General features: G+C 38.6%; 2 protein-coding genes and 9 long non-coding RNA genes across 12 annotated transcripts in view; 7 read left to right on the forward strand and 4 right to left on the reverse strand.

Moving 5' to 3' along the window:
* Positions 1 to 13,618: 13,618 nt before the first annotated feature.
* Positions 13,619 to 428,951, reverse strand: LOC129450975 (uncharacterized). The gene is made up of 14 exons (XR_012370889.1): positions 426,081 to 428,951; positions 425,921 to 425,992; positions 425,706 to 425,796; positions 425,146 to 425,411; positions 424,482 to 424,560; positions 424,245 to 424,308; positions 421,290 to 421,390; positions 21,706 to 21,865; positions 19,785 to 19,844; positions 19,644 to 19,688; positions 16,256 to 16,329; positions 16,092 to 16,145; positions 15,690 to 15,864; positions 13,619 to 15,583 (listed from the first exon to the last, which is right to left on the reverse strand). It is a non-coding gene; the product is annotated as an uncharacterized lncRNA (long non-coding RNA).
* LOC129450982 (uncharacterized) lies at positions 19,607 to 21,850 on the forward strand. Its single transcript, XR_012370890.1, has 3 exons — positions 19,607 to 19,862; positions 20,744 to 20,831; positions 21,719 to 21,850. It is a non-coding gene; the product is annotated as an uncharacterized lncRNA (long non-coding RNA).
* On the forward strand, positions 24,730 to 29,604 carry LOC129450973 (uncharacterized). Its single transcript, XR_008646515.2, has 4 exons — positions 24,730 to 25,290; positions 25,746 to 25,853; positions 27,814 to 27,899; positions 28,542 to 29,604. It is a non-coding gene; the product is annotated as an uncharacterized lncRNA (long non-coding RNA).
* On the reverse strand, positions 34,521 to 36,192 carry LOC129450978 (uncharacterized). Its single transcript, XR_008646521.2, has 2 exons — positions 35,507 to 36,192; positions 34,521 to 34,733 (listed from the first exon to the last, which is right to left on the reverse strand). It is a non-coding gene; the product is annotated as an uncharacterized lncRNA (long non-coding RNA).
* Positions 220,773 to 240,828, forward strand: LOC141365943 (uncharacterized). The gene is made up of 7 exons (XM_073870954.1): positions 220,773 to 221,743; positions 223,969 to 223,991; positions 229,949 to 232,400; positions 233,703 to 233,978; positions 234,705 to 234,845; positions 235,467 to 235,575; positions 240,627 to 240,828. The coding sequence occupies exons 3-7, from the start codon at positions 229,949 to 229,951 to the stop codon at positions 240,826 to 240,828; spliced, it is 3,180 nt and encodes a 1,059-aa protein (XP_073727055.1). The 5' UTR covers positions 220,773 to 221,743; positions 223,969 to 223,991.
* On the forward strand, positions 332,085 to 338,538 carry LOC141365923 (uncharacterized). The gene is made up of 3 exons (XR_012370888.1): positions 332,085 to 335,565; positions 337,865 to 338,015; positions 338,125 to 338,538. It is a non-coding gene; the product is annotated as an uncharacterized lncRNA (long non-coding RNA).
* A 15,688-nt stretch (positions 428,952 to 444,639) lies between the features above and the next one.
* On the forward strand, positions 444,640 to 446,645 carry LOC129450708 (uncharacterized). Of its 2 annotated transcripts, none has more exons than XR_008646407.2 (5): positions 444,640 to 445,379; positions 445,882 to 445,976; positions 446,074 to 446,205; positions 446,288 to 446,388; positions 446,504 to 446,645. It is a non-coding gene; the product is annotated as an uncharacterized lncRNA (long non-coding RNA). The 2 variants fall into 2 exon arrangements; XR_008646408.2 differs by having other exon boundaries at positions 446,074 to 446,201.
* LOC141365924 (uncharacterized) lies at positions 446,467 to 447,785 on the reverse strand. Its single transcript, XR_012370891.1, has 3 exons — positions 447,571 to 447,785; positions 447,002 to 447,138; positions 446,467 to 446,689 (listed from the first exon to the last, which is right to left on the reverse strand). It is a non-coding gene; the product is annotated as an uncharacterized lncRNA (long non-coding RNA).
* Positions 447,786 to 501,346: 53,561 nt separating this feature from the next.
* LOC129451207 (uncharacterized) lies at positions 501,347 to 504,933 on the reverse strand. Its single transcript, XR_008646673.2, has 2 exons — positions 503,404 to 504,933; positions 501,347 to 501,475 (listed from the first exon to the last, which is right to left on the reverse strand). It is a non-coding gene; the product is annotated as an uncharacterized lncRNA (long non-coding RNA).
* A 17,961-nt stretch (positions 504,934 to 522,894) lies between these two features.
* LOC129451208 (uncharacterized) lies at positions 522,895 to 531,292 on the forward strand. The gene is made up of 4 exons (XR_012370892.1): positions 522,895 to 526,517; positions 528,127 to 528,269; positions 528,361 to 528,454; positions 530,538 to 531,292. It is a non-coding gene; the product is annotated as an uncharacterized lncRNA (long non-coding RNA).
* Positions 531,293 to 573,137: 41,845 nt separating this feature from the next.
* Positions 573,138 to 576,716, forward strand: part of barhl2 (BarH-like homeobox 2) — an 8,673-nt gene continuing 5,094 nt past the window's right edge. Inside the window, exon 1 of the mRNA XM_055214267.2 lies at positions 573,138 to 574,019. Within this exon, the coding sequence (XP_055070242.1) occupies positions 573,473 to 574,019 (547 nt within the window). The 5' untranslated portion in view covers positions 573,138 to 573,472. The remainder of the gene's footprint in view (positions 574,020 to 576,716) is intronic.

Here is a 576,716-nt window from a genome sequence, read left to right on the forward strand (position 1 = left end):
ACGACCAATGATGACACAAACAGTCAAATGACAACAAAGCAATCAAGTGATATAATGCCACAAGCATTAATTCAGTCTAACAACCTTACAAAATGTGACATGAACCCAAAACAAAAACACAAAGTGTATAAAAAATGTACCAAGGGAAACCTTAATACATGAACATGATTCATTTCTTTCTTTTACAAACGCGGTACTAACAACTTCGTTCTTTTTATAGAAGTTGCTATGTATACAACACCAAAGCGTTACTATTTGCAATCTTTTGTTTCACATTAGCATATTTTACAAACAATTGCTCACATGTTCCGAAAATAGTTTACTTGTGAACTGTCTTATTTTCAATCAAAATTCTGTAATAATTTACTGAATTTCATGTTCTTACAGACCTGGGAAATTTCTTTTTTCTCATTATCAAAAAGGTCAACATTTTCATATGTTTAAACATGGACAAATCTTGCAAATGTCTCACTATCAAAAGTTGTCTACATTACACTAAACATATGACAATTCATTGATTTTTGGCTTTTCTTTATTCCAAATGTATACCTATGGCAAGGTTTTCTATTTGATTTAAAGGTATACTTGACCTAAAAATCTAAATTCTGTATTAATTTACTCAATTGCATGCTGTTACAAACTTGTGTAATTTCTTTTTTCTCATGACCAGAAAGGTCAATATTTTCATCTCTTTAAACATACTGAGACATTTCAAAAATTCTCTATGAAAAGTTTTCTACATTACACCAAAACAAACAAAATTTATAGATTTTTGGCTTTTGTTTATTTCAATTGTATACCTATGGCAAGGTTTTCTATTTAATTCAAAGGTAAACTTGACCAAAAATTCTAAATTCTGTAATAATTTATGCAATTGCATGTTGTTAAAATCCTGTGTAATTTTTTATTTCTCATGACCAAAAAGTTCAATATTGTTATCTCTTTAACCCATTTAAGCCCACCGGCAACTATAGTTGCCACAGTGCATAGTTGTCATTTTCCTTTTTTTAATAATTTTTTAAGATGTTTTCCATGTTTTATTTCTCAATAACATGCAAGCTAACAACCAAATAAAGGATTTAAAAAAAAAAAAAAGGTATTTATTTCCGTCCTGTCACATGAGGCTGTAAACTTCTTACCTCTTCTTCCAAGAAACATGGCGAAGGCAAACCCTCCAAAAGAAAGGTAATTTTCATTTTACTAACAAGTATTTTTGGTTGACATTTATATATCTACATAATCATGAAGGTCTCTAGAGTCATCCAAACAAAACAAATCTGATAAGAGATCTATAGTTTTTTATATACTTAGTCAAATGTCCAAGCGGCAACTATAGTTGCCGCTGGGCAAATGCCTTGTAAGTACATATATCATGGGGAAATGGGGTATACTGTGTTAATAGGTTAATAAATCAAGGTTTTTGGTCTTTCAAAGTGCTTTTTTATTTTATAATATCATACCTAAACCCTTTAATTAACATCTCTACTGTCCATTAGACCTTAATTTGATAGGGAATAAATCTGTTAAAAGGATGAGATGAGAGAGCAATCTTTCCACAGCTCTACTCCCCCACCCCTGTGTCTGTTGTTACTTTGGGGGGATGGGCTGTCTAAAGTGACAGCAGCAGTTTCCAAACTTCAGTCAATCACACAAAAGGAAGAATGAAAGATAAAGAGTTAAAGCATGGGATTAATTGCTGTAGATTATATTTTTCTCCCTTTTATAATATTATGTCTTGTAAGGGGCAAAATATTGAGGCCCCTTCATCCAGTTTGGATGTGTTTCATTCTAATAAGTCAAGGACCCTAATTATTTTTATGACTAGTAGCTTATGATTCCATTATAATGTTGAAATTCGGACAAGTAATGAGTTTACTTTTGCATTATTATATGAAATCACCTATACTATAGTCAGCCATTTAATACAATGGACCTAAAAAAAATGTGTAATTTTCTTTCAGGTATACCTTGGCAGAGCTTTTGGATATTCTTGATACAGATAATCCATCTGGAAATTTTTGTAATGTAACAGTTGTGCCAGAGTCTGAGAAGAAAGCTCATGACACAGATTGTGACAGCGATGGATCTGATGATGACGTGGCATGCGATTACAAGCGCCTACCATCAAGGTTGCTGAAAGGAGAGGGCTTAATCTCTGATGATGCTTTTCAGCTTCCCCTCCTTGACATGGCAGATGTACTTGAATGCCCTGCCTTAGTTAGTGCATCTACAGAGCCAAACACCATCAATGCTGTTGAGGAAAAGGAAAATAGTCCAACAACCCCTGGGCCCATGCTTAAGAAAATAAAAAACAAAGAGCGGAAGTTCAAGAAATTTAAGGCAGATACCAAAAAAACAATACAGGCTAAGCGTCATCAACTCCCTCCCTATCAACCCAAGCCAACCAATCCCATCATCACATCAAATGATCCAGCAGACATCTTTCTCACATTCTATCCCAAATCACTACGGGATATCACCCTGGAAATGTCAAATACATATGCAGCACAGAAAGGTGCCACCCTCAATCTCACTGATGAAGAGCTCCTAACATTCTATGGCATTCTTTTGACCACTGGGTACAACTCAGTCCCAAGACGACGTCTTCTTTGGTCAGGCGACAATGATGTCAGCAACACAAGCATTAAAGATGCCATGCGGAGGAACAGATTTGATGAGATAATGGCTTCCATTCATGTTGTGGATAACATGAAAATCACAGATGACCCTTTCTTCAAGGTGCGTCCCGTGTTTGAGGAGCTGAATAAAGTCAACAAAACCATGACTATTCAGGAATATCTGGCAGTGGATGAGATGATGATTGAGTACTTTGGTAGGCATGGATGCAAGCAATTTATCAGGGGGAAGCCCATTCGCTTTGGTTTCAAGATCTGGAGTCTTGCTTCCTCATCTGGTTTTGTCTACCAGATGGAGCCATACGCAGGTAGCCACACTCGTCTTGTTGAAACTGGACTGGGTCAGGGTCCAAGTGTGGTTCTTGGCTTGGCAGAGAAAGCTGGAGTGCCACCTGGATGCAAGTTCTATCATGACAACCTATTCACAACACTCACCCTGGTTGATGAGATGACCAAAAGGGGCTACGGCAGCTGCGGCACACTTCGGGAAAATCGCCTCTTTGATATCCCACTGACACCATCAAAGATCTTCCGGAAGACCTCAAGAGGCAATGTCGAATTCCTTATTGAAGATGGAAAACTGATTGTGAGATGGAATGACAACAGCGTGGTCACTGTTGTGACCAATATGGAGAATAAGTACTCCGATGTCGACACTCAACGGTGGAACAAACAAAAACATGCAATGGATAAAGTGAAACAGCCTACTTGTATAAAGAGCTACAACACACATATGGGAGGTGTTGACCTGCACGACCAATGTGTGAACCGTTACCGGATTGGCATCCGATCAAAGAAGTGGTGGTGGCCATGCTACAGCTGGGCACTCAACAGTGCTATGGTCAACGCCTGGTGTTATTACAGGTACATGGGGGTGTAATGGGAAGTGGGAGGTGAGGCTGCTGGGTGGAAGGGTCTATATCTTAAGTGGCATGACAAAAACAAAACAAGTATTCATTAAGTATTTATTTCATTCAATACCCACCAATAGAAAATTAATTCATCCATCCATCCATCCATTCATACAGGTCATGTAAAGAGGGAGACGGAGATCTCCTCTCCTTCCACAGACTGGTTGCCCAGAGTCTCCTCCAGCGCCATGGGATGAGGCCACAGGGGCATGGAAGAAGGTCAGTGTTGGCTTCTGCAATGTGTGAGGCTGCCAGATTTGACAACATGAACCACTGGCCCCACAACACAGGGAGAAAATACATGAGGTGTCGAAAATGTGATGGCCGCACTACCTTTGCATGTGAGAAATGCGGTGTTGCCTTGCATGTTGAGTGCTTCAAGAAATTCCATGGAAACCACTAAGAATCTACCCAGGAGAGAGAGGAGCAGAGGGAGAAGAGAGATAGAAAAATGGGAGCGGGGAGGGCACAACATAACTTCCCAATCCGAATGTCTTTTCGATTATAATGAAAACGCATCCCAGAGAACGATCTACTCTGTAACCATGTATTAATTACCCCTAGGATAATTTTTCACCGGAGTAGTCCTTTAACTTTTTTTTTTTTTCTATACACAATGCCCTGTTGGGGCAACTTAATGGCTGCACTTTGTTCTGCATTATGTTCCACCACTTTAAGACAAATGTATTTGTTGTTTGTTTTGTTTATCATACACAAGAGATTATAAGCTAGATGCAGTTTTTTTTTTTGTTTTTTTTTTGGTTTTTCGAATGTTCTTTGACTGTTATACATAATAAATGTGTTTATGAATAAAGGTTGATCTGTTGAAAGCAGTTATTTTGAGTTAGATGCCTAATGTATTCAAATTTGACATTGAAGGGGTGCATACAACCTATTTGCCCACCGGCAACTATAGTTGCCGCACATTCAAATACGATTTTCAAAAAAAGAAAAAATTTTTTGGGTAAAATAAATGCAGAACATGTTTACAGAGGACACTATTAACACAATTATATGCATGAAACCATTCAGAAAAATTTGGGCACAAATGGGTTAAACATAGCGAGAGATTTGAAAGACATCTCTATCAAAACTTTACTCTTTATTTTTTCAATCACTCCGCAAAGAGACTTAGATAACTCTGCTGATTTTTGACATACAGATATGATTTATACATCATTTAAAACGTTAAAGTGTCTATTTTTTATCTGTCCAATCCCAAACAGAAATGTTGTGCTTTTCGCAAAATTAAGAAAATAAACATGATGTGCGTTTTGTTCTCTCTCCCTCAGGGAAGTCCTTTCTCAAACGCGTCAGAAAAATTAACTGTAACATAACGAATACATGTCTTAGAAACAAAAGATAAATGTCTACATAATGCTTGGAATGTCAGCTTTTAAATGATGTAAGTGAGATCGAAAACATATATTGTCATTCGGTGTAAACTGTATGAGGAGTAGGAGAGAGACCGTCTCTCTGATGTTACCTGATTATCTATAATGAGATGAGATCGCCACACCCCCGCGCCATTGAAGTGAATGAGCAGAGACATCCATATGCATAACTTGTGCCTCCTGCAGTCAATGGATACGCAATCCACAATCCAGTCTCTCCATTCGTTGTTGTTTCATCCGATTGCACCAAAACATGACATCTAAATCCTTATTTACTTCCGTATGTGTGTCAATATCTCCAGACGCGAGTGTTTCTTTGTTCTTCCGTCAAACATTTCACGCGAGGGGAAACGCACATACACAAACACACGAGTCATGAAATCAACGCTGTTTTTGGTATTCGTATAAAATACGCGATTGCAAACAGTACAATCCTTATTTACTTGTGTCTAAGGTAATATCGTAAGTTATGTCCATAACTATGGATCTATGAGACCGAACGATGACCGTCACCACGGTCTTATCCTGAATGACGCCATTCTTCCGCCTATCCTCGAGACCTAATATCAACAATGTCAGGTGACTGACCCTAGGTTGGCTATATAACATCCGGATGAACCAACCACTTCCTCTTGCCTGGAACGCCCCAGCTCGTCCCGAGTGACAAGAAATGGTGACGGTCATCGTTCGGTCTCATAGATCCATAGTTATGGACATAACTTACGATCTATTTCGACCTCACTCAGACCGTCACCACGGTCTTATCCTGGATGACTTATAACATCAGGGTCACGAGGGATTAGCATCTTTTCCCTACCCTGGTAGTTTAGCTACAGATAAAACAGTAGACCCAAAAGAGTTAGGATTTGTCACATTAATCCTATAAAACTCTGTGAACGTACATGGAGTACTCCAAGAGGCTGCAGCACAAATGACTGAGAGTGCCACTGCTTTGAGTGCTGCCCAGGAAGTAGCCATGCTCCCGGTAGAATGAGCAACCAGCTCACCAGGAATGGGCAGACCTTGGCTGAAATACGCTTGTGAAATGGTATCAACAATCCAATGAGACAAACGTTGCTTAGACACAGGCTTACCTGTACACTTCTTGTCAAAGCATACAAATAGTTGTGTGTGTGCGTGCCGCAATGATCGAGTGTGCTCAATGTATGTGTGCAACGCTCTAACAGGACAAAGGGTATAATTATCTAACCCTGTACCTGAACAAAGAGGGTCAGGTTGGAAAGCATCAAGCTCAATTACCTGATTTATGGTACTAGGCTTAAGAATCTTGGGTAGGAATGATGGGTTTGGCCAAAGAAAAACCCCTGTTCTTTCTGCCTTCCATCTCAAGCAGTCTTCACTTACTGATAAGGAATGCAATTCACCAACTCTCTTGGCTGAACATATCGCCAGGAGGAAAACGGTCTTCCATGTCAACAACTTAAGATCAGTTTCTTCCAAAGGCTCAAAAGGTGCTTTGGTCAGAGAATGTAAAACAATGGTAAGGTCCCAAGTAGGAGATCTCATAAATCTCCCAGGGTTTAAACGATGTGCCCCCTTAAGGAATCGAGATACCAAGGGGTGTTTACCAACACTTACACCATCTATTAATGTGTGGAAGTGGGAAATAGCTGCAATGTAAACCTTTATGGTATTGACTGATTTTCCGGAGCTCAGTAATGTTTGCAGAAACCGTAGAACCATACTGGTGTCACAATCGGCTGAATTTAGTTGATGATCTTGACACCATGCTGAGAATATTCGCCACTTGCTAGAGTAATTACTCCATGTAGAGGGTGCTTTAGAACTATTTATTGTCCTTAACACAGCTTCATCTAAGTCTTTAGAGAGGGACTTAGTAAGGGCCATACCCATAGTTGTAACATCTCTGGTCTGGGGTGCCAAATCTGGCCTTCCGCTTGGGAGAGGAGATCGGCTCTCTTCGGTAACTGCCAAGGGTGACCTTGGATCAGATGTACAAGGGCCGGAAACCAATGCTTCTTTGGCCACCTCGGGGCTACAAGTAAGACTTTGTGATGGCCCAATGCTATCCTCCTGAGCACCAGCGAAATCAGAGGTAGGGGAGGAAAAGCGTACAACAACCCTTCCGGCCATTCTTGAGATAGTGCATCTATCCCCAGGGGATCCCCCTGGTTGTTCAAGGAGTACCATAGATTGCAATGGGTTGTCTCGGCAGTCGCGAACAGGTCGATCTTCGGCACACCGAACTGACCCCATATGAGCCTCACCACTTCGGGATGGAGACGCCATTCCCCTGGGAGAGGTCCGGTTCGGGATAACAAGTCTGCAGCTTTGTTTGCTTCTCCGGGAATGTATACTGCCCTGTGTGATGAACGTTTCGTAAATGCCCAGGAAAGCAGTTCCTTTGCCACCTCGAGGCATCATGCTGATCTTGTGCCACCTTGGTGATTGATGTGGTACACTGCAGACATGTTGTCTGTTCTTATCAAGAAATGTTTGTTCTGCAACAATGGGAGAAAAGCTCTCAGGGAAAGATACACTGCCCTGAGTTCCAACACATTGATGTGCTCTAAGGTCCAAGGGTATTCCCAGAGACCCCTGATGGACCTGCCTTCCCACACTGCTCCCCATCCCGATAGAGAGGCATCCGTTGTTATCACAGACCGCCTCGCTGGGATGTTGCCTAAGGGAACCCCTTGTGATAGCAACGCATTGCTGTTCCAAGGACGTAACATTTGGATACACTTCCGTGTGACCTTTATTCTTACATGTCTGTGCAATTTGGGATGTAATTGAAAACTGTTCAGCCACCGCTGTAGAGGACGTGCTTTGAGAAGGCCGAGTGGAATCACCACTGCTGCTGCTGCTATCATACCCAACAATCGCTGAAATTGTATTAACTTTATTTTCTTGTTCATGCGAAATGACTGGGCTAGACGTAACAATTGTACCACCCTCTGGGGTGATAACGATGCAGTCATCAGTCTGGAATCTAGCGAAATTCCCACAAACACTGTCTGTTGTCTGGGAATTAGATTGCTCTTTTCCCAGTTCACTTTGAAGCCAAGAGATTGGACATGTTGAAGAACTATTTCTGTGTCCTTCATAACTTGACTGCGGGAAGGAGCACAAATTAGCCAGTCGTCCAGGTATGACAAAATTTTCAAACCTGCACACTGAAGAGGACGAAGGGCTGTTGAGACCACCCTGGTGAAGACCCTTGGAGACAGAGACAGGCCAAATGGGAGGACCCTGAACTGGTAAACCCGATCTTGAAAGGCAAAGCGAAGAAAGGGGTGATGATCCTGACAGATGGGTATCTGGAAATATGCATCCTTTAAGTCTATGGAAGTGAACCATTCTCCCAGTTCTATGGATTCCAGAATTTGTACTGTAGTCAGCATTTTGAAGGGTAATACCTTTATGAATTTGTTCAGTTGTCGTAAGTTCAGAATGGGTCGAAGCCCCCCATCTTTCTTGGGTACTAGGAAATATTTCGAATAGAACCCAGTTAGCTGTTTGTTGGTGTTTATCTGTACAATTGCTTTTTTCTGTAGTAAGACCATGATCTCGTTGGTCAAGATTTCTGCCTGGGCTGGGTCTCTGACTATAGTCATGTGAACCCCTGAAAAGGTAGGAGGACGTCGCCGGAATTGTATCCTGTATCCTTTCCTGATGGTATCTAGAACCCAAGGATCTGATGTTACTTTCTCCCAACTCTGCAGGCATAGTTGAGGGAATTCTCCAGCAACTCCAAGACCGCTATGCAGGGCCTCCTCTGGGTTTGAAACCCCTGGTAGGTCGCCTTTTAAGAGGTCCTCCCCTACCTGGAGTGTGGGACTGGTCCATTTGGGGAGTTTGGTAAAACGGTCTAGTTCCCCTGTCATGGGACTGGTAACCCCTAGTCCGTCTTCTGTCATGCCCCCAAGGCTCTGAATGAGGAAAGCGTGAGGGCTGAAAGGAATGAGCAGCTCTATGGCCATATCTAGTAGGTCCACCAAACGTTTGCTGAACTGATTCTCTTCTGCGTCTTGCCTGGTCAGCAGTATCCAGTAAGGACTGGGAATCAGTGTGAAATACCCGTCCTGGAACCACTGGCATACTAGTCAGTTCTCTCCTAATAGTCTCAGGCAAATCTGTTTGAGCTAACCAAATCTGTCTTCTGGCTAAAATTGCTGAAGACATAGATGCTCCAATATCCCTGGTAAGCTGCGAATGTGTGATAAGTGCTGTGTCAATTAGGTTCATGACATCACGCTCTTCTGTATTGACAACTTTCCTCAAGGCAGCCAACACTATTGCCAAAGCATTTCCTGATCGAGCGGCCCGGGTAGCTGCATTATACGCTTGGCTCATTAATCGATCAGTCTTTTGACATTCTTTACCAGGACAACGGGGATTGTCTGTAACTTTGTCTGGTCCCAGAGCTGTTAATGTTGCAATCTCTCGCTCCACTGGAGGCATGTTTCCCATACCACTCTCAGCGGGGTAATTTAATTTAGCAAACCGTCTACAGCCTGCGTTAAACTGGGGTGCAGCTATTGGATTATTCCAGGCTTTCCTTAACATCTGGGAATAATCATCAGCCACAGGAATAGACACAGGAGGTTGTGTACGAGAAATGCCCGTCCATACACCTTGTGTGGGGGCTGGGGCTGCTGCAGCTTCTTCCTGAGTATCAAGGCCCAGTATTCTTGCTGCGCTTAAGATGTGTGAAAGAATATCAGACTGAGGATTCCCTATTGACACGTCTGACTTAGACTCCTCTTCTTCATTTTCTTCAGCATCCCCCTCACTACTACCATACAAAGAATTATTAGCGTGGAGTGATACAGCATCCATAGAATCCTCCCTCTCTTCCTGACATGATGTTAAATCATCTCTGAGAGAGGGTGCAACAGTTAGTACAGATGGTTGTGTGCTTACTGGAGAACTACGCGTTTCAAGCTTACTAGCTAAGTCACGTAATGCTGCCAAAATATGTAATTGTGTGTCATCTTTGGGCTCTTGAGTTGCCGCAGCACTCTCCCTTTTATCCTGAGGCGTGTCAGAGTATGAGGATACAGTGGACTCATCAGGCCTCTTACGCTTTTGAGAAGACCCACTGGGAATCACTTTACTGCCACCAGTTGAATGTCTTGCTCTCTGTATTCTTTCTTGTAAGGAAAGCTCCTTTGCAGCTGCACATGGGCTTTCAATGTCATCTAATAAATGCTGCATACCCAAACAGGAGGGGCATTCCCGGTGCCCATCCCGTGGGTGCATAACAGATTGACAAAATCTACATTTTGAGTGACTCATAATGAAAAGTCAGAGTTCACTTAATATGATAACAGTCTAAGATATGAAAGAGACAGCAACAATTAGCTGTAACAAATCACAGTATTTTTACTGATTGAAGATAAACAAAATCTCAAAATAAACTGTCTGGCACTTAGTTAACAAACACAAATAACATGCCATTAACAAATAGATTGTGACGAATCACCCTTCATTAAATCACCTTTTAAGTCTGCGAACAGAGCTCTTAGGTTGGCAGAAAAAACACTTTATTTTATTTATCTATTTATAAACTGTAATTTTGAAAAATAAACTACTTGGTATTAGTTAAACAATATAATTAACCGTGTACCATTATAATATTGATTGTGACGAATCACCGCTCGTAATAAATTCAAAACTGAGTTTGCGAACAAAACTGCTAGAAAATCATATGGTCTTATGAAAATTATATATCCATCATTCTACGTGCGTACACGCAGTAAACTGTAATGGAAAAACAACTGTCTGCTGCGAACAGCTGACGTAAGACAGAGCACCTGAAAAACAAACTATAAAATGAGAAATACTCACCGACTAGCGTTCCAACAACGTGCCGAGATAGATAAATAAGAAGAAAACCCGTGCAATCCTCAGGGACATAAAGCACCTGCACGAAAAAAATGTGATGGATTGAAATGTTTAGTCTTCTTCTGTAAATAAGTTCAAAAAATGCGCTCTACCGCTTTGGTCTCAGATGAGGCGAGAAAGGCAAGAGGAAGTGGTTGGTTCATCCGGATGTTATATAGCCAACCTAGGGTCAGTCACCTGACATTGTTGATATTAGGTCTCGAGGATAGGCGGAAGAATGGCGTCATTCAGGATAAGACCGTGGTGACGGTCTGAGTGAGGTCGAAATAGATCTCCGCACAGCAAGTTTATTAAACACAGGATCACTCGCATTGCTTTCATGATCAACACGTGAGGGAGTAATGGCGGCGGCGGATGTAAACAAACAAGTTTGTCACGCTTGTCCCTTGTTGTGTGTGTTCCCAGATAGCACACGTACGTCTCAGATACGTATCTGCGAGGTAATCACTCAGATTTCCATTCCGTCTGGAAAACGTATTATAAAGGTTGTTTGCCTATATGAATTACGTATCTGAGATGTACGAGCCCAGCCGTTTTGAAGACGCTTTTAAGATCTTTTCAAGACGCTTGATATTTAGAATGATGGTTAGCAGATGTTTCTAAGATATTTCCAAGATGTTTCTTAGATCTTTAAACGAGGATTAAAAGATCATTATACCACGGGTCTGTTGAATGCTGCATTCTGATTGGCTGAGAAGTGTTCTATGGGTGTTGATTATTTTTCTGTAAACCGCACACCTAACTTTTCAAATGTCTTAAAAGTAGGCACCAGAGCAATGTTTGTGGTAACCGTGGTATAAGCGGAATAATTGACTTCGGTCCTTTGAATTATTTGAAAATAATGCACACCTGCGGTGTAACGGCACTCCGCTTCGCGTCGTGCCGCATTACCACCTTGGTGTGCATTATTTTCTTATAATTCAATGGCCCGTCGTCAATTATTCCTTACTTAAAAAATTGCTCTAAACTACATCTACACAGTTATACACACATATTATTACAAAATATCATTGACAACAATTAAAACAGTATTTTCAATAAAACAGGCAGTTGATTGCGTAAAATTTATTAAAATTAGACAAAGGAAAACATTCATAAGATGCATATTTATACGAGTGTATGCAAAAAAAGCAACGTTTTTCTATAACATACAAAGAAACACAACATCTTTAAATTAATCAAATGCTTCCTTGGGCAAAGATCATCTTGGATGGAATTTTCTGTGTCTCCTTCAGTGGTAGACGGAGGACTTCATCTGCAGCTGCATTCTAAAAGAAACCATAACAAAAAAAGAGGAAAAATTAATTTTACAAACTATGTCATATGTTTTATTTGTTTCCTCAATATAACTCTGATTAGGATGTCAAACAAAGATAAAATCATCCTAAAGTGTATTTATCGTTATATATCGTGTATATTATTAATATGAGCGTCTTTGCGTTAAATTCGTGCTTCACCACGCCATGCACTTTATCGACGTCGCAATGCAAAAGAAGAAGGGCAAGAAAGAAACCTGTCCTTTGTCTGCCGATTTAGGGAACATTTGTTTAAGGTATGTAGTAATAATACATTTTAATAATGCTGAGTGTGGGATCAGTTAACTAAAATTTCGTTGATAATAAGCCATGTATGTACAGTAACTAGCTGGTTCACGTTACAGGGATGCAAACACGGCGCTTTTCGGCGCCTCCCGCTTTTTTCACGTCAGTTTGGGTGACTTGTGTGACTCGTGCAGATCCGAAGAGTTTTTTTTGGGGGGGGGGGGTCTGATGACAATGCCACCAATAGGTGACAAGTAAATAGGAAATAAGCGAATCACAACACTGCGCGGCAAAACATCATGCACGCGAACCACTAGTGTGCAAGAAATGACAGGAGGGTGAAGTCAAAGTTACCGCGAGAGCGAGGTGAAATTAGACTTCTCCGTATGGTTTCTCGAATCGCTCTCGCGGTACTTTGACGTCATCCACCTGTCTTTTTTGTGGCGCCGCATTCGTGCTGCGTATCTAACAAATTTCTCCCCGAGACCTGAGTTTGCCGCAGCGCCTGTTTGACTAGCAACTGAAGACATCACTGGAGGTAAGGATCTTTTTGGTTTATAATGTTATATAATCTACTAATCATGTAATTGATTAAACATTTCAGCTAGGCATAGTTCAATTGGGTAGGTAGTGTTTGTGTGTGTGTGTAACGTTTTAGCTTCATCAAATTCACCTGTAAATTGCAGTGTTTCCCACCAATGGACTTTACTAGAAGCGTTCCAGTATATCTGGCATTAAATTTAGTCTTATTTGTTCTGCCGTGATTATAACAACACTCTTTGATAATGATATTTTGCGTGCAAGCACATCGTGTCTCTTCAGATGAGTTTGGTGCGACGTGAAGCGAGCTCACGTGTTTCTGAACTTGAGCAGAGTTGTATGCATTTCATGGAGGACCCGACACCCGTACAGTTTCGAATCTATATATTAAATTGGCAGTCAGGTCCGGGTCGGTCCCAGTTCAATTACTGGTCCCGAGTCCGATTAACATTGTGTGTAACGTGCAGTTTAAAGTGCGCCACCGGGAGTCCGATTAACATTGTGTGTAACGTGCAGTTTAAAGTGCGCCACTGGTTTCTATGGCGATAACAACTGAAAGTCACGACCACGCGCTGCACTTTATTTCTCCTATGTTTTTTAAATATAAAAGATGGTTCATTAATAATAATAATAATAATAAATTTTGCTCAGAAATCACAGAGATGGTAGCAAAAAAAGCAATGCAAATGTCAAGCCCATTGCACTGAACGAGTAGCCTGACTACGTCAGACTTCGTACTTCCGCTAAATTTCATTACGCTTCTGTACTCAGTCTGAGATACCTCCCATTCAAACCGTTTTCCCCCGGTCTCAAAACGACCGTCCAATCAACGAACAGAGGGCGGGCTGAGAGCCGTGACGTAGACGCTAAACGCCGAGTCACGGTTGTAGTTTGTTGTGGACATGGAGACACAGAAAGCTATTTGCTCTGTTGTGGAGAACCGGCACTTGCCAACTAAAACCCGAACAAGAAAAGTGTTTGTTAAACATTTGAATGGAGATTATGTTGTTGCCCTACTCCCGACAAGTTTTTGGAAAAGTTTAATTTATCAACTTTACCGATCATCAGCGAGAAACTGTGTGCAGCACAGCTTGACGTGCACAACGATCGAGAAATCATGGAATGGAATTATCTTGTTCACAGTTAATGGTGGAGGACGCGTGGGCAAGCATTCTTTGGTGACATTCCTGATTAACCAGAAAATAAGGTAGGAAGATTTAATTTACATGTAGTTATGGTTGTCTGGTGGAAGAGTTTGAGAGGAGAGAGGGGCTTTCCTCCCGTTAGACGTGAGTGGAAAGCCACCGTAAGGATAGTGTTCAACTAGCTATGGCCCGATTTACTTTACATAATCTGCAAAAGTCGTTCATAGCCATGTTAACTCTGGTATTTCGCTCGATGGGTTTGTTTTCACATCATACGTGTATTTTACAGCAGAGATTCGATCGATTCGGCTGATCCGGCGCATAAAGCACATCATATCTAAATGTTATGTGTGATTGGCTTACGTTTAGACCAATGATTTTAAACTTCAGACAAGCCCCTCCCACGAGAAGGAAAACGATTGTCAATTGTGCCCAGCCAGACTCTGTCTATGAAGCGAAGCAAAATAGCAGAGGATGGTATTACCAGGCTACTGAACGAGCAAAGCTCAAGCTGACTCCCCTTACGAAAATTAACCATGGTTTTATTGTGGTAAAAGTGTAGTAACCATGGTTTTTTGGTGTATTGATTACTATCAGCAAAACCATGGTTTTACTGCACTGGTTTAAGTATGGTTTTTGAAAACCATGGTTTTGTGGTTACTATGGTTTTACTACAGTAACCATGGTTTTTTGGTTTTAACTGTAGTAAAACCATGGTTAATTTTCGTAAGGGTCAAGATATAAGTGAACTATTTGCACTCCGTTATGATACAGTTTTGCAAAAAATTCAAATCTGTATTCCAGACGGAAGGCACTGGATACATTGCAGGAGGTGGCCAGGAAGAAGAGGAAGAATTACTAAAGCAAGAAGAAGTGCTATATATTTTGAGTTTGTTTAATAAAAATTAAATTGAATTTTCCAAATTAGTGTCGGCATATTTTGATTTTTAAAGTTTCATTTTACTAAATATGCCTATGGAGTGGGCCATTTTTAAAGTTTCATTTTACTAAATATGCCTATGGAGTGGGCCGGGGATTGCAGGGGCCGGTGGCAATGTAAGTATCTGAATATTTGCCGCTGAGCGAGGGCTTCGATTATCTCTCTCTTTTTTGACCATACATGTGTTTGCATCCCTGACGTTAGATATTTTATGCACGTGTCTGTGGTTATTTTAGGTTGTTGATAGTTAATTTCACTTATAGTTTGAGCCTCGTGTAAATTTCTTAAAAAGCTGTAATTATTTTATAAAACATTATGTTTGCTGTCAAGACTGATATTTATTTATATATATTTATTAACCTACTCAGTTGTACTTGACTAATGCAATAATGACAGGTCCACCAGTTTAGTTTAAGTATATTGTAAAACATTTGAACATAACAACATTTGGACATAACATACACACATTGAACATGCATACCTCGCTTGTGTTTCTGCCTGCATCAATTTAGTTGTATAGCTGCATTGCTGATTAACACCTTTGAGCAGATTCTCCATGTTTTCTTTTATGTGTAGCTGCTCACCTTAAACAGATTCAGTACATTGAATGTTTAAAACAAATTAAGCCCTATAATATTGTTTATGTTTACAATAATTGGTAAAAAGTTTGACGGATAAAATGGTTCTTACCATTCTCTATATAAGCCCCTCTGTCTGTTAACTTTTGTTCGAGCCTGTCTAGATCTTTTATCAGTCTAGAAAGATGTTGGAGAAAAGACACCATCCTCTTCAATACTCTCCATCTGTGATGGGCTAACAACTGGACCAGTGAAGGCAGGTGACTCCAAGATTGTCTCGTCTACAGCTGCAATATCAACAAATAATTGAATTGAGGCTTTTTATATACATTTAGTATTTTTTAATAAAATTCATAATGAGCATATGTGTACATTGATTTAAAACAGTATTCAAGACTGTAGATTTACTGTGAGGTTTTGAATGTTGGACAGACCATCAGACCTGCATCTGCCTCGGACATGTTGATGTTTAGCTGATGACAATTTTAAATAAAAAATGTTTTAGGTAACTTACTCTCCATTCTACCTTGCAGGTCACACCATGGTCTCAAGAGTGAAAATGAGTGCTCTATGGATTGAACAGGAAAGGTAGTATTACACAGTGTTATGTTGTGTTTAAATGCCATGAACAATGTGTTTATATTTTCTTCCTAATTATGTCAACAAATGCTCTTTTACCTTGCATGGTACTTTAGGTGAATCAAAACTCCAACCATCTGTATGAGGGTCTGGATAAAGGATGCCCACTGGAGCTGGAAATGATGGATCAGGTCATTTTCATTTGTCACATTTACAAAGAAGCACACTCTAAGGCTTGCGTTACCCTGTCTGTGGCAAATACACTAGACAAAAGTATTGGGAGGCCTCATTCTAATAAACATGTTTATTTATTCCAGTATTTCCAATCAAAACAAATATAAATTCTATACCATATAATACCACTTCAAAAAGTTTTGTTTTGATTTTTGTTGCAACAGTTTTGTAAGTGCCTTTTTCTGTTCCAAAATGACTACAGCTTCTTGTACAAGTCATTGATAGGTTTAGGTGATGAGTCTTTGGCTAAAAAGTTGGTATTGAAAAGGGCCCTGCCAAAACTCTTGCTATAAATTTAGCATCAAACGATTTTTCTAGAACAGTGGTTCTCAAACTGGGGTCCGGGGCCCCCAGGGGGGCCGCGAGATGGTGCCATGGGGGCAGTGTTGGGGGTAACGAGTTACAAAGTAACGGATTACAGTAAGTACATTACTTTTTTGGGTAACGAAGTAAAGTAACGCATTACACTAATAATATTGGTAACTACACTACTTTACTAGACTATAGGAACGCGCTTTCCTGCGTTACCCAAGCAGTGTTTGCCTGGGTGTAAAGTTCTGTCTATTTAAGTGGTGCGTGCATGCGTGTCCCTGTACGTGTGCCGTTGCCATAGATATTGATTTGACGGAGCTGCTGGTGCAAAGGGGAGCGTGAAATGAAGACGGAGGGTTTCAGCCACTGGGGCGATATTCACATAACTTTCAGGGTATTGCTCGAAAGGACAAAAATATTCGTGTGAAATGCACACTATGCCCACACGACAAGTGTCTTTTCAACTGCTGACAACGCGATGAGCAACCTGTCTGAGCATTTGTAAGCCCAGCATGGCAATACAACACTTGTGGCGAAAGATCCTGCTTAACTTTACCGGTCAGGGATCGAGAGGTCCGAACCCGAAGACGGAATTAGGTATGAACCTCAATCGAGTCAGAGCCAGAGCATAATTCTTTTAAAAAAATTATTTGAACGTAACCCGAACAGCAATGTCGCGTGCGCTCAATTTATAGAAAAAAGCCAGGAGTCAGGACCGCTGTTTTCTTCATAATCTTACTTCCAAATCTAATCCTATAAACTTTTCGGTGTTTGATGTATCACTGTTACCGCCCTGCCAGACTGTCTTAAATAGAGAAATAAGTTAATTCCTTGATTTGCGTTGTTGATTCATTTATAAATAATTCCCCCAATGGTTTAGTTTATGCGCAAAAAGCATTCAAATGAATAGAACGTGATGATTACGTCTTTCTTTGGTGAAAAAAATAATAAAATAAATAAGCCTATATGAAATGTGTTTCACTTAAATAATTAGCAAATCAACAAAACGAATTCAAAAGTAGCCTATAGCCTATATGAGTTTGTTTATTGTGTGACGCGCTCCCAAACCGATGCAGCACAAAACACTTTTTACCTATTTAAAAAAGCACAATGTTTTGTTATTATTGCGAGTGTAACTTTACATAAATAAATGTACACATTACAGTTTTGAATGTTGTTTTACTTTTATTTGTATGACCATAATTTAAGGTAATTTAAGGTAATGCAAAATGCAAGCTCCTCACGCGTTTCATGCCATCACCCGCGTGGGTTTACACAGGGCAGCGAGAAAGAGACATTAAACTTTAAACATTTAACATTCTACTTGAGTTTTTTTGGACATCCCTTTGGAATCACTGCAATCATATCATCAATTTATAAGGTAATAATAAATATAAGCGCAGCGCTTATGAGTGTTCAAACACTGCTGACCGCTCAGCTGTCAATCAGCCGACCCTCACAAAGTTTCAGATTAAATGATAATATATTTGAACAAGCATGGTCCTGTGCTTATTTCTGTCAATGTTCTGCATGAAGATCTTTAAAGGTTTCTACTTACATCACGATTTGCGGTGCGGCCGGTCGCAGTCTTTATGTAAAAAACGGGTATGAAATAAATTGATGCTGATGTCGGATAACAGGTCAGCTGTTATTTTAATCGCGCGGATGCGGGTTATCAAACAGGACTGTGCATGACTCGTATAAGGAAAATGGAATGACAACAAGACAATTATAAAATAGCCTACATGTTTATATTCTGTATGAAACCACCATGGGCGCTAAACTTGCGGTGTTAAAGGGACAGTTCACCCAAAAATAAATTATAAATTTTGTTACAAACCTGTATAAATATCTTTGTTCTGATAAACACGAAGCAACATATTTTGAGAAATGTTAATAACCAAACCAAGCATGAGCCCCATTCACTTCTATAGTAGGAAAAAATAATACTATGGAAGTGAATGGGGCTCATGAATGGTTTGGTTACAAACATTCCTCAAAATATTTTCATTCATGTTCACCAGAACAAAGACATTTATACAGGTTTGTAACAACATGAGAGTTACAAACCTGATTTACAAATAAATTATACAGAATTTTAATTTTTGGGCGAACTATAAATCCGATGGGGTCAAAAATTAGGGTGCACCTAACTTTTGTGCTGGTGCACCTAAGAAAAAATGTTAGGCGCACCAGTGCAACCAGTGCAAAAAGTTAGTCTAGAGCCCTGGCCGGTCATTTAAAGTAGTCACTCATCATCAGCCGACCCCGCCTAAACCATGTCCATGTATCTATGTGGTAAATTAAGAAAAAGGAAAGTAAAGTAATAAGTAGTGAAGTTACTTTTCAAATGCAGTAACTAGTAAAGTAATCTCATTACAATTTTAAGAAGTAACTAGTAACTAGTAACTAATTACATTTTTTGAGTAACTACCCCAACACTGCATGGGGGCCCCAGTTTTATGACATTTTATAAAATACATTTATTTATCATGAATTCTGTGAAATTAAACCTATAAAAAAATAAGGCAGCACTACTTTGTATAATTTAATGTTTTGTTTAATTAAAATGTGAAGTTTTAGAACTGTTTTTTGTCATACATTTTCTGTGGGGGGGCCGCGAAGAAATGCACCGTACACAAAGGGGGCCGCATGCTGAAAAGGTTTGAGAACCACTGTTCTAGAATATCATATGCTGTAGCATTAAGATTTGTGCTCATGGAAATAAGTTAAGTATTTAAACCTGTTTATTAGGAGGAGGCGTCACAATAGTTATGTCTATATAGTTTATGTTTGATAAGCCAAAATAACTAGGGCTGCTTCTTTTTAAGAACTTTTGGGTATTTTTAAATCAGCCAGAGGAATAACAGTCCTTAAATGTGTAATGTACTGCCATAATTTCGTAATGATCAAAAGTGAGGTCAGATTCTTGTTAACCTACTGTGTTCTTTCTTGATGGTCAGCCAAGGGTCTCAGGACAGAAAATCTGTTTCGTATGGATCAGAGTCAGACATTAACATCTAATATGTAATATCTAGTGATATGTTTTCTTAGATAATGCTGTAAACAAATGCTCTTTTACCTTGAATATTAGGTGGATCCACACTTTAACCATCTGTATGATAATCTGCACCCACTGGAGCTGTAAATGGTTGAGCAGGTAAGTTTCACAAGTAAACAAACTCAAATCCTATTCAGACCATTCATGATTCCAGCAATAACAAAGTTTTCTCGTCACAATAAGACTGCATTTACATTGCAAATCTTAATGCACAGATCAGATTTTTTTGACTATATTCATTTGTTGTTCTGCTCTTTTTATATTTACATAAGACACGATTCATATCTGATATCTGTGTTAACAATAATTTCCAAAACTGCAGTTAATATGAGTGTCATGATTTGCACTTGAGTTTTGTATCGACAGGGTCACTGCCAATTTAGGCATGTTTCTAATTATGACACTTAAACAATTCTATATGTACTTCGATAAAAGTTTTTGCATTCATGGAAACATAAGTGAATCACAGACAGCATTCTTCTTTTACGAATGTTAAATGGCTGGAGTAGTGATGTCACTAGCTAGCTAGATTAATTTTCATTTGACCTCCCCCACAGAAAGACACATCACATCATTATATCGTTGGCTCCGCCCACTGGTGTTCAGTCTAAAGTAGTAGTTGTTGACAATCATAAAGTTGTAATAACAGTAAGATTGTGATGTCAGACAAACATTGTGCTGTTGCTGGCTGTGGGAAATTAGTGTCTTTGTAAGGGTCGCAAATAATTTTAAAATATTTATGTTTCAAAATATTGCCCCCCTACCTTGAACTAAACTGGACTGTCGCAGAGACCACGTGTAGTAGGGTACGGAGCGCTCACACTAGTCACACCAAACTTTGGATGTAAAACATACTTTGGTATGATACAGTATGCATAGTGTGAGTACCCCATAATTTTACTGTAAACCATGCCGCTCCTTAGAGCTTATTTCTATGTATATTTAAAACATTCTTCATTCTCTTGTGATTATTTTTGTAGGTTTCTGAATTGATGTCAGATGCAAAGCAGAAGCTTATTTTCTTCCAGTTTGGCTGCATTGTGGAAAATGCTGGAAACTAAAATGCAGGTGACATTGTTTTGTTTATTGAAGCTATGACAAATCATTTGTTATTGATTGTACTGCCTGTTTAGTTGTTAATGTTTTATACAGTGTAACTGTTCCTAAACATTGTTCCTGGAGGTCCTCTGCTATTCACATTTTGTATGTCTTCCTTATTTAACACACCTTATTCAAATCATCAGCTCATTAGTAGAGATCTTCATGAACTGAACTGAGGCTGTGTCCAAATGTTCACACTTGTTGTCTTTGCACTAGACTACTTACATGACGTTTTTTTTAATATTTGGCCTAAGTATTCTAGTGGGCGTGAAGATCCCAAGCGTGCATGTAGAATTATTCACCATATGGGACACACTTAGCATGTGTAAAAATGTCAATCCAGGTAGTGCCAGCAATTTGCACCAAACGTATTTGTGTTTTATTTACTACTTTTAATTTATATTTAACATTTTTAAGTTTTTCTGTAAATAAAACGAACACTCTGAAATTAACATTTGCTGAACTTAAAGATTATTATCTACACTTATCTCAAACTTTTAGATGCAGAATTCTTTGCTCCTGTAAAAAAGCTCTTTTTTTTGAGTATGTAGCTTTATTAAAGTGTATTATTTATTCAGTAGTCCCTAAATAAACGACACAATGTTGCAGTTGCAGATGTTTCACAAAATACATAACAATAATGCAGTGAACACCATAGAAATGTTAACATACAATTAAAAGTCTCGTGCTTTACATCCAGAACATGATGCACGATGGGATGCACAAAGTGATATTTGGACGCAGCCTCAGTCTGTCAGATCAAAGAGACATACAGAATGCACAGAGCAGTGGGACTCCATGAACAGAGTTGAGAACCACTGGTGTAACTCATTATGCTTACCTGACTCGTGCAGAATTCTGGCCTGGTGTTTGGTCCCCCCTTTCTCTGGCTTGTGTCTCCATCATCATTACACTCTTGTCAGTGTAATAGTATCGTCGTCTGCGTACCAGGACTTTGTTACTCAGCTGTTCCTTTTCCTTCAAACTACATTTTTGTCAAGCTGCAACAAGTTGGAAAACATAATTATAAACGTTTAAGGATTTTGATGTATGAACTATGTAACAAAAGCAAAAAATGTATAGTCATTCTATTAAGACATTACCTTTTGGGTAACACTTTACAATAACAGTACATAATTAATCATGTACTAATACATAAATTAATAATCAGTTTAATATGAACTAATGATGAGTTAAGCTATTTACTAATCAATAACTAACCGTAACTATGTTATGAGTCATATGAATTCATGCATGAATTACACCCACCTTAACTACACATTAATAAATGTTTGTTAGTTAATGCATTAATTAACACTTTGCGTACCCCATATCAAACAAGCTCTGTAGAAGAACGAAAATAACTTTTGTTAATTCAAAATGTTTAGGTTTGTAATGCAAAACTGTTTATACATTTGCTCCTGCAGCTGAGCTAAAAACATTGAATGGCACTGGATTTCTTGCAACATTTACAGTTAACTTTAATCATTAAATGTGCAATTATGGATTAATAATTAAAATTAGTTCCAGTGCTGCCATTAAGAGTGACAGACGCTATTCTTTCTAAATTTAAATCAGTATTAGCCTACAGACGATGGTTATTGTGTGAACTGGCTTGTCTTATTATCAAAATGCACATACAGTATCTGTCTTGTTCTTCTTTTAAGCCATTATTACCCCTTCCAAATGTCTGACCAATTTTCACATTTGCTCCTCTCCTTTAAAACCACCAAAAATTAGATGAGCTGAATTTGTATAGAATGTGTAATTGATAACTTTTTAACAGTGTACCCCTCCAAGAAAAGTCATTGTGTAGGGCCTACACAATATTACATTAACAAGTCATTAATTTATGTTAGTTTATGAGTAGTTAATAATGATGTGCCCCCTCAAGTAAAGTCATGACCTAATCATACATTAACAAATCATGAATTTATGTTAGTTTATGAGTAGTTAACGATGAGTTAATAATGATGTGCCCCTTCAAGTAAAGTCATGACCTAATCATACCATAACAAATCATGAATTTATGTTAGTTTATGAGTAGTTAACAACGAGTTAATAATGATGTGCCCCTTCAAGTAAAGTCATGACCCAATCATACATTAACAAATCATGAATTTTTGTTAGTTTATGAGTAATTAACGATGAGTTAGTAATGCTGTGCCCCCTCAAGTAAAGTCATGACCTAATCATACATTAATAAATCATGAATTTATGTTAGTTTATGAGTAGTTAACGATGAGTTAGAAATGATGTGCCCCCTTAGTAAAGTCATGACCTTATCATACATTAACAAATAAAAATATAAGTTACCCAGTGGCGGAGGCAGAAAGTGTTTTAGATGGGTGGGCATCTATACTTCTGCGGGCCAGAAGAATTCACATACTTTTTTTAACTTGCGTTAATTGGGAAGATAAAATTACTGTTTTTTCCATCAGTTTTGTACATTTTAAGATGGAATTACGTTATTCAATCTAACTGTATTACAATCGGCCGTCTCTCAAACAGAAGGCTGCATCCTCCGGAGGTCGGATATGCAGGCTGCATACGTCATTAAGCTTGGTTTATTTCAATTAAATAAGCATAACATTCGCAAGTCATAAGCATATTACAACGATTTACGATTAACTATTTAAGCATTGAGCATTTATTTAGCTAAACGCCCGTGGCTTACCTAAGCACTGGTTCTGAAACATAGAGGACCCAGAAGCAAAAAATTCAACACTGCTTTATTGAAAATCAACTTAAACAGTCCAGTCGGGCCGTCAAGTCCCGAGCCACCAAGAGCGAGTTTACTTTAGTGTTGCTGGTGTACACCATTTTTATTTAGAAGTCTTTTCGCAGTGATCCACACGTTCACACGAATTTGCTACTCAGTGCAATCTAACCTACCGCGCTCTCTTCAAACCCGCCTCTTCCGCTCTAGATGACAGCAGCGATTGGTGGACGGAAAGCAAGACATTACCGTAATAAACCATATATTGCCAAAAAGCGCAATTTGTTTTCTTTAGGAGCAATTCAAATTTTTTGATAGTTCAAATGTTTGAAGAATTACGGTTTGAATGAAAAAAACATAATGTATTTCCATGAATCTGATTGGATGGGCAAGCTGTCAATCCACTCGTAGATCCGCCCCTGGCTGAACGCTGATCCTGATACAATGCGAAACATTTATTAAACAATAATTAAAATAACATCAAGATAACATTTTAATAGCTTTCACAAATAAACTGGTAAGATTGACGGTTTGATGGTCTTTATATGAACACTATACATTTGGCATTGTGACTTTGGTTAACATGTTTGTCATTTCTGATGAATAGTCAGAATGATTTTAACTGAAATATTTTGACAGCGCCAAAAGCAGCAGACCACAAGTGCAACGAGCTAGCAGCCTGTTGTAGGCTGTAACGTTTACATCCACCTTCCTTTTGATTTTGCAATCTACATTGACAAGCATACAAAAATAGAGAACAATTAAAATACTTTAATTACCTGCTATCTTGGTATTGTGAGCACATGAATTTGAAAAATATCTTTTGTTTCTAAAATTATAAGTGGAACATTTTATGCATCTTTATTTGACCACTGTTTTAGAGCATGTTTTATTTCGGTTACCCAAAGTGTTAATTAATGCATTAACTAACAAACATGTATTAATGTGTAGTTAAGGTGGCTGTAATTCATGCATGAATTCATATGACTCATGACATAGTTATGGTTAGTTATTGATTAGTACATGGCTTGACTTGTCATTACTTCATGTTGAAGTGATTGTTGATTTGTGTATTAGTGCATGATTGTTCATGTACTGTTATTGTAAAGTGTTACCGAACAGTCTACTGTAGCAAACTTTGAACAAAGTCAAACAAAAAAAGAGAAAAAATTATAAATGCTGAATGTGTCTCATCTTAAATACATTGTTGTTGTTTTTTTCATTGAATTTGGATGTTTTGATGATTTAAGGAAAATTTACGTAGCATATATTGATGTTTTAAATCAGAGTTTGTTAATGACACTTAATCATTAACAAACATTTAAAAAGGTTTATTACAATACTAATTGATAATATTAATGTACTAATCTTGTTTTGTTACACCCTAAATCATTAGCTACCCCAGTTACAGGCATGAGTGTTTGACTTCATGCAGACATCGAAGTACTGCGAGAGCGGTTCAAAAGCCCAGGAAACAGTGTAATCACGCGGTACTGTGATGTCATACTGGTTAACGATAAGCCACGTGAAGTTGGACACAAGGGCTGCACTAATCTTAGCCTGTGGTTTTTGAGGCTTCATGGCTCTTCGCGTTAAACGATCGCAGACGATTTATTTATCTTTTTCACCTCGATCTTTGGCCTCTTGTGATTTACCAAAACCAACATTTGAAGTAACAACGCTGACGAAGGAGTTTCATCAGTAGAGGTAAGTAACTAACTATATGTTATGCATTTAGTGGATCTACAGATTGATTGTCGTATATGATCATAATTTTTTTTGGTTTGTTTGTTTTTAACGCTTAACGTTATCAATGCAAGGCAATATTGAGCTGCAAATCCTGAAGGCAAGGCACGTTGAAAATGTACGTTAACGTTAAGTAACTTTTCTCAGTGGTGGTGGAGTAAACATTAGCTAGCCAAGACAAGCACCCAGGGATAATAACAAATAACCAAAGTTTAATAATATTGCTGGATTTTTTATAATTTTTATAATGCTTAATAAATGATGCGTGTAAATTTACACATATTTATTACGTCACTGACATTGTTTTTTATTGCGTTTATTTCTTTTATATTGATTGAAAATTAAAACCTTATTTAATTTACCTAAATTTTTTTGTGTTTAATACTGATTTATGTTGTTTTTCTGTTTAATATTAGTGTGTCCTGGTAAACGTGTGCTCGGAAACATGCAGATCTACAGAGCCGACCTTGAGGCTAGTTTTTGCATGACATCCACTGATGGATAATCTGTTTACCTAAAAACAGGTAATGTATAAACATTGCAAATATAATGAATTCACAAGTATATAATTTCACAAATATTAAATATTATTTACAATTATTATTAATGATGTACATATTAAATTACATATTATACATGTTCAGTTGTTCTGTTAAAGGGATAGTTCACTTTAAAATGAAAATTCTATCATCATTTACTCATCCTCGTGTTGTTCTAAACCTGTATGAATTTACTTTTTCTGATGAACACAAAAGAAGATATTGTGAGAAATGATGGTAAACACACAGCAGTAAGTGACCATAGACTTGCATAGTAGGAAAAAAATATTTTGGAAGTATAGTGATAAATGACTAAGAAAATGTTTTGATAAATGATGGTAAGCACACAGTTGATGGTACCCATTAAATGCTATCATATTTTTTATTCCCACTATGGAAGTCTATGGTCACTTACTGCTGTGTGTTTACCATCACTTCTCAAAACATCCTCCCCCGTGTTCAACAGAAAAAAGAAATTCATACAGCCCTAGAACAACATGAGGATGAGCGAATGATGACAGAATTGTCATTTTAAAGTGAACTATCCCTTTAAGTTATTTGAAGGATATGCATGGTAGATCCATTAGATTATCTTCCTCACTATCTATAAGCAGCATGCTATATAAATGTTCCACTTAAAGGTGTAGCAGAGGATTTTCTCGAATTTTAGAAAAGAAAAGTTTCCTGTCTGCCATTATTGGACAAACTGATTATTCCAGGTGTGCCTGAACTCAGTAGTCACAACAACAATAATCAGACACACCTGGATTAATCAGTTTGTCCAATAATGGCAGACAGGAAACAAGGAGCTGGCTGAAGTTCAGGAAGTAGTGCAGCTGGGCATAAAGCCTATTGCGCAACACTCCAGATTGACAACTAGGAGGACCAATAGTCTTGATGATCCACCCGGAAAAAGAAAATTTTGCGCAGTACCTTTAATGTTTAATGCTCTTTTACCTTGTTCATACAAAGCAACTTATTGCTCATCTGCTTGAGAGAAAGTTACTGCTGGGGCTCTCCTGCTAAGGTTGTCTAAAGGTTGTCTTAATTCTAAAAGTCATTTATCTGAATATGAAAGGCTTAAGTCATAGCAAGTTTTGAATGAATGACTTCAAAATCTGTTTAATAATGTTTATTTACAATGTATTTTATTCCACTTACCTGAATCGTGCAGAATTCTGGCTTGATGTTTAGTCCACCGATTGTCTTCTCCAACCTCTGAGTGAAGCCACCACGAGTGGTCGTGTTAACCAATTTTTTTCACAGTGAGTGTGTCTACATAGTCTAAACGCTTAATAAACTGATAACGTGTAAGGTCATTTAAATGCGTAAAATGGTTTTCTTTTATAGGGTAAAGCCCATAAATGGCAAAAACTGATTGGCACAGGTAGTTTTTTGCTCTTAAACCAGATTTTAACATTGCATGTAAGCGTCTTAACGTTTTTTTTGCCGTTTCGGATGTGCGCATGTCTCCACCTGTGATAGATAAACTTCACAAATGAAAGTAAATTAAAACACTTGAAACATGTCAATGTAATAAGCTGATTTTTATAATATCATAATAAGATAATTGTCCTCTTATTATGTGCATGTAAACATACTCAATGTCTTTGTTTATTCTTTGTCTCAAGTCACACTGAGTGTGAGAAGTCATTTGTCCAGTGCTGTCGTGAAATCTAATGATAACTGCAACTCCTTCAGTCTAACATGATGGTTGAATTACACACAGATAAACACCTACTTTATAGACCACAAGATTTGAGTTCAGGCAGATTAAGATAGTTTAGATTGAGTTTAGTTGTAATTGTTTGGCTGTTGGCTCATATTATTATTGATTTTGACAATTTTCTTACAGCCCTTGTCTGTCAAAATGACAGACATTGAGAAAGTTTAATGCAACCTCTGGTTGTAAAGGAAATTTTAAACTTCTTCATTCTGTCACTAGCTCACCACAATCCATGTTTACCAGCTGTGAAAGTGCAGGCCAAAAATCTTCCTTCACCTGTGGGCCTCTTCCCACATGTAGATAAGGTAACGAATTATTTGGTCACTGTCACGGTTTCTGTCACTGGTGCAAAATAACTGCCCTAGAGAACATGAAGAATAGCCAAAACTGTGGTATTGCGCTAGCCCTAAACAATTTGAGAATCTTGATGTTTCACGACACATGGTACAACCGCGTATTAGGCATGGGCCAGTATAAGATTCTGGTGGTATGATTACCTTTAGAAAAAATACCACGGTTTCATGGTGTTGCGGTATTGCCATTGCTACAATAAAATTTGTTATTTTTAAATGCCAGGTAAAAATAAAGCCTTTAAATTATATTATATAATATTTTCATAATGTATATTACATGTAAACATCAAATCAATCACATGACTTAATGGTTTAATTAATTTTATATAAATACAGTTCATAGCTTGGAGACGGTATCACAGACCATTTTAGTGGTTTTGTAACCTTGACTGTTTAAAACCTTAGTATACCTTAAAACCGGTAACCAGCCCATGCCTACCGCGTAGCATCTATTATTTAGGTGGTAGACAGGTCTGTTTGCATGTTATTGCATTGGTAATAATTTATTGTTTATAGTCCAATATTGATTGTGAGAATTATTTCAATTTCCTTAAAAATGTTCTAACATCTTTTTCCTTTCTTTTCTTAATGCAGCACTTCAGGAGAAACCTGCCTGTGATCTGCTAAGATGCACAGATTCAACTCTGGCCCATTGTCATCCCAACACCTTATCTGCCATCAGTTTCGTTTAGTGTCGGTCTATTGCAAAAGTTCTTATAAACTTTAAATGAGACTTTGTGTTAAGCAGGGGTTTCCAAACCTTTCATTCCAAAACATATTAAGCCCAGGACACACGGCAGGATTTTTGCAATCCAATAAGACCTTATCACATTAAACTTTAGCAGTAGACTGTCGACGAAGACACCTATTGCATCTGAGGCTACAACATCCGTCATCAGCATGCGCTAGTGGTAAACAAATACAGGTACGCAGGTCGTTAGCACACACGTTGTTGATGTGCGTTGATCATGCTGAACTTCTTACACTGTCATAAAACTATCTTTGGTGTCTTTGGTCCCAGGACTGGGAAAACAGACGTCTTTAAACCTCTCACACTGTACGAGATAGGACCACCAATTAAGAGCCACGATCACAGAAATCTTCACGATTGGTAATCTTTCATCTGGGACAGCCAAAAATCGTGCCGTGTATTACAGGCTTTTGACAGGTGTAATCTTATAGTATATCAAACCATTGCTAATAATTAATTGGACAAAGCATCACTACAATGCAACACTCACTATCTTACGGTGCGACCCACAAGTGGGTCTTCACCCACAGTTTAAAAACACTGAGTATGAGTAAGAGTATGTTGTATTGTAATTAAAGTCAAATCTAAGTGTTATGGAGCAGTTTGTCATTATATTCACAGTATTACATGGTTCTTTCAGCAGTTACTACGTTACAGTGCTCTTAAAGTGTCCTGGGTCTTGTGAAGTAATGTAATGAGAATGTGATCAATAACTTTGCAGTATTTTGTTACACTGTGGCTGTAATCGTATTAACACATAGGTTAAACATTTTATTCAAATTTGGTAAACAAACTAGTCAATATAATTCATGGTGTGATGCTGGATTAAACCTGGTCAAATGAATGTGTATTGTGTTTTCACTTTTTTATGAGGTTTCTTCATCTATATAAACATTCTCAATATCACCTTTGGTTTGCTCAGAGTTTGTTCAGATGATTTTTAAAACTAAATGTGAAAATGCAAGGTGTGGTACATAATTTCAATGGATGGTGTGGGGTCAAAAACTATCAAAAGTTTCAACCTTAGATACTGTGATATAGGCCTAACTGATGACAAACACACTTAATGTGGGTCACACCCAGTATAATAAGCAGGAATTGCAGAAAGCATTAAAGCAGGGTCACTTTAAGATAATCAGCTTGTTGGCAATTGTTTTATTTATTTAAATGTATAACTTCTCATTTCAGACTGATACAACAGTCAGAGGGGCAGTGGCTGTTGACAATGATGTTCCTGTGTGTTTTGGTTTTGTTAATATTTTGTAGTCAGAAAGAGTATGAGATCACCTTTTCTTGTGCACGGTGCTTTATCTAAGTGCCTTTTTAACGTTTTGGACTAAACGCAAAATGTCTATATTGCTTTTTTATTATACGTGATATGGGCTTTTATTAATTATATTTAATTATATTTTTGCTTCGAAATTAATGCAAACCCTTAAAAACCTGTTGACTATATTTTTAAAACAATTAAACAAGACATTTATTTAAAAAATGAAATGAGTTGGAGGTCTTTGCTGATTCGTCTGCGTTTGATCGGATTCAAGACCAAAAGGAGATGCATTGCAGGCAGGTAGGATTTAGAATTTTTTAAGATCTTAAATACGTCTTGTAGAGATATGGAAGACGTATTATTCAAAGACGATCGTCAGCAGATGTAAAGATCTTTACAAGACGTATCTGAGACGTACGTGTGCTATCTGGATTTCTACTATAATGATTACTAAAACACAAATAAGAGTCCAGACAACGATAGGCAGTTCTTCTTTAGAGTTGTTTACTGCACAAAAGTAAACCTCTCGCTGGCCAACCAAATACTAACCCTGTGTTAATTTTTACGATGGCCAAACAGTACCTTTACTATGATTATTATGGTTTTTAAAGGTATACTTGTGAAATTAATAGAAAATATTTCTATATATACACACATTATATATATAATTTTTTTGTTATAAATTCCCAAGTAAACCTTATGATGACCAAACAGTACCTTTACTATGATTACTATGGTTTTAAATGTATACTTGTGAAATTAATAGAAAATATTTCTATATATTTCTATATATACACACATTATATATATAATTTTTTGTTATAAATTCCCAAGTAAACCTTATCATGGTAACAGTACCTTTACTATGATTACTATGGTTTTAGGTATACTTGTGAAATTAATAGAAAATATTTCTATATATACACACATTATATATATAATTTTTTTGTTATAAATTCCCAAGTACACCTTATCATGGTTTTACTTCAGGGAAAGTTACATTCCTGTTGAACATTCCTACAAGGCTCATTATGCGGCTCATTATGCGACTGTTTTGTTCCTCAGCTGTCAATCACTGATTATTCAGGAGCTTTCCCGCCTCCACGCATACGGCCTTTCCCAAGCAAATGTGTCTTAGAAATTGTAAATCAATATATTGTTTCATGTGAATGAGCAGGCCAGATGATTTTCACATCATTTTGAAGAAAAAACTCTAGACTACTAGATCCTGTTTTGGAAAGTCTTGGGAAAACATGTTTAGAATGAGTTTTGTGGACTTCTATCAGTGACTTAAAAATTTAGCTTTTTCAAAAACCACGCATAAACATTTTTCTCTCAAAAATACAAACATGTACATACATGTTGATCATATAATATTGTAGCCCAGTTTGTGCTGAACTCAGTGTTATGAGACCTTTGCCATATATATGTTTTTAAGCAACTGAAAAAAGCACAAATGTCAGTGCATGTCAAAACTTCCCCAGGGCCCTAAAAACCCCTTAGACCCCAGAGGGGTAAGTTTGACAAAGATACAGCCTAAAATCTGTTTTTTTGCACTCTACATAAAATTCGTTAAGGCGGTTTACGGAAACAAATTGACGAATTGACATGAATTCTATAACTTTTTGCCGTGACGGTCTGTAGATGCAACATACCGATTTTCGTGGAAATCGGGCAAAAGCTCTAGGACGAGTTCGCAAAAGTAGGTTTTACGAATAATTCAAAATGGCGGAAAAATTTTCATGACGGAAAATGATGTCATATGGTCCATTCGAATCGTCTTGAGCCAAGGAATCAGAGCAAGCAATAATTTTTTTTCTAGGACTTATGGATCAGAAGTTATAAGCAAAAACATAAGTGCAAATTTGGACTGTTGGTGGCGCTAGCGGGTTAGACATAGAGACTCCAAATTTGCTATGGGGACACATTGGACAGTCCTTTATCAGTGTGCCAAATTTAATAATAAAAAGAAATAAAAAGAAAACTAACGGATACAATAGGGGTCTTCGCCCATTCTGGGCTTGACCCCTAATAATAAGAAAACTAACAAATACAATAGGGATCTTCGCCCCTTCGGGGCTTGACCCCTAAATATAGCTGCAAGCAGCAATACCGGGGTCAAGCCGAAAAGGGCACAGAAGGATGTAAAGTTGAGTTTGGATAAGCAGACTAAAGAACCTAGGTAAACCTCATGATTTCAGATGAAGAACACAAAAGTAAGCAACAAAAATAATCTATGTTCTTGTCTACTGCAATTGTCCTTCTGTTATTGACAATCATGGAACATTAGAGCACTGAAAGACATGTGAGTGATGTTTGCAGTGGCAAAACATGGGTCACCACATGTTACAACAAGTTAAATGAGTCAAAAGAGACCATCCCTGTGTCTCTACGATGTTCTGATGCAGAGAAAAAGCTCTTGCAAAAAAGTTGATATGGTATTCTCATCGGTTGCTAGAGAGTAAATTGACTTCCACCAGTGATTATAGTCCAAGCCATGAAAGGAACAATCCATGAAGACTCATGGTTTTAGATGTGTTGTTGCAGTAGTTTTAGGCAAAAATAGCTATTTTCTATCTCAAAACCACTAGGTGGCGCTATGACAAAACTGTGCATGCAACCTTAAGTCATGACTGAGTTACATCTAGCTAGTTTCATGACTATACACTTTAGTTTAGCTATAAAATAGTTGTATGATCATAGGGCTTGCTTGATATGAAAGATTTTGTTCAATTATAGGGCCACCTAGTGGTGCAGGCATACCATTTTTTTTTGTGGCCTCAGACTGTGCTCATACATCAGCGTATCAAATCTGGTGAAAAAATCTCTTTTCGTTGCGAAGTTATAACCATTTATGTGTAAAAAACACCAAATTTAAAGGTAATTTTTTGTTTTTTGCATTTTTCGGCCATTTCTGATGAAAATTTTTATATAATGCCAATAGAAACTTTTTGTTCAGAAGGTAAGGCTAGTTTCTTCCTATGGTGTTTTCGAGTCGATCGGAAAAATGTTCGCGGAGATATTCACGCGTGTTTCTTAAGCGCTATTTTGCTGCGCAGGGTTAACCGTAAGGCGAATTCTGTCATATTTGGTATCGTTGGACTCGGCAACAATTCAGAACTCCAAAGAAACAAGTCCCGTGATAATACGTCAATGGGAGCCAAAGTTATAGGCGTGTAAAGCATAAGTCTGACCACTAGGTGGCGCTGTGACGAAACTCTGCAAGCACCCGTAGTTCCTGACTGGCATCACAAGTACCAAGTATCGTGTCAATAGGCTTAAGTTTGCCGAAGATACATCCTCAAATCCGTTTTTTGTGCTCTACATAAGATTCGTTGACGCGGTTTACGGAAACGGATTGACGAATTGAAATGAATTCCATAACTTTTTGCCATGAGGGTCTATAGATGCTACATACCGATTTTCGTGGAAATTAGGCAAAAGCTCTAGGACGAGTTCGCAAAAGTAGGTTTTACGAATAATTCAAAATGGCGTAAAAATTTTGTTTCTAGGACTTACTGATCAGAAGTTATAAGCAAGAACATAAGTGCAACTTTGGACTGTTGGTGGCATTAGCGGGTTAGACATAGAGACTCCAAATTTGCTATGAGGACACATTGGAGTGTCCTTTATCAGTGTGCCAAATTTCATAACTTTCCTACGTACGGTTCTATGGGCTGCCATAGACCGCAATGGTGGAGGAATAATAATAATTGTTATAAAAAGAAAACTAACGGATACAATAGGGGTATTCGCCTATTCTGGGCTTGACCCCTAAATATAGCTGCAAGCAGCAATGCCGGGGTCAAGCCAAAAAGGGCACAGAAGAAAGTAAAGTTGAATTCGGATGAGCAGTTTAAAGAACCTAGGAAAATCTCTTGATTTCAGGCAAATAATATGACAGTTATCAGCAAAAAAGCTGTTTTCATTCAGTGTAATCTCTCCCTCTCTTCTCGAGGAGCATTGACAACTAGAACACTGAAGAAAATGTGAGTTGTGCTTGCAGTGGCAATTCTCAGCTTACAAAATGTTACAGTGGTGTTAACCCTCTGGGGTCCGACCATTTTGGGACACTGTCAGAGGTTCTGACATGCTCTTACATTTGGTCTTTTTTCAGTTGCTTTAAAACATAATAATGGCAAGTGTCTCATACCACTGTGTTCAGCACAAACTGGGCTAAAATATTATATGAGCTACATGTATGTACATGTTTGTATTTTTGAGAGAAAAAGGTTTATGCGTGGTTTTTAAAAAAGCTAAAATTTTAAGTCACTGATATAAGTCCACAAAACCCATACTAAACATGTTTTAACAAGACTTTCCGAAACAGAATCTAGTAGTCTAGAGTTTTTTCTTTAAAATCATCCTGCCTACTCATTCACATAAACCAGTATATTGATTTAGAAATTGTAAGACACTTTTTGTTTAGAGGGGCCGTATGCGAGAAGGATTGATTGACAGCTAGCAAACAAAGGCTCGCATAATGAGCTGCATAATGATCTGCATAATGAGGGAGGAGGGAACTACAGTAAAGAATGTGAGGACAAATGAACATGTTTGTTTGAGGTTTATTAAGAAGTTAACAATATAATCAAAATAGAAATGAAGGTCAGTAGGACCCTATTCAAAAACTTAACTTGTATAAGAAACTGATAAACAACAGAGCTGTAAACTTCATGTGGCTCATGTTACCATACAACTTTATGTCCAAAGAGTGTGAATATGTTTTTCCACTTCATAGTTTACTGATGAGAGGGATGCAGACCTGTAAGAGAGTTATGAACAGCTGTTAGCATAAATTGTCCACAGAAATACCCTTACATACATAACTGATGGGTAAATGATAGCACTTGTAACGGTGGTCGCCTAAACTCAATATACTGTATAAAAAAACTTGGCCTAGGCGGGTTTCGAACCCGGGTCTACCACGTGGCGGCCTAACGCACTACCACTGCGCCACCATTTGGTCACGTGTTTGATGTCTTTCACACACCTAGGTAGACTGGCCAAGGTAAATTTATAATTAAAAAAAAGGCGAGTCTCCGTGTAAACAACGCGGAGCTCATAATAAAACGGTGTCGCGTGTAAAGCGCAATGTATGGAATGCATTGCATGTAAACAATATCATATTACAGCAGACCCCCCCAGTGCAGCATTACTCAAAGTTGCCATAAAGGATACGAAAGTATCTACTGTACAGCATGTAACAATGAAATCTGCCATTACGTGATCACGCGTACTCGTTTGTAAATAAGCATGTAAACATGGAATCTTACAGCACACACTTAAAAGACACAGCAGTGCAGCATTACTCAAAGTTGCCATGAAGGATACGAAAGTGAATAACTGTGTCAAACACTGTACAGCAAACAATGAAATCCGCCATTACGTGATCACGCGTAAGTTACTCGTTTGTAAACAATGCGAACGTTTTTCAATCCAAAGCGTGCAGTCTGTTAAGGTTGCTTATGTAGGCTGAACTGCACAAGCCATAACATATTACAGGATAGCAAATATAAATGAAGACAAATGACTTACAGTTTCTTCAGGAATATATCCGCCTCCATTGCGCCTTCCATTGTTCTTCTTCTTAGGTAACGTTAAAGATAAACGCTTCTCTTCCTCAATGTCCAGACATAAATGAAGATATTCCTCACGTGTGTGTATAAAGTTTATAATCCAAACATGCGCTAAAGTCTTTAAATCTTATCAAACATTACGCTTTGCTGGTTTGAACAGCTCGTCTCTTCATTACCATGTCAACAGCGTGTGGGCGTGACCGCATTATAGATAATGAGCTCAGCCAGGAAAAACGGTACTCTCTTTACTTCAATGCAGATTATATAAACAGGAAATATTTGTTTTTGATAATAATTAGCTTGTTTAAAAGTAGACATTTCAGGCTTTCTTTGGATATGTGTATTATGTTTGTGTGACGAGTATTCGCGGAGTTTCAACTAATTTTTGTAACGTGATTTGAGAGACAGCTGGCGGAGACAGAAATGTCTGAATGAGCACCCTGTTTATTTTCTTTATTTGACAAAAACACAAAGATCTCTTGTTATTGTAAATGTACACTAATTAAAGAGGAACCTTCAGAGTTTCAAATGATGTCAAACACGTAAGTGTTTGATTATTAATGATGGAGTATTTTAAGTTGATTCTGCTATGATAAGGAGAAAACACGTCAAAACGCGTCCCCGCGTTTTTGGACCCCTGGGGGTTAATGAGTCGAAAGAGACCACCCCCATGTCTCTACGTTGTTCTGATGCAGAGATATAGCTCTTCTAAAAAGGGTTTATAAGGTATCCTAATTGGTTGCTAAGGAGTTAATTGGCATGCACCAATGATTATATATGGAATAGTTTTAGGCAAAAATACCATATTTCTATCTCAAAACCACTAGGTGGCGTAATGACAAAATTGTGCATGCAACCTCAGGTCATAACTGTGTTACATCTAGCTAGTTTTATGACTATACACTTTAGTTTAGTGAAGAAACAGTTGTATGACCATAGGGTGGCATGATTTCAAAGGTTTTGTTCAATTATAAGGCCAACTAGTGGTGCAAGCATACAATTTTTTTTGTGTAGCCTCAGACTGTGGTCGTACATTAGCGTATCAAATATGGTGAAAAAATCTCTTTGCTTTACCAAGTTATAACCATTTATGTGTAAAAAAACACAAAACGTAAAGGTAATTTTTCGTTTTTTGCAAATTTCGGCCATTTCTGATGAAAATTTTAATATAATGCCAATAGAACTTTTTGTTCAGAAGGTAAGGTTAGTTTCTTCCTATGGTGTTTTCGAGTCGATCAGAATAACGCTCGCGGAGATATTTGCGCGTGTTTGTTAAGTACTTTTTTTGCTGCGCAGGGTTAATTATAAGGCGAATTCTGGCATGTTTGGTATTTTTGGACTTGGCAACTATTCAGGACTCCAAAAAATCAAGTCCCGTGAAAATATGTTGATCACAGCCAAAGTTATAAGCATGTACAACATTCGTATGACCACTAGGTGGCGCTGTGACGAAACTCAGCATGCCCCCTCAGTTCTTGACTGGCATCACAACTACCAAGTGTGGCGTCAATAGACATAAGATTGGCAAAGATACAGCCTAAAATCTGTTTTTTTGCGCTCTACGTAAAATTTGTTGACGCGCTTTAAGACAACGGATTGGTTTATCGAAATTCTTTTGATAACTTTTTGTCAGGGGTGTCTATAGATGCTAGATACCAAAGGACATGCAAATCGGACAAACGCTCTAGGAGGAGTTCGAAAAAGTAGGTTTTACGGAAAATTCAAAATGGCGGAAAGATGTGCATGACACAAATGACATCAATGTGTGAATTTGAATCATCATGAGCCAAGGATTCAGAGGAAACAAGAAGTTATGAGCATGAACATAAGTGGATTTTTGGACTGTTGGTGGCGCTAGAGGGTTTGAGTCAGACACACCAAAGTTGCTATAGTAACTTCTGAGACTGTCCTCTACATGTGTGCCAAATTTCATAACTTTCCTACTTACGGTTCTATGGGCTGCCATTGACTTTTGGGTGGAAGAACGAGGAACAAGAATAACAATAAATATAGCTGCAAGCAGCGATACCGGGGTCAAGCCAAACATGGCAAAAAATGATTCATACGTGATGACTGTCATGATTTAAAATCTAAGTTTGCATTAGTTTTATAAAAAAAAATAGCAATTTTTTGTATCTTGAGACCACTAGGTGGCGCTGTGCCGAAACAATAGATGGTGCCTCAGGTCATGACTGTGATGACACATACCAAATTTAGTGTAAATACAATAAAGAGATGAAGAGATATAGCCTTAAATGACTTGACCACTAGGGGGCACTGACCAAAACAATAGATTGTGACTCAGGTCTTGATTGTGATGACACCCACCAAATTTGGTGTAAATACGATAAAGAGATGAAGAGATATAGCTTCAAATCTCTTAACCACTAGGGGGCGCCGAAAAGTTTACAAGCCCTCTCAGAACATGTTGCTTATGAACCATACCAAGATTCATAAGAATACGCAATTGCATTTCTGAAAAACTTGAACTTAAAGAAAAAATTCAAAATGGCCGACACACAAAATTGCCGACACACAAAATGGCCGACCAAAAACCATTTGGTATCGTTTGACTCTGCATGCCTCACGAAATCTAACAAGACCAGTCTCATAATTTTATATTCAAATTTGCAGTTATATTCAAATTTGCAGGTGTTCAATATAATTCAAAATGGCGGAAAGATGTGCATGACACAAATGACATCAATGTGTGCATTTGAATCATCATGAGCCAAGGATTCAGAGGAAACAAGAATTTAGTTTCTAGGACTCACGGGTCAGAAGTTATGAGCATTAACATAAGTGGATTTTTGGACTGTTGGTGGCGCTAGAGGGTTTGAGTCAGACACACCAAAGTTGCTATAGTAACTTCTGAGACTGTCCTCTACATGTGTGCCAAATTTCATAACTTTCCTATGTACGGTTGTATGGGCTGCCATTGAATTTCGGCGGAAGAACGAGGAAGAAAAATAATAATAAGAAAACTAACAATAACAATAGGTGTCTACGCCACTTCGTGGCTTGACCCCTAAATATAGCTGCAAGCAGCGATACCGGGGTCAAGCCAAACATGGCAAAAAATGATTCATACGTGATGACTGTCATGATTTAAGATCTAAGTTTGCATTAGTTTTATGAAAAAAATAGCAATTTTTTTGTATCTTGAGACCACTAGGTGGCGTGGTGCAGAAACAATAGATGGTGCCTCAGGTCATGACTGTGATGACACATACCAAATTTAGTGTAAATATGATAAAGCAATACAGAGATATAGCCTTAAATGACTTGACCACTAGGGGGCACTAACCAAACAATAAATTGTGACTCAGGTCTTGATTGTGATGACACCCACCAAATTTGGTGTAAATACAATAAAGAGATGCAGAGATATAGCCTTAAATGACTTGACCACTAGGGGGCACTAACCAAACAATAAATTGTGACTCAGGTCTTGATTGTGATGACACTCACCAAATTTGGTGTAAATACAATAAAGAGATGCAGAGATATAGCCTTAAATGACTTGACCACTAGGGGGCACTGACCAAAAAATAAATTGTGACTCAGGTCTTGATTGTGATGACACCCACCAAATTTGGTGTAAATACGATAAAGAGATGCAGAGATATAGCTTCAAATCTCTTAACCACTAGGGGGCACCGAAAAGTTTACAAGTCCTCCCAGAACATGTTGCTGATGAACCATACCAAGTTTCATAACAATACACAGTTGCGTTTCTGAAATACTTGAACTTAAAGAAAAATTCAAAATGGCCGACACACAAAATGGCCGACCAAAAACCATTTGGTATCGTTTGACTCGCCATGCCTCACGAAATCTAACAAGACCAGTCTCATAATTTTACATTCAAATTTGCAGTAGTTATAAGCAAAAATAGACATTTTTATATCTCGTGACCAGTAGGGGGCAGTGTGACGAAATGGTGCATGCACCCTCAGGACATCACTGTTATGACATATACCAAGTCTCATATTAATACGCAAAAGTTTTGCGAAGATACGGGCTCAAACACATTTTGGCGTGCTCGCCCTCGCATTCTTTGATGCGTTATACGACAACGGATAGGTCTACCGAAAATCTTTTGATAACTTTTTGTCTAGAGTGTCTCTAGATGATGCATACCAAAAATCAAGCCAATCACACGAGCGCTCTAGGAGGAGTTCGAAAAAGTAGGAGTTCAATATAATTCAAAATGGCCGACAGGAAGTAGGTTTGACTCAGACATATTTGATACCGTCGGACTCAGCATGAGCCAAGGAATCAATAGAGTGAAGTCTTATGTCATAGTGGCAATTTAATCAAATGATATAAAGATTTTAAACAATTTATTTACATATACTGACCACTAGGTGGCGCCGTCCTAAAGATTTATAGGTGCGCTCAGAACATGTCACCGATGAACCATGCCAAATTTCGTAGCGATACGCCATTCGGTTTGTGAAATACTGAACTTAATGAGAAAATTCAAAATGGCCGACAACCAAAATGGCCGACCAAAAACGGTTTGGTATCGTTTGACTCGGCATGCCTCAAGGAATCTAACAAGACCTCCTTCATGATTTTAGACTCAAGTGTGAAGTAGTTATAAGCAAAAATATGCATTTTTCGAATTTCGTGACCACTAGGTGGCGCTGTGACGAAACGTTGCAGGCAACCTCAAGTCATGACTGTAATGACATATACCAAGTTTCGTGTCGATACAATAATGTTTTGCGAAGATACAGCCTCACGTCCGTTTTGGCGTGCTCGCCGCCGTATATGTTGTCAATTTATATGAGAACGCATTGGTCTATCAAAAAGCTTTTGATAACTTTTTGTCTGGGGTGTCTCTAGATGCTACATACCAAAGGACATGCAAATCGGACGAACGCTCTAGGAGGAGTTCGAAAAAGTAGGTTTTAAGGAAAATTCAAAATGGCGGAAAGATGTGCATGACAGAAATGACATCAATGTGTGCAATTGAATCATCATAAGCAAAGGATTCAGAGGAAACAAGAATTTAGTTTCTAGGACTCACGGGTCAGAAGTTATGAGCATGAACATAAGTGGATTTTTGGACTGTTGGTGGCGCTAGAGGGTTTGAGTCAGACAAACCAATGTTGCTATAGTAACTTCTGAGACTGTCCTCTACATGTGTGCCAAATTTCATAACTTTCCTATGTACGGTTCTATGGGCTGCCATTGACTTCAATGGCGGAAGAACAAGAAGATGAAATATAGCTGCAAGCAGCGATACCGGGGTCAAGCCAAACATGGCAAAAAATGATTAATACGTGATGACTGTCATGATTTAAGATCTAAGTTTGCATTAGTTTTATGAAAATTTTTTTTTTCGTATCTTGAGACCACTAGGTGGCACTGTGCCGAAAGAATAGATGGTGCCTCAGGTCATGACTGTGATGACACATACCAAATTTAGTGTAAATACAATAAAGCGATACGGAGATATAGCCTTAAATGACTTGACCACTAGGGGGCACTGACCAAAAAATAAATTGTGACTCAGGTCTTGATTGTGATGACACCCACCAAATTTGGTGTAAATACGATAAAGAGATGCAGAGATATAGCTTCAAATCTCTTGACCACTAGGGGGCACCGGAAAGTTTACAAGTCCTCCCAGAACATGTTGCTGATGAACCATACCAAGTTTCATAATAATACGCAATTGCGTTTCTGAAATACTTGAACTTAAAGAAAAATTCAAAATGGCCGACACACAAAATGGCCGACCAAAAACCATTTGGTATCGTTTGACTCGGCATGCCTCACGAAATCTAACAAGACCAGTCTCATAATTTTACATTCAAATTTGCAGTAGTTATAAGCAAAAATAGACATTTTTTATATCTCGTGACCAGTAGGGGGCAGTGTGACGAAATGGTGCATGCACCCTCAGGTCATCACTGTTATGACATATACCAAGTCTCATATTAATACGCAAAAGTTTTGCGAAGATTCAGGCTCAAACACATTTTGGCGTGCTCGCCCTCGCATTCTTTGATGCGTTATACGACAACGGATAGGTCTAACGAAAATCTTTTGATAACTTTTTGTCTAGAGTGTCTCTAGATGATGCCTACCAAAAATCAAGCCAATCACACGAGCGCTCTAGGAGGAGTTCGAAAAAGTAGGTGTTCAATATAATTCAAAATGGCCGACAGGAAGTAGGTTTGACTCAGACATATTTGATACAGTCGGACTCAGCATGAGCCAAGGAATCAATAGAGTGAAGTCTTATGTCATACTGGCAATTTAATCAAATGACATAAAGATTTAAAAAAAAAATTTTACATATCCTGACCACTAGGTGGCGCCATCCTTAAGATTTATAGGTGCGCTCAGAACATGTCACTGATGAACCATGCCAAATTTCGTAGCGATACGCCATTCTGTTTGTGAAATACTGAACTTAATGAGAAAATTCAAAATGGCCGACACCCAAAATGGCCGACCGAAAACCGTTTGGTATCGTTTGACTCGGCATGCATCAAGGAATCTAACAAGACCACCTTCATGATTTTAGACTCAAGTTTGAAGTAGTTATAAGCGAAAATAGGCATTTTTCGAATTTCGTGACCACTAGGTGGCGCTGTGACGAAACGTTGCAGGCACCCTCAGGTCATGACTGTAATGACATATACCAAGTTTCGTGTCGATACAATAAAGTTTTGCGAAGATAAGGCCTCACGTCCGTTTTGGCGTGCTCGCCGTCATATATGTTGTCAATTTATACGAGAACGCATTGGTCTATCAAAAAGCTTTTGATAACTTTTTGTCTTGGGTGTCTCTAGATGCTACATACCAAAGGACATGCAAATCGGACAAACGGTCTAGGAGGAGTTCAAAAAAGTAGGTTTTACGAAAAATTCAAAATGGCGGAAAGACGTGCATGACACAAATGACATCAATGTGTGCATTTGAATCATCATGAGCCAAGGATTCAGAGGAAACAAGAATTTAGTTTCTAGGAGTCACGGGTCAGAAGTTATGAGCATGAACATAAGTGGATTTTTGGGCTGTTGGTGGCGCTAGAGGGTTTGAGTCAGACACACCAATGTTGCTATAGTAACTTCTAAGACCGTCCTCTACATGTGTGCCAAATTTCATAACTTTCCTATGTACGGTTCTATGGGCTGCCATTGACTTCAATGGCGGAAGAACAAGAAGAAGAATAATATATAAATATAGCTGCAAGCAGCGATACCGGGGTCAAGCCAAACATGGCAAAAAATGATTCATACGTGATGACTGTCATGATTTAAGATCTAAGTTTGCATTAGTTTTATGAAAAAATAGCAATTTTTTCGTATCTTGAGACCACTAGGTGGCGTTGTGTCGAAACAATAGATGGTGCCTCAGGTCATGACTGTGATGACACATACCGAATTAAGTGTAAATACGATAAACCGATACAGAGATATAGCCTCAAATGACTTGACCACTAGGGGGCACTGACCAAACAATAAATTGTAACTCAGGCCTTGATTGTGATGACACCCACCAAATTTGGTGTAAATACGATAAAGAGATGCAGAGATATAGCTTCAAATCTCTTGACCACTAGGGGGCGCCAAAAAGTTTACAAGTCCTCCCAGAACATGTTGCTGATGAACCATACCTAGTTTCATAACAATACGCAATTGCGTTTCTGAAATACTTGAATTTAAAGAAAAAATTCAAAATGGCCGACACACAAAATGGCCGACCAAAAACCATTTGGTATCGTTTGACTCGGTATGCCTCAAGAAATCTAACAAGACCAGTCTCATAATTTTACATTCAAGTTTGCAGTAGTTATAAGCAAAAATAGACATTTTTTATATCTCGTGACCAGTAGGGGGCAGTGTGACGAAATGTTGCATGCACCCTCAGGTCATCACTGTTATGACATATACCAAGTCTCATATTAATACGCAAAAGTTTTGCGAAGATACAGGCTCAAACACATTTTGGCGTGCTCGCCCTCGCATTCTTTGATGCGTTATACAACAACGGATAGGTCTACCGAAAAGCTTTTGATAACTTTTTGTCTGGAGTGTCTTTAGATGATGCATACCAAAAATCAAGCCAATCACACGAGCGCTCTAGGAGGAGTTTGAAAAAGTAGGTGTTCAATATAATTCAAAATGGCTGACAGGAAGTAGGTTTGACTCAGACATATTTGGTACAGTCGGACTCAGCATGAGCCAAGGAATCAATAGAGTGAAGTCTTATGTCATAGTGGCAATTTAATCAAATGCTATAAAGATTTTAAACAATTACTTTACATATCCTGACCACTAGGTGGCGCTGTCCTAAAGATTTACAGGTGCGCTCAGAACATGTCACTGATGAACCATGCCAAATTTCGTATTGATACGTCATTCTGTTTGTGAAATACTGAACTTAATGAGAAAATTCAAAATGGCCGACACCCAAAATGGCCGACCGAAAACCGTTTTTTATCGTTTGACTCGGCATGCCTCAAGGTATCTAACAAGACCACCTTCATGATTTTAGACTCAAGTTTGAAGTAGTTAAAAGCGAAAATAGGCATTTTTCGAAACTCGTGACCACTAGGTGGCGCTGTGACGAAACGTTGCAGGCACCCTCAGGTCATGACTGTTATGACATATACCAAGTTTCGTGTCGATACACATAAGTTTTGCGAAGATACGGCCTCACGTCCGTTGTGGCGTGCTCGCCGCCGTATATGTTGTCACGGTATACGAGAACGCATTGGTCTATCAAAAAGCTTTTGATAACTTTTTGTCAGGGGTGTCTCTAGATGCTAGATACCAAAGGACATGCAAATCGGACAAACGCTCTAGGAGGAGTTCGAAAAAGTAGGTTTTACGGAAAATTCAAAATGGCGGAAAGATGTGCATGACAGAAATGACATCAATGTGTGCAATTGAATCATCATGAGCCAAGGATTCAGAGGAAACAAGAATTTAGTTTCTAGGACTCACGGGTCAGAAGTTATGAGCATGAACATAAGTGGATTTTTGGACTGTTGGTGGCGCTAGAGAGTTTGAGTTAGACACACCAATGTTGCTATAGTAACTTCTAAGACTGTCCTCTACATGTGTGCCAAATTTCATAACTTTCCTATGTACGGTTCTATGGGCTGCCATTGACTTCAATGGCGGAAGAGGAAACATAATAATAATAATAATAATAATAATAATAATAAGAAAACTAACAATAACAATAGGGTTCTACGCCCCTTCGGGGCTTGACCCCTAATAATAATAATAAGAAAACTAACAATAACAATAGGGTTCTACGCCCCTTCGGGGCTTGACCCCTAAATATAGCTGCAAGCAGCAATGCCGGGGTCAAGCCGAAAAGGGCACAAAAGGATGTAAAATTGAGGTTGGATAAGCAGATTGAAGAACTTAGGTAAACCTAATAATTTTAGATGAAAAAACAAAAAAGTTATCAACAAAAATAATCTAAGTTCTTGTCTACTGCAATCGTCCTTCTGTTGTTGACAATCATGGAACATTAGAGCACTGAAGGACATGTGAGTGGTGTTTGCAGTGGTAAAACGTAGGTCACATCATGTTACAGCAAGTTTAATCAGTCAAAAGCGACCATCCCCGTGTCTCTACGATGTTCTGATGCAGAGAAAAAGCTCTTGAAAAAACGGTTGATAAGGTATTCTCAATGGTTGCTAGGGAGTGAATTGGCAACCACCAGAGATTATAGTCAAAGCCATGAAAGGAATAATCCATGATGACTCATGATTTTAGATGTGTTGTTGCAGTAGTTTTGGGCAAAAATAAAATTTTCTATCTCAAAACCAGTAGGTGGCGCAATGAAAAAATTGTGCATGCAACATCAGGTCATGATTATGTTACATCTAGCTAGTTTTATGACTATACACTTTAGTTAAGTTAAGAAACAGTTGTATGACCATAAGGCTGGCTTGTTATCAAAGGTTTTGTTCAATCATAAGGCCATCTAGTGGTGCAAGCATACAATTTTTTTTGTGTGGCCTCAGAATGTGCTCATACATCAGTGTATCAAATCTGGTGTAAAAATCTTATTTTGTTGCAGAGTTATAACCATTTATGTGTAAAAAACACAAAATTTGAAGGTAATTTTTCGTTTTTTGCATTTTTCGGCCATTTCTGATGAAAATTTTAATATAACGCCAATAGAACTTTTTGTTCAGAAGGTAAGGTTAGTTTCTTGCTATGGTGTTTTCGAGTCGATCGGAAAAACGCTCGCGGAGATATTCACGCGTGTTTTTTAAGCGCTATTTTGCTGCGCAGGGTTAACCGTAAGGCGAATTCTGGCATGTTTGGTATCGTTGGACTCGGCAACTATTCAGAACTCCAAGGAAACAAGTCCCGTGAAAATACGTCAATCGGAGCCAAAGTTATAGGCGTATAAAACATTTCTCTGGCCACTAGGTGGCGCTGCAACGAAACTGTGCATGCTCCTTCAGTTCCTGACTGGCATCACAAGTACCAAGTGTCGTGTCAATAGGCCTAAGTTTGACGAAGATACAGCCTAAAATCTGTTTTTTTGCGCTCTACGTAAACTTCGTTAAGGCGGTATTCGACAACGGATTGCTGTATCGAAATTCTTTTGATAACTTTCTGCCATGAGTGTCTCAAGATGATACATACCAATTTTCGTGGCAATCGGACAAAAGCTCTAGGACGAGTTCGAAAAAGTAGGTTTTACGAATAATACAAAATGGCGGGGAATTTTTCTTGACGGAAAATGACGTCATAGGGTCCAATCGAATCGTCTTGAGCCAAGGAATCAGAGGAAGCATGAATTTTGTTTCTAGGGCTTACGGATAAGAAGTTATAGGCAAAAACATAAGTGCAATTTTGGACTGTTGGTGGCGCTAGTGGGTTAGACATAGAGACTCCAAATTTGCTGTGGGGACACATTGGACTGTCCTTTATCAGTGTGCCAAATTTCATAACTTTCCTACGTACGGTTCTATGGGCTGCCATAGACCGCAATGGCGGAAGAAGAATAACTAATAATAATAATAAAATTAAGAAAACTAACGGATACAATAGGGGTCTTCGCCCCTTCGGGGCTTGACCCCTAATAAATATAGCTGCAAGCAGCGATACCGGGGTCAAGCCAAACATGGCAAAAAATGATTCATACGTGATGACTGTCATGATTTCACATCTAAGTTTGCAATACTTTTATGAAAAAATAGCAATTTTTTTGTATCTTGAGACCACTAGGTGGCGCTGTGCCGAAACAATAGATGGTGCCTCAGGTCATGACTCTGATGACACATACCAAATTTAGTGTAAATACGATAAAGCGATATGGAGATATAGCCTTAAATGACTTGAACACTAGGGGGCACTGACCAAAAAATAAATTGTGACTCAAGTCTTGATTGTGATGAAACCCACCAAATTTGGTGTAAATACGATAAAGAGATGCAGAGATATAGCTTCAAATCTCTTGACCACTAGGGGGCACCGAAAAGTTTACAAGTCCTCCCAGAACATGTTGCTGATGAACCATACCAAGTTTCATAACAATATGCAATTGCGTTTCTGAAATACTTGAACTTAAAGAAAAAATTCAAAATGGCAGACACACAAAATGGCCGACCAAAAACCATTTGGTATCGTTTGACTCGGCATGCCTCAAGAAATCTAACAAGACCAGTCTCATAATTTTACATTCAAGTTTGCAGTAGTTATAAGCAAAAATAGACATTTTTTATATCTCCTGACCAGTAGGGGGCAGTGTGACGAAATGTTGCATGCACCCTCAGCTCATCACTGTTATGACATATACCAAGTCTCATATTAATACGCAAAAGTTTTGCGAAGATACAGGCTCAAACACATTTTGGCGTGCTCGCCCTCGCATTCTTTGATGCGTTATACGACAACGGATAGGTCTACCGAAAAGCTTTTGATAACTTTTTGTCTAGAGTGTCTCTAGATGATGCATACCAAAAATCAAGCCAATCACACGAGCGCTCTAGGAGGAGTTTGAAAAAGTAGGTGTTCAATATAATTCAAAATGGCCGACAGGAAGTAGGTTTGACTCAGACATATTTGGTACAGTCGGACTTAGCATGAGCCAAGGAATCAATAGAGTGAAGTCTTATGTCATAGTGGCAATTTAATCAAATGATATAAAGATTTTAAACAATTTATTTACATATCCTGACCACTAGGTGGCGCTGTCCTAAAGATTTATAGGTGCGCTCAGAACATGTCACTGATAAACCATGCCAAATTTCGTAGCGATACGCCATTCTGTTTGTGAAATACTGAACTTAATGAGACAATTCAAAATGGCCGACTCCCAAAATGGCCGACCGAAAACCGTTTGGTATCGTTTGACTCGGCATGCCTCAAGGAATCTAACAAGACCACCTTCGTGATTTTAGGCTCAAGTTTGAAGTAGTTATAAGCGAGAATAGGAATTTTTTGAATCTCGTGACCACTAGGTGGCGCTGTGACGAAACGTTGCAGGCACCCTCAGGTCATGACTGTAATGACATATACCAAGTTTCGTGTCGACACAATAAAGTTTTGCGAAGATACGGCCTCACGTCCGTTTTGGCGTGCTCGCCGCCATATATGTTGTCAATTTATATGAGAACGCATTGGTCTATCAAAAAGCTTTTGATAACTTTTTGTCTGGGGTGTCTCTAGATGCTACATATCAAAGGACATGCAAATCGGACCGACGGTCTAGGATGAGTTCGTAAAAGTCGGTTTTACGGAAAATTCAAAATGGCGGAAAGATGTGCATGACACAAATGAAATCAACATGTGCAATTGAATCATCATGAGCCAAGGATTCAGAGGAAACAAGAATTTATTTTCTAGGACTCACGGGTCAGAAGTTGTGAGCATGAACATAAGTGGATTTTTGGACTGTTGGTGGCGCTAGAGGGTTTGAGTCAGACACACCAATGTTGCTATAGTAACTTCTGAGACTGTCCTCTACATGTGTGCCAAATTTCATAACTTTCCTATGTACGGTTCTATGGGCTGCCATTGACTTTCGGCGGAAGAACGAGGAAGAAAAATAATAATAAATATAGCTGCAAGCAGCGATACCGGGGTCAAGCCAAACATGGCAAAAAATGATTCATACGTGATGACTGTCATGATTTAAGATCTAACTCTGCATTAGTTTTAGGGAAAAAATAGCAATTTTTTGTATCTTGAGACCACTAGGTGGCGCTTTGCCGAAACAATAGATGGTGCCTCAGGTCATGACAGTGATGACACATACCAAATTTAGTGTAAATACGATAAAGCGATACGAAGATATAGCCTTAAATGACTTGACCACTAGGGGGCACTGACCAAAAAATAAATTGTGACTCAGGTCTTGATTGTGATGACACCCACCAAATTTGGTGTTAATATGATAAAGAGATGAAGAGATATAGCTTCAAATCTCTTGACCACTAGGGGGCACCGAAAAGTTTACAAGTCCTCCTAGAACATGTTGCTGATGAACCATACCAAGTTTCATAACAATACGCAATTGTGTTTCTGAAATACTTCAATTTAAAGAAAAAATTCAAAATGGCCAACACACAAAATGGCCGACCAAAAACCATTTGGTATCGTTTGACTCGGCATGCCTCACGAAATCTAAAAAGACTAGTCTCATAATTTTACATTCAAGTTTGCAGTAGTTATAAGCAAAAATAGACATATTTTATATGTCGTGACCAGTAGGGGGCAGTGTGACGAAATGGTGCATGCACCCTCAGGTCATCACTGTTATGACATATACCAAGTCTCATATTAATACACAAAAGTTTTGCGAAGATACAGGCTCAAACACATTTTGGCGTGCTCGCCCTCGCATTCTTTGATGCGTTATACGACAACGGATAGGTCTACCGAAAAGCTTTTGATAACTTTTTGTCTAGAGTGTCTCTAGGTGATGCCTACCAAAATTCAAGCCAATCAAACAATCGCTCTAGGAGGAGTTCGAAGAAGTAGGACTTCAATATAATTCAAAATGGCCGACAGGAAGTAGGTTTGACTCAGACATATTTGGTACAGTCAGACTCAGCATGAGCCAAGGAATCAATAGAGTGAAGTCTTATGTCATAGTGGCAATTTAATCAAATGAAATAAAGATTTTAAATAATTTATTTACATATCCTGACCACTAGGTGGCGCCGTCCTAAAGATTTATAGGTGGGCTCAGAACATGTCACTGATGAACCATGCCAAATTTCGTAGCGATACGCCATTTTGTTTGTGAAATACTGAACTTAATGAGAAAATTCAAAATGGCCGACACCCAAAATGGCCGACCGAAAACCGTTTGGTATCGTTTGACTCGGCATGCCTCAAGGAATCTAACAAGACCACCTTCATGATTTTAGACTCAAGTTTGAAGTAGTTATAAGCGAAAATAGGCATTTTTCGAATCTCGTTACCACTAGGTGGCGCTGTGACGAAACGTTGCAGGCACCCTCAGGTCATGATTGTAATGACATATACCAAGTTTCATGTCGATAGACCAAAGTGTTGCAAAGATACAGCCTCACGTCCATTTTGGCGTGCTCGCCGCCATATATGTTGTCAATTTATATGAGAACGCATTGGTCTATCAAAAAGCTTTTGATAACTTTTTGTCTGGGGTGTCTCTAGATGCTACATACCAAAGGACATGCAAATTGGACAAACAGTCTAGGAGGAGTTCGAAAAAGTAGGTTTTACGGAAAATTCAAAATGGCGGAAAGATGTGCATGACACAAATGACATCAATGTGTGCAATTGAATCATCATGAGCCAAGGATTCAGAGGAAACAAGAATTTAGTTTCTAGGACTCACGGGTCAGAAGTTGTGAGCATGAACATAAGTGGATTTTTGGACTGTTGGTGGCGCTAGAGGGTTTGAGTCAGACACACCAATGTTGCTATAGTAACTTCTGAGACTGTCCTCTACATGTGTGCCAAATTTCATAACTTTCCTATGTACGGTTCTAGGGGCTGCCATTGACTTCAATGGCGGAAGAGGAAACATAATAATAATAATAATAATAATAATAATAATAAGAAAACTAACAATAACAATAGGGTTCTACGCCCCTTCGGGGCTTGACCCCTAATAATAATAATAAGAAAACTAACAATAACAATAGGGTTCTACGCCCCTTCGGGGCTTGACCCCTAAATATAGCTGCAAGCAGCGATACCGGGGTCAAGCCAAACATGGCAAAAAATGATTCATACCTGATGACTGTCATGATTTAAGATCTAAGTTTGCATCAGTTTTACGAAAAAAAATAGCTATTTTTTTGTAACTTGAGACCACTAGGTGGCACTGTGCCGAAACAATAGATGGTGCCTCAGGCCATGATTGTGATGACACATACCAAATTTAGTGTAAATACAATAAAGCGATACGGAGATATAGCTTTAAATGACTTGACCACTAGGGGGCACTGACCAAACAATAAATTGTGACTCAGGTCTTGATTGTGATGACACCCACCAAATTTGGTGTAAATACGATAAAGAGATGCAGAGATATAGCTTCAAATCTCTTGACCATTAGGGGGCACCGGAAAGTTTACAAGTCCTCCCAGAACATGTTGCCGATGAACCATACCAAGTTTCATAACAATACGCAATTGCGTTTCTGAAATACTTGAACTTAAAAAAAATTCAAAATGTCCGACACACAAAATGGCCGACCAAAAACCATTTGGTATCGTTTGACTCAACATGCCTCACGAAATCTAACAAGACCAGTCTCATAATTTTACATTCAAATTTGCAGTAGTTATAAGCAAAAATAGACATTTTTTATATCTCGTGACCAGTAGGGGGCAGTGTGACGAAATGGTGCATGCACCCTCAGGTCATCACTGTTATGACATATACCAAGTCTCATATTAATACGCAAAAGTTTTGCGAAGATACAGGCTCAAACACATTTTGGCGTGCTCGCCCTCGCATTCTTTGATGCGTTATACGACAACGGATAGGTCTACCGAAAAGCTTTTGATAACTTTTTGTCTGGAGTGTCTCTAGATGATGCCTACCAAAAATCAAGCCAATCAAACGAGCGCTCTAGGAGGAGTTCGAAAAAGTAGGTGTTCAATATAATTCAAAATGGCCGACAGGAAGTAGGTTTGACTCAGACATATTTGGTACAGTTGGACTCAGCACGAGCCAAGGAATCAATAGAGTGAAGTCTCATGTCAGTGTGGCAATTTAATCAAATGAAATTTTAAACAATTTCTTTACATATCCTGACCACTAGGTGGCGCCGTCCTAAAGATTTATATGTGCGCTCAGAACATGTCTCTGATGAACCATGCCAAATTTCGTAGCGATACGCCATTCTGTTTGTGAAATACTGAACTTAATGGGAAAATTCAAAATGGCCGACACCCAAAATGGCCGACCGAAAACCGTTTGATATCGTTTGACTCGGCATGCCTCAAGGAATCTAACAAGACCAACTTCATGATTTTAGACTCAAGTTTGAAGTAGTTATAAGCGAAAATAGTCATTTTTCGAATCTTGTGACCACTAGGTGGCGCTGTGACGAAACGTTGCAGGCACCCTCAGGTCATGACTGTTATGACATATACCAAGTTTCGTGTTGATACAATAAAGTTTTGCGAAGATACAGCCTCACGTCCATTTTGGCGTGCTCGCCGCCATATATGTTGTCAATTTATATGAGAACGCATTGGTCTATCAAAAAGCTTTTGATAACTTTTTGTCTTGGGTGTCTCTAGATGTTACATACCAAAGGACATGCAAATCGGACAAACGGTCTAGGAGGAGTTCGAAAAAGTAAGTTTTACGAAAAATTCAAAATGGCGGAAGGATGTGTATGACACAAATGACATCAATGTGTGCATTTGAATCGTCATGAGCAAAGGATTCAGAGGAAACAAGAATTTAGTTTCTAGGACTCATGGGTCAGAAGTTATGAGCATGAACATAAGTGGATTGGACTGTTGGTGGCGCTAGAGGGTTTGAGTCAGACACACCAATGTTGCTATAGTAACTTCTGAGACTGTCCTCTACATGTGTGCCAAATTTCATAACTTTCCTACGTACGGTTCTATGGGCTGCCATTGACTTTCGGCGGAAGAACGAGGAAGAAAAATAATAATAATAATAATAAGAAAACTAACAATAACAATAGGGTTCTACGCCCCTTCGGGGCTTGACCCCTAATAATAATAATAAGAAAACTAACAATAACAATAGGGTTCTACGCCCCTTCGGGGCTTGACCCCTAAATATAGCTGCAAGCAGCAATGCCGGGGTCAAGACGAAAAGGGCACAAAAGGATGTAAAATTGAGATTGGATAAGCAGATTGAAGAACCTAGGTAAATCTAATAATTTCAGATGAAAAAACAAAAAAGTTAACAACAAAAATAATCTAAGTTCTTGTCTACTGCAATCGTCCTTCTGTTATTGACAATCATGGAACATTAGAGCACTGAATGACATCTGAGTGGTGTTTGCAGTGGCAAAACATGGGTCACATCATGTTACAACAAGTTTAATAAGAGACCATCCCCGTGTCTCTACAATGTTCTGATGCAGAGATATTGCTTTTGCAAAAACGGTTGATAAGGTATTCTCAATGGTTGCTAGGGAGTTAATTGGCAACATCCAGTGATTGTAGTCAAAGCCATGAAATGAATAATCCATGATGACTCATGGTTTTAGATGTGTTGTTGCAGTAGTTTTAGGCAAAAATACCATATTCTATCTCAAAACCAGTAGATGGCGCAATGAAAAAATTGTGCATGGAACATCAGGTCATAATTGTGTTACATCTAGCTAGTTTAATGACTATACACTTCAGTTTAGTTAAGAAACAGTTGTATGACCATAAGGCTGGCTTGTTATCAAAGGTTTTGTTCAATTATAAGGCCATCTAGTGGTGCAGGCATACCATTTTTTTTGTGTGGCCTCAGAATGTGCTCATACATCAGCGTATCAAATCTGATGAAAAAATCTCTTTTCGTTGCGAAGTTATAACCATTTATGTGTTAAAAATACAAAATTTAGAGGTCACTTTTAGTTTTTTTGCAATTTTCGGCCATTTCTGATGGAAATTTTAATATAACGCCAATAGAACTTTTTGTTCAGAAGGTAAGGTTAGTTTCTTCCTATGGTGTTTTCAAGTCGATCGGAAAAACGCTCGCGGAGATATTCACGCGTGTTTTTTTAGCGCTATTTTGCTGCGCAGGGTTAACCGTAAGGCGAATTCTGGCATGTTTGGTATCGTTGGACTCGGCAACTATTCAGAACTCCAAAGAAACAAGTCCCGTGAAAATACGTCAATCGGAGCCAAAGTTATAGGCGTGTAAAGCATCAAATGATATAAAGATTTTAAACAATTTCTTTACATATCCTGACCACTAGGTGGCGCCGTCCTAAAGATTTATAGGTGTGCTCAGAACATGTCACTGATGAACCATGCCAAATTTCGTAGCGATACGCCATTCTCTTTGTGAAATACTGAACTTAATGAGAAAATTCAAAATGGCCGACACCCAAAATGGCCGACCGAAAACCGTTGGGTATCGTTTGACTCGGCATGCCTCAAGGAATCTAACAAGACCACCTTCATGATTTTAGACTCAAGTTTGAAGTAGTTATAAGCGAAAATAAGCATTTTTTGAATCTGGTGACCACTAGGTGGCGCTGTGACAAAACGTTGCAGGCACCCTCAGGTCATGACTGTAATGACATATACCAAGTTTCATGTCAATACACTAAAGCGTTGCGAAGATACAGCCTCACGTCTGTTTTGGCGTGCTCGCCGCCATATATATGAACGCATTGGTCTATCAAAAAGCTTTTGATAACTTTTTGTCTGGGGTGTCTCTAGATGCTACATACCAAAGGACATGCAAATCGGACGAACGCTCTAGGAGGAGTTCAAAAAAGTAGGTTTTACAGAAAATTCAAAATGGCGGAAAGATTTGCATGACACAAATGACATCACTGTGTGCAATTGAATCATCATGAGCAAAGGATTCAGAGGAAACAACAATTTAGTTTCTAGGACTCACGGGTCAGAAGTTATGAGCATGAACATAAGTGGATTTTTGGACTGTTGGTGGCGCTAGAGTGTTTGAGTCAGACACACCAATGTTGCTATAGAAACTTCTGAGACTGTCCTCTACATGTGTGCCAAATTTTATAACTTTCCTACGTACGGTTCTATGGGCTGCCATTGACTTTTGGGTGGAAGAACGAGGAACAAGAATAATAATAAATATAGCTGCAAGCAGCGATACCGGGGTCAAGCCAAACATGGCAAATAATGATTCATACGTGAGGACTGTCATGATTTAAGATCTAAGTTTGCATTAGTTTTATGTAAAAAAAGCAATTTTTTGTATCTTGAGACCACTAGGTGGCACTGTGCCGAAACAATAGATGGTGGCTGAGGTCATGACTGTGATGACACATACCAAATTTAGTGTAAATACGAGAAAACGATACGGAGATATAGCCTTAAATGTCTTGACCACTTGGGGGCACTGACCAAAACAATAGATGGTGACTCAGGTCATGATTGGGATGACACCCACCAAATTTGGTGTAAATACGATAAAGAGATGCAGAGATATAGCTTCAAATCTCTTGACCACTAGGGGGCGCCGAAATGTTTACAAGTCCTCTCAGAACATGTTGCTGATGAACTATACCAAGTTTCATAACAATACGCAATTGCGTTTCTGAAATACTTGAACTTAAAGAAAAATTCAAAATGGCCGACACACAAAATGGCCGACCAAAAACCATTTTGTATCGTTTGACTCGCCATGCCTCACGAAATCTAACAAGACCACTCTCATAATTTTACATTCAAGTTTGCAGTAGTTATAAGCAAAAATAGGCATTTTTCGAATCTCGTGACCACTAGGTGGCGCTGTGATGAAACGTTGCAGGCACCCTCAGGTCATCACTGTTATGACATATACCAAGTCTCATATTAATACGCAAAAGTTTTGCGAAGATACAGGCTCAAACACATTTTGGCGTGCTCGCCCTCGCATTCTTTGATGCGTTATACGACAACGGATAGGTCTACCGAAAAGCTTTTGATAACTTTTTGTCTAGAGTGTCTCTAGATGATGCATACCAAAAATCAAGCCAATCACACGAGCGCTCTAGGAGGAGTTTGAAAAAGTAGGTGTTCAATATAATTCAAAATGGCCGACAGGAAGTAGGTTTGACTCAGACATATTTGGTACAGTCGGATTCAGCATGAGCCAAGGAAACAATAGAGTGAAGTCTTATGTCATAGTGGCAATTTAATCAAGTGATATAAAGATTTTAAACAATTTATTTACATATCCTGACCACTAGGTGGCGCTGTCCTAAAGATTTATAGGTGCGCTCAGAACATGTCACTGATGAACCATGCCAAATTTCGTAGCGATACGCCATTCTGTTTGTGAAATACTGAACTTAATGAGAAAATTCAAAATGGCCGACACCCAAAATGGCCGACCGAAAACCGTTCGGTATCTTTTGACTCGGCATGCCTCAAGGAATCTAACAAGACCACCTTCATTATTTTAGACTCAAGTTTGAAGTAGTTATAAGCGAAAATAGGCATTTTTCGAATCTCGTGACCACTAGGTTGCGCTGTGACGAAACGTTGCAGGCACCCTCAGGTCATGACTGTTATGACATATACCAAGTTTCGTGTCGATACAATAAAGTTTTGCGAAGATAAGGCCTCACGTCCGTTTTGGCGTGCTCGCCGCCATAGATGTTGTCAATTTATATGAGAACGCATTGGTCTATCAAAAAGCTTTTGATAACTTTTTGTCTTGGGTGTCTCTAGATGCTACATACCAAAGGACATGGAAATCGGACAAACGGTCTAGGAGGAGTTCGAAAAAGTAGGTTTTACGAAAAATTCAAAATGGCGGAAAGATGTGCATGACACAAATGACATCAATGTGTGCATTTGAATCATCATGAGCCAAGGATTCAGAGGAAACAAGAATTTAGTTTCTAGGACTCACGGGTCAGAAGTTATGAGCATGAACATAAGTGGATTTTTGGACTGTTGGTGGCGCTAGAGGGTTTGAGTCAGACTCACCAATGTTGCTATAGTAACTTCTAAGACCGTCCTCTACATGTGTGCCAAATTTTATAACTTTCCTACGTACGGTTCTATGGGCTGCCATTGACTTCAATGGCGGAAGAACAAGGATGAATAATAATAATAATAAGAAAACTAACAATAACAATAGGGTTCTACGCCCCTTCGGGGCTTGACCCCTAAATATAGCTGCAAGCAGCGATACCGGGGTCAAGCCAAACATGGCAAAAAATTATTCATACCTGATGACTGTCATGATTTAAGATCTAAGTTTGCATTAGTTTTATGAAAAAAATAGCAATTTTTTCGTATCTTGAGACCACTAGGTGGCGCTGTGCCGAAACAATAGATGGTGCCTCAGGTCATGACTGTGATGACACATACCAAATTTAGTGTAAATACGATAAACCGATACGGAGATATAGCCTTAAATGACTTGACCACTAGGGGGCACTGACCAAACAATAAATTGTAACTCAGGCCTTGATTGTGATGACACCGACCAAATTAGGTGTAAATACGATAAAGAGATGCAGAGATATAGCTATAAATCTCTTGACCACTAGGGGGCGCCAAAAAGTTTACAAGTTCTCCCAGAACATGTTGCTGATGAACCATACCAAGTTTCATAACAATACGCAATTGCGTTTCTGAAATACTTGAACTTAAAGAAAAAATTCAAAATGGCCGACACACAAAATGGCCGACCAAAAACCATTTGGTATCGTTTGACTCGGTATGCCTCAAGAATTCTAACAAGACCAGTCTCATAATTTTACACTCAAGTTTGCAGTAGTTATAAGCAAAAATAGACATTTTTTATATCTCGTGACCAGTAGGGGGCAGTGTGACGAAATGTTGCATGCACCCTCAGGTCATCACTGTTATGACATATACCAAGTCTCATATTAATACGCAAAAGTTTTGCGAAGATACAGGCTCAAACACATTTTGGCGTGCTCGCCCTCGCATTCTTTGATGCGTTATACGACAACGGATTGGTCTACCGAAAAGTTTTTGATAACTTTTTGTCTGGAGTGGCTCTAGATGATGCATACCAAAAATCAAGCCAATCACACGAGCGCTCTAGGAGGAGTTCGAAAAAGTAGGTGTTCAATATAATTCAAAATGGCTGACAGGAAGTAGGTTTGACTCAGACATATTTGGTACAGTCGGACTCAGCATGAGCCAAGGAATCAATAGAGTGAAGTCTTATGTCATAGTGGCAATTTAATCAAATGATATAAAGATTTTAAACAATTTATTTACATATCCTGACCACTAGGTGGCGCCGTCCTAAAGATTTATAGGTGCGCTCAGAACATGTCACTGATGAACCATGCCAAATTTCGTAGCGATACGCCATTCTGTTTGTGAAATACTGAACTTAATGAGAAAATTCAAAATGGCCGACCCCCAAAATGGTCGACCGAAAACCGTTTAGTATCGTTTGACTCGGCATGCCTCAAGGAATCTAACAAGACCACCTTCATGATTTTAGACTCAAGTTTGAAGTAGTTATAAGCGAAAATAGGCTTTTTTCGAATCTCGTGACCACTAGGGGGCGCTGTGCCGAAACGTTGCAGGCACCCTCAGGTCATGATTGTTATGACATATACCAAGTTTCGTGTCGATACAATAAAGTTTTGCGAAGATAAGGCCTCACGTCCGTTTTTGCGTGCTCGCCGCCATATATGTTGTCAATTTATATGAGAACGCATTGGTCTATGAAAAAGCTTTTGATAACTTTTTGTCAGAGGTGTCTCTAGATGCTATATACCAAAGGACATGCAAATCGGACAAACGGTCTAGGAGGAGTTCGAAAAAGTAGGTTTTACGAAAAATTCTAAATGGCGGAAAGATGTGCATGACACAAATGACATCAATGTGTGCATTTGAATCATCACGAGTCAAGGATTCAGAGGAAACAAGAATTTAGTTTCTAGGACTCACGGGTCAGAAGTTATGAGCATGAACATAAGTGGATTTTTGGACTGTTGGTGGCGCTAGAGGGTTTGAGTCAGACACACCAATGTTGCTATAGTAACTTCTGAGACTGTCCTCTACATGTGTGCCAAATTTCATAACTTTCCTATGTACGGTTCTATGGGCTGCCATTGACTTCAATGGCGGAAGAACAAAAAACTGAATAATAATACTAAGAAAACTAACAGAAACAATAGGTGTCTACGCCACTTCGTGGCTTGACCCCTAAATATAGCTGCAAGCAGCAATACCGGGGTCAAGCCAAACATGGCAAAAAATGATTCATACGTGATGACTGTCATGATTTAAGATCTAAGTTTGCATTAGTTTTATGAAAAAAATAGCATTTTTTTCGTATCTTGAGACCACAAGGTGGCGCTGTGCCGAAACAATAGATGGTGCCTCAGGTCATGACTGTGATGACACATACCAAATTTAGTGTAAATACGATAAACCGATACGGAGATATAGCCTTAAATGACTTGACCACTAGGGGGCACTGACCAAACAATAAATTGTAACTCAGGCCTTGATTGTGATGACACCCACCAAATTTGGTGTAAATACGATAAAGAGATGCAGAGATATAGCTTCAAATCTCTTGACCACTAGGGGGCGCCGAAAAGTTTACAAGTCCTCCCAGAACATGTTGCTGATGAACCATACCAAGTTTCATTACAATATGCAATTGCGTTTCTGAAATACTTGAACTTAAAGAAAAAATTCAAAATGGCCGACACACAAAATGGCCGACCAAAAACCATTTGGTATCGTTTGACTCGGTATGCCTCAAGAAATCTAACAAGACCAGTCTCATAATTTTACATTCAAGTTTGCAGTGGTTATAAGCAAAAATAGACATTTTTTATATCTCGTGACCAGTAGGGGGCAGTGTGACGAAATGTTGCATGCACCCTCAGGTCATCACTGTTATGACATATACCAAGTCTCATATTAATACGCAAAAGTTTTGCGAAGATACAGGCTCAAACACATTTTGGCGTGCTCGCCCTCGCATTCTTTGATGCGTTATATGACAACGGATAGGTCTACCGAAAAGCTTTTGATAACTTTTTGTCTGGGGTGTCTCTAGATGATGCATACCAAAAATCAAGCCAATCACACGGGCGCTCTAGGAGGAGTTCGAAAAAGTAGGTGTTCAATATAATTCAAAATGGCCGACAGGAAGTAGGATTGACTCAAACATATTTGGTACAGTCAGACTCAGCATGAGCCAAGGAATCAATAGAGTGAAGTCTTATGTCAGTGTGGCAATTTACTCAAAAGATATAAAGATTATAAACAATGTATTTACATGTTCTGACCACTAGGTGGCGCCGTCCTAAAGATTTATAGGTGCGCTCAGAACATGTCACTGATGAACCATGCCAAATTTCGTAGCGATACGCCAATCTGTTTGTGAAATACTGAACTTAATGAGAAAATTCAAAATGGCCGACCCCCAAAATGGTCGACCGAAAACCGTTTGGTATCGTTTGACTCGGCATGCCTCAAGGAATCTAACAAGACCACCTTCATGATTTTAGACTCAAGTTTGAAGTAGTTATAAGTGAAAATAGGCATTTTTCGAATCTCGTGACCACTAGGTGGCGCTGTGACGAAACGTTGCAGGCACCCTCAGGTCATGACTGTAATGACATATACCAAGTTTCGTGTCGATACAATAAAGTGTTGCGAAGATACAGCCTCACGTCCATTTTGGCGTGCTCGCCGCCATATATGTTGTCCATTTATACGAGAACGCATTGGTCTATCAAAAAGCTTTTGATAACTTTTTGTCTGTGATGTCTCTAGATGCTAAATACCAAAGGACATGCAAATCGGACAAACGCTGTAGGAGGAGTTCGAAAAAGTAGGTTTTATGGAAAATTCAAAATGACGGAAAGATGTGCATGACACAAATGACATCAATGTGTGCAATTGAATCATCATGAGCCAAGGATTCAGAGGAAACAAGAATTTAGTTTCTAGGACTCACGGGCCAGAAGTTATAAGCATGGACATAACTGGATTTTTGGACTGTTGGTGGCGCTAGAGGGTTTGAGTCAGACACACCAATGTTGCTATAGTAACTTCTTAGACTGTCCTCTACATGTGTGCCAAATTACATAACTTTCCTACGTACGGTTCTATGGGCTGCCATTGACTTCAATGGCGGAAGAACTAGGATGAATAATAATAAGAAAACTAACAGATACAATAGGTGTCTACGCCACTTCGTGGCTTGACCCCTAAATATAGCTGCAAGCAGCGATACCGGGGTCAAGCCAAACATGGAAAAAAATGATTCATACGTGATGACTGTCATGATTTAAGATCTAAGTTTGCATTAGTTTTAAGAAAAAAATATCAATTTTTTTGTATCTTGAGACCACTAGGTGGCGCTGTGCCGAAACAATAGATGGTGCCTCAGGTCATGACTGTGATGACACATACCAAATTTAGTGTAAATACGATAAACCGATACGGAGATATAGCCTTAAATGACTTGACCACTAGGGGGCACTGACCAAACAATAAATTGTAACTCAGGCCTTAATTGTGATGACACCCACCAAATTTGTTGTAAATACGATAAAGAGATGCAGAGATATAGCTTCAAATCTCTTGACCACTAGGGGGCGCCAAAACGTTTACAAGTCCTCCCAGAACATGTTGCTGATGAACCATACCAAGTTTCATAACAATACGCAATTGCGTTTCTGAAATACTTGAACTTAAAGAAAAAATTCAAAATGGCCGACACACAAAATGGCCGACCAAAAACCATTTGGTATCGTTTGACTCTGTATGCCTCAAGAAATCTAACAAGACCAGTCTCATAATTTTACATTCAGGTTTGCAGTAGTTATAAGCAAAATAGAATTTATTTATATCTCGTGACCAGTAGGGAGCAGTGTGACGAAATGGTGCATGCACCCTCAGGTCATCACTGTTATGACATATACCAAGTCTCATATTAATACGCAAAAGTTTTGCGAAGATACAGGCTCAAACACATTTTGGCGTGCTCGCCCTCGCATTCTTTGATGCGTTATACGACAACGGATAGGTCTACGGAAAAGCTTTTGATAACTTTTTGTCTAGAGTGTCTCTAGATGATGCATACCAAAAATCAAGCCAATCACACGAGCGCTCTAGGAGGAGTTCGAAAAAGTAGGTGTTCAATATAATTCAAAATGGCCGACAGGAAGTAGGTTTGACTCAGACATATTTGGTACAGTCGGACTCAGCATGAGCCAAGGAATCAATAGAGTGAAGTCTTATGTCATAGTGGCAATTTAATCAAATGATACAAAGATTTTAAACAATTTATTTACATATCCTGACCACTAGGTGGCGCCGTCCTAAAGATTTATAGGTGCGCTCAGAACATGTCACTGATGAACCATGCCAAATTTCGTAGCGATACGCCATTCTGTTTGTGAAATACTGAACTTAATGAGAAAATTCAAAATGGCCGACACCCAAAATGGCCGACCGAAAACCGTTTGGTATCGTTTGACTCGGCATGCCTCAAGACCACCTTCATGATTTTAGACTCAAGTTTGAAGTAGTTATAAGCGAAAATAGGCATTTTTCGAATCTCGTGACCACTAGGTGGCGCTGTGACGAAACGTTGCAGGCACCCTCAGGTCAAGACTGTAATGACATATACCAAGTTTCGTGTCGATACACCAAAGTGTTGCGAAGATACGGCCTCACGTCCGTTTTGGCGTGCTCGCCGCAGTATATGTTGTCACGGTATACGAGAACGCATTGGTCTATCAGAAAGCTTTTGATAACTTTTTGTCTGGGGTGTCTCTAGATGCTAGATACCAAAGGACATGCAAATTGGACAAACGCTCTAGGAGGAGTTCGAAAAAGTAGGTTTTACGGAAAATTCAAAATGGCGGAAAGATGTGCATGACACAAATGAAATCAATGTGTGCAATTGAATCATCATGAGCCAAGGATTCAGAGGAAACAAGAATTTAGTTTCTAGGTCTCACGGGTCAGAAGTTATGAGCATGAACATGAGTGGATTTTTGGACTGTTGGTGGCGCTAGAGGGTTTGAGTTAGACACACCAATGTTGCTATAGTAACTTCTAAGACTGTCCTCTACATGTGTGCCAAATTTTATAACTTTCCTACGTACGGTTCTATGGGCTGCCATTGACTTCAATGGCGGAAGAACAAGGATGAATAATAAATATAGCTGCAAGCAGCAATGCCGGGGTCAAGCCGAAAAGGGCACAAAAGGATGTAAAATTGAGATTGGATAAGCAGATTGAAGAACCTAGGTAAACCTAATAATTTTAGATGAAAACACAAAAAAGTTATCAACAAAAATAATCTAAGTTCTTGTCTACTGCAATCGTCCTTCTGTTATTGACAATCATGAAACATTAGAGCACTGATGGACATGTGAGTGGTGTTTGCAGTGGCAAAACATGGGTCACATCATGTTATAACAAGTTTAATAACTCAAAAGAGTATCCCCGTGTCTTTACAATGTTCTGATGCAGAGATATAGCTTTTGCAAAAACGGTTGATAAGGTGTTCTCAATGGTTGCTAGGGAGTAAATTGGCAACCACCAGTGATCATAGTCAAAGCCATGAAAGGAATAATCCATAATGACTCATGGTTTTAGATGTGTTGTTGCAGTAGTTTTAGGCAAAAATACCATATTCTATCTCAAAACCAGTAGGTGGCGGAATGAAAAAATTGTGCATGCAACATCAGCTCATGATTGTGTTACATCTAGCTAGTTTTATGACAATACACTTTAGTTTAGTTAAGAAACAGTTGTATGACCATAAGGCTGGCTTGTTATCAAAGGTTTTGTTCAATTATAAGGCCATCTAGTGGTGCAAGCACACAATTTTTTTTGTGTAGCCTCAGAATGTGCTCATGCATCAGCGTATCAAATCTGGTGAAAAAATATATTTACGTTACGAAGTTACAACCATTTATGTGTAAAAAACACAAAATTTGAATGTAATTTTTCGTTTTTTGCAATTTTCGGCCATTTCTGATGAAAATTTTAATATAATGCCAATAGAACTTTTTGTTCAGAAGGTAAGGTTAGTTTCTTCCTATGGTGTTTTCGAGTCGATCGGATAAACGCTCGGAGAGATATTCACGCGTGTTTTTTAAGCGCTATTTTACTGTGCAGGGTTAACCGTAAGGCGAATTCTGCCATGTTTGGTATCGTTGGACTCGGCAACTATTCAGAACTCCAAAGAAACAAGTCCCGTGAAAACACTTCAATCAGAGCCAAAGTTATAGGCGTGTAAAGCATATGTCTGACCACTAGGTGGCGCTGTGACGAAACTCTGCATGCACCCTTAGTTCCTGACTGGCATTACAAGTACCAAGTGTCATGTCAATAGGCCCAAGTTTGACGAAAATACAGCCTAAAATCTGTTTTTTTGCGCTCTACATAAAATTCGTTAAGGCAGTTTACGAGAACGGATTGATGTATCGAAATTCTTTTGATAACTTTTTGCCATGAGTGTCTCTAGATGATACATACCAATTTTTGTGGCAATCGGACAAAAGCCCTAGGACGAGTTCGAAAAAGTAGGGTTTACAAATAATTCAAAATGGCGGAAAATTTTCATGACGGAAAATGACGGCATAGGGTCCAATCGAATCGTCTTGAGCCAATGAATAAGAGAAAGCAAGAATTTTGTTTCTAGGACTTACGGATCAGAAGTTATAAGCAAAAACATAAGTGCAACTTTGGACTGTTGGTGGCGCTAGCGGGTTAGAGATAGAGACTCCAAATTTGCTGTGGGGACACATTGGACTGTCCTTTATCAGTGTGCCAAATTTCATAACTTTCCTACGTACGGTTCTATGGGCTGCGATTTCGATTCTAGGACTTACGGATCAGAAGTTATAAGCAAAAACATAAGTGCAACTTTGGACTGTTGGTGGCGCTAGAGGGTTAGAGATAGAGACTCCAAATTTGCTATGGGGACACATTGGACTGTCCTTTATCAGTGTGCCAAATTTCATAACTTTCCTACGTACGGTTCTATGGGCTGCCATAGACCGCAATGGCGGAAGAAGAAGAAGAAGAAGCAGAATAATTATTATAATAAATATAGCTGCAAGCAGCAATGCCGGGGTCAAGCCGAAAAGGGCACAAAAGGATGTAAAATTGAGATTGGATAAGCAGATTGAAGAACCTAGGTAAACCTAATAATTTTAGATGAAAAAACAAAAAAGTAATCAACAAAAATAATTTAAGTTCTTGACTACTGCAATCGTCCTTCTGTTATTGACAATCATGGAACATTAGAGCACTGAAGGGCATGTGCGTGGTGTTTGCAGTTGCAAAACATGGGTCACATCATGTTACAACAAGTTTAATTAATAAAACGAGACCATCCCCGTGTCTCTACGATGTTCTGATGCAGAGATATAGCTTTTGCAAAAACGGTTGATAAGGTATTCTCAATGGTTGCTGGGGAGTGAATTGGCAAACACCAGTGATTATAGTCAAAGCCATGAAAGGAATAATCCATGATGACTCGTGGTTTTAGATGTGTTGTTGCAATAGTTTTAGGCAAAAATACCATATTCTATCTCAAAACCAGTAGTTCGCGCAATGACAAAATTGTGCATGCAACATCAGGTCATGATTGTTTTACATCTAGCTAGTTTTATGTCTATACACTTTAGTTTAGTGACGAAGCTGTTGTATGACCCTAGGGCTGGCTTGTTATCAAAGGTTTTGTTCAATTATAAGGCCATCTAGTGGTGCAAGCATACAATTTTTTTTGTGTAGCCTCAGAATGTGCTCATGCATCAGCGTATCAAATCTGGTGAAAAAATCTCTTTTCGTTACGAAGTTACAACCATTTATGTGTAAAAAACACAAAATTTTTCGTTTTTTGCAATTTTCGGCCATTTCTGATGAAAATTTTAATATAACACCAATAGAACTTTTTGTTCAGAAGGTAAGGTTAGTTTCTTCCTATGGTGTTTTCGAGTCGATCGGAAAAACGTTCGCGGAGATATTCACGCGTGTTTTTTTAGCGCTATTTTGCTGCGCAGGGTTAATCGTAAGGCGAATTCTGGCATGTTTGGTATCGTTTGACTCGGCAACTATTCAGAACTCCAAAGAAGCAAGTCCCATGAAAATACGTCAATCGGAGCCAAAGTTATAGGTGTATAAAACATTTCTCTGGCCACTAGGTGGCGCTGCAACGAAACTATGCATGCACCCTCGGTTCCTGACTGGCATCTCAAGTACCAAGTGTCGTGTCAATAGGCCTAAGTTTGACGAAGATACAGCCTAAAATCTGTTTTTTTGCGCTCTACGTAAAATTCGTTAAGGCGGTATACGACAACGGATTGGTGTATCGAAATTCTTTTGATAACTTTTTGCCTTAAGTGTCTCAAGATGATACATACCAATTTTCGTGGCAATTGGACAAAAGCTCTAGGACGAGTTCGAAAAAGTAGGTTTTACGAATAATTCAAAATGGCGGAAAATTTTCATGTCGAAAAAAGACGCCATAGGGTCCAATCGAATCGTCTTGAGCCAATGAATAAGAGAAAGCAATAATTTTGTTTCTAGGGCTTACGGATCAGAAGTTATAAGCAAAAACATAAGTGCAACTTTCGACTGTGGGGGGCGCTAGCCGGTTAGACATAGCGACTCCAAATTTGCTGTGGGGACACATTGGACTGTCCTCTATCACTGTGCCAAATTTCATAACTTTCCTACGTACTGTTCTATGGGCTGCCATAGACCGCAATGGCGGAAGAAGAAGAAGAAGAAATATAGCTGCAAGCAGCGATACCGGGGTCAAGCCAAACATGGGATAAAATGATTCATACGTGCTGACTGTCATGATTTAAGATCTAAGTTTGCATTAGTTTTATGAAAAAAATAGCTATTTTTTGTATCTTGAGACCACTAGGTGGCGCTTTGCTGAAACAATAGATGGTGCCTCAGGTCATGACTGTGATGACACATACCAAATTTGGAGTAAATACAATAAAGCGATACGGAGATATAGCCTTAAATGACTTGACCACTAGGGGGCACTGACCAAACAATAAATTGTGACTCAGGTCTTGATTGTGATGACACCCACCAAATTTGGTGTAAATACGATAAAGAGATGCAGAGATATAGCTTCAAATCTCTTGACCACTAGGGGGCGCCAAAACAGTTTACAAGTCCTCTCAGAACATGTTGCTGATGAACCATACCAAGTTTCATAACAATACGCAATTGCGTTTCTGAAATACTTGAACTTAAAGAAAAAATTCAAAATGGCCGACACACAAAATGGCCGACCAAAAACCATTTGGTATCGTTTGACTCGGCATGCCTCACGAAATCTAAGAAGACCAGTCTCATAATTTTACATTCAAGTTTGCAGTAGTTATAAACAAAAATAGAAATTTTTTATCTCGTGACCAGTAGGGGGCAGTATGACGAAATTGTGCATGCACCCTCAGGTCATCACTGTTATGACATATACCAAGTCTCATATTAATACACAAAAGTTTTGCAAAGATACAGGCTCAAACACATTTTGGCGTGCTCGCCCTCGCATTCTTTGATGCGTTATACGACAACGGATAGGTCCACCGAAAAGCTTTTGATAACTTTTTGTCTAGAGTGTCTCTAGATGATGCATACCAAAAATCAAGCCAATCACACAAGCGCTCTAGGAGGAGTTCGAAAAAGTAGGTGTTCAATATAATTCAAAATGGCCGACAGGAAGTAGGTTTGACTCAGACATATTTGGTACAGTCGGACTCAGCATGAGCCAAGGAATCAATAGAGTAAAGTCTTATGTCATAGTGGCAATTTAATCAAATGATATAAAGATTTTTAAAAAATATTTACATATCCTGACCACTAGGTGGCGCCGTCCTAAAGATTTATAGGTGCGCTCAGAACATTTCACTGATGAACCATGCCAAATTTCGTAGCGATATGCCATTCTGTTTGTGAAATACTGAACTTAATGAGAAAATTCAAAATGGCCGACACCCAAAATGGCCGACCGAAAACCGTTTGGTATCGTTTGACTCGGCATGCCTCAAGGAATCTAACAAGACCACCTTCATGATTTTAGACTCAAGTTTGAAGTAGTTATAAGCGAAAATAGGCATTTTTCGAATCTCGTGACCACTAGGTGGCGCTGTGACGAAACGTTGCAGGCACCCTCAGGTCATGACTGTTATGACATATATCAACTTTCGTGTCGATACAATAAAGTTTTGCGAAGATAAGGCCTCACGTCCGTTTTGGCGTGCTCGCCGCCATATATGTTGTCAATTTATATGAGAACGCAATGGTCTATCAAAAAGCTTTTGATAACTTTTTGTCTTGGGTGTCTCTAGATGCTACATACCAAAGGACATGCAAATCGGACAAACGGTCTAGGAGGAGTTTGAAAAAGTAGGTTTTACGAAAAATTCAAAATGGCGGAAAGATGTGCATGACACAAATGACATCAATGTGTGCATTTGAATCATCATGAGCCAAGGATTCAGAGGAAACAAGAATATAGTTTCTAGGACTCACGGGTCAGAAGTTATGAGCATGAACATAAGTGGATTTTTGGACTGTTGGTGGCGCTAGAGGGTTTGAGTCAGACACACCAATGTTGCTACAGTAACTTCTGAGACCGTCCTCTACATGTGTGCCAAATTTCATAACTTTCCTATGTACGGTTCTATGGGCTGCCATTGACTTCAATGGCGGAAGAACAAGAAGAAGAATAATATATAATAATAATAATAATAATAAGAAAACTAACAATAACAATAGGGTTCTACGCCCCTTCGGGGCTTGACCCCTAAATATAGCTGCAAGCAGCAATGCTGGGGTCAAGCCGAAAAGGGCACAAAAGGATTTAAATTGAGATTGGATAAGCAGATTGAAGAACCTAGGTAAACCTAATTATTTTAGATGAAAAAACAAAAAAGTTATCAACAAAAATAATCTAAGTTCTTGTCTACTGCAATCGTCCTTTTGTTATTGACAATCATGGAACATGAGAGCACTGAAGGACATGTGAGTGGTGTTTGCAGTGGCAAAACATGGGTCACATTATGTTATAACAAGTTTAATTAGTAAAAAAAGAGACCATCCCCGTGTCTCTACGATGTTCTGATGCAGAGATATAGTTTTTGTAAAAGTGGTTGATAAGGTATTCTCAATGGTTGCTGGGGAGTGAATTGGCAACCATCAGTGATTATAGTCAAAGCTATGAAAGGAATAATCCATGATAACTCATGGTTTTAGATGTGTTGTTGCAGTAGTTTTAGGCAAAAATACCATATTCTATCTAAAAACCAGTAGGTGGCGCAATGACAAAATTGTGCATGCAACATTAGGTCATGATTGTGTTACATCTAGCTAGTTTTATGACTATACACTTAGTTTAGTTAAGAAACAGTTGTATGACCATAAGGCTGGCTTGTTATCAAAGATTTTGTTCAATTATAAGGCCATCTAGTGGTGCAAGCATACAATTTTTTTTGTGTGGTCTCAGAATGTGCTCATGCATCAGCGTATCAAATCTGGTGTAAAAATCTCATTTTGTTGCAGAGTTATAACCATTTATGTGTAAAAAACACCAAATTTAAAGGTAATTTTTCGTTTTTTGCAATTTTCGGCAATTTCTGATGGAAATTTTAATATAACGCCAATAGAACTTTTTGTTCAGAAGGTAAGGTTAGTTTCTTCCTATGGTGTTTTCGAGTCGATCGGAAAAACGCTCGCGGAGATATTCACGCGTGTTTTTTAAGCGCTATTTTGCTGCGCAGGGTTAACCGTAAGGCGAATTCTGACAAGTTTGGTATCGTTGGACTCGGCAACTATTCAAAACTCCAAGGAAACAAGTCCCGTGACAATACATTGACCACAGCCAAAGTTATAGGCGTGTAATACATTAATCTGACCACTAGGTGGCGCTGCGACGAAACTGTGCATGCACCCTCAGTTCCTGACTGGCATCACAAGTACCAAGTGTCATGTCAATAGGCCTAAGTTTGACGAAGGTACAGCCTAAAATCAGTTTTTTTGCACTCTATGTAAAATTTGTTAAGGCGGTATACGACAACGGATTGGTGTATTGAAATTCTTTTGATAACTTTTTGCCATGAGTGTCTCTAGATGCTACGTGCCGATTTTCGTGGCAATCGGACAAAAGCTCTAGGACGAGTTCGAAAAAGTAGGTTTTACGAATAATTCAAAATAGTGGAAAAATTTTCATGACGGAAAATGACGTCATAGGGTCCTTTCGAATCGTCTTGAGCCAAGGAATCAGAGAAAATGAGAATTGTGTTTCTAGGACATACGGACCAGAAGTTATAAGCAAAAACATAAGTGCAACTTTGGACTGTTGGTGGCGCTAGCGGGTTAGACATAGAGACTCCAAATTTGCTGTGGGGACACACTGGAGTGTCCTTTATCAGTGTGCCAAATTTCATAACTTTCCTACGTACGGTTCTATGGGCTGCCATAGACCGCAATGGCGGAAGAAGAATAACTAATAATAATTGTAAAAAGAAAACTAACAAATACAATAGGGGTCTTCGCCCCTTCGGGGCTTGACCCCTAATAATAAGAAAACTAACAAATACAATAGGGTTCTACGCCCCTTCTGGGCTTGACCCCTAAAAAGAAAACTAACAAATACAATAGGGGTCTTCGCCCCTTCGGGGCTTGACCCCTAAATATAGCTGCAAGCAGCAATGCCGGGGTCAAGCCAAAAAGGGCACAGAAGAAGGTAAACTTGAGTCCGGATGAGCAGTTTAAAAAACCTAGCAAAACCTCCTGATTTCAGACAAATTAATATAACAGTAATCAGCAAAAAAGCTCTGTTCTTATTCAGTGAAATCTCTCCCTCACGTCTTGAGGAGCATTGACAACTAGAACACCGAAGGAAATGTGAGTGGTGCTTGCAGTGGTAATACTCAGCTCACAAAATGTTACTGTGGTGTTAATGAGTCAAAAGAGCCCACCCCCATGTCTCTACGCTGTTCTGATGAAGAGATATAGCTCTTGCAAAAACAGTTGATAAGGTATTCTCATTGGTTGCTAGACAGTAAATTGACATCCACCAGTGATTATAATCCAAGCCATGAAATGAATAATCCATGATGACTTGTGGTTTTAGATGTGTTGTTGCAGTAGTTTTAGCCAAAATTTTCAATTTTCTATCTCAAAACCACTAGGTGGCGCTGTGACAAAATTGTGCATGCAACTTCAGGTCATGATTACGTTACATCGAGCTAGTTTTATGACTATACACTTTAGTTTAGTGAAGAAACAGTTGTATGACCATAGGGCTGGCTTGATATCACAGGTTTTGTTCAATTATAACGCCAACTAGTGGTGCAAGCAAGCAATTTTTTTTGTGTAGCCTCAGACTGTGGTCGTACATCAGCGTATCAAATCTGGTGAAAAAATCTCTTTTCGTTGCGAAGTTATAACCATTTATGTGTAAAAAATACAAAATTTAAAAGGTAATTTTTCGTTTTTTGCATTTTTCGGTCATTTCTGATGAAAATTTTAATATAACGCCAATAGAACTTTTTGTTCAGAAGGTAAGGTTAGTTTCTTCCTATGGTGTTTTTGAGTCGATCAGAATTACGGTCGCGGAGATATTCGCGCGTGTTTTTTAAGCACTATTTTGCCGCACAGGGTTAACTGTAAGGCGAATCCTGGCATGTTTGGTATCGTTGGACTCGGCAACTATTCAAAACTCCAAGGAAACAAGTCCCTTGTAAATATGATGATCATAGCCAAAGTTATAGGCCTATAAAACATTCGTCTGGCCACTAGGTGGCGCTGCAACGAAACTGTGCATGCTCCCTCAGTTCCTGACTGGCATCTCAAGTACCAAGATTTGTGTCAATAGGCCTAAGTTTGGAGAAGATACAGCCTAAAATCTGTTTTTTTGCGCTCTATGTAAAATTTATTGACGCGCTTTACGACAACGGATTGGTTTATCGAAATTCTTTTAATAAATTTTTGCCTTGAGTGTCTCTAGATGCTGCATACCAATTTTCGTGGAAATCGGGGAAAAGCTCTAGGACGAGTTTGCAAAAGTAGGTTTTACGAATAATTCAAAATGGCGAAAAAATTTCATGACGGAAAATGATGTCATAGGGTCCAATCGAATCGTCTTGAGCCAAGGAATCAGAAGAAGCAAGAATTTTGTTTCTAGGGCTTACAGATCAGAAGTTATAAGCAAAAACATAAGTCCAACTTTGGACTGTTGGTGGCGCTAGTGGGTTAGACATAGAGACTCCAAATTTGCTGTGTGGACACATTGGAGTGCCCTTTATCAGTATGCCAAATTTCATAACTTTCCTACGTACGGTTCTATGGGCTGCCATAGACCGCAATGGCGGAAGAAGAATAACTAATAATAATAATTATTATTATTATAAAAAGAAAACTAACGGATACAATAGGGGTCTTCGCCCCTTCGGGGCTTGACCCCTAAATATAGCTGCAAGCAGCAATGCCGGGGTCAAGCCGAAAAGGGCACAAAAGGATGTAAAATTGAGATTGGATAAGCAGATTGAAGAACCTTGGTAAACCTAATAATTTTAGATGAAAAAACAAAAAAGTTATAAAAAAAATAATCTAAGTTCTTGTCTACTGCAATCGTCCTTCTGTTATTGACAATCAGGGAACATTAGAGCACTGAAGGACATGCGAGGGGTGTTTGCAGTGGCAAAACATTGGTCACGTTATGTTATAACAAGTTTAATTAGTCAAAAGAGACCATCCCCGTGTCTCTACGATGTTCTGATTCAGAGATATAGCTTTTGCAAAAACGGTTGATAAGGTATTCTCAATGGTTGCTAGGGAGTGAATTGGCAACCACCAGTGATCATAGTCAAAGCCATGAAAGGAATAATCCATGATGACTCATGGTTTTAGATGTGTTGTTGCAGTAGTTTTAGGCAAAAATACCATATTCTATCTCAAAACCAGTAGGTGGCGCAATGAAAAAATTGTGCATGCAACATCAGGTCATGATTGTGTTACATCTAGCTAGTTTTATGACTATACACTTTAGTTTAGTTAAGAAACAGTTGTATGACCATAAGGCTGGCTTGTTATCAAAGGTTTTGTTCAATTATAAGGCCATCTAGTGGTGCAAGCATACAATTTTTTTTGTGTAGCCTCATAATGTGCTCATACATCAGCGTATCAAATCTGGTGAAAAAATCTCTTTTCGTTACGCAATTACAATCATTTATGTGTAAAAAACACAAAATTTGAAGGTAATTTTTCGTTTTTTGCAATTTTCGGCCATTTCTGATGAAAATTTTAATATAACGCCAATAGAACTTTTTGTTCAGAAGGTAAGGTTAATTTCTTCCTATGGTGTTTTTGAGTCGATCGGAATAAAGCTCGCGGAGATATTCGCGCATGTTTTTTAAGCGCTATTTTGATGCACAGGGCTAACCGTAAGACGAATCCTTGCATGTTTGGTATCGTTGGACTCGGCAACTATTCAAAACTCCAAGGAATCAAGTCCCGTGAAAATACGTCATTCACAGCCAAAGTTATAGGCGTATAAAACATTCGTCTGGCCACTAGGTGGCGCTGCAACGAAACTGTGCATCCACCCTCAGTTCTTGACTGGCATCTCACGTACCAAGTTTTGTGTCAATAGGTCTAAGTTTGGCGAAGATACAGCCTCAAATCGTTTTTTTTGCGCTCTACATAAAATTTGTTGACGCGCTATACGACAACGGATTGGTTTATCGAAATTCTTTTAATAACTTTTTGCCGTGAGGGTCTCTAGATGCTACATACCAATTTTCGCGGCAATCGGTTAAAAACTCTAGGACGAGTTCGCAAAAGTAGGTTTTACGAATAATTCAAAATGGCGGAAAAAAATTTATGACGGAAAATGACGTCATAGGATCTAATCGAATCGTCTTGAACCAAGGAATCAGAGGAAACAAGAATTTTGTTTCTAGGACCTACGGATCAGAAGTTATAAGCAAAAACGTAAGTGCAACTTTGGACTGTTGGTGACGCTAGCGGGTTTGAGATAGAGACTCCAAAATTGCTATGGATATTATTTGGACTGTCCTCTGTCAGTGTGCCACATTTCATAACTTTCCTACGTATGGTTCTATGGGCTGCCATAGACCGCAAGGTGACAGGAAGAATAATAAAGAATAATGAAGAAGAAAACTAAAAGATACAATAGGGGTCTTCGCCCATTCTGGGCTTGACCCCTAATAACTAATAATAATAATAAGAAAACTAACAAATACAATAGGGTTCTACGCCCCTTCGGGGCTTGACCCCTAAATATAGCTGCAAGCAGCGATACCGGGGTCAAGCCAAACATGGCAAAAAATGATTCATACGTGATGACTGTCATGATTTAAGATCTAAGTTTGCATTAGTTTTATAAAAAAAAGCAATTTTTTCGTATCTTGAGACCACTAGGTGGCACTGTGCCGAAAGAATAGATGGTGCCTCAGGTCATGACTGTGATGACACATACCAAATTTAGTGTAAATACAATAAAGCAATACGGAGATATAGCCTTAAATGACTTGACCACTAGGGGGCACTGACCAAAAAACAAATTGTGACTCAGGTCTTGATTGTGATGACACCCACCAAATTTTTTTTTTTTTTTTTTTATTGGAATAGATAAAAAAGACATGTATACATATATATACATATATATGAAATACAAATATCAATTCCTTTTGTTTTTCCCTCATTAACAAGTACTAAGGGTTGACACAAACATGAACAATCCCAACCCTCAGTCACCACCCCCCACCCACCCCGAAGGAGGAGAATAAATACATATTTCAATTGAAAAAAAGGTAAATAAATAAATGAATAGAATAATCATAAAAAGGAATAAAAAATTGAATAGAAAAATAAACCGATGAATCTGTGGAATTATTAAACAAACATATTAAGGATCAGCAAAAGTAAGTGATGTGTTTTTAACAAAAGCAAGTAGAGGACCCCAGTCCTTGTAAAACTTGTCATTGGAACCTCTTAAAGCAAACTTAATTTTTTCAATGTATAGAAAAGATAACAAATCTTCTAGCCATGAAAAAGTGGGAGGAGGTTTAGAAGATTTCCAATGTAATAAAATTCGTCTGCGAGCTATTAGCGAGGCAAAGGCAAGAACATTGGCATACTTTTTTGTGTTTATATTCAGGGCCGATGGAACACCGAAAATAGCAATCAGAGGACACGGTTCAAGTGGGATATTCAAAACTTTAGAAAAAGTATCAAAAAAGGAATACCAAAATTTTTTAAGTTTCGAACAAGAAAAAAACATATGGGTATGGTCAGCAGGAGCGATAGAGCACCTATCGCAAGAAGCCTCTACATCTGGAAATAATTTACTTAATTTGAGATTAGTAAAATGAATTCTATGAAAAACTTTAAATTGAATCAGACTCAATCTGGCACAGGATGATGAAGAGTTCACTCTAGAAGCAGCTAATTCCCACCATTCCAAATCCAGACTACAGCCGAGTTCTTCTTCCCACTGATTTTTAAAACGAGAGGAAGAAGGCAAAACATAGGGAAGAATTAAATGATATAGGGAGGATACAGACCTATAGTTCTGTACTAAGCACTTCTCAAGTAAAGAAGATTCAGGCAAATCCGGAAACGTGGGACAATGAGATTGAACAAAACTGCGTACTTGAAAAAAACGAAACATATTAGATTGTGGTAAACTGAATTTTTCAGCAAGCTTAGAAAAAGTAGAGAAAACTCTATCAATAAATAAGTCTGAAAAGTACATGAGGCCTTTAATTTTCCATGAAACGAATACAGAATCTAAGGTTGAGGGGACAAATAGATGATTATTGCAGATAGGTCCATAAAGAGAGGCATTAGCAAGCTTAAAATGTTGTCTAAACTGCCTCCAGATCTTAAGAGAGGTACATACTACTGGATTAGTAGTTAACTTTGAGGGGCGGTTGGAAAGAGGAGCACATACCAAGGCAGAAAGCGAAGATGAGGGGCAGGACTGTGCTTCTAGCCTACACCAATCTAAATGCGGAGAATTATACCAGCTATGAATTTTATTGATATTTGCTGCCCAGTAATAAATCAAAAAATTAGGCAGCGCAAGACCCCCATCTTTTTTATGTCTCTGAAGATATGTCTTCTTTAACCTAGGAGGTCTGCCCTGCCATATATAAGTAGAAATAATCCCATCCAAAAGTTTAAAAAAGGACTTGGGTAAAAAAACTGGGAGAGTCTGAAAAAGAAATAAAAACCTAGGTAAAATATTCATTTTAATTGATTGGATTCTACCAAATAAAGTAAGAGGTAGTTTATCCCAACGTTGCAGATCTGTTTTAACTTGTGTGAGCAGTTTAGAGAAATTATACTGATATAATAAATCAAAGGAATGTGAAATAATTACTCCCAAGTAACGAAACTTGGTGGAGGATATCTGAAATGGCAACATCCCAGACAGAATTTGTTTAGCCAAATTATTTACTGGGAAACATTCACTTTTATTTATATTGAGCTTATATCCAGAAAAGGATCCAAAAGTGTCAAAAATATGCAGCAAATTAGAGACCGAGCCGACAGGATTTGAAACATAAAGTAAAAGGTCATCAGCATAGAGTGAGACACGGTGTTCTATCCCTCCCCTAGTGATACCTGAGAAAAGTAAGGACTTTTTCAAAGCTATGGACAGAGGTTCTATAGCTAAGGCAAACAATAATGGAGAAAGAGGACACCCCTGACGGGTACCTCTTGTGAGGGGAAAATATTGTGAACACAAAAGGTTAGTTCTCACACTGGCAACAGGTGCAGTGTATAAAAGGCGTATCCATGATGTAAAATAAGGGCCTAGACCAAATCTGTCTAATATAGTAAACAAATACTTCCACTCAACCCGGTCAAAAGCCTTTTCAGCGTCCAATAAAATAATCATCTCACTAGAAGCAGAGGTAGAAGGGGAAAAAATAATATTTAAAAGTCGTCGAATATTTGAAGATAATTGTCGCCCTCTAATAAAACCGGTTTGATCTTCAGAAATTATTTTAGGAAGGCATGGATCCAGGCGGCAGGCCAGCACTTTAGCTAATAATTTGACATCTGAATTTAACAAACTAATGGGCCTCCAGTTGCCACATTCATCCGGATTCTTATCACGTTTAAGTATAAGTGAAATTGAAGCCTGAGTTAGGGTTAAGGGAAGAGAGCCATTGATTAAAGAATCGTTATACATGTCTAATAATAAAGGTGCCAATTGTTTGGCAAACCTTTTGTAAAAATCGTTCGGAAAGCCATCTGGTCCCACTGCCTTACCACTTTGTATTAATTGAAGGCCTTGCAAAATCTCGTCTAACTCTAAAGACCTCTCCAGATTCTCCACTATAGTTGCATCAACATGAGGAATATCTAGACTGTCTAAAAAATTATCCATAACAGAATTATCATCGGGAGATTCTGATTTATATAGGTTAGAATAATAAGAGAAAAAAACATCATTAATGCCAGATGGATTTTTAATTAGAGAACCAGAGGAATCATAGATTTGAGTGATTAAACGAGAGGCTGCTAGTCCCTTAAGCTGAGATGCTAATAGCCGGCCAGCTTTATCTCCATACTCATAATAAGTTGCCTTAGTTCTTCGCAACATATATTCAGCATTTTTGGTACTGAGCAAATCAAATTCTGTTTTTAGCTCCACTTTCTTAGCGTGCAGATCAGGGGTAGGATTATTAAGAAGCTGCCTGTCAATCTCAATAATGGAATTGACCAAGTCTTGTAGTTTTTGTTTTCTTTGCTTGTACCTATAGCCAGAGTATGAGATAATATGACCCTGGATTACCACTTTAAATGTTTCCCATAGTAAGGAGGGAGAAACCGAATCTGATTTATTAGTCTCAATAAATATATCAATATTATTACTAATATACTCACAAAATTTTTCATCTGATAGTAATCCTGAATCAAACCTCCACTGATTTGCCCTCCCTTTAATATGGGCAAAATTCAAGCTGAGGGAATGTGGGGCATGATCAGAAATAACTATAGCCGAATATTCAGAGGTACAGACTAATGGCAAAAGAGCTTTATCCACGAAAAAATAATCAATACGTGAATAAGTTTGATGAACATTAGAAAAAAAAGAGAATTCCTTTTTTGAAGGATTCAAGTAGCGCCATGGATCGATACAACCAATCTGATCCATAAATGCTGACACTGCCTTAGCCATGGCTGTTTGTTCTAAAGTTTTAGGGTTGGACCGATCATACTTTGGATTTATGACACAGTTGAAATCCCCTCCCAATATAAGATAATGAGAGTTCAGATTCGGAATAGAGGAAAAAAGGGAAGTAAAAAATGTGGGATTGTCCCAGTTTGGTGCATAAATATTTACAAATACAACTGAAATGTGAAAAAGATGGCCAGCAACTATAACGTAACGTCCCTCAGGATCTGAAATAATCTGAGAGGGAGAAAAATTAACTCGTTTATGCACAACAATAGCAGTACCTCTGGATCTGCTGTTAACGTTAGAATGGAACACCTGGCCTATCCAGGGTTTTCGTAATCTAATGTGGTCTATGTTACGTAGATGTGTTTCCTGAAGGAAAACAATATCCGAATTCAAATTTTTGAGATGAGAAAACACTCTAGAACGTTTGATTGGTCCTCCTAAGCCTCGAACATTCCAACTAACAAGTTTAACAGAAAATCCTCCACTATTTAGCCCTGTATTAAAACTATCCATGCTGTAAAAAAGAGAAAAGAAAATCCCTGCAAACTAAAGCAGAGGGGAAAAAATGCAATTAAATAAACATTCTCCTCCATAGAAGTATAAACAACTTTACAACAAATAGAACACAAAGAACAACAAAAAAACAAATATCCTAAACTCGACATAGAAACCTTCACGAGTTGCAGGACTAAGACGTAGTACAACCGGAAAACCATGCAGTGAAATCCACTCCGAGAATGAATTATACTAATAACAAGACAAACGTAATAATAGTATTTACAAAATACCGCAATTATCAACACATACTATAGAAACAATTGTTTCTTTATATGTCAAAAAAAAAAAACGGTCCAACTGAAGAAACCCTTGTAAATGTGGAACAGCGCACCAGAATGAACCATGCTGATTGGTGGCACCTTACTGGTGTGAGACCGTGAGACAGCATATGAAATAGTTCACTGTCACTGACTGTTGAGAGAGGGCAACGCAACTGCACATTATCTGTCTTGAATATGTTCCCGAAAGTAACGTTCAGCTGCTTCGGGGGTGTCAAAAACGTGCTCACCGTTATGAGTTATACGCAGACGGGCTGGATAAATCATACCGAAGCGTATGCCCTTTTTGTACAAACTTGATTTCACCCTATTGAAGGCTGCGCGTTTTTTGGCGACACCCGCGCTGAAATCCTCGTAGATCTTTATATTGTGACCTTGATAGGAGATCTCTTTGTGTTCCTTGGCCCAACGCAGAACAGTGTCTTTATCTAAAAACCTGTGGAACTTGACTATAAGCGGCCGCGGTCTGTCGCCATGACGAGGCTTGGGTGCCAAACTTCTATGGGCACGATCGATTTCAGGAGGGGCTGATAGGACATCTTTCAGAGTGTTAGAGAAAAAGTCGGTGATGAAGTCTCTTGTGTTTCTGCCCTCGATCCCCTCCGGGAAACCTACCACCCGCAAATTCTGTCGTTTCGATCGGGAAACCAAATCGTCTACTGCAGAACCAAGCGTTGCATTTAGGTCTGACGCCGCCGTTAATTTGGTCTTTAGCGAAGTGACTTCGTTCTCCAACTCCGTAATCCTGTCACTGTGGTCAGTGAGAGCAGTCTCCATCTCCGAAATAGTGGTGGCGTGTGAAGTCAAAGTGCTGTGAATACTCTCCAGAGACGATTGTAAAGGGGATAAAGAAGAGTTTAGCAAAGTTGTGAATTCGTCTGTCAAACTTCGCCTTGACTTCTCGAGCTCCGACACGAGGACTTCTACCGTTAAAGGCGTAGGTGCCGTCGCCATGTCGGATGCTTCACCGTCTTTACCTGAGGCTTCTTGGTTTTTAACACCGCCGGGTTTCGTATTTTTGCCCATTTCTGTATTGATTCTGATCCCTTGACACCAAAGGCACTGTATCGCGTACAAAATATAAGAAATGATAACTATTATAAGCACGTAAGCAAACAAGAAAACGGAGCGCACACACACGCGACCTCTCACTACATCGTGAACCCGGAAGTCGTCCGACACCCACCAAATTTGGTGTAAATACAATAAAGAGATGCAGAGATATAGCCTTAAATGACTTGACCACTAGGGGGCACTGACCAAAAAATAAATTGTGACTCAGGTCTTGATTGTGATGACACCCACCAAATTTGGTGTAAATACGATAAAGAGAGGCAGAGATATAGCTTCAAATCTCTTGACCACTAGGGGGCACCGAAAAGTTTACAAGTCCTCCCAGAACATGTTGCTGATGAATCATACCAAGTTTCATAACAATACGCAATTGCGTTTCTGAAATACTTGAACTTAAAGAAAAAATTCAAAATGGCCGACACACAAAATTGCCGACCAAAAACCATTTGGTATCGTTTGACTCGGCATGCCTCACGAAATCTAACAAGACCAGTCTCATAATTTTACATTCAAATTTGCAGTAGTTATAAGCAAAAATAGACATTTTTTATATCTCGTGACCAGTAGGGGGCAGTGTGACGAAATGGTGCATGCAACCTCAGGTCATCACTGTTATGACATATACCAAGTCTCATATTAATACGCAAAAGTTTTGCGAAGATACAGGCTCAAACACATTTTGGCGTGCTCGCCCTCGCATTCTTTGATGCGTGATACGACAACGGATAGGTCTACCGAAAAGCTTTTGATAACTTTTTGTCTAGATTGTCTCTAGATGATGCATACCAAAAATCAAGCCAGTCAAACAAGCGCTCTAGGAGGAGTTCGAAAAAGTAAGTGTTCAATATAATTAAAAATGGCCGACAGGAAGTAGGTTTGACTCTAACATATTTGGTGCAGTCGGACTCGGCACGAGCCAAGAAATCAATAGAGTGAAGTCTCATGTCAGTGTGGCAAATAAATCAAATTATATAAAGATTTTAAACAATTTATTTACATATCCTGACCACTAGGTGGCGCCGTCCTAAAGATTTATAGGTGCGCTCAGAACATGTCACTGATGAACCATGGCAAATTTCGTAGCGATACGCCATTCTGTTTGTGAAATACTGAACTTAATGAGAAAATTCAAAATGGCCGACACCCAAAATGGCCGACCGAAAACCGTTTGGTATCGTTTGACTCGGCATGCCTCAAGGAATCTAACAAGACCACCTTCATGATTTTAGACTCAAGTTTGAAGTAGTTATAAGCGAAAATATGCATTTTTTGAATCTCGTGACCACTAGGTGGCGCTGTGACGAAACGTTGCAGGCACCCTCAGGTCAAGACTGTAATGACATATACCAAGTTTCGTGTCGATACACCAAAGTGTTGCGAAGATACGGCCTCACGTCCGTTTTGGCGTGCTCGCCGCCGTATATGTTGTCACGGTATACGAGAACGCATTGGTCTATCAAAAAGCTTTTGATAACTTTTTGTCAGGGGTGTCTCTAGATGCTAGATACCAAAGGACATGCAAATCGGACAAACGCTCTAGGAGGAGTTCGAAAAAGTAGGTTTTACGGAAAATTCAAAATGGCGGAAAGATGTGCATGACACAAATGACATCAATGTGTGCAATTGAATCATCATGAGCCAAGGATTCAGAGGAAACAAGAATTTAGTTTCTAGGACTCACGGGTCAGAAGTTATGAGCATGAACATAAGTGGATTTTTGGACTGTTGGTGGCGCTAGAGGGTTTGAGTCAGACACACCAAAGTTGCTATAGTAACTTCTGAGACTGTCCTCTACATGTGTGCCAAATTTCATAACTTTCCTACGTACGGTTCTATGGGCTGCCATTGACTTTTGGGTGGAAGAACGAGGAAGAAGAATAATAATAATAAGAAAACTAACAATAACAATAGGGTTCTACGCCCCTTCGGGGCTTGACCCCTAAATATAGCTGCAAGCAGCGATACCGGGGTCAAGCCAAACATGGCAAAAAATGATTCATACATGATGACTGTCATGATTTAAGATCTAAGTTTGGATTAGTTTTATGAAAAAAAGCATTTTTTTCGTATCTTGAGACCACTAGGTGGCACTGTGCCGAAAGAATAGATGGTGCCTCAGGTCATGACTGTGATGACACATACCAAAATTAGTGTAAATACAATAAAGCGATACGGAGATATAGCCTTAAATGACTTGACCACTAGGGGGCACTGACCAAACAATAAATTGTGACTCAGGTCTTGATTGTGATGACACCCACCAAATTTGGTGCAAATACGATAAAGAGAGGCAGAGATATAGCTTCAAATCTTTTGACCACTAGTGGGCGCAGAAAAGTTTACAAGTCCTCCCGGAACATGTTGCTGATGAACCATACCAAGTTTCATAACAATACGCAATTGCGTTTCTGAAAAACTTGAACTTAAAGAAAAAATTCAAAATGGTCGACACACAAAATGGCCGACCAAAAACCATTTGGTATTGTTTGACTCGGCATGCCTCAAGAAATCTAACAAGACCAGTCTCATAATTTTACATTTAAGTTTGCAGTAGTTATAAGCAAAAATAAACATTTTTTATATCTCGTGACCAGTAGGGGGCAGTGTGACGAAATGGTGCATGCACCCTCAGGTCATCACTGTTATGACATATACCAAGTCTCATATTAATACGCAAAAGTTTTGCAAAGATACAGGCTCAAACACATTTTGACGTGCTCGCCCTCGCATTCTTTGATGCGTTATACGACAACGGATAGGTCTACCGAAAATCTTTTGATAACTTTTTGTCTAGAGTGTCTCTAGATGATGCATACCAAAAATCAAGCCAATCACACAAGCGCTCTAGGAGGAGTTTGAAAAAGTAGGTGTTCAATATCATTCAAAATGGCCGACAGGAAGTAGGTTTGACTCAGACATATTTGGTACAGTCGGACTCAGCATGAGCCAAGGGATCAATAGACTGAAGTTGTATGTCATAGTGGCAATTTAATCAAATGATATAAAGATTTAAAAAAAAATTACATATCCTGACCACTAGGTGGCGCCGTCCTAAAGATTTATAGGTGCGCTCAGAACATGTCACTGATGAACCATGCCAAATTTCGTAGCGATACGCCATTCTGTTTGTGAAATACTAAACTTAATGAGAAAATTCAAAATGGCCGACACCCAAAATGGCCGACCAAAAACCGTTTGGTATCGTTTGACTCGGCATGCCTCAAGGAATCTAACAAGACCACCTTCATGATTTTAGACTCAAGTTTGAAGTAGTTATAAGCGAAAATAGGCATTTTTCGAATCTCGTGACCACTAGGTGGCGCTGTGACGAAACGTTGCAGGCACCCTCAGGTCATGACTGTTATGACATATACCAACTTTCGTGTCGATACAATAAAGTTTTGCGAAGATAAGGCCTCACGTCCGTTTTGGCGTGCTCGCCGCCATATATGTTGTCAATTTATATGAGAACGCAATGGTCTATCAAAAAGCTTTTGATAACTTTTTGTCTTGGGTGTCTCTAGATGCTACATACCAAAGGACATGCAAATCGGACAAACGGTCTAGGAGGAGTTCGAAAAAGTAGGTTTTACGAAAAATTCAAAATGGCGGAAAGATGTGCATGACACAAATGACATCAATGTGTGCATTTGAATCATCATGAGCCAAGGATTCAGAGGAAACAAGAATTTAGTTTCTAGGACTCACGGGTCAGAAGTTATGAGCATGAACATAAGTGGATTTTTGGACTGTTGGTGGCGCTAGAGGGTTTGAGTCAGACACACCAATGTTGCTATAGTAACTTCTAAGACCGTCCTCTACATGTGTGCCAAATTTCATAACTTTCCTATGTACGGTTCTATGGGCTGCCATTGACTTTATTGGCGGAAGAACAAGAAGAAGAATAATATATAAATATAGCTGCAAGCAGCGATACCGGGGTCAAGCCAAACATGGCAAAAAATGATTCATACGTGATGACTGTCGTGATTTAAGATCTAAGTTTGCATTCGTTTTATGAAAAAATAGCATTTTTTTGTATCTTGAGACCACTAGGTGGCGCCGTGCCGAAACAATAGATGGTGCCTCAGGTCTTGATTGTGATGACACCCACCAAATTTGGTGTAAATACAATAAAGAGATGCAGAGATGTAGCCTTAAATGACTTGACCACTAGGGGGCACTGACCAAAAAATAAATTGTGACTCAGGTCTTGATTGTGATGACACCCACCAAATTTGGTGTAAATACGATAAAGAGATGCAGAGATATAGCTTCAAATCTCTTGACCACTAGGGGGCACCGAAAAGTTTACAAGTCCTCCCAGAACATGTTGCTGATGAACCATACCAAGTTTCATAACAATACGCAATTGCGTTTCTGAAATACTTGAACTTAAAGAAAAATTCAAAATGGCCGACACACAAAATGGCCGACCAAAAACCATTTGGTATCGTTTGACTCGGCATGCCTCACGAAATCTAAAAAAGACCAGTCTCATAATTTTACATTCAAGTTTGCAGTAGTTATAAGCAAAAATAGACATTTTTTATATTCCGTGACCAGTAGGGGGCAGTGTGACGAAACGGTGCATGCACCCTCAGGACATCACTGTTATGACATATACCAAGTCTCATATTAATACGCAAAAGTTTTGCGAAGATACAGGCTCAAACACATTTTGGCGTGCTCGCCCTCGCATTCTTTGATGCGTTATACAACAACGGATAGGTCTACCGAAAAGCTTTTGATAACTTTTTGTCTGGAGTGTCTCTAGATGATGCGTACCAAAAATCAAGCCAATCACTCGAGCGCTCTAGGAGGAGTTCGAAAAAGTAGGTGTTCAATATAATTCAAAATGGCCGACAGGAAGTAGGTTTGACTCAGACATATTTGGTACAGTCGGACTCAGCATGAGCCAAGGAATCAATAGAGTGAAGTCTTATGTCAGTGTGGCAATTTAATCAAATGATATAAAGATTTAAAAAATTATTTTTACATATCCTGACCACTAGGTGGCGCCGTCCTAAAGATTTATAGGTGCGCTCAGAACATGTCACTGATGAACCATGCCAAATTTCGTAGCGATACGCAATTCTGTCTGTGAAATACTGAACTTAATGAGAAAATTCAAAATGGCCGACACCCAAAATGGCCGACCGAAAACCGTTTGGTATCGTTTGACTCGGCATGCCTCAAGGAATCTAACAAGACCACCTTCATGATTTTAGACTCAAGTTTGAAGTAGTTATAAGCGAAAATATGCATTTTTCGAATCTCGTGACCACTAGGTGGCGCTGTGACGAAACGTTGCAGACACCCTCAGGTCATGACTGTTACGACATAAACCAAGTTTCGTGTCGATACACCAAAGTTTTGCGAAGATACAGCCTCACGTCCGTTTTGGCGTGCTCGCCGCCATATATGTTGTCAATTTATACGAGAACGATTTTTGGTATGCATCATCTAGAGACACTCTAGACAAAAAGTTATCAAAAGCTTTTCGGTAGACCTATTTGTTGTCGTATAACGCATCAAAGAATGCGAGTGCGAGCACGCCAAAATGTGTTTGAGCCTGTATCTTCGCAAAACTTTTGTGTATTAATATGAGACTTGGTATATGTCATAACAGTGATGACCTGAGGGTGCATGCACCATTCCGTCACACTGCCCCCTACTGGTCACAATATATAAAAAATGTCTATTTTTGCTTATAACTACTGCAAACTTGAATGTAAAATTATGAGAGCGGTCTTGTTAGAGTTCGTGAGGCATGCCGAGTCAAACGATACCAAATGGGTTTTGGTCGGCCATTTTGTGTGTCGGCCATTTTGAATTTTTTCTTTAAGTTCAAGTATTTTAGAAACGCAATTGCGTATTGTTATGAAACTTGGTATGGTTCATCAGCAACATGTTCTGGGAGGACTTGTAAACTTTTCGGCGCCCTCTAGTGGTCAAGAGATTTGAAGCTATATCTCTGCATCTCTTTATCATATTTACCCCAAATTTGGTGGGTGTCATCACAATCAAGACCTGAGTCACAATTTATTGTTTGGTCAGAGCACCCTAGTGGTCAAGGTATTTAAGGCTATATCTCCGTATCGCTTTATCGTATTTACACTAAATTTGGTATGTGTCATCACAGTCATGACCTGAGGCACCATCTATTGTTTCGACAGAGCGCCACCTAGTGGTCTCAAGATACAAAAAAAATTGCTATTTTTTTCCTAAAACTAATGCAAACTTAGATCTTAAATCATGACAGTCATTACGTATGAATAATTTTTTGCCATGTTTGGCTTGACCCCGGTATCGCTGCTTGCAGCTATATTTAGGGGTCAAGCCCCGAAGGGGCGTAGAACCCTATTGTTATTGTTAGTTTTCTTATTATTATTATTTTTCTTCCTCGTTCTTCCGCCGAAATTCAATGGCAGCCCATAGAACCGTACATAGGAAAGTTATGAAATTTGGCACACATGTAGAGGACAGTCTCAGAAGTTACTATAGCAACATTGGTGTGTCTGACTCAAACCCTCTAGCGCCACCAACAGTCCAAAAATCCACTTATGTTCATGCTCACAACTTCTGACCCGTGAGTCCTAGAAACTAAATTCTTGTTTCCTCTGAATCCTTGGCTCATGATGATTCAATTGCACACATTGATGTCATTTGTGTCATACACATCTTTCCGCCATTTTGAATTTTCCGTAAAACCTACTTTTTCGAACTCCTACTAGACCGTTTGTCCGATTTGCAGGTCCTTTGGTATGTAGCATCTAGAGACACCCAAGACAAAAAGTTATCAAAAGCTTTTTGATAGACCATTGCGTTCTCGTATAAATTGACAACATATATGGCGGCGAGCACGCCAAAACGGACGTGAGGCCGAATCTTCGCAAAACTTTTGTGTATCGACACGAAACTTGGCATATGTCATAACAGTCATGACCTGAGGGTGCCTGCAACGTTTCGTCACAGCGCCACCTAGTGGTCACGAGATTCGAAAAATGCCTATTTTCGCTTATAAATACTTCAAACTTGAGTCTAAAATCATGAAGGAGGTCTTGTTAGATTCCTTGAGGCATGCCGAGTCAAACGATACCAAACCGTTTTCGGTCGGCCATTTTGGGTGTCGGCCATTTTGAATTTTCTCATTAAGTTCAGTATTTCACAAACCGAATGGCGTATCGCTACGAAATTTGGCATGGTTCATCGGTGACATGTTCTGAGCGCACCTATAAATCTTTAGGACGGCGCCACCTAGTGGTCAGGATATGTAAATAAATTGTTTAAAATCTTTATATCTTTTGACTAAATTGCCACTATGACATAAGTCTTCACTCTATTGATTCCTTGGCTCATGCTGAGTCTGACTGTACCAAATATGTCTGAGTCAAACCTACTTCCTGTCGGCCATTTTGAATTATATTGAACACCTACTTTTTCAAACTCCTCCTAGAGCGCTCGTGTGATTGGCTTGAATTTTGGTATGCATCATCTAGAGACACTCTAGACAAAAAGTTATCAAAAGCTTTTCGGTAGACCTATCCGTTGTCGTATAACGCATCAAAGAATGCGAGGGCGAGCACGCCAAAATGTCTTTGAGCCTGTATCTTCGCAAAACTTTTGCGTATTAATATGAGACTTGGTATATGTTATAACAGTGATGACCTGAGGGTGCATGCACCGTTTCGTCACACTGCCCCCTACTGGTCACGAGATATAAAAAATGTCTATTTTTGCTTATAACTACTGCAAACTTGAATGTAAAATTATGAGAGCGGTCTTGTTAGAGTTCGTGAGGCATGCCGAGTCAAACGATACCAAATGGTTTTTGGTCGGCCATTTTGTGTGTCGGCCATTTTGAATTTTTTCTTTAAGTTCAAGTAGTTCAGAAACGCAATTGCGTATTGTTATGAAACTTGGTATGGTTCATCAGCAACATGTTCTGGGAGGACTTGTAAACTTTTCGGCGCCCCCTAGTGGTCAAGAGATTTGAAGCTATATCTCTGCATCTCTTTATCATATTTACACCAAATTTGGTGGGTGTCATCACAATCAAGACCTGAGTCACAATTTATTGTTTGGTCAGAGCCCCCTAGTGGTCAAGGTATTTAAGGCTATATCTCCGTATCGCTTTATCGTATTTACACTAAATTTGGTATGTGTCATCACAGTCATGACCTGAGGCACCATCTATTGTTTCGACAGAGCGCCACCTAGTGGTCTCAAGATACAAAAAAATTGCTATTTTTTTCCTAAAACTAATGCAAACTTAGATCTTAAATCATGACAGTCATCACGTATGAATAATTTTTTGCCATGTTTGGCTTGACCCCGGTATCGCTGCTTGCAGCTATATTTAGGGGTCAAGCCCCGAAGGGGCGTAGAACCCTATTGTTATTGTTAGTTTTCTTATTATTATTATTAGGGGTCAAGCCCCGAAGGGGCGTAGAACCCTATTGTTATTATTATTATTTTTCTTCCTCGTTCTTCCGCCGAAAGTCAATGGCAGCCCATAGAACCGTACATAGGAAAGTTATGAAATTTGGCACACATGTAGAGGACAGTCTCAGAAGTTAATATAGCAACTTTGGTGTGTCTGACTCAAACCCTCTAGCGCCACCAACAGTCCAAAAATCCACTTATTTTCATGGTCATAACTTCTGACCCATCAGTCCTAGAAACTAAATTCTTGTTTCCTCTGAATCCTTGGCTCATGATGATTCAAATGCACACATTGATGTCATTTGTGTCATGCACATCTTTCCGCCATTTTGAATTTTCCGTAAAACCTACTTTTTTGAACTCCTCCTAGAGCGTTTGTCCGATTTGCATGTCCTTTGGTATCTAGCATCCAGAGACACCCCTGACAAAAAGTTATCAAAAGCTTTTTGATAGACCAATGCGTTCTCGTATACCGTGACAACATATACGGCGGCGAGCACGCCAAAACAGACGTGAGGCCGTATCTTCGCAACACTTTGGTGTATCGACACGAAACTTGGTATATGTCATTACAGTCTTGACCTGAGGGTGCCTGCAACGTTTCGTCACAGCGCCACCTAGTGGTCACGAGATTCGAAAAATGCTTATTTTCGCTTATAACTACTTCAAACTTGAGTCTAAAATCACGAAGGTGGTCTTGTTAGATTCCTTGAGGCAAGTCGAGTCAAACGATACCAAACGGTTTTCGGTCGGCCATTTTGGGTGTCGGCCATTTTGAATTTTCTCATTTAGTTCAGTATTTCACAAACAGAATGGCGTATCGCTACGAAATTTGCCATGGTTCATCAGTGACATGTTCTGAGCGCACCTATAAATCTTTAGGACGGCGCCACCTAGTGGTCAGGATATGTAAAGAAATTGTTTAAAATCTTTATATCATTTGATTTATTTGCCACACTGACATGAGACTTCACTCTATTGATTTCTTGGCTCGTACCGAGTCCGACTGTACCAAATATGTCTGAGTCAAACCTACTTCCTGTCGGCCATTTTGAATTATATTGAACACTTACTTTTTCGAACTCCTCCTAGAGCGCTTGTTTGACTGGCTTGATTTTTGGTACGCATCATCTAGAGACACTCCAGACAAAAAGTTATCAAAAGCTTTTCGGTAGACCTATCCGTTGTCGTATAACGCATCAAAGAATGCGAGGGCGAGCACGCCAAAATGTGTTTGAGCCTGTATCTTCGCAAAACTTTTGCGTATTAATATGAGACTTGGTATATGTCATAACAGTGATGACCTGAGGGTGCATGCACCATTTCGTCACACTGCCCCCTACTGGTCACGAGATATAAAAAATGTCTATTTTTGCTTATAACTACTGCAAATTTGAATGTAAAATTATGAGACTGGTCTTGTTAGATTTCGTGAGGCATGGCGAGTCAAACGATACCAAATGGTTTTTGGTCGGCCATTTTGTGTGTCGGCCATTTTGAGTTTTTCTTTAAGTTCAAGTATTTCGGAAACGCAATTGCGTATTGTTATGAAACTTGGTATGGTTCATCAGCAACATGTTCTGAGAGGGCTTGTAAACTTTTCGGCACCCCCTAGTGGTCAAGAGATTTGAAGCTATATCTCTGCATCTCTTTATCGTATTTACACCAAATTTGGTGGGTGTCATCACAATCAAGACCTGAGTCACTATCTATTGTTTTGGTCAGTGCCTCCTAGTGGTCAAGTCATTTAAGGCTATATCTCCGTATTGCTTTATTGTATTTACACAAAATTTGGTATGTGTCATCACAGTCATGTCCTGAGGCACCATCTATTGTTTCGGCACAGCACCACCTAGTGGTCTCAAGATACGAAAAAATTGCTATTTTTTCATAAAACTAATGCAAACTTAGATCTTAAATCATGACAGTCATCACGTATGAATCATTTTTTGCCATGTTTGGCTTGACCCCGGTATCGCTGCTTGCAGCTATATTTAGGGGTCAAGCCCCGAAGGGGCGTAGAACCCTATTGTTATTGTTAGTTTTCTTATTATTATTATTATTATTGTTATTCTTGTTCCTCGTTCTTCCACCCAAAAGTCAATGGCAGCCCATAGAACCGTACGTAGGAAAGTTATGAAATTTGGCACACATGTAGAGGACAGTCTCAGAAGTTAATATAGCAACTTTGGTGTGTCTGACTCAAACCCTCTAGCGCCACCAACAGTCCAAACATCCACTTATGTTCATGCTCATAACTTCTGACCCGTGAGTCCTAAAAACTAAATTCTTGTTCTCTCTGAATCCTTTGCTCATGATGATTCAATTGCACATGTTGATGTCATTTGTGTCATGCACATCTTTCCGCCATTTTGAATTTTCCGTAAAACCTACTTTTTCGAACTCCTCCTAGAGTGTTTGTCCGATTTGCATGTCCTTTGGTATCTAGCATCTATAGACACCCCTGACAAAAAGTTATCAAAAGCTTTTTGATAAACCAATGCGTTCTCGTATACCGTGACAACATATACGGCGGCGAGCACGCCAAAACGGACGTGAGGCCGTATCTTCGCAACACTTTGGTGTATCGACACGAAACTTGGTATATGTCATTACAGTCATGACCTGAGGGTGTCTGCAACGTTTCGTCACAGCGCCACCTAGTGGTCACGAGATTCGAAAAATGCCTATTTTTGCTTATAACTACTTCAAACTTGAGTCTAAAATCATGAAGGTAGTCTTGTTAGATTCCTTGAGGCATGCCGAGTCAAACGATACCAAACAGTTTTCGGTCGGCCATTTTGGGTGTCGGCCATTTTGAATTTTCTCATTAAGTTCAGTATTTCACAAACAGAATGGCGTATCGCTATGAAATTTGACATGGTTCATCTGTGACATGTTCTGAGCGCACCTATAAATCTTTAGGACAGCGCCACCTAGTGGTCAGGATATGTAAATAAATTGTTTAAAATATTTATAGCATTTGATTCATTTGCCACACTGAAATGAGACTTCAATCCTTTGATTCCTTGGCACGTGCCGAGTCCGACTGTACCAAATATGTCTGAGTCAAACCTACTTCCTGTCGGCCATTTTGAATTATATAGAACACCTACTTTTTCGAACTCCTCCTAGAGCGCTCGTGTGATTGGCTTGATTTTTGGTATGCATCATCTAGAGACACTCTAGACAAAAAGTTATCAAAAGCTTTTCGGTAGACCTATCCGTTGTCGTATAACGCATCAAAGAATGCGAGGGCGAGCACGCCAAAATGTGTTTGAGACTGTATCTTCACAAAACTTTTGCGTATTGATATGAGACTTGGTATATGTCATAACAGTGATGACCTTAGGGTGCATGCACCGTTTCGTCACACTGCCCCCTACTGGTCATGAGATATAAAAAATTTCTATTTTTGCTTATAACTACTTTAAAATTGAATGTAAAATTATGAGATTAGTCTTGTTAGATTATGTGAGGCATGCCGAGTCAAACGATACCAAATGGTTTTCAGTCGGCCATTTTGTGTTTCGGCCATTTTGAATATTTTCTTTAAGTTCAAGTATTTCAAAAACGCAATTGCGTATTGTTATGAAACTTGGTATGGTTCATCAGCAACATGTTCTGAGAGGGCTTGTAAACTTTTCGGCGCCCCCTAGTGGTCAAGAGATTTGAAGCTATATCTCTGCATCTCTTTATCGCATTTACACCAAATTTGGTGGGTGTCATCACAATCATGACCTGAGTCACCATCTATTGTTTTGGTCAGTGCCCCCTAGTGGTCAAGTCATTTTAGGCTATATCTCCGTATCGCTTTATCGTATTTACACTAAATTTGGTATGTGTCATCACAGTCATGACCTGAGGCACCATCTCTTGTTTCGGCACATTGCCTCCTAGTGGTCACAAGATACAAAAAATTGCTATTTTTTCCTAAAACTAATGCAAACTTAGATCTTAAATCATGACAGTCATCACGTATGAATTATTTTTGCCATGTTTGGCTTGACCCCGGTATCGCTGCTTGCAGCTATATTTATATATTATTCTTCTTCTTGTTCTTCCGCCATTAAAGTCAATGGCAGCCCATAGAACCGTACATAGGAAAGTTATGAAATTTGGCACACATGTAGAGGACGGTCTTAGAAGTTACTATAGCAACATTGGTGTGTCTGACTCAAACCCTCTAGCGCCACCAACAGTCCAAAAATCCACTTATGTTCATGCTCATAACTTCTGACCCGTGAGTCCTAGAAACTAAATTCTTGTTTCTTCTGAATCCTTGGCTCATGATGATTCAATTGCATACGTTGATGTCATTTGTGTCATGCAAATCTTTCCGCCATTTTGATTTTTCCGTAAAACCTACTTTTTCGAACTCCTCCTAGACCGTCCGTCCGATTTGCATGTCCTTTGGTATATAGCATCTAGAGACACCCCAGACAAAAAGTTATCAAAAGCTTTTTGATAGACCAATGCGTTCTCGTATAAATTGACAACATATATGGCGGCGAGCACGCCAAAACGGACGTGAGGCCATATCTTCGCAAAACTTTATTGTATCGACACGAAACTTGGTATATGTCATTACAGTCATGACCTGAGGGTGCCTGCAACGTTTCGTCACAACGCCACCTAGTGGTCACGAGATTCGAAAAATGCATATTTTCGCTTATAACTACTTCAAACTTGAGTCTAAAATCATGAAGGAGGTCTTGTTAGATTCCTTGAGGCATGCCGAGTCAAACGATACCAAACGGTTTTCCGTCGGCCATTTTGGGTGTCGGCCATTTTGAATTTTCTCATTAAGTTCAGTATTTCACAAACCGAATGGTGTATGGTTACGAAATTTGGCATGGTTCATGGGTGACATGTTCTGAGCGCACCTATAAATCTTTAGGACGGCGCCACCTAGTGGTCAGGATATGTAAATAAATTGTTTAAAATCTTTATATCATTTGATTAAATTGCCACACTGACATAAGACTTCACTCTATTGATTCCTTGGCTCATGCCGAGTCCGACTGTACCAAATATGTCTGAGTCAAACGTACTTCCTGTCGGCCATTTTGAATTATATTGAACACCTACTTTTTCGAACTCCTCCTAGAGCGCTCGTGTGATTGGCTTGATTTTTGGTATGCATCATCTAGAGACACTCTAGACAAAAAGTTATCAAAAGCTTTTCGGTAGACCTATTCGTTGTCGTATAACGCATCAAAGAATGTGAGGGCGAGCACGCCAAAATGTGTTTGAGCCTGTATCTTCGCAAAACTTTTGCGTATTAATATGAGACTTGGTATATGTCATAACAGTGATGACCTGAGGGTGCATGCACCATTTCGTCACACTGCCCCCTACTGGTCACGAGATATAAAAAATGTCTATTTTTGCTTATAACTACTGCAAACTTGAATGTAAAATTATGATAGTGGTCTTGTTAGATTTCGTGAGGCATGCCGAGTCAAACGATACCAAATGGTTTTTGGTCGGCCATTTTGTGTGTCGGCCATTTTGAATTTTATTTAAGATCAAGTATTTCAGAAACGCAATTACGTATTGTTATGAAACTTGGTATGGTTCATCAGCAACATGTTCTGGGAGGACTTGTAAACTTTCCGGTGCCCCCTAGTGGTCAAGAGATTTGAAGCTATATCTCTGCATCTCTTTATCGTATTTACACCAAATTTGGTGGGTGTCATCACAATCAAGACCTGAGTCACAATTTATTTTTTGGTCAGTGCCCCCTAGTGGTCAAGTTATTTAAGGCTATATCTCTGCATCTCTTTATTGTATTTACACCAAATTTGGTGGGTGTCATCACAATCAAGACCTGAGTCACAATTAATTTTTTGGTCAGTGCCCCCTAGTGGTCAAGTCATTTAAGGCTATATCTCTGCATCTCTTTATTGTATTTACACCAAATTTGGTGGGTGTCATCACAATCAAGACCTGAGTCACAATTTATTATTTGGTCAGTGCCCCCAGTGGTCAAGTCATTTAAGGCTATATCTCCGTATTGTTATGAAACTTGGTATGGTTCATCAGCAACATGTTCTGGGAGGACTTGTAAACTTTCCGGTGCCCCCTAGTGGTCAAGAGATTTGAAGCTATATCTCTGCATCTCTTTATCGTATTTACACCAAATTTGGTGGGTGTCATCACAATCAAGACCTGAGTCACAATTTATTTTTTGGTCAGTGCCCCCTAGTGGTCAAGTTATTTAAGGCTATATCTCTGCATCTCTTTATTGTATTTACACCAAATTTGGTGGGTGTCATCACAATCAAGACCTGAGTCACAATTAATTTTTTGGTCAGTGCCCCCTAGTGGTCAAGTCATTTAAGGCTATATCTCTGCATCTCTTTATTGTATTTACACCAAATTTGGTGGGTGTCATCACAATCAAGACCTGAGTCACAATTTATTATTTGGTCAGTGCCCCCAGTGGTCAAGTCATTTAAGGCTATATCTCCGTATCGCTTTATTGTATTTACACCATATTTGGTGGGTGTCATCACAATCAAGACCCGAGTCACAATTTATTGTTTGGTCAGTGCCCCCTAGTGGTCAAGTCATTTAAGGCTATATCTCCGTATCGCTTTATTGTATTAACACTAAATTTGGTATGTGTCATCACAGTCATGACCTGAGGCACCATCTATTGTTTCGGCAAAGCGCCACCTAGTGGTCTCAAGATACAAAAAATTGCTATTTTTTCATAAAACTAATGCAAACTTAGATCTTAAATTATGACAGTCATCACGTATGAATCGATTTTGGCCATGTTTGGCTTGACCCCGGTATCGCTGCTTGCAGCTATATTTATTATTATTTTTCTTCCTCGTTCTTCCGCCGAAAGTCAATGGCAGCCCATAGAACCGTACATAGGAAAGTTATGAAATTTGGCACACATGTAGAGGACAGTCTCAGAAGTTACTATAGCAACATTGGTGTGTCTGACTCAAACCCTCTAGCGCCACCAACAGTCCAAAAATCCACTTATGTTCATGCTCACAACTTCTGACCCGTGAGTCCTAGAAACTAAATTCTTGTTTCCTCTGAATCCTTGGCTCATGTTGATTCAAATGCACACATTGATGTCATTTGTGTCATGCACATCTTTCCGCCATTTTGAATTTTCCGTAAAACCTACAGTTGCAATCAGAAATATTCAACCCCCAAAGAGTTTTAAGGATTTATAAAAAAAAATATTTTCAAGGTGCGGGATTCTACTTTGGATGAGTTTTTATGAGTTAAGTGAGGCATAACATCAAAACAAAAAATGTTTTATGTAGTATTTGTGTGTAATAGTATATTTTGTTAAGATAGCCATGTCACAATTATTCAACCCCTATATAATATTGTTATTTTTAAAGCTTTCTGACAGTTTTTATGGCCTGAAGTGGAGCTGAAACATCATTAAGCCTTTAGGAACTCTATAACGATCCTTCATTTGCTTCTGTGATGCATATATAAATCCCAACCATCAAGGTCTTCAAGGTGAGTTGCAATCATGGGAAAGACAAAGGAGCTTCCACAAAAGCTAAGAGAGGAGATTATTTCATCACATCTGAAGGGCCTTGGGTATAAGAAGATTTCCAAAATATTTAACATTCCAAGAGATTTTTATTATTTTTTTTATCAACATCACTATAATGTTTTTGAGGTGAGGGGGTTGAATATTTCTGATTGCAACTGTACTTTTTCGAACTCCTCCTAGACCATTTGTCCGATTTGCATGTCCTTTAGTATGTAGCATCTAGAGACACCCCAGACAAAAAGTTATTAAAAGCTTTTTGATAGACCAATGCGTTCTCATATAAATTGACAACATATATGGCGGCGAGCACGCCAAAACGGACGTGAGGCTGTATCTTCACAAAACTTTAATGTATCGACACGAAACTTGGTATATGTCATTATAGTCATGACCTGAGGGTGCCTGCAACGTTTCGTCACAGCGCCACCTAGTGGTCACGAGATTCAAAAAATGCTTATTTTCGCTTATAACTACTTCAAACTTGAGTCTAAAATCATGAAGGTGGTCTTGTTAGATTCCTTGAGGCATGCCGAGTCAAACGATACCAAACGGTTTTCAGTCGGCCATTTTGGGTGTCGCCATTTTGAATTTTCTCATTAAGTTCAGTATTTCACAAACAGAATGGCGTATCGCTACGAAATTTGGCATGGTTCATCAGTGACATGTTCTGAGCGCACCTATAAATCTTTAGGACGGCGCCACCTAGTGGTCAGGATATGTAAATAAATTGTTTAAAATCTTTATTTCATTTGATTAAATTGCCACTATGACATAAGACTTCACTCTACTGATTCCTTGGCTCATGCTGAGTCCGACTGTACCAAATATGTCTGAGTCAAACCTACTTCCTGTCGGCCATTTTGAATTATATTGAAGACCTACTTTTTCGAACTCCTCCTAAAGCGCTTTTTTGATTGGCTTGAATTTTATTAGGCATCATCTAGAGACACTCTAGACAAAAAGTTATCAAAAGCTTTTCGGTAGACCTATCCGTTGTCGTTTCACGCATCAAAGAATGCGAGGGCGAGCACGCCAAAAGGTGTTTGAGCCTGTATCTTCGCAAAACTTTTGCGTATTAATATGAGACTTGGTATATGTCATAACAGTGATGACCTGAGGGTGCATGCACCATTTCGTCACACTGCCCCCTACTGGTCACGAGATATAAAAAATGTCTATTTTTGCTTATAACTACTGCAAACTTGAATGTAAAATTATGAGACTGGTCTTGTTAGAGTTCGTGAGGCATGCCGAGTCAAACGATACCAAATGGTTTTTGGTCGGCCATTTTGTGTGTCGGCCATTTTGAATTTTTCTTTAAGTTCAAATATTTCAGAAACGCAATTGCGTATTGTTATGAAACTTGGTATGGTTCATCAGCAACATGTTCTGGGAGGACTTGTAAACTTTCCGATGCCCCCTAGTGGTCAAGAGATTTGAAGCTATATCTCTTCATCTCTTTATCGTATTTACACCAAATTTGGTGGGTGTCATCACAATCAAGACCTGAGTCACAATTTATTTTTTGGTCAGTGCCCCCTAGTGGTCAAGTCATTTAAGGCTATATCTCTGCATCTCTTTATTGTATTTACACCAAATTTGGTGGGTGTCATCACAATCAAGACCTGAGTCACAATTTGTTTTTTGGTCAGTGCCCCCTAGTGGTCAAGTCATTTAAGGCTATATCTCCGTATTGCTTTGTTGTATTTACACTAAATTTGGTATGTGTCATCACAGTCATGACCTGAGGCACCATCTATTCTTTCAGCACAGTGCCACCTAGTGGTCTCAAGATACGAAAAAATTGTTTTTTTTTTATAAAACTAATGCAAACTTAGATCTTAAATCATGACAGTCATCACATATGAATCATTTTTTGCCATGTTTGGCTTGACCCCGGTATCGCTGCTTGCAGCTATATTTATTATTATTATTAGTTATTCTTCTTCCGCCATTGCGGTCTATGGCAGCCCATAGAACCGTACGTAGGAAAGTTATGAAATTTGGCACACTGATAAAGGACATTCCAATGTGTCCCCACAGCAAATTTGGAGTCTCTATGTCTAACCCACTAGCGCCACCAACAGTCCAAAGTTGCACTTATGTTTTTGTTTATAACTTCTGATCCGTAAGTCCTAGAAACGAAATTCTTGTTTCCTCTGATTCCTTGGCTCAAGACGATTCGATTGGACCCTATGATGTCATTTTCCGTCATGTAAATTTTCCCGCCATTTTGAATTAATCAAAAAACCTACTTTTTTGAACTCGTCCTAGAGCTTTTGTCCGATTGCCACGAAAATTGGTATGTATCATCTTGAGACACGCATGGCAAAAAGTTATCAAAAGAATTTCGATACATCAATCCGTTCTCGTAAACCGTTTTAACGAATTTTATGTAGAGCGCAAAAAAACATATTTTAGGCTGTATCTTCGTCAAACTTAGGCCTATTGACACGACACTTGGTACTTGTGATGCCAGTCAGGAACTGAGGGTGCATGCACAGTTTCGTCGCAGCGCCACCTAGTGGCCAGACAAATGATTTATACACCTATAACTTTGCCTGCAATCAACGCATTTTGATGAGACTTGATTTTTAGGAGTCCTGAGTAGTCGCTGAGTCCAACGATACCTAACATGCCAGATTTCGCCGTACGGTTAGCCCTGCGCAGCAAAACAGCTCTTAAAAAACATGTGCGAATATCACCGCGAGCGTTATTCCTGTCGACTCGAAAACACCATAGGAAGAAACTAACCTTACCTTCTGAACAAAAAGTTCTATTGGCGTTATATTAAAATTTTCATCAGAAATGGCCGAAAATTGCAAAAAACGAAAAATTTCCTTCAAATTTTGTGTTTTTTACACATAAATGGTTGTAACTTCGTAACGAAAAGAGATTTTTTCACCAGATTTGATACGCTGATGCATGAGCACATTCTGAGGCTACACAAAAAAAATTGTATGCTTGCACCACTAGATGGCCTTATAATTGAACAAAACCTTTGATAACAAGCCAGCCCTATGGTCATACAACTGTTTCTTCACTAAACTAAAGTGTATAGACATAAAACTAGCTAGATGTAACACAATCATGACCTGATGTTGCATGCACAATTTTGTCATTGCGCCACCTACTGGTTTTGAGATAGAATATGGTATTTTTGCCTAAAACTACTACAACAACACATCTAAAACCATGAGTCATCATGGATTATTCCTTTCATGGCTTTGACTATAATCACTGGTGGTTGCCAATTCACTCCCTAGCAACCATTGAGAATACCTTATTAACCGTTTTTGCAAAAGCTATATCTCTGCATCAGAACATCGTATAGACACGGGGATGGTCTCTTTTGACTAATTAAACTTGTTGTAACATGATGTGACCCATGTTTTGCCACTGCAAACACCACTCACATGTGCTTCAGTGCTCTAATGTTCAATGATTGTCAATAACAGAAGGACGATTGCAGTAGACAAGAACTTAGATTATTTTTGTTAATAACTTTTTTGTTTTTTCATCTAAAATTATTAGGTTTCCTTAGGTTCTTCAATCTGCTCATCCAATGTCAATTTTACATCCTTTTGTGCCCTTTTCGGCTTGACCCCGGCATTGCTGCTTGCAGCTATATTTATTAGTTATTCTTCTTCCGCCATTGCGGTCTATGGCAGCCCATAGAACCGTACGTAGGAAAGTTATGAAATTTGGCACACTGATAAAGGACACTCCAGTGTGTCCCCACAGCAAATTTGGAGTCTCTATGTCTAACCCGCTAGCGCCACCAACAGTCCAAAGTTGCACTTATGTTTTTGCTTATAACTTCTGGTCCGTATGTCCTAGAAACACAATTCTCGTTTCCTCTGATTCCTTGGCTCAAGACGATTCGAAAGGACCCTATGACGTCATTTTCCGTCATGAAAATTTTTCCACTATTTTGAATTATTCGTAAAACCTACTTTTTCGAACTCGTCCTAGAGCTTTTGTCCGATTGCCACGAAAATCGGCACGTAGCATCTAGAGACACTCATGGCAAAAAGTTATCAAAAGAATTTCAATACACCAATCCGTTGTCGTATACCGCCTTAACAAATTTTACATAGAGTGCAAAAAAACTGATTTTAGGCTGTATCTTCGTCAAACTTAGGCCTATTGACATGACACTTGGTACTTGTGATGCCAGTCAGGAACTGAGGGTGCATGCACAGTTTCGTCGCAGCGCCACCTAGTGGTCAGATTAATGTATTACACGCCTATAACTTTGGCTGCGGTCAATGTATTGTCACGGGACTTGTTTCCTTGGAGTTTTGAATAGTTGCCGAGTCCAACGATACCAAACTTGTCAGAATTCGCCTTACGGTTAACCCTGCGCAGCAAAATAGCGCTTAAAAAACACGCGTGAATATCTCCGCGAGCGTTTTTCCGATCGACTCGAAAACACCATAGGAAGAAACTAACCTTACCTTCTGAACAAAAAGTTCTATTGGCGTTATATTAAAATTTCCATCAGAAATTGCCGAAAATTGCAAAAAACGAAAAATTACCTTTTAATTTGGTGTTTTTTACACATAAATGGTTATAACTCTGCAACAAAATGAGATTTTTACACCAGATTTGATACGCTGATGCATGAGCACATTCTGAGACCACACAAAAAAATTGTATGCTTGCACCACTAGATGGCCTTATAATTGAACAAAATCTTTGATAACAAGCCAGCCTTATGGTCATACAACTGTTTCTTAACTAAACTAAAGTGTATAGTCATAAAACTAGCTAGATGTAACACAATCATGACCTAATGTTGCATGCACAATTTTGTCATTGCGCCACCTACTGGTTTTTAGATAGAATATGGTATTTTTGCCTAAAACTACTGCAACAACACATCTAAAACCATGAGTTATCATGGATTATTCCTTTCATAGCTTTGACTATAATCACTGATGGTTGCCAATTCACTCCCCAGCAACCATTGAGAATACCTTATCAACCACTTTTACAAAAACTATATCTCTGCATCAGAACATCGTAGAGACACGGGGATGGTCTCTTTTGACTAGTTAAACTTGTTGTAACATGATGTGACCCATGTTTTGCCACTGCAAACACCACTCACATGTCTTTCAGTGCTCTAATGTTCCATGATTGTCAATAACAGAAGGACGATTAGACAATAGACAAGAACTTAGATTATTTTTGTTGATAACTTTTTGTTTTTTCATCTAAAATTATTAGGTTTACCTAGGTTCTTCAATCTGCTTATCCGATCTCAATTTTACATCCTTTTTTGCCCTTTTCGGCTTGACCCCGGCATTGCTGCTTGCAGCTATATTGGCAATTGTTTCTGTTAGTAAATTTTTCTTCTTCCGCCATTGCGGTCTATGGCAGCCCATAGAACCGTACGTAGGAAAGTTATGAAATTTGGCACACTGATAGAGGACAGTCCAAATAATATCCATAGCAATTTTGGAGTCTCTATCTCAAACCCGCTAGCGCCACCAACAGTCCAAAGTTGCACTTACGTTTTTGCTTATAACTTCTGATCCGTAAGTCCTAGAAACGAAATTCTTGTTTCTTCTGATTCCTTGGCTCAAGTCGATTCGATTAGACTATATGACGTAATTTTCCGTCATGAAAATTTTTCCGCCATTTTGAATTATTCGTAAAACCTACTTTTGCGAACTCGTCCTAGACTTTTTACCCGATTGGCACGAAAATCGGTATGCAGCATCTAGAGACACTCATGGCAAAAAGTTATCAAAAGAATTTCGATACAGCAATCCGTTGTCATATACCAACTCAACGAATTTTACGTAGAGCTCAAAATAACAGATTTTAGCCTGTATCTTCGTTAAACTTAAGACTATTGACACGACACTTGGTACTTGTGATGCCAGTCAGGAACTGAGGGTGCATGCACAGTTTCGTTGCAGCGCTACCTAGTGGCCAGACGAATGTTTTATACGCCTATAACTTTGGCTGTGAGCAACTTTTTTTCACGGGACTTATTTTCTTGGAGTTATGAATAGTTGCCGAGTCCAACGATACCAACCATGCCAGAATTCGCCTTACGAATAACCCTGCGCAGCAAAATAGCGCTTAAAAACACGCGTGAATATCTCCGCAAGCGTTTTTCCGATCGACTCGAAAACACCATAGGAAGAAACTAACCTTACCTTCTGAACAAAAAGTTCTATTGGCGTTATATTAAAATTTTCATCAGAAATGGCCGAAAATTGCAAAAAACGAAAAATTACCTTTAAATTTTGTGTTTTTTACACATAAATGGTTGTAACTGTGATGAAAAGAGATTTTTTCACCAGATTTGATACGCTGATGTATTAGCACAGTCTGAGACCACACAAAAATAATTGTATGCTTTCACCACTAGATGGCCTTAAAATTGAACAAAACCTTTGATAACAAGCCACCCTTATGGTCATACAACTGTTTCTTAACTAAACTAAAGTGTACAGTCATAAAACTAGCTAGATGTAACACAATCATGACCTAATGTTGCATGCACAATTTTTTCATTGCGCCACCTTCTGGTTTTGAGATAGAATATGGTATTTTTGCCTAAAACTACTGCAACAACACATCTAAAACCATGAGTCATCATGGATTATTCCTTTCAAAGTTTTGACTATAATCACTGGTGGTTGCCAATTCACTCCCCAGCAACCATTGAGAATACCTTATCAACCGTTTTTGCAAAAACTATATCTCTGCATCAGAACATCGTAGAGACACAGGGATGGTCTCTTTTGACTAGTTTAACTTGTTGTAACATGATGTGACCCATGTTTTGCCACTGCAAACACCACTCACATGTCTTTCAGTGCTCTAATGTTCCATGATTGTCAATAACAGAAGGACGATTGCAGTAGACAAGAACTTAGATTATTTTTGTTGATAACTTTTTTGTTTTTTCATCTAAAATTATTAGGTTTATCTAGGTTCTTCAATCTGCTTATCCAATCTCAATTTTACATCCTTTTTTGCCCTTTTCGGCTTGACCCCGGCATTGCTGCTTGCAGCTATATTTAGGGGTCAAGCCCCGAAGGGGCGAAGACCCCTATTGTATTTGTTAGTTTTCTTTTTAGGGGTCAAGCCCCGAAGGGGCGAAGACCCCTATTGTATTTGTTAGTTTTCTTTTTACAATTATTATTAGTTATTCTTCTTCCGCCATTGCGGTCTATGGCAGCCCATAGAACCGTATGTAGGAAAGTTATGAAATTTGGCACACTGATAAAGGACACTCCAGTGTGTCCCCCCAGCAAATTTGGAGTCTCTATGTCTAACCCGCTAGCGCCACCAACAGTCCAAAGTTGCACTTATGTTTTTGCTTATAACTTCTGGTCCGTATGTCCTAGAAACACAATCTTTGTTTCCTCTGATTCCTTGGCTCAAGGCGATTCGAAAGGACCCTATGACGTCATTTTCTGTCATGAAAATTTTTCCACTATTTTGAATTATTCGTAAAACCTACTTTTTCGAACTTGTCCTAGAGCTTTTGTCCGATTGCCACGAAAATCGGCACGTAGCATCTAGAGACACTCATGGCAAAAAGTTATCAAAAGAATTTCAATACATCAATCCGTTGTCGTATACCGCCTTAACAAATTTTACGTAGAGTGCAAAAAAACTGATTTTAGGCTGTATCTTCGTCAAACTTAGGCCTATTGACATGACACTTGGTACTTGTGATGCCAGTCAGGAACTGAGGGTGCATGCACAGTTTCGTCGCAGCGCCACCTAGTGGTCAGATTAATGTATTACACGCCTATAACTTTGGCTGCGGTCAATGTATTGTCACGGGACTTGTTTCCTTGGAGTTTTGAATAGTTGCCGAGTCCAACGATACCAAACTTGCCAGAATTCGCCTTACGGTTAACCCTGCGCAGCAAAATAGCGCTTAAAAAACATGCACGAATATCTCCGCGAGCGTAATTCTGATCGACTCAAAAACACCATAGGAAGAAACTAACCTTACCTTTTGAACAAAAAGTTCTATTGGCGTTATATTAAAATTTTCATCAGAAATGGCCGAAAAATGCAAAAAACGAAAAATTACCTTTAAATTTGGTATTTTTTACACATAAATGGTTATAACTTCGCAACGAAAAGAGATTTTTTCACCAGATTTGATACGCTGATGTACGACCACAGTCTGAGGCTACACAAAAAAAATTGCTTGCTTGCACCACTAGTTGGCGTTATAATTGAACAAAACCTGTGATATCAAGCCAGCCCTATGGTCATACAACTGTTTCTTCACTAAACTAAAGTGTATAGACATAAAACTAGCTCAATGTAACGTAATCATGACCTGAAGTTGCATGCACAATTTTGTCACAGCGCCACCTAGTGGTTTTGAGATAGAAAATTGTAATTTTTGCCTAAAACTACTGCAACAAACACATCTAAAACCATAAATCATCATGGATTATTCATTTCATGGCTTGGATTATAATCACTGGTGGATGTCAATTTACTGTCTAGCAACCAATGAGAATACCTTATCAACTGTTTTTGCAACAGCTTTTTCTCTGCATCAGAACAGCGTAGAGACATGGGGATGGTCTCTTTTGACTCATTTAACTTGCTGTAACATGTTGTGACCCATGTTTTGCCACTGCAAACATCACATACATGTCTTTCAGTGCTCTAATGTTCCATGATTGTCAATAACAGAAGGACGATTGCAGTAGACAAGAACATAGATTATTTTTGTTGATTACTTTTGCGTTTTTTTCATCTGAAATCATAAGGTTTCCCTAGTTTCTTTAGTCTGCTTATCCAAACGCAACTTTACATCCTTCTGTGCCCTTTTCGGCTTGACCCCGGCATTGCTGCTTGCAGCTATATTTAGGGGTCAAGCCCCGAAGGGGCGTAGAACCCTATTGTATTTGTTAGTTTTCTTATTATTGTTATTCTGGTTCTTCTTCCGCCATTGCGGTCTATGGCAGCCCATAGAACCGTACGTAGGAAAGTTATGAAATTTGGCACACTTATAAAGGACACTACAATGTGTCCCCACAGCAAATTTGGAGTCTCTATGTCTAACCCGCTAGCGCCACCAACAGTCCAAATTTGCACTTATATTTTTACTTATAACTTCTGATCCGTAAGTCCTAGAAACAAAATTCTTGCTTCCTCTGATTCCTTGGCTCAAGGCGATTCGAAGTGACCCTATGACTTCATTTTCCGTCATGAAAAATTTCCCACCATTTTGAATTATTCGTAAAACCTACTTTTTCGAACTCGTCCTAGAGCTTTTGTCCGATTCCGACGAAAATCGGTATGTGTCATCTAGAGACGCTCAGGGCAAAAACTTATCAAAAGAATTTTGATACATCAATCCGTTGTCGTATACCGCCTTAACGAACTTTACGTAGAGCGCAAAAAAACTGATATTAGGCTGTATCTTTGACAGACTAAGGCCCATTGAAACGAAACTTAGTACTTGTGATGCCAGTCAGGAACTGAGGGTGCATGCACAGTTTCGTTGCAGCGCCACCTAGTGGCCAGACATATGTTTTATACGCCAATAACTTTGGCTGTGAGCAAAGTTTTTTCACGGGACTTATTTTCTTGGAGTTTTGAATAGTTGCCGAGTCCAACGATACCAAACATGCCAGAATCCGCCTTACGGTTAACCCTGCGCAGCAAAATAGCGCTTAAAAAACACGTGTGAATATCTCCGCGAACGTTTTTCCGATCGACTCGAAAACATCATAGGAAGAAACTAACCTTACCTTCTGAACAAAAAGTTCTATTGGTGTTATATTAAAATTTTCATCAGAAATTGCCGAAAATTGCAAAAAACGAAAAAGTAACTTCAAATTTTGTGTTTTTTTACACATAAATGGTTGTAACTTCGTAACGAAAATATATTTTTTCACCAGATTTGATACACTGATGCATGAGCACATTCTCAGGCTACACAAAAAAAATTGTGTGCTTGCACCACTAGATGGCCTTATAATTGAACAAAACCTTTGATAACAAGACAGCCCTATGGTCATACAACTGTTTCTTTACTAAACTAAAGTGTATAGTCATAAAACTAGCTAGATGTAACACAATCATGACCTGATGTTGCATGCACAATTTTGTCATTGCCCCACCTACTGGTTTTGAGATGGTATTTTTGCCTAAAACTACTGCAACAACACATCTAAAACCATGAGTCATCATGGATTATTCCTTTCATGGCTTTGACTATAATCACCGGTGGTTGCCAATTCACTCTCTAGCAACCATTGAGAATACCTTATTAACCGTTTTGCAAAAGCTATATCTCTGCATCAGAACATCGTAGAGACATGGGGATGGTCTCTTTTGACTAATTAAACATGTTGTAACCTGACGTAACCCATGTTTTGCCACTGCAAACACAACTCACATGTCCTTCAGTGCTCTAATGTTCCATGATTGTCAATAACAGAAAGACGATTGCAGTAGACAAGAACTTAGATTATTTCTGTTGATAACTTTTTTGTTTTTTCATCTAAAATTATTAGGTTTACCTAGGTTCTTCAATCTGCTTATCCAATCTCAATTTAACATCCTTTTGTGCCCTTTTCGGCTTGACCCCGGCATTGCTGCTTGCAGCTATATTTAGGGGTCAAGCCACGAAGTGGCGTAGACACCTATTGTTATTGTTAGTTTTCTTATTAGGGGTCAAGCCACGAAGTGGCGTAGACACCTATTGTTTCTGTTAGTTTTCTTATTATTATTATTCAGTTTCTTGTTCTTCCGCCATTGAAGTCAATGGCAGCCCATAGAACCGTACATAGGAAAGTTATGAAATTTGGCACACATGTAGAGGACAGTCTCAGAAGTTACTATAGCAACATTGGTGTGTCTGACTCAAACCCTCTAGCGCCACCAACAGTCCAAATATGCACTTATGTTCATGCTCACAACTTCTGACCCGTGAGTCCTAGAAACTAAATTCTTGTTTCCTCTGAATCCTTGGCTCATGATGATTCAAATGCACACATTGATGTCATTTGTGTCATGCACATCTTTCCGCCATTTTGAATTTTTTGTAAAACCTACTTTTTCGAACTCCTCCTAGACCGTTTGTCTGATTTGCATGTCCTTTGGAATGTAGCATCTAGAGACACCTATGACAAAAAGTTATCAAAAGCTTTTTGATAGACCAATGCGTTCTCATATAAATTGACAACATATATGGCGGCGAGCATAAAGATTTAAAACAATTTATTTACATATCTTGACCACTAGGTGGCGCTGTTCTAAAGATTTATGGGTGCGCTCAGAACATGTCACTGATGAACTCCAAAGAAATAAGTCCCGTGAAAAAACGTTGATCGGAGCCAAAGTTATAGGCATGTAAAGCATAAGTCTGACCACTAGGTGGCGCTGCGACGAAACTCTGCATGCACCCTTAGTTCCTGACTGGCATCACAAGTACCAAGTGTCATGTCAATAGGCCTAAGTTTGACAAAAATACAGCCTAAAATCTGTTTTTTTGCGCTCTACATAAAATTCGTTAAGGCGGTTTACGAGAACGGATTGATGTATCGAAATTCTTTTGATAACTTTTTGCCATGAGTGTCTCAAGATGATACATACCAATTTTCGTGGCAATCGGACAAAAGCTCTAGGACGAGTTCGAAAAAGTAGGTTTTTTTATTAATTCAAAATGGCGGGAAAATTTACATGACGGAAAATGACATCATAGGGTCCAATCGAATCGTCTTGAGCCAAGGAATCAAAGGAAACAAGAATTTCGTTTCTAGGACTTACGGATCAGAAGTTATAAACAAAAACATAAGTGCAACTTTGGACTGTTGGTGGCGCTAGCGGGTTAGACATAGAGACTCCAAATTTGCTGTGGGGACACATTGGAGTGTCCTTTATCAGTGTGCCAAATTTCATAACTTTCCTACGTACGGTTCTATGGGCTGCCATAGACCGCACTGGCGGAAGAAGAATAACTAATAATAATAATAATTATTATAAAAAGAAAACTAACAAATACAATAGGGGTCTTCGCCCCTTCGGGGCTTGACCCCTAAATATAGCTGCAAGCAGCGATACCGGGGTCAAGCCGAACATGGCACAAAATGATTCATACGTGATGACTGCCATGATTTAACATCTAAGTTTGCATTAGTTTTATGAAAAAAAAGCATTTTTTTCCTATCTTGAGACCACTAGGTGGCACTGTGCCAAAAGAACAGATGGTGCCTCAGGTCATAACTGTGATGACACATACCAAATTTAGTGTAAATACAATAAGGCGATACGGAGATATAGCCTTAAATGACTTGACCACTAGGGGGCACTGACCAAAAAATAAATTGTGACTCAGGTCTTGATTGTGATGACACCCACCAAATTTGGTGTAAATACAATAAAGAGATGCAGAGATATAGCCTTAAATAACTTGACCACTAGGGGGCACTGACCAAAAAATTAATTGTGACTCAGGTCTTGATTGTGATGACACCCACCAAATTTGGTGTAAATACAATAAAGAGATGCAGAGATATAGCCTTAAATGACTTGACCACTAGGGGGCACTGACCAAAAAATAAATTGTGACTCAGGTCTTGATTGTGATGACACCCACCAAATTTGGTGTAAATACAATAAAGAGATGCAGAGATATAGCCTTAAATAACTTGACCACTAGGGGGCACTGACCAAAAAATAAATTGTGACTCAGGTCTTGATTGTGATGACACCCACCAAATTTGGTGTAAATACGATAAAAAGATGCAGAGATATAGCTTCAAATCTCTTGACCACTAGGGGGCACCGGAAAGTTTACAAGTCCTCCCAGAACATGTTGCTGATGAACCATACCAAGTTTCATAACAATACGCAATTGCGTTTCTGAAATACTTGAACTTAAAGAAAAATTCAAAATGGCCGACACACAAAATGGCCGACCAAAAACCATTTGGTATCGTTTGACTCGGCATGCCTCACGAAATCTAACAAGACCACTCTCATAATTTTACATTCAAGTTTGCAGTAGTTATAAGCAAAAATAGACATTTTTTATATCTCGTGACCAGTAGGGGGCAGTGTGACGGAATGGTGCATGCACCCTCAGGTCATCACTGTTATGACATATACCAAGTCTCATATTAATACACAAAAGTTTTGCGAAGATACAGGCTCAAACACATTTTGGCGTGCTCGCACTCGCATTCTTTGATGCGTTATACGACAACAAATAGGTCTACCGAAAAGCTTTTGATAACTTTTTGTCTAGAGTGTCTCTAGATGATGCATACCAAAAATCAAGCCAATCACACGAGCGCTCTAGGAGGAGTTCGAAAAAGTAGGTGTTCAATATAATTCAAAATGGCCGACAGGAAGTAGGTTTGACTCAGACATATTTGGTACAGTCGGACTCAGCATGAGCCAAGGAATCAATAGAGTGAAGTCTTATGTCATAGTGGCAATTTAATCAAATGATATAAACATTTTAAACAATTTATTTACATATCCTGACCACTAGGTGGCGCTGTCCTAAAGATTTATAAGTGCGCTCAGAACATGTCACTGATGAACCATGCCAAATTTCGTAGCGATACGCCATTCTGTTTGTGAAATACTGAACTTAATGAGAAAATTCAAAATGGCCGACACCCAAAATGGCCGACCGAAAACCGTTTGGTATCGTTTGACTCGGCATGCCTCAAGGAATCTAACAAGACCACCTTCGTGATTTTAGGCTCAAGTTTGAAGTAGTTATATGCGAGAATATGCATTTTTCGAATCTCGTGACCACTAGGTGGCGCTGTGACGAAACGTTGCAGGCACCCTCAGGTCATGACTGTAATGACATATACCAAGTTTCGTGTCGATACAATAAAGTTTTGCGAAGATACGGCCTCACGTCCGTTTTGGCGTGCTCGCCGCCATATATGTTGTCAATTTATACGAGAACGCATTGGTCTATCAAAAAGCTTTTGATAACTTTTTGTCTGGGGTGTCTCTAGATGCTACATACCAAAGGACATGCAAATCGGACGGACGGTCTAGGAGGAGTTCGAAAAAGTAGGTTTTACGGAAAATTCAAAATGGCGGAAAGATGTGCATGACACAAATGACATCAACATGTGCAATTGAATCATCATGAGCCAAGGATTCAGAGGAAACAAGAATTTAGTTTCTAGGACTCACGGGTCAGAAGTTGTGAGCATGAACATAAGTGGATTTTTGGACTGTTGGTGGCGCTAGAGGGTTTGAGTCAGACACACCAAATTTGCTATAGTAACTTCTGAGACTGTCCTCTACATGTGTGCCAAATTTCATAACTTTCCTACATACGGTTCTATGGGCTGCCATTGACTTCAATGGCGGAAGAGGAAACATAATAATAATAATAATAATAAGAAAACTAACAATAACAATAGGGTTCTACGCCCCTTCGGGGCTTGACCCCTAATAATAAGAAAACTAACAATAACAATAGGGTTCTACGCCCCTTCGGGGCTTGACCCCTAATAATAAGAAAACTAACAATAACAATAGGGTTCTACGCCCCTTCGGGGCTTGACCCCTAATTATTATAAAAAGAAAACTAACAAATACAATAGGGGTCTTCGCCCCTTCGGGGCTTGACCCCTAATAATTGTAAAAAGAAAACTAACAAATACAATAGGGGTCTTCGCCCCTTCGGGGCTTGACCCCTAAATATAGCTGCAAGCAGCAATTACCGGGGTCAAGCCAAAAAGGGCACAGAATGAAGTAAAGTTGAGTTTGGATAAGCAGACTAAAGAACCTATGTAAACCTAATGATTTCAGATGAAAAAACGCAAAAGTAATCAACAAAAATAATCTATGTTCTTGTCTACTGCAATCGTCCTTCTGTTATTGACAATCATGGAACATTAGATCACTGAAAAACATGTGAGTGGTGTTTGCAGTGACAAAACGTGTCACAACATGTTACAACAACTTAAATGAGTGAAAAGAGACCATCGCCATGTCTCTCTGATGTTCTGATGCAGAGAAAAAGCTTTTGCAAAAATGGTTAATAAGGTATTCTCATTGGTTGCTAGAGAGTAAATGGACATTCACCAGTGATTATAGTTCAATCCTTGAAAGGAATAATCCATGAAGACTCATGGTTTTAGATGTGTTGTTGCAGTAGTTTTAGGCAAAAATACCATATTCTATGTCAAAACCAGTAGGTGGCACAATGAAAAAATTGTGCATGCAACATCAGGTCATGATTGTGTTACATCTAGCTAGTTTTATGACAATACACTTTAGTTTAGTTAAGAAACAGTTGTATGACCATAAGGCTGGCTTGTTATCAAAGGTTTTGTTCAATTATAAGGCCATCTAGTGGTGCAAGCACACAATTTTTTTTGTGTAGCCTCAGAATGGGCTCATGCATCAGCGTATCAAATCTGGTGAAAAAATATGTTTTCGTTACGAAGTTACAACCATTTATGTCTAAAAAACACAAAATTTGAAGGTAATTTTTCGTTTTTTGCAATTTTCGGCCATTTCTGATGAAAATTTTAATATAACGCCAATAGAACTTTTTGTTCAGAAGGTAAGGCTAGTTTCTTCCTATGGTATTTTCGAGTCGATCGGAAAAACGCCCGCGGAGATATTCACGCGTGTTTTTTAAGCGCTATTTTGCTGCGCAGGGTTAACCGTAAGGCGAATTCTGGCATGTTTGGTATCGTTGGACTCGGCAACTATTCAGAACTCCAAAGAAACAAGTCCCGTGAAAATACGTCAATCGGAGCCAAAGTTATAGGCATGTAAAGCATATGTCTGACCACTAGGTGGCGCTGTGACGAAACTCTGCATGCACCCTTAGTTCCTGACTGGCATCACAAGTACCAAGTGTCATGTCAATAGGCCTAAGTTTCACGAAAATACAGCCTAAAATCTGTTTTTTTGCGCTCTACGTAAAATTCGTTAAGGCGGTATACAAGAACGGATTGATGTATCGAAATTCTTTTGATAACTTTTTGCCATGAGTGTCTCTAGATGATACATACCAATTTTTGTGGCAATCGGACAAAAGCCCTAGGACGAGTTCGAAAAAGTAGAGTTTACGAATAATTCAAAATGGCGGAAAATTTTCATGACGGAAAATGACGCCATAGGGTCCAATCAAATCGTCTTGAGCCAATGAATAAGCGAAAGCAAGAATTTTGTTTCTAGGACTTACGGATCAGAAGTTATAAGCAAAAACATAAGTGCAACTTTGGACTGTTGGTGGCGCTAGCGGGTTAGAGATAGAGACTCCAAATTTGCTGTGGGGACACATTGGACTGTCCTTTATCAGTGTGCTAAATTTCATAACTTTCCTACGTACGGTTCTATGGGCTGCCATAGACCGCAATGGCGGAAGAAGAATAACTAATAATAATAATTATTATAAAAAGAAAACTAACAAATACAATAGGGTTCTACGCCCCTTCGGGGCTTGACCCCTAAATATAGCTGCAAGCAGCGATACCGGGGTCAAGCCAAACATGGCAAAAAATGATTCATACGTGATGACTGTCATGATTTAAGATCTAAGTTTACATTAGTTTTATGAAAAAAAAAACAATTTTTTTCGTATCTTGAGACCACTAGGTGGCACTGTGCCGAAAGAATAGATGGTGCCTCAGGTCATGACTGTGATGACACATACCAAATTTAGTGTAAATACAATAAAGCGATACGGAGATATAGCCTTAAATGACTTGACCACTAGGGGGCACTGACCAAAAAATAAATTGTGACTCAGGTCTTGATTGTGATGACACCCACCAAATTTGGTGTAAATACGATAAAGAGATGCAGAGATATAGCTTTAAATCTCTTGACCACTAGGGGGCACCGGAAAGTTTACAAGTCCTCCCAGAACATGTTGCTGATGAACCATACCAAGTTTCATAACAATACGCAATTGCGTTTCTGAATTGCTTGAACTTAAAGAAAAATTCAAAATGGCCGACACACAAAATGGCTGACCAAAAACCATTTGGTATCGTTTGACTCGGCATGCCTCACGAAATCTAGCAAGACCAGTCTCATAATTTTACATTCAAATTTGCAGTAGTTATAAGCAAAAATAGACATTTTTTATATCTCGTGACCAGTAGGGGGCAGTGTGACGAAATGGTGCATGCACCCTCAGGTCATCACTGTTATGACATATACCAAGTCTCATATTAATACGCAAAAGTTTTGCGAAGATACAGGCTCAAACACATTTTGGCGTGCTCGCCCTCGCATTCTTTGATGCGTTATACGACAACGGATAGGTCTACCGAAAAGCTTTTGATAACTTTTTGTCTAGAGTGTCTCTAGATGATGCATACCAAAAATCAAGCCAATCACACGAGCGCTCTAGGAGGAGTTCGAAAAAGTAGGTGTTCAATATAATTCAAAATGGCCGACAGGAAGTAGGTTTGACTCAGACATATTTGGTACAGTCGGACTCAGCATGAGCCAAGGAATCAATAGAGTGAATTCTTATGTCATAGTGGCAATGCAATCAAATGATATAAAGATTTTAAACAATTTATTTACATATCCTGACCACTAGGTGGCGCTGTCCTAAAGATTTATGGGTGCGCTCAGAACATGTCACTGATGAACCATGCCAAATTTCGTAGCGATACGCCATTCTGTTTGTGAAATACTGAACTTAATGAGAAAATTCAAAATGGCCGACACCCAAAATGGCCGACCGAAAACCGTTTGGTATCGTTTGACTCGGCATGCCTCAAGGAATCTAACAAGACCACCTTCATGATTTTAGACTCAAGTTTGAAGTAGTTATAAGCGAAAATAGGCATTTTTCGAATCTCGTGACCACTAGGTGGCGCTGTGACGAAACGTTGCAGGCACCCTCAGGTCATGACTGTAATGACATATACCAAGTTTTGTGTCGATACAATAAAGTTTTGCGAAGATAAGGCCTCACGTCCGTTTTGGCGTGCTCGCCGTCATATATGTTGTCAATTTATATGAGAACGCATTGGTCTATCAAAAAGCTTTTGATAACTTTTTGTCTTGGGTGTCTCTAGATGCTACATACCAAAGGACATGCAAATCAGACAAACGGTCTAGGAGGAGTTCGAAAAAGTAGGTTTTACGAAAAATTCAAAATGGCGGAAAGATGTGCATGACACAAATGACATCAATGTGTGCATTTGAATCATCATGAGCCAAGGATTCAGAGGAAACAAGAATTTAGTTTCTAGGACTCATGGGTAAGAAGTTATGAGCATGAAAATAAGTGGATTTTTGGACTGTTGGTGGCGCTAGAGGGTTTGAGTCAGACACAACAATGTTGCTATAGTAACTTCTAAGACTGTCCTCTACATGTGTGCCAAATTTCATAACTTTCCTATGTACGGTTCTATGGGCTGCCATTGACTTCAATGGCGGAAGAACAAGAAGAAGAATAATATATAATAATAATAATAATAAATATAGCTGCAAGCAGCGATACCGGGGTCAAGCCAAACATGGCAAAAAATGATTCATACGTGATGACTGTCATGATTTAAGATCTAAGTTTGCATTAGTTTTATGAAAAAAAGCAATTTTTTCGTATCTTGAGACCACTAGGTGGCACTGTGCCGAAAGAATAGATAGTGACTCAGGTCATGACTGTGATGACACATACCAAATTTAGTGTAAATACAATAAAGCGATACGGAGATATAGCCTTAAATGACTTGACCACTAGGTGGCACTGACCAAAAAATTAATTGTGACTCAGGTCATGACTGTGATGACACATACCAAATTTAGTGTAAATACAATAAAGCGATACGGAGATATAGCCTTAAATGACTTGACCACTAGGGGGCACTGACCAAACAATAAATTATGACTCAGGTCTTGATTGTGATGAAACCCACCAAATTTGGTGTAAATACGATAAAGAGATGCAGAGATATAGCTTCAAATCTCTTGACCACTAGGGGGCACCGGAAAGTTTACAAGTCCTCCCAGAACATGTTGCTGATGAACCATACCAAGTTTCATAACAATACGCAATTGCGTTTCTGAAATACTTGAACTCAAAGAAAAATTCAAAATGGCCGACACACAAAATGGCCGACCAAAAACCATTTGGTATCGTTTGACTCGCCATGCCTCACGAAATCTAACAACACTAGTCTCATAATTTTACATTCAAATTTGCAGTAGTTATAAGCAAAAATAGACATTTTTTATATCTCGTGACCAGTAGGGGGCAGTGTGACGAAATGGTGCATGCACCCTCAGGTCATCACTGTAATGACATATACCAAGTCTCATATCAATACGCAAAAGTTTTGCGAAGATACAGGCTCAAACACATTTTGGCGTGCTCGCACTCGCATTCTTTGATGCGTTATACGACAACGGATAGGTCTACCGAAAATCTTTTGATAACTTTTTGTCTAGAGTGTCTCTAGATAATGCATACCAAAAATCAAGCCAATCACACAAGCGCTCTAGGAGGAGTTCGAAAATGTATGTGTTCAATATAATTCAAAATGGCCGACAGGAAGTAGGTTTGACTCAGACATATTTGGTACAGTCGGACTCAGCATGAGCCAAGGAATCAATAGAGTGAAGTCTTTTGTCATAGTGGCAATTTAATCAAATGATATAAAGATTTAAAAAAAAATGTTTACATATCCTGACCACTAGGTGGCGCCGTCCTAAAGATTTATAGGTGCGCTCAGAACATGTCACTGATGAACCATGCCAAATTTCGTAGCGATACGCCATTCTGTTTGTGAAATACTGAACTTAATGAGAAAATTCAAAATGGCCGACACCCAAAATGGCCGACCGAAAACCGTTTGGTATCGTTTGACTCGGCATGCCTCAAGGAATCAAACAAGACCACCTTCATGATTTTAGACTCAAGTTTGAAGTAGTTATAAGCGAAAATAAGAATTTTTTGAATCTCGTGACCACTAGGTGGCGCTGTGACGAAACGTTGCAGGCACCCTCAGGTCAAGACTGTAATGACATATACCAAGTTTCGTGTCGATACACCAAAGTGTTGCGAAGATACGGCCTCACGTCCGTTTTGGCGTGCTCGCCGCCATATATGTTGTCAATTTATATGAGAACGCATTGGTCTATCAAAAAGCTTTTGATAACTTTTTTTCTTGGGTGTCTCTAGATGCTACATACCAAAGGACATGCAAATCGGACAAACGGTCTAGGAGGAGTTCGAAAATGTAGGTTTTACGAAAAATTCAAAATGGCGGAAAGATGTGCATGACACAAATGACATCAATGTGTGCATTTGAATCATCATGAGCCAAGGATTCAGAGGAAACAAGAATTTAGTTTCTAGGACTCACAGGTCAGAAGTTATGAGCATGAACATAAGTGGATTTTTGGACTGTTGGTGGCGCTAGAGGGTTTGAGTCAGACACACCAATGTTGCTATAGTAACTTCTAAGACCGTCCTCTACATGTGTGCCAAATTTCATAACTTTCCTATGTACGGTTCTATGGGCTGCCATTGACTTCAATGGCGGAAGAACAAGAAGAAGAATAATATATAAATATAGCTGCAAGCAGCGATACCGGGGTCAAGCCAAACATGGCAAAAAATGATTCATACGTGATGACTATCATGATTTAAGATCTAAGTTTGCATTAGTTTTATGAAAAAAATAGCAATTTTTTGTATCTTGAGACCACTAGGTGGCGCGGTGCCGAAACAATAGATGGTGCCTCAGGTCATGACTGTGATGACACATACCAAATTGAGTGTAAATACGATAAAGCAATACAGAGATATAGCCTTAAATGACTTAACCACTAGGGGGCACTAACCAAACAATAAATTGTGACTCAGGTCTTGATTGTGATGACACCCACCAAATTTGGTGTAAATAGAATAAAGAGATGCAGAGATATAGCCTTAAATGACTTGACCACTAGGGGGCACTGACCAAAAAATAAATTGTGATTCAGGTCTTGATTGTGATGACACCCACCAAATTTTGTGTAAATACGATAAAGAGATGCAGAGATATAGCTTCAAATCTCTTGACCACTAGGGGGCACCGAAAAGTTTACAAGTCCTCCCAGAACATGTTGCTGATGAACCATACCAAGTTTCATAACAATACGCAATTGCGTTTCTGAAATACTTGAACTTAAAGAAAAAATTCAAAATGGCCGACACACAAAATGGCCGACCAAAAACCATTTGGTATCGTTTGACTCAGCATGCCTCAAGGAATCTAACAAGACCACCTTCATGATTTCAGACTCAAGTTTGAAGTAGTTATAAGCGAAAATAGGCATTTTTCGAATTTCGTGACCACTAGGTGGCGCTGTGACGAAACGTTGCAGGCACCCTCAGGTCATGACTGTAATGACATATACCAATTTTCGTGTCGATACAATAAAGTTTTGCGAAGATACGGCCTCACGTCCGTTTTGGCGTGCTCGCCGCCGTATATGTTGTCACGGTACACGAGAACGCATTGGTCTATCAAAAAGCTTTTGATAACTTTTTGTCTGGGGTGCCTCTAGATGCTACATACCAAAGGACATGCAAATCGGACGAACGGTCTAGGAGGAGTTCGAAAAAGTAGGTTTTACGGAAAATTCAAAATGGCGGAAAGATGTGCATGACACAAATGACATCAATGTGTGCAATTGAATCATCATGAGCAAAGGATTCAGAGGAAACAAGAATTTAGTTTCTAGGTCTCACGGGTCAGAAGTTATGAGCATGAACATAAGTGGATTTTTGGACTGTTGGTGGCGCTAGAGGGTTTGAGTCAGACACACCAATGTTGCTATAGTAACTTCTGAGACTGTCCTCTACATGTGTGCCAAATTTCATAACTTTCCTACGTACGGTTCTATGGGCTGCCATTGACTTCAATGGCGGAAGAGGAAACATAATAATAATAATAATAATAATAATAATAATAATAAGAAAACTAACAATAACAATAGGGTTCTACGCCCCTTCGGGGCTTGACCCCTAATAATAATAATAATAAATATAGCTGCAAGCAGCAATGCCGGGGTCAAGCCGAAAAGGGCACAAAAGGATGTAAAATTGAGATTGGATAAGCAGATTGAAGAACCTAGGTAAACCTAATAATTTTAGATGAAAAAACAAAAAAGTAATCAACAAAAATAATTTAAGTTCTTGACTACTGCAATCGTCCTTCTGTTATTGACAATCATGGAACATTAGAGCACTGAAGGGCATGTGAGTGGTGTTTGCAGTTGCAAAACATGGGTCACATCATGTTACAACAAGTTTAATTAATCAAACGAGACCATCCCCGTGTCTCTACGATGTTCTGATGCAGAGATATAGCTTTTGCAAAAACGGTTGATAAGGTATTCTCAATGGTTGCTGGGGAGTGAATTGGCAAACACCAGTGATTATAGTCAAAGCCATGAAAGGAATAATCCATGATGACTCGTGGTTTTAGATGTGTTGTTGCAATAGTTTTAGGCAAAAATACCATATTCTATCTCAAAACCAGTAGGTCGCGCAATGACAAAATTGTGCATGCAACATCAGGTCATGATTGTTTTACATCTAGCTAGTTTTATGTCTATACACTTTAGTTTAGTGAAGAAACAGTTGTATGACCATAGGGCTGGCTTGTTATCAAAGGTTTTGTTCAATTATAAGGCCATCTAGTGGTGCAAGCATACAATTTTTTTTGTGTAGCCTCAGAATGTGCTCATGCATCAGCGTATCAAATCTTGTGAAAAAATCTCTTTTCGTTACGAAGTTACAACCATTTATGTGTAAAAAACACAAAATTTGAAGGTAATTTTTCGTTTTTTGCAATTTTCGGCCATTTCTGATGAAAATTTTAATATAACACCAATAGAACTTTTTGTTCAGATGGTAAGGTTAGTTTCTTCCTATGGTGTTTTCGAGTCGATCGGAAAAACGTTCGCGGAGATATTCACGCGTGTTTTTTAAGTGCTATTTTGCTGCGCAGGGTTAAACGTAAGGCGAATTCTGGCATGTTTGGTATCGTTTGACTCGGCAACTATTCAGAACTCCAAAGAAGCAAGTCCCATGAAAATATGTCAATCGGAGCCAAAGTTATAGGTGTATAAAACATTTCTCTGGCCACTAGGTGGCGCTGCAACAAAACTATGCATGCACCCTCGGTTCCTGACTGGCATCTCAAGTACCAAGTGTCGTGTCAATAGGCCTAAGTTTGACGAAGATACAGCCTAAAATCTGTTTTTTTGCGCTCTACGTAAAATTCGTTAAGGCGGTATACGACAACGGATTGGTGTATCGAAATTCTTTTGATAACTTTTTGCCTTAAGTGTCTCAAGATGATACATACCAATTTTCGTGGCAATTGGACAAAAGCTCTAGGACGAGTTCGAAAAAGTAGGTTTTATGAATAATTCAAAATGGCGGAAAATTTTCATGTCGAAAAAAGACGCCATAGGGTCCAATCGAATCGTCTTGAGCCAATGAATAAGAGAAAGCAATAATTTTGTTTCTAGGGCTTACGGATCAGAAGTTATAAGCAAAAACATAAGTGCAACTTTGGACTGTTGGTGGCGCTAGCGGGTTAGACATAGAGACTCCAAATTTGCTGTGGGGACACATTGGACTGTCCTCTATCAGTGTGCCAAATTTCATAACTTTCCTACGTACGGTTCTATGGGCTGCCATAGACCGCAATGGCGGAAGAAGAAGAAGAAGAATAACTAATAATAATAATAAGAAAACTAACAAATACAATAGGGTTCTACGCCCCTTCGGGGCTTGACCCCTAATAAATATAGCTGCAAGCAGCGATACCGGGGTCAAGCCAAACCTGGCAAAAAATGATTCATACGTGATGACTGTCATGATTTAGGATCTAAGTTTGCATTAGTTTTATGAAAAAATAGCAATTTTTTCATATCTTGAGACAACTAGGGGGCGCTGTGCCAAAACAATAGATGGTGCCTCAGGGAATGACTGTGATGACACATACCAAATTTAGTGTAAATACAATAAAGCGATACAGAGATATAGCCTTAAATGGCTTGACCACTAGGGGGCACTGACCAAACAATAAATTGTGACTCAGGTCTTGATTGTGATGACACCCACCAAATTTGGTGTAAATACGATAAAGAGATGCATAGATATAGCTTCAAATCTCTTGACCACTAGGGGGCGCCGAAAAGTTTACAAGTCCTCCCGGAACATGTTGCTGATGAACCATACCAAGTTTCATAACAATACGCAATTGCGTTTCTGAAATACTTGAACTTAAAGAAAAAATTCAAAATGGCCGACACACAAAATGGCCGACCAAAAACCATTTGGTATCGTTTGACTCGGCATGCCTCACGAAATCTAACAAGACCAGTCTCATAATTTTACATTCAAGTTTGCAGTAGTTATAAGCAAAATTAGAAATGTTTAATATCTCATGACCAGTAGGGGGCAGTGTGACGAAATGGTGCATGCACCCTCAGGTCATCACTGTTATGACATATACCAAGTCTCATATTAATACGCAAAAGTTTTGCGAAGATACAGGCTCAAACACATTTTGGCGTGCTCGCCCTCGCATTCTTTGATGCGTTATACGACAACGGATAGGTCTACCGAAAAGCTTTTGATAACTTTTTGTCTAGAGTGTCTCTAGATGATGCATACCAAAAATCAAGCCAATCAGACGAGCGCTCCAGGAGGAGTTCGAAAAAGTAGTTGTTCAATATAATTCAAAATGGCCGACAGGAAGTAGGTTTGACTCAGACATATTTGGTACAGTCAGACTCAGCATGAGCCAAGGAATCAATAGAGTGAAGTCTTATGTCATAGTGGCAATTTAATCAAATGATATAAAGATTTTAAACAATTTATTTACATATCCTGACCACTAGGTGGCGCTGTCCTAAAGATTTATAGGTGAGCTCAGAACATGTCACTGATGAACCATGCAAAATTTTGTAGCGATACGCCAATCTGTTTGTGAAATACTAAACTTAATGAGAAAATTCAAAATGGCCGACACCCAAAATGGCCGACTGAAAACCGTTTGGTATCGTTTGACTCGGCATGCCTCAAGGAATCTTACAAGACCACCTTCATGATTTTAGACTCAAGTTTGAAGTAGTTATAAGCGAAAATAGGCATTTTTCGAATCTCGTGACCACTAGGTGGCGCTGTGACGAAACGTTGCAGGCACCCTCAAGTCATGACTGTAATGACATATACCAAGTTTCGTGTCGATACAATAAAGTTTTGCGAAGACACGGCCTCACGTCCGTTTTGGCGTGCTCGCCGCCATATATGTTGTCAATTTATACGAGAACGCATTGGTCTATCAAAAAGCTTTTGATAACTTTTTGTCTGGGGTGTCTCTAAATGTTACATACCAAAGGACATGCAAATCGGACAAACGGTCTAGGAGGAGTTCGAAAAAGTAGGTTTTACGGAAAATTCAAAATGGCGGAAAGATGTGCATGACAAAAATGACATCAATGTGTGCAATTGAATCATCATGAGCAAAGGATTCAGAGGAAACAAGAATTTAGTTTCTAGGACTCACGGGTCAGAAGTTATGAGCATGAACATAAGTGGATTTTTGGACTGTTGGTGGCGCTAGAGGGTTTGAGTCAGACACACCAATGTTGCTATAGTAACTTCTGAGACCGTCCTCTACATGTGTGCCAAATTTCATAACTTTCCTACGTACGGTTCTATGGGCTGCCATTGACTTCAATGGCGGAAGAACAAGAAGAAGAAGAATATATAATAAATATAGCTGCAAGCAGCAATGCCGGGGTCAAGCCAAAAAGGGCACAGAAGAAGGTAAACTTGAGTCCGGATGAGCAGTTTAAAAAACCTAGCAAAACCTCCTGATTTCAGACAAATTAATATAACAGTAATCAGCAAAAAAGCTGTGTTCTTATTCAGTGAAATCTCTCCCTCACGTCTTGAGGAGCATTGACAACTAGAACACTGAAGGAAATGTGAGTGGTGCTTGCAGTGGTAATACTCAGCTCACAAAATGTTACTGTGGTGTTAATGAGTCAAAAGAGCGCACCCCCATGTCTCTACGCTGTTCTGATGAAGAGATATAGCTCTTGCAAAAACAGTTGATAAGGTATTCTCATTGGTTGCTAGACAGTAAATTGACATCCACCAGTGATTATAATCCAAGCCATGAAATGAATAATCCATGATGACTTGTGGTTTTAGATGTGTTGTTGCAGTAGTTTTAGGCAAAATTTTCAATTTTCTATCTCAAAACCACTAGGTGGCGCTGTGACAAAATTGTGCATGCAACTTCAGGTCATGATTACGTTACATCGAGCTAGTTTTATGACTATACACTTTAGTTTAGTGAAGAAACAGTTGTATGACCATAGGGCTGGCTTGATATCACAGGTTTTGTTCAATTATAACGCCAACTAGTGGTGCAAGCAAGCAATTTTTTTTGTGTAGCCTCAGACTGTGGTCGTACATCAGCGTATCAAATCTGGTGAAAAAACCTCTTTTCGTTGCGAAGTTATAACCATTTATGTGTAAAAAATACAAAATTTAAAAGGTAATTTTTCGTTTTTTGCATTTTTCGGTCATTTCTGATGAAAATTTTAATATAACGCCAATAGAACTTTTTGTTCAGAAGGTAAGGTTAGTTTCTTCCTATGGTGTTTTTGAGTCGATCAGAATTACGGTCGCGGAGATATTCGCGCGTGTTTTTTAAGCGCTATTTTGCCGCACAGGGTTAACCGTAAGGCGAATCCTGGCATGTTTGGTATCGTTGGACTCGGCAACTATTCAAAACTCCAAGGAAACAAGTCCCTTGTAAATATGATGATCATAGCCAAAGTTATAGGCCTATAAAACATTCGTCTGGCCACTAGGTGGCGCTGCAACGAAACTGTGCATGCTCCCTCAGTTCCTGACTGGCATCTCAAGTACCAAGATTTGTGTCAATAGGCCTAAGTTGGAGAAGATACAGCCTAAAATCTGTTTTTTTGCGCTCTATGTAAAATTTGTTGACGCGCTATACGACAACGGATTGGTTTATCGAAATTCTTTTAATAACTTTTTGCCTTGAGTGTCTCTAGATGCTGCATACCAATTTTCGTGGAAATCGGGGAAAAGCTCTAGGACGAGTTCGCAAAAGTAGGTTTTACGAATAATTCAAAATGGCGAAAAAATTTCATGACGGAAAATAACGTCATAGGGTCCAATCGAATCGTCTTGAGCCAAGGAATCAGAAGAAGCAAGAATTTTGTTTCTAGGGCTTACAGATCAGAAGTTATAAGCAAAAACATAAGTCCAACTTTGGACTGTTGGTGGCGCTAGTGGGTTAGACATAGAGACTCCAAATTTGCTGTGTGGACACATTGTAAATATAGCTGCAAGCAGCGATACCGGGGTCAAGCCAAACATGGCAAAAAATGATTCATACGTGATGACTATCATGATTTAAGATCTAAGTTTGCATTAGTTTTATGAAAAAAATAGCAATTTTTTGTATCTTGAGACCACTAGGTGGCGCGGTGCCGAAACAATAGATGGTGCCTCAGGTCATGACTGTGATGACACATACCAAATTGAGTGTAATTACGATAAAGCAATACAGAGATATAGCCTTAAATGACTTAACCACTAGGGGGCACTAACCAAACAATAAATTGTGACTCAGGTCTTGATTGTGATGACACCCACCAAATTTGGTGTAAATAGAATAAAGAGATGCAGAGATATAGCCTTAAATGACTTGACCACTAGGGGGCACTGACCAAAAAATAAATTGTGATTCAGGTCTTGATTGTGATGACACCCACCAAATTTTGTGTAAATACGATAAAGAGATGCAGAGATATAGCTTCAAATCTCTTGACCACTAGGGGGCACCGAAAAGTTTACAAGTCCTCCCAGAACATGTTGCTGATGAACCATACCAAGTTTCATAACAATACGCAATTGCGTTTCTGAAATACTTGAACTTAAAGAAAAAATTCAAAATGGCCGACACACAAAATGGCCGACCAAAAACCATTTGGTATCGTTTGACTCGGCATGCCTCAAGAAATCTAACAAGACCAGTCTCATAATTTTACATTCAAGTTTGCAGTAGTTATAAGCAAAAGTAGACATTTTGTATATCTCGTGACCAGTAGGGGGCAGTGTGACGAAATGGTGCATGCACCCTCAGGTCATCACTGGTATGACATATACCAAGTCTCATATTAATACGCAAAAGTTTTGCGAAGATACAGGCTCAAACACATTTTGGCGTGCTCGCCCTCGCATTCTTTGATGCGTTATACGACAACGGATAGGTCTACCGAAAAGCTTTTGATAACTTTTTGTCTAGAGTGTCTCTAGACGATGCATACCAAAAATCAAGCCAATCACACGAGCGCTCTAGGAGGAGTTCGAAAAAGTAGGTGTTCAATATAATTCAAAATGGCCGACAGGAAGTAGGTTTGACTCAGACATATTTGGTACAGTCAGACTCAGCATGAGCCAAGGAATCAATAGAGTGAAGTCTTATGTCAGTGTGCCAATTTAATCAAATGATATAAAGATTTTAAACAATTTATTTACATATCCTGACCACTAGGTGGCGCTGTCTTAAAGATTTATAGGTGCGCTCAGAACATGTCACTGATGAACCATGCCAAATTTTGTAGCGATACGCCATTCTGTTTGTGAAATACTGAACTTAATGAGAAAATTCAAAATGGCCGAAACCCAAAATGGCCGACCGAAAACCGTTTGGTATCGTTTGACTCAGCATGCCTCAAGGAATCTAACAAGACCACCTTCATGATTTCAGACTCAAGTTTGAAGTAGTTATAAGCGAAAATAGGCATTTTTCGAATTTCGTGACCACTAGGTGGCGCTGTGACGAAACGTTGCAGGCACCCTCAGGTCATGACTGTAATGACATATACCAAGTTTCGTGTCGATACAATAAAGTTTTGCGAAGATACGGCCTCACGTCCGTTTTGGCGTGCTCACCGCCGTATATGTTGTCACGGTATACGAGAACGCATTGGTCTATCAAAAAGCTTTTGATAACTTTTTGTCTGGGGTGCCTCTAGATGCTACATACCAAAGGACATGCAAATCGGACGAACGGTCTAGGAGGAGTTCGAAAAAGTAGGTTTTACGGAAAATTCAAAATGGCGGAAAGATGTGCATGACACAAATGACATCAATGTGTGCAATTGAATCATCATGAGCAAAGGATTCAGAGGAAACAAGAATTTAGTTTCTAGGTCTCACGGGTCAGAAGTTATGGACATGAACATAAGTGGATTTTTGGACTGTTGGTGGCGCTAGAGGGTTTGAGTCAGACACACCAATGTTGCTATAGTAACTTCTGAGACTGTCCTCTACATGTGTGCCAAATTTCATAACTTTCCTACGTACGGTTCTATGGGCTGCCATTGACTTCAATGGCGGAAGAGGAAACATAATAATAATAATAATAATAATAATAATAATAATAATAATAAGAAAACTAACAATAACAATAGGGTTCTACGCCCCTTCGGGGCTTGACCCCTAATAAATATAGCTGCAAGCAGCGATACCGGGGTCAAGCCAAACATGGCAAAAAATGAATCATACGTGATGAATGCCATGAACTAATGACACCCACCAAATTTGGTGTAAATACAATAAAGGAACACAGAGATATAGCCTCAAATGTCTTGACCACTAGGGGGCACTGGCTAAAACAATAGATGGTGACTCGGAACAATACTGTAATAACACCCACCAAATTTGGTGTAAATACGATGAAGAGATTCAGAGATATAGCCTCAAATCTTTTTGACCACTAGGGGGCACCAAAAAGTTTACAAGTGCTTTCAGAACATGTTGCTGATGAACCATACCAAGTTTCATAACAATACGGAATTGCGTTTCTGAAATACTTGAACTTAGAGAAAGAATCAAAATGGCCGACACCCAAAATGGCCGACCAAAAACCATTTTGTATCGTTTGAATTGACATGCTTCAGAAAATCTAACAAAAGCACTCTCATAATTTTACACACATGCTTGCAGAAGTTATAAGCAAAAGTTGACGATTTTCATATCTCGTGACCACTAGGGGGCACTGTGACGAAACGGTGCATGCACCCTTACGTCATCACTGTTATGACATATACCAAGTCTCAAATCAATACGCAAAAGTTTTGCGAAGATACAGGCTCAAACACATTTTGGCGTGCTCGCCCTCGCATTCTTTGATGCGTTATACGACAACGGATAGGTCTACCAAAAAGCTTTTGATAACTTTTTGTCTGGAGTGTCTCTAGATGATGCATACCAAAAATCAAGCCAATCACACGAGCACTCTAGGAGGAGTTCGAAAAAGTAGGTGTTCAATATAATTCAAAATGGCCGACAGGAAGTAGGTTTGACTCAGACATATTTGGTACAGTCTGACTCAGCATGAGCCAAGGAATCAAACGAGTGAAGTCTTATGTCATAGTGGCAATTTAATCAAATGATATATAGATTTTAAACAATTTATTTACATATCCTGACCACTAGGTGGCGCTGTCCTAAAGATTTATAGGTGCGCTCAGAACATGTCACTGATGAACCATGCCAAATTTCGTAGCAATACGCCATTCTGTTTGTGAAATACTGAACTTAATGAGAAAATTCAAAATGGCCGACACCCAAAATGGCCGACCGAAAACCGTTTGATATCGTTTGACTCTGCATACCTCAAGGAATCTAACAAGACCACCTTCATGATTTTAGACTCAAGTTTGAAGTAGTTATAAGCGAAAATAGGCATTTTTCGAATCTCGTGACCACTAGGTGGCGCTGTGACGAAACATTGCAGGCACCCTCAGGTCATGACTGTTATGACATATACCAAGTTTCGTGTCGATACAATACAGTTTTGCGAAGATACGGCCTCACGTCCGTTTTGGCGTGCTCGCCGCCATATATGTTGTCAATTTATACGAGAACGCATTGGTCTATCAAAAAGCTTTTGATAACTTTTTGTCTGGGGTGTCTCTAGATGCTACATACCAAAGGACATGCAAATCGGACGGACGGTCTAGGAGGAGTTCGAAAAAGTAGGTTTTACGGAAAATTCAAAATGGCGGAAAGATGTGCATGACACAAATGACATCAACATGTGCAATTGAATCATCATGAGCCAAGGATTCAGAGGAAACAATAATTTATTTTCTAGGACTCATGGGTCAGAAGTTGTGAGCATGAACATAAGTGGATATTTGGACTGTTGGTGGCGCTAGAGGGTTTGAGTCAGACACACCAATGTTGCTATAGTAACTTCTGAGACTGTCCTTTACATGTGTGCCAAATTTCATAACTTTCCTACGTACGGTTCTATGGGCTGCCATTGACTTCAATGGCGGAAGAGGAAACATAATAATAATAATAATAATAATAATAAGAAAACTAACAATAACAATAGGGTTCTACGCCCCTTCGGGGCTTGACCCCTAATAATAAGAAAACTAACAATAACAATAGGGTTCTACGCCCCTTCGGGGCTTGACCCCTAAATATAGCTGCAAGCAGCGATACCGGGGTCAAGCCAAACATGGCAAAAAATGATTCATACGTGATGACTGTCATGATTTAAGGTCTAAGTTTGCATTAGTTTTATGAAAAAAATAGCAATTTTTTTGTATCTTGAGACCACTAGGTGGCACTGTGCCGAAACAATAGATGGTGGCTGAGGTCATGACTGTGATGACACATACCAAATTTAGGGTAAATACGATAAAGCGATACAGAGATATAGCCTTAAATGACTTGACCACTAGAGGGCACTGACCAAAACAATAGTTTGTGACTCAGGTTTTGATTGTGATGACACCCACCAAATTTGGTGTAAATACGATAAAGAGATGCAGAGATATAGCTTCAAATCTCTTGACCACTAGGGGGCGCCAAAAAGTTTACAAGTCCTCTCAGAACATGTTGCTGATGAACCATACCAAGTTTCATAACAATACGCAATTGCGTTTCTAAAATACTTGAACTTAAAGAAAATATTCAAAATGGCCGACACACAAAATGGCCGACCAAAAACCATTTGGTATCGTTTGACTCTGCATGCCTCACGAAATCTAACAAGACCACTCTCATAATTTTACATTCAAGTTTGCAGTAGTTATAAGCAAAAATAGACATCTTTTATATCTCGTGACCAGTAGGGGGCAGTGTGACGAAATGGTGCATGCACCCTCAGGACATTACTGTTATAACATAAACGAAGTTTCATATTAATATGCAGAAGTTTTGCGAAGATACAGGCTCAAACACATTTTGGCGTGCTCGCCCTCGCATTCTTTGATGCGTTATACGACAACGGATAGGTCTACCGAAAAGCTTTTGATAACTTTTTGTCTGGAGTGTCTCTAGATGATGTGTACCAAAAATCAAGCCAATCAAAGAAGCACTCTAGGAGGAGTTCGAAAAAGTAGGTGTTCAATATAATTCAAAATGGCCGACAGGAAGTAGGTTTGACTCAGACATATTTGGTACAGTCGGACTCAGCATGAGCCAAGGAATCAATAGAGTAAAGTCCTATGTCAGCGTGGCAATTTATATCAAATGATATAAAGATTTTAAACAATTTATTTACATATCCTGACCACTAGGTGGCGCCGTCTTAAAGATTTATAGGTGCGCTCAGAACATGTCACTGATGAACCATGCCAAATTTCGTAGCGATACGCCATTCTGTTTGTGAAATACTGAACTTAATGAGAAAATTCAAAATGGCCGACACCCAAAATGGCCGACCGAAAACCGTTTGGTATCGTTTGACTCGGCATGTCTCAAGGAATCTAACAAGACCACCTTCAGGATTTTAGACTCAAGTTTGAAGTAGTTATAAGCGAAAATATGCATTTTTTGAAACTCGTGACCACTAGGTGGCGCTGTGACGAAACGTTGCAGGCACCCTCAGGTCATGATTGTAATGACGTATTCCAAGTTTCGTGTCGATACAATAAAGTTTTGCGAAGATATGGCCTCACGTCCGTTTTGGCGTGCTCGCCGCCATATATGTTGTCAATTTATACGAGAACGCATTGGTCTATCAAAAAGCTTTTGATAACTTTTTGTCTGGGGTGTCTCTAGATGCTATATATCAAAGGACATGCAAATCGGACGGACGCTCTAGGAGGAGTTCGAAAAAGTAGGTTTTACGGAAAATTCAAAATGGCGGAAAGATTTGCATGACACAAATGACATCAACGTATGCAATTGAATCATCATGAGCCAAGGATTCAGAAGAAACAGTAATTTAGTTTCTAGGACTCACGGGTCAGAAGTTATGAGCATGAACATAAGTGGATTTTTGGACTGTTGGTGGCGCTAGAGGGTTTGAGTCAGACACACCAATGTTGCTATAGTAACTTCTAAGACCGTCCTCTACATGTGTGCCAAATTTCATAACTTTCCTATGTACGGTTCTATGGGCTGCCATTGACTTCAATGGCGGAAGAACAAGAAGAAGAATAATATATAAATATAGCTGCAAGCAGCGATACCGGGGTCAAGCCAAACATGGCAAAAAATGATTCATACGTGATGACTGTCATGATTTAAGATCTAAGTTTGCATTAGTTTTAGGAAAAAATAGCAATTTTTTTTGTATCTTGAGACCACTAGGTGGCGCTGTGCCGAAACAATAGATGTTGCTTCAGGTCATGACTGTAATGACACATACAAAATTTAGTGTAAATACGATAAAGCGATACAGAGATATAGCCTTAAATGACTTGACCACTAGGGGGCACTGACCAAACAATAAATTGTGACTCAAGTCTTGATTGTGATGACACCCACCAAATTTGGTGTAAATACGATAAAGAGATGCAGAGATATAGCTTCAAATCTCTTGACCACTAGGGGGCGCCGAAAAGTTTACAAGCCCTCTCAGAACATGTTGCTGATGAACCATACCTAGTTTCATAACAATACGCAATTGCGTTTATGAAATACTTGAACTTAAAGAAAAATTCAAAATGGCCGACACACAAAATGGCCAACCAAAAACCATGTGGTATCGTTTGACTCGGCATGCCTCACGAAATCTAACAAGACCACTCTCATAACTTTACATTCAAGTTTGGAGTAGTTATAAGCAAAAATAGACATTTTTTATATCTCATGACCAGTAGGGGGCAGTGTGACGAAACGGTGCATGCACCCTCAGGTCATCACTGTTATGACATATACCAAGTCTCATATTAATACGCAAAAGTTTTGCGAAGATACAGGCTCAAACACATTTTGGGGTGCTCGCCCTCGCATTCTTTGATGCGTTATACGACAACGGATAGGTCTACCGAAAAGCTTTTGATAACTTTTTGTCTGGAGTGTCTCTAGATGATGCGTACCAAAAATCAAGCCAATCACTCGAGCGCTCTAGGAGGAGTTCGAAAAAGTAGGTGTTCAATATAATTCAAAATGGCAGACAGGAAGTAGGTTTGACTCAGACATATTTGGTACAGTCGGACTCAGCATGAGCCAAGGAATCAATAGAGTGAAGTCTTATGTCAGTGTGGCAATTTAATCAAATGATATAAAGATTTTTTAAAAAAAATTACATATCCTGACCACTAGGTGGCGCCGTCCTAAAGATTTATTGGTGCGCTCAGAACATGTCACTGATGAACCATGCCAAATTTCGTAGCGATACGCCATTCTGTTTGTGAAATACTGAACTTAATGAGAAAATTCAAAATGGCCGACACCCAAAATGGCCGACCGAAAACCGTTTGGTATCGTTTGACTCGGCATGCCTCAAGGAATCTAACAAGACCACCTTCATGATTTTAGACTCAAGTTTGAAGTAGTTATAAGCGAAAATAGGCATTTTTTGAATCTCGTGACCACTAGGTGGCGCTGTGACGAAACGTTGCAGGCACCCTCAGGTCATGACTGTTATGACATATACCAAGTTTCGTGTCGATACAATAAAGTTTTGCGAAGATACGGCTTCACGTCCGTTTTGGCGTGCTCGCCGCCATATATGTTGTCAATTTATACGAGAACGGATAGGTCTACTGAAAAGCTTTTGATAACTTTTTGTCTTGGGTGTCTCTAGATGCTACATACCAAAGGACATGCAAATCGGACAAACGGTCTAGGAGGAGTTCGAAAAAGTAGGTTTTACGAAAAATGCAAAATGGCGGAAAGATGTGCATGACACAAATGACATCAATGTATGCAATTGAATCATCATGAGCCAAGGATTCAGAGGAAACAGAATTTAGTTTCTAGGACTCACGGGTCAGAAGTTGTGAGCATGAACATAAGTGGATTTTTGGACTGTTGGTGGCGCTAGAGGGTTTGAGTCAGACACGCCAATGTTGCTATAGTAACTTCTGAGACTGTCCTCTACATGTGTGCCAAATTTCATAACTTTCCTATGTACGGTTATATGGGCTGCCATTGACTTTCGGCGGAAGAACGAGGAAGATAAATAATAATAATAATAAATATAGCTGCAAGCAGCGATACCGGGGTCAAGCCGAACATGGCAAAAAATGATTCATACGTGATGACTGCCATGATTTAACATCTAAGTTTGCATTAGTTTTATGAAAAAAAAGCATTTTTTTCCTATCTTGAGACCACTAGGTGGCACTGTGCCAAAAGAACAGATGGTGCCTCAGGTCATAACTGTGATGACACATACCAAATTTAGTGTAAATACAATAAGGCGATACGGAGATATAGCCTTAAATGACTTGACCACTAGGGGGCACTGACCAAAAAATAAATTGTGACTCAGGTCTTGATTGTGATGACACCCACCAAATTTGGTGTAAATACAATAAAGAGATGCAGAGATATAGCCTTAAATAACTTGACCACTAGGGGGCACTGACCAAAAAATAAATTGTGACTCAGGTCTTGATTGTGATGACACCCACCAAATTTGGTGTAAATACAATAAAGAGATGCAGAGATATAGCCTTAAATAACTTGACCACTAGGGGGCACTGACCAAAAAATAAATTGTGACTCAGGTCTTGATTGTGATGACACCCACCAAATTTGGTGTAAATACGATAAAGAGATGCAGAGATATAGCTTCAAATCTCTTGACCACTAGGGGGCGCCGAAAACTTTACAAGTCCTCTCAGAACATGTTGCTGATGAACCATACCAAGTTTCATAACAATACGCAATTGCGTTTCTGAAATACTTGAACTTAAAAAAAAAATTCAAAATGGCCGACACACAAAATGGCCGACCAAAAACCATTTGGTACCGTTTGACTCGGCATGCCTCACGAAATCTAACAAGACCAGTTTCATAATTTTACATTCAAATTTGCAGTAGTTATAAGCAAAAATAAACATTTTTTATATCTCGTGACCAGTAGGGGGCAGTGTGACGAAATGGTGCATGCACCCTCAGGTCATCACCTTTATGACATATCCCAAGTCTCATAATAATACGCAAAAGTTTTGCGAAGATACAGGCTCAAACACATTTTGCCGTGCTCGCCCTCGCACTCTTTGATACGTTATACGACAACGGATAGGTCTACCGAAAATCTTTTGATATCTTTTTGTCTAGAGTGTCTCTAGATGGTGCATACCAAAAATCAAGCCAATCACACAAGCGCTCTAGGAGGAGTTCGAAAAAGTAGGTGTTCAATATAATCAAAATGGCCGACAGGATGTAGGTTTGACTCAGACATATTTGGTACAGTCGGACTCAGCATGAGCCAAGGAATCAATAGAGTGAAGTCTTATGTCATAGTGGCAATTTAATCAAATGATATAAAGATTTAAAAAATTGTTTTTACATATCCTGACCACTAGGTGGCGCCGTCCTAAAGATTTATAAGTGCACTCAGAACATGTCACTGATGAACCATGCCAAATTTCGTAGCGATACGCCATTCTGTTTGTGAAATATTGAACTTAATGAGAAAATTCAAAATGGCCGACACCCAAAATGGCCGACCGAAAACCGTTTGGTATCGTTTGACTCGGCATGCCTCAAGGAATCTAACAAGACCACCTTCATGATTTTAGACTGAAGTTTGAAGTAGTTATAAGCGAAAATAGGCATTTTTCGAATCTCGTGACCACTAGGTGGCGCTGTGACGAAACGTTGCAGGCACCCTCAGGTCATGACTGTTATGACATATACCAAGTTTCGTGTCGATACAATAAAGTTTTGCGAAGATAAGGCCTCACGTCCGTTTTGGCGTGCTCGCCGCCATATATGTTGTCAATTTATATGAGAACGCATTGGTCTATCAAAAAGCTTTTGATAACTTTTTGTCATGGGTGTCTCTAGATGCTACATACCAAAGGACATGCAAATCAGACAAACGGTCTAGGAGGAGTTCGAAAAAGTAGGTTTTACGGAAAATTCAAAATGGCGGAAAGATGTGCATGACACAAATGACATCATTGTGTGCATTTGAATCATCATGAGCCAAGGATTCAGGGGAAACAAGAATTTAGTTTCTAGGACTCACGGGTCAGAAGTTGTGAGCATGAACATAAGTGCATATTTGGACTGTTGGTGGCGCTAGAGGGTTTGGGTCAGACACACCAATGTTGCTATAGTAACTTCTGAGACTGTCCTCTACATGTGTGCCAAATTTCATAACTTTCCTATGTACGGTTCTATGGGCTGCCATTGACTTCAATGGCGGAAGAACAAGAAGAAGAATAATATATAATAATAATAATAATAAATATAGCTGCAAGCAGCGATACCGGGGTCAAGCCAAACATGGCAAATAATGATTCATACGTGATGACTGTCATGATTTAAGATCTAAGTTTGCATTAGTTTTATGAAAAAAATAGCAAATTTTTCGTATCTTGAGACCACTAGGTGGCGCTGTGCCGAAACAATAGATGGTGCCTCAGGGCATGATTGTGATGACACATACCAAATTTAGTGTAAATACAATAAAGCGATATGGAGATATAGCCTTAAATGACTTGACCACTAGGGGGCACTGACCCAACAATAAATTGTGACTCAGGTCTTGATTGTGATGACACCCACCAAATTTGGTGTAAATACAATAAAGCGATACAGAGATATAGCTTCAAATCTCTTGACCACTAGGGGGCACCGAAAAGTTTACAATTCCTCCCAGAACATGTTGCTGATAAACCATACCAAGTTTCCTAACAATATGCAATTGCGTTTCTGAAATACTTGAACTTAAAGAAAAAATTCAAAATGGCCGACACACAAAATGGCCGACCAAAAACAAATTTGGTATCGTTTGACTCGGCATGCCTCAAGAAATCTAACAAGACCAGTCTCATAATTTTACATTCAAGTTTGCAGTAGTTATAAGCAAAAATATACATTTTTTATATCTCGTGACCAGTAGGGGGCAGTGTGACGAAATGGTGCATGCACCCTCAGGTCATCACTGTTATGACATATACCAACTCTCATATTAATACGCAAAAGTTTTGCGAAGATACAGGCTCAAACACATTTTGGCGTGCTCGCCCTCGCATTCTTTGATGCGTTATACGACAACGGATAGGTCTACCGAAAAGCTTTTGATAACTTTTTGTCTAGAGTGTCTCTAGACGATGCGTACCAAAAATCAAGCCAATCACACGAGTGCTCTAGGAGGAGTTCGAAAAAGTAGGTGTTCAATATAATTCAAAATGGCCGACAGGAAGTAGGTTTGACTCATACATATTTGGTACAGTCAGACTCAGCATGAGCCAAGGAATCAATAGAGTGAAGTCTTATGTCACTGTGGCAATTTAATCAAAAGATATAAAGATTTTAAACAATTTATTTACATATCCTGACCACTAGGTGGCGCTGTCTTAAAGATTTATAGGTGAGCTCAGAACATGTCACTGATGAACCATGCCAAATTTCGTAGCGATACGCCATTCTGTTTGTGAAATACTGAACTTAATGAGAAAATTCAAAATGGCCGAAACCCAAAATGGCCGACCGAAAACCGTTTGGTATCGTTTGACTCGGCATGCCTCAAGGAATCTAACAAGACCACCTTCATGATTTTAGACTCAAGTTTGAAGTAGTTATAAGCAAAAATAGGCATTTTTCGAATTTCGTGACCACTAGGTGGCGCTGTGACGAAACGTTGCAGGCACCCTCAGGTCATGACTGTAATGACATATACCAAGTTTCGTGTCGATACAATAAAGTTTTGCGAAGATACGGCCTCACGTCCGTTTTGGCGTGCTCGCCGCCGTATATGTTGTCACGGTATACGAGAACGCATTGGTCTATCAAAAAGCTTTTGATAACTTTTTGTCTGGGGTGTCTTTAGATGCTACATACCAAAGGACATGCAAATCGGACAAACGGTCTAGGAGGAGTTCGAAAAAGTAGGTTTTACGGAAAATTCAAAATGGCGGAAAGATGTGCATGACACAAATTACATCCATGTGTGCAATTGAATCATCATGAGCAAAGGATTCAGAGGAAACAGGAATTTAGTTTCTAGGACTCACGGGTCAGAAGTTATGAGCATGAACATAAGTGGATTTTTGGTCTGTTGGTGGCGCTAGAGGGTTTGAGTCAGACACACCAATGTTGCTATAGTAACTTCTGAGGCTGTCCTCTACATGTGTGCCAAATTTCATAACTTTCCTACGTACGGTTCTATGGGCTGCCATTGACTTCAATGGCGGAAGAACAAGAAACTGAATAATAATAATAAGAAAACTAACAGAAACAATAGGTGTCTACGCCACTTCGTGGCTTGACCCCTAAATATAGCTGCAAGCAGCGATACCGGGGTCAAGCCAAACATGGCAAAAAATGATTCATACGTGATGACTGTCATGATTTAAGATCTAAGTTTGCATTAGTTTTATGAAAAATAGCAATTTTTTCGTATCTTGAGACCACTAGGTGGCGCTGTGCCGAAACAATAGATGGTACCTCAGGTCATGACTGGGATGACACATACCAAATTTAGTGTAAATACAATAAAGAGATGCAGAGATATAGCCTTAAATGACTTGACCACTAGGGGGCACTGACCAAAAAATAAATTGTGACTCAGGTCTTGATTGTGATGACACCCACCAAATTTGGTGTAAATACGATAAAGAGATGCAGAGATATAGCTTCAAATCTCTTGACCACTAGGGGGCGCCAAAAAGTTTACAAGTCCTCCCAGAACATGTTGCTGATGAACCATACCAAGTTTCATAACAATACGCAATTGCGTTTCTGAAATTCTTGAACTTAGATAAAAAAATCAAAATGGCCGACACCCAAAATGGCCGTCCGAAAACCATTTGGTATCGTTTGACTCGACATGCTTCAGGAAATCTAACAAAACCACTCTCATAATTTTACACACATGCTTGCAGAAGTTATAAGCAAAAATTTCGATTTTCATATCTCGTGACCACTAGGGGGCACTGTGACGAAACGGTGCATGCACCCTTACGTCATCACTGTTATGACATATACCAAGTCTCATATCAATACGCAAAAGTTTTGCAAAGATACAGGCTCAAACACATTTTGGCGTGCTCGCACTCGCATTCTTTGATGCGTTATACAACAACGGATAGGTCTACCGAAAATCTTTTGATAACTTTTTGTCTAGAGTGTCTCTAGATGATGCATACCAAAAATCAAGCCAATCACACAAGCGCTGTAGGAGGAGTTCGAAAAAGTAGGTGTTCAATATAATTCAAAATGGCCGACAGGAAGTAGGTTTGACTCAGACATATTTGGTACAGTCGGACTCAGCATGAGCCAAGGAATCAATAGAGTGAAGTCTTTTGTCATAGTGGCAATTTAATCAAATGATATAAAGATTTAAAAAATTTTTTTTACATATCCTGACCACTAGGTGGCGCCGTCCTAAAGATTTATAGGTGCGCTCAGAACATGTCACTGATGAACCATGCCAAATTTCGTAGCGATACGCCTTTCTGTTTGTGAAATACTGAACTGAATGAGAAAATTCAAAATGGCCGACACCCAAAATGGCCGACCGAAAACCGTTTGGTATCGTTTGACTCGGCATGCCTCAAGGAATCAAACAAGACCACCTTCATGATTTTAGACTCAAGTTTGAAGTAGTTATAAGCGAAAATAAGCATTTTTTGAATCTCGTGACCACTAGGTGGCGCTGTGACGAAACGTTGCAGGCACCCTCAGGTCAAGACTGTAATGACATATACCAAGTTTCGTGTTGATACACCAAAGTGTTGCGAAGATACGGCCTCACGTCCGTTTTTGCGTGCTCGCCGCCGTATATGTTGTCACGGTATACGAGAACGCATTGGTCTATCAAAAAGCTTTTGATAACTTTTTGTCATGGGTGTCTCTAGATGCTAGATACCAAAGGACATGCAAATCGGACAAACGCTCTAGGAGGAGTTCGAAAAAGTAGGTTTTACGGAAAATTCAAAATGGCGGAAAGATGTGCATGACACAAATGACATCAATGTGTGCATTTGAATCATCATGAGCCAAGGATTCAGAGGAAACAAGAATTTAGTTTCTAGGACTCATGGGTCAGAAGTTATGAGCATGAACATAAGTGGATTTTTGGACTGTTGGTGGCGCTAGAGGGTTTGAGTCAGACACACCAAAGTTGCTATAGTAACTTCTGAGACTGTCCTCTACATGTGTGCCAAATTTCATAACTTTCCTATGCACGGTTCTATGGGCTGCCATTGACTTTCGGCGGAAGAACGAGGAAGAAAAATAATAATAATAATAATAATAAGAAAACTAACAATAACAATAGGGTTCTACGCCCCTTCGGGGCTTGACCCCTAATAATAAGAAAACTAACAAATACAATAGGGTTCTACGCCCCTTCGGGGCTTGACCCCTAATAATAATAAGAAAACTAACAAATACAATAGGGTTCTACGCCCCTTCGGGGCTTGACCCCTAATAATAATAAAAATATAGCTGCAAGCAGCAATGCCGGGGTCAAGCCGAAAAGGGTACAAAAGGATGTAAAATTGAGATTGGATAAGCAGATTGAAGAACCTAAGTAAACCTAATAATTTTAGATGAAAACACAAAAAAGTTATCAACAAAAATAATCTAAGTTCTTGTCTACTACAATCGTCCTTCTGTTATTGACAGTCATGAAACATTAGAGCACTGAAGGACATGTGAGTGGTGTTTGCAGTGGCAAAACATGGGTCACATCATGTTACAACAAGTTTAATTAGTCAAAAGAGACCATCCCTGTGTCTCTACGATGTTTTGATGCTGAGATATAGCTTTTGCAAAAACGGTCGATAAGGTATTCTCAATGGTTGCTAGGGAGTAAATTGGCAACCACCAGTGATTATAGTCAAAGCCATGAAAGGAATAATCCATGATGACTCATGGTTTTAGATGTGTTGTTGCAGTAGTTTTAGGCAAAAATACTATATTCTATCTCAAAACCAGTAGGTGGCGCAATGAAAAAATTGTGCATGCAACATCAGGTCATGATTGTGTTACATCTAGCTAGTTTTATGACAATACACTTTAGTTTAGTTAAGAAACAGTTGTATGACCATAAGGCTGGCTTGTTATCAAAGGTTTTGTTCAATTATAAGGCCATCTAGTGGTGCAAGCACACAATTTTTTTTGTGTTGCCTCAGAATGTGCTCATGCATCAGCGTATCAAATCTGGTGAAAAAATATATTTTCGTTACGAAGTTACAACCATTTATGTGTAAAAAACACAAAATTTGAATGTAGTTTTTTGTTTTTTGCAATTTTCGGCAATTTCTGATGAAAATTTTAATATAACGCCAATAGAACTTTTTGTTCAGAAGGTAAGGTTAGTTTCTTCCTATGGTGTTTTCGAGACGATCGGAATAACGCTCGCGGAGATATTCACGCGTGTTTTTTAAGCGCTATTTTGCTGCCCAGGGTTAACCGTAAGGCGAAATCTGGCATGTTTGGTATCGTTGGACTCGGCAACTATTCAGAACTCCAAAGAAACAAGTCCTGTGAAAATACGTCAATCGGAGCCAAAGTTATAGGTGTATAAAACATTTCTCTGGCCACTAGGTGGCGCTGCAACGAAACTGTGCATGCACCCTCGGTTCCTGACTGGCATCAGAAGTACCAAGTGTCGTGTCAATAGGCCTAAGTTTGACGAAGATACAGCCTAAAATCTGTTTTTTTGCGCTCTACGTAAAATTTGTTAAGGCGGTATACGACAACGGATTGCTGTATCGAAATTCTTTTGATAACTTTTTGCCATGAGTGTCTCAAGATGATACATACCAATTTTCGTGGCAATCGGAGAAAAGCCCTAGGACGAGTTCGAAAAAGTAGGTTTTACGAATAATTCAAAATGGCGGAACAATTTTTATGACGGAAAATAACGACATAGGGTCCAATCGAATCGTCTTGAGCCAAGGAATCAGAGGAAGTAAGAATTTTGTTTCTATGGCTTACGGATCAGAAGTTATAAGCAAAAACATAAGTGCAACTTTGGACTGTTGGTGGCGCTAGTGGGTTAGACATAGAGACTCCAAATTTGCTGTGGGGACACATTGGACTGTCCTTTATCAGTGTGCCAAATTTCATAACTTTCCTACGTACGGTTCTATGGGCTGCCATAGACCGCAATGGCGGAAGAAGAATAACTAATAATAAATATAGCTGCAAGCAGCGATACCGGGGTCAAGCCAAACATGGCAAAAAATGATTCATACGTGATGACTGTCATGATTTAAGATCTAAGTTTGCATTAGTTTTATGAAAAAATAGCAATTTTTTCGTATCTTGAGACCACTAGGTGGCGCTGTGCAGAAACAATAGATGGTACCTCAGGTCATGACTGTGATGACACATACCAAATTTAGTGTAAATACAATAAAGCGATATGGAGATATAGCCTTAAATGACTTGACCACTAGGGGGCACTGACCAAACAATAAATTGTGACTCAGGTCTTGATTGTGATGACACCCACCAAATTTGGTGTTAATACGATAAAGAGATGAAGAGATATAGCTTCAAATCTTTTGACCACTAGGGGGCGCCGAAAAGTTTACAAGTCCTCCCAGAACATGTTGCTGACGAACCATACCAAGTTTCATAACAATACGCAATTGTGTTTCTGAAATACTTCAATTTAAAGAAAAAATTCAAAATGGCCGACACACAAAATGGCCGACCAAAAACCATTTGGTATCGTTTGACTCGGCATGCCTCACGAAATCTAAAAAGACTAGTCTCATAATTTTACATTCAAGTTTGCAGTAGTTATAAGCAAAAATAGACATATTTTATATCTCATGACCAGTAGGGGGCAGTGTGACGAAATGGTGCATGCACCCTCAGGTCATCACTGTTATGACATATACCAAGTCTCATATTAATACTCAAAAGTTTTGCGAAGATACAGGCTCAAACACATTTTGGCGTGCTCGCCCTCGCATTCTTTGATGCGTTATACGACAACGGATAGGTCTACCGAAAAGCTTTTGATAACTTTTTGTCTAGAGTGTCTCTAGATGATGCCTACCAAAATTCAAGCCAATCAAACAAGCGCTCTAGGAGGAGTTCGAAAAAGTAGGTCTTCAATATAATTCAAAATGGCCGACAGGAAGTAGGTTTGACTCAGACATACTTGGTACAGTCGGACTCAGCATGAGCCAAGGAATCAATAGAGTGAAGTCTTATGTCATAGTGGCAATTTAATCAAATGAAATAAAGATTTTAAACAATTTATTTACATATCCTGACCACTAGGTGGCGCCTTCCTAAAGATTTATAGGTGCGCTCAGAACATGTCACTGATGAACCATGCCAAATTTCGTAGCGATACGCCATTCTGTTTGTGAAATACTGAACTTAATGAGAAAATTCAAAATGGCCGACACCCAAAATGGCCGACCGAAAACCGTTTGGTATCGTTTGACTCGGCATGCCTCAAGGAATCTAACAAGACCACCTTCATGATTTTAGACTCAAGTTTGAAGTGGTTATAAGCGAAAATAGGCATTTTTCGAATCTCGTGACCACTAGGTGGCGCTGTGACGAAACGTTGCAGGCACCCTCAGGTCATGACTGTTATGACATATACCAACTTTCGTGTCGATACAATAAAGTTTTGCGAAGATACGGCCTCACGTCCGTTTTGGCGTGCTCGCCGCCATATATGTTGTCAATTTATACGAGAACGCATTGGTCTATCAAAAAGCTTTTGATAACTTTTTGTCTGGGGTGTCTCTAGATGCTACATACCAAAGGACATGCAAATCGGACAAACGCTCTAGGAGGAGTTCGAAAAAGTAGGTTTTACGGAAAATTCAAAATGGCGGAAAGATTTACATGACACAAATGACATCAATGTGTGCAATTGAATCATCATGAGCAAAGGATTAAGAGGAAACAAGAATTTAGTTTCTAGGACTCATAAGTCAGAAGTTATGAGCATGAACATAAGTGGATTTTTGGACTGTTGGTGGCGCTAGAGGGTTTGAGTCAGACACACCAATGTTGCTATAGTAACTTCTGAGACTGTCCTCTACATGTGTGCCAAATTTCATAACTTTCCTACGTACGGTTCTATGGGCTGCCATTGACTTTTGGGTGGAAGAACGAGGAAGATAAATAATAATAATAAGAAAACTAACAGAAACAATAGGTGTCTACGCCACTTCGTGGCTTGACCCCTAAATATAGCTGCAAGCAGCAATGCCGGGGTCAAGCCGAAAAGGGCACAAAAGGATGTAAAATTGAGATTGGATAAGCAGATTGAAGAACCTAGGTAAATCTAATAATTTTAGATGAAAAAACAAAAAAGTTATCAACAAAATTAATCTAAGTTCTTGTCTACTGCAATCGTCCTTCTGTTATTGACAATCATGGAACATTAGAACACTGAAGGACATGTGAGTGGTGTTTGCAGTGGTCACATCATGTTACAACAAGTTTAATTAGTCAAAAGAGACCATCCCCATGTCTCTACGATGTTCTGATGCAGAGATATAGCTTTTGCAAAAACGGTTGATAAGGTATTCTCAATGGTTGCTAGGGAGTAAATTGGCAACCACCAGTGATTATAGTCAAAGCCATGAAAGGAATAATCCATGATGACTCATGGTTTTAGATGTGTTGTTGCAGTAGTTTTAGGCAAAAATACCATATTCCATCTCAAAACCAGTAGGTGGCGCAATGAAAAAATTGTGCATGCAACATCAGGTCATGATTGTGTTACATCTAGCTAGTTTTATGACTATACACTTTAGTTTAGTTAAGAAACAGTTGTATGACCATAGGGCTGGCTTGTTATCAAAGGTTTTGTTCAATTATAAGGCCATCTAGTGGTGCAAGCATACAATTTTTTTTGTGTGGCCTCAGAATGTGCTCATGCATCATCGTATCAAATCTGGTGAAAAAATCTCTTTTCGTTACAAAGTTACAACCATTTATGTGTAAAAAACACAAAATTTGAAGGTAATTTTTCGTTTTTTGCAATTTTCGGCCATTTCTGATGAAAATTTTAATATAACGCCAATAGAACTTTTTGTTCAGAAGGTAAGGTTAGTTTCTTCCTATGGTGTTTTCGAGTCGATCGGAAAAACGTTCGCGGAGATATTTACGCGTGTTTCTTAAGTGCTATTTTGCTGCGCAGGGTTAACCGTAAGGCGAATTCGGGTATGTTTGGTATCGTTGGACTCGGCAACTATTTAGAACTCAAAGGAAACAAGTCCTGTGAAAATATGTCAATCGGAGCCAAAGTTATAGGCATGTAAAACATAAGTCTGACCACTAGGTGGCGCTGTGACGAAACTCTGCATGCACCCTTAGTTCCTGACTGGCATCACAAATACAAAGTATCGTGTCAATAGGCTTAAGTTTGGCGAAGATACAGCCTCAAATCCGTTTTTTTGAGCTCTACGTAAAATTTGTTGACGCGCTATACGACAACGGATTGGTTTATCAAAATTCTTTTAATAACTTTTTGCCTTGAGTGTCTCTAGATGGTGCATACCGATTTTCAAGGCAATCCGGCAAAAGCTCTAGGACGAGTTCGCAAAAGTAGGTTTTATGAATATTTAAAAATGGCGGGAAAATTTTCATGACGGAAAATGACGTCATAGGGTCCAATCGAATCGTCTTGAGCCAAGGAATCAGAGGAAACAAGAATTTAATTTCTAGGACGTACGGGTCAGAAGTTATAGGCAAAAACATAAGTGCAATTTTGGACTGTTGGTGGCGCTAGTGGGTTAGATATAGAGACTCCAAATTTGCTGTGGGGACACATTGGACTGTCGTTTATCAGTGTGCCAAATTTCATAACTTTCCTACGTACGGTTCTATGGGCTGCCATAGACCGCAATGGCGGAAGAAGAATAACTAATAATAATAATAAAATTAAGAAAACTAACAAATACAATAGGGTTCTACGCCCCTTCGGGGCTTGACCCCTAATAATTATTATAAAAAGAAAACTAACAAATACAATAGGGTTCTACGCCCCTTCGGGGCTTGACCCCTAACTAATAATAAATATAGCTGCAAGCAGCAATGCCGGGGTCAAGCCGAAAAGGGCACAAAAGGATGTAAAATTGAGATTGGATAAGCAGATTGAAGAACCTAGGTAAACCTAATAAATTTAGATGAAAAAACAAAAAAGTTATCAACAAAAATAATCTAAGTTCTTGTCTACTGCAATCGTCCTTCTGTTATTAACAATCATGGAACATTAGAGCACTGAAGGACACATGAGTGATGTTTGCTGTGTCAAAACATGGGTCACATCATGTTACAACAAGTTAAATGAGTCAAAAGAGACCATCCCCGTGTCTCTACGATGTTCTGATGCAGAGTTATAGCTTTTGCAAAAACGGTTGATAAGGTACTCTCAATGGTTGCTATGGAGTGAATTGGCAACCACCAGTGATTATAGTCAAAGCCATGAAAGGAATAATTCATGATGACTCATGGTTTTAGATGTGTTGTTGCCGTAGTTTTAGGCAAAAATACCATATTCTATCTCAAAACCAGTAGGTGGCGCAATGAAAAAATTGTGCATGCAACATCAGGTCATGATTGTGTTACGTCTAGCTAGTTTTATGACTATACACTTTAGTTTAGTTAAGAAACAGTTGTATGACCATAAGGCTGGCTTGTTATCAAAGGTTTTGTTCAATTATGAGGCCATCTAGTGGTGCAAGCATACAATTTTTTTTGTGTAGCCTCAGAATGTGCTCATGCATCAGCGTATCAAATCTGGTGAAAAAATATGTTTTCGTCATGAAGTTACAACAATTTTTGTGTAAAAAACACAAAATTTGAAGGTAATTTTTCGTTTTTTGCAATTTTCGGCCATTTCTGATGAAAATTTTAATATAACGCCAATAGAACTTTTTGTTCAGAAGGTAAAGTTAGTTTCTTCCTATGGTGTTTTCGAGTCGATCGGAAAAACGCTCGTGGAGATATTCACGCGTGTTTTTTAAGCGCTATTTTGCTACGCAGGGTTAACCGTAAGGCGAAATCTGGCCTGTTTGGTATCGTTGGACTCGGCAACGATTCAGAACTCCAAAGAAACAAGTCCCATGAAAATACGTCAATCGCAGCCAAAGTTATAGGTGTATAAAACATTCGTCTGGCCACTAGGTGGCGCTGCGACGAAACTGTGCATGCACCCTCAGTTCCTGACTGGCATCACAAGTACCAAGTGTTGTGTCAATAGGCTTAAGTTTGGCGAAGATACAGACAAAAACCTGTTTTTTTGCACTCTACGTAAAATTTGTTGATGCGCCATACGACAAAGGATTGGTTTATCAAAATTCTTTTAATAACTTTTTGCCTTAAGTGTCTATAGATGCTGCATACTGATTTTCGTGGCAATCGGGCAAAAGGTCTAGGACGAGTTCGCAAAAGTAGGTTTTACGAATAATTCAAAATGGCGGAAAATTTTCATGACGGAAAATGACGTCATAGGGTCCAATCGAATCGTCTTGAGCCAAGGAATCAGAGGAAGCAAGAATTTTGTTTCTTGGGCTTACGGATCAGAAGTTATAAGCAAAAACATAAGTGCAACTTTGGACTGTTGGTGGCGCTAGCGGGTTAGACATAGAGACTCCAAATTTGCTATGGGGACACATTGGACTGTCCTTTATCAGTGTGCCAAATTTCATAACTTTTCTACGTACGGTTCTATGGGCTGCCATAGACCGCAATGGCGGAAGAAGAAGAAGAAGAATAACTAATAATAAATATAGCTGCAAGCAGCAATGCCGGGGTCAAGCCGAAAAGGGCACAAAAGGATGTAAAATTGAGATTGGATAAGCAAATTGAAGAACCTAGGTAAACCTAATAATTTTAGATGAAAAAACAAAAAAGTTATTAACAAAAATAATCTAAGTTCTTGTCTACTGCAATCGTCCTTCTGTTATTGACAATCAGGGAACATTAGAGCACTGAAGGACATGCGAGTGGTGTTTGCAGTGGCAAAACATGGGTCACGTCATGTTACAACAAGTTAAATGAGTCAAAAGAGACCATCCCCGTGTCTCTACGATGTTCTGATGCAGAGTTATAGCAAAAACGGTTGATAAGGTATTCTCATTGGTTGCTAGGGCGTGAATTGACATCCACTATTGATTATACTTCAAGCCATGAAAGGAATAACCCATGATGACTCATGGTTTTAGATGTGTTGTTGCAGTAGTTTTAGGCAAAAATACCATATTCTATCTCAAAACCAGTAGGTGGTGCAATGAAAAATTTTTGCATGCAACATCAGGTCATGATTGTGTTACATCTAGCTAGTTTTATGACTATACACTTTAGTTTAGTTAAGAAACAGTTGTATGACCATAAGGCTGGCTTGTTATCAAAGGTTTTGTTCAATTATAAGGCCATCTAGTGGTGCAAGCATACAATTTTTTTTGTGTAGCCTCAGAATGTGCTCATGCATCAGCGTATCAAATCTGGTGTAAAAATCTCATTTTGTTGCAGAGTTATAACCATTTATGTGTAAAAAACACAAAATTTGAAGGTAATTTTTCGTTTTTTGCAATTTTCGGCCATTTCTGATGGAAATTTTAATATAACGCCAATAGAACTTTTTGTTCAGAAGGTAAGGTTAGTTTCTTCCTATGGTGTTTTCGAGTCGATCGGAAAAACGCTCGCGGAGATATTCACGCGTATTTTTTAAGCGCTATTTTGCTGCGCAGGGTTAACCGTAAGGCGAATTCTGGCATGTTTGATATCGTTGGACTCAGCAACTATTCAGAACTCCAAAGAAACAAGTCCCATGAAAATACGTCAATCGCAGCCAAAGTTATAGGCGTATAAAACATTCGTCTGGCCACTAGGTGGCGCTGCGACGAAACTGTGCATGCACCCTCAGTTCCTGACTGGCATCACAAGTACCAAGTATCGTGTCAATAGGCTTAAGTTTGCCGAAGATACAGACAAAAACCTGTTTTTTTGCACTCTACGTAAAATTTGTTGATGCGCCATACGACAAAGGATTGGTTTATCAAAATTCTTTTAATAACTTTTTGCCTTAAGTGTCTATAGATGCTGCATACTGATTTTCGTGGCAATCGGGCAAAAGGTCTAGGACGAGTTCGCAAAAGTAGGTTTTACGAATAATTCAAAATGGCGGAAAATTTTCATGACGGAAAATGACGTCATAGGGTCCAATCGAATCGTCTTGAGCCAAGGAATCAGAGGAAGCAAGAATTTTGTTTATAGGACTTACGGATCAGAAGTTATAAGCAAAAACATAAGTGCAACTTTGGACTGTTGGTGGCGCTAGTGGGTTAGACATAGAGACTCCAAATTTGCTGTGGGGACACATTGGACTGTCCTCTATCAGTGTGCCAAATTTCATAACTTTCCTACGTACGGTTCTATGGGCTGCCATAGACCGCAATGGCGGAAGAAGAATAACTAATAAATATAGCTGCAAGCAGCAATGCCGGGGTCAAGCCGAAAAGGGCACAAAAGGATGTAAAATTGAGATTGGATGAGCAGATTGAAGAACCCAAGTAAACCTAATAATTGTAGATGAAAAAACAAAAAAGTTATCCACAAAAATAATCTATGTTCTTGTCTACTGCAATCGTCCTTCTGTTATTGACAATTATGGAACATTAGAGCACTGAAGGACATGTGAGTGGTGTTTGCAGTGGCAAAACATCACATCATGTTATAACAAGTTTAATTAGTCAAAAGAAACCATCTCCGTGTCTCTACGATGTTCTGATGCAGAGATATAGCTTTTGCAAAAACGGTTAATAAGGTATTCTCAATGGTTGCTAGGGAGTGAATTGGCAACCACCAGTGATCATAGTCAAAGCCATGAAAGGAATAATCCATGATGACTCATGGTTTTAGATATGTTATTGCAGTAGTTTTAAGCAAAAATACCATATTTCTATCTCAAAACCACTAGGTGGTGCAATGACAAAATTGTGCATGCAACATCAGGTCATGATTGTGTTACATCTAGCTAGTTTTATGTCTATACACTTTAGTTTAGTGAAGAAACAGTTGTAAGACCATAGGGATGGCTTGTTATCAAAGGTTTTGTTCAATTATAAGGCCATCTAGTGGTGCAAGCATACAATTTTTTTTGTGCAGCCTCAGAATATGCTCATGCATCAGTGTATCAAATCTGGTGAAAAAATATATTTTCGTTACGAAGTTACAACCATTTATGTGTAATAAACACAAATTTTGAAGGAAATTTTTCGTTTTTTTGCAATTTTCGGCCATTTCTGATAAAAATTTTAATATAACGTCAATAGAACTTTTTGTTCAGAAGGTAAGGTTAGTTTCTTCCTATGGTGTTTTCGAGTCGATCGGAAAAACGTTCGCGGAGATATTCATGCGTGTTTCTTAAGCGCTATTTTGCTGCGCAGGGTTAACCGTAAGGCGGATTCTGGCATGTTTGGTATCGTTGGACTCGACAACTATTCAGAACTCCAAAGCAACAAGTCCCGTGAAAATACGTCAATCGGAGCCAAAGTTATAGGTGTATAAAACATTTCTCTGGCCACTAGGTGGCGCTGCGACGAAACTGTGCATGCACCCTCAGTTCCTGACTGGCATCACAAGTACCAAGTGTCGTGTCAATAGGCCAAAGTTTGACGAAGATACAGCCTAAAATCCGTTTTTTTGCGCTCTACGTAAAATTCGTTAAGGAGGTATATGACAACGGATTGCTGTATCAAAATTCTTTTGATAACTTTTTGCCATGAGTGTCTCAAGATGATACATACCAATTTTCGTGGAAATCGGACAAAAGCTCTAGGACGAGTTCGAAAAAGTAGGTTTTTTAAACAATTCAAAATGGCGGAAAAATTTAATGACGGAAAATGACGTCATAGGGTCCAATCGAATTGTCTTGAGCCAAGGAATCAGAAGAACCAAGAATTTTGTTTCTGGGACTTACGGATCAGAAGTTATAACCAAAAACATAAGTGCAACTTTGGACTGTTGGTGGCGCTAGCGGGTTAGAGATAGAGACTCCAAATTTGCTGTGGGGACACATTGGACTGTCCTCTATCAGTGTGCCAAATTTCATAACTTTCCTATGTACGGTTCTATGGGCTGCCATAGACCGCAATGGCGGAAGAAGAACCAGAATAATAATTATTATAATAGGAAAACTAACAAATACAATAGGGTTCTACGCCCCTTCGGGGCTTGACCCCTAATAATAATAAGAAAACTAACAAATACAATAGGGTTCTACGCCCCTTCGGGGCTTGACCCCTAAATATATAATAATAATAATAATAATAATAATAAGAAAACTAACAGAAACAATAGGTGTCTACGCCACTTCGTGGCTTGACCCCTAAATATAGCTGCAAGCAGCAATTACCGGGGTCAAGCCAAAAAGGGCACAGAAGAAAGTAAAGTTGAGTTCGGATGAGCAGTTTAAAGAACCTAGGAACATTTTTTGATTTCAGACAAAACAATATAACAGTTATCAGCAAAAGAGCTGTGTTCTCATTTAGTGAAATCTCCCCCTCTCTTCTCAACTAGCATTGATAACTAGAACACTGAAGGAAATGTGAGTGGTGCTTGCAGTGGTAATACTCAGCTTACAAAATGTTACAGTGGTGTTAATGAGTCAAAAGAGCCCATCCCCATGTCTCTACGATAATCTGATGCAGAGATATAGCTCTTGCAAAAACGGTTGATAAGGTATTCTCATTGGTTGCTAGAGAGTAAATTGACATCCACCAGTGATTATAATCCAAGCCATGAAATGAATAATTCATGATGACTTATGGTTTTAGATGTGTTGTTGCAGTAGTTTTAGGCAAAAATTACCATTTTCTATCTCAAAACTACTAGGTGGCACACTGACAAAATTATGCATGCAACCTCAAATCATAACTGTGTTGTATCTAGCTAGTTTAATGACTATACACTTTAGTTTAGTGAAGAAACAGTTGTATGACCATAGGATTGGCTTGATATCACAGGTTTTGTTCAATTATAACGCCATCTAGTGGTGGAAGCATACAATTTTTTTTGTGTGGCCTCATACTGTGGTCATACATCAGCGTATCAAATATGGTGAAAAAATCTCTTTTCGTTGCGAAGTTATAACCATTTATGTGTAAAAAATACAAAATGTAAAGGTAATTTTTCGTTTTTTGCATTTTTCGGCCATTTCTGATGAAAATTTTAATATAACGCCAATAGAACTTTTTGTTCAGAAGGTAAGGTTAGTTTCTTCCTATGGTGTTTTCGAGTCGATTGGAATTACGCTCGCGGAGATATTCGCATGTGTTTTTTAAGTGCTGTTTTGCTGCGCAGGGTTAACCGTAAGGCGAAATCTGGCATGTTTGGTATCGTTGGACTCGGCAACTATTCAGGACTTCAATGAAACAAGTCCCGTGAAAAAACGTCGATCATGTCCAAAGTTATAGGCATGTAAAGCATAAGTCTGACCACTAGGTGGCGCTGCGACGAAACGGTGCATGCACACTCAGTTCCTGACTGGCATCTCAATTACCAAGTTTCGTGTCAATAGGCCTAAGTTTGGCGAAGATACAGCCTAAAATCTGTTTTTTTGCGCTCTACCTAAAATTCGTTGACGCGCTATACGACAACGGATTGGTTTATCAAAATTCTTTTGATAACTTTTTGCCGTGAGTGTCTGTAGATGCTACATACCGATTTTCTTGGCAATCGGGCAAAAGCTCTAGGACGAGTTCGCAAAAGTAGGTTTTACGAATAATTCAAAATGGCGGAAAAATTTTCATGACGGAAAATGATGTCATAGGGTCCAGTCGAATCGGCTTGAGCCAAGGAATCAGAAGAATCAAGAATTTCGTTTCTAGGACTTACGGGTCAGAAGTTATAAGTGAAAACGTAAGTGCAACTTTGGACTGTTGGTGGCGCTAGAGGGTTGGAGATAGAGACTCCAAATTTGCTGTGGAGACACATTGGACTGTCCTTTATCAGTGTGCCAAATTTCATAACTTTCCTACGTACGGTTCTATGGGCTGCCATAGACCGCAATGGCGGAAGAAGAAACGGAAGAAGAATAACTAATAATAATAAATATAGCTGCAAGCAGCAATTACCGGGGTCAAGCCAAAAAGTGCACAGAAGAAAGTAAAGTTGAGTTTGAATGAGCAGTTTAAAGAATTTAGGAATATCTCTTGATTTCAGACAAAATAATATAACAGTTATCTGCAAAAAAGCTGTGTTCTCATTTAATGAAATCTCTCCTTCTCTTCTCGACTAGCATAATCATAATAACGAGAAAACTGAAGAAAAAGTAAGTGGTGCTTGCAGTGGCAATACTCAGCTCACAAAATGTCACAGTTGAGTTAATGAGTCAAAACAGCCCACCCCTAAGTCTCTACGATGTTCTGATGCAGAGATATAGCTCTTGCAAAAACGGTGAATAAGGTATTCTCATTGGTTGCTAGGGAGTGAATTGGCAACCACCAATGATTATACTCCAAACCATGAAAGGAATAATCCATGATGACTCAAGGTTTTAGATGTACTGTTGCAGTAATTTTAGGCAAAAAATACCATATTCAAACTTAAAACCACTAGGTGGCGCAATGACAAAATTGTGCATGCAACCTCCAGTCATAACTGTTTTACATGTAGCTAGTTTCATGACTATACACTTTAGTTTAGTGAAGAAACAGTTGTATGACCATAGGGCTGGCTTTAAATCAAAAGTTTTGTTAAATTATAAGGCCAACTAGTGGTGCAAGCGTACAATTTTTTTGTGTAGTCTCAGAATGTGCTCATACATCAGCGTATCAAATCTGGTGAAAAAATCTCTTTTCGTTGCGAAGTTATAACCATTTATGTGTAAAAAATACAAAATTTAAAGGTAATTTTTCGTTTTTTGCAATTTTCGGCCATTTCTGATGGAAATTTTAATATAATGCCAATAGAACTTTTTGTTCAGAAGGTAAGGTTAGTTTCTTCCTATGTTGTTTTCGAGTCGATCAGAATTACGCTCGCGGAGATATTCGTGCGTGTTTTTTAAGCGCTATTTTGCCGCACAGAGCTAACCGTAAGGCGAATTCTGGCATGTTTGGTATCGTTGGACTCGGCAACTATTCAGAACTCCAAAGAAACAGGTCCCGTCAAAATACGTCAATCGGAGCCAAAGTTATAGGCGTGTAAAACATAAGCCTGACCACTAGGTGGCGCTGCGACGAAACTGTGCATGCACCCTTAGTTCCTGACTGGAATCTCAAGTACCAAGTTTCGTGTCAATATGCCTAAGTTTGGCGAAGATACAACCTAAAATCTGTTTTTTTGCGCTCTAAGTAAAATTCGTTAAAGCGGTATATGACAACGGATTGCTGTATGGAAATTATTTTGATAACTTTTTGCCATGAGTGTCTCAAGATGATACATACCAATTTTCGTGGCAATCGGACAAAAGCTCTAGGACGAGTTCGAAAAAGTAGGTTATTTAAACAATTCAAAATGGTGGAAAAATTTTCATGACGGAAAATGACGTCATAGGGTCCAATCGAATCGTCTTGAGCCAAGGAATCAGAGCAAGCAAGAATTTTATTTCTAGGACTTACGGATCAGAAGTTATAAGCAAAAACATACGTTCAACTTTGGACTGTTGGTGTCGCTAGCGGGTTAGAGATAGAGACTCCAAATTTGCTGTGGGGACACATTGGACTGTCCTTTATCAGTGTGCCAAATTTCATAACTTTCCTATGTACGGTTCTATGGGCTGCCATAGACCGCAATGGCGGAAGAAGAATAACTAATAATAATTATTATAAAAAGAAAACTAACAAATACAATAGGGGTCTTCGCCCCTTCGGGGCTTGACCCCTAAATATAGCTGCAAGCAGCGATACCGGGGTCAAGCCAAACATGGCAAAAAATGATTCATACGTGATGACTGTCATGATTTAAGATCTAAGTTTGCATTAGTTTTATGAAAAAAAAAACAATTTTTTCGTATCTTGAGACCACTAGGTGGCACTGTGCCGAAAGAATAGATGGTGCCTCAGGTCATGACTGTGATGACACATACCAAATTTAGTGTAAATACAATAAAGCGATACGGAGATATAGCCTTAAATGACTTGACCACTAGGGGGCACTGACCAAAAAATAAATTGTGACTCAGGTCTTGATTGTGATGACACCCACCAAATTTGGTGTAAATACAATAAAGAGATGCAGAGATATAGCCTTAAATGACTTGACCACTAGGGGGCACTGACCAAAAAATAAATTGTGACTCAGGTCTTGATTGTGATGACACCCACCAAATTTGGTGTAAATACAATAAAGGGATGCAGAGATATAGCTTCAAATCTCTTGACCACTAGGGGGCGCCGAAACGTTTACAAGTCCTCCCAGAACATGTTGCTGATGAATCATACCAAGTTTCATAACAATACGCAATTGCGTTTCTGAAATACTTGAACTTAAAGAAAAATTCAAAATGGCCGACACACAAAATGGCCGACCAAAAACCATTTGGTATCGTTTGACTCGGCATGCCTCACGAAATCTAACAAGACCAGTCTCATAATTTTACATTCAAGTTTGCAGTAGTTATAAGCAAAAATAGACATTTTTTATATCTCGTGACCAGTAGGGGGCAGTGTGACGAAATGGTACATGCACCCTCAGGTCATCACTGTTATGACATATACCAAGTCTCATATTAATACACAAAAGTTTTGCGAAGATACAGGCTCAAACACATTTTGGCGTGCTCGCCCTCGCATTCTTTGATGCGTTATACGACAACGGATAGGTCTACGGAAAATCTTTTGATAACTTTTTGTCTAGAGTGTCTCTAGATGATGCATACCAAAAATCAAGCCAATCACACGAGCGCTCTAGGAGGAGTTCGAAAAAGTAGGTGTTCAATATAATTCAAAATGGCCGACAGGAAGTAGGTTTGACTCAGACATATTTGGTACAGTCGGACTCAGCATGAGCCAAGGAATCAATAGAGTGAAGTCTTATGTCATAGTGGCAATTTAATCAAATGATATAAAGATTTAAAAAATTGTTTTTACATATCCTGACCACTAGGTGGCGCCGTCCTAAAGATTTATAAGTGCGCTCAGAACATGTCACTGATGAACCAAGCCAAATTTCGTAGCGATACGCCATTCTGTTTGTGAAATATTGAACTTAATGAGAAAATTCAAAATGGCCGACACCCAAAATGGCCGACCGAAAACCGTTTGGTATCGTTTGACTCGGCATGCCTCAAGGAATCTAACAAGACCACCTTCATGATTTTAGACTGAAGTTTGAAGTAGTTATAAGCGAAAATAGGCATTTTTCGAATCTCGTGACCACTAGGTGGCGCTGTGACGAAACGTTGCAGGCACCCTCAGGTCATGACTGTTATGACATATACCAAGTTTCGTGTCGATACAATAAAGTTTTGCGAAGATAAGGCCTCACGTCCGTTTTGGCGTGCTCGCCGCCATATATGTTGTCAATTTATATGAGAACGCATTGGTCTATCAAAAAGCTTTTGATAACTTTTTGTCATGGGTGTCTCTAGATGCTACATTCCAAAGGACATGCAAATCAGACAAACGGTCTAGGAGGAGTTCGAAAAAGTAGGTTTTACAAAAAATTCAAAATGGCGGAAAGATGTGCATGACACAAATGACATCAATGTGTGCAATTGAATCATCATGAGCCAAGGATTCAGAGGAAACAAGAATTTAGTTTCTAGGACTCACGGGTCAGAAGTTGTGAGCATGAACATAAGTGCATATTTGGACTGTTGGTGGCGCTAGAGGGTTTGAGTCAGACACACCAATGTTGCTATAGTAACTTCTGAGACTGTCCTCTACATGTGTGCCAAATTTCATAACTTTCCTATGTACGGTTCTATGGGCTGCCATTGACTTCAATGGCGGAAGAACAAGAAACTGAATAATAATAATAAGAAAACTAACAGAAACAATAGGTGTCTACGCCACTTCGTGGCTTGACCCCTAACTAATAATAATAAGAAAACTAACAAATACAATAGGGGTCTTCGCCCCTTCGGGGCTTGACCCCTAATAAGAAAACTAACAAATACAATAGGGGTCTTCGCCCCTTCGGGGCTTGACCCCTAATAATAATAAGAAAACTAACAATAACAATAGGGTTCTACGCCCCTTCGGGGCTTGACCCCTAATAATAATAAATATAGCTGCAAGCAGCAATGCCGGGGTCAAGCCGAAAAGGGCACAAAAGGATGTAAAATTGAGATTGGATAAGCAGATTGAAGAACCTATGTAAACCTAATAATTTTAGATGAAAAAACAAAAAAGTTATCAAAAAAAATAATCTAAGTTCTTGTCTACTGCAATCGTCCTTCTGTTATTGACAATCATGAAACATTAGAGCACTGAAGGACATGTGAGTGGTGTTTGCAGTGGCAAAACATGGGTCACATCATGTTATAACAAGTTTAATTAGTCAAAAGAGACCATCCCCGTGTCTCTACGATGTTCTGATGCAGAGATATAGCTCTTGCAAAAACGGTTGATAAGGTATTCTCAATGGTTGCTAGGGAGTGAATTGGCAATCACCAGTGATTATAGTCAAAGCCATAAAAGAAATAATCCATGAAGACTCATGGCTTTAGATGTGTTGTTGCAGTAGTTTTAGGCAAAAATACCATATTCTATCTCAAAACCAGTAGGTGGTGCAATGAAAAAATTGTGCATGCAACATCAGGTCATGATTGTGTTACATCTAGCTAGTTTTATGACAATACACTATAGTTTAGTTAAGAAACAGTTGTATGACCATAAGGCTGGCTTGTTATCAAAGGTTTTGTTCAATTATAAGGCCATCTAGTGGTGCAAGCATACAATTTTTTTGTGTGTAGCCTCAGAATGTGCTCATGCATCAGCGTAACAAATCTGGTGAAAAAATATATTTTCGTTACGAAGTTACAACCATTTATGTGTAAAAAACACAAAATTTGAAGGTAATTTTTCGTTTTTTTGCAATTTTCGGCCATTTCTGATGAAAATTTTAATATAACGCCAATAGAACTTTTTGTTCAGAAGTTAAGGTTAGTTTCTTCCTATGGTGTTTTTGAGTCAATCGGAAAAACGCTCGCGGAGATGTTCACGAGTGTTTTTTAAGTGCTGTTTTGCTGCGCAGGGTTAACCGTAAGGCAAATTCTGGCATTTTTGGTATCGTTGGACTCTGCAACTATTCAGAACTCCAAAGAAACAAGTCCCGTGAAAATACCTCAATCGGAGCCAAAGTTATAGGCGTGTAAAGCATAAGTCTGACCACTAGGTGGCGCTGTGACAAAACTCTGCATGCTCCCATAGTTCCTGACTGGCATCACAAGTACCAAGTGTCGTGTCAATAGACATAAGTTTGACGAAGATACAGCCTAAAATCAGTTTTTTTGCGCTCTACATAAAATTCGTTAAGGTGGTATACGACAACGGATTGGTTTATCAAAATTCTTTTAATAACTTTTTGCCTTGAGTGTCTCTAGATGCTGCATACCGATTTTTGTGGCAATCGGGTAAAAACTCTAGGACGAGTTCGAAAAAGTAGGTTTTACGAATAATTCAAAATGGCGGAAAAATTTTCATGACGGAAAATGACGTCATAGGGTCCAATCGAATCGTCTTGAGCCGAGGAATCAGAAGAAGCAAGAATTTTGTTTATTGGACTTATGTATCAGAAGTTATAAGCAAAAACATAAGTGCAACTTTGGACTGTTGGTGGCGCTAACGGGTTAGAGATAGAGACTCCAAGTTTGCTGTGGATATTATTTGGACTGTCCTCTTTCAGTGTGCCAAATTTCATAACTTTCCTACGTACGGTTCTATGGGCTGCCATAGACCGCAAGGGGATAGGAATAATAATAATTATTAATATAGCTGCAAGCAGCGATACCGGGGTCAAGCCGAAAAGGGCACAAAAGGATGTAAAATTGAGATTGGATAAGCAGATTGAAGAACCTAGGTAAACCTGATAATTTTAGATGAAAAAACAAAAAAGTTATCAACAAAAATAATCTAAGTTCTGGTCTACTGCAATCGTCTTTCTGTTTTTGACAATTATGGAACATTAGAGCACTGAAGGACATGTGAGTGGTGTTTGCAGTGGCATAACATGGGTCACATCATGTTACAGCAAGTTTAGTTAGTCAAATGAGACCATCCCTGTGTCTCTACGATGTTCTGATGCAGAGATATAGCTTTTGCAAAAACGGTTGATAAGGTATTCTCAATGGTTGCTAGGGAGTAAATTGGCAACCACCAGTGATTATAGTCAAAGCCATGAAAGGAATAATCCATGATGACTCATGGTTTTAGATGTGATGTTGCAGTAGTTTTAGGCAAAAATACCATATTCTATCTCAAAACCAGTAGGTGGCGCAATGACAAAATTGTGCATGCAACATCAGGTCAAGATTGTGTTACATCTAGCTACTTTTATGACTATACACTTTAGTTTAGTGAAGAAACAGTTGTATGACCATAGGACTGACTTGATATCAAAGATTTTGTTCAATTATAAGGCCATCTAGTGGTGCAAGCATACAATTTTTTTTGTGTGGTCTCAGAATGTGCTCATGCATCAGCGTATCAAATCTGGTGTAAAAATCTCATTTTGTTGCAGAGTTATAACCATTTATGTGTAAAAAACACCAAATTTAAAGGTAATTTTTCGTTTTTTTGCAATTTTTGGCAATTTCTGATGGAAATTTTAATATAACGCCAATAGAATTTTTTGTTCAGAAGGTAAGGTTAGTTTCTTCCTATGGTGTTTTCGAGTCGATCGGAAAAACGCTCGCGGAGATATTCACACGTGTTTTTTAAGCGCTATTTTGGTGCCCAGGGCTAACCGTAAGACGAATCCTGGCATATTTGGTATCGTTGGACTCGGCAACTATTCAAAACTCCAAGGAAAGAAGTCCCGTGAAAATACGTCATTCACAGCCAAAGTTATAGGCGTATAATACATTCGTCTGGCCACTAGGTGGCGCTGCAACGAAACTGTGCATGCACCCTCAGTTCTTGACTGGCATATCACGTACTAAGTTTTGTGTCAATAGGTCTAAGTTTGGCAAAGATACAGCCTAAAATCTGTTTTTTTGTGCTCTACGTAAAATTTGTTGACGCCCCATACGACAAAGGATTGGTTTATCAAAATTCTTTTAATAACTTTTTGCCGTGAGGGTCTCTAGATGCTACATACCAATTTTCGTGGCAATCGGGTACAAACTCTAGGACGAGTTCGCAAAAGTAGGTTTTACGAATAATTCAAAATGGCGGAAACATTTTCATGACGGAAAATGACGTCATAGGGTCTAATCGAATCGGCTTGAGCCAAGGAATCAGAGCAAACAAGAATTTCGTTTCTAGGACGTACGGATCAGAAGTTATAAGCAAAAACGTAAGTGCAACTTTGGACTGATGGTGGCGCTAGCGGGTTTGAGATAGAGACTCCAAAATTGCTATGGATATTATTTGGACTGTCCTCTGTCAGTGTGCCAAATTTCATAACTTTCCTATGTATGGTTCTATGGGCTGCCATAGACCGCAAGGTGACAGGAAGAATAATAAAGAATAATTAAAGCTGCAAGCAGCATTTACCGGGTTTCGAGCATTAAAGCACGTCAAAGACGTCAGACATCGTCGACCAGGCTGATCCAGCATCCACAAAAACAAAAGAGGTAGTCAGAAACGGTTCATACAGACTATGTATGCTTAAACACACGTGCGCCTATAGGACAAACATGTCACGTCCTTAATGTGAAGTCATTCGCAGCTACCAGACACACGTGTTCAAAGTTGTCAGCAAAAAAGGTGTTATCATTCAGTGAAATGTCTCCCTCTCTTCTCACGGAACATTGACAAACCGAACACTGAAGGAAATGTTTGTGGTGCTTGCAGTGGTAAAACTTGGGTCACAAAATGTTAAAATAGTGTTAATGAGTCAAAAGAGCCGAACCCCATGTCTCTACGATGTTCTGATACAGAGATACAGCTCTTGTTAAATGGTTGCTAGGGTATTCTCATTGGTTGCTAGTGACTGAATTGCAATCCACCAATGATTATACTCAAAGTGAAAAAAACAAATAACCACTAGGTGGCGCTAAGACAGACTCGTGCATGCAACCTCAGGTCATGACTGTGTTACTTGTAGCTAGAATCACGGCTATTCACTTTAGTTTAGTAAAGAAACAGTTGTATGACCATTGGGCTTACTCAATGTCAAAGGTTTTGTTCAATTATGAGGCCAACTAGTGGTGCAGGCATACCAATTTTTTTTGTATTGCCTCAGACTCTGCTCAGAGATCAGCGTATCAAATTTGGTGAAAAAATGTCATTTCGTTGCAGAGTTATAAGCATTTATATCTAAAAAACACAAAAAATGAATGTAATTTTTCGTTTTTTGCAATTTTCGGCCATTTCTGATAGAAATTTTAACATAACACCAATAGAACTTTTTGTTCAGAAGTTCAAGTTAATTTCTTCCTATGGTTATTTCGAGTCGATCGGAATAACCCTCGCGGAGTTATTCACGCATGTTTTTTAAGCGCTATTTTGCTGTGCAGGGCTAACCGTAAGGCGAAACCTGGCATGTTTGGTATCGTTGGACTCGGTAACAATTCAAAACTCTTAGTAAAAAAGTCCCATGAAAATACGTCAAACTCAGCCTAAGTTATAAGCATTTACATGATTTGTCTGGCCACTAGGTGGCGCTGTGACGAAACGAGGCACGCAACCTCAAGCCATGACTGTCATCACAAATACCAAGTGTCGTGTTGATACTTCATTTCTGTCCCCAGTTATAGCCAAAAAAGTCCAATTGGCTGCGCACACTTCAGACGTTTGGGCTTGGCATATCGACCGTGAGTCGAAAGTTCAACTTTTTTTTAATAATTATTGATATTCGAACTCAAAGGAACATTTTAGCACTGGAACGATTCTGATCGAGCGAAAAACCTAGGACTAGATCGTTTTTATTTTTTTCGACAAAATCGAAAATACAGAAAAATTTTTATGGCGGAAATAAAATCGGAGATATACATTTTTTAAGTTTGGAACCAGGGATTACAATGATACCAAACACTTGACTGTCTGATGTCCGGTTTAGGAGTTATGAGCACCAACGCGTCGGGCATTACTATAGCGCCACCTATGGGCCGATTTGGCTGATTCACTGTATCTGAGTAGCCTGCTAATATACAACCAGTTGACCAAGTGGCAAGTTTCTACGACTTACGGTTTAGGCTGGGCAACGCGTTTTACCGTGGAAAAATAATAATAATAAAACAGACAAATACAATAGGTTTTCAGCACTTCGTGCTCGAAACCCTAATGAAGAAGAAAACTAACAGATACAATAGGGGTCTTCGCCCATTCTGGGCTTGACCCCTAAAAAGAAAACTAACGGATACAATAGGGGTCTTCGCCCATTCTGGGCTTTACCCCTAAAAAGAAAACTAACGGATACAATAGGGGTCTTCGCCCATTCTGGGCTTGACCCCTAACTAACGGATACAATAGGGGTCTTCGCCCATTCTGGGCTTGACCCCTAAATATAGCTGCAAGCAGCAATACCGGGGTCAAGCCGAAAAGGGCACAGAAAGATGTAAAATTGAGTTTGGATAAGCAGATTAAAGAACCGGTAAACCTAATGATAACAGATAAAAAACCGGCAATGTAACCAACAAAAATAATCTATGTTCTTGTCTACTGTGATCGTCCTTCTGTTATTGACAATCATGGAATATTAGAGCCCTGAAGGACATGTGAGTGGTGTTTGCAGTGCTAAAACGTAGGTCACATCATGTTACAGCAAGTTAAATGAGTCAAAAAAGACCACCCTCGTGTCTCTACGATGTTCTGATGCAGAGATATAGCTCTTGCAAAAAACGGTTGATAAGGTATTCTCATTGGTTGCTAGGGATTGAATTGGCAACTACCAATGATTATACTCCAAGCCATGGAGGAATAATCAAGGAATAATCCATGAAGACTCATGGTTTTAGATGTGTTGTTGCAGTAGTTTTAGGCAAAAATAGCCATTTTCTATCTCAAAACCACTAGGTGGCGCTATGACAAAACTGTGCATGCAACCTTAAGTCATGATGACTACATTACATGTAGCTCGTTTCATGACTATACACTTTAGTTTAGCTATAAAATAGTTGTATGACCATAGGGCTTGCTCGATATGAAAGATTTTGTTCAATTATAGGGCCACCTAGTGGTGCAGGCATACGATTTTTTCTTTGTGGCCTCAGAATGTGCTCATACATCAGCGCATCAAATCTGGTGAAAAAATTTATTTTCGTTACGAAGTTACAATCATTTATGTGTAAAAAACACAAAATTTGAAGGTAATTTTTCGTTTTTTGCAATTTTCGGCCATTTCTGATGAAAATTTTAATATAACCCCAATAGAACTTTTTATTCAGAAGGTAAGGTTAGTTTCTTCCTATGGTGTTTTCGAGTCGATCGGAAAAACGCTCGCGGAGATATTCACGCCTGTTTTTTAAGCGCTATTTTGCTGCCCAGGGTTAACCGTAAGGCGAATTCTGGCATGTTTGGTATCGTTGGACTCGGCAACTATTCAGAACACCAAAGAAACAAGTCCCGTGAAAATACGTCAATCGGAGCCAAAGTTATAGGCCTATAAAACATTCGTCTGGCCACTAGGTGGCGCTGCAACGAAACTGTGCATGCTCCCTCAGTTCCTGACTGACATCTCAGGTACCAAGATTCGTGACAATAGGTCTAAGTTTGGCGAAGATACAGCCTAAAACCTGTTTTTTTGCACTCTACGTAAAGTTTGTTGACGCGCTATACAACAACACAATGGTTTATCGAAATTCTTTTAATAACTTTTTGCCGTGAGTGTCTCTAGATGTTGCATACCAATTTTCGTGACAATCGGGCAAAAACCCTAAGACGAGTTCGCAAAAGTAGGTTTTACGAATAATTCAAAATGGCGGAAACATTTTCATGACGGAAAATGATGTCATAGGGTCCATTCGAATCGTCTTGAGCCAAGGAATCAGAGGAAACAAGAATTTTTTGTTTAGGACTTATGGATCAGAAGTTATAAGAAAAAACATAAGTGCAACTTTGGACTGTTGGTGGCGCTAGCGGGTTAGACATAGAGACTCCAAATTTGCTATGGGGAAACATTGGACTGTCCTTTATCAGTGTGCCAAATTTCATAACTTTCCTACGTACGGTTCTATGGGCTGCCATAGACCGCAATGGCGGAAGAAGAAGCAGAATAATAAATATAGCTGCAAGCAGCAATGCCGGGGTCAAGCCGAAAAGGGCACAAAAGGATGTAAAATTGACATTGGATAAGCAGATTGAAGAACCTAAGGAAACCTAATGATTTTAGATGACAAAACACAAAAGTAATCAACAAAAATAATCTATGTTCTTGTCTACTGCAATCGTCCTTCTGTTATTGACAATCATTGAACATTAGAGCACTGAAGCACATGTGAGTGGTGTTTGCAGTGGCAAAACATGGGTCACATCATGTTACAACAAGTTTAATTAGTCAAAAGAGACCATCCCTGTGTCTATACGATGTTCTGATGCAGAGATATAGCTTTTGCAAAAACGGTTAATAAGGTATTCTCAATGGTTGCTAGGGAGTGAATTGGCAACCACCAGTGATTATAGTCAAAGCCATGAAAGGAATAATCCATGATGACTCATGGTTTTAGATGTGTTGTTGTAGTAGCTTTAGGCCAAAATAGCCATTTTCTATCTTAAAACCACTAGGTGGCACAATGACAGAATTTTGCATGCGACCTCAGGTCATGACTGTGTTACATCTAGCTAGTTTTATGACTATACACTTTAGTTTAGTGAAGAAACAGTTGAATGACCATAGGGCTGGCTTGTTATCAAAGGTTTTGTTCAATTATAAGGCCATCTAGTGGTGCAAGCATACAATTTTTTTTGTGTAGCCTCAGAATGTGCTCATGCATCAGCGTATCAAATCTGGTGAAAAAATATATTTTTGTTACGAAGTTACAACCATTTATGTGTAAAAAACACAAAATTTGAAGGAAATTTTTCGTTTTTTGCAATTTTCGGCCATTTCTGATGAAAATTTTAATATAACGCCAATAGAACTTTTTGTTCAGAAGGTAAGGTTAGTTTCTTCCTATGGTGTTTTCGAGTCGATCGGAATAATGCTCGCGGAGATATTCACGCGTGTTTTTTAAGAGCTGTTTTGCTGCGCAGGGCTAACCGTAAGGCGAAATCTGGCATGTTTGGTATTGTTGGACTCGGCGACTACTCAGGACTCCTAAAAATCAAGTCCCGTCAAAATACGTTGATCGCAGCCAAAGTTATAGGTGTATAAAACATTTGTCTGGCCACTAGGTGGCGCTGCAACGAAACTGGGCATGCACCCTCAGTTCCTGACTGGCATCAGAAGTACCAAGTGTCGTGTCAATAGGCCTAAGTTTGACGAAGATACAGCCTAAAATCTGTTTTTTTGCGCTCTACATAAAATTCGTTAAGGTGGTATAAAACAACGGATTGCTGTATCGAAATTCTTTTGATAACTTTTTGCCGTGAGTGTCTCCAGATGCTACATACCGATTTTCGTGGGAATCCGACAAAAACTGTAGGACGAGTTCGCAAAAGTGGGTTTTACGAATAATTCAAAATGGCGTGAAAAATTTCATGACGGAAAATTACGTCATAGGGTCTATTCGAATCGTCTTGAGCCAAGGAATCAGAGGAAACAAGAATTTCGTTTCTCTGACTTTTAGGTCGGAAGTTATAAGCAAAAACGTAAGTGCAACTTTGGACTGTTGGTGGCGCTAGCGGGTTTGAGATTGACACTCCAAATTTGCTGTGGGAACACATTGGACTGTCCTCTATCAGTGTGCCAAATTTCATAACTTTCCTACGTACGGTTCTATGGGCTGCCATAGACCGCAATGGCGGAAGAAGAATAACTAATAATAAATATAGCTGCAAGCAGCAATGCCGGGGTCAAGCCGAAAAGGGCACAAAAGGATGCAAAATTGAGATTGGATAAGCAGATTGAAGAACCTAGGTAAACCTAATAATTTTAGATGAAAAAACAAAAAGTTATCAACAAACATGATCTATGTTCTTGTCTAATGCAATCGTCTTTCTGTTATTGACAAGCATGGAACATTAGAGCACTGAAGGACATGTGAGTGGTGTTTGCAGTGGCAAATTATGGGTCACATCATGTCACAACAAGTTTAATTAGTCAAAAGAGACCATCCCTGTGTCTCTACGATGTTCTGATGCAGAGATATAGCTTTTGCAAAAACGGTTGATAAGGTATTCTCAATGGTTGCTAGGGAGTGAATTGGCAACCACCAGTGATTATAGTCAAAGCCATGAAAGGAATAATCCATAATGACTCATGGTTTTAGATGTGTTGTTGCAGTAGTTTTAGGTAAAAATACCATATTCTATCTCAAAACCAGTAGGTGGCGCAATGACAAAATTGTGCATGCAACAACAGGTCATGATTGTGTTATATCTAGCTAGTTTTATGTCTATACACTTTAGTTTAGTGAAGAAAGAGTTGTATGACCATAGGGCTGGCTTGTTATCAAAGGTTTTGTTCAATTATAAGGCCATCTAGTGGTGCAAGCATACAATTTTTTTTGTGTAGGCTCAGAATGTGCTCATACATCAGCGTATCAAATCTGGTGGAAAAATATATTTTCGTTACAAAGTTACAACCATTTATGTGTAAAAAACATAGAATTTGAAGGTATTTTTTCGTTTTTTGCAATTTTCGGCCATTTCTGATAAAAATTTTAATATAACGCCAATACAACTTTTTGTTCAGAAGGTAAGGTTAGTTTCTTCCTATGGTGTTTTCGAGTCAATCGGAAAAACGCTCGTGGAGATATTCACGCGTGTTTTTTAAGCGCTATTTTGCTGCACAGGGTTAACCGTAAGGCGAATTCTGGCATGTTTGGTATCGTTGGACTCGGCAACTATTCAGAACTCCAAACAAACAAGTCCTGTGAAAATACATCAATCGGAGCCAAAGTTATAGGTGTATAAATCATTTTTCTGGCCACTAGGTGGCGCTGCGACGAAACTGTGCATGCACCCTCAGTTCCTGACTGGCATCACAAGTACCAAGTGTCGTGTCAATAGGCCTAAGTTTGACGAAGATACAGCCTAAAATCTGTTTTTTTGCGCTCTATGTAAAATTCGTTAAGGCGGTATTCAACAACGGATTGCTGTATCGAAATTTTTTTGATAACTTTTTGCCATGAGTGTCTCAAGATGATACATACCAATTTTGGTGGCAATCGGACAAAAGCTCTAGGACGAGTTCGAAAAAGTAGGTTTTACGAATAATTCAAAATGGCGGACAAATTTTCATGACGGAAAATAACGACATAGGGTCCAATGGAATCATCTTGAGCCAAGGAATCAGATGAACCAAGAATTTTGTTTCTAGGGCTTACGGATAAGAAGTTATAGGCAAAAACATAAGTGCAACTTTGGACTGTTGGTGGCGCTAGTGGGTTAGACATAGAGACTCCAAATTTGCTGTGGGGACACATTGGACTGTCCTTTATCAGTGTGCCAAATTTCATAACTTTCCTACGTACGGTTCTATGGGCTGCCATAGACCGCAATGGCGGAAGAAGAATAACTAATAATAATAATAATATAGCTGCAAGCAGCAATGCCGGGGTCAAGCCGAAAAGGGCACAAAAGGATGTAAAATTGAGATAGGATAAGCAGATTGAAGAACCTAGGTAAACCTAATTATTTTAGATGAAAAAACAAAAAAGTTATCAACAATAATAATCTAAGTTCTTGTCTACTGCAATCGTCCTTCTGTTATTGACAATCATGGAACATTAGAGCACTGAAGGACATGTGAGTGATGTTTGCGGTGGCAAAACATGGGTCACATCATGTTACAACAAGTTTAATTAGTCAAAAGAGACCATCCCCGTGTCTCTACGATGTTCTGATGTAGAAATATAGCTTTTGCAAAAACAGTTGATAAGGTATTCTCAATGGTTGCTAGGGAGTGAATTGGCAACCACCAGTGATTATAGTCAAAGCCACGAAAGGAATAATCCATGATGACTCATGGTTTTAGATGTGTTGTTGCAGTAGTTTAAGGCAAAAATACCATATTCTATCTCAAAACCAGTAGGTGGCGCAATGACAAAATTGTGCATGCAACATCAGGTAATGATTGTGTTACATCTAGCTAGTTTTTTGACTATACACTTTAGTTTAGTTAAGAAACAGTTGTATGACCATAGGGCTGGCTTGTTATCAAAGGTTTTGTTCAATTATAAGGCCATCTAGTGGTGAAAGCAAACAATTTTTTTTGTGTAGCCTCAGACTGTGGTCGTACATCAGCGTATCAAATCTGGTGAAAAAATCTCTTTTCGTTACGAAGTTACAACCATTTATGTGTAAAAAACACAAAATTTGAAGGTAATTTTTCGTTTTTTGCCATTTTCGGCCATTTCTGATGAAAATTTTAATATAATGCCAATAGAACTTTTTGTTCAGTAGGTAAGGTTAGTTTCTTCCTATGGTGTTTTCGACTCGATCGGAATAACGCTCGCGGAGATATTCACGCGTGTTTTTTAAGTGCTGTTTTGCTGCGCAGGGTTAACCGTAAGGCGAATTCTGGCATGTTTGGTATCGTTGGACTCTGCAACTATTCAGAACTCCAAAGAAACAAGTCCCGAGAAAATACGTCAATCGGAGCCAAAGTTATAGGCATATAAAACATTTCTCTGGCCACTAGGTGGCGCTGCGACGAAACTGTGCATGCACCCTCAGTTCCTGACTGGCATCAGAAGTACCAAGTGTTGTGTCAATAGGCCTAGGTTTGACGAAGATACAGCCTAAAATCTGTTTTATTGCGCTCTACGTAAAATTCGTTAAGGCGGTATACGACAACGGGTTGCTGTATCGAAATTCTTTTGATAACTTTTTGCCATGAGCGTCTCAAGATGATACATACAAATTTTCGTGGCAATCGGACAAAAGCTCTAGGACAAGTTCGAAAAAGTAGGTTTTACGAATAATTCAAAATAGTGGAAAAATTTTCATGACGGAAAATGACGTCATAGGGTCCTTTCGAATCGTCTTGAGCCAAGGAATCAGAGGAAACGAGAATTGTGTTTCTAGGACATACGGACCAGAAGTTATAAGCAAAAACATAAGTGCAACTTTGGACTGTTGGTGGCGCTAGCGGGTTAGACATAGAGACTCCAAATTTGCTGTGGGGACACACTGGAGTGTCCTTTATCAGTGTGCCAAATTTCATAACTTTCCTACGTACGGTTCTATGGGCTGCCATAGACCGCAATGGCGGAAGAAGAATAACTAATAATAATTGTAAAAAGAAAACTAACAAATACAATAGGGGTCTTCGCCCCTTCGGGGCTTGACCCCTAAATATAGCTGCAAGCAGCGATACCGGGGTCAAGCCAAAAAGGGCACAGAAGAAGGTAAACTTGAGTCCGGATGAGCAGTTTAAAAAACCTAGCAAAACCTCCTGATTTCAGACAAATTAATATAACGGTAATCAGCAAAAAAGCTGTGTTCTAATTCAGTGAAATCTCTCCCTCACGTCTTGAGGAGCATTGACAACTAGAACACTGAAGGAAATTGCAGTGGTAATACTCAGCTCACAAAATGTTACTGTGGTGTTAATGAGTCGAAAGAGCCCACCCCCATGTCTCTACGCTGTTCTGATGAAGAGATATAGCTCTTGCAAAAACAGTTGATAAGGTATTCTCATTGGTTGCTAGACAGTAAATTGACATCCACCAGTGATTATAATCCAAGCCATGAAATGAATAATCCATGATGACTTGTGGTTTTAGATGTGTTTGTTGCAGTAGTTTTAGGCAAAAATTACAATTTTCTATCTCAAAACCACTAGGTGGCGCTGTGACAAAATTGTGCATGCAACTTCAGGTCATGATTACGTTACATTGAGCTAGTTTTATGACTATACACTTTAGTTTAGTGAAGAAACAGTTGTATGACCATAGGGCTGGCTTGATATCACAGTTTTTGTTCAATTATAACGCCACCTAGTGGTGCAAGCAAGCAATTTTTTTTGTGTAGCCTCAAACTGTGGTCGTACATCAGCGTATCAAATCTGGTGAAAAAATCTCTTTTCGTTGCGAAGTTATAACCATTTATGTGTAAAAAATACAAAATTTAAAGGTAATTTTTCGTTTTTTGCAATTTTCGGCCATTTCTGATGAAAATTTTAATATAACGCCAATAGAACTTTTTGTTCAGAAGGTAAGGTTAGTTTCTTCTTATGGTGTTTTTGAGTCGATCAGAATTACGGTCGCGGAGATATTTGCGCGTGTTTTTTAAGCGCTATTTTGCCGCACAGGGTTAACCGTAAGGCGAATCCTGGCATGTTTGGTATCGTTGGACTCGGCAACTATTCAAAACTCCAAGGAAACAAGTCCCTTGTAAATATGATGATCATAGCCAAAGTTATAGGCCTATAAAACATTCGTCTGGCCACTAGGTGGCGCTGCAACGAAACTGTGCATGCTCCCTCAGTTCCTGACTGGCATCTCAAGTACCAAGATTTGTGTCAATAGGCCTAAGTTTGGTGAAGATACAGCCTAAAATCTGTTTTTTTGCGCTCTACGTAAAATTCGTTGATGCGCTATACGACAACGGATTGGTTTATCAAAATTATTTTAATAACTTTTTGCCATGAGTGTCTCTAGATGCTGCATACCAATTTTCGTGGAAATCGGCCAAAAGCTCTAGGACGAGTTCGCAAAAGTAGGTTTTACGAATAATTCAAAATGGTGGAAAAATTTTCATGACGGAAAATGACGTCATAGGGTCCATTCGAATCGTCTTGAGCCAAGGAATCAGAGGAAACAAGAATTTCATTTCTAGGATTTACGGATCAGAAGTTATAAGCAAAAACATAAGTTCAACTTTGGACTGTTGGTGGCGCTAGCGGGTTTGAGATAGAGACTCCAAATTTGCTGTGGATAATATTTGGACTGTCCTTTATCAGTGTGCCAAATTTCATAACTTTCCTACGTACGGTTCTATGGGCTGCCATAGACCGCAATGGCGGAAGAAGAATAACTAATAATAATAATAAAATTAAGAAAACTAACAAATACAATAGGGTTCTACGCCCCTCCGGGGCTTGACCCCTAAAAATTAAGAAAACTAACAGATACAATAGGTGTCTACGCCACTTCGTGGCTTGACCCCTAATAATTGTAAATATAGCTGCAAGCAGCAATGCCGGGGTCAAGCCGAAAAGGGCACAAAAGGATGTAAAATTGAGATCGGATAAGCAGATTGAAGAACCTAGGTAAATCTAATAATTTTAGATGAAAAAACAAAAAAGTTATCAACAAAAATAATCTAAGTTCTTGTCTACTGCAATCGTCCTTCTGTTATTGACAATCATGGAACATTAGAGCACTGAATGACATGTGAGTGGTGTTTGCAGTGGCAAAACATGGGTCACATCATGTTATAACAAGTTTAATTACTCAAAAGAGACCATCCCCGTGTCTCTACAATGTTCTGATGCAGAGATATTGCTTTTGCAAAAACGGTTGATAAGGTATTCTCAATGGTTGCTAGGGAGTTAATTGGCAACATCCAGTAATTATAGTCAAAGCCATGAAATGAATAATCCATGATGACTCATGGTTTTAGATGTGTTGTTGCAGTAGTTTTAGGCAAAAATACCATATTCTATCTCAAAACCAGTAGGTGGCGCAAAGACAAAATTGTACATGCAACATCAGGTCATGATTTGTGTTACATCTAGCTAGTTTTATGACTATACACTTTAGTTAAGTTAAGAAACAGTTGTATGACCATACAGTTGCTTGATTTCACAGGTTTTGTTCAATTATAAGGCCAACTAGTGGTGCAAGAATACAATGTTTTTTGTGTAGCCTCAGAATGTGCTCATGCATCAGCGTATCAAATCTGGTGAAAAAATCTCTTTTCGTTACAAAGTTACAACAATTTATGTGTAAAAAACACAAAATTTGAAGGTAATTTTTCGTTTTTTGCAATTTTCGGCCATTTCTGATGAAAATTTTAATATAACGTCAATAGAACTTTTTGTTCAGAAGGTAAGGTTAGTTTCTTCCTATGGTGTTTTCGAGTCGATCGGAAAAACGCTCGCGGAGATATTCACACGTGTTTTTTAAGCGCTATTTTGCTGCACAGGGTTAACCGTAAGGCGAATTCTGGCATGTTTGGCATCGATGGACTTGGCAACTATTCAGAACTCCAAAGAAACAAATCCCGTGAAAATACGTCAATGGGAGCCAAAGTTATAGGCGTGTAAAGCATAAGTCTGACCACTAGGTGGCGCTGCGACGAAACTGTGCATGCACCCTCGGTTCCTGACTGGCATCACAAGTACCAAGTATAGTGTCAATAGGCCTAAGTTTGACGAAGATACAACGTAAAATCTGTTTTTTTACGCTCTACGTAAAATTCGTTAAGGTGGTATACGACAACGGATTCCTGTATCAAAATTCTTTTGATAACTTTTTGCCAGGAGTGTCTCAAGATGATACATACCAATTTTCGTGGCAATCGGGGAAAAGCTCTAGGACGAGTTTGCAAAAGTAGGTTTTACAAATAATTCAAAATGGCGGAAAAATTTCATGACGGAAAATGACGTCATAGGGTCCAATCGAATCGTCTTGAGCCAAGGAATCAGATGAAGCAAGAATTTTGTTTCTAGGGCTTACAGATCAGAAGTTATAAGCAAAAACATAAGTGCAACTTTGGACTGTTGGTGGCGCTAGCGGGTTAGACATAGGGACTCCAAATTTGCTGTGGGGACACATTGGACTGTCCTTTATCAGTGTGCCAAATTTCATAACTTTCCTACGTACGGTTCTATGGGCTGCCATAGACCGCAATGGCGGAAGAAGAATAACTAATAATAATAATAATTATTATAAAAAGAAAACTAACAAATACAATAGGGGTCTTCGCCCCTTCGGGGCTTGACCCCTAAATATAGCTGCAAGCAGCGATACCGGGGTCAAGCCAAACATGGCAAAAAATGATTCATACGTGATGACTGTCATGATTTAAGATCTAAGTTTGCATTAGTTTTAGGAAAAAAGATAAATTTTTTTGTATCTTGAGACCACTAGGTGGCACTGTGCCGAAACAATAGATGGTGCCTCAGGTCATGACTGTGATGACACATACCAAATTTAGTGTAAATATGATAAAGCTATACGGAGATATAGCCTTAAATGACTTGACCACTAGGGGGCACTGACCAAAACAATAGATTGTGACTCAGGTCTTGATTGTGATGACACCCACCAAATTTGGTGTAAATACGATAAAGAGATGCAGAGATATAGCCTCAAATCGTTTTGACCACTAGGGGGCACCAAAAAGTTTACAAGTGCTTTCAGAACATGTTGCTGATGAACCATACCAAGTTTCATAACAATACGCAGTTGCGTTTATGAAATACTTGACTTAAAGAAAAAATTAAAAATGTCCGACACCCAAAATGGCCGACTGAAAACCATTTGGTATCATTTGACTCGACATGCTTCGGGAAATAAAACAAAACCACTCTCATAATTTTACACACATGCTTGCAGTAGTTATAAGCAAAAATAGTCAATTTTCATTTCTCGTGACCACTAGGGGGCGCTGTGACGAAATGGTGCATGCACTCTCAGGTCATCACTGTTATGACATATACCAAGTTTCATATCAATACGCAAAAGTTTTGCGAAGATACAGGCTCAAACACATTTTGGCGTGCTCGCCCTCGCATTCTTTGATGCGTTATACGACAACGGATAGGTCTACCGAAAAGCTTTTGATAACTTTTTGTCTGGAGTGTCTCTAGATGATGCCTACCAAAAATCAAGCCAATCAAACGAGCGCTCTAGGAGGAGTTCGAAAAAGTATGTGTTCAATATAATTCAAAATGGCCGACAGGAAGTAGGTTTGACTCAGACATATTTGGTACTGTCGGACTCAGCACGAGCCAAGGAATCAATAGAGTGAAGTCTTATGTCATAGTGGCAATTTAATCAAATGATATAAAGATTTTAAACAATTTATTTACATATCCTGACCACTAGGTGGCGCCGTCCTAAAGATTTATAGGTGCGCTCAGAACATGTCTCTGATGAACCATGCCAAATTTCGTAGCGATACGCCATTCTGTTTGTGAAATACTGAACTTAATGGGAAAATTCAAAATGGCCGACACCCAAAATGGCCGACCGAAAACCGTTTGATATCGTTTGACTCGGCATGCCTCAAGGAATCTAACAAGACCAACTTCATGTTTTTAGACTCAAGTTTGAAGTAGTTATAAGCGAAAATAGGCATTTTTCGAATCTCGTGACCACTAGGTGGCGCTGTGACGAAATGTTGCAGGCACCCTCAGGTCATGACTGTAATGACATATACCAAGTTTCGTGTCGATATACATAAGTTTTGCGAAGATACAGCCTCACGTCCATTTTGGCGTGCTCGCCGCCGTGTATGTTGTCACTGTATACGAGAACGCATTGGTCTATCAAAAAGCTTTTGATAACTTTTTGTCTGGGGTGTCTCTAGATGCTATATACCAAAGGACATGCAAATCGGACAAACGCTCTAGGAGGAGTTCGAAAAAGTAGGTTTTACGGAAAATTCAAAATGGCGGAAAGATGTGCATGACAGAAATGAAATCAATGTGTGCAATTGAATCATCACGAGCCAAGGATTCAGAGGAAACAAGAATGTAGTTTCTAGGACTCACGAGTCAGAAGTTATGAGCATGAACATAAGTGGACATTTGGACCGTTGGTGGCGCTAGAGAGTTTGAGTTAGACACACCAATGTTGCTATAGTAACTTCTAAGACTGTCCTCTACATGTTTGCCAAATTTCATAACTTTCCTATGTACGGTTCTATGGGCTGCCATTGACTTCAATGGCGGAAGAGGAAGAATAATAATAAGAAAACTAACAATAACAATAGGTGTCTACGCCACTTCGTGGCTTGACCCCTGAAAAGAAAACTAACAAATACAATAGGGGTCTTCGCCCCTTCGGGGCTTGACCCCTAATTATTATAATAGGAAAACTAACAAATACAATAGGGGTCTTCGCCCCTTCAGGGCTTGACCCCTAAATATAGCTGCAAGCAGCGATACCGGGGTCAAGCCAAACATGGCAAAAAATGATTCATACGTGATGACTGTCATGATTTAAGATCTAAGTTTGCATTAGTTTTATGAAAAAAATAGCATTTTTTTCGTATCTTGAGACCACTAGGTGGCGCTGTGCCGAAACAATAGATGGTGCCTCAGGGCATGACTGTGATGACACATACCAAATTTAGTGTAAATACAATAAAGCAATACGAAGATATAGCCTTAAATGACTTGACCACTAGGGGGCACTGACCAAACAATAAATTGTGACTCAGGTCTTGATTGTGATGACACCCACCAAATTTGGTGTAAATACGATAAAGAGATGCAGAGATATAGCTTCAAATCTCTTGACCACTAGGGGGCACCGGAAAGTTTACAAGTCCTCCCAGAACATGTTGCTGATGAACCATACCAAGTTTCATAACAATACACAATTGCGTTTCTGAAATACTTGAACTTAAAGAAAAAATTCAAAATGGCCGACACACAAAATGGCCGACCAAAAACCATTTGGTATCGTTTGACTCGGCATGCCTCACGAAATCTAACAAGACCAGTCTCATAATTTTACATTCAAGTTTGCAGTAGTTATAAGCAAAAATATAATTTTTTTATATCTCGTGACCAGTAGGGGGCAGTGTGACGAAATGGTGCATGCACCCTCAGGTCATCACTGTTATGACATATACCAAGTCTCATATTAATACACAAAAGTTTTGCGAAGATACAGGCTCAAACACATTTTGGCGTGCTCGCCCTCGCATTCTTTGATGCGTTATACGACAACGGATAGGTCTACGGAAAAGCTTTTGATAACTTTTTGTCTAGAGTGTCTCTAGATGATGCATACCAAAAATCAAGCCAATCACACGAGCGCTCTAGGAGGAGTTCGAAAAAGTAGGTGTTCAATATAATTCAAAATGGCCGACAGGAAGTAGGTTTGACTCAGACATATTTGATACCGTCGGACTCAGCATGAGCCAAGGAATCAATAGAGTGAAGTCTTATGTCATAGTGGCAATTTAATCAAATGATATAAAGATTTTAAACAATTTCTTTACATATCCTGACCACTAGGTGGCGCTGTCCTAAAGATTTTTAGGTGCGCTCAGAACATGTCACTGATGAACCATGCCAAATTTCGTAGCGATACGCCATTCTGTTTGTGAAATACTGAACTTAATGAGAAAATTCAAAATGGCCGACACCCAAAATGGCCGACCGAAAACGGTTTGGTATCGTTTGACTCGGCATGCCTCAAGGAACCTAACAAGACCTCCTTCATGATTTTAGACTCAAGTTTGAAGTAGTTATAAGCGAAAATAGGCATTTTTCGAATCTCGTGACCACTAGGTGGCGCTGTGACGAAACGTTGCAGGCACCCTCAGGTCATGACTGTTATGACATATACCAAGTTTCGTGTCGATACACAAAAGTTTTGCGAAGATACGGCCTCACGTCCGTTTTGGCGTGCTCGCCGCCATATATGTTGTCAATTTATATGAGAACGCATTGGTCTATCAAAAAGCTTTTGATAACTTTTTGTCTTGGGTGTCTCTAGATGCTACATACCAAAGGACATGCAAATCAGACAAACGGTCTAGGAGGAGTTCGAAAAAGTAGGTTTTACCTAAAATTCAAAATGGCGGAAAGATGTGCATGACACAAATGACATCAATGTGTGCAATTGAATCATCATGAGCCAAGGATTCAGAGGAAACAAGAATTTAGTTTCTAGGACTCACGGGTCAGAAGTTATTAGCATGAACATAAGTGGACGTTTGGACTGTTGGTGGCGCTAGAGAGTTTGAGTTAGACACACCAAATTTGCTATAGTTACTTCTAAGACTGTCCTGTACATGTGTGCCAAATTTCATAACTTTCCTATGTACGGTTCTATGGGCTGCCATTGACTTCAATGGCGGAAGAGGAAGAATAATAATAATAAATATAGCTGCAAGCAGCGATACCGGGGTCAAGCCAAACATGGCAAAAAATGATTCATAAGTGATGACTGTCATGATTTTAGATCTAAGTTTGCATTAGTTTTATGAAAAAAATAGCATTTTTTGTATCTTGAGACCACTAGGTGGCGCTTTGCCGAAACAATAGATGGTGCCTCAGGTCATGACTGTGATGACACATACCAAATTTAGTGTAAATACGATAAAGCAATATGGAGATATAGCCTTAAATGACTTGACCACTAGGGGGCTTTGACCAAACAATAAATTGTGACTCAGGTCTTGATTGTGATGACACCCACCAAATTTGGTGTAAATACAATAAAGAGATGCAGAGATATAGCTTCAAATCTCTTGACCACTAGGGGGCGCCGAAAAGTTTACAAGTCCTCTCAGAACATGTTGCTGATGAACCATACCAAGTTTCATAACAATACGCAATTGCGTTTCTGAAATACTTGAACTTTCAATACTTGAAAAAATTCAAAATGGCCGACACACAAAATGGCTGACCAAAAACCATATGGTATTGTTTGACTCGGCATGCCTCACGAAATCTAACAAGACCACTCTCATAATTTTACATTCAAGTTTGCAGTAGTTATAAGCAAAAATAGACATTTTTTATATCTCGTGACCAGTAGGGGGCAGTGTGACGAAATGGTGCATGCACCCTCAGGTCATCACTGTTATGACATATACCAAGTCTCATATCAATACGCAAAAGTTTTGCGAAGATACAGGCTCAAACACATTTTGGCGTGCTTGCCCTCACATTCTTTGATGCGTTATACAACAATGGATAGGTCTACCGAAAAGCTTTTGATAACTTTTTGTCTAGAGTGTCTCTAGATGATGCGTACCAAAAATCAAGCCAATCAAACAAGCGCTCTAGGAGGAGTTCGAAAAAGTAGGTGTGCAATATAATTCAAAATGGCCAACAGGAAGTAGGCTTGACACTGACATATTTGGTACAGTCGGACTCAGCATGAGCCAAGGAATCAATAGAGTGAAGTCTCATGTCAGTGTGGCAAATGAATCAAAGGCTTTAAAGATTTTAAACAATTTCTTTACATATCCTGGCCACTAGGTGGCGCTGTCCTAAAGATTTATAGGTGCGCTCAGAACATGTCACTGATGAACCACGCCAAATTTCGTAGCAATACGCCATTCTGTTTGTGAAATACTGAACTTAATGAGAAAATTCAAAATGGCCGACACCCAAAATGGCCGACCGAAAACCGTTTGATATCGTTTGACTCGGCATGCCTCAAGGAATCTAACAAGACCACCTTCATGATTTTAGACTCAAGTTTGAAGTAGTTATAAGCAAAAATAGGCATTTTTCGAATCTCGTGACCACTAGGTGGCGCTGTGACGAAACGTTGCAGGCACCCTCAGGTCATGACTGTAATGACATATACCAAGTTTCGTGTCAATACACAAAAGTTTTGCGAAGATACGGCCTCACGTCTGTTTTGGCGTGCTCACCGCCTTATATGGTGTCACTGTATACGAAAACGCATTGGTCTAACAAAAAGCTTTTGATAACTTTTTGTCTGGGGTGTCTCTAGATGTTACATACCAAAGGACATGCAAATCGGACGAACGGTCTAGGAGGAGTTCGAAAAAGTAGGTTTTACGGAAAATTCAAAATGGCGGAAAGATGTGCATGACACAAATGACATCAATGTGTGCAATTGAATCATCATGAGCCAAGGATTCAGAGGAAACAAGAATTTAGTTTCTAGGACTCACGGGTCAGAAGTTATGAGCATGAACATAAGTGGATTTTTGGACTGTTGGTGGCGCTAGAGGGTTTGAGTTAGACACACCTTTGTTGCTATAGTAACTTCTTAGACTGTCCTCTACATGTGTGCCAAATTACACAACTTTCCTACGTACGGTTCTATAAGCTGCCATTGACTTCAATGGCGGAAGAACTAGGATGAATAATAATAAGAAAACTAACAGATACAATAGGTGTCTACGCCACTTCGTGGCTTGACCCCTAATAAATATAGCTGCAAGCAGCAATGCCGGGGTCAAGCCGAAAAGGGCACAAAAGGATGTAAAATTGAGATTGGATAAGCAGATTGAAGAACCTAAGTAAACCTAATAATTTTAGATGAAAAAACAAAAAAGTTATCCACAAAAATAATCTAAGTTCTTGTCTACTGCAATCGTCCTTCTGTTATTGACAATCATGGAACATTAGAGCACTGAAAGACATGTGAGTGGTGTTTGCAGTGGCAAAACATGGGTCACATCATGTTACAACAAGTTTAACTAGTCAAAAGAGACCATCCCCGTGTCTCTTCGATGTTCTCATGCAGAGATATAGTTTTTGTAAAAGTGGTTGATAAGGTATTCTCAATGGTTGCTGGGGAGTGAATTGGCAACCATCAGTGATTATAGTCAAAGCTATGAAAGGAATATTCCATGATAACTCATGGTTTTAGATGTGTTGTTGCAGTAGTTTTAGGCAAAAATACCATATTCTATCTAAAAACCAGTAGGTGGCGCAATGACAAAATTGTGCATGCAACATTAGGTCATGATTGTGTTACATCTAGCTAGTTTTATGACTATACACTTTAGTTTAGTTAAGAAACAGTTGTATGACCATAAGGCTGGCTTGTTATCAAAGGCTTTGTTCAATTATAAGGCCATCTAGTGGTGAAAGCATAAATTTTTTTCTGGGTAGCCTCAGAATGTGCTCATGCATCACCGTATAAAATCTGGTGAAAAAATATATTTTCATTACGAAGTTACAACCATTTATGTGTAAAAAAACACAAAATTTGAAGGTAATTTTTCGTTTTTTGCGATTTTCGGCCATTTCTGATGAAAATTTTAAAATAATGCCAATAGAACTTTTTGTTCAGAAGGTAAGGTTAGTTTCTTCTTATGGTGTTTTCGAGTCGATCGGAAAAACGCTCGCGGAGATATTCACGCGTGTTTTTTAAGCGCTATTTTGCTGCGCAGGGTTAACCGTAAGGCGAATTCTGGCATGTTTGGTATCGTTGGACTCGGCAACTATTCAGAACTCCAAAGAAACAAGTCCCGTGAAAACACTTCAATCGGAGCCAAAGTTATAGGCATGTAAAGCATATGTCTGACCACTAGGTGGCGCTGTGACGAAACTCTGCATGCACCCTTAGTTCCTGACTGGATTCACAAGTACCAAGTGTCATGTCAATAGGCCTAAGTTTCACGAAAATACAGCCTAAAATCTGTTTTTTTGCGCTCTACGTAAAATTCGTTAAGACGGTATACAAGAACGGATTGATGTATCGAAATTCTTTTGATAACTTTTTGCCATGAGTGTCTCTAGATGATACATACCAATTTTTGTGGCAATCGGACAAAAGCCCTAGGACGAGTTCGAAAAAGTAGAGTTTACGAATAATTCAAAATGGCGGAAAATTTTCATGACGGAAAATGACGCCATAGGGTCCAATCAAATCGTCTTGAGCCAATGAATAAGCGAAAGCAAGAATTTTGTTTCTAGGACTTACGGATCAGAAGTTATAAGCAAAAACATAAGTGAAACTTTGGACTGTTGGTGGCGCTAGCGGGTTAGAGATAGAGACTCCAGATTTGCTGTGGGGACACATTGGACTGTCCTCTATCACTGTGCCAAATTTCATAACTTTCCTACGTACGGTTCTATGGGCTGCCATAGACCGCAATGGCGGAAGAAGAATAACTAATAATAATAATTATTATAAATATAGCTGCAAGCAGCGATACCGGGGTCAAGCCAAACATGGCAAAAAATGATTCATACGTGATGACTGTCATGATTTAACCTGTTAGCTAGCACTTATATTTTTGAGCATTTTCTGAAAAACGACAACTCCAAACTAAAACATCTGCAGCTCTTAAACCCTATGGTCTATATTCATAATTCTGATCTTGTTTGAAACTAGACACTTGACATATTGTTGCCTTATAGTCATAACAACTCAGAGTAGTAAAGAAACAGAGTAAAACAAGGTAAAATATACATTAAATGACTTCACTTAGCAAAAAAGGAAATGGTCATGTAAGACACCTGGGGACACCATATAGGTGAACTGAATGTCTGACCATGCTGTGATTCAAATTTGAGAATGATACTCCAAAAAATGTTGTTTCTGTGAGCTTTTATTTCAAAAAAGTCCCGGCGTCCTTTCAGAAAAAGTGCACTTGGAAACTCCAAATATACACATGATAACAATATGACATGATTATAAAAAGAAAATGAGTCAGAACTACATATTACATTATGTATATCAATTCAGAACTTCTCTGCCCACCAAAGAACATAGAAAAAACTATTTCAGAAAAAAACATTTGGACATTATAACAAAATACTTGCTATTTTGAATATGGTCGCTCATAAATGCACTCCAGGTTCCAGTATTCCTGTGTCAGCTGAAGTCCTGTTTTACATCACATCACATCACACACAAAGCAAGAGAGGATTTTAGTTTGAGTCAAAAGTTAGAGACATACAACTATTTGTATGAGAAACTATGATGTAATATACATGAACATAATATATATACACAAACACACACACATTACATGAATATATTTATTTATAATTACAAATGTCTTATGTTTGCCAAATAACCTATATTTCTCAGCTGGTAATACTCATATTTTCCACCACATATCTTATTTTCTAGTTTTTAGTTTGTATATTCTGTGCATTTGATTCATATAGCTATAAATATGATGCATTTATATAACATGTCATACAAAAACGAAACCATGTAAAACTCGTATATTAGTCATCTCCAGTGTTACTTTATAATCAAAACAGCTAACATGAAACAAGAAATGTAACGTAAATCAACAAAAGAATCCACTTACTTTATCCAAGCGATCGCAGCTGAGCTCATAATCCGGTCCATCTCTCCTCGACGACGCGCTTTGTTTACATCCAGTCTTGCATTGTTGATCCGCGATCATGCTCTTTATCAACTTCTCCAAAACACTTTCAACACAAAAAAGTCATCTGCAGTCCACGATCCACAATGGAGATGTTATATCTAACATTTGAAGAGGTTTCTCAGCGGCTCCGGAGAGCCTAGCCGGCTGCTATGCTACCCAAACAAACAAACGCGCACGGAGGGGGCGTGGGCATTTCTCTCCATGCGCTTCTGTAGATTTGCGCAGAAGTACACTTTACTGACGTAAGTTGAATCCTTGTAATCGTTTCATGATTGGTTACTTCCTCTGTCAATCAAAGCTTTGCTCACTATGCATTGGCTGGCTTTGTTTTGGTGTAATCCAGTCAAAAGCCTATGGCAAGCTGAAAGACATCTATCTAGGCAAATCATTGATCGCATGAGATTTTGAGTTGTCAAACCTTTTCTGATTGGACAAAACAGAAAAATAGGGCGGGATATTTATCTGAACAGTCTAACGAAGCAGGAAGAGATGGATTTTCACTGATAAAAATCGATATTTGATAGAAAATAAACATGATCGATCATACTTAGCGGACGCGCGGATGTAAACAAAGGAGGATATTGCTGGATTTCTCACTATTTTTCATTGTTATGGATTAAAACGTGGGATGCTTTTTGAAGAGTGGACCCTTACCTTGCAATGTACGTTGAAGATTTTGGGAATTGTCAGAAATTGTCAGAACCATATGGCAAGCCATGTGAGTACCCACAAAATTTTTTATATGCATTCCGTCTGCATTTCATTTAATCTTTTCCACACCAGTGTATTGATTGCAAAAATAAGCTCAGAACATGAATTTGGAGTGTTTAAACTTTCAAATAATGCAAAGTTTATGATTGTTGATTGAATATTTGATGTTAAACAAAGTACAAAAACACGTAAAAACGCCCCCTAGGGCCCGCCGCCGGGCCGGTGCGTGTTAACAAGTTAAGATCTAAGTTTGCATTAGTTTTATGAAAAAATAGCAATTTTTTCGTATCTTGAGACCACTAGGTGGCGCTGTGCCGAAACAATAGATGGTACCTCAGGTCATGACTGTGATGACGCATACCAAATTTAGTGTAAATACAATAAAGCGATATGGAGATATAGCCTTAAATGACTTGACCACTAGGGGGCACTGACCAAACAATAAATTGTGACTCAGGTCTTGATTGTGATGACACCCACCAAATTTGGTGTTAATACGATAAAGAGATGAAGAGATATAGCTTCAAATCTTTTGACCACTAGGGGGCGCCGAAAAGTTAACAAGTCCTCCCAGAACATGTTGCTGATGAACCATACCAAGTTTCATAACAATACGCAATTGTGTTTCTGAAATACTTCAATTTAAAGAAAAAATTCAAAATGGCCGACAGAAAAAATGGCCGACTAAAAACCATTTGGTATCGTTTGACTCGGCATGCCTCACGAAATCTAAAAAGACTAGTCTCATAATTTTACATTCAAGTTTGCAGTAGTTATAAGCAAAAATAGACATATTTTATATCTCATGACCAGTAGGGGGCAGTGTGACGAAATGGTGCATGCACCCTCAGGTCATCACTGTTATGACATATACCAAGTCTCATATTAATACGCAAAAGTTTTGCGAAGATACAGGCTCAAACACATTTTGGCGTGCTCGCCCTCGCATTCTTTGATGCGTTATACGACAACGGATAGGTCTACCGAAAAGCTTTTGATAACTTTTTGTCTGGAGTGTCTCTAGATGATGTTTACCAAAAATCAAGCCAATCAAAAAAGCGCTCTACGAGGAGTTCGAAAAAGTAAGTGTTCAATATAATTCAAAATGGCCGACAGGAAGTAGGTTTGACTCTAACATATTTGGTACAGTCGGACTCGGCACGAGCCAAGAAATCAATAGAGTGAAGTCTCATGTCAGTGTGGCAAATTAAATTAAATGATATAAAGATTTTAAACAATTTCTTTACATATCCTGTCCACTAGGTGGCGCCGTCCTAAAGATTTATAGGTGCGCTCAGCACATGTCACTGATGAACCATGCCAAATTTCGTAGCGATACGCCATTCTGTTTGTGAAATACTGAACTTAATGAGAAAATTCAAAATGTCCGACACCCAAAATGGCCGACCGAAAACCGTTTGGTATCGTTTGACTCGGCATGCCTCAAGGAATCTAACAAGACCACCTTCATGATTTTAGACTCAAGTTTGAAGTAGTTATAAGTGAGAATAAGCATTTTTCGAATCTCGTGACCACTAGGTGGCGCTGTGACGAAACGTTGCAGGCACCCTCAGGTCATGACTGTAATGACATATACCAAGTTTCGTGTCGATACAATAAAGTTTTGCGAAGATACGGCCTCACGTCCGTTTTGGCGTGCTCGCCGCCATATATGTTGTCAATTTATACGAGAACGCATTGGTCTATCAAAAAGCTTTTGATAACTTTTTGTCTGGGGTGTCTCTAGATGCTATATACCAAAGGACATGCAAATCGGACGAACGCTCTAGGAGGAGTTCGAAAAAGTAGGTTTTACGGAAAATTCAAAATGGCGGAAAGATTTGCATGACACAAATGGCATCAATGTGTGCATTTGAATCATCATGAGCAAAGGATTCAGAGGAAACAAGAATTTAGTTTCTAGGACTCACGGGTCAGAAGTTATGAGCATGAATATAAGTGGATTTTTGGACTGTTGGTGGCGCTAGAGGGTTTGAGTCAGACACACCAATGTTGCTATAGTAACTTCTAAGACTGTCCTCTACATGTGTGCCAAATTTCATAACTTTCCTACGTACGGTTCTATGGGCTGCCATTGACTTCAATGGCGGAAGAACAAGGATGAATAATAATAATAAGAAAACTAACAATAACAATAGGTGTCTACGCCACTTCGTGGCTTGACCCCTAAATATAGCTGCAAGCAGCGATACCGGGGTCAAGCCAAACATGGCAAAAAATGATTCATACGTGATGACTGTCATGATTTAAGATCTAAGTTTGCATTAGTTTTATGAAAAAAAACATTTTTTTCCTATCTTGAGACCACTAGGTGGCACTGTGCCGAAAGAATAGATGGTGCTTCAGGTCATGACTGTGATGACACATACCAAATTTAGTGTAAATACGATAAAGCGATACGGAGATATAGCCTTAAATGACTTGACCACTAGGGGGCACTGACCAAAAAATAAATTGTGACTCAGGTCTTGATTGTGATGAAACCCACCAAATTTGGTGTAAATACGATAAAGAGATGCAGAGATATAGCTTCAAATCTCTTGACCACTAGGGGGCACCGGAAAGTTTACAAGTCCTCCCAGAACATGTTGCTGATGAACCATACCAAGTTTCATAACAATACGCAATTGCGTTTCTGAAATACTTGAACTTAAAGAAAAATTCAAAATGGCCGACACACAAAATGGCCGACCAAAAACCATTTGGTATCGTTTGACTCGCCATGCCTCACGAAATCTAACAAGACTAGTCTCATAATTTTACATTCAAATTTGCAGTAGTTATAAGCAAAAATAGACATTTTTTATATCTCGTGACCAGTAGGGGGCAGTGTGACGAAATGGTGCGTGCACCCTCAGGTCATCACTGTAATGACATATACCAAGTCTCATATCAATACGCAAAAGTTTTGCGAAGATACAGGCTCAAACACATTTTGGCGTGCTCGCACTCGCATTCTTTGATGCGTTATACGACAACGGATAGGTCTACAGAAAATCTTTTGATAACTTTTTGTCTAGAGTGTCTCTAGATGATGCATACCAAAAATCAAGCCAATCACACAAGCGCTCTAGGAGGAGTTCGAAAAAGTAGGTGTTCAATATAATTCAAAATGGCCGACAGGAAGTAGGTTTGACTCAGACATATTTGGTACAGTCGGACTCAGCATGAGCCAAGGAATCAATAGAGTGAAGTCTTTTGTCATAGTGGCAATTTAATCAAATGATATAAAGATTTAAAAAAATTTTTTTACATATCCTGACCACTAGGTGGCGCCGTCCTAAAGATTTATAGGTGCGCTCAGAACATGTCACTGATGAACCATGCCAAATTTCGTAGCGATACGCCATTCTGTTTGTGAAATACTGAACTTAATGAGAAAATTCAAAATGGCCGACACACAAAATGGCCGACCGAAAACCGTTTGGTATCGTTTGACTCGACATGCCTCAAGGAATCAAACAAGACCACCTTCATGATTTTAGACTCAAGTTTGAAGTAGTTATAAGCGAAAATAAGCATTTTTTGAATCTCGTGACCACTAGGTGGCGCTGTGACGAAACGTTGCAGGCACCCTCAGGTCAAGACTGTAATGACATATACCAAGTTTCGTGTCGATACACCAAAGTGTTGCGAAGATACGGCCTCACGTCCGTTTTGGCGTGCTCGCCGCCGTATATGTTGTCACGGTATACGAGAACGCATTGGTCTATCAAAAAGCTTTTGATAACTTTTTGTCAGGGGTGTCTCTAGATGCTAGATACCAAAGGACATGCAAATCGGACAAACGCTCTAAGAGGAGTTCGAAAAAGTAGGTTTTACGGAAAATTCAAAATGGCGGAAAGATGTGCATGACACAAATGACATCAATGTGTGCAATTGAATCATCATGAGCCAAGGATTCAGAGGAAACAAGAATTTAGTTTCTAGAACTCACGGGTCAGAAGTTATGAGCATGAACATAAGTGGATTTTTGGACTGTTGGTGGCGCTAGAGGGTTTGAGTCAGACACACCAAAGTTGCTATAGTAACTTCTGAGACTGTCCTCTACATGTGTGCCAAATTTCATAACTTTCCTACGTACGGTTCTATGGGCTGCCATTGACTTTCAGCGGAAGAACGAGGAAGAAAAATAATAAATATAGCTGCAAGCAGCGATACCGGGGTCAAGCCAAACATGGAAAAAAATGATTCATACGTGATGACTGTCATGATTTAAGATCTAAGTTTGCATTAGTTTTAGGAAAAAAATATCAATTTTTTTGTATCTTGAGACCACTAGGTGGCGCTGTGCCGAAACAATAGATGGTGCCTCAGGTCATGACTGTGATGACACATACCAAATTTAGTGTAAATACGATAAACCGATACGGAGATATAGCCTTAAATGACTTGACCACTAGGGGGCACTGACCAAACAATAAATTGTAACTCAGGCCTTGATTGTGATGACACCCACCAAATTTGTTGTAAATACGATAAAGAGATGCAGAGATATAGCTTCAAATCTCTTGACCACTAGGGGGCGCCAAAACGTTTACAAGTCCTCCCAGAACATGTTGCTGATGAACCATACCAAGTTTCATAACAATACGCAATTGCGTTTCTGAAATACTTGAACTTAAAGAAAAAATTCAAAATGGCCGACACACAAAATGGCCGACCAAAAACCATTTGGTATCGTTTGACTCGGTATGCCTCAAGAAATCTAACAAGACCAGTCTCATAATTTTACATTCAAGTTTGCAGTAGTTATAAACAAAAATAGACATTTTTTATATCTCGTGACCAGTAGGGGGCAGTGTGACGAAATGTTGCATGCACCCTCAGGTCATCACTGTTATGACATATACCAAGTCTCATATTAATACGCAAAAGTTTTGCGAAGATACAGGCTCAAACACATTTTGGCGTGCTCGCCCTCGCATTCTTTGATGCGTTATACGAAAACGGATAGGTCTACCGAAAATCTTTTGATAACTTTTTGTCTGGAGTGTCTCTAGATGATGCATACCAAAAATCAAGCCAATCACAAGAGCGCTCTAGGAGGAGTTCGAAAAAGTAGGTGTTCAATATAATTCAAAATGGCCGACAGGAAGTAGGTTTGACTCAGACAAATTTGGTACAGTCAGACTCAGCATGAGCCAAGGAATCAATAGAGTGAAGTCTTATGTCATAGTGGCAATTTAATCAAATGATACAAAAATTTTAAACAATTTATTTACATATCCTGACCACTAGGTGGCGCCGTCCTAAAGATTAATAGGTGCGCTCAGAACATGTCACTGATGAACCATGCCAAATTTCGTAGCGATACGCCATTCTGTTTGTGAAATACTGAACTTAATGAGAAAATTCAAAATGGCCGACACCCAAAATGGCCGACCGAAAACCGTTTGGTATCGTTTGACTCGGCATGCCTCAAGGAATCTAACAAGACCACCTTCATGATTTTAGACTCAAGTTTGAAGTAGTTATAAGCGAAAATAGGCATTTTTCGAATCTCGTGACCACTAGGTGGCGCTGTGACGAAACGTTGCAGGCACCCTCAGGTCATGACTGTTATGACATATACCAAGTTTCGTGTTGATACAAGAAAGTTTTGCGAAGATACGGCCTCACGTCCGTTTTGGCGTGCTCGTCGCCATATATGTTGTCAATTTATATGAGAACGCATTGATCTATTAAAAAGCTTTTGATAACTTTTTGTCAGGGGTGTCTCTAGATGCTACATACCAAAGGACATGCAAATCGGACAAACGGTCTAGGAGGAGTTCGAAAAAGTAGGTTTTACGAAAAATTCAAAATGGCGGACAGATGTGCATGACACACATGACATCAATGTGTGCATTTTAATCATCATGAGCCAAGGATTCAGAGGAAACAAGAATTTAGTTTCTAGGACTCATGGGTCAGAAGTTATGAGCATGAACATAAGTGGATTTTTGGACTGTTGGTGGCGCTAGAGGGTTTGAGTCAGACACACCAATGTTGCTATAGTAACTTCTGAGACTGTCCTCTACATGTGTGCCAAATTTCATAACTTTCCTACGTACGGTTCTATGGGCTGCCATTGACTTTCGGCGGAAGAACGAGGAAGAAAAATAATAATAAGAAAACTAACAATAACAATAGGGTTCTACGCCCCTTCGGGGCTTGACCCCTAATAAATATAGCAACAAGCAGCGATACCGGGGTCAAGCCAAACATGGCAAAAAATGATTCATACGTGATGACTGTCATGATCTAAGATCTAAGTTTGCATTAGTTTTATGAAAAAAATAGTAATTTTCTTGTATCTTGAGACCACTAGGTGGCGCTTTGCCGAAACAATAGATGGTGCCTCAGGTCATGACTGTGATGACACATACCAAATTTAGTGTAAATACAATAAAGCAATACGGAGATATAGCCTTAAATGACTTGACCACTAGGGGGCACTGACCAAACAATAAATTGTGACTCAGGTCTTGATTGTGATGACACCCACCAAATTTGGTGAAAATACGATGAAGAGATGCAGAGATATAGCCTCAAATCTTTTTGACCACTAGGGGGCACCAAAAAGTTTACAAGCCCTCTCAGAACATGTTGTTGATGAACCATACCAAGTTTCATAACAATACGCAATTGCGTTTCTGAAATACTTGAACTTAAAGAAAAAATTCAAAATGGCCTACACACAAAATGGCCGACCAAAAATTATTTGGTATCGTTTGACTCGGCATGCCTCAAGAAATCTAACAAGACCAGTCTCATAATTTTACATTCAAGTTTGCAGTAGTTATAAGCAAAAATAGACATTTTTTATATCTCCTGACCAGTAGGGGGCAGTGTGACGAAATGTTGCATGCACCCTCAGGTCATCACTGTTATGACATATACCAAGTCTCATATTAATACGCAAAAGTTTTGCGAAGATACAGGCTCAAACACATTTTGGCGTGCTCGCCCTCGCATTCTTTGATGCGTTATACGACAACGGATAGGTCTACCGAAAAGCTTTTGATAACTTTTTGTCTGGAGTGTCTCTAGATGATGCATACCAAAAATCAAGCCAATCACACGAGCGCTCTAGGAGGAGTTCGAAAAAGTAGGTGTTCAATATAATTCAAAATGGTCGACAGGAAGTAGGTTTGACTCAGACATATTTGGTACAATCGGACTCAGCATGAGCCAAGGAATCAATAGAGTGAAGTCTTATGTCATAGTGGCAATTTAATCAAATGATATAAAGATTTTAAACAATTTATTTACATATCCTGACCACTAGGTGGCGCTGTCCTAAAGATTTATAGGTGCGCTCAGAACATGTCACTGATAAACCATGCCAAATTTCGTAGCGATACGCCATTCTGTTTGTGAAATACTGAACTTAATGAGAAAATTCAAAATGGCCGACACCCAAAATGGCCGACCGAAAACCGTTTGGTATCGTTTGACTCGGCATGCCTCAAGGAATCTAACAAGACCACCTTCGTGATTTTAGGCTCAAGTTTGAAGTAGTTATAAGCGAGAATAGGCATTTTTCGAATCTCGTGACCACTAGGTGGCGCTGTGACGAAACGTTGCAGGCACCCTCAGGTCATGACTGTAATGACATATACCAAGTTTCGTGTCGATACAATAAAGTTTTTCGAAGATACGGCCTCACGTCCGTTTTGGCGTGCTCGCCGCCATATATGTTGTCAATTTATACGAGAACGCATTGGTCTATCAAAAAGCTTTTGATAACTTTTTGTCTGGGGTGTCTCTAGATGCTACATACCAAAGGACATGCAAATCGGACGGACGGTCTAGGAGGAGTTCGAAAAAGTAGGTTTTACGGAAAATTCAAAATGGCGGAAAGATGTGCATGACACAAATGACATCAACATGTGCAATTGAATCATCATGAGCCAAGGATTCAGAGGAAACAAGAATTTATTTTCTAGGACTCATGGGTCAGAAGTTGTGAGCATGAACATAAGTGGATATTTGGACTGTTGGTGGCGCTAGAGGGTTTGAGTCAGACACACCAATGTTGCTATAGTAACTTCTGAGACTGTCCTCTACATGTGTGCCAAATTTCATAACTTTCCTACATACGGTTCTATGGGCTGCCATTGACTTCAATGGCGGAAGAGGAAACATAATAATAATAATAATAATAATAATAATAAATATAGCTGCAAGCAGCGATACCGGGGTCAAGCCAAACATGGCAAAAAATGATTCATACGTGATGACTGTCATGATTTAAGATCTAAGTTTGCATTAGTTTTATGAAAAAATAGCCATTTTTTGTATCTTGAGACCACTAGGTGGCGCTGTGCCGAAACAATAGATGGTGCCTCAGGTCATGACTGTGATGACACATACCAAATTTGGTGTAAATACAATAAAGCAATACGGAGATATAGCCTTAAATGACTTGACCACTAGGGGGCACTGACCAAAAAATAAATTGTGACTCAGGTCTTGATTGTGATGACACCCACCAAATTTGGTGTAAATACGATAAAGAGATGCAGAGATATAGCTTCAAATCTCTTGACCACTAGGGGGCACCGGAAAGTTTACAAGTCCTCTCAGAACATGTTGCTGATGAACCATACCAAGTTTCATAACAATACGCAATTGCGTTTCTGAAATACTTGAACTTAAAGAAAAAATTCAAAATGGCCGACACACAAAATGGCCGACCAAAAACCATTTGGTATCGTTTGACTCGGCATGCCTCACGAAATCTAACAAGACCAGTCTCATAATTTTACATTCAAATTTGCAGTAGTTATAAGCAAAAATAGACATTTTTTATATCTCGTGACCAGTAGGGGGCAGTGTGACGAAATGGTGCATGCACCCTCAGGTCATCACTGTTATGACATATACCAAGTCTCATATTAATACGCAAAAGTTTTGCGAAGATACAGGCTCAAACACATTTTGGCGTGCTCGCCCTCGCATTCTTTGATGCGTTATACGACAACGGATAGGTCTACCGAAAATCTTTTGATAACTTTTTGTCTAGAGTGTCTCTAGATGATGCATACCAAAAATCAAGCCAATCACACAAGCGCTCTAGGAGGAGTTCGAAAAAGTAGGTGTTCAATATAATTCAAAATGGCCGACAGGAAGTAGGTTTGACTCAGACATATTTGGTACAGTCGGACTCAGCATGAGCCAAGGAATCAATAGAGTGAAGTCTTATGTCATAGTGGCAATTTAATCAAATGATATAAAGATTTAAAAAATTGTTTTTACATATCCTGACCACTAGGTGGCGCCGTCCTAAAGATTTATAAGTGCGCTCAGAACATGTCACTGATGAACCATGCCAAATTTCGTAGCGATACGCCATTCTGTTTGTGAAATATTGAACTTAATGAGAAAATTCAAAATGTCCGACACCCAAAATGGCCGACCGAAAACCGTTTGGTATCGTTTGACTCGGCATGCCTCAAGGAATCTAACAAGACCACCTTCATGATTTTAAACTCAAGTTTGAAGTAGTTATAAGCAAAAATAGGCATTTTTCGAATCTCGTGACCACTAGGTGGCGCTGTGACGAAACGTTGCAGGCACCCTCAGGTCATGACTGTTATGACATATACCAAGTTTCGTGTCGATACAATAAAGTTTTGCGAAGATAAGGCCTCACGTCCGTTTTGGCGTGCTCGCCGCCATATATGTTGTCAATTTATATGAGAACGCATTGGTCTATCAAAAAGCTTTTGATAACTTTTTGTCTTGGGTGTCTCTAGATGCTACATACCAAAGGACATGCAAATCGGACAAACGGTCTAGGAGGAGTTCGAAAAAGTAGGTTTTACGAAAAATTCAAAATGGCGGAAAGATGTGCATGACACAAATGACATCAATGTGTGCATTTGAATCATCATGAGCCAATGATTCAGAGGAAACAAGAATTTAGTTTCTAGGACTCACGGGTCAGAAGTTATGAGCATGAACATAAGTGGATTTTTGGACTGTTGGTGGCGCTAGAGGGTTTGAGTCAGACACACCAATGTTGCTATAGTAACTTCTGAGACTGTCCTCTACATGTGTGCCAAATTTCATAACTTTCCTATGTACGGTTCTATGGGCTGCCATTGACTTCAATGGCGGAAGAACGAGGAACAAGAATAACAATAATAATAATAATAATAATAAGAAAACTAACAATAACAATAGGTGTCTACGCCACTTCGTGGCTTGACCCCTAAATATAGCTGCAAGCAGCGATACCGGGGTCAAGCCAAACATGGCAAAAAATGATTCATACGTGATGACTGTCATGATTTAAGATCTAAGTTTGCATTAGTTTTATGAAAAAATAGCAATTTGTTTGTATCTTGAGACCACTAGGTGGCGCTGTGCCGAAACAATAGATGGTGCCTCAGGTCATGACTGTGATGACACATACCAAATTTAGTGTAAATACGATAAAGCGATATGGAGATATAGCCTTAAATGACTTGACCACTAGGGGACACTGACCAAACCATAAATTATGACTCAGGTCTTGATTGTGATGACACCCACCAAATTTGGTGTAAATACGATAAAGCGATACGGAGATATAGCCTTAAATGACTTGACCACTAGGGGGCACTGACCAAACCATAAATTATGACTCAGGTCTTGATTGTGATGACACCCACCAAATTTGGTGTAAATACGATAAAGACATGCAGAGATATAGCTTCAAATCTCTTGACCACTAGGGGGTGCCAAAAGGTTTACAAGTTCTGCCAGAACATGTTGCTGATGAACCGTACCAAGTTTCATAACTATACGCAATTGCGTTTCTGAAATACTTGAATTTAAAGAAAAAATTCAAAATGGCCGACACACAAAATGGCCGACCAAAAACCATTTGTTATCGTTTGACTCGGCATGCCTCACGAAATCTAACAAGACCAGTCTCATAATTTTACATTCAAATTTGCAGTAGTTATAAGCAAAAATAGACATTTTTTATATCTCGTGACCAGTAGGGGGCAGTGTGACAAAATGGTGCATGCACCCTCAGGTCATCACTGTTATGACATTTACCAAGTCTCATATTAATACGCAAAAGTTTTGCGAAGATACAGGCTCAAACACATTTTGGCGTGCTCGCCCTCGCATTCTTTGATGCGTTATACGACAACGGATAGGTCTACCGAAAATCTTTTGATAACTTTTTGTCTAGAGTGTCTCTAGATGATGCATACCAAAAATCAAGCCAATCACACGAGCGCTCTAGGAGGAGTTCGAAAAAGTAGGTGTTCAATATAATTCAAAATGGCCGACAGGAAGTAGGTTTGACTCTATCATATTTGGTACAGTCGGACTCAGCACGAGCCAAGGAATCAATAGAGTGAAGTCTCATTTCAGTGTGGCAAATGAATCAAATGCTATAAAGATTTTAAACAATTTATTTATATATCCTGACCACTAGGTGGCGCTGTCCTAAAGATTTATAGGTGCGCTCAGAACATGTCACTGATGAACCATGCCAAATTTCGTAGCGATACGTCATTCTGTTTGTGAAATACTGAACTTAATGAGAAAATTCAAAATGGCCGACACCCAAAATGGCCGACCGAAAACCGTTTGTTATCGTTTGACTCGGCATGCCTCAAGGAATCTTACAAGACCACCTTCATGATTTTAGACTCAAGTTTGAAGTAGTTATAAGCGAAAATAGGCATTTTTCGAATCTCGTGACCACTAGGTGGCGCTGTGACGAAACGTTGCAGGCACCCTCAGGTCATGACTGTAATGACATATACCAAGTTTCGTGTCGATACAATAAAGTTTTGCGAAGATACGGCCTCACGTCCGTTTTGGCGTGCTCGCCGCCATATATGTTGTCACTGTATACGAGAACGCATTGGTCTATCAAAAAGCTTTTGATAACTTTTTGTCTGGGGTGTCTCTAGATGCTACATACCAAAGGACATGCAAATCGGACGAACGGTCTAGGAGGAGTTCGAAAAAGTAGGTTTTACGGAAAATTCAAAATGGCGGAAAGATGTGCATGACACAAATGACATCAATGTGTGCAATTGAATCATCATGAGCAAAGGATTCAGAGGAAAGAAGAATTTAGTTTCTAGGTCTCACGGGTCAGAAGTTATGAGCATGAACATAAGTGGATTTTTGGACTGTTGGTGGCGCTAGAGGGTTTGAGTCAGACACACCAATGTTGCTATAGTAACTTCTGAGACTGTCCTCTACATGTGTGCCAAATTTCATAACTTTCCTACGTACGGTTCTATGGGCTGCCATTGACTTTTGGGTGGAAGAACGCGGAACAAGAATAATAATAATAATAATAAGAAAACTAACAATAACAATAGGGTTCTACGCCCCTTCGGGGCTTGACCCCTAAATATAGCTGCAAGCAGCGATACCGAGGTCAAGCCAAACATGGCAAAAAATGATTCATACGTGATGACTGTCATGATTTGAGATCTAAGTTTGCATTAGTTTTATGAAAAAAAAATAGCATTTTTTTGTATCTTGAGACCACTAGGTGGCGCTGTGCCGAAACAATAGATGGTGCCTCAGGTCATGACTGTGATGACACAAACCAAATTAAGTGTAAATACGATAAACCGATACGGAGATATAGCCTTAAATGACTTGACCACTAGGGGGCACTGACCAAACAATAAATTGTAACTCAGGCCTTGATTGTGATGACACCCACCAAATTTGGTGTAAATACGATAAAGAGATGCAGAGATATAGCTTCAAATCTCTTGACCACTAGGGGGCACCGAAAAGTTTACAAGTCCTCCCAGAACATGTTGCTGATGAACCATACCAAGTTTTATAACAATACGCAATTGCGTTTCTGAAATTCTTGAACTTAAAGAAAAAATTCAAAATGGCCGACACACAAAATGGCCGACCAAAAAACATTTGGTATGGTTTGACTCGGCATGCCTCAAGAAATCTAACAAGACCAGTCTCATAATTTTACATTCAAGTTTGCAGTAGTTATAAGCAAAAATAGACATTTTTTATATCTCGTGACCAGTAGGGGGCAGTGTGACGAAATGGTGCATGCACCCTCAGGTCATCACTGTTATGACATATACCAAGTCTCATATTAATACGCAAAAGTTTTGCGTAGATACAGGCTCAAACACATTTTGGCGTGCTCGCCCTCGCATTCTTTGATGCGTTATACGACAACGGATAGGTCTACCGAAAAGCTTTTGATAACTTTTTGTCTGGAGTGTCACTAGAAGATGCATACCAAAAATCAAGCCAATCAGACGAGCGCTCCAGGAGGAGTTCGAAAAAGTAGGTGTTCAATATAATTCAAAATGGCCGACAGGAAGTAGGTTTGACTCAGATATATTTGGTACAGTTGGACTCAGCATGAGCCAAGGAATCAATAGAGTGAAGTCTTATGTCATAGTGGCAATTTAATCAAATGATATAAAGATTTTAAACAATTTATTTACATATCCTGACCACTAGGTGGCGCTGTCCTAAAAATTTATAGGTGAGCTCAGAACATGTCACTGATGAACCATGCCAAATTTCGTAGCGATACGTTATTCTGTTTGTGAAATTCTGAACTTAAGGAGAAAATTCAAAATGGCCGACACACAAAATGGCCGACCGAAAACCGTTTGATATTGTTTGACTCGGCATGCCTCAAGGAATCTAACAAGACCACCTTTGTGATTTTAGGCCAAAGTTTGAAGTAGTTATAAGCGAAAATAGGCATTTTTTTAATCTCGTGACCACTAGGTGGCACTGTGACGAAACGTTGCAGGCACCCTCAGATCATGACTGTAATGACATATACCAAGTTTAGTGTCAATACACAAAAGTTTTGCGAAGATACGGCCTCACGTCCGTTTTGGCGTGCTCGCCGCATTATATGGTGTCACGGTATACGAGAACTCATTGGTCTATCAAAAAGCTTTTGATAACTTTTTGTCTGGGGTGTCTCTAGATGCTACATACCAAAGGACATGCAAATCGGACGGACGGTCTAGGAGGAGTTCGAAAAAGTAGGTTTTACGGAAAATTCAAAATGGCGGAAAGATGTGCATGACACAAATGACATGAACATGTGCAACTGAATCATCATGAGCCAAGGATTCAGAGGAAACAAGAATTTATTTTCTAGGACTCACGGGTCAGAAGTTATGAGCATGAACATAAGTGGATTTTTGGACTGTTGGTGGCGCTAGAGGGTTTGAGTCAGACACACCAAAGTTGCTATAGTAACTTCTGAGACTGTCCTCTACATGTGTGCCAAATTTCATAACTTTCCTACGTACGGTTCTATGGGCTGCCATTGACTTTTGGGTGGAAGAACGAGGAACAAGAATAACAATAATAATAATAATAATAATAAGAAAACTAACAATAACAATAGGGTTCTACGCCCCTTCGGGGCTTGACCCCTAAATATAGCTGCAAGCAGCGATACCGGGGTCAAGCCAAACATGGCAAAAAATGATTCATACGTGATGACTGTCATGATTTAAGATCTAAGTTTGCATTAGTTTTATGAAAAAATAGCAATTTTTTGTATCTTGAGACCACTAGGTGGCACGGTGCAGAAACAATAGATGGTGCCTCAGGTCATGACTGTGATGACACATACCAAATTTAGTGTAAATACGATAAAGCAATACAGAGATATAGCCTTAAATGACTTGACCACTAGGGGGCACTAACCAAACAATAAATTGTGACTCAGGTCTTGATTGTGATGACACCCACCAAATTTGGTGTAAATACAATAAAGAGATGCAGAGATATAGCCTTAAATGACTTGACCACTAGGGGGCACTAACCAAACAATAAATTGTGACTCAGGTCTTGATTGTGATGACACCCACCAAATTTGGTGTAAATACAATAAAGAGATGCAGAAATATAGCCTTAAATGACTTGACCACTAGGGGGCACTGACCAAAAAATAAATTGTGACTCAGGTCTTGATTGTGATGACACCCACCAAATTTGGTGTAAATACGATAAAGAGATGCAGAGATATAGCTTCAAATCTCTTGACCACTAGGGGGCACCGAAAAGTTTACAAGTCCTCCCAGAACATGTAGGTAATGAACCATACCAAGTTTCATAACAATACACAGTTGCGTTTCTGAAATACTTGAACTTAAAGAAAAATTCAAAATGGCCGACACACAAAATGGCCGACCAAAAACCATGTGGTATCGTTTGCCTCTGCATGCCTCACGAAATCTAACAAGACCAGTCTCATAATTTTACATTCAAATTTGCAGTAGTTCTAAGCAAAAATAGACATTTTTTATATCTCGTGACCAGTAGGGGGCAGTGTGACGAAATGGTGCATGCACCCTCAGGTCATCACTGTTATGACATATACCAAGTCTCATATTAATACGCAAAAGTTTTGCGAAGATACAGGCTCAAACACATTTTGGCGTGCTCGCCCTCGCATTCTTTGATGCGTTATACGACAACGGATAGGTCTACCGAAAATCTTTTGATAACTTTTTGTCTAGAGTGTCTCTAGATGATGCATACCAAAAATCAAGCCAATCACACGAGCGCTCTAGGAGGAGTTCGAAAAAGTAGGTGTTCAATATAATTCAAAATGGCCGACAGGAAGTAGGTTTGACTCAGACATATTTTATACCGTCGGACTCAGCATGAGCCAAGGAATCAATTGAGTGAAGTCTTATGTCATAGTGGCAATTTAATCAAATGATATAAAGATTTTAAACAATTTATTTACATATCCTGACCACTAGGTGTCGCTGTCTTAAAGATTTATAGGTGCGCTCAGAACATGTCACCGATGAACCATGCCAAATTTCGTAGCGATACGCCATTCGGTTTGTGAAATACTGAACTTAATGAGAAAATTCAAAATGGCCGACACCCAAAATGGCCGACCGAAAACGGTTTGGTATCGTTTGACTCGGCATGCCTCAAGGAATCTAACAAGACCTCCTTCATGATTTTAGACTCAAGTTTGAAGTAGTTATAAGCGAAAATAGGCATTTTTCGAATCTTGTGACCACTAGGTGGCGCTGTGACGAAACGTTGCAGGCACCCTCAGGTCATGACTGTTATGACATATACGAAGTTTCGTGTCGATACAATAAAGTTTTGCGAAGATACGGCCTCACGTCCGATTTGGCGTGCTCGCCGCCATATATGTTGTCAATTTATATGAGAACGCAATGGTCTATCAAAAAGCTTTTGATAACTTTTTGTCTTGGGTGTCTCTAGATGCTACATACCAAAGGACATGCAAATCGGACAAACGGTCTTGGAGGAGTTCGAAAAAGTAGGTTTTACGAAAAATTCAAAATGGCGGAAAGATGTGCATGACACAAATGACATCAATGTGTGCAATTGAATCATCATGAGCCAAGGATTCAGAGGAAACAAGAATTTAGTTTCTAGGACTCACGGGCCAGAAGTTATAAGCATGAACATAAGTGGATTTTTGGACTGTTGGTGGCGCTAGAGGGTTTGAGTCAGACACACCAATGTTGCCATAGTAACTTCTTAGACTGTCCTCTACATGTGTGCCAAATTACATAACTTTCCTACGTACGGTTCTATGGGCTGCCATTGACTTCAATGGAGGAAGAAGGAAGAAGAATAATAATAAGAAAACTAACAGATACAATAGGTGTCTACGCCACTTCGTGGCTTGACCCCTAATAAGAAAACTAACAATAACAATAGGGTTCTACGCCCCTTCGGGGCTTGACCCCTAATAATAAGAAAACTAACAATAACAATAGGGTTCTACGCCCCTTCGGGGCTTGACCCCTAAATATAGCTGCAAGCAGCGATACCGGGGTCAAGCCAAACATGGCAAAAAATGATTCATACGTGATGACTGTCATGATTTAAGATCTAAGTTTGCATTAGTTTTATGAAAAAAAAGCAATTTTTTCGTATCTTGAGACCACTAGGTGGCGCTGTGCCGAAACAATAGATGGTGCCTCAGGTCATGACTGTGATGACACATACCAAATTTAGTGTAAATACGATAAACCGATACGGAGATATAGCCTTAAATGACTTGACCACAAGGGGGCACTGACCAAACAATAAATTGTAACTCAGGCCTTGATTGTGATGACACCCACCAAATTTGGTGTAAATACGATAAAGAGATGCAGAGATATAGCTTCAAATCTCTTGACCACTAGGGGGCGCCAAAAAGTTTACAAGTCCTCCCAGAACATGTTGCTGATGAACCATACCAAGTTTCATAACAATACGCAATTGCGTTTCTGAAATACTTGAACTTAAAGAAAAAATTCCAAATTGCCGACACACAAAATGGCCGACCAAAAACCATTTGGTATCGTTTGACTCGGTATGCCTCAAGAAATCTAACAAGACCAGTCTCATAATTTTACATTCAAGTTTGCAGTAGTTATAAGCAAAAAAAGAATTTTTTTTATATCTCGTGACCAGTAGGGGGCAGTGTGATGAAATGTTGCATGCACCCTCAGGTCATCACTGTTATGACATATACCAAGTCTCATATTAATACGCAAAAGTTTTGCGAAGATACAGGCTCAAACACATTTTGGCGTGCTCGCCCTCTCATTCTTTTATGCGTGATACGACAACGGATAGGTCTACCGAAAAGCTTTTGATAACTTTTTGTCTGGAGTGTCTCTAGATGATGCATACCAAAAATCAAGCCAATCCCACGAGCGCTCTAGGAGGAGTTCGAAAAAGTAGGTGTTCAATATAATTCAAAATGGCTGACAGGAAGTAGGTTTGACTCAGACATATTTGGTACAGTCGGACTCAGCATGAGCCAAGGAATCAATAGAGTGAAGTCTTATGTCATAGTGGCAATTTAATCAAATGATATAAAGATTTTAAACAATTTATTTACATATCCTGACCACTAGGTGGCGCTGTCCTAAAGATTTATAAGTGCGCTCAGAACATGTCACTGATGAACCATGCCAAATTTGGTAGCGATACGCCATTCTGTTCAAAATGGCCGACACCCAAAATGGCCGACCGAAAACCGTTTGGTATCGTTTGACTCGGCATGCCTCAAGGAATCTAACAAGACCACCTTCATGATTTTAGACTCAAGTTTGAAGTAGTTATAAGCTAGAATAGGCATTTTTCGAATCTCGTGACCACTAGGTGGCGCTGTGACGAAACGTTGCAGGCACCCTCAGGTCAAGACTGTAATGACATATACCAAGTTTCGTGTCGATACACTAAAGTGTTGCGAAGATACGGCCTCACGTCCGTTTTTGCGTGCTCGCCGCAGTATATGTTGTCACGGTATACAAGAACGCATTGGTCTATCAAAAAGCTTTTGATAACTTTTTGTCAGGGGTGTCTCTAGATGCTAGATACCAAAGGACATGCAAATCGGACAAACGATCTAGGAGGAGTTCGAAAAAGTAGGTTTTACGGAAAATTCAAAATGGCGGAAAGATGTGCATGACACAAATTACATCAATGTGTGCATTTGAATCATCATCAGCCAAGGATTCAGAGGAAACAAGAATTTAGTTTCTAGGACTCATGGGTCAGAAGTTATGAGCATGAACATAAGTGGATTTTTGGACTGTTGGTGGCGCTAGAGGGTTTGAGTCAGACACACCAATGTTGCTATAGTAACTTCTAAGACCGTCCTCTACATGTGTGCCAAATTTCCTAACTTTCCTATGTACGGTTCTATGGGCTGCCATTGACTTCAATGGCGGAAGAACAAGAAGAAGAATAAATATAGCTGCAAGCAGCGATACCGGGGTCAAGCCAAACATGGCAAAAAATGATTCATACGTGATGACTGTCATGATTTAAGATCTAAGTTTGCATTAGTTTTAGAAAAAAAATAGCAATTTTTTGTATCTTGAGACCACTAGGTGGCGCTCTGCCGAAACAATAGATGGTGCCTCAGGTCATGACTGTGATGACACATACCAAATTTAGTGTAAATACGATAAAGCGATACGGAGAAATAGCCTTAAATGACTTGACCACTAGGGGGCACTGACCAAACAATAAATGGTGACTCAGGTCTTGATTGTGATGACACCCACCAAATTTGGTGTAAATACGATAAAGAGATGCAGAGATATAGCTTCAAATCTCTTGACCACTAGGGGGTGCCGAAAAGTTTACAAGTCCTCCCAGAACATGTTGCTGATGAACCATACCAAGTTTCATAACAATACGCAATTGCGTTTCTGAAATACTTGAACTTAAAGAAAAAATTCAAAATGGCCGACACACAAAATGGCCGACCAAAAACCATTTGGTATCGTTTGACTCGGCATGCCTCACGAAATCTAACAAGACCAGTCTCATAATTTTACATTCAAGATTGCAGTAGTTATAAGCAAAAATAGACATTTTTTATATCTCGTGACCAGTAGGGGGCAGTGTGACGAAATGGTGCATGCACCCTCAGGTCATCGCTGTTATGACATATACCAAGTCTCATATCAATACGCAAAAGTTTTGCGAAGATACAGGCTCAAACACATTTTGGCGTGCTCGCCCTCGCATTCTTTGATGCGTTATACGACAACGGATAGGTCTACCGAAAAGCTTTTGATAACTTTTTGTCTAGAGTGTCTCTAGATGATGCATACCAAAAATCAAGCCAATCACACGAGCGCTCTAGGAGGAGTTCGAAAAAGTAGGTGTTCAATATAATTCAAAATGGCCGACAGGAAGTAGGTTTGACTCAGACATATTTGGTACAGTCGGACTCAGCATGAGCCAAGGAATCAAAAGAGTGAAGTCTTATGTCATAGTGGCAATTTAATCAAATGATATTAAGATTTTAAACAATTTATTTACATATCCTGACCACTAGGTGGCGCTGTCTTAAAGATTTATAGGTGCGCTCAGAACATGTCACTGATGAACCATGCCAAATTTCGTAGCGATAGGCCATTCTGTTTGTGAAATACTGAACTTAATGAGAAAATTCAAAATGGCCGACACCCAAAATGGCCGACCGAAAACCGTTTGGCATCGTTTGACTCGGCATGCCTCAAGGAATCTAACATGACCACCTTCATGATTTTAGACTCAAGTTTGAAGTAGTTATAAGCGAAAATAGGCATTTTTCGAATTTCGTGACCACTAGGTGGCGCTGTGACGAAACGTTGCAGACACCCTCAGGTCATGACTGTAATGACATATACCAAGTTTCGTGTCGATACAATAAAGTTTTGCGAAGATACGGCCTTACGTCCGTTTTGGCGTGCTCGCCGCCATATATGTTGTCAATTTATACGAGAACGCATTGGTCTATCAAAAAGCTTTTGATAACTTTTTGTCTGGGGTGTCTCTAGATGCTACATACCAAAGGACATGCAAATCGGACGAACGCTCTAGGAGGAGTTCGAAAAAGTAGGTTTTACGGAAAATTCAAAATGGCGGAAAGATGTGCATGACACAAATGTCATCAATGTGTGCATTTGAATCATCATGAGCAAAGGATTCAGAGGAAACAAGAATTTAGTTTCTAGGACTCACGGGTCAGAAGTTATGAGCATGAACATAAGTGGATTTTTGGACTGTTGGTGGCGCTAGAGGGTTTGAGTCAGACACACCAATGTTGCTATAGTAACTTCTGAGACTGTCCTCTACATGTGTGCCAAATTTCATAACTTTCCTATGTACGGTTCTATGGGCTGCCATTGACTTCAATGGCGGAAGAGGAAACATAATAATAATAATAATAATAATAATAATAATAATAAGAAAACTAACAATAACAATAGGGTTCTACGCCCCTTCGGGGCTTGACCCCTAAATATAAATATAGCTGCAAGCAGCGATACCGGGGTCAAGCCGAACATGGCAAAAAATGAATCATACGTGATGACTGCCATGAACTGATGACACCCACCAAATTTGGTGTAAATACAATAAAGCAACACGGAGATATAGCCTCAAATGTCTTGACCACTAGGGGGCGCTGGTTAAAACAATAGATGGTGACTCTGAACATTACTGTAATAACACCCAACAAATTTGGAGTAAATACGATGAAGAGATGCAGAGATATAGCCTTAAATATTTTTGACCACTAGGGGGCACCAAAGAGTTTACAAGTGCTTTCAGAACATGTTGCTGATGAACCATACCAAGTTTCATAACAATACGCAGTTGCGTTTATGAAATACTTAACTTAAAGAAAAAAATCAAAATGGCCGACACCCAAAATGGCCGACCGAAAACCATTTGGTATCATTTAACTCGACATGCTTCAGGAAATCTAACAAAACCACTCTCATAATTTTACACACATGCTTGCAGTAGTTATAAGCAAAAATAATCAATTTTTAAATCTTGTGACCACTGGGGGGTGCTGTGACGAAACGGTGCATGCCCCCTTACGTAATCACTGTTATGACATATACCAAGTCTCAAATCAATACGCAAAAGTTTTGCGAAGATACAGGCTCAAACACATTTTGGCGTGCTCGCCCTCGCATTCTTTGATGCGTTATACGACAACGGATAGGTCTACTGAAAAGCTTTTGATAACTTTTTGTCTAGAGTGTCTCTAGATGATGCATACCAAAAATCAAGCCAATCACACAAACGCTCTAGGAGGAGTTCGAAAAAGTAAGTGTTCAATATAATTCAAAATGGCCGACAGGAAGTAGGTTTGACTCAGACATATTTGGTACAGTCGGACTCAGCACGAGCCAAGGAATCAATAGAGTGAAGTCTTATGTCACTGTGGCAATTTAATCAAATGATATAAAGATTCTAAACAATTTCTTTACATATCCTGACCACTAGGTGGCGCCGTCCTAAAGATTTATAGGTGCGCTCAGAACATGTCTCTGATGAACCATGCCAAATTTTGTAGCGATACGCCATTCTGTTTGTGAAATACTGAACTTAATGAGAAAATTCAAAATGGCCGACACCCAAAATGGCCGACCGAAAACCGTTTGGTATCGTTTGACTCGGCATGCCTCAAGGAATCTAACAAGACCAACTTCATGATTTTAGACTCAAGTTTGAAGTAGTTATAAGCGAAAATAGGCATTTTTCGAATCTCGTGACCACTAGGTGGCGCTGTGACGAAATGTTGCAGGCACCCTCAGGTCATGACTGTAATGACATATACCAAGTTTTGTGTCGATACACATAAGTTTTGCGAAGATACGGCCTCACGTCCATTTTGGCATGCTCGCCGCCATATATGTTGTCACTGTATACAAGAACGTATTGGTCTATCAAAAAGCTTTTGATAACTTTTTGTCACGGGTGTCTCTAGATGCTATATTCCAAAGGACATGCAAATCGGACAAACGCTCTAGGAGGAGTTCGAAAAAGTAGGTTTTACGGAAAATTCAAAATGGCGGAAAGATGTGCATGACAGAAATGAAATCAATGTGTGCAATTGAATCATCATGAGCCAAGGATTCAGAGAAAACAAAAATTTAGTTTCTAGGACTCACGGGTCAGAAGTTATGAGCATGAACATAAGTGGATATTTGGACTGTTGGTGGCGCTAGAGGGTTTGAGTCAGACACACCAATGTTGCTATAGTAACTTCTGAGACTGTCCTCTACATGTGTGCCAAATTTCATAACTTTCCTACGTACGGTTCTATGGGCTGCCATTGACTTCAATGGCGGAAGAACTAGGATGAATAATAAATATAGCTGCAAGCAGCGATACCGGGGTCAAGCCAAACATGGCAAAAAATGATTCATACCTGATGACTGTCATGATTTAAGATCTAAGTTTGCATTAGTTTTACGAAAAAAATAGCTATTTTTTGTAACTTGAGACCACTAGGTGGCACTGTGCCGAAACAATAGATGGTGCCTCAGGCCATGACTGTGATGACACATACCAAATTTAGTGTAAATACAATAAAGCGATACGGAGATATAGCCTTAAATGGCTTGACCACTAGGGGGCACTGACCAAACAATAAATTGTGACTCAGGTCTTGATTGTGATGACACCCACCAAATTTGGTGTAAATACAATAAAGAGATGCAGAGATATAGCCTTAAATGACTTGACCACTAGGGGGCACTGACCAAAAAATAAATTGTGACTCAGGTCTTGATTGTGATGACACCCACCAAATTTGGTGTAAATACGATAAAGAGATGCAGAGATATAGCTTCAAATCTCTTGACCACTAGGGGGCACCGGAAAGTTTACAAGTCCTCCCAGAACATGTTGCTGATGAACCATACCAAGTTTCATAACAATACGCAATTGCATTTCTGAAATACTTGAACTTAAAGAAAAATTCAAAATGGCCGACACACAAAATGGCCGACCAAAAACCATTTGGTATCGTTTGACTCGCCATGCCTCACGAAATCTAACAAGACCAGTCTCATAATTTTACATTCAAATTTGCAGTAGTTATAAGCAAAAATAGACATTTTTTATATCTCGTGACCAGTAGGGGGCAGTGTGACGAAATGGTGTATGCACCCTCAGGTCATCACTGTTATGACATATACCAAGTCTCATATTAATACACAAAAGTTTTGCGAAGATACAGGCTTAAATACATTTTGGCGTGCTCGCCCTCGCATTCTTTGATGCGTTATACGACAACGGATAGGTCTAACGAAAATCTTTTGATAACTTTTTGTCTAGAGTGTCTCTAGATGATGCATGCCAAAAATCAAGCCAATCACACGAGCGCTCTAGGAGGAGTTCGAAAAAGTAGGTGTTCAATATAATTCAAAATGGCCGACAGGAAGTAGGTTTGACTCAGACATATTTTATACAGTCGGACTCAGCATGAGCCAAGGAATCAATAGAGTGAAGTCTTATGTCATAGTGGCAATTTAATCAAATGACATAAAGATTTTAAAAAAATGTTTACATATCCTGACCACTAGGTGGCGCCGTCCTAAAGATTTAAAGGTGCGCTCAGAACATGTCACTGATGAACCATGCCAAATTTCGTAGCGATACGCCATTCTGTTTGTGAAATACTGAACTTAATGAGAAAATTCAAAATGGCCGACACCCAAAATGGCCGGCCGAAAACCGTTTGGTATCGTTTGACTCGGCATGCCTCAAGGAATCTAACAAGACCACCTTCATGATTTTAGACTCAAGTTTGAAGTAGTTATAAGCGAAAATAGGCATTTTTCGAATCTCGTGACCACTAGGTGGCGCTGTGACGAAACGTTGCAGGCACCCTCAGGTCATGACTGTAATGACATATACCAAGTTTCGTGTCGATACAATAAAGTTTTGCGAAGATAAGGCCTCACGTCCGTTTTGGCGTGCTCGCCGTCATATATGTTGTCAATTTATATGAGAACGCATTGGTCTATCAAAAAGCTTTTGATAACTTTTTGTCAGGGGTGTCTCTAGATGCTACATACCAAAGGACATGCAAATCAGACAAACGGTCTAGGAGGAGTTCGAAAAAGTAGGTTTTACGAAAAATTCAAAATGGCGGAAAGATGTGCATGACACAAATGACATCAATGTGTGCATTTGAATCATCATGAGCCAAGGATTCAGAGGAAACAAGAATTTAGTTTCTAGGACTCACGGGTCAGAAGTTATGAGCATGAAAATAAGTGGATTTTTGCACTGTTGGTGGCGCTAGAGTGTTTGAGTCAGACACACCAATGTTGCTATAGTAACTTCTAAGACTGTCCTCTACATGTGTGCCAAATTTCATAACTTTCCTATGTACGGTTCTATGGGCTGCCATTGACTTCAATGGCGGAAGAACAAGAAGAAGAATAATATATAAATATAGCTGCAAGCAGCGATACCGGGGTCAAGCCAAACATGGCAAAAAATGATTCATACATGATGACTGTCATGATGTAAGATCTAAGTTTGCATTAGTTTTATGAAAAAAATAGCAATTTTTTGTATCTTGAGACCACTAGGTGGCACTGTGCCGAAACAATAGATGGTGGCTGAGGTCATGACTGTGATGACACATACCAAATTTAGTGTAAATACAATAAAGCGATACAGAGATATAGCCTTAAATGACTTGACCACTAGGGGGCACTAACCAAACAATAAATTATGACTCAGGTCTTGATTGTGATGACACCCACCAAATTTGGTGTAAATACGATAAAGAGATGCAGAGATATAGCTTCAAATCTCTTGACCACTAGGGGCGCCGAAAAGTTTACAAGTCCTCTCTGAACATGTTGCTGATGAACCATACCAAGTTTCATAACAATACGCAATTGCGTTTCTGAAATACTTGAACTTAAAGAAAAATTTCAAAATGGCCGACACACAAAATGGCCGACCAAAAACCATTTGGTATCGTTTGACTCGGCATGCCTCACGAAATCTAACAAGACCAGTCTCATAATTTTACATTCAAGTTTGCAGTAGTTATAAGCAAAAATAGACATATTTTATATCTCGTGACCAGTAGGGGGCAGTGTGACGAAATGGTGCATGCACCCTCAGGTCATCACTGTTATGACATATACCAAGTCTCATATTAATACACAAAAGTTTTGCGAAGATACAGGCTCAAACACATTTTGGCGTGCTCGCCCTAGCATTCTTTGATGCGTTATACGACAACAGATAGGTCTACCGAAAAGCTTTTGATAACTTTTTGTCTAGAATGTCTCTAGATGATGCATACCAAAAATCAAGCCAATCACACGAGCGCTCTAGGAGGAGTTCGAAAAAGTAGGTGTTCAATATAATTCAAAATGGCCGACAGGAAGTAGGTTTGACTCAGACATATTTGGTACAGTCGGACTCAGCATGAGCCAAGGAATCAACAGAGTGAAGTCTTATGTCATAGTGGCAATTTAATCAAATGATATAAAGATTTTAAACAATTTATTTACATATCCTGACCACTAGGTGGCGCTGTCCTAAAGATTTATAGGTGCGCTCAGAACATGTCACTGATGAACCATGCCAAATTTCGTAGCGATACGCCATTCTGTTTGTAAAATACTGAACTTAATGAGAAAATTCAAAATGGCCGACACCCAAAATGGCCGACCGAAAACCGTTTGGTATCGTTTGACTCGGCATGCCTCAAGGAATCTAACAAGACCACCTTCAAGATTTTAGACTCAAGTTTGAAGTAGTTATAAGCGAAAATAGGCATTTTTCGAATCTCGTGACCACTAGGTGGCGCTGTGACGAAACGTTGCAGGCACCCTCAGGTCATGACTTTTATGACATATACCAAGTTTCGTGTCGATACAATAAAGTTTTGCGAAGATAGGGCCTCACGTCCGTTTTGGCGTGCTCGCCGCCATATATGTTGTCAATTTATACGAGAACGCATTGGTCTATCAAAAAGCTTTTGATAACTTTTTGTCTTGGGTGTCTCTAGATGCTACATACCAAAGGACATGCAAATCGGACAAACGGTCTAGGAGGAGTTCGAAAAAGTAGGTTTTACGGAAAATTCAAAATGGCGGAAAGATGTGCATGACACAAATGACATCAATGTGTGCATTTGAATCATCATGAGCAAAGGATTCAGAGGAAACAAGAATTTAGTTTCTAGGACTCACAAGTCAGAAGTTATGAGCATGAACATAAGTGGATTTTTGGACTGTTGGTGGCGCTAGAGGGTTTGAGTCAGACACACCATTGTTGCTATAGTAACTTCTGAGACTGTCCTCTACATGTGTGCCAAATTTCATAACTTTCCTACGTACGGTTCTATGGGCTGCCATTGACTTTCGGCGGAAGAACGAGGAAGAAAAATAATAATAATAATAATAATAATAAGAAAACTAACAATAACAATAGGGTTCTACGCCCCTTCGGGGCTTGACCCCTAAATATAGCTGCAAGCAGCGATACCGGGGTCAAGCCAAACATGGCAAAAAATTATTCATACGTGATGACTGTCATGATTTAAGATCTAAGTTTGCATTAGTTTTATGAAAAAAATAGCAATTTTTTGTATCTTGAGACCACTAGGTGGCGCGGTGCAGAAACAATAGATGGTGCCTCAGGTCATGACTGTGATGACACATACCAAATTTAGTGTAAATACGATAAAGCAATACAGAGATATAGCCTTAAATGACTTGACCACTAGGGGGCACTGACCAAACAATAAATTGTGACTCAGGTCTTGATTGTGATGACACCCACCAAATTTGGTGTAAATACAATAAAGAGATGCAGAGATATAGCCTTAAAGATTTGACCACTAGGGGGCACTAACCAAACAATAAATTGTGACTCAGGTCTTGATTGTGATGACACCCACCAAATTTGGTGTAAATACAATAAAGAGATGCAGAGATATAGCCTTAAATGACTTGACCACTAGGGGGCACTGACCAAAAAAATAAATTGTGACTCAGGTCTTGATTGTGATGACACCCACCAAATTTGGTGTAAATACGATAAAGAGATGCAGAGATATAGCTTCAAATCTCTTGACCACTAGGGGGCACCGAAAAGTTTACAAGTCCTCCCAGAACATGTTGCTGATGAACCATACCAAGTTTCATAACAATACACAGTTGCGTTTCTGAAATACTTGAACTTAAAGAAAAATTCAAAATGGCCGACACACAAAATGGCCGACCAAAAACCATTTGGTATCGTTTGACTCGCCATGCCTCACGAAATCTAACAAGACCAGTCTCATAATTTTACATTCAAATTTGCAGTAGTTATAAGCAAAAATAGACATTTTTTATATCTCGTGACCAGTAGGGGGCAGTGTGACGAAATGGTGCATGCACCCTCAGGTCATCACTGTTATGACATATACCAAGTCTCATATTAATACGCAAAAGTTTTGCGAAGATACAGGCTCAAACACATTTTGGCGTGCTCGCCCTCGCATTCTTTGATGCGTTATACGACAACGGATAGGTCTACCGAAAATCTTTTGATAACTTTTTGTCTAGAGTGTCTCTAGATGATGCATACCAAAAATCAAGCCAATCACACGAGCGCTCTAGGAGGAGTTCGAAAAAGTAGGTGTTCAATATAATTCAAAATGGCCGACAGGAAGTAGGTTTGACTCAGACATATTTGATACCATCGGACTCAGCATGAGCCAAGGAATCAATTGAGTGAAGTCTTATGTCATAGTGGCAATTTAATCAAATGATATAAAGATTTTAAACAATTTATTTACATATCCTGACCACTAGGTGGCGCCGTCCTAAAGATTTATAGGTGCGCTCAGAACATGTCACCGATGAACCATGCCAAATTTCGTAGCGATACGCCATTCGGTTTGTGAAATACTGAACTTAATGAGAAAATTCAAAATGGCCGACACCCAAAATGGCCGACCGAAAACGGTTTGGTATCGTTTGACTCGGCATGCCTCAAGGAATCTAACAAGACCTCCTTCATGATTTTAGACTCAAGTTTGAAGTAGTTATAAGCGAAAATAGGCATTTTTCGAAACTCGTGACCACTAGGTGGCGCTGTGACGAAACGTTGCAGGCACCCTCAGGTCATGACTGTAATGACATATACCAAGTTTCGTGTCGATACACCAAAGTTTTGCGAAGATACGGCCTCACGTCCGTTTTGGCGTGCTCGCCGCCATATATGTTGTCAATTTATACGAGAACGCATTGGTCTATCAAAAAGCTTTTGATAACTTTTTGTCTGGGGTGTCTCTAGATGCTACATACCAAAGGACATGCAAATCGGACAAACGGTCTAGGAGGAGTTCGAAAAAGTAGGTTTTACGAAAAATTCAAAATGTCGGAAAGATGTGCATGACACAAATGACATCAATGTGTGCAATTGAATCATCATGAGCCAAGGATTCAGAGGAAACAAGAATTTAGTTTCTAGGACTCACGGGTCAGAAGTTGTGAGCATGAACATAAGTGGATTTTTGGACTGTTGGTGGCGCTAGAGGGTTTGAGTCAGACACACCAATGTTGCTATAGTAACTTCTGAGACTGTCCTCTACATGTGTGCCAAATTTCATAACTTTCCTATGTACGGTTCTATGGGCTGCCATTGACTTCAATGGCGGAAGAACAAGAAACAGAATAATAATAAGAAAACTAACAATAACAATAGGGTTCTACGCCCCTTCGGGGCTTGACCCCTAAATATAGCTGCAAGCAGCGATACCGGGGTCAAGCCAAACATGGCAAAAAATGATTCATACGTGATGACTGTCATGATTTAAGATCTAAGTTTGCATTAGTTTTATGAAAAAAAAAACAATTTTTTCGTATCTTGAGACCACTAGGTGGCACTGTGCCGAAAAAATAGATGGTGCCTCAGGTCATGACTGTGATGACACATACCAAATTTAGTGTAAATACAATAAAGCGATACGGAGATATAGCCTTAAATGACTTGACCACTAGGGGGCACTGACCAAAAAATAAATTGTGACTCAGGTCTTGATTGTGATGACACCCACCAAATTTGGTGTAAATACAATAAAGAGATGCAGAGATATAGCTTCAAATCTCTTGACCACTAGGGGGCACCGAAAAGTTTACAAGTCCTCCCAGAACATGTTGCTGATGAACCATACCAAGTTTCATAACAATACGCAATTGCGTTTCTGAAATACTTGAACTTAAAAAAAAATTCAAAATGGCCGACACACAAAATGGCCGACCAAAAACCATTTGGTATCGTTTGACTCGGCATGCCTCACGAAATCTAACAAGACCAGTCTCATAATTTTACATTCAAATTTGCAGAAATTTAAGCAAAAATAGACATTTTTTATATCTCGTGACCAGTAGGGGGCAGTGTGACGAAATGGTGCATGCACCCTCAGGTCATCACTGTTATGACATATACCAAGTCTCATATTAATACGCAAAAGTTTTGCGAAGATACAGGCTCAAACACATTTTGGCGTGCTCGCCCTCGCATTCTTTGATGCGTTATACGACAACGGATAGGTCTACTGAAAAGCTTTTGATAACTTTTTGTCTAGAGTGTCTCTAGATGATGCATACCAAAAATCAAGCCAATCACACGAGCGCTCTAGGAGGAGTTCGAAAAAGTAGGTGTTCAATATAATTCAAAATGGCCGACAGGAAGTAGGTTTGACTCAGACATATTTGGTACAGTCGGACTCAGCATGAGCCAAGGAATCAATAGAGTGAAGTCTTATGTCATAGTGGCAATTTAATCAAATGATATAAAGATTTTTAAAAAAAATTTACATATCCTGACCACTAGGTGGCGCCGTCCTAAACATTTATAGGTGCGCTCAGAACATGTCACTGATGAACCATGCCAAATTTCGTAGCGATACGCCATTCTGTTTGTGAAATACTGAACTTAATGAGAAAATTCAAAATGGCCGACACCCAAAATGGCCGACCGAAAACGGTTTGGTATCGTTTGACTCGGCATGCCTCAAGGAATCTAACAAGACCACCTTCATGATTTTAGACTCAAGTTTGAAGTAGTTATTAGCGAGAATAGGCATTTTTCGAATCTCGTGACCACTAGGTGGTGCTGTGACGAAACGTTGCAGGCACCCTCAGGTCATGACTGTAATGACATATACCAAGTTTCGTGTCGATACAATAAAGTTTTGCGAAGATAAGGCCTCACGTCCGTTTTGGCGTGCTCGCCGCCATATATGTTGTCAATTTATATGAGAACGCATTGGTCTATCACAAAGCTTTTGATAACTTTTTGTCTTGGGTGTCTCTAGATGCTACATACCAAAGGACATGCAAATCGGACAAACGGTCTAGGAGGAGTTCGAAAAAGTAGGTTTTACGGAAAATTCAAAATGGCGGAAAGATGTGCATGACACAAATAACATCAACATGTGCAATTGAATCATCATGAGCCAAGGATTCAGAGGAAACAAGAATTTATTTTCTAGGACTCATGGGTCAGAAGTTGTGAGCATGAACATAAGTGGATATTTGGACTGTTGGTGGCGCTAGAGGGTTTGAGTCAGACACACCAATGTTGCTATAGTAACTTCTGAGACTGTCCTCTACATGTGTGCCAAATTTCATAACTTTCCTACATACGGTTCTATGGGCTGCCATTGACTTCAATGGCGGAAGAACAAGAAGAAGAAATATAGCTGCAAGCAGCGATACCGGGGTCAAGCCAAACATGGCAAAAAATGAATCATACGTGATGACTGTCATGATTTAAGATCTAAGTTTGCATTAGTTTTATGAAAAAAATAGTAATTTTCTTGTATCTTGAGACCACTAGGTGGCGCTTTGCAGAAACAATAGATAGTGCCTCAGGTCATGACTGTGATGACACATACCAAATTTAGTGTAAATACAATAAAGCGATACGGAGATATAGCCTTAAATGACTTGACCACTAGGGGGCACTGACCAAACAATAAATTGTGACTCAGGTCTTGATTGTGATGACACCCACCAAATTTGGTGTAAATACGATAAAGAGATGCAGAGATATAGCTTCAAATCTCTTGACCACTAGGGGGCGCCGAAAAGTTTACAAGTCCTTCCAGAACATGTTGCTGATGAATCATACCAAGTTTCATAACAATACGCAATTGCGTTTCTGAAATACTTGAACTTAAAGAAAAAATTCAAAATGGCCGACACACAAAATGGCCGACCAAAAACTATTTGGTATCGTTTGACTCGGCATGCCTCACGAAATCTAACAAGAACACTCTCATAATTTTACATTCAAGTTTGCAGTAGTTATAAGCAAAAATAGACATTTTTTATATCTCGTGACCAGTAGGGGGCAGTGTGACGAAATGGTGCATGCACCCTCAGGTCATCACTGTTATGACATATACCAAGTCTCATATCAATACGCAAAAGTTTTGCGAAGATACAGGCTCAAACACATTTTGGCGTGCTCACCCTCACATTCTTTGATGCGTTATACGACAACGGATAGGTCTACCGAAAAGCTTTTGATAACTTTTTGTCTAGAGTGTCTCTAGATGATGCATACCAAAAATCAAGCCAATCACACGAGCGCTCTAGGAGGAGTTCGAAAAAGTAGGTGTTCAATATAATTCAAAATGGCCGACAGGAAGTAGGTTTGACTCAGACATGTTTGGTACAGTCGGACTCAGCATGAGCCAAGGAATCAATAGAGTGAAGTCTTATGTCATAGTGGCAAATTAATCAAATGATATAAAGATTTTAAACAATTTATTTACATATCCTGACCACTAGGTGGCGCTGTCCTAAAGATTTATAGGTGCGCTCAGAACATGTAACTGATGAACCATGCCAAACTTCGTAGCGATACGCCATTCTGTTTGTGAAATACTGAACTTAATGAGAAAATTCAAAATGGCCGACACCCAAAATGGCCGACCGAAAACCGTTTGGTATCGTTTGACTCGGCATGCCTCAAGGAATCTAACGGTATCGTTTGACTCGGCATGCCTCAAGGAATCTAAAAAGACCACCTTCGTGATTTTAGGCTCAAGTTTGAAGTAGTTATAAGCGAGAATAGGCATTTTTCGAATCTCGTGACCACTAGGTGGCGCTGTGACGAAACGTTGCAGGCACCCTCAGGTCATGACTGTAATGACATATACCAAGTTTCGTGTCGATACAATAAAGTTTTGCGAAGATACGGCCTCACGTCCGTTTTGGCGTGCTCGCCGCCATATATGTTGTCAATTTATACGAGAACGCATTGGTCTATCAAAAAGCTTTTGATAACTTTTTGTCTGGGGTGTCTCTAGATGCTACATACCAAAGGACATGCAAATCGGACGGACGGTCTAGGAGGAGTTCGAAAAAGTAGGTTTTACGGAAAATTCAAAATGGCGGAAAGATGTGCATGACACAAATGACATCAACATGTGCAATTGAATCATCATGAGCCAAGGATTCAGACGAAACAAGAATTTATTTTCTAGGACTCACGGGTCAGAAGTTGTGAGCATGAACATAGGTGGATTTTTGGACTGTTGGTGGCGCTAGAGGGTTTGAGTCAGACACGCCAATGTTGCTATAGTAACTTCTGAGACTGTCCTCTACATGTGTGCCAAATTTCATAACTTTCCTACGTACGGTTCTATGGGCTGCCATTGACTTCAATGGCGGAAGAGGAAACATAATAATAATAATAATAATAATAATAATAAGAAAACTAACAATAACAATAGGGTTCTACGCCCCTTCGGGGCTTGACCCCTAATAATAATAATAATAAATATAGCTGCAAGCAGCGATACCGGGGTCAAGCCAAACATGGCAAAAAATGATTCATACGTGATGACTGTCATGATTTAAGATCTAAGTTTGCATTAGTTTTATGAAAAAAATAGCAATTTTTTCGTATCTTGAGACCACTAGGTGGCGCTGTGCCGAAACAATAGATGGTGCCTCAGGTCATGACTGTGATGACACATACCAAATTTAGTGTAAATACGATAAAGCGATACGGAGATATAGCCTTAAATGACTTGACCACTAGGGGGCACTGACCAAACAATAAATTGTGACTCAGGTCTTGATTGTGATGACACCCACCAAATTTGGTGTAAATACGATAAAGAGATGCAGAGATATAGCTTCAAATCTCTTGACCACTAGGGGGCACCGAAAAGTTTACAAGTCCTCCCAGAACATGTTGCTGATGAACCATACCAAGTTTCATAACAATACGCAATTGCGTTTCTGAAATACTTGAACTTAAAGAAAAATTCAAAATGGCCGACACACAAAATGGCCGACCAAAAACCATTTGGTATCGTTTGACTCGCCATGCCTCACGAAATCTAACAAGACCAGTCTCATAATTTTACATTCAAATTTGCAGTAGTTGTAAGCAAAAATAGACATTTTTTATATCTCGTGACCAGTAGGGGGCAGTGTGACGAAATGGTGCATGCACCCTCAGGTCATCACTGTTATGACATATACCAAGTCTCATATTAATACGCAAGAGTTTTGCGAAGATACAGGCTCAAACACATTTTGGCGTGCTCGCCCTCGCATTCTTTGATGCGTTATACGACAACGGATAGGTCTACCGAAAATCTTTTGATAACTTTTTGTCTAGAGTGTCTCTAGATGATGCATACCAAAAATCAAGCCAATCACACGAGCGCTCTAGGAGGAGTTCGAAAAAGTAGGTGTTCAATATAATTCAAAATGGCCGACAGGAAGTAGGTTTGACTCAGACATATTTGGTACAGTCGGACTCAGCATGAGCCAAGGAATCAATAGAGTGAAGTCTTATGTCATAGTGGCAATTTAATCAAATGATATAAAGATTTTAAACAATTTATTTACATATCCTGACCACTAGGTGGCGCCGTCCTAAAGATTTATAGGTGCGCTCAGAACATGTCAGCGATGAACCATGCCAAATTTCGTAGCGATACGCCATTTGGTTTGTGAAATACTGAACTTAATGAGAAAATTCAAAATGGCCGACACCCAAAATGGCCGACCGAAAACGGTTTGGTAACGTTTGACTCGGCATGCCTCAAGGAATCTAACAAGACCTCCTTCATGATTTTAGACTCAAGTTTGAAGTAGTTATAAGCGAAAATAGGCATTTTTCGAATCTCGTGACCACTAGGTGGCGCTGTGACGAAACGTTGCAGGCACCCTCAGGTCATGACTGTTATGACATATACCAAGTTTCGTGTCGATACACAAAAGTTTTGCGAAAATACGGCCTCACGTCCGTTTTGGCGTGCTCGCCGCCATATATGTTGTCAATTTATACGAGAACGCATTGGTCAATCAAAAAGCTTTTGATAACTTTTTGTCATGGGTGTCTCTAGATGCTACATACCAAAGGACATGCAAATCGGACAAACGGTCTAGGAGGAGTTCGAAAAAGTAGGTTTTATAGAAAATTCAAAATGGCGGAAAGATGTGCATGACACAAATGACAACAATGTGTGCAATTGAATCATCATGAGCCAAGGATTCAGTGGAAACAAGAATTTAGTTTCTAGGACTCACGGGTCAGAAGTTATGAGCATGAACATAAGTGGATTTTTGGACTGTTGGTGGCGCTAGAGGGTTTGAGTCAGACACACCAATGTTGCTATAGTAACTTCTGAGACTGTCCTCTACATGTGTGCCAAATTTCATAACTTTCCTACGTACGGTTCTATGGGCTGCCATTGACTTCAATGGCGGAAGAACAAGAAACTGAATAATAATAATAAGAAAACTAACAGAAACAATAGGTGTCTACGCCACTTCGTGGCTTGACCCCTAATAATAAGAAAACTAACAATAACAATAGGGTTCTACGCCCCTTCGGGGCTTGACCCCTAATAAGAAAACTAACAGATACAATAGGTGTCTACGCCACTTCGTGGCTTGACCCCTAAATATAGCTGCAAGCAGCAATTACCGGGGTCAAGCCAAAAAGGGCACATAATGAGGTAAAGTTGAGTTTGGATGAGCATGATGTCAGATGAAAAAATGCAACAAAATTATCTGTTCTTTTCCACTCGTCCCTGTCTCATTGAGAATCATGGAACACTAGTTCTATAAATTCCTAAGACCGACGTAGAATTTACACCTGTTGCACCATCTAGACGTAGTGCACATACCTTAAATTAAATCTTACATCTAGTAAAGGGTAGGTGTTATTATAAAGTCTTGTCTTTTTTATATGGCAAAAATAGAAATAATGAAATGTGATGAGACATTGGCACATGTAATGCACAGGATACGTGAGCAGTGTGCTTTTGTGCATGGCAGAGTTCATAGAGACACCAAAAATTTATGATATCATAAAATATATAAATATTTACAAAGACAGAGTAGAGAATTGATTAAAAGCTTTAATTTAATTTCATTTTAATCCAGAGCTGTTAGAATTAATATCCAAATTATTACCTTTTGCGCAAACGGTAAAGGCTTTCATTTAGTTAATGTGCAGATCGTGATCGATGGGTGTGCACGTGATGCACGTATGTTGAGGGTGAGTGCACAGTTAAACATGAGGAGGGAAAGCTCTCTTGTCATCTATTAGCTGGCGGCAGTAAGGGTAATCATAGTATAATCATAGTAAAAGGGAATGTTGTCTAAATATCACTGCAGTTAAATGCATACGTGGGGACGTGCATCATTTACAATGAGCATAGCTGTGACTGGTCGTAGTTTCAGATGGTGCAAAAGGCTTAAATATTTTTCACAATGTTGGACATAACTAAGCCTGCCGTAGGCCTTACATCCAACTTTTTTATGTCTGGCTAGTACAACTGGCCCAAACTCTCTGAAGAAAACGTGTTACAACAAATGTTACAACTTTTTGTGTCATCTGTTGACAAAGTCATGATGGGATGCCATTTGAAAGCTGCAATTGCAGTTCTCCTCTACTAAAATCACGAGGAGCTGTGTGATATCAACCATGATTTAAGTTAGTCTGAGCAGAAGAAAAAGAGACAAAGGCATTAGAAATGATTAACATCAGTATGTTAAAGGAATAGTCTATCCTTTTGCCATATTAAACTATGTTATTACCTCAACCTAGATGAATAAATACATACTTATCTTTTTTCAATGTGTGCACTGTACAGCGCTTTGTGAATGTGTTAGCATTTAGCCTAGCCCCAATCATTTGTATGGTACCAAAAAAAAAGGTTTTATTCTGTGGCACCATACTTATTGGAATAACTCCTCATGTAACAGTCTTTAAATAGGGAAAACATGGAAGTGTTTGGTGGCTTCCCTGTTTGGTACCATAGGAATTAATGGGGTTAGGCTAAATGCTAACACATTCACGACGCGCTGTACAGTGCACGCATTGAAAAAAGATAAATATGTATTCATTCATCTAAGTTTAGGTAATACCATAGTTTAATATGGCAAAAGGATAGACTATTCCTTTAACATACTGATGATGCTAATTCCTTTAATAGTATAAACCAGTGGTTCCTAACTTTTAACATGGTCATCAAGGCATGATCCAAAATTTTAAACTGAGAAAATGTATCTCTTAAAGAGCACCTATTTCATTGCTAAAACAAAGCTATTTTGTGTATTTGGTGTAATACAATGTGTTTGTGTGGTTTATGGTTAAAAAAAAACACATTATTTTCCACATACCATACATTTTTATAGCTCCAGATTTCAGTCTCTTCTATAAACGGACAGAGTTTTGTACAAAACTCATCAATTTGAAAAGTGCTGTGTTCTGATTGGCCAACTAATCTGTACATTGTGATTGGCCTGAATACCTCTGATGTCAGTCAGAAATGTGACGCTCCTTCCCATGTTTGAAAGATCTGGTCACAATGCAATGCTAACAGGAGTTAACTTATAGGCTGTTAGTCCAAGTGGGAGGAATTATCATAATGTTGGTCTAGTGTTTGTTGTAGTCCGTGAAAAAAGATTTATGTTGCAGACAATAACTTGCATAATCATTTACTTTTGGGTTTGTACCTTTTGCATATTGTAAACATGAACTAATACACACTTAGCCTGGAAAAACCCAGACAACTTCCGCCAAATTTAGATTTGCTCTGCAAGTAGTTTGGCAAAGAGGCCATTCAAGAAAATTTCTAATGCAGAGAAATTGCGGCACCAATCAGAAACGTTGGAGGCGGGCTTTACTCGATAAAGACAGCGCAGCAGCAATGGTAAAGCAGATTTTGAATCATTATACTGATGGATGCAGTTGTGAAACATCACTCGTTCTAATCAGCTATCGCGTCTGTTTTAAGTGATTGAAACTTTTCCTTTTTTTTAAAAATCCGAGCAAAGAATAACACCTGAAGACTTCATATCTAAAAAAAGATGTTATCGCTGTCTTATCGACTGGATTGTCGGTAATAAGTCTGATGTACTAATTTGCAACTTTGATTGCAGAACGAATATGTCTTAGTGAGAGCCCTCTGGTAGTGGTGCATACGTCATCCCCTTCATCGCTTTGATTGGTTTTAGATCTAGCCAATTGTGCCCAGAGGCATTTGAGTGAGGTCCATTGGTGACGCTCTTTGGAAATTATTTGTCTATGAAGCTTTGCCAGAGCATAACTCAGTTACTACTGAGAATGGTCTGGTTTTAACCTGGCTAATACACATTTACAAACCAAAGGAACTGTTAAAACGTGAATTGGACAATAGGTGGTCTTTAATAATTGTTAAAACACACAAGTACTGTTTCAATTTACTTAATATAAGACAATTTGCTTCGAAAATTATTGGTTGTGATCTTTCCTCTATTGATGAGATTTATGTTTCACGTTTGGAGAAAAAGGGATTAATGATCCTGAAAGATCCCCTACATCCAGCTAGTCACCTCCTTAGGCCTCTTCCTTCAGGTAGACGCCTTAGAGCAATTAAAACTAAGACTACACGTTTTTTGAATAGTACCTATTGTAGGATTGTTCATGCTCTCAACTCTTCTGCAACTGTATTTCATTCCTTATAATTGTTTAGAAATATACAGTTGTATATGTATGTGTATGTAACAATGTATTTCAATGTATTGTGGATGAGCTCACCAAGAAAATTCCAAGGAATAAATCTTTGGCAATAAATAAATAAATAAATAAATAAATAACTTGTAAGAAAATCAAGATTGATAGAGAAATACTATTTTATGGTTGTTAAATAGTGATATATACGTTTTCTAGTTTGTATAAGACAACATTTATTATTATACAGAAAATAAAATTTTGATTATTTATAGGCTAATGTGCGGGTTTAAACATTAGATTTCTGTGTGGGTTTAAATGTAGAATGATGAAAAAGTCATTATTTCTTCTACCTCATTTACTGTATATAGTATGACAACTATTATAAACATCTGTTTCACTTAACAGTTATTCAGGAATGGAAGTAGTAATTATGCTTTACAAGCACAACAGATAAGAGTTTCAAAGTCTGGGTGTTAGTAGTATATAGAGTTACCCAAAGATCATGATTCATGTCTGACCTGCTCCCTGGCTTTGTGCATTAAAGAGAACCGGGTTTCGCGTGTTATGTTGAAAAACATGATGATTTTGATGACATGTCGTCTGAACTGCGGGTGTGTTTAGTCTGTGGCTGCGTCCGAAAACTCTAAATTGCTGCCTTCTGAGGCAGCTTTCCAAGGCAGCAAGGCATCAAGGCATGTCCGAATTCAATGTTTGGTTTACTTCCTGTCTCCTGAGATACCTATGCGTGGACGTACATTAAGAATGTGATTGGTCGAGTCCGGTCGAGTTCGAAAAAATAAAATGGCGGCCAAGGACGGGACTGGACCACCAATTTAGTGTAAATAAAGGTATATTTGTACTTTTTACACCTTTTAATTGCATTTCTAGCGAGAAATTAGTATTGTAGTTTTCAAATATGTGATTAGTTATCACAAAGGCGCCCTCTGTTTAAATTTCAAACACGCTGCCTTAGAAGTGTGTCCGAAAGTCTTTCTCTGAGCTACCTTCATGCTTCCGAAGTCATTTCCTCATGAGGCAGCGAGGCAACGAGTCACTGCCTTGAGTTTTCGGACGCAGCAAGAACCTCTAGGGTCAATGATCTTCCTCTTCGTTTGATTTTATGGCAGGTTGCGAAACAACTTCATAGGTGCATACCGCCACCTACTGTGATGGAGTGTAAAGAGATTGTATACTTAGATTACTTACTATATATAACTATATTCTATATTACATATTTTTTAATCCACTTATCCTAATAAATCTTATGATTGGTCAGCATCGCATTCACTGTTGCCTTTCAAAATAAAGGTCCCTTTAAAATTATGTTTAAAATTATGTTTTGGTTCTTGTTTTTTAACTGAATTGTCTTCAGGATAGCTCTCTCTACACCCCTCTACTCCACTCCAAAAACACAAAAAATCTATGTAAAAGGAATCTTACCAAAATTAATTCATAGAACACAAATATAGGTCAATGCATTATAAAACAAAATAATCATGATGATTCACAAATATATAGCCACTCTGAACGCAGGTAAGGTAATTTGGTGTTCTGATATGGGTGAAAATCATGAAGACATTGTATTACATATCGTGTCATGCTTGCAATTGCATCCAAAAACATAAAAAATATAGGCCTATTTATAAATAATTTGATATATATGTAGAGGATATATTGATGGTCAGTTTTTTTAATTGAGCTGGTCTGTACATCATATGCTGCTGTATGTGTTTAGCATCCTGCTGAAAAAAACAATAAAACCATTACAGAAAATTCTAATGGTTTCCATTAAAATACAAATAGGACCCATTAGCTTGTACCATTAAAACCACTACAAAATTCATTTTTGTAGTGTTTTGGGACATTTAATGGACCCACCAATAGAACCAATACATACCACTAGTGACGAACAAAGACCCATAGAGATCATTAGAGTTTCCAATAGAACCAATAAAATTCCCATTAAAACCAATCAATCCAATAGAATTTCTGTGATAGTGTCTATTGTTTTTTTAGCAGGGTAGTTATAGTGTGTTAGAGTAGTGTCTAAGGCATTGTCATGTTAAGGTTATTTTTTTTACATCAGGTGTGTTAAAATTAGCTTTTCAAATAATTCAAAAACTAATAAAGTTACATCTGTAAGAAAATGTTATACGTGAGGGCTAAATGAGTTTATGACCCACACACATCTTAGGGTGTGTGTTTGTGTGTTAATTCCTAACTCATGTGATATTTACTCCTGACCACTAGGGGAGCCGCAATGTTTTTGCAGAGAGTACTTTTTCCGTTGCTAGAAGAAGCCATTTTCTTTCTATCCCTGTAAAGGTAAGACTTGAGTTTTCTTCCAATGTATAATCTTGCTAATCCGTATTTATTAGTGGTCATCCATACAATTGTTATGTATTTTTATGTTATTTCATATGTTTTTTAGTTGTATTAGGCAAATCAGTGTTATAATCTGCTGCTTTTAATATGAGGCCTGTTGTGATAATTTATCGATTTATTGCACGATTAATAAACATGACCTCTGTGATTTTTGGAGAGGCTATATTGCAATAGTGTTTACATGTATGTTTGATTGCATAAAAATGAACATCATTAGCATTTTAGCCGATCACGATCGCCTGTGTCGTTTCTGCCTGTGTCTACTGTCTGTCTCAGTAGCACGTGCAGCTCAAGGTCCAGAGAGGATCATGACAGGCTAAGAGAAAGCATTGATGGAGCTGTAATTTAGTCTTTTTCTGATGAATTCACATAGTTTAAAACAAATTAACCTAACTGAAATTGATTTCAAAAGTAATATGCATCTCCGGCATAAATGATATGTGAAGAGAGGAAATTAATGTTAACAAGCTCAGATGTCTATTTTGTAAAAAATAAATAATTAAGTAGGTCAAAATGTAAAGAAATTGACATTCCCTTTTAAGCATGTGTTTAAAAAGGGATAGTTGGAAATTTTAATTGAAAATTTTCATCATTGTTTCAGTCATTTACTCACACTCATGATGTTACAGAACTGCATTTTTTTCTGATAAACATCAAGGAACATTTGAGGAATGTTTGTAACTAAATCGATCATGAGCCACATTCACTTCTATGGTAGGAAAAAAGAATACTATGAAAGTGAGTTGGGTTCATGAATGATTTGTTTACAAACATGAGAGTAAGTTAATGATGACCAAATTTTCATTTTTGGTTGAATTATTACTTTAAAATTGTGTAACACAGCATAGCTGACTAATTATTTTTTGTTTGGTTTTTATGTTAAATGGTGAATCAATGGAAGCAGCACTGAGGTAAGTGAAATTTCACAACTAAAATACTGTTTAATTAATAGAAGGTATGCATTGACTTCTGCATTGAGTTTCTCTCTGGAATATGCACTTCTCAGCCATATAGATTGGCAAAACAGCGTACTGCATGAGTAGGTTATTGCTGGTTGCACATTGTACGCGTGAGCAGCATGTAAGCAGTGCATGTTTTATTTTCAGTGCCCATGATCACAAGTTAGAGCATGCACACTATTAGCAGTAGGGACGGGCATTTTACCAGTAATTTACTATTCGAATATTTAAGCTCATAAAGAATGAATATTCGTTTATTTAAATTATGTGTATTAAGACATAAGTGTTTTGTGTTTTTCATTTGTCATAATTTCACAGAAGGCTTATAATTAGAAAATATACACCACAAACTAAGCTTATATTCTGTATGTGTGTGTGTGTGTGTGTGTGTGTGTGTGTGTGTACTTTTAAGTTGAAAACGTTGTAAAAATAAACATTTTTAAAATCTTCTTTAAAAAAAAATCCTACAGAAAGAAAGGCGTTTAAACCCCGTGCAGAGCGAAGTCTGAGTCGAATCCTTATTTTCAAGTCAGTCGTTACGAATTCATTACTGTTTGATCTTACATAAATTATATTATACCCTAACCCCAAATCTAAGCGAAGTTTAAAGTTTGAGGACTTCACAAAGTAGGCTATCATCATTTAAACAGACTTAAAACACCAAATAAGAGCATGGAGCAAACAAAAAAACACATCTACATAACAGACTGCTTGGTTGCCATATGAATATCTTTTCTGTTTAGTTTGACATGTTTTTGTGAAGAAAGACAACCAAATTTAGTCTACCTGCTCCGGTGAGAGCCTATTCTTCTCACTAGATAGAATAATGCTGGGGCTGCGGAGACAACTCTGCCTCGTGGTGGTTATCCGGTAAAAACAACAGATGGATCTAACAAGAATATCTGTATTTAACATTATTTTACTAATAACGTAAGCTGGATCGAAACCTTATTGCTGACTTTACAAAGTTACAAGCTTAATTTAACAACATTTCACAAAGACGGAGCTATATGCTTTTAAACAACCATGTGCAGTTATCCGGTTTATTTTCTAAAGAGCACCGCATATAATAAATGTTTTCAGTTTCATTTTATTTTCCTTATCTGTCTCGTTATTAACAAAATAAAGTAGACTATATAACAGGAAGTTTACAAATCTCTCATGATGCGCTGATGAGGGTGGTGGAGAAGCACGTCTTAATAACACGTGTGTCCAAATACGGCGCGGACAAACCCGGAGTTAAAACAAAAAACTTTAATTTGTCTGCAAGTTTAATTGCTGAACAATCAGAAATACATACAAATAAATGTTCATGTATATTTTACATTAAAGTCTGTAAAAGACAGTATAGATGAAGTGAAAAGGCATTAAGTAAGCCGTTACCCTTTGGTGGCACATTAAAAACCAACAAACATTCGGATAGCATTTTTTTAATTCGAATTATTATTGCAGATCAAATATTCGAACATTCGTGCCCATCCCTAATTAGCAGTGCTGCAATCGGGCTCTGTTGTTGATGCGCTGCTCATGATCAAATAAAGTGACGGTGCATTATTTATGGATTAATTGCTCGTGGATTGATGTGAAAGTTTAGATTTTTTTAAGTGACCTTTTCTGTATATAACATAAATATGCCTAGGTGGCACAGATGTGTGTCTTACGTTATGAGATAATTAAATGAACTTGTTACTAAAAACTGTAAATAAAATTTAAATAATGAACATAATTTTATTAAGCTAGAGAAAACAGTTAATGTCGTTGTTTATTTGTAATGAATCAAGATTGGCATACTGTTAAATTTCATCTATTTTGTCCTTGTTGTGATTGAAGACTTGCTTGTTGTACCAAGTAGATGTTGACAGGTATTGGATTTTGCTGATAATGATTAATAACCAAATTTCAAAGATTTAAATGTTATTTGCCTGAAGAAAGTTTGTGCTTTCAATGTAAAAATAAATAAAAATTACAATCATCAACATATACCATATCCTTTTAAAGAATATTGATCACTTAGTTATGTTTTTCTTAACAAAAAATATAAGATTACTTGATCAACAATTGCCAAAATATTTTTTCATTACAGCCATTTTAGAGAGAATAAAAAGATGTGTGATTTCAGCTGAATAAAAGATTAATATTTTGTGAACTAAATTTTATCTTTTTCTGTTGTTTTTCAGAAGACTTTCAGAACTCATCTGAGGTATGTCATGTTAAACCATGATTTGTCATTGACTATGTTTACATGCTTTAAATATTTGGGTTTTGGTCAGGTTAAGGTCGGGTTTCTGAAACATTTGGAATAACCCGTTTACATGCGTGAGCAGAGAGAGTTACCCCTGTATACATGGAATTGGCAATATCCCGATGTAAACTGTGATTGAAAGGTAAATGCGGTGATTTTGTGTGGCTCACTTGCGCGCAATGCGGTTTTACCGCCTTCATTTACTAAAATAAAAGTATTATTTAAATCCAGAACAAGCTGCACCGATGTAGAAGCAGCGTAGGCTAAGTTACATGTCTTTCCTTTTTTGAGAAAAAGATTAACAAGCTATACTAGCCTTCAGCTAAATATATTTAAAAAAAAAATATTTGAAGAACAATTTTCTAACAAGAAGGTTTTTAAGTGCAAATTTACAGAGCATCGGTAAATACAGAACACAACAACTTATTTTTGTGAATTTGAATTAAAAATGAATGTAATACTATGCTATTCATATTTCGTTAAATACAGTGAATATGTGAAAAAAGTGAAAGATGACAGAATAACTGTATAGCGTCGTCTGCATCTAGATGCAGTTTGTAAGATTAAAATGACTTTGTATGTGTGTTGATCAGTTAAATTAAAGCGCCATAATATAACTGATTTCTTACCAGCATTAAAACCACTTAAAATAAAAACCTTAGGTTTTTTCTTTGTATACAGCGTCCGCTCCGTGGATAAGGATGTTGCAATAACGCCGGTGGCTGTATTATTAACTGAATGAAAACTTGACTCTTACCTGAACATGTAGATATAAAGTTTTTCATCAACAGTACCTGCGTGAAACATTATAAACATTGATGATCATCTGCCGACTCGACTGTTTCTGAATGTTCTCACTCCGCTTAATTAACGGCTTTTCGTTCTACCGCGTGAGCTAAACATTTTTGTTCTGTACTTTTTTACTTGCATTTATTTCTACATATTTTCGGCCAAGTAACACTCAGGATATAATGTAAGTTATTATAGATAGCATATAAGCTTGTTCTGAAAGGATGACAATTATAAAAATGATCTATCCAGCTTAATTTAGCCAAAATAATGATTTATTTGTTTTCATACTTTATATATGTTAATTTATCTAGTAATATATTATTGAAAAAACCATAAATAAATATTCATTGCCTTCTGTAAGCTATTGCATTCGTTTTGTACATTTATAGGTGCATAAATGCTGTCTAATTTTAATTTCTTTAAGACACGGTTGTGTTCTCTATTTACCGATGCTCTGTAAATTTGCACTTAAAAACCTTCTTGTTAGAAAATTGTTCTTCAAATATTTTTTTTTTAAATATATTTAGCTGAAGGCTAGTATAGCTTGTTAATCTTTTTCTCAAAAAAGGAAAGACATGTAACTTAGCCTACGCTGCTTCTACATCGGTGCAGCTTGTTCTGGATTTAAATAATACTTTTATTTTAGTAAATGAAGGCGGTAAAACTGCATAGCGCACTAGTGAGCCATGCAAAATCACCGCATTTACCTTTTAATCACAGTTTACATCGGGATATTGCCAATTCCATGTATACAGGGGTAACTCTTTCTGCTCACGCATGTAAACGGGTTATTCCGAACGTTTCAGAAACCCGACCTTAACCTGACCATAACCCGAATATTTACAGCATGTAAACGTAGTCATTGTGAAATTACAGGCAATATAGTGAGCTCATGTTACGGTTACCTTAAATCCATATAAAGTTTTAAAGGAGAACACCGCCATTTTTCAGTATTTTACAATATTCTTACCTCAACCTAGATCTTTTATCAATGCGTGCACTTTTAATCTTTGTACCACGCGTGGTGAATGTGTTAGGATTTAGCCAAGCCCAATTCATTCCTTAGGATCCAAACAAAAGTTTTATTTTGTGCCACCATACTTACTGGTGTATCTACTCATGTAACAGTCTTTAAATAGGGAAAACATGGAAGTGTTTGGTGGCTTCTAATAGGGGTGCACGATTCAGAAAATTTCACGATTCGATTCCGAATTTTAGGCTCAAGATTCGATTCAGAATCGATTTTCGATTCAAAAATGATTCACACTATGTAAATGTAGTTTACTTTTTCCTATGTGACTGATTGTAGTAGATATACAATTTTAAAGAAAATAAACACAACAAATTAAATGTAGTTTGATATTACTTTATGTCTTTATGCAAAAATAAAAACTGATATGAAGCAATTAGATGACCCCTTTTATCAAACTCTATTAAATACAATAATATACTATATTAATGATAGACAGTGCAGGTCTATAGATTATAAATGTAATAAAGGTGTTATAATGATTATTATTTCTATTAGATAGAGCAGAAGCAGGAAAAGTGCCTCTCTTTCTATTTCTCTCTTGCCGATTAAAAAAAAGCAAAATCCACTCATTTCAGATTCAAAAGTCTACTTGCTGTCCCAGTGACAGGGGACTTTACATTACAGCTTTGCATTTTGTAAATCTTGAGTCAGCTTGAGCTTTGCTCGTTCATTGCAATAGGTTTTAGAAAATATATGGTTTATTAATAATAATAATAGAAAAGAGCTAGCTTTAGCGCGGTAGCGCTCATGGCCACTCTCCGTTCGACTCGGGTTTTACACACAATATTAATCACACTCGGGACCCGGAGTAATTAACTATGACTGGCCCGGACCCGAGTGACCATTTCAAATACAAACCCGGAACTATATGGGCCGCGGGTGCTCCGTGAAGTCTCTTCTAATGGTAAAACTTTGCTCAAGTTCAGAAACATGAAGGATACAATGTGACACAAGCTTGTTTGCGTCGCATCTGTAAACGCACACCGAACTCATGTCGCACACAAAATGTCATTATTAAAGAGTGTCATCATCATGGAAAAACAAAAAAGACAAAATTTGATGCCAGATATACTTGGGCACTTGTTAACCTGGGCAGCGCTGCACAGCAATGTGTGGGGAAACACTGTGACAAGAGTGTGCAGGCGTCAGTGTGACTTCGACGCGCCATCTATGTGAATACTGAGATCAACTCATTTCAGGACGATAGTAACACGGCGTTAAAAATATATATATATAAATCATATGTGAATCGATTTTTTTGCACACCCCTAGCTTCTAAATTCATCCCTGTTTGGATCTGATGTAATCAATGGGGCTAAGCTTATTCATGAAGCGCTGTACAAAGATTAAAGGGATACTTCACCGATTTAGCATTCAGCTTTGTATCTGTAGAAACCCGGCAGTATTACTGAATGACCATGTTTCCCTCACTCATTTCCACCTGAGAGGAGAGATATCTGCATTTTGGTTCTGCAAAAAAGTCCTCCGATGATGTAATATGACGATTTTTGCAAGATAGGGATGTATTAATTTGTCTATGTTGAAGTAAGAACATAGAAAAATATTGAAAAACTATGCTGTTTTCTTTTTATTATAAAATTACATTTACATGTAAAAGATGTCACCTGAGTGTGCACAGGGGAATCAAACCCAAAACTATCTAAAGATTTTGGTTGCACCTCAACTGTGGCACAGTTTCTGTAAATATAAAAGCAACATGGACTAGGGTGCCCACTTGTTTGAAGTTAATTAATCTAAACATGTTCTTGTAGCCTATTCATCAGGACCACGTGACGTCACTGTGTGTTGTTGCCGCCATTTTTGTGTCCGGTCACAGCTGCGCGCTCTGCTTTACTCTATGGTCACAGCAGTCACGACTACGAGATAAAGATCAATAAAAACACTCCGAGGAGGTTTACAACAAGATTAAATTTGCTCTGGATATGTTGTGATGGTGGCTGTAACAACAGTCGTCAGAGGAACCCCGAACTACAATTTTATTCTATTCCAAAGGAGTTAAATCGGCGGAATAAAGGATTGCCTTCAATCAGAAGTTACCAAGGATAACTTAAATTGTTGCCTAATATTAAATAAACAGTAAAAACTTCAAGTAATTCAATAGTCAAGTAAACAGTAAGTGATGATAATATAAGAAAAGAGAAACAATTTTAATTTATTGTTAAATAAATATAACATTAACTCATTCACCGCCAGCCTTTTTGAGAAAAGTTGCCCACCTGCATTTTTGTGATTTTCACAAAATTTTCACAAAATTTCCTTGCAGGAAAAATTATTTTCTATAAATATATAAACATACAAATTATATCAAATTAAAGAACACACCCTCTGCTTTCAAACAAACAATAAACAAACAAACAAACAAACAAACAAAATGGGGAAAAAACGTTTCATTATATATTTACTTTTTCCACTTAATTTAACCACTGAAATATGGATATTTCTCTTCAAAAATACAACATTTTGAGCAAAAAGCTTAAAAAATTGCGTTTTTTTAAAAGGAATTTATGTTAGAGATCAGACTCAGAATGACTATCAAACATAAAGGCATTTAAAATAAATCTTAAAATCTTTTTAACATCCGTTTTTGATAAATTCGTTTTGGCGCCATCTGGTGGATAAAAGCGGTATTACACGTTCACTTTGAAATTCGTCCAGAAAGGCATTTTTATTAGTTAAATATGAACTCATAAATGACGAGATAACTCGTCAATGGCGGTGAATGAGTTAAGTAGCAGATTGTTTTTTTATTAACATAACAGCTGTCACTTTAAAAGCTTACAGTAATGGATTCATACATTCTAAAACACTTTTCCCCTAAACTTTACACTTTACACTTTACACATAACCTTTTTATACACATTGATATACGCCAATGGACATTTTGACTTAATTATGAGCGTATGTGACCGTCAAAGAATGAAAGATCACAGCTCTGCATGTGCACGTTTGTTCCCGCTGAGATGCTAAGGACAGCAGACTTTATTTTGTGTCCCAGCAGCTTATTTTAGAGACTACAAAACAATAAATTGTAATACATTATGACATTGCTTTACCAGATCCTTGCATATGAGACAGCAGGTGCACCAAGCAGGTTTCATCATGAGGACTTTTCATGTGTGTATCGTCATCATGAAAATAATGCATTATAACTTACCATTAAACTTAGAAATATAGTAGATATAATGTTTTTATGTGTACTCAGAAGATGTGATTTTCTGTTAAATATTGGGTTTCAGGGCTGTTAATGATAACAGGATACAGTATGAAATGAGATTATTATTTGCGTTAGTAAATTAAAGCCAAAAATATTCACCAAGTTATCTACTCTATTTATAATGACAGAGATATTATATTTAATTTATTTTTATGAGACACTTTTAATTTCTGAAAATATTTAATACAGAATATGACACATAATTCAGGACATTTTGTTGATTTTGCGCTCTTCCGTGATCACGCAGAACTGGAGTGACTGACTGGCAGCCGACATCTAACTCCACATTGCATAATTAGTATTTTGTCTCTGGTAAACTCTCAATTACACTAATAAATGTGACCATTTAGTGCATTAGATATGCTGTGTTCGCTGCCGAAATGAATTGTGGGTTCTTCATTTCAATAAAACGCCTGTATGAGATAATATGCAAATTTGATTAAATAACTTGTTGTAATTAAGCTATAGTATTTTTGTTTCGATATTTTATTTATACTTCTTTTGTATTGTATTTAGGATAAAAAAAATTATATAGTTACCATAGAAAACATAAAACTTTTCAGTTTATATTTAATAAAAAAGATAACATCAAGTTGTTATTTTTTTATTGTGTACCGGTTAAATAAATAGTTTAGATTAGTATACTTGTGTGGATGTAAACATAATTGTAATGTTGTGGAGAACAGTTTTTGAATATAAGGAATTTACACCTGTTATGGGTACAAATATAAATTTTATGAAGTTCATGCTCATATAAAGTTGTAGTAAATATTATGTATAACGAACTAGCAAGTGAAGTTATACAGTAAGCACAGTATTTAACTGATTATTTTCCTGTGTGTTATGTAATTGCAGATGCCACGAGGAAAGGGTTTCCGTCGCTCCCAGGCGGCAAAAAGGAGGATTGCTGACCGTTATGCGGTCGGTTCCTCCATGGACTTGGTTGAGGTTGTGCAACCTCTAAATAAAGAGGCACCTCCCGACAGCTCTGTAACACAGAGCCCTGACACTGAGGAAAATGACATTGTCAAAAGTGTTGCCAAAAGTGTTGCCAAAAGTGATGTGGAAAGTGATGTGGAAAATTATGTGGAAAATTATGTGGAAAATTATGTGAAAAGTGACTTTGAAAATTGCCGTAAGGCTGCTGAAAATGTTCCAATGTGTACCAAATCTCCAATGTGTACCAAAACTCTTCCAAGGTCTAAGAAAACGTACTGTGATATTGTGAAAACTTTGCATGTCAATAACTCTGATCCATTTCTTCTGAAAGTTATACAAGGTTCCTTCCATCAGGGTGATGAGCGATTTGGTTTCAACCGTAACAGACAGTGTGCAGTAAATAGCATCACAGCCATAATGATGAGCAAGCTAAAGAATGTGCTAACATGGACGAGAGAGGACCTGAATGCTGTTCTGATGCAAGGAGATGAGCTGTACACATCTATGCGACTGCAGGGGAAGATCAATGATAACACGGGCCGGGGACATGTTTCTGTTGCTGAATTGCCAACCGTGCACACACTGCACAACACAATATTTTCAATAAACCTTGCCGAATCTTTCTCAGGTGTTATTGGTGTTGATCTATATGATGAAGCTGTACAAGATGTATGCATGCCCTTAGATGAAGCGCTTCAGAGGACACTATTAATTGATGATGCATGTTTGTTAAATATTAAAGACTATATTTGTGCCGTAATAAAGGCAGGTACAACATATGTTGTAGTTGATTCTCATTCTCGTAATAGTAAAGGTATGGTACAATATAACGGAACAAGTGTAGTAGTATACTGTGATGACATATATGTGTTATTTAATCATGTTAATAATCTTGCAATGTCACTGAATGCTCAGGGAACCCCATTCGAAGTGACGGGTGTGAAAGCATCTGTAATTAGTAAGGATTCAACTGCTGAGACAAGTTCTTGTGAGTCTGGTCAACAAAGCAGCATTTGTCAAGTTTCACCTAAAGCAACTAGTGACAATAGTAAGTGTATTAAAGGTAATGGTAAACAAATGTGTTCAGACAGGCCAGTAACACTGTGCAAACTGAATCAGACGTACGGGGATTCCAATGAGAAGAATAAACTACAGGCTGAACCAAAGCTTACACATGTGAGCAAGTTGTGTGATAATTTATCAATGGATGATGTCATTATTTTAGAAACTGTAAATACAGAGTTCAATTTCAAACCTTTAATTTCCACAGATCAGGATGCTTTATGTAAACGTTTACAACTGACTAATGAATACAATGGTGTACAAGGTAGGACTTTGTGTTTGTTAAGAATACCGTGTAAAACAAAGAGCATCAAGGCAGACGGTAACTGTTTTTATCGATCAGTAGCACACGCAGTATGTGGCAATGAAGAGAAACACCTTAAAATAAGACGTGCAGTTGTGAAACATCTTGAAGCTAACAGTTCTAAGTTTGTGAGGTATTTAAGAGAAGAGTACAGATCAGTAAAAGATTATGTGACACAGTGTAAAATGTATTACTCCGGATCTTGGGCCACAGAAATTGACATTTTTTGTACGGCTGATTTGTTGAAAATAAATATATTCACCTTCAATAATGGCAGATGGAATGTGCATGCACCCACTGGTCAGTCATTTACAGATAATGCAATTTATTTGAACCACTGCAACAGTAATCACTATGAAGTTGTTACATGTGTTAAAAATCAGGACAATGTTTGTGCAGAAGCATGCAAAAGTGTAGGAGATGATAATAGCATTAAACAGTGTTTACGAAAAAGAAAGTCAAATGAACCAATTGAGCACCTCAAAAATAAGAGAGAACGTGTAAGATACAATAGTGATAATGAATTCAGACAGAGAAAAATACATAACCAAAAATTTAAATATTCTGAAGATGATTTATACAGACAGAGTAAGATTAATAACTCCAAAACGAAATACTTGGAAAATAGTCAATACAGACAGAATAAGATTGACAAGTTCAAAACGAAATACTTGGAAAATAGTCAATACAGACAGAATAAGATTGACAACGCCAAAACTAAATACTTGGAAAATAGTCAATACAGACAGAATAAGATTGACAACGCCAAAACTAAATACTTGGAAAATAGTCAATACAGACAGAATAAGATTGACAACGCCAAAACTAAATACTTGGAAAATAGTCAATTCAGACAGAATAAGATTGACAACGCCAAAACTAAATACTTGGAAAATAGTCAATACAGACAGAATAAGATAGACAACGCCAAAACTAAATACTTGGAAAATAGTCAATACAGACAGAATAAGATTGACAACGCCAAAAAGAAGTATGAAAACAGTGACTATAAAAAAAAGAAACTTAAAAATCTCAGAGATAAATATAAGACTGATTTAAATGTACATCAATCAAAGTGTGAAAAATCAAAGATGAAGTATTCCACAAATATTAATTTTCAAAAATATGTTAAGCTGTATTCTAAGACCAAGTATAAATCAAATGAAGCCTTTAGATCAAGGTTGTGTGAGTATTCCAAACAAAAGTATTACAGAAATCTAATATTTAAAGCAAAGCTACGCCAGTATTCTTATAAAAAGTATCATGAAACCCCAACATTTAAAGCAAAGGTACGCCAGTATTCTCATAAAAAGTATCATGAAAACCCAACATTTAAAGCAAAGGTACGCCAGTATTCTCATAAAAAGTATCATGAAAACCCAACATTTAAAGCAAAGCTATGCCAGTATTCTCATAAAAAGTATCATGAAAACCCAACATTTAAAGCAAAGCTACGCCAGTATTCTCATAAAAAGTATCATGAAAACCCAACATTTAAAGCAAAGGTATGTCAGTATTCTCATAAAAAATATCATGGAAACTTAACATTTAAGACAACTGTTTGTGAATATTCCAAGCAAAAATATTATAGTGATGAAAAGTTTCGCATTAGTAAAATACAAAAAGGATGTGCAATGTATGCAAAACAGAAGGAAAGACACAATGATATTGATTTCACTATTAATCTGTTTCGTCAAGAAGTCAGTAGAGGCCCAGAATGTGTTTGTTGTGTATGTCATCGTTTATTGTTCAGAAAACAGGTTATTGAATGTATAAGAGATTGTTATGAACAAAAAGGACACAAAATAGCTGATTTAAGCAAAAGATGTATCACACTCAAGTATTTACATGCATGTAACAATGAATGTAAGTCTAATTGTTATTTATATGGCAATTTGTCATGTAAATTGTGGATTTGCTATACATGCCATCGAAAAATCCTTAGAGGAAAACTACCTGAAGAGAGTGTTGCCAACAATATGCATTTGGTGGAGATTCCAAAAGAATTAAAATGTTTAAATTCATTGGAACATCATCTAATAGCACTCAATATTCCTTTCTTACGTCTTCTTTGTCTGCCTCGGGGTCAACAGCGAGGTGTTCATGGGCCTGTCGTCTGTGTTCCAGTAAATACTACAAAGATGACCAACATTCTTCCACGAAATGAATGTAATGACCATATGATAAAGATTAAACTGAAACGAAAATTAACATATAAAGGTCATTATGAATATAAATATATCCACACAGATCATGTAAGAAATGCTTTATGGTATCTGGTAAAACACAATAAACTGTATAAAGATGTGGAGTTTAATGAGCAGTGGGTCAACTCATTGAGTGAGCCAGATGTTACACAAAGTAATGCTAATGATGGAATGGATGATGATAATGTATCAGATAAAAGTGGTGATGAAGTTGAAGAAGGTGAAGAATTGGAAATTCAGACAGAAGAAGATTTAAGTTTTATTGCAGAGCAAAATGGTCTTTTGTCAGACACATCACTACAGCCTGTTGATATTGGTTCAGAAGTTATTGATCAGCATTTTCATGATGTACTAAATGTAGCACCAGCTGAAGGTAACAGTCCTGTTAGGTTGTTATCAGATAAAACAAATGAGGCAAAGTGCTTTCCTGTTCTCTATCCGACCGGTGGTCCAACATTTCATGATGCCAGACCAGAAAAAATCACATTGACAAGATACCTGAATGCACGAATACTAAATGCTGATGGACGTTTTGCACAGAACACAGACTTCATTTTTTATGCACAATATATATCAGAAGTTGATCAAATTGTATCTAATGTCTCAATTGCATTACGCAAAGGTTATGAGAAAGATGAGTTATCAAAGGTATCACCAGATATGCTGACAAATTCTGATAACTTACAAAAAATACTGAAGTATAATGAAGGATATAAGTTTTTGAGACCTGTCAGAGGGACACCTCCCTATTGGATGTCTACACAGAAAGATCTCTTTGCACTGATTAGACAACTTGGCATACCGACTTTCTTTGCATCTTTTAGTTCTGCGGATCTGAGATGGCCTGAAATGATGAACACCATTATTAAACAAGAGGGTAAACAAATCATTGTTGAAGAGCTTGAGTGGTCTGAAAAATGTGCATTTTTGAGACGAAATCCTGTCACTGCAGCGAGGATGTTTGATCACAGATGGCATTGTTTTCTGAAACATGTCATTATGTCTCCAGCTGAACCTATTGGTAAAATAAAAGATTATTTTTATCGTGTTGAATTCCAACAACGTGGTTCTCCTCATGTTCACTGTCTGTTTTGGGTAGAAAATGCTCCAAAGCTTAATGATGATGATGAAGCTAATGATCCTGTGGTTGCTGATTTCATTGACACATATATCACCTGTGAGACACCACCAGAGCAAGACACTGAACTCTTTGAAATAGTAAACAGTGTGCAGAAGCACAGTACTAAACATTCAAAAACATGTCGCAAGAAAAATACAGTATGTCGTTTTAATTTCCCAAGACCTCCGTCTAGTCGTACCTTTATTACAAGAGCATCTAATGCAGATGAGTCCAAAGGGAATGATGACGATGAAACAGCAAGTGCAATTATAAAGAAAGTTAAAACTGCATTAAACTCTGATGTGAATTTTGATTCAGTTGATGCGTTTTTTTTATTTCTGGGAATTGATCAGACTGTGTTTGAGAAAGCATACAACAAATGTTCTAAAAAGAAAAGCATTGTCCTGAAAAGAAATACAAAAGATATTTGGGTAAACCAGTATAACAGAGATTTATTGCGTGCTTGGCAAGGGAATATGGATATTCAGTATGTCACAGATGCTTTTTCTGTTGTGGTTTATATTATAAGTTACATCACAAAGGCTGAGCAAGAAATGGGACTGTTACTTCAACGTGCACAAAATGAAGCTATGAATGGCAATCTTGAAGCTAAAGCATCATTAAAACAATTGGGAAGTTTGTATTTGCACAGTAGGGAGCTTTCCGCGCAAGAAGCCGTGTACAGACTGACAGGCATGCATTTAAAGGAATGTTCACGTAAAGTACAATTCATTCCATTAGGACCAAATCCTGTTAAGATGAGTTTGCCTTTGCATCTACTACAAAATAAAGTGGAGAACAGCCAGTCTGATGATGAAAGCAGTTATTGGATGACAAGTGTTGTTGACAGGTACAAGAACAGACCTCAGACAGAACCAATGAAAAATCTTTGTCTTGCCAGTTTTTGTTCAGAGTACAGAGTTTTGTCAAAATCTGAAGTTTCTTCACAAAAGCAAGTTATTAAACTCAATAATAATTCTGGTTATGTGAAACGAAGGACACGAACTGAACCTGCAGTTGTGAGATATCCAAGATTTTCACCCACAAAAGATCCAGAAAAATATTATCAGTCATTGCTTCAGCTTTTTCTACCATATTATGATGACTGTCATCTTAAGCCTAGCAACTATGTGACATACGAGGACTTTTACAACAGTGGTGTCATAAAAATTGGTTGTACACTGCATAAAGTAAAATCAATTGTTGACTGCAACAGAGAATTGTTTGAAAAGGAAAGTGACAAAATAGAAAAAGCTAAACAGCTTTTGGAGCAGGATATAGATTTAGAGGATGCTTGGGCTGCAATATGTCCTGAAACTGAAAGACAGCGTCATGAATGTATTGAAATATTGAAGAATAAAGTATTACCTGACGATGATACTCGGGAAGTGATTCCAGATCTTACAGGTAACCCTCAAACTGTTTGTACTATTGAAACCAACCACACTATGCCCAGAGATGCTGCATTGGATTTACTACGGTCATTAAATGAGGAGCAATCTGCTATATTCTATAAAGTCAGGAAGTGGTGTCTACAGAAAATACTTGGACAGAACCCTGACCCTTTCAGATTATTTATTACTGGTGGAGCAGGAACAGGAAAAAGTCATTTAATTAAGGCAATACACTATGAATCATCCAGACTATTATCTCAGTTGTCTGAAAATCCTGATGATGTTACTGTGCTTTTAACAGCTTCAACAGGAGTAGCAGCTTTTAATGTTGGTGCTTCAACTATTCATAATACATTTTCAATTGGTGCAAATGTCAGATTGCCATATCAGCCACTCGGTGATGAAAAATTAAACTCTTTACGTGTGAGCATTGGTAATTTGCAAATCTTGATTATTGATGAAGTCTCTATGGTTGACCATCGTCTGTTGTCATATATTCATGGAAGGTTGCGACAAATAAAACAAACTGGTGATTACTCTCTATTTGGAAAAGTCAGCATTATTGCTGTGGGTGATTTCTATCAGTTACCGCCTGTAAAGGGTACTGCTCTTTATTCTGATGCAAAAGGAGTAAACATATGGGAAAACAACTTTGAACTTGCTCAGTTAACCAAAGTTGTAAGACAAAAAGATTCAGCTTTTGCTGAGATGTTAAATCGTCTGAGAGTACGTAAAAAAGATGAATCACTTACAGCTACTGACATTGCTACACTGAAAAAATGTGAAACAGGGGAGAAATGTAATGATCTTCACATATTTGCTACAAATGCCGAGGTTGATAAATACAACATTGAAAGACTACATGAATGTTGCCCAGATGCAATTAGTATAAATGCTCAGGATTATATCAGAAATTCAAAAACTGGAAGAATGGAACGTAAAGTTGGATACCACACAAAAGTTTTCAACTCATGTTTGTCTAAATATATTTCCTTGGGTGTTGGAGCAAGGGTTATGTTAAAGAAAAATATTGATGTTGCTGATGGTCTTGTTAATGGAGCTTTTGGTACAGTTGTCCATATAAGTGAAAGTCAGAAAAAAGGTGAAGATAATGAGGATTTACCATCAGCTATTCATGTGGAGTTTGATAATCCAATTGTTGGAAAAATTCAGAGACACAGAACACGTCAGACATTTTCTCAAAATTCTACTGTAATTAATGTACAAGAAGATCAAGTAACAAATGATGGTGGAATAAGAAGGCAGTTTCCACTCAGATTGGCGTGGGCATGTACAGTTCACAAAGTGCAAGGACTTACAGTAGATAAAGCTGTTGTATCACTTAATAAAATCTTTACAGCAGGACAGGCATATGTTGCATTGAGCCGTGTGAGATCTCTTGATGGACTGATTATTGAGGACTTTAAAGATTCTGTCATATTTTGTAATGACAAAATTCAGCTGGCATTAAAAGATATGCCAAAATTAACTTTGGAAAAGTACACTTTCAGTAAATCACTTGGTACATTTAGAATAGCACTGCTTAATGTACAAAGTCTGAAAGCTCACTTACCGGATGTTACATCACATACAGTTTTGATGAATGCTGATTGTATTTGTTTGACAGAAACATGGTTAAATGTTAATGACCAAGAACCACAGATACCAGGATTTGTGTTCAAAAACAACCCAAGAGCTAAATGTTATGATGACAGCACTGCACTTTTTACTGAATTTAAACAACAGAGAGGAGGTGGAGTTGGAGTTTATTTTTCTGAAAACATTGAGTGTAATATCTTTGTACCTGAGTGTTGCAACTTAGAGTGTTTGTACTTTGTGGTTCCATGTGTCAATTTGACTGCTGCACTTTTGTATAGGCCTAATTCATATAAAACTGATTTGTTTCAACAGCAACTATTACATGTTTTTAATGAGATGGAGAAGCAACCAGGACAAAAGATAATCATGGGAGACTTTAATGAGGACATCTTTACTTCTTCCACAATTTTGAAAGTAATGGGACGACATGGATACACTCAACAGGTACAAAATTCAACAACAGAAAAAGGTACACTAATTGATCATGTGTATACAAAAGATATGGAAGGTGTTACTTTTGAAATTGTACAAACATATTACAGTTATCATCACGCAATACTTGTTACATTAATGTAAAAATACATAGACACTTTATAGGCTACTTAGTTGTCCTATATGTCAATTTGACTATTGCACTTTTCTATAGGCCTAAATTATATAATATAACTGCTGTTAAAACAATAAAATTTTAAATCGTAATTATATTAAAATAATCTCCAAAAATATTTAAATATTTCAGGATTTAATATATGTTTATTTATACTTTATAAATGAACGCAAAACATGAATTCAATAAATCTAGCCACAAAGATATATAGACCATGTTTATGTGAATGATTAGAGTTATAACTATATTCCGCCACTTATTAAATAGGGGCTAAGGGAGGACACAAACTATTGGCGGCTCCCTGGGGCAGGGTAGGGAGTGGGGCAGGGTAGGGAGACTGGGTTAGCTGGTACAGGTGTTGGTTGATAAAGGGGTGAATAATGTGTTATAGGTTGATTAATAAGTAATTATAATGATAACTAGTAATTATTGTTATAGTCATTCAAACTTCTACAATGTACTAACATAGATTAAAATAATTAGCTCTTAAAAAATATTAGATTACAATAGATAAATTAACCAACTGAACAAATGAACAAAACTTTTAAAATTGTGTCAACCAACCCATAAATCCAGTTGTTTTTGAAATGTACTTTGATTAGGGAATGTAGATACGTTTTACCTCATTTATTTATGCAGTCTTATTTTAAATGTTATTTATGTGTTTTAATACTTTATTTTTTTCCTTTTGTTTATATTTTTTGACATCTTATTTCACAGCTATGACATAATCTACAATGTTTCTACATTATACATGCAATAACTCATTTTTTACAAGGGTCATATCATGTGGGAGTGTGTTTTGAATGAGATGATTTATGAAGGTATGAATGAGCCTTCACATTTGAGAAGAATTTCAACTTCATTATGCCAAAACAACTTTTAACACTACAAAGACAAAGAAAAAACAAGAAATTGCATCATATGACCCTTTAATTAACTTAGTTATTTTTATTAAGCAGTATTACGTTATTGTTTGTTTACAATAAATAATTTACAACTATTTTTAATGGTATGCCAGCTAACCCAGTTCTCTCCATTTTTTTTCTTTTTTTTTTAAATAATTCCACATATATTACACTTGGATCAAGATATTTGTATACTATAATTGAAAATCGCACCTATAGGAAATTGTTAAACATTAGTAGCATCTTTTGCAAAAGCAAATTTTATGTATAGTATTTATTTTATTTTTAATATAAAAACTTTAGCATAAAAGCTATTTTCTTCCTATCATATAAGTTGAACTGTGTCACAGAAAAAAAATGTTAAAATGTTTGTTGTGTGGTTAATTATGCCAAGCACTAACACAAAAGATTTTATTTAATATAAAAAATGCACAAACAATCTGGAGTTTAAGGACAACTCAGCTTATGAACCTCTGTTCAATAAGTTTCTCCATTTGCTTAAAGCAACTGAACTTCCTATTTCGTAATGGTTGTTTTATATTCAACAGCAGGAACTCTATTCAATTGACAAACAATCTGGAACTTATGTACAAATCAACTTATGAACCACTGCTCAAAAGGGTTCTTTATGAACAATAAAACAACAGAGCTTCTTGTCCAGTAATTGTCATTTTATATCGACCAGCCTTTTCAATGGACAAACAATCTGAAACTTCTGGACAACTCAGCTTAGGAAGCATTGCTTAAAATGGTTCTTCATGGACATTATAACAACTGATCTTCCTGTTTTATGATGTCTTTTCATATTGACCAGCAGTAACCTTTTTCTGTGCCCAGACAATCTGAGTTTTATGGACAATTCAGCTTCTGAACCTGTGTTCAAAAAGTTAATTCATCTGCACTATATATGCATTGGAACATATCTACAAACAATCTGGACCTTATGGACAACTCAGCTTCTGAACCTCTGCTCAAAAAGTTATAAGAACAGTGATATTTATTCCCTAACCTGCCGGATTACAAGAGTACTGTACACACTGCTGAAAGTTGCTGATGAAAAATCATCTTCAAAGACACTTTATGTAAGTATAATTGTTTTTATGAATGATGTTTTACATTAGCATTTCATTAACACATTCATATTTAGTATGGCATAATAATTAAATATTTGTTAATGTTGAAAAATTAAAGTACTAAAACAGCACCTTATCATTTAGTATCTGATAAACAGTAGCACAGAGCAGTAACAGCAATAGGACAATAAGTTCACTTTATTACTTAACATATCATAAAACTGAATAGACTGTTAATGTATGTGTATTTTTGTATTTCTTATCATTAAAATAGCTTAACATAATTATAGAAAATATTTGTTGTTTTGTTTACCCTGTAGAAATGAAAAGCTTGTCAATTTGATCAAGAACTCTTATGAGGGCATGGCATGCAGGGTGGTTCATGAAGGACAGCTAAGAAAGAGCTTCCAGGTAAAGACAGGGGTGAGGCAGAGCTGTCTACTGTCACCGTTTCTGTTCCTCTTGACCATAGATTGGATAATGAAGTCTGTCACTGACGGAAAGAGGAACGGTATTCAATGAACAATGTGGAACAAACTGGAGGACTTAGAATTTGCAGATGACCGTGCCCTCTTGTCACACGGCCATCAGCAAATACAGGAAAAGACAACAAAACTGCTCTGTGTGTCAGCACAGGTTGGACTCAAGATCAAAAGAGGAAAGATAAAAATTCTTAAAGTGAATGCCACAAGTCAGGAGCCAGTGATGCTAGAAGGGGAAGCCCTGGAAGAATTGGACTCTTTCACATACCTCGGTAGTGTGGTGGACAAGCAGGGTGGAACAGAGGCGGACGTTAAAATCAGGATAAGAAAAGCACGCACAGCATTCATCCAGCTTAAAAACATTTGGATTTCAAAAGAAATTAGCCGCCACACCAAAATGCGCTTATTCAACTGAACTGTTAAGGCAGATTTGCTTTATGGAGCTCAGACATGGAGATTTACAAGGACAACTTTAAAGAGGATCCAAACCTTTGTCAACGGATGTCTGCGAAGAATCGTCTCAATCCACTGGCCCAAGATTATATGAAACACTGATTTGTAGCAAATAACTTACCAGTGTCCCGTTGAAGGGGAGATTGTAAGACGGAGATGGGCCTGGTTAGGCCACACTCTGCGAAAACGGACAGATAACATCACCAAACAGGCACTCATATGGAATCCTTAAGTGAAAAGAAACAAGGGAAGGCCAAGAAACGCCTAGCGCCGTGACCTTGAAGCAGACATCAAAGTGACTGGCTTGTCCTGGGGCGAACTGGTCAGATTAGCACAGAATCGAAAGAGCTGAAGGGAAGTCGTCGATGGCTATGCACCAGGAGGTGCAATGGGCCGAAGTAAGTAAGTAGAAGTGTATAGTGCTCTGAGGACATCACATGAGGAAAATGACACACAGCTTTGACGACATGTATCCATATTTAAAGCAAATTACAGAAAAGGACAATTTCCAAAAATGGTTTATCACTGCTTTTGGGGACTGTAGGAAGCCCTGTCCCAAATCCGTTCCAGTTTGTTAATGGTCCAACCTTTCTCCACTGCCGTCTACTCAACCCTTAGTCTTCTGGAGAAAAAGACTTGTATGTAGAATGATGTTCATAGACTACACTTCAGCATTTAATACCATCATCCTCCAATAGCTCATTCACAAACTGGTTCAGCTTGGCCTTACCATCTTGTTATGCAACTGGCTGCTGGACTGTCTGACTGTGAGTCCTCAGGAAGTATGTGTTGGCAGTAACACATTTAGCACTGTCAAGCTTAACACAGGGGCTACACAAAGATGTTTGCTTAGCATCTTCCTATTGAGTCTGCTCTCCCACAACTGCATTATCTATTTAGCTGTATTATCTCATTAACAAAATAGATAAGATAAACTACAGGAACTAGGTGAGCCTGTGTCTGGACAAGATGAAGCTGATTTTTGTTAACTTCAGGACAGTGTGTATTCAGAATGGTTCTCTGATCGAGTGACTAGCAAAATTTACTGGGTGTAGACATCACATAGGACCTCTCCTGGACTGACAACATGCATTACTGGCCAAAAAAGCACACCAGCGAATATACTTATTCCACACCAGTCACTATACTTATCCCACAAAAAAGCCAGAGTCCTTAACCCCATCATGCACACCTTTTACAGAGCCACTATTGAGAATATCATGACCAGCTGCATCACTGTGTGATATGACACCATAGGACCCTCCAATGCATAGTGAGAGCAGCTGAAAAGATCATTGATGTTGCTATCCTCTTGCTTCAAGATTTTTATAGCACACATCTCACCTGCAAGCCCTCTGTATTGCAGATGTTTTCACCCAGGCCACACACAGATTCTTCAGTTTACTAACATCCGAGAAGAGACTGGTATTTTCCAGGTCAGGACCACCAGACTGAAAGACAGCTTCATATATCAAGCTGTCAAAAAGTTGAACTTTCTCACAGCTGTACCCTCCCATCTACACCTCATTGCATTATACCCTCTCTACACCTGCTGTTGCCCTTTTGATAGTTCACTTACCCGGAATTTACATGTTGACTTGCACTAGCTACTTTGTACATCATTGGACTGCTCATCACCTTATTGCAACATTGGACTGAAAACTCATTACACTGTTTGACTAAATTAGTTCTCTGTCACTTTAAAATGTTTTAAATTAGTCTCTTTGCACCATATCAATTATATTTGAACTGCTACTTATTTCATTGGTTTTTAAATTCTATCTGCACGTGCATTGTGTTCTTACATTATACTTTATTTGTTTTATATGTTGACTGTATTTATTTGTAATTTGGTAAAGAATTCTCGCTTTAGTTTTTAATGTTATAGAGCCGGTTTCATAAACAGGGATTAGACTAATCATAGACTAAAATAAATGTAGGATCAGTCCAAACTGAAAATAACTTGCACTGACATATCTTAAAATACATCAGTGCCCTTTGTTTTGCCTCAAAATGCACACAAGTAATATTTTAGTAAGGTATGTTTGTTAAAACTAGTTATATATTTAAAATTCTCTGTTTTTGCTGAACCTGTGGCTGAATTGACAATAAAACAAATTTCACCTTGAACTTACAATCTTATGCAACATGTATTTTATGATGACACATTGTGTTTTAATGTAAATGCAAAATATGTTTAACGTGATTTTTCTAATTATTGTATGATTTTACACACAAACCTTACATTACACTTACAATTAAACAAATTATTTAATCTGAATTCATACTTGTAAATCACACTATTTGGTGACTTGTCCCATTGGTGTGGTTTTGCTTATCAAGATATATATATATATATATATATATATATATATATATATATATATATATATATATATATATATATATATATATATATATATATATATATATATATATCTTGTATTAAGTACTATTAAATTGTAATATTTTAAGCCTTAATTCTTTGTAATTCTCGCAAGTTAAATTAACTTACCTTTGTTAATAATTAGTAAGACTTTTATTTAAATTTGTAAAATTCCAGCGGATATTTGTTTTGTTATTCCTCTTGTTTCATTTCTTGATGAATTTGTAATAATACTATGTGTTCTATGCTTTTAAGATTTTGTAATTACAATACATTGTATTGTTGTATAAAAAGTAAATTGAATTTGAATCAAAGTATAAGTGATTTTGAATTCCTTTATTTACAATTTCATTATTAATAATAATTTAAAATAAGCACTGTAGAACAATCAGCATTTTAAATATATTTTATCAATATGCACCAGTAGGTGTCACTGTCACAAAACTGTCATGCATTCTAAGGTTAATCAATTCAATTTTATTAATATAGCAGTTTTCACAATTGTACATCATTTCAAAACAGCTTTTCATTAAATAAATACAAAGTAAAGAAAAAAAGTAAGGCAGGTTTTTAAATACACTTTATGATGCCGTATATGAATTAACATGGGAATGGACTAATATTACAGTTTTAAATAAGAAATAAATGTGAATTGTTCAAAGTATATTATGAACATAATGTACAATGGAAAGTATGGAGGTTTCAGTTTTGTTATTACAGTTTTTCTCAGTCACTTTGGTACACTTCTCAGATCAGAATTAAAATTCTCAATCGAAATTCTCATTTAGTATTCACTAAGTTATAGAATATAGTCAATAATACATTATAGAATTCAGCATCCCTGCAAAATTCAGAAGGAAGTGATCAATTGTCACTGGGAATTCATCAAGTTGGTAGCATGATAAAAGACATCAAGTGGATCAATTGTGGGATGAACATCATACTAAAGTGGACCTATTTTTCTTAGATGTCCTCTGTGAACCAAAGATACCACAGGGAAACAGACGCAATATGTTATTAATACAGAGGCCACTTATATTTAATATTAAAGGCATACAGTCATACATTATAATAGATATGACCGTGCTCATTATGACAATAATTCACGTCAATACACAAAAGTTTATTCACTATATAGTAATGTATTCACTTTAAACAGCTTTAAACTTGTAATTCTATAAACCAGGTTTTGTCATTTTATAGTTAAAATTCAGCCATATTTATCATTGTACATCTATGCCATAATAGACTATCATAATTTATGGATCAAAATATATCTTTTGTGTTCATTTGAAAAAATAAATTCATATAGGTTAAGAACAAGATGCAAATGAGAAAATTATGGGGAAAAAATTATCACTTTTAAATCCAATTTCATAAAATTTATAACCAGCAAGTGGAAGTCACAATACACAACAAAATCCCCTTTGATAAAATAAAACTCTTACCCCAGGTTTCACAGACTCAACAGTAAGTTGCACTGACAAATCTTACACTCAACTTTTTTTTTAAACTAATTTTTACAACTTCTCCAAACTTAAACATTGGATTTTTACCATTTTTGGATTCAACCAATCTCTGGGTCGGGCGGTACCACTTTTAGCATAGCCTAACATAATCCATTGAATCCGATTAGACCATTACCATCAAACAAAAAAATAACCGGAGAGTTTCAATATTTTTCCTATTTAAAGGAGCATTTCACCCGTAGAAACATTCATCTTTATTGAAAGTGTGTCATATTTGTAGTCGAAATGTAACATACATTTAGAATGTGGTGCCTATTTGACCGAGAAAAGGGGTGTCTCACTACCTCAACAAAGATATTGGACTTCCTTCTTTCAATGATGCAAAATGATGATTTTTACATCATTGAAAGAAGGAAGTGCAATGCTGAAATCTGTATTTCTCCTGTCTCAGCGGCAACCTAGAAAATGATGCATGACCATTCAAAAAACCTGACTGGGGTTCTGACTATACAAAGCTTTCTGCAAATGGGTGAAGTGTCCCTTTAAAACTTGACTCTTCTGTAGTTGCAGTGAGGAATATTATGCAGTGATATTACGCAGTCCCCGAAAATAGGCCCCTGATATTGAAAGTTAACAAGGGGACTATTTTTGGGCACTGTAAAACATCCCTGCACCTCCTGCAGCCATGATACAACAGCAAAGTCCTTCATTATTACACTGGAATGAGAGTACAGTACCTTGCCATATTGGCCTAGAAAATTGCAACTTTTAGCTTTCTGTCGTTTTAGTACACGATGCAAAGTTACAGAAGAGTCAAGTTTCCAGAAAAATATCAAAACTCTTCAAAACTCATACAAAAATACTTTTTCTAAGGCATGTTTAAAAAGATCTTAATTTAACTAATTTTTAGTCCAGTAATATTTTCTGTGAAACTAGGCCTTAGTGTATATATAATCCACAGACAGATAGTCTATGTTATATTAACATTATATATTAGTGTTAAAAGTAACATTGTATGAACATTGAAGTTCATGAGATCAAGAACTGATGAATGAACATTACAGCTTTTCTCAGCACCTTTGGTGCATTTCTCACATCACTATTTACATTTGCACAAAAGATGACTGAAGATGCTGCGCAGCCGCGGAAAAGTCACAACAAGTTAACGTTGTCAGCAGGATGAAGATTAAGTAAATGAACCCTAGCCTAGGTCAGACGACCTTATATATAAAGGACTTAAATCAGTGGCGCTGGGCATGGATAGAAGGAATAGGCAGAGACAAACAGCAAAATTAAGAGAACCAGCCAGGTGTTTGCTGCTTTGACAAAACTGTCCGTTTCAAATCAGGCTATGCCAGTAATGTAAATATCAGATTTCTCGTCGAGGTGAAATGCTGTCTCGCAATATCAATATAAAGTTGCGTTTGTGTCAAAACGTTTGCTTTCATTATTATTCTGTAATCACTTACGTTAACGCACGCATATGCGCGAATCGGATCCAACGTCATCCTGACGAACACACGCCTGTATTTGCTCCTCTTACGTAATGGTTTGTGAATCTTGCGATTACAGAATAATATAATGACAAACAAACACATTCATGGATCTGGTTTGCCCGTGTGCGTGTGTGTGTGAAACGCGTAGCTCGACTGTGCCAAAACAACTATGCAAAAGACAAATGCACTTGACTGCCTTTCCAGAAAGTTACAACATTTGAATTAAGTAACTTTAATGTATCTACAGTATTTACTTTAAATTCAGCGTTCAAATGTTGTAATCAATAATTAATCTGTATTAAATGCCCCCACTAATTATTCTATAAACATTAAACATGTTTTGACCAATGGCAAATCTCATTTATCAAGTTGTGTAAGTGGCTTGTGTGCCTTATTATTATTACCACATGCAACCAAAGATTTTACTAAAAGGGCACAAATTTATTAACAAAAACATAAAAATCCTCATAGATCCAGTCACTTATTTTTACTCTCAAAATGCACCACACTGATATAATTACCTTTAAATGCACAAAGTGACTGATTTTGTTCAGTCTGATACAGTGGCAAGGCTATATAATGGTCAGGGTGGCACTTGCCCACGCATATTGACAATTGCCACTCAGATCTATCAATTTTGAGCTCAAATTATATTTCAACTGTATTTCATTTTGTGTGTGTGTGTGTGTGTGTGTGTGTGTGTGTGTGTGTGTGTGTGTGTGTGTGTGTGTGCGTGTGTGCGTGTGTATGTATGCTGCCACGTCATGGTAGGTGTGCCATATATTTTCCTGCTTTTTTGTCCTTTGCCAATCACACCTATGTTTACAGACTTATTATACATCAAAGTGTAATATGACATTGACAAAATATTAAATAACCTTGTCTGATAGTCTGACAGTATTGTGGCATAGTATCAGGACATCCTTGTGTCTGTTGCACATGGCTAGGGGCGAATGGCCAGATGATGGGCCTATTTGGGAAAAAGTCCAGTGCTGTTTCTTAGCCCCAGTCCGTCCCTGGCTGTGCACAACTGTAAATAATATTGCAATATATTTGAAATTGTACATACAACATACATAGTACTGTATCATTCTTGCAAAAAACTATAGTTTCCATCGCTCCAACATGATCCAGCAATGGTTTGCGGCCCACATCAGGATGTTGCTCAAGCTCCTCTGACCCTACTCTTCATTCCTTAACCCAAGTGAGGAATTTTTCTCAGCATGGAGATGGAAAGTATATGATCGCCAGCCACATATACAGATGACCCTTCTGGCTGGCATGGATACAGAAGATATTCATTGTGATAGAGAAATGAACAGCAGGAGAAATGCCTACAGCTCTCCATGTACAGTTTTCCTTAAGGGGATTGTCCTATATTCACATTTCTATTTTTTATGCTACTAAGTGTTGTCTTTCCCTGTCTGTATCGCAATGACATGGTCTGTCAACAAATTACAGTACAAACAGTAAAAGTGTAAATGTGAATCTTGTCCAGTCTCTTGCAACCAAACTCACACATACACTAAGGTGTAACCTACAATTTCCAATAACTGACATCAGAACATCCCTCAAGACTAAACTGTTATATCGACAACATGAGTAAGCAATTTGACTGTCTCATCTGTACACAATGACACAAGCACTTGTCATTCTGATGGCACTGAGATGTTAATCGATACAGATATTTATCTGTTATTGACAATCATGGAATATTAGAGCACTGAAGGACATGTGAGGGATGCTTGCAGTAGCAAAACATGGGTCACAACAAGTTAAATGAGTCAAAAGAGACCACCACATGTCTCTACGATGTTCTGATGCAGAGATATAGCTCTTTCAAAAACAATTGATGAGGTATTCGCATTGGTTGCTAGGGAGTGAATTGGCAACCACCGGTGATTATAGTCAAAGCCATGAAAGGAATAATACATAATGACTCATGGTTTTAGATGTGTTGTTGCAGTAGTTTTAGGCAAAAATACCATATTCTATCTCAAAACCAGTAGGTGGCGCAATGACAAAATTGTGCATGCAACATCAGGTCATGATTGTGTTACATCTAGCTAGTTTTATGACAATACACTTTAGTTTAGTTAAGAAACAGTTGTATGACCATAAGGCTGGCTTGTTATCAAAGGTTTTGTTCAATTATAAAGCCATCTAGTGGTGCAAGCATACAATTTTTTTTGTGTAGCCTCAGAATGTGCTCGTACATCAGCGTATCAAATCTGGTGAAAAAATCTCTTTTCGTTACCAAGTTACAATCATTTATGTGTAAAAAACACAAAATTTGAAGGTAATTTTTCGTTTTTTGCAATTTTCGGCTATTTCTGATGAAAATTTTAATATAACGCCAATAGAACTTTTTGTTCAGAAGGTAAGGTTAGTTTCTTCCTATGGTGTTTTCGAGTCGATCGGAAAAACGCTCGCGGAGATATTCACGCGTGTTTTTTAAGCGCTATTTTGCTGCGCAGGGTTAACCGTAAGGCGAATTCTGGCATGTTTGGTATCGTTGGACTCGGCAACTATTCAGAACTCCAAAGAAACAAGTCCCGTGAAAATACGTCAATCGGAGCCAAAGTTATAGCCGTGTAAAGCATAAGTCTGACCACTAGGTGGCGCTGTGACGAAACTCTGCATGCACCCGTAGTTCCTGACTGGCTTCACAAGTACCAAGTATCGTGTCAATAGGCCAAAGTTTGGCGAAGATACAGCCTCAAATCCGTTTTTTTGCGCTCTATGTAAAATTCGTTGACGCGCTATACAACAACGGATTGGTTTATCAAAATTCTTTTAATAACTTTTTGCCGTGAAGGTCTCTAGATGCTAAATACCAATTTTCGTGGCAATCGGTTAAAAACTCTAGGACGAGTTCGCAAAAGTAGGTTTTACGAATAATTCAAAATGGCGGAAAAATTTTCATGACGGAAAATGACGTTATAGGGTCTAATCGAATCGGCTTGAGCCAAGGAATCAGAGGAATCAAGAATTTCATTTCTAGGACTTACGGATCAGAAGTTATAAGCAAAAACGTAAGTGCAACTTTGGACTGTTGGTGGCGCTAGCGGGCTTGAGATAGAGACTCCAAATTTGCTGTGGATAATGTTTGGAATGTCCTTTATCAGTGTGCCAAATTTCATAACTTTCCTACGTACGGTTCTATGGGCTGCCATAGACCGCAATGGCGGAAGAAGAAGAAGAAGCAGAATAATTATTATAATAAATATAGCTGCAAGCAGCAATGCCGGGGTCAAGCCGAAAAGGGCACAAAAGGATGTAAAATTGAGATTGGATAAGCAGATTGAATAACCTAGGTAAACCCTTATAATTTTAGATGAAAAAACAAAAAAAGTTATCAACAAAAATAATCTAAGTTCTTGTCTACTGCAATCGTCCTTCTGTTATTGACAATCATGGAACATTAGAGCACTGAAGGACATGTGAGTGGTGTTTGCAGTGGCAAAACATGGGTCACATCATGTTACAACAAGTTTAATTAGTCAAAAGAGACCATCCGCGTGTCTCTTCGATGTTCTGATGCAGAGATATAGCTCTTGCAAAAACGGTTGATAAGGTATTCTCAATGGTTGCTAGGGAGTGAATTGGCAACCACAGTGATTATAGTCAAAACCATGAAAGGAATAATCCATGATGACTCATGGTTTTAGATGTGTTGTTGCAGTAGTTTTAGGCAAAAATACCATATTCCATCTCAAAACCAGTAGGTGGCGCAATGAAAAAATTGTGCATGCAACATCAGGTCATGATTGTGTTACATCTAGCTAGTTTTATGACTATACACTTTAGTTTAGTTAAGAAACAGTTGTATGACCATAGGGCTGGCTTGTTATCAAAGGTTTTGTTCAATTATAAGGCCATCTAGTGGTGCAAGCATACAATTTTTTTTGTGTGGCCTCAGAATGTGCTCATGCATCAGCGTATCAAATCTGGTGAAAAAATGTATTTTCGTTACAAAGTTACAACCATTTATATGTAAAAAACACAAAATTTGAAGGTAATTTTTCGTTTTTCGCAATTTTCGGCCATTTCTGATGAAAATTTTAATATAACGCCAATATAACTTTTTGTTCAGAAGGTAAGGTTAGTTTCTTCCTATGGTGTTTTCGAGTCGATCGGAAAAACGTTCGCGGAGATATTTACGCGTGTTTCTTAAGCGCTATTTTGCTGCGCAGGGTTAACCGTAAGGCGAATTCTGGTATGTTTGGTATCGTTGGACTCGGCAACTATTCAGAACTCCAAGGAAACAAGTCCCGTGAAAATACGTCAATCGGAGTCAAAGTTATAGGCGTGTAAAACATAAGTCTGACCACTAGGTGGCGCTGTGACAAAACTCTGCATGCACCCTTATTTCCTGACTGGCATCACAAATCCAAAGTATCGTGTCAATAGGCTTAAGTTTGGCAAAGATACAGCCTCAAATCCGTTTTTTTGAGCTCTACGTAAAATTTGTTGACGCGCTATACGACAACGGATTGGTTTATCAAAATTCTTTTAATAACTTTTTGCCTTGAGTGTCTCTAGATGGTGCATACCGATTTTCAAGGCAATCCGGCAAAAGCTCTAGGACGAGTTCGCAAAAGTAGGTTTTATGAATATTTAAAAATGGCGGGAAAATTTTCATGACGGAAAATGACGTCATAGGGTCCAATCGAATCGTCTTGAGCCAAGGAATCAGAGGAAACAAGAATTTAATTTCTAGGACGTACGGGTCAGAAGTTATAAGCAAAAACATAAGTGCAACTTTGGACTGTTGGTGGCGCTAGCGGGTTAGACATAGAGACTCCAAATTTGCTGTGGGGACACATTGTACTGTCCTTTATCAGTGTGCCAAATTTCATAACTTTCCTACGTACGGTTCTATGGGCTGCCATAGACCGCAATGGCGGAAGAAGAAAAATTTACTAACAGAAACAATTGCCAATATAGCTGCAAGCAGCGATACCGGGGTCAAGCCAAACATGGGAAAAAATGATTCATACGTGATGACTGTCATGATTTCACATCTAAGTTTGCAATATTTTTATGAAAAAATAGCAATTTTTTTGTATCTTGAGACCACTAGGTGGCGCTGTGCCGAAACAATAGATGGTGCCTCAGGTCATGACTGTGATGACACATACCAAATTTAGTGTAAATACGATAAAGCGATATGGAGATATAGCCTTAAATGACTTGACCACTAGGGGACACTGACCAAACCATAAATTATGACTCAGGTCTTGATTGTGATGACACCCACCAAATTTGGTGTAAATACGATAAAGCGATACGGAGATATAGCCTTAAATGACTTGACCACTAGGGGGCACTGACCAAACCATAAATTATGACTCAGGTCTTGATTGTGATGACACCCACCAAATTTGGTGTAAATACGATAAAGACATGCAGAGATATAGCTTCAAATCTCTTGACCACTAGGGGGTGCCAAAAGGTTTACAAGTTCTGCCAGAACATGTTGCTGATGAACCGTACCAAGTTTCATAACTATACGCAATTGCGTTTCTGAAATACTTGAATTTAAAGAAAAAATTCAAAATGGCCGACACACAAAATGGCCGACCAAAAACCATTTGTTATCGTTTGACTCGGCATGCCTCACGAAATCTAACAAGACCAGTCTCATAATTTTACATTCAAATTTGCAGTAGTTATAAGCAAAAATAGACATTTTTTATATCTCGTGACCAGTAGGGGGCAGTGTGACAAAATGGTGCATGCACCCTCAGGTCATCACTGTTATGACATTTACCAAGTCTCATATTAATACGCAAAAGTTTTGCGAAGATACAGGCTCAAACACATTTTGGCGTGCTCGCCCTCGCATTCTTTGATGCGTTATACGACAACGGATAGGTCTACCGAAAATCTTTTGATAACTTTTTGTCTAGAGTGTCTCTAGATGATGCATACCAAAAATCAAGCCAATCACACGAGCGCTCTAGGAGTAGTTCGAAAAAGTAGGTGTTCAATATAATTCAAAATGGCCGACAGGAAGTAGGTTTGACTCTATCATATTTGGTACAGTCGGACTCAGCACGAGCCAAGGAATCAATAGAGTGAAGTCTCATTTCAGTGTGGCAAATGAATCAAATGCTATAAAGATTTTAAACAATTTATTTATATATCCTGACCACTAGGTGGCGCTGTCCTAAAGATTTATAGGTGCGCTCAGAACATGTCACTGATGAACCATGCCAAATTTCGTAGCGATACGTCATTCTGTTTGTGAAATACTGAACTTAATGAGAAAATTCAAAATGGCCGACACCCAAAATGGCCGACCGAAAACCGTTTGTTATCGTTTGACTCGGCATGCCTCAAGGAATCTTACAAGACCACCTTCATGATTTTAGACTCAAGTTTGAAGTAGTTATAAGCGAAAATAGGCATTTTTCGAATCTCGTGACCACTAGGTGGCGCTGTGACGAAACGTTGCAGGCACCCTCAGGTCATGACTGTAATGACATATACCAAGTTTCGTGTCGATACAATAAAGTTTTGCGAAGATACGGCCTCACGTCCGTTTTGGCGTGCTCGCCGCCATATATGTTGTCACTGTATACGAGAACGCATTGGTCTATCAAAAAGCTTTTGATAACTTTTTGTCTGGGGTGTCTCTAGATGCTACATACCAAAGGACATGCAAATCGGACGAACGGTCTAGGAGGAGTTCGAAAAAGTAGGTTTTACGGAAAATTCAAAATGGCGGAAAGATGTGCATGACACAAATGACATCAATGTGTGCAATTGAATCATCATGAGCAAAGGATTCAGAGGAAAGAAGAATTTAGTTTCTAGGTCTCACGGGTCAGAAGTTATGAGCATGAACATAAGTGGATTTTTGGACTGTTGGTGGCGCTAGAGGGTTTGAGTCAGACACACCAATGTTGCTATAGTAACTTCTGAGACTGTCCTCTACATGTGTGCCAAATTTCATAACTTTCCTACGTACGGTTCTATGGGCTGCCATTGACTTTTGGGTGGAAGAACGCGGAACAAGAATAATAATAATAATAATAAGAAAACTAACAATAACAATAGGGTTCTACGCCCCTTCGGGGCTTGACCCCTAAATATAGCTGCAAGCAGCAATGCCGGGGTCAAGCCAAAAAGGGCACAGAAGAAGGTAAACTTGAGTCCGGATGAGCAGTTTAAAAAACCTAGCAAAACCTCCTGATTTCAGACAAATTAATATAACAGTAATCAGCAAAAAAGCTGTGTTCTTATTCAGTGAAATCTCTCCCTCACGTCTTGAGGAGCATTGACAACTAGAACACTGAAGGAAATGTGAGTGGTGCTTGCAGTGGTAATACTCAGCTCACAAAATCTTACTGTGGTGTTAATGAGTCAAAAGAGCCCACCCCCATGTCTCTACGCTGTTCTGATGAAGAGATATAGCTCTTGCAAAAACAGTTGATAAGGTATTCTCATTGGTTGCTAGACAGTAAATTGACATCCACCAGTGATTATAATCCAAGCCATGAAATGAATAATCCATGATGACTTGTGGTTTTAGATGTGTTGTTGCAGTAGTTTTAGGCAAAATTTTCAATTTTCTATCTCAAAACCACTAGGTGGCGCTGTGACAAAATTGTGCATGCAACTTCAGGTCATGATTACGTTACATCGAGCTAGTTTTATGACTATACACTTTAGTTTAGTGAAGAAACAGTTGTATGACCATAGGGCTGGCTTGATATCACAGGTTTTGTTCAATTATAACGCCAACTAGTGGTGCAAGCAAGCAATTTTTTTTTGTAGCCTCAGACTGTGGTCGTACATCAGCGTATCAAATCTGGTGAAAAAATCTCTTTTCGTTGCGAAGTTATAACCATTTATGTGTAAAAAATACAAAATTTAAAATGTAATTTTTCGTTTTTTGCATTTTTCGGTCATTTCTGATGAAAATTTTAATATAACGCCAATAGAACTTTTTGTTCAGAAGGTAAGGTTAGTTTCTTCCTATGGTGTTTTTGAGTCGATCAGAATTACGGTCGCGGAGATATTCGCGCGTGTTTTTTAAGCACTATTTTGCCGCACAGGGTTAACCGTAAGGCGAATCCTGGCATGTTTGGTATCGTTGGACTCGGCAACTATTCAAAACTCCAAGGAAACCAGTCCCTTGTAAATATGATGATCATAGCCAAAGTTATAGGCCTATAAAACATTCGTCTGGCCACTAGGTGGCGCTACAACGAAACTGTGCATGCTCCCTCAGTTCCTGACTGGCATCTCAAGTACCAAGATTTGTGTCAATAGGCCTAAGTTTGGAGAAGATACAGCCTAAAATCTGTTTTTTTGCGCTCTATGTAAAATTTGTTGACGCGCTATACGACAACGGATTGGTTTATCGAAATTCTTTTAATAACTTTTTGCCTTGAGTGTCTCTAGATGCTGCATACCAATTTTCGTGGAAATCGGGGAAAAGCTCTAGGACGAGTTCGCAAAAGTAGGTTTTACGAATAATTCAAAATGGCGAAAAAATTTCATGACGGAAAATGATGTCATAGGGTCCAATGGAATCGTCTTGAGCCAAGGAATCAGAGGAACCAAGAATTTTGTTTCTAGGGCTTACGGATAAGAAGTTATAGGCAAAAACATAAGTGCAACTTTGGACTGTTGGTGGCGCTAGTGGGTTAGACATAGAGACTCCAAATTTGCTGTGGGGACACATTGGACTGTCCTTTATCAGTGTGCCAAATTTCATAACTTTCCTACGTACGGTTCTATGGGCTGCCATAGACCGCAATGGCGGAAGAAGAATAACTAATAATAAATATAGCTGCAAGCAGCAATGCCGGGGTCAAGCCGAAAAGGGCACAAAAGGATGTAAAATTGAGATTGGATAAGCAGATTGAAGAACCTAGGTAAATCTAATAATTTTAGATGAAAAAACAAAAAAGTTATCAACAAAATTAATCTAAGTTCTTGTCTACTGCAATCGTCCTTCTGTTATTGACAATCATGGAACATTAGAACACTGAAGGACATGTGAGTGGTGTTTGCAGTGGTCACATCATGTTACAACAAGTTTAATTAGTCAAAAGAGACCATCCCCATGTCTCTACGATGTTCTGATGCAGAGATATAGCTTTTGCAAAAACGGTTGATAAGGTATTCTCAATGGTTGCTAGGGAGTAAATTGGCAACCACCAGTGATTATAGTCAAAGCCATGAAAGGAATAATCCATGATGACTCATGGTTTTAGATGTGTTGTTGCAGTAGTTTTAGGCAAAAATACCATATTCCATCTCAAAACCAGTAGGTGGCGCAATGAAAAAATTGTGCATGCAACATCAGGTCATGATTGTGTTACATCTAGCTAGTTTTATGACTATACACTTTAGTTTAGTTAAGAAACAGTTGTATGACCATAGGGCTGGCTTGTTATCAAAGGTTTTGTTCAATTATAAGGCCATCTAGTGGTGCAAGCATACAATTTTTTTTGTGTGGCCTCAGAATGTGCTCATGCATCATCGTATCAAATCTGGTGAAAAAATCTCTTTTCGTTACAAAGTTACAACCATTTATGTGTAAAAAACACAAAATTTGAAGGTAATTTTTCGTTTTTTGCAATTTTCGGCCATTTCTGATGAAAATTTTAATATAACGCCAATAGAACTTTTTGTTCAGAAGGTAAGGTTAGTTTCTTCCTATGGTGTTTTCGAGTCGATCGGAAAAACGTTCGCGGAGATATTTACGCGTGTTTCTTAAGTGCTATTTTGCTGCGCAGGGTTAACCGTAAGGCGAATTCGGGTATGTTTGGTATCGTTGGACTCGGCAACTATTTAGAACTCAAAGGAAACAAGTCCTGTGAAAATATGTCAATCGGAGCCAAAGTTATAGGCATGTAAAACATAAGTCTGACCACTAGGTGGCGCTGTGACGAAACTCTGCATGCACCCTTAGTTCCTGACTGGCATCACAAATACAAAGTATCGTGTCAATAGGCTTAAGTTTGGCGAAGATACAGCCTCAAATCCGTTTTTTTGAGCTCTACGTAAAATTTGTTGACGCGCTATACGACAACGGATTGGTTTATCAAAATTCTTTTAATAACTTTTTGCCTTGAGTGTCTCTAGATGGTGCATACCGATTTTCAAGGCAATCCGGCAAAAGCTCTAGGACGAGTTCGCAAAAGTAGGTTTTATGAATATTTAAAAATGGCGGGAAAATTTTCATGACGGAAAATGACGTCATAGGGTCCAATCGAATCGTCTTGAGCCAAGGAATCAGAGGAAACAAGAATTTAATTTCTAGGACGTACGGGTCAGAAGTTATAGGCAAAAACATAAGTGCAATTTTGGACTGTTGGTGGCGCTAGTGGGTTAGATATAGAGACTCCAAATTTGCTGTGGGGACACATTGGACTGTCGTTTATCAGTGTGCCAAATTTCATAACTTTCCTACGTACGGTTCTATGGGCTGCCATAGACCGCAATGGCGGAAGAAGAATAACTAATAATAATAATAAAATTAAGAAAACTAACAAATACAATAGGGTTCTACGCCCCTTCGGGGCTTGACCCCTAATAATAAAATTAAGAAAACTAACGGATACAATAGGGGTCTTCGCCCCTTCGGGGCTTGACCCCTAAATATAGCTGCAAGCAGCAATGCCGGGGTCAAGCCGAAAAGGGCACAAAAGGATGTAAAATTGAGATTGGATAAGCAGATTGAAGAACCTAAGTAAACCTAATAATTTTAGATGAAAAAACAAAAAAGTTATCAACAAAAATAATCTAAGTTCTTGTCTACTGCAATCGTCCTTCTGTTATTGACAATCATGGAACATTAGTGCACTGAAGGACATGTGAGTGGTGTTTGCAGTGGCAAAACATGGGTCACATCATGTAATAACAAGTTTAATTAGTCAAAAGAGACCATCCCCGTGTCTTTACAATGTTCTGATGCAGAGATATAGCTTTTGCAAAAACGGTTAATAAGGTATTCTCAATGGTTGCTAGGGAGTGAATTGGCAACCACCAGTGATCATAGTCAAAGCCATGAAAGGAATAATCCATGATGACTCATGGTTTTAGATGTGTTGTTGCAGTAGTTTTAGGCAAAAATGCCATATTTCCATCTCAGAACCATTAGGTGGCTCAATGACAAAATTGTGCATGCAACATCAGGTCATGATTGTGTTACATCTAGCTAGTTTTATGTCTATACACTTTAGTTTAGTTAAGAAACAGTTGTATGACCATAGGGCTGGCTTGTTATCAAAGGTTTTGTTCAATTATAAGGCCATCTAGTGGTGCAAGAATACAATTTTTTTTGTGTAGCCTCAGAATGTGCTCATGCATCAACGTTTCAATTCTGGTGAAAAAATATATTTTCGTTACGAAGTTACAACCATTTATGTGCAAAAAACACAAAATTTGAGGGTAATTTTTCGTTTTTTGCAATTTTCGGCCATTTCTGATGAAAATTTTAATATAATGCCAATAGAACTTTTTGTTCAGAAGGTAAGGTTAGTTTCTTCCTATGGTGTTTTCGAGTCGATCGGAAAAACCCTCGCGGAGATATTCACGCGTGTTTTTTAAGCGCTATTTTGCTGCGCAGGGTTAACAGTAAGGCGAATTCTGGCATGTTTGGTATCGTTGGACTCGGCAACTATTCAGAACTCCAAAGAAACAAGTCCCGTGAAAATACGTCAATCGGAGCCAAAGTTATAGGCGTGTAAAGCATAAGTCTGACCACTAGGTGGCGCTGTGACGAAACTCTGCATGCATCCATAGTTCCAGACTGGCATCACAAGTACCATGTGTCGTGTTAATAGGCCTAAGTTTGACGAAGATACAGCCTAAAATCTGTTTTTTTGCGCTCTACGTAAAATTCGTTAAGGCGGTATACGACAACGGATTGCTGTATCGAAATTCTTTTGATAACTTTTTGCCATGAGTGTCTCAAGATGATGCATACCAATTTTCTTAGCAATCGGACAAAAGCTCTAGGACGAGTTCGAAAAAGTAGGTTTTCTTAATAATTCAAAATGGCGGAAAATTATCATAACGGAAAATGACGTCATAGGGTCCAATCGAATCGTCTTGAGCCAAGGAATCAGATGAAGCAAGATTTTTGTTTCTAGGGCTTACGGTTCAGAAGTTATAAACAAAAACATAAGTGCAACTTTGGACTGTTGGTGGCGCTAGCGGGTTAGACATAGGGACTCCAAATTTGCTGTGGGGACACATTGGACTGTCCTTTATCAGTGTGCCAAATTTCATAACTTTCCTACGTACGGTTCTATGGGCTGCCATAGACCGCAATGGCGGAAGAAGAATAACTAATAATAATAATAATTATTATAAAAAGAAAACTAACAAATACAATAGGGGTCTTCGCCCCTTCGGGGCTTGACCCCTAATAATAATAAGAAAACTAACAAATACAATAGGGGTCTTCGCCCCTTTGGGGCTTGACCCCTAAATATAGCTGCAAGCAGCAATGCCGGGGTCAAGCCGAAAAGGGCACAAAAGGATGTAAAATTGAGATCGGATAAGCAGATTGAAGAACCTAGGTAAACCTAATGATTTCAGATGAAGAACGCAAAAGTAAGCAACAAAAATAATCTATGTTCTTGTCTACTGCAATTGTCCTTCTGTTATTGACAATCATGGAACATTAGAGCACTGAAAGACATGTGAGTGATGTTTGCAGTGGCAAAACATGGGTCACCACATGTTACAACAAGTCAAATGAGTCAAAAGAGACCATCCCCGTGTCTCTACGATGTTCTGATGCAGAGAAAAAGCTCTTGCAAAAAAAGTTGATATGGTATTCTCATCGGTTGCTAGAGAGTAAATTGACTTCCACCAGTGATTATAGTCCAAGCCATGAAAGGAATAATCCATGATGACTCATGGTTTTAGATGTGTTGTTGCAGTAGTTTTAGGCAAAAATAGCCATTTTCTATCTCAAAACCTGTAGGTGGCGCTATGACAAAATCGTGCATGCAACCTCAGGTCATGACTGCGTTACATCTAGCTAGTTTCATGACTATACACTTTAGTTTAGTTAAGAAATAGTTGTATGACCATAGGGCTGGCTTGTTATCAAAGGTTTTGTTCAATTATAAGGCCATCTAGTGGTGCAGGCATACCAATTTTATTGTGTGGCCTCAGACTCTGCTCATACATCAGGGTATCAAATCTGGTGAAAAAATATATTTGTGTTACGAAGTTACAATCATTCATGTGTAAAAAACACAAAATTTGAAGGTAATTTTTTGTTTTTTGCAATTTTCGGCCATTTCTGATGAAAATTTTATTATAACGCCAATAGAACTTTTTGTTCAGAAGGTAAGGTTAGTTTCTTCCTATGGTGTTTTCGAGTCAATCGGAAAAACGCTCGCGGAGATATTCACGCGTGTTTTTTAAGTGTTGTTTTGCTGCGCAGGGTTAACCGTAAGGCGAATTCTGGCATGTTTGGTATCGTTGGACTCGGCAACTATTCAGAACTCCAAAGAAACAAGTCCCGTGAAAATACGTCAATCGAAGCCAAAGTTATAGGCGTGTAAAGCATAAGTCTGGCCACTAGGTGGCGCAGTGACAAAACTCAGCATGCACCCTCAGTTCCTGACTGGCATCTCAAGTACCAAGTTTCGTGTCAATAGGTTTAAGTTTGGCGAAGATACAGCCTAAAATCTGTTTTTTTGCGCTCTACGTAAAATTCAATAAGGTGGTATATGACAACGGATTGCTGTATCGAAATTCTTTTGATAACTTTTTGCCATGACTGTCTCAAGATGATGCATACCATTTTTGGGGGCAATCGGACAAAAGCTCTAGGACGAGTTCGAAAAAATAGGTTTTATGAATAATTCAAAATGGCGGACAAATTTTCATGACGGAAAATAACGACATAGGGTCCAATGGAATCGTCTTGAGCCAAGGAATCAGAGGGACCAAGAATTTTGTTTCTAGGGCTTACGGATCAGAAGTTATAAGTAAAAACATAAGTGCAACTTTGGACTGTTGGTGGCGCTAGTGGGTTAGACATAGAAACTCCAAATTTGCTGTGGGGACACATTGGACTGTCCTTTATCAGTGTGCCAAATTTCATAACTTTCCTACGTACGGTTCTATGGGCTGCCATAGACCGCAATGGCGGAAGAAGAATAACTAATAATAATAATTATTAATATAGCTGCAAGCAGCGATACCGGGGTCAAGCCAAACATGGCAAAAATGATTCATATGTGATGACTGTCATGATTTAAGGTCTAAGTTTTCATTAGTTTTATGAAAAAATAGCAAATTTTTGTATGTTGAGATCACTAGGTGGCGCTGTGCTGAAACAATAGAAGGTGCCTCAGGTCATGACTGTGATGACACGTACCAAATTTAGTGTAATTACGATAAAGGGATATGGAGATATAGCCTTAAATGACTTGACCACTAGGGGGCGCTGGCTAAAACAGTAGATGGTGACTCGGAACATTACTGTAATAACACCCACCAAATTTGGTGTAAATACGATGAAGAGATGCAGAGATATAGCCTCAAATCTTTTTGACCACTAGGGTGCCAAAAAGTTTACAAGTCCTCTCAGAATATGTTGCTGATGAACCATACCAAGTTTCATAACAATACGCAATTGCGTTTCTGAAATACTTGAACTTAAAGAAAAAATTCAAAATGGCCGACACACAAAATGGCCGACCAAAAACCATTTGGTATCGTTTGAGTCGTCATGCCTCACGAAATCTAACAAGACCACTCTCATAATTTTACATTCAAGTTTGCAGTAGTTATGAGGACAAAATAGAAATTTCTTGTATCTCGTGACCAGTAGGGGGCAGTGTGACGAAATAGTGCATGCACCCTTACGTCATCACTGTTATGACATAAACCAAGTCTCATATTAATACGCAAAAGTTTTGCAAAGATACAGGCTCAAACACATTTTGGCGTGCTCGCCCTCGCATTCTTTGATGCGTTATACGACAACGGATAGGTCTACCGAAAAGCTTTTGATAACTTTTTGTCTGGAGTGTCTCTAGATGATGTGTACCAAAAATCAAGCCAATCACACGAGCGCTTTAGGAGGAGTTCGAAAAAGTAAGTGTTCAATTTAATTCAAAATGGCCGACAGGAAGTAGGTTTGACTCTAACATTTTTGGTACAGTCGGACTCGGCACAAGCCAAGAAATCAATAGGGTGAAGTTTCATGTCAGTCTGGCAAATGAATCAAATGATATAAAGATTTAAAACAATTTATTTACATATCCTGACCACTAGGTGGCGCCGTCCTAAAGATTTATAGGTGCGCTCAGAACATGTCACTGATGAACCATGCCAAATTTCGTAGCAATACGCCATTCTGTTTGTGAAATACTGAACTTAATGAGAAAATTCAAAATGGCCGACACCCAAAATGGCCGACCAAAAACCGTTTGGTATCGTTTGACTCGGCATGCCTCAAGGAATCTAACAAGACCACCTTCAAGATTTTAGACTCAAGTTTGAAGTAGTTATAAGCGAAAATAGGCATTTTTCGAATCTCGTTACCACTAGGTGGCGCTGTGAGGAAACGTTGCAGGCACCCTCAGGTCATGACTGTAATGACATATACCAAGTTTCGTGTCGATACAATAAAGTTTTGCGAAGATAAGGCCTCACGTCCGTTTTGGCGTGCTCGCCGCCATATATGTTGTCAATTTATATGAGAACGCATTGGTCTATCAAAAAGCTTTTGATAACTTTTTGTCTTGGGTGTCTCTAGATGCTACATACCAAAGGACATGCAAATCAGACAAACGGTCTAGGAGGAGTTCGAAAAAGTAGGTTTTACGAAAAATTCAAAATGGCGGAAAGACGTGCATGACACAAATGACATCAATGGGTGCATTTGAATCATCATGAGCCAAGGATTCAGAGGCAACAAGAATTTAGTTTCTAGGACTCACGGGTCAGAAGTTATGAGCATAAACATAAGTGGATTTTTGGACTGTTGGTGGCGCTAGAAGGTTTGAGTCAGACACACCAATGTTGCTATAGTAACTTCTAAGACCGTCCTCTACATGTGTGCCAAATTTCATAACTTTCCTATGTACGGTTCTATGGGCTGCCATTGACTTCAATGGCGGAAGAACAAGAAGAAGAAATATAGCTGCAAGCAGCGATACCGGGGTCAAGCCGAACATGGCAAAAAATGATTCATACGTGATGACTGCCATGAACTGATGACACATACCAAATTTAGTGTAAATACAATAAAGCGATACGGAGATATAGCCTTAAATGACTTGACCACTAGGGGGCACTGACCAAAAAATTAATTGTGACTCAGGTCATGATTGTGATGACACCCACCAAATTTGGTGTAAATACGATAAAGAGATGCAGAGATATAGCTTCAAATCTTTTGACCACTAGGGGGCGGCGAAAAGTTTACAAGTCCTCCCAGAACATGTTGCTGATGAACCATACCAAGTTTCATAACAATACGCAATTGCGTTTCTGAAATACTTGAACTTAAAGAAAAAATTCAAAATGGCCGACACACAAAATGGCCGACCAAAAACCATTTGGTATCGTTTGACTCGGCATGCCTCAAGAAATCTAACAAGACCAGTCTCATAATTTTACATTCAAGTTTGCAGTAGTTATAAGCAAAAATAGACATTTTTTATATCTCGTGACCAGTAGGGGGCAGTGTGACGAAATGGTGCATGCACCCTCAGGTCATCACTGTTATGACATATACCAAGTCTCATATTAATACGCAAAAGTTTTGCGAAGATACAGGCTCAAACACATTTTGGCGTGCTCGCCCTCGCATTCTTCGATGCGTTATACGACAAGGGATAGGTCTACCGAAAAGCTTTTGATAACTTTTTGTCTAGAGTGTCTCTAGATGATGCATACCAAAAATCAAGCCAATCACACGAGCGCTCTAGGAGGAGTTCGAAAAAGTAGGTGTTCAATATAATTCAAAATGGCCGACAAGAAGTAGGTTTGGCTCAGACATATTTGGTACAGTCGGACTCAGCATGAGCCAAGGAATCAACAGAGTGAAGTCTTATGTCAGTGTGGCAATTTAATCAAATGATATAAAGATTTTAAACAATTTATTTACATATCCTGACCACTAGGTGGCGCCGTCCTAAAGATTTATAGGTGCGCTCAGAACATGTCACTGATGAACCATGCCAAATTTCGTAGCAATATGCCATTCTGTTTGTGAAATATTGAACTTCATGAGAAAATTCAAAATGGCCGACACCCAAAATGGCCGACCGAAAAACGTTTGGTATCGTTTGACTCGGCATGCCTCAAGGAATCAAACAAGACCCCCTTCAAGATTTTAGACTCAAGTTTGAAGTAGTTATAAGCAAAAATAGGCATTTTTCGAATCTCGTGACCACTAGGTGGCGCTGTGACGAAACGTTGCAGGCACCCTCAGGCCATGACTGTAATGACATATACCAAGTTTCGTGTCGATACACCAAAGTTTTGCGAAGATACAGCCTCACGTCCGTTTTGGCGTCCTCGCCGGCATATATGTTGTCAGTTTATATGAGAACGCATTGGTCTATCAAAAAGCTTTTGATAACTTTTTGTGTGGGGTGTCTCCAGATGCTACATACCAAAGGACATGCAAATCGGACAAACGGTCTAGGAGGAGTTCGCAAAAGTAGGTTTTATGGAAAATTCAAAATGGCGGAAAGATGTGCATGACACAAATGATATCAATGTGTGCCATTGAATCATCATGAGCCAAGGATTCAGAGGAAACAGGAATTCAGTTTCTAGGACTCACAAGTCAGAAGTTATGAGCATGAACATAAGTGGATTTTTGGACTGTTGGTGGCGCTAGAGGGTTTGAGTCAGACACACCATTGTTGCTATAGTAACTTCTGAGACTGTCCTCTACATGTGTGCCAAATTTCATAACTTTCCTACGTACGGTTCTATGGGCTGCCATTGACTTTCGGCGGAAGAACGAGGAAGAAAAATAATAATAATAATAATAAGAAAACTAACAATAACAATAGGGTTCTACGCCCCTTCGGGGCTTGACCCCTAATAATAATAATAATAAGAAAACTAACAATAACAATAGGGTTCTACGCCCCTTCGGGGCTTGACCCCTAAATATAGCTGCAAGCAGCGATACCGGGGTCAAGCCAAACATGGCAAAAAATGATTCAAACGTGATGACTGTCATGATAGATATAAAAAATAGCAATTTTTTGTATCTTGAGACCACTAGGTGGCGCTGTGCCGAAACAATAGATGGTGCCTCAGGTCATGACTGTGATGACACATACCAAATTTGGTGTAAATACGATAAAGCGATACGGAGATATAGCCTTAAATTATTTGACCACTAGGGGGCACTGACCAAAACAATAGATGGTGACTCAGGTCATGATTGTGATGACACTCCCCAAATTTGGTGTAAATACGATAAAGAGATGCAGAGATATAGCTTCAAATCTCTTGACCACTAGGGGGCGCCGAAAAGTTTACAAGTCCTCTCAGAACATGTTGCTGATGAACCATACCAAGTTTCATAACAATACGCAATTGCGTTTCTGAAATACTTGAACTTAAAAAAAATTCAAAATGGCCGACACACAAAATGGCCGACCAAAAACCATTTGGTATCGTTTGACTCGGCATGCCTCACGAAATCTAACAAGACTACTCTCATAATTTTACATTCAAGTTTGCAGTAGTTATAAGCAAACATAGACATTTTTTATATCTCGTGACCAGTAGGGGGCAGTGTGACGAAACGGTGTTTGCACTCTCAGGTCATCACTGTTATGACATATACCAAGTCTCATATCAATACGCAAAAGTTTTGCGAAGATACAGGCTCAAACCAATTTTGGCGTGCTCGCCCTCGCATTCTTTGATGCGTTATACGACAACGGATAGGTCTATCGAAAATCTTTTGATAACTTTTTGTCTAGAGTGTCTCTAGATGATGCATACCCAAAATCAAGCCAATCACACGAGCGCTCTAGGAGGAGTTCGAAAAAGTAGCTGTTCAATATAATTCAAAATGGCCGACAGGAAGTAGGTTTGACTCAAACATATTTGGTACAGTCGGACTCAGCATGAGCCAAGGTATCAATAGAGTGAAGTCTTATGTCATAGTGTCAATTTTATCAAATGATATAAAGATTTAAAAAAAAATTTTTACATATCCTGACCACTAGGTGGCGCCGTCCTAAAGATTTATAGGTGCGCTCAGAACATGTCACTGATGAACCATGCCAAATTTCGTAGCGATACGCCATTCTGTTTGTGAAATACTGAACTTAATGAGAAAATTCAAAATGGCCGACACCCAAAATGGCCGACCGAAAACCGTTTGGTATCGTTTGACTCGGCATGCCTCAAGGAATCTAACAAGACCACCTTCATGATTTTAGACTCAAGTTTGAAGTAGTTATAAGCGAAAATAGGCATTTTTCGAATCTCGTGACCACTAGGTGGCACTGTGACGAAACGTTGCAGGCACCCTCAGGTCATGACTGTAATGACATATACCAAGTTTCGTATCGATACAATAAAGTTTTGCGAAGATAAGGCCTCACGTCTGTTTTGGCGTGCTCGCCGCCATATATGTTGTCAATTTATATGAGAACGCATTGGTCTATCAAAAAGCTTTTGATAACTTTTTGTCTTGGGTGTCTCTAGATGCTACATACCAAAGGACATGCAAATCGGACAAAAGGTCTAGGAGGAGTTCGAAAAAGTAGGTTTTACGAAAAATTCAAAATGGCGGAAAGATGTGCATGACACAAATGACATCAATGTGTGCAATTGAATCATCATGAGCCAAGGATTCAGAGGAAACAAGAATTTAGTTTCTAGGACTCATGGGTCAGAAGTTATGAGCATGAACATAAGTGGATTTTTGGACTGTTGGTGGCGCTAGAGGGTTTGAGTCAGACACACCAATGTTGCTATAGTAACTTCTGAGACTGTCCTCTACATGTGTGCCAAAATTCATAACTTTCCTATGTACGGTTCTATGGGCTGCCATTGACTTTCGGCGGAAGAACGAGGAAGAAAAATAATAATAATAAATATAGCTGCAAGAAGCGATACCGGGGTCAAGCCAAACATGGCAAAAAATGATTCATACGTGATGACTGTCATGATTTAAGATCTAAGTTTGCATTAGTTTTATGAAAAAAATAGCAATTTTTTTGTATCTTGAGACCACTAGGTGGCGTGGTGCAGAAACAATAGATGGTGCCTCAGGTCATGACTGTGATGACACATACCAAATTTAGTGTAAATATGATAAAGCAATACAGAGATATAGCCTTAAATGACTTGACCACTAGGGGGCACTAACCAAACAATAAATTGTGACTCAGGTCTTGATTGTGATGACACCCACCAAATTTGGTGTAAATACAATAAAGAGATGCAGAGATATAGCCTTAAATGACTTGACCACTAGGGGGCACTAACCAAACAATAAATTGTGACTCAGGTCTTGATTGTGATGACACTCACCAAATTTGGTGTAAATACAATAAAGAGATGCAGAGATATAGCCTTAAATGACTTGACCACTAGGGGGCACTGACCAAAAAATAAATTGTGACTCAGGTCTTGATTGTGATGACACCCACCAAATTTGGTGTAAATACGATAAAGAGATGCAGAGATATAGCTTCAAATCTCTTAACCACTAGGGGGCACCGAAAAGTTTACAAGTCCTCCCAGAACATGTTGCTGATGAACCATACCAAGTTTCATAACAATACACAGTTGCGTTTCTGAAATACTTGAACTTAAAGAAAAATTCAAAATGGCCGACACACAAAATGGCCGACCAAAAACCATTTGGTATCGTTTGACTCGCCATGCCTCACGAAATCTAACAAGACCAGTCTCATAATTTTACATTCAAATTTGCAGTAGTTATAAGCAAAAATAGACATTTTTTATATCTCGTGACCAGTAGGGGGCAGTGTGACGAAATGGTGCATGCACCCTCAGGACATCACTGTTATGACATATACCAAGTCTCATATTAATACGCAAAAGTTTTGCGAAGATACGGGCTCAAACACATTTTGGCGTGCTCGCACTCGCATTCTTTGATGCGTTATACGACAACGGATAGGTCTACCGAAAATCTTTTGATAACTTTTTGTCTAGAGTGTCTCTAGATGATGCATACCAAAAATCAAGCCAATCACACGAGCGCTCTAGGAGGAGTTCGAAAAAGTAGGTGTTCAATATAATTCAAAATGGCCGACAGGAAGTAGGTTTGACTCAGACATATTTGATACCGTCGGACTCAGCATGAGCCAAGGAATCAATAGAGTGAAGTCTTATGTCATAGTGGCAATTTAATCAAATGATATAAAGATTTTAAACAATTTATTTACATATACTGACCACTAGGTGGCGCCGTCCTAAAGATTTATAGGTGCGCTCAGAACATGTCACCGATGAACCATGCCAAATTTCGTAGCGATACGCCATTCGGTTTGTGAAATACTGAACTTAATGAGAAAATTCAAAATGGCCGACAACCAAAATGGCCGACCAAAAACGGTTTGGTATCGTTTGACTCGGCATGCCTCAAGGAATCTAACAAGACCTCCTTCATGATTTTAGACTCAAGTGTGAAGTAGTTATAAGCAAAAATATGCATTTTTCGAATTTCGTGACCACTAGGTGGCGCTGTGACGAAACGTTGCAGGCAACCTCAAGTCATGACTGTAATGACATATACCAAGTTTCGTGTCGATACAATAATGTTTTGCGAAGATACAGCCTCACGTCCGTTTTGGCGTGCTCGCCGCCGTATATGTTGTCAATTTATATGAGAACGCATTGGTCTATCAAAAAGCTTTTGATAACTTTTTGTCTGGGGTGTCTCTAGATGCTACATACCAAAGGACATGCAAATCGGACGAACGCTCTAGGAGGAGTTCGAAAAAGTAGGTTTTAAGGAAAATTCAAAATGGCGGAAAGATGTGCATGACAGAAATGACATCAATGTGTGCAATTGAATCATCATAAGCAAAGGATTCAGAGGAAACAAGAATTTAGTTTCTAGGACTCACGGGTCAGAAGTTATGAGCATGAACATAAGTGGATTTTTGGACTGTTGGTGGCGCTAGAGGGTTTGAGTCAGACAAACCAATGTTGCTATAGTAACTTCTGAGACTGTCCTCTACATGTGTGCCAAATTTCATAACTTTCCTATGTACGGTTCTATGGGCTGCCATTGACTTCAATGGCGGAAGAACAAGAAGATGAATAATAATAATAATAAGAAAACTAACAATAACAATAGGGTTCTACGCCCCTTCGGGGCTTGACCCCTAATAATAATAATAAGAAGAAAACTAACAATAACAATAGGGTTCTACGCCCCTTCGGGGCTTGACCCCTAATAATAAGAAAACTAACAATAACAATAGGGTTCTACGCCCCTTCGGGGCTTGACCCCTAATTATTATAAAAAGAAAACTAACGGATACAATAGGGGTCTTCGCCCCTTCGGGGCTTGACCCCTAATAAATATAGCTGCAAGCAGCGATACCGGGGTCAAGCCAAACATGGCAAAAAAATGATTCATACGTGATGACTGTCATGATTTAAGATCTAACTTTGCATTAGTTTTAGGGAAAAAATAGCAATTTTTTGTATCTTGAGACCACTAGGTGGCGCTTTGCCGAAACAATAGATGGTGCCTCAGGTCATGACTGTGATGACACATACCAAATTTAGTGTAAATACGATAAAGCGATACGAAGATATAGCCTTAAATGACTTGACCACTAGGGGGCACTGACCAAACAATAAATGGTGACTCAGGTCTTGATTGTGATGACACCCACCAAATTTGGTGTAAATACGATAAAGAGATGCAGAGATATAGCTTCAAATCTCTTGACCACTAGGGGGCGCCGAAAAGTTTACAAGTCCTCCCAGAACATGTTGCTGATGAACCATACCAAGTTTCATAACAATACGCAATTGCGTTTCTGAAATACTTGAACTTAAAGAAAAAAATCAAAATGGCCGACACACAAAATGGCCGACCAAAAACCATTTGGTATCGTTTGACTCGGCATGCCTCACATAATCTAACAAGACTAATCTCATAATTTTACATTCAATTTTGAAGAAGTTATAAGCAAAAACGGATAGGTCTACCGAAAAGCTTTTGATAACTTTTTGTCTGGAGTGTCTCTAGATGATGCATACCAAAAATCAAGCCAATCACACGAGCGCTCTAGGAGGAGTTCGAAAAAGTAGGTGTTCAATATAATTCAAAATGGCCGACAGGAAGTAGGTTTGACTCAGACATATTTGGTACAGTCGGACTCGGCACGTGCCAAGGAATCAAAGGATTGAAGTCTCATTTCAGTGTGGCAAATGAATCAAATGCTATAAAGATTTTAAACAATTTATTTACATATCCTGACCACTAGGTGGCGCTGTCCTAAAGATTTATAGGTGCGCTCAGAACATGTCACAGATGAACCATGTCAAATTTCATAGCGATACGCCATTCTGTTTGTGAAATACTGAACTTAATGAGAAAATTCAAAATGGCCGACACCCAAAATGGCCGACCGAAAACTGTTTGGTATCGTTTGACTCGGCATGCCTCAAGGAATCTAACAAGACTACCTTCATGATTTTAGACTCAAGTTTGAAGTAGTTATAAGCAAAAATAGGCATTTTTCGAATCTCGTGACCACTAGGTGGCGCTGTGACGAAACGTTGCAGGCACCCTCAGGTCATGACTGTAATGACATATACCAAGTTTCGTGTCGATACACCAAAGTGTTGCGAAGATACGGCTTCACGTCCGTTTTGGCGTGCTCGCCGCCATATATGTTGTCAATTTATACGAGAACGCATTGGTCTATCAAAAAGCTTTTGATAACTTTTTGTCTGGGGTGTCTCTAGATGCTACATACCAAAGGACATGCAAATCGGACAAACGGCCTAGGAGGAGTTCGAAAAAGTAGGTTTTACGGAAAATTCAAAATGGCGGAAAGATGTGCATGACACAAATGACATCAATGTGTGCAATTGAATCATCATGAGCAAAGGATTCAGAGGAAACAAGAATTTAGTTTCTAGGACTCACGGGTCAAAAGTTGTGAGCATGAACATAAGTGGATTTTTGGACTGTTGGTGGCGCTAGAGGGTTTGAGTCAGACACACCAATGTTGCTATAGTAACTTCTGAGACTGTCCTGTACATGTGTGCCAAATTTCATAACTTTCCTATGTACGGTTCTATGGGCTGCCATTGACTTTTGGGTGGAAGAACGAGGAACAAGAATAATAATAATAATAATAATAAGAAAACTAACAATAACAATAGGGTTCTACGCCCCTTCGGGGCTTGACCCCTAATAATTATTATTAATATAGCTGCAAGCAGCGATACCGGGGTCAAGCCAAACATGGCAAAAATAATTCATACGAGATGACTGTCATGATTTAAGATCTAAGTTTGCACTAGTTTTAGGAAAAAATAGAAATTTTTTGTATCTTTTGACCACTAGGAGGCACTGTGCCGAAACAAGAGATGGTGCCTCAGGTCATGACTGTGATGACACATACCAAATTTAATGTAAATACGATAAAGCGATACGGAGATATAGCCTTAAATGACTTGACCACTAGGGGGCACTGACCGAAACAATAGATGGTGCCTCAGGTCATGACTGTGATGACACATACAAAATTTAATGTAAATACGATAAAGCGATACGGAGATATAGCCTTAAATGACTTGACCACTAGGGGGCACTGACCAAAACAATAGATGGTGACTCAGGTCATGATTGTGATGACACCCACCAAATTTGGTGTAAATGCAATAAAGAGATGCAGAGATATAGTTTCAAATCTCTTGACCACTAGGGGGCGCCGAAAAGTTTACAAGCCCTCTCAGAACATGTTGCTGATGAACCATACCAAGTTTCATAACAATACGCAATTGCGTTTCTGAAATACTTGAACTTAAAGAAAAAATGCAAAATGGCCGACACACAAAATGGCCGACCAAAAACCATTTGGTATCGTTTGACTCGGCATGACTCACGAAATCTAAAAAGACCAGTATCATTATTTTACATTCAAGTTTGCAGTAGTTATAAGCAAAAACAGACATATTTTATATCTCGTGACCAGTAGGGGGCAGTGTGACGAAACGGTGCATGCACCCTCAGGTCATCACTGTTATGACATATACCAAGTCTCATTCTAATTCGCAAAAGTTTTGCGAAGATACAGGCTCAAACACATTTTGGCGTGCTCACCCTCGCATTCTTTGATGCGTTATATGACAACGGATAGGTCTACCGAAAAGCTTTTGATAACTTTTTGTCTGGAGTGTCTCTAGATGATGCATACTAAAAATCAAGCCAATCAAACAAGCGCTCTAGGAGGAGTTCGAAAAAGTAGGTGTTCAATATAATTCAAAATGGCCGACAGGAAGTAGGTTTGACTCAGACATATTTAGTACAGTCTGACTCGGCACGAGCCAAGGAATCAATAGAGTGAAGTCTTATTTCAAAATGGCGAATTAATCAAATGCTATAAAGATTTAAACAATTTCTTTATATAACCTGACCACTAGGTGGCGCTGTCCTAAAGATTTATAGGTGCACTCAGAACATGTCACTGATGAACCATGCCAAATTTCGTAGCGATACGCCATTCTGTTTGTGAAATACTGAACTTAATGAGAAAATTCAAAATGGCCGACACCCAAAATGGCCGACCGAAAACCGTTTGGTATCGTTTGACTCGGCATGCCTCAAGGAATCTAACAAGACCAACTTCATGATTTTAGACTCAAGTTTGAAGTAGTTATAAGCGAAAATAGGCATTTTTCGAATCTCGTGACCACTAGGTGGCGCTGTGACGAAACGTTGCAGGCAACCTCAGGTCATGACTGTTATGACATATACCAAGTTTCGTGTCGATACACCAAAGTGTTGCGAAGATACAGCCACACGTCCGTTTTGGCGTGCTCGCCGCCCTATATGTTGTTAATTTATACAAGAACGCATTGATCTATCAAAAAGCTTTTGATAAGCTTTTGTCTGGGGTGTCTCTAGATGCTATATACCAAAGGACATGCAAATCGGACAAACGCTGTAGGAGGAGTTCGAAAAAGTAGGTTTTACGGAAAATTCAAAATGGCGGAAAGATGTGCATGACACAAATGACATCAATGTGTGAAATTGAATCATCATGAGCCAAGGATTCAGAGGAAACAAGAATTTAGTTTCTAGGACTCACGGGTCATAAGTTATTAGCATGAACATAAGTGGACTTTTGGACTGTTGGTGGCGCTAGAGAGTTTGAGTTAGACACACCAAATTTGCTATAGTAACTTCTAAGACTGTCCTGTACATGTGTGCCAAATTTCATAACTTTCCTATGTACGGTTCTATGGGCTGCCATTGACTTCAATGGCGGAAGAGGAAGAATAATAATAATAAATATAGCTGCAAGCAGCAATGCCGGGGTCAAGCCGAAAAGGGCACAAAAGGATGTAAAATTGAGATTGGATAAGCAGATTGAAGAACCTAGGTAAATCTAATAATTTTAGATGAAAAAACAAAAAAGTTATCAACAAAATTAATCTAAGTTCTTGTCTACTGCAATCGTCCTTCTGTTATTGACAATCATGGAACATTAGAACACTGAAGAACATGTGAGTGGTGTTTGCAGTGGTCACATCATGTTACAACAAGTTTAATTAGTCAAAAGAGACCATCCCCATGTCTCTACGATGTTCTGATGCAGAGATATAGCTTTTGCAAAAACGGTTGATAAGGTATTCTCAATGGTTGCTAGGGAGTAAATTGGCAACCACCAGTGATTATAGTCAAAGCCATGAAAGGAATAATCCATGATGACTCATGGTTTTAGATGTGTTGTTGCAGGAGTTTTAGGCAAAAATACCATATTCCATCTCAAAACCAGTAGGTGGCGCAATGAAAAAATTGTGCATGCAACATCAGGTCATGATTGTGTTACATCTAGCTAGTTTTATGACTATACACTTTAGTTTAGTTAAGAAACAGTTGTATGACCATAGGGCTGGCTTGTTATCAAAGGTTTTGTTCAATTATAAGGCCATCTAGTGGTGCAAGCATACAATTTTTTTTGTGTGGCCTCAGAATGTGCTCATGCATCATCGTATCAAATCTGGTGAAAAAATCTCTTTTCGTTACAAAGTTACAACCATTTATGTGTAAAAAACACAAAATTTGAAGGTAATTTTTCGTTTTTTGCAATTTTCGGCCATTTCTGATGAAAATTTTAATATAACGCCAATAGAACTTTTTGTTCAGAAGGTAAGGTTAGTTTCTTCCTATGGTGTTTTCGAGTCGATCGGAAAAACGTTCGCGGAGATATTTACGCGTGTTTCTTAAGTGCTATTTTGCTGCGCAGGGTTAACCGTAAGGCGAATTCGGGTATGTTTGGTATCGTTGGACTCGGCAACTATTTAGAACTCAAAGGAAACAAGTCCTGTGAAAATATGTCAATCGGAGCCAAAGTTATAGGCATGTAAAACATAAGTCTGACCACTAGGTGGCGCTGTGACGAAACTCTGCATGCACCCTTAGTTCCTGACTGGCATCACAAATACAAAGTATCGTGTCAATAGGCTTAAGTTTGGCGAAGATACAGCCTCAAATCCGTTTTTTTGAGCTCTACGTAAAATTTGTTGACGCGCTATACGACAACGGATTGGTTTATCAAAATTCTTTTAATAACTTTTTGCCTTGAGTGTCTCTAGATGGTGCATACCGATTTTCAAGGCAATCCGGCAAAAGCTCTAGGACGAGTTCGCAAAAGTAGGTTTTATGAATATTTAAAAATGGCGGGAAAATTTTCATGACGGAAAATGACGTCATAGGGTCCAATCGAATCGTCTTGAGCCAAGGAATCAGAGGAAACAAGAATTTAATTTCTAGGACGTACGGGTCAGAAGTTATAAGCAAAAATGTAAGTGCAACTTTGGACTGTTGGTGGCGCTAGCGGGTTTGAGATAGAGACTCCGAATTTGCTCTGGATATTATTTGGACTGTCCTCTATCAGTGTGCCAAATTTCATAACTTTCCTACGTACGGTTCTATGGGCTGCCATAGACCGCAAGGTGACAGGAAGAATAATAAATAAGAAATATAGCTGCAAGCAGCAATGCCGGGGTCAAGCCGAAAAGGGCACAAAAGGATTTAAAATTGAGATTGGATAAGCAGATTGAAGAACCTAGGTAAACCTAATTATTTTAGATGAAAAAATAAAAAAGTTATCAACAAAAATAATCTAAGTTCTTGTCTACTGCAATCGTCCTTTTGTTATTGACAATCATGGAACATTAGAGCACTGAAGGACATGCGAGTGGTGTTTGCAGTGGCAAAACATGGGTCACATTATGTTATAACAAGTTTAATTAGTAAAAAAAGAGACCATCCCCGTGTCTCTACGATGTTCTGATGCAGAGATATAGCTTTTGCAAAAACGTTAAATAAGGTATTCTCAATGGTTGCTAGGGAGTGAATTGGCAACCACCAGTGATCATAGTCAAAGCCATGAAAGGAATAATCCATGATGACTCATGGTTTTAGATGTGTTGTTGCAGTAGTTTTAGGCAAAAATGCCATATTTCCATCTCAGAACCATTAGGTGGCGCAATGACAAAATTGTGCATGCAACATCAGGTCAAGATTGTGTTACATCTAGCTACTTTTATGACTATACACTTTAGTTTAGTGAAGAAACAGTTGTATGACCATAGGACTGACTTGATATCAAAGATTTTGTTCAATTATAAGGCCATCTAGTGGTGCAAGCATACAATTTTTTTTGTGTGGTCTCAGAATGTGCTCATGCATCAGCGTATCAAATCTGGTGTAAAAATCTCATTTTGTTGCAGAGTTATAACCATTTATGTGTAAAAATCACCAAATTAAAAGGTAATTTTTCGTTTTTTGCAATTTTCGGCCATTTCTGATGAAAATTTTAATATAACTCCAATAGAACTTTTTGTTCAGAAGGTAAGGTTAGTTTCTTCCTATGGTGTTTTCGAGTCGAACGGAAAAACGCTCGCGGAGATATTCACGCGTGTTTTTTAAGTGCTATTTTGCTGCGCAGGGTTAACCGTAAGGCGAATTCTGGCATGTTTGGTATCGTTGGACTCGGCAACTATTCAGAATTCCAAAGAAACAAGTCCCATGAAAATACATCAATCACAGCCAAAGTTATAGGCATATAAATCATTCGTCTGGCCACTAGGTGGCGCTGCGACGAAACTGTGCATGCACCCTCAGTTCCTGACTGGCATCTCAAGTACCAAGTGTCGTGTCAATAGGCCTAAGTTTGACGAAGATACAGCCTAAAATCTGTTTTTTTGCGCTCTACGTAAACTTCGTTAAGGTGGTATACGACAACGGATTGCTGTATCGAAATTCTTTTGATAACTTTTTGCCATGACTGTCTCAAGATGATACATACCAATTTTCGTGGCAATCGGGCAAAAGCTCTAGGACGAGTTCGCAAAAGTAGGTTTCACGAATAATTCAAAATGGCGGAAATTTTTTCATGACGGAAAATGACGACATAGGGTCCATTCGAATCGTCTTGAGCCAAGGAATCAGAGTAAACAAGAATTTCGATTCTAGGACTTACGGGTCAGAAGTTATAAGCAAAAACATAAGTGCAACTTTGGACTGTTGGTGGCGCTAGCGGGTTAGACATAGAGACTCCAAATTTGCTGTGGGGACACATTGTACTGTCCTTTATCAGTGTGCAAAATTTCATAACTTTCCTACGTACGGTTCTATGGGCTGCCATAGACCGCAATGGCGGAAGAAGAATAACTAATAATAATAAATATAGCTGCAAGCAGCAATGCCGGGGTCAAGCCGAAAAGGGCACAAAAGGATGCAAAATTGAGATTGGATAAGCAGATTGAAGAACCTAGGTAAACCTAATAATTTTAGATGAAAAAACAAAAAGTTATCAACAAACATGATCTATGTTCTTGTCTAATGCAATCGTCTTTCTGTTATTGACAAGCATGGAACATTAGAGCACTGAAGGACATGTGAGTGGTGTTTGCAGTGGCAAATTATGGGTCACATCATGTCACAACAAGTTTAATTAGTCAAAAGAGACCATCCCTGTGTCTCTACGATGTTCTGATGCAGAGATATAGCTTTTGCAAAAACGGTTGATAAGGTATTCTCAATGGTTGCTAGGGAGTGAATTGGCAACCACCAGTGATTATAGTCAAAGCCATGAAAGGAATAATCCATAATGACTCATGGTTTTAGATGTGTTGTTGCAGTAGTTTTAGGTAAAAATACCATATTCTATCTCAAAACCAGTAGGTGGCGCAATGACAAAATTGTGCATGCAACAACAGGTCATGATTGTGTTATATCTAGCTAGTTTTATGTCTATACACTTTAGTTTAGTGAAGAAACAGTTGTATGACCATAGGGCTGGCTTGTTATCAAAGGTTTTGTTCAATTATAAGGCCATCTAGTGGTGCAAGCATACAATTTTTTTTGTGTAGGCTCAGAATGTGCTCATACATCAGCGTATCAAATCTGGTGGAAAAATATATTTTCGTTACAAAGTTACAACCATTTATGTGTAAAAAACATAGAATTTGAAGGTATTTTTTCGTTTTTTGCAATTTTCGGCCATTTCTGATAAAAATTTTAATATAACGCCAATACAACTTTTTGTTCAGAAGGTAAGGTTAGTTTCTTCCTATGGTGTTTTCGAGTCAATCGGAAAAACGCTCGTGGAGATATTCACGCGTGTTTTTTAAGCGCTATTTTGCTGCACAGGGTTAACCGTAAGGCGAATTCTGGCATGTTTGGTATCGTTGGACTCGGCAACTATTCAGAACTCCAAAAAAACAAGTCCTGTGAAAATACATCAATCGGAGCCAAAGTTATAGGTGTATAAATCATTTTTCTGGCCACTAGGTGGCGCTGCGACGAAACTGTGCATGCACCCTCAGTTCCTGACTGGCATCACAAGTACCAAGTGTCGTGTCAATAGGCCTAAGTTTGACGAAGATACAGCCTAAAATCTGTTTTTTTGCGCTCTATGTAAAATTCGTTAAGGCGGTATTCAACAACGGATTGCTGTATCGAAATTTTTTTGATAACTTTTTGCCATGAGTGTCTCAAGATGATACATACCAATTTTGGTGGCAATCGGACAAAAGCTCTAGGACGAGTTCGAAAAAGTAGGTTTTACGAATAATTCAAAATGGCGGACACATTTTCATGACGGAAAATAACGACATAGGGTCCAATGGAATCGTCTTGAACCAAGAAATCAGAGGAACCAAGAATTTTGTTTCTAGGGCTTACGGATAAGAAGTTATAGGCAAAAACATAAGTGCAACTTTGGACTGTTGGTGGCGCTAGTGGGTTAGACATAGAGACTCCAAATTTGCTGTGGGGACACATTGGACTGTCCTTTATCAGTGTGCCAAATTTCATAACTTTCCTACGTACGGTTCTATGGGCTGCCATAGACCGCAATGGCGGAAGAAGAATAACTAATAATAATAATAAAATTAAGAAAACTAACAGATACAATAGGTGTCTACGCCACTTCGTGGCTTGACCCCTAATTATTATAAAAAGAAAACTAACAAATACAATAGGGGTCTTCGCCCCTTCGGGGCTTGACCCCTAATAAGAAAACTAACAAATACAATAGGGGTCTTCGCCCCTTCGGGGCTTGACCCCTAAATATAGCTGCAAGCAGCAATGCCGGGGTCAAGCCGAAAAGGGTACAAAAGGATGTAAAATTGAGATTGGATAAGCAGATTGAAGAACCTAGGTAAACCTAATAATTTTAGATGAAAACACAAAAAAGTTATCAACAAAAATAATCTAAGTTCTTGTCTACTACAATCGTCCTTCTGTTATTGACAGTCATGAAACATTAGAGCACTGAAGGACATGTGAGTGGTGTTTGCAGTGGCAAAACATGGGTCACATCATGTTACAACAAGTTTAATAACTCAAAAGAGACCATCCCCGTGTCTCTACGATGTTTTGATGCTGAGATATAGCTTTTGCAAAAACGGTCGATAAGGTATTCTCAATGGTTGCTAGGGAGTAACTTGGCAACCACCAGTGATTATAGTCAAAGCCATGAAAGGAATAATCCATGATGACTCATGGTTTTAGATGTGTTGTTGCAGTAGTTTTAGGCAAAAATACTATATTCTATCTCAAAACCAGTAGGTGGCGCAATGAAAAAATTGTGCATGCAACATCAGGTCATGATTGTGTTACATCTAGCTAGTTTTATGACAATACACTTTAGTTTAGTTAAGAAACAGTTGTATGACCATAGGGTGGCTTGATTTCAAAGGTTTTGTTTAATTATAAGGCCAACTAGTGGTGCAAGCATACAATTTTTTTTGTGTAGCCTCAGACTGTGGTCGTACATCAGTGTATCAAATCTGGTGAAAAAATCTCTTTGCTTTACGAAGTTATAACCATTTATGTGTAAAAAACACCAAATTTAAAGGTAATTTTTCGTTTTTCGTTTTTTCTTCCTATGGTGTTTTCGAGTCGATCGGAAAAACGCTCGCGGAGATATTCGCACGTGTTTTTTAAGCGCTATTTTGCCGCACAGGGTTAACCGTAAGGCGAATACTGGCATGTTTGGTATCGTTGGACTCGGCAACTATTCAAAACTCCAGGGAAACAAGTCGCATGAAAATACGTCGATCATAGCCAAAGTTATAGGCCTATAAAACATTCGTCTGGCCACTAGGTGGCGCTGCAACGAAACTATGCAAGCCCCCTCAGTTCCTGACTTGCATCTCAAGTACCAAGTGTCGTGTCAATAGGCCTAAGTTTGGCGAAGATACAGCCTAAAATCTGTTTTTTTGCGCTCTACATAAAATTTGTTGACGCGCTATACGACAACGGATTGGTTTATCGAAATTCTTTTAATAACTTTTTGCCGTGAGGGTCTCTAGATGCTACATACCAATTTTCGCGGCAATCGGTTAAAAACTCTAGGACGAGTTCGCAAAAGTAGGTTTTACGAATAATTCAAAATGGCGGAAAAATTTTCATGACGGAAAATGACGTCATAGGGTCTAATCGAATCGTCTTGAGCCAAGGAATCAGAGGAAACAAGAATTTTGTTTCTAGGACCTACGGATCAGAAGTTATAAGCAAAAACGTAAGTGCAACTTTGGACTGTTGGTGGCGCTAGCGGGTTTGAGATAGAGACTCCAAAATTGCTATGGATATTATTTGGACTGTCCTCTGTCAGTGTGCCAAATTTCATAACTTTCCTACGTACGGTTCTATGGGCTGCCATAGACCGCAATGGCGGAAGAAGAAGAAGAAGCAGAATAATTATTATAATAAGAAAACTAACAAATACAATAGGGGTCTTCGCCCCTTCGGGGCTTGACCCCTAAATATAGCTGCAAGCAGCAATGCCGGGGTCAAGCCGAAAAGGGCACAAAAGGATTTAAAATTGAGATTGGATAAGCAGATTGAAGAACCTAGGTAAACCTAATTATTTTAGATGAAAAAAACAAAAAAGTTATCAACAAAAATAATCTAAGTTCTTGTCTACTGCAATCGTCCTTTTGTTATTGACAATCATGGAACATTAGAGCACTGAAGGACATGCGAGTGTTGTTTGCAGTGGCAAAACATGGGTCACATTATGTTATAACAAGTTTAATTAGTAAAAAAAGAGACCATCCCCGTGTCTCTACGATGTTCTGATGCAGAGATATAGCTTTTGCAAAAACGGTTAATAAGGTATTCTCAATGGTTGCTAGGGAGTGAATTGGCAACCACCAGTGATCATAGTCAAAGCCATGAAAGGAATAATCCATGATGACTCATGGTTTTAGATGTGTTGTTGCAGTAGTTTTAGGCAAAAATGCCATATTTCCATCTCAGAACCATTAGGTGGCGCAATGACAAAATTGTGCATGCAACATCAGGTCAAGATTGTGTTACATCTAGCTACTTTTATGACTATACACTTTAGTTTAGTGAAGAAACAGTTGTATGACCATAGGACTGACTTGATATCAAAGATTTTGTTCAATTATAAGGCCATCTAGTGGTGCAAGCATACAATTTTTTTGTGTGGTCTCAGAATGTGCTCATGCATCAGCGTATCAAATCTGGTGTAAAAATCTCATTTTGTTGCAGAGTTATAACCATTTATGTGTAAAAAACACCAAATTAAAAGGTAATTTTTCGTTTTTTGCAATTTTCGGCAATTTCTGATGGAAATTTTAATATAAAGCCAATAGAACTTTTTGTTCAGAAGGTAAGGTTAGTTTCTTCCTATGGTGTTTTCGAGTCGATCGGAAAAACGCTCAAGGAGATATTCACGCGTGTTTTTTAAGCGCTATTTTGCTGCGCAGGGTTAACCGTAAGGCGAATTCTGGCAAGTTTGGTATCGTTGGACTCGGCAACTATTCAAAACTCCAAGGAAACAAGTCCCGTGACAATACATTGACCGCAGCCAAAGTTATAGGCGTGTAATACATTAATCTGACCACTAGGTGGCGCTGCGACGAAACTGTGCATGCACCCTCAGTTCCTGACTGGCATCACAAGTACCAAGTGTCATGTCAATAGGCCTAAGTTTGACGAAGATACAGCCTAAAATCAGTTTTTTTGCACTCTATGTAAAATTTGTTAAGGCGGTATACGACAACGGATTGGTGTATTGAAATTCTTTTGATAACTTTTTGCCATGAGTGTCTCTAGATGCTACGTGCCGATTTTCGTGGCAATCGGACAAAAGCTCTAGGACGAGTTCGAAAAAGTAGGTTTTACGAATAATTCAAAATAGTGGAAAAATTTTCATGACGGAAAATGACGTCATAGGGTCCTTTCGAATCGTCTTGAGCCAAGGAATCAGAGGAAACGAGAATTGTGTTTCTAGGACATACGGACCAGAAGTTATAAGCAAAAACATAAGTGAAACTTTGGACTGTTGGTGGCGCTAGCGGGTTAGACATAGAGACTCCAAATTTGCTGTGGGGACACATTGTACTGTCCTTTATCAGTGTGCCAAATTTCATAACTTTCCTACGTACGGTTCTATGGGCTGCCATAGACCGCAATGGCGGAAGAAGAATAACTAATAATAAATATAGCTGCAAGCAGCGATACCGGGGTCAAGCCAAAAATGCCAAAAAATGATTCATACGTGATGACTGTCATGATTTAAGATCTAAGTTTGCATTAGTTTTATGAAAAAATAGCAATTTCTTTGTATCTTGAGACCACTAGGTGGCGCTGTGCCGAAACAATAGATGGTGCCTCAGGTCATGACTGTGATGACACATACCAAATTTAGTGTAAATACGATAAAGCGATACGGAGATATAGCCTTAAATGACTTGACCACTAGGGGGCACTGACCAAAAAATAAATTGTGACTCAGGTCTTGATTGTGATGACACCCACCAAATTTGGTGTAAATACGATAAAGAGATGCAGAGATATAGCTTCAAATCTCTTGACCACTAGGGGGCGCCGAAACGTTTACAAGTCCTCCCAGAACATGTTGCTGATGAACCATACCAAGTTTAATAACAATATGCAATTGCGTTTCTAAAATACTTGAACTTAAAGAAAAATTCAAAATGGCCGACACACAAAATGGCCGACCAAAAACCATTTGGTATCGTTTGACTCGGCATGCCTCACGAAATCTAATAAGACCAGTCTCATAATTTTACATTCAAATTTGCAGTAGTTATAAGCAAAAATAGACATTTTTTATATCTCGTGACCAGTAGGGGGCAGTGTGACGAAATGGTGCATGCACCCTCAGGTCATCACTGTTATGACATATACCAAGTCTCATATCAATACGCAAAAGTTTTGCGAAGATACAGGCTCAAACACATTTTGGCGTGCTCGCCCTCGCATTCTTTGATGCGTTATACGACAACGGATAGGTCTACCAAAAAGCTTTTGATAACTTTTTGTCTAGAGTGTCTCTAGATGATGCATACCAAAAATCAAGCCAATCACACGAGCGCTCTAGGAGGAGTTCGAAAAAGTAAGTGTTCAATATAATTCAAAATGGCCGACAGGAAGTAGGTTTGACTCAGACATATTTGGTGCAGTCGGACTCGGCACGAGCCAAGAAATCAATAGAGTGAAGTCTCATGTCAGTGTGGCAAATAAATCAAATTATATAAAGATTTTAAACAATTTCTTTACATATCCTGACCACTATGTGGCGCCGTCCTAAAGATTTATAGGTGTGCTCAGAACATGTCACTGATGAACCATGGCAAATTTCGTAGCGATACGCCATTCTGTTTGTGAAATACTGAACTTAATGAGAAAATTCAAAATGGCCGACACCCAAAATGGCCGACCGAAAACCGTTTGGTATCGTTTGACTCGGCATGCCTCAAGGAATCTAACAAGACCAACTTCATGATTTTAGACTCAAGTTTGAAGTAGTTATAAGCGAAAATAAGCATTTTTTGAATCTCGTGACCACTAGGTGGCGCTGTGACGAAACGTTGCAGGCACCCTCAGGTCAAGACTGTAATGACATATACCAAGTTTCGTGTCGATACACCAAAGTGTTGCGAAGATACGGCCTCACGTCCGTTTTGGCGTGCTCGCCGCCGTATATGTTGTCACGGTATATGAGAACGCATTGGTCTATCAAAAAGCTTTTGATAACTTTTTGTCAGGGGTGTCTCTAGATGCTAGATACTAAAGGACATGCAAATCGGACAAACGCTCTAGGAGGAGTTCGAAAAAGTAGGTTTTACGGAAAATTCAAAATGGCGGAAAGATGTGCATGACACAAATGACATCAATGTGTGCATTTGAATCATCATGAGTGAAGGATTCAGAGGAAACAAGAATTTAGTTTCTAGGACTCACGGGTCAGAAGTTATGAGCATGAACATAAGTGGATTTTTGGACTGTTGGTGGCGCTAGAGGGTTTGAGTCAGACACACCAAAGTTGCTATAGTAACTTCTGAGACTGTCCTCTACATGTGTGCCAAATTTCATAACTTTCCTACGTACGGTTCTATGGGCTGCCATTGACTTTTGGGTGGAAGAACGAGGAACAAGAATAACAATAATAAGAAAACTAACAATAACAATAGGTGTCTACGCCACTTCGTGGCTTGACCCCTAATAATTATTATAAAAAGAAAACTAACAAATACAATAGGGTTCTACGCCCCTTCGGGGCTTGACCCCTAATAAATAATAATAAGAAAACTAACAGATACAATAGGGGTCTTCGCCCATTCTGGGCTTGACCCCTAAATATAGCTGCAAGCAGCGATTACCGGGGTTCAAGCCATTTAGATCACAAGACGTTTAAGGACATGGCCATATAGATATTTTGCATTGTATATTGTACACACACATGTTTACCTGAGAAAGAAGAAACAAGACTTAATACTGACTTGGTTACACACTCATTTGGAATGTAGTTTTTTTATAAAAAACAAAAAAATATAATTCTTACTGCAAATGTCGTGTAAGTGCCTCCAAAATTATGTTCATATTTCACAGCTATCATAAAGTGACATGAGTGTTAAAACTGATCATTCAGAACAATTGAAGTGTTAGTCTTTCACTAAATGTGATTTTATTATTATAACAGTAAAATCATGAAGTTAAAGGAGCAGTGTGTAAATTTTAGCGGCATCTAGTGGTGAGGTCACGAATTGCAACCAATGGCTTAGTCTACTGCTCACCCCTCGCTTTTGAAACACATAGAGAAGCTACGGTAGCCGCCACCAGACAAACATGTCATCGTCAAAGACAACTTAGTAAAAAAATTTATCGAGTACCATGAAAGCTTTCTGTTTTAATTAGGTAAATAAAGTGAGGTATGCAAGTTATTAAACCGTTTATATTTTATGGACAAAAGGAACATATACACAAACATGCTCTGCACATTTTGTATGTTTCTCTCATCTTAAACAGTCATTTTAGTTCATAGAGATCTATTCTGTAGGTCTTACTAAATGGTTGCTTGTTTAAAGGTGCAGTATGTAAATTTTAGCGGCATCCACTGGTGAGGTTGCGAATTGCAACCAACGGCTCAGTCCACTGCTCACCCTTCGCTTTTGAAACACATAGAGAAGCTATGGTAGCCGCCACCGGAAAAAACATGTAATTGACACACAACTTAGTTTGTCCGTTAAGGGGTTCTGTAGAAACATGGCGGCACAAAAAGGCGACTTCCACGTAAGGGGACCCTCTGTGTATGTAGATCAAAACGTCTCATTCTAAGGTAATAAAAACATAACGGTTCATTATAAAAAGGTCTTTATGCACCCCTGATAATATTGTTTTGTATATTATTTTGCATTTCTGTCAAGAGGTCCTTCAAAAAATTACACACTGCACCTTTAAATCTTTTAGACATTTTTTTAACAAAAGTAATGGTTCTTATAGAACATATATATTCTTTGACATAGATATTATGTGCAAACATACAAGTATTTCAGATGACAGCCTCTGTCATATTATAGTAGGCCTAAAAGTAGTACTAAAGCTCTACATTTTTTTACATTTAACCGCTGGCTATGTCCATACATAACTGATACAGATGTGTTGTTTATATCAAATGGAGTTAATAACAAATGATGTCATTAAGCAAATGTCAGTCAGATTTGCTATTAAGCACTTATTAGTGTTCACACATGTGCTGTGCTAGAGTAAGTTTTCAGCAAATCATTTACATTTAAAATAACCAACTGTATCATAACATTACAATTTCATTGCAATAATTCTATAAACAATTATTAAAAACTTTATAAGATACATCATGACATGTTTATGTTCTGGAAAGTAGATTAGAATACTAAAGCTACTGATAACCAAATATATATTCTCTTTATGTATGATTATTAGTTATTATTTCTAATGTTGGCCTATTATTGTTCTTTAAGGATCCACATATTTACAGTAATCTTTTTCATACCTTTAGGATTTGAAAAATTCTAAGACAACATTTGAAGCTTTATAACTTTATTGGGTTGTTTCCCACAGGTTTAGATTGATGCATGACTAGCCATTAGTTATGTAAAAACATTTAGGTACTTTTTACAAACAAACCTTATAAAAAACATTACTGGTGTACATCTTAAGACAAAACTATGGCCCAGATATATTTAAAGGTAGGCCAGTGTAAGCTATTTTCAAGTAAGACAACTAAAACTTAAGCCTAAATTTTAGTCTGGAACTACACTTAAACCAATGGTCATTTTTTTGCGATACAATTTTGATATAAACAAGTTTCCCATATAACTGTCATGTTTCCATAAACAGGTTTGTTTTTCTTGGATGCTCATATATAAACATAACTTTTCTCCACATAGATCTGTTATTTGGAATAACAAGAATATTCTATACAAGAAACAGATCCTTATTTTATAGAAATTGGTATGATAATAATATAATATTAGTAAGGGAGTTATTTAAAGATGATGGTCACCTCTTTAATTATTGTGAATTCCTCAATCACTATAAGATTCCAGTAACTGCTAAGGAATTTGCAGTTGTATTTGATGCCATACCTAGTGGACTTATTCAACTCTTTCAATGTTATACATCTTATGATTGTAACTCCTTACATAATACTCAGTTATGTATTAATAGAGTAAATATTCTAGAAAAAAAAATTAATAACTTTTTTTAAGAACAGAAATGAATGTAGAAATGAATATTTGCCTAGACGTAAACCATACTAATCTGCAGTTCAACCTTTAAACAAGTTTTAATTTAAACTATTTGATTGTAATATTATAGTAATGAGTTTCTAAAATTAATATATATATATATATAAATTGTTCATATTTTAATTTGAAAACAAAAGTGGAGATAATTAGATTTTAATTAGTTTTAATACATTTTGATGACTTGATTATAAAATAAAATAGATATAGTACAGTAAATTCACAAAATAGTTTTTCATATAAACATAAACATCTAGAGAAGTACTTTCAACTCATTGAAACGCAGTGGTTTCTCGAGACCCAATGCTCGGCACATTTTGTATGATTCTCTCATCTGACACAATCAGTTCAGTTCATACAAATCTCTACTGATGATTAAAGTAGATTTGTTTAAAATAGAAGACTTTTGTATATGTGCAGAGCAGTGGGCCTCCAGGAATAACTTTGAGAACCACTGATCTAGGGGACAGTTAACGTAACACCCGTTGTTCTAGATGCAAATATTTCCGGAATGATGAGTCAAAAATCCTCACAGACACTTGAGAACATAAGACAAACAGGCCCATCAGTTTAGTTGTAATCGCACACCATTACACTGGACTCGTACATGGTTAATGCTGGCTGGCTGTTGGTCTCATGTTTTCTAAGATATGTAATTATCCTAATAGACCCTTATAAGAATCTGAAAGCAGATGTTAAGTGCAAAATAACAAGTAGGTCAGACAAATATTTATGTGTCGTATACATATGCTATAGTCATCGTTCTTTGTTCTTAGGTTATAGCGCCACCTCGTGGACAATCTCTGAAATGTTTTGCATGTGACCTCGGCCTAGGTCTATACATATGTATACCAAATTTCGTGTTGATATCTCATTCCTATCATAAATGATGGCCATTTAAGTATTTGTGGCACCGCCTCTTCGTACTTTTGACCGTGGTATTGCGACGATGAGTAAAGTTCAACTTTTTTTTGATAATTATTGATATTCAGTGTCTAAGGAATATTCCAGCACTGGATTGGTTCAGATCGGTCAAAAAACCTAGGACTAGTTCGCAAAAGTAGGTTTATAAGAAAATTATGAATATCTAACAAACGATTCGACTGAGACAAGTGCTTCTTGAGGGAAAGTTGTTCATTATAAGTACCTCTATTAAATGATATGAAGATCTTGTTGATATCTGAAACACTGCATAATACACAATCACTTAAACACTGAAAAAACGTGATAGCGCCTCCCGGAGGCCGAATTTTTTCTTACTCTGCACAGACCTTCATGGCCAAGAGACAAACAGGCCCAACGCGTTTCGTTTTGATCGGCCTCCGTTAACCCTGTCTAATACCTGCTTTTTCTTGATTGGCCGATGGCGGCCATGTTTTTTGAGCTACGCGAAATTCCTTTTAGTCATAGATAGTACCCTAGACCAGGAGCACCGGTGCCAAAGGTCAAGTTGATCGGTCGCATATTTCTATAGTTACAGACCTTCAAAGTTGAGGTGGTGTTATATCGCCAACTAGTGGTCAAGCGGCGCAATTTTTTGCAGGTGACCCCAGAATCATTTACCATCCAATCCCAAGTTATAGCTATTTAAGTCCAAAAGGCTCCGCCCATTGGGGGCGTTTGGGCGTGGCTTTACAACGGTGAGTCGAAAGTTCAATTTTTTTTTGATAACTTTTGATATTCACACTCCAAGGAATATTACAGCACTGGAACGGTTCCGATCGGACAAAAAACCTAGGACTAGTTCGTTTTTATTTTTTTCGACAAAATCGAAAAATAGCGAAAAAAATTTCATGACGGAAATGAAATCGGAGATATACGTTTTGTTCGTCTTGATGCAAGGATTCCAGTGATATAAGACACTTGACATTTGGACAAGATTTGTGGGAGTTATGATCATCAACACGTTTGTTATCGCTATAGCGCCACCTATAGGCCAATCGGGTTGATACTCTATCAACCTCTCCCCAAATTGGGTCCTACCATTTGGCCAAGTTTCAAGTCTCTAGGCCTTACGGTTTGGGCTGCACGTTCCGTTTTACGGCAAAATAATAATAATTAATAATAAAAATCTTAACAATTACAATAGGGTTTCAGCCCTACTGGTTAGTTTCTAGGTCTCACGGGTCAGAAGTTATGAGCATGAACATGAGTGGATTTTTGGACTGTTGGTGGCGCTAGAGGGTTTGAGTTAGACACACCAATGTTGCTATAGTAACTTCTAAGACTTTCCTCTACATGTGTGCCAAATTATATAACTTTCCTACGTACGGTTCTATGGGCTGCCATTGACTTCAATGGCGGAAGAACAAGGATGAATAATAATAATAATAAGAAAACTAACAATAACAATAGGGTTCTACGCCCCTTCGGGGCTTGACCCCTAATAATAATAATAAGAAAACTAACAATAACAATAGGGTTCTACGCCCCTTCGGGGCTTGACCCCTAAATATAGCTGCAAGCAGCGATACCGGGGTCAAGCCAAACATGGCAAAAAATGAATCATACGTGATGACTGTCATGATTTAAGATCTAAGTTTGCATTAGTTTTATGAAAAAAATAGTACTTTTCTTGTATCTTGAGACCACTAGGTGGCGCTTTGCCGAAACAATAGATGGTGCCTCAGGTCATGACTGTGATGACACATACCAAATTTAGTGTAAATACAATAAAGCGATACGGAGATATAGCCTTAAATGACTTGACCACTAGGGGGCACTGACCAAACAATAAATTGTGACTCAGGTCTTGATTGTGATGACCCCCCCAAATTTGGTGTAAATACGATAAAGAGATGCAGAGATATAGCTTTAAATCTCTTGACCACTAGGGGGCGCCGAAAAGTTTACAAGTCCTCCCAGAACATGTTGCTGATGAACCATACCAAGTTTCATAACAATACGCAATTGCGTTTCTGAAATACTTGAATTTAAAGAAAAAATTCAAAATGGCCGACACACAAAATGGCCGACCAAAAACCATTTGGTATCGTTTGACTCGGCATGCCTCACGAAATCAAACAAGACCGGTCTCATAATTTTACATTCAAGTTTGCAGTAGTTATAAGCAAAAATAGACATATTTTATATCTCGTGACCAGTAGGGGGCAGTGTGACGAAATGGTGCATGCACCCTCAGGTCATCACTGTTATGACATATACCAAGTCTCATATTAATACGCAAAAGTTTTGCGAAGATACAGGCTCAAACACATTTTGGCTTGCTCGCCCTCGCAGTCTTTGATGCGTTATACGACAACGGATAAGTCTAACGAAAAGCTTTTGATAACTTTTTGTCTAGAGGGTCTGTAGATGATACATACCAAAAATCAAGCCAATCACATGAGCGCTCTAGGAGGAGTTCGAAAAAGTAGGTGTTCAATATAATTCAAAATGGCCGACAGGAAGTAGGTTTGACTCAGACATATTTGGTACAGTCGGACTCAGCATGAGCCAAGGAATCAATAGAGTGAAGTCTTATGTCATAGTGGCAATTTAATCAAATGATATAAAGATTTTAAACAATTTATTTACATATCCTGACCACTAGGTGGTGCCTCAGAACATGTCACTGATGAACCATGCCAAATTTCGTAGCGATACGCCATTCTGTTTGTGAAATACTGAACTTAATGAGAAAATTCAAAATGGCCGACACCCAAAATGGCAGACCGAAAACCGTTTGGTATTGTTTGACTCGGCATGCCTCACGGAATCTAACAAGACCACCTTCATGATTTTAGACTCAAGTTTGAAGTAGTTATAAGTGAAAATAAGCATTTTTCGAATCTCGTGACCACTAGGTGGCGCTGTGACGAAACGTTGCAGGCACCCTCAGGTCATGACTGTAATGACATATACCAAGTTTCGTGTCGATACAATAAAGTTTTGCGAAGATACGGCCTCACGTCCATTTTGGCGTGCTCGCCGCCATATATGTTGTCAATTTATACGAGAACGCATTGGTCTATCAAAAAGCTTTTGATAACTTTTTGTCTGGGGTGTCTCTAGATGCTATATACCAAAGGACATGCAAATCGTACGAACGCTCTAGGAGGAGTTCGAAAAAGTAGGTTTTACGGAAAATTCAAAATGGCGGAAAGATTTGCATGACACAAATGGCATCAATGTGTGCATTTGAATCATCATGAGCAAAGGATTCAGAGGAAACAAGAATTTAGTTTCTAGGACTCACTGGTCAGAAGTTATGAGCATGAACATAAGTGGATTTTTGGACTGTTGGTGGCGCTAGAGGGTTTGAGTCAGACACACCAATGTTGCTATAGTAACTTCTGAGACTGTCCTCTACATGTGTGCCAAATTTCATAACTTTCCTACGTACGGTTCTATGGGCTGCCATTGACTTCAATGGCGGAAGAGGAAACATAATAATAATAAGAAAACTAACAATAACAATAGGGTTCTACGCCCCTTCGGGGCTTGACCCCTAATAAATATAGCTGCAAGCAGCAATACCGGGGTCAAGCCAAACATGGCAAAAAATGATTCATACGTGATGACTGCCATGATTTAACATCTAAGTTTGCATTAGTTTTATGAAAAAAAGCAATTTTTTTTGTATCTTGAGACCACTAGGTGGCACTGTGCCGAAAGAATAGATGGTGCCTCAGGTCATGACTGTGATGACACATACCAAATTTAGTGTAAATACAATAAAGCGATACGGAGATATAACCTTTAATTGCATTGACCACTAGGGGTCACTGACCAAAAAATAAATTGTGACTCAGGTCTTGATTGTGATGACACCCACCAAATTTGGTGTGAATACAATAAAGAGATGCAGAGATATATCCTTAAATGACTTGACCACTAGGGGGCACTGACCAAAAAATAAATTGTGACTCAAGTCTTGATTGTGATGACACCCACCAAATTTGGTGTAAATAAAATAAAGCGATACAGAGATATAGCCTTAAATGCCTTGACCACTAGGGGGCACTGACCAAACAATAAATTGTGACTCAGGTCTTGATTGTGATGACACCCACCAAATTTGGTATAAATACGATAAAGAGATGCAGAGATATAGCTTCAAATCTCTTGACCACTAGGGGGCGCCAAAAAGTTTACAAGTCCTCCCAGAACATGTTGCTGATGAACCATACCAAGTTTCATAACAATACGCAATTGCGTTTCTGAAATACTTGAACTTAAAGAAAAAATTCAAAATGGCCGACACACAAAATGGCCGACCAAAAACCATTTGGTATCGTTTGACTCGGCATGCCTCACGAACTCTAACAAGACCAGTCTCATAATTTTACATTCAAGTTTGCAGTAGTTATAAGCAAAAATAGACATTTTTTATATCTCGTGACCAGTAGGGGGCAGTGTGACGAAATGGTGCATGCACCCTCAGGTCATCACTGTTATGACATATACCAAGTCTCATATTAATACGCAAAAGTTTTGCGAAGATACAGGCTCAAACACATTTTGGCGTGGTCGCCCTCGCATTCTTTGATGCGTTATACGAAAACGGATAGGTCTACCGAAAATCTTTTGATAACTTTTTTCTGGAGTGTCTCTAGATGATGCATACCAAAAATCAAGCCAATCACACGAGCGCTCTAGGAGGAGTTCGAAAAAGTAGGTGTTAAATATAATTCAAATGGCTGACAGGAAGTAGGTTTGACTCAGACATATTTGGTACAGTCGGACTCAGCACGAGCCAAGGAATCAATAGAGTAAAGTCTTATGTCATAGTGGCAATTTAATCAAATGATATAAAGTTTTTAAACAATTTATTTACATATCCTGACCACTAGGTGGCGCTGTCCTAAAGATTTATAGGTGCGCTCAGAACATGTCACTGATAAACCATGCCAAATTTCGTAGCGATATGTCATTCTGTTTGTGAAATACTGAACTTAATGAGAAAATTCAAAATGGCCGACACCCAAAATGGCCGACCGAAAACCGTTTGCTATCGTTTGCCTCGGCATGCCTCAAGGAATCTAACAAGACCACCTTCGTGATTTTAGGCTCAAGTTTGAAGTAGTTATAAGCGAAAATAGGCATTTTTCGAATCTCGTGACCACTAGGTGGCGCTGTGATGAAACGTTGCAGGCACCCTCAGGTCATGACTGTAATGACATATACCAAGTTTCGTGTCGATACAATAAAGTTTTGCGAAGATACGGCCTCACGTCTGTTTTGGCGTGCTCGCCGCCATATATGTTGTCAATTTATACGAGAACGCATTGGTCTATCAAAAAGCTTTTGATAACTTTTTGTCTGGGGTGTCTCAAGATGCTACATACCAAAGGACATGCAAATCGGACGAACGCTCTAGGAGGAGTTAGAAAAAGTAGGTTTTACGGAAAATTCAAAATGGCGGAAAGCTTTGCATGACACAAATGACACCAATGTGTGCAATTGAATCATCATGAGCCAAGGATTCAGAGAAAACAAGAATTTAGTTTCTAGGACTCACGGGTCAGAAGTTATGAGCATGAACATAAGTGGATATTTGGACTGTTGGTGGCGCTAGAGGGTTTGAGTCAGACACACCTATGTTGCTATAGTAACTTCTGAGACTGTCCTCTACATGTGTGCCAAATTTCATAACTTTCCTATGTATGGTTCTATGGGCTGCCATTGACTTTTGGGTGGAAGAACGAGGAACAAGAATAACAATAAATATAGCTGCAAGCAGCAATGCCGGGGTCAAGCCGAAAAGGGCACAAAAGGATTTAAAATTGAGATTGGATAAGCAGATTGAAGAACCTAGGTAAACCTAATTATTTTAGATGAAAAAACAAAAAAGTTATCAACAAAAATAATCTAAGTTCTTGTCTACTGCAATCGTCCTTCTGTTATTGACAATAATGGAACATTAAGCACTGAAGGACATGTGAGTGGTGTTTGCAGTGGCAAAACGTGGGTCACATTATGTTATAACAAGTTTAATTAGTCAAAAGAGACCATCGCCGTGTCTCTACGATGTTCTGATGCAGAGATATAGCTTTTGCAAAAACGGTTAATAAGGTATTCTCAATGGTTGCTAGGGAGTGAATTGGCAACCACCAGTGGTAATAGTCAAAGCCATGAAAGGAATAATCCATGATGACTCATGGTTTTAGATGTGTTGTTGCAGTAGTTTTAGGCAAAAATGCCATATTTCCATCTCAGAACCATTAGGTGGCGCAATGACAAAATTGTGCATGCAACATCAGGTCAAGATTGTGTTACATCTAGCTACTTTTATGACTATACACTTTAGTTTAGTGAAGAAAAAGTTGTATGACCATAGGACTGACTTGATATCAAAGATTTTGTTCAATTATAAGGCCATCTAGTGGTGCAAGCATATAATTTTTTTTGTGTGGTCTCAGAATGTGCTCATGCATCAGCGTATCAAATCTGGTGTAAAAATCTCATTTTGTTGCAGAGTTATAACAATTTATGTGTAAAAAACACCAAATTTGAAGTAAATTTTTCGTTTTTTGCAATTTTCGGCCATTTCTGATGGAAATTTTAATATAACGCCAATAGAACTTTTTGTTCAGAAGGTAAGGGTAGTTTCTTCCTATGGTGTTTTTGAGTCGATCGGAAAAACGTTCGTGGAGATATTCGCGTGTGTTTCTTAAGCGCTATTTTGCTGCGCAGGGTTAACCGTAAGGCGAATTCTGGCATGTTTGGTATCGTTGGACTCGGCGACTATTCAGAACTCCAAAGAAACAAGTCCTGTGAAAATACGTCAATCGGAGCCAAAGTTATAGGTGTATAAAACATTTCTCTGGCCACTAGGTGGCGCTGTGACGAAACTGTGCATGCACTCTGAGTTCCTGACTGGCATCAGAAGTACCAAGTGTCGTGTCAATAGGCCTAAGTTTGACGAAGATACAGCCTAAAATCAGTTTTTTTGCGCTCTACGTAAAATTTGTTAAGGCGGTATACGACAACGGATTGCTGTATCGAAATTCTTTTGATAACTTTTTGCTGTGAGTGTCTCTAGATGCTACATATCAATTTTCGTGGGAATCCGACAAAAGCTCTAGGACGAGTTCGCAAAAGTAGGTTTTACGAATAATTCAAAATAGTGGAAAAAATTTTATGACGGAAAATGACGTCATAGGGTCCTTTCGAATCGTCTTGAGCCAAGGAATCAGAGGAAACGAGAATTGTGTTTCTAGGACATACGGAGCAGAAGTTATAAGCAAAAACATAAGTGCAACTTTGGACTGTTGGTGGCGCTAGCGGGTTAGACATAGAGACTCCAAATTTGCTGTGGGGACACACTGGAGTGTCCTTTATCAGTGTGCCAAATTTCATAACTTTCCTACGTACGGTTCTATGGGCTGCCATAGACCGCAATGGCGGAAGAAGAATAACTAATAATAATTGTAAAAAGAAAACTAACAAATACAATAGGGGTCTTCGCCCCTTCGGGGCTTGACCCCTAATAAATATAGCTGCAAGCAGCGATACCGGGGTCAAGCCAAACATGGCAAAAAATTATTCATACGTGATGACTGTCATGATTTAAGATCTATGTTTGCAGTAGTTTTAGGAAAAAAATAGCAATTTTTTTGTATCTTGAGACCACTAGGTGGCGCTCTGTCGAAACAATAGATGGTGCCTCAGGTCATGACTGTGATGACACATACCAAATTTAGTGTAAATACGATAAAGCGATACGGAGATCTAGCCTTAAATACCTTGACCACTAGGGGGCTCTGACCAAACAATAAATTGTGACTCAGGTCTTGATTGTGATGACACCCACCAAATTTGGTGTAAATATGATAAAGAGATGCAGAGATATAGCTTCAAATCTCTTGACCACTAGGGGGCGCCGAAAAGTTTACAAGTCCTCCCAGAACATGTTGCTGATGAACCATACCAAGTTTCATAACAATACGCAATTGCGTTTCTGAAATACTTGAACTTAAAGAAAACAGTCAAAATGGCCGACACACAAAATGGCCGACCAAAACCCCTTTGGTATCGATTGACTCGGCATGCCTCACGAACTCTAACAAGACCGCTCTCATAATTTTACATTCAAGTTTGCAGTAGTTATAAGCAAAAATAGACATTTTTTATATCTTGTGACCAGTAGGGGGCAGTGTGACGAAACGGTGCATGCACCCTCAGGTCATCACTGTTATGACATATACCAAGTCTCATATTAATACGCAAAAGTTTTGCGAAGATACAGGCTCAAAGACATTTTGGCGTGCTCGCCCTCGCATTCTTTGATGCGTTATACGACAACGGATAGGTCTACCGAAAAGCTTTTGATAACTTTTTGTCTAGAGTGTCTCTAGATGATGCATACCAAAATTCAAGCCAATCACACGAGCGCTCTAGGAGGAGTTTGAAAAAGTAGGTGTTCAATATAATTCAAAATGGCCGACAGGAAGTAGGTTTGACTCAGACATATTTGGTACAGTCAGACTCAGCATGAGCCAAGGAATCAATAGAGTGAAGACTTATGTCATAGTGGCAATTTAGTCAAAAGATATAAAGATTTTAAACAATTTATTTACATATCCTGACCACTAGGTGGCGCCGTCCTAAAGATTTATAGGTGCGCTCAGAACATGTCACCGATGAACCATGCCAAATTTCGTAGCGATACGCCATTCGGTTTGTGAAATACTGAACTTAATGAGAAAATTCAAAATGGCCGACACCCAAAATGGCCGACCGAAAACGGTTTGGTATCGTTTGACTCGCCATGCCTCAAGGAATCTAACAAGACCTCCTTCATGATTTTAGACTCAAGTTTGAAGTATTTATAAGCGAAAATAGGCATTTTTCGAATCTCGTGACCACTAGGTGGCGCTGTGACGAAACGTTGCAGGCACCCTCAGGTCATGACTGTTATGACATATGCCAAGTTTCGTGTCGATACACAAAAGTTTTGCGAAGATACGGCCTCACGTCCGTTTTGGCGTGCTCGCCGCCATATATGTTGTCAATTTATACGAGAACGCAATGGTCTATCAAAAAGCTTTTGATAACTTTTTGTCTTGGGTGTCTCTAGATGCTACATACCAAAGGACCTGCAAATCGGACAAACGGTCTAGTAGGAGTTCGAAAAAGTAGGTTTTACGGAAAATTCAAAATGGCGGAAAGATGTGTATGACACAAATGACATCAATGTGTGCAATTGAATCATCATGAGCCAAGGATTCAGAGGAAACAAGAATTTAGTTTCTAGGACTCACGGGTCAGAAGTTGTGAGCATGAACATAAGTGGATTTTTGGACTGTTGGTGGCGCTAGAGGGTTTGAGTCAGACACACCAATGTTGCTATAGTAACTTCTGAGACTGTCCTCTACATGTGTGCCAAATTTCATAACTTTCCTATGTACGGTTCTATGGGCTGCCATTGAATTTCGGCGGAAGAACGAGGAAGAAAAATAATAATAATAAGAAAACTAACAATAACAATAGGGTTCTACGCCCCTTCGGGGCTTGACCCCTAAAAATATAGCTGCAAGCAGCGATACCGGGGTCAAGCCAAACATGGCAAAAAATGATTCATACGTGATGACTGTCATGATTTAAGATCTAAGTTTGCATTAGTTTTATGAAAAAAATAGCAATTTTTTCGTATCTTGAGACCATTAGGTGGCGCTGTGCCGAAACAATGGATGGTGCTTCAGGTCATGACTGTGATGACACATACCAAATTTAGTGTAAATACAATAAAGCGATACAGAGATATAGCCTTAAATGACTTGACCACTAGGAGGCACTGACCAAACAATAAATTGTGACTCAGGTCTTGATTGTGATGACACCCACCAAATTTGGTGTATATACGATAAAGAGATGCAGAGATATAGCTTCAAATTTCTTGACCACTAGGGGGCGCCGAAAAGTTTACAAGCCCTCTCAGAACATGTTGCTGATGAACCATACCTAGTTTCATAACAATACGCAATTGCGTTTATGAAATACTTGAACTTAAAGAAAAATTTCAAAATGGCCGACACACAAAATGGCCGACCAAAAACCATGTGGTATCGTTTGACTCTGCATGCCTCACGAAATCTAACAAGACCAGTCTCATAATTTTACATTCAAGTTTGGAGTAGTTATAAGCAAAAATAAACATTTTTTATATCTCGTGACCAGTAGGGGGCAGTGTGACGAAATGGTGCATGCACCCTCAGGTCATCAGTGTTATGACATATACCAAATCTTTGGCGTGCTCGCCCTCGCATTCTTTGATGCATTATACGACAACGGATAGGTCTACCGAAAAGCTTTTGATAACTTTTTGTCTAGAGTGTCTCTAGATGATGCATACCAAAAATCAAGCCAATCACACGAGCGCTCTAGGAGGAGTTCGAAAAAGTAGGTGTTCAATATAATTCAAAATGGCCGACAGGAAGTAGGTTTGACTCTGACAGTTTTGGTACAGTCAGACTCAACATGAGCCAAGGAATCAATAGAGTGAAGACTTATGTCAGTGTGGCAATTTAATCAAATGATATAAAGATTTTAAACAATTTATTTACATTTCCTGACCACTAGGTGGCGCCGTCCTAAAGATTTATAGGTGCGCTCAGAACATGTCACTGATGAACCATGCCAAATTTCGTAGCGATACGCCAATCTGTTTGTGAAATACTGAACTTAATGAGAAAATTAAAAATGGCCGACACCCAAAATGGCCGACCGAAAACGGTTTGGTATCGTTTGACTCGGCATGCCTCAAGGAATCTAACAAGACCTCCTTCATGATTTTAGACTCAAGTTTGAAGTATTTATAAGCGAAAATAGGCATTTTTCGAATCTCGTGACCACTAGGTGGCGCTGTGACGAAACGTTGCAGGCACCCTCAGGTCATGACTGTTATGACATATGCCAAGTTTCGTGTCGATACACAAAAGTTTTGCGAAGATACGGCCTCACGTCCGTTTTGGCGTGCTCGCCGCCATATATGTTGTCAATTTATACGAGAACGCAATGGTCTATCAAAAAGCTTTTGATAACTTTTTGTCTTGGGTGTCTCTAGATGCTACATACCAAAGGACCTGCAAATCGGACAAACGGTCTAGTAGGAGTTCGAAAAAGTAGGTTTTACGGAAAATTCAAAATGGCGGAAAGATGTGTATGACACAAATGACATCAATGTGTGCAATTGAATCATCATGAGCCAAGGATTCAGAGGAAACAAGAATTTAGTTTCTAGGACTCACGGGTCAGAAGTTGTGAGCATGAACATAAGTGGATTTTTGGACTGTTGGTGGCGCTAGAGGGTTTGAGTCAGACACACCAATGTTGCTATAGTAACTTCTGAGACTGTCCTCTACATGTGTGCCAAATTTCATAACTTTCCTATGTACGGTTCTATGGGCTGCCATTGAATTTCGGCGGAAGAACGAGGAAGAAAAATAATAATAATAAGAAAACTAACAATAACAATAGGGTTCTACGCCCCTTCGGGGCTTGACCCCTAAAAATATAGCTGCAAGCAGCGATACCGGGGTCAAGCCAAACATGGCAAAAAATGATTCATACGTGATGACTGTCATGATTTAAGATCTAAGTTTGCATTAGTTTTATGAAAAAAATAGCAATTTTTTCGTATCTTGAGACCATTAGGTGGCGCTGTGCCGAAACAATGGATGGTGCTTCAGGTCATGACTGTGATGACACATACCAAATTTAGTGTAAATACAATAAAGCGATACAGAGATATAGCCTTAAATGACTTGACCACTAGGAGGCACTGACCAAACAATAAATTGTGACTCAGGTCTTGATTGTGATGACACCCACCAAATTTGGTGTATATACGATAAAGAGATGCAGAGATATAGCTTTAAATTTCTTGACCACTAGGGGGCGCCGAAAAGTTTACAAGCCCTCTCAGAACATGTTGCTGATGAACCATACCTAGTTTCATAACAATACGCAATTGCGTTTATGAAATACTTGAACTTAAAGAAAAATTTCAAAATGGCCGACACACAAAATGGCCGACCAAAAACCATGTGGTATCGTTTGACTCTGCATGCCTCACGAAATCTAACAAGACCAGTCTCATAATTTTACATTCAAGTTTGGAGTAGTTATAAGCAAAAATAAACATTTTTTATATCTCGTGACCAGTAGGGGGCAGTGTGACGAAATGGTGCATGCACCCTCAGGTCATCAGTGTTATGACATATACCAAATCTTTGGCGTGCTCGCCCTCGCATTCTTTGATGCATTATACGACAACGGATAGGTCTACCGAAAAGCTTTTGATAACTTTTTGTCTAGAGTGTCTCTAGATGATGCATACCAAAAATCAAGCCAATCACACGAGCGCTCTAGGAGGAGTTCGAAAAAGTAGGTGTTCAATATAATTCAAAATGGCCGACAGGAAGTAGGTTTGACTCTGACAGTTTTGGTACAGTCAGACTCAACATGAGCCAAGGAATCAATAGAGTGAAGACTTATGTCAGTGTGGCAATTTAATCAAATGATATAAAGATTTTAAACAATTTATTTACATTTCCTGACCACTAGGTGGCGCCGTCCTAAAGATTTATAGGTGCGCTCAGAACATGTCACTGATGAACCATGCCAAATTTCGTAGCGATACGCCAATCTGTTTGTGAAATACTGAACTTAATGAGAAAATTAAAAATGGCCGACACCCAAAATGGCCGACCGAAAACCGTTTGGTATCGTTTGACTCGGCATGCCTCAAGGAATCTAACAAGACCACCTTCATGATTTTAGACTTAAGTTTTAAGTAGTTATAAGCGAAAATAGGCATTTTTCGAATCTCGTGACCACTAGGTGGCGCTGTGACGAAACGTTGCAGGCACCCTCAGGTCATGACTGTAATGACATATACCAAGTTTCATGTCGATACAATAAAGTTTTGCGAAGATACGGCCTCACGTCTGTTTTGGCGTGCTCGCCGCCTTGTATGTTGTCACTGTATACGAGACGCATTGGTCTATCAAAAAGCTTTTGATAACTTTTTGTCTTGGATGTCTCTAGATGCTACATACCAAAGGACATGCAAATCGGACAAACGGTCTAGGAGGAGTTCGAAAAAGTAGGTTTTACGAAAAATTCAAAATGGCGGAAAGATGTGCATGACACAAATGACATCAATGTGTGCATTTGAATCATCATGAGCCAAGGATTCAGAGGAAACAAGAATTTAGTTTCTAGGACTCATGGGTCAGAAGTTATGAGCATGAACATAAGTGGATTTTTGGACTGTTGGTGGCGCTAGAGGGTTTGAGTCAGACACACCAATGTTGCTATAGTAACTTCTGAGACTGTCCTCTACATGTGTGCCAAATTTCATAACTTTCCTATGTACGGTTCTATGGGCTGCCATTGACTTTCGGCGGAAGAACGAGGAAGATAAATAATAATAATAATAAGAAAACTAACAATAACAATAGGGTTCTACGCCCCTTCGGGGCTTGACCCCTAATAAGAAAACTAACAATAACAATAGGTGTCTACGCCACTTCGTGGCTTGACCCCTAATATATAAATATAGCTGCAAGCAGCGATACCGGGGTCAAGCCAAACATGTCAAAAAATGATTCATACGTGATGACGGTCATGATTTAAGATCTAAGTTTGCATTTGTTTTATGAAAAAAATAGTAATTTTCTTGTATCTTGAGACCACTAGGTGGCGCTTTGCCGAAACAATAGATGGTGCCTCAGGTCATGACTGTGATGACACATACCAAATTTAGTGTAATTACAATAAAGCGATACGGAGATATAGCCTTAAATGACTTGACCACTAGGGGGCACTGACCAAACAATAAATTGGGACTCAGGTCTTGATTGTGATGACACCCACCAAATTTGGTATAAATACGATAAAGAGATGCAGAGATATAGCTTCAAATCTCTTGACCACTAGGGGGCGCCGAAAAGTTTACAAGTCCTCCCAGAACATGTTGGTGATGAACCATACCAAGTTTCATAACAATACGCAATTGCGTTTCTGAAATACTTGAACTTAAAGAAAAAATTCAAAATGGCCGACACACAAAATGGCCGACCAAAAACCATTTGGTATCGTTTGACTCGGCATGCCTAACTAAATCTAACAAGACCGGTCTCATAATTTTACATTCAAGTTTGCAGTAGTTATAAGCAAAAATAGACATTTTTTATATCTCGTGACCAGTAGGGGGCAGTGTGACGAAATTGTGCATGCACCCTCAGGTCATCACTGTTATGACATATACCAAGTCTCATATTAATACACAAAAGTTTTGTGAAGATACAGGCTCAAACACATTTTGGCGTGCTCGCCCTCGCATTCTTTGATGCGTTATACGACAACGGATAGGTCTACCGAAAAGCTTTTGATAACTTTTTGTCTAGAGTGTCTCTAGATGATGCATACCAAAAATCAAGCCAATCACACGAGCGTTCTAGGAGGAGTTCGAAAAAGTAGGTGTTCAATATAATTCAAAATGGCCGACAGGAAGTAGGTTTGACTCAGACATTTTGTACAGTCGGACTCAGCATGAGCCAAGGAATCAATAGAGTGAAGTCTTATGTCATAGTGGCAATTGAATCAAATGCTATAAAGATTTTAAACAATTTATTTACATATCCTGACCACTAGGTGGCGCTGTCCTAAAGATTTATAGGTGCACTCAGAACATGTCACTGATCAACCATGCCAAATTTCGTAGCGATACGCCATTCTGTTTGTGAAATACTGAACTTAATGAGAAAATTCAAAATGGCCGACACCCAAAATGGCCGACCGAAAACCGTTTGCTATCGTTTGACTCGGCATGCCTCAAGAAATCTAACAAGACCACCTTCATGATTTTAGGCTCAAGTTTGAAGTAGTTATAAGCGAAAATAGGCATTTTTCGAATCTCGTGACCACTAGGTGGCGCTGTAACGAAACGTTGCAGGCACCCTCAGGTCATGACTGTTATGACATATACCAAGTTTCGTGTCGATACAATAAAGTGTTGCGAAGATACGGCCTCACGTCCGTTTTGGCGTGCTCGCCGCCATATATGTTGTCAGTTTATACGAGAACGCATTGGTCTATTAAAAAGCTTTTGATAACTTTTTGTCTGGGGTGTCTCTAGATGCTACATACCAAAGGACATGCAAATCGGACGAACGCTCTAGGAGGAGTTCGAAAAAGTAGGTTTTACGGAAAATTCAAAATAGCAGAAAGATTTGCATGACACAAATGACATCCATGGGTGCAATTGAATCAACATGAGCAAAGGATTCAGAGGAAACAAGAATTTAGTTGCTAGGACTCACGGGTCAGAAGTTATGAGCATGAACATAAGTGGATTTTTGGACTGTTGGTGGCGCTAGAGGGTTTGAGTCAGACACACCAATGTTGCTATAGTAACTTCGGAGACTGTCCTCTACATATGTGCCAAATTTCATAACTTTCCTACGTTCGGTTCTATGGGCTGCCATTGACTTCAATGGCGGAAGAACAAGAAACTGAATAATAATTAAAGCTGCAAGCAGCATTTACCGGGTTTCGAGCATTAAAGCACGTCAAAGACGTCAGACATCGCCGACCAGGCTGATCCAGCATCCACAAAAACAAAAGAGGTGGTCAGAAACGGTTCATACAGACTATGTATGCTTAAACACACGTGCACCTATAGGACAAACATGTCACGTCCTTAATGTGAAGTCATTCGCAGCTACCAGACACACGTGTTCTAAGTTGTCAGCAAAAAAGGTGTTATCATTCAGTGAAAGTGGTGCTTGCAGTGGCAAAACTTGGGTCACAAAATGTTAAAATAGTGTTAATGAGTCAAAAGAGCCAAACCCCATGTCTCTACGATGTTCTGATACAGAGATACAGCTCTTGTAAATGGTTGCTAGGGTATTCTCATCGGTTGCTAGGGAGTGAATTGCAATCCACCAATGATTATACTCAAAGCCATGAAAGACATAATCCATGATGACTCATGATTTTAGATGTAATTTTGCAGTATTTTTAAGTGAAAAAAACAAATAACCACTAGGTGGCGCTATGACAGACTCGTGCATGCAACCTCAGGTCATGACTGTGTTACTTGTAGCTAGAATCACGGCTATTCACTTTAGTTTAGTACAGTTGTCACCAGTCAACAGTTGTACGACCATTGGGCTTACTCAATGTCAAAGGTTTTGTTCAATTATGAGGCCAACTAGTGGTGCAGGCATACCATTTTTTTTGTATTGCCTCAGACTCTGCTCAGACATCAGCGTATCAAATTTGGTGAAAAAATGTCATTTCCTTGCAGAGTTATAAGCATTTATATCTAAAAAACACAAAAAATGAATGTAATTTTTCGTTTTTTGCAATTTTCGGCCATTTCTGATGGAAATTTTAACATAACTCCAATAGAACTTTTTGTTCAGAAGGTAAAGTTAATTTCTTCCTATGGTTGTTTCGAGTCGATCAGAATAACCGTCGCGGAGTTATTCGCGCATGTTTTTTAAGCGCTATTTTGCTGCGCAGGGCTAACCGTAAAGCGAAACCTGGCATGTTTGGTATCGTTGGACTCGGCAACAATTCAAAACTCTTAGTAAAAAAGTCCCATGAAAATACGTCAAACTTAGCCTAAGTTATAAGCATTTAAATGATTCGTCTGACCACTAGGTGGCGCTGTGACGAAACGAGGCACGCAACCTCAAGCCATGACTGTCATCACAAATACCAAGTGTCGTGTTGATACTTCATTTCTGTCCCCAGTTATAGCCAAAAAAGTCCAATTGGCTGCGCACACTTCAGACGTTTGGGCGTGGCATGTCGACCGTGAGTCGAAAGTTCAACTTTTTTTTAATAATTATTGATATTCAAACTCCAAGGAACATTTTAGCACTGGAACGATTCCGATCGAGCGAAAAACCTAGGACTAGTTCGTTTTTATTTTTTTCGACAAAATCGGAAATAGCGGAAAATTTTTAATGACGGAAATGAAATCGGAGATATACATTTTTTAAGTTTGGAGCCAGGGATTACAATGATACCAAACACTTGAGTGTCTGATGTCCGGTTTAGGAGTTATGAGGCCTAACGCGTCGGGCATTGCTATAGCGCCACCTATGGGCCGATTTGGCTGATTCACTGTATCTGAGTAGCCTGCTAATATACAACCAGTTGACCAAGTGGCAAGTTTCTACGACTTACGGTTTGGGCTGGGCGACGCGTTTTAAGGCGGAATAATAATAATAATAATAAAACAGACAAATACAATAGGTTTTCAGCACTTCGTGCTCGAAACCCTAAATATAGCTGCAAGCAGCGATTAGCGGGGTTCAAGCGATCTGGGACCTTAAAGGGGTCATAGCGTGAAAATCTGACTTTTCCAAGTGTAAGTGCTATAATTGGGTCCCCAGTGCTTTTATCAACCTAGAAAATGTGAAAAAGATAAAAAAGTAAAATAATCGAGAGCACAATTAAGTTTCAATTACAACAAACCACCATCATTGTGATCAGTGTTTGCATTTCATCCGCTCATTTGCATTTTAAATGAAACACCCAAAAACGGCACACTTTTGCTCAGGCCTACAAAGTGTCAATTTTAACATGCTATAATAAATTAGCTGTGGAGTATTTTCAGCTAACACTTCACATACACACTCTGGGGACACCAACGATTCATTTTACATCTTAAAAAACTCATAATATGACCCTTTAAGACCTTTAAGGGCATGCCTGTTTAGATTTGCTGCATTGTTATCAAATATACTTAGAATATGAAATACTAACATGTTACCAATTAGGTACATTTTCTGAAGAGAAAATGATGTGCTGCATGCCGTTGCAAGATTTGCCACACAAAATGTTTAAAAAATTGTTAACATGAGACAAAACAGCCCACCACAATTTCTCTATGATGTTCTGATATAGAGATATAAGTCTCACAGGGCTAACCTATAACACAGCAATGATGAAGAATAAGCTAACACACATACATGCATTTACACACAGAAGCAGAAATGGCAGAATTAGGAAATGAGACTTTGAAATAAATGAACAATCTCCATATGCTTGATGTCCTTCAAGAGTTCATCAACCTATTTAAATGTTTCGCCTTTGTCAGAATGTCACATGACTGTAAAAACAGATACCATCAGAATGATTGACGAAATGTTTATTTAACATAATAATAAATGACTTCATAAAGTTAAATCATGTATCCATTGATGAAACATGTGAACACAATTTCATTGAGTATACATTTTTGAATAATAAATAATAATTTTACACTTAATTTTACATAAAATTAGTAGTGTAAAGGAAAAAAGATAGACACATTTTTAATTCAAATCTTAATAAGCATGCTCTTAAGTATGTTAATGAGGGTCTGTGTTTTACACAGAGAGTATATAAGAGAATACTGATTTTTGGATTTGGAAACAGTAAAGCAATGTTACATATTTTAATAGAAATATTTTTAGGGTCTGTCATGTTAAATTGTCAAATAGTGGTATAGCTCTGCAATTATTGGCATGCGATTTTAGGCTGGGCCAATAAATAACTTATCCAGATATACTTTCAATATCAAATTGTGTCAATAACAAATGTCATGTCATTTAGTAGATTTGCAGCATATTTGCTGGTGAGCATTTGTCTGTGTTCACTTTCATAAAGTGCAACTATTTAGTTGGGTTCTAGCAGGTCATGTATGTGAATAATAACCAATTGCATTATCACATGATAATTTTTGGTGCAATATTTGAAAAAGAACATATAAAAATGTAACAACTTTGTATTATACATAATGTCAGGACACGTTTATGTCATGGAAGGTAAAATAGAATCGTAATGCTACTGATGTAAATAAATGGGGATAATGAAAAACTTTAATCCATATCTTTATGAGTTCCTTTAAACACACGTGCTGCAATTCAGTCGTACAAATGGCACCTACACCAATGTGTGACATCACATGAAATCTATGCTTACAACAGCAGGTATTCAAATTCATTACATTTTGTATTTGATATACCTTTACACACAGAGGACAGAAAAATGTACTGCCCTGATTTTATTGTTGTTGACTGAAAAAATTCTAGTAGTTTTGAAAAGTTGTTTTTGTAATTCAAAGTTAAACAACTAAAGGAATAAGATGTACAATTGGTGATCACAATTTGGCATTCATATTTGCTCACAGACTACAGGAAATTGTATTGCATTGGCTTTAGTGTTGTTGAGTGAAAAACCAAGTATTAGTTCACAAAATAGTTTTTTTCATATAAACATAAACATATAGAGCAATGGTTCTCTACTCCGTTTCTGGAGGACCACTGCTCTGCACATTTTGTATGTTTCTCGTATCTGACACAATCAGTTTAGTTAATAAAGATCTCTACTATTGTGCTGATTATTTGAAGCATTGAGAACCACTGATCTAGAGAACTGTTTACTTTGCACACATTGTGTTAGATGCAACGATTTTCAGAAAGATGAACTAAAAATCCTCACAGACACTTGGAAACATAAGACCAACAGTCCCATGAGTTTAGTTGTAATCACACATAATTAGGCTTGACTCGTACATGGTTAATACTGGTTGGCTGTTGAGTGGCATGCTTTCAAAGATAAATAATTATCCTCATAGACCATTATAAGAACCTGAAAGTAGATGTTATGTGCAAAATAACAAGTAGGTCAGACAAATATTTATGTGTCATATAAATATGCTATAGTTATGGTTATTTGTTCTTAGGTTATAGCGCCACCTAATGGACAATCTCTGCAATTTTTTGCATGTGACCTCAGCATGGGTCTATACATATGTGTACCAAGTTTCATGTTGATGTCTCATTCCTATCATAAATGATAGCCATTTAAGTATTTGTGGCCCCGCCTCTTCGTACTTTTGACTGTAGTGTTGCGACGACGAGTGCAAAGTTCAACTTTTTTTTGATAATTATTGATAATCAGGGTCTAAGGAATATTCCAGCACTGGATTGGTTCAGATTGGTCAAAAAACCTAGGACTAGTTTGCAAAAGTAGGTTTAAAAGAAAATGATGAATATCTATCAAACGATTCGACTGAGACAAGTGCTTCTTGAGGAAAAGTTGTTCATTAAATGAAGCTCTATTAAATGATATAAAGATCTTGTTGATATCTGAAACACTGCATAATACACAATCACTTAAACAATGAAAAAACGTGATAGCGCCTCCCGGAGGCCGAATTTTTTCTTACTCTGCACACACCTTCATGGCCAAGAGACAAACAGGCCCACCACGTTTCGTTTGGATCGGCCTCCGTTAACCCTGTCTAATAGCTGCTTTTTCTTGATTGGCCGATGGCGGCCATGTTTTTTGAGCTACGCAAAATTCCTTTTAGACATAGATAGTACCCTAGACCAGGAGCACCGGTGCCAAATGTCAAGTTGATCGGTCCCATATTTCTGTAGTTACAGACCTTCAAAGTTGAGGTGGTGTTATAGCGCCAACTAGTGGTCAAGAGACGCAATTTTTTGCATGTGACCCCAGAATGGTCCCTTGTATATGTGTACCAAATTTGGTGTCAATACCTCCTTCCATTCCTAAGTTATAGCCATTTAAGTCCAAAAGGCTCCGCCTATTGGGAGCGTTTGGGCGTGGCTTGACGACGGTATTGATATTCACACTCCAAGGAATATTACAGCACTGGAACGGTTCCGATCGGACAAAAAACCTAGGACTAGTTCATTTTTATTTTTTTCGACAAAATCGAAAATAGCGAAAAATTTTTAATGACGGAAATGAAATCGGAGATATACATTTTGTTCGTCTTGATGCAAGGAATCCAGGGATATAAGACACTTGACATTTGGACAAGAATTGTGGAAGTTATGAGCATCAACGCGTTTGCCATCGCTGTAGCGCCCCCCATAGGCCGATTGGGGTGACACTCTGTCAACTTCGCGCACGAATGAGACCTACCATTTGGCCAAGTCTCAAGTCTCTAGGCCTTACGGTTTGGTCTGCACGTTCCGTTTTACGGCAGAAGAAAAATAATAAATAGAAATATAGCTGCAAGCAGCGATTACCGGGGTTCAAGCGATTTGGGAACTTAAGACCTTTAAGGGCATACATGTGTATATTTGCTGCATTGTACAAAATAAATGATGAAAAATAAGCTACCAGACAAACGTGTTCAAAGTTATCAGGAAAAAAGTTGCTTTCATTCAGTGAAATGTCTCCCTCTCTTCTCACGGAACATTGACAAACAGAACACTGAAGGAAATGTTTGTGGTCCTTGCAGTGGCAAAACTCGGGTCACAAAATGTTAAAATACTGTTAATGAGTCAAAAGAGCCGAACCCCATGTCTCTACTATGTTCTGATACAGCTCTTGCTAAATGATTGCTAGGGTATTCTCATTGGTTGCTAGGAAGTGAATTGCAATCCACCAATGATTATACTCAAAGCCATGAAAGGCATAATCCATGATGACTCATGATTTTTGATGTAAGGTTGCAGTATTTTTAAGTGAAAATAACAAATAACCACTAGGTGGCACTATGACAAACTCGTGCATGCAACCTCAGGTCATGACTGTGTTACTTGTAGCTAGTATCACGGCTATTCACTTTAGTATAGTGAAGAAACAGTTGTATGACCATTGGGCTCACTCAATGTCAAAGATTTTGTTCAATTATGAGGCCAACTAGTGGTGCAGGCATACAATTTTTTTTGTATTGCCTCAGACTCTGCTCAGACATCAGCGTATCAAATTTGGTGAAAAAATGTTATTTCGTTGCAGAGTTATAACCATTTATGTGTAAAAACACCAAATTTGGAGGTAATTTTTCGTTTTTTGCAATTTTCGGCCATTTCTGATGGAAATTTTAACATAATGCCAATAGAGTTTTTTGTTCAGAAGGTAAAGTTAATTTCTTCCTATGGTCGTTTCGAGTCGATCGGAATAACCCTCGCGGAGTTATTCGCGCGTGTTTTTAAAGCGCTATTTTGCTGTGCAGGGCTAACCGTTAGGCGAAAACTGGCATGTTTGGTATCGTTGGACTCGGCAACAATTCAAAACTCTAAGGAAAAACGTCCCATGAAAATACGTTAAACTCAGCCTTAGTTATAAGCATTATTAGATTCGTCTGACCACTAGGTGGCGCTGTGACGAAACGATGCATGAAACCTCAGGCTGTGACTCTCATCACAAATACCAAGTGTCGTGTTGATACTTCATTCCTGTCCCCAGTTATAGCCAATAAAGTCCAAATGGCTGCGCACACTACAGACATTTGGGCGTGGCATGTTGACCGTGAGTCGAAAGTTCAACTTTATTTTAATAATTATTGATATTCAAACTCCAAGGAACATTTTAGCACTGGAACGATTCCGATCGGGCGAAAAACCTAGGACTAGTTCGTTTTTATTTTTTTAGACAAAATCGAAAATAGCGGAAAATTTTTCATGACGGAAATGAAATCGGAGATATACATTTTGTTCGTCTTGACGCAAGGAATCCAGGATTATAAGACACTTGACATTTGGAAAAGTATTGTGGAAGTTATGAGCATAAACGTGTTTGCCATCGCTGTAGCGCCCCCCATAGGCCGATTGGGTTCATACTCTGTCAAGTTCGCGCACGAATGAGACCTATCATTTGGCCAAGTCTCAAGTCTCTAGGCCTTACGGTTTGGTCTGCACGATCCGTTTTACGGCAGAAGAAAAATAATAAAAAGAATAAAAATCCATACAAATACAATAGGGTTTCAGCCCTTCGGGCTTGAACCCCTAATTAAAGCTGCAAGCAGCGTTTACCGGGGTTCAAGCGATTAGGGAACTTAAGACCTTTAAAGGCATACATGTATATATTTGCTGCATTGTACAAAATAAATGATGAAAAATAAGCTACCAGACACACACGTGTTCAAAGTTATCAGGAAAAAAGTTGCTATCATTCAGTGAAATGTCTCCCTCTCTTCTCACGGAACATTGACAAACAGAACACTGAAGGAAATGTTTGTGGTCCTTGGAGTGGCAAAACTCGGGTCACAAAATATTAAAATACTGTTAATGAGTCAAAAGAGCCGAACCCCATGTCTCTACGATGTTCTGATACAGAGATACAGCTCTTGCTAAATGATTGCTAGGGTATTCTCATTGGTTGCTAGGAAGTGAAATGCAATCCACCAATGATTATACTCAAAGCCATGAAAGGCATAATCCATGATGACTCATGATTTTAGATGTAAGGTTGCAGTATTTTTAAGTGAAAATAACAAATAACCACTAGGTGGCGCTATGTCAAACTCGTGCATGCAACCTCAGGTCATGACTGTGTTACTTGTAGCTAGTATCACGGCTATTCACTTTAGTATAGTGAAGAAACAGTTGTATGACCATTGGGCTCACTCAATGTCAAAGATTTTGTTCAATTATGAGGCCAACTAGTGGTGCAGGCATAGAATTTTTTTTGTATTGCCTCAGACTCTGCTCAGACATCAGCATATCAAATTTGGTGAAAAAATGTCATTTCGTTGCAGAGTTATAACCATTTATGTGTAAAAAACACCAAATTTGGAGGTAATTTTTCGTTTTTTGCAATTTTCGGCCATTTCTGATGGAAATTTTAACATAACGCCAATAGAGTTTTTTGTTCAGAAGGTAAAGTTAATTTCTTCCTATGGTTGTTTCGAGTCGATCGGAATAACCCTCGCGGAGTTATTCGCGCGTGTTTTTTAAACGCTATTTTGCTGTGCAGGGCTAACCGTTAGGCGAAAACTGGCATGTTTGGTATCGTTGGACTCGGCAACAATTCAAAACTCTAAGGAAAAAAGTCCCATGAAAATACGTTAAACTCAGCCTTAGTTATAAGCATTATTAGATTCGTCTGACCACTAGGTGGCGCTGTGACGAAACGATGCATGAAACCTCAGGCTATGACTCTCATCACAAGTACCAAGTGTCGTGTTGATACTTCACTCCTGTCCCCAGTTATAGCCAATAAAGTCCAAATGGCTGCGCACACTACACACGTTTGGGCGTGGTATGTTGACCGTGAGTCAAAAGTTCAACTTTTTTTTAATAATTATTGATATTCAAACTCCAAGGAACATTTTAGCACTGGAATGATTCCGATCGGGCGAAAAACCTAGGACTAGTTCGTTTTTATTTTTTTAGACAAAATCGAAAATAGCGGAAAATTTTTCATGACGGAAATGAAATCGGAGATATACATTTTGTTCGTCTTGATGCAAGGAATCCAGTAATATAAGACATTTGACATTTGGACAAGAATTGTGGGAGTTATGAGCATAAACGTGTTTGCCATCGCTGTAGCGCCCCCCATAGGCCGATTGGGTTCATACTCTGTCAAGTTCGCGCACGAGTGAGACCTATCATTTGGCCAAGTCTCAAGTCTCTAGGCCTTACGGTTTGCTCTGCACGATCCGTTTTACGGCAGAAGAAAAATAATAAAAAGAATAAAAATCCATACAAATACAATAGGGTTTCAGCCCTTCGGGCTTGAACCCCTAATAATAAAAATCCATACAAATACAATAGGGTTTCAGCCCTACGGGCTTGAACCCCTAATAAAACAGACAAATACAATAGGTTTTCAGCACTTCGTGCTCGAAACCCTAATTAAAGCTGCAAGCAGCATTTACCGGGTTTCGAGCATTAAAGCACGTCAAAGAAGTCAGACATCGTCGACCAGGCTGATCCAGCATCCACAAAAACAAAAGAGATGGTCAGAAACGGTTCATACAGACTTTGTATGCTTAAACATGCGTGCACCTATAGGACAAACATGTCACTTCCTTAATGTGAAGTCATTCGCAGCTACTAGACACACGTGTTCAAAGTTGTCAGCAAAAAAAGGTGTTATCATTCAGTGAAATGTCTCCCTCTCTTCTCACGGAACATTGACAAACAGAACACTGAAGGAAATGTTTGTGGTGCTTGCAGTGGTAAAACTTGGGTCACAAAATGTTAAAATAGTGTTAATGAGTCAAAAGAGCCGAACCCCATGTCTCTACGATGTTCTGATACAGAGATACAGCTCTTGTTAAATGGTTGCTAGGGTATTCTCATTGGTTGCTAGTGACTGAATTGCAATCCACCAATGATTATACTCAAAGCCATGAAAGACATTATCCATGATGACTCATGATTTTAGATGTAAGGTTGCAGTATTTTTAAGTGAAAAAAAAACAAATAACCACTAGGTGGCGCTATGTCAAACTCGTGCATGCAACCTCAGGTCATGACTGTGTTACTTGTAGCTAGAATCACGGCTATTCACTTTAGTTTAGTGAAGAAACAATTGTATGACCATAAGGCTTACTCAATGTCAAAGGTTTTGTTCAATTATGAGGCCAACTAGTGGTGCAGGCATACCATTTTTTTTTGTATTGCCTCAGACTCTGCTCAGACATCAGCGTATCAAATTTGGTAAAAAAAAGGCATTTCGTTGCAGAGTTATAAGCATTTATATCTAAAAAACACAAAAAATGAATGTAATTTTTCGTTTTTTGCAATTTTCGGCCATTTCTGATGGAAATTTTAACATAACACCAATAGAACTTTTTGTTCAGAAGTTCAAGTTAATTTCTTCCTATGGTTATTTCGAGTCGATCGGAATAACCCTCGCGGAGTTATTCACGCATGTTTTTTAAGCGCTATTTTGCTGTGCAGGGCTAACCGTAAGGCGAAACCTGGCATGTTTGGTATCGTTGGACTCGGCAACAATTCAAAACTCTTAGTAAAAAAGTCCCATGAAAATACGTCAAACTCAGCCTAAGTTATAAGCATTTACATGATTTGTCTGGCCACTAGGTGGCGCTGTGACGAAACGAGGCACACAACCTCAAGCCATGACTGTCATCACAAATACCAAGTGTCGTGTTGATACTTCATTTCTGTCCCCAGTTATAGCCAAAAAAGTCCAATTGGCTGCGCACACTTCAGACATTTGGGCTTGGCATATCGACCGTGAGTCGAAAGTTCAACTTTTTTTAAATAATTATTGATAATCGAACTCCAAGGAACATTTTAGCACTGGAACGATTCTGATCGAGCGAAAAACCTAGGACTAGTTTGTTTTTATTTTTTTCGACAAAATCGAAAATACAGAAAAAATTTTATGACGGAAATAAAATCGGAGATATACATTTTTTAAGTTTGGAACCAGGGATTACAATGATACCAAACACTTGACTGTCTGATGTCCGGTTTAGGAGTTATGAGCACCAACGCGTCGGGCATTGCTATAGCGCCACCTATGGGCCGATTTGGCTGATTCACTGTATCTGAGTAGCCTGCTAATATACAACCAGTTGACCAAGTGGCAAGTTTCTACGACTTACGGTTTGGGCTGGGCAACGCGTTTTACCGTGGAAAAATAATAATAATTAAAGCTGCAAGCAGCATTTACCGGGTTTCGAGCATTAAAGCACGTCAAAGACGTCAGACATCGCCGACCAGGCTGATCCAGCATCCACAAAAACAAAAGAGGTGGTAAGAAACGGTTCACACAGACTATGTATGCTTATAAGACAAACATGTCACGTCCTTAATGTGAAGTCATTCGCAGCTACCAGACACACGTGTTCAAAGTTGTAAGCAAAAAAGGTGTTATCATTCAGTGAAATGTCTCCCTCTCTTCTCACGGAACATTGACAAACAGAACACTGAAGGAAATGTTTGTGATGCTTGCAGTGGCAAAACTTGGGTCACAAAATGTTAAAATAGTGTTAATGAGTCAAAAGAGCCGAACCCCATGTCTCTACAATGTTCTGATACAGAGATACAGCTCTTGTTAAATGGTTGCTAGGGTATTCTCATTGGTTGCTAGGGAGTGAATTGCAATCCACCAATGATTATACTCAAAGCCATGAAAGACATAATCCATGATGACTCATGATTTTAGATGTACGGTTGCAGAATTTTTAAGTGAAAAAAACATATAACCACTAGGTGGCGCTATGACAGACTCGTGCATGCAACCTCAGGTCATGACTGTGTTACATCTAGCTAGTATCACGGCTATTCACTTTAGTTTAGTACAGTTGTCAACAGTCAACAGTTGTATGACCATTGGGCTTACTCAATGTCAAAGGTTTTGTTCAATTATGAGGCCAACTAGTGGTGCAGGCATACCATTTTTTTTTGTATTGCCTCAGACTCTGCTCAGACGTCAGCATATCAAATTTGGTGAAAAAATGTCATTTCGTTGCAGAGTTATAAGCATTTATATCTAAAAAACACAAAAAATGAATGTAATTTTTCGTTTTTTGCAATTTTCGGCCATTTCTGATGGAAATTTTAACATAACACCAATAGAACTTTTTGTTCAGAAGGTAAAGTTAATTTCTTCCTATGGTTGTTTCGAGTCGATCAGAATAACCCTCGCGGAGTTATTCGCACATGTTTTTTAAGCGCTATTTTGCTGCGCAGGGCTAACCGTAAGGCGAAACCTGGCATGTTTGGTATCGTTGGACTCGGCAACAATTCAAAACTCTTAGTAAAAAAGTCCCATGAAAATACGTCAAACTTAGCCTAAGTTATAAGCATTTAAATGATTCGTCTGACCACTAGGTGGCATTGTGACGAAACGAGGCACGCAACCTCAGGCCATGACTCTCATCACAAATACCAAGTGTCGTGTTGATACTTCATTTCTGTCCCCAGTTATAGCCAATAAAGTCCAAGTGGCTGCGCACACTTCAGACGTTTCGGCGTGGCATGTCGACCGTGAGTCGAAAGTTCAACTTTTTTTTAATAATTATTGATATTCGAACTCCAAGGAACATTTTAGCACTGGAACGATTCCGATCGAGCGAAAAACCTAGGACTAGTTCGTTTTTATTTTTTTCGACAAAATCGAAAATAGCGGAAAATTTTTAATGACGGAAACGAAATCGGAGATATACATTTTTTAAGTTTGGAACCAGGGATTACAATGATACCAAACACTTGAGTGTCTGATGTCCGGTTTAGGAGTTATGAGGCCCAACGCGTCGGGCATTGCTATAGCGCCACCTATGGGCCGATTTGGCTGATTCACTGTATCTGAGTAGCCTGCTAATATACAACCAGTTGACCAAGTGGCAAGTTTCTACGACTTACGGTTTGGGCTGGGCGACGCGTTTTACCGTGGAAAAATAATAATAATTAAAGCTGCAAGCAGCATTTACCGGGTTTCGAGCATTAAAGCACGTCAAATACTTCAGACATCGTCGACCAGGCTGATCCAGCATCCACAAAAACATAAGAGGTGGTCAGAAACGGTTCATACAGACTATGTATGCTTAAACACATGTGCACCTATAGGACAAACATGACACGTCCTTAATGTGAAGTCATTTACAGCTACCAGACACACGTGTTCTAAGTTGTCAGCAAAAAAGGTGTTATCATTCAGTGAAAGTGGTGCTTGCAGTGGCAAAACTTGGGTCACAAAATGTTAAAATAGTGTTAATGAGTCAAAAGAGCCGAACCCCATGTCTCTACAATGTTCTGATACAGAGATACAGCTCTTGTTAAATGGTTGCTAGGGTATTCTGATCGGTTGCTAGGGAGTGAATTGCAATCCACCAATGATTATACTCAAAGCCATGAAAGACATAATCCATGATGACTCATGATTTTAGATGTAATTTTGCAGTATTTTTAAGTGAAAAAAACAAATAACCACTAGCTGGCGCTATGACAGACTCGTGCATGCAACCTCAAGTCATGACTGTGTTACTTGTAGCTAGAATCACGGCTATTCACTTTAGTTTAGTAAAGAAACAGTTGTATGACCATTGGGCTTACTCAATGTCAAAGGTTTTGTTCAATTATGAGGCCAACTAGTGGTGCAGGCATACCATTTTTTTTGTATTGCCTCAGACTCTGCTCAGACATCAGCGTATCAAATTTGGTGAAAAAATGTCATTTCGTTGCAGAGTTATAAGCATTTATATCTAAAAAACACAAAAAATGAATGTAATTTTTCGTTTTTTGCAATTTTCGGCCATTTCTGATGGAAATTTTAACATAAAACCAATAGAACTTTTTGTTCAGAAGTTCAAGTTAATTTCTTCCTATGGTTATTTCGAGTCGATCGGAATAACCCTCGAGGAGTTATTTGCGCATGTTTTTTAAACGCTATTTTGCTGTGCAGGGCTAACCGTAAGGCAAAACCTGGCATGTTTGGTATCGTTGGACTCGGCAACAACTCCAAACTCTTAGTAAAAAAGTCCCATGAAAATACGTCAAACTCAGCCTAAGTTATAAGCATTTACATGATTCGTCTGACCACTAGGTGGCGCTGTGACGAAACGAAGCACGCAACCTCAGGCCATGACTGTCATCACAAATACCAAGTTTCGTGTTGATACTTCATTTCTGTCCCCAGTTATAGCCAAAAAAGTCCAATTGGCTGCGCACACTTCAGACGTTTGGGCTTGGCATATCGACCGTGAGTCGAAAGTTCAACTTTTTTTTAATAATTATTGATATTCGAACTCCAAGGAACATTTTAGCACTGGAACGATTCTGATCGAGCGAAAAACCTAGGACTAGTTCGTTTTTATTTTTTTCGACAAAATCGAAAATACAGAAAAAATTTTATGACGGAAATAAAATCAGAGATATACATTTTTTAAGTTTGGAACCAGGGATTACAATGATACCAAACACTTGACTGTCTGATGTCCGGTTTAGGAGTTATGAGCACCAACGCGTCGGGCATTGCTATAGCGCCACCTATGGGCCGATTTGGCTGATTCACTGTATCTGAGTAGCCTGCTAATATACAACCAGTTGACCAAGTGGCAAGTTTCTACGACTTACGGTTTGGGCTGGGCAACGCGTTTTACCGTGGAAAAATAATAATAATAAAACAGACAAATACAATAGGTTTTCAGCACTTCGTGCTCGAAACCCTAATAAGAAAACTAACAGAAACAATAGGTGTCTACGCCACTTCGTGGCTTGACCCCTAATAAGAAAACTAACAATAACAATAGGTGTCTACGCCACTTCGTGGCTTGACCCCTAATTATAATAATAAGAAAACTAACAAATACAATAGGGGTCTTCGCCCCTTCGGGGCTTGACCCCTAATAAGAAAACTAACGGATACAATAGGGGTCTTCGCCCATTCTGGGCTTGACCCCTAACTAACAATAACAATAGGGTTCTACGCCCCTTTGGGGCTTGACCCCTAAATATAGCTGCAAGCAGCAATGCCGGGGTCAAGCCAAAAAGGGCAAAGACTAAATAATATAACAGTTATCAGCAAAAAAGCTGTGTTTTCATTCAGTGTAATCTCTCCCTCTCTTCTCGAGGAGCATTGACAACTAGAACACTGAAGAAAATGTGAGTGGTGCTTGCAGTGGCCATTCTCAGCTCACAAAATGTTACAGTGGTGTTAATGAGTCAAAAGAGACCACCCCCATGTCTCTACGATGTTCTGATGCAGAGATATAGCTCTTGTAAAAAGGGTTGATAATGTATCCTAATTGGTTGCTAAGGAGTTAATTGGCATGCACCAATGAGCTCCATGCCATGAAAGGAATAATACATGATGACCCAAGATTTTAGATGTACTGTTGGAGTAGTTTTAGGCAAAAATACCATATTTCTATCTCAAAACCACTAGGTGGCGCAATGACAAAATTGTGCATGCAACCTCAGGTCATAACTGTGTTACATCTAGCTAGTCTCATTGTCTCATTGCTTTACGAAGTTATAACCATTTATGTGTAAAAAACACAAAATGTAAAGGTAATTTTTCGTTTTTTGCAATTTTCGGCCATTTCTGATGAAAATTTTAATATAACGCCAATAGAACTTTTTGTTCAGAAGGTAAAGTAATGTTCTTCCTATGCTGTTTTCGAGTCAATCAGAATTACGCTCGCGGAGATATTTGCGCATGTTTTTTAAGTGCTGTTTTGCTGCGCAGGGCTAACCGTAAGGTGAAATCTGGCATGTTTGGTATCGTTGGACTCGGCAATTATTCTGGACTTCAGGGAAACAAGTCCCGTGAAAAAACACAAATCAGAACCAAAGTTATAGGCATGTAAAGCATAAGTAAGCACACATTAGACTTAATTCTGTCACTCGGGCTTAATATTAATGACATCAAAATATCACCACAGAGTGATGCAGTTTCTGACCATTACCTGGTGTCATACACTGTACTTCTAGATAGGATCACTCAATCCACAACATGCTACAGATTAGCCAGAACAATAATTTCCACCACTAAAGAGAGCTTTATTAGCACTCTTCCAGACCTGTCCCAAATTAAACATGCAGATAACTGTGATGATCTAGATATTGTAATAGAAAACCTAAACAATGTCTGTTCTAACACATTGGATGCCGTTGCTCCCATTCGAAAAAAGAGAATCAAAGAAAAGCCGCCAGCTCCATGGTATGATCATCACACCGCAGCTCTTAAAAAGGCAACTAGGAAAATGGAAAGAAATTATAGAAGCACAAAATTAGAAGTATGGCGTGCAGCATGGAAAGATAGTGTTAAACACTACAGACAGGCTATTAAAACCGCCAGATCTACCTATCTTAGCAAGCTTATAAATGAGAATCATAACAACCCTCGTTTCCTCTTTAGCACCGTTGCAAAACTGACTAGAAACAAAGAACAAACAGAAACCAATAGTAAACTCCAACACAATAGTAACGACTTCATGAACTTCTTTTCTAACAAAATTACGGCTATAAGGGAAAACATCGTAGCTACACAGGCAGCCACCACTCTACCCGTTAGTTCACTTAACACTAGACTACCACACGAACATCTTGATTCATTTAAACCTACTACAATAGAAGAGCTCTCTAAACTAGTAACGTCATCCAAATCATCGTCCTGTATATTAGACCCCGTTCCCACAAAACTACTTAAAGAGGTATTTCCTGTAGTGTCAACCCCGGTTCTAAATATCTTTAACTCATCGCTAGAAATAGGATACGTTCCAACATCTTTCAAACTAGCAGTTATTAAACCGCAGATTAAAAAACCACAGCTTGATCAGGGAGAGCTTAATAACTTTAGACCAATCTCAAATCTCCCTTTTCTTTCGAAAATATTAGAAAAGGTAGTGGCAAGCCAGTTACGCACATTTTTGACAAATAATAGTACATATGAAAAGTTCCAATCAGGATTCAGGCCCCACCATAGCACAGAGACAGCGTTGCTTAGAGTTACAAATGACCTCCTATTAACATCCGATCGTGGTGAAATCTCAATTCTTATATTATTAGACCTTAGTGCAGCCTTTGACACAATAGATCATACAATCTTACTCAATAGACTAGAAAACTATGTTGGTATCAGTGGTCAGGCGCTAGCATGGTTTAGGTCGTATCTAACCAATCGCTATCACTTTGTTTATGTAAACGAGGAAGAGTCATATCACTCCCTGGTTAAATACGGTGTACCGCAGGGATCGGTTTTAGGTCCTATCCTGTTCTCGTTATACATGTTACCTCTAGGAGACATTATCAGGAAACATAACATAAGTTTTCACTGCTATGCGGATGATACCCAGCTTTACATCTCCTCACATCCCAGCGAAACACACACGTTTTCTAAGCTAACAGACTGCCTTAGCGATGTTAGTGACTGGATGGCACATAACTTTCTTAAGCTGAACTCCAATAAGACAGAGATACTTATTATTGAACCGAATCGCTACAAACATAATATGTCAGATTACACGTTGCACATAGATGGCTGCACTGTGGTGCCATCTTCCACGGTAAGGAACTTAGGTGTGATGTTCGACAGCAACTTATCCTTCGATAGTCATATCGCCAACGTCTGCCGTACAGCTTTCTTCCACCTTAGAAATATCTCGAAAATACGCCATATACTGTCTACGTCTGACGCAGAGAAGCTTATCCATGCTTTTATGACCTCTAGAATAGACTATTGTAACTCGCTACTCGGGGGATGCCATGCAAATCAAGTAAACAAGCTTCAGCTAGTTCAAAACGCTTCCGCAAGGGTACTTATTCGATCTAAAAAGTACGACCACATAAGCCCAATTCTGGCATCTTTACACTGGCTACCAGTTAAATATCGCATACAATTTAAAATATCACTACTCACCTACAAAGCTTTAAATGGCCTAGCACCCTCATACCTTAGAGAATTACTATCAGAATACAATCCATCACGCACACTACGGTCACAAAATTCTGGTCTCTTGATTATCCCTAGACTATCAAAAGTGTCTAAAAGTGGAAGGTCATTTTCCTACTTAGCCCCTAAGCTCTGGAATGATTTACCAACCGATGTCCGAGAATCAGACACAGTCGATAATTTTAAATCTAGACTTAAAACTTTTCTCTTCAACAAAGCATTCGCATAATTTGTGTAGTAAAAGTACTTAACTCGAAATAGTTATTTTTACCGAAAAAAGCACTCGCGGTCATAAAACAGACCAACCAAATAAATAAATAAAAACCTTATCTTAACGTATAGTCGGATTGCGATTTTGGAACTTTCGTGTTCTTGTGAATAGTATGCCATACAAACCCGTTTGCCACTGAACCTGCATTAACGACGACAGTGGGGCATCTGGCCTTAGTCAAACGGGTTGGCACGTACGGTTGGGTTGGGCTTTTGGCGCTTTCTTTATATTGCGAATACTATGCCATACAGACCCGTTTGCCACTGAACCTGCATTAACGACGACAGTGGGGCTTCCAGCCTTAGTCAAACGGGTTGGCACGTATGGTCGGGTTGCGATTTTGGCGCTTTTTTGTGTCTTGTGAATAGTATGCCATACAGACCCGTTTGCCACTGAACCTGCATTAACGACGACAGTGGGGCCTCCAGCCTTAGTCAAACGGGTTGGCACGTATGGTCAGGTTGCGATGTTGGCGTTTTCTCATGATCTTGTAAATAGCATGCAATATAGACCCGTTTGCCACTGAACCTGCATTAACGACGACAGTGGGGTTACAGGCCTTAGTCAAACGGGTCGACAGGTTTCATTTTCTCTTTCTCTTAAAAATCAGAAGGTGACCCTTAGTTACCATATATACCGTCGCAGTGGGCCCCCAATTTGCAAAATCCTCAACTGTGGATAATATAATTATGCCGCAATAGTTAGTCTGTCTGAAACTAAGCTGATTAAACCACATCACTGTGTGACACTTGCATTACATGTGAACGGCCCCTACGCTAATATGATTTTGTATTTCTCTCCCTGTCCTGTCCTCGACCCTGAGGACAATGGGACAAACAGACCCAGTTCCGGTAGATGTGAAAGTCGACTCACCTCTGATCTACTGGTCGTCCATCACTGTGATGCCCAGCTGATGCCTGACCAACGACCACCGGCAGAACCCGCTTAAACCCCGCTTAATCCCCGCTTAATCTCCTTATCCGTTTATATGTGTTTATATACATATATATCTCCCAAGGGTTTTTCCCTCCTAGGACTTTTTATTTTTTTTTCCTCGGCTCAACAACCCGGGGTTTTTGTTTTTTTTTTCCTAGGGGGTTTTTTACACCGGGGAGGTAGCCTGCTTGGGCTTAATTTAGCTTCTTCTCCTAGATGTTACATTAGTAATACGCTCGTTCATAATGTCGAGTCATAGCCTCAGCAAATTTGACAGCTTATGCTATTGTGTATTATGTTGTGCTATCTGTCATTTTTCTGTGCTTTTACTGCTTCTATTAATGTAAAGCTGCTTTGAAACAATTGAGTATTGTGAAAAGCGCTATATAAATAAAATTGAATTGAATTGAATTGAATTGAAAAGTATGACCACTAGGTGGCGCTGCAACGAAACTCCTGACTGGCATCACAATAGGCATAAGATTGCCGAAGATACAGCCTAAAATCTGTTTTTTTGCGCTCTACGTAAATTTTGTTGACGCGCAATACGACAACGGATTGGTTTATCGAAATTGTTTTAATAACTTTTTGCCTAGAGTGTCTCTAGATGCTGTATACCAATTTTTGTGGCAATGGGGTAAAAACTCTAGGACGAGTTCGCAAAAGTAGGTTTTACGAATAATTCAAAATGCCGGAAAACGTCATAGGGTCCAGTCGAATCGTCTTGAGCCAAGGAATCAGAGGAAACAAGAATTTCGTTTCTAGGACTTACAGATCAGAAGTTATGAGCAAAAACGTAAGTTAAATTTTGGACTGTTGGTGGCGTTAGCGGATTTGACATAGCGACTCAAAATTTGCTGTGGATATTATTTGGACTGTCCTCTATCAGTGTGCCAAATTTCAAAACTTTCCTACGTATGGTTCTATGGGCTGCCATAGACCGCAATGGAACAGGAAGAAGAATAATAGTTAAGAAAAAGAAATATAGCTGCAAGCAGCAATACCGGGGTCAAGCCGAAAAGTGCACAAAAGGGTGTACAATTGAGATTGGATAAGCAGATTGAAGAACCTAGGTAAACCTAATAATTTTAGATGAAAAAATAAAAAAAAGTTATCATCAAAAATAATCTAAGTTCTTGTCTACTGCAATCGTCCTGTTATTGACAATTATGGAACATTAGAGCTTTGAAGGACATGTGAGTGGCGTTTGCAGTGGCAAAACATGGGTCACATCCCACCCCCGTGTCTCTACGATGTTCTGATGCAGAGATATAGCTTTTGCATAAATGGTTGATTAACTCATTCACCGCCATTGACGAGTTATCTCGTCAATTATGAGTTAATATTTAACTAACAAATCTGCCTTTCTGGACGAATTTCAAAGTGAAAGTGTAATACCGCTTTTATCCACTACCGAACCGCCAATTTATCAAAAACGGAAGTTAAAATAATTTGACGATTTATTTGAACTGCCTTTATGTTTGATAGTCATTCTGAGTCTGATCTCTAACATAAATTCCTTTACAAAAACACATTTTTTTAAGCTTTTTGCTCAAAATGTTGTATTTTTGAAGAGAAATATCCATATTTCAGTGGTCAAATTAAGTGGAAAAAGTAAATATATAATGAAAAGTTTTTTCCCCATTTTGTTTGTTTGTTTGTTTGTTTGTTTGTTGTTTGTTTGAAAGCAGAGGGTGTGTTCTTTAATTTGATATAATTTGTATGTTTATATATTTATAGAAGATAATTTTTCCTGCAAGGAATTTTGTGAAACTTTTGTTAAAATCACAAAAATGCAGGTGGGCAACTTTTCTCAAAAAGGCTGGCGGTGAATGAGTCAAGTATTCTCAATGGTTGCTAGGGAGTGAACTGGCAACCACCAGTGATTGTAGTCAAAGGCATGACAGGAATAATCCATGATGACTCATGGTTTTAGATGTGTTGTTGCAGTAGTTTTAGGCAAAAATAAAAATGTTCTCTCTCAAAACCAGTAGGTGGCGCAATGACAAAATTGTGCATGCAACATCAGGTCATGATTGTGTTACATCTAGTTTTATGACTATACACTGTAGTTTAGTGAAGAAACCGTTGTATGACCATAGGTCTGGCTTGTTATCAAAGGTTTTGTTCAATTAAAGGCGGAGTCCAGTTTTTTTGTGAGGCCTCAGAATGTACTCACATTTCAGTGTATCAAATCTGGTGTAAAAATCACATTTTGTTGTGGAGTTATAAACATTTGTGTGTCAAAAACACAAAATTTGAACGCAATTTAGTTTTTTGCAATTTTTGGCCATTTAAATTCTAATTTATGATAATAATGAAATGCTATATAAATAATCAGCTGGCTTATTTTACAGTTTTTAGCACTGAGTCCATTGATGATACATCCAAATTCAATGTACTCAGGTCATCTTATAGAGAGCTTAGATGTCTCATTGGCCGCTGGGCACTGAGAAATGTAGCCGCTATCTTGAACCGGTCGTACTCCTAATTTTGCAGCATAAGTGGTTTCTGAAATAGTATTAATTATTCAAGTTTTTTAAAATTTAAATACATTATTTTGTTATACTTTTGCTTCTCTGAAAATAAATTGCCATGCAAAAACAATAAGCACATTTTTTAAGATGTATAACTTTTATTGTAACTTGAAATAAAACAGTTTGCTTTATAGATAGTGTTTGTGTTAGCAAAAAAGCAAAAATAACATGCAATGTGATACAAACTCTTGAACTCGTTTACAAAAATAAGCATAATTTTGTTTAAATACAACTAAATATACTGTGTTTGTACAAATATAATAAAGAAAATTCACAATAACCAAAATGACATAGTTGTTTTTTGGACTAATGTAGTGAACTATTATTGAGACAAATGAAATTGTGAACTTTTAGATTATGCAGGAAAATGAAATGACAGTTTGGTAATAACATGTTATTAAGTAATCTTGATTGGGTCAAGTTGAACAAAAAAGCTTGCCATAGGCCATACAATTGTAATAAGGACAATAAGCTATAAAATGTCGTTTGTTTTAGTTTAATGTGGAAAACTTGAATGTGTGATCCTATAAAAACATTTGTTATTTCACATAAAATAGAAGAAATTATTTTTAGGTAAAATGAAAGTCAAGATGTGAACAATTTTGTCTATTCTAATGCAATATGAAAAAGTTAGTTGCCGTGTAAACAGCAAATTTTGTTTGCACCAAATGTGTAAATGAATTTCATTTACGTATTATTTCCCTTGGTGTTTTTTAATAGGTTTTGTTTTTTTGTTTTGGGGCGATGTCACATTTTGACAGGTCGCTGCACTGAGTCACTGCTTTCGGCATTATGTCAGTTGTTACTGCTATGTTCACTTGATTTTCTGTACTTGCATTGTTTATCGTATTTGTTATGTTCTCTTCTGAATCTACTGCCATATCATTTGCAGAGTTGAACACTTGTTCGAGCATGAGCTCATCTGGCACGTCAGTCGTTTCTTGAACGGTGGTCAGATCTGTTGAACGTTGCTCTGAAGAAACCTCAGAATTTGGCAAGAAGTACGCTTCGGTTACTCTATTTTTTCTATGTTTAACTTGGAAAGCGTCTGATTCCAGTATTTTTGCGGCCCAAACCTCCTCTTTAACGTTACTATCTTTCTGTATATTGAGAAGGCTGCGCAGAACATAATCATCGACTATGAAGTCTGACATTTTACCATCATTTCCTTTGATTGTTATTTTAGCTTTAAACACTTTCGAGATTGTGTTTTACAATATGCAGAACATTTTTGACATCTGGTGATAGATGTGGTCATATTTACATTTTCTAGCAAATGCTGCTTTGGGCAAAGGTAGTTACTTTGCACTTCGGCAGTCATGACCTGTCAATCCGTTGTCCTAGTATCGTCTACAACTTTTGCAACTTCACATTTCTGATCTGGCATAAGGGTAATTGTAGTTTGAAAAGTTGTGCTCAAACATGTTGTAGACAGAATTTGTCTTACTGACGCATTGCTGATTGTGTACCACTTGCCAATTTCTAAATGTTTTTCACCCCAGACACAAAGGGACATGCTTGCAGTATCATCTGCAATGGCGTATGTTCTTTTTCTAAGGTTATATCCAGATCTTGTTACACCGGGACAATCCTCTGTCAGCATGATAACTTTTGCAGTTATGTTGACCTAAACAGAAAGAAATGTAATTAATTTGCAAAATTATTTCAATTAATGTGTAATAGTATGAACTTTGTTATAAATGTCAAAAGGAAAAAATAGCAAATTGTTCAAATTGTTTGATTATGTTTTTTATAGCATTCCAGCATTTATGGCTATAGTCATGAGAAGTAGCTTGGCTGCCAACCAAACTTTGCTCTATCTACAATGTTTCAGGATGGGAAGTTTTGTCTGGTGTTGCTCTGTTACGGCTCAAGTATGTTTAACCCAGGGCAGGTTGAACCAATGAAATTGTTGTTGTTGGTTTTATACGATTAAGGACAGATGATCAAAAGTAACGTAATCAACCACGTCACCAAAGATTGCGTTTTTTCAAACTGTTGAATTTAAACTCAGTTTTTCTGATTGATTGTAGGTTTGTCCTATTAGGTGTTTTGGTTGAAACATACCCCATAATTACATCCCAGTTGAGTGGTATCAGACTCAAATTTTGACTAGAATTGAGTATGACAACGTTAGGCTAGGTGAGAATGGGTTAAAATATAAACAAGTTGATTCAGACAAAGTAATTAATACAGTGTTTGTGCACAATTTGCAATTTTTTTTTTTTTTATTTGCTTGTTTTGGGCCTTTGTTACGAAATGTGTATCTGGATTAAACTCACGTTGATAGAGGGACAAAATGCATAATTTACATATTTAACAAGTTTACGTTTTGTTGTCTATGTAAAAGATAGGGATGTAATGTTATAAAAATTTCACGGTAGGGTAGAACCTCAGTAAACCGGCCATGGTACAGTAATCATTGAAAAGTTAAAAGGGAAAAACAAAAAAAAATGAAGACTTGGGAAAAACGTGCCGTAAGTGTTTATTAAACAATGACTGATGATGAACAATTAACCATTTTATCATGTCATCTTTATTGTTTAATCATAACTGTAGAGGTATGAGGTGGGTTAAGTGACCGGAAATTCTCTTTAATAAAATAATTGCACTAGCTGGACTTTTTTTTATTTCTTTATGCTACTAGACAAACGCTTCCTTTATAGTCTTTTGGCCAGACTGGATTTTGTTTCTGATATCTTCACTAGGGATGCATCAAAGGAAAATTCTTGTCCGTAACCGACAGAGAATGAAAAACTCAGCCTAAGGCCGAAAACAATTTATTTTTCTTCATTTTGTTAATTTTCACACCATTGTGCAAGTTACATTCAGAATGCCCTTTTTACTAGATGCATTTCACATTTTTTAACAATGATTTTTATAAAGATTCCAGCAGTCATTATAGAGCCTTAAACTTGTTCACTTCACTGATCTGGGCCCGTATGTATAAAACATCTCAGAAATGCTCTTAAGAATAGTCTTAAGCTATGACTTAAGTGTCAAAAAATTCTTAGTAAGGAGTAGGAACAGTGTGAGAATATGAGATGTTTATAAAGAAACTGAAAGCAACTTTCAGTAAAGTGTAAGACTCATTCTTAAGTGCTGATTTAAGTGCTGCAAACTGAGGACTACAATAATTTCAACGTAAAATGGCCGCCCTTAACCTCTGAATCAGCCAATAGAAAGCCGGCAATGTTATACAGTCACAGCAGCATGTGACACCATAAATTCATGAATCATGAAGACATTACAATTTAATTAGTATTTTAATTTAAATTTGCCTCAAGAAATGTTTAACAATATTACAAATAAGTACATGCATTTATTTTACACAATTTTGCACTATTTTAATTAAGTTTCAACATATTAATGAAATATACAAACGTAATGCTATTTAAAAAGTTAAGATGATGAATCATATCATTTTGATTTTACTCAGAAGCTGTTTATAAAGAAAGACTAAAGTTTGCAAACACTTAAAAAATTAAAAATACTTTGATGATCAAGCCTGAAAAAGATGATCAACTTAAGTTGGATTTCTCCACTTAAACACCATTGTAATTTTTGCCATCTTTGTTACTTTCACCTTTGGCTTGCTCACAGCTATCATTATGTTTTGGGTCAGGTTTGTATACTCTATTAATATCACTTTACATGTAATGGTGTTACTGCAAGTTTGTACATACTTAACTTTTTTTGGATTAATAATGCTATTGTAGATTTTATTTTATGGTATTTTATTTACCTGTCATAAAATGAAAAACGTAAAAGCGACTCTGCTTAAAAAAAACGTAAAACATTGGTAACACCTAATATTTAAACATTTTTAACTTTAATTTTCTAATTTTAGTGAAATAATTAAAGTTGATAAGACATCATATTTTTTAGGCCTTATCAATAATTTGATCCAACTTTAACTTTTTACAGTGTATATTATGCAAATTTTTATACCATTTAAGTATGCTGTCTTGATAATCCCATAAAATATCTTGGTACTGTGCAAGCACTTGAATAAGTTTTACTACATATTATCCATTTTATTCTGTATATCAGGGCTAGTCAACTGGCGGCTCGCGGGCCAAGTGCGGCCCGCCAATCATTTATATCCGGGCCGCCAGTCACCTTTGGCCGTTTCTCAATCGGAAGGCTGCAGCCTCCGGAGGTCGCATATGCAAACTGCATATGTCATCAAGTTTAAGTTAACTGAGCATTACATTCACAAATCATAAGCATATTACAACAATTTATGATTAACTAAGAATAATAGTCAACTTTATTATTGTTAAAATTCTGAAGTAAAACTTAATGACGTACGCAGCCTGGAAATGCGACCTCCGGAGGCTGCAGCCTTCGGATTGAGAAACGACTATAGTCTGATTTAAATTCAGCGTGGTTACTTTTACCTTTCCACTGTACATGACAAATGACAGCCGAAAACACGGAAAGTGAGTCAGAAAGGGGCTGCCAACCATCTGTGGGTGCTTTATTAACTGATCCAATTTCGAGCTTTGGATGCGTTAAAGAAAATTAACTTATGCGGCTTCACTGCTTGTGAGGCGGCGACCGGAAGTGACGTATTTCAGTGTGTTCCAATCAAAACTGTGTGCTAGGGGTCCAACTTTTCGGTTCAGGGCTTTCGGTACGGTGCACACATGCACCGAAAGGCAGAATGCAATCTTTTGTGTGCGCCTGTGCGGAACATAATACGTGCGTTTTCACACGAACATATTAAGTGGCGGAAGTCTCCGCGTTCAGCGCAAGTCTTCTGTCAAACATATAACATAATTTGGCCCGCAGAAAGATTTTTATTTACTTAGTTGTATATTCGTTTGATTATTGATGTAAACTTTTACATGTCGTGTCTAAAAGCGCATGTTAAATGCGTGCCAACGCGCTGTTTTGTTCTTTCAAAAGTACGTGAGAGGTTGCGCGTCTTTCGTTGCTACGCAATCATGAGACGCGCTTGCTGTGACAGCTAGAATAAGGAATGCGTGTTCAGATTTTTCATCTGCATCTCAGGTCAATCATATCATTGTCACAATGCGATCAGCTGGTCGGGACAGAGAAGAGCTGTAACCCGGGCTTACTCAGCTGTCACTCAGCTGCGGAGGGGGTCGTTAGTTTAAGTCACAGCTTACATTGACGACACAAGCAAAGATTAGGAGAAACGTGCAAAAGATAAAAGATGGCTATGTATGCAACTCACTAATCTCAATATGAGTGTATAATAAGTATATCATCATGTTGCTTGCTATGCAGTTACACATAGAGCAGTAATATTATTTTTATACAGAGATGGTACATAGCCAATTCAATACTGTAAGTTAAACAATCTAAAATAAATCAAAACAGAAAATTTTTGGTGGCAAAAATGTACGTTAGGCTAATAGTTCATAAATGTATTCAGGAATTGAATTTGTTAGTTTAGTGCAAGGTTTAAGTAGAAAAAGTTTAAAAGAAGGTTAAGAAAAGAGTTACCTACTGTTATAAAATAATGTAAAAAAGAACTTTGCAGTAGTATTTTATTTATTATTTTTTCATTTTATATATTATATTTTAATAAAAAGTGTTTAAAAAAGTGTAAACAAATTGTAAAAAAAGTTTATAGTAATAAACAACCTGCAGTTTAATGTTTGCATTTTTCCTTACTGTACCGAAAATGAACAGAACCGTGGCTTCAAAACCGGGGTACGCACCGAACCGTGATTTTTTGTGTACCGTTACACCCCTACTGTGTGCAAACTTAAAAATGATTATTTTTTGTTTCACTTTATCAGTAACAGTTGAATACTTTAAAAACGATTGATTACTGGTAAGTAAATTATTAGCTATAAATATATTTGTAGATTAAAGGTTCTCTCTCATAACAGATTTACGATTAAACTACAATTTCATTACGACTGCCACTAGGGGGGCGAACTCCTGACAGTAATATCTGTAATGTACAACGGAAAGGCTGTTTAGCCTATATATCTATAAAATATAAAAAAGAAAACATGTAGTGCAATTTTAGTCATTAGGAGTGGCTATATGTTGTGAATACTTGACATGTAACAATTAATGAAAGTTAAACAGTTAAACAAAATATGTTTAAAAGTGTTGATCTTTTACACTTTTGCTATTTGACTCTTACATGTTGCAATTGTTTCTAAATATTAATAAAGAAAATATGAGTTTTCAGTAATTAAAAGGCAACACACTGGATACAAGAAGTGTGCATTTGGTTTTGAAAATGCAAGCTTTTTAATATGTTTTTTTATATATACTATGACAAAAGTAACAAAAACAACCACAACACACACATATTTATATGGTCAAAGTAAAAAAAAATATGGGTAAAAGTTTGGCTGGCCTGTGTCATATTTACAATTTTAAAATCTGGCCCCCGAAGAAGAGTAGTTGAAGACCCCTGCTGTATATTATATTGTGTAAAATAATATACCTTGTATAAAAAACCTTTACTCTTTATATTTCATAATGTTATATTAATTCCTATTTACTGTAAATTTGCTGCTTTGCAACGAGAAATTTGTCAAAAGTGCTATAGAAATACATTTGAATTAAAAGTAATTCTAACATTCTTTGTTGTAAAGTGCATGATGTCCGTATATCTGCTGCCCTCTTGTCACTGTTAACTAGGTTAAGAGACCTCTCCAGCTCTCTTAAATAATTTAGGAGCTGAGACCTAGTCTTTACACTTAGGAGGCTTTATAAATCAAACTTATTCTTAAGTGTAGAAATAAGAGTAAAATGACGTCATTTTTAGAATTTTGACACACTTCAGACTAAAATTTTACTTTGAGCGGCTTTATACATACGGGCCCAGATAGCTATAAGATAGGCTTGTTTAAACTGTTCCAGTTACATTTGACTACATAAATGAGTCTTGACTAAATAGATGTTAATATAATCTTCTATTTCATGACTAAAGTGTGATCCAGTAATAAGCAAAGTGCGGAAGTTCTCTTTTTAGAGGTATGCTCATGAAACAGTCTTGGCATCTGTCACAGATTAGTTCTACCATATTTTAAAGCTCCCGTTCTGTCTGTGATTTTGAAGCTTTGATTGTGTTTATAGTGGGCAATATAATATGTGTTCATGTTTCACATGTAAAAAAACGCGGTATTTTTCACACAATTTACTTATCTGTATAGCGCTGTTTTCACTGTCCTCAAAACTGGCTGATGTCTTCCTTGTTATGTGAAGTCCCTCCTTCAGAAATACGTATCGAGTTCTGATTGTGTAGTTTGTTTAGTGTGCTGTGATTCGATAGCATCTTAGCTTAGCAGAGCCATTTGAGCCAAAGCTGATGACTGACGTATTCCTGTGGGCGGAGTTTAGTCAACGAACTGTTTTACTGACGTCATTAAAGCAGGAAATAGAGGGCTGTAGTCCAAACCGGCCGTTTGTTGTAGGCTTTTAAAGGGGACATTCAATGAAAATCAGACTTTTTCCATGTTTAAGTGCTATAATCAGGTCCCCAGTGCTTCTACCAACCCAGAAAACATGAAAAATAGCAACCCTGTAACTTTGTTTTGGCAAGGCTGTCTCTGCAAGCATGTGAATAAATAGGTCATGCGGATTTCGCTCCCCGCATGACGTAGCTAAGGGATCTTATTTTAATGATACCACCCCTTCAACTGCGCTATCCAACCATGAACGGCCTCACGAGTGCGATAGACAGAGAGAAAGAATACTGACAGCACGACGCGTTTGTATTCCATCAAACACAAACAGTAGCATACAATCTTATATCTTGTAGTTTTAATAATCTTTCTAAAGATTGAATTAACGTTCTAAATGATTAACGTTACCTTAGTGCAAGAGAGAGAGAGAGCGAGTGAGCGAACGGCGAGAGAGAGAGCAACGCGACGGTTCGCTTTCAAGTAAGTTATGTTGTTTAATATGTTTCTCTGAAGTTTATATGAATGAACACGAGGATTAATGCACTGCACGAGACAGAGTGAGTGAACAACGCGTGTTCACTATCATACACAATAAGTAAATATGTTGTTTAATGTTTCTCTGAAGTTTCAAATGAATGAGGAGTTACAAAATAGATGAGAGACTGACAGAAACGCGAATGTGTTCAATATGTGTACACAATAAACTTAAACATGTCATTTGTTCTGTTTCTCTAAAGTTTAAGCATTAAACGTGTTGTTTTATTACAGATCATTTAAATGTGCTCGTGTGGTTTGGTCAAAAAGTAAACTTCTGAGTGTTTGTGGAAGTGTAATTTATTGTAACATGCTGAAAATCATTGTGCCTGTTTAAAAGCAGCATGAGAGCTAAAAGTCTTTACTTTTATTCTACAATGTTTCCCATCTGCTGATAAACATGTATTTAGTATGCATAAAACAGATAATTGACTTTTTAAACATGTTCAAATATATAATGCTTAACATTGCTCACTAACTTCTTTCGTGAGAGAATCTCCCTCGATGCTCTGTCAGCTCTACAGCGCCAGCGCTTGAGACTCCGCCCACCTAAGCAGCTCGTTTGGATTTAAAGGGATACACACAAAAATGGTGCATTTTTGCTCAGCCCCATAAAGTGCCTATTTTAACATGCCACAATAAATTACCTATATGGTATTTTGAGCTAAAACTTCACATATGTACTCAAGGGACATCAAAGATTTATTTAATATCTTAAAAACGTCTTCTGGAATGTCCCCTTTAAAGAGGAATTCTATTGAAGAAAATATATCGCCTGGCAGTGAACTTTGAGCTTTATCATTTTACAGGTATTATTTATGCTATTATAGCAACATTACACACTAACTAGGGTTTAAAAATGGTATCAGGAAGAACGTGACCTTTAAATTATTTATATTGTTTTCTTTGGACAATGGTTTTTGTGAATGAACGGAGGTAAGAAATTTAAGACTTGGGTAAAATAAATTTAAGATCTCGGTAAAAATCTGGCTGTTCTTAAGGGTTTTTAATGCCTTGAATTTAACTTTCTGAATCTTAGGGTGGGTTGCACCAACAAGGATTAAACTAATCCGAGTTTAGAGCTAATCTAGGATTTGTTGATCTGAGTTTAATTTTAATTTGAGTTCTGTTGCACCACTTAAATTTAAATGCAGATTAACAAATCGTGGAATTAACTTTAACCTGTATTATCTGCAATTTATTTTGTCCACCATGATGAATTTGCAGGTGTAATTAAATAGCAACAATGTTGTAATGGAGCAATGTTGCTATAAATTTTGCGAAGCTCTATCACAGTCGCAGTGTCTGTTTCTGATGATTTAGCCACACATTTAATTGTAAAAAAAATATTTAAATTTCCTCATATGCAAGTTTAAAGTTAATCCCTAACTGAGATTTAAAACAGAGTTTAAAGTAATGGAGCAATTATTAAAAATAATGTAGGTTTAAAGTAAAAATTTAAACCTGGATCAAAATGACAGTTTAAATTTAACCCTGATTATTTTTAAACAGGTTTAAAGTTTGATGCATCAGAATTATTAAATAAGCCTTAATTTAAACCAGATTTAGGTTTAATCCTTGTTGGTGCAACCCACCCTAAGACCTTTTAAGAATCCTGCAGGAACCTTGGGAAATATTGTTAAGTAGGATTATGTAATGTAACTAGGGGTGTGATGAGACGCTTATTCCACGAGATGAGACGAGACATGAGATTGGGTTCACGAGAACGAAACGAGATTTTCCTCAATAAGAAATCCTCAATGATAAAATAAAAGGGAAACTGAAATCATATTATTTTGAAATGTTTTAACTAATTTAAGACTGTACCTAACAATTATTTTGCTAATAATTAAGTAATTTAATATTTATGGTAATAAAAATTGACCAAATTGAACAATAACATAATAATGATGATGCAATAATAATTCATTAAAATAAAATTTTTAAATAAGTAAGTAAATACAATGCAGTAATGTGGCTTTTGTTTCAGAAAACTGCATTATGTATTATAACAAATGCCTGCAGGTGGACCAAAGGACCCGTTTTTACTTTCAGTTTGTTTAAAGGAGTATTTTACCCGTAGAAACATTAATCTTTATTGAAAGTGTGTCATATTTGTAGTCGAAAAGTAACATACATTTAGAATTTGGTGCCTATTTGACCAAGAAAAGGGGTGTTTGTATTCTCACCGTTTCAACAAAGATATAGGACTTTCTTCTTTCAATGATGGAAAATGATGATTTTTACATCATTGAAAGAAGGAAGTGCAACACTAAATCTGTATTTCTCCTGTCTCAGCGGCAACTGAGGAAATGATGCACGACCATTCAAAAACATGACTGGGGTTCTAACTATACAAAGCTTAATGCAAATGGGTGAAGTGTCCCTTTAAGCCAAATTAAGTTTAAATCCATTTAAATCTTTAATGTTTGTCCAATTCTTTACAATAGAATTTACACATTGTTATGCTTGAGTAAGAATACGCAAAGATAAAATCACGTAGTTAGAGTAAGGGTTTAATCTGCTAAAATGCTTTACATCTGACTCTTATCAACAAACATTATTGGAAATCCAAACAAAAAAAGCACACGCAGTAAAAGACAGATTATAAAACGGCTCGTTCTGGTTCTTCATTCTGATTGGTTGAAACGCTTTCTAAGCCGTGATAACATACCCCGGTAAACCCATGGTTCAGACCGCATCACAAGTATCACTGTGCCACTGTTGCTGCGTACTGATTAGGGCTGAAACAATTCATCGAGTTACTCGATTTACTCGATTCAAAAAATTCCTCAAGGCAAAAATTCTGCCTCGAAACCTCGTTAAATTCCTATGACGCGCACTACACACGCCCCCAGATAGGAGTCAGTTCTGGGCCGATTCTGGCTTTTTTCCGCCAGTGTCGGCTGAAAGCCGGACACATTTTTAGTGTATGCGCCAGAACTGGCCCAGATGAGGAAATAGTATATCAGTAGTAAACACTATTTATAGCTGTTGGCCCGAGTGTAAGCATACTCAGCTGAAGTCCGGGTCTACTAAAGTAGTGTCTCAGTGTAATCAGGCCGAATCTGGCATTGTGTAGTCGGACTGACTACATTGCATTGTGCCTGGACCGATTACGGTTTGATATGATACTGCCAAGATGTGTATGATGTCAGAAATTCAGTATGTGGCCAGATGCCAGTGGAACTGACACATGCCAGTTGTAACGCTGTTTGGCGGCAATTTAAAAATGTTTATGCTTCAGACGGACAGTATACAGTACATGGCCCGATTCCGTGATGTGGCAATCAGGCCTCTAGCTGTTGAACGGCAACATCACGACTGCTGTTATGATTTGAATCAAGCACAGCACAAAGCTGAGCTCCCGTTCGACACAGACACCATCATCAATAACTGGTAAGTCACTGATTTAGATTTTATATGTTAAAAATGCATGATAACAATAAAAAGGAATTGTTTGCTACATATTCAAAACCGTGAATTTTCCTGCACATTTAGCCAGCTATCTAGCATTGCCACCCGTCCTGGTTTTCCCGGAAATTTTATATTCTTTCCCGGCACACGAATTGTCCCGTTTTTTTGTGAAAATGAACTTTTAAAGCAGAATTTCCTGGTTTCATATTAAAGTGTTTCCTTCCACTGTTTCTGTGTTCATCCAATCCTGTGTCCGTAACCGGGTAAAATAGAACAGGTAACACAGTGGATTGGCCAGGCGTTTACTTTTATTTGATTGGAAGCTCAGCTTACGCCTAGCAACTAACTATGCTGTCGGTTGGTCGCACGCGTTGCATCCACAGATTCCACATACACATCCTGGATAAAATAGTTTGAATTAAGTTGCTAGTCAGCTTTTAAAACGATCAGTGGGGTTGGTCAAAGCTGAACTTCAAGTTAGATTAAACTTTAAATTATCATGCTTGGAGTTTAAAGTATTAACAGTCATATTATTGATCCCCCCTCCAAAAAACAAAACAAAAATAAATTTCATCTGAGTGTCCCGGTTTTTCACAAATCAAAGGTGGCAACCCTACATCTATCACGTTAGCTTAAATATTGTTGTTAGTAAGCTGAATCCATTTAGAAAGATGTAAATAACCAGTCGTCGTCCTCGTGCCGGTTAACAGGTTTTTAATAATTAAGCAGAGAATTCAGATACACGTTCGTATCTTCATAAAAAGGAGCACACAACCTTATTTGAGCTAAAGTAGTTAAGAAGTTAAAGAGCACCCTGCTGAAAAATCCAGCATCAAACCAGCATTGGAATTATGCTGGTCTTTGCTGGTGGTCACCAGCATAACAGCACCAAAACACAACATATGCTGTGGCTTGATGTTATGACCAGCATGGGATGCTAGTGCTAATGCTGGTTTAGTGATGGTGCTGGTTTGAGGCTGTTTTAGCTGGTGTTCACTAACAAACCAGCACCAAAACTAGGGATGCACCGAATCCAGGATTCGGATTCGGCCGAATACTGGGCTTTTTGGCGGGGTTCGGGTTCGGCCGAATCCTAGATTTTTTTTCCACCGAACCCTAGGCTTGCGCTACGCTGGTCGACGTCACGCAGCCGTTGATTACACACATCGGGTGCTGACGTGGAGATGAGCTTTTTCTTTCGGTCAGCTGGACACACCAAAACTTTTAAACACGGCTGAAAACGCCTTGAGGACCCCAAATGCCAGCTGTTTTTCAGCCGAGCGCTTGGTAGCTGTGATGCTTCAGCTGTGAGCCGGTTGGTTGCTGTGGTAATGTCCCGCCCCTCCTCCACTGTAATTGGACGGCCGTGTGAAGACTGACATTGACGAGCGGAGCTTCTCACTCAAAGTTAAATATAGTTTTCAGCGCGGAGCTGCTTGCTTATTGGAAAAACGAGCGTGTCGCAACGCATCGCTTTCATTATGCATAGGCTTATGGTAATTGTCAAAATAGTTTTTCCAACTTGTCATCCTGGCATAATGAAATAAAATGAAAGATACACTGCTGTGGACGTTTTTTACTTCATTAATGTGTTTTACTGTGTTGGAATAAGGATGCGAGTAGGATTCGGTATTAGGTTTCGGATTCGGCCGAATCTTAAACGGTGGATTAGGGATTCGGCCGAACCTAAAAAATATGGATTAGGTGCATCCCTAACCAAAACACAACATATGCTGGTCTTGCTGGTATGCTGTTTTTTTTCAGCAGGGCACATATTTTCAGATTCACGAATTTACACACCCTTTGATGTGTAAGTGTTAGAGACATGTGAACGATGTGCAAATGTACAAAACCCTACACTGCAAAAAATTAGCTGTAATTATGCAGCTGGTTGCCAGTAACTTACTGTAGAAGATAAAGACTGAAAATGTTTCATGTTCATTTAACTTTAAACAAACTGTTGCCAGTAAATGACATAAATGTAAAATCTACAGTAAGTTACTGGCAGCTAGTTGCCAGTAATACCCAGTAATACTGTAATTTTACAGAAATGTTTTACAGTGTAAGTAATGACGCCAGTTATCTTCTTCAACTTAAATCTCTTTTCTTGGACTACAACAAACACACAACAGTTTACTTCTATGGATTGCACACAACTTTTCTTAAATTAGCACACAAAAATTAGCATGCATCATCTCTTTGATATAAGCAATCAACTACTGTATGACCTGTGTCCTGTATGAAACTATGACCAACTATTAAGACTATAAATCTGTTTCAGGTTAACTGGTTGGGGCTTATTGGCGGTACAGATGTACGAGACTGCACATGGCATATATTGAAGAGGGCGACCAACAACTCCCTGGCTTAAAACCTCAACTGGAGGTAAAAGACTTTATTTGTCACCCTCCAACTCAGAGAGGTAGTGATTGGTAAATATATCTGTTAATTATTTGTTAATAAAAAATAGACATTTCTTTTTAATATGCTCATTAAATGTTAAGGATTTCACAATGACAATATGGATTATTTATTTTAAAGATGCAGTTCGGAGAAGGTCCCTTACAGTTGTGGAGGGGACAATGAAGAGGTGGCTCGATCGAGAGGGTGGGTGCAAGACAACTTTAGCAAAAGAAAAGCAGTTAGTGTATGTTAGCGCCTGTGTTTGCAAAGGAGAATGTTTTGTTCTGTAAAAAGAGTGGTGGTGTTTTGGTTAAATGTGTTTAACTTGTTCTAATTACTTGGTCTGTGTGTGAGAGGTGTGTGTGCGTGTGGGTTGGTATATGTGGTTTATGGGGAATAGTGTATAATGCTTAATATGCTATAAACATGCTTTACAGGGACACAATACTAAGTGGTACTTTTTCATAGATTAAAGACCTTCAACAGATTTTTGTTATGGTTGGGCTTAGGGACTGGGGTAAGTTAAGGCAATAGAGTATACAGTTTGTACAGTATAAAATGCATTGTGTCTATGGAATTGTCCTGGTAAACCACATATGCCAACGTGTGTGTGTGGTGTGTGTGTGAGAGAGAATTTTTTTCTTTAAATGTTAATTAATTTGTTTTACATGTTGTCTCGCTTTAATTGCTTACGGGGATAGTTCACCCCAAAATTGCAATTTTATCATTAATCACTTCCCCTCTGTCGTTCTAAACCAATAAGTGCTTAGATTGTCTTTAGAACACGTTTTTAGATATTTTTAATGAAGCCTCCCGGCTTCTGTCCGTCCCATTCATTTCAGTTAGTTTTACAATCCATTTCACAGAAAAGAATGAAAGACATTGCCACAAAGTTCAGTGTTCCATCAGTATTTCAATGAAATTTTTTTCAACAGTTTGTTCTTCTCCTTGGTCATGCAAAGCCTGTTAACGACCAGACTACGGCGCATCCTGCTGACGTCACCTGCTGCTGCCATCACCTGCTGACGTAGTTGACAGCGTACAGACAGAATAGGCTGCCAAGTAATTTGTACATTTATTCGGGCTGTTTAAGTATTGTTACAATGTTTGCATTATGCTTTAAAAAAAGAGTGTAGAAAAACAAACAAAAAAACATTGGTAACCACATCAGCAAGTGACGTGAGCTGCAGGTGATGTCAGCAGTATCGCCGTAGTCTGGTCTTGAATACACTTTCAACAACTAAGGAGGAGAACAAATTGTTGAAATCGTTCGTTTTATTTTCTTTGTGCACAAAGTGTTCTTGTCACTTCATAATATTATTATTAAACTACTGATGGAACATGGACCTTTTTTGGCGGCGTCTTTCGTTCTTTTCTGGGAAACTGATTGTGGGACTGGCTTAGGTCAATGGGACAGACAAAAGCCTCCCGGTTTTCAAAAATAATTCTAAAAATGTATAATGAAGACAATCAGAGCACTTGGTGGTTTAGACACAGGGGTAAGTGATTTATGAGAAAATTATCATTTTAAGGGTGAACTATCCCTTTAAAATTGTTTATAAAGTGGGTTATGTGCTTGTAAAATGTGTAGTGTAAGAGATATGTCTGTTTGTATTTGTTGGGTTTTTCTAAAGTGTACTGAATATATTAAGAATTAATATGTTCAAAATTACAATGTATTTTGTTAATTGTTGGTACATGTTAAAACATGTTCATATTTATGTATTTGTTAACTGTTAATTCACATTAATGTGATGTGTGTATTTTTTTAATAAAAGGCTCTTAATCTTCTTAAATGGGTGTATTTTTCTTGAAAAATAAAAAATATACAATATTTACCAGTTTCTGGGCCACATCTGGCCCAGGGACCATGCAGATGTTGTCGGCCACATTAAACAAAGGGTCTGGGCCAGACCTGGGCCAAATAAGCAATTTAAGTCACTTTACAGTGTGCTAGCCAGACCTGGGCCAAATAAACAATTTAGGTCACTTTACAGTGTGCTGGCCAAATCTGGGCCAAGTCAGTATGTAAGATCTATTTTACTGGGTGTGGGCCACAACTGGCCCAGATTTAATAGTTTGATCCAATTTTTAGTGTGTGGGCCAGTTTTGGGCCGGAGACCCAGCCAGAACTGGGCCAGAACTCAAGCAAATATGTGGCCCAGTGGTGGGCCAGGCAGATTTTGCTATCTGGGCCGAGATCTGATTCACACGGACTGTTGTTCAATGTTCAGGAAGCACATCATAGCGCGTGGTACATTTTGAATTTAGTTGGCGCGATGGTTGAGCGAATATGTCCATAAACGGCAGAGACAGACTGTCTAAAGTTTGGGATCATTACATTATCATTACATTCAGCATCTGAACTGAAAACATCCACTGTTGTTTCACCAAGCGTCGATGAAACAAGGTAACGTAGCTTCCGCTGATTTTAATCCCATACTGTATTTGTAGCGATGTCGTTATGCGGTTTGACTAGATATGATGTTTAGCTTTGATGTTTTTAAGTAGTAAACGTATTCACGTTCAATTGCAGGAGTTTAGCATAAGGAAGTTACTTCCTCGCGCACAGCGCGCATACACACAGGTTGTTACCATAGCAAATAGGCTCGCCCCAGAAATGATATATTATATGTTAAAAGCCTAATGGTAAATGCTGCAGGTGTAGAAATGTACATAAACCAGATATTTACTTTGATGTCAGGGCTAGATTACAGCATGAAACCTGTTGTGCATATTAATAAATTAAAGTGTTTAATTGTTGGCACTGGCACTTATAAACCCTAAATGGGTAAAAAATTGAAAAAATAGGCTTATTTCTTGGAGCCAAATACCTGTTTTTTTTTTTTAGAAATAAAAGCCAAATGCTTGAACATTTTACAGCCAAGTCATTTTCGTTATGCATTATTTGTTTTGGTTGTTTAAAAACACACAAAAAAATGTATCCGATTAATCGATCGATTCAGTGCTAGATTAATCGATTACAAAAAGAATCGATAGCTGCAGCCCTAGTACTGATTTATGAAAATAAACACCACACTCTTTAATCATATTTAAATTTTTCTACATTTGCACAATTATGGCGATATCCAGATAAATGTCATAGATATTGTTGAGTCATTTCGTCAATAAAGAGAAAACGTTCTCTGGGTTGTTTTTGTCTTAATTTGATATTTCCGCTATTGTCCACTAGATGGCAATCTTACCCAACTCAAACACTGACATATTTACTCAACACAACAGCGTTGTGTTGGATTTAGCGTAACGTGTGAGTTTTGATGGCTCTGAATCTGATCTCTTACAAAAGTTCTTTACAAAAATGGAATTATCTCTGCTTTCGAAAATTTGAGAGGTGATAACTGATAAGAGAACAAATGAAAGTAGGATGAAACGTTTTGTTGTTGTTGTTGTTGTTGTAAAGCGGATGGTCTGTTCTTTCATTTGATATTTTATGTTTATTTAAAGAAGATAGTTTTAAACTAAACTGGGTTGGGCAACTTAAAAAAAAAAAAACACTGACGGGGAAAGAGTTAAGCATGCTTCCAAGTAGGGGTGTGCATTGGCACTGCCTCACAATTCAATTAAATTACTATTCACCAGGTAACGATTCAATTCAATTCGATTCTACGATGCATTGTGATGCATCAGAATTCTACTGTACACAACAAGGCAAATTTTTAATAAGTCAAGTAGTAAACTCAAGTGCAACTATTCTCAACAAAAACGAAAGCTGAGCAGCTTTAAGACAATGACAATTATATACCTGACCAGGGCTCGCAAAATTTTTAAATCCCCGGTAGCCCTTCGGGCAGACACTCTTTAATTTTTGGTAGCCCGAAATGAATATAAGTAGCCCAAATAAAAAAAACACTGTTTAATGTAGAATATTGATAAATCCTGGATTTCCATGTAAGCCAAATATTCCTGCCCATCCCAGCTAACAATTTGGTTCCCAAAATGTTCCCCTATTTTCCAAGGTTTTTGGTTATTTTAACGTTCCCCTAACGTTAGAATAATTTAATTGTTATATTACTGAAATATTATATGAATGTATTATAACAGAGGTTATTTATTATAAAAAATACATCACACATTGTATTTAGATAACATGGTATTTTATCAAATATATAAACAACCAGTGACTTTAACACAATATAGAAGACTTAAAGCAGATATTTATTAAAAAGGAATAAACATAATTCCCTTTATGTTCCCGTAATGTTAGACTCTGAGGTAAAACGAAATGACAAACACACATTCTATTCGCTTTAGGTAAACATATCTTACCACTGCTGTTTAGTCACCTATCAGCTTGTAACATCATACTCTCAATAGCCTAGATGTGTCAAATCCATCGGAAATCACTCAAACATATTTTCCTTCTCACATATTTAAGTTACTAACTGAAGAATGAAAAAATAAACGCTAAAACAATGTTAGTCTATGAGGTAAAAATGAAATGACGTTATTTTATTAAATGACTTGAGTTCGCGCAAGCAGGTGCTCGTGAAGAATCTAGCCGGTAGAAGCGCGTGCAGATTGTCGCGCGCATATATCAGACGTGCACATTAGAGGATGAGTTTATTTATGCTTTCACTTCATTTCCTGACAGTTTCACTTGGTACGTGAGGATAATGACTGATAAGAGGACACCGAAATACATATAATATAATTACCTAACTAAATCTGAGACAAAGCAAATACATTAAAATATTATTTCCTCCCCAAGATAGCCGACGGGCAGGGTGGACATACATTTTGGTAGCCCGACATGAATTCACAATAGAAACGAGACGTCGGGCTAGCGATTTTGCAAGCCCTGCCTGAAATGAGAATTTTTACACACAGAGTAATTAAGTCTTGTTTCCCATTAACTTCATAGAATCCGAAATGTGCCCATATGTCCACTTTCCATGGAAAAGGGTGCGTTTTTATTTACCCGTCTATCACGGTCATCTCCAGAAAATAAACAGTGACATAATCGATTATGGCATTTGCTGCATCGATGCTGAATCGTGCATGCGCGCATTGCGATGCATTGCCGAATCGATTTTTGTTGACTCCCCTACTTCCAAGCATATTTGATCATCACTTCAATGACATAAATGTTAATGTATATTTTAGATAAATGTGGATTTATAAAAATAAACACCACAGTCTTAAATTATATTTTCATTGTGTCTTTGCTGCGTCTGTGTTGGTTGAGAATTGCACTCTGTTGCAGCCACACTTGATTCTGAGGAATTACTTTACTGGCGGAACAGTAATATTTGTACTAATATAATTACTTAATAATTACTAATATAAAAACTTATTTGCGTTTCATTTTGTGAAACCCTGCTATGCATATGAAGTAACCGTTTTATAAACGCAATAAACCCTCGCGAAGCAGTGGGGTTATAGTGCATTTTATAACAGCTTCGCGTCGTGCCTAACAACGCCCCTTAGCTGTTATAAAATGAACTGGTAACCCACTGCTTCTTGGGGTTTATTGCTTTAATATAATGCATACACTGTAAATGGTTTATACAGAATCTTAACTTAATGCTGATATAAGGACAGTGGCCGTGTCTCAAACAGATGAAGCCTCCGGTGGGCTGCCAACGTCATCTGCATCATCAACTTAACTGAGTATTATGTTTGGAAGTCATTATCATATTACAATAACTTACAATTAACTAAATATTAGAAAATATTTACAATTATATATTTCACTATTATGAGACCTTTATGACGTATGCAGTCTACAAATTGGACCTCTAAAGGATGCAGCCTTTTGTTAAGGAAAAGGACAGCAGATCACCTCCATGAGAAATCTTGTGACATAATTAATTTCGCGTTACATATTTGATCTTGCAAGATCTCTTTGCACGAGATCTCGTCACACCCCTAAATTTAACCATGTCAAAGAACCTAATTAGATATAAATAAATTCCAAACTGTTTAGTAAAGGGTTTACAGATCAGTATGCAACATAATTGATTTTTTAATTTTGTTTTTCACTTTCTGACACAGCTTACGTAACAATAAAGTGACAATTTATTTACTTGCTTAATCTGACTTGTTGGTGATAGGAGATGTACAGCTGTACATCAGTATTATGTATTAATTTGTTTAAGTTTACGTAAGAATAGTGTGAAAATTTTGATCTTTAAATTTAAAAGTTTTATATATATAAAATTAGTTTTTGTTAATTCACAGGTCATTTCATCTGAGATCAATCCGCACGTATAACAGCCGGAATCACTTACTGATTCACACGACACGAGTTGACAAGTCATCAGCCGTTTCCTCAAGTTCACGTCAGGTAAGTGGTTGTAATTAAATGTTAATTTTAGAATATATTAATCGGCAAAGACGCAAATACTCGACGTTTTTGTAATGATATTTTTGTAAAGATATATATAAAGGTGTGTTATGTGTCCGAAGTAAAGTGGATCTATTTTAGTTAAGATAATAGGGTTGGTTTACCGGACAGGGTTTTAGGACTCGGTCTTAATTATAATTGTGACATTTTTACAAACAAACCTTATAAAATACAATACTGGGCATGCATTTTGAGACAAAACAACAGCACTCATATGTTAAGAGATGTCAGTATTTTAGTCAGTGATAAGTCCTGTCCGAGAAAACTGCCCAATAGTGTTTAATTACGTGTGATTTCTGAGGGAAATTTGGCCTAACGTTATTTTAGGGAATAAAGTCTTTCACCATCAAGCTTTATTATATTAAACATGTTTATGTATGTGTGTTTGTGTATTTATATTTCTCTGTTTATTAAACCAGAGCGGAGATGATGTAAGAGGCAGATACATGGGAGACTCTCTCCTCTTGTACAGGCTGAAGTTCTCCAAATTACCCTGCAGATGTTCTGACTGACTTTGGAGTGCTTTTTGGACTGTTTAATGCCCTCTATTTAGAGAAGACTTAATTCTTTATGTTCAGTCTGTATGATAAGTGAATTAAAAGCTTTTGTTTTTATCTGACTGAAGTTAATTATTTTGTTAACAACACCAGTATAAATTATTTGATAAATAATTTAAAAATGTTATTAAAAAATCCCAAATAATAAATATTAATTGAAGTAACACATAAAACATATACAATACTTAAATTTTAATTGACAGAGTCTTTGCTGTAAGTTTTTAAAGATTCAACTGATTAAAACATTTTAGTTGAATGAACTATAAAGCTAGTTGAGCAAACATACTTTTTTATATTTGAGTCAAGTTTGGGCCAACTAAAAAATAATCCAGGAAACACTTTGGAGACAGAAATTGAGTGAACGTAAAATTTCTGTGGAACTAGTTACTAAAAAATAATTCATTGAGCCAACAATTTATTTTTTACAGTATAGTTTTTTTGCACAAGGAGGCAAATTTGCAAAAAAATTTTGTTTGTTGATTTTTAAAAATAAAACTAGTTAAAATGTTTTCAAGTCTATGTATCAGTTAACATTTATATCTCATTTTAGTAAAAGCATGATAATATTGATAACCGTGATAACTTTGGTGTTATCCGTGATAACTTGTGGATTAAGCACATGCCTTTGGTGTGAGAGACCCGTGTTCGAATTCATTGTGACACGCCAAAGTGTCCCTGAGCTAGATACTTAACATCTTATTTCACCAGAGGCGTGCGACCTCTGACATAAATAGCAATTGTAAGTCACCTTGGATAAAAGTGTCAGCTAAATAACTAAATAAATGTAAAGTTTGGTCACTATAACAGTGTTATGAAATTTTCATACCATCCGATCCCTAGTTGACAGCAATACAAATATCTATATTTACAAAAGATATTAATGGAGAATATTAAAATAAACAACAATTTTACCCTTTGATATTCTCTGGGATCTTCTTGGATGTCTTTCAGTTTCTGGTGTTGAATGGTGTCCTGCAGCTTTTCTTCAAAGGCAAATGACAGCCGACGGATACATTTTAATGAACTGTTAAACTGTTATTGACCATTATGTCCATGTCTCCTAAAAATGAGTAACATAGATAACATAAATGTTTGTGTAAAATTTGGCTTAACCAAAGTACATTTTATTTGCATAATAACAATTATTATACTAATTTAAAATTATACTTATATTGTAAAAGAACAATTATGTTTTATTTTGAAATATGATGTTAGACAAATATACAGTAAATTATTAATTAGGGTTGGGGGATATCTTGATATTTAAGAGTATATCGATATATTTCTTTAAACACAAAAGGGATTTTGATGTATTATATATTTATATAATGTTTACATTTAATTGTGACTTTTCCACTTTGTTTGTTTGCCTTCTTTGTAGGGGTGTCACGTTTCTCCAAATCCTCGATTTGATTACATTTTCGATTCTAAAGTCACGATTTGATTCTTGATTTTTACATATTTTTTTGAAAGACGAAAATGATATGCCATTATTTATTATTATTATTATAGTTTAAAATTGACATGCACATTGCACAACTCACATGGGGGTTTGTGGGCTTCACTTAACGCGAGAGTTTGTAGACAGAGTATTCCTTCTTGCATGCACATGGACTTAATGTGCGCATTTTGTACTCCTAGCATATGAAATAAATCCAGCACGTCATAAGCAGCTGCGCTTTTTTCTGTCTAACGTGCACGCGCTCTTGCATCTGTCCGAAGTCTAAACATAAACTAAAGTAGTAATCCTTACGTATTTGTTCAGTTTTATGCGTTTCATGTGAGCTGAGGCAAACTATCCCTTCTGTTTAAAATATAACCTGCTGCATCTTTGCACCTCGCTCAGTCTCGCGCACGTGCAGTGCGCTTTTTTCTGTCTAACGTGCACGCGCTCTCGCATCTGTCCGAAGTCTAAACATAAACTAAAGTAGTAATCCTTACGTATTTGTTCAGTTTTATGCGTTTCATGTGAGCTGAGGCAAACTATCCCTTCTGTTTAAAATATAACCTGCTGCATCTTTGCACCTCGCTCAGTCTCGCGCACGTGCAGTGCGCTTTTTTCTGTCTAACGTGCACGCGCTCTCGCATCTGTCCGAAGTCTAAACATAAACTAAAGTAGTAATCCTTACGTATTTGTTCAGTTTTATGCGTTTCATGTGAGCTGAGGCAAACTATCCCTTCTGTTTAAAATATAACCTGCTGCATCTTTGCACCTCGCTCAGTCTCGCGCACGTGCAGAGAGCTGCGCTCTGTCCAAAGTCAGATCACTAGTAATCCTGTTTATGACATGCATTTCAATGAGTTGTAGCAGTTTTTAAAGGTATCTTTAAGAGTTCCCTTTCAGTCGGTCACTACGACGTCACGTTGTGAACGACGAATTGGGAACCGCTTCGCGGGTGACCTATCTACTTCGAGAACTATCAAAAACGCCAATGAACTTGGCATGCAGGTATTTGCATAATGCCGGCGCCGCCCCGCCAGGTGCGTATATAAGGCGCAGGTGCACAACACCAAATCAGCCCCATTGCTTCGAAGCCGGCAGACATCTGCTCACGAGAAGCTATTCTAAACTGATCTTCGTAGATCCTGTTCTGTGGGAAGAAAAAAGATCTCAGCTTGCCAAAGTTGGTTGGGCGAAGACACCTCAGCGGAGGCTCGCAGTGTTTTTTCTCCACCCTTTCTCTCTCTCTCTCTGTCTCTTTAATTTAGGACTTGAGTTCGAGTGAGTGTGTTGCCTCTCCCTGTGTGTTTCACCAGCTTGCACAAAGAGTGATTTCCCTAAAAGAGCAGCACGTTTGAGCTTTGTGTCTTTTTAAAGACAGCCACTCATTCGTGTCACGGTCGGGGTCGTCTTTTTAAAGATGGATTTCCGTCCGTGCTCCGTTTCTGGATGCGGTGTGTTCATCGCCCCCCAGGATGGCCACAAGCGTTGTCTTTCGTGTCTGGGGCTCCAGCACGCAGAGCCAGCATTTCATGGTAGCTCGTGCCCCATCTGCGAGGCCATGACTATGGTGGATCTGCTGAGACGGGTGTCGTTCCTCCGGCAACGGCTCCCGCCTTCCCAGTCTGGTGCTGCTAAGGGCGCAGCTACCAAACTTGCGAAGGATGACCTCCGTATAACGGTGCTGGGTCGGTCTGCTGGTTCGTCCAGTAGCTCCCAGCGCCCTGATCCGTTGCCAGCGGAGGTCCCGATGGAGACGAGCGGCCCGTGTTCTACGGTGTCCTCGTGCTCTGTCGAGCCTCCACCTGACGCGATGTCCACCGTAACGTCGGAGGGGGGGTTGTCAGCCAGGCCAGGTTGCGGGTTCTGCGTTCGACCCTGAGATGGCAGCCATGCTCGCTCGGGCGGCGGAGGCGGTCGGCTTGGAGTGGACTAAACCTCCCCCACCTGAACCGTCCCGCCTCGATGATTGGTTCTTCGGGGGTGCCAGGGCTTCTCAGTCCTCGCCCCCGGTGCCTTTCTTCCCCGAGGTGCATGAAGAGCTGACGCGGTCGTGGAAAACCCCGTTTTCCGCCCGGAACCGGCCGTATCAGCCTTCGCCTCTCACCTCTCTCAAGGGTGGGGATGCCAAGGGGTACACTGGTATCCCGTCAGTGGAGCGCCCGGTCGCGATGCAGTTGTGTCCGGCCGGTGTCGCTTCCTCCTGGCGGGACCAGCCTACTCTCCCCTCACGGGCCTGTAAGCAGTCTTCGGCGCTCTCCGGTGCTGCTTACAAGGCTTGTGGGGAGGCAGCCTCTGCCCTGCATGCCATGGCATTGCTGCAGGTTCACCAGGCTAAGGCTCTGAGGGACCTGCATGCGGGAGGTCACGACTCGGCGGAGTTCTCTGAACTACGTGCGGCTACAGATCTGGCGCTTCGTGCGACCAAGGTCACCGCACGCGCCGTCGGGCGTGCAATGTCTACCCTGGTAGTCCAGGAACGCCATCTCTGGCTGTGTCTGGCGGACATGAAGGACGCCGATAAAACCCGGCTCCTGAATGCTCCGGTTTCCCAGACCGGCCTGTTCGGCGAGACGGTCGAGGAGTTTGCGCAGCAATTCTCCGCGGCCAAGAAGCAGACTGAGGCCATCGCTCAGATCATGCCACGTCGGAAGCGTCCTGCGCCTGCCCCATCCACGTAAGCGGCCCTGAGACGGGCGACCTAGAGATGGAGGGGATCGCTCTTCGGGAGATGGTGAAGGCACCACTCCCCCCACCGGAGGAGGGCCGGTTGGGGAATCTTTTGTTTCCTTTTTCTGTTCCGCTGACTTTTCAGTCGGCACCCACAAATCCACAAAAAGAGCGAATTCCACTTCCATCTCTAGGTCTTCAGATGAGCGCCGGAGACACGAGCGGGCTCATAACCCCCCCTCGTTCTCCGACTCATCAGAGGAGAACGAGAGCGACGCACGGGCTCAAAACCCCACCGCGCTCTCCAACTTCTCAGGCGGTAGGAGACAGCTACGGGCTCATAACCCATCGTCTCCCTCCTCCTTCGCCAGAGGGTGCATCGAGTAGTGTGAGGTGTCTTCAGCAGAGCATTCCTTACTCAACCACCCAGCAACGGACTCAGGTGAGTGTTATCACACACAACACTGCTGTCGGTGCGGCCGTTACGCACACACCGGCGATCACCTCCGTTGCGCCCGCCGCGGGTACACCGATCGTGCCTTTAGTCCCCCTCGCACGGTATCTGGGGGCGTGGGAACAGCTTCCCAGCCCGTCGCGTTGGCTTTTACGCACGATTCGTCTCGGCTATGCGATCCAATTTGCCCGGCGTCCCCCCAAATTCTCCGGCGTTCGTTTCACTACGGTGAGAGCTGCCGATGCGCACGTCCTCCGTGCGGAGATCGCTGTCTTATTGGCAAAAGACGCGATCCAGCCGGTCCCTCCAGCCGAGATGAGGTCGGGGTTTTACAGCCCATACTTTATTGTACCCAAGAAAAGCGGCGGCTTGCGACCGATCCTGGACCTGCGTTCGCTGAACCGTGCACTTCATAGAATGCCGTTCAAAATGCTGACGCCCAAACGCATATTTCCATGCATTCGTCCAAACGATTGGTTCGCATCTATCGACCTGAAGGACGCGTACTTTCACGTATCGATTCTCCCCCGACACAGGCCGTTTCTCCGCTTTGCGTTCGAGGGGCGAGCATACCAGTACAAAGTCCTCCCATTCGGGCTCTCTCTGTCGCCCCGTGTATTCACCAAAGTAGTGGAGGGGGCTTTAAAACCCCTGAGAGAGAGAGGTGTGCGCATTCTCGCGTATCTGGACGATTGGCTAATAATAGCTCAAACACGTCAGACGCTGTGCGATCACAGAGATTTAACTTTAAAACACCTCGCTCGTTTGGGTCTTCGGGTCAACTGGGAAAAGAGCAAGCTTTGCCCCGTGCAGAGAATCTCTTTTCTCGGTATGGAACTGGACTCGATCGATTTGACAGCTCGTCTAACAGAAGCGCGTGTACAGTCGATTCTGACTTGCCTGAATACATTCAAGAGCAAGAGCGCGGTCCCGCTGAAACAATTTCAGAAGCTTTTGGGGCATATGGCATCAGCCGCAGCTGTAACTCCGCTCGGACTGCTTCATATGCGACCGCTTCAGCATTGGCTTCACGATCGAGTCCCGAGGAGAGCGTGGCTGCGCGGCATTCACCGTGTTATCATTACACCTGCGTGTCGTCGCACTTTCACTCCGTGGTTAGACCGTGCGTTTCTCCGAGCCGGTGTGCCTCTGAGACAGGTCTCCAAGCATGCGATAGTATGCTCAGATGTGTCAGACACGGGGTGGGGGGCCACGTACGATGGGCTTGCGGCTTCGGGGGTCTGGACGACACCCCAGCTGCATTGGCACATAAACTGCCGGGAAATGTGGGCTGTATATCTTGCGCTCGTCCGTTTCAGCAACAAGTTACGGGGCAAAGATGTATTAGTTCGAACAGACAACACTGCGACCGTGGCGTACATCAATCGTCAAGGTGGTTTACGCTCGCGTCACCTGTCGCATCTCGCCCGTCACCTCCTCACTTGGAGTCAGAAGAATTTGAGGTCTCTTCGTGCCATTTACATCCCGGGCACGCTCAATGTAGAGGCGGATGCGCTCTCTCGGGCTGCGCGTCCCGGCGAATGGCGACTCCACCCCATTGCGGTTCAGCAAATTTGGAGACGTTTCGGCAAAGCGCGGATAGATCTGTTTGCTTCCCCAGAGACGACCCAGTGTCGCCTGTTCAATTCACTAGCCGACGACTCGCTCGGCGTGGATGCATTGGCACACAGCTGGCCGCGAAACATGCGCAAATACGCGTTCCCTCCGGTGAGCCTCATTGCGCAAACCTTATGCAAAATCCGGGAGGACGAGGAGAGCGTGCTGTTGGTGGCACCGTATTGGACAACCAGGAGTTGGTTTCCAGAACTCTCTCCTCGCGACAGCCCCTCCATGGAAGATTCCCCTGAGGAAGGACCTTCTTTCTCAACAAGAGGGCACATTATGGCACCCGCGCCCCGACCTGTGGAACCTCCATGTGTGGTCTCTGGGCGGGGCACGGAGGATATGAGTGATTTACCGCAAGAGGTAACTAACACTATTGCTGCTGCGCGAGCGCCGTCTACGAGACAGGCTTACGCGTTTAAATGGAACCTGTTTGTCGACTGGTGTTCTTCCCGAAGTGAAAACCCCCGATTAGTGTTGTGCTTTTATATCTCCAGCATCGTTTGGAGAATAGGCTGTCACCATCCACTATTAAGGTCGATATCGCTGCGATATCAGCTCATCATTCACCCGTAAACGGTAGAACAGTGGGTCAGCACGACCTAGTCATTAGATTTCTCAGAGGCGCTCGAAGACTGAATCCTTCGCGTCCTCCCTCTATTCCTCCTTGGGACCTGTCCTTGGTGCTGAAATCACTCCAGGAAGCCCCATTTGAGCCTCTGCATAGTGTGAGTGTTAAATTTCTTACTATGAAAACTTTAACTCTCCTTGCTTTGGCTTCTGTTAAGAGGATAGGGGATATTCATGCATTTTCGGTCGATGAATCGTGCCTTCAGTTCGGGCCGGCTGCATCCAGCGTAACACTGAGACCCCGGCCCGGCTTCGTGCCCAAAGTTCCCACCACTCCTTTTAGAGATCAAGTGGTGAATCTCCAAGCACTGCCTTTGGAGAAGGCAGACCCAGCCATGGCTTTGTTATGCCCTGTTCGTGCACTACGTGTGTATATAGACAGGACGCAAAGTTTTAGGACCTCAGATCAGCTCTTTGTTTGTTACGGTGGTCAGCAGAAAGGAAAAGCTGTCACCAAGCAGAGGATGTCCCATTGGATTGTGGATACTATAGCCCTTGCATATCAAAAGCAGAATGTGCCTTGTCCATTTAATTTACGTGCCCACTCTACACGCAGTGTGGCATCTTCTTGGGCACTGGCTTGCGGTTCCTCGCTAACAGATATTTGTAGAGCTGCAGGCTGGGCGACACCTAATACGTTCACAAGATTCTATAGTGTTCGTGTTAAACCGGTTTCCACTCGGGTTCTTTCTACTAACTAGTTAAGAATGCCGAGGGTCGGCTCGTGTGTCGGCTTGGAGCCTCTATTTTGGTGCTGTACAGTTGCACCAACATGGAAGGCCATCGGGGCAAAAACGTCACAAAAACTGTTTTTGCCTCTCCTCCACCGCCCTGATAGCTGGTGTTGCGGAGCATCCGCTGTCAACCTATCACTGATGTATTCTCTGTAAACCTGTGTAGGCTAGGCGTCCACATTTGTCCCCTACGTGGGGTTCATTTGTGTGTAAAGTCCGTGGGGTTCTAATCCTCCACGTTTTTCCTTAGCAGAGCCTGCTCTGCATCTCTCAACATACCATGTATTGTTCAGAGACTTATTTTGAGCAACCTGTCGGTTGTTTCATATATTTTTATGTCATCCATTTAACCTTCTTAGGGGATGGCTTCCGCAGTGTTCTAACTCCGCTCAGTTTAGACGCTTCCCCAGTTCGCTGCTTCACTATCGTGGGTTAAGGAACAGGTAGTGACTGGCCTTCTGCATTTTGCCTTAGGTTCCGCCCCTTTATGTGGAGGGCGGAGGGCTTTTGCAGGCACTGGAAGGGTTCAGCTGCAGTGGCGTTTTGGTAGGGATTCCCAATTCGTCGGTCACGACGTGACGTCGTAGTGACCGACTGAAAGGGAACGTCTCGGTTACGTATGTAACCCTCGTTCCCTGAAGGAAGGGAACGGAGACGTCACGTCCCGACGCCACAGTTTGCTGTTCCATTGCTGTTTCAGGCCGGGCACTGTTGCTCGGCTTCTCAGCAATAATATAGCTGATTTGGTATTATGCACCTGCGCCTTATATACGCACCTGGCGGGGCGGCGCCGGCATTATGCAAATACCTGCATGCCAAGTTCATTGGCATTTTTGATAGTTCTCGAAGTAGATAGGTCACCCGCGAAGCGGTTCCCAATTCGTCGGTCACGACGTGACGTCTCCGTTCCCTTCCTTCAGGGAACGAGGGTTACTTACGTAACCGAGACGTTTTGCATCCTCATTCTGATGAGAGTCCTGAAAGGACTCAACTGTATCCAGAAAGAAAAACTTAACCCTTGTGTGGTGTTCGGGTCTGTGGGACCCGTTTTTAATGTTTAATGAAAGAAAAATTATGTAATTCATTGTTGTTTCAACCTGAGATTCATTGGCCTTGGCTCATTTTCTATGAAGAACATAAAAATAAACAACTTTATAATTACTGTACACTGTACACCCCCCCTACACATTTATATTACACATGTGGTGTTCGGGTCCACTGGACCCGGGGTTAAAAAGAGTGTAAAAATGTTATGTGCTATGTAACTTTACTCTGTTTTTCTCTTACCTGGGACTCTTGTGAATGCATGAGTGTGTTTGTATATATGTCTGGACATATGTGATGAATACTTTGTCAGAGTTTTGTCCTTTTGCTCTTGCTGTAATGCCGCAAGGATACAAGATGTTATATATCATGCATGAACATTTGTCTGTACCTACTGTCCCAAACACTTTAACTTCTGTCAAACAGGAACCATTCTACATTTTACCATTATCTCCCTTACAAAAAAATCCATAGTTTTATTGTAGTAAAAGCATGGTTATATGTTATATTGATTACGATTTGTAAAACCATGGGTTTACCACAAAACCTATGGTGTGTGTACCTGCTATTTATCATGTTGTGGGGACCAAATGTCCCACAAAGATGTGTGTGTGTGCATGAGCGTGTGTGAGAGAGTGAATAATAGAGAAAGTAAAATATTATCTATGTATTTTCATCATTCTAAGTTGTGGCCAATAGCAACACATCGTACTGCAATGTGTGTGAACATAAGAGGGACACAATATATGTGAAAAAAATGCAAGAAATGCATACACAACACAACTACACAGTAAAAATGTGCTTCTTATGTGTTGTGTTGGCTGGCATGAACAGGTTATGTGTTCAGTGTGGATAATATCTTATGATACGGCATCTGTTCAGTTGGGGCCTGTGCTGTGTAGACTGACAAAAATATGTACAATTTTAAAAAGTTTAAAGAATTAAACATCAACAGTGATGAAAAACTTTGTTTCATTTAAACTTATTTAAGATAAACATGTTTTGCCCCCCAATATTTGGATCAGAATAGAATTTTATTCTTTCATTTCATATTACCACAAAAACGAATGGCACTTTAATTTATAAATAGTCCTCTACCAGTGGTAAATTACCAATATTAACCATAAATTTTGTCTATATTACTTGCAATAAGGCTAAAGTTAACATCTGTAAACAATATTACATAAATTTGTATGAATGCATTGGTTTAAGATACTAATAATGCTCTGGGTCCACCAGACCCACAAACATCGTCTAAGTAACAAAAATTCGAACACCACACAAGGGTTAAGAGATGTGTGTGCTCCACACACAACTCAGATAAGGACTCAGATAACAACTCCCACCTCAGAACTCCATCTCGCATAAGAACTCCACAGAACTCTCCCAACTCAAACTCTGGGTGTGTTCTTAGGCAAGGGTTTTTAAGCTGTGAAGAGGTCACACTTTTAAAGAGGTGTCTGACCCAATCAGAGGTCATACTTTTAGAGGGAAAGTTACCTGTCTTTGTCTTCCAACATGCTGTTTGCATATGGAATTCAATTGGATGTTGAGGTGGAAGTGTTAAAGAGTTTCATAATATTATTATGAAGAAGGGTTTCCTTAACATAAAGCATATTATCATTCAGGAAATCAAAAATTGATCACATAGATACCAAATAAGGACTAGATATGATTTGGATTAAGTAATACTAAACATTCATTTAAACAAGTTTGGGTTAATATACTAATTTAACATAAACACCAAGAACATAATCCATGATGAGATTAGAAATAGTTGATTAAGAAATTTTTCTTATACATTTATAAGTGAATACATGCATGACTAAATAGAAAGTTTCTCTGTCTGTTACAAAATCTCCCACATTCTTTTGTGGTCGTAAAACTCTAATCTTGATGTGTTGCCATAGTCAAGAGAGATCTGTTCTGCTTTGAAGTGTTAAAGCAGTTTGGGGTGTAGTGTTACGGACCCCTGGGCTTAGCCTGCTTTTTGAGTGAGGGTCTGCACTTATATTTATGAAATATAAGAAGTTATTGTGTGTCTGATCTGGCTCAGTTGTTACAAGTACTTGTTCTGTTTAAAATTATTTCATTGGTATATATCTGCTAAGGTGTAAAATTAAAAATCCTGTTATTCATTTTTTGAATTTTGATCTGAACACACAATCAGAAATTCAAAAAACAAGTCATTATTATTATTTTTTTATTTTTGTTTTTAATTAGAAAAAATCGATTGAACAAACGATAAACGGATTTAAGAGTATTTTTAAGAGTATAAAGTGTATTTTGTATTTGTTTATAACCTTTTCTAAACTCTGTTTTATTTCTAAATAGAAGTGTTTGAAAAAAGTGTCAGACATCCAATTAATGTTTTTCTTCTCCTATTTCACACGGGTCATACTGAATTAAGAGAGAGAAATTTTTTTTCCTCTTATTTAAAAGTTGGTGAGGACATTACGATGAGCACATCACAGAAAGCAATTATTTCCTAAATTTTAATCTGGTCCTGGTCATTCAGGGAAAGTAGACCCATGCTGACTTCCTCTTTAAGTGTCGGCGCTGCTGACCAGTATGATGATTTCTCCTCTCCCAGGGTGGTTCTCAAGTAGAAGTGGAGAAAATTGGCAGAACATAAATTGGTGGCATTTTATGGTCTTTAAAAGAAGGGGGCTTATTAAAACTAGCCATGAATGGCCTTCAAGTTTCTGCTTCTGGCAATTTTGTAGCATAACTGTGGATAAGAGGAACTATAATTATAGATGCGGGTAAACCTTGTTGTCAATTTGTGGCTGATGAGGTAACACCTTTGGCTCCTAAGCTAAATCTGCCCCCTCTGGGCTTTTCAGACTCTAATGACTGGCATTGCACATACATTAATGACTACATTAATAAATGCTTTTAATAATTTGGCATTTATATATTTCAATAAGTAAAAAAGTGGGTTGAACATGATTGATCTATATACAGTATGTCAACAAATAATGATGATGATATTCATCTGGTTTTCTGTCATATTATATTACAAAACAAAACTAATCAAAAACTCTTCAACAAAGTATTATTTTGATTACATTTTAAAAAGACTTACTACTTAAAAAATCTGTGCACTTTGGACTGGCCTTATTGGTAATAATAAAAAAACAGGGAAAAATATGCTTTCGCAATGCCAGAACTTTTTCCTAGTTCCAGAACCATTTCGCGGAAATACCTGCTTTTTGTCATGTTTGGACCGCAAGAATTGGGAACGATTTTAGTTCAGGAACACATTTTTGAGGGTCTAAATTAACTCCTTCTTTGAAGTAGGTTCTAATAACATTAACCTTTTTGTGACTTAGGTGTACGTTTATTGGTCAAAAACATGTCATACAAAATACTAGCAGTGAAGTTTTTATAAAGCTTTGTAAATATATACTTTATACTTACTCTACCAACCAAATGTTACAAGACATAAACATGCACAAACATACATAAACATGTTCTTTTCTCAGCATCGATTATATATAACTGCTATATAAAGTTGTCTTAAGGTATTTACTCTCTTAGCCCTACCTTTTGGTCTTTAAATCACATAATGTATACAAAAAGCTAAGTTTATTCTTTAACAGCTGTTATTATTTTGCGCCGAGTCCTGCTCACGACATTTTCTAATCTAATCCAGTACTATGTATATCGTCTTTCTGTTGTGACCATTTGCATGACAATGTAACACAGTATGCAAGTATTTTCCAATGTGTATTAAATAGACACAAGCCAAGCTTATTATTTGGGGCAGATGGCTGTCTGGATGTTTTTGTATCGCCCATAGTGCCATAGTGCATGCGTGAATGCTGCTGCCATCAGTACGATTTGGGCCATCAGTACGAATGGTACGTCACTGAGTACATAACTTCAGAGTCCTGAATTGCAGTGTAAATGCAACCAGGAAAGTAGTACTGCGGAATATTTATTTGTCAGAAAACGTCCCAGTACTCATTCTTGTAAATTAGTACCAGAACTAAGCAGCCCAAAAGAGGCCTTAAACTACCAATTAGCTCTTGCATTTATATATTGCAATGTTCATTATCCAGTTATGTTAAACTCAGTTAAAAATTATTTTAGGATTTATTAGTCACCATTGTACCGCTGTGATGTGGAGGTTGTATTCCAATTTAATTGGGCTGTATTGGGTGCTGGTGTGAGGAGTAATTTTCGCACAGAGAAAGGTCAGCCAGCAAGAAAAAAAACGCCTGTCTAACTTAGACTATTAATATGTACTGGACTTGCAGCGTACCTTTAGCTGACCAGAAAATCTACATTAACATATTTTACAAATAGAAGTAATTGAATGTTTCATTTGTAACACTAGAACTCAGCTTACAAAAATAGCAAGTCTACAGATACACTTAATAAGAAGCGAATGAGAGGTATTGGCTGCTGGATTCCTTTTTGACCCCCCACTTTTATCCTGGTAGGTCTGTTTATAGCTTTCCGAAACAAGGGTGATATCAATGGCTCAGGACTAAGCAGGCCACACTTCAAGGGGATGTTATACCCATACAGGTATTTACTGAAGAAAATACTGTAGAATATTCTACAAAACATTCAAAAGGAACTAGATGCTTTCAAGGAAAGACAAATGACTTTGCATAATGCTCCCCAAGAACTGAGCTCTGTCTAGTATTTTTACTTTAATCAACAGCTTTTTCCTTGCACTTTTTAAAAGTCTATAAATGTAGACAATTTCATGTGGGTGTAATCTTCTCACTTATCTGAGAAAGCAAAGAGTTGAATTCCATTAATTTATTTTTTTATCTACTGTAGCTGATTTACCATTTAATTTAGATTTGAAAATATCTTGAAAATAAAATAACAAGAACAAAAAGAAAATGAAAGTAATTAAGTAATACCAGGTCCAAACTTAGCAAAAGCCATGGTCAGTGATTTAAGAAATTAGCAATCCTCAACTGTAACGGATTTACTGCCGCAGGACCTCCATACCACAGTAGAGCTGAAGATCTTTGCCCGAACCCGACGGGACCCGTCGGGACCCGACGGGCTCGGGCGGGTTCGGGCTTCATTTCTAACATTTTACACGGGCTCGGGCCGGGCTCGGGCTTGCGCTCCGGCTTTGTGAGGTAAATGAGCGGTCAAGTTCAATGCTGCTGGATGCTGCATCAGTAGCGCAGGACCGCGCTGAATTCATTTACAGTGGATTTAATGATTTCCCTCACCAAAAACCTGTAGCCTAATCTTGGTGAGTAGGTTTTTCAATGTATAACTAAATATGAGTCGAGTCTTAAATACATAATTTAGACAGAGGATAATGTTGGCAGTAATGGAGAGAAGTGCCGACGCAAATCCCGCGGAGCCTTTCTCTTAATTTCGTTATTGCCAAATACCCATCTTAATTCAGAATGTATTATCTTAATTTAATTAGTTAAGAAATAATAATTTTATTGGCATATTTATAGTGTAGGCTATTGCATACGCCCATTCAGAATGAGATGTTACAATGTTACAGATGCCTTATTTTATTTCTTTGTTTCAACTTCCAAGTGGGTGTAGATTATTAGTCATGAATAAATAATGTTAAAACCTGTGTACATTTCTCATTCTTGACAAAAGCTGTGTGTGTGCGCACATTTAAATAATGTCGGGCTGTAAACGGGTTCGGGCTTTTAAAAAGCTGTCAATCTAAATGTACGTTCGGGTTCGGGCTGCATTCTGTCGGGCTTCGGACATTTCGGGCTTAACTTTTAAGGCCCGATTACAGCTCTATACCACAGGTCCTCTAATCATATTTGTAACATCTACCATTGAAACGTAGTGGAAGGAGTTTACAATAAGCTTAGCCCCAACTTTTATTTTGCACTCAGCAGGCTCTCCCTACATGTTATGCACTTTTAACACTATTTTGATTTTACTTGGGCTCCTAATCCAGAACTCACTGTTTCCCAGTAAAACATTGCTGTCAAAGCTTTTAAATTTTCCCTCAATCCTTTACTCCGCTTCAAAGAACTCCTCAGTCTCAAAAAGGAATTAACGATAGCCCACCATTATTTAACCACCAGGTCCCAGCCTAATTCCCTATAACAGTAACACCATATACTTTTTATGTACATTCTTAATACCTCATGTATGTTATAGTTTACTGTACATTCTTTTAGTAACATTTTACCTATATCCCCGTAATCACACATCAATCTGGTTTAATTTGGTGGACAACCACATCACAGTCATAGAGGAATTGTTTTTGCCTAGTCGATTGGCTGGTGAAGAAGACGCAGGAAGGGACTGTGGGTGGAGTAGGAGTAGGTTTAGCTTGAATTAGTTTGGCTCTGTATACAATTCTCCTTCAATGGGCTCCTCCATTCCACAGAAAAGTCTTGAAAAGGAGACAGAGGAGATATTAAGAGAGATTGTTCAATATTCATCTACATTTTTCCCCTGGATGGGCATAATATTGCAGGCCTAATTAACTTTTCTTAAAGGTGAAGCAGTGCGCACCATCTGCTGTGAGACAATCATGTTGCCATGCCTCTGCCAATAATCCTGCTACCTCAACAGAAGAGCAGGAAAACTAAAAGAGAGATTTCAACAGAGATAAACTTTGAAACAAAATAATAAGACCCCCAAAATTACGAAGCCATGTGAGACATTTGGCATTCACTCTGCACCTCCTTTTCCTGAAATAATTTTTAATAAATTCTCCACTTTAAAATTCTAATTCTGCTACTTGGTAATTACAATTAGATTTTATTGTGCTAGCAAAACTTTAAAAAAAAAAAAAAACCTGGGCATCATTGTGTGCAAGTCTTGCTCAAGAATTCCATTACCTGTTTCAACTTTGCTGACCTTATTTTCTTTTTTTTATTCCTAAGATACTCAACAGCTTGTCATCTACAAGTGTTTAAATGCTTAAATTTTTAAAGGAGCGGTGAATCAAAAACTCAATTTTAACTTGATAATTTGTTATATTAGAGGTCATCATACTTAAATGAACATCCTGCAAGTTTCAGAACTGAAAACGTCTGTGCTACTGAAATATAACCGTTTTTGGCACCAAGCCAGCTAAACACTCCAGTGAAAAATTCGGAAATCTATGACGTCAAAGTAGAATTGAAACACCTCCCCATAACCAAAAGGACAAGTCTACTTTTGTAGCCCCGCCCACAGCTTCGCGTGACACACGTGTGTCTTAACGAGTAAACATGTCTTTAAAGATTGACAAATGTAACCAAAATGACTTTTAAATAAATTTTTTCTGAGAGACTTTTATTTTGACGTGGTGATCTGTTATGATACCATGGAAACGCATTTTCGGTTTGGAAGAACCGCGTGGGAACAACACAGAAGCTAAATACTTCAATTCGGAGGCTTGGAACTTAACATTAGCAATATGCTTGGATAAAGTTTGCTTTTGAAGAAGTTCCAGCTCGTGTGGGGAGCGTTTGTTAACGTTGTGGACATGGATTCATTTGTAAAGAAGTCGATGCTGGATTTGCAGAGAGACTCAGTCAGAAGCACCACTTATATTGGATCTGACAACAATGACACAGCAGTATAATTCACAGTAAGACATTTTACTTTATTTAAGTTACTGCGTTTCACTATTGCTTTGTTAAAAGAGATTGCTTATGTGTCCTGTTGTAACATCCGTGTCTAAATACGTTTGTTGACTGTTTTAATTTACTAAAAACATTAAACGATTAATAAAGGTACAACACTTAACAATACGACTGTAATTTAAAGGTAGAAATATACAAAGTTAGTTATAAGGAAGGATTTATCAACCGCAGTTTAGATTCTGATGCCCGTTTACTGTGTTGTATACGGTAATTTAGGCAAGTTGCGTTTGAAAGGTCAAACACTCAACAAAGCTTATTTTTTATCATATAACTGTGGTATTTAACATTACGTGAATGTAAAAGCAACCTCACAAGCACAATAGAAATATACAAAGTTATTGATAAGGATTTATTAGCCGCAGTTTAGATTCTGATGCACGCTTACTGTGTTGTATACGGTAATTTAGTCACGTCGAGTTTTGTTTCTACTTTAATATACGTATTGTCATTTATGTGTATCATGTTTAGCACCCAGAATCTTTTGTGTCTCAAACATATTTGTTTTTAAAACATTTCCCTACATGTAATGACGGGGAACGAAGCTGTCCAATCATAGCAGTGGGTGTTTACGTTCAGGTCTTCAATGCGGCCCGCCCCTTCAAACGAACCATTTCTCAAGACAGCCACTAATCCATGTTACAAAATAGCGTATTACTTATTGCTTTTGATGTTTTTGAATGTAAAAACAACGCGAAATGCATAAGTAGACATCAATCAACGTCATAAAGCAATAAAATCGACCAATTCACGGCCCCTTTAAAACCAATCACATACACGTAATTACTTCATACATCTCAAGGACCACACAACACAATCAGAGTGAACCTGCCCCAAACCTGGGTCATTGTTTGATCTATGTGGCTCCTAATCTGAGTAAGCCATTGTAGCGGTAAACTTCAGACACAATATTGTTAGCAGCTGGTCCAGATGGATTACAAAGGCCAGTGAGCTGGAAGATAAAATGAGCTTTGGACTTGCTTTCTTTCAACATTATCTTGGCTTCTTTTTCTGCTCTGCTTTCTGCTGGGTTATCAAACGAAAAATTATCCCCAAACTCTGCACTTGCATGAGCCCATAATGCTTTCTTCTTTTCCATTTTAGCACAGTGTGGACAGTCACAAAAGAACCTAGTCCATCCCCAAAGGTCCAAGATGTTGTTCAAACGGTTGTTGGCACAATTTAACTGAAATTAACCCTTTATGCTGGTGGTATGCAGCAATGATTTGTTCATTTGTTTGGGCATCTCTTTTTTCCTTTATGCAAAATATGTAGGATGTGTGGTCTAACTGAAGACACTAACATATTTGCTTGTGATTTTCTTTTTGGCATTAAGTGACTTTACAGTGAATGCACACCACAGTCTAAAGCGTAAAAAGTGCACTTTAACATAAGAGTTTTTATACAATGAAGGCTCTTGAAATTTTCTTTTGCATACCATAGGCAAAGAAAAAAATGGAGAGCAGTTTAGATTTGTTACACAAACCTTTGATTGCTCTTTTTGACACTCCATCAAGAAAAAAGGGAATTCAAAAGATATTCTTTTCAATTAGGATTTCTGGCTTAATTGGTTATAATCAGTGCTGAATTATTAGGCACAACAATGTGTGAAGAGCCTCTTGGAGCCTTGATCAGAAGGTTTTATCAGTCGTATCGTCTCCCATACAGGGCTAACTACGCAATGAAGGGCTCCATTCTATTGACTGTCTGGATGGAAATTTAAATACTAATTCTCGAACCAGGCTTGATATGTATTGTGTTTCATGGCTGTGCACTCATTCTCCAGATTAAAAGTAGTTCTAGATTTAGCTTTCTTTTAGTTTTTAAAGAGCAATCTTAATCTCTTTCGAGAGAGGGAGGTAAAAACTTCAAGGGTGAGCTGTGTAGAAAACAGAGCTCTACATCAGTTTCCAAGAATAGGTCTCTTCCCTCCAGGCTTTATTTTCTAACAATGCATGAATCACACACTGGTCATTTAGCCAGTGTATCTGACCAGAGTGGAAGCATGCTTGAACATACTAGGGTTGTCACAATACTGACATTTCTAATTTCAATACTATACCTGGGAAAAATGTCGGTTCATACCATTGTCGGTACCACGGGGAGAAATTACAAGACCAACAAGGCAACTTTCACATTTTTTACATGATTACGAGGTCATAGCAGATTTATTCTCAGCTTCTGTCTAATGCTAGATAACACATGGACATGATCGGGTACGTTATGAACCGGCCTGAGCCCAAGGGCTCTGCCAAGGCTGCACCTCCAGCCCCAATGTCCTCGATTCCGGAGAATCGTATCCTGGCCGTTGCGTCCTTGGAGGACCTTGCTCCACACACCTCAACTTCTGAAGGTCCTGTCACCCCAGTTAGCCTTGGTGGGAAGCGTGGTAGAAGGACATCGTGGGATACAGGGTCGGACACCTCCTCGGAGCCAGCCGTGTCAGTGGCAGCACTTCCAGACCCAGTTACTACCACCGCTGTATTCCCCCAGGCAGCCACAAGCTCTGGGGGATGCCCAAAGAAGAACAGGAAGAAGGGGACCTCAAGCTCTCATCTTCTGCCTCCAGTGCTCGCGCCGGCTCCCCAGCCAGCTGCAGCGCCCCCTGTCTCGCCGGCTCCCCAGCCAGCTGCATTGCCTCCTGTAACATCGTCCTGTTCATCTCCCTGGTCCCCTGCCACTGTCTCAATGTCTTCCCTGAACTCTTTTCCTTACTCTGTGAGCCCTGGTCCACCCCTGCCTGTTCCCATTCCTGTCCCCTTTGAACCCTGGAACCCAGTTCCCTCTGTCACTCCTGCTTCAGTCCTGCCTAAGTTGGTTTCCCCTGGAACTGCTCCTTTTCGTTTGCCCTCAGCCAAGCCTGCTTCCTGCAAACTCCCTGCCAAACCTATCCGGACTCGTTGTCCTCAACCACGTCCTACACCCCCTGGACCTAGGACTCCTTTCCTGCCCTCCACTCCCATAGTGAAGCCTTTTGTGTCCCCATCACCCCTCCCCTGGATGTACCTGTTATTATGTAACCCTAACCCATTTGTTGTTTATTCATGCCTGCCTTTGTGCATATTTGTTATGTTCTGTTGGTTTTCATCTGTGTTCCAGTCTGTCATGTCCTGTGTCTAGTGTGTCCCCTTGAGGGACGCCAGGTGGCGTCCCTTGGGGGAGGGGTACTGTCGTGACAGTCCCACAAGTTTTGTGTGGAAACATACAGACATTGTTCACTTTCAGTGTGCTGTGTTTCTTGTCTTGTTTCCAGCCCCCGCCCCCTTGTCTCCTCGTTAATTGTCTTGTATTGGTTAGCTCTCCTCACCGGTTGCCATCTTAATTTGTCCTCTTATTTATTGCCCGTGTGTTTGCTGTCTTGTTCAGATTCGTTTTGCTACATACCATGTCTTGTATTGTCGAAGAGTGCTATATATAGAGTGAAGTCTTGTCAAGTTATTTGTTTAGTCTAGCCTGTTTCTGGTCAGTTTAGTGTTGTTCATCTGGTTTAACTTGTTTTGCCCCCTCGTGGGTTTTTGTTTCCCTGTTTGTTTGAATAAATATCTGTTTAGTGTTTATAAAAGTCTGCGTTTGGGTTCTTATCAAGCAAATCCTGACAATACCCACAAGCAGAGGTGCACATAAAAAAGTGTGGTATAATTTTACAGGAAACCATTTGAAATTACATAAAACACTGTTAAAAGTGCTGAACATGGTTGTATGTGTTGTCAGTCCTCTAATAAACACAAAAATAAATAGGCGCTTTTCGATGTTTTTTTTCTGTATTTAAAAGTGTATAACTCTGCAGATAGTTCTGTGTGCTCTAGCAGACTGCAGACAGTTCTGGTTGTTACCAGCCGCAGACAGTAAACACAAAAAAAGAATGAACTCTTTAGCATATCGCATTTAAAAGTTATTCTTATTTTACTGAAGGGTGTGAAAATACATTTTTCATATAAATATAATTTTTTTGTTTTGCAAATATAATAAATGGCAAGGGATTAATTATGCACACAACCAAAGAAAATGCTGTGAATGGACTCATTGTTTAAGATAGGACCTAAGATAAAAGATGGTGTGCTATCTGAGGCAGTTCACACTCAAGTTTCCCATATGTTTACAAAAGACGATTTATGTACATCATTATTCATTATCGATATAGCCTTATTCCTGAGAGTGAGAGCTTTCATTTGATATAAGACCCATGTTTGTCATACTTGAAAAATATGAAATATGTGAATATTAAATAATATAAAAAATTGTGGGGGGGGGTGATAGTGTAAATTAAGTGTAAATTGTCATGATACGTCATAAACGAGTCACCTGTTGCTACCCCTGAAGTCTAAATGTAATGTTGGGGCTAGGGGGCGGAGCTAAAGCAGATAAAACATACATGGCTAAAACCTAAACGGTTTCACAGGTCTTCTCTCTTTGCATCATAACAAAACATGGTGTCAGAAGTAAAGTTCTGAAGATAACGCGACGGAAAGTGTAACGAAGATGGAAGGATTAAAGCCACCTGCAGGACTCGATTTACTGCACGGTAATTTGTCGGAAAACTGGCGGAGATTACGACAGAGATTTGAGCTGTATCTAGAAGCAACTGGAAGCGCTAGCAAACCAGCCAAGGTAAAGTCCTCGCTATTTCTTCATGTAGCCGGAGAGGAAGCGGTTGAAGTGTATAATACCTTCACCTTCATCGTCTACCTTGAAGAAGACGATGATAATCTAAATCTGTCTAAAATAATGGAGAAATTTGAAGAGTACTGTAACCCGAAGAAAAACATAACTTATGAGAGATATAAGTTTTTCACGTGTGTGCAAGGGGACATGCCAATAAGCCAGTACATTACCGAACTAAAGCTAAAAGCGAAATTATGCGAGTTTGGACTGTTGCAGGAATCTCTGATAAGAGATCGAGTTGTGTGTGGAATCACGTCAGATGCCATGAGAGAGAGACTTTTAAGAGAAGTTGACATTAGTCTCGAAAAAACTGTGTTTGAGGGCATAGGTTGCCTGGAGGCGAGCACACGATCCAAGTAGATGAAAATGTGAGTCCATCCACCCAGGAAAATTCCATTGACCCTGAGAGAAAACCTGAAAATAGAATTGAACAGAATGGAAAAACTGAAAGTAATAGAAAGAATTGAAGAGCCCACAAAGTGGGTCAACCCTATAGTGATTGTCGAAAAGTCTAATGGGAAATTAAGAATATGTTTAGGCCCCGAGACCTCAACACAGCGGTTATGAGAGAACACTACCAGTTACCAACGGTAGAAGAAATAACAAGCAGACTCTCAAAAGCCAAATACTTCACAGTGTTGGATGCAAGTTCAGGTTTTTGGCAACTCAAATTAGATGAAGCCAGCTCTCGCCTTTGTACATTCAACACTCCTTATGGCCGCTACAAGTTCCTCTGTCTCCCATTTCGAGTCAACTCAGCTCCAGAAGTTTTCCACAGAACGGTGAGACAACTTTTTGAAGGAATTGAAGGTGTTGAGACATACATTGATGATCTTTTGATCTGGTGAGAAACAAAAGCACAGCATGATTAAAGGCTGAGGCAAGTGCTTGAGAGAGCAAGGGTTAAGAACTTCAAGCTGAATAAGGAGAAATGCAAGATAGGCCTAGAGGAAATTAAATATCTCGGTCACATCTTCGCAAAGGATGGTTTGAAACCAGATGAGACCAAAGTGGAGGCAGTCAGAAAAATGCCCACTCCGGAATGCAAAAAGGATGTTGAGATATTTCTAGGCATGGTCACTTACCTTGCAAAGTTCATTCCAAACATGTCACAACACACGGAGCCTTTGCGTGTACTTACCAGAGATGATGTAGCCTGGCATTGGGAGGAGGAACATCAGCGCGCATTTAACAAATTGAAAACAATGCTCACTGAGGCCCCTTTGCTCAGATACTATGATGTCAGCCTGCCAGTAACACTTTCTGTCGATGCATCTAAAAGCGGACTGGGTGCTGTTTTACTTCAAGAAAACAAGCCAGTGGCTTACGCATCGCGTGCATTAACTGAAACAGAACAGCGTTACGCGCAAATAGAAAAGGAGATGTTGGCGATTGTGTTTGGAGCGGAGCGTTTTCATCAGTATGTTTATGGAAGAGAGGTAGACATACAATCTGACCACAAACCGCTGGAAGCACTTATGAAAAAGCCATTGAGCAGTGCTCCAGCTAGAATACAGAGACTGTTGATGAGATTACAGAAATATCAAGTGAACGTACAGTACAAGCCAGGTAAGGAGATGTATATAGCGGATCCATTATCCAGAGCATACTTACCTGAAACCGACTCTCCTGATAAAGAAATAGAAGCTCAGGTACATATGGTAATGTCAAACCTACCTGTGTCAAATGAGAAACTAGATGAATTCAAAAAGGAAACAAAAAACGATGTGATTCTGACCAAACTTACAAAAACAGTGCTGGATGGCTGGCCTGAAATGAAGAGCTAAGCAGCAAAAGAAATACAAGGATATTTGGAACTTCAGAGAGGAAATCTCAGTTGTGGACGGAGTTTTGTTCAAAGGAAAATGACTCATCGTTCCAACATCAATGAGAGCAGAGATGTAAAGGCGAATCCATGAAAGTCATTTAGGCATAGAAAGCTGTAGACGGAGAGCGAGAGATGTTCTCTTTTGGCCTGGAATGTCACAAAGCATAATGGAGATGGTGAACAACTGTGATGTGTGCAGCACATACCAGAAACGTCAAAGCAAAGAACCATTACTTCCACACAGTGTTCCTGAAAGACCCTGGCAGAAGATAGGAGTTGACTTGTTTACCTTTGACCAAAAGGAGTATCTAATCTTAAGCCCTTTTCACACACAAATTCTGTAAAATACACGGCATATGAATCCTGGATTTTTCCGGAATAGTTAAATTTTTTTTCATTCACACTGCCAAGTTTATCCGGCATGTGACGGTCCCGGAAAGACACGTGACCTATTGAAAGTCCCGCCCTCTCTTCTACGCAGCGTCTGAAGTTTGCATATTATTATTTCTCCCTCCAAGAACCACTCGCATGCACTTTTGTTTATGATAAGATTATTAAGGAACGCGTGACGCGCCGTTCTAATGCTGGTGAATGATCTCAGCTTCAGAGTGGATATTTGACGAGCTCCCTGAGCTCTGCTTTAATACAGTTTTCAGACATTTCTCATCGTGATTGTTTATATGCATTTAAAACCCGCATTTTGAGGAGCTGAACGACTTGTTGGGATGACGCGCGGGTATTTTCGTTTATTATAGCTCAAATGAGCACGTGACGCGATATTCTTTAATGCTGCTGAATGATCTCCGTTTCAACGCAGTAAGTAATGAGCTAACTTACCTGCTTTAGTCCAGTTTGCTGACATTTCTCGTTGTGAATGTTGTAAATCCCTCATTTTAAAGAGTTGAACCAACTTCATGTTGCCATGACACGCGCGTCCTAACTACGGCACGTGTGTCATTGTTTGTGCGTCTCATTTATCATTTCCTGATTACTGCGTTAATCTAGTTTGCAACATTTCTCGTGATGAATGTTTATATGCATGTTATCTATCTCGTTGTAAGGAGCTGAACCATAACTTGTGTTGTGATGATGGAGCGCGCGTCCTCACTTCGACACGGCCATTACGGCATTCTTGCGGCTTCTTGTTCACACAGAGGGTTACCCCCGTATCTTACTAGGTCCTCTTTCCGGCAACGATCCCAGAAGATTAACGGAACGAGTTTTTGTTCACACAGACGCTTGTCTGGCAATTTTACGGGTATTTTCTGGGACCAGAGGTCTGTGTGAATGAGGTTTTAGTGGATTATCACTCCAAGTTCATAGAAGTCGAGTGGCTGAGAACAGATACAAGAAGTACAACAGTTGTCTCCCATCTGAAGTCCCAATTCGCCAGACATGGAATTCCTGAAACAGTAATTTCAGATAATGGGCCACAGTTTAGCTCACGTGAATTTCAAGTTTTTGCGAAAGAGTGGATAAGAAAATATGATGTACCATGTGTCAAAAATTATGATTTATGACCCTGATTTACGACCTAACACCTTATGAGTTGTTTGCTTCCTCGCCAAAATAAACAGTGCAACGACCCTTTCAGACTCTTTGCCTCTAGTCAGGAGGCCAAAACTGATATTAAAACTTTGTCGGACACTTTTTGGTACAAGCATACAACCTATCCAGTATTAATATTTAACCCCTCAACATGTGTTCTAGCCAGGTTGTCAGCTTAGTAAATGTTTTTTTGACCATTTTAACATTATATTCTTAAAAGTGGTAAAATCGGATCCCCCCCAAAGTGCTTCCATTTTCTATGTCCTACTGTAATTTTGGGCAAATGTGCAATATAATCCAATTTATGTGCAAGCATGATCATTAAAAAATAATAATCAATAAATACCACAAGATACCACAAGAGTACCACACCACAAGGGCACTGTTGTGTCAGCCTAGCTGTGATTTGGCATGAGGCAGCAGATCCAGAGAAGATGATCACAGCAGAGTCAACAGTCTGAACCAAACTTTCTAATCATGATGGTAAATGGTAAATGGACTGCATTTATATAGCGCTTTTAACAGACCTATGGCCATCCAAAGCGCTTTACAATTAGCCTCACATTCACCCATTCACTCACACATTCATACACCAACGGCGGTGTCAGCCATGCAAGGCGCCAGCCAGCTCGTCGGGAGCAGCTGGGGTTAGGTGTCTTGCTCAAGGACACCTCGACACTTGGTCCAGTGGAGCCGAGGATTGAACCACCAACCTTCCGGTTTGTAGACAACCTACATGAACCACTAGGCCACTGCCGCCCGATGATGATGAAAAAGTGGCAACGGCAGCTGGGATTGATGATTAATGTTGCCCACATACGGGCTGCACATGAAGAACAGTTTGTCTGCAAACCAGGGCTTTGAACAGGTTTTTTCCCAATTGGTTCGTTCTGAACAGAAGCAGTATTTTAACGTTTCCGGTTTTCGGTTCTACCCTAAAACTGACGTTCCTGAACCGGTTAGAGCAAAAAAAAAAAAAGAAGTTCCCGAACAGGTTAATAACGTTCCATGTCAGCTGTGGGACATAAAAATAAGTATGCTGTTCATTAGGACATTAACCCTCTGGGGTCCGACCATTTTGGCACACTGTCAGAGGTTCTGACATGCTCTTACATTTGGTCTTTTTTCAGTTGCTTTAAACATATTAATGGCAAGTGTCTCATACCACTGCGTTCAGCACAAACTGGGCTAAAATATTATATGAGCTACATGTATGTACATGTTTGTATTTTTGAGAGAAAAATGTTTATGCGTGGTTTTTAAAAAAGCAAAATTTTTAAGTCACTGATATAGGTCCACAAAACCCATACTAAACATGTTTTAACAAGACTTTTCTAAACAGAATCTAATCGTCAAGAGTTTTCTCATTAAAATGATGTAAAAATCATTCTGCTTACTCATTCACATAAACCAGTATATTGATTTAGAAATTGTAAGACAGTTTTTGTTTAGAGGGGCCGTATGCGAGAAAGGATTGATTTACAGCTAGCAAACAAAGGCTCGCATAATGAGCTGCATAATGAGGCAGGAATGTTGGGAACTACAGTAAAGAATGTGAGGACAAATGTATACATGTTTGTTTGAGATTTATTAAGTTAACAATATAATAAAAATGAAGGTCAGTAGGACATTTTCAGTTTATTTAGAAACAAACTCAATTCAAAAACTTAACTTGTATAAGAAACTGATAAACAACAGAGCTGGTCATGTGGCTAATGTTACCATATAACTTTATGTCCAAAAAGTGTTTTTCCACTTCATAGTTTCTGTACTGATGAGAGGGATGCAGACCTGTAAGAGAGTTATGGACAGCTGTTAGCATAAATTGTCCACAGAAATATCCTTACATATATAACTGATGGGTAAATATCACTGATAGTACATTCATATAAACTATCATGTACACAAACTAAATTCAGAACATCTCAGATAAACATCTGCAGTGATTAGTTATATAAAAAGCTGTTTTCAGTAGGGATGCTCATATCAGTTAATTTTCCCGACCGACAACCGTAGCTTTTAAACCGAACATTAACCGTTAACTGATAAGATTTTAATATGAAATTGTCATTCAGTAAAAATACAGTTGACGGTTGTCTGTGAACTAGTAAAAACAAAAGATTTAATTTGAACGTGCAAACAGCAGCGACAGATCAACAACAGAACCAGGATTCATACATTATCAGATATTCACGCAATATATTCACCTTAATAAAAAGCACGCGATCAGTCCAGAGGATTAATATCCAAAAAGGGCAGATTGTCTCCGTTTCATCTACCACAGTGGTCATTTCTAAAGCAGGATGCTTTTCAGAAAGTTTTGTTTTTGCGTCGTCTTTCTCCGTTTGTGCAAAAAGAGAGATGTTTATGGAACAGTGCATGTGAGCGGAACGGTAATATTTCCATCAGAGCGCAGTGGTAATATTTCCATCAGAGCGCAGAGCGCATTTCCGAAGTTTCCGCTCCGCTCGCTCAATACGCATCACCGCTCGCTCATCCCAGTATGCCCTTTGGTAATTTGATAGTTCGAGAATCTATAGCAATAAGTTATGGAGTTCAAATATTTTTTTTATGAAGTCGCCAGCCTTATATAGAAATGAAAGAAATGAAACTAAGATGACAGTATAAATGTAGCGTCGTCTGCATCTAGATGCAGTTTTAAAGATGAAAATTACTTTAATCTAACTGATCAACACAAATACAAAGCGCCATAATATAACTGATTGCTTACCAGCATTAAAACCACTTAAAATAAAAACCTGTATAGTTCTCCGCTCCGTGGATGAGGAAGCTTCAGCCAAAAACGCCGGTGCCTTAGTATTAACTGACTGAACACTTGACTCTTCCATGGACATTTAGATATTAATTTTTTTCATCAACAGCATGCGATGAACATTATAAACATTGATGATAATCTGCCGACTCGACTGATTCAGCACGTCCTCTATTTTACAGAGTCCGCTTAATTAACGGCTTTTCGTTCGGTCCGGGTGAGCTAAACATTTTTGTTCTGTAATTTGCTCTCGCGTAGGCTATATTTCTACATATTTTCGACCAAGTAACACTCGGGATAAAATGTAAGTTCTTTTAGATAGCATTTAAGCTTCTGAAATGTTGACAAATCAGTCTGACTAAAATGATCTATCCAGATGAATTTAGCCAAAATAATGATTTATTCGTTTTCATACTATATTAGATACACGTTAATTTAGCTACTAATATACTATTGAAAATGCCATAAATAAATACTCATGGCCTTCTGTATTGCATTCGTTTTGTACATTTACAGGTTCATAAATACTGTCTAATTTTAATTTCTTTAAGACACAGCTGTGTTCTGTATTTACTGATGCACTGTAAATTTGCACTTTGCACTTGAAATTGTTCTTCAATTTATTTTAGTTTTTTCAAATAATATATTTATATAATAGTATAGTTCGTTGGGGAACGAATTATTATAATATTTCGTAATTACTTATTACATTTATTATTACTTAAAATTGTGAATTAGTAAAACGTGGATGTCGTGGAAACAATTTGTTAATTTGAATTATATCCGGAGCACCATATCAGTTAAACTAGGTCTAATAGCCAACACACAACTGTACATAACTGCGATTTATCAGCTAATACTTTAATTAAATGCAATTATCCAAGAACGTCAGTACAGAAAACAATTAGGCTTACTAAATTTTTTTTTATGACGGAGCGGGATCTGAATGGGAATTGGTTTATTTGCTGGCGTGAGCGGAAAGTTAACGGAGCGCTTGCTTGGGCGGTGAGCGACTGAGTGGAGCGCTTGAACAGTAGAGCGGAATATTTAGGGGAGCTTCGCTCACATGTTATGGTCCGGGACACTCGCGCGTCTCCGTTCAGCTTCCAAACACGCATACAAATGATCAGACCGTCAGGGCAGCAATCATTTGTTTCATTTACAGGACATTCACAAATTAAAGATAGAAAAGTGGCGAAATGTCTGTCGGCTCATGACGACACGCACCATGTATTAACAAATATTTTTTTTATTTTAACTGATAATGTTAATCGGTCATACATTCTTACCTTCGGTTAACGGTTAAACGGTCAATGTGAGCATCCCTAGTTTTCAGATGCCCATCCCCTTAGCGTCTAGCTTCTGTTTTAAACGTGTTTCTGTAAGCGCGTATGAACTTTAAAAACACATTGCATATGGCGGCCATGTGCGCGGGCTCGCGTCTCCGTGTAACGCGGCACTCATAAAAACGGTGTCGCGTGTAAAGCGCAATGTATGGAATTGCCTTGCATGTAAACAATATGGAATCATTTTACAGCAAGTCCCGCAGTGCAGCATTACTCAAAGTTGCCATGAAGGATACGAAAGTGAATAACTGTGTCTAACACTGTACAACATGTAACAGATATCCGCCATTACGGGAGGTCACGCGTACTCGTTTGTAAATAAGCATGTAAACATGGAATCATATTACAGCACACACTTAAAGGGAAACTTCATCCATTTGCATTAAGCTTTGTACCGTTAGAACCCCAGTCATGTTTTTGAATGGTCGTGCATCATTCCCTCAGTTTCCCCTGAGAGGGGAGAAATACTGATTTCAGTGAGGCACTTCCTTCTTTCAATGATGTAAAAATCGTCATTTTGCGTCATTGAAAGAAGGAAATCCTGTATCTCTGTTGAGTGTGAAAGACTACAGACACTCATTCCTCATTTTTCCAAGGTGGGGGCTATGGGTGGGACCCACTCAAGCTTCAGACCAATTACAGATAAGTGGGTGGGACTTACGAAAATATACGAACACAGACCGAAAAAAAACGACCAGCCGCCATCTTTATGCTAAGCTAAGCTAAACAGAAGTTGTGGAGCGAGCCAGAATTCATGTTACAATAACAGTGGAAGTTAATCAATATTACATGGAAGAGGGTGATTTTACAAGCGTGATGCTCTAATCCGCTGTACATTGCACCTTTATGAGCCACAATTCTGCAAAGAGCTGAGGCAGATGTAGGAACAGAAGCCCGAGGAGAAGCCGGAGCCTGGGCGTCGGCTGGGTAGAGGAGCCCGGTGAAGACGCAGCAACCATCAGCCTCTGCTGCGTAGAGAAGCTTGGACAGACTACTGCCTGTATTCTCGCTGTGTGCTTGCTTTATTACATTTCTGCATCAGATAAGGATATGGACGTTTGTTTGGTGAAGGTTTCTATGCAAGAGAGGAACTTTGCGCGCGTTTGGAACGTTTATTTCACGGACATGTTTCGGTTTACGAGCAGACGCGCTGCGGAGTATATAAGCTTGGACGGACTCGCGCCGTTTGCTTTCGGTTTAACATTTCTGGATCAGATAAGGATATGAACGTTTGTTTTGTGAATGTTTCTGGTCGCGTGTTTATTTCAAAGACGTGTTTTGGTTTACGAGCACAAGCTCCAAGAGCTGAGGCAGCGCGTCTGTGGAGATATTATGCAGGGGACGCGTTTGTGTGGAGGATGCAGGGATAAACGGACGTCTGACTAAAGTGAGTGTTTATATTTTCTTTGTTATACTAACGTGGCATTTATGTACACAATAGCATATCTGAGCGGTGTTTTATATGTCTATATTGTGAGAGCAGTGAGGCCAATAATAACACAAATGTAATTACAGTAAACAAGAGACAAAAAGAAAATTGGTAAAACTAAATAAACATTTAAAATGCATACCCTTTTTTAAGTACTTGGAAAGACATTTGTACTGCGGATCTGAAACCGCACGTTACTGTTTGACTAAGACTTTGCTACACACCAGGCCAGAGTGTTATTGTGTGTAACACAATGTAACATCACGTTTAAAAGTAAATCATGATTGGTGTCAGTCAGACACAGTGGTGGTGGCTATTTTCTTTGTTTTACTAATGTGGCATTTATGTACATAATAGCATGTCTGAGCCGTGTTCCGATTAATGGGAGTGGCTTGCAGAGCTGTGCATTGTGGTGCATAGTGGCAGTTGTAGTTTTTCATACAAATGTGCTCTAAAGTCACATTTTGTCTTTTCTCTGTCAAATAGGCACAAAATTCTACATTTATGTTACATTTTGACTACAAATATGACTCACTTTCCATAAAGATTAATGTTCCTATCGGTGAAATGGCCCTTTAAAAGATACAGCAGTTCAGGCTTACTGAAAGTTGCCATGAAGGATATAAGTGAATAACTGTGTTTAAAGGGACACCATGAAACTTTTGGCCACTAGGGGGTGCTAGACACGTATTTTTCACTTCTAGCGCCCCTAGAGCCCACAAGTGCCGCAGCACTGTCGCAAAGGAAAGGAACTGGCCAACCTTAAAACTAAACTAAAAACTAAACATTTAAAATGCTAAACGATCAACATTTTGAGACAACAGGGAGAAACGCAGTCATGTTACAACTTTCTGATGAGGAACTCGTCGTGGCAAAAGCCATTTCTCAATCTGAAGGTTGCAGCCTCCGGATGTCGTATTTCTAATACGTCATCAAGACTGTCTTATTTCACAATATTAACAATTACAAAGTTGACTATTATACTTAGTTAATCGTAAATTGTTGCAGTATGCTTATGACTTGCGAATGTAATGCTCAGTTTACCTTAATAACCCAGGCTTGATGACGTGTGCAGCCTGCATATTTGACCTCCGGAGGCTGCAGCCTTCCAATTCAGAAACGACCAGACGTATTTCCTTGCCTTTTTCCAAACAAATATTGTTGCATCCTCTCTCTCTCCCTCGCCACCAGGATTTTCCGCAATGGCGCTCGTTATTTCTCTTTTTTGTGTGAAAATCGCTCCAAATCCAAGTAAACCGATGCGTTTAGGTCTGCCGCTTTGTAATACGTCACGCGAGTGACAGCGGAACGCAGCAAATGAGGAAGAGAGAAGAGAGAAACGCTCGGATCTGATTGGTGAATGAATAGGGTTTGGTTTTACACTGTGAGCAAGTTTGAGTGCTATAGCATCCTGGATTGTAATGTAAATATCATAGACACAGTAAAAAGAAAGGTAAATACGTGAACACAGCATCTGAATACAGGGAACTATATGCAATATAATCGCCGTCATTTATAAAGAACATCGCATTTATGTATGAATCAACAGTTTATATAAAAAATTGCCTTAAAGGGGAATCGAACCCGGGTCGCCCGTGTCATAGGTCCGTGACACTAAAGACTGTGCCACAGAGTCACATAATAGAAACTGCTCTCTACACAGCAAAATTCACGTTAAAAACAAATTGTGTGGAGGAAGTGACGTATGCCGTAAAGCAGTCGAATTTTGTAGTTTTTTTTGTGCTCTGGTTACTACCACAAACCCTAAGTTTTAAAATACGAGTAAAAGTGATACAGACCCCGTCAGGCTATGGTAGACATGTCATTCAACCTATTTAATGTACTATGTACTATCACAAGGGTCTTGAAAATGTATTATGAAGGTTGAAAAATTACATGGTGTCACTTTAACACTGTGCAGCATGCAACAGTGAAATCCGCCATTACGTGAGATTGCGTCCTCGTTTGTAAATAAGCATGTATACATGGAATCATATTACATCACACACTTAAAAGATACAGCAGTGCAGGCTTACTGAAAGTTGCCATGAAGGATATAAGTGAATAACTGTGTTTAACACTGTACAGCATGCAACAGTGAAATCCGCCATTACGTGAGATTGTGTCCTCGTTTGTAAATAAGCATGCAAACATGGAATCATATTACATCACACACTTAAAAGATACAGCAGTGCAGGCTTACTGAAAGTTGCCATGAAGGATATAAGTGAATAACTGTGTTTAACATTGTACAGCATACAACAGTGAAATCCGCCATTACGTGAGATCGCTTCCTCGTTTGTAAACAATGCAAAACTTTTTCAATCCGAAGCGTGCCGTCTGCTGATGCTTACTGTGCGTAGGCTGAACTGCACAAGCCATGAGCATATTACATGATAGCAAATATAAATAGTATAAATTAACTGTTACTTACTTCCAATATCCTCCTCCAGTGCGTCCTCCATTGTTCTTCTTAGGTAACGATAAAGATAAATGCTTCCTCAATGTCCAGACATAAATGAAGATCTTCCTCACGTGTGTATGTATAAAGTTTAAAATCCAGACATGCGGTAAAGTCTTTAAATCTGAACTTAAATCAAACTTTACTTTTTAATGTTCGAGGTGCTCTTCATTACCATGTATTACTACTAACTAGTTACTAACCCCTAACCCCAAAGAAGTGAGAGAACAGTTATGTTAGGATAGAATTATTAACTATAGTGATATGTCAATTAAATATAGTATGTGTTACAACCTGGTTAATTAATGAAGTCAAATAGCACCATAGACCACCATCTACAGTTCTACATTTCGGCTTGACATTAAAGTTTTATAACTTGTGCATCATTGCACTGTCTCTCCCTACAAGCTTTAAACTTGGCTTGACTCATTCCCATAGATAGGGGTACTGATAAATAGAACTTTTGGGATACTATGTTATGTTTCCAAGCTGATATTCACTTTGAAAACTGGTTCTCTTTAGGCGGAGATTGTTTTTTTTCATGTTCTAGTTCTGTTTTCTCTTACATTGTACAATCAATGTTCATTCTGACACTTTAGCAGACATCCCATGAGTGTTTGCTTTCATTTGATACCATTTTTATGTATATGGGCCTTGTGGTTGTGGAGATTTTAACATTTATTGTTGGATTGTCGAGTTGAGCTGGAAACCAAAAAAATTGTCCTGAAATCGCTTGCACAAGTAAAAAAAATAATAATTCAGCTTGACAACCACCCTAATCTCTTACCTATAGGTGTCTTCTAACAAAAAAAAATAGGGTGACAGCTTGTACCAAAACATGTCCGCAAAAGTCTTAACGGAAGCCCTTTTCAGAATTGGCCCCCTGACTATATGGTGTCTGCGTGGACTAGCTTGCGCGGTGGGCATTAAAAATTACGCTTACGTATGAGGGACAAAAAAGGAAACGTCCGTTCGGACCGAAATCTATGATTGGTTGAACATTTTTTGGTCCTCAGGTTCACAGATGACATACATTTCTACAAATACATGTAAACAACTTAACACAGTGATTGCTATCAGGATGTAAAGAGACTTTTAACCAGCATAACTAAAAATGTTTCAGGATCAAATCTGTTACCCTACCTTTAACTAGGGGAAATTGTACTTGTTTTCACATAAATATGCTTGTTACCAATTTCTTTAATATATTAGTGTACTTGTAATCACTCATCTATTATGCAAATATGTTTATTAGAATATTACATGGTCAAAACATGTATCTGGCACCAGAGTTTTGGAGGAATACAAGGGGGTAATGGTCATTTTAAGGACCTGACGGCTGCCATTTTGAAAATGGGGCCTTTCTTGGAGTCAAACTTTGGTAAACTTTTAGTATGTTTTTAAGTACATCTGATACTACTGTAAACCACTGAGAAATCTTTTGTTAGAATTTTTTTGGGGTCAAACCATATTTGCAGCTGACTCAGAAAAGATTGAAGTTGTTGATAAAGTTCAGTCCCTTTATGTTGCAGGTTTTTTGCAGCCATGTATTAAGTCCAAGCAACCATGAAAACCTATTTGTCCCTCTTGCTGGAAGTGGTACACTGATGAACGGCTGAAGATTGCTCTTTGTGAATATCATTCTTCCCCACATGAATGACAACTCGATTTACAGTCTTATGTTTCATCAGAATGTTCTGCCGTTCCCTGTTAACATCAGAAATGGTTGCTTGTGAAAGGTAGCACGTAGTTGAGTCCCTGTTGCTAATGCAGGGTATCTGCACATTTTTTAACAGCAAATTTAATGACTTTTAAGACCTTTTCTAAGTCCTCTAAAATAAAAATTTAAGACTTTATCATAAAAAACAGGAAAATCTTTAGCGCGCATAGCACGGCACAGCTCGCCTAAGCCACACAAGACACATCACAGGGAAACAACAACTTTTATACTAAGTGCTAATTCGCCTAACAATTCTGACATGGTTGACTGTGTATGTAAAAATCTGCCTTTAAGGTACTTCAATAAATTCTAAATTCTGGCCCCTCTTAGCATTTTGAAAAAGACATGGAGGACAGCCCAGAACATTACAAAATAGGGGTGCAATGGATCACAAAACTCATGGTTCAGATCACATTACGGTTTTTGAGGCACAGATCTGATCATTTTTCAGATCAGCAAAAAAGGGGTATCAAAAATTTAGTAACAAATTAAGAAATTACAAACATTTATAAAAAAGAACAAAGTTGCACATTAGGTAAAGTCTTTGTATAAATTAAATATGATTATTTTTTAGAGCTACAGAAGGGATTTTCTCTTTGTCTTGGGTTGTTTGATTAACATTAATGACACAGATTTAAGTAGGTTAATTGAGTTATATTGTATTTTAACACAACTTAATTATATTTTTACATATTATCTGTTTTGTTGTCGGACATGTATATTAGGGCTCTCAAGTTTTACCAAAAGTTTGGAGTGAGATGTCAGGAGAGGGGTATTTGCAACAGTGACCCCTCGGCCCCACCCAATTCTCAAGTTTTTGCTAACTGTTTAATTTTACCTAATGTTTAGTAAACAAACCGTTAATGGGCCCCATTGAATTATACTTTATCCTACTATGGAAGTGAATGGGGCTCATTAAAGGTCTGATTACAAACATTCCTCAAAATATCTTCCTTTGTGTTTTTTAGAACAAAAAAAATTATACAGGTTTGTAAAAACGTGAGAGTGAGAAAATTATGACAGTATTGTTATTTTTGGTTGAACTATCCCTTGAAAGTGCCCTATTTTCACAAAATAGTTTTGTACATAATACAAAGTTTCTACTTTAGAACTTAAGATAATCTTAAAAACATCTAAGTGTCATTATCAGTGTTATTTTGAGATTACATTAATATGAACTGAAATGCATTTAACATATCTCGTATTACAAAATGTATACCATTTGAAGTTAACGTGTACCAATCTTTCATACAAAGATGGGTTCAAATTTATTTCAAGTGGTACCTAAATACATTTTTAAATTACATTTTAGCATATTTCATATTAATGTACTAAAGAACAAAAAAATGTAGGCTATATTAAGTACAACATTAGTACATGAAAATAGAGCACTTTAAGTGGATTATGGAATTGTACTCTTTTAACTCGAGCTTACTGTACACATACAGTATTGCAGAACATTTAATGATGAAAGGGCAATAATAATGAAATGCATCTCTATTATATTTTATATATTTCAGGAAGCCTCTAGTACTTTTCTTAATTTCAGGTAACTAAAGCTTCTGGTTGCAAAGCTGTTGGAGTTTTTGACTGAATCAATAATAATTTAGCACGAATTTGGCTTTATAGGGAATGTGGAGTTGACGTCACGCGGTGTTGCATTATGTCCGTCATATTTGCAGGCACGCGTCCTATCCCGCTGTATTTGAGTTCATGTGTTGGAGGTTGTTTTTGTATTTTCTGTCGAGATTTTAATAAACTTCGATATGTTTGGTCAGTACTGCTCGATCAAGCAGGTCACGCGATCGTTCAGGGAGGAAACTGAACAACGGAATACGTTTTTCCAGCTTTTATTCGTGGAAAAAACAAAGGAAGCCGGTGCAGGAGCTGACGAAAAGACGCCGGATCGCGTGGTTTGCCTGCTGCAATCAGGAGAAAAACTTTACTTTTAAAAAAAAATCCCTGCATCAGCGAGAGTGTGTTCGCTGCATTTTCAGTCATTCAGTAATTTGTGATTAATAAAAGCAGAACCACTTAAATTGTCTTGTTTTTATGCTAACACTGTCAAACTAACTTGCAAATGTTAGTTATTGATTGATTCATTCATTCATTTCTGATCACCCTAAACACATGATTAGTCCAGGCAAAATAGCGTTTTACGACAGACTAATTGTAAAAGAATTTTTTTCAGCATAGATCATTTCTATGAGGTGTCCAGAACAACATACTAAAAGTCCTAAGAAATCCTAGTTGAGGAAATAGGTTAATTTCTCATCAATCCGAAATGTGTGAATAAGGCCAGACTACAATACACCCCAATGGGGCTATTTTTTTCCTTAACTTCTACCAAAATGAAAATTTACACGATGAAAGTACCCATGAAAAGTAATTTTTTTTGTATTACAAGTTGCTTTGAAAATTAATTGTAATATGCAAATGAGCTATACACTAATTGAATATGCCCAAAATACACCCCAAAGTAACTTTTTGGTATTATAAGTTTCTTTTGAAATGAATTTGAATATCCACATGAGCTTTACACTTATTTAATATGTCCTAATTTGCATAGGCAGAAACATCATTCATATGTATGATAAATATATCGGCCCAATGTTCATCCAATCATCCTGCTGCTTTTAGACTGACCTCTAACCTGAAACTGCCTGGCTTGGTAGTTCCTGCCAGCTGTATAACCCCCGCCGATATAATCTTCAGGGTCACGGAGTAACACAAGCCTCCCCACCACAACAAGGTAGCAACAGAAGGGGAGGCCTTTTTTGGTGTTTTTGTTTTTTGGTGATTTTGTTTTTATATCTTTTTTTAAATCCAGCCTGGATCCTCGACCCCTTCTCTGTGTCTCTTGGTTCTGGCACCTCCTATATCAGTTCCTGGTTTGTTCTTTGCTTAGTTCTTCCCCTCTGGGTCATATTCATCTGATAAATCAGGCAACTGTGAGTTTGTACAGCTATCACCACAACATTCTCCACAAATGTTAGTGCAAGGGGGTCCATGTTTTTTGCATGTGCATCTCTTTGTGCTGCAGTCTTTCTTGCAACTACAGTGGACGTAACTATCAACTACAAAAGTGCAGCAGTAAGTAAACATGATTTTAAATGGTATGGATCAATCTTTCTGCGTATGTAATGATTGAGCTGAAGTTTAGAGCTGCTGTGTGCATCATGCCATCCAGAACTGAAGCCCAGAAAATGCCGCTATAAATTATAATGTGGTTATAATGTAACGCTATAGCCTATAATGTAAGTGAGCATCTTATTTATGTATTTAATTTTTTTCAATTCAATTTTATTTATATAGCGCTTTTCACAATTTAGTACCTTTTAGACCTTTGCGTATGTGTTTAGTCATAGCAGTGAGTCATAGCAACAATCCCTACTGAAAAAGTCAGCTAAGACCAGCATAAGCTGGTAACTGGTTTTTGCTGATTTAAGGTGGCAGTAGCTGGTTTAAGCTGGTCCTCACAGCCTGGGAAAAAATTGGACATTAATCTCCCATCCAAAACATGGCACCCCCAAGGTTTTGGGTCCATAGGTTCACTTCCCCCTTTCCACTTCATCATTTGGTAAAAGACCCGAAGACTATGGAACTTTGCTGCTGACGTTGGAGGGAGAGATTGAACTTCCACTGGAGATGAGTTCTGAGTTACTTTAATAAAGAATTGCCTGTATCTTAGCATGTCCAGTGATTCATCCTTTTGCCCCCATACAGTGTGATACTAGAGCTTTTTCACCTGCAATGATGATGCCTTTTCTCACATTTTTCTGTGACTGGCTGAACACCTTAGCTTGTTTGAGAAAGCTAGTGTCATTCTTTACTTTTTTCAGTGCCATCCCTTTCCTATGCCAAATAGACGAGATGTAGAATTACAGCCACAAAATGAGTGGGGTTGGATTGTTTGAAGAGCTCGATGTGTCATCTTGAATGGAAAAAGTCTGAAATCATTTAGTTGCTTTTAAATAAAAATCTATAATACGGTAGTGTTTTCGTTCCCTGATTAAAATGTAAGTATGGAAAACAATCAATTACACATTCTTAATAAAAATGTCATTTAAATTCTGAAACATAAGAGGATTTTATATAAACTGTTTCAGCACTGACCCATAATAGCGCCCCAACAAAATTAATGGCCAATTGCACTGCATTGTAATGAATGTATTTTGCAATGCAATTTTTTTACCCATATCAATGCTGCAAGGAAACCTCAGGTACATTTATGCTGTTATACTAGTGACCTTAAGAAAAAAGGAATCAGTCTTTCTTGTGTTTTGTTAATGCATTTACTGTGTTGATCTATTTTCTAACTTAACATGCATTTAAATTGTACAGATTTTGCTAGTGCTGCAATTCAGATTGCTTTAGTGAGGCAATTTTATCAGATGAATATAACCCAGAGTGGAAGAACCAAGTAAAGAACAAACCAGGAACTGATATGGGGGTGCCCCAACCAAAAGCCACAGAGAAGGGGTCGAGGATCCAGGCTGGATAACAAAACATAAAAAAATGTAAAAACAAAAACACACACAAAAAACACAACCCTCCCCTTCTGTTCAGGCTTGTGTTTCTCCGTGACCCTGAAGATTATATCGGCGGGGGTTATACAGCTGGCAGGAACTACCAAGCCAGGCAGTTTTCAGGTTAGAGGTGCCGCTGAGCGCTCGAAACAATGAAAAAAGACGTTTTAATACTGAAATATTACAATTATAATACTACAAATACATATAGAAAATGTATGAAATATAACAATGTATGGGAAACACTGGATGATGAGTCTGACATGAAATTTAAGACCTTCTTAGTGGAAATTCCAGATTTTAAGACATTTTAAGACCTTAAAAATCGAAAATTTTATTTAAGACGTTTTAAGACTTTTTAAGGAACCGCGGGGACCCTGTAATGTTTCTGATAATGGAGTCACTCATTATCAGAGTTCTGGGCTCAGATGCGCTCTGCTCTGAGTGCCGCTGTCTGCTTGATCTTGAGCGGCAGTTAGCATCAGTGTTAGCTGCTGGCTGATTTGATTGGTGTTCAATCACATTTATCACGTATCGGGATTCCTCACTCATATTCATTAATACTTCAAATCTGTTCTCAAGATGTATAGGCAGTGGTAGAAAGTCAGTGCTTGCAATCATTGTCATAGTTGTATCTTGGGTAGAGGAAGCTACTGTGGCAAAATGTGATGCTTGTGACAGTCTCATTTCTCAAGGGATTTTTGGTCTCGCTCCCTGTTTGTACCATTGATTGGTCCAGTGGTTCTCGGCTCCAGTCCTCGGGACCCGCTGCTCTGCATGTTGTGCATGTCTCCCTTATTTGACACACCTGATTCAGATCATCAGCTCGTTAGGATAGATTCCATGAACTGAACTGAGTGTGTCGGATGTGAGAGACATCCAAAATGTGCAGAGCAGTGGGTCCCGAGGACTGGAGTTGAGAACCACTGGATTAGTCTGTTGATCATTAGATTCATGGGACTCACCAGCGGTATGCTGAAGGGCGTCCATGATGACGAAGCTCTGCTGTGTGTTCCGTCTGGTTTGGTAGTCCTGCAAGTAACTTTGTTTCAAGAACAGCAATCATTTGTAAAGTCTGTGGCAGTTTGTGCAACAAGTAGATTTTTGATGAGGCATTTCTTTTTCTTATCCTTTTGAATGAAGGCAGCTGTGTTTTTCCTTCTGGAATGTAAGCTGATGGCGGTGGGAGGCTGGTCGGAAGAAAAATTCCACTTTTTTGTAATATTCCAGTCCCGAAAGTTTGTATTTTAACGTTGATGCCAAGCTTTGTTGTTTGAGCACTATGCTGATTTGCTGAAGTTAAAATTATAAGATCAAATTTAAAAAGCGATAGAGCAAAGCGCAGAGCAGTAAGCAAGAGAGTCCGAACAGTAGCAAAGCAGGGACACACACACCTCACTTCCGCAGGATTCCCAGCTGCTTTCCCTGTGTAGATTTGCAGTTTCAGGCGTAGGACATTTTTACGTCGCAGGTAGCCCAAATCTTTATGGTGTATTTGGCCGGCTTTTTGGCATGTACTGTCTAAAGCTTCATTTGAGTGGAACAAGCTGCTCATCCACACAGATGTCGCTGTCTGGGTTGAACAACATCGGCAGGCGCTGAGTCCACATATCCCAGACTTTGCGGAAGGCAGCCAGCTTGTCATCACAGCGTCTGGGTCTGGATAGTTTGTCGTCAAACCGCAGTGTTCAGCTGATGTGATGAAACCTTTTGTGGGATATCGTAGCCCGGAAAATGCCCCGTCCTGATTTCTCACTCCAGAGGCTGAGGGTTGATTTACTTTTTGATTTATAAACACCTGCCAGAATAAGTAGCCCCACATAAGCCTGAAGTTTCTTTGTGTCAAGACCTCAACAGCGTGTGATTAAGCGTCTTCCATGCAGGTTTGTCATGGCCACAATGTGCTATAGGATTTCATGCAACAGCAGCAATGAAAAGGTTGACGTCAGGACTCTGATTTGGTGGCGGCATAGTGTGTAGGCCCCGGAATTAAATCTTTGGCTGCTGGGACATAGCGGAGTGTCTCAGTGTTTGTCTGAGACCAGAAGATTTTTACATTTTTTAATGTTCATCCTGCCACCATTTCATCGATCTCTCCTCCGGACTCACCTTCTGATGAGTCTTCTGAAAATTCCTCCAATGAATCAGACTCTAGCTGGGCTACTTCTTCATCTGAGGCCTCCTCTGTGTCGACTTCAGAATCCTCAGAGGAAGATGAGAAGCCATCCTCGCTCTCTGAGTGCATAACTATTTCCAAAGCCTCCTGTGTGCTGTAATGCTTTGCCATTTTCAAAAATGACTACTCTGCCATACTGCTCATACTTATAGCCTTGACTGCAGGGCACCTGTGAGAAACAAAGATCGATTTTGTTTTGGTTCTGGCCATTCATCGTTTTTATTACTTAATTAGTTTATAAAGCAGAATGTGGCCTTCAAAGAGGAAAGACTTTTTAAGTTTGAAATGACCCCCTGCCCCACCCAACATTGACCTCGCCATCACCCCCAACCCCCTTGCCCGCCAGACACTTTTTTACACACACATCATTTTTCAACATCAACGTCTTATCTTTTCAGTAGCAATGCGCCCCTGCAGAAAACAGCAAAAAATGTGACAATTTGATGTATGTATAGAATGGTAAAAAGTAGCGAACACCTAGTGGACAAGTACACAAATTTAAAATTGAAGGCCAGTAGTTTAAAATGATATCTTGACATAAATGTATGCATTCGTTTATGTTAAGATAAATGGGGGTTAAAAAATGGTAGTTATAATGGTTTTCAGGGAACATGTGTCGGTTTTTGCATAGCTTAGACATTTTAAGCTAATTTAAAAAACTGAAACCAAAATTCTAAAATTTATAAAAACTGATTAACCTCTGGCAATTTTGGATTAAGTGGGGTTACATTAGCATCATGGTAGCCTCATAATAAATCATGCTAATTCATGCTAGCATCATGCTATCTTCAGGCTAAATCACGCTAAATCATGTTATCTTCATGTTAAATATTGCCAGCTTCATGGTAAAACATTTTAGTTTAATCTTAGCTTCAAAAGCATTATGGTAACTTAGTTAAATCATGCCAGCTTTATGTTAAAACATGCCAGCTAGACTACTAAACCGTATTTCTTAACTCATTCACCGCCAGCCTTTTTGAGAAAAGTTGCCCACCTGCATTTTTTGTGATTTTAACAAAAGTTTCACAAAATTCCTTGCAGGAAAAATTTTCTTCTATAAATATATAAACATACAAATTATATAAAATTAAAGAACACACCCTCTGCTTTCAAACAAGCAATAAACAAACCAACAAACAAACAAAATGGGGAAGAAACGTTTCATTATATATTTACATTTCCACTTAATTTGACCACTGACATATGGATATTTCTCTTCAAAAATACAGCATTTTGAGCAAAAAGCTTAAAAAATGCGTTTTTGTAAAGGAATTTATGTTAGAGATCAGACTCAGAATGACTATCAAACATAAAGGCAGTTAAAATAAATCATTAAATCTTTTTAACTTCCGTTTTTGATAAATTCGCCATCTAGTGGATGAAAGCGGTATTTAGTACACTTTCACTTTGAAATTCGTCCAGAAAGGCATATTTGTTAGTTAAATATTAACTCATAATTGATGAGATAACTCGTCAATGGCGGTGAATGAGTTAAAGGTGACAGATAATGAAAAAATGTTTTTTACCTTGTCTTAGTTGAAAGACGGTAGTCTACCTGCCTTCACAAACATATGAAAAGTGCTAGACATTCTGAACATCTCAAAAATAATTTCCTCCTTTAGAAATGTCCGCCAGAAAATAGCCCAATCTGAGCAATGGATACATATTACGTAAAATGCATTTCACTTCCCCCCACTCTCATTCAATTCCACCCCCCCTTCAAATTAATTTGCATACATCCGGCCTCTTGCCTTCAACATGACGTAAATTGCAGCAATGTTTGCGAAGTTCAAGGCGAAATGGCGAGATGCGTAAAATTTTTGTCTGTCCGTGTTCTGAAGACGGCAAAGTTTACATTCCTTTGAGTGGCTGCAAAGGCAGCCGATCAGCGTCAAGTGCTTGCATTTCATTATGAGGTTGCCAGTTAAGCTTCTAAGGCATTACAGACCCAGCCAAAATTTTGTTGTCTACATGTCACATCACAGAACAAAGATAAATACCTTGTTCAATCATTCTATGTCACCTTTAAAAATTTCAACTTCTGTTAAATTGTTTAAAATGTTCAGGCCAGGCTTCCTCAAGCCAACAAGTTTGTTCTGACAAACTTTTCTATTTAGTTTGAATAAGAAATCATTTGTATGGTGTATGTGTTAAACACAACCGTTTGCGCGGATGCAGAAAAGTATACCGGGGCATTTCAACAGCGCTAAACATGATGCATTGATGCAAACATCAAAATGACAGACTGACATTTTATTTCATTTAAACACAAGCGTGGTGACCCCTACTGGGTGGGGCCGAGTCCTGTCAAGGTAATTTCAGCCTCTGAGACATCCATTGGTTCTTTATTTTATCTTGTTCATGTCTAAACAGCTTGTACTTCCCTGGTCTTTTCAGCCAGGCCAGTGACCAGCGCATAATCTTCGAACTCGGCTCTGAATAAGTCCCAGTTAGCGCTCCAGTCTCCGTTCATGTTCATCGGTAATGGCGGAGGTATATTAGCTGGTACGCCGCTGGACGGGCGAAGCGCGGCCACAGCATTATCAGCGTCCATAATCGCTAAACTCCTTAGGTCGAAATCAGCAAACACAGCGTAAACTTAAGAAAACGCACTAGGCATCTTCTGACACCATGTTTATGCAGCAGTATAAGCATAAAATAAAAGGCAGACACAAGAGTGTAACTCAGCAAACTGTATTGACAACAGAGCAGCTAAACTAGCAAGCTAGAGGTCTACACGGGTCCAAAAATTCCTACCCGAACCCGATCAGACACGCAAATGTGCTACACTGAACCGACCCGGACCCGTCTGTTGTTTTGAAAGCTGGACCTGGAACCGACCCGGACCCGTCTATTATTTAAAAGCTGGACCCGGATCCGACGAAGACCCGTCTATTATTTAAAATCTGGACTCAAAAACGTCCGGGAAGACACAGAATCGACCGGCAAATATTCTTTAGCTAAATGTTATTAATAAGTCAATAAACAAGTAGCGAAAATTTAACTTTTTGTCTTACCCATAGAAGTTTGTCTTCTCCTCCTTGTTCCTTATTTCCAAGAAAGTCCCATCCATGTTATTCCTCTCTTGACGATTGAAATGTTTAATGCTTATTCCAGCTTTAAAAGTCCACTTTACAGTCATGGTGATTAATAACGCAGTTTTACATTTGTTGTGTATCGGGTCAACTTGCTTAATAATGTTTGCCCATTTGGATTATAATAACGATTGCTCGTTCAGTGTCATGGCTGCTTTCGTTAGCTTTGCTTCTTTGCTATCATCTCTGTGCTCTTTGAGCAGAGTCGCGAAAACTTTAGATATGACAGCAAGACGGTGTAAGAGCTGTAAGGTGGTGCCAAACCCTGACAGAAGGTATTTCCTGAAGCCAGCAGCAAATGGCTGAATCCACAGGAAACCGCTTCCTAATTCCTGTTGAATTATCATCTGAAACCTTCCTCAAAGAATTCACATCTACCCCGAAACCTTCCTCAAAGAATTCACATCTACCCCCCAAGACAGTTACCCCATGGTGTGGGACAGAGTCACACCCGACCACACTTTCTTGTCCCCCTCTCCTCAAGTTCTAAAAGCAATACATTCTACATGTACAAAGAATGTGAAACTGGTTTTGTTTGGTGTTATATGAAGTGTTTTAATGCAAGTGGTACATTTGGGTTTATTAATATGACAACAGGATTCAATGTTAATCTGTGACAATAAATAAGTAAACTTAACCTAATGTTGGGAGACAACTCCTAACTTAGACATGTTGACCAATCACCCACTGTATGTATATTAGGCTACACCCCTGATTTTTACAACAACCAATCAGTACCAAACTCCTATATGCTTTGTTCTCTGGTTATTTAAGGAGATGTGTAGAAGACTCAGGCGGGACTTTCTATATCATGTTTCTTTTTATTTTATTTTGAGGAATCTGTAACCAGATCTTCATCTCCTTACCAGGTATGCAATGGTTTTTCGTTTTATTGTTTTGTATTTGAATTGGATATATTAATTGGCTTTGAATTATGTTTTTCCTACCTGGTTAATAAATTGTTATGTTTGATTTTATTCTGTGTTGCTCGGTAAATGTTGACACTGCAAGTAATACCGTTGTATCCGTAGTTACCGTAAGGACAGAAATCAGGCTAGGATCGGCCCAAATCCCAGTTAGATAGTGAATAATACATCAGCTGAGGATTTGTGGAATACGAATAGCAATTGGCGTTAGTTTAAGTGTACTTAGAAGCGTAGAGGCTGTGTTTCCGTTTAGAGTAACATTTCCGATTACTCTAAATAGGGTCAGCCTCAACCTCTGTTTATTTCAATATTATTCTATTCATTAATTTGATTAGAAATAATTATTGTAATAATTAAGTGTCACCTCCAAGCGGACTAAATAAAGTATGTTTAAAGTTGAGCACGCAGAGAGCGGCCGCTTAAGCGTATAGTCCAACCTCTGGCAGCGACCAACACTGATTCGCTCATGACCGTTTACCAGTATATTAATAATGAGGCCCGTACTAGTATCATGTGCGACTATGAGAACCGAATGAACGAGTGTAATACCAGAGCTTTATCAGAATAAATAAACAAACATCCATCTAAATTCTGTAAGTTTTAAAAGTAATAATCAATCTGATTTATATTAACATTATCTTGGAGTCAGATAATAATACAAAATTACATAAATGCCAAAACGTCACCTGCAAGCGCCGGAAAAGACCGAACGCGCTATTACCCTTCGTTTGGATTCCGTCGTTGGGCCAAACGGATGGATGGGGTCATATTTGTTCCCCTTACAAAGTGGTGATTCCCAAGACGGGATATTCAACCAGTGAGAAATCTCATCAACATCGTACAAAATACGATTGATGGAATCCCTGGAGAATAAGTGTCTTTTCATGGAGCTAAAGGTTTGAACTTCTTCTATTTCTTCAGCTGATGTGGTAAGTCAATCTTTTCTTTGCCTTTTAAAAATGTTTAAGGGATTGTTTTAAAACATCCCACATTTATGAAATAGGTTGTAAATATACCTAATGTTAGACCGGAGAACAAATCCGGTGGGGCTTTTTAATAATGAAAGGAAACCACATCATCAAAAATACTGTGCAATGCTAAATGAAGAATGAATTGCTTTGCTCTGTTAAGATCTTTTGTTTACGTGCCTACGGAAAACAAAAGATCGTCTTACATTGGAGTTAAATCATCCAAAATTTGTTCTGATTCTCAAACAAGGAAAACATCTAGAATCTAAATTTAAATCACCAAATTCTACACAATTGTTTATGTTGTGACAGCAAATGTACAACCTGGAAAGAGTGCCGAAATAACTTTTAACAATTGGAAAATGATGTTGGATGATTTAAACTACAATGCCATGAATGTGTTTGCATGTGAAAGGAGGACTTGGACAATTGAGATGTGAAAAGCACACAGATAGTAAGATTTTTAAATGCTGCATTTGTATGGAGATGTGATGTTTGACAATCAAGGGTATCTATCTGTCTGCAGATCTAACATTTGTATGGAGATGTGATGTTTGACAATCAAGGGTAGCTCTCCGGGGAGTCTACTGTATTCAAGGTTGTGAGTGAGCCTTCTAAAAGATCACTCTGGACTGAGGATGGAATCAGAAAGTCATATTACAATTACAAACTTCTAATTCAATGTAGTATTCCTCCATTGATGAGATACAATTAAACAAAACCTTAAATTGTTGCAGGAAAATATAATGTTGTTCTAGGCCAATAAAACACAAATGGTCTTATCTTTCACTGTGAGAAACCCAACTGAGATTAAAAGGGGCTTACCCCCGCTCAGATAACGGGCTATCCATTGTTCCCAAGAGAGAACATTGTTTTTAAGAGAGACACGTGTATTTAAGAGGAATACATTAGCATGAACCAGTGAACATATGTGCTTCACACACCAGTCTGTCCAGGGCTTTGAAACCTTTTCACATCCAAATATATTGATACAGGAACATCTTGCAAATTCAAACAAACAAACATCAATCTGGTAATCCTTAAGAGATCAGTAATGAATGTATTTTTAATTAATACTATTTTTAATATAATATAATCTACATTGTGATCAAGTTGCAATATACATTATATTATAATGGCCAAACAGGCCACAGATGGTAAATTTTGTGGTGCATAACATGTACTATATGGAATAACTTGTACTGGCCAAAACCACAGAATTGGTCCACCACCCAGTGTGTCAAGGAGTGGAGCACGCTGTCACATGTTGCCATGTTTTAACACTGAAAAGTAACATGACACTCGTGATACTGAACCAAATCTCCCTCACTGGAAATTTTAACCCATTTTTTAATCCAATACAGAGATCTATTTTAATCATTTGGTAACTAAACCAATGAAAATGCTGAACACATCAAGCCAAAGAGTCCTTTTGTGTCAGAGATCTGAAGCAGTCAAAGATGTGATGAGGTGATGAATTGCCCACAGGTCTGACTGAACTGAGCAACTTAAAATGAAGCCATTTGATCTTATGGAAAAGTTCTCCAGCAGAAATGGAGTTTGAATGCTCACAGCAGACAGCAAGGGTTTAAATGCTATCACAGTTTAAAGTAATATGCTGTCGGACTACACTGCAATAGCAGTAGTCAATAAAAAAAAAAAACTCTGACCAAAGGATGTAAAACTAATTTAATCTCTGAAAATAAATTTGCAAAGTAATATGACAATGGTACATCTATTCCCTAATGACTGATCACCAGAAGGAAAAATTTGTACCACATGTCTCAATGCAAATTGCAAAAGGGTTAAAAAACTAAAATTGCTTCTCTGCTTGTCCCTTTATCAGGTTGAAAGCTGTAAATCCTGGCCAGAGATGTCTGGCCTCATTGTTATGAATTGTAGGATGAACCCAAACGCAGACAGCAGGTGCAAACAAAATACCTTTATTTTATGATGAAAACAGAAAACAAAACCCACGAGGGGGCAAAATAACATAAACAGGATGACTAAAGAACACTAAACTAGACAAGACACCGGACTACACTATTACACTAAACAGGATGACACTTAACAATAAACTTAACAAAACAATAAACCTTACTTGACTAGACTTAGACTTTAACAGCGTACTCACAGGGTGTAGGAACACAGAAACAATGCACAAGCACAGGACAATGAATACAAGAGAGGATTAAATAGGGGAACAAATCAAGAGGGGAACAGGTGATATAAATTAAACAATAATGAGGAGGATGACAAGGGAGCGGGGTAAAAAAGACACAGGGAACACGTGGTCTAGTAAACCAATACTAAGACCACGTGAACCCACACAAAACATGGGTCTGTCATGATTCTGCCACAAGACTAGATTAAACAAAGGACAAGATGGCAGAACCATGACAGAATCCCCCCCTAAAGGAGCGGCTTCCAGACGCTCCCCAGGGGAACACTAGACATGGGACAAGACAGACTGACAGATAGACAAACACCAAGAAAACATGACAAAAATACATAGGGGCAGACAAGAATACACTACAAAAGGGGTTGGGGTGACACAATAAAAACAACAAACAAGGGAGGGGGGGGCGAAGGCAAAACAGAGTTCACAGAAGGAAGTCCAGGTAGGGTGGAGCTGGGTGGGCAAGGGATCTTGGGTTCTGCGTCTGGCAGCGGAGACGAGACAGGGACCCGTGACAGGGGGCGCTGCGTCCGCCAGCGGAGACGAGACAGGGACCGTGACAGGGGGCGATGCGTCCGGCAGCGGAGACGAGACAGGGACCGTGACAGGGGGCGCTGCGGCCGGCAGCGGAGACGAGACAGGGACCGTGACAGGGCGCGCTGCGGCCGGCAGCGGTGGTGAGACAGTGGGCGCTGCGGCAGGCAGCGGTGGCGAGACAGGGACCGTGACAGGGGGCGCTGCGTCCGGCAGCGGAGACGGCAGGAGCTGCAGCGGTGGCTGCGCAGACGGCAGGGGCTGCAGCGGTGGCTGCGCAGACGGCAGGGGCTGCAGCGGTGGCTGCGCAGACGGCAGGGGCTGCAGCGGTGGCTGCGCAGACGGCAGGGGCTGCAGCGGTGGCTGCGCAGACGGCAGCGGTGGCTGCGCAGACGGCAGGGGCTGCAGCGGTGGCTGCACAGACTGAGATGTCAACCCCCTCTTCCTCTTCTTTCTGGGGCGTGGTGCAGACGCAGTGGCAGGTGAGGTGAGGACTGTGGTGGGAGCAGCATGTTCCGAAGAGGACCCCTCAGACGGCGACTCCCATGAAACCCTCCTCTCACGTTTTCCATGGAGGCTGATAGGCTGGGCAGGGCTCTCAGGAACTGACGTGGTGAGAGCTGTATCCCCCTGCGTCAGGACTCCCACGACGCGACCCTCTGGAATAGAAAGCAGTGGGGCAGGTGGTGATGCCCTGGTGGAAGCCTGAAGCTCCTCCCGACACAGCCGGTCCACAACTTCATGGAATGGGCGGCGAATCAACCCCTCCCGCTCTGGCAAAGAAGGAGGGACATGGAGGCCCGCGATGAGGTAGGAATTGAGGAGGTTCTCTGGCAAGAAGAACCTCCTTGACTCCAGAGCCTGGGCGTACTCTCTCAGGGACTCATCTCCCTGGGCAGGAAATGGAACCTTGCCCATCTTCATATCGGCGGCAGTTGACTGCCACCACAGCTCGTGGTCAGACAACTGCCGCCTGGCAGGAAAAGCACTGCTGTCTGCTGGGTTCATAGTTGGCTTGTGCATTCTGTTATGAATTGTAGGACGAACCCAAACGCAGACAGCAGGTGCAAACAAAATACCTTTATTTTATGATGAAAACAGAAAACAAAACCCACGAGGGGGCAAAATAACATAAACAGGATGACTAAAGAACACTAAACTAGACAAGACACCGGACTACACTATTACACTAAACAGGATGACACTTAACAATAAACTTGACAAAACAATAAACCTTACTTGACTAGACTTAGACTTAACAGCGTACTCACAGGGTGTAGGAACACAGAAACAATGCACAAGCACAGGACAATGAATACAAGAGGATTAAATAGGGGAACAAATCAAGAGGGGAACAGGTGATATAAATCAAACAATAATGATGAGGATGACAAGGGAGCGGGGTTAAAAAGACACAGGGAACACGTGGTCTAGTAAACCAATACTAAGACCACGTGAACCCACACAAAACATGGGTCTGTCATGATTCTGCCACAAGACTAGATTAAACAAAGGACAAGATAGCAGAACCATGACACTCATCAGACAAGACAGCGAACCCTGCAGAAAAACAATCTAGAAAACTGAGGATGGGTGTGAAGACATTCAAAGGCCATTTTACACCTCACAACACTATACCATCACGAATAGACATGGCCTCAAAATTTGCAACACTAATTGTTAGAGATAAAATCCACCCATCTTCCAGACAAACACTGACTGTACGGCACACACATTGACTAAAACAAACTCGTAACACATCTGGTATAGACGTAAAGACTATCCAGACATAAACACTACACACCATACAACATATTCCAAACTTAACACTACATTTAAAATCAACATTTTCCTGTTACACAACAGAGACATCTAATCTAACACATATGCTAAGTGATATCATTCACACCCATATTAGCAAAACTACAACATTCATTAGAAACTTACATGGCAAAGTCACACTTTGATGATTATGTTTTAATTGAAATCTCAAATCAATTATCTGACTGTTGTTGTCAGAAGTGAGGACCAGTTGGCGCCCTGATCCTCAACTTATCACTAAACAACAGCACAAACAATTTTCAAGAATCAATCAAACCATTTACATCTCAACTCCTAATATCAAATGTGACTTAGCCAACATATCACATACACACCTATATAAGTATTCGCATATCTCTACACTCATATGGCGCTTTTCCGTTGCGTGGTGCCCCACGGTTTGGTTTGGTTTGGGTCGGGTCAGCTCACCTCACTTTGGCGTGGTTAGCTTTTCCATTGAGTTTAGTATCACTTCGCAGTGGGAGGAATTATAGGCGTGTCGTTATATTTGCGCTGCATACGGCTGTGACATCATACAAGAGAGAGCGTCCTTGTACATTCCCATACATTTATTTATTTATAAGTCCGCCACAAAATTAAAATTGGCCACCACAAATAGATGTTTGCACATCGCGTTTATAACTACCTCTGTCTCACATGACAGTTTCTGTTCAAACACCCGTGGCGTCAGTCGACGGCGCTCCGCGGAGCCTCAATGAAGTTGCATTAAAGCATAAATAATACTGACATGCACGTCGCGAATGTTCCGCCACAAACTGCAAGTCTGGAAAAAACTTTTATGTGTTCCTGATTCACAACCTGTGGATGTTTTTCATTGCTAAAAGGGTGTTTGGAAACTTAAAACAGAGCACAGATGACAACATGTTTGCTCGAGACAGCGCAAGCTAGCAGTAAACTTAAGCTAAAGCTAATATTTTACATAATAGGATGACGGCGCCGATGACGATTCTCTCAGACCAATCAGTGAACTACAGTGTTTACGCGTCACGTTTGGTATCAGCTCGGGTCGCTTGGAACCCCAACCGAGGTGGTACGAAAAAAAGTATCGGGTACTACGAAGTGATCCCAATGAAAAAGCTCCCAAAAGTAAGCTGACCCGACCCAAACTAAACCAAACCGTGGGGTACTATGCAATGGAAAAGCGCCAATACACCTACCTATACGCAAACACATTGAAATCTGAGATTCTAAATCTTCAAGTGTATGGACTACACATACTCATAAACATGCCTATACACATGTGCACATACAAATAAAGATACATATACACATAGGCACATACCTGCACACATAGAAATCTAACATGAGATTCTGAATCTTCAATTGTGCTCATGGACTCAACATGTTCTGAACATATTCTAAATTAATCTTAGGCCTACAAGGTGTTTATAATAGAAAATTCAGAGTTCCCTCAACATTCATTATAGATGTGTGCATGGTATGATTACAACATTATGTGCTTATTATTATTATTATTATTATATACGGTCTACAATGCCCATACCTAAATTTATTATAGCAGTATTTTACTATCACTATTATTGATACACCCTATAGTATGCATAACCAAATTTTACTTTAACATTTTCCGTTTTTTATTTTCACATGACCCAATATATGCATACCTGAATGTTATTTTAACACTTTCTGGTTTTTATTTTCTTTTATTTTCACATGACCAAATACATGCATACCTGAATGTTAATACCTGAAGGTTATTTTTACATTTTCTGGGTTTTATTTTTATACAATCTATAATATGCATACCTGAAGATCATTTTAACAATTTCTGGGTTTTGTTTCCATATAATCTATAATATGCATACTTGAAGGTTATTTTAACACTTTCTGGGTTTTATTTTCATACAATCTGTAACATGCATACCTCAAGGTTATTTTAACATTTCATTTTCTGGGTTTTATTTTTATAATATGCATACCTCAATGTGATGTTTTTATTGCTTTAACCTGACCTTTTGCATCCTCTCCTTCAATATCCAGAGACCAAGTACCTTTGAATTCAGCTAAACTCCAAGTACAACAGTGGGAAAGAATGAGGGTAATTTTATAGATCAGAGGTATTCGACCCTATCGTACCACTTGCCCATTTTCACATCAGGTTATCATGTGTAATGTTTTATTTTATTTTATTTATGGTTTGCCCTAACTATCATGTTATAGTGTTACCAAGCCTATTGATATTGGTCAGTGTTCAATCAATGAATGGTCCTTAAGATGTGCAGGTGTTTCACACAGTGATGTATTGTCTATGTCAACACCCCCACCCGACGACGTCTGAATTCACCGTTCAGAGGTGACAACTTTCTTCAAAGAGACAGAACGTCTAAGAACAGGTGGTTTCCGTGAAAGAATGGGACATTCATCGAACGAAGCACACAGGCCTTGGTTGACACACTGAACTTGAAAACTACGAACACTACAGAGATTGGACACCACCGAGATGTATGTTGATCTCATCGGGACTGTTATATCTCTCCGACTTGATCAAAATGGGCGGAGCTGTAAGAGCTGTAAGGTGGTGACAAACCCTGACAGAAGGTATTTCCTGAAGCCAGCAGCAAATGGCTGAATCCACAGGAAACCGCTTCCTAATTCCTGTTGAATTATCATCTGAAACCTTCCTCAAAGAATTCACATCTACCCCGAAACCTTCCTCAAAGAATTCACATCTACCCCCCAAGACAGTTACCCCATGGTGTGGGACAGAGTCACACCCGACCACACTTTCTTGTCCCCCTCTCCTCAAGTTCTAAAAGCAATACATTCTACATGTACAAAGAATGTGAAACTGGTTTTGTTTGGTGTTATATGAAGTGTTTTAATGCAAGTGGTACATTTGGGTTTATTAATATGACAACAGGATTCAATGTTAATCTGTGACAATAAATAAGTAAACTTAACCTAATGTTGGGAGACAACTCCTAACTTAGACATGTTGACCAATCACCCACTGTATGTATATTAGGCTACACCCCTGATTTTTACAACAACCAATCAGTACCAAACTCCTATATGCTTTGTTCTCTGGTTATTTAAGGAGATGTGTAGAAGACTCAGGCGGGACTTTCTATATCATGTTTCTTTTTATTTTATTTTGAGGAATCTGTAACCAGATCTTCATCTCCTTACCAGGTATGCAATGGTTTTTCGTTTTATTGTTTTGTATTTGAATTGGATATATTAATTGGCTTTGAATTATGTTTTTCCTACCTGGTTAATAAATTGTTACGTTTGTATTTATTCTGCCTTACTCTGAATAATTGACTACAAGTAAATTGATGTATCCTTTGTTACCGCAAATCTATGACCAGGATTAAGTAGGCGTATTGTCTGCCATTTTATGTTTTGGTTATTTGGTCTGACGAACCACTTACCCTTAATAGGGTTAAGTTTGGCGTATCATCTGCCTTTTACTATGTTGGTCTGACGAACCACTTACTCTTAATAGGGTTAAGTTTGGCGTATCGTCTGCCTTTTACTATGTTGGTCTGACGAACCAGTTACTCTTAATAGGGTTAAGTTTGGCGTATCGTCTGCCTTTTACTATGTTGGTCTGACGAACCAGTTACTCTTAATAGGGTTAAGTTTGGCATATCGTCTGCCTTTTACTATGTTGGTCTGACGAACCAGTTACTCTTAATAGGGTTAAGTTTGGCGTATCGTCTGCCTTTTACTATGTTGGTCTGACGAACCACTTACTCTTAATAGGGTTAAGTTTGGTGTATCGTCTGCCTTTTACTATTTTGGTCTGACGAACCACTTACTCTTAATAGGGTTAAGTTTGGCGTATCGTCTGCCTTTGGTCTGACGAACCACTTAATTTTAACTACAGGGTTAAGCATCGACGAATCGACTGCCTTTAATTATAAGGTCTGACGAACTTCTTAACTCTTGATTAGTTGTATGGTCGAGTTTGTGATCGTGAACCTGCAGCAGCTGATGCAAGGATTCTAAGCGACAATTGAGATCCACTTGAACGAGTCAATATAACAATGAGTTAAATAGAATGATCAAACGTTTATCCAAATTCTATATTTATATCAATTTGATTCATATTACAATACGTTTTATATCTTTGGAGTCAGGTGTAAAGTTGCGTAACGTTAATTTGTCTTTATAAGCGCCGGAAAAGACCGAACGCGCTATAACCCTTCGTTTGTATTCCGTCGTTGGGCCAAACGGATGGATGGGGTCATATTTGCCCCCCTTACAAAGGTCAATGTATAATATTATTATAAAAATTAGATTAGTCAGTGCAAAATGCGCGGTATGGTGGAATAGGTCCCGCCTTCTAAATAAAAGAGCCAATTAAAGTCATTGCGTCTCACTGCAGAAGCTCCTGACTGGTAGCCAGAGACACATTAACCCTCTGGGGTCGGACCCTTTTTGGACACAGTCAGAGGTTCTGAGATGCTCTCACATTTGATCTTTTTTCAGTTGCTTTAAAACACATTAATGGCTAATATCACACAACACTGTATTCAGCACAAACTGTGCTATAATAATATGTAAGATAAATGTATGTACAGTACATGTTTGTATTTTTAAGTAAATTATGTTTATGCGTGGTTAGTAAAAAAAAGAAAACAAAAAGTTGCTGAAATAAGGCCAAGGAACACATCCTAAACATTTGTTAACAAGCAAAAAAGTTATCTACTCTTGTAGAGTAGAGAATTTGCTACAAAAAGATGTAAAAACCATTTAACCCAATCATTCACATGAAAAAATACATTGATTTAACTTTTGTAAGACACTTTTTGCTGTGTAAAGGCAATATGCAAGGGAGGGTCAATGGTCATGAATATTGATGTGTTTTACACCTGAGGAGACCCAACCCCCTAATGGCTCAGCGAGGAATGTTGGGACAAAAGAACTGTGACTGTGGGGAGACTTGAAGAGAAAAACTTTTGCTTGTAGTTTAAAAAAAAATAGGTTAAAATAAAGTACAAAAGATTTTTTAGTAAAATAAAAGTCTTATAGGGTTGCAAAAAATGCTAACAACATGAACAATACAATAGATTAAAGAAGCTTTATTGTAATTATAAATAAAGAAGCTTCATTGTAATTATAAATAATAAAGTAACAATATGTATACATGTAACAATATTCTATATGACCAGTACAATATGGCAAAATTAAAAGAAAAGGATTCTAAATGTCAGCTGTGAAAGTTTGGTGTGCATCTAAAAATACTTCCAAATATAAAAAATAAGGTATACATTTGTAAACCATCACACACTGTAACTCTGTGGGAATGGAGTTTAATGTTGTCGTGCCATTGTTCAAAACGTGCGAGTACCAGACGAAGTTGGTGTTGCAGACACATTCCTGAAAGCATATCTTAATTAATATCATGTATTTTCAAAGTACAAAGCAACACATCAGTATAACTAATATTGAGAACTTTTTTAAATAATTAATAGGGGTGACCCCGAATAGTTGAAGATTCGATGCATCGGAGAAGCCGGATTCGACTATCAATCTCACAGTCGAATCGTTGCAGATGTGTTATGAAATGAGGATCATTCAACTTTTGGCCGTATATGGGTGCACACATTATCTGATTTCACACATAACAGCTTTCTCCCAATATATTAATATACAGCATATTATTATAATGCTGCAAATAATATGTGATGTAGCAGCTTTCAATAAATATTTTTAAAATGGGTTAATAAATCCAACAATCCCTGTGACAGGGCTACACGTCCAAAAAGAGGTTCCTATGTTAATAAACCATTACTCTTTGTTTCTACATTTAAAAGACAAAGCTGGCAATTCTGGCAATACTTTCATTTTTTTATTAATTTCTTTATTTTATTTATAAATCACTCGGGTTTATCTGATTTATCTATTTGGCTTGTGTTTTGTTTCCGTGCACTTGAGGCATTTTGCACATTTGTTCTGCACGTTGTTACTTCTGACCTTATTTTATTTAAAAAACATATTTATTATAAACGTAAATTCTGATATAATTTAAGTCTGTACATTTTGGATTGTTTTTCATTCTATTGATGTTGCGCTATTGCGTTCTGGCCATGTTTGCGCATGCAATTTAGCCGAACGTGCTATAGGTGCTCTGCGTCTCATATTTAGAATTTCATCAAACTAAACATTACAAAACGGATGTTTTTCGGCGGGCATAAGTTTTAAAATGTATTTAAAACCGAGTGGTTATCTATTATGGTCGGTGTTCACTTTCAAATGATAGCAAAGAGATTCCTGAAATAAATAATATCATAAGGTCTTTCTGTATCTGAAGTGAATACAGAGATGATCAAAGTCAAAGCAAGCAAGCAGGTATTTCTGTGCTAAACAATAACGCGGAGTGTCTATAAAATCATTAATTTCAGTGTTTTTCTTGTTATAAATTAACGTTTAATGAATTGTATACAAAGCTTATCGTTTTTATCATTTACAGTAACAATCACAAATTATTTGTCATTTGTCTTTTTTTGGTCATGGCTTTGACGCGCTTAATCTCCGAATTAAATAAAAATACTAAATTGTAGCCGGGGTTTCCAAGGCAGGATCACCTTTGTTATTTTTTAGGTTTAGTTCTCAAAATGTTTTTTTGTGTGATGTTCTGTAGATCGTGGCATTAAAATGTTATGAGGAATAATTAAACAAATTTTAAATTAACACATAACACAAAAATTAACACATGACATATCTCCGGGCACATTTACAGCACATCAATACTAGGCTACATCGAAACATTTACACCCGAACAGATACATGCATATTTGCGCATGATGACAATCTCCGGGCACATTTACTGTTATCATGTAAGCAACATGTCAGTAATACAAATATTGTGAATGCATAAGTTCTATGTTTATGCATAGTTTTACGCATTAAAATATCAAGCAACACATCAGTAATACTAATACTGAGAACAGAAAAGCCGGTAAATGTAACTTACACTTTATGAATTTCGGGTTCGTTTCTGCATGCCCCCGTGCGAGAAAATGATGATGAAGCCACGTTACTAAAAAAAATTAAAAACATTATTTGTATCATGTATTTTCGGAAAATACAGATATGTTTATATATATATATACATCTTGTATTTTCCAAATTACTACGCAAAACATCAGTAAAAGTCTACTAATAAAACAGAAAAGCCCGCAAATGTGACTTACCCTGTATGAATGTCCGTCGCATTTCTGCAAATGCCCGCTGAAGAGGAGAGTGATGCTGCCACATTCCTACAAAAGTTTTTAATAATTAATATAATGTATTCTCCACAGTAACAAACTTATAAAGCAATACTAAGGCGGTAAAGCATAGTTGAGATAAGATAATTGGGTACATAGATGCGGTATATCTTTGTTAACGTGCCATTACCGGACATATTTATGGCTAAACATTAACACATTACATATCTCCGGACACATTTACAGCACATCGATACTACATCGATACATTTACACCCGAACAGATAGTCGCGTAAACAAGACTTGTTGAGGCATAAACACTAGTCAAAATATATTCTAAATAGTGATATTGTTTTATGACATATTGAATATTTACACCATACAATCATACTGTTTAACGCATGGCATATCTCCGGGCTCATTTACAGCACAATGTTACACCCGAGCAAATAAAGAAGCCTTATTGATAAGTCGGCATGGACACTATAGTTATAGTAGTGATATTGCTTTCTAACATTCACATTACACTAATCAGCATACGGTTTAATGTAAGAACTATCATTTTAATGTTAATACAAGTTGCCAATTACGAGACGTTTCTATAAAGTCATTATGAATATCCGCTGCAAATAGTCAGTATACAGTATATAAAAGTTACACAACATTTCAACAAATGTAGGTAAAACTTACTTTTCAGAAATTATATCCTCAGTTGGATCAAGTCGCTCTTCAAAATACAAACGTTCATCGTCGGAGTCCTGCTCTTTGTCTGAAGAAACAGTGAACTCTTCTTCCTCGCTGTCCAGGAGCATAGAGCTTCCTCACCTGTAAAGCGTGTCATCTTCCCAGCGTGTTGATAAGTGGATGAAACTGTCAAAACTCGCTGCTTCTTAAAGCATTGTTTGTGGGCGTTGATCTTGTTTGCATAGCCCGCATCAGGTAATTTCCATATGAATGGCGCGCACAAGGGAAGGTGGGATCACATTAGCGCTAATGAGGTCGAGCCAGAAAAACTGTACCTCTCTTTACTTACATGTCGATTACACAAACAGACAATGAGTTCTTCAGATTTTAATTACATCATGTAAAAGTAGACATTTCAGGCTTTCTTTAGACATATGTATCATGTTCGTGTGACAAGTATTGGCGGAGTTATCAGTTCATGTTTGAAACGTGTTTGAGGAAAATGGTCAAGGAGACAGAGATGTCGAAATGCACTCCCTGTTTATTTTCTTTATTTGCCAAAACCACACAGTTTTGTTGTTATTATGAAGGCACTCACATTAAAGTAGAGACTTCACGGTTTCGAATGATGTATTACATGTATGTGTATGATTATGAATGACGGAGTATTTTAAGTGGATGTCACAGGAAACAGGAAAAAATGCGTCAAAACGCGGCCCCGCGTTTTTGGACCCCAGGGGGTTAAAAGAGCACATGCGCGTTAGCTGCCTGGTTGGAGCAACCAAATATAAACTTTTTAATGCAATTTTAGCGTCATAGAAAAAATGTATGCGACAATTCATCTAAGTTTTTGTTGCTGTTTTTGAAATATTTTATTTAAATGTGAGTGTGTGTTCTCCAAGTCCGATTGACCTCGGGTATTACCCACAATGTTAAACAGACCCGGGACCCGAAGTAATAGATTGAGACCCGACCCGGACCCGGCTGATCATTTACAATATAGACCCGAACCCGTAGGGGTCCCGGGTCGGGTCCCGGGTCTTCAGGTCTCTGGTCTTCCGTGTAGACCTCTACCGCAAGCCAGCAACAAGGCGACTGTCGATCGCATGATCCATTACATCATGTAACAGACAATCTTTTATGTTTTAGCAGAATGTGTAGTGAACAGCGTATAACAAAGCATTCTGGGCCCATACACAATCGCAACATGATTGGAGTTAACACAAACAAATGTTCCAGTTCCAACAGATAAGGCCGCTTTGACAACTGACATACATCTTTTATAGCTGACTTCAGTGCCAAAGCTGAGAGGAAGAGAATGATTTGATTGATCCACAGCATTTCTCCTTATCATCCATCCAAACACCCTTCACTCTCATCTGAAGCCAAGGTGAATGTAAAAACAATGCCAAGGGTATTTTAGAAGTGGTTAGGAAAGTAAAAAAATGCATAGATCAAATTCTGAAGACAAAGGTAAACTCTTTACTTTATGCTATCCAAATGAGTTCCTCACAGTGAAGAAACAGTGGGTTACATTCTGTGGGCTCCTTCTGACATCAACAGCCAATCACAGTTCTGAACCAGAAAAGCGCCTCCTTAACCAGCAAACTCCTCCTTATTGGAAAAGGGATAAAAGTACATTTTCTACAGACATTCTTTGAGTCTGTCCCTGAGAGAAACAATAACATAAATGCCATCTTTCTGAATCTCTTCCTAGAGAGATTGTAACAGAACAAACCTCATTGTTCTGAGTCTCCAGCCCTGTGCTAAGAGACTGAAACAGAGCACCCCCTCGTTCTGAGTCTACCACCAGAGATTGTAACAGGACAAACCTCATTGTTTCTAAATCTCCCCGAGATTTTAGAGCTCATCATTCAAAGTTTCATAACAGAAAATGAAGCAGATCGACCTCGTGTTCTGAATCGCCAGCCCATGTGGTAAGAGTTAATAGCACATCACAAATTCTGAGATTCTGGTTTGTGTGTCCAGAGACTGAGCAGATCACGCCACGTTCCAAGCTTCTTGTCCAGAAAGACAACCACTGAAGTCTGCAAAAAGTTGAAGCTCAGGAGAGCAAACTTTTACTTCAAGGGACCTTCATCTGCGTGTCCCAGAGTGTTAGGAGACATTCTGCACCGGCTCCAGGTCAGCATCTGCGTGTTTCAGATTGCTAGGATCCTCTCAGTGTACCAGGAGATCAGTATCCCACAGCACTTCATGTTCAAGGCTGATAATATAAATCCTTCCCCATTTGCAGCATGGCAAAGCCTGAACCATTTAAGACAATGCCACTACCTGACTGCTCATTTGACCGCACAGAATGTAAATATAACTAGTCAAACCTCTTTTCAGATACCTTGGAATTATCGTATTCTATCAGAACGAGAAATAAGGTTGTCACCTTATTAAAAACAGAAAACGTTCGGAAATAAATTCAACTCAGTTACTCCTATTCTGTATTCTCTGCACTTTAGTTTTCATCCTTACTATCCTTTAGTATTTTTGGATAATTTTCTAGTGTTTTGAGTTATTCTTGATTATCTTTGGTAAATAAATTCCATAATATTACATTTGTGTCTTCCGTGTGTTGATAATACAGTCAATGGTTTTACAAGTTATCCAGAATCTAACAAAATCCTTCAGATAAATTAGATGACAAACTCCCTCTAATTTGTTGAATGATTAATTTAGATAATTCTTATACTGTTAAGAAGTTCCTTAGCTGGTGCCCCGAAGTAAAGGACAGAGGGTTCATCTGACAGACACACGTATACACACACATTCAAGGTGAATTTGCATCACTTCTAGTGTCCTGTGTATGGCATACTACCCAATTGGTGCGCTGTGTGAAGATCACAACATTAATTGGTGCCAGTGTCAAGATCACTACAAATGTGACTTTTTTATAAAAAGAATATTGTAATTGTGTAATTTCTGGCCCATTTTACCTTATAAGTGATGTGGTTTATTGTTGGCCACGATCGTTGTGTCTCGTGCCTGGGTATCCAGCACACCGAGGCACCGTTCTTGGAGAGTTTGTGTTCCGTGTGCGGGAAAATTTCCCTCTTAGACCTGTGGAGACGGGTGTTGTTTCTCTGGGAACAACATCCTCCTTCGTTGCCAAGTCCCGCCAAAAGTGCGGTGACAAATCTGTGTAAGGAAGATCTCTGTCTAGCAGTGCTGAACCAGTCTGCTGATTTGTCCAGTGGCCATCAGCGCCCTAATCCACAGCCGGCAGAGGGGCCGATGAAAACGAGTGGTGCATGTTCTATGTTGTCCTCTGTCTCTGTCAGTCCTTCACCTTATGCTATGTCTGTCAAAGCATCGGAGAAGGGGCTGTCAGCTTCGGACATCTGTCTCGAAGGTGGAGCTGCTAGAGGTGACAGTGGAGCGCCTGGTTGCGATGCAGCTGTGTCCAGCCTGTTTCACTTCCTCCTGGAGGGACCAGCCATCCCTTCCGTCACAGGCCTGCAAGCAGTTGTCCGGTCTAACAGTGGCTGCCTACCGGGCTTGAGGGGAGGCAGCTTCAGTTCTGCATGCAATGGTGTTGCTGCAGGTTCACTAGACTAAGGCATTGAGGGACCTGCACATGGGAGGTCACAATCCGGCAGCTTTTACAGACCTCTGTGCGGCCACTGACTTGGTACTCCAAGTTGTTGGAAGTGCGATGTCCACCATGGTGGTCCAAAAACACCATCTTAAGCTGTGTCTGGTGGACATGCGGTATGTCGATAAAACCAGACTCTTGAATGCTCCGGTGTCCCAAGCCGGCCTGTTTGGCGAGACGATAGAGGACTTTGCACAGCAGTTCTTGGCAGCCCAGAAGCAGACTGAGGCAATCGCTCAAATCATGCCGTGTCATAAGACACATACTTTTAATGTCTCTAATCTCCCCTGTCACAAGGGATCCTGCTGCGGCCACCTTCATTCCTCCCTGGGCCATTTCTTTAAAGAACCAAGGAACCGGTCGTCAGCAGTCCGTCCCGCCTGCTCAGCCCACTACCAGAGGTAGACAATGTAAGAACAAGCAACCCTGAGTTGGGTGACCTGGAGATGGAGGGGGTCGCTCTTCAGGAGATGGTGAAGGCACCTCAGGCACCTCTCACCTGCTCAGCCACCCATCTATGGAGCCAAGTGAGTGTTACATTACACAACACTTCTGTCTGTATGGCCAAAAAGCACATACCAGCGATCACCTCCACTTCTCTCGCCACAGTCGTGTCATGAATTCCTCTTGTTTGGTACCTGGGAGCTCTGCTTTGTGTTCGAGGGGTGGGCATATCAGTATAAAGTCTCACTATTTAGGCTTTCTCTCTCTTCCCAAAAGTAGCGGAAGAGGCTTTAAAACCCCTGAGACAGAGCAATGTGTGCATATTGGTCTATCTTGATGACTAGCACAGTCTCATCAGACATTTTGCGAACACAGAGTTTTAGTGCTCAATCACCTCACTCATTTGAGGCTTTAGGTCAACTAGGAAAAGAGCAGAGGATCTCTTTTCTCAGTATGGAACTGAACTCGGTCGAACTAACAGCACATCTAACAGAAATGCGTGTACAGTCAATACTGACTTGCTTAAATACATTCAAAGGCAAGAACGCGGTCCCACTGAAACAATTTTAGAGGCTCCTGGGGCATATGGCGGCCATGGTCGTACCCACCATTTAGGTTATCTTATTTGACTCAATGCTCGTTTCGCTTCTTGTGGCGATGTCAACATGTTTACCTGAATCACAACATGTTTAAGTATCATTTCATTTATAACCTTCAGTCTTTATCTTACCTTCATCCTCCACCACACCCTGACAGAATGATCAACCCATACAAGATTGTCAGCAGCCATTCTCCAGAGGACTATAGGGTCTTCACCATTTTCCAGGATGGCCGGCCTCTGGAAGACTATGTGCTGGAATTCACGGACAATGCCCATCAGGTGAGCTGGAGTGATTCAGCCCTTAACAAATGCTTCCTTTTTGGACTGGATCATGATCTTCAAATTATAGTTTTGCCCCATCTTTGTAAAATGTCCTTTATTGACTTCTTAAATCATGTTCTCCAATTAAACAGCTCAAATTGAGATAGATATTGAGATAGATATTGTTCCTGAGAACAAATTTAATGGTAATGATCCAGTCCCAAACCGAAAACGCCCTCCAGTTCACCATACCCATCACCCAGTGCCTTCCACCTCATCCTACCTTCACCAGTATCCGGTTTTTACCTCTGAGATCTGCCAACCCCTGCAGCATAATCAGATGATGTCTGTGTGGGCGGCTGGAATCCCGAGTCCGGTTGGGTATGGTCCCGTGATCCCTCTTGCATCTGAGGTATGTCCTGTCAGTTCCGTGCTTCCCATGTTTGCCATGGTCCTGTGGTGTACGTGGTCTGCTTACTGTGAGTGTACTGAATTGCCTGAATCAACTGGATTGTCTGAATCACCTGGCTTACCTGAATCACCCGAATCACCTGTCCTCCCTAAATCCGCTGAATCGTTTGTTTCACCTGAGTCGCCTGTTTCACCCGAGTCGCCGGTTTCACCTGATTCACTCGAGTCACCTGTTTCCCCTGGTTCACCCGAGGACCCTGAACTCTCCACCCGGCCTAAGATGGCCGTTACCGAGCTCCCTGAACTCTCTGCCCGGCCCAAGATGGCTGTTCCTGAACTGTCTGAACTCTCTGCCCGGCCCCAGATGGCCATTTTCAGGCTCCCTGAACTCTCTGCCCGGTCCAAGATGGCCGCTTTCAAACACCCTAAACACTCTGTCTGTCCCAAAGAATTTTTTGGGGGGCATACCACCACAGTTGCAGTGACTGTGAGCTCTTCGTGCTTACCCGCCTTAAGAACTATGGTCACTGTGGCCGTAGTACAAAACACCACCAGTCTAAGAGCAGAGACTTTTAAAATTCAGTTACTTTTATTTCATGTTTCTAAGTGCTACAGAGGTTTAGATATAAAGTTTTTGGTAGACATTGACAACTCTTAGTATTTTTTTTCTGAAAACCCACAGGAGATAAGGGTATTTATCCTAGAATAACATGGGTCTTATAGGCGTTTAGGAGTAAATGGGTTAAGACATGTGAAAAAAACGTGTTTGTAAATTTCAGAGTTCATTTTAAAAACATGCGACCACTTTTAAGTCACAACACACCAAATGCTTTTATATCTAATACTAATATTAACCAAATGAGACTTTTAACAAGACTTACCAAATTAGATCCATGCAATACTGTAATTCAAATCAAATTGCACAAAGATAAACAATAAACATAATACTCATAATCGTACTTTAGTGCAGGTCTATAGATTATAAATGTGACTAATGTTATATAATTTCTATTAGATAGGCACTTTTACTGCTTCTGCTTTCTATTTCTCTTTTGCCGAAAAAAAAAGTTAATCCATTCATTATTTCAGATTTAAAAGTCTACTTGCTGTCCCGATGACAGGCTTTACATTACAGCTTTGCGTTTTTTATGTCCTGAGTCAGCTTGAGCTTTGCTCGTTCAGTGCAATGGGCTTGACATTAGCACTGCTTTTGCTACAATCACTTTGCAAACTTTTTAGATTTAAAAAAGATATGGTCTATTAATAGTAAGATTATAAAAAAAATGGGATAAAGAAAATGCAGCGCGTGGTCGTAACAAGAGCCAGTTGTTATCGCCATAGAAACCGGAGGCACGCTGAAACTGCACTCCAGCTTTAGCGCGGTAGCGCTCGCGGCCGTTCTCCGATCGACTCTGGTTTTACACACAATATTAATCAGACTTGGGACCCGAAGTAATAAACTAGGACCGACCCGGACCCGACTGACCATTTAAAATATAATCCCGGAACATTACAGGTCCCGCGTCCTCAGTAAAGAAAGACCTCTCTAATGGTAAAACTTTAATAAATGCCCTAGTAAATCATAGCATAGGCTAATGTCTAAAACATTAGGTAGCTCCAAAAAATAATCCATGATACATTTGCGACCCATTAAAAATTAGTTCCCTGTCTGCTCAGTATGTGCTGCAGTTGATCCAGTTTGCCGCGCTGGTTGATGAGTTTATGACGCGTGCATCATCTTCACGGTCACCCGACCCCCACCTCTCTCTCTCTCTCTCCCTCTCTCTCTCTCTCTCAACAAAACACGGGTCATCCAGTTGAGTTCTGAAAATACGTAAATTCGTAAAGTGATTTTTCCCTGGGCGGGTAGCAATTTAACTGGGCAGACCGCCCAAGTAGAGCCTATGTATGGGAAACACTGCTGTTTAACCTGTTTGGTTGGTTAAATGAAGTAAATCTAAATCTCATCATTCTTCACAAAGACTGCAGGAACGACATCCGCTTCTAAAGCTGATAACGTGGTACATGATTTCTGCAGAAAAAACAAAACATGAGGGTTTTTACTTTAAGAAAGGTAAAATAAAAGACAAACTGTATGACTCCTATGAATTAAATAAGTTTAAAAAAATCTTTCAAATACAAATTACTGTCCACTGAAGAAATCTTTATATACCGGTAGATAATATAGGGTTGTGCCGATAGGCGATAGTATCGTGTATCGACGATCTTTAGACATATCGCCAATGGCAGGTTTTCATGGTGATAGTCATGACGATAGTTGGCGAATGGTTACTATTATTATTATTATCATCATAGTTTTACATTAACATTCACAATGCATGCCTTTCCTCGCATGAGGGTTTGTGGGCTTCACTTTACGCGGAGGGCTTGTAAAAGGAGAATTCCTTCTTGCACGTACCTGCACTTAATGCGCGCGTCTTGGACTCCTTCTAGCACCCGCGTCATGATCTCACGTGCACGCGCTCTCGCGTCTGTCCGAAGTCTAAACATAAACTAAAGTAGTAATCCTTATGTATTTGTTTAGTTTAATGCGTTTCATGCGAGCTGAGGCAAACTTTACTTTTTGATTAAAATATGACCCGCTGCATGGCACCTCTCTCACTCTCGCGTACGTGCAGAGAGCTGCGCTCTGTCTGAAGTCAGATCACTAGGTATTAATCCTGTTTATGATATGCATTTCAAGGAGTTGTAGCAATACATCCCTCGTGTTTAATATATGATTGTGATTAAAATATGATCGCGTTCTGCTGGACCTATGCGTTTAAAAAGGCTCATCTGAGAGCACCACTGCTTGACACGTGTAACCTTCTGCAACAGCACTAAACAAATGCATTGAATTGTTTGTATGTGCACGCACGTGTGTGTGTGCGCAGATGCATGTTTTTACAGTTATTAATTAATCATTATTAGGGTTTTAATGACGCACTCGCATTAATAGCATCAGTTTTAAGAAGGTTGCGGTCATGACGGTGTTGCTCTTGTTCTTTTTTGTCCACCCATCAAGTGACTTGTTATAATGAGTAAAAAAATACTAGTAAACTACTGCCCCGCCCCCCGATACTATCGTGTATCGCCGATCTCACAGCCTGAAGATAGGACGATCTCAAAATAGGGCATATCGCCCAACACTAAGATAATATAAACAATATTATGTTATATTAGTTGAATCTGAAACGCGTGTTTTTTTGGTAACTTACATTAAAAACAAGGTTTTAAGAGCTTCACTAAGAAACAATAGTAAGTGAGTCACTTTGCTATCAGCTATGATTTACAACAAATGCTGATTTGTTGTTTTAAAACCTAAACATATCGCATTGCATTTGCTTCTTTGTGGACTTGATTTATTATTCAAAAATTCAAACATCTTACTCATTCTTTTAACAGATCTTTATCTCGTGCAACGCTCACTGCAAGCTAGGGCTGTCAACGAATATTCTAAATTCGAATATATATTCGAATAGTAAAAAAAAACGAATTTCGAATATGAAAATTAATATTCGAATATATTTTTTTTTTTAAGCCCGCTGTAGTAGAGGCGTGGCTGTCTGCTTTGTGGCGCACTAGTGCGCCTGGTTCAGGGACAGGTCACAGTAGTCACACTGTCTGTCACTGTTAAAAGTTGACGCGTCTTGCATGGAAGATGGCAAAAAAGTCGACCGCAGCAGAGAAAGCGATTTTAACCCCCCAAAAATCTAAAAAGCTATGTCTGGAAGTACTTTGGATTTTGGTCGGTAGGAGGTCAAATTGTTGAGCCGCGAGATAAAGTTGTTAGCATACCATTCGACCACTAGCAACATGATGTCACATCTCGAAAATGTGCACCCAAATGAGCATGGCATCTTGTACACACTGCATATTAATTCGTTTGTCACTTTTAATGCTTAATCTTGTTCTGTACACACACACTTCAGTAATTTACGGGACTGACAATCGCATTCTACAACCGCATTAACTCCCGCAAACTGCAGTGACAACCGCGTTTACAGAAACTTTGCATAGTGTGTAGCCTACATAACCGAACTGAACAACTAGTAGTTAATAAAGTGTTTAAACGTGCATCTTGGACATGACATGTCTCTCTTCTGAAGAAATAAATTATTAGAAGGGGGAAAAGTCTTCTGTATGCGCGATACAGAGAATGACAGAGGCACAAGCGTTTGCTGCTCAGTGTTGCCAGATCTTGCACCAAAAAAACAGCGAACAAGAAAAATCCAATAATAAACTGAAATAAATCCAAACGCTTTACCTCAAAGATCAAAATATTGAGACTGGCACCTTCACATTTTAACAACACCAAAAACTTGATCGCTTTATGAGCCAAAAGCTATAAACAGTTAAGCGCTAAAATGGTATGCGAGTACAAAAAAGACGAGGACCTGGCAACACTGCAAGAGCGCGCGCAGCCTCACAAATGCGTACAATACACAACGACACGACGGAGGTTTATTGCAAAACATAATGCTGTTAAATTATTTTCTTTAAAGCTGTGAGTGATAAGCACGTGAGACGGCAGACCGTTGCTATGGTTATATCCATGTCAATCATCACATTTAAATGCGGTTGTCACTCCTGAAAGTTTGCAGTGTGTACGAGACCACAATGTGTGGAACTCCAGCTAAACAGTCACGTCTTAACACTTACTTTGCATCGCCCACCACAAACTCTTTGTCTGCAACACGACAAGAGGTCATAACGGAGAAATTAATTTTGTTCATTTGTAAGGACATGAGACCGATCAGTGTTGTGGATGGAGCAGGCTTCAGGGAGTTTTGTCAAGCAATGTACCATATCACTTTGATGTCTCTTGATTTACTTGTTTTGTGTATGTAATATACATTGTCAAATATGTTTAAACTTAAATAGACTACCTACAGAAGTAGTTATGTCTCTTTATATTAATTTGTCCTGTTATTGATGTAATGCGTCATTAAACGTCGTTAACGTCGTTGAAAAAATGGGCAACCAGATATTTGAATAGTTCGAATATTCGTGGGTTTTTTAGGTAGAATATTCGAACATCATTTTTGAGCAATTTTGACAGCCCTACTGCAAGCACGCAAGTTTACCGACCGTTATAGATCATGGCCAATAAATACTAGCACTTCTAGCATAAAACATCTTTTCCATCATTTGTATACAGGGGCGTCATGCACTAATTTTTTTAAGGGGGTACAGTGTCAACAGCTCACAGAAATTTGTGCATACACAGACATGAAACGAAATATTATAGAGCTTTCAGTCTTTTCCATTGCACTTACATTTCTAACAATCTGAAAACCCCTGCTTTCATGCAAAAAACTACAAAATAAAAGTGATGACTAACTTTCATATCAAATACTATGACACATTTGCATCATATTTACATCTGAAACGGCATGTTTTATTTATTTAAGTCTTAATGGCTTGTTTAATTGTGTCATTATGCATTTTGCACAACAACTGCATCATATAAAATTAATGTAATTTTAAATCCATAAAGAATATAAACAACGAAAATTACATAAGCTATAGCCACGTGATTGATTTTAATGTTCAATAATGATTTTAAAAAATATGTTTAGATAAAATTATTAGAGGAACGGATTTTTGCATTAAATTTTACCTTATATGTGAGCATGTGAGATTCCGCGCCTGCGTGAACTCTGGCGAACTTTGGCGTTGTGCCAAGAAGATGAATCTCTACTAATATAACGTTGAGACGGTCACATTTAAAACCATACATTTTCTACACAGAGGAGGTTAACTGCACATTACCGTACTGGGGTTTGGAAATGTTGTGAGCGTTTCTAACACGTTTTAATTCCTCAGATAGCCAAATGCAGCAGCAAGCCAGCAACAGCAGAGAGCTCGTGTCTGCGACTGCGGTGACTGCAGCGCCAGCTGCCGCCAGAATAAAAGTAATGTAACATGATCAAAACACTATCAAAACGGCGAAATTCTCCGAAAAGTGACAAGGATGCAGCACAGAATGTATAATATTGTGCATATTAAACAGATTAAAAGTCAAGTAACAGATTAATGGACGCTTATTTGATTTTGAGGTTGGATGCAAAATCCATTGGCTCAAAAAAACCAAGGGGGCACGTGCCCCCTCAGTTTGAATGGACATGACGCCTCTGTTTGTATAGGTTCCGAATTTAAAAAGAAAAGTATCTTAACATACCTTGCTTTATTATAAAGCTCTCACAAGACAAACCAAAATGTATCGCGTCTATAGTATTCAGCAGTTTGAATTCCCGCGCAACTTTTGGTTTCTCCAGCGACCGTTGAGTGGGGCATTATGGGAAATGTAGTCCTTTTCACAAAGCGTCTCTAACGCTGTTGATGTTTATTGACTACTGTGTCCAAGATACATTGCAAGCCACGTCGTGTCATAATATCGGGAAAGAAGATACGCTATAATAAATATTAGTATCGTTAAGTAGTATTTTGTTATTATTATTGTTTATTTGTTATTAAAACCATTTAATGTAAAGTTGTGTCACTATTAAACTGCTTAAAAACAAAGACAGCTAAAAGGACTAAAACTAAAACCCACTCACATACTTAAAATATCTATTTAGCCAGTAACCCTTTACACCCTTTTAGATTAATGAAATTTACATTTGCTTTTATTTCATTGTCCTGGTATACTTGAGGTTTAGTTGAAACACTGTTACTGTGATGCTAGATGTGATCCCATCCATTTTTAGAAACCTTTTGGAGTCTTATTTGAAAGAATCATGTTCTTGTTTTACTTAACATTTATATACTTCATTATTAAGAATTGTACTTCTGAGTGCTGGACAGGACTTTTTTGTATTGTTTGTCTTGAAACATTTTTTGTGTAAAAGTTTGTGTGCTGCTATTTTTGGCCAAGATTTTTTTATCTCAATGGGATTATTCCTGGTTAAATTAAGGATAAAAAACTGTAACAAACCCTGCTGTGTAAAAACATTTTATAAAAACCCAGCTATTCGTCACTAGTTGTTAACATGTTTTAAAATGTTGCTACATTTTAGGTAACAAGTAGAGCCCTGTATTTCAGCCCGAGCCCGACTGGGCCCGACCTGTTTACGCCCTTCGTGTCGGGTTTCGGGCCAATTTTATCATCACAGCAGATACGCGGGCCGGACCTCAGGCTTATTTAGGCTTCTCCATCTTTTTTTATTTTTCAATTTAATTAAAAGAACCTTTTGACAGACATTGATGATTGCAAAACCAGGAAAAATTATAAATGGAGTACTAGATTAAAACCTTGGATACTGTACATAATCTATGCAGACAGTATCCAAGACATAAACTATTAAAGACTTCTCCCTGTATTAATTTTGTGTAAGAAGGCTGTGTCTTTATTTCTTGTTTGTGTATGGATCGACCTTTTTCTTAGTTTAACTGTTGAATGGATACATGAATAGCCATGTTCTGTGGTAAGTCCTTACATTTAAAAAAAAATTATATGCATAGCGAAGTTGTAAGATAAGACAACATGCATGTTTATTCTGTTTCATGTTTATTTCGTTTCGTTTTGTATAGCCCTTTTTATTTTTTATTTCTGCACCAGTTGCAACTGCGAGAAGCAGAGCAACCTGCCTTCGCTTTTTAAAAAAAGTGTGTGTTGATAATAAACGTTTAAACTAACATTGTGATATGCTGAAAATATATATTTTATAAAGTTTGTTATTATAGGCAAGTGAAGTGTTGATTTGAGAGGCTCAATTCATCAAACATGTCGTCAACTTGCTGTCGGCCGCTAACCACTTGGTTATCATAAAAAACTTTAACAAACAAAAAAATGCTCTAAAATGTAAATAAAAAAGAAATATAACTATTTTGCCATTTAAAACAAAACTGAACTGCTTTAAATGCTGCAAGAGTACAGCTGTACAAGCTGTGTAAGGAGTTATTTTTTGCTATTTCTTTGAATTTCTTTTGCAAAATCTATGTGGAATTTTGCAGAATGATTTAAAATGTTTTAAAACGATCTGAGAGAATGTGTGCTGTGAATATTACAAAACAATAAAATATTTTATAACTATATTATACATTTTATTAAAGGATTACCCTGAATTAAACTGGACCAACATGAACCAACAGATAATGGATAATGTGCTGTCACGACCATAGAGTTTTATATAATATACATATATTACTGTCTACAATGTAAGAGTAAAAAGAAAAGGCTTCTCATAATAAATGTAGCCTATATCAAGATAATTTCATCAGTTTAACAACACAATGTATATATATTTATCTTGTAAACGGATTTGAAATAATAAATAATTGTCGCGTCACGTAGCAAGATTCAAATTAAAGTTTTACATATTAAATAGGCTATTAAAAAGTTTGTGCTTCTCCCATAAAAAACTCACAGCAGACAGCACAGACTTCTACTCACAAACACACGCGATGCAGTGACTATATCTGCGGACACAGATTCCTAATGGGGAGAATTAAAAAGTTCGGACTCGGGCTGAGAATTCTGATAAGCTGTCAGACAAGGGCCGGGCTAGGGCTTAGATTTCAGGCCCGTGCAGGGCTCTAGTAACAAGTCAGTGATTAAGGATAAAATAAGGTTGGATTTTAACTCCCAACTTAGATATAAAAAAACCATAGGATGAAGAAATTTACTTTTATTTATATATATATATTTAGTGTCTTTTATGCCTTTATTTTGGATAGTGTGGTAGTAGAGAGTTGACAGGAAAGTGTTGGGTGAAGATAGGGGAGCTCAGGTGCTGCGAGCACATTGGCACTATATGACGGCGCACTAACCACAGGGCTATTGGTGCCGAAGAAGATATTTACTTTAAAGACTGCAAAACACAAGGTACGACAAATCTCAATTTAAAATTTAGGCAACAATTTATACGTTTAAAATTGAAATAAGAAATTTTCTTCACATTTGTCCACTCTCAATTAGTGAGTCCCCCACTACTCTGGTAATTTACATATGAAAGCTTCACTCAGGCCAAGGTCATAGGAAGCATGGGGATGTCAACCCCCAAGCCTATTCCACGGCAGTTTTTGGCAGTTTCAGAAAATTATCTGTGCTGCCTGCACATTCCTGTGAACAGTCGTTAACCTGAAACTTCTGTGGCAATTTACAGTGCTGTTAACTGATGAAAATCACACTTTTCATGCAGTGGTAATAAATCACCTTATATATACTTTGTTTGTCTTCTTTACCTTTTTGATCATTTTTATGTCTACCTTAAGTTTCTGTGATGTTCCTGTATATGTTCCAGTTTATGTTTTACTATTTAAGTATCATTTCATTTATAACCTTCAGTCTTCATCTTACCTTCATCCTCCCCCACACCCTGACAATTAAGTCTTTATCGAATGTAAACATTTTATTGCATTCGGTCTTAAAGCCTAATAAACAGTACCTGTTGAAGTCATTAAAGTTAATTAAAAGAAGAGAAAATCACTCACTGGTCCTGACTGTAACTTCGTAAAAAAATGTATCCATATTTACTTAAAAAATTTTTTTTTGCCAAAAATACTTTGTGTTGAGCTCTGCTATTGAACTAAGTTTAAGGTTTATCATGAAATTTTGATTTTCTAAACAACTTTTACAAAAGTTAATGCAGTTTCATTTATGCTTTTTTAAAGGTCCCGTCTTTCTGTGTTTTTGAAGGTTTAATTTTGTTTACGGTGCACAATATAACATGTGTTCATGCTTCACATGTAAAAAATGTGGTATTTTTCACACAATTTACTTTGTTTACTTTGCATATCGCTGTTTTCACTGTCCTCAAAACGGGCTGATGTCTTCCTTGTTCTATGAAGTCCCTCCTTCAGAAATATGTATTGAGATCTGATTGTGTAGCTTGTTTAGTGTGTTGTGATTCAATAGCAGCTTAGCTTGCCGGCAGCTTAGCTGGCGACTGACGTATTTCTGTGAGCGGAGGTTAGACAAAAACTGTTCTACTGACGTCCTTAAAGCAGGAAGTAGAGGGCTGTAGTCTAAACCAACCGTTCGCTGTAGGCTTTGAAATGCGAATTCTGTTAAAGAAAATATATCGGTTGGCAGTGAACTGTGAGCTTTATCATTTTACAGGTATTATGTATGCTATTATAGCAACATTACACACTAATTAGAAAATGGGATCAGAAAGAATCTTACCTTTAATAATTACACATAGTTTTCTTTCGTGAGATATGGACCCCCTAAAGAAGCCTTGGCCAACCCATTTATAAAATTCTAGTTCTGCCACTGCATTACTGATGTTGTACTTTAGCATATAAAGTGTATAATGAACGTTTGCATATTGTGAATGAATTTAAAAATGAATGAATTGTGTGAAAAATAACAAGTTTTTTTTACACGTGAAACATGAACACATGTTATATTGTGCACTGTACACACAATCAAAGCTTCAAAAACACAGAAAAGAACGGGACCTAAAAGCATGAATGAAACTGCAGTAACTTTTGTAAAAATTTAGAAAATCTAAATTCCATGATAAACCTTTTAACTTACTTCAATAGCAGATATCAACACAAAGGATTTTGGGCAAAAATAAATAATTTATTTAAAAGTAAATATGGATAATTTTTTACGAAGTTACCGAAGTTATAGTCAGGACCAGAGTGATTTTTTTCTTCTTTTAACTAATTTTAATGACTACTAAACATAAGCAGCATGCCCCGGCGAATGGCAACTCCACCCCCATTCGGTTCAGCTGATTTGGAAACTTTTCTGCAGATAGATCTGTTTGCCTCTCAAAAGACAACCCATTGTCGCCTCAGCAGGCTGTCAGCCTCGCACTTAATGTATTCTCTGTAAACCAGATAGCAAAACCACACTGGGGTGGATCTGGCCCACACCTACCATGCGATCCACCCCGGATCCATCTCACGGACATGGTCCAGTGTCCAAATGCACAACGGGCCAAAAGTGATCAGGATTTGTTTCATGGCTCTGCACCAGAGATGGGTCAGCCCTGGCCCACTCTCGTATCAAAACAGTAAAACAACACTGGGGTGGAGCTGGCCCACACATACCGTTCCATCCGCATCAGATCCATTTAACTAGCACGGTCCAGCGTCCAAACGCACATCGGCCAAGAAGTGGTCAGGATCAGTTTCACGGATCTGAACTGGAAATGGAACAGAGCTGGCCCAGTCCCGCATAGAGATGCGGCACAGATCCGCGTACCAGATCGATGCCAGCTATGCCTTATTTTTGGGATTTATGGCCTATGTGATGTTTAGTCTATCATGTGTTTAGGCTACCTTTTATTTAATTACCCTACAGTGAGAAGCAATAATCATAGGCCTCCATCCACATAAAGTACACATGAAATTTTCAGAATGTATATAAGCTAACAACCATAGCACTTGTCGCTTGGTGTAGGTCTTTAGGCATTAAACACATTAAAGAACACATTATTTGTGGACATGAGCAAAAAAGAAGCATGTTCTGATTTAGGACTTTTATTTTTTTAACTATAATAACAATTTCAAAATACTTTATTATGTAAAGGGATAGTTCACCCAAAAATGAATATTTAGTCATTTACTCCCTCTCATGTTTCAAACCTGTATACCTTTCTATGTTCTGCGGAACACAAAGATATTTGAAAGAATGTTTTTAAAAAAAGCAGTTCTCACAACACATTACTACAATTGTAAAAAAAAATGATTATGACAGTTAATGGGTTGTGAGAAATGCTTGGTTACAAACATTATTCAATCTTTGTGTTCAGCAAAAAATAAAAATGTATACAGGTTTGAAACACGTGGGTAAGAAAATTATAACAATTTTCATTTTTGTGTGAACTATCTCTAACACATTACATCTGTTTGGCTTATTTTTTTGTATTCACAACCCCTAGCTCTCTTCCTGGAGCGTGCTTGAGGTGGTCTGCCATAGCTGCATCGATTTCCGAGTCCGTGGCTTTTGGGCTCCACCTCCTCACACAACACATCCTCATCCCATGGCGTCAATATTTGACGCCACTTGACCATGCGTCAACAGTTGACGCGGAGGGTATACCTTTCGCGTCATTTTTTGACGAACTGGGGACTTCAATACTATTAGGTACGCGAAATTAAACAGTTGTCACTTGGCGTTGGGGTTAGGGTTAGGTTTGGGTAGGGATGTCATTATGTAAATCTAACCCTAAACCGACGCGAAAATGGTAAGAAAATAGGAAAGAGAATGCAACGGAGTTAATAGTATTGAAGTCCCCAGTTCGTCAAAAAATGACGCGAAAGGTATACCCTCCGCGTCAACTGTTGACGCATGGTCAAGTGGCGTCAAATATTGACGCCATGGGGTGAGACTGGGTTGCCTCACAGCATCTGAGGGAAGAGAAGAATATGTTTCTTTTTAAAATAAATACAATTAAACATTTGAGGTAAATGACATGCACTTACTTTCAAAATCTTTATGGTCTACAGCTAAAATTATATATATAATTTTTCAGAAATCTTGTTTTTTGGTTGTTCAACTGCAGTTGGTTTGTTTTGATTTAAACCTTCATAACTTAAAAAATACAGCTAGGTAGCACCATATAACAAGATAATAACATGATAACAGAATAATAAACATGTTTTGACAAAAATGTTAAAAACGGAGTTATCTCGTTTTGCAATGAAACTCTTCATATATATATATATATATATATATATATATATATATATATATATATATATATATATATATATATATATATATATATATATATATATAAATTATTGTATAAAAGATGTTATGCTTTAAATAAGTGTTAGATCAGTTGTGGGACCAACAGCATTTGTCCCCTTGCTCTTCAATACCACTGTGGTGCCCTTGAGAAAGACCCTAAACTAGGTGTGTAACTGTCAAAAAATGAACAGGACATTTCTGATAAAGACAGGTGAGCTGTGATGTCCCCTAAATACATAAATCATAGCAATAAAAATTACATCAATATACAAGAACAAGAGTTTTTTTTAGATCAACATATTCTCCAAATTACCTTGAATAACATAATACAAAGGTGTGCCTTTAAAAGACTTCTTTTCCAGATGTCCACCACCCCTCATATTGAACTTTGCCATAAGACAATTTGACATCATTCTGTGAAAGAAATGTAAGATTACTTCACCTTAGACAAATAACCTTAATGGTCAATAAATCACAATTAAAGGAATAGTCTACTCATTTTCAATATTAAAATATGTTATTACCTTAACTAAGAATTGTTGATACATCCCTCTATCATCTGTGTGCGTGCACGTAAGCGCTGGAGCGCGCTGCGACGCTTCGATAGCATTTAGCTTAGCCCCATTCATTCAATGGTACAATTTAGAGATAAAGTTAGAAGTGACCAGACACATCAACGTTTTTCCTATTTGGGACGAGTAAGTTGTGCGAGCAGGTTTGATGGTACAAAATAAAACGTAGTGCTTTTCTAAGCGGATTTAAAAGAGGAACTATATTTTATGGCGTAATAGCTAGGGGTGTAAATCGGCGCCTTCATGACGATTCAATCCGATTCCGATTTCTTAGGTCAACGATTCGATTATTTTCGATTCTTCAGAATTCCCCGTGATCCGATTCGATTCGATCCGATTCAATTCTAGATATTTTTTAGGGCTGTCAAAAGATTAAAAAATTTTATTTTTCTAAATTTACCCTAATTTAACATTTTTCAAGTTTTTAATGCTCTAATCAACATGGATTTGGACAAATATTTATGCTATATGCAAATTTATGTTTACAACAGCCTGTTTACATTTTCAACAGAACCATCAGCCATAGTTTTATATTTAATTTTCCTTTAGAAGACCTTGTTCTTTCTCCATTTCTGTTTGCTGCTGCATCATTTGTGACCTGTGCTTGCAAATTGAGTTGGGATGAGCAAATTTTCTTAAATTAGTTAACATTAAACAAACATTTAACATTAAAAAACTTTAAAACAATGCATGATTTGTTGGAATCTGACAAAACATGACAGAACTACACCTGTTCACGCAAAGCAAAAACAATATCACTATGTGTTAAATTTATGTTTTTTTGTATTGTTTAAATCTGACATTAAGACAGACCACTTTAAGATGTAGACTAATGCAAGGGTTTAATATAGCCTAATGTTACACAACAGATACTTTTCCTCAACAGTTAACCAACCATTCACTTCAGATATAACAGATATGTGTCATACCTGCGTGAATTCTTGTCAAAACAGATATTTTTAAAACTGTAATTTTAAATGTCTATATCAGGGTCACGCACTCGCGCATTTGTGTGCATGCGCGTCAGACGACAGCGTCTGGAAGATTGCTTTTGAGTCACTCTTAATAACTCTTTTAACATCAGGTCCAAAACTTTATCTCTTTTAATCATTATTTTAACATCAAGCAATGTATTTTCTGTCATTTCTGCATGCTTTAAAAACGAAACCGAACGTGAATGAAGACGCATCTTTGCTTTAGATTATGGATTTGGGACAGTATACACTTCTCATGAAACGTACAGATAAGGATTATTTTAGATGTTTAATGACCATTTAGAGCATTGGATTCGCTACACGAGAGCTTAATGTTCTTATTTTTATGAAAACTTCCTACTCATCTAAACAGCGCGGGTCACTTGCTGCGTCTCAATTCATCCAGCTGTGGGCTAGACCAAGGCTCAAACAGAAATTGCGTGTTGCGCTGACGGTTCCGTCGCTTTTAAAAGACTTTGCAATGTGTGTGAACAACAGACTGTGAAACGTAAATAACGCGTGTGAAGCGGTGTGACATAGAAGATAACAATGAGGTTAGTGAGCGCCACGCGCAGCTTAATAGTTGGTTGTACACATATGTCTGAGCGAATGCTGAAAATAGACAGGCGAGCAGACAGGCAGCAAAATAAACACATTAATAATCGATCCTCTTGCGGACGCATCGATGCATCGAATCGGCGCCTGTATAATCGATGCATCGATACGAATCGATTAATCTTTACACCCCTAGTAATAGCACTTTTGGGAGTACTTCGACGCGGCGCAGTAACACCCTCCCTCTCCCATTATGAGAGTGAGAAGGGGAGCGGACTTTTCAGGCGAGTCGAAGTACTCCCAAAAGTGCTATTACGCCATAAAATATAGTTCCTCTTTTAAATCCGCTTAGAAAAGCGCTAAGTTTTATTTTGTACCACCAAACTTGCTCATATAACTACTCGTCTTAAATAGGAAAAAAACGTTGATGTGTTTGGTCACTTCTAACTTTATCTCTAAATGGTACCATTGAATGAATGGGGCTAAGCTAAATGCTATCGAAGCGTCGCAGCGCGCTCCAGCACTTACGTCCATGCACACAGATGATAGAGGGATGTATCAACAATTCTTAGTTAAGGTAATAACATATTTTAATATTGAAAATGAGTAGACTATTCCTTTAACAGTAATGTGCAACATAGCAATTGCATGCAATGTTCAAACATACACTATGTTTTAACACTTCACAACTACTCATCTACCATGTAACATGTGCTATAAACAATATCCTCATCCATAGGTTTTGGTGACAAGTAATGGCTTACACCAGGGGTGTCAAACTCAGTTCCTGGAGGGCCGGTGTCCTACACAGTTTAGCTCCAACCAACTCCAACACACCTGTTTGGAAGTTTCTAGTAATCCTGAAGACCTTGATTAAACGCATCAGGTTTTTTTGATTAGGGCTGGATCTAAACTCTGCAGGGACACCGGTCCTCCAGGAATTGAGTTTGACACCACTGGCTTACACTGAAATTATGATTTGATTTCTTGTTTTCGGTATGGCTGACTGTTTGAGCCACTACGAACTTTAATAGTTCTGAACAAGTGATGTGTGACAGATTAAATCCTGAATTTAAGTAATATAAATTGCTGGGTTAATTATGGTTGTAATCAATATATATTCCTGCAATATTATGCAGGATTACACAATTCAAGGGAAACACATACCTGTTCATAACATTGTTCATGCAGTCTCTGATAGAATATCCACCAGCTCAGACAGTTGCTGGACCTAAATGTGAAAACAATTGAAATAATGTTATAGAAAGATAGATGGAAATATATATACATATTCTTTATATCACAACTTACACAGATCAACTTGTTATCAACATCTTTGATGTATTCATAATGCATTCATAATGCATTCATAATGCAAAATACACATTATATAGCATTTCTTACTTCTTGCATTTGAAGCTAAGGCCATAGGTGAAGAATCAGGTAGTCTCCATCCTGTTATTTTTTCGTTGTGTTACCTCACCTGTACAAATATAGTTAATTATATGGTAGTGTAAAATATTAACAGTAAATCACTTCACAGTGTAATACTGCATTAGTTATGAAATCATATGGCTGTACTTTAGGTCTTTGTGGTTGAGCAATGACAGACATTATAAGCTCTGTATTTGTAACTATTAACTCAGATTCAGAGAAATGTACATGTTTATACTCTAAGCTGTGTTGTAACTAATGTAGTTTCTAGCGATGCATGATAAATCGCATGCGATATCATGCGCATCTCGTCAGTGAAGCCGGTTCCTTGATTAGTAGTAAATTGCCATCACCTGCTTTCAGATGGAGCAGCATTTACTACACAAAGCTGAGGTTAACTGACAAGCTGGGCCATATCGCAGGAGATGCGTCCTCGATAATTAATGCGAAATTGCCCCAATTGTCAGTGAACTAAGGCTTTGTGTAGTAAATGCCACTCCATCTGAAAGCAGGTGATGGCGATCATGGAACCAGCTTCACTGACGAGATGTGCAATGACAATCACATGCGATATATTGTGCATCCCTAGTAGAATCTGCTTAAAATAAGATGCGACTGTAAAGTTCTCACATACAATGGGATGCTCTCTGGTATTGGAGTGCCTTCTGGTACTGGGGCGTCAATCCAGAATTTGGGATTGTAGACAATACTATATGAACATTAAAAACAAAAGGAGTGAAAAATGACAAGTTATTTAAGGTAAGAAAGGACACATTAATGAATGAATAACACCATAACTGTACAATTACAAAAAATCCTCTTTAGGTGTATGACAATACACAAGAAAACAATACTATGCCTGATTCGGTTGTCTGGAAGATGGCTGTTCATTATGTCACCCTGCAAAACAAATTACACCTTGCATGTAATTTCATTAAGTACAATAAACATACACATGCACAATGTACTTTAAAAAAACATAGTAGTGTAAAATATTAAAATAAATCACTTTTTATATAAAAGTTTTGGGATATTATGTTGACATTCAGGCAAAACACTGATGGAATAAATGTTTACCTATAAATGAGAATGACATTATAAAGTCAAAAGTGTATGCACTTTGGAGCCAAGCAACGTGTTTGTATAGTGTGGGAATGCACCAAAAAAATAACAAAAAGCATCAGCAGCACGTACGTCTCATAGTGAGTGTCACAGCTTATTCTAGGGTATAGATCAATCACACCATCTTGATACTGATGTTTACTGTCATGAAGTGTGCCATCACCTGTGTAAACAAAATACACCAAAACAATTTATATACATTTTTGAGTTTCATATCGAAATATATAAAAGTCCTTTTTGAAAGCATGATTCTTTTTCAAAGTAAAGCAAAGCAGTAAAAAACTTACAACTTAATGTAGGGTAGACAAAGTCAGGGGTCGGGCACGTCTCATCCAAGTGTGTTGGACACAAAACTTGATCTTTAGCACAAACAAGAAGATATGACACATTAGAACATTAACAAATATGTAGACTGACTGTTTAAGCCATATCTACAGTTTGCCATACCTTCTTTTTTTATTGTTTGTGGAATGTGCAACATCTTCATTTGGTTTGTGTCGACCACCTTCAACTGTAACCCCACAAATACCAACTCCTATGTGTTTCAGTGTATAAAACTGAGGCATTTTCCTGTCTTTTAACAGCTTGTTTATTTTTATTTGGATTAGGTTCTGCTCTTCCTTTGTACAAAACAAAAGCAAAGGAAGTTAATCAAACACTTATGCTGAGCTTTTAATACAGAACAGTATTTAACATTTTACATGTGCAATGTGTAGGCAATCAAATCATTCCATCATGCCAAATAACTTTTCTCTTTCAGATGTTTTAATTTCTGAAAGAAATTCTCAAAGGCTACATAAATAAGCTAAAGTAATAACTTTGACTGTACCATTAAACATACTTTATACTATGGTATAACATGTGTAAGTTCAAAGTACCTTTAAGCCTATTAGCTAATTTTAGCCATACTCAGTGTGGACAATTCTGGCAATGTTTATTTTGGTTCATTTGTGTCAAACAATTAAAACTTAAGCACGTTAATCAAATAATACAAAATGTACTTACCCAACAGTAGATTTTATATAATATACAGACAAAACTCCTTAGTAAATTCCCCCTCTCCTCGTGGTTGCATGCCGAGGATTTTTTATGTCATGATGGACTATAAATGCACCTGTAAAAGACATGCATCCAATTCACATCAGGGTATATATTGAAGTACACGTAGCTAAAAGTCAAAGTAACAATTATACATGTAACCCCATAGAACTATAGACATGTACAAATGTATCTGAATGCATTTTTATGACATGCTTTTTTTTTTTTTTTACATATTTTCACCGATTTATGCCGTCATACCGTGACTATTTTTGGCAAGGGACACGACGTTGCCGTTGGACCAATGTTTGCTGGGTAACTAGAAAAATGTATAAATTTCTATTTTTCTTTTTTCATTTTATAAATGTAAACGATAAATGAAAATTCGATTTGTTTTTTCAATTTTTGGTTTTTAATTTTAAAACGAATATGGAATGGACGGAAGATACCCTGATTCACAACGCGTGTCAGACGAACATTTGGAAACCCAAACAAAACAGCACACGCAGTAAAAGACAGAATATAATGCATGCACATTGCACCGTGAAAGCTTTAGCCAGAAACCTTTATGCTGATATTACTCAAACAGAAGCTGCATCCTCCGCAGGTCGCATATGCAGGATGCATACAGTACGTCATCAAGCCTGCTTTATTTCAGTTAATTGAGCATTACATTCGCAAGTCATAAGCATATTACAACAATTAACTAAATATAAATACAGCTACGATTAACTAAATATAATAGTGTAAAACTTTATAATTGTTAATATTCTGTAACAAGACAGTCTTTATGACGTATGCAGTTTACAAATGCGACCTCCTATGCAGCCTTTTGTTTAAGAAACCTCCAAGAGAAAGGTTCATTTATCAAATGTTATTTTAAAGCAACACTAAAGAACTCTGGCTCTTTGCTCCCCCTACAGGTTAGAAGCGTAATTGTTCATTACCACTGTCGTAAATACTGCAGCATAGCTGGCTCTGATTGGACTGTAGGTCTGCCGTAAAGCAAGTTTTTGTAGTTTTCACTCGAACTACAGGACCACTACCCGACGGTTGGAAACTTCTTTAGTGCGGTTTTGGCCGATAGAGGGCTGCAAAGCGAATGTGAAAGTGCCATTCACCCTGTTTTGTGTGGATGAACCACTGAAACTTTTTTGGAAACGTTATTTTAAGGTAAAAAACTCTTTGGTGTTGCTTTAAAGTATTAAAAACATCGTTGTTTTAGAATTTTTCGAACGAAATGGTTGGTAATTACTTCACGATAGCTGATAGCGGGATGGGGCAAACTGTTCTAGGATTTCATTCTTATGGGGGCTTAGCCCTCAGTGATTATGTGAAGAGAGCATTGTGATGCCTTTTTGCAAATTGGGACCAGTATTATTATATTAATAAATTCATGTAGGCTACATATACATTACTCTTCTATATAGTTCCAAGCCCTTATTATTATTAACCTAATAAAAATAAATAAAAATTCTCTTGAACAGATATAAAAGGTATAAAAGTTATTTATTACTATTATTTATTATTGTGTATCTTGAATTCAAGTTCATGTATACTATATGTATATTCAAAGTTTAATGAATACTCAGACTGTACTTTTCGGTATACATTATAAATCAGTTTTACTTTCCAGATGTATCATGCATGCTTCTAGCATGCATAACCAGATTCATAAACTTACTAACAACAACCTGCAGTGATTCTAAATATGACTGTAATAAATCATACATGACCCCTTTAGTTTCTGATCGGAAAATAAAAGCTGTTATGTTTTAAAACAACATAAGGGTAAGTAAATAATGGAATGATGTTAATTTTAGGGGCTAATAATAATAACATTTATCATGACTATGAAACTGCAACAATCACTTTATCATCTCTTAACGTTAACTGTCTCTGACCTCTTCAGTCTCTCTAACTCTTTCTCCACCTGTTTGCTCTCCTTTCCAGCATTTAAAAAACGTTATATATCCATCTATAAAAGCAAACAAGTCACTGAATGTTGTTTATAGTCTATCTTATTTGTGGGTTTAATTTTGTGGGTTAAACTCATATGACATATTTCTCAATTGCACATTCGATAACTTAGCATCATATTATTCACAGCTGGTATTACTGTTAACTATAAAAAGGTAAAAATATAGACCTTGTAGTATTGCAAAATGTGTCATGACAACGGCAAACTTTAAACGGCACGGCTTCAGTATGCAAAGCAGTTTTGAATTATAAACGGGGGATAACTATTATTATCTCATTTAAGATGGCTGACCTGAAGCACAGGCGCTCGAGCTCTCCTCCACTGACGGTTACGACGCATGCGCAGAACAGCAAAGCTAATCAAATGCCTCATAAACTCGTCATTTTTTTCTAAATGTCCTGCATTTTGCGTTTTTTTTATAATTATTAGGGGTCAAGCCCAGAATGGGCGAAGACCCCTATTGTATCTGTTAGTTTTCTTATTATAATAATTATTATTCTGCTTCTTCTTCTTCTTCCGCCATTGCGGTCTATGGTAGCCCATAGAACCGTACGTAGGAAAGTTATGAAATTTGGCACACTGATAAAGGACAGTCCAATGTGTCCCCATAGCAAATTTGGAGTCTCTATGTCTAACCCGCTAGCGCCACCAACAGTCCAAAGTTGCACTTACGTTTTTGCTTATAACTTCTGACCCGTACGTCCTAGAAATTAAATTCTTGTTTCCTCTGATTCCTTGGCTCAAGACAATTCGACTGGACCCTATGACGTCATTTTCCGTCATGAAAATTTTTCCGCCATTTTGAATTATTCGTAAAACCTACTTTTGCGAACTCGTCCTAGAGCTTTTGCCCGATTTCCACGAAAATCGGTATGTAGCATCTACAGACCCTCACGGCAAAAAGTTATGGAATTCATGTCAATTCGTCAATCCGTTTCCGTAAACCGCGTCAACGAATTTTACGTAGAGCGCAAAAAAACGGATTTGAGGCTGTATCTTCGACAAACTTAAGCCTATTGACACTATACTTGGTACTTGTGATGCCAGTCAGGAACTACGGGTGCCTGCAGAGTTTCGTCACAGCGCCACCTAGTGGTCAGACTTATGCTTTACACGCCTATAACTTTGGCTCCGATTGATGTATTTTCACGGGACTTGTTTCTTTGGAGTTCTGAATAGTTGCCGAGTCCAACGATACCAAACATGCCAGAATTCGCCCTACGGTTAACCCTGCGCAGCAAAATAGCGCTTAAAAAACACGCGTGAATATCTCCGCGAGCGTTTTTCCGATCGACTCGAAAACACCATAGGAAGAAACTAACCTTACCTTCTGAACAATAAGTTCTATTGACGTTATATTAAAATTTTCATCAGAAATGGCCGAAAATTGCAAAAAACGAAAAATTACCTTCAAATTTTGTGTTTTTTACACATAAATGCTTGTAACTTTGTAACGAAAAGAGATTTTTTCACCAGATTTGATACGCTGATGCATGAGCACATTCTGAGGCTACACAAAAAAAATTGTACGCTTGCACCACTAGATGGCCTTATAATTGAACAAAACCTTTGATAACAAGCCAGCCTTATGGTCATACAACTGTTTCTTAACTAAACTAAAGTGTATAGTCATAAAACTAGCTAGATGTAACACAATCATGACCTGATGTTGCATGCACAATTTTGTCTTTGCGCCACCTACTGGTTTTGAGATAGAATATGGTATTTTTGCCTAAAACTACTGCAACAACACATCTAAAACCATGAGTCATCATGGATTATTCATTTCATGGCTTTGACTATAATCACTGGATGTTGCCTATTAACTCCCTAGCAACCATTGAGAATACCTTATCAACCGTTTTTGCAAAAGCAATATCTCTGCATCAGAACATCGTAGAGACACGGGGATGGTCTCTTTTGACTAATTAAACTTGTTATAACATGATGTGACCCATGTTTTGCCACTGCAAACACCACTCACATGTCATTCAGTGCTCTAATGTTCCATGATTGTCAATAACAGAAGGACGATTGCAGTAGACACGAACTTAGATTATTTTTTTTGATAACTTTTTGTTTTTTCATCTAAAATTATAAGATTTACCTAGGTTCTTCAATCTGCTTATCCGATCTCAATTTTACATCCTTATGTGCCCTTTTCGGCTTGACCCCGGCATTGCTGCTTGCAGCTATATTCTTCAAATAAATTGTTTTTACAAATAAATAAAACTTCAGAAAAATATATTTGATAGTTTGGTAGAAATATTAAGACTAATTTTAGGGGGGCTAAGATGACGGCAGATGACTTAAAAGGGTCTAGAACCGCCCCTGGGGCAAACTAAAACTTAAAGCAGAAACTTGCAGTCCCATAACACTATATTCACCATAATCACACCATTGCCAACGAAATATAGTATTAAAAAATCAATATACGTACCCATGTTGCCATCCATTATGTGCGCCAGTGCCGTTTTTTCCCACGATGTTTGCAACTTTTTTTCTTCCCAGGATGGCAATACAGCTTGGACCATTGCACTTGGATAGTGGGCAGTTGCTAATGTATTTTTTTTTGTTATGTGGTAAATCTTCCATTTTAAGACAAGCCTATTACTTTGTTAGTGAGTTAATCATTTTTGTGTAGGTTACGTGCAAGTGTTCCATTGTAAGATTTAACAAATCAGGATTTAATAACGAAATATGGCAATGGGCACCCCCACAAAAGTTTAATTTGCTCTATTTCAACGGTTTCTGGCTATAATCCGTGGTACGGATGAGGGCCAGATCAGCATAACGTCTCTCAAACGGACGGACCTCACTCACTTCGCACGTTCGGCTCTGTTCAGTAAACCAGAGTGGAACACACAAGTTTGGAGGTGGTTTGGGTCAATATTACAGATGTGGGCCACATCAGTGAACTGTCTTTCTGGAAGCTTTGGTTCTGATGTGGTAAGTGGATCTGGCCCAAATCTGCTGACTGTAGAAAAACAGCACTGAAAAGTCTAACTGGCACATATACTGAGCCAATAGCTTACATTCCAGCCTTAGTTTAGAAATGAAGTGGCCATGGGCACATAGTGCACCCTTATGTTTCTAAATTTGTGCAATTTTTTTCAAAATACTTTTATTCTACAGCAGCCAGCTAGTTGACTTCTCTGTTCAATTTATACCACCTGCTCCTTCTGCCCATATCCGTATCACAGGTTTGGGCCAAATTAGTGTTTTGTATTTTAAACGCATCTCCTGACTTCCGGTTGAGTTGCGGAAAACGGACCTGGGACAAATCTGTAAATCGATGAAAAAACAGCTTTGCTAGCAGAGCTGAAATCTTATCAGGTGCAGATCTGGCCCACAGTCAGATACCGTATGTCCGCTACAGACGGATGTAAACGCTTTCATGCGGATCCGGCCCAAAAGAAATTGTTATCTGGGAGGCACCCACATTTGTGCCCCAATGCGGGGTAACTATGTGTGTATATTCTGTAGGGTTAATGCTACCAGCCCATGTTTCCCTTAGCAGAGCCCGCTCTGCATCTCTGTCAAACCATGTGACTGTTCAGAGACTTTTATATGGGGAACCTATTGGTTGTTCCATATTATATATGCCACCGAGTACAACCTCCTTAGGGGGTGACTTTCGCAGCGTTCCTAGTTTCGCCCAGATGGGTTCGCTGCCCAGTTTGCCTAGTTCACTACCGTGGGTCAAAGAACTTGTAGTGACCGGCCTTCTGCATTAAGCCCTGGTTCCGTGTTTTAAGATGTTTCCGTGTTTTTTACACAGGCACTGGAAGGGTCAGGTTCAGTGGCGCTTTGGTAGGTATTCCCAATTCATCAGTCCTGACGTGACATTGTAGTAACTGACTAAAAGGGAACGTCTCGGTTATGTATGTAACCCTCGTTCCCTGAAAGAAGAGAACGGAGATGTCACGTCCCGTCGCCACAGTTTGCTGTTCCACTGCTGATACCGGCCAGGCACTGATGCTCGGCTTTCTCCACGAAAAAAGCTGATTTGGTATTGCATCTGAAGCTCATTTTATACTTGCACAGCGAGGCTGCACCAGCAGATGCAAATACCTGCATGCCAATTTCATTGGCTCTTTAGTAGCTTCTCGAAGTAGATTGGTCCCGGGAAACGTGTTTCCAATTTGTCCAATTTGTCATGATAAGGTGCTATTGTACCCAGCCAACATTGATATGTGGGCCCCACGTGGGTCCCATCTGGGCAGTATGGGTTACATGTGGGCATGGGCTTCACATGGGCAATATATGTGGGTCCCATGTGGGTTTCCCTATGTTGGCCCCATATAGGTTTGCCCATGTGGGATAATAATGTGGGGCCCTCATGGCATCTATGTGGGCAACACATTTTTATGTTTGAAATACATATTTATTATACATTTACAATCTTAAAATAATAACTTTGGTTGATTGTCACTTTTATACAAAGAGCAAATAATATAACAGATATGATTTGATCAGTATAAAACATTTTAAACAAAAATGCATTATTTTTTACATTTAATTAACATTGATATGTGGGCCCAACGTGGGTCCCATATGGGCAACATGGGTTTAATGTGGCCATGGGCTTAACATGGGCAACATATATGGGTCCCATGTGGGTTAACTATGTGGGTCCCATATAGGTATGCCCATGTTGGATGATAATATGGGACCCATATGGGACCTATGTGGGCAAAACAATTTCATGCTTAAAATACATTTTATATACATTTAAACTCTTAAAATTATTACTTATGGTTGATAGTCACTTTTATACAAAGAGCAAATATTATCACAGATAGGATATGATCAGTATAAAACATTTTAATTAAAAATGCATTATTGTTTACATTTAATTGTGATATTTATAATGTTTACCAGCCAATATTATTTTTAATTTGCACAGCTGAGAATGAGAGAAAATAAGATATGTCAGAAAGTTCATCAGTTTGTTAGTTTCTTAATTAAAGAAACGTTTTAAACATTCTGGAAGGAGTCTGATAAGTGGAGTCAGGCGTTTTATATAAGGAGATCTGCTCACTGCTACGACATATTACGCTTGACAAAGTAGTCCTGATTGAAATGTTTTTAATTGTGATTTTTTTTTACATAATATAAACTCATATTTTAAATAATAAAATTACAACTATAAAGATGATAAACATTTAAACTACAAGAATTTCCGCTCAGGCGCAAGGATACAGTTTCTACCGGAGCAGCAAGAGTCTCTCACAACTGTTACACTTGTAATTTATTCTGAGTTGTGTTTTTAGAAAATGTAATACTACGGTTCAAGTTCACGGACTGCACAGCGATGAATCAAAGCAAACGTGCAAGGACAATTAATGAGTTTGGCTCTGGATGCTTTGGAAGTTCTTCATAAAACGTTTGAGCAAAGATTAATTGATGATCAGAATTAAGACCATCTCCAGAACAGTGAGCAATATTTGTGTTGTTTTTGAGTCTCAAGTATTTTGAGAGTTTGACTTCTTTCAATGCTTATTTTAAGTGTTATGTTAAATTGTTAGTCATTACCTGAATTAGCAGTTTTGAAATGTTGATGATTACTTTCGCATTGATTTTGATATATTGAACCTTTACAGTTTTTTTATTTCATTTTTCATATTGCACCTCCTTCATGTTTTGTGATGTTACAGATGAATGAACTGTTGAATATTTATGCTGAAAACTGATATTTACCGAACTGAAATTATTTTGCTTTTATCGGTTTTTAATTTAAAACAAATATATTTGTTGTGAATTAGACTATCTTTCCTTTGTTTTTCCTTTATACTACATTTCCCACAATCCCTTGCAGACTGCATCACCATTTTTTGTGTACTCCATTACCCATAATCCCCAGCTGAGGTCTATAAATAGACCTCATTTCCTTTCTTTGTTCCTTTGTATTGGTGAGGTTAGTGATGGCGAAGTGAAGCTTTCTTGAAGCAGTGAAGCTTTCAACCCAATTGTATCGGAAAAAGGTTCATTACTCGAAGCTTTTCAAATCAGAGCTCAATGAGGACCTCTGCTGGTGAAAGTGCTGTTTCACAACATGTTCCACAACCAAACAACGTATTAATTTAATTATAAAAGCAAAACTTAATGGATTGACAAATTAAGGATAGATTCATAAATAAATGTAACACTATATTAAATACATGACCAAAGCATGTTCCATTTCATGCGAATGGTACTTCAAACAAAAATAACAAATTAAGGATAGACCTTGTCTCAAGTGTGAACCAATTAAAAAATATATCATGGTATTAAGTGGTGCAGAAAAGGCTTTTTACTACTAATATATTATATATATATATCATAAACTCACTATACAGTAATCGATTCCGTGTAATGCAATACTCCAATACAACCCATGAGGGCGCGCCACGCATCGCACAATTCTAAACCTTTGAATCAGATAACGAAGCAGTCACGTGGGTGTGTGTGAACAGAGCTTTGGACGTCATTGGTCACGTGATTTTGCCAGAACGAATCAAGCTTCGATACAAAGCTTCAATGAAAATCGGTTCGTTTTTTTGACACACGCTTCGGAGCTTCAGTGTCACTGGTAACATCACTAGGTGAGGTGTGGGCCTGAAGATGAGCACTCAATCATGTTTGTTTGAGTGTTTTCCACAAGATGTGTAATGTAAGTTTTCTATTGTATTGTTTATTTGAATTTGATGGGCTGTATATTTATCATTAGTAGGTTTATTAATATTATGTTTGATGTTGTATGGTTTCCATTTGTGAGCCTGATTTCTGTATTGTATTGTTTGTAGTGACCAGAAAAACATCTTATCATCCTGTGTATCCTAAGCATTCCGATTATCCTGTGAAAGCTGTGTATTGTACATCCAGTTTTAATGTCAACAAGAATAAATGAAAGCAAAGGAATGGTATCTGTCCCGTGTTTTAACAAGACACACCACCAAGTACTACATGTCCACTGAACCTTGGATACTTTTACCATCTAGTATTCAACAAATGGTCCTTCGAGCCGGATTGTAGTAATTTGGTGGAAATGGATTACCGTTTAAGACCTGCAGTCCGGCGTAGCCTAAGAACTAGAAGGCTTCCTGCTCGTTATGCGGACTGTATGCTACGAGAACGTGCTCCTCTTCCCCCTCCTTCACTAACACCAGTTGTAAGTGATCATCACCAAACACAAATGGAGAATCCATGTGCATCATCTATCATCTAGTCTCGTAATGATCTATGTGATATGGACGTTAAAGAAGAAATACTGGGACTGAAGGGTATGCTTAGCGAGATTATGTCTAAAATGTCACATTTAGTAGTTTCTTCTAAACATTCTGAACTATCTGAGTCTTTTGATGATGATTATGATGATGATGATGCTTACAATGAGAATGATGTTAATAATACCTTGGCTAATACAAGTATTGTTCAAGAACTGTGTGCATGTATTGAGAAGGCTGAACAGAAATCTGCACGAGAATGTGATAATTCTTCAACTGCTCCTTTGCCTCTTCCATTGAGTAGACCTAGTTCTTTGCCTCTCCCTCCTTCCTCTCTGTTACGTAGCCCACCTCAACATGCCAATGTAACCAATACATCTCAACCACAATTAGGTAGCATGATACAGCCTATAATAGTTCCAGACCCCTCTAATAGTCCATCCCCTCAATTGCAGACTCCTCAGGTACATTATGGTGGTTCACCTCAACAAACTACTCATGTACCAGGTAGCTCTTTTTCTCAGTCATTAGTTCATACTCATACTCATTCACTTCCCCAAGCAACAACAGCACAGCTACCTACTCAGTATGCTGTTTCTCAGTATTCACAGCCACTATCAGTCCCTACTTTGCCAATCCCAAATCCATCCTTAGTTAATACAAGTTCTCATATTCAACCTCAGTTAGTCAGTCCATCAGGGAATTTTGCTGTGCAGCAACCCTTGTATTCCACCAACTACCCCTACTGCCCAGTCAACTGCAGCCTCATATTATCCATATCCCCAGCCATATTATGCACCTTACTCAGTTTCTCCATATCCTACTTCTCGTGTTCAAGGGCCTTCCTTCCCCTTTTTGGTTAATGATGACCCACAGGAATTTGCAATGCTGCAGTTAGCATTGACAAATTTGTTGTCACCTCACGAATCAGAACATTACAAGTACCATATTTTGCTAGATCACCTAAAATTCTCTCCTGCTCGTGATTTAGCTTTAGCTTATGCTAATGACCCTCAACCATATACTATGGCTCTTTGGGCACTACAGCAGAAATACGGACAACCTCACCAATTAGTTCTGAGAGAAATCAAAGACATTCTAGCTCTTCCCAGGGTGAGACAAGGTGACACCAGGGCATTTAGTAGTTTTGCACTAAAGGTTCGAGCTTTGGTTGGCATGCTTCAATCTCAGGGTCAAGACCATGCAAAATCTGAATTGTCCTGTGCCTCTCATGTACAGCAACTGCTTAGCAAACTGCCCACAGAACAGGTGACCAATTTTGCCCATTATGCCCGTACAGTCCTGAAGGGTCAAAGCTATAATTTGTTAGACTTGATCAGCCATTGATTGACATTCGGCCTCTTCTTGGAGCCAGGCAGAAAAGTTTGTGATTTTCCAAAACCACCTCAACTGAAACCTCAACCAAAGACCTACTCTAACACTTGAACAGTCCTGTATGGAGCTAACAACACCCCAGTTGTACGAAGACCCACTAATAAACAATTCCAGAACTTAAGAGAAAGGGAACAGAATTTCAAGCATCTATGTGCATATTGTTCCAGTCATGAGCATTTAATTGGCCTATGTCCCACCTTTAAACCTTAGAAGACACCGGCAAGAGTGCATGGATAAGAGAAAACAAAAGATGTTGGAGATGTGGACTTAACCATCTAGCCGCCGACTGTGACCTGAAAAAACCTTGTCCACAATGTAATGGAAAACATCTCGGTATACTTCATGGAGTCAACTGCCGTGAACAGGATAAAGGTACCTTCTATCTTAGTCGTCTTGGAGGTCCTGGTAAGGTACTACTAAAAGTTGTTGAAGTGCTTCTCCACTACAAAGGTAGATCTTTACAAACCTATGCTATCCTAGATGATGGATCTGAACGTACTATGTTACTGTCTCAAGCATCTGAAACTCTAGGCCTCAACGGAATAACTGAATCCTTAGTAGTTAGAACTGTGCGTCAAGACACTATTGCACTTGAAGGGCTTTTCCGCTACCTTCGAAATATCCTCTGTTGACAACCCAAGCAAGAAGTATACCATTTCCAATGCTTTTTCTGCCAGCAGATTAGGTCTTGCTAAACGGTCATACCCTGTAGAGACTTTACAGAGAAGATTCAGGCATCTTCAAGATTTGCCTCTTCCAGCATTTGCCAATGTTCAACCACTTAGATTATCCGCATCTGATAACCCCAATTGACCAAGTGTATTAAGGACCTCCTAAATCCCCAGCCGTGATTCAGACTAGGTTAGGTTGGCTACTTCAAGGTCCAATACCGATTTCTAACCTAGATGAGACGCAGTGTCTCTTTACTTTGACTAACCCCCTAGAAGAACTTCGCCATGATGTGGAGAAACTATGGCAAGTGGATACCCTCTCTTTTTAAAATGAAAAAGTCATTGCTAGATCCAAACAAGACCAAGCAGCTATAGATTTGCTGGCCTCCACGACAAGAAGAGTTGATGTGGACGGAGTTCAAAGATATGCCACTCCTTTATTGCGTGCTGCTTCTGCTGTAAGGCTACAAGCTTCAACAAATGCAGTCATTTCTTCTCTCAGATGTATAGAGAGGCACCTTGAAAGAAACCCTAAAGTTGCTGTTGTGTATGATCAAGAAATAACCAAGTTGGAAGAGTCTGGCTACATCTCAAAAGTGGAAGCTTTTCACGATTCATCTGAATCCTGGTATCTACCCCATCATATTGTGGGGGCACAATGGAAAACCACGAATAGTATTTAACACTCTGGGGTCGGCTGCGGCGCGGGCGCCGCCAACTCTTTATTTTTCAATCACTCCGTAAAGAGACTTAGATAACTCTGCTGATTTTGGACATACAGATATGATTTATACATCATTTAAAACGTTAAAGTGTCTATTTTTTTTTCTGTCCACTCCCAATAAAAACAGAATGTTGTGCTTTTCGCAAAATTAAGAAAATAAACATGATGCGCGTTTTGTTCTCTCTCCCTCAGTGAAGCCATTTCAGAAACGCGTCAGAAAATTAACTGTAACTTCACGAATACATGTCATATAAACAAAAGATAAATGTCAACATAATGCTTGGAATGTCAGCTTTTAAATGATGTAAGTGAGATCGAAAACATATATTGTCATTCGGTGTAAACTGTATGAGAAGTAGGAGAGGGACCGTCTTTCTAATGTTACCTGATTATCTGTAATGAGAATAGATCGCCACGCCCCCGCGCCATTGAAGTGAATGAGCAGAGACATCCATATGCATAACTTGTGCCTCCTGCAGTCAATGGATACGCAATCCAGTCCACAACCCAGTCTCTCCAATCCTTGTTGTTTCATCCGATTGCACCAAAACATGACATCTAAATCCTTATTTACTTGCGTTTGTGTGTCAGTATCTCCAGACGCGAGTGTTTTCATTGTTCTTCCGTCAAACATTTCACGCGAGGGGAACACACATAAACAAACACATGAGTCAGGAAACTCGACGCGGTTTTTGGTATTCTTATAAAATACGCGATTGAAAACAGTACAATCCTTATTTACTTGCGTATGTGTGTCACTATCTCCAGACGCGAGTGTTTTCTTTGTCTTCCGTCAAACAGTTCACGCGATGGGAAACGCATGCACAAACACGCGAGTCAGGAAATCGACGTGGTTTTTGGTATTCTTATAAAATACGCGACTGCAAACAGTACAATCCTTATTTAGTTGCGTCTAAGCATATATCTCCGCACAGCACGTTTATTAAACACAGGATCACTCGCATGTGCACACATAAGTTAATAGGCTTGTTCGACTTAATGCTGCGCCACAAGAACCGGCAGCCAAATGACGTCAGAGTTTCGAGAGAGCGATTTAAAAGCAAACTCTTCCATATGATTTCGCGGATCACTCTCGCGGTAGTTTGACGTCACCCGGCTGTCGATCTTTGCAGCGCCGCATGAAGTCGAACAAGCCGACTGCTTTCATGAGCAACACGTGAGGTAATGGCGGCGGCTGTAAACAAACATTGAGCAAGTTTATCGTGCAAGTTTATCATGCTTGTCCCTTGTTGTGTTTCTACTATAATGATATAATGATTACAAAAACACAACTAAGAGTCCAAACAACGATAGGCAGTTGTTCTTTTGAGCTTTTTGCTGCACACAAACCCTGTGTTCACTTTGATTAGGCTACTATGGTTTTTAAAAGGTAACTTATAGCCTACATGTGAAATTAATGTAATATATATATATATATATATATATATATATATATATATATATATATATATATATATATTGTGTGTGTATTTACATTTAAATTGAAAAGTAAACCATCATGGTTTTACTACAGAGAAAGTTACATTCCTGTTGAACATCCCCACAAGGCTCATGTGGCTCATTATGCAACCCTTTTGTCTCTCAGCTGTCAATCACTGATTATTCAGGAGCTTTCCCCGCCTCCACGCATACAGCCTTTCCCAAGCAAAAGTGTCTTAGAAATTCTAAATCAATATCTTGCTTTATGTGAACGAGTAGGCCGAATGATTTTCACATCATTTTGAAGAAAAAACTCTAGACTACTAGATCCTGTTTTGAAAAGTTTTGGGAAAACATGTTTAGAATTAGTTTTGTGGACTTATATCAGTGACTTAAAATTTTTGCTTTTTCAAAAACCACGCATAAACATTTTTCTCTCAAAAATACAAACATGTACATACATGTTGATTATATGATATTGTAGCCCAGTTTGTTCTGAACGCAGTGTTATGAGACTTTTGCCATTATTATGTTTTAAAGCAACTGAAAAAAGCACAAATGTCAGTGCATGTCAAAACTTCCCCAGGGCCCTAAAAACCCCTTAGACCCCAGAGGGTTAACTGTTACTATCAATATAAAGGCATGTCATTGAACAGCCAGCTCCTTCCTGGTCCACAATTAGGCGCCTCCCTACTTGGCGTTTTACTCCGGTTCCATCAGTACCCAGTGGCAATCAGTGGTGATATAAAATCCGTGTTTCACCAAATCAGGCTACTACCAAAAGATCGCCCTTTGCTACATTTCCTGTGGCGCAATATGCAGAAGTCAAATCCACCTGACATCTATGAATGGCAAGTTTTGCCCTTTGGTACAGTATGTAGTCCATGTTGCGCAACATATGCCTTACAAAGGCATGTCCACGATCACCAAGACGGTTATGAGGATATCCTGAATTCTATACTTCAGTCATTTTATGTTGACAACTGCCTAGAGAGTTTCCCAAATGTGCAAGCTGCAAAAAGTCAGCTAGATCGAATGCGTTCCTTACTTTTGAGTGGGGGATTCGAAATCAGACAGTGGGCAAGTAACCAACCTGATGTGGTCCGACACCTCCCATGTGAAGCTAGAGCTGACAGTTCTGAACTATGGATCAATCAAGATTGTTTGGACCCAAAAGAAGGAGCTTTGGGTCTAAGTTGGCATTGTCCTTCTGATTCCTTAGGATATAGATCTAGAACTGTGGAATATAAACCAGTAACCATGCGTAATATTTACAAAGCTCTTGCAAGTCAATATGATCCATTTGGTTACATAATTCCCTTCACAACGAGAGCTAAAGTTATTATACAACAACTTTGGATGAAACCCAGAGACTGGGATGACCCTCTCATGCCAGATTCCATTCAAAAGGCCTGGAAGGCTTGGGAAACGGAGCTTCCTGATTTATCTTTGATCCAACTTCCCCATTGTTATTCATTATTACCCTCAGAACAAATGAAGTCCAGGGAGTTGCATATTTTTTGCGACGCCTCAGAGAATGCATATGGCTCTGTAGCCTATCTGCGGATGGAAACTGATAAGAGCATGGTCCAAACTTCCTTTATCATGGCAAGGTCTCGAGTCGCCCCAAAAAGGCAAATATCCATTCCCCGCCTAGAACTTTGTGCTGCTCTAACAGGTGCCCAACTTTCAAAACTCTTGCAAACTGAACTGACTCTTCCTTTAACAAGTACTATCTTATGGTCAGATTCCACAACTGTTTTATCTTGGCTGCATTCTTCCTCCTGTCAATACAAAGTGTTTGTAGCAAATAGAGTCACAGAAATCTTGGAACTTACCGATCTTTCTTCTTGGAGATATGTTCCATCTGGGCAGAATCCAGCAGATGACATTACTAGAGGGAGTACCCTTGTTGAGTTAGCCAAGCCTGCCCATAGATGGCGACAAGGCCCAATGTTCCTGAAACATCCGCCACATGAATGGCCACAAAATCTAGTATCCAGCCCTGCTAGCCCTGACCCTGAACTCCGCAAACCACTCTTTTGTGGGTTAACACAGTCAGAAGATCTTGTGCTTCCAGACCCAAGTCGTTTTAAGTCATGGTCAGAATTGAAGTCCGCAACAACTGTGCTCGTGCAACAGCACAATCCAGACTCCTTTGATACTTCTTCTGTTGAAACCTTACTTTTAAAGCAAGCACAGCAACAAAGTTTCCCCTCAGAGTACCAGTGCTTGAAGCAAGGTAAACCTGTTGAATCTCAAAGTCGCCTTCTTACCCTTTCCCCAGAACTGAATGAAAAAACAGGACTTATTGTAGAGGGTGGTAGGCTAAGACGAGTAAAGGATATTGAACCAGGAATTGTTCATCCAGTTGTTCTTGACCCTAAATATCCATTGTCCCAGTTAATTGTAAAAGATTATGATGAGAAACTGTTCCATCCTGGCCCACAGAGAGTTTACTCAGAACTTTGGCAAAACTACTGGATAATTAAAGGGAGACAAGCTGTAAAGAAACATCAGTGGTCCTGCTTAGAATGCAAGAAGTGGAGAGCTAAACCATCTATTCCTCAAATGTCAGATCTCCCCTCCTCAAAGCTCCAATTGTGTAAACCCCCATTTTGGTCCACTGGAATGGACTGTTTTGGCCACTTTTATGTTAAGGTTGGTTGTAGGACAGAAAAAAGATGGGGCATCCTTTTCAAATGCCAGACCACTCGATGTCTACATATTGACTTGTTAACTAGTCTAGATGTGGACAGTTTCCTGATGGCACTACGTCAGTTTATATCTAGGAGAGGTAAGCCCTACGAAATTCTTAGTGATCAAGGGAGTAATTTCCGTGGTGCTGCAAGAGAATTGAAGGAAGTCTATCAGAATCTTACCACTGAACTACAACTTAAATTGGAAAATCAGCAGATTACATTTAAGTTTAACCCACCACAAGCCCCACATTTTGGAGGCTCATGGGAGAGAGAGATCCGTTCAATAAAAACAGCTCTGCGAGTGGCACTTGGCAGTCAAACCATATTAGAGGAAGTCTTACGAACAGTCCTGACAGAAATTGAAGGAGTTTTAAATTCAAAACCTCTTGGATATGCTTCATCTAACATCTCAGACCTTGATCCCATCACCCCAAATTTGCTCCTTATGGGGCGGCGGGACTCTTCTCTGCCACAGGTGATTTATGCCAATACAGAGTTCCTTGGTCATAGATCTTGGCGTCACAGCCGAGTCCTTGCTGACAGATTTTGGACATCCTTTATTCACAATTATTTGCCAGGTCAACAACTGCGACAAAAATGGAATGGGGAACAGCCCAATTTAAATGATTCCACAGTTGTCTTAGTTATTGATCCTCAACTTCCACGAGCATCATGGGTACATCTCCTACCCAGTCAGGATGGACGTGTTAGAGCAGCTGAGATTAATATTAATGAAAAAATGTATGTATGCCCAGTTGCCAAGTTGATTCCATTACCCAAAATAGAGGATTAATAGCAAATACATTACTGTATTTGGGGGCGGCTGTTGTTTTTCCTATATACTACATTTCCCACAATCCCTTGCAGACTGCATCACCATTTTTTGTGTACTCCATTACCCATAATCCCCAGCTGAGGTCTATAAATAGACCTCATTTCCTTTCTTTGTTTCTTTGTATTGGTGAGGTGTGGGCCTGAAGATGAGCACTCAATCATGTTTGTTTGAGTGTTTTCCACAAGATGTGTAATGTAAGTTTTCTATTGTATTGTTTAATTGAATTTGATGGGCTGTATATTTATCATTAGTAGGTTTATTAATATTATGTTTGATGTTGTATGGTTTCCATTTGTGAGCCTGATTTCTGTATTGTATTGTTTGTAGTGACCAGAAAAACATCTTATCATCATGTGTATCCTAAGCATTCTGCTTATCCTGTGAAAGCTATGTATTGTGCATCCAGTTTTAATGTCAACAAGAATAAATGAAAGCAAAGGAATGGTATCTGTCCCGTGTTTTAACAAGACACACCACCAAGTACTACATGTCCACTGAACCTTGGATACTTTTACCATCTAGTATTCAACAATATTATTTAAGTAAATTACAATTAAGCATTGAAAGTATAATTATTACATAATAAGGGACCAGTCCAGAACCCATTAAAAACCCAAACTGGGACCTGGTAAATAATGTGGGCTTCATTAGCTGGGGCCAATATGGGCCCCATGTGTGTTGCCCAGCTGGGCCCCACATAAGCCCCACTCATTTTCTATATCAAATTCATGTGGGCAACCCAGGTGGGGCCATGGGATCTATCTGGTCTACCCATATGGGCCCAATAAGGGGCCCGTCAAGAGCCCATCTTCAACCCAGATGGGCAAGCCCATGTGGGGCCACCATGGAACCCCCGGACAAAACTAACCAGCCCATATCCATCCCTTATGGGCCCCACATGGGTGTGTTGATAGGGTAAATTGTGTGTAGTGCAAAAGTACAAAATGTGGCTAGTGAACAATGCAGGGATATCTGCAAAGCTGTGCTTTTTGGATCGGACAGGTTAATACAAACTGTGTGTAGACGAGACGAGAGAGAGAGAGTTCCGTTGAGGCAGCAGCAACAAAATGAGCTCCTGATATTTCATCATTTTTGGCCAGATAATGTATGTTCTTGACTCAAACTTAAAGTACATGATTGGCTACTAAATTAAGAACAAAGAGGCAGAAGATTTTTAAAGAGCACCTATTATGAGATGCACGTTTTTAAACATCCTTTTGTGTGTAAGTGTGTATTAGTACATGCTAACGATATTCAAAAAGTACATACCTCAAAGAAAACGATGACGCGAGTTATCGTCTCTAACGTTCGAGGACTACAAAAAACACTCGGATTGTAGGCAACAGTTTACTTCCTGGGATTAGTGACGTAGAGAAGACCAACATTATCATAGTTCAGCCCTCTCTGCTTTGCTTGGGTACGCCCTCAAAGACGGGGGTGGAGAGCGCTGAGTCAGAAGAGAGCTAAAATGGCGGAGGTTGGGAGTCCCTGCTTTGACCCTGTTTGGAAACTCTTGTTTCATTGTTTAAGCGATTAAATCTCTCGAGTAGACGCTGTCTCTTTAGATGCAAGGGCAAAATAGCACTTTATGGACTTACACAGAGGACATCATGTTTAATACGGTTCCGGCAAAATCCAGTCAGAAGTTGTTCACGGAGTTTTCACAATAACTGCTTCTTATGAACCGAAGCTGGATTTGCGCGACGTCTCCTCCTGAAAGTTGGATTACCGTGCACTTCTGGATCACAGGCTGTAAGTATTCATGTTTATTATTTGCCTTTACTGTAAGTTATGTTACCGGTAACCGGAGCTTAACATTATGTGCTTGTACTAGAGCTCAGATATAGATCTATGTGTAGAGCTAAGCTTGCAAGCTAATTGTTTTGTGTTGTAATAATGTATTTCATGCACGTGTGTAAATATGGTACGTTGTTTATGTTGAATTATGCAGACTATTGTTTTTATCGATGTTTATTTAGACGTGTTTACAATCTTGCTAAGCTGCTCCAGCTAAACTGTTACTGGTAAAGTTTATTCTCATGATCAAACTCAAGAAACTCTAAGTACAGATGATTTGTTGAAGCTTTCTTAGATTTTGAAACGAAGTAAACACGTAATGTGTGTTGCTAATGTTGGGCAATGTAATACATTAACGTTTTAATGAATAGTCTAACGATTTATAATCGTTGTACTCTATTGTTATAATATGTCTTTTTGACTGAATACATGTTTGTTTTATTTGTCTATATCCTAGATTCGCAGCTGGACACATCCTTCTACACTGTATGCAAACATGTAAACATCATTACACACAGTACAAGGAGTCAGACTGGCATATGAGGAGCAAAGGTGTGTAACACATATGATGTATTTAGCTAGTGAAACCACTACCATTCTTAAATGTATAACTGATGATGACAAAGTTTTTTTCTCTGCATAATCATAGGAACCCAGGCAGTAGCAACGTTTCACAATGTTTCAATCACCATCATCAGTGGATGCCTTTGCCGTCCGTACCCTGAGATTTCAGATTTGCAGCAAAAAATGTGACTTTCCCATTTATTGGAATGCTGTGTAGGTATTTAAGTATTTTAGTAACTGTGTTAAATAAAGTGGTATTTACTTTTACAATAAATGTATTGCTTGTTTATATTTTACAGGTTGTACCTTGCAGCCATCCATTACAATGTCACCAAGCCGTAACAAAAGCAGGAGAGGGAAAGTACAAGGCTATGTTCCCAAAACACACAAGTGACATACCGTTAGCAGTAATGTTTTATTTCAAATACATTCATAATTAAAAACTTACTGTTTTTATGTATGAAGCAGGGAAATAAATGATCAAAACAGATTTATTGACTGCAATATTTGTACAGTTATGTGGATGATGTGATCAGGCTTGTGTTTGCTGAGGTATTTGAAGATAAGCTGAAGGAAACCCCGATTCCAATGGACCTGGCATCACAGTTTGAGAGACCTTCAAAGGAGGACGTGATTGCATGCCATCTTCAGTGCAGGGGTCGTCGGAAGCCAACATTCCGATCAGGAAGCTCCAAGCATATCTGAAGAACAACACACGACAGGATGATAACCCTAAAGTGTCGTCTTAAATAGCACCACCTGACAAAGCTTTGATATGCCATTTATCTGAATAGATAGCTGTAAGAAGTGAATTGAACAATTTTAGAAAGAAGAGCACAATATGGTTACTAAAGTATGTTTATTTGTATATTGTTTAACATTTAAATATATATTTGTAATAAATAAACTTTTGACTGATATTTTCTTTAAAGTTACATCTTTTGTTCTTTTGGGTACTTTGTTACTATAATAATACTTTAGTGTTATTGGTTTAAAAATGTAATAAAACTTACTCTAGTCCTGCGCCTCAAAGGCTTATAGTCGGTACAATAAATGTTCTGTGTGTAGGGATTTAGACAATTTGTGCAAAACCTGGATGATGAATCACGCAGGTAAGAGGCCCTGGAACCTGTTGCATTCTCCTTAAAACCTAATAAGTAAAAACATAGCACTTATAAGTAAGCAGTCTTTCATAATAAAATTTACCATAGTAAAATAATGTAGAACTAACATTCATTGCAATTAATACTTTTTTTGTGCTACATTTGGTGTTTCCATATACTTTGCACAGTAAAATAGTATGTAAGCAGTCTTTTATAATAACGTTTACTATAGTAAAATAATGTAGAAATTACCAAGTGAAATCGTTTTATAATCATTTCAACAAATACTTTCTATGTGCTACATTTGGTGTTTCCATATAGTTTGCACAGTAATATAGTATGTAAGCAGTCTTTTATAATAAATTTTACTATAGTAAAATAATGTTAACAAGTGAAATAGTTTTATAATCATTTCAACAAATACTTTCTATGTGCTACATTTGGTGTTTCCATATAGTTATGTAGTACGTCATAATTACCTTTTGGATGTCTTTGCAACACATTTTCGTCTTCGTTTAGCATTCTGGCAGAGCTAAGGACACCTAAAAAAGTTAAATCCAATCGCATTCATTGACGGAGATCGTTTATATCGTAACGGCCTTCTGAACTCTCTGGATCGAGCTCGAAGTGGTAAGGCAGTACAGACACCATCGTTTATAGAGAAATATAACGCTTGTTTATGTTGCCTGTGACTCGCAGTCAGAACCGGAAAACCCACGCGTAGTCAGGGGCGTAACCTTTCAAACACACGCCGAACCCAGCTGACCAATAACAGTTGAGTAGTCATCTGACCAATCCGATTACACTAGACATTTTGGGAGGCGGAGACAGGAACTAAACCGAGCGTTTTCCAAACAGTGGGAAATCGGTGAGGTATTTAAGCAATTTATAAGACTCACAATGCATTAGTTCAAGTTTTAATAACATGTGTGTACTATGGGATATTGCAATAACATGCTAACGTGCCAATTTATTAGCATAATTGGTGCTCTTTAAGGTAAGACCTCTTATTATATTTTTGGAAGCACCTAAAGTTTGTAGTCATTATACAAAGCTCAATGACAGTTAAACTGTTATGAAGAGGAGCTGGATATAATATATCCACCAGATATTAAATCTATAAAAAACTTTAAAGAGAAAGATCTTAAAAGACAATCCAGAGATACTACTGTCTGACTACAGTGGATCAGAAGATAAGAGAGTTCGGTGTAATCTGCTCTTCTTCACTGAAAACCCTTCAGCATGGCATACAGTCCTCTGCTCTAATATGGCCTGTAGCAGAAGAGATGGCATCAGTAAAGGCAGACAACTCACTCTGGAAGGAGACGATGACACAAAGATGATTGTGAACCTTTACCACAATGGCACGGTTATGGTACAAGGACCAGGAGGGAGTCTTGATGAATTTCAGAAAAACTTTAGACACTACAAAACAGAGGTTCATCATCTTAAAAAAGAGACTGAAGGGAAGAGCTCCACAGAAGATGTGTCCTGCAAACCATCAGTTAACATCACTGATCCCAGCTCAACAACACCTCAAACACACAGACACATCAACAGTCCTGCATCTCCTAAAATAAAAGCCTTAAGAGACAACATCGCTGAACTGGAGCAGGACTACTGTCTGTTTAAAGAAAAAATAACCAACAGTCTATGCCAACTACAGCGTCAGATCAACCACCCTGGCATACAACATATACAGCAGCTACTGTCAAACAGCTGGAAGAGTCCAATGAGGAGCTGAGACGAGAACTAAAGATTAGTTTAGAGCTGGTCAGAAGAGAACAACACAGCAACACACTGGAGAAACTGCTGGAAGAGACCAGAAACCAGATAAACACCAACACAACACAACATCAGCAGTGTGTTAGTACACAAACATACAACACCTCCACTCCTGACTGCGTTACAACCACAGCTCAACATCAGCAGTGTATTAACACACAGTCACAGAGCTCCATCACCCCTGACTCTGTCACATCCACAGCTCAACAACAGCAGTGTATCAGCACACAATCACAGAGCTCCATCACTCCTGCAACACCACAATCTCCTCAAACGTCTCAGAACCTCAGGACGAAAAACAGCAGTGACATCAGACAGCATCCTCCACCAGCTACAATATCATCTAAGAGCACAAACAGAGAACAAAAGAGGATAGAAAACATCGTCATCCTCTGTGACTCCAACGGACATCATCTTAACCACAGACGTCTGTTTCCAGGAAGATCTGTGAAGAAGTTCTGGTGTCCTACTTCTCAATCTGCTTTGAGACTGCTGCGAGAGGGTGTATTAGGAACACCTTCACACGTCATTCTTCATACGGGAACAAATGACCTTAGTACCAGGAGGATGGATGTCACTACAGCCCTGACCGACGTGGTGAAAACAGCCTGCAGGATTTACCCCAGAGCCAAAGTCATCGTCTCGACCCTTCTACCTCACAAAGATGTGCCACAAAGGATCATTAATAAAATTAATCAAGATTTAGGTAACGTCTGTGCTTCAATGACGAATGTCCAGATAGCAAACCATCAGTGTATCACCCACGAGCATTTATACGACCACATCCACATTCATCAGGAGGGAATGAAACTGTTTGCAAAAACACTGAAGGAAACGGCACTAAAAAACCCTCAAAGAGCTCATCCTGATGAACAATGTGAAGATGATCAGTCAGACAAAGAGCTACGCCGCTGTTGTGGCAGGTAGAAATAACACAGACAACAGTGACCTCAGCCAGATCAAGAACATGCTGAAAATTATATGTAATAATCTCTTAACTTAATTACCACACAATGCAATTATGATAGGAAAATAACCATTACTCTGTAATCAATTATTTTTTTAATATGTTTAACATTGTATATTTGAGGCACTATATACTTTTTCCTTTTCACTTATTTATGTAATTCACTTAACGTACTTGATCTTCTTTAAAAAACATGTTTGATTCATGAATTCATACATTATTCTGTAAATTAATATGTAAATACTAATGCCATCATTTAAAATAGCATGCTATAATATTCAGGGAATGTGCTCCTCTGTATTTGGGGACAAAAGTACTAACCCTGATCTTCTTAATATTGTACATAGTTCAGATATAATTATTTTAATTGAGACATGGAGTCGTTCAGACTCTAAAAGCCACACTCCTCCAAACTACAGCGAGTTTAGTATACCATCAGTCAAACACACGGATGTTAAACATGGAAGAGATTCAGGAGGAATAATAATCTGGTTTAAAGATCATCTTTGGCGTTACATTCAGTCTGTGAAAAAAGGAAAAACACACATTTGGATCAAAGTACAAAAAGAGCTTTTTTGTTTAAATGAAGACATGTACCTGTGTGCCACATACATCCCTCCACATGAATTACCCTATCATGATGAAGACATCTTTTCAACCCTACAGTCAGAGATCCTCTACTTTCAATCTCTGGGCTCAGTTCTGTTAATGGGATACCTGAATGCCTGACCATATCACTTCAGCTGGAGATAAATATATAAACACCACAAACATCTATCAGCTAAAAAAATTTAGTAAGGCACGCCAGAATTATGACAACACAATAAATAGATGTGGAAAACAAATCCTGCAGCTCTGTAAAAGTCTGGGTTTACACATAGTTAACGGCAGAACTAAAGGTGATTCTCTGGGGCGATGTACCTACTGTTCTTCATTAGGCAGCGGCACTGTGTATTACGCCATCACTGATATTGATCAAAATCACATCAACTACTTCACAGTGATGCCACAGCTTCCAATATCAGACCACAGTCATATAGTCATCGGTCTAAACCAGTGTTCTTCAACCCTGGTCCTGGAGGACCCCCTTCCAGAAAGTTTTAGATGTCTCCTTATTTAAAACACCTGAACCAACTCATCAGCCTTCTTCCAGAATGTCTCCCTAATAAGCTGATTAGTTAAATCAGGGGTGTTCAATAAGGAGACATCTAAAACATTCTGGAAGGGGGTCCTTGAGGACCAGGGTTGAAGAACCCTGGTCTAAACACAACAACGAATCATCTGACATCTTCGAATCAAAAAGCAAAGATGTTCTCCTTACCCACTAAATTCCAATGGAGTAAAGACAGTCTGGCCCAGTATGAATCTGAACTCAACAGCACTCGTGTCAGGAACATGATAGACACGTTTATATTGACCGCATTTAAAGAAGAAAAGAAAAGCATAAATTTAGCAACAGAACAGCTAAGCAACATTTTTTCTACAGTCATCAGAAAAACCCTGAAGAAAAGAAGATCTTACAAGAAGAAAAAAGAAATGGTGAAAGCTGAATGGTTTGATAAAGAATGCCAAACATCGAGGAAGGAATTAAGATCTTTATCAAATCAAAAACACAGGGACCCAGAAAACCAACAAACACGAGCGTCATATCAACAAGCCCTTAAAACGTACAAGTCCCTGCTAATGCGAAAGAAGGCCGACCATATGACGAAAAAGCTAAAAAAGATTGAGGAGGCAGTCGATCAAAACTCTTTCTGGGAATTATGACACAATTTAAATAAATCCAAAAAAGCCAAACACATTCCTATCTCAGACCCAAACATTTGGACCAAACATTACGGAAACCTCTATACACGAAACAAACTAACCCTCACTCAAGAAACTATGACCTCACAGCTAAATAACCTGGAGCACACAATAAAGGATCAACTAAATCATTTGGACACGCCCATATTAATGAACGAACTGACAGACAAGATCAAATCCCTCAAAAATAAAAAATCATGCGGTCTGGATGGGATTTCAAATGAGATGCTGAAAAATAGTAGCCCCAAACTGAAAGATACTATCCTGAAATTATTCAATCTTGTACTTAAGTCTGGACACTTCCCAGAGACATGGAAAGAAAATATGATTACCCCAATATTCAAACATGGCGAGAAGTACAATCCAAATAACTACAGGGGCATCACAGTTAGCAGTAACCTTGAAAAACTGTTTTGCTCAATTATAAACGAAAGATTAGTTCAGGAAAACAAAACTCTAAACAAATGTCAAATTGGATTCATGCCTAAACAGAGAACATCCAATCACATCTACACACTCCACTTGCTTATACAAAAATATGTTCAGCAAACTAAACAGGGGAAAATATTTGGCTGCTTCATCGATTTAAAAAAAAAAACTTCAATTCAGTGTGGCATCAAGGACTTTTCCTAAAATTAATACAAAGTGGAATCGGAGGAAAGACATATGACATCATAAAGGATATATACAACGGGAACAAATGTTGTGTTAAATTGAATGACAAGAGGACACCTTATTTCAATCAGACTAGAGGAGTGCGTCAAGGCTGTAGTCTCAGCCTAACACTATTTAATATCTTTATTAACTCATTCACCGCCATTGACGAGTTATCTCGTCATTTATGAGTTCATATTTAACTAATAAGTATGCCTTTCTGGACGAATTTCAAAGTGAAAGTGTAATACCGCTTTTATCCACCAGATGGCGCCAAAACGAATTTATCAAAAACGGAAGTTTAAAAAATATAACGTTTTATTTTAACTCTCTTTATGTTTGATAGTCATTCTGAGTCTGATCTCTAATATAATTTTTTTTACAAAAACGCAATTTTTTAAGCTTTTTGCTCAAAATGTTGTATTTTTGAAGAGAAATATCCATATTTCAGTGGTTAAATTAAGTAGAAAAAGTAAATATATAATGAAACGTTTTTTCCCCATTTTGTTTGTTTGTTTGTTTGTTTATTGCTTGTTTGAAAGCAGAGGGTGTGTTCTTTAATTTGATATAATTTGTATGTTTATATATTTATAGAAAATAATTTTTTCTGCAAGGAATTTTGTGAAAATTTTGTTAAAATCACAAAAATGCAGGTGGGCAACTTTTCTCAAAAAGGCTGGCGGTGAATGAGTTAATGAACTGGCCACAACGCTTAAAGAATCCTCTTGCCCTGGTCTGACTCTCAATGGGAGAGAAATCAAATGCCTCCTGTATGCTGATGATCTCCTGTTACTGTCACCTAATGAAGAGGGATTACATTAAAGCCTCTCTATTTTGGAAAAGTACAGTAGCGACTGGGCTTTACCAATAAACATGGAGAAATCTAAAGTCATGATCTTTCAGAAAAAACCTTGCCTTATGGACAAGAAGCATATTTTTACACTTGGGGGAACAATTCTTCATCATGTCACCAGTTATAATTATTTGGGTCTGACCATCTCTGCTTCTGGGAAATTTGATATGGCAATGAAAGAGCTGACTGACAAGGCACGCAGGACATATTACAGCATAAGAAAATCACTGTTTAAATTCAACCCTCCAATTAAGCTGTGGCTGAAGATCTTTAACAGCATCATCAAATCAATTCTTTTGTATGGATGCGAAATCTGGGGCCCCAAATTCAAATTAAACTAGTCCTAAGACAAAAACCCTGTTAAAATTTTCCACCTTGAGTTCTGCAAAAACATTTTGGGAATTCATAAAAATGCTCCAAGTCTGGGCTGCAGCCCAGGTAAAAAAAGTAGTATTTAATGTATTAAAAATATACTTAAAATTTAAGTAATATGTTTTTAATACATTTGTATTCCCAACATGCTTATTTAAAGTATATTAAAAATATGTTAAATAGCTTTTAAATGTATTTCAAAAAAGTGTACTAGAAGTAAATTGTTAATAAATATATGCTTAATTACACTTTTTAAAAGTATGCTAAACTCAAGCATACTTTTAATGTATTTCTAAAAAGTGCACTAGATGTAAGCTGGTACTAAATATATCTTTAATTACACTTTTTAAAAGTATGCTAAACTCAAGCATACTTTTAACGTATGTCTAAAAAGTGCACTAGAGGTACGCTGGTAATAAATATATCTTTAATTACACTTTTTATAAGTATGCTAAACTCAAGCATACTTTTAACGTATTTCTAAAAAGTGCACTAGAGGTAGGCTGGTAATAAATCTATCTTTAATTACACTTTTTAAAAGTATGCTAAACTCAATCATACTTTCAATGTATTTCTAAAAAGTGCACTAGAGGTACACTGGTAATAAATATATCTTTAATTACACTTTAAAAAAGTATGCTAAACTCAAGCATACATTTAACGTATTTCTAAAAAGAGCACTAGAGGTACGCTGGGAAAAATATGTTTAATTACACATGTTAAAAAATATATGTTAAACACAAGCATACTTTTACTGAGGTTTTAGTGTATTTAGAAGAAAAAACATATTTTTTTAAAACGTACATTAATTTTAATAGGATAACATTGCAATTTCAACATCTTATCATTGAACGTGCATTATATATTAATTTTACAAAGGTAATCCACAAAAATTTGTTAGTGTTTATATTCAAACAACACATGTGACGGACGTGACTAAACCTCATTGGTTCTTGGGATTAAGTACGTCACATTGGCTTCCTGATTCTGTTGTTCGATACAACGTGCATGATCGTTGGTAAATGTTAATTAAAAGTTGAAACTAAAACTGTTAAATTATATATAGTGATCATCAGAGGACTTGGCTGAAACAACGCGATTCACATGGATTACTTCGGCGATGTTTTTTTATTGTTGTTGCGATTAACTTTTTGAAATGTGAGCAGTTTTTAGTTCAAGTATCAAGTGGATCGAGAAGGGTATTCCTGCACAACTGGAAGCTGCAGTTTTATGACCGCAGTTTTATGACCGCAGTTCTATGACCCTACGTTTTTGTGACAGCGCCAACTATCGAACTGGCAGTGTTGCAAACTTGGCGACTTTGTCGCTAGATTTAGCGACTTTTCAGACCCCTTTAGCGACTTATTAGCGACAAATCTAGCTACTTTTTCTGGCATTGTTGGAGACTTTTTGGAGACTTTGACTTGAAAGCACTTATCATTCAGTCTTCTCAACGAGCAGCTACCGCTCCTTCCGTGGGCTCCACCCCCATACCAAAGCACTCACAGGCGGCCTCGTGCAGCAGAGCAGAGTCTCTCCCATCTGTAGTCAGGGCAGGAGATTATGCTCATCTCTTCGCGGCCAGACGGCAAAATGCTGTATGCGGGAAGCCGGTGTTGTGTCGAACTCAGTTCCCCTATGTTTCCCTTCAGTGTAGTGCTCTTATAGCGTTTTCATCACTTTACATTTAGAAAGATTAAAGATTTGAATTGGTTATAGCCTACTAAAAAGGCATAATATCATGTATTTTATAATACAATTTATTAAATATTTCATACATTTGACAGTTTTCTATTAGGGTATTTCTTTTACAATATAGCCTGTCTTTTTCTTTTTTTTTTACTTTACTGGTTGTTTTAAAAATGTAATGTTTGCATACATAATTAAATAAATATTAATATGATTCATACTGTAAAAATAATTGACTTACCATTAAGAACAATACAGATGCATTACAGAAATGCACACATATACATCTCAGTAGCCATTAAAACTTTAAATATATAAATAATAAAACCTATAACGTGATAAAAACGCCATAAAACACTACACCGAAGGGAAAAATAGGGGGAACAGACTTCGACAAAACACCGGAGCTGCCATCCCGCGATGACTTACATTTATGGCGGGATATAAATAAATGGTCTTTTAATAAAATAAATCAATGTACAAAAATAAATGTGTTTGAGTAAGCTGAGCAGCAGCACATTCAGAATAGACAAAATGTACGGAGCTGACACGTTAATGAGCTATATAACTACAAAACAACGTTTCCTCTCACATATCATATTAAAAATAGTAGTGAGATTACTATATTGATATAATTATGTACAAACGTTATTACAAACTAAACCACCAGGGGCCCAGAACTGCGGAAGTTCGGTAGGTGGCGCTGTCACAAAAACGTAGGGTCATAGAACTGCGGTCATAAAACTGCGGTCATAAAACTGCAGCCTCCGGTTGTGCAGGAATATACTATTGAGTGGATCTGACATCGAAGGGAAATATACGTTTCTTGGATTTCATTAAAGTACCTCGGTTTTTGTTTGAAGATGAATGAGAGAACATGAGGGTAAGTTAAGTGATGACAGATTTTTGCTTTTTTATTTTTAGTGAACTATTAAATAAGTAGAACATTTAGTATTACAGTATGTCTTAATTTTAACCCAGCTTCTTCAAGCGTGTATGTTGTGTGGCTTTTGGAACATACATTTTTGTGGCTAAAGTTAGGCATTTCATTTCTCTTGTTGTATTTCAGAAATCATAACAGCCTGTCTTTTTTTAGCACAGCGGCATTCAAATTGACCAATCAGAGCCGAGAATTTCTAATAAGTCGAAGTAGAGATGATGAACAGATGAAGATACAGCCCATAAAAATACTTATTCTTGGTGGTAAGTTTTTAGTTCTACAGAATTTGTATAACATTTAGATCACTTTTACGTTTTTCTAATGCTAATGTTTAAAGAGTATCTAAACCCTAAACCAACTTTTTTTAGTTAATGATCTGTAAGAATGATGTTTTATTATTGTAAGTTTTTTGACATTTGGATATAAAGTGTTTCAATACTACAATATATGGTGTAAAAACGTCTGAGTGCTGCCCTCTTCAGGTTGAACGGTGGCTACTGCAGTTGAATTTTCCTATTGGATGTTGGGTCCAAAAAATATGTCGTGCCTAACCAGGTTCAAGCTCACTACACCCTTGATACGATCTCACCACACACTTGGTACAAGCTTAGTTCGTCCTCTCTATCTCCGTTGGGATCTGCCCACTTTTCTTGCATTTTTCAAATATTGCCAGTGGGTGGAGTCAGGCTCTGACCAGGGGTTTAGTTACGCTTTAATGCAATGCTAGTACTAGACTAAAATGTATGTTTGAGCTGTCTTCTCTGAAAATAACACCTGTGGTTATGGATTTTACCATAGTCCTTTTTGCTTTGTTTGTTACATCCTCTAATGTTTCAAGATACTAACTCATAAATAACCAAGTAAAAATGTTTTGACAATCAGCGTGAATATACCACAATAAAACAGTAAAAACTTAGAACAGAACTCTGAATGTCACATTTTACACTATCAGCATCATATCATAATATGTAATTCTGTTCGTTTTGCTTTTTCCTCATATAGCAGTAACAGTGAGATCTCACTTCTGTCTCTTATTTTACCTAACACTTTTAGACAACATTACACAGACAATAATATATTAAAGCTAAAAGCAGCGATGAAAGGGCCCTCGCACCAATGGCCAACGCCAGCCGATGGCCTTAGAAAAGCAGTGAACAGAGGGGGATATGCATTTAAGTGAGTAAATATAGGAGGAATATGGCATGATATTTTGCAGCAGGAAGCACAATAACTAAAACTGAATAGTGTACATAAATGCCTTCAGTCCTAGAGTCTTATTAAACATAATTAGAGCACAGATTGAACACTGTATGTTTAAGATAATGTAAAACATGCCTGTTCACCGTGCCAGTAGGTGACGCTATGACTGAACTGAATATTGCCATGTTGATGTGTTCAGTCCTGGACTCTTATCAATCATGTGAAGAGAGGCAGATTGGACATTGCATAATCAGTGTAGAACATGTCAGTTCCTGTTGCCAGCTGGTGGCACTATGACCATAAGTGACTATTGCCATGTAGATGTGTTCAGTCCAGGACTCTTATTTATCATGTAAAGTTACCCTTACGAAAGGAAAATATATTTACCAATATATTACTTGAAATATATTGTAATATATTGCAATATATTATTTTACTTTCCATTTTCCAATATATTATACATTGGCAATACATGGAATAATATATTGATGGTACATATATTCTATATATGTGTAATATATTGCAGTATATTGCAAAATATACAAATTATTGCCACTTTCAATATATTGTACATTGATAAAATATATGTGTTTATATATTTAAAAATATATGCAATATTATATTTATAAATATCTGCAATATTGTATTTTGATTTATATGCGAAAATGTATTAACAATATATGTAGAGATATAGTTTCACGTATATGTTTACTATATGGTAGAATATATTTCAAATATATGTAAAATTATATGGAAATATACATGAAATATATGTAGATATGTGTTCGATATATTGTGGAATACATTTTAAATATATGTAAAATAAGATGGGAAATATATGTGCATATATGGGAATATGTATTAAAAATATATGTACAGATATTGTGTCACATGTATGTTTACTATATGGTAGAATATATTTCAAATATATGTACAACTATATGGAAATATATATGTAGATATGTGTTCGATATCTTGTGGAATACATTTTACATATATGTAAAATTAGATGGAAATATATGTACATATTTATTGTAAATGTATGCACAATATGTGTACATACATGAGAACATGCACATACAATGTATGAATATATTTGGGATATATACAGTATATGTACATGAGACATCTAAAATATATAAATACTTAAATATGCAACCTGCAATATACAAACATTTACACCACATATTAACACAGACTGATGGGTAATCTATCAAAAGCCACCTTTATTTTCTTTTAATCAGGCACAGATACTAAACCCAATTTGAGGTACAGAGCTCTATAGGCCCATTAAAACCACAAGAGGTTTGGCATATGGTCAGTCAAAGGAAATGTGATTGGCTTTACATTACATTACATAAATGTGTTGCATTGCATTTACATAAATTACATTTTAAAAGAGTGCCATTAAACAAAAAAATATACAAAATATAAATTAAAGCAACTTAAATTACCAATGTACATTTCAAAATTTCAGCAGTGCCATTATACAATATAAAGACAATATCAATAAAGACAATATCAATAAACAAAATGCACAGACAATAATGAACAAATAAATAATAAACAAACTTTCAAGAAGTTTTGGGAACCGTGAAAAAGCAAAAAAAAAATTTGCCAAAAGAACAGTCCATTATCCTGGTTAGGAGACCACCTTGGATCTTCACTGATGTAAACCACTTACATACCCATGCTTTTGCTCTTCACCTGGTGTCTTAATGCCATTAGCTCGCAGATTCTACTGTTGATAGATTTTCTGACATCAGCTTCCTTGGCCTTATAGGAAACTGTTTTAAAACAGCATCTGTGGAGCAGAACAACAAGTTATTCACAAAAATCTCTCAGAGATGCAATAAAAACTGAAAAGCACCAGCTCTGAAAACTTATATACCTTTTAAAACTTGAAGTTTCCTTGGAGCCTGCTGACATCAGCCTTCTTCTTCTTGAGTTTTACTGGCAGTTGGCAAACAACTTTTAGTGGCATTACCGCCACCTACTGATTAGGAATGTGGGTCAGGATCATAGGTCAGGACCTATCTATCAGCCTCCTTGTTGCTGGTGTCTGTTACGCATCATATATATATATATATATATATATATATATATATATATATATATATATATATATATATATATATATATATATATATATATATATATATATATATATATAGTGCCCTTTTTGTTCTTGATTGCAATATATTTTGTCTCATATATACATGTATGGTCTATGCATATATTGCAATATATCAAAGCATATAAAGACAAACTATTACATGTAAAAATATAGTGCCTTTTTGTTCTTGAATGCAATATATTTTGTCTCATATATACATGTATGGTCTATGCATATATTGCAATATATCAAAGCATATAAAGACAAACTATTACATGTAAAAAATATAGTGCCCTTTTTGTTTTTGATTGCAATATATTTTGTATCATATATACATCTATGTTTCATGCATATATTTCAATATATTGGAAAATATAAATATTAAATCCCATATATGGGAATATGTTGCCTAATATATTACATGATATTTTCCAATATACTGCAATATATTTTTGTTTCGTAAGGGTAGGGAAAGATCGGACATTGCATAATCAGTGTAAACATGTCACTTCCTGTTGCCAGCTGGTGGTGCTATGACCATAACTGACTATTGGCATGTAGATGTGTTCAGTCCAGGACTCTTATCTATCATGTGAAGTTTGGGACAAATCCGACATTGCATAATCATTGTAAACATGTCACTTCCTGTTGCCAGCTGGTGGCGCTATGACCATAACTGACTATTGGCATGTAGATGTGTTCAGTCCAGGACTCTTATCTATCATGTGAAGTTTGGGACAAATCCGACATTGCATAATCATTGTAAACATGTCACTTCCTGTTGCCAGCTGGTGGCGCTATGACCATAACTGACTATTGGCATGTAGATGTGTTCAGTCCTGGACTCTTATCAATCATGTGAAGTTAGGGAAAGATCGGACATTAAATAATCATTGTAAACATGTCACTTCCTGTTACCAGCGGGTGGCGCTATGACCATAAGTGACTATTGACATTTAGATGTGTTCAGTCCAGGACTCTTATCAATCATGTGAAGTTAGGGACAAATCCGACATTGCATAATCATTGTAAACATGTCACTTCCTGTTGCCAGCTGGTGGCGCTATAACCATAAGTTATTGACATGAAGATGTGTTCAGGTCAGGACTCTTAGCAATCATGTGAAGTTTAGGAACGATTGGACTCGCCTGAAAAGTCCGCTCCCCTTCTCCCTCTCATAATGGGAGAGGGAGGGTGTTACTGCACAGAGTCGAAGTACTCCCAAAAGTGCTATTACGCCATAAAATATAGTTCCTCTTTTAAATCCGCTTAGAAAAGTGCTACATTTTATTTTGTACCACCAAACTTGCTCGTATAACTACTCGTCTTAAATAGGAAAAACGTTGATGTGTTTGGTCACTTCTAACTTTATCTCTGATTGGTACCATTGAATGAATGGGGCTAAGCTAAATGCTATCGAAGCGTCGCAGCGCGCTCCAGTGCTTACGTGCACGCACACAGATGATAGAGGGATGTATCAACAAATCTTAGTTAAGGTAATAACATATTTTAATATTGAAAATGAGTAGACTATTCCTTTAAGTGCACTTTTAAAAATGCACTTTGTAATAATATCTAATTAATTTGAACTTATAGTAAGTACACTTCCATCACAATATTTCACTAACACACTTAAGGACACTTTTTAAAAATGCACTTTGTAACAATATCTAATTAATTTTAACTTATAGTAAGTACGCTTTCATCATAATATTTATAAACACACTTAAGTGCACTTTTAAAAATGCACTTTGTATTAATGTCTAATTAAGCTTAACTTATAGTAGGCTAAGTACACTTTCATCACAATATTTCTTAACATACTTAAGTACACTTTTAAAAAATGCACTTTGTCTAATTTAGTTTTACTTAAATCTAACCCTGGTTAAATAATTAAATATTATTATTTTAAAAGTGTGCTTAAATATAATAGAGACTATTCATACACCTACATTTATTTTATAAATGAGGAAATATATGTGAATAATTCAATCTGAATTATAAATCTGAAATGAGTAAACCAATCGGAGTGTTTAATTTTTTGCTTTCGGATCGCGTCTCAGTTCAGAGGAGAGATGCAGAGTGACAGAGACACTCGGTCTTACAGTGTGATTATGTAAAACCACATGGTGCGCTGTGTTCACTGCTGTTCGCTGACGCCATTTTGGTTGCACGTGCCTGTGAAAGACAAAAAGAGAGAGAAACACGTGAATGGACAGGTATTTGTCTAAATTGTCATTTATTATGATGATGGCACTTATGTATGTATTTTATTTGTTTCCTGTATTATGTGTAATTGATAATCATTATTGATACACAATATTGAATGCATATTCTGGTCTGTGATGAGGCCAGGTTTTTTCCTTTCGTATGAACATTCCTTGAGCTGGATTTTCCTAATTGATGGCGAGCCTCCCATTTCGACCTGATTGGATCACGAATCTAGAGGAAAGGACAATTTTCTATTTTAAATATTTTTCTACAGACAAGTAAGAGGATACATTTCAGAAACTGTTTCCTTATTTTGTTTGTTTACTTTATTGAACTGAAACATTTCAGAAGCACAATTCTGATAATTTAAGACTGATCAATACTCCAATTGATAAGAACTTTGAACTTGAATACTGATTTCAGTGTGTTACATATCGTCGCTGCCCGATGAAACTCACATATGTCCAAAACAGTTACTTTTCAGGAAGTGAAAAAAACACCGTATATCAAAAACAGTTAAATTTAGCGTTGTCATACTTGATACGGCATCTTTACGTGTAACCATATTCTTGCCAGTGTAATGATATAATCCACATTTGACCAAAACTGAGTTTAAATGGACATACGTGCATATTTTACAGTAACTGTGGTCTATACACGTTCTTCCGATCAATAATTAGAATGCCCAAGTTGCGTTTCATATTGACAGATGAATACGCTCAGTTTATTAAATAGCCTACGTCTTAGTTAAATACGCTTACTTTATTTAATATTAACTATAAGTGTATTAAATGTCTCTTGCAAGCTATGAAGGGACAATGAATCAATACACTGACATGGTAATGCTAGACAGCAGGGGCGTCAGTTTGTGTTGAAAAGTGGTGGGGACAAAAGATCAGATAAAAAACATTATTGCAGGACGGGAAAAATATTGAATAACGGCGCATCAAAAATGGGCATAGCGTAGGCTAGTCAACAACAAGAAAATACTCAGCGTAAAATGCTCAACAATGTCGACTGCACACATGTAACAGTCCCTGCAACACCAGCTCAACCGAACAGTGCCAAAGCACCATACCGTAGAAAACAGCACCGCGTTTAATAAATTATTACAATGAATTTCATTACATATGTACAAGAAAACACACCATAAGCATACAACGCAACATATGTGACCCTGGACCACAAAACCAGTCTTAAGCATCGCTTGATTTGTCAGAACATTTTAACCAAACGCCTTCAAAAAGCGGTGGGATGTCCCCAGCGTAAATAACACTATGCTAGACAGATACTTTGTTTGCACAGTCCTACCGTAATTTAGTCACTCCTAGACGTACGTCTGGCGTCAGGGGGAACGTTTACCTCGATGAAGGAAAGATATGGTCTCACAGGCTATGTTTATTCGGCTATATCCAGTGCTGAGCTTCGTTGAAACTTTACGAGACCGGCGAGACTCTTCACAGGCGGGAGATACGCGGCGTGATTGACAGCTTTGACACCAAATGGATATACGTGAAAATCAGATGACATGATTTCACAACTTTTCATTGGCCATTTAGGTATGTGACGCATACTGTATACGGAAATGAACCTGGACAGTCAATCCGTCGAAATATCTCAAAATCGGCAAAATGGACATACGTGGCTTTCATCGGACAGCGATGATATATAATTTGTACCATCTTTGTACATTGATTGTGACTGTGATTTCTGTAAATGAGAAGTAATTTAGAGGGTGCACCCATAGTATATATAGTTCATTGTATTTTCATTGTTGTTTACTATTTTTTGTGATTGAGTATTGAGAAACCTTTCTTTTTCTTTCCTCAAAGTAAAATAATTAATTAGTCAACTTACCTTCTGTCTCTGCTTGTTGCTCACTATCACTGCTACCTCCTCCTTCGTACCGTGCACCCTTCTGATCTAATTATTATGCCTGGTCCATGAGTAAGTGAGCTAATACCCGCTACATAAAGAAAGTGCACTTTCATGACAATATTTCTAAACACATTTAATAAATGATCATTACACTGATGTGACCTACCGAAGGGTTTGTATTAAAAAATAAACAAAATAAATATATAAATCTTATTAGAAACAGGCATAGAAGGAATAACCTACCATGGATCTCTGAGGAGGTATGGGGACTCATGAAAAAGAGTGATAACATTTTAAAAAATGCTATAAAATATGGTTTGTGGCAGGATCGACTTCTATTTAATAGCTTAAGGAATAAGGTGGTAAAGACATTACGACAGGCTAAAGCACAATATTTTATTGACATTTTTAAATAAGGCTAAAGGAAATGGTAAAAAGGTATGGCAATCTATTATCCAACTGATAAAGAAAGAATCTAAATCACATGTCAAATGTTCAAAATTAATTCTTGAAGGAAGAATACTTACTAAACCTGATGAAATTACAGAAACTTTTAATAATCACTTTGTTGATTCAGCTCGCAGATTGACTGATAAGCTTTGCACTGGGTATAGAGAACCTCGATTTCGTTAATTCCAGTGAATCCGTTTTTGACTTAACAACAGTGTCACAGAATAAGATCCTGAATGTGATAAAAACTTTAAAAAACTCGTATGCTAAAGATATAGATGGTTTAGATTGTAATTTTATAAAAAATAATTGTGTAAAATTTTTAGTGCCAATTACACACCTGGTGAACTTATCAATTAAGCAAGCTGCTTTCCCAAACTGTTGGAAAACTGGGATAGTCACTCCAGTCTTTAAGGCAGGTGATCCACTAAATGTAGTAAATTATAGACCAATTTCAATTCCGTCAGTTGTATCTAAAATAACTGGAAAAGTAGTAACAGAACAAATTGTAAATTTTTTAGATACACAAAACAATTTACTGTGCCCCATGCAATTTGGGTTTCGTAAACGGCACTCTACCGAGACTGCAGTATGTCATTTTGTTGAGCAAGTATGATCAAAATTAGACAAGGGTGGGATTGTGGGTGCAGTGTTTCTTGATTTGCAAAAGGCATTTGATACTTAAAATCACAATATTTTATTATCTAAATTAACACATTTTAACTTTTCTATGCAAACTATGAAATGGATTGAGTCTTACCTTACATCAAGGAAACAATGCACTCAGATCAATACACACACATCCTCAACCAGATACTGCTCAACAGGGGTACCTCAAGGGTCATTATTAGGACCCCTACTTTTCAGTTTGTATTTAAATGACCTTCCTGCTGTCTGTTATGAAGCATTTATTCAAATGTATACTGATGACAATGTGATTTATGTACACGACAAAACAAATGAACAGGTATCACAAAAATTATCTGCTGTTATGATCAAAATCTCTGTTATCTAAATGTTCTAAATGTTAACAAAACTGCCTGTATGTATTTTAAGATTAGGAAGATTGATGAGGTTTTACCAGAGATATTTGTAAATGGTAAAAAATTACAAATTGTGTCTGATTTTAAATACCTTGGAGTCATATTAGACACCCATTTAACATTTGAAAAACATGTTAAAAAATCTCTACAGTTACACCCCAGCTTAGAAATTTTAAATATATAAGGAATCAACTTTCAACAGACGCTGCAAAAATCTATATGCATTCTTTAATCTTCCCTCATTTTTCCTACTGCATTACTTCATGGTCACAAGCAGGAAAATCTACTCTTAGACCTTTACATAGTTTATACAAATGCGCTATAAAAGTGTTTGATAAGAAACCTGTTAGATATCATCACTGTCTTGTAATTCAGAGGCATAACCTATTTACTTTTAGCAATTTTGATATATTTTACAAATGCATTTTAATGTATAAAATTGTAAATAATCTTGCACCTCCAATTAGATTAGACAATGCACTACATTCGTGCAGTTTAAATCACATCTTAAAGGTTGGTTGAAGGCATGTCAGGCTTGTGATCATTAATCATATAATGTAGTGAACATGTTTTTATATTTCTCTGTATATTACTGTGTTTAAATTGTATTTTACTTTTACTGTGTTTAAATTGTATTGTATTTTACTGATAAATTGGTTTACTCCTGCCCAGGGACAGCAGATGAAATTTAGCTTTGTAGCTAATTCTGGGGTAGTATAATTACGGTTCACTGTCCCTGTCAAATAAAGAACTAATAATAATAATAAAAGGATTTGTTAATTTAAAGTTCATGCAGTTCTTTTTTAGTTGTCTGTTAAATTATTAAAAAATAATAAATTTGAGTTTATATTTTTCAAAGGGATGTAATTATTCAATATTGATACTTGTTTGATTCCAATTTAACAATATTAAACTGAGTTTTTTTTTGTTTGGACATATACAACTCATAATTTATTAAATGTACTTTTGCAAAACAAAAAATCTGATTCATAATTATTTGACAACCAAACTGTTTTATTGTCAGTGTAAGCATTGTGGTTTTTGTTTGTTTGCAATGCATTAAACTGAAATGAATACATTTTTAATTAACTAGATTTGTTTTTCAGTATTTTGAGAAGTACATAACCATATTTCACATATAATAGAAGTAGTTAAAGTACATACTGTAGTGCGGCCCCCCTTGTGTATGGTGCATTCCTTCGCGGCCCCCCCAAAGAAAATTTATGACAAAAACTGTTCTAAAATGTAACATTTTAATTAAACAAAACATATTAAGTTATACAAAGTAGTGCTGTTGGTTAGTAGCCTTATTTTTTTAGGTTTAATTACACAGAATTCATGATAAATGATTGTTTTTTATAAAATGTCATAAAACTGGGGCCCCCCTGGCACCATCTCGGACCCCAGTTTGAGAACCACTGCTGTAGAAAGATGCATTGAAATCACTTCACTGCACTGAAATCAAAGTTCAACTGATTGAATTTAATTTTATATATTTGAATTTATTTGGTAAACTTGTATTTGAAAGATTACATTTAATTAATAATTAAATGTACTGTTAATATAAATTAACTTATTTTTAATTTCACATTAATTGCTTGACAGTAGATTGAACAGTGCACTCTAATGACACCAAATGCATTTTAAACGCTTGGAAACGCAACACACTGCTTTTTATATTGCTAGGCAACCACCGAGTCAGCTGTCTTGTCAATCAAATATTGAAGCATGAGCGCGCTCTTGCTGTTAAGTGTCATATTAGCAGAAACTTTAAAAAGAGGATGCTTGCTCTGACCTTGTTTGAGGGTGAGAGGTGCACAAACATGCAGGAGAAAGTAAGTGAGTGGAGTCCAGTTGATCCAAACAACTGTAAACCTCCATCACCACAACGAAAGGCCGCCTCTCCCCTCATTCGATTGGACAGTGCAAAGACGCGAATGACATCGGGCGCCTTTCCACTCTCAGCGCTCCTTCAAAAGCGCGTGCTGCGGCTGGCGGCAAAAAACACAAGGTGTTCGGCGCGAATAAAGAGCGCACATAGGATATAGAATATCATTCAAAAAAGTTGCCTGCAACTGCCATAAACGCGTTTGGTGTGATGAGCCCCTAAGGGAGGTTTGTTTGAGCCTTATGGTTATGGTTGTGACTGCAATAAGCTGCCACCAGAGTGGACGGTCACACAGTCACACATTACTCTGCACAAACACTGCTTTTAAACAATTTGGAACAATTTCCCAGACTGGGTTTATCCTAGTCCCAGACTAAAATGCACATTTGAGTTGCCTTAAAATTAAAAATTCCCACTGACATCTCAACATATATCAGCAACATTGTTTTGGCAAATCAGTACTTTTTAACCCTTATGTGTTGTTGGGGCCATTTTTTTCGTCTTAATTTGACCACAACTTTCTCTGTGTTTTAGCAAATGGAATGATTTTTGGTGACAAATCTTATATTTACACATATTTTAAGAAAATGCTTTGAAATTTTTCAAAAACGTAACAATATACCGTGGGCAAATTTACTACCCTTACGTGTTGTTAGCTATCAAAAAAATGACTATCAAAAAAGGCCACTAAATTAAACTGCTGAAAAAATTTATTGGATAAATTTTTTTTCACATATTTTTTGCATAAATCTGTTAATCAACCTCAGTACTGATCAAAACTACCAAATGTTTGCAAAAATTCCATGATTTTAACTCTTTCATTGCCAAGTTTATAAGTAGTGTCACTGATTTGTGGGAAAAAAACACACAAAATGACCGATTTTCAATATAAAAAGTGACTGTGGACTGGATTTTCTTTGACCTTTTTTACAGTCTTGGGCATGCCAAAGATTCGTAAAAACATTGGCTTTGATGCATTTTTAGGTTTTGTGCAGCATCAGATTTAATTTTTTTCTCCCTCATTTATTGTTTGTGGCCATTTTTCCCCATTGACTTCCATTATAACAACATTTTTTGATTGCAGAGCCATGACACCTTATTACCATGCATTCTTGATTGATTCTTTGTGGCTTTTCCTTTTGCAAAGAGGTAAAATTTGTCATTTTTACTGTTAATCACCATGTGGCACCATTAACCCTTTAGTAGGCTGTGCAAAAAAACAGAGCTTAAATTCTGGTTTGTACATTGAGTTATATAGACTATAAAACCATTGTGTGTGTGTGTGTACGAGTGTGTGTGTGTGTACGAGTGTGTGTGTGTAGGGTTAGTGTTAGTATTGAGGAGAGAGCACCTCCCTCGCGCACCAGTTTGTGCTGCACTGGTGGGAGGGATTTAGTCTCCTGTAGCTGTCCCTCTAGACACAAATCCACAGACACCAGTGGCCGGTTGCATAAACATAGCCGTGACGTTAAGACTGCGTCTTAACTCATTCACCGCCAGCCTTTTTGAGAAAAGTTGCCCACCTGCATTTTTGTGATTTTAACAAAATTTTCACAAAATTCCTTGCATGAAAAATTATTTTCTATAAATATATAAACATACAAATTATATCAAATGAAAGAACACACCCTCTGCTTTCAAACAAACAAACAAACAAACAAAATGGGGAAAAAACGTTTCATTATATATTTACTTTTTCTACTTAATTTACCACTGAAATATGGATATTTCTCTTCAAAAATACAACATTTTGACCAAAAAGCTTAAAAAATTGCGTTTTTGTAAAGAAATTTATGTTAGAGATCAGACTCAGAATGACTATCAAACATAAACGCAGTTAAAATAAATCATTATCTCTTTTTAACTTCCGTTTTTTGATAAATTCGTTTTGGCATCTGGTGGATAAAAGCGGTATTACACTTTCACTTTGAAATTCGTCCAGAAAGGCACATTTATTAGTTAAATATGAACTTATAAATGATGAGATAACTCGTCAATGGCGGTGAATGAGTTAAGTGTGATTCTGACTAACTAGCAATTAGTTAGGGTTAATCAGTCTTATTATTTGGATTTAAATTAGACCAATCTACCTTTCTATGTAACATACTTAAAACAGTTATGATTAGTCTTGAAGAAAAAAATTCATGACTAACTTTTAAAGCTAGTCTTAAAGTTTTATGCAACCGGCCACAGCAGTCACCAGCAGCTCAGGAGTGAAAAGGGGAACATGCAAGTGGTGTACAGAACAAAACAAAGAACAGTCAGCACTTGTATCCATTGTGGTAGACACACACACGTACACATATACACACCAAAAAATTAGTTTGATTGTTTAGTTCTCCATCCATCCTCTACTCTTGCTTCATTGTTCAGTTTAATTGAGGATGTTTTTGCATTTTGGTTCATAATAAATGTTGTTCATAAATCTGATGCAGAGAAGATTTTTTACAGATTTTTCCACACAGACGCACACACATGCAAGCACTTACGCACACACACACACACACACACACACACACACACACACACACACACACACACACACACACACACACACACACACACAGGCTACTAAAGGGTTAATGGTGCCACATGGTGATCAACAGTAAAAATGACAAATTTTACCTCTTTTCCAAAAGGTAAAACAACAAAGAATAAAAAATGCATGATAATAAGGTGTCATGGCTCTGCAATCAAAAAATGTTGTTATAATGGAAGTCAATGGGGAAAAAATGGCCAAAAACAATAAATGAGGGAGAAAAAAATTAAATCTGATGCTGCACAAAAACTAAAAATGCATCAAAGCCAATGTTTTTACCAATCTTTGGCATGCCAAATTCAGTCCACAATCACTTTTTATATTGAAAATCAGTGATTTTGTGTGTTTTTTTCTCAAATCAGTGGCATCACTTAAATAGTTAAAATCATGAAATTTTTGGAAACATTTGGTAGTTTTGATCAGTTCTGAGGTTGATTAACAGATTTATGCAAAAAAATTGAAAAAAAATATTAATCTGATACATTTTTACAGCCGTTTAATTAAGTGGCCATTTTTGGCCGCTAACAACACGAAAGGGTAGTGAATTGGAACAAGGCACAAGGGTAAATCAATCCATGATTTACTCACCCTCAAGCCAGCCGAGTTACATTGGCCAATCAATCTTTTAGACAAACTTTATAATAAAAAAAGTAATTGCTCTGACCATGAAGCCAAAAAAGTGCATCCGTCCATCACAGGCATATTTCACATGGCTCCAGTAGGTTATTAGAAGTAAAATATCCATATTTTAGATGGATATTTGAGATGAGAATAGCTCCCTGGTTCCCGTTTTCTACAGTTAAAAGGCTCGGAGGAGCAAGCTTTAGGTTACTTGGAATCTGTTTGTCTAAAAGAAGATTGTTATATGTATATCTTGGGTGGCTTGAGGGTGAGAAAACCATTGGTTAATTTTCATTATTCACTGAAGTATTACTTTAAAGAAGCAGCAACTTCCTATTTGGTACACTTGGAATATAACTTTTTTTATCCAGAAATTCTTGCAAACTAGGGATGGGCATTCGATTAAGTTTTCTTAGTCGATCGTCAGGAGAATTAACGATCGACTATCGATTAATCATTAACATTTTTATAATAAAATGTATTATTTAACTTTTATAATTCAAAAATGCAATGAATACAAATAAACAGCGTGTTTTTCCTTGATGAGACCTTTATTACAAGATCAACTTGTGGCAGACAGTTAAACTATGTTTCAAACATATATGTGCGTGCATATGAGGTGCTCTAAAGCAGCGGAACCTGCAGCTGCGAGCCAGCGTTCTTAAACAGAGAACTTGGTTCCAAAATCAACAAAAAAAAAATCATGTTTAACATTAAATTAAACAAAAAACATAATGCTTAGATCTGAAAGGTTTTGTCAAAATGTAATGTAAAATTATCCAAGCCAGAAGAAAGTGCAAGATATTAGCCTTCCTAACATTGGGCTAACTTAATAAATTAGGCTACTTAAAGCCTCGTGAAAAATAACTTTAGTAACTCGCATAAAACTTCTGCACTAGTCTACTGATTTTTCTGAGAAATATAAGCATGTTTTGGGGTCAGACGTGACCGCAACCCGGTGACCGTCAGTCCAGCCGCCACTGAAAACAGCCGCTCCGAGGAGACTGACCGGGATGCAAAGGTACTTCGCTAACTTTGCTTATTCCGCATACGGAGTATGTGTAAAACAGCGTGCGTTTTGTGAGCCCCATTCACTATTGTTTAATTATACTAACATAGTCTTTTAGTTTTTATTTGTAGTAAAACAACAGTAGACAAAATTTACTATGGTCTCCAACTCCACAATATACCATAACCATGCTTTGTAGTAAAATTGCGGAAATACAAATCGTATTTAATCTGCAAAAAAAGACATTTTCACAATGATAAAATCATGGCTAATTTTCCTAAGGTAGTAATTACAAAATTATATATGTTTGAAAGAAGGAGATGTGCACCTGTCAATCTATTACATAACAGAGCGAGGCCAGAGACAAGCGTGCTCATAAACGGGAGTATTATGGAATAATGTGTGCATCTTTGAATAACTGTAAGAATACATTTCTTTTAAATATATTTTTGTCATATAAAGTTTTGAGACATGGCCTAATAATGTTTTTTTTACTTTTATTGCTTATTTAGACTTATTGTGCGGTTAACAGCTTTTTTGACACATTTACCTCAGAGATTATTTTAGTAATATTGCTTTTTTTCCGGTAATAATCATACAATTTACATTTCAATCCTGTTCATTGTCTGTTTATTCATTTCATTATGCTGTTATGTTAATGTGAGGATATTTATTTGCCATATGAGACGTGCCGTTATATGAATACTTTCGTATAATATTCAAATTATATGCGGAATAATGTGTGCATCTTTGAATAACTGTAGGAATACAGTTGTTTATTTTTGTCAAAGTTTTGAGAAATAATAATATTGTGAGGATTTATTTCCATATGAGACGCTTTTTGTCGTTGAATACTCTCGTTTATTATTTGGAAATCATATACATAGAAGGAAATATATAATGTGGAAGGGTAGACTTGCAAAGTTACTCTGCTTATTTTTATTTATGATATATGTGGAGATAAATAAACCATTGCAAAACTGCTGATTTGATCCATTCAGATCCTGACCACCAGGCTAGAGATTTTAAACATCCTTAATCCACACTTACTAGTCTGTCAAATAATTTTTAAAATATATTGTTTTGTGAAAAAAAAATGATGCTTTGTTCTATTTTTTATGCGGAAAAGTGTTCACAGAAAGTGTCAATCACATGAACGTTTTTATATGCAGAATAAGCGGTCAGCAGCGCACTGCAAACGCACTTCATACGCAAACGCACTTCATACAGAGTATTTGTGAAACAAGAGTTAGATAAAAAAATGCATTAGATTAATTGATAAAAAATTAACGTGATCGACGAAATTCTTAACAATCAATTATCGATCGTCGATTAATTATGCCCATCCCTATTGCAAACGTAATAAAATGTCACTCAAATTAGTTTTTCTCTTCAAAGTTTGTTGTATATAATCTTTTCAGAAGCTTGTCAAGTCTTTAAACACACCTCACAAAGCTTTAAAAAACCAGAAGAATCCTCATGAAGTGAGTGGGGCATGCCAAGCAGAACAGCAGCTCGTTTGTTCTGGTTAGAGTCCTAAAATGGCAATTAACACACAATACACAAGAACATTGCAAAAACAAAACATTTTAAATGTATTATTCCATGTTTGCTGGTGAAACATTTTTACAAAATAAAGCAGCAATATTGGTTTATAAGCAATACTTACATTAGCATGAAGCCACAGTAGGATTTCCTTAAGTTTTGCATTATGATCAATGTTTTTGAACAGCTCCAAAAACCTAGGCTGATGTTCATCTAGGCCACTATAAAATGACCTCATGAGGTCTGTGGACATTAGCCGACTGAATTCAGCAACAATCTAAAACAAAATAAATAACCCATTTAAAACATTAGTACATCATTATAGTGAAGGTTATGGAGAATGTTCATATAAATTTTAGAGATAAACCATTCAAAATAGAATAGAAATAGTGTCATCCAATATATCTTATGTGGTCTCAAATTCACATGATTCTTCTGTAAAATTCCCACAGATCTGAAAAATACTTGCGGAGGTAGCGTGTGGAAAAGCTAACAACCCATCACATTTATTTTGATATAATTGTGGAGAGCGCAGTTCATGGTTGCATACGTTCATGGTTGTTAACCATGTTTTACTACTTGTTAAATATAGTTCAATAAATGTTCCTTTTTTAAATTAAGAGTTGTAACATTTGGTTTTATCATTGTGTCATTTTTATGATGTAAGCTGAATGAGCAAAAGCAGTATTGGCTCCAAGATCGGCTAAAGAAAATCGGCAGCCTGTATCGGTCATCGGCTAAGGCTGATGGGGAAAAAAAATCGGTATCGGCACAAAAAAAAAATCCATATCGGTCGATCCCTATTTGTGAGTGGGTGTTAGTGCGCCTGGTTCAGAGACAGGTCACAGTAGTCACACTGTCTGAGAGCGTCACTGTTGAAAGTTGACACGTCTTGCGTGGAATATGGCAGAAAGTGCAGAGCCCAACTCGACTGCAGCAGAAAAAGCCACGTCTGGAAGTACTATAAATTTTAGTCGGTAGGAGGTAAAATTGTTAAGCCGCGAGATAAAGTTGTTACAGTTAGCATACCATTTGACCACTAGCAACATGATGTCACATCTCGAAAATGCGCACCCAAATGAGCATGGCTTCCTGTATACACGGCATATTAATTGGTTTGTCACTTCAACTTTTAATGCTTAATCCTGTTCTGTACACACACAGTTCAGTAATTTACGGGACTTATACAACTGGTTTACCTCCCGCAAAATGCAGGTAGTGACAACCGCGTTTACAGAAGTTTTGCATAGTGTGTACATAACCGAACTGAACAACTAGTAGTTAAATTAAGTGTTTAAACGTGCCTCATGGACATAACAAGTCTTCCGAACAAATACATTTCTAGAAGGGGAAATGTCTTTTGTATGTGCGGTGGAGAAAATGACAGAGGCACGAGCGTTTGCTGCTCAGTGTTGCCAGATCTTGCACTATGTGTGTAGGAGACCACAATGTGTGGTACTCCAGCTAAACAGTCACATCTTGACACTTACTTTGCATCGCCCGCCACAAGCTCTTTGTCTGCAACACGACAAGAGGCCATAACAGAGAAATTAATTTTGTTCATTTGTAAGGACATGAAACTAATCACTGTCGTGGATGGGGCAGGCTTCAGGGAGTTCTGTCAAGCAATGTAACCGAGGTACCATATCCCTTTCAGGGCTCTACACTAACTTTTGCACTGGTGCACCTTTTTTCTACAGTTTTGTGTAGTAAATACGGCTCCATCTGAAAGCAGGTGATGTCGATTTATAACGAATCCAGAAACCGGCTTTACTGACGAGAAGCGCAATGACTATCGCAAATTATCGCGCATCCCTAGTGTAGTTGTAATATTTTGCACATGTTTTACATTAACAAAAAATGCTTGCAATTAAACATCATTTGGCAGACCCCAAGCAGTTCAGCCACGGAGCCCCAGTTGAAGAACCATGCTCTAGGCCACAGAGTGGTGAGTTTTGACAGAGGTGGCTGGCTATATCACAGCCAATTAGCGCATTTCAAAATTTTAAAATTGTTGAAACGTAAAGAGATGTTTGAAAATGTTAGATGGCGATAACTATGAAAATGCTTAACATCTGCGTTGATAATCAGCCAAGCCGATAATCAGTCAACCCCTATGAAAAGTCAATAGTTTGTAAGACTGGAAAAGGAGTTAACGAATTGTTCCAATTCTCAATTAACATCATAAGTTGTGTACATTACAGAACTTGTATTTCAGGTAAACCATTCGTTTAGCACTATAACCTTTCAAGAAAGAAGCAGACTACCTGTCTCTCGGTGAATAACGCTGGCCATCTGGATTGAATTTCACTCACAAGAGACTCATTATCAATTACCTCTTTTCGTCTTAAGGCATAGGTGTTTGCCATGGCAGTGTCAATGAATTTAATATTAGGGTTCTTCTTTTTCATTTCCAGCAGCAGGGCTTTCCGATCCTCTTCAAGTGAGCTGGTAGTTTCTCCGTCTGGCATATTAGGCAAAAAATTAATTTCGGAAGGCCTTGGCTTCTTGATTTTTTTTACCTGTGCCATCTGCAGACCTCTTCACAGACACTGATGTACATCCTGCTATGCGCAACTTCTTTCTGAAATTTCCCATTTTGAAACTCAAGCTAAATTTCCAGCAATACCAGCCACATGACGAACCTGGCTCTTTTAAGCATGGATGCTTTTCAACCAAGGCTTTGGCGACTCCTTCAATTTGTTCTCGTGATGGGTATGGATTCAAATCGTACATGACATCTGCAAGTTTGTTCACTATTTCAGTTTTGACTTCCTTTGTTACATCCAAAAGGGATCCATCTTTTGTGTGTGCATCATTTGCTTGCTCTAGTTTCAGTTCCACATCATATGAAAAACGTGGAATAATAAAGGGTTCAGGCCAGCGCTTTGATTGTCTGGGTGTTGCTGCAGATGATGATGCAGATGTCAAACTCGGAGTGTCATTAATACTGCTGTCATTGAACTGTTGGCTTCAGAGTCACTCTCTCCTTAGGCAAATCAGTTAGACTTGTCAAATTGACCAAATCATTTCCAAAATCTGGATCTTCATACTGCAAGACAAACTCCCCATCCAGATTGAATTTAGACTTCAAAATCATTTTCATATCTTCCACATTTTCTGGCAGACCCTCTACCACCACCTTTCTGATGTCATCTGGCGCCAAAACAAATCTGAATAACATCCTGTAGTCTCAAATCACAAAAGTAAACAAAATCATTTTCAGTATTTGTTAATTTGCTCACTGCAACATGTTAAATAAAGCACAGTTTTCTCCAAAACCTAAAATGTAAAACACCCAAAACAAGTGCATGAGTATGAATATGTGCATAATGACCATTTCTGCCACTATTGAAAACAAGTAATCTGACTACGAGAGCAATATTGCATTTATACAACAGTTCGACGTCACAAGCGTGTAAAAAATAAAAACCAACAACTAGGGGTGCAGGATTAAAAAAAAAATTGATTCCGATTTATAGGCTCACGATTCGATTCAAAATCGATTTTCTATTTAAAAACAATTCTCAATTTTAAAAAACGATTCACAGTATGTAAATGTACTTTACTTTACTATACTTTCCTATGTGAATGATTGTAGTAGATATACAATTAAAAAAAAACACAACAAATTAAATGTAGTTTGATATAACTTTATGTCTTTATGCAAAAATAAAAAAGGATATGAAGCAATTAGATGGTCCCTTTTATCAAACTCTATTAAATACAATAATATAGTATATTAATGATAGACAGTGCAGGTCTATAGATTATAAATGTAATAAAGGTGTTATAATGATTATTATTTCTATTAGATAGAGCAGAAGCAGGAAAAGTGCCTCTCTTTCTATTTCTCTCTTGCCAATTAAAAAAAAGCTAAATCCATTCATTATTTCAGATTCAAAAGTCTACTTGCTGTCCCAGTGACAGGGGACTTTACATTACAGCGTTTTGTAAATCTTGAGTCAGCTTGAGCTTTGCTTGTTCAGTGCAATGGGCTTAACATTAGCATTGTCTTTTTGCTACCATCTCTGTGCAAACTTTTTAGATTTTAGAAAAGATATGGTTTAATAATAATAATAGTCTCTCTCAGTAACAAACTGTTGATGTTTACGTGAAAAGGCAAGTAGACAGAGAGACGCACATGGAAAACACCGCCAACTTTTAATTCTTTCCCTCAAGTGCCATGTGTGAGAGGCGCTGAGAGAAAGAGCACGCGCACACGAGAGAGGCGCCGCTGAGCACTCGAAACAATGAATAAATCCGTTTTAATACTAGCATATTACAATTATAATACTACAAATACATTTTTCTACTAAATTTATGAAATATAACAATGTATGGGAAGCACTAAATGATGAATCTGACATGAAATTTAATTAATTTTAAGACATTTTCAGACCTTAAAAATCAGAAATTTTATTTAAAGCCCGGGATTCACTGCACGATTATTGGCTGTCCCAGACGAAAAGATTGCCATCGTAAAAACAATCGTCGCAATTTCTGTGATTGTGGCTCTTCATCTGTGGTTCAATGTCAAACAGTGAGAGGAGTTCAAAGACGGTCTTTTACCGGTCTTGCGTCCAAAGATAGCCTATGATAGTTTTCTGACAGTGTTAGAAATTCAGCATGATCACCGCACAGTGTGTTTGCTGCGTTGACCTGCGTACTGGTATTTGTTTTCCACGAGCGCATGCTGGTGACGTTGTGCTAACGTGTAACGCAGCCGCCAAAGCTTCCGTGTCATCATCGTGCAGTCTACATGCCTGTTGTACCCGAGTTTAACGATCCATGTCGCACAGTTTGATAAGGTAATGATCTTATAGGAGGGCAAAAATCCTACAGTGTATTCCGGGCTTAAGACGTTTCAAGACTTCTTAAGGACCCGCGGGGACCCTGCTATTCATTATTTTCTGTCTGCTATACCTTTGTGTGTTTGAAACCTGTTTGTTATGGTAACGAAAGAGACAGAAGTGTGATTGTATGGTGGTGGTGGTTAAGATATAAGTGTCAAATATATTTAAAAAATAATTTTATAATTAAAACTGCAAGCAGTGATGGAAGGGCCCTCGCACACCTGACACCGCCATGCCGTGGCATAAGAATTAAAGGGAACAGTAGTAAATAGGCATTTAAGCATGTAAACATAGGTGAACCATTTAAAAGTGTAGTATAATGTGCCACATTTCCTGTTGCTAATTACAAATGACAGCGAGGTAGCATCGTGTAAGATAGCATGAGAGAGAGAGAGAGAGAGAGAGTGAGCGAGTGTGTGTGAGTATGAGTGACTACATGTAAATATTGGCACGTAGATGTGTCAGGACTCTTATCAATCACGTGAAGTTTGGGACAAATCCGACATTGCATTATCATTGTAAACATGTTACTTCCTGTTACCAGCTGGTGGCGCTATGACCATAACTGACTATTGGCATCATAAGTGACTATCAGTGATGGGAGTAACGCGTTACAAAGTAACTGCAACTGTAACTCCACTACTTTTAGCAGTAACGAGCATGTAACGAAGTATTTTTTTTTTATCAAGTAACGCAATTACAATTACTGAAATTTAAATGAGTTCGTTACTCGCGTTACTCTATTTTGTAAAAAATAGACAAGACATATCTGACGTCGCAGGACCGTAGTTGGCGGCGCAATGATTAATTACACTTCATCATAGCTGACAGTGCATATAGAATGAACATGAAAAATCTAAACGGGACAACATACCTTTGTTTAAAAAAAGTCATAATCCATCCGTTCTCATGTTTGTAAATTATCTTCACCAAGCAATCGCAGTATGACATCAACTTGCATTTGTAGTCCACAAAGGTAATAAATCTAAGAAATGTTCATATATTCTTAGATGTTTACATCGGCTTCATGGAAGAGAACGATCCGCGATTGTTGTTTCCACTAAAATATTCACACTGCGCTGTACACCCGTGTTAAAACTCCATAGTATGTGTGAGCTCGCTTTTAGTTTTAGTTTCAGTCTCTCTGTATCCGAACAAACAATCCACTCGCTCTGTGTCTGTCTGACAAAACAATCCACTCGCTCTGTGTCCGTCCGACAAAACAATCCACGTAGCCTACTCCGTTTTCTGATTAAATATCTTCCTTTAATCCTGTGTATCATTTAAATCCAACAGAAAACAAACAATATATGACCAAAGAGCGCAGTCCCTGTGTTCCAATGCAAGGGCTGCACCCTACTAAGCATGCGATAAAAGGTGAACACTCTGCTTTTCAAGGCACTCAGAAGTTTGCGAAGAGAACTGAAATGAGACGGTCTAACCTTCGGAGGACCCATAGTTTGCCTCATCTGCTGCACGCGCAATCGCGCCTGTCAGCAGGACACAGCGGAGACGTTTCGAACTTATTAAAATAAATATGAAATCAGAAAAATTATAATTTATTTTAGAAAATATGACATGTTGACACAATTGTCTCCAAGTTTTTAAAGAGACACTACACAATTTTAATACATTATATATTTTTGTAAACATGCAGAATATTTGTCTAAATGGTCTAAATGATATACATAAATAAACTAAGTTTACATATTAAGATAATTTCTAACAAAAATATTCAAAGGTTGAATCTAAAGCAAAATAGGCTCCTACAGTATGTGATATATTAGAGTCTTACGTGTAAAATAGCCCATCCATATCATTTTATTGTTTGACTGTTCAGTACTGTTCATATTTACATTTAAAAAGCAGACATAAAAGTAACGTAAAAGTTATTTTTCTAAGTAACTAATTACTTTTGATATACATTAACTGGTAAAGTAATTCAGTTACTTTTAAAAGAAGTAACTAGTAACTGTAACTAATTACTAATTTTCAGTAACTTGCCCAACACTGGTGACTATTGACATGTAGATGTGTTCAGTCCAGGACTATATTAATCATGTGAAGTTAGGGAAAGATCAGACATTGCATAATCAGTGTAAACATGTCACTTCCTGTTGCCAGCTAGTGGCGCTATAACCATAAGTGACTATTGAAATGTAGATGTGTTCAGTCCAGGACTCTTATTAATCATGTGAAGTTTGGGACAGATCAGACATTGCATAATCATTGTAAACATGTCACTTCCTGTTGCCAGCTGGTGGCGCTATAACCATAAGTGACTATTGACATGTAGATGTGTTCAGTCCAGGACTCTTATTAATCATGTGAAGTTTGGGACAGATCAGACATTGCATAATCATTGTAAACATGTCACTTCCTGTTGCCAGCTGGTGGCGCTATAACCATAAGTGACTATTGACATGTAGATGTGTTCAGGTCAGGACTCTTAGCAATCATGTGAAGTTTGGGACAGATCGGACACTGTATGCCTGAGTTCCAGCAACCCGTTTCATAGCGAAACATCAAACTTTGACTGGCCGAAACAGATACAAATTTTAATATAGAATCAAATCCTTTGCAATTTAGCATCACAAAGGCCTTAAGATGAGACTCGCCAAATATGATGATGATCCAACGAAAACTGTAGGAGGAGTTAGTTAAAGTATGACTGCTGGAAATGAGAAAAACTGAGCCAAAATCTGAGAAATAATTCAAAATAGCTGACTTCCTGTTTGGTTTACGGCTTCGCTCCAAGAGACTTTTTTGTAGGTCTTGTCATGCTACAGAAGCGTACCGAATTTCGTAATTGTACGTCAAACACAGTCCGAGGGCTGCTTCGTTGAAAATTTGTAGGTGGCGCTATAGAGCCATTTTCCCACGCCTAATTCTAAAGCCTACACCACATGTAAATTTTCATCACTCTTGACATCTGTGCAAAATTTCATGAGTTTTCGAGTATGTTTAGGCCCTCTAAAGTCCCGCTGAAGTCGGAGAAGAAAAAGAAAAAAAATAATAAATATAGCTGCAAGCAGCGATGGCGGGCCCTCGCACGTTTTTTTACCGCTACACGGTGCGTCCGAGAAAACGATGCACGGCGGGCAAGGGCATCAAGTGGGTAAAATATCAGTGGGCTATTTAATGTTGTTTCTGAGCCATTTGGGGACTGTAGGTAAAAGAAACCCCACATTTTAGACAAACAGGGGCACTAGTGAGCCACTTAAGAGACACGCCTATGTCTGACCTTTTTGTCAACACTTAACAGCCGAAAACTCTGATGTGTGTGCCAAATTTAAAGTTCAACTAAGCACGCCAAGAGCCTTAAACATGCCTGAAATTAAAGTAAAGTTTGACGCGTTTCCATGGAAACAGCGTTCGAGATGTCAAAAATTCCTTCGCAATTTATCATCTACAATGTCTCGGCATCATGTTGACCACTTTTGGTGTCAATCGCATGAATCCCATACGAGGAGTATTTAAAGGTTCAAAGCATGTAACTGTCAGCCTTAAATATGTGTCAAAATGAAAGTAAAGTTTGATGCATTGCCATGGGAACAGCGTTCGAGATATCAAAAATTCCTTCGCAATTTATCATCTACAATGTCTCTGCATCATGTTGACCACTTCTCGTGTCAATCGCATGAAAATCCTAGAAGGAGTATTTAAAAGTTAACTGTATGCAACTGAAAGGCTTAAATATGCCTTTAAAATGAAAGTAAAGTTTGACAGGTTGCCATGGGAACAGCGTTTGAGATATCAAAAATCCCTTCGCAATTTATCATCTACAATGTCTCGGCATCACGGTGACCACTTTTGGTGTCAATCATATGAAAATCCTAGAAGGAGTATTTAAAAGAACATTGCATGGAACTTTCAAAAAAATCCAGCTTTGTGACTGACACACTTCCTGGCGCCTGCTGGTGGCGCTATACCCGGGAGTCACAATAGGCACATCGATGCGATCGGAATCTTTAGACGAACAAACTTCCCGCATGGCATCACAATAAGATATTTTTTGCCTCAGATATTAGACACTTCCTGTTTCTCTGATTTCGCCACAACTTTGTCGCCTCGCCATGGCAGAACCGTTCGAGATATCAAAAATCCCTTCGCAATTTAGCAAGTCCAATGTCTCGACATCATGTTCACCACTTTTGGTGTCAATCGCATTCATCCTCTAGGAGGAGTATTTAAAAGTTCACCGCATGCATTTTTTAAACAATCCAAAATAGCTGACTTCCTGTTGGGCGGAGCTAAAATGTTAGAGGGCGAAAGTTGTTCGGGTCCATGAGATCTATATGCGTACCAACTTTCGTACATGTGCGTACATTTTTGCCCGATCTGTGCCCCAATGTTTGTTTTTGCATTACAGGGGGCGCTACAGAGCCCCCGTGCCATGCCCGTGTTCCAGCTTTTGCCAGTTCGCAATGACGGACGACTCTGACGTCTGTGCCAAATTTCAAGAGTTTTCGAGTATGTTAAGGCACCCAAAATGCCCAAAAGTGTTAAAAAAAAAAAAATAAAATAAAAAATAATAAAAATTTGAGCAAAAACAATAGGGCTTCGCACCTTTCGGTGCAGGCCATTCTGGCCTGCTCCTCGGTGCTCGGGCCCTAATAATTAAAGCTGCAAGCAGCGATGGAAGGGCCCTCGCACGCATGTGCACCGCCACCCTATGGCATTAGTAAAGCAGTGAACCAGGGGGATATGAATTAAAATGGGTAAATATAGGTGGATATTTAAAGGAACTTTGATGTGCCACACCGCATGTGTGCAGCAGGTGGCGCTGTGACTGTAACTGATTGTTGTTATATTGACGTGTTCAGGCCGTGACCCTTATCAAAAGTGTAAAGTATAGGGCAGATCGGACAATGTATGCCTGAATTACAACAGCTTCCTGTTTCATGGCGAAATATCACACTTTGCCAGGCTGCCACGGACACGCCCTTCAACGAAAAGTCAAGATCTTTGCAATTTATCACGGCAAAGGGCTTAACATCAATCTGACCAAATATGATGATGATTTGATTAAATCTCTAAGAGCAGTAAATCACAGCGTAAAACATGGCATTTCCTGCTACCTCTAGGTGGCGCTATGACTGAAGTTGAATATTGGCATTAAAATGTGTTCAGGTCAAGACCCTTATCAAACATGTGAAGCGTGGGGCAGATTGGACATTGTATGCCTGAGTTATAACAACTTCCTGTTTCATGGCGAAAATGCTGAACTTTGTCAGGCCGCCACGGACACACCCTCCAACAAAAAGTCAAGATCTCCGCAATTTAACATCGCAAAAGCCTTTAGATGAGACTGACCAAATATGATAATGATCGGATTAAATCGCTAAGAGGAGTTCGTTAAAGTACGACGCTTGGAAATGTCAAAAAATGACACAGAAAATTAAAAATGGCCGACTTCCTGTGGGGTTTAGAGCTTAGCTCCAAGAGACTTTTTTGTAGGTCTTGGGGTGCTAGATGATCCTACCAAATTTCGTATCTGTAAATTTTTCGTAGTGGGGGGGCTGTTCTCTTGAAATTTTGCAGGTGGCGCTATCGAGTCATTTCTACACGCCCACTTCTGACGCCTATACTACATGTAAATTTTCGCCACTTCTGACGCGTGTGCAAATTTTCATGAGTTTTCGGGTATGTTTAGGCCCTCAAAAATGCAATCCATTTCGGAGAAGAAGAAGAAGAAGAAGAAGAAAAATAATAATAATAATATTAAAGCTGCAAGCAGCGATGGAAGGGCCCTCGCACGCATGTGCACCGCTACCCTATGGCATTAGTAAAGCAGTGAACCCGGGGGATAAGAATTAAAGTGGGTAAATATAGGTGGATATTCAAAGGAAAATTGATGTGCCACAACGCCTGTGTGCAGTAGGTGGCGCTATGAATGTACCTGTTTATTGTTATATTGACATGTTCCGGCCGGGACCCCTAACAAACGTGTGAAGTCTGGGGCAGATCGAACAATGTATGCCTGAATTACAACAGCTTCCTGTTTCATGGCGAAACCTCACACTTTGCCAGGCTGCCACGGACACGCCCTTACACGAAAAGTCAAGATCGTCGCTAATTATCATCGCAAAGGGCTTAAGATCAGTGTGACCAGATATGATGATGATTTCATTAAATCTCTAAGAGCAGTAAATCACAGGGTAAAACAAGGCATTTCCTGCTACCTCTAGGTGGCGCTATGGCTGAAGCTGAATATTGGCATTGAAATGTGTTCAGGCCAAGACTCTTATCAAACATGTGAAGCGTGGGGCAGATTGGACATTGTATGCCTTAGTTATAACAACTTCCTGTTTCATGGCGAAAATGCTGAACTTTGTCAGGCCGCCACGGACACAGGCTCCAACGAAAAGTCAAAAGCTCCGCAATTTCACATCGCAAAGGCCCTTAGATGAAATTGACCAAATATAATGACGATCTGATAAAATCTGTAGGAGGAGTTCGATAAAGTACGAAGCCTGGAAATGACAAAATTTGCCCAGAAATCACAGCAAAAATTCAAAATGGCCGACTTCCTGTGGGGTTTAGAGCTGCGCTCCAAGATACTTTTTTGTAGGTCTTGGGGTGATAGATGACCCTACCAAATTTCGTATCTGTACGTTTTTCGTAGCGGCGGGGCTGTTCTCTTGAAATTTTGCAGGTGGCGCTATCGAGCCATTTCTACACCCCCACTTCTGGCGCCTATGCCACATGTAAATTTTCGGCACTTCTGATGTGTGTGCAACGTTTTATGACTTTTTGAGCTTGTTTAGCCTGTCAAAAATGCGATTCATTTAGCGATACTTTGCGAGGCCGCCACGGACAAGCCCTTTAATGAAAAGTCAAGGTCGTTGCTTTTTATCATCACACAAGGTCTTGAGATTACACTGGTGAAATATGATGTTAATATGGTTAAATATCTAAGAGCAGTAAGTCACAGCGTAAAACATGGTATTTCCTGCTGCCTCTAGGTGGCGCTATGAGTATTACTGAATTATGCCATGTTGATGTGTTCAGGCCAGAACCCTTATCAAACGTATGAAGTCAGGGGCAGATCGGACAATGTATGCCTGAATGACATCAGCTTCCTGTTTCATGGCGAAACATCACACTTTGCCAGGCCGCCACGGACACGTCCTCCAACGAAAAGTCAAAAGCTCCGCAATTTAGCATCGCAAAGGCCTTTAGTTGATACTGACCAAATATGATGATGAATGGATTAAATCTCTAGGAGGAGTTCGTTAAAGTACGACGTTTGGAAATGTCAAAAAATGACAGAGAAAATTCAAAATGGCTGACTTCCTGTGGGGTTTAGAGCTTCGCTCCAAGAGACTTTTTTGTAGGTCTTGGGGTGGTAGATGACCCTACCAAATTTCGAATGTGTAAGTTGTTCGTAGTGGGGGGGCTGTTCTCTTGAAATTTTGCAGGTGGCGCTATCGAGCCATTTTTACACGCCCACTTCTGACGCCTATACTACATGTAAATTTTCGCCACTTCTGACGCGTGTGCAAATTTTCATGAGTTTTCGGGTATGTTTAGGCCCTTAAAAATGCAATTCATTTCGGAGAAGAAGAAGAAGAAGAAGAAGAAGAAAAATAATAATAAACGGAGCAAAAACAATAGGGCTTTGCACCCACGGTGCAGGCCATTCTGGCCTGCTCCTCGGTGCTCGGGCCCTAAATAAACGGAGCAAAAACAATAGGGTCCTCACACCCTGGTGTGCTCGGGCCCTAATAAGAATAAGAATAATTAAAGCTGCAAGCAGCGATGGAAGGGCCCTCGCACGGATGTGCACCGCCACCCTATGGCATTAGTTAAGCAGTGAACCAGGGGGATATGAATTAAAGTGGGTAAATATAGGTTGATATTCAAAGGACAAAAAATGTGCCACACCACCTGTGTGCAGCAGGTGGCGCTATAACTGTACCTGATTATTGTTATATTGACGTGTTCAGGCCGGGACCCTTATCAAACGTGTGAAGTCTGGAGCAGATTGGATAATGTATGCCTGAATTACAATAGCTTCCTGTTTCATGTCAAAACATCACACTTTGCCAGGCCGCCACGGACACGCCCTTCAACGAAAAGTCAAGATCTTCGCAATTTATCACGGCAAAGGGCTTAACATCAGTCTGACCAAATATGATGATGATTTGATTAAATCTCTAAGCGCAGTAAATCACATCGTAAAACATGGCATTTCCTGCTACCTCTAGGTGGCGCTATGACTGAAGCTGAATATTGGCATTAAAATGTGTTCAGGTCGAGACTCTTATCAAACATGTGAAGTGTGGGGCAGATTGGACATTGTATGCCTGAGTTATAACAACTTCCTGTTTCATCGCGAAAATGCCTAACTTTGTCAGGCCGCCACGGACACACCCTCCAACGAAAAGTCAAGATCTCCGCAATTTAACATCGCAAAGGCCTTTAGATGAGATTGACCAAATATGATGATGATCGGATTAAATCTCTAGGAGGAGTTCGTTAAAGTACGACGCTTGGAAATGTAAAAAAATGACAGAGAAAATTCAAAAGGGCTGACTTCCTGTGGGGTTTAGAGCTTAGTTCCAAGAGACTTTTTTGTAGGTCTTGGGGTGATAGATGATCCTACCAAAATTCGTATCTGTACGTTTTTCGTAGCGGGGGGGCTGTTCTCTTGAAATTTTGCAGGTGGCGCTATCGAGCCATTTCTACACGCCCACTTCTGACGCCTATACCACATGTAAATTTTCACCACTTCTGACGCGTGTGCAAAATTTCATGAGTTTTTGAGCATGTTTAGGCCTTCAAAAATGCGATTCATTTCGGAAAATAATAATAATAATAATAATAATAATAATAATAATAATAATAAACGAAGCAAAAACAATAGGGCTTTGCACCCACGGTGCAGGCCATTCTGGCCTGCTCCTCGGTGCTCGGGCCCTAATTAAAGCTGCAAGCAGCGATGGAAGGGCCCTCGCACGCATGTGCACCGCCACCCTATGGCATTAGTAAAGCAGTGAACCAGGGGGATATGAATTAAAATGGGTAAATATAGGTGGATATTTAAAGGAACTTTGATGTGCCACACCGCATGTGTGCAGCAGGTGGCGCTGTGACTGTAACTGATTGTTGTTATATTGATGTGTTCAGGCCGTGACCCTTATCAAAAGTGTAAAGTATAGGGCAGATCGGACAATGTATGCCTGAATTACAACAGCTTCCTGGTTCATGGCGAAACATCACACTTTGCCAGGCTGCCACGGACACGCCCTTCAACGAAAAGTCAAGATCTTTGCAATTTATCACGGCAAAGGGCTTAACATCAATCTGACCAAATATGATGATGATTTGATTAAATCTCTAAGAGCAGTAAATCACAGCTTAAAACATGGCATTTCCTGCTACCTCTAGGTGGCGCTATGACTGAAGTTGAATATTGGCATTTAAATGTGTTCAGGTCAAGACCCTTATCAAACATGTGAAGCGTGGGGCAGATTGGACATTGTATGCCTGAGTTATAACAACTTCCTGTTTCATGGCGAAAATGCTGAACTTTGTCAGGCCGCCACGGACACACCCTCCAACGAAAAGTCAAGATCTCCGCAATTTAACATCGCAAAAGCCTTTAGATGAGACTGACCAAATATGATAATGATCGGATTAAATCGCTAGGAGGAGTTCGTTAAAGTACGACGCTTGGAAATGTCAAAAAATGACACAGAAAATTCAAAATGGCCGACTTCCTGTGGGGTTTAGAGCTTAGCTCCAAGAGACTTTTTTGTAGGTCTTGGGGTGCTAGATGATCCTACCAAATTTCGTATCTGTAAATTTTTCGTAGTGGGGGGGCTGTTCTCTTGAAATTTTGCAGGTGGCGCTATCAAGCCATTTCTACACGCCCACTTCTGACGCCTATACTACATGTAAATTTTCGCCACTTCTGACGCGTGTGCAAATTTTCATGAGTTTTCGGGTATGTTTAGGCCCTCAAAAATGCGATCCATTTCGGAGAAGAAGAAGAAGAAGAAGAAGAAGAAGAAAAATAATAATAATAATAAACGGAGCAAAAACAATAGGGTCCTCACACCCTGGTGTGCTCGGGCCCTAATAATAAACAGAGCAAAAACAATAGGGTCCTCACACTGGTGTGCTCGGGCCCTAATAACTCCTTGAAGAACAATAGGGTCCTCACACCCCGGTGTGCTCGGGCCCTAATTAAATAAACAGTCAGTGATATAATAAATACAGTGAAACAAAATGCAAATATGACAAATAAATACAACTTCGAGATACAGATACACTGTTTGTTTTTTGATTTTTTAAATCATACAGTGGTTTTAAAAATTGGGTTGCCAGGATGATTTAAGAAAAATGTTTTAAAATAATTAACCACTTCAGGCGCATGAATTTTTGATTTTTTAAATGTTTGATATTGATGAGAATACATGAATCAATCCTTAGCGTCAACAATGAGAGAGTTGCATAGCATAATCTTGTTTTTTTTTACGGCCGCTTTTTAAAACGTTTGAAAATGACTTACCTAAAGTAAAGCACAATAACCACAAGTCCAAAGCTACATTTGTTCCCTATAATATGGGTTTACTTTGTGCGTTATTGTGCGTGTATGTAACCAGAACATTCAAGTGCAAAACCTGAAAGGAAAAAGATCGGCCCTCACGCGCTGACGGAATGCGCACATGTTTGCTAAATGTTTGGAAATTAGATGATTGTGGACAGATGCCTTTCTTTTGTGTCCCAAGTTCCCAACAACTTAACTCTTTCCCCGCCAGCGTTTTTTTTTTTAAGTTGCCAGCCAGCGCCAGCGTTTTTCATGATTTTCACAAAAGTTTAATGCCTTCCAGAAAATGTTCTTCTTCAAATATATAAACATACAATATACCAAATGAAAGAACAGACCCTCTGCTTTCAAACAAAAAAAAAAACGTTTCATCCTACCTAGAGGTCGACCGATAAGGCTTTTTCTCTGGCCAATGCCGATATTTAGAAATCAGGGCAGCCGATGGCTGATTTTCTATATATACATAATAATCAAAATGTTCTCATCATTAGAAGATATTTTAAATGTGAAATGTCACTAGTCAAAAGTCAAAGTATTTTAAAAAATTATGACTGGTCTTTCTAAAGAGTTTTACAACCTCCTCTGCACCATGCATTTATGAGACACAGATATTACCTGACTCTCTGCTGTCATCATCTTTGATCAGTTTTTTACAATGGCTTTTATTGCTTTGTAGGATAAAATCCTTATTTGGTAGACCTGATAATTTATTTATTCATCATAAAGTTAACATAGTAAATGTCTATGTTTTTTAGTTGAGACTGTTATTTAGGGCAAATCTTTCTAAACACATTAACATTCTCATTTCTGAGGCGCTATAAGTGAATGATTGTGCTGACAGTGATGTCTTGTGAGTTTAGTGTTGGGACAGATCTGTTGTTTCAACCGTTCATACAAACGAATCCGTTCAAAGGAGTCAGTTCGCGAATCGGACGCGCTGTGTTCTAATCCAGGCTGAGCAGCGCAAAACTGTAAAGAAAGTGTTACTCTAACAACACGAAAAACATTTCCTCGGTGGATATGATTTGGTCTTCCGACCTTTCGCCATCAAGTCAGTTTTGTTTTGAGTAATAAAAGCAGGGAGACAGCGCGCGGCTCTGCTCTCTCTATCACGCAAACAAAGATCATCATCACTCATTAATCACATGAAATGAGCCTAATCTTTGCACAGACAGTGCAGCTTGAGACATATGCCCGTCGCGCTGTTGTACTGGCTGCTTAATTCGCGTGATCCCGCAATCGTTTACTAAAGCTGTTTGTGAACAAGGCACGGCTGCACACACTTGAGACGGGAGCGATCTGCTTTCAGCAAGAGGCAGTGTCACGAGTCCTACAACAGCGCTTAGGTGCCCGCAGATGCGCCTGCATATTAATCGGCCTAATTTTGCAGCTAAATCGGCCAAAGGCGATTTTTTAAAATATGCCAAAAATCGGCCAATTAATCGGCCGGCAAAACACCACATTTTGAGCAAAAAGCAGAGATAATTCCATTTTTGTGACGGACTTTTATAGAGATCCCATTCAGAGCGATCTTTAAAACAGACACGGACATGCAGCAGCTTGCCATAGGGCAATACTTCCGGTTTTAAAAAGTTGCGATAGGGCGCCACCTAGTGGATAGTAGCGGTATTGCTGAAAGACAGAAATATGCGTCATTGGCGGGGAAGCGTTTTCTCTTGGTTGATGAGATATCTCGTCAATGGCGGGGAAAGAGTTAATACAAGTACTAAAAAACAGTTAATTGAAATGCATTATTGCTTCAACCAGTTTTTGGCATTTATGTGAGGCAGCAGTTGCAGCACACAGCTCACAAAGACCTTTCACGTATGTATCCTCATGAGAATAATGCATTATACTACATAACTAGGGGTGGGCGATAAACCGGTAGACATAATTAACAGGTAGAAATTTGTCAACCGGTAGAGATTTTGGACTATCGTTTCTATCGAGGTTACGTGCCCCCGTCACGCTCCTGTGCGTGTGGTCGCGAAAACGTAACGTTTGTACACGTTTTAAAACTGCAGTTTTAAAACAAGTTATTTTAAGCCATTGAAACACAGACAACAGATCTGAATGCGTGCGTTCTTTCTGTGTGTCAGGAGCAGACAAGTCGCGCAACCGCTGCTCTTTCTATCTGTGAGGAGCGCACAAGTCGCGCGACCGCTGCTCATTAAGCTCGTGAGCATTTTTCCCGCTTTATTGGCCTTAAATACACATATGCGTCAAAATTCCTCATAAACACGACCAGTTAGGTCTTAAGAGAAAGTAAACAGCTAAAAGGGAAAGCGCATGTGTAACAGTGTATTGGATCCGGACGTTGGTCTTAAAGGGGAAGTTACCTAATTTTGCTCCTGTCTGTCACTCGTGTTAATCAAACAGCATTGAGAGAAAATCTCTCACTGCTCCTGATTAAATCACTTTCTACCTTAAATAAAAATATGTATAGGCCTATACATACTAGGGCTGTCAAAATTGCTAAAAAATGATGTTCGAATATTCTCCCTAAAAAACCCACGAATATTCGAACTATTCGAATATCTGGTTGCCCATTTTTTTCAACGACGTTAACGACGTTTAACGACGCATTACGTCAATAACAGGACAAATTAATATAAAGAGACATAACTACTTCTATAGGTAGTCTATTTAAGTTTAAACATATTTTACAACGTATATTACATACACAAAACAAGTAAATCAAGACTGAGACATCAAAGTGATATGGTACCTCGGTTACATTGCTTGACAAAACTCCCTGAAGCCTGTTCCATCCACGACACTGATCGGTCTCACTCTCATGTCCTTACAAATGAACGAAATTAATTTCTCCGTTATGACCTCTTGTCGTGTTGCAGACAAAAAGCTTGTGGCGGGCGATGCAAAGTGTTAAGACGTGACTGTTTAGCGGGAGTTCCACATTGTGATCTCGTACACACTGCAAACTTTCAGGAGTGACAACCGCATTTAAATGTGAAAATGTGATGATTGACACGGAGATAACCATAGCAACGGTCTGCCGTCTCACGTGCTTATCACTCACAGCTTTGATGAAAATAATTTAACAGCATTATGTTTTGCAATAAACCTCCGTCGTATCGTTGTGTATTGTACGCATTTGTGAGGCTGCGCGCGCTCTTGCAGTGTTGCCAGGTCCTCGTCTTTTTTGTACTCACATACCATTTTAGCGCTTAACCGTTCATGGCTTTTGGCTCATGAAGCTATCAAGTTTGTGGTGTTGTTAAAATGTGAAGGTGCCAGTCCCAATATTTTGATCTTTGAGGTAAAGCGTTTGGATTTATTTTGGTTTATTATTGGATTTTTCTTGTTCGCTGTTTTTTTAGTGTAAGATCTGGCAACACTGAGCAGCAAACGCTTGTGCCTCTGTCATTCTCTGTACAGCACATACAGAAGACTTTTCCCCCTTGTAATAATTTATTTCTTCAGAAGAGAGACCTGTCATGTCCATGTTTAAACACTTTATTAACTACTAGTTGTTCAGTTCGGTTATGTAGGCTACACACTATGCAAAGTTTCTGTAAACGCGGTTGTCACTGTAGTTTGCAATGCGGGAGTTAATGCGGTTGTAGTTTTCAATTCAATTTTATTTATATAGCGCTTTTCACAATTTGGTAATTTTATCAAAGCAGCTTTACATAATAGATGCAGTGAAAAGCACAGAAAATCGACAGATAGCACAACATAGTACACGATAGCACAAGCAGCTAAATTTGCTGCGGCTTTAAATCAACATTATAAGCGAACGTATTACTAATGTGACGTATAGAAGTTAAGCCCAAGAGGGCTGCCTCCCCGGGTTGAAAAACCCCCTAGGAGAAAAAAAACCTGGATTATTAGCCGGGGAAGTAAAAAAAAGTCCTAGGAGGAAAAAACCCTTGGGAGATTGGACATTGAAACGGATAAGGAGATTAAGCGGGTATTAAGCGGGTTCTGCCGGTGGTCATTGGTCAGAAGTGTGTGTGTGTACAGAACAGGATTAAGCATTAAAAGTTGAACAAACTAATTAATATGCTGTGTGTACAAGATGCCATGCTCATTTGGGTGCACATTTTCGAGATGTGACATCATGTTGCTAGTGGTCGAATGGTATGCTAACAACTTTATCTCGCGGCGCAACAATTTTACCTTCTACCGACCAAAATCCAAAGTACTTACAGACATGGCTTTTTAGATTTTTGGGGGTTAAAATAGCTTTCTCTGCTGCGGTCGACTTTCTGCCATATTCCATGCAAGACGCGTCAACTTTTAACAGTGACAGACAGTGTGACTACTGTGACCTGTCCCTGAACCAGGAGCACTAGTAGTGCGCCCACTCACAAAGCAGACAGCCACGCCTCTACTACCGCGGGCTTTAAAAATATATATAATTTATTTGAATATTAATTTTCATATTCGAAATTCGTTTTTTTTCCACTATTCGAATATATCTTCGAATTTAGAATATTCGTTGACAGCCCTAATACATACATGCATAATTATTTATTATCATTCTTATATCATTGACTGTTTATCTTCAGAGAGCTTGAGTTTCGTTTGTTTTTATCTTCTTTCTAAAAAACTCTACCGTGATACATATCGTTATCATGATATAAAATGAATCCTATCGTGATAGAAGATTTTGGTCATATCGCCCACCCCTATACATAACAATTTAAAACTTTAAAATTAAAAAAGATAACGTAGTGATATGTGCACAGGAGATTTTGATTGACTGTTATGTGGGGCGCGGTGTTGCTGGTAAAGGGGTGCAGCGTGCTGGAGAGGGATTGAAGTAAAATAAAGCCAGAAATGTTTACCAGTTGTCTAACTCTATATCAAAGAATATTAGATAATTGTATAAAAAATATAATGAGACATTTTTTATTTTCTGCTATTATTTTGCCATGAAATAAAAAAATAATGCAGGTTGGCAAGACATTTCTTTTGATTTTGCTGCAATCGCAGAAATGTTAAATTATATGCAGATTTAGATGGTCCATTTGTATGCATAATATTCTGCTATTACAATAAAGGTTTTCAAAATCATTGCCGTACAGTATATATACACGACATAAACTGCTTGTTAGCGCGCGTCTCCCACTAGCAGAATAACAATAATATTAGGGGTGCTTACCATTATATAAGGGGGGCACCCCGCCCTCCTTACGGCTCGACCTGCCCCCCTTGAGAGAACAATTTGTTATTTTATTAAACAAACTAAGCAGCCCTCAAGTAATATGTTATTTATCTTATTTCCACAATGGCACGATTCTGTCTGTGTTTGCGCATTTACAATTATGCAATTGAGTGCGCACATTTATATTTTACCGTTCGGCTTAATCTACTGCGCATGCTCTCTCTCTCTGTGCAGAGCGCGCCTCTCTCTCCCAATACTGGTGACAGTGTTTTCAAAGTCCGCCTCCGTATACTTTATTTTTTTGCGTAAACATCATCAGTCACGGATGTTACTGACAGAGAAGACGACTGATCGAGTTTATCATGACTTTCCCACACACGCGCGCATTCTCTCCCTCTCTCATGCTATATATGCCCGCGCCGCGCCGCGCACGTGTTTTGTAGTAACTCTGTGTAACAGTAACATTGTATGCTGTCATATTTCTGAATTTGCTAATGACACGAAATCGGGCGGCGCAATTGCCGCGAAAACCCGCGCTTTTCCCTGTAAACACATCTTCGCGCAAGTTGAAAATATGCAGCTCAAGCGAAAAGACTCAGAGCAGCTTCAAGAACGCGTACGCAGGATCTTTTGACAGTGTGTGTGTGTGTGTGTGTGTGTGTGTGTGTGTGTGTGTGTGTGATAAGAATGGTGCCCACGTTGAGAAAACTTAATAGAAGACTAAAGTATGTATGTCACTCATGTAATTACAGTATGTTAACTGGATAACACTGGATATAACTCATTGTATAGTTTAGTAAAATAATGTTTTACAAGTGAATCACTACAGACCAGAGCTCTATAGTTTGACCATTTGTGTTGCATTTGCATCAATTTTGACGTTTTACGGTGTGATTGCATGCTCTTCATGCCAGTCAACTGAGTGGTGCAAAAAGTTCAAGATTATTTTTATGTGCTACAATAGCAGTGTTTAAATGATTGACATTACAGTGTTTCCCCTACCATTATATAAGGGGGGTGCCCACCCTCCTAATGGCTCGCTCCGCCCCACCTTGAAGGTCAAGTAAATTTGACTTTCTTTATAGCGCCAGATTACTCAGAAATCTACAGTGATATGGTTTTAATTCAATTCAATTCAATTTTATTTATATAGCGCTTTTCACAATTTGTGATTGTTTCAAAGCAGCTTTACAATAATAGAAGCAGTGAAAAGCATAGAAAAACGACAGATAGCACAACATAATACACGATAGCAAAAGCAGCTAAATTTGCTGCGGCTATGAATCAACATTATAAGCGTGCGTATTGCTAATGTAACGTAAAGAAGAGGGTGCTAAGTTAAGCCCAAGAAGGCTGCCTCCCCGGGTTGAAAAACCCCCTAGGAGAAAAAAAACCCCAGGCTCAGCCGGGGAAGTAAAAAAAAGTCTTAGGAGGGAAAAACCCTTGGGAGGTATATTTATATATACATTGAAACGATTAAGGAGATTAGGCGGAGGTAAAGTGGGTTCTGCTGGTGGTCGTTGGTCATGTATCAGCTGGGCATCACGTTGACGGTCTGCCGGTGAGTCAGAGGTGTGCCGACTTTCACATTTACCGGAACTGGGTCTGTTTGTCTCAGTGTCCTCGGAGACAAGGACGAGACATGAAGAAAGAAAAACAAAACCCAATTAGCGTAGGGGCTATTCATATGTATACACATGTACATATACACAAACATACATATACGTATTGAAGATACAACGTCATCCCAGTGACAGACTCTGCACAGTTTGGTTTAGGGAGAACGAGAAAAATGTACGGGACGGCGAATGTTTTAGGAAATGGATGCAGTGACACCCTTTTAAGGACTGAAGTCACGCCCCCGACTAGTGGGCTTAACACCACAAATCTATACCCACCGAGCTTTATTGAAATCCGGACGAGCAAGGGAGTAAAGGGGAGACAGGGACGTGACTGCGCCAGCCATCTCCCTGATGCCTGTCTGGGCTTCACAGTACTCCCCTACTCGACTCAGAAACCTCAGGTGGAGGGCCGAGCAAGTGATAACATAATGCCATACATAATTTTCAATCACTCCTCTGCGCTTGGCAATTAATGGCCCGATTCGGGGTTTTATTGGTCAAGTGTTGAAGTTTTGGCCTTGTATTGTGATTTGTATGTGCACAAAGTAGCGTTTCTTTTCCTTATATGTAGCCTTTTCTATTTTATACGTGACATTTGTTTTTGAAAGTTTATGCCTCGGCTCATGGTTTGCTGCACATATGTAAACAAGTAAGGAGAGATTAAACATTTTCTTAAGTTTATTAATAGCATTTACCATGCTTTAAAATGTTGACGAAAATGAGGATTTAGTTTATTTATTTATCAGGTTGTACAAGCTATCTATTGTGAGATGAGTACCATTACTAAAACAGTTATGTGAATGCCTTGTTAAAGAGAAAAGTTTTAAGTCTAGATTTAAAGGTATCTATTGTGTCTGATTCTCGGACAACGGTTGGTAAATCATTCCAGAGCTTAGGGGCTAAGTAGGAAAAGGATCTTCCACCTTTAGACACTTTTGATATTTTAGGGATAACTAAGAGACCAGAATTTTGCGAACGCAGTGCACGTGATGGATTGTATTCTGATAGTAATTCTCTAAGATATGAGGGCGCTAGGCCATTTAAGGCTTTGTAGGTGGTAAGTGATATTTTAAATTGTATGCGATAATTAACTGGTAGCCAGTGTAAAGATGCTAGAATTGGACTTATGTGGTCATACTTCTTAGATCGAGTAAGCACTCTGGCAGAAGCGTTTTGAACTAGCTGCAGCTTGTTTACCTGATTTGCATGGCATCCCCCAAGTAGCGATTTACAATAGTCTATTCTAGAGGTCATAAAAGCATGGATAAGCTTCTCTGCGTCAGATGTAGACAGTATATGGCGTATTTTTGAGATATTTCTAAGATGGAGGAATGCTGTGCGGCAGACGTTGCCGATATGACTATCAAAGGATAAATTGCTGTCGAACATCACACCTAAGTTCCTAACCGAGGAAGATGGTACCACAGTGCAGCCATCTATATGCAACTTGTAATCTGACATATTATGTTTGTAGCGATTCGGTTCAATGATAAGCATCTCTGTCTTATTGGAATTGAGCTTAAGAAAGTTATGTGCCATCCAGTCACTAACATCGCTAATGCAGTCTGTTAGCTTAGAAAACGTGTGTGTTTCGCTGGGATGTGAGGAGATGTGAATGAGAAAGCACTTTATATTTTGTATAGTTCATTTGTTATGCCATACTTAAATTATTGTGTGGAAGTATGGGGTAATACCTACATATCAACCTTGCAATCATTAATTACAATACAAAAAAAGAGCTATAAGGATAGTAAATAATGTAGGATACCATGAACATACTAATTTATAATTCTTAAAATTACAAACTCTAAAGTTTAATGATTTAGTAGATTTAAAAACTGCTCAAATTATTTATAAAGCAAAAAATTAACAACTACCTGGGAACATACAAAAATTGTTTACAGATATAGAATGTGGTTATAACTTAAGAAGGACTTTAGATATGAGACAACATTATGCTCGGACTGAGCTTAAAAGAATGTGTATTTCAATCCGTGGAGTGATATTGTGGAATAGTTTGAACAACCAGATAAAAGAAAGTGTTCATATATTTCAATTTAAAAAAAGGTTTAAAAAATCTATTTTCGCTAAGTATATAAGAGAGGGGTGAGTTGGAAAACTGCTACTGCCTGATTTTGATTTTTTTTTTTCTCTTTATTTTTTGATGTATTTTTTTTGTGTGTTTATTTTAAAAGCTGTGTTTTTGATTTTAAATTGTTTGATGTGAGCTTTAGGTACTGTGATGTTTGGGGATAGGTTTTTGATAAGCCTAGGGCTTCTACCTATCCCTTTTCGAATGAGGTGAGCTAATGTAAATTACTTTTTTGTTGTAATTTGCTTTTCTCAATTCGAAATAAATAAATAAATAAAAATAAAAAAAATAAATGTAAAGCTGGGTATCATCCGCATAGCAGTGAAAACTTATGTTATGTTTCCTGATAATGTCTCCTAGAGGTAACATATATAATGAGAACAGGATAGGACCTAAAACTGATCCCTGCGGTACACCATATTTAACCAGGGAGTGATATGACTCTTCCTCATTTACATAAACAAAGTGATAGCGATTGGTTAGATACGACCTAAAACAGGCTAACGCATGACCACTGATACCAACATAGTTTTCTAGTCTATTGAGTAAGATTGTGTGGTCTATTGTGTCAAAGGCTGCGCTAAGGTCTAGTAATATAAGGATTGAGATTTCACCACGATCGGATGTTAACAGGAGGTCATTTGTAACTCTAAGCAGCGCTGTCTCTGTGCTATGGTGGGGCCTGAATCCTGATTGGAACTTTTCATACGTACTATTATTTGTCAAGAATGTGCGTAACTGGCTTGCCACTAATATAATACATACATATAATATTCTAATATTTTCGAAAGAAAAGGGAGATTTGAGATTGGTCTAAAGTTATTAAGCTCTCCCTGATCAAGCTGTGGTTTTTTAATCAGCGGTTTAATAACTGCTAGCTTGAAAGCTGTTGGAACGTATCCTATTTTTAGCGATGAGTTAAAGATATTTAGAACCGGGGTTGACACTACAGGGAATACTTCTTAAGTAGTTTTGTGGGAACGGGGTCTAATATACAGGACGATGATTTGGATGATGTGACTAGTTTAGAGAGCTCATCTATTGTAGTAGGTTTAAATTAATCAAGATGTTCATATGGTAATCTAGTGTTTAGTGAACTAATGGGTAGAGTGATGGCTGCTTGGGTAGTTACGATGTTTTCCCTAATAGCCGTAATTTTGTTAGAAAAGAAGTTCATGAAATCGTTACTATTGTGTTGGAGTTTACTATTGGTTTCTGTTTGTTCTTTGTTTCTTGTCAGTTTTGCAACTGTGCTAAAGAGGAAACGAGGGTTATTATGATTTTCTTTAATAAGCGTACTGAGATAGGTAGATCTGGCCGTTTTTATAGCCTGTCTGTAGTGTTTAACACTCTCTTTCCATGCTACACGCCATACCTCTAAGTTTGTGCTTCTATAATTTCTTTCCATTTTTCTAGCTGCCTTTTTAAGAGCTGCGGTGTGATGATCATACCATGGAGCTGGCGGTTTTTCTTTGATTTTCTTTTTTCGAATGGGAGCAACGGCATCCAGTGTGTTAGAACAGACATTGTTCAGGTTTTCTATTACAGTATCTAGATCGTCACAGTTATCTGCTACATGTTTCATTTGGGACAGGTCTGGAAGAGTGCTGATAAAGTGTAATGGTTTTGTTATGTGTTCTGGTTGTATTCTGTGTATTTTTGTATTTTGGACTTTTATTTTGACATCCTGTTCTGTTCTGGCTTTTATTTTGAAATACATCCTGCCATGTTTCACTTCACACTTCCTGTCTGTTTGTATAAAGCCACTTCCTGTACTCCAGTTCAATGCTGATTATTACATCGCCCCATTGTGTCTGTATCTGCCCGTTATCTGTTTATCTGTTTCTGTTACCTGGATCTGCCTGTGTTTTTGACTTCTGCCTGTATTTTGAATTTACTGCCTGTTTGCCGCCTGCCCTGATCTTTTGCCCGTTTGTTTGGATTTATGATTGTGACTCTGCCTGCCTTGACCTCTCGCTTGTCTTTGGATTACGATTACTGGATTTACCCTGTTTTGGATTTGGTTGCTGGCCCTTTATGGGATTTTACAATAAACACCTTTTGCAAATGGATTCATCTTCTCATCGCTTTCTTTAAAGCAACACACGTTACAGAATAATCAGCCATACCGGAATCCAGCACCTGTGTTTCAGAGAGCCATTGTCACCAACACACCTGCACCTATGAGGGCGGTAGTTCACCCTGCACCTGCCATTAAGATGGCCGTCATGCCTGAATCTACCACCACAGAGGTATATCTCATTGACTCTGTTATTTTTGAGTTTGCCATAGCCCTGTGGTGCGTTTGGTCTGCCTGCTGCTCGTTTGTCCCTTGTGTTTCTCAAGGCCCTGAACCCGAACCCCTGGACTCATTTGGTCTGCCTAATTCATCCGACTCATCTGATTCATCTGATTCATCCGACTGCTCTGATTCACTCGACTCCAATGACTCATCTGATCTGCCCGTCTCATCTGATCTGCCCGACTCATCTGATCTGCCCGACTCATCTGATCTGCCCGACTCATCCGATCTGCCCGACTCATCTGATCTGCCCGACTCATCTGATCTGCCTGACTCATCTGATCTGCTCGACTCATCTGATCTGTTCGACTCATCTGATCTGCTCGACTCATCCGATCTGCCTGACTCATCTGATCTGCCCGATTCATCTGATCTGCTTGACTCATCTGATCCGCCTGACTCATCGGATTGGTCTGTCCGGCCTGATTCCTCATCTGAGACATCGCCACCTGGGACAGTGGGAGCTTTCCCAAGTTTTTTTTGGGGGGGGGTAGTACCCGGACACAGGGAGGAGGCAGAGGACACCAAGGCGGAGGCCGAAGTGTGCTCGGACCCTTCCTCTCCTTGTGTGCCAGGTCTATTCCTGCCCTATGATATAACTCCAAGCCTGCCCCATGACCCAGGTCCCAGCCTGCCCCATGACCCAGGTCCCAGCCTGCCCCATGACCCAGGTCCCAGCCTGCCCCATGACCCAGGTCCCAGCCTGCCCCATGACCCAGGTCCTAGCCTGCCCCATGACCCAGGCCCAAATCTGCCCCATGATCCGGGACCATGCTGGCCCCACGATCCTGGACCATCCTGGCCACATGACTCAGGACCTCTCCTGAACTGTCCTGCCATTACCAAGAGGTCCTGGCCCGCCCGCCCACCCTCTATTGGACTTTATGTTTTGTTTGTTGGGCTCCGGGAGTCGCCCTTTAGAGGGGGGGTTCTGTAATGGTTTTGTTATGTGTTCTGGTTGTATTCTGTGTATTTTTCTATTTTGGACTTTTATTTTGACATCCTGTTCTGTTCTGGCTTTTATTTTGAAATACATCCTGCCATGTTTCACTTCACACTTCCTGTCTGTTTGTATAAAGCCACTTCCTGTACTCCAGTTCAATGCTGATTATTACATCGCCCCATTGTGTCTGTATCTGCCCGTTATCTGTTTATCTGTTTCTGTTACCTGGATCTGCCTGTGTTTTTGACTTCTGCCTGTATTTTGGATTTACTGCCTGTTTGCCGCCTGCCCTGATCTTTTGCCCGTTTGTTTGGATTTATGATTGTGACTCTGCCTGCCTTGACCTCTCGCTTGTCTTTGGATTACGATTACTGGATTTACCCTGTTTTGGATTTGGTTGCTGGCCCTTTATGGGATTTTACAATAAACACCTTTTGCAAATGGATTCATCTTCTCATCGCTTTCTTTAAAGCAACACACGTTACATAAAGTTATCTTTAGTGGTGGAAATTATAGTTCTGGCTAGTCGGTAGCATGTTGTGGGTTGAGTGATCCTATCTAGAAGTACAGTGTATGACACAAGGTAATGGTCAGAAACTGCATCACTCTGAGGTGATATTTCGATGTCATTAATATTGAGTCCGAGTGACAGAATTAAGTCTAATGTGTGCTTACGAGTATGCGTGGGCCCTGACACGTTTTGTTTAATACCGAGAGAATTTAGAACATCCATAAATGCATGTCCTAATGCATCTTTTGAGTTATCCACATGAATATTAAAATCACCAACGATAAGAGCTTTATCTACAGTGACTACAAGCTCAGACAGGAAATTTGCTCTTTCTTTAAGGAAATCTGCATGGTGGCCCGGAGGTCTATAGATTGTAGCTAAGACAAAAGAAAGCTGTTTGTTGTTACGATCAGTTATTTCCATATTTAACCCTTTATAGGGCACTCATTGAAATCTTTGGAAATTCTAACTTTTAACCTCAGAAAGCCAATGGGGGATGTTACATGACATTCTTTAAAAAAAAAAGTAACAATATTTTTCACCTTTGCATTGCAAATCAAGGTCAACGAAGTTACCATATATGAGCACTTGCCTGTCTAGGGTAAAATAAATTATAGAGAGTGAATTTTTAAAATTTGATAAAAAACACACACAAACTGCAAGGAACATTTATTTATTATAGGCACAAGCTGCAAGGAACATTTATTTAGAGACATGGTCTTGCGGTACTGATACTGGCTTGACTGGGTTTACAGGTACACCAATGGTACCCCTCTTCTCAGCTGCCGAGCAGACAGCTGCAAAAGAAATATGCTTAATATTAAACCAACTCTCATTTATTTGTAAAGGAAAACAGTAACAGCGTAATGTAGATCTACTGGAAAAAAGAGTATTGACATAGAAAATATAAAAACATAATAAAAACAGAAAATTCATTCATAACTACTGTTAGTACCACTTATATTTGCTCATAATTGTGTTTTATCACAAACCAATATTTAGTAATTTAAATCAATTCACACAGTACTAGGCCTCACACTAACAATAAGTACCTTTGTATGCCATTTAACTATAATTGAAAACATACATTTATAAGGCATATGTCTAAAAATGGACATTTGTGCCACTTAGGTGAACAGGGCATATGTAATGATTAGTGATGCACCGAAATGAAAATTCTTGGCCGAAACCGAAAACCGAAAAAAGGAAACCAAGGCCGAAAAACCGAAACCGAAACACCGAAATAAATTATTATGCCAATTATTAGTACAATTGCATTTATGGCTATCACTGTGTGCTAACTTTACTAGGGGTGTGTGACGGATAAAAAAACTCACAGTTCGGATCACATTACAGTTTTTGAGGCACAGATCAGATTATTTTTCGGATCAGCAAAAAGCAGGTGGGAAAAATCTAATAAACAATAAAGAAATTGCAAACATTTATAAAAGAGAACAAAGTTGTACATTAATAAGGTCTGAAATTAGCATTAGGTACAGAGATCAAATTAAATTAATCATAACACAATAAATTAAATATATTATTATTTTTTAGAGCTATTTGTCTCTTTGTCATGGGTTGTTTGATCAACATTAATGACACAGACTTCAGTAGGTTAATCTGACTGTAATCTATACAGACATAAACAAATGTTTTTATTAGAAAAAGAATACTGTGGAGAGAATTTTGTTTATATGTGCCCTGTCAATAACAGAGAGAAATTATGTTTGCTTGTTTTTTTTAAACGCATCTATTCAAATTATTACTCTAGTGCAGCACTGATTTGGAGACATTTACAGTACATTAAAACATTAGGATAGGTGAAGAAAAGAAACCGATCCACCATTGCAAACACAGTTTAGAACAAACAAGAAGACAACAAAGAACAGGAATCAAACAATATGGTAACAAACATGCTCCACAGCTTTCTGTTTATGGATGAAATAAAATTAAAGAAGAAAAACGATAGTATGTGTGCAAATGCTGTCTATTTCCTTTGTATAATTGTTTGTAGTGGAGTGTCCTGTCTAAATATTTTCACGCGCATGCGATGTTGTACGCGGACTGTACGCGCACTGTCCGTGCGGTCTCAAATTTTGGGACCCTCCTGATGACGAAAATGATGGCGCGCATACGCGGACGTCCCTAGTATACTTTCGGCTTTAAGGGCACTTAAACGCATGCATATACAGAGACTGATGGTGAATCCCAAACAGCGCAACAGTCGCTCCACATAAAAACGTTACGTTGTGTTTCATTGCTTTATTCGCCAAATGTACGTTAATGGATTACAGTAAGAGACACATAGCGCGACTCTCTCTAAAGTTTACACATCAAGACATAATCTTTGCAGACGCGTGCAAACAGCTGGACCCTGAGTGAAACCTGCTTGAGCACGAAGGGGAGGGGTGGGACACGACTGATCACCGTGAGGCTGAGTGAAACCCAAGCGCTAGCGCACAGATGAAAGGGGCGCGGTTGACATTCATTTTCGGTTTACATTTTCGGCTGGATTTTTTATTTCGGCCCGAAACCGATAATGGCATTTTCGGCCGAAATTTTCGGCGACCGAAATTTCGGTGCACCCCTAGTAATGATCAAATATGGTGCGTTTAGTTTTCAGTCAAACATTAAGCAAATTTTAAAAAATGCTATGCAAATAACAACAATCTCAATCTTTAGCACAACTATTCAACCAAATAATTTGTGAGTTACATCAACTTACCATGTTTAGTTATGATGTTATAACTATTGCTGTGGGAGAAGCCAGGTTCAAAAAAGTAAAATTTTTGATTTCTGGAAGATGGCTGTGTTTGAGGTGCTCCAGGCCACTACTGATTGGTCAGATGCCTTGATGTTAATATCCGTGAGATAGCTTGATCTCCCCTGATCGGCTAAGAGAAAACTACATGACTCTACTATTCCAAATGAAGGCAGGGGGAGGGCACTTTGAATGTGTGCGGAAGTGACTAAATATGGTTACTTGCCCCATAAAGGGTTAATAACATTAGTTCAAATAAGTTAAATTTTAGTTCAGATTTCTGGTTAACGTTAAAAATGTTGTTGTATATTGTAGCTACACCACCCCCTCTCCCCTTTAATCGAGGTTCGTGTTTATAATAATAGTCTTGTGGGGTGGATTCGTTTAAACTAGTGTAGTCATCTGCTTTAAGCCAGGTTTCTGTTAAACAGAGTGCATCTAAGTTTTGGTCATTAATTATTTCATTAACAATAGGTTCTTTATTGGTAAGTAGGGCTGTCAAAATGGCTGAATAAGTACATTCGAAATTCGTCCTTGAAAAATAATAAAATTCGAATTATATTCGAATTATAAAGACCTACTTTATCTTGGAGAAAATACTCCTAAAAGCCCACAAGAGGGCGCAGCACAAAGCCCCAATAATATAAACAAATCATGCACAGCATATTTTTGGTTAAAACGAATGTTATAAACACTAATAAATTAAAGATAATTTCTTAAATTCATATGCAAAGGAACAAAAGTGCACATAGATATCTGGAAGTGCAAAATGCCTCAACAGCCAGCGTGTGTTGGCTATTAACACAAACATTGTCAAGAAACTATCCATGTATACATTAACAAATTATTTTATTTACCATACATTAATTAATTTTTTTTTATTATTACAGAGCCTCAGTCAATACAGAACACAACGCGTTGTCTTAATTAAATCAAAATTAACCAGTAAATTTGTGCACCTGTAAATGTACAAAACGAATGCCATACATAGACAATGCATATTAATATAGGGCATTTTATATAATATATAAGTAGATAAATGTACGTGTTTCTAATAAAGTATGAAAACGAATGAATCTTTATTTAAGCCAAAATAAGTGGGAAAGATCATTAGTCATATTAATTTTGTCAAGCTTAAACGCTATTCACAACAACTTATATTATATTTTGTGTGTTCCTTGGTTGAAAATATGTAGAAATATATGCGAGTAATAAAGTACAGAACAGAAATGTTTAACTTACGCGCAGAGCGAAGCCGTTAATAAAGCAGACTCTCCGTAATTACCGTAACATAGAAGACGTGCTGAAACAGTCGAGTTGTTAGATGATCATCATGTTTATATTTCACGCAGATAATGTTGATGAAAAACTTGCATATCAAATGTCCAGGTGAAAGTCAAGTTTCCAGTCAGTTATAAAAATAAAGCCACCGCGGCGTTACATTGCAACTCTCTCATATGCGGTGTGGACTCTGTAGATGCACATATGGTTTTAATGTTGCTAAACAATCATCTGTATTATGGAACTTTCGTGTTTATAAGTTATTTTAAACTTTAAAACTGAATTTAGAATCATACTAAATTAATTCTTTCATCTCTGCTAGTTTCACTTTGCGGTTGAATTCCAGTTGATGCTCCAAAAACCAAAGCAGCATCACACAGCCATTTTAATATGTATTCTGTCCGACTCGTAATCCCCACTGTCTTTTCTTGCTATTTTCAAATGAATAACGCTGGCTTGCTCCGCATAGTTGACTGAGCCGTTAACGCTCTGTATAACAATCCGCGTCAGTTACGTCATCATCACGTTGCGTGAGCTTCCTGACACAGGTAAAATTCGAATGCAAAGTTTTACATTCGAATATGCATATTTTTTTTACATTCGACGAATATTCGAACTTCGAATTAAAATTTGACAGCCCTATTGGTAAGCGATCTAATGTTAAGAAGGCCGAATTTTAACATTCGAGGTTCATCTTGTAATGTATTGTTTTCTAATTTTATGTTGATCAAATTTGTACGTGATGTGGCAAGCGGTGCTCTGTATTTGCTTGTTCGGGGAACAGATACAGTTGAAATGTGTTGATATTCTGGTAAGATCGACTCGAAGTGCTGGGATATATGTGATCTTGACATATCATGCCAGCTAACAGACGGACAGTTAAGCTGATCCGTCTGTTTCCTGACCTGGGCCCTGGATAGTCATACTATATCAGAATTAAGACTATTAACCAGATTTCTGGTGAGTATAGCACTTCCTTCTGATGTCGGATGAAGGCCATCTCGGGTTAGGAGGAATGGTCTACCCCAGAAATGCTTCCAATTGTCTATAAACCCTACATTATGCTGAGGGCACCACTTTGACATCCAGCCATTAAGAGACACTAATCTACTACTGTATGTGTTTCATCTCCCCGGTAGGCGGGGAGGGGACCAGAGCATATTACATTGTCTGACATTGTTTTTGCAATTTCACACATCTCTTTAATAGTATCTTTGGTGATTTCCGACTGTCGGAGTCTGGTGTCATTTGTTCCGGCGTGAATAACAATCTTAGAAAACTTCCGTTTAGCATTAGCCAGCACTTTAAGTTTGGATCTAATGTCAGACGTTCTGGCTCCCGGTATACAGTCGACTAAGGTGTTTGGTGCCACAATGTTAGTGTTCCTGAGTATAGAATCTCCAATGACCAGGGCACTTTTAACAGGTGTTTCAGCTAGTGTATTCCTTAGGGGATCGAATCTGTTAGAAAGTACCGTAACGTTATGGGTCTTAGATGGATGCCGTATATGACTATGCCGCCTGACAGTCACCCAGTTAGACCACCGACTTGACTCTGATGTCGGAACCGAGCCATGTGTATTATGATAAACACTATGCGCGCTCGATACAGTATTTGTAATGTTTACATTACAAATACTGTATCGAGTGCGCATAGTGTTCCGACATCAGATGCTAATGTTTACATTAGCATCTGATGTCGGAACCGAGCCATTAGTCTTTTCGCTCGATACAGTATTTACAACAGTAACATTAGCGGTTTTGCTATCCTCAACTAGCGTTCGGATGCGCGATTCTAGTTCAGCAACCTTCTCAGTTAATCTTAATACTTCAATACACTTAGTGCATGTAAACCCATCTATGCTAACGGCAGAAGCTAAACTATACATGTGGCAAGTAGTACATGTTACAATAACAAGCGGAGTCTTACCGCTTTCATGCTGGGCGATGGCGTCTTTGTTTACCCGAACGCGCTCCGCGGAGCTGCATCGCGTGGGGTGTTCGGTTGTGGTACGCCTCAGTCGCCTGCGAACGTCTGGGTCCAGGGTGAACTGGGGCATGCTGAATCTGCGAAGGCCGGGCAGCGGCTCCTCCACAGCTTCCCGATCGCTTTCATGTTGGGCAATGGCGTCTCCGTTCACTCGTTTACGGTCCGTGAAGCTGCATCGCGTGGAGCGCTCGTTTGTTGCATGCCTCGGTCGCTTGTGGACATCCGGAGACATGGTGAAGTGGGCGCTGTAGCTCGCGTTGGATCTGCTCAAACCGATCAACTCCTCCGCAGCTTCCCGCTCAGGCGAGGACAGGTCAGAAAAGCATATATCAGATGAATCCGCCATTAGATCGGAAAATGCTAGCTTCAGTCGGCAGCGTTTGTTGATGCTAGCGGGCTATAAGTGTTTTGTGTCTTAAACTCTTCACTGATGACTTTAAATCCCGAATGTATTTGCTTTGCACATCCTTAACAAGCATGTGTATGACGATGAATAAAGAAAAGAGGCGTGTTCAATAAGCAAATGACATCAAACACTCTCCCTGTAATTTGATGTTACATGCCTGTTGGTTTTTGCAGCACCGGATTAAGTTGAACAAGCCAAATGTCAGGGATCAAATGTTGGAAGACAGTAAAGCGCGTCTACATAGAACACACAGGGCTCTGCAGTGCGAGTATTTCACTCGCATGTGCGCATAAAAATAGTTAGAGTGACGGGCTGTTCTCAATACACTGAACAGCAGCGCAATCGATTTCACATGGAAAGCATGCAAGAGGACGGGGTCGCAATGTTTGACATAGAAAGCAAGGAAGAGGACGGGTCGCAATTGGAACATAACAGGATGAGCCAGTGAGCCAATCACTGAAATAGTGTGGGAATGTGCGGGAAATGCTGGATTTTAAAGGAATAGTCTACCCTTTTGCCATATTAAACTATGTTATTACTAGGGGTGTAAATCGGCGCCTTCATGACGATTCAATCCGATCCCGATTTCTTAGGTCAACGATTCGATTCTTTTCGATTCTTCAGAATTCCCCATGATCCGATTCGATCCGATCCGATTCAATTCTAGATATTTTTTAGGGCTGTCAAAAGATTAAAAAATTTTATCTGTTCTAAATTTACCCTAATTTAACTTTTTTCAAGTTTTTAAGGCTCTAATCAACATGGATTTGGACAAATATTTATGCTATATGCAAATGTATGTTTACAACAGCCTGTTTACATTTTCAACAGAACCATCAGCCATAGTTTTATATTTAATTTTCCTTTAGAAGACCTTGTTCTTTCTCCATTTCTGTTTGCTGCTGCATCATTTGTGACCTGTGCTTGCAAATTGAGTTGGGATGAGCAAATTTTCTTAAATTAGTTAACATTTAACAAACATTTAACATTAAAAAACTTCAAAACAATGCATGATTTGTTGGAATCCTAATTCAAGGGTTTAATATAGCCTAATGTTACACAACAGATACTTTTCCTCAAACAGTTAACCAAACATTCACTTCAGATATAACAGATTATATGTCATACCTGCGTGAATTCTTGTCAAAACAGATATTTTTAAAACTGTAATTTTAAATGTCTATATCAGGGTCACGCATTCGCGGGTTTGTGTGCATGCGCGTCAGACGTCAGCGTCTGGAAGATTGCTTTTGAGTCACTCTTAATAACTCTTTTAACATCAATCAGGTCCAAAACTTTATCTCTTTTAATAATTATTTTAACATCAAGCAATGTATTTTCTGTAATTTCTGCATGCTTTAAAAACGAAACCGAAAGTGAATGAAGACGCATCTTTGCTTTAGATTATGGATTTGGGACAGTATACACTTCTCATGAAACGTACAGATAAGGATTATTTTAGATGTTTAATGACCATTTAGAGCATTGGATTCGCTAGACGAGAGCTTAATGTTCTTATTTGTATGAAAACCTCCTCGCGCGGGTCACTTGCTGCGTCTCAATTCATCCAGCTGTGGGCTAGACAAAGGCTCAAACAGAAATTGCGTGTTGCGCTGACGGTTCCATCGCTTTTAAAAGACTTTGCAATGTGTGTGAACAACAGATTGTGAAACGTAAATAACGCGTGTGAAGCGGTGTGACATAGAAGATAACAATGAGGTTAGTGAGCGCCACGCGCAGCTTAATAATAGTTGGTTGTACGCATATGTCTGAGCGAATGCTGAAAATAGACAGGCGAGCAGACAGGCGGCAAAATAAACACATTAATAATCGATCCTCTTGCGGACGCATCAATGCATCGAATCGGCGCCTGTATAATCGATGCATCGATACGAATCGATTAATCTTTACACCCCTAGTTTACCTCAACTTAGACGAATTAATACATATCTATCTTTTTCAATGCATGCACTGTACAGCGTGTCGTGAATGTGTTAGCATTTAGCCTAGCCCCATTCATTCCTATGGTACCAAACAGGGAACCACCAAACACTTCCGTGTTTTCCCTATTAAAAGAGTGTTACATGAGGAGTTATACCAGTAAGTATGGTGCCACAAAATAAAACTTTTTTTGGTACCATAGTAATGAATGGGGCTGGGCTGAATGCTGGCACATTCACGACGCGCTGTAAGTGCACGCATTGAAAAAAGATAGGTATGTATTAATTCGTCTAGGTTGAGGTAATAACAGTTTAATATGGCAAAAGGGTAGACTATTCCTTTAAGTGAGAGAGTCAAGTGACAGTGCTAAAATAGTGCTAAAAATTAGGGATGCTCGATCGATCGGCCGCCGATCGGTATCGGACGATAACGGCATTAAATTACTCGATCGGTGCTCACTAAATCTGCCGATCTCATAAACCGATCTTTCTGTTTACTTTTGTCATCAAAAGGATCCTGAATGCGGCTGCAATTAGACAAATTTCTTTACGTAGCGCCAGTATTTTTACAACCCGTTGCTTATGTATCTCCATCAAACAGCATAATACAACACACATCTATCGCGGACAATTGCATCCTCATGCCAAAAGTTTATTATTAGCATCCGTTTAAAAGTTTTGAGCATTTAAACTTTCATTTTCCTCACAGCTGCTCTTGTAATAGCGTCTAGGTTGAGGTAATAACAGTTTAATATGGCAAAAGGGTAGACTATTCCTTTAAGTGAGAGAGTCAAGTGACAGTGCTAAAATAGTGCTAAAAATTAGGGATGCTCGATCGATCGGCCGCCGATCGGTATCGGACGATAACGGCATTAAATTACTCGATCGGTGCTCACTAAATCTGCCGATCTCATAAACCGATCTTTCTGTTTACTTTTGTCATCAAAAGGATCCTGAATGCGGCTGCAATTAGACAAATTTCTTTACGTAGCGCCAGTATTTTTACAACCCGTTGCTTATGTATCTCCATCAAACAGCATAATACAACACACATCTATCGCGGACAATTGCATCCTCATGCCAAAAGTTTATTATTAGCATCCGTTTAAAAGTTTTGAGCATTTAAACTTTCATTTTCCTCACAGCTGCTCTTGTAATAGCACTCTGTTTAAAAGTTTTGAACATTTAAACTTTCATTTTCCTCACAGCTGCTCTTGTAATAGCACTTATGGGAGTACTTCGACTCGGCGCAGTAACACCCTCCCTCTCCCATTATGAGAGGGAGATGGGGAGCGGACTTTTCAGGCGAGTCGAAGTACTCCCAAAAGTGCTATTATGCCATAAAATATAGTTCCTCTTTTAAATCCGCTTAGAAAAGCGCTACGTTTTATTTTGTACCACCAAACTTGCTCGTATATCTACTCATCTTAAATAGGAAAAACGTTGATGTGTTTGGTCACTTCTAACTTTATCTCTAAATGGTACCATTGAATGAATGGGGCTAAGCTAAATGCTATCGAAGCGTCGCAGCGCGCTCCAGTGCTTACGTGCACGCACACAGATGATAGAGGGATGTATCAACAATTCTTAGTTAAGGTAATAACATATTTTAATATTGAAAATGAGTAGACTATTCCTTTAAGAGTTACAGTCATCAAAGAGCTTGCATATCAGCTTTAAATAATAATAATAATAATAATAATTCGGTATCAGAAATCGGTATCGGCCAATCACAAAGATAACAAATCGGTATCGGCTGCAAAAATCCTGATCGGAGCATCCCTACTAAAAATGGAATAGCCAGATATAATGACGCTTCTGCAACACGCATCAACACAGATGAGCGATCTATTCATCAAGGAATTGCGCAAACTGCCTTATAAGGGTGGCACGGTTCATGAAAAAAATCTGAACCGTTCGGTTTGCTTGTCTCAGTTCGAAGCGTGTGTGTGCCGCATGGTTCGACGGTTCATGGCATGCGCAATAGCCTCATGCCCTGTATGTGACCTCAGATAGCGCGTTTCCGTTTCGCAAATCGCCCGAAAGAAGAGGTGACTGGTATGGAGAGTGAGTGCTGCAGGTTATGTTACGTGTAGGAACGGCAAGTGGAAAGAAAGTCTGCCCGGAGTAGGAGGATGCACCAGCGTCGTATAAGTTTGGTGTGTGGAAACATTTTTTATTTCATGTTACCTATGATGACAGTGGAAAATACAGAAATCCGTATTTATACGAAAAAACTACATCCCTGATACATAATAACAGCACATGAATACCACTTTATTAGAGGTTCAGCAAGTCAAAAAGTTCTGTGGCCAGAAGTCTTCTTTGAATTTTATAGTAATACAGTGGGGAACGGTTGTTCAATTCCTCAGTCTGTACCAGAAGATCAGCAGATGGTTGTCTGAAGTATACAGCTGAAAAAGGTTCAACAATGAACAATGACTTACTAGCCACTATGAGCAGTCTGACATCATCACACACACATACACCATAACCATACATACAAACATATACATGACATATACATGAGAGTACATGACTACTGCTTAACTTCAAGTTAAGCAATTGTTAAAAAATAAATAAATTCAAGTGTACCTTCAGTGAAGCAGAAAAACTTTAGCTGTGACCAGAAGCCTTCTTTCAATTTTGTAGCAATACAGTGGGTAATAGTTGTTCAATTCCTCAGGTTCTACCAGTAGGAGATCAGTAGATGGTTGTTTGGCCAGTTCGAATGCACCAAGATGCTCCAAGTATACAGCTGAAAAAGGTTCAACAATGAACAATGGCTTACTAGCCACTATGAGCAGTTTGACAATTTTCCCAAAATCAGGAAGTCCACTTGTGCTGCCAACAGAGACAAACATTCCTTCTGAATATGTTGTTCCATGCAGAGTAAATGTTGTAGCCAGGGAAACAGATGCAACATCTTTGTACTTCCTTTTAATTCCCTCCTTAATGCCACTGTCCAAAATATCAGGAGAAACAAAAGTAACACTTTGAACCTCAAGTTCCGGCTTAAACAGGCTAGGCATAGAAGCCAAATGTAAGTTGGTGTCTTGTGGCTAAGGTGAGTAAAATGTTTTTTATATTGTTGACATCACGGACAACTTTTTTAAAAAAGCTGTATTTTCCCTCAAATCTGATTGTCCAGAAGTTCAATAAAGGTCCAAAACAGTGAATATGCTTGGGGTAATGTTCCAAAAATTGGTGTTTGGGTTTCAACTTAAAGTCAGGAAATACCTCCAACAACAACAGCCTATGGTCAGAGATTTTTGATTCCAAAAAGCATATGGACTCTTGACTAAACGTAGGTGAAGCAAGAAGTTCAACAATCCAAAATAATACCCCAGGTTTTGTCCTGTTTAGGAATCAAATTACCAATCATGAACGGAAGCAGTCTCAGTAATGCCCAGTTTTCATGTCCGTTACCTTCAATTGAGCATTTCACTTTAAAGGTCTTTGGTATTTTCTGGGGTCGATTGGTCTTATCAGAAAACTTATAGGGAAAGCTTTGAATGATACAATTCAAATCATCCAGTGTGAAATAGCCTCTATCAATTAAGTTAGACACAAACTGAGCTCTGCTGGCACAATTCCTTCTAAAACATCATGGAGAACATCAGGGGGAAACCCTGTTGATGAATGAAAATGCTGCAGTCTATTCAAAACACAGCTGGCCTTAACCCCCCCAACACTTTTAACAGTTTCATCACCACTAAGATGCAAAACATTGCTGTCATGAGAAAGTTTAGTTCTGAGTGTGAAAGAACCACTCTTAACTTGTAGAGTTTGAATGTCCTGTCGACTCGCAAGACAAAACCTACAAAATTTGTCAACATGAAACGATTCTTGGAAACCTGCTAGTGAATGTGCTGCTAGGTTATCTGCTGAGACAAAAGCAGCAGTCTTTCTATGTATAATGTTCAAGGTCTCTAAGAAGTGGTTCTAGAACAGCAGCATAGCCATATGTTTTCAGGTCGTTATTGTAACATAACAGTGCAAGATTAATTGATGTTAAAGATGATCTATATGAAAGAGGTAGATTTGCCAGAACCCAATAGACACCACAAATCTTGTGCTTATTCCTTGAAGTGCCTAAAGGGTTACAGATTTCGAAGTCATCAATATATAACCCTTTAACCGAGAAACTTTGTTTGCATATAAAACTTTGTCAAGGACATAATTTCTATTTAACAACTCATTTAGTACAGCTAATATTGGGACATAAACAAAATTTTTCCTTTTCCCTGCATCTAAAATATATTAAATAGGATCAATAATCTTATAATGTTCCCGGAAAAAGTAAGACCTTTTGTGGTCAGTGCCCAATGTACCAGACCGTGACAAAGATGAAAGAGGCACTGTTTTGTCTAATGTCTCTTTTATCAGTGTTAATGTTGACTGCTCAATTTTAACATTATGCAGTGAAAGGATTTGCTCTATCGACTTCTTGCTTTGCTCTCCAGTAAGAACACTGAGCTCATAAAATTCATCAATTTTTTGTTGAATAGCTGACTTGGAAACGTGCAATAGTGTTTGCATTCGCAAGAGAAGGGATGCCAGTTTTCGCTGCAAATCCACCTCATCATTGTCGTCATTTTCTACAACATCAGAGACAGTCTCATCCAATTCAAACAAATCTCCACTATCGGGAGTGTCTTCTTCATTCAAATTTGGTTGAATCTCACAAAGCAATCCTGGTTGGCTTTCACAAAGCAACTCTGGTCGAAACTCCTTAATGCTACCTGAACTGTGATAACGACTCTGGTGTGCCGTAAATGTAGAGTATACATTAGAACTAAATGTACATTTCTGATATGGGCTTTTCACAGTTTCCTTACTTTTCAGATAGGTGCGTAAATGTGTCAAATACTGGCGAAGGTGACATGGTTCTGAAAAACTACACAATTCACAAAGTACTTGAACAGTCAATGGCTTTGATGAAATTTGTGATGTTCCATGCTGCCTAAACAAGTGATTTTTCAGGTCAATTTGCTTTTTAAATGTACAAACACAGTCAGGATATAAACAGGGTAAAGGGCACAACCTGGGGCCTATACCATGAAGCTGGTTTAGTTGGTTAGCCAGCTTTGTTTAGGATTAGTTTGTGCAAATCCTGGGTTTTGGGTACCATGAAAATAGCTTTTACCATCAAGGCCTGCACATTGGCTTGGTTTTGTCAACCTGAAACTAATCCTGTAACCCTGAGTTTGTTTAACCATTTTCATGGTACGGGCCCCTGCTGTAGTGACTGTGGCTTAGCGTATAATGCCTTGTTATTAAGCGCTGATTTGATGTACTACATGGGCAGAGCTTGCATGTCCACTTCATTAAATTTTCAGAATCCTGGGAAATGAGTCCTTTATCTGTAACAAAAAAACAACAACAATAAGATTATTTAAATGGTTATTTTATGCAAGTCTAAAATCTGATGCATTTGATCAGAGCCATATACTATGGAGCGTTTCAGAATTACAGAGGTCCAACAACAAATCTGCTGAAGGATTAATACATGGCTAATAGTTAATTCATAGTTATATAAAAAATAATGAAATAGCCTCTTCATGATAAATAAAATTGGTTTAAATGACATAAGTAGAATTGTCATTTTAACTGTAGCCTACTCTCTTGACGCTTTATAAAAAAGTTGAGCTAAAAGTTTGTGAACAAACACTGTGCGTTTGTTAGGGAGAGAGAGAGAGAGAGAGAGAGAGAGAGAGACAACACGCGCGTGCATGACAGAAATATCTGCACGACGGCGTTGCAAACATGACTGCGGAGTGCCACAACTTTCATTGGTTCGTCAACGCCATTACAAACGTTTTAAATGTTGCACCTCGCCTGGTTTCTGATGTGGACATTGTGTAATGTGCATGGCTCTTTTATTGTTTTATGTCTAGGGATGCAACGATTATAGATTTTGATGGTACGGTTATAGTCTGATAAATAATCACGGTTGTACGGTTATTACGGTTATTATGGACTCATTTATTTTACAACATTAATGTAAAAAATCACATGAATACATTTTTTAACAATTGCTAAATTCTTTTGTATTTTCAGTTTGTGTATTTTTTCTGTAATTCTTGGACAAATGATAATAATAATAACCTAGCAGGCTTTGACTTAAACAGTATAGGTGCCTTTTGAAACCTGTAGGCTATTCATTTTAATGATCTTTTGAATAAATGTAATTTTATATTTGGACTGAATATATATTATAATTTTATAATATATTATAAATATATTATAACACTAAATGTATATAATTTTGATTTGTTTGAAGTATTAGTAAAAATGATAAGAGCCTCTCAAAACGAATAACAACACAGGGTCATCCTGGACTGGGTTCTGCGAGTCATTTTGGACTGGCAGCATTAACGTGTTAACTCATGCTATTAATTCATAAATCATTAACGCGTTAAAGTAATTCAACGTTATTAAATGCAGTCAGACCACCAGGAGCCCCACCCAGATTTGATCCGCGAGGAGGAGGTTTTTAATGCTGCACAGACCGATTGGAGTGTGGCTCTTTCACGCACCCGTGCAGGCACCCACACACACACACACACACACACACACACACACACACACCAGATGCACGAACAACCAAGAGACGTGTCACGCGCACATATTCTTTTTAATTACATTAACCGCGTCAATAAACTCTAAACTCAAAACAGCGTTTTGTAGTTTTCATCGCGAGATAACACTATGTTATTTAAGATTTCTGACAAAAACAGTCAATTATTAAAATGTTTAAGGTTAGCTACTTACATCGTGTGTTGCACTCTTTCACAAGGGAATTTACCTCAGCTTGTGTAAACCGTAACTCCCGCCTTCTTTGATATGATTGGCCAGTAACACCCGCGTTCTTTGATTCGATTGGCCACCAACACTGGCTGACCACAGCATTAAACAGGTTTTCCTTAATAAATCCTTAACTTTCTTAATATTCGGTGGTCGGCGCAATTTACTCGTATATAGATTCGGTTCGCGTACAAAAGCTGCAAACACTTCATTAATTTGGATATTTATTCGGCCATATCAGTATACAGTTATATTTTAAACCAATATGAAACAATATAACTTAAAAAACGTACCTTACATGTCGCCTGCAGAACGTCTGTCAGTCACCAAGGCGGGAAGAGATGTGGAGGAAGTCCGTGATCGGCTTCAGTCTCGCGATTTTTGAGTAAACCCCGCGAAAATGTGAAGCAGTTGTTTCAACAAACATTTTAAATAACATTTTAAATAACAATTATACTAGTTTATTAAACTTTTACCCTAGTTTAGGACTAAAACTAAAATTTTCTTGTTGTTTCAACAATTTATAAAAGTGTAGTTATGTCTACAAAAAGTATATTGTAAAAACACTAGAAGCAACTATGAAAGTAGATATAAAGTTGTAATAAAGTACCAATTAAGTTGTTCCAAAAAATCACTCTTAATGGCAACTTATTACATTTTATTTCAACTTAATATATGATATATTTGAAATTAATTACACTTAATGTGCATAATTACACTTAATGTGCGCCGAAAAGATTGCATTTAATTCACACTTAAGTGTATATACTTAAAGTGTATTATTTTATGTAATAAGTACACTTTATAAAAGTACACTTAAGCACACTTATTTTTCACAAGGGGAGTCTTAGCATACATGTGAAATTTTTGACAGATCGGACACTGCATGCCTGAGTTCCAGCAACTTCCTGTTTCATGGGAAAACATCAAATTGTCGGGCCAGAACCAACACAAATTTTTATGTAGAGTCAAATCCTTCGCAATTTAGCATCAAGGCCTTAAGATGACACTCACCAAATATGAAGATGATCCGACGAAAACTGTAGGAGGACTTCAATAAAGTATGACGCCTGGAAATGACAAAAACCGAGCCAAATTCACAGAAATAACTCAGAATAGCTGACTTCCTGTTTGGTTTACGGCTTCGCTCCAAGATACTTTTTTGTAGGTCTTGCAATGATAAAGAAGCGAACCGAATTTCGTAATTGTAAGTCAAACACAGTCCGAGGGCTGCTTCGTTGAAAATTTGTAGGAGGCGCTATAGAGCTATTTTCCCACGCCTAATTCCAAAGCCTACACCACATGTAAATTTTCACCACTCTTGACATCTGTGAAAAATTTCATGAGTTTTCGAGCATTTTTAGGCCCTTTAAAGTCCCCATGAATTCAGAAAAAAATAATAATAAAAACTCCTGGAAGAACAATAGGGTCCTCACACCCCGGTGTGCTCGGGCCCTAATTACTTCCGTGATTAGCCTGCTGGACGAATTGTAAAAAACAGCACAATGTAAGCACTGCTATTACAGGCTAGCTGAATATATGAAGAGTTTCGTTGCAAAACGAGATAACCACCGTTTTTTTAATAGTTCAGAAATCTCATTTTTTGGTTGTGCATTCCAATTAATTTCAATGCAACTGCAGTTGGTTTGTTTTGATTTAAACCTTCATAACTTAAAAAATACAGCTAAGTAGCACCATAAAACTAAATAATAACATGATCACATAATAATAAACATGTTTTGACAAAAATGTAAAAAAAATGGATTTATCTCATTTTGCAACGAAACTCTTCATATCTTAAAGGGCCATTTCACCGATAGGAACATTAATCTTTATGGAGAGTCATATTTGTAGTCAAAATGTAACATAAATGTAGAATTTTGTGCCTACTTTACCGAGAAAAGACAAAATGTGACTTTAGAGCACATTTGTATGAAAAACTACAACTACCACTATGCACCACAATGCACAGCTCTGCAAGCCACTCCCATTAATCGGAACACGCTCAGATATGATATTGTGTACATAAATGCCACGTTAGTAAAACAAAGAAAATAGCCACCACCACTGTGTCTGACAGACACCAATCATGACTTACTTTAAACGTGATGTTACATTGTGTTACACACAATAACACTCTGGCCTGGTGTGTAGCAAAGTCTTATTCAAACAGTAACGTGCGGTTTCAGATCCGCAGTACAAATGTCTTTTCAAGTACTTAAAAAGGGTATGCATTTTAAAGGTGGAGTCCATGATGTTTGAAAGCCAATGTTGATATTTGAAATCACCTAAACAAACACGCCCCTACCCCAATAGAATCTGGACCTTCTGTTGATAGTCCCGCCCCACACATACGCAACCCGGCATTTGATTTGATTTGATTGGGTATAAGTGTGTTTTGGTAGACGGCCCGTCTAATTTTCCAAAGCGTTTTTCAAACATCGTGGACTCCGCCTTTAAATGTTTATTTAGTTTTACCAATTTTCTTTTTGTCTCTTGTTTACTGTAATTACATCTGTGTTATATCGGCCTCACTGCTCTTACAATATAGACATATAAAACACCGCTCAGATATGCTATTGTGTATATAAATGCCACCTTAGTATAACAAAGAAAATAGAAACACTCACTTTAGTTAGACGTCCGTTTATCCCGGCATCCTCCACACAAACGGGTCCCCTGCACAATATCTCCACAGACGCGCTGCCTCAGCTCTGTGCTCGTAAGCCGAAACACGTCTTTGAAATAAGCACGCGCCCAGAAACATTAACAAAACAAACGTTCATATCCTTATCTGATCCAGAAATCTTAAACCGAAAGCACACAGCGCGAGTCTGTCCAAGCTCATATACTCCGCAGCGCGTTTGCTCGTAACCCAAAACGCGTCTGTGAAATAAACATGTCCAAACGCGCGCAAAGTTGCTCTCTTGACTGGAAACCTTACCAAACAAACGTCCATATCCTTATCTGATGCAGAAATGTTATAAAGAGGGCACACAGCGAGAGAACAGGCAAGCTTCTCTACGCAGCAGAGGCCGATGGTTGCGGCGTCTTCCCCGGGCTCCTCTACCCAGCGGAAGCCCAGGCTCCGGCTTCTCCTCGGGCTTCTGTTCCTTCATCTGCCTGAGCTCTTTGCTGTATTGTGGCTCATAAAGGTGCAATGAACAGCGGATTAGAGCATCACGCTTGCGAAATCACCCTCTTCTATATCATATTGATTAACTTCCACTGTTATTGTAACATATAGTCTGACTCGCTCCACAACTTCTGTTTAGCTTAGCTTAGCATAAAGATGGCGGCTGATCTTTTTTTTTTCAGTCTGTGTTCGTATATTTTCGTAAGTCCCACCCACTGATCTGTAATTGGTCTGAAGCGTGAGTGGGTCCCACCCATAGCCCCCACCTTGGAAAAATGAGGAATGAGTGTCTGTAGTCTTTCACACTCAATAGAGATACAGCATTTCCTTCTTTTAATGACGCAAAATGATGATTTTTACATCATTGAAAGAAGGAAGTGCCTCACTGAAATCAGTATTTCTCCCCTCTCAGGGGAAACTGAGGGAATGATGCACGACCATTCAAAAACATGACTGGGGTTCTAACGGTACAATGCTTAATGCAAATGGGTTAAGTTTCCCTTTAATGATTACAGAGATAAGACAACACATAAAACTTGCAACCTTTCTCGGTTTGCACATCTGGACAATTCTTCACACATCATAGGTTGTAAATTTGGGTAAATCCAGCAAACGAGTAAATTTTAGCAATTCTGCTGTAACTCTGCTTTAAATCTCCGCATCGGAAACTTAAGGTGTGAGTGAGTTAAGCCTCCTATAACCCTATGTTCAATGTAACTTGTAGAGTGCCATGTAGCGTAAAAGTAGCTCATTGCATTTCACTGATCTTTGTTTTATATTGTAAAATCATTTCAATAGCAGTAAATACATAGTTGTTTCTTTAACATTTAATTAGTTGTTAATGATGGAAGAAACCGTTTCGTATGTATGAGTACAGAATAGGTATCATTTTAGAATGAGTTAAAACTTGTTAAATAGTACATATATAACATTCTAATAGTACAGTACATACAGTACATTAGAAATGATTTATTTTATGTATACAAATGTGTGGGCAATATATTATTATTTCATTGTGTATGCTATATTATTTATGTAATATTATTATATCTGAAATTATTAAATTATATTTATAAATGTTTAAAAGGTGGGTTCAAATGTGCTTTAGGTTGTAACAGAAACAATTTCAGAAAATAGCACAGTTGAGTACACTTAGATTGTCTTAAGTTTGTCTTAACAAGTACTAAATACTACTTTTTAGTATATTAAGCACAATTTACTGCACGGAAATAAAGAGCTTTTGGTACCTTAAGGTTGTGAACTTAAAGTGTATTTTAGTGAACTTTTTCACCTGGGAATACATTTGGTATATTATTTTAACACACAACTAGTATATTTTAAAGTAGATTCGTAAATGTTTAAAGGTGGGTTCAAGTTGTAATTAAAGATATTTTATTAAATACAGACATAGTATGTTAAAATTACATTTTAGTTCAACTTCATGGTGTCTCAAAATAGCACAGTTGAGGACACTAAGATGGTCTTAAGTTCATCTTAAAAAGTACTTAATACTACTTTTTAGTATACTAAGTTCAAAATTAGAGTGCGAAAATAGAGCACTTTTAGTATAATGTGGAAAGTGTACTTAATTAGTGTATTTTAGTGAACTTTTTTCACGTGGGAATACATTTGGAATATTATTTTAACATACCATTAGTATACTTTAACCCTTTCCCCGCCATTGACAAGTTATCTCGAGTTATCTCATCAATTATGAGTTAATATTTAACTGATAAATATGCCTTTCTGGACGAATTTCAAAGAAAAGGTGTAATGCCGCTTTTATCCACTAGATGGCGCCAAACCGAATTCATAAAAAACGGAAGTTAAAAAGATTTAATGATTTATTTTAACTGCCTTCATGTTTGATAGTCATTCTGAGTCTGATCTCTAACATTAATTCCTTTACAAAACGCAATTTTTTTAAGCTTTTTGCTCAAAATGTTCTATTTTTAAAGAGAAATATCCATATTTCAGTGGTTAAATTAAGTGGAAAAAGAAAATATATAATGAAACGTTTTTTCCCCATTTTGTTTGTTTGTTTGTTTATTGTTTGTTTGAAAGCAGAGGGTGTGTTCTTTCATTTGATATATTTGTATGTTTATATATTTATAAAAGGTAATTTTTCCTGCAAGGAATTTTGTGAAACTTTTGTTAAAATCACAAAAATGCGGGTGGGCAACTTTTTTCAAATAGGCTGGCGGTGAATGAGTTAAAGTATATTTAAAAATGCTTAAAGGTGAGTTCAAGTGTACTTCAAGTTATAATGAAATATTTTTTTTTAAATACAGACATAGTATGTTAAAATTACATTTGAGTTCAACTTCATGGTGTCTCAAAATAGCACAGTTTAGTACACTAAGATGGTATTAAGTTCATCTTAAGAAGTACTAAATACTACTTTTTAGTATACTAAGTTCAAAATTAGTGTGCGAAAATAGAGCACTTTTAGTATAATGTGGAAAGTGTACTAAGTGTACTTAAATAAAGTGTATTTTTGTGCACTTTTTTTCACCTAGGAGGGCAGAACTGGGAAGACTTCCTCTCTTAAGTGATATTCAAAAGAGAGCCGTAGTTCTGGTTCCATCTGTCAGACACGCCGCCTGAAAACTAACATCACAGTGCTTTTATATACAGAGCTAAACACCCAGAGATCGACCCAATGCACTATTTAGAAGAAAAACATCAACTAACTTCAACAATTCAATACAGGCATGCCAAAGTCAAAGAAACAAAAAGAAGAACACAAGAAGAGTACATCCATTATTGGCAAAACAAAGTCACACAGATAAAGAAATTAATTTTCTTTCACAAAATTAAATCTGATTATAAATTGGCATCATACCTGATTAATATTAAAGACTTTAGAAAACTCCTAACAAAGTATCGCATGAGCGAACACAAGCTGTCAATAGAGACGGGTCGACACAAGCAGAACTGGATATCAAGAAGAGACTCTTGTTCTCACTGCCCTGATGGACTTGTGGAAGATGAGCTTCATTTCCTCACAGAGTGCAGTAAATATACGAGCATCAGGGACAAATACTTTACTCTCATAACTATTGTACCTGAGTTTCAGTTTATGAGTAATGTAGAAAAACTCTCATACATTTTGGGAGAAAAGGAGGAGTGTGTCCACTTAGCAGCACAGTATGTAGTGTCCTGCCATCAAACAAGGGAAAAGGTTTGAACTCACTTTTCCCTTTATAACTACTGTCTCTGGTTTACCTTTTGTTGTTTACTTGTTTATGCATTATATCTGTTTTTGTTTTCATGTGTGTGTGTGTGTATATATATATATATCGACGGTTCGATTCACTTTCGGTACAATGGAGGAAAAAAGCAAAACAAAAATGAAGAAGGCATTTTTTTTAAGCTAATCTTAAAAACATAGGTGTCCTTATCAGTGTTATTTTGAGATGTCATGAATATGAACTGAAATGCATTTAACATACTATCTCGCATTTCAAAAATATATACCACTTTAAGTAATCTTGTACTCGTCTTTCATACAAATAGGGGTTCAAATGTATTACAAGTGTTACCTAAATACATTTTTAAATAAAATTTTTGGCCTTATTTCATATTAATGTACTAAAGAACAAAAAATAGGCTTGTAGGATGAATTAATAGGCGTGTACGACTTCACGAGGCGCTGCAAGAAACGACAAGTGGATGACGTCAGAGTAACGCGAGAGCGATTTGAAATCAGCCTCCTCCGCAAGATTTCTCGCGGTACTCTGACGCTGATGGCGCTGCGTAAAGTTTAGCACGCTTAAAAAACTGAAAGCAGCTGAACTTGACAGAACTGCCCTGCGTATGCCTGTTGTATATAGCAGGACAATTTATCTCCTACTTCTCAGCGTGAGAAATACAAAGTGTGGAATTTGAACTGACTGAAATGCGTGTGTGTCAAGGTGAATGCGTGAGACTTGAGAGCCCTGATTAGATGTATTTCCACTCACATACCTAACAACTGCTGAACAACGCCGACGCACAGTCCTCGTCTTTTCCACCACTCTCTCGCCTGTACTATTGTAACTGACTGGAAAACTGAAGTTTTGCCAAACTTGCGATCTTAAAGGGGCCGGCGGATCCTCTCCACCATTTGCCATACTCGCTGTCGCTAGCTACTATTTCACTCACTGGACCGTGAACCTGGCAAAAAACTGCAGAGTGCCAGAATGTAGACGGTCTCTGATAGAGCGCATACATAGGCGGAGCTCGGCTGCATCGGCGCCAATCAGAGCTTCAGAGCTAAAGCGGGGCAACAGATTAGCTGTCCATAAAGAACCCGCGGATCTAACAGTAGTTAGGGGTCAAGCCCTGAAGGGGCGTAGACCCCTATTGTATTTGTTAGTTTTCTTATTATAATAATTATTATTCTGCTTCTTCTTCTTCTTCTTCCGCCATTGCGGTCTATGGCAGCCCATAGAACCGTACGTAGGAAAGTTATGAAATTTGGCACACTGATAAAGGACAGTCCAATGTGTCCCCAATGGCAAATTTGGAGTCTCTATGTCTAACCCGCTAGCGCCACCAACAGTCCAAAGTTGCACTTACGTTTTTGCTTATAACTTCTGACCCGTACGTCCTAGAAATTAAATTCTTGTTTCCTCTGATTCCTTGGCTCAAGACGATTCGACTGGACTCTAGGACGTCAGAACATCCTAGAGACATGGGGGTGGTCTCTTTTGACTAATTTCACTTGTTGTAACATGTTGTGACCTATTTTATGCCACTGCAAACATCACTCACATGTCCTTCGGTGCTCTAATGTTCCATGATTGTCAATAACAGAAGGGCGATTGCAGTAGACAAGAACATAGATTATTTTTGTTGATTACTTTTGCGTTTTTTTTCATCTGAAATCATGAGGTTTACCTAGGTTCTTTAGTATTCTTATCCAAACTGAACTTTACACCCTTCTGTGCCCTTTTTGGCTTGACCCCGGTATCGCTGCTTGCAGCTATATTTCCGCATTACATTAATTATTTTGCACGCAAGTTTTTTTTTATTTTCATACCGTGTATTGTCCGTTTAAATTCATGCACCGAACCGTGACCCCCGTACCGATTCGGTTCGAAACGAATACATGTATTGTTCCACCCCTAATATATACACATCTTCCATATATATATTGTACAATTTACAGTCATGCCAATTGTTCTGCCCATTTGCAGTAGTACAATGTCATGGTCTTGCCAGAACTTTATGCTAGATTCAGGTCTGAGTTCATTTGGCAAGACCATGACAGTACTATGTTCTGTGTGGGGACATGTGGAGTCATATTGTGTGTGTGGCTTCCACGTGTTCCCAGTGTCTTGTCGCTGTCATGGTCTTGCCAGACCTTTGTGTTAGATTCAGGTCTGATTTTATAGGGCAAGATCATGGCAGTACTGTGTTGTGTGTGGGGACACGTGTAGTCACATCATATGTTGGTTTCACGTGTTCCCAGTGTCTTGTCACTTTTACCCTACTCCCTTATGTGCTCTCGTCCTGATTATGTAATCATGTGCACCTGTTCCCCATTTGAGTTGTGTCTTTATTATGCCCTCTCGTTCTCTGTCTTGTGCTCGTTCGTTCGTCCAGATTCAGTGTGTTTGGTTCATGTCCTTCGTGTTACCTGAATCTAGTCCTCAGAGTTCTGTTATTTTGTATTCAGTGTTTGTTTCTTGGTTTTGTGTTTACATCATCATTCATCACCTGTTTTACCCCCTCGTGGGTTTTTGTGTTGGTTTGTAAAATAAACTGAAGGTTTATTTAAATGTGTCTGCGTTTGGGTTCTCTCTCCTTATTTCTAACGTGACATGCAGTTTTAGTTTTCTTTGTACATGTGCACTGGCCATGTTGATTTATTAGTTCGGCAGCAGTTCAACGTGCAGCATAATGTAGGTTTAATCCGACGCTCAAACAGTCTTTGCCTTGGATAAAGATATGCCTGTAAGTTGATTTACTATTTTAAGTGATGTTTAAAAGTGTTATGGGGTAATATAATCTTTCCTCTTGAAAAATAAGTTTGTGATCGATATGAAAATGTAAGGAAGTTTTCTATCACATGTACGCACTTGCAGATTGTAATGCACGCGTTTAAATATGTATTTCAAAATTGTAATTTCATTTCTGTTTATTGTATTTCAGTTTTACAAATAAGAAAAAGGATCATAGAAGTAAACATTCTGGAAAGGATAAACTGCTTCATGTGTGTTTGTTTGTTAGCTAGCTGTCTAGTTTCTTTAAAGTGAAGCAGTTGCAAGGACAGAATAGTAAAAAGGCAGCAACGCATCGGGAAAGATTAAAAAGAGGTTTATTTAACATCATATGCTGCACAATTCTGAGATTAAAAAGTGAAAGAAAGCACTTTGCATGAAAGCAAGATGGATCCAGATAAGGATGCTAAAAAAGGCCCAGCAAGCTTCTGAGAGGCGATCTCAAGTTTCTGGCTCCAGATACACTGAAAAAAGTGCACAACGCATGTCATTACTCTAAAGAAGTTTTTATATTTGATCTAACTCAAAAAAATAAATTTTCTGTCCAGCCATCAGTTTAATGTAAAAAATGTGTTTGATTTAAATTAAAAGTAAGTCTTATTGGTGTAAAGTAAATACATTTCTGTAAATTAAATTAAAAATATTAGTTTCCATTGTCACGTGACTTCTAATGTCATCCATGGGCATGCGTAAGGACGTTCAGTTCAGGTTGAGCTTTCCGCCATCTTGTTATACACTACACCGATGGATGATCTCCGCGTGGTACAACGGGATTCAAGAAAATTGGTAAGTAATTTTAAACATATGTTTTGGCGTATTATTAACATTATACACGTGTGATTGTACTGTTGTTTTACATACGGTTAGTATTACTTAGTGGTGTATTGGATCGCAGTTGATTGAGCATGACATTTATCATTTGCACGTGTTTTAAAGGCTTGCAAATGTTAACACCAAAGTGATTTTAACCAATTTCATGGCAAAAAGCCGCTAAATTGAGCAGTTTCTATATGCATGCAGTTGAATGTGTCCCTATGCCCTTCAAAGATCAGAACTCTTGATGTGTAAACTTTAGCGACAGTTTTGCTACTTTGTCTCATACTGTAGTCGATTAAAATACATTTGGCCAATAGAGCAATGCGACTGTTTATGCTGCATCTCCTTCCGGAAGCGCTGTTTGAAATTCGTGCTCCGTCTCTGTGTAATTATGCACTCAAAACTGCACACATGGAGAGACGAGCAAACATAAAATCTTTCGGTTCTTGACAGGTCCATGCAAACAAAATGATCTCCACAGTATTCTTTTTTATATAAAAACTTTTGTTTATGTCACAAGATGTAGTGAACATGTAAATGTCTAGCAATGATCTATTATTTGTTCAGGCCAATCATATCCCATCCCTGGAGAGACATCAGCAAACATTATGACAAAGACGTTTGCCTTACGCAGACAAGGGCTTGTGGAAAACCAACCTACTGTTCAAGAACTGCTAGAAATATTGCCAGCTCTGTTTCTACAAGAGGAGGTAAAGGCATTTATTTTATTATAAAATGTTAAAATGTGACTAATACTGAATTTACCATAGTTTTTACCATGGGATGTAGTGCTTTTGAAAATGTCTTAGATCAGGGGTCTCCAACCTTTTTTCACTGGAGAGCTACTTTCTAAAAAATAAAAGTGGTCGAGAGCTACTTGTGTCACGTATATTAGTGAGTTAATAGACACCTGTCTATTAACTCACTGTGATTTGAACTCTTTCCCCGCCCGCCTTTTTAGACAACAACAAAAAACTTTCATGTTGTCTTTATTTATACTTTTTTATCACCTCTTAGATATGGGTAGGATTCTTCAAAAAAAAAAACACGTTTTGAATAAAAAAAAATTTATTAAAGATCAGATTTTGAAAGATGATCCAAACATACACAGAATATTTACTGCTTTTGGATTCATAATAATAGGGATGTGCATGTATGTCATTTTTTCATTTCGATTAATCCATAGGTCTGAAAAACGAGTACTGGATTAACTGAGGGCGGGGCAGTGAAAAGGGCGTCATTTTGAAAATGAAAATATTTTTATTAAAAACACTCAAATAAAACTTAATTTTGAAGAAACTATGACAGAAAAATGAACCCATCCTAGATTATTAATGAAATAAATGTTTTTTTAACAGAAACCTCTAACAGGAATAGATGGGTGATGAAGTGAAACTAAGGGTTATAAAAAAAACAGACTGATGCGCTTTACATAATATTAAGCCTTAATACAACATAAATGTATTATACAAAGTGCATCTGCACAAAATGCAAAACTTCAACTAAGTTATGTACTGGAGAGAACATTTAACTCCTGTTGTGGATGCGCATCATCATGCAGTCAAAGCACAAGCTTCATAATAATAAACAGCCTTAAGTCTTTTGCTATCAATTTTAGCGATTAACCATAGCTGTGTCATGTCGTACTCTCACCTGTTTTCAGTCAAGATGTAATGCTCGTATGGCTCTCTTGGTATCTCTTGACATTTGATGTTTAAATATGAGATGATAACCCATTGAACTTGTAATGACGACTGTATTTTCGTTTTATCAAAAGTGAATCCGAAAATCACGGCATCCTTTTTAACTATAGTGCCTCGACTCGAGGTGTGTCAGGCTTAACAGCGTTGCGCGGATCGTCCGGTTCCCGTGGCGCTGGCTTCACAGCATTGGGCGGATCGGCCGGTTGCCGCGCGCGGGCTTCAAAGCGTTGCGCGAATCGGCCGGCTGCAGCGGCGCCGGTGCGCGGACTTATCTATTTGTTAAATTACTGATGTCATATGATACGCCGGTCTATACCGCTCAACGCGACATCAAACACGCACCCAGTCTTTACTACCACAGGCGCTTTTAACACTAACCAGACATCCAAATGCGTCATAAGAACCACAGAAAATAAATAAATAAATACACCCACGAGCGAGCTACCTGCAATTAAGAGACGAGCTACCAGTAGCTCGCGAGCGACGTATTGGAGACCCCTGTCTTAGATGCTCTAATTATATATTCATTCAATGTTTTGTGTGTATATCTATTTTTACAACTAGTTCTAGAAATATTTTTTTTCAGAAGTGTATTTTCCGGTTCTCTTACTTTCAGATTAATGCCGAATTGCGCATCACAATCTTAACTTGAAAATCAAGATTTATGGCCTCTTTGGACAGACAGAGCTCTCATGTTATTAGGAGCAAAGGTGGAGTCCTCCATGAAAAACTAAGGACACTATTTAAGTTATGGATCAGGTATTGGTTGCATGCGAACAAAATTGCTTGTGGCAATTAATTTAGTAGTATTTTGGTCTAAAATAAACAATACATCTTGAACATTTTGTAGAGTCTGGACATAGACATCAGAAGAGAAAGCCTGCTGAAGTGCCTGATTCATGTACTTTGGTGAAGATGCAAGCTGTATGATCAAAGAATACCAGGTAATGTAGAAAATGGTAACTACTCAAATTTTCTCCAACCATGTTTTCCTTTAAATGATAGTTCACCTTAAGATAAAAAATCTGTCATCATTTACTCATCCTCATGTTGTTCTAAACCTGTATGAATTTCTTTTTTCTGATGAACACAAAAGAAGATATTTTGAGAAATGATGGTAAACACACAGCAGATAGTGTCCATTATCTTCCATAGTAGGAATAAAAAAAATGATGGAATTTACTGGGTACCGTCAACTGTGTGCTTACCATCATTTATCACAATACTTCCAAAATATTTTTCCTACTATAGAAGTCAATGAACACTATATGCTGTGTGTTTACCATCATTTCTCAAAATATCTTCTTTTGTGTTCATCAGAAAAAAGAAATTTGTACAGGTTTAGAACAACATGAGGATGAGTAAATGATGACAGAATTTTCATTTTAAGGTATACTATCCCTTTAAAGGAAAACACCACAGTTTTTCAATATTTTATTATGTTCTTACCTCAACTTAGACAAATTAATCCATCCTTATCTTTTTTCAATGCGTACACTTAATCTTTGTACAGTGTGTCGTAAATGTGTTAGCATTTAGCCTAGCCCCATTCATACCTTAGGATCCAAACAGGGATACATTTAGAAGCCACCAAACACTTCCATGTTTTCCCTTTTTAAAGACTGTTACATGAGTAGTTACACGAGTAAGTTATGGTGGTACAAAATAAAACGTGGTGATTTTCTAAGCGGATAAAAAGTGAGAACTATATTTTAAGGTGGAAGAGCACTTAATTTGCAGCACTTGGACCTCAGTCGCAGTAACATCATCAGAACTCTCCCTCAAATTAAAAAAAAAGGGGACTAGTCAGGAGTGATGGTGTTACTGCGTGCTGTTTGGATCCTAAGGAATGAATGGTGCTAAGCTAAAAGCTAACATATGCATGCTACAGCAATTAAAGTATTAGCCCACTTCTGAATTAAACATTCCTCATAATTTACTCACGTCCATGTCATCTAAGATGTTCATGACTTTCTTTCTTCAGTAAATAAAAGAAATTAAGGTTTTTGATAAAAACATTCCAGATTATTCTCCATAGTGGACTTCAATTACACCCAAATGGCTGAAGTATTCTTCAGAGAATTTATGCTGTATGTCCTACGCCTTCCCTATTCTACTTACGGAACAAACGCAGCACCAGTTCTGTTTTTTCTGTAAGTAGAATAGGGAAGGCATAGGACATACAGTGTAAGCTCTTTGAGGAATACAGAAAGCGGAAGCAAGGCAATTATTGTGTCTATAAAGCAAATACAGTTGTATTTTTTTTTAAGGGCCGATCATTTCTTTGATAAGACACTTATTCCTCGTCTGGTATAGTTTAAAGCCCTTTGAAGCTGCACTGAAACGGTCATTTTTACCTTCAGCCATTTGGGCATCATTGAAGTCCACTATAGCCTACCGTATGGAGAATAATCCTGGAATGTTTTCATCAAAAACCTTCATTTATTTTTGACTGAAGAAAGTCATGAACAGCTTAGATGACATCGAGGTGAGTAAATTATGTGGAATTTTTCATTCAGAAGTGGACTAATATTTTAAGTTGCTCGCACTGAGACATGAGAGGTATGTATTAACATGTCTACCTTGAGGGAAAAACATAGTGAATTATGGAAAAGCTGTAGCGTTTTCTTATAACAGAGGTCTTCTCAAGCCTTGATGTTGAATAAAACATGGGAAAATTTTTATTTGGTAGTGTAATATCGCTTAAAAGTAGTTCAAGCAATTGTGTTATTTACACATATTCTTTTGTTTTCTGTGGAAGAAAGTCACAGGCTGATATTTTGAAGAATGTTGTTAAGAGCCCCCCATTTACCTGCCTTGGTTTTGTGTCCATGCGATAAAAAAGAAACTTTTGTCACACTGAATACAAATTAAGATATTTTAATGAAAGTTAGCAACAGACGTTTTGGCTCTACAATGACCTCCATAGCAGGAAAGCAAACAAAATTGTGTAATACATTTTCAGATGATGGGGTGTTTTCTTCTTCCCCATTCCCTCAATTAGTCTCTGTTCTTGTATGTTTTTAGGCTGACCAGAGGGAAGAAGCAGAGAGAGAATTCAAAAAGACCAACATGGAATTTTTTTGTGATCCGTGAAGGTGATGCTCTTAATCATGCACTAAACATTTCCATTTTCATTGACGGTGTGGAGTAATAAATGAGTTGCCCTATGTTGCATGTGCATGTTTTGACTCATTTGAACTGAACTTAAAATATCCTGATGGACTCAAATATACCTTTTTAAGGCCTTTCAAAAAAATGTTCATGGACATAGACAGTAAGCAGATGAGCCGAAGGGTGCAGAACCCCTATTCAAAACTGCAGGAGTACATTTTTTTCCTTTGACTCAGCTACTGAAGGTACATTTTTTGAGCCTTTTATACAACATTAACTGTAATACTGTTTACTAAACCTGATTTGTTTTATCTTGGTTAAGTTCTATGGTTTATCTATCAACCATAACTGATTCTTATGATGAATTTACATTGTATCCAGTGTGTCTACAAATACTAAAAACTGTTATACAGTATGTGTTTTTATAACAATACTATACACATTGTTGAAATGTTTTATGACAAATTGTCAAGATTATAATGTGTTTACATTGTTAGACAGTGTGTATTTGTACAAAAATGTGTATTATGACAAAATAAATTGTCAAATGTTTGATGCTTGAAGTCATTCATCTTAGACAGATGGTAAAATTACACATTCTGAAAGTAAATACATTTCTTTATATTAAATTAATATTTTAAATTGTATTTGGTTGGATATTTGGTTAGATGTAAAGTAAAATAATTAAGTTAATGCATTAAAACAAAGTATAATTTGACATTTCATTAAACTTAAAAAATGTATTTGATTCAAAGATACTTTTTGCTTTGGCTAAGTAATGGATAGTTCATTCTTTTATTTTAAATGAAAAATTTTAGGTTGATAAAAAGTAAAGTAATTAGTTGTAACAAGTTGACGCAAAATTTTTACTTTGATCCAATGAAACACTTTTTTCAGTGTATTCTAAATGCTCGAGTAGATCATCTGCCAGTTCATCAGCTATTCGTGCCAAGAGCAAAAGCCGAAGCGGCACGCGCAGAAGTGTCTTATGCTGAAAAAGAGGCAAAAATGATGAAAGAGAAAGCAGAATTGGAAGCGGAATCAGTGAGACGCAAAGTAGAACTAGAAGCTAATTTGCATGTGCTACAAAAACAAAGGGCAGCGGTTGCAGCCTCGGCCGAAGCAGCAGTTTATGAAGCTGCAGTCAAATCGGAGGATCCACTTCAGGACTTCTCAGAATTAGCAATTCAAGACTGAGCACAAAGAACCAGTGAGTATGTGGAGAATCATTCACTGACTGAAGATAAGTTGGAACAGGTTCACATGTAATCTACGTCTTATGCATCACAACAGTTTCTAGATTCTACGTGTCCACAGTTCACTCCAAAAGCTCCTAGGTTTGTTCCTCTTCCAGAAAGTAACATAGTCGATGTCTCAACACCAAAAGTAAGCATAAGAGACAGAGAAGGCTTCATTGCTCCACAGCATCCCACATGCTATACAACGTCTCACGAATCCTCTTGCAAAGACTATACAATGAGACCTATAGAGACAACTGACCTAACGAAACATCTGATACGACGAGAGTTAGTAAGTACTGGGTTACTGACATTTGATGATTGCCCAGAAAATTATTGGGCATGGAAGACATCATTTCGGAGTGTGATAAGAGAACTCAATTTAACTGCAAGTGAGAAGTTAGACCTGCTCGTAAAGTGGCTCGGGCCAGAATCATCACAACAAGTCAAAAGAATCAGGTCAGTACATGTCCATAATGCAACACTAGGTGTTCAGATGGCGTGGCAGAGAATTGAAGAATGCTATGGTAGCACTGAGGTTATTGAGGAAGTCTTGTTAAAAAAACTGGAGAATTTTTCTAAAATCTCTATTAAAGACAATGTAAAGTTGCGAGAGCTAGGAGACTTTTTGTTAGTAATGGCTGCAGCAAAGTCAGTAGGCCACTTACCAGGGCTGACTTATCTAGACACTGCTCGTGGAGTCAAACCAATCATCGAAAAGCTGCCATACAGTTTGCAAGAAACGTGGATTGCTCAAGGCTCCAAGTACAAGGAAGATTATCATGTTTCCTTTCCACCATTCAGTTTTTTCACCAGATTCATTGTTAATCAAGCAAAAATCAAGAATGATCCAAGTTTTTCATTCTCAACAAGCAGTAACCAAACTTATGCAAAAACAGAGTCGTCTGCAGCAAAGTACAGAGACTGATCATCTGTGTCAGTCAGAAAGACAGACGTGTCAACGGTGCATACACCCTTTCAAAAGAAAAACCCTGAGAAGAAATCAATTGAACCGGACAGTCAATGTCCTATCCACAATAAACCTCATCCATTGGCAAAGTGTCGTAAGTTTAGAAATAGACACATAGATGATCGCAAAAAGTACCTGAAAGAAAACAACATTTGTTTTAGATGTTGTTTGTCTACTCAGCATGTAGCCAAAGACTGTAAAGTCAACATTAAGTGCAAAGAATGCAACAGTGAGAAGCACATAACAGCACTGCATCCAGGTCCAGCTCCTTGGGTTACAGAACGCCCTGTGGGAGAGAGCCAGCATGGCGGGGAGAAAGAAGAGGCTACTTCAACAGACATTGTATCCAAGTGTACAGAAATCTGTGGTAACATGACAAAGCCCAGATCGTGTTCTAAAATCTGCTTGGTGACAGTATATCCTTGTAACAGACCTAAAGATGTTGTGAGGATGTATGCAGTACTGGATGATCAAAGTAATCGATCATTAGCCAAATCAGAGTTTTTTGATGTTTTCGGCATCACAGGAGAATCATTCTCATATACCCTAAAAACATGCTCAGGATCTATGGAGAAAAGAGGGTGCAAAGCATCTGGCTTCACAATTCAATCCATCGATGGGAAAACTCAGGTAGAACTTCCCTCACTCAAGGAAGTTACGACGTCACGCTGAACAGATCGTGCATCAGAGTGCATCGGAGCTCCGTCGAGTTCATCATCTAAAGTCCTTTTTTTACCATCTTATTCCTATTTATATAATATAACTTATTAGTTTTACATAGAAATACTTTACCGTGACGATTATTGAGCAATACTACCACGTGAAACTATTTATCACTAATAAACACCCAGTGTTAGCATATAGCCCGCTAGCATCAACAAACGGTGGAGGCTGAAGCTAGCATTTTCCGATCTAATGGCGGATTCATCTGATATATGCTTTTCTGACCTGTCCTCACCTGAGCGGGAAGCTGTGGAGGAGTTGATACCCGGTTTTAGCAGATCCAACGCGAGGTACAGCGCCCACTTCACCCTGTCTTCAGACGTCCACAAGCGACCGAGGCGTGTAACAAACAAGCATTCCACGCGATGCAGCTTCACGGACCGTGAACCACTGAACGGAGACGCCATCGCCCAACATGAAAGTGATCGGGAAGCTGTGGAGGAGCCGCTGCCCGGCCTTCGCAGATTCAGCATGCCCCACATCACCCTGGCCCCAGACGTTTGCAGGCGACCGAGGCATGTCACAACTGAACACCCCACGCGATGCAGCTCCGCGGACCGCGTTCGGGTAAACGAAGACGCCATCGCCCAGCATGAAAGCGGTAAGACTCCGCTTGTTATTGTAACATGTACTACTTGCCACATGTATATTTTAGCTTCTTCTGTTAGCATAGAGGGGTTTATATGCACTAAGTGTATTGAAGTATTAAGGTTAACTGAGAAGGTTGCTGATCTAGAATCGCGCATTCGAATGCTAGTTGAGGATAGCAAAACCACTAATCTTACTGTTGCAAATAATCTATCGAGCGAAAAGACTAATGGCTCGGTTCCGACATCAGATGCTAATGTAAATATTACAAATACTGTATCGAGCGCGCATAGTGTTTATCAAAATACACATGGCTCGGTTCCGACATCAGAGTCAAGTCGGCGGTCTAACTGGGTGACTGTCAGGCGGCATAGTCATATACGGCGTCCTTCTAAGACCCATAATGTTACGGTAATTTCTAACAGATTCGATCCCCTAAGGAGTACACCAGCTGAAACACCTTTTAAAAGTGCCCTGGTCATTGGAGATTCTATACTCAGGAACACTAACATTGAGGCACCAAACACCATAGTCGACTGTATACCGGGAGCTAGAACGTCTGACATTAGATCCAAACTTAAAGTGCTGGCTAATGCTAAGCGGAAGTTTTCTAAGATTGTTATTCACGCCGGCACGAATGACACCAGACTCCGACAGTTGGAAATCACCAAAGATACTATTAAGGAGATGTGTGAAATTGCAAAAACAATGTCAGACAATGTAATATGCTCTGGTCCCCTCCCCGCCTACCGGGGAGATGAAACACATAGTAGATTAGTCTCTAAATGGCTGGATGTCAAAGTGGTGCCCTCAGCATAATGTAGGGTTTATAGACAATTGGAAGCATTTCTGGGGAAGACCATTCCTCCTAACCCGAGATGGCCTTCATCCGTCATCGGAAGGAAGTGCTATACTCACTAGAAATCTGATCAATAGTCTTAATTCTGATATAGTCTGACTATCCAGGGCCCAGGTCAGGAAACAGACGGATCGGCTTAACCGTCCGTCTGTTAGCTGCCGTGATATGTCAAGATCACTTATATCACAGCACTTCGAGTCAATCTTACCGAAATATCAGCACATTTCAACTGTATCTGTTCCCCGAACAGATAAATACAGAGCACCGCTTGCTACATCTGGTACAAATCTGATTAATATAAAATTAGAAAACAATACATTAACAGATGAACCTCGAATGTTAAAATTCGGCCTTCTTAACATTAGATCGCTTACCAATAAAGAACCTATTGTCAATGAAATAATTACAGACCAAAACTTAGATGCACTCTGTTTAACAGAAACCTGGCTTAAAGCAGACGACTACATTAGTTTAAATGAATCCACCCCACAAGACTATTATTATAAACACGAACCTCGATTAAAGGGGAGAGGGGGTGGTGTAGCTACAATATACAACACAATTTTTAAAGTAAACCAAAAATCTGAGCTAAAATTTAAATCATTTGAACTAATGTTGTTAAATATGGAAATAAGTAACTGATCGTAACCACAAACAGCTTTCTTTTGCCTTAGCGACAATCTATAGACCTCCGGGCCACCATGCAGATTTCCTTAAAGAAATAGCAGATTTCCTGTCTGAGCTTGTAGTCACTGTAGATAAAGCTCTTGTTGTTGGTGATTTTAATATCCATGTGGATAACCCAAAAGATGCATTAGGACGTGCGTTTATGGATGTTCTAAATTCTCTCAATTTTAGACAAAACGTGACAGGGCCAACGCATACTCGTAAGCACACATTAGACTTAATTCTGTCACTCGGACTCAATATTAATGACGTCGAAATATCACCTCAGAGTGATGCAGTTTCTGACCATTACCTTGTGTCATACACTGTACTTCTAGATAGGATCACTCAATCCACAACATGCTACCGACTAGCCAGAACAATAATTTCCACCACTAAAGATAGCTTTATTAGCACTCTTCCAGACCTGTCCCAAATGAAACATGTAGCAGATAACTGTGACGATCTAGATATTGTAATAGAAAACCTAAACAATGTCTGTTCTAACACATTGGATGCCGTTGCTCCCATTCGAAAAAAGAGATTCAAAGAAAAACCGCCAGCTCCATGGTATGACCATCACACCGCAGCCCTTAAAAAAGCAGCTAGAAAAATTGAAAGAAATTATAGAAGCACAAAGTTAGAAGTATGTTGTGCAGCATGGAAAGAGAGTGTTAAACACTACAGACAGGCTATTTAAACCGCCAGATCTACATATCTTAGCAAGCTTATAAATGAGAATCATAATAACCCTCGTTTCCTCTTTAGCACAGTTGCGAAACTGACTAGAAACAAAGAACAAACAGAAACCAATAGTAAACTTCAACACAATAGTAACGACTTCATGAACTTCTTTTCTAACAAAATTTCGGCTATTAGGGAAAACATTGTAGCTACCCAGGCAGCCACCACTCTACCCATTAGTTCACTTAACACTAGATTACCATACGAACATCTTGATTCATTTAAACCTACTACAATAGATGAGCTCTCTAAACTAGTCACATTATCAAAATCATCGTCCTGTATATTAGACCCCGTTCCCACAAAACTACTTAAAGAGGTATTCCCTGTAGTGTCAACCCCGGTTCTAAATATCTTTAACTCATCGCTAGACATAGGATACGTTCCAACAGCTTTCAAACTAGCAGTTATTAAACCGCTGATTAAAAAACCACAGCTTGATCAAGGAGAGCTTAATAACTTTAGACCAATCTCAAATCTCCCTTTTCTTTCAAAAATATTAGAAAAGGTAGTGGCAAGCCAGTTACGCACATTCTTGACAAATAATAGTACATATGAAAAGTTCCAATCAGGATTCAGGCCCCACCATAGCACAGAGACAGCGTTGCTTAGAGTTACAAATGACCTCCTATTAACATCCGATCGTGGTGAAATCTCAATTCTTATATTATTAGACCTTAGTGCAGCCTTTGACACAATAGATCACACAATCTTACTCAATAGACTAGAAAACTATGTTGGTATCAGTGGTCAGGCGCTAGCCTGGTTTAGGTCATATCTAACCAATCGCTATCACTTTGTTTATGTAAATGAGGAAGAGTCATATCACTCCCTGGTTAAATACGGTGTACCGCAGGGATCAGTTTTAGGTCCTATCCTGTTCTCGTTATACATGTTACCCCTAGGAGACATTATCAGGAAACATAACATAAGTTTTCACTGCTATGCGGATGATACCCAGCTTTACATCTCCTCGCATCCCAGCGAAACACACACGTTTTCTAAGCTAAAAGACTGCATTAGCGATGTTAGTGACTGGATGGCACATAACTTTCTTAAGCTCAACTCCAATAAGACAGAGATACTTATTATTGAACCGAATCGCTACAAACATAATATGTCAGATTACAAATTGCACATAGATGGCTGTACTGTGGTGCCATCTTCCACGGTTAGGAACTTAGGTGTGATGTTCGACAGCAACTTATCCTTCGATAGTCATATCGCTAACGTCTGCCGCACAGCATTCTTCCATCTTAGAAATATCTCAAAAATACGCCATATACTGTCTACATCTGACGCAGAGAAGCTTATCCATGCTTTTATGACCTCTAGAATAGACTATTGTAACTCGCTACTCGGGGGATGCCATTCAAATCAGGTAAACAAGCTTCAGCTAGTTCAAAACGCTTCTGCAAGGGTACTTACTCGATCTAAGAAGTATGACCACATAAGCCCAATTCTGGCATCTTTACACTGGCTACCAGTTAAATATCGCATACAATTTAAAATATCACTAATCACCTACAAAGCTTTAAATGGCTTAGCACCCTCATATCTTAGAGAATTATTATCAGAATACAATCCATCACGCACACTACGGTCGCAAAATTCTTGTCTATTGATTATCCCTAGACTATCAAAAGTGTCTAAAAGTGGAAGATGCTTTTCCTACTTAGCCCCTAAGCTCTGGAATGATCTACCAACCGATGTCCGAGAATCAGACACAGTCGATCATTTTAAATCTAGACTTAAAACTTTTCTCTTCAACAAAGCATTCACATAATTTGTCTAGTAAAGGTACTTAACTCGCAATAGTTATTTTTACGGAACAAAGCGCTCACGGTCATAACACAGACCAACCAAATAAATAAATAAAAACCTTTTCTGCATGAATACCTAAAAATGAATTGCATTAAATAGTTTGCCACCGTTTGCCACTGAACCTGCATTAACGACGACAGTGGGGCTTCCGGCCTTAGTCAAACGGTTTGGCACGTATGGTTGGGTTGCGATTTTGGTGCTTTCGTTTGTCTTGTGAATAGTATGCCATACCGACCCGTTTGCCACTGAACCTGCATTAACGACGACAGTGGGGCTTCCGGCCTTAGTCAAACGGGTTGGCACGTATGGTCGGGTTGCGCTTTTGGCGCTACCGTAAGTCTTGTGAATAGTATGCCATACAGACCCATTTGCCACTGAACCTGCATTAACGACGACAGTGGGGCCTCCAGCCTTAGTCAAACGGGTTGGCATGTATGGTCGGGTTGCGTTTTTCGCGCTTTCGTTTGTCTTGTGAATAGTATGTCATACATACCCGTTTGCCACTGAACCTGCATTAACGACGACAGTGGGGCCTCCAGCCTTAGGCAAACGGGTTGGCACGTATGGTCGGGTTGCGTTTTTCGCACTTTCGTTTGTCTTGTGAATAGTATGCCATACATACCGTTTGCCACTGAACCTGCATTAACGACGACAGTGGGGCCTCCAGCCTTAGTCAAACGGGTTGGCACGTATGGTCGGTTTTGCGATGTTTGGTGTTTTCCCGTGGTCTTGTAAATGGTATGCAATATAGACCCGTTTGCCACTGAACCTGCATTAACGACGACAGTGGGGCTTTAGGCCTTAGACAAACAGGTCTTCAGGTTTCATTTTATCTTAAAGATCGGAAGGTGACCCTTATTTACCATATATACCTTCGCATTGGGCCCCCAATTTGCAAAATCCTCAACTGTGGTTAATATAATTATGCCACAATAGTTAGTCTGTCTGGAACTAAGCTGAGTTAAACCACATCACTGTGTGACACTGCAATACATATGAACGGCCGCTACGCTAATACGATTTTGTTTTTCTCTCCCTGTCTCGTCCTCGACCCCGAGGACACCGAGACAAACAGACCCAGTCCCGGTAGATGTGAAAGTTGGCACTCCTCTGATCTACTGGCCGTCCTTCAACGTGATGCCCAGCTGATGCCTGACCAACGATCACCGGCAGAACCCGCTTAATCTCCGCTAAATCTCCTTATCCGTTCACCCAAGGGTTTTTCCCTCCTAGGACTTTTTTTTAACTTCCTCGGATAAAAGCCCGGGTTTTTTTTCTCCTAGGGGGTTTTTCACCCCGGGGAGGCAGCCTTTTTGGGCTTCACTTAGCTTCCTCTTCTAAACGTTACTTTAGTAATACGTTTGCTTATAATATTAAGTCATAGCCGCAGCAAATTTAACTGCTTATGCTATCATGTATTTTGTTGTGCTATCTGTCGTTTTGCTGTGCTTTTCACTGCTTCTATTTATGTAAAGCTGCTTTGAAACAATTGACTTTTGTGAAAAGCGCTATATAAATAAAATTGAATTGAATTGAATGTGATATGATCCCTGATGACCGATCTGAAATTCCAACACCTGATGTCGCGCGGTACTTCCCACATCTGAAATCTGTTGCAGATAAGATTCCAAACTCATTTACACAATAAACCATCATCTGTCCTAGCACACATTCCTTTTGAAAATGAAACCCTTTATTCTTATCATTTAATCTAGTAATCTTTAATTTGCCCTTTTTATTCTTAAATTTGGAAGAGTATTTGTGATCTGACCACCACGAGCCATCTCAGGTGAACAATACAATCTTTTAACAAGCAAAACTGCTCATCTCTTTAGGTGGCCACCTGATTGCATTGCCCATCGAGAAAGTTAGCTGTGGTCTCAGGTTCTGTGCTCTTTTTAATGTCCCATCTGGTGCCAAATGTTTTTACCAAACCTTAAATTTCAAATGTATGTTTGATAACCTATAAACCAAATTGTTAACCCAACCATTTTTCAGTAATAACCAATTAGCATTTATGTCAAACCCTTTATGGGCTCATTATTCCACACTCTAACCCAGTAGTCATTCACCCTACACTCACAGGACAGCAATTACACCCCCCTTAACAGCCCGCAGAGACTGCCCAAGGGAAAGTCTCTTACTGCTTACCAGATGCAAGTTCATATTTCTCTCACTCACTCACACACACACTGCAGCTGCAAACATACTCACAGTTCCAATAAAAACATGGTATTAATTTATATACCAAAACAAAATGACCATTACACCTCCAACCACATGGCCAAAAACTAAAACAATAAAATATACCACTTTTACACTGTATACTGTCAATATCGATAAACACTTCCGACCACACGACATTGACCTCTGTGATTTTACACTTCCGACCACAGGCACAGACTTCTATATCATACACTTACACCCACAGATATAGGCAACTCTTACGCGTTCTCTTCACTTAAAATCTGTTTCAATTCACCGTGCTCATCAAAGCCAAAGTAATTTAATACAGATTCATGCATGCATGCCTTAGTTAGATTGTACCCTTGAAATCAAAACCCAGTTCACATATATGGTTCTTAAATTTAGAAGAGCTTAAATTTCTCACCACTTGGAGCAAATTCTGGCAAACAACACAAACCTAATAAAAAAGCAAAAAGTGCTTACCTTATGTACATGGCCATACGCTGTTTGTGTTGCTCGTCAGGTTCGCCCAGGTGGTGCGACTGTCCAGCTCTTTTCTATCCCGGGTTTCGGCACCAAATGTTGTGGTTTTCCTTTTCCTCAAATGACACAATCGTCAGTCTTAGGTTTTGATTTCAAGAGATAGACTTTTATTTTCCGGACAAAATAAGAAGCCAAGTCCGCCCTGGTGAATCCCCCCAGAACCAGAGTGTGGTCCTGGGAGGATCCTCCAAAACCAGTCTGACCCGCTGAGCCATGGCTTGGTAAATATATAGGTTTTGGTTCCCTCCCCTCCCTGGTTCAAACAATATGTTTCTGTTCAGGCTTGTAACTTGAAGAACCACATGACATTCCTCAGACCAGTGTCTCCTTCCCATGACCTATTTGACCCTGGGCTATTCATTATACTAGGACCATCTGTGACCTTTGACATTAGCCTATGTGGGTGATGCACAGCTGGTCCACAATGTATGCCTAACTTTCCCCATACATGATTGCAATGAATATATATGGGTTATTCTTAGACTACAGGCACTTTTATGTACTTGGGTCATATTTTTAAAAATACATATAATTTTTGACAAATTCCTCTTTCTTTGTCAAACTTACAATAAAACCACCTTTAAAAAAATTTAGGACCTTTCTATTATGATTTTTTCCCTACTTTTTAAACTCCTGATAGGTGTCAAATTCACAGTTTTCTCCTTGTCGCACACCCAGACTTTTACATTTCAACAATGAAAGTACAGTTTAAAAATATGACTTATCTGGTAACTATTAATGTACCTGAATTAAGCACTAGTAAAATAATTAAAATTCATTGTAATATTTAATGTGAGATCACTATTAATTTAACTTTTTATACAAAATATAGCTGTCGCACAGTATTGGTGTCATTTCCACCACAACACTGTAATGTGCCTTTAAAAAGTTTGTGTGAAAGATTGTTTAGTGGGTTTCCTTAGAAATGTTCAGTGACATTAGAGAACATGCTGGACATGGAGCAAAATTGAATTTTCATCAACAACAAATAAAGAAAAAGTCAGGGTAAATATTGCTTGATCAGTGAAAACATTTATTATACGTCATTTCCAAACATGCTGTAACTTTAAGGGTGTTTTTACAAAGCTAAAAATTTAAAATGAAATAAGAGTATTTTGCATAAATGAAATTATAAGTATTATTTCAAAGCTAATCAGTGAAGCTATCTTTGATTTTTTCACAAAAAAATACAGAAATGTCATTACCACCACCGTCATTTCCACCACACTGCCCTTTGTGGTGGAAAAGACAGCATGTGGTGGAAATGACATTGAATGCGTTTACATGCACAAAATATGTGGATAACTATCAAAAATCAACTTTTTATAGAAAACTGTTTTCATGCGTTTACATGCAAATCAATAAACTGGCTACGCAGAACATATTGCTGAACATAATGTTCTGGATGGGGTGTAGAAATGTAGGAAAGTATGTTGGTGCAGTAAAAGTTCTGTAAGTAAGCAGTAGTGACTTGAAGAGCGGCGTTACATGAGCCGTTTTGGGCTTCTGGAAGATAAGCCGAGCTGCTGCATTCTGAACTAACTGGAGTGGTATGATTGACCGTCCAGGAAGGCCAGTAAAAAAAGCATTGCAGTAGTCCTGCCTAGAGATTACCAGGGCCTGGATCAGAAGTTGTGCTGCATGCCCCGTAAGGAGTGGCCGCATCTTCCTAAAATTTGTAAAATGCAAATCGGCACGACTGCGCTTGTCTTTGCAATGTAATCAGTGAATGACAGTTTGTCATCAAAGACGACACTGAGGTTTCTGGAAGTTTCGGAAGGATTAATGGTTGTGTTGCCAAGATGAATGGATAGGTCGTGCTATATCTTAAGTTGTGCCGAAAATAGAAGCAGCTCAGTCTTAGCTAGGTTCAGCTGGAGGTGGTGCTTCTTTATCCAAGCCGATATGTGTTCTAAGCAGGCTGCAATGCGTGCTGCTATGGTGGGATCATCTGGGTAAAATTAAAAGAAGATCTGGGTGTCATCATAGCAGTGGTAGGAGAAGCCATGTGCCTGTATGATAGGTCCTAAGGATGTTGTGTAGATGGAGAAAAGGAGTGGACCAAACACTGATCCCTGAGGGACCTCAGTGACCATTGTGGACAGCATGTCCCTCCATGGCACCCTGAAGGATCTATCAGAGAGATTTGAAACATTGAAGAGGAGTACCTGTGATCCCTAGCAACAATAGGGTGGCTAGTAGTATCTGATGATTGAATGTGTCAAAAGCTGCTGACAGGTCTAGCAGAATCAGAACCAAGGATTTGGATTTTGCCTTAGCGAGCCGTAATGTGAGACCGGTCTATAACTGTCCGTGAGTGAGGGTTCAGTGTGGCTTTTTTAAGCAATGGAGTGACCAACGCCTGCTTAAACGTGGATGGAAATGTGCCGGTGAGCAGTGAGGTGTTGATGATATGTGTGAGTCAAACGAACCAGGCTTTGAGGGTCAAACGCACATCAGGTGCACGCTTAAGGGCTCGTTATAGTCGTGCGTAGGTCCTACGGCGTAGCCGGGATGGCGTAGGTTCCGCGTCGGTTTTCGTTTATACTTTTGGGTCGTCCATCCGCATCGACGTGCAAACACACGCGCAAACACACGCGCAAACCGCTGGTAGGCAGTATCCACCCTTGTAACCACAGTAGCAGCACGACCGTCAGAGAAGAAGAAGCTTGGCAAGTTAACCCACAAACGAAGAAGAAACAGCAACTTATTGTGTATAGCCATTTCTCAATAGCAAGTACTCGGACTTGTGTCCTTCGTAGTTCGAACTTGCAAGTTCAGACTCGGAAGAACAAACTCCTGATGTGAAATGCATTCTGGGAAACTTCGCTGTCATAAGTCCACACAAGTCTCTCCTGATGCATCCTCGATAAAATGATTAAGAACACATCCAGGGATTTTATGTGAACTTGGGCTTGATGCGAACTTTGAATTGGAACAGTACTTGGGCTGCGACTGATGACGTTTTACAAGTCCACAAGAACAGACAAGAACGCATATTAAGAAACGGCTTATGTTTTGAGAAGACCAGCAGTGATGGAAGTAAATAAACAGTGACTTTTGTTGCAGTTTTGAGTTAAATCACTCCTCAACTTGTCCCATCTTTGTTCTCACCATCGCAAACGGAAATACCTATGACGCCGTTTTTTTACCTGATGGGAGGGGTTCTAGTAGACCAATCACAGCGCTTGCGGCCCACGTAGAACTGACGAAAGGTTAAAAATTTTGCGAGGTGCACGTCAGGCTACGCGGAGCTACGCACAGGCTATGGATAGCCTATGCTACGTAGCTACGGCGTAGGTCTTATGCATGACTATAAATCGGGCTTTTGTAACTTCAGTGTCAGTCAGTGGAGAAAAAGGGAAAAATGGATGTGGGATATGAGTGTAGTGTGTCCTGAGGTTTGTGGTGTAGAAAATTGGTTGCTGATGGATTATGTTTTGTTGATGAAAAAGTTAGCAAATGTCATCAGCTGACAATTAGGAAGTGGGTAAAGCGGGAGGGGGACAGAGGAGACTCAACCTCTAAACTAAAAAACAGGTGTGGTTAGTTTAATGACTTTGTGAATTAAGTTTAAAGGCGCTCTAAGCGAATTGACGCGTTTTAGACCATAAAACATTTTTTGTTACATACAGCAAACATCTCCTCACTATCTGCTTGCTGCCTGTCCGCTGATCAAACTTTAAAAAAGCGCGATCTCTGTAGACAGCTCAGGCTCGACAAACGGCAATATCAACATAGTGGCCAAACCTAGCACAACAAAACATAACAAAGTGTTCCAGCCAATAAACGACAAGAAGGATTTGGGGGTGGGGGTTGGGCGCGTTCATGAAAGCACGGACAAGAGACAATTCAAGTTATTTATTTTCTAATAAGCTCTTACCCAAACCAATATTAAGTTTAAGAGTGTGACAGGTGAACAGTTCAGCATTTGTTCCTCATGGCAGTTTATTTATCTCGTTGACAAATGTATAATTATTGTACATTGTGAAAAAATGGTAAAACTACTCACAAAAATGATCTTAGACAATTCTGGAGTGGCATAAGTAATTCTATTTTTAAATAACAACTGTATATTGAGATGTGGTGTAAAGACATTTGTTCATAGCAGGCCTGAAAAAATGTAAAATATTAACAATTTCTCTGGAAATCTAAGTTTGCCCTCTTACAGACCATAAAACTAGACAAATTGTTTAAACTTATCAGACTGTGTTACGTGACTTTTGAGCAAGTTTTTTAATTTCAAATTCACAAGGCTAAAAGTGTCCCTAGTTGAAGAATCACCCATATATATAAAGGTAAATTAATTGATACACATAACTGGTTATATTCATATAGATAATACATAATGGTAAACTGATTGATACACATATTCATATAATGGTAAACTGATATTCATGTAGATTGGGATTAAAATAAAACTTCTTTATTAGTAGCGATTTGGTTCGATAGCAAGTATCTCTGTCTTATTGGAGTTTAGCATAAGAAAGTTATGTGCCATCCAGTCACTAATATCGCTGATGCAGTCTGTTAGCTTAGAAAACTGGTGTTTCGCTGGGATGTGAGGAGATGTAAAGCTGGGTATCATCTGCATAGCAGTGAAACCGTATGCTATGTTTCCTGATAATACCTCCTAGAGGTAACATATATAATGAGAACAGGATAGGACCTAAAACTGATCCCTGCGGTACACCGTATTTAACCAGGGAGTGATATGACTCCTCCTCATTTGCATAAACAAAGTGATAGCGATTGGTTAGATACGATCTGAACCAGGCTAACGCCTGACCACTGATGCCAACATAGTTTTCTAGCCTATTGAGTAAGATTGTGTTATCTATTGTGTCAAAGGCTGCACTAAGGTCTAATAATATGAGGAGTGAGATTTCGCCACGATCGGATGTTAAAAGGAGGTCATTTGTAACTCTAAGCAGTGCTGTCTCTGTGCTATGGTGGGGCCTGAATCCTGATTGGAACTTTTCATACATACTATTATTTGCTAGGAATGTGTGTAGCTGGCTTGCCACTACTTTTTCCAATATTATAGAAAGAAAAGGGAGATTTGAGATTGGTCTAAAGTTATTAAGATCTACCTGGTCAAGGTGAGTTTCTAATAACTGCTAGTTTGAAAGCTGTTGGAACGTAGCCTAATTCTAGTGAAGAGTTAAAGACATTTAATACTGGGTTTGACACTACATGGAATACCTCTTTGAGTAATTTTGTGGAAATAGGGTCTAATATACAGGATGATGATTTGGATGACGTTACTAATTTAGATAGCTCTTCTATTGTAGTAGGTTTAAATGACTCAAGATGTTCGTATGGTAAGCTAGCGTTAAATGTATTATTGGGTAGAGTGGTGGCTGCTTGCGTACCTACAATGTTTTCCCTAATAATCGTAATTTTCTTAGTAAAGAAGTTCATGAAGTCGTTACTATTGTGTTGGAGTTTACTAGTGGGTTCTGTTTGTTCTTTATTTCTAGTAGGTTTCTCAACTGTGCTAAAGAGGAAACGAGGGTTATTATGATTTTCTTTAATTAGATTGCTGAGATATGTAATTCTGGTGATTTTTATAGCCTGTCTCTTTCCATAGCTCTATCTTTGTGCTTCTATAATTTCTTTCCATTTCTCTAGCTGCTTTTTAAGGGCTGCGGTGCGATGGGCATACCATGGAGCTGGCGGTTTTTCTTTGATTCTCTTTTTTCGAATGGGAGCAATGGCATCCAATGTGTTAGAACAAATACTGTTCAGGTTTTCTATTACAATATCTAGATCTTCACGGTTATCTGCTACATGTTTAATTTGGGACAGGTCTGGAAGAGTGCTAATAAAGCTATCTTTAGTGGTGGGAATTATTGTTCTGGCTAGTCGGTAGCATATTGTGGATCGAGTGATCCTATCTAAAAGTACCGTGTATGAGACAAGGCAATGGTCTGAAACTGAATCGCTCTGAGGTGATATTTCGATGTCATTAATATTGAGCCTGAGTGACAGAATTAAGTCTAATGTGTGTCTACGGGTATGCGTGGGCCCTGTCACGTTTTGTCTAATATCGAGAGAATTTAGAACACCCATAATCCTAATGTATCTTTTGGGTTATCAACGTGTATATTAAAGTGACTACAGTGACTACAAGCTCAGACAGGAAATCTGATATTTCTTTAAGAAAATCTGCGTGATGGCCCGGAGGTCTATAGACTGTAGCAAGGACAAAAGAAAGCTGTTTGTGGTTACGATCAGTTATTTCCATATTTAACAGTATTATTTCAAACGAATTACATTTTAGTTCGGATTTATGGTTTACTTTAAATATTTTGTTGTATATTGTAGCTACGTCACCCCCTCTCCCTTTTAAACGAGGTTCGTGTTTATAATAGTAGTCTTGTGGGGTGGATTCGTTTAAACTAATGTAATCGTCTATTTTAAGCCAGGTTTCTGTTAAACAGAGTGCATCTAAGTTTTGGTCAGTAATTATTTAATTGACAATAGGTTCTTTATTGGTAAGCGATCTAATGTTAAAAAGGCCGAATTTTAACATTCGAGGTTCATCTGTAAATGTATTGTTTTCTAATTTTATGTTAATAAAAATGTTAATACTTGTTATAATACTTCATCACCCCGGTAGGCAGGGAGAGGACCAGAGCATATAACATTATTAGGGACACCTATTGGAATTGTCAGTTATTAGGGGTCAAGCCCAGAATGGGCGAAAACCCCTATTGTATTTGTTAGTTTTCTTTTTATTATTAGGGGTCAAGCCCAGAATGAGCGAAGACCCCTATTGTATCCGTTAGTTTTCCGTATGCTTCCGCCATTGCAGTCTATGGCAGCCCATAGAAGCATACATAGGAAAGTTATGAAATTTGGCAAGCTTTTTAAGGGCTGTCCAAAAAGTCTCCACAGCAAATTTGGAGTGTCTACATCAAACCCGCTAGCGCCACCAACAGTCCAAAATTGCACTTACATTTTTGCTTATAACTTCTGATTTGTAAGACCTAGAAAGGAAATTCTTGTTAAGTCTGAATCCTTGGCTCAAGCCAATTCAATTGGATCCTATGACGCCATTTTCCGTCATGAAAAATTTTCCCCCATTTTGAATTATTCGTAAAACCTACTTTTGCGAACTCGTCCTAGAGATTTTGCCAGATTGCCACAAAAATTGGTGTGCAGCATCTAGAGACACCCACGGCAAAAAGTTGTTAAAAGAATTTCGATAAACCAATCCGTTGTCGTATAGCGCGTCAACGAATTTTACGTAGAGCGCGAAAAAATGGATTTGAGGCTGTATCTCCGCCAAACTTAAGCCTATTGACATGACACTTGGTAGTTGTGATGGCAGTCAGGAACTGAGTGTGCATGCACCGTTTCGTCGCAGCACCACCTAGTGGTCAGACTTATGTTTACACGCCTATAACTTTGGCTCCGATCAACGTATTTTCACGAGACTTGATTCATTGGAGTTTTGAATAGTTGCCGAGTCCAACGATACCAAATATGCCATGATTCGCCTAGAAAACACCATAGGAAGAACAATGCATTACCTTCTGAACAAAAAACTCTATTGGCGTTATATTAAAATTTTCATCAGAAATGGCTGAAATTTACGAAAAACGAAAAATTACCTTTAAATTTTTTGTTTTTTTACACCTAAATGGTTATAACTTCGCAAAGAAAAGAGATTTTTTTCACCAGATTTGATACACTGATGTATGACCACAGTCTGAGGCTACACAAAAAAAATTGTATGCTTGCACCACTAGTTGGCCTTATAATTAAACAAAACCTGTGAAATCAAGCAACCCTTTGGTCATACAACTGTTTCTTCACTAAACTAAAGTGTATAGTCATAAAACTAACTAGACTTGATACACTCATGACCTGAGGTTGCATGCACAATTTTGTCATTGCGCCACCTAGTGGTTTTGAGATAGATATGGTATTTTTGCCTAAAACTACTGCAACACTACATCTAAAACCTTGAGTCATCATGGATTAAGGCTTTAATGGCTTGGAGTATAATCATTGGTGGATGCCAAATCCACTCCCTAGCAACCAATGAGAATACCTTATCAACTATTTTTGCAAGAGCTATATTTCTGCATCAGAACATCGTAGAGACATCTCTATGTCTAACCCGCTAGCGCCACCAACAGTTTAAATTTGCACTTATGTTTTTGCTTATAACTTCTAATCCGTAAGTCCTAGAAACAAAATTATTGCTTCCTCTGATTCCTTGGCTCAATTAGATTGGACCCTATGAGGTCATTTTCCGTCATGAAAATTTTTCCGCCATTTTGAATTATTCGAAAAACCTACTTTTTCCAACTCGTCCTAGAGCTTTTGTCCGATTGCCACGAAAATTGATATGTACCATCTAGAGACACTCATGGCAAAAAGTTATCACAAGAATTTCGATAAACCAATCCGTTGTTGTATAGCGCCTTAACAAATTTTACGTAGAGCGCAAAAAAAACAGATTTTAGGCTGTATCTTCGTCAAACTTAGGCCTATTGACACAACACTTGGTACTTGTTATGCCAGTCAGGTACTGAGGGTGCATGCACAGTTTCGTTGCAGCGCCACCTAGTGGCCAGACAAATGTTTCATACACCTACAACTTTGGTTGCGATCAACGTATTTTGACGGGACTTGATTTTTAGGAGTCCTGAGTAGTCGCCGAGTCCAACGATACCAAACATGCCAGATTTCGACTTACGGTTAGCCCTGCACAGCAAAACAGCGCTTAAAAAACACGCGAATATCTCCGCGAGCGCTATTCTGATCGACTAAAAAATGCCATATGAAGAACAAGGCATTACTTTCTGAACAAAAAACTCTATTGACCCTGTATTAAAATTTTGATCAGAAATGGCCGAAATTTGCGAAAAACGAAAAATGACTTTAAATTTAAATTTTTGTGTTTTTTTACACATGAATGGTTATAACTCCGCAAGGAAATGGAATTTTTTCACCAGATTTGATACACTGATGTATGAGCAGAGTTTGAGGCCACACAAAAAAATTGGTATGCCTGCACCACTAGGTGACCCTATAATTGAACAAAATCTTTCATATTAAGCAAGCCCTATGGTCATACAACTATTTTATTGCTAAACTTAAGTGTATAGTCATGAAACTAGCTAGATGTAACGCAGTCATGACCTGATGTTGCATGCACAATTTTCTCATAGCGCCACCTAGTGGTTTTGAGCAGGGCTCTGAACCGGTTCAAGGAACGAAAACGAAAACCGGAAACGAACGAAATTTTAACAGGAACAAAAACGAAAACGAAAACAAAATCAATTTTAATTGTTCTGAACAGAAACGTTTATTTAAAATTACCATTAACCGGTTAATAACGTTATTTTATCGTTTTCTTTAATATTGTACTTTATCAGTGACCAATCATGAATTGAACAGTACAACATGTGACTTTGACGCATCAAGCGTGAGTGACTTTGACACATAGCGTGAGTGAAATGCCCGCGCCGCAGTCATCGAGTCTCCGGCCCGATAGCATTTGTCTTAAATAACCACAAAGCTACCCATCAAATGTTCAGAGGTATGTTTAAGTTAAAACTTGCTTGGAAATATGAAGATGCAAACTGTAACTCAAAAAAGCCAGGGGACTTATACCACTGTCAATTACATTTTAGATGGGTCGCCACCAAGAAATTCATTTTCGTTATTATTTTTCTTACAACAAGCTGTCTTAACAAGTCTGTCTGCAATATTAAAGGATGTGGGGGAGAAGTACAGTAGCCGGGATTCACTGAAGTAACTTACAGAGGCACATTTAACGTAAACATCCAGCAGAGTATGCTGCGGTTTCAACCAGTAAAAGACCGGCATAAAACGGGTCGTTTTTTTTCAGCTGTTTATACTTAAAATTAATGCAGGTATTTCTTTTGTGGTTTTAACAATTAATGAAATGTTGAAGTTTAGTTATATCATGTGTTATGTTATTATTTTTGTGTGAAAATTATTCTGTATGAATTCATTTGTTAAACTATAGCCTGAATTAAAATAACGTTATTAACCGGTATTTTTTCTAAGTAAACCGTTTTCGGAACGTAAATGTTCAATGAGGAACGCAAAAACGGAAACGTTAAAATATCGATTCTGCTCGGAGTGAAACGATTGCTAATTTTTTTCGTTTTTAAGCCCTGGTTTTGAGATAGAAAATGGCTATTTTTGCCTAAAACTACTGCAACAACACATCTAAAACCATGAGTCTTCATGGATTGTTCCTTTCATGGCTTGGACTATAATCACTGGTGGATGTCCATTTACTCTCTAGAAATCAATGAGAATACCTTATCAACTGTGTTTGCAAGAGCTTTATCTCTGCATCAGAACATCGTAGAGACATGGGGATGGTCTCTTTTGACTCATTTTGTTAGGTTTATTCAATTTAACTTAACAATTACACCAACCTACAACAATTAAGACACATCAGACCAAGAATAAAGGTTTAAAACTCGCGAGGGAAAGAACCAGAGAGATTTCTCTTCAAGAAATGCTCAAGCTGTCTCTCCCCGATTCTTTGTCTACATGCTCTTTTTATTAGATGGGTTGACACCCAAAAAAGATAAGTGCAAGACAACATACGTCATGAATGTAACACGCACATACACACACACATCTAAAAACATCTTTAAACTAGACTATAGGTGAAAGCTGTGTTCTAAATAGATAAGCAAAACTTTCCACCACCCCAAAACTCTAAAGGGTGGGGGGTGTTAAAACTTAAAGGACAGCACGTACTCTTTATATGTTGCTATAAGGAAGAAGCAAAGTATTTGTTATAAAGAAACATATTCATAAATGGTAATAAAATCATTTTCTCCAACATTCCCTCCTGTTTATCATTTATCCTGTTTCTTTTCCAGGTACACCCCGCTACCTTCTAATGTACTTTAGTAATCAACTATCTTTAATAGGAAAATAAAAAAAACATAGCAAACAAAAACATTATGTCATTGTATCAGTTTTAACTGAAGTATTGACTCGTGAAAATACTTCATAATTATCCACTGCAAAGTTTCACATAAAATACAGGTCTGAAACGTAGAATGAATAATTTTTCTCATTAATTTCACAACACAGCTCAGATCCATGCAAATCAGGAACAACACACACTTTCAATAGGCGTTTACCCGACAACCCTCCAAACAACCATTTGGAGACACCATCAGATGTAACATAGTCTTTCTCAATGGCTTCACGAAGCATGGTGAGGTTGTTAATGGCCTGTTTGATAACCTGTCCATCATGCATAGGGCTGTTAATTCTTCTTTGATATCTTTCAATGCTGCTGTGGTACTATTAAGAAATACCTCAAATCAACATAAGTTTTCCAGTTCCTAGCCAAGGAAAAAGAGCAAGTCCAACTTTCTGACCATTGGACCATAGCTTGTGGTCATTGGGGACATCAGTTCCCCACAGGTGGTCATGTTCTCTGAAAGACGTTTCTTTTGGTGCGATTTTGAGCTTCCTTTGCGGTGATGATGAAAGAGTGATATGTTGCCAGGGCCGCCTTAACCTAATGTGAGGCCCCGGGGCTATGAGGTTTTGTAGTAGTGATGCGCGGGTCGTCTCGGGGCGGGTAAAGAAATTGTAACTTTAATGCGGGGCGGGTTGGGGGCGGGTCATTAAAAACAAAATTAAAAAACTGATATGTTGCGTCTAATTCCCTGTAGCATATATATTAAATATTTGGGAATATATATTTTTACATTTAATTACTTTCTTTAATAAGGTTAAATTACGTAGGCCTATGTGGCAACGTAACTTTCGCAACGTAACTTGCGCAACGTAACTTGATATCCCCAAACCTTTGACGTCACGGAAGCGCCAAGTAGCTCCCGCTGCCAGCCACAACAACAAAACAAACGGAGAATTAAAAGATGAAAGACGATCTGCAGGAGAAATTAAGGTAGGGAATTTGTGAATAGATAATACAAATGCTGCTTTTTTGTGTGGTGATCTACTTTTAAAATGATAAAGCCGACAAGTTCTACATGCTAAAAACACTTTAAATGCGTGGACTATACTGCATATAGGCTATCTCTACATTGGATTTAGGGATGTCACTATTACTCTATTTTCCTGAGGAGTTAAAAAAATCCTGGAGCACATGTCGAGTACTGTTTAAAATAGCGGAGATTTAGTGAAACAAACTTGAAGGAAAATTACAATAGTATCAGAAGCATATATCAGCACAACGCTGCCTCTCTCTCTCTCTCTGTCATTCGCTCGCTCTCGCGTGCTTTAGCTCGTGCATGAAAGCAAGAATGCGATGCAATTGCATGCTTGTAAATGTCGGAAGTTTACACGACTGATCTGGCAGGCATAAGATTTATAAAAACACATATGGGAAGAAAGGCACAGCAACTCAAAAAGACTTAAGTGTTTCACAATTCCTCATAATGCCAATTTTCCCGTGGAGGCATGGAGCAGCTTGAGAATACACAGTAAGCTTATGTGCGATCTACCGGCATTGCCTTTGCGATCGATGTATTGGACACCCCTGGTTTATCATTATCCTATCTCTATATTAATATGACCATGCTGGTTTCTATGGCTCATTGGTGTATGTTGTTGCCAGTTTACAGGGCGATGTAATCTAATGGCTGTTTCCAAGCACTCTTAGGCTGAAATAAAGCCTATATTTATTTACATTACAAATGCCTAATATGTCTATTTTAATGGGCGCGGGGCGGTGCGGGTTGTAAAAATAGATACAGTGTTGCGGTGCGGGTTGGGGCGGGCCAAATATTTCATTAAAGCGGGACCCGCGGGTTGGAAAAAACGCCGACCCGCGCATCACTATTTTGTAGGCCCCCTTTCCCCTCGATTTATAGTTAAAAAAATTTTTTTAGTGTAATATCTAGGTAATCTACATCACAAAAGCATAATGCATAAACACAAGACACTTTATTTAACAACCACACACAGCAACATGTGGTGATAATAAAACCAAAATGTGTGAAAGTATATATGTTTATAAGCTTTATATTTATATAGTTTTTGGAATATAAAAATTTGCAGAAAATTGCCACTCATAACTAAATGCTCACCACAGTTTTAAAAATATAATAAGTTTAAGTTAGTTTTAAAGTGAAAATGCATTAATGATAACAAAAGATAAGTCTTTATAGACAGAATCTTGTTAAATGCATTAATGATAACAAAAGATAAGTCTTTATAGACAGAATCTTGTTTTTTAATCAGTTACAGTATTGTTCAAAATAATAGCAGTACAATGTGACTAACCAGAATAATCAAGGTTTTTAGTATATTTTTTATTTGCTACGTGGCAAACAAGTTACCAGTAGGTTCAGTAGATTCTCAGAAAACAAACAAGACCCAGCATTCATGATATGCACGCTCTTAAGGCTGTGCAATTGGGGAATTAGTTGAAAGGGGTGTGTTCAAAAAAATAGCAGTGTCTACCTTTGACTGTACAAACTCAAAACTATTTTGTACAAAAATTTTTTTTTCTGGGATTTAGCAATCCTGTGAATCACTAAACTAATATTTAGTTGTATGACCACAGTTTTTTAAAACTGCTTGACATCTGTGTGGCATGGAGTCAACCAACTTGTGGCACCTCTCAGCTGTTATTCCACTCCATGATTCTTTAACAACATTCCACAATTCATTCACATTTCTTGGTTTTGCTTCAGAAACAGCATTTTTGACATCACACCACAAGTTCTCAATTGGATTAAGGTCTGGAGATTGGGCTGGCCACTGCATAACATTAATTTTGTTGGTTTGGAACCAAGACTTTGCCCGTTTACTATTGTGTTTTGGGTCATTGTCTTGTTGAAACAACCATTTCAAGGGCATGTCCTCTTCAGCATAGGGCAACATGACCTCTTCAAGTGTTTTAACATATGCAAACTGATCCATGATCCCTGGTATGCGATAAATAGGCCCAACACCATAGTAGGAGAAACATGCCCATATCATGATGCTTGCACCTCCATGCTTCACTGTGTAGTGTGGCTTGAATTCAGAGTTTGGGGGTCGTCTCACAAACTGCCTGTGGCCCTTGGACCCAAAAAGAAAAATTTTACTTTCATCAGTCCACAAAATGTTCCTCCATTTCTCTTTAGGGCAGTTGATGTGTTCTTTGGCAAATTGTAACCTCTTCTGCACATGCCTTTTTTTTAACAGAGGGACTTTGCGGGGGATTCTTGAAAATAGATTAGCTTCACACAGACGTCTTCTGTCACAGTACTTACAGGTAACTCCAGACTGTCTTTGATCATCCTGGAGGTGATCATTGGCTGAGCCTTTGCCATTCTGGTTATTCTTCTATCCATTTTGATGGTTGTCTTCCGTTTTCTTCCACGTCTCTCTGGTTTTGCTCTCCATTTTAAGGCATTGGAGATCATTTTAGCTGAACAGCCTATCATTTTTTGCACCTCTTTATAGGTTTTCCCCTCTCCAATCAACTTTTTAATCAAAGTACGCTGTTCTTCTGAACAATGTCTTGAACGACCCATTTTCCTCAGCTTTCAAATGCATGTTCAACAAGTGTTGGCTTCATCCTTAAATAGGGGCCACCTGATTCACACCTGTTTCTTCACAAAATTGATGACCTCAGTGATTGAATGCCACACTGCTATTTTTTTGAACACACCCCCTTCAACTATTTCAACCAATTGCCCAATTGCACAGCCCCAAGAGCGCGCACACCATGAATGCCGGGCCTCATTTGTTTTCTGAGAATCTACTGAACCTACTGGTAACTTGTTTGCCACGTAGCAATAAAAAAATATACTAAAAACCTTGATTATTCTGGTTAGTCACATTGTACTGCTATTATTTTGAACAATACTGTATTTATTTTGTAGGCTATATAAGATATAGTATGCATTGTATTTAATATTTATGCATACATAAGCATGTAAAACGACCAAGTATGAATATGCACAAGACAGACAGGGAACATACCTGTATATAAGATCTTTAGATAATGAGATTATAATGGTGCTATCAGGGGATGATCATTTGAGATGGTCTTGTCGCTCTTTCTTAGACTTGCACCTTTACCGTTGCCGTTACGCGGTCTTTCTAAACCAACAGATGTGTGTACTGTGAGCTAACGTCGCGTCAAACTACGTCGCTCCAGCTGCGCACGCGTCACTGATATAAATGCGAGTAAACTTTAAACTTTATAACAACTAACAGCATTATGTGCGGGAACTCCTTTCTTAATTTAGCGGCACAGTTTCTTGTGCACGTTTGGAGAGACTTCTGCATGCCAGAGACTCAGACAGCTGCACGAGCACAGAGAGCGTGACCGAGCGAGCGCGCGCACAAAAGAGAGAGAGACCTGCATCTCACTGCTTATTATGAAATCTCAATTACTCTTTCATTTGTTGGTGGATTATTTACCGTTTCTCTGTCACACTCAGTCTAACGTGCAGGAATGTCAAGTTGACAACGCGCACTTAATTACATGACGCAGAATAAAAAATGTTACGTCTAACATTTTATTTCACGTTAAGTTACAACGGACCAATCAGCAGCCATGTAACGTGCAATTAGAGTGATTGATAGAAAACCTGACAAGTTACAAAACAATATGCCCTTTCCAGTAGTGATGCGCGGGTCGTCTCGTAACCCGCGGGCCCCGCGGGTAACCCGCGGGTCGGGGCGGGTAAAGAAATTGTAACTTTAATGTGGGGCGGGTTGGGGGCGGGTCATTAAAAACAAAATTAAAAAACTGATATGTTGCGTCTAATTCCCTGTAGCATATATATTAAATATTTGGGAATATATATTTTTACATTTAATTACTTTCTTTGATAAGGTTAAATTACATAGGCCTATGTGGCAACGTAACTTCCGCAACGTAACTTGATATCCCCAAACCTTTCACGTCACGGAAGCGCCAAGTAGCTCCCGCTGCCAGCCACAACAACAAAACAAACGGAGAATTAAAAGATGAAAGACGATCTGCAGGAGAAATTAAGGTAGAGAATTTGTGAATAGATAATACAAATGCTGCTTTTTTGTGTGGTGATCTACTTTTAAAATGATAAAGCCGACAAGTTCTACATGCTAAAAACACTTTAAATGTGTGGACTATACTGCATGTATCTCTACATTGGATTTAGGGATGTCACCATTACTCTATTTTCCTGAGGAGTTAAAAAAAATCCTGGAGCACATGTCGAGTACTGTTTAAAATAGCGGAGATTTAGTGAAACAAACTTGAAGGAAAATTACAATAGTATCAGAAGCATATATCAGCACAACGCTGCCTCTCTCTCTCTCTCGCCGTCGTTCGCTCGCTCTCGCGTGCTTTAGCTCGTGCATGAAAGCAAGAATGCGATGCAATTGCATGCTTGTAAATGTCGGAAGTTTACACGACTGATCTGGCAGGCATAAGATTTATAAAAACACATATGAGAAGAAAGGCACAGCAACTCAAAAAGACTTAAGTGTTTCACAATTACTCATAATGCCAATTTTCCCGTGGAGGCATGGAGCAGCATGAGAATACACAGTAAGCTTATGTGCGATCTACCGGCATTGCCTTTGCGATCGATGTATTGGACACTCCTGGTTTATCATTATCCTATCTCTATATTAATATGACCATGCTGGTTTCTATGGCTCATTGGTGTATGTTGTTGCCAGTTTACAGGGCGATGTAATCTAATGGCTGTTTCCAAGCACTCTTAGGCTGAAATAAAGTCTCTTTTTATTTACATTACAAATGCCTAATATGTCTATTTTAATGGTTGCGGGCGCGGGGCGGTGCGGGTTGTAAAAATAGATACAGTGTTGCGGTGCGGGTTGGGGCGGGCCAAATATTTCATAAAAGCGGGACCCACGGGTTGGAAAAAACGCCGACCCGCGCATCACTACTTTCCAGCTCATCATGAACGCAAACTTGGGAGGCCCTTGAACTTGGGAGGCCCCTGGGCTGAAGCCCAGGTAAGCCCGTGCATAAAGGCGGCCTTGGTGGGGGCACACCGGCCCTTCCACCCAGTAGAAAGATGATGATAAATGTCTAAGCCACACAACCACACAAAGTTAATCTGTGGGGTGGTTCTCATGACATTGGGTGCGTTGAAATAATTTGTACACACAACTCCTCTGTTAGCTTCGGATTGTCTGAAATGTCCTGTTTGATTTTTAGTACAAGGTGTGAATATGCTTTTTCAGTTCTGTTTGGGCACTTTTCCAAGATAAACCTCATCTCCCAAAGTCACATTGTTCTCATAACAAATAAACTGTGCACTCTGAGGAACATGGATCTGTGGGGTACATTTTATCACTAACATCAAACGGTATACTCATAAAATTCTTAAAAGTCAGTTTCTTAATATCCACAGGAGGTGGCAGGCGGTTTTGCAAAGTCATGTTCAGAAACTGTGATCAATAAGCTGATACCCGACATTCAGGAAACAGACCGGAAACGTTTATCACGGGTTCAGGAACTACATGCAGATTCATTCCTGACTTGGGCATCTTTGAACAGACATAACAGTTTGTGTGATTTCTACTCAAATCAGTATATTTTGCATAACGATACCACATGTTGATCTCAAAGGTGTTCTGATACTTTCCTTCTTTGATCTGCTGCCACTTGCCTTTCTCCTTCTTCTTAGACTCATCTTGCTTCGTCCATCCAGGTGGGGTCTCACACATCAGCATGATTGCCAGGATTATGATGAGTTTTTTCAGAATGTCAGCCATTTCCTTCGGTTCTGTAAGACAGGGCAGTGCTAACTAATCTTACCTACAATATCTTTTGGGGTAAAACTTCCCTTGCTCCCGTGAAAAATAAACAAGGGTAACAAAAACAGTCTTCCGGGTCCACTCACTTACCCACACTTCTCTTACCTAGATTAACTAAACATCAACTTCACTGTCCTGGACAGAACAAACCAACTGTTTCTTAATGTGGCTGAGATGTATCCACGAAGGTCTTTCTGCAATCTTTACTGCTGTTGGTGTGGTTTCAGAACTTGATAATGGTTCGACTGGAACACGGGGAAGACGAGGAAAACCCAAACGCAGACTTAAATAAAGAATACTTTAATATACATGAACATACGAAACCAAAACACACACGAGGGGGTAAAACATTACAATGACAGACACAAGAACTAAACTAACTAACATAAACACTGGGAACACTAAACTACATAAACTTACACAAGACCAGGAACGGGAATGCACACTAGAAACTTGAAGGGAACAGAGAAGAATACCAACGCACGGAGGACAGGACAGAAGGATATTAAATAGGGAATTCTAAACAACCAACACCTGAAGCTAATCAAACATGAGGGAGCAGGAAACAATACACGAACCCTGAGTGAAACGTGGACCGCGGAAGAGCATGTCACACAACTCTCTCAGGGCAGACACGTACTGTCACAACCTAATCTCTCAAACTCGGATAAGACAAGAAATGGAGAGACCAGGTCGTGACAGATTTTTTTTTGTTTGATGACTTTGATAAAGATGTAGTCACCTGGCTGGACAGCTGCTTCCTGTATGACAGAGAGAGGAGGAAATCTGGCAGCATGTTTGCTTGTAACACTTATTTAGAGAAAATTGCTTTTAAAATAATCACTTAAGTTTTATTCTTCTTCATTCTTCTGCAAACGAGAGGCTAACAGGGACATTCCAAACTGTCTTCCAAAAATGATCTCTAATGGAGTAGGTCATTTCACAGTTAGAGTTATTCTTGTCACGGTGTGTAAACACCGAATAATGGAAAACAAAGAGAGAACCCAAACGCAGAGGATGTATCAAAATAAACTATATATTTAATAAGACAGAACAGAAAATACCCACGTGGGGGTAAAACAGAGAATAACTAAACACTGGGATTAAACACAAACCAAAACACGGGAACAAAAACAGGAACTGGTAACAGAGAACACGGAATACATGAACACTCTGAAACTACAACAACGCACGCGCACAACACAGAGAACACGAGGGCCTTATAAAGACAGCACATCAATGGGAAACAGGTGAACATAATTAATCACGTAAGACACGAGTACATAAGGGAGTAGGGTGAAAGTGACAAGACACTGGGAACACGTGTTACACATACATGATGTGAAACAACACGTATTCCCACATAAACACCATGCTGCCATAGTCTTGCCCTCTAACATACCACCTGGATAATAACCAGGGTCAGGCAAGACTATGACAGCCACAAAACACTGGGAACACGTGTTACACAGACATAATGTGAAACACACGTGTTCCCATGTAGACACAATGCTGTCGCGATCTTGCCCTCTAACATAGACCTGAACTATACTAAGGTCTGGCAAGATCACGACTGCAACAAGACACCGGGAACATGTGGAAGCCACACACACAATGTGATTCCACATGCGCCCACACAGAACATGATACTGCCACGGTCCTGTCAGATGCACTCAGACCTACATCTAGTACAGATGTCTGACAGGACCGTGACAGTACCCCCCTCTTTAAAGACGGATACAAGACGTCACAAACAAAAACAAACAAAAACATTAAACACGAGGAACGAAAGACTGCACAACAGAAGACAACCACGACAACATTACTACAAACAACAAAGGTAAACAGACATACGTATCAAACGGATTGGGGTGATTTAACAAAAACAATATATGATGAAGGGGAGGTGGGGAAAAAACAGGGGGAACAAAATGTCCAAAGTTCGCATGAGTCTTAAAGTCCCGCGGCTGAAATGCCGACTGGTGACGTGTCCCCGGCTGCGCCGGCGGGTGACGTGACTCCGGCTGCACCGGCGTGTGACGTGTCCCCGGCTGCACCGGCGTGTGACGTGTCCCCGGCTGCACCGGCGTGTGACGTGTCCCCGGCTGCACCGGCGTGTGACGTGTCCCCGGCTGCACCGGCGTGTGACGTGTCCCCGGCTGCACCGGCGTGTCTCCGGCTGCACCGGCGGGTGACGTGTCTCCGGCTGCACCGGCGGGTGACGAGTCTCCGGCTGCACCGGCGGGTGACGAGTCTCCGGCTGCACCGGCGGGTGACGAGTCTCCGGCTGCACCGGCGGGTGACGAGTCTCCGGCTGCACCGGCGGGTGACGAGTCTCCGGCTGCACCGGCGGGTGACGAGTCTCCGGCTGCACCGGCGGGTGACGTGTCCCCGGCTGCACCGGCGGGTGACGAGTCTCCGGCTGCACCGGCAGGCCCTCTAGCTGTGCCGGTTCCAAAGCCCTCTTCCTCCTCTTCTTCCTCCGTCCAGAGGCAGGGGGTGCAGGATGGGAACCGGACGTAGAAATGATCTCCGGCGTCGGGGAGACGGAAGACGACCTCTCCAGCCTGATCGCCCCGGTCCTAATGCCCCGCGGGCTGGATGGAGTCAGGCGAGATCCAGCAGGTCCGGTTGGTCGCCGCCTGGCATTCACTTTGGGTCCGCATACGAGTGGGTCATAGAACTCGTAACCCGACTCGTATGCGGGACGGGAACTCCTTCCCCGTATCGCCAGGCGGCTACCGGCAAACATCCTCGCTGGGTTCTGTAAGGCGCGTGCGTTATGTCACGGTGTGTAAACACCGAATAATGGAAAACAAAGAGAGAACCCAAACGCAGAGGATGTATCAAAATAAACTATATATTTAATAAGACAGAACAGAAAATACCCACGTGGGGGTAAAACAGAGAATAACTAAACACTGGGATTAAACACAAACCAAAACACGGGAACAAAAACAGGAACTGGTAACAGAGAACACGGAATACATGAACACTCTGAAACTACAACAACGCACGCGCACAACACAGAGAACACGAGGGCCTTATAAAGACAGCACATCAATGGGAAACAGGTGAACATAATTAATCACGTAAGACACGAGTACATAAGGGAGTAGGGTGAAAGTGACAAGACACTGGGAACACGTGTTACACATACATGATGTGAAACAACACGTATTCCCACATAAACACCATGCTGCCATAGTCTTGCCCTCTAACATACCACCTGGATAATAACCAGGGTCAGGCAAGACTATGACAGCCACAAAACACTGGGAACACGTGTTACACAGACATAATGTGAAACACACGTGTTCCCATGTAGACACAATGCTGTCGCGATCTTGCCCTCTAACATAGACCTGAACTATACTAAGGTCTGGCAAGATCACGACAGCAACAAGACACCGGGAACATGTGGAAGCCACACACACAATGTGATTCCACATGCGCCCACACAGAACATGATACTGCCACGGTCCTGTCAGATGCACTCAGACCTACATCTAGTACAGATGTCTGACAAGACCGTGACAATTCTGATATATAACTTCACTAAATCAATACGTTTCATCCATACGTTTATTTAATTTTTTTCCTATTCTTTTACCTTGACATTTATTTATTCCACCAGTCCTGCAATTTGTGGATGATATGCACAATGATTCTTTAAAGTGATGTCTAGGTTTGTGGCTCTTTATAACCTCATTCACAAAATGGGGACCATTGTCACTATATATTTTCTCAGGAATGCCATCAGTATTTGTATGGACCACTCTGATTCAATTCAATGAAATCCATGCAAATATGTTGAAAAGGGTATTCTGGTTCTGGAAATCTACCTCTTGTTATTCTGATGTTTCCCTGTGCATTATGTTTTATGCAAATTGTACATGCCTTACAAATATTTTTTTTTAGTAGGAATTAAATCCATACATTATAAAATGTTCATCTATTACTTCATCTATTACTTTATACTCCCTCCTGTTGAGACATTGGCAAAGCCCAAACAATTAATTATCAGTTACTGACTTTCCCATAGAGGTCGTCATACCTCTCCATTACCATTGTTTTCAAATCAAAAACAACTAATAAACAAACAAACAAAAAAATAATTTAAAACAAAAATTGAAAAGACTTACTGACAACTGTTTGGACAGTTAATGATTGGCCTTTTTCCCAAAAGACATGCTCTTTTTTAAAGCTATTATTTCTCTGCAGCTTGTGCTAAATGTGTATTTAGCAACTGTCTGGCTTTTATAATTCGATCTGAGCTAACCACAGCATATCCTGTGATAGTTTTGCCTGCGCTATCTTTATAACACGAACCATCTACAAACCACACTTCTTCTTTTTCTAATGGTTTGTCTCTTAGATCTGGTCTGGCCAAAACCAATTGATCTGTTAGTTCAGTACAACAATGAGGTTCTCCTAAAATTGCTGGATTTAGTATGTTACACCTCTGAATGGAAATGTGTGGTTGTGAGATTAGCACGGTCATACAAGACATATGTCGAGCAGGTGATAAGAACTTTAGTTTAGTTTTTAAAAGTAAAATATTTACAACATGTGTAATTAAAAGTGTCAAAATGTGAAATTAAATAATCTCAGCTGATACTTCTACAGCCATTGCTGCTGCACAAACTGCTTGTACACAAGGTGGTAGGGCTGATATACCATACCATATCTATCTACTTAAAAATAAAAATCTACAGGTCCTAACTTTGTGCCATGTTTTTGTAACAACACGGAAGCCATTCATTTCATTTTTCAAACTACGGTTTGCACAAATTGTTTAGTGCAATCAATTAAAGCTAAACACAGTGGAAGACACTAATTCTTGTTTGATCTTATCGAAAGCACCATTCGCTTTCATTGTCCACTGAACTTCCTCTTTTAATGCAACTTTTTGCGAAAGATCTTGTGCTTCCTCTAGATTTCTCACGTCTAGAGTGTAATAATATTTTGACTGAGAGCTGTTATAGCTGGGTTTTTATTTGAAGAATAAGCTGCTTGCATGCCTCCTTTCACAGAAATTAACTAATGTCTAATCTGGACATCAAATCTCTACCTAACAAATTAACAGGGTATTTTGGCGATATTACTACAGGGGCATAAATATCTTTATGATTTATGCTATCCCTGAAATGCAAATTATTCGAAATTATTTTTCTTCTTTTTGTCGTGTGAAATTTTTCTCTACATTTCTCTCCCAGCTTTTTAAATCTGTTAAGCTGGCAGTGTCAAAAGCTACAAAGTGTTTTCTGATAAATCCAGATGTTTGTGAACGGTAACCCTGCATCAGAGCATTTTTTTTTTCACTGCTACTGATATGGACCCTCTGGATTATCAGTAAACACAATGCCACTATGCACTTTGAATTCTTTTTCAAAACGCACTGCAAAATCATCTACCAGTTTATTTTCTTTTTTTGTTTAACTTTTGCTAAAGCTCAGCCTTTCTCTTAAACATGGTTCTCATGTGTTCCTATAGACCCCTTCAAAGTTTGTAAACATTGAATGACTATCAGGTGCGCGCGCAGCATGGGGTCAAACTGTTCATACCATCCAGGCTTTATAATGTAATCTAACAGGGCTGAAAAATTATGACTTACCTGAAATGAAGTGAGCACTACAAACACAAGCCTCTTTGATATTTGCATTGTTCCAGTCTGCACGTTAATTGCTTGCAGCTGCAGATGTTGTATTTTTTTGTTTTTGAGATTCTGCATGAATCGTGAAAACTTAACGAAAGACCTGGTGCGATTTTCACAACCCACGACGTAAGTAGGCATTTTTGACGATACCGAATAATACGCAACTCAATCTGCTGTAATGGCTTTTCTGACCCTGACATGTGCAGTGGAAACTGCCTGTGACGTGAACCGTGAAGGGGTCTATATAGGGGCTGAAAAGTTTTGTAAGTTGGCATTATAAGGTACTGCCTCTCCGTTTACATTTCTCCCCGTGAAATCATCTCTAATTTTTCCATTATAATTTTAATGCTGCCTGTAAAGCCTGCATTATTTCATTTTCTTTTTGTTCTATCTGCGCAATGTATTCCTCTATGTCTTTCTTATATGGGAGTAACATCTCTACAGCTCTTGGCATTCTATAGCTATATACAAGGACAAAAGGGTTCTAGCCTTCACCCATGTTAGGATTTGCTACTTGGATCATGTGGGGAAAGTGTCTATAGTAACAGATTCTGTTGTTTTATTTACGGAGGAAAAAGTTAAAGCCATCTTTAAAGGTGTTGATCATGTTACTCTACAGCTGAGCCACGCTGTTATGGTATTATAATACTGGGGAGTTCTATCAATCATTCTGTCTGAATCTGCTATTGCCCCTGCATATGGTTTGTATGGAGGGGAACTGATCTGAGCAGATATAACATTGCCTAAGGTTTCAGGGGACGGGATTGGATCTGGCTCTAGAGCCGTTGTCCGTACTACAGGGGTTGTTTCATTAGTTTCCTTTCTACACCAACATTATTTTTATACTTTTATACATTATTATATACTTTTTTCTCCTGCTCTTAATATTGCTCTTTCTGCTTCGACTTTTCATTTTCCTGTTTTAAACATTGCTTTCATCTCTAAATTTTCAACAAACTTTTTGCACTTTTTCATATACCTCACATTCTGATTTCACATTCTGCATTATTCTATACTATATATTATATTAGTATACACTATACCAATTACTCATCATTCTTAAAACATCAACAACAATTTCTCATTTTCACAAATTATTACACGATCTAAAATCATTAGCGATCCTAAATCATTCAGAATCATTATTATTCGATCACAAATTATACAATTAGCGATCACAAATTCCTAGCAATCACAAATTACACAATTAGCGATCCCCGGGGATTCAAATTGCAATACAACTTTCTATTCACAGATAAAAAAAATCACTCAATGTTTCAGCGTACAACTGGTTTTTTTTTAACACTGCTAGGTTTCCCCCATGTCATTGCTTCAGCACACTGAGCACATCACAAACATATACACCGCAAATAACGCAGCAAAAATACAGTAGAATAAACACTTCTTCACTACAGTAAATAAAAATTTCGGGATTTTAGCTCTTGGGGCCTCTAACCCTCTTAATCGGCTATTCGACTGTTATCTGGGACTCTAACCACCAATTCAGCATCTTGGGCCTCTAACCCTGAGCTGTTCAACAGTTCCCAGGGCCTCTAACCCACGATCATTGGGGCCTCTAACCACCTATTAAAATACCAATCAGCAACTCACCCAATTCACTGCGCCTGATTTGTGTCTTGCTTCGAATTCCGTCAATCCAGGATCATCAGCAGAGGAAACCTAAATGCCGGCCTGGCGAGGAATTCTCACCTCCCAGGGCTTTGCTTCGAACTCTTGGATGAATTCGGCTGACGACGGGCTTCGGCTTGTCTCCTCCACCGTTGATCTTCGGGTATGTTGGAATCCGGCTCGAAGGACCAAGATGTTGGGTTTATTCAATTTACCTTACCAACAATTAAGACACATCAGACCAAGAATAAAGGTTTAAAACTCGCGAGGGAAAGAACAATAGAGATTTCTCTTCAAGAAATGCCCAAGCTGTCTCTCACCGATTCTTTGTCTGCAAGCTCTTTTTATTAGATGGGTTGACACCAAAAAAAGATAAGTGCAAGACAATATACGTCATGAATGTAACACGCACATACACACACATCTTAAAACATCTTTAAACTAGACTATAGGTGAAAGCTGTGTTCTAAATAGATAAGCAAAACTTTCCACCACCCCAAAACTCTAAAGGGTGGGGGGTGTTAAAACTTAAAGGACAGCACGTACTCTTTATATGTTGCTATAAGGAAGAAGCAAAGTATTGGTTATAAAGAAACATATTCGTAAATGGTAATAAAATCATTTTCTCCAACACATTTAAATTGTTGTAACATGTTGTGACACATGTTTTGCCACTGCAAATATCACTCACGTGTTCTTCAGTGCTCTAATGTTCCATGATTGTCAATAACAGAAGGACGATTGCAGTAGACAAGAACATATATTTTTTTGTTGATGACTTTTGCGTTTTTTCATCTAAAATCATTAAGTATACCTAAGTTCTCTAGTCTGCTTTTCCAAACTCAACTTTACATCCTTCTGTGCCCTTTTCGGCTTGACCCCGGTATTGCTGCTTGCAACTAAATTTCTTCCTCTTCTTCTTCCCCAATGGGAGTCTATGGCAGCCCTATGACCGTAAGTAGGAAAATGATGAAATTTGGCACAGCTGTAGTGGTGGTCTTAAAAAGTCATGTGACCAAAAATGGGGTCTCTAGTACTAACTCTATAGCGCCACCAGCAGTGCAAAATTAAATGTTCAAATGGTTATAACTGCTGATCCGCTTGATCTATGAAAATTCTACTTAGTACAGGTGATTGCTTATTGTTTTTAATACCTTTCAGTAAGACTCCACCCATTACAGTAGCGGCCATTTTGAAATGTACAGTATTTCTTTTTTCGCTACTCCTCCTTCAAATTTGGTGCAATTGTTATGAATTGCACAGATGATCTTTGGAGTGAGCCACACAGAAATGACTGAACAGAATTTTGATATTTATCTTTGTTTAAAAGTAATAAATGCGCAAACTTAACGAGGTTGACACAAAAATAGTTCTGAGGCTGTATCTCGGTCATTCTTTGATCAATTGAAAGTAAATTTGGTACACGTCATGTCGACTATGAACTGGGGGTCCATGCCAAATTCGGCGACAGCGCCACCTATGGGTCATGAGATATGGAAAATAGTTATTTTTGCCAATAACTACTGAACTGTTTGTCAGAAAATTATGATCCTGGTGTCTACGGATTTCTTGGTTCATGCCGAATCTGTCAATATGTATTATGTCGGGTTTGACCAAACCGCCTGTCCGTCATTTTGAAATGTGTCATAAATTGTTATATCTTTTGAACTATTGGACATATCCGCGCAAAAATCGATAGGGAGCTTCGGCATGATGTGCTGAAGGTACCTGGGAAATTAGAGTACAGGTTATGAACTATAACAGTTCTTATAGAACTGCTTATAACGTCTAAATACTTTGTCTAATATTATTTTTTTGGTGATACTGGATTTACTGGTTTATGCCATGTAAACCCCTCTGTGCTGACGGAAGAAGCTAAACTGTACATGTGGCAGGTAGTGCAGGTTACAATAACAAGCAGTCTTACCGCTTTCATGCTGGACGATGGCGTCTCCGTTCACCCGAACGCGGTCCGTGAAGCTGCTTCGTGAGGGGTGCTCGCTTGCAGTACGCCACGGTCACTTACGAACGTCTGGAGCCAGGGTGATTTGAGGCACGCTGTACCACAAGTTGGATCTGCAAAGGCCTGGCAGCAGCTCCTCCACAGCTTCTCGATTTTAGCCGGCACCAACTGGTGATGCTAGCGGGCTATATGCTAACAATGGGTGTTACTAGTGATAAATCGTTTCGCTTAGTAATACAATTCAGTAATCGACAGCGTAAAATATTCCTAAAATAAACTAATAGGTTATATTATATAGATAGGAATAAGATCCGGGCTTGCGACTCAGCGTCACTCGTCACTCAGCGTCACTCATCACTCCAGATTAAGTTATGTCCTTATACAATAGACAGCATATTGTGTTGATCATTGATTCATTTTTTTTTGCAGAAACTGCAGTGCAAAACACAATCTTTTATCTCCCAGTAGCTTTATAGAATGTACAGTTTGTGAAAAAATACATACAGGACATTACTGCAATGTAACTAACATATTTACTAATATTGCTGCCATTTACAGTATTACAGTATGCAAAAAAAAAATCAAACAGAAATAGCCACAGAGGAATACAGTTATTGCTGCCATTTACAGTATTACAGTATGCAAAAAAAAGAATCAAACAGAAATAGCCACAGAGGAATACAGTACAAAAGATACAGTAAAGTCATTATCTAATCTATAGCCTTTCTATTTGGCCACATGTTCTCATCCACATCACACGTGATATCTTCTTTGGCAAGGCATCTTGAGAATAATCCTTTGCGATGTCGTATTCCCCTTTAACAGTGTTCAGTTGTGATGTCTGGGCATGCATCATACACTGCATCTAGGAGGGACTGAAGGAAAACCTCTCCCTTGTCCGGGTGGTCTTTTGCTGACTTGTGTTGACATTTATCTTACTTTTTGTGTTGCTCTATATTGTTTCTTTTCCACACAAGATCAACTCCTCTTTTACTGTATTGTATACCATATGGTCATGCAATTGAATGAACCTGAGTGTGTTTTCTAGATGAGAATCAGCTATGATTTATATATTTGTATAGGTTTAATCAGCTGTTTTTCATTCCAGTGAAATAAAATGCAGGGGATAAATTTGTGTTTCAACTTACATATGAACAGCTGTTCACTTTGACTTTAGCCTATAAGTCAGGTTAACACATGACGTTATCTGTTTTGACATGCTGTGTGAAAGCATTTGTAATTTTGACATTAAAAATCTATTGTTTTGGTCTTGTTTGAGCTTGTGTGTAAAAAAAGTTCAAGTATTTTAGATTTGTGTTAATTGTATGCATTTTGTGTTAAAGCATCAATAAATGTGTAAAGAGTATATATTACACAGATGGATGTAGTGCATACTGTGTTAAGAGTTTTGGAAAATTGTTAAAAGTATTGAACAATCTGTCATAGTAATTGTAAAAAACAATTGTAATACTACCCAGTCTTCTAATTAAACTTTAATGTCATATGTTTTATTGCAGTGTAAATTCTGAGGAAATACTGTTAAGAGCTATGAAAAACTTTAAAATTGAGAAAACAAATGTGTCAGCTCACAGAGACCAACGATAAAAGAGCTTCTACAATTTCCTATTAAAGTTTGACTTAAATAACATTTATTAAATTCTCTGACAGCTTTAAAAAGAGCTGTTAGACATGATTAGTAAGATATGGTTAATTTGTACTGTGCTGATCATTTTTCTGTTAGTTTTTGTGGTAGTCGTTGTTGTATCCATTGTTCTCCTTGGTTAGGTATTGCAAGTGCCTTTCTAATAAGACACCTACTACAGAAAGGATTTGTACATGTAATGATTTTTAGGGTACAACTGTGTTTTATAGTTGTGTAAATAAACAAAATTGAGTATTTTCTTATGATTACAAACATTTTGGCAAAGCCTGTATATTTTAGCATAAATAGTAAAAAAAGTAAATAATAATAGTAATTTAAATCGTAAAACATCTTAATTATGCTATTAAAATAACCAATATCGAGATACTGCATAAAACATATAGAGTACATATATACAATATCTATGCATATAACACTATATATTTACACATTTTCTGCAAGCATATCAATAGCTTAACAACTTAATTTTCTTTAACATCCTGATTTAGATGTTTTGAAATGGGATGTAAATGTTCACAACGTATGGATCATAGATAAGGGACATTATGATTAGATGATACCCTGATGGTTGAATTCAATTTGTTTTAGCGACGCCCTTAAACCTAATAAAGCGATTGATTGCACAAGTTGCTACAGTGAGAACTGTTAATTAACATGTCGCTGTAGACTCGTAAGATTGACTGGCGTATCCATCGCTTTGATTTTCTTCAACCTCAGGTCATCCATTGCCAATAGATCGTTTTTACATATCTTGAGGCAAAATGTTCAGTCCTCTAACTCAGTTAATTTGAATCCATGCTTAGTAGAGCTATTACCGACTAGACTACATAAAACATCAAAGATTATTTGCAAAATAATTAACTTTTTATTGGCATGTAGCCTGTATAATTCCTTTATATATGTGACCATAAAATTGTAAAATTGTGAGTAAATGAAAAATGTAAAGATAGTACTTTAACCCCTGTTTCTAGTTATTTATTTTTTAGACCACTTCATATATATGAACTTACGATATGTGCCAATTTATCTATTTAAAAAAACACAATGTAGGTGTGTTATCAATTACTTGAAGATTGCTGATACTGCAGGATAAAATGCTATGGATTTTTAACTTTGTCGCCGCCTAGTGATCAATTTGAACATGTATGGAAGCATTTCAGATTGTGGGAGTCCTGCTAAATGATTACTAGAATTGAACAATTAGCCAGTACATTAGACCGTTGCTGTTAAACATAGAAGCATAGAGTACATTTGTAGAATTACAAGACAGCAATCCATACACAAAATGTTAGAACTCAAACTGACATAAACCATCACAGATCATCGTTATGCGCTTATTTTTTGTTGAGTACAAATACAATTGTTGCTTTAATTCACATTAATTTCTACCCAGGCATCGGTATAAAAGTAGATATTAAGTCGCACCATTCCTTACGAAAATTAACCATTGCGTGATAACAATTAAAACAAAAAACAGGGTTACTGTAGCAAAACCATGTTAACTACAAAATAACCATGGTTTTGAAAATGCACCTTATAGTTATCAATACACAAAAAAACATGGTTAATTTTCTAAAGGAATGATGCTGACAGACTTGTTCAAAAAGCTTTCAGGCTTCAGGAATTAATCAAGTGCTATCATCCTAATCCACAAATTAAATTTAAGACTTTAAACAACAAAACATTAATCACTTGCAAGCCTAATTCACTGTTCCAGTCAATATATAAGACCATAAAAATTATACTTACGCATTTTCTTTATTTTATTTTTTAGATAAAGTTAAAATGTTTTTTTTCCTATAGCGCATTGCTCATTAACTCTGACATCGTTGGAAACATACTTTCTATATTTCTAAATCCATGTTCCCGTGATGGCATCACTCAGAAACCACAGCCAAATGTGCAAATTGTAGTAAGATATAGGACTATTAAAGTTTGAGAACAAACTCATATGATGACTCCACGTCGGTCATTTAGTAGCCTATAATACAGTGAAAATTCTCAGTTTCGTCCTTTACGGGATGAGGTAGCAGAAATAATTGAAATCACAGTGGAGAATATACCGCAGAAAATACCACCATAAGCCTACGTTCGAGAAAGGAGAGAGCAGCCTGATATTACCAGAGACGGCAGCTTAAGCCAGATACATCGCATAATTTTCAGGCTTAATTTTTTTTACGCAGTTAGCCATGTTGTCTTAATATTTAAAGCTAAATTTTGAATTACCCATATGAAAATTAACCATAGTTTTACTACAGTTAAAAAAAAAGGTTACTATAGTAACCACAAAATAACCATGGTTTTGCTAATAGTATTCATAAATAAAAAAACACCCTTACGAAAATTAACCAGTTAAAAGAACATGGTTAGTGTAGTAAAACCATGGTTTTGCTGATAGTAATCAATACACCAATAAACCATGGTTACTACACTTTTACCACAATAACACCATGGTTAGAGCAAGCATCTCGAATTAAAAGATCTAAAAAGCTCATTCCCTTGAGCTTTTTAGAATAAGTGTCACTCCAAGGCGCTGACACACACAACGACTTTCTAGGAACAGGCTTATTTCTCCAGCACATTGTATTGTGTCCCTGCTTTTAAAAAATAAATGATAGTGTTGTTTTGACAATTGGGATTTTTATTGTGAGTTTCTTTGTAATCGATAAATGCTGAAATAAGGAATAAAATTCCACTGTTACATGAACACTGTAATATATTATAAAAAAAATGAATAAATACATTTGATGCAAACCCTACACAAATAAATTAAATCACAAGAAAATGTATAAATAATTTTAATAGGCTTTAAAGACTATTGTAAATACGCAGAAAGTATAGCTACGCAGTTCATTACCCTCTGCTAAATTACACGTTACATGAACACTGTAATGTATAACAAGATATATATATGTGTGTGTGTGTGTGTGTGTGTGTGTGTGTGTGTGTGTGTGTGTGTGTGTGTGTGTGTGTGTGTGTGTGTGTGTGTGTGTGTGTGTGTGTGTGTGTGTGTGTGTGTGTGTGTGTGTGTGTGTGTGTGTGTGTGTGTGTGTGTGTTATAAACAGTGTAATTTCATTTGTAAGCACTGGGTAATAGTAATTTAATGCTCATACTTTCTGCGTTATTATTTTGTTGATCAAGAAGTACTTAAACCGTTGTTAGTTTAGTAATTAAAATTAATTCTAAAATTGCTTGTAACATTCAATTGGTGTAGCACAGACATTGTGAAATGTTACCATACATAATTTTTAAAATACGTGTTTACGTCTAATGAAAATGCCGTCGGAGACAGTAGCGGGGAAAGGTTTCAAAAGGGCAATCCTGAGAAATCTTACATGTAATGATAAAGTAAAAATCGCTGGTTGGACAGACGCGTTACCATATAACCAATGAGAGGTGAGATGGGGAACTTGAGAAGACTGTTGTAAAAATTGAGAAAATATGACGTCAATGTAGGAAGTCATTGTAGTGCAACACTAAAACATTAAGAGGAGAGTGATGTCGAGGAGTTAAAGCATCCAAATCTCTCCACACCTTCAACTTTAAAAGAAAGTTCAGTAACAATACCAGAAGGATGTAGACAAAGCCCCACTTGCTTTCCACATTTTACCTCGATCTTGGAGCGCATGCTATATTTCTCTTTAACAGGTGCAAGGATTTTTAATTATGTTTATTTTGTACCTTTTCGGGATTTTAAAATGAGTTAACTTTTATGTTAAGTATGTTGATACGTATTTCCGTTTAAGCAGAGATTTTTTATTTAAAACTAATTCAGGAAAGTTATGAAGGCGACATAAATAACCAGCTTTTTCTTATACTATGGAAGGATCCAGTGGGTCTAATTTCGGAATAGACACGATTTTGTCCACATGCAGTTCTGGGAACTCAGTATTAACGAACGGAGATTTTCGTCTCAGTGACAATAACAGAACATCGGATTTCAAGAACCAGGTGACAGGGTCACCGTGTTCGGAGATATACACTGTGGGAACAGTCCCGTCATCCCCGATCTCAGTCACGATGGAGCATACCGAACCGCATCTGGTCGAAGACAGCCTTCAGCATCACCATCATCATCACAGTCAGGCTCATAGTTTGCAGCTTTCTTCCCAGCCTCATCCGCTCGGGCAGGCTGACTGTGCCCCCAGGATTGTCACCTCTTCCTTTCTAATCAAAGACATTTTGGGCGATAGCAAACCGCTGGCAGCGTGCGCTCCTTACAGCACCAGTGTGCAATCTGCACAATACAGCCCCAAAACACAGAGCAGAACCTCCCCGGACGGCATTAGGCATAAACTACAGCAAGATGAAAACAAAAGCAAAATGGACAAAAGAGATGACAATCAGAACGATTTAAAGTGTAACGGTAAGACACTGTGTTTTGCGTGCACAATAAATAAAAAATAATAAACACATAAAAAGGAAACCACTTTACATCAGTGTCCGCGTTGCATGCATATCAAATAAACACATTGTTTATTTGTATAATGGTACTTAAATGCACTACATAATGAACTTGCAATAACGCAGACCAATAAATGAACTGACAAAAAATGTAGGCCTATAAATAAGTTTAAATGGCTTTAAAACTAGCTTAAAGACTGTGTAGTTTAATTTGCAAATCAGACCATTTTAAACCAGAATCTTTAGAATTCCACTGTTATGGAATGCTGTGGGTCATGCATGTATTAAATTACCAGTATTTTGACATAAATAACTTCTTAAATGTTTTTTATAATAAACATTGTGAATCCATCATTGGAGTATTATTTGCAATCAATAGTAATAAATACCTTGAACATATGAACTTCTTAGTTAAATATTGTTCCCATGTAATGTGAAATTATACACTATATACACTTTACTATGATCTGCTCATTTTTTGTGAAGTATTTTTACACTTAAAAATATTGAGTAAATTTGAAAGCTGTAAAATACCTAGTAAATTATCAGTATCACAAATTAAATTGAGTAGATGTAATCAAAATATGAAAGCAAAGCAATAGTTATTATTAGCGAAGTGCACAAAAATTAGTAGATATAATCAAATATCTTAATGTGATGCAATAGAAATCCTAAGTCAAGTTTACAAAAAAAGAGTAAATATAATTAAAGATGTAGCTGAACAGTTTGTGAATATTATTCAACTAAAGAAATTAGTTTTATTTACTTAATGTAAAGTGAATATAATTCATAATGGACCATCAATTATCAATGATAAACAAAGCAATTGTACACGTTAACATTTATTTTTCAAATTTGACAAGTAAAACACATTAGATTAAGTCTACATTCACCATGACACACTCTGAAAATGACAAACAGTGTACATGTTACAAAAACAATGAGCTGAATTAACTCTGAGAGGTCTCTCACAGCATGCAGGTAATCACATAACCTCCTCTTTCTGAACCCAGACAGGTGGATCAGCACCATCTTGGGCCAGCACACAATGTAAATATAACGTTATTTAAATCAAAATGTTTTAAAGTTTGCATTGAACTATACTAATCGTGTGCAGTCAGCGGAGACTTATGATGAGACATGTGAGATCAAAGCTTCGCGCAGTCTATAGGGAGAGAATAGGGGAGTGCAGAACGAGAGTAAAACGCGCCTGACACAAAAGGAAAGAAAATAGAGAATAAAGAGACGAGAGATCATCAACATAATTGTATCTAAACGCGTAAGCTAGGTAAAGCTCCAAAATAATAAACTGATTCTTTTACACACTTTTCAAATTGCCCAGATGTATTTACTCTTTGGTGACCTGAATAAATGCGTAAAATTTAAATAGTCACGATTATTCTATGGCAGTATGTGCAAACAAAGCTTTTACTGTAGGCTACCCATGACAGTAGAACTATGGCTCAGAAAGTATTCACATAAATACACTTTAAGTTTTTTACACAAAGACCAGAGGCGGACCTACTTGAGGACTTTGAGTAAATTTTCCAAGCATCTGTGCTTTATCAGAGTGTTTGCCTTGGAAAAAGTACTTTACTTTACTAAAAAATGTTCACTACATTCTAAAGCATAGAATCATACTGTGTATTCCTTTTATATTGCATATTAAAATTGATTTAATACCTAATTACATAAAAATTGTGTACTTTTACTTTCTTGAGTAAACGTAAAGAATACTAGATGTACTTAAAAATTAAATATTATATAAACCAAAAACTTGAAATTATGAAATGTAGTGGAGTAAAAATTATGCTTTGGAATGTATGTTTTCCAAAGAAAAACACTGATAAAATACGAATACATGAAAATTTACTTTTATGTAGAAAGTAAAAATACTTAAGTAGTGTCCGCCTCTGACAAAGACACAGATAATATTTAATTAATAAAGTACATATTGTAAGTTTAAAATATTCATAAACTCAACACTTACCAGTATTTTTGAGAAGTTTCTGAGGTCTTTGTCGTCCAGCAAGAGTCGCAGTTTCCCCTGATTAAAAACAGTTGGCTGCCTACATTTACTCAAATAATAATAAGTAAAATCACTATTTAAATTTGAAGTGAAACTTTATAGATTTTCAGGTTAAATGCAAATACTATTTATTTAAATGAATTAATAATTATAGTTTTTAAAATTTAATGTTAAATACATAAAATATTAATTTGAAAATAAAAATTATTACAGTTTTAAAAACTTAAATATATAAGTATGGCATTCTCACATATATTGATTAAAGAACTATTTACAAGAACTATGTAGGATATCTATTAGAAAAAAACTTTTAGTTAAACACTCATTTTAATAAAAATATCTGTTTAATTTGTAGCCATTTATTTTGGTTTGTCTAAAATCACATAAGCACTGAAAGCCCTGATGAGTTGACTAATCTTGTTTGATTGAGTAAACTTGTTCCCTCAATTCAATTAGGTAATGGTAAGGTAAAAAGTTCACTTAACAATTTAAGTTCAGTCTATGTGGCCACCAAGTTAATTTGACCAAATCTGTATGTACAGTGCACATAAACAATTAAGTTCAATTGGTGTTTATAAAGACTGAACTTAAATTGTCATTTAACTTCATATAACAAGGTTTAGCATACAT

This window comes from Misgurnus anguillicaudatus, chromosome 8 (genome assembly GCF_027580225.2).
Source record: "Misgurnus anguillicaudatus chromosome 8, ASM2758022v2, whole genome shotgun sequence".
Taxonomy (NCBI): Eukaryota; Metazoa; Chordata; class Actinopteri; order Cypriniformes; family Cobitidae; genus Misgurnus; species Misgurnus anguillicaudatus.

Coding starts and splice junctions, on each gene's coding strand:
- LOC141365943 (XM_073870954.1), top strand. CDS start 229,949: ATGCCACGAGGAAAGGGTTTCCGTCGCTCCCAGGCGGCAAAAAGGAGG. Junction 234,846..235,466: donor AAACAGTGTGCAGAAGCACA/GTACTAAACATT, acceptor TCATTCCATTAG/GACCAAATCCTGTTAAGATG. Junction 235,576..240,626: donor ATGACAAGTGTTGTTGACAG/GTACAAGAACAG, acceptor TTTACCCTGTAG/AAATGAAAAGCTTGTCAATT.